The 576,716-nt window shown below is 42.4% G+C and overlaps 1 protein-coding gene, 2 non-coding genes and 1 pseudogene across 10 annotated transcripts; 1 reads left to right on the top strand and 3 right to left on the bottom strand.

Annotated features, from left to right (window-relative positions):
• Nucleotides 1-106,598: 106,598 nt before the first annotated feature.
• On the bottom strand, nt 106,599-468,251 carry SASH1 (SAM and SH3 domain containing 1). 8 transcript variants are annotated; one of them, XM_078370272.1, is made up of 20 exons: nt 468,095-468,251; nt 264,193-264,321; nt 216,531-216,581; nt 216,359-216,408; nt 186,030-186,070; nt 183,270-183,356; nt 180,580-180,692; nt 171,493-171,594; nt 144,381-144,513; nt 137,875-138,710; nt 132,864-132,938; nt 131,267-131,410; nt 127,007-127,142; nt 125,715-125,884; nt 124,700-124,909; nt 123,786-123,936; nt 118,697-118,810; nt 114,556-115,709; nt 112,700-112,831; nt 106,599-110,284 (listed from the first exon to the last, which is right to left on the bottom strand). In XM_078370272.1, the coding sequence occupies exons 1-20, from the start codon at nt 468,137-468,139 to the stop codon at nt 110,021-110,023; spliced, it is 4,137 nt and encodes a 1,378-aa protein (XP_078226398.1). In that variant the 5' UTR covers nt 468,140-468,251; the 3' UTR covers nt 106,599-110,020. The 8 variants fall into 8 exon arrangements, with proteins under 8 accessions (XP_078226398.1, XP_078226401.1, XP_078226403.1 ...); XM_078370275.1 differs by lacking the exon at nt 468,095-468,251 and adding an exon at nt 385,988-386,061; XM_078370277.1 differs by lacking the exon at nt 468,095-468,251 and adding an exon at nt 385,988-386,061 and having other exon boundaries at nt 138,364-138,710.
• On the top strand, nt 270,850-271,124 carry LOC128931686 (LYR motif-containing protein 2 pseudogene; annotated as a pseudogene).
• On the bottom strand, nt 377,655-377,796 carry LOC118153185 (U4 spliceosomal RNA). The gene has a single exon (XR_004742455.1). It is a non-coding gene; the product is annotated as a U4 spliceosomal RNA (small nuclear RNA).
• LOC118153314 (U6 spliceosomal RNA) lies at nt 378,339-378,442 on the bottom strand. The gene has a single exon (XR_004742565.1). It is a non-coding gene; the product is annotated as a U6 spliceosomal RNA (small nuclear RNA).
• Nucleotides 468,252-576,716: the final 108,465 nt, after the last annotated feature.

The following is a 576,716-nucleotide window of genomic DNA, read 5'->3' as shown; positions in this document are numbered from 1 at the left end:
GGTCTTGCTCACAAGATAATTCACTCAGCACAGCCTTTCCAAATTTCTGCTTTTTAGCAAATGAATCGAATTTCTTTAAGCCAGCACCAGCTTCCTGGTTGGCTGCCTCTTTTCTCACATAATGTAATCATTTCCTGTGAAGATGGATTGGAGTTGAGATTTCATAATGCTGCTGTAATATTTCTCTCTCACTCTCCTGCTTCAAACTCACAGTGACATTTGGGCCATTTTTTCCCTCTGCATAAATGCACAGTCCTGCCATCCATCACACCAAGGGCAACTATGAATGAAATGAGCATTAAGCACATTAGTTTTCAATGCTATTAAGTCCATTAAACATACTAGCAGGCCCATTACTTTATTTTCCTACAGTTGTTTTAGTATTGTGACCTCAGGTCATGAAGAAAATGCGAAGCCTTCCCAAGCAAAAACCGCTAATAATGTGGACAGGAGGTGAAGTTCACATGGGCCAAATCAGATCACTAATGGAAAATTATGCAGGCTCCAGCCTGCCACGTGACATGGGCAAGTGCGAGATACCACACAACCAGATAAGAACTGAAGCGCCTTCTTTCCCACACACCTAGTTGTACACAACTCATTAATTTAAAAACCAAAAAGAGGAAGTGAAATTAGGAATTCCGGTCTTCATCTACCTCTCTTCTGATCTACCTTTAAGTCGCACCTACAGAAGCAGAATAGCCTGAAACTCCAGAAAAATGTAAAAGTTCTTAATTTAAGTTTAAAAAATAGATTAGAAAATCTTAAGGGAGCTAAAAATAATCTCTAATTGAAGGAGTTACTTCAGAACCAGACTTGGAAACATTTAGCATATAGTCTTTTAATTAATTTATTCTGAGGATAGTGCTGAACATATATCTATCTACCTAAGAGCAGAGAGAAAAATCTCCAACTTTGTCTTCTGGCCAGCTTTATTTTACCCTTACTGATACGCCTAGTTTACAGTATCCCCACCCCCCACCCTGCCACCATTTGTAGTTTTCCTTTCAATTATCCATGGTCGACTGTGGTCTGGAGATAGATGATTACAGCGCAGTAGGATATTTTGAGAAAGAGAGAGACAATATTCACATAACTTTATTTTATTTTATTATTTGAGATGGAATCTTGCTTTGTCACCCAGGCTGGAATGCAACTGCCACCTCCCGAGTTCAAGTAATTCTCCTGCCTCAGCTTCCTGAGTGATGGATACAGTTGCCTACCACCACGCCTGGCTAATTTTTGTATTTTTAGTAGAGGTGGGGTTTCACCACGTTCTCCAGGCTGTTCTCAAACTCCTGACCTCAGGTGATCCACCTGCCTCGCCTCCCAAAGTGCTGGGATTACAGGCGTGAGCCACCTCACTTGGTCTACATTCATATAACTTTTATTACAGTATATTGCTCTAATTGTTCTATTTTATTATTATTGTTAATCTGTTGCTTGCTTAATTTATTAATTAAATTTTATATCAGGTATGTATAGGAAAAAAAAACAGTGTAAACAGGATTTGGTACTGTGATGGTTAATATTGAAGGTCAACTTGATTAGACTGAAGGATGCAAAGTATTGTTCCTGGGTGTGTCTGGGAGGATGCTTCCAAAGGAAATTAACATTTCAGTCAGTGGACTGGGAGAGGCAGACCCTCCCTCAATATGGATGGGCACCATCTAAATCAGCTGCCAGTATGGCCAGAATAAAAGCAGGCAGAGAAACATGGAAGACTAGACTGATTTAGTCTTCTGGCTGACATCTTTCTCCCATGCTGGATGCTTCCTGGTCTTCAACATCAGACTCCATGCTCTTCAGATTTGGGACTTGGACTGGCTTCTTTCTCCTCAGCTTGCAGATGGCCTATTGTGAGACCTCACCTTGTAACGGTGGGAGTCAATACTCCTTAATAAACTTCTCTTTATGTATACATCAATCCTATTAGTTCTGTCCCTCTAGAGGGCCCTAACTAACACAGGTACTATCCTTGGCTTCAAGCACCCACTTGGATGTTTCTCTGCAAATCAGTGGGAATACCAAACTTACCCTAGGAAAAGCACCACCCTCAGTATCTTTTCGGATATAATGTGCCCACATGAGAAACAGGCTTTCTGCAACAAAAATGGTGCCATGGAAGCTGGAGAAAATGATTTAAAGCTTTTGCAAATTACTATTGGGAAAAGTTAAACCTAATGTAAAATTTTAAACTATATCCTCAGATTTAAAAATCTCTAGCCTTCCAGTTTTGTGTGTAACACTGAGGAACACTTTGAGCTGTAAGAAAATGAAGACCTAGTCTTAATCGTAATGACATTTGTTGTTTTCATAAAGGGTCAGTGGCCTCAGTGTTGATGCAAGCAGCTGAACAGTGTCACCAGGGAGCCAGACTCTTTCTATATTTCTGCTCATTTATTCTTATGGGGCTTTTTGTTCTCATGACTGCACCTCCCCATCACAACATGGCTGCTGAAGTTCTTGGCATCACATGCAAAGTTGAAGCCAAAGGAACGAGCAGCCCAGCATGAGGTTCTCTGGAAGAAACAAAAAAACAGGTTTTTTCCACTAATGAAATCATTAGACTAGAAACTGTATCCATTTTCTCTTTGTGTCTTCCACCTTCCCTAGATCAGCTCCAGTAAGGGCACATAGCAGATGCTGAAAAATGGCAGAATTAACAGGAAATCATGTAGTATATTCTAATCATGTTTGTCAACAACTATTAGTCAGTGGATTTTTTTCATGTACATCTAGTGTCCACATTCTCATCATCCTCATGATTGGCCATTTAGAAGATGGATGGATTGGTAAAGTATAGATCACACGGTGTGATCTCAATGAACAGACTTGCTTAAAGTACCCCCAAAGCAAATTCTCCTCTGTTGAAAAATACAAATGAATTAACGCAAAACATAGTTGGCCTATTACCACAGCTCAGTGCTAAAGGTGATTTTCTTACTGTGGAGCGTAAGAAAAATATCTTCATTTGTGATTCTTTTTAATCCCTGAAGAGTTAAAAATAAATATGACCACCCCTAAACCAAATTTAAAGAATATAAAAACATGTTCCTCCTTTTTTCCATTTTTAGACAGTTAGGTCAAATGGTATGTACTTTTAAATGGCTTTTGACTTACACTGTTGGACTCCTTCCATAAAGCTCTCTGTAAGCACTTATGAAAATGTCTCTAAACAGAAAAGTTGTGTTATTGATCATTTGCTCCTGGGTTTGGTGTCCTTACTTTTCTTCTTTGACATGCTAAATTAGGGAAAGTGAGCTGGGGGTATGCCTGACTATAGATGATAAACTGCTGGGAGCTTGCTGTGGGGAATTGCTAGGGTTTGCTTTCTGTATTCCTACTCCCCACATCTGTGGAGTAGGAATAAAATTTTGCCTTCAGGAGAATCTCCCATCGTGTAGCCTTGCTCAGAAAGATGAACAGCTTTCTTGCCGAAGCCTTTCTTTTCCCTTCTACAAAGGCCACGCTCTGCCAAGCAGATACTCGCTCCTGAAGTCAGAATCCTTTGTGACTCTAGCAGGGCCAGTGAGTATTCTAGGCATTCATTTGCTATGTGAAAGTAGTGGCGTGTGGATTTACCTCTTCTTAGTATCTAATTCTTCCAATAAATTCCATTTTGTTATTAAGATGGCTACAATGGGTTTCTGCTGTTTGCACAAATGTTTACTAGGTTTTTGTTTTTTAAGTAATGACCGCAAATCCTAAAAGATCTGTCAATAATGCCCAGCAGTTATCTGTGGTTCTCTAGGAAGCCGCCCCTCTACTCCCTGAGATGAGCATTTCACGATACTTTTCTCCTCAGATTTCCTTCCTCAAATCTTGGCCAACTACCTTGACTCATGCTCCTCCAAAAAGAAAGACATGAGACTTGAATGTTCTCAGATTCCCATCATGAAATTACAACCTCACCTGCACCTACATTAGCTTCTCTCCCTTTCCTGCATGAGAATTGAGTAATCATCTCCACTCCTCTTAGAGGCCACCTTGGATCATGAAGCTGAAACTGTGTATTGAGGAAAGCAGAGAAATAAAATAGAAAGAGCTTGGGTTCTGGCAAGATGAATGTCGTAGATGCCACAGTATTCTGCACAAATATGTGCCTCCAGGACGGAAGCCCTCAATCTCCCAGCTTCTAGGAGTGGTGGCAATATACTGTTGCCATCTGATCCCTTCTCTGGCATGTTCCCTCAGCTGAAGTGAGCACCACTGTTTAAGGTCAAGCCCCTTCTTTGTAACAGCCCTCATCCAATGACAGGTCAATGTAAAGGTATAAAGGCCTATCTTCCTTGCCCCAATTCTGAACAACTCTGTAGAGCTATCATCGCTCCAGAATGGACCATAGGATAGGCTGAGATCATTATTGATTGCATCAGAGTTCAAATTTCCTTATTGCCCAAATCCTATTTTCTTCACTCCTGTGAGCACGCCCTAACACACTCATCAACAAATCTTTTACCAGAGTCTGCTGCTTGGGAAACCTGTCTAGTAACAGTTAGTGCCAGAAGTAGTCTGAGAGAGCAGACTCTAAAATGAGATTTTGGAGCTAGATCACTTGCAGGCAGCTGGCAATGATGATCGCTTAACAGCTGGTAGTTACTGGTAGACCTTGGCATGTAGTAGCATGCAATTGTCGAAAATTTTGCCATGATGAACTGAGATGTTATACTCATGTTAAGTAATTTACCAGCAGGTAAAATGTGTGAGGCATTTTAGAGATAGAGAAAAAGAGGATAAGAAATATAGAACATAGAGGCCATTGCTAGGGTCAATCAGTGCTTTGGAGAAAAATAATGGAAGACTGAGAGTAAATTAATCAGCAAGAAAAGGCCAAATGTGGGAGGATCCGAGATGTCAGAATAGGAAGAGCTCTGGAGTGCAGTTCCCAGAGAGAACGCAGAGGGCGAGTATCAAAGCATTTCCAAAAGAGTTTTTACAGACCCGGAGATTCCCAGGTGAGAAGTGCCACAAGTGTCCAGCCTGGCTGTTACAGCCAGTGCAGCAGGTCTCCACACAAAAACTCACTCAAATCTGGGCAGCTGTTTCAACTGGCACCTGGAACGCCTGGGAGACAGATTCACCTATTCAACTGAAAAAAAGGGGGCTGAAACAGGGATCTGGGTGATCTGGCTTGGTGAGTCCCACCCCCACAAAGACCAGCAATCTGAAACGCTGTGGATGAGGGTTTCACAGCAAGCACAGCTGGACCCGGGACACTCCGGCTCTGTGATAGGAAGGGCATCCACCACTACTGAGGCAGTCTACCATTACCAAGGTAGACCGCCATTACCAAGGCAGTCTGCAACTTAGAGACCTTAAAACACAAATCTGTGCAGCTCCAAAATACGAGAGGGAGCTTACCCACAATCCCCAACTGCTCTGAGAGATCAATGGATGCAAGTAGTTCCTGCCAGTACCTTGTGTGTTAACTTAGCATTTCTGGGGATCGCTAGAAACTCCACTTCAGATCCCGCTTCTGACATAATCTGATAAAAGAAAAACTTCAGCCAAATTAAATTTAAAGGAGTTTAAAATAGACAAACTCAACCAATTGTCAGCCATAAAATTTTTAAATTTCCCTATAGGCTGGAAGCCACGCTTCAAGTTATCCTGCCTTTCTGGACCAAACCAATGTATTTCATATATATATATATAATTGCATTTTAGGTTCTGGGGTAAAGAACATGCAGAATTGTTGCATAGTTACATACATGGCAATGTGGTTTGCTGCATCCAACCTCATCACCTATATCTGGCATTTCTCCCCATGTTATCCCTCCTCAACTTCCTACTCCCCCACTGTCCCTCCCCTAGTCCCCCCCAACAGACCTCAGTGTGTGATGGTCCCCTCTCTGTGTCCATGTGTTGTCATTGTTCAACACTCCCCTATGAGTGAGAACATGCAGTGCTTGATTTTCTATTCCTGTGTCAGTTTGCTGAGAATGATGGTTTCCAGGTTCATCCATGTCCCTGCAAAGGACACTAACTCATCATTTTTTATGGCTGCATAGTATTCCATGGTGTATATGTGCCACATTTTCCCTGTCCAGTCCATCATTGATGGTAATTTGAGGTGGCTCCAAGCTTTTGCTATTGTAAACAGTGTTGCAATGAACATATGTGTGAATGTGTCCTTATAACAGAATGATTTATAATTCTTTGGATATATATGCAGTAATGGGATTGCTGGGTCGAATGGAATTTCTATTTCTAGGTCCTTGAGGAATCACCACACTGTTTTCCACAATGGTTGAACTAATTTACACTCCTACCAACAGTGTAAAAGTGTTCTTATTTCTCCACATCTTCTCCAGATTTTTTAATGATTGCCATTCTAACTGGCATGAGATAGTATCTCAGTGTAGTTTTGATTTGCATTTCTCTAATGACCAGTGATGTGATCAGTTTTTCATATGTTTCTTGGCCTCATATATGTCTTCTTTTGTAAAGTGTCTGTTCATATCCTTTGCCCACTTTTGAATGGGTTTTTTTTTTTTTTTTTTGTAAATCTGTTTTACTTGTTTGTAGATTTTGGATATGAGTCCTTTGTCAGGTGGGTAGATTGCAAAAAATTTTTCCCATTCTGTTGGCTGCTGGTTCACTCTAATGATTGTTTCTTTTGCTGTGCAGAAACTCTGGAGTTTAATTACATCCCATTTGTCTATTTTGGCTTTTGTTACCAATGCTTTAGGTGTTGTAGTCATGAAGTCCTTGCCCATGCCTATGTCCTGAATGGTTTTGCCTACATTTTCTTCTAGGGATTTTATGGTGTTAGGTCTTATGTTTAAGTCTTTAGTCTGTCTGGAGTTCATTTTAGTGTAAGGTATCAGGAAGGGGTCCAGTTTCTGCTTTCTGCACATGGCTAGCCAGTTTTTCCAACACCATTTATTAAACAGAATCCTTTCCCCATTGCTTGTTTTTGTCAGATTTGTCAAAGGTCAGATGATTGTAGATGTGTGGCATTTCCTCCGAGGCCTCTGTTCTATTCCATTGGACTATATCTCTGTTTTGGTACCAGCACCATGCTGTTTTGATTACTGTAGCCTTGTAATATAGTTTAAAGTCAGGTAGCATGATGCCTCTAGCTTTGTTCTTTTTGCTTAGAATTGACTTGGCTATGTGGGCTCTCTTTTGGTTCCATATGAAGTTTGACATCGTTTTCCCAGTTCTGTGAAGAGGATCATAGATAGCTTGATGGGGATAGTGTTGAATCTGTTAATTACTTTGGGCAGTATGGCCATTTTCACAATACTGATTCTTCCTAACCACGAGCATGGAATGTTTCTCCATCTGTTTGTGTCCTCTCTTATTTCGTTGAGCAGTGGTTTGTAGTTCTCCTTGAAAAGGTCCTTTATATCCTTTGTTAGTTATATTCCTAGGTATTTTGCTCTCTTTGCAGCAATTGTGAATGGCAGTTTGTTCTTGATTTGGCTCTCTTTAAGTCTGTTATTGGTGTATAGGAATGCTTGTGATTTCTGCATACTGATTTTGTATCCTGAGACTTTGCTGAAGTTGCTTATCAGTTTCAGGAGAATTTGGGCTGAGACAATGGGGTCCTCTAGATATACTATCATGTCATCTGCAAATAGAGACAATTTGGCTTCCTTCTTTCCTATTTGAATACCCTTTATTTCTTTTTCTTGCCTGATTGCTCTGGCTAGAACTTTCAGTACTATATTGAATAGGAGTGGTGAGAGAGGGCATCCTTGTCTAGTGCCAGATTTCAAAGGGAATGCTTCCAGCTTTTTCCCATTCAGTATGATATTGGCTGTTGGTTTGTCATAAATAGCTTTTATTATTTTGAGATACATTCCATCAATACCGAGTTTACTGAGGGTTTTTAGCATAGAGAGCTGTTGAATTTTGTCAAAGGCCTTCTCTGCGTCAATTGAGATAATCATGTGGTTTTTGTTCTGTTTATGTGGTGAATTACATTTATAGACTTGAGTATGTTGAACCAGCCTTGCATCCCCAGGATGAATTCTACTTGATCATGGTGGATAAGCTTTTTGATGTGCTGTTGCAATCGGCTTGCCAGTATTTTATTGAAGATTTTTGCATATATGTTCATCACGGATATTGGCCTGAAGTTTTCTTTTCTTGTTGAGTCTCTGCTGGGTTTTGGTATCAGGATGATGTTGGTCTCTAAAATGATTTGGGAAGGATTCCCTCTTTTTGGATTATTTGAAATAGTTTCAGAAGGAATGATAACAGTTCCTCTTTGTGTGTCTGGTAGAATTCGGCTGTGAACCCATCTGGACCTGGACTTTTTTTGTATGGTAGGCTCTTAATTGGTGCCTCAACTTCAGATCTTGTTATTGGTCTATTCATAGTTTTGACTTCTTCCTGGTTTAGGCTTGGGAGGACATAAGTGTCCAGGAATTTATCCATTTCTTCCAGGTTTAGTAGTTTATGTGCATAGAGTTGTTTGTAATACTCTCTGCTGATGGTATGAATTTCTGTGGAATCTGTGGTGATTTCCCCTTTATCATTTTTTATTGCATCTATTTGGTTGTTCTCTCTTTCCTTTTTTATCAATTTGGCTAGTGGTCTGTCTATTTTGTTGATCTTTCCAAAAAACCAGCTCTTGGATTTCTTGATTTTTTGAAGGGGTTTTTATGTCTCTATCTCCTTCAGTTCTGATCTGATATTAGTTATTACTTGTCTTCTGCTAGGTTTTGAGGGTTTTTTTTTATCTTGCTCCTCTAGCTCTTTCAATTTGGACGATAGGGTGTCAATTTTGGATCTCTCCACTCTTCTCATGTGGGCACTTATTGCTATATATTTTCCTCTAGAGACTGCTTTAAATGTGTCCCAGAGATTCTGGTATGTTGTGTGTTCGTTCTCATTGGTTTCGAAGAACTTCTTAATTTCTGCCTTCATTTCATTGTTTATCCAGTCAACATTCAAGAGCCAGTTGTTCAGTTTCCATGAAGCTGTGCGGTTCTGAGTTAGTTTCTGAATTCTCAGTTCTAACTTGATTGCACTGTGGTCTGAGAGACTGTTTGTTATGATTTCAGTTGTTTTGCATTTGCTGAGGAGTGATTTACTTCCAATTATGTGGTCAGTTTTTGAGTAGCTGTGATGTGGTGCTGAGAAGAATGTATATTCTGTGGTTTTGGGATGGAGAGTTCTGTAAATGTCTTTTGGGTTTGCTTGTTCCAGGTCTGAGCTCAAGTCCTGGATATTCTTGCTGAATTTCTGTCTGGTTGATCTGTCTAATATTGACAGTGGAGTGTTAAAGTCTCCCACTGTTATTGTGTGGGAGTCTAAGTCTCTTTGTAAGTCATTAAGAACTTGCCTTATATATCTGGGTGCTCCTGTATTGGGTCCATATGTATTTAGAATCGTTAGCTCTTCTTGTTGTATCAATCCTTTTACCATTATGTAATGTCCTTCTTTGTCTCTTTTGATCTTTGTTGCTTTAAAGTCTATTTTATCAGAGACGAGAATTGCAACTCCTGCTTTTTTTTGCTCTCCATTTGCTTGGTAAATCTTCCTCCATCCCTTTATTTTGAGCCTTTGTGTATCCTTGCATGTGAGATGGGTTTCCTGGATACAGCACACCGAGGGGTTTTGGCTTTTTATCCAATTTGCCAGTCTGTGTCTTTTGATTGGTGCATTTAGCCCATTTACATTTAGGGTTAATATTGTTATGTGTGAATTTGATACTGCCGTTTTGATTCTAGCTGGCTGTTTTGCTCGTTAGTTGATGCAGATTCTTCATTTTGTTGATGCTCTTTAGCATTTGGTGTGTTTTTGGAGTGTCTGGTACTGGTTGTTCCTTTCTATGTGTAGTGCCTCTTTCAGGAGCTCTTGTAAAACAGGCCTGGTGGTGACAAAATCTCTGAGTACTTGCTTGTTCGTCAAGGATTTTATTTTTTCTTCACTTATGAAGCTTAGTTTGGCTGGATATAAAATTCTGGGTTGAAAGTTCTTCTCTTTAAGGATGTTGAATATTGGCCCCCACTTTCTTCTGGCTTGTAGGGTTTCTGCCGAGAGATCTGCTGTGAGTCTGATGAGCTTTCCTTTGTGGGTGATCCGACCTTTTTCTCTGGCTGCCCATAGCATTTTCTCCTTCATTTCAACCCTGGTGAATCTGACAATTATGTGGCTTGGGGTTGCTCTTCTTGAGGAATATCTTTGTGGTGTTCTCTGTATTTCCTGGATTTGAATATTGGCCTGCCTTGCTAGGTTGGGGAAGGTTAATATTGTTATGTGTGAATTTGATCCTACCATTTTTATGCCAGCTGGTTGTGTTGCCCATTAGTTGATGCAGTTTCTTCATTGTGTCAATGCTCTTTACCACTTGGCATGTTTTTAGAATGGCTGGTACTGGTTGTTCTTTTCTGTGTTTAGCACTTCTTTCAGTACCTCTTGTAAGGCAAGTGTGGTGGTGATGAAATCTCTGAGTACTTGCTTGTCTGTAAAGGATTTTATTTCTCCTTCACTTATGAAGCTTAGTTTGGCTGGATATGAAATTCTAGGTTGAAAGTTCTTTTCTTTAAGGATGTTGAACATTGGCCCCCACTCTCTTCTGGGTTGTAGGGTTTCTGCCAAGAGATCTGCTGTGAGTCTGATAGGCTTCCCTTTGTGGGTAACCCAGTCTTTCTCTCTGGCTGCCCTTAGCATTTTTTCCTTCATTTCAACCCTGGTGAATCTGATGATAATGTGTCTTGGGGTTGCTCTTCTTGAGGAATATTTTTGTGTTGTTCTCTGTATTTCCTGGACTTGAATGTTGGCCTGCCTTGCTCAGTTGGGGAAGTTCTTCTGGATAACATCCTGAAGAGTGTTTTCCCGCTTGGATTCATTCTCTCCGTCACATTCAGGTACACCTATCAAACATAGATTAGGTCTTTTCACATAATCCCATATTTCTTGGAGGCTTTGTTCATTTCTTTTCACTCTTTTTTCTCTAATCTTGCCTTCTCATTTCATTTCATTGAGTTGGTCTTCAATCTCTGATATCCTTTCTTCTGCTTGGTTGATTCATCTATTGAAACTTGTGTATGTTTCATGAAGTTCTCGTGTTGTGTTTTTCAGCTTCATCAATTCATTTATATTCCTCTCTATGCTGTTTATTCTCATTAGCATTTCGTCAAACCTTTATTCAAGGTTCTTAGTTTCTTTGCATAGGGTTAGAACATAATCTTTTAGCTCAGAGAAGTTTGTTATTACCCACTTCCTGAAGCCTGTTTCTGTCAATTCATCAGACTCATTCTCCATCCAGACTTGTTCCCTTGCTGGTGAGGAATTGTGATCTCTTGGAGGAGGAGAAGCATTCTGGTTTTGGGTATTTTCATCCTTTTTCTACTGTTTTCTTCCCATCTTTATGGATTTATCTACCTGTGGTCTTTGTGGTTGGTGATTTTCGGATGGGGTCTCTCAGTGGACATCCTTTTTGTTGCTGATGAAGTTATTTCTTTCTGTTTCTTAGTTTTCCTTCTAACAGTCAGGCCCCTCTGCTGCAGGACTGCTGGAGGTCCATTTGAGACCCTGCTTGCCTGGGGATCACCTGCAGTGGCTTCTGCATTTTTGCTGGGAACTGCAATCTGGAGTTGTTCCTATTTGGCCATCTTGGATCCTATGCCCTGATGTATTTCTTAAATGTATTTGATTGAAGTTTCATGCCTCCCTAAATTGTATAAAACCAAGCTGTGCCCCAACCATCTTGGGCACATGTTCTCAGAACCTCCTGAGGGTTGTGTCATGGACCATGGTCTCTCCTAGTTGGCTCAGCATAAATCCTTTAGAATATTTTAGAGTTTGACTCTTTTTTTTTTTTTTTAGACGAAGTTTCACTCTTGTTACCCAGGCTGGAGTGCAATGGCGCGATCTTGGCTCACCGCAACCTCCGCCTCCTGGGTTCAGGCAATTCTCCTGCCTCAGCCTCCCGAGTAGCTGGGATTACAGGCATACACCACCATGCCCAGCTAATTTTTTATATTTTTAGTAGAGATGGGGTTTCACCATGTTGACCAGGATGGTCTCAATCTCTTAACCTTGTGATCCACCCACCTCGGGAGTCTGACTCTTTTCGTCAACAAATTAACACTTTGATCTTTTTAACAAACATTTTCCCTTTTCCCCTCAACTCTTCCCCCACTGTATCTTCTGGAAACCACCATTCTATTCACTACTTTTTGAGTTAAACTTTTTTCAATTTCACCTATAAGTGAGATCATACGGCATTTGTCTTTCTGTGCATAGTTTATTTCTCTTGGCCTAATGTCCTCTAGATTCATCCATGTTGTCACAAATAACAGAACTTTATTTTTTTTGAAGGCTGAATCATATTTCATTGTATACATGTACCCTGTCTTTCTCCATTCATCCACTGATGGACACTTAGGTTGACTCCATACTTTGGCTATTGTGACTAATGCTGCAATGAACATGAGTGTGCAAATGTCTCTTTGATGTGCTGATTTAAATTCCTCTGGCTATATACTTAGAAGTGGGATTGCTGGGCTGGGCACAGTAGCTCACTTTGGGAGGCCAAGGTGGGTGGATCACGAGGTCAAGAGATCGAGACCATCCTGGTTAACATGGTGAAACCCTGTCTCTACTAAAAATACAAAAATTAGCTGGGCATGGTGGCGCACGCCTGTAATCCCAGCTACTCAGGAGGCTGAGGCAGGAGAATTTCTTGAACCCAGGAGGCGGGAGTTGCGGTGAGCTGAGATTGCACCATTGCACTCCAGCCTGGGTAACAGGAACAAAACTCTGTCTCAAAAAAAAAAAAAAAAAAAAAAAAAGAAGTGGGATTGCTGGATCTAAGTGCCTTCTTAATTGTTGTCCACCATAATTGAAGATCTCCACTGTTTTTACAACACCTTAGGCATGAAACTCTCTACACCATTTTCCTATGTGTCAGTTCCCTTGGGCAGAGCTACAAAGCTTTGTCCTGAATAAAGGCTACTGCTCTCCTAGCGCAGGAACTTTGCAGACTGCACAGGAGCGTAGGTGTAGATAATAGCCTCCTTATCCTGGTGACATCCCTGCTCTATTGGATGCTGGAGGGAGGGAGAATGATAACCTCCAGCCTTCTCAGCTTGCCTTTTCCTTGTGGAACCTCTGCCCTGGGAATGACAGGAGTAGGACCTGGAGCTCCAGTATTCTCAGTCTGCTGGTCCTGAAATAGTATTTCCACTTTATGATTAGGGTCTAGGATGGGAGCCTCAGCCCTTTTGGCTATGTATGATAGAAACTTCTGTATAAAAGAGTTTCTGCAGGAGGTCGTGTATGATAAGAACAAAGCTTCTCATCACAGAAGAGGCGAGAAACATCAGCAGCCTGCATTCCCGGAGTGAAACTGTAGCCCTATTCTGGGACACAGGAGGGAAAGGGATCCCCTATATCACATTCTTGGCTGCACTGCCTGAAACTGAGGCCCCAGAGCAGTGTTTTCATAAGACAGAGCTTAGAGGTGGGGAGGGGAGAAGCATTTGTGGCTCAGGGGATACTGTTAAAATGAGCTAAATATGGCCTGAGAAGGACTCTGTACTTCTATATTTGAGTCCTTGTGGACAAACTGCAACATGGTTTAATAGGTAGACAAGATTGAAAACCCACCTCAGGAGTATGCACCTGTAGCAATAACTGAATCTTGGCCAATTCCAGTGGCTGTTCTTCAACCATTTGTACACTGCTGAGTGTTCAAGCTGTGTTCAAATAAGGCAAATGCCAACTTGGAACCAATCCAGCCATTCTGTACCTCACTTCCAATTTCTGTACCTTATTTTCCTTTGTTGCCTACAAATCTTCTTCCACTACATGGCTGCACTGGAGTCTCTGTGAATCTGCTGTGATTCTGGGGGCTGCTCAATTTCAGAATCATTCATTGCTGAATTAAACTCCTTGAAATTTAATTCAGCTGAAGCTTTCCTTTTATCAACACATACTCTGCTGTTATCAAGATTTAGTCGATTTTCTGGAATAAGTGTTTCTTTGTTTGCTGTATGCCCTCAGAACAATTTGCACAAACTTTAGAGAACTATGTTTTTAAACGTTGTAGTAAAGCAATTGTTACGCTCAGTAGGCCGCTGTGCTTCTCACTTCTTCTTTCTGGAAATCTGGTAATAATCGCAGTCAATTGGTTCTTGACAAAAGTACAAAGGGAATTTAATGGGGGAAAGGATAATTGTTTCAACAATTGATGCTGGAACAATTGGATATTTATACACTAAAAAATTACCCTGTTTTTTTTTTTTTACCTCACTCCATATAGAAAAATTAATTTAAAACAGATAAAGACCTTAAGGTAAGAGTTAACAGTATAAAACTTCTAGAAGACATAAGAGAAAATCCAAGCAGTCACAAGTTAGAAAAAGTTTTCATAATCAGGCTTTCTGTGCTACCCAGAGGAGGGCCCATATGGCATTGCTCTGGATTCCATCGTAACTTAAAGGGAAACTTTCAGAATGTCTGGAGCCCTTGATATCCTGCAAATAAAGGAGGAGGATGTCCTCAAGTTTCTTGCAGCAGGGACCCAATTAGGCGGCACCAACCTTGACTTTCAAATGGAACAGTGCACATCTATAAAAGCAAAAGTGACAGCATCTGCTTCCTAAATCTGAAGAGGAGCTGAGAGTAGCTTCTGCTGGCAGTTTGCACTGTTGTTGCCATTGAAAACTCTGCTGATGACAGTGTTATCCCTTCCCGAATACTGGTCAGTGGGCTGCCCTGAAGTTTGCTGCTGCCACTGGAGTCACTGCTATTGCTGACTGTTTTACTCCTGAAACTTTCACTAATCAGATCCAGGCAGCCTTCTGGGAGCCATGGCTTTAGGTGGTTACTGATCCCAGGGCTGACCACAAGCCTCTCACAGAGGTGTCTTATGCTAATCTGCCTTCCATTGCTTTGGGTCATACAGATTCTCCTCAGTGCTGTGAACATTGCCATTCCCTGCAACAAGGGCGCTCACTCAGTGGGTCCGATGTGGTGTATGGCAGCCTGAAAAGTTCTGTACATGCATGGTACTATCTCTTGTGAACACGCATATGAGGTCATGCCTGATCCCTACATCAACAGAGATCCCAAAAAGATTGAAAAGAAAGAGCAGACCACTGCTAAAAAAGCTGAGACTAAGGAGGGACTGCCCTAGCTCCTGAGTGCACTGCTACTCAGCCTGAGGTTGCAGCCTACTCTGAAGGTGTGCAGGTCACAGGTGCCCCCGGTGTCTATTCAGCAGGTCCATATTATAGACTGAAGCACTCAGTCTGCCACAGAAGACTCGTCCACAGCTCCCACTGCTTGGGCCACTGAGTGGGTAGGAAAAAACCACTGAGTGGTCTTAAGCCATTTTCCATAGGCTCCTAAGCAAGATGGAAATAAAGTTGATGGAAAATAAACATCAGTTTTTGAAAAAAATAAAAAAACAGATTTTTTATAATTAAGACACAAAAGTACAAAGTATAAAGGAAAAACTTGGGTAAATTGGATTTCATCAAAATTAGAAATTCTTGGTCCTCAAAAGAAATTTAAGAAAATGCAAAGGTAAGCCACAGACTAAGAAAATATTTTCAAATATTTTCAGATACAGAATTTGTATCTGAAAATATGTAAATAACTCACACAACTCAATAATAAGACAATCCAAATAAAGATGAGCAAAAGATTTAAACAGACACTTAAAGAATATGTAGAGAAGGAAAATAAGCATGTAAGATAGGTGCTCAATATTGCTGTTTATAAAGGAAATGTAAATCAAAACCACAATGAGGTATCACTAAACATCCATAAAGATTGTTCAAATTGAAAAGGCCAATCATACCCAGTGTTGGTGAGGAAGCAGAGTGATTGGAATGACCATACTCTGTGGGATCATTAGTGTATGGTCATTAATGGAACACCTTGGGAAGACTGTCAGTTTTTTAAAAAACATAAACCTGTTCTACCATGCCGCCATTTCAATCTTAGGTTTTGCCTAAGAGAAATGAAATCATGTGCCCATACAAATGCTTGTACATAATCTTCATAGCAGCTTTACTCTTAATAGCCCATAACCGGACAGAACCCAAATGTCCATCAACAGGTAAAGGAATAAAGAACTGTGGAGGAATAGTACAAAGATGTACCACTCAGAAACAAAAAGAAATAAACTATTGATACAGATAGTCGGATGAATGTTTTAGGTATTATGCAAGGTAAAAGAAAGCAGAAACACATGCTTATAAACTGTATAATTCCCTTTATACAAAACTCTGAGAAAGGCAAAACTAGGTTGGTGCAAAAGTAACTGCAGTTTCAGACCATGAATTTTAAATCATTACAACTAGGCTCAAACACATCTTTATTAATCAAAATAGGAACTGTTACAATCAATACATTTTTGCCAATGATAAATAAGTTTATTCCTGAGGCATAAAAATCCTTGCTTCAGGATTCGACAAACTCTTGGAAAGCATTTTCTGCATCCTGCTGGTGTGGAAGTGTTTTCCCAGCCAAAGTTGTTGAGATGCTTGAAGAAGTGGTAGTTGGCTGGCGAGAAGTCAGATGAATATGGCAGATGAGGCAAAACTTCATAGCCCAATTTATTCAACTTTTTTTTTTTGAGACGGAGTTTTGCTCTTGTTACCCAGGCTGGAGTGCAATGGCGCGATCTCAGCTCACCGCAACCGTCGCCTCCTGGGTTCAGGCAATTCTCCTGCCTCAGCCTCCCGAGTAGCTGGGAATTTTTTTGTATTTTTAGTAGAGACGGGGTTTCACCATGTTGACCAGGATGGGTCTCGATCTCTTGACCTCGTGATCCACCTGCCTTGGCCTCCCAAAGTGCTGGGATTACAGGCTTGAGCCACCGCGCCCGGCCTCATACAACTTTTGAAGTCTTAGTTGTGCAACGTGCACTTGGGCGTTGTCATGGAGAAGAATTGGGTCCTTTCTGATGACCAATGCCAGCTTCAGACATTGCCGTTTTCGGTGCATCTCACTGATTTGCTGAGCATACTTTTCCAGTGTAATGATTTCACCAGGATTCAGAAAGCTGTAGTGGATCAGACCAGCAGCAGACCACCGAACAGCGACCATGATCTTTTTTTGGTGAAAGTTTGGCTTTGGGAAGTGCTTTGGAGCTTTTCAGTCCAATCACTGAGCTGGTCGTCACTGGTTGTCATATAAAATCCATCTTTCATTGCATGGCACGATCTGATTGAGAAATGGTTTGTTGTTGTGTAGCATAAGAGGACAACACTTCAAAATGATGATTTTTTAAATTTTCAGTCAGCACATGAGACACCTTTTTATCAAGCTTTTCCACCTTTTCAATTTGCTTCAAATGCTGAACGACCATAGGGTGGTCGACATAGAGGTATTTGGCACCTTCTCATGTAGTTGTAAGAGATCAGATTCAATGATTTCTCTCAGTTGGTCACTGTCAACTTCCGATGTCCAGTCACTATGCTCCTCATCTTCAAGGCTCTCGTCTCCTTTGAGAAACTTCTTGAATCACCACTGTACTATACATTCATTAGCAGTTCCAGGGCCAAATGTGTTGTTGGCATTGTCAGTTGTCTCTGCTGCATTATGACCCATTTTAAACTCAAATAAAAAAATCACTCAAATCTGCCATTTATCTAACATCATTTCCATAGTCTAATATAAACATCAAGTAATAAGTCATTAGCAAAAAAAAAAAACCCATAAAGTGAGAAATGCACATTAAGATAATGCAATACTCATTTCTCACTTTATGTTGTGAGATGTAACCACATATATTTAAGTATGTTCCAATATCAAATGCCAAATTCCAACAATGCAAAAAACCACAATTACTTTTGCACTCACCTAATATACTGATAGGAAGTATGTCAGTGATTGCCAAGAGCCAGATGATGGTGGAGTGAGGTGACTGTAAAGAGATTGAAGGGGACTTTTAGGGGTAATGAACATGTTCTATGTCATGATTGTTGTGATTGTCATACAACTGCATACATTTATCAAAACTCATCAAATTGCTCACCTAAAATTAATTTGTTTCATTTTGCATGTAAATTATCCTTTGTGTAGTTGAAAATAGTGAATATGTTCAGTATATCATATACGTAAAATTGTAAAACACCAAAATAATATGATATACTGTTTGTAAAGATGTGTGTGTTACAAGTTTAAAATGATACATGAAAAAATATTCCCATTTTAGGACCATGGTTACCTCTTGGGAGGGAGGAAAAAGAAGAGGTGGACTTTGGGAACTTTCTTTGTATCTATAATGCTTTGTTTCTCCCTCTATACCTTTCCTCCCTTCTTTTCTCCTTTCTTCCTTCCCTCCTTCCTTCTTTTTTCTTTCTTATTTTGATAGATTTTATATTTTAGAATAGTTTTAAATGTGTAGAAACATTTGAGCAGATAGCTCAGATAGTTCCCATATAACACTATCCCCCTCACAAGTTTCTGTATTAGTAACATCTTACATTACTGTGATACTTTTGTTATAATTAATGAACTGATAATGATACATTATTATTAAATGAAGTCCATAGTTTACACTAAGGCATGGTTTTTGTATTGTACAGCTCTATGAGTTTTGACAAATAATGTCATGGGTTCACCATTATAATATCATACAGAATAGTTTTGTTGCCCTAAAAACCCCAGTGTTTCACCTATTTATCCCTTTCACCCTTTCTCTGACCCCATGACAACCACTCAACTTTTTACTATGTTTATAATTTTGCCTTGTCTACACATCATATAGTTAGAATCATACTGTACAAAGCCTGCTTTCAGACTGGCTTCACTTAGCAATATGCATTTACATTTATTCCATGTCTTTTTGTGGCTTGATTGCTTGTTTGTTTTTATTACTAAATAATGTTCCTTTGTCCAGTTATGCCACAGTTTGTTTATCCATTTGTCTTTTGAAGAACATCTTCATTGTTTACAGTTTTTGGCAATTATTAGTAAAGCTGCTATAAATATACCTGTGCAGATTTTTGTATAACCATAAGTTTTCAGCTTAATTGTGTAAATATCTAGGAGCATGATTGCTGGATTGTATTGAAAGACTATGTTTGGCTTTGTAGAAACTGCCAAACTGTCATCCAAAGTGATCCTGTCTTTGTGTAGTCCCAGTGGCAATGAATGAGAATTCCTGCTGCTCCACATCCTTGCCAGCATTTGATGTTGTCAGTGTTTGGGATTTTAGCCCTTTTGATAAGCGTGTAGTAATATCTCTTTTTAATTTGTAATTTTCTGATTAAAAAGTGATGTGAACATCTTTTTATCTGTTTATTTTCTATCTGTATGCTTCTTTGGTGAGATGTCTGTTCAAATGTTTTGTCCATTTTTAAATTTGGTTGTTTTCTTATTGTTTTAAGATTTTTTTTTGTATATTTTGGGGACAAGCCCTTCATCAAATATGTGTTTTTCTAATATTTATTTCCAGTTCATGGCTTATTTTCTCATTCTCATTGATGGTGCTTTTTGCAATATAGAAATTTTTAATTTTAATAAGGTCCAACTTAACATTTTTTTCTTCTATGCATTGTACTTTTGTTGTTTTACCTAAAAATTCATCACCAAATCCAAGATCCTCTAGATTTTCTCCTGTTATCTTCTAGAAGTTTTACAGCTTTTGCATTTAAAATTTAGGCCTCTGGTGGATTCAGTTGCTAACATTTTGTTGAGGACTTCTATATCTCAGCTTTTTTTTCCTTTCTTGTAATTGTATCTCTGGCTTTGGAGTTTGCGTAACGTTGGCCTCGTAGAATGAGTTTCCTTCTTTCTGCTTACATTATCCATCTAGCTGTCCTTGCAGGTTGTCTACTTTTTTGCATTAGAGCCATTCATATATTAGTTAGATTTAAATTCTCTATTTGATATTTCAAAATCTATGTCATTTCTGAGTCTGATTCAGATGCTTGCCTTTTCTTTTCAGTTTATTTTATTTTTTTACCTTCTGTCATGACTGGTAATTTTTTATGAAAGGCAGCTATGGTGTATTGGGTAATAGGAACCGAGGTCACTAGGTTTTTAATGTGAGGTTCTACGTTAGTCTGGCTAGGAGCTGACCGTGTTTAATGTTTGATGTGGCTATGGGTGCCAGAGGATTCCCTTTCCGCCAGTTCCCTTGTTTATTTCTCTCCTCTGTTGTCTTTGGATTTCCTATGAACTCCTTGAACAGAGTCTGTGTCTTACAGTTCTCTTAGTTATAACCCATTGTCCATAATAGAGTCCTGTGGATGTGGTGTAAGATGCTGAGGTGGGAAGTGTTTTAAAATCTTATGATTAAATGTCAATATTTTAGTTCACCTGAACCCCTAGGCTTGACCTTCTGAAGTCTTTCTTAGCCATTTTTTCCCTCTCCTTTGTGATACAAGAAAGCTGGGAGGTGGAAGTGGAGGTGGAGCTGGAGGTGGAGGTGGAGGTGGAGCTGGAGGTGGAGGTGAAGGTGGAGGGTGGAGGGTGGAGGTGGAGGTGGAGGTGGAGGTGGAGGTGGAGCTGGAGGTGGAGGGTGGAGGTGGAGCTGGAGGCGGAGGCGGAGGTGGAGGTGGAGGCTAGCGTTATCTAATTGTCCTTTCCTCAGGTCAGATAAGGCTATGGTAAAATTGTTTCCAAGAACTACTTTGGTGAACACTGTGTGTATTTCAAAATGGTTACTTTTAGGGGCATATTTCAAAAGGGTTACTTTCCCCTCCTTCCTAAAACAGGAAGGGATTTTTCTCTATTTTCACTAGAGAACATAGTGCGATTCTTGGATGTAAAACCAACAAAAGTGGGGGACTTTAAAAACATGGGAAACCTAAAAGTTTTTAACTCTTAAGGTAGACCACACTCAGCCTTCTGGAATTTATGAAAATTATGATTAATATTTAATATTTCTATTAGTTACTGACTCCAGCAGCATCTGCTCCTGGTAAACCCATCTTCCTGTGATTTTCCTTACTTGTTTGTCTTTCTAGTTTTGTGGAGGTAGCTTGCCTTGTGACCTGAATTCTCTGATAGATCTAAGAAAAGTCATCGATTTTCAGTTTGTTCAGCTTTTCTCTTGTGAGAATCGGAGTGATGATTTCCAAGTACTTTACACATTAAAACTCAAACAAGAGGCTGCTTTTTCTTTCCTTTTCCTCTCTCTTTCTTTTTTCTTTCATTCTTTCTTTTCTTTTTTCTTTCTTCTTCTTCCTTCTCTTCCCTTCCTTCTCATTCTTCCTTCTTTCTTTCTGAAGCAAATACAGCAAACTATTAACATCTGTCCAATCTCAATCATTCATATTCTCCTAAATTCAGGCTAGAGGGAATGGTAGTGGCATTCTTTTGAAGACAATCTGTGTTCATTGAGAAATTCTTTGGAGACTTAGCAAAGTATTTAGGGCATTTTATTATTTAACACTGAAGTGTCTTTGATGGGAAGATAGTTCTTCGAAAGCCATTCCCTGTGTATCCTATTCACCTGCCTTCCTTCCAGGAAGCAGTCAGTAAGGTTAGTGAGAGTTTTCCATGAGTTGGACTTGGAGAAAAAGGCCCCCGTTAACTAATCATGTTTACATAGTGTTCAAGTTTAAGCACCCTATTAAAGCAACACACCCAGATTTTTAAGTTATTTAAGATTCTTCTTATCACTATTAGTCATTATTACAATAATAGTGACAATAACTAAGTAGCCTCTTCAGCATGTAATTCTGATAATGTTTGGTTTTATGTATAAATGGTTTAACCACACCTACTGCTAAAAATTTTATTTTATCTTATTCATAAGGAAAATCCATGCTTTATCAGAAATTTACACCTTGCTAGGATCTTGTAGACTAACTTTGCATTTATAATATTTGTTTTTTCTTCACAGTACACACCAAATAGTTTGTCATGAGCTAAGAGTTCCCTAAAAATAAGTTACCTCCCAGCTACAGGTGCTTCTGAATGTTAGATTTCTCTCCTTGTGATGGCTAGATTTTGTCATATGCTCTTCTGCTAGAGGTGGGATAGATTTCATACCTGTGTTAGTTTTCTAGAGCTGCCATAGCAAAGTGTCACAGACTGAGTGTCTTAAACAACGGACATTCGTTTTCTCAAAATTCTGAAAGCTGTGTGTCCAGGATGAAGGTGTCAGCAGGCCTGGTTTCTGCCGAGGCCTTTCTCCTTGGCTCGCAGATGACCATCTTCTTCCCGTGTCTTCACTTGGTCTCTGTGTGTGTGTTTGTGTCTTCATCTCCTCTCCTTCTTATACAGAATCCTGTCATATTAGAATTGGGCTCATTCTAATGATCTCATTTTAACTTAAAAACCCAATCTCCAAATATAGTCACATTCTAAAATACTGGGGATTAGGACTTCAACATACAAATTGTGAGCACGGAGACATAATTCAGCCCATAAGCGTGCTAGAGGCAGTGAAGGGAGGAAAATAACATTTTTTTTTTTTATTTTTTTTTTTTTTTGAGACGGAGTTTCACTCTTGTTAGCCAGGCTGGAGTGTAATGGTGTGATCTTGGCTCACCTCAACCTCCGCCTCCTGGGTTCAGGCAATTCTCCTGCCTCAGCCTCCTGAGTAGCTGGGATTATAGGCACGAGCCACCATGCCCAGCTAATTTTTTGTATTTTGTTAGTAGAGACGGGGCTTCACCATATTAACCAGGATGGTCTCGATCTCTTGACCTTGTGATCCACCCGCCTCGGCCTCCCAAAGTGCTGGGATTATAGGTGTGAGACACCGTGCCCGGCCTGGGCCTCATCTCTTACACCCTCTCCCCTGAATGACTTGTACTCTTGGCTACACTGCTCACTCCCAAAAACAAATCATCAACCAGTAGATTTGGGGAAATAAAGATGCCCCATTGCCATCAGAACTGGTAATGGTCCTTAATATGGTTTGTCTGTTTCTACCCAAATTTCATCTTGAATGATAATCCCCACAATCCCCATGTGTCTAGGGAGACACTGGGAGGGAGGTGATTGGATCGTGGGGGCGCTTTTTTCCATGCTATTTTCATGATAGTGAGTAAGTTCTCACAAGATCTGATGGTTTTATAAGGCAGGTTTCCCTGCTCTTGCTTGCTCTTCTCTCTCTTACCTGCTACCACTAAGATGTGCCTCTTCCTCTTCTGCTATGATTGTAACTTTCCTGAGGCCTCCCCAGCCTGGTGGAACTGTAAGACAATTAAGCCTCTTTTCTTTATAAGTTACCCAGTCTCAGGTATGTCTTTATAGCTGTTTGAGAATGGACTAATACAACCCTTGTCCTAGAGTAACCTAAAGACTCACCCCTTCCTTCCTGCCTCTGGGTCAGCACGAACTCAGTAACCTGAGTAGTACATCTGCTTGGGCAGTTTCCCATGATGGATCTTCTCAGCTTGGGGTGCTCCAGATATCACTTAAAGCAAACAAATCCTCAGGAATCTGGCACCATGTTCAGAAGCAGTTGCTGTGGGGATACCTGTTTTCTTTAGGCACTGTGTCCTAGAATCTGTCTTCTAAATTAGGAACATTTTCTCAACGAGGACTCATGGTAAAATAATCTCTTAGCACAGGCCTATCCAGGGCTAAAAACATTGATGAAACATTTGTGTTGCTTCTTTTGAAACCTACAAATAGGACCAGCCTTGCATGTAGGCAGAGGAGACAGCTGCCCGTGGGATGATTTCGGGACACCCAGGAAAATGTCCTGGGTTAAAGAACTTTGTCTCCCACTCGGTGCCATTCCTGTGTTTTGTGAGTTCAGTATGCTTTTTAATTGCCTAGATTTTTCACTCTATTATTGTGAGAAATTATTTTTGTATTATTGAGGAATTAACTCGTATTCCATTTACAGTTCTCAGACTAAATCCCAAACAATTGCTTCCTCAAAATTTCCACATTTGCAGATGAGTTAGGTTGATTTGCAAAGGGTTTAGAGCTAATCCATCCATTTGATTAATACGGATGCTGACACAAGGGCCAAAAGAGAGTCACTGACCTTCGGTCTTCAGCTCTGCCAGGCAAAAACACACGTATTATCCCATGTATCTATTTATGCAGGCAGTCCTCCAGGCTGCTCTGCTTCCGTTTAAGGACATTTTCTCAGTATTTATACTGCAGAGTAAATATAAATTTATAAAAGCTTGGGTATTTGCCATTGTATAAAATAAAAAATATAAATGTAGAGAAAAATTATTAGAACTAGAAGGGGTTTTAGAAATCATTTATTTCAACCTGATTTTGTGGCTGAGAAAACTCAAGTTTGGTAAAATAAAGCAATTCATTCATGGCTTTACAATTAGTTAATGGCAGAACTAGACATTCGCTCCAACTCCTGGCCTCTCATGACGTTACTATTTCCTACTATCCGCTGTGAATATTTACGCAAGTTCACACATATGCTGGTTATAAGTTGTCTCTACCTCCTTTCATAAATGGATTTAGAAAAAAACATTGTTCAGGCTAAAAGTAAGTTAGGAGAAAGCTATGTCTTATTCTTTAAAGATATTCAAATAAATTATGATTTATGCCAGCTTAAAAAAAAGAGGAAATGTGATATTTAAAATGGCATATGAAAATACCATCTATTTCCTAAGTTTTATTCCAATTTACAGTAAATATTTTTAAACCTCTGTGTGCAGTTCCTGTACTTCTATGATGTAGCTTTGAGTCTAAACTGACAGCTGAAAAAGAAGATACTAGGCAACAGATGTGCCAAAAGCAGGGTCATTTACAGAAAACACCCTGAAACATTCTGAGGATCACCGTCAAGGATCGTTAGATCTGTCTGGGTTCGTGGGGTCACGCTGACACAAATAGTGTTGCTCTCCTTCTGCCAGGTTGATGTAACCTTCAGATAGGCCGCGTCATTCTTGGGAGCAGGTGCTTACTATGATGCAAAGGACTTTTCTCAGATCCTGCCATCTGGGGTCTTGTTCAACACATTTGGAAATGATTCTTCCGTCTCTTGCACTTTATAGTAGCTGTTATCTGTGACTACCCTGCTCTATTGATGGCACGTGCTGTCTAGTACCATACTTACTTGTGTTCCTGTCCTTTCTCTCTCATTAGATAAAAGATGACCATTTTCAGGTGTTTGCGCCATTACAGGACCCAAGGCAGTACTTTTGTGTGTAATAAGAAATATTTGTTGAATAAATAAATGACTGTGTGCACCCTGCCTGAGACCAAAAAAAAAAAAAAATACATCTGTTACAAACTAATTCCACAAGAAAATACAATATATTTAATGTGTTTAAGAATTTAAAAGTTTAAAAAGAAAGGTGTATTTCTTTTTTTTTCTTTTGAGACAGAGTCTCACTCTGTTACCCAGGCTAGAGTGCAGTGGCACCATCTTGGCTCACTGCAACCTTTGCCTCCTGGGTTCAAGCAATTCTCTTCCTCAGCCTCCTGAGTAGCTGGGATTACAGGTGCCTGCCACCACGCCCAGCTAATTTTTGTATTTTTAATAGAAAGGTAGATTTCTTATAGATGTATATGGGGGATCATTATTCCTATAATCACATTTTTCTGTCCAGTGGATGGATTTATCTATTGTTCTTGGACATTAACTTGTATTAGGGAATATAATTGACATGGAAGATATCTGTGGGAATGCCTAAAATAGTCACGTTTCTACTGTAGTGAAAGAAAGTTAGACTGGCCCAAATTCCTTAATTTACCGGTAAGGCAATCAAGGCCTGGGAAATTATCTCTTTTCAAGGTTGAAAAGCAAGGTAATGGCGGACTTCTATATTTGCTACAGATGTCAAATGGAGATTTTTTAAAAAACATGTTTATGAACTGTAAGAATGCATGCACCTGCATGCACTTATGAGTTTTTTTTGGCCTCCAAGCTTGAAATTAACTTTTAGATAATAATTTCAATTATAACTGGAGTAGTTACAGTTCTTACGTGAGACTGCCATTACCTTAGCTTAACTTTGTGAAGACCATGCTAGTACTAATGGGGACTAAGTACCAACGTAGATTATTTGAGTTGGGAAAGAAAGATAGCACAGAGGGATAGCCCTGGTATTCTAACTTCTAATGATACAGTAGATTTTTTTTTTTTTTTTTTTTTGCTGGGTACAGCAGGAGTCTCACTATATTGCCCAAGTTGGTCTCAAACTCCTGAGCTCAGGAAATTCTCCTGCCTTAGCCTCCCAAGTAGCTGGGACTACAGGTGCATACAACTGTGCCCCGCTTATCTTCATTGCACTTTAACAGATTTTTTTCCCTTCTGGCTGACTTTTATCCAGAGCCCGAATTCCCCATATGGGACTGTCACCAGCTCACATTACTCTATGCTTGGTCATTGTCCTCAATGTAATACCTGACTCTGGGCTTCCTCTCTCATGACCATAGCTCTCAAATGCTCCCTACCTCCTTCTTTTCTTTCTTCCCAAGTCTTTGCTCCATATACTCTGAAAGTCACGTTGTGGAAGCTTTAAAGATGTTCTAAATGCAAACCAACAAAACAAATCCTTTCCTTTTTCACAACTCGTAAAACACATGGAATATACACAAGTTTAGTAAAATAATGTGCAATGCATTTTGGTGTCTTCTCTTTTTTAAAAAAATAACATTGGTTGTGGGACAATTGCATATCCACATGCAAAAACATGAAGTTATATCCTTATTCATATCATCTACAACATTTAACTCAGAATGAATTGTAGACCTAAATATAACAGTGAAAGCTTTAAAACTTCTTGAAGAAGGGCCAGGCATGGTGGCTCACGCCCATAATCCCAGCACTTTAGGAGGCCGCGGTGGGCAGATCACAATGTCAGGAGTTCGAGACCAGCCTGGCCAACATGATGAAACCCCATCTCTACTATAGATGCCAAAATTAGCTGGGCGTGATGGTTCATGCCTGTAATCCCAGCTACTCAGGAGGCTGAGACAGAAAAATCACTTGAACCCAGCAGGCAGAGGTTTCAGTGAGCCAAGATCACACCATTGCATTCCAGCCTGGGTGACAGGGTGAGACTCCATCTCAAAAAAAAAAAAAAAACTTCTTGAAGAAAATGTAAGAGTAAATTTTTATGACCTTGAGTTGGGCAGAAAGTTTTTTGGATAAATTTTCTTTAAAAAATTGATAAATTGAACTTCATCAAATTAAAAATTGTTGTGCTTCAAAAAAGTCATCAATAAAATGAAAATATATGCCTCAGACTGGAAGAAAATATTTACTAGTCATATATCAGTTAAATCAAGTTTAACCTAAAGCTGCCTCCTTCATATTTTAAGTTTGGCCTAAAGGTTTCCCTGTACCTCATGGGCTATGCATCATAATGTGTTATATAGCCTGAATGGAGTTGTATACAGACTGTGGCCACCTCTTGTGCCAATCACCAAGTTTTAGCCAATCAAAGGCATCCAACCATTCAAACTGTGTTCCAATAATGCAAAAGCCGAGCTGTAAGTGATCCAGCTGTTTCTGTACCTCACTTCCGTTTTCTGTACTTCACTTTCCTTTCTCTGTCCATAAATCTTCCACCATGTGGCTATGCTGGAGTGTCTGAGCCTACTCTGGCTCAGGAAATTGCCAATTCTCAAATCATTCTTTTCCCAACTAAACTGTTAAATTCAATTTTGCTACAGTTTTTTTTTAACCTATCTAATAAAGAAATATATCCAGGACTCTTATAATTCAATAATCAGATTAAGAACCCAATGACAAAATGCACAAAAGATTTGAACATATATGAATGGTCAATGAGCACATGAAAATATGCTCAACAACATCAGTCATGAGGGGAATTAGGACTACAATGAGATACCACTACATATACACCCACTAGAAAAACTATACCCAGAAAGACTAACAATACCAACTGGAGGGTGCGAAGCAACTAAAACAATCATACATTGCTTGTGGAAATGTAAAGTGGTACAGCCACTTTGAAAATAAGTTAGCAGTTCCTTAGAAAGTTAAATATAAGCTTTTCATATGACTCAGCAATTCCACTCCTACAGATATATTCAAAAGAAGTAGGAATATATTTCTACCCAAAGACTTATACACAAATGTTCATAGCAGCATTGTTTATATTAACCTCAAACTTGAAACAATCCAAATGTCTGCCAGTTGGTGGCTGGATAACATGATACAGTATATCCATATGATGGGATATTCAGCAATAAAAATAATGTATTGATACACAGTTAACATGGATGGACCTCAAAAACACCAGTGAAAGAAGCCAGGCACAAAAGACTGCATATTTATTGTGTGATTCTATTTATATAAAATATGCAGAAGCGCCAGGTGCTGTGGCTTACACCTGTAATCCAGCACTTTGGAAGGCCAAGGCAGGTTGATCACTTTAGGTCAGGAATTCAAGGCCAGCCTGGCCAACATGGTAAAACCCCTGTCTCTACTAAAAATACAAAAAATAGCCCCGAGTGGTGGCACATGCATGTAATCCAGAGCTACTCTGGAGGCTGAGGCAGGAGAATTGCTTGAACCCAGGAGGTGGAGTTTGCAGTGAGTCGAGATCACACCAGAAAATAAAAATAAAATCTAAAATATCCAGAAAAGATACACTTAAGGAGACAGAAAGCAAACCGGTGGTTGCCTATGGCTAAAAATGGAAGCAGAGATGGACTGCAAATGGGCAGGGGGAAACTTTCTGGGGTGCTGGAAATGTCCTAATACCAGATTGTGGTAATGGTTTTGTAATAAAATTTACCAAAAATCAAGGAATTGTACACTCACAATGGGTGATTGTTAGGGTGTGTACATTATACCTCAACAAAGCTGCTTTAAAAATTCAAAATGATGCAGGTCAAAGCCTACTAAACTGACGTCTTGATTCACGAACGGCTCATGAGCTATTGCAGTAACATTGCCTAATTGCATAGTAAGCAAACTCTCCTAAACTTCACACTGAAAGTTCATAATCTTAAGAAGTTAAAGTTCTTAAACTCAAGATCCTTAAACTTCTCACTGAAAGCTCTCTTCACTTCTTGCCTTAACTGGAAGTAGGATACCAGTTTTATCTCCTGATGCCATGTCCAGGTGTCCTGCAAACGTAGGTCCATATCCTTCTTCTGTGAAGTTCCCGCAGCAGGGATTTTCCCTCCTCTTCCCGCTTCTCCATCTAATTACTGGCAATGTTCTCCGATGGTACTTCCTTAATCTTGCTGGTTTCTCTCTACTTCTACTCCTCAGACGTTTTGCCTTGATTACTGAAACAACTTTTATTTGCTTGTTTTAATTCTAATCTTCCTTTACAAGAGACAGACCCTTCTTAAACACAAAATCTTTATCTGCTAGTCCCTGTTTAAACATTTTAATGGCTGCCAGTGCTCACAGGACGAAGTCTCAACTCCTTAGCAAGGCAAGCAGAGTGTCTGGCAGACAATGATTCATAAAATTTGTTGAACGATAGAATGAATGTGTCTCATGTCATTGATTTTTCTTCTACTTTCCTTCTACCTATTTGTAAGTCTGGGTGTCTGCCCTACAAACGATACTCCTCTAGAATAAGGATTTGTGTGTTTAAACTCATTTGTCTTCCCCAGCCCACAGCACAATGTACTTCACAGAGTGGGAATCTGATGTGCATTTGTAAGTGAATGGATGGAAGAGGACTTCGTGAAGGGCTGTGTTAGGACCCAAAGTTGCTGGCTCCCCAGGATGCTCTTGGCTTTGGTTTCACCCGCAAAGCAAACAAGAGGCTCCTAGTACAATATGCAAACTCACCGAATGTTCTACATTCCTGAAATCTGCCTGGGGACTCATCATTCAGGCATTGTTTTGACTTAGGAGAGTTGATGAGCTCTGTTCTGGACTCCATTCAGCAGCCTCCTCTTGCCAGGCACTCCTAGAATCTTCCAGAGAGGAAGAGGAACACATGTAGCATTTATATTGAATGTGGAGGTTTAACAGATACCATCCATATATGTGGTAATAGTTTATATCCCAAATGTCACTAGAAAGGCTTTGCCCATCTCATAGTATCAAGCCTGGAAAAATTACAAATTTGTTTTACAGGAAGTAGTAAAGGAAAACGTCTCATTGTCCTTTCCTTTCCATCATCTTGAAAATAAACACTGTCAACGTACATCTTCTTGGTTCACCGCTAAAACAGTGAAGCACCTTAACGAGTTACTCTGCTGCCTATGTCTAAAAGGATCATTTTCCTTTTATTCTAAAAGTTTGGCTGAGGCATTTTTCAAAAGAAGAGCTGGATAACTATTTCTTACACAAAGCTCTTACTTAAAAGAAAAAAATTACCATTGCATTCAGCCAAATTAAGGCTGCCTTCTGTTAGGAGAGAATAGAAGTCTTATAAAAGACTTTATATGTGATCATTTTGACTTTTATCTTGGCCTTCAAAGTAATAGATTTAATTAGATTATTTCTTCAGAAAGAAAAAGAGTAAAATAGCTGGGATTTGTGAAGAACAAAAATTCTCATTGAACTCACTTCTCAGAATCATTTTGAAGTGTTATCTTTTGGATTACATTTTCAAATGGTCTTAGAATATTTTTATAGCTATTCCCCTGTATACTCCATTCTTGCCATCTCCTTGGTTTTGCTTACGTCATTGACTTAGTCTGGAAAACCATTGTTTCTTTTCCAAAGTGCCCAGTTTAAGTGTCATTTGCTCTAGGAGGCCTGCCCCTAAAACTGCAGCTGTCTCTGAGTAAGCTTCTGAAGAACTGTTCACTGCATTTGAGTAGATAGTCAAAGGGGGTTGGAGTGGGGGAGGAGAACATCAGACTCAGGTGTAATTTGAAAAGGATATTATGATATATTTTGAAATTTCAAAATAACCTATTATTTGTTGTTAGGGCTAAGCGAACAAATCAGTCTTCTTGAGGCAGTGAAAGGCAGCCTCTCTTGCCCTTTACCCTTCTTCATATCAGAATCTCCAGATGCAATGTTTTAAAAGTGAGTGAAAATAACATGGAGTCTACACCACACAGTGCACTTAACATGGAATAGTCATCATGTGTAAAGCTCTTAACAGTTTACAAACGGCTCAAGCATGTTTCTCGATTGGTCCTTATTAAAATCTTGGAGGCGGGGTCAGAATTACCACTTTCCTCTTGGACAAAGTAGCTGAGTGTCAGAAGTTCACCTCTGTCATAACATAAGCAGTAAAGAGAAGACCCAGGCTGGGGTTTATATTTAGTTTCCTTTCTTTTATATTACGTTACAATCTCTAATTTTTTATGTCTGGTATCTCTGAATGTCTTGAGAATTTTTCCCGCAATTTCCTCATTGTGTTTAGTACAACGATGGGTGGGTGTATGGAGTTGCTACAAAGAGAAATTTAAGTATAATATATAAAGCTGTTACAGGATTAAAATTGGAGGGAAAAATATTTTTGATTGTCGTAACACCCTATTAGTATAAATTTTTAAATGTGTAATATACTGATAGGGTATTAGACAATGAAAACTATTTTTCCCTCCAATTTTATTCCTGTAACAGCTTTATATATTATACTTAAATCTCTCTCTTTTAGATGTTAACCATGATTATTCATTTGAAACAGCTGGAAAAACTCAGAACCAAAGATTTTGATCAGGATTATAAGTCAATCATAGAAGCAAAAAGAAAAAAAAGCTGCTGTGATATTCCTTTTCTGTTCAAAGAATTATTTCTCTTCTCAATACACATTTGAGCATGCTTATTTGTATTTTAAACAGATTTCTCAAATGAAAACAAACATGGCTTTTGCTAAAGACATTAAGACAATGAGTAAACTTGTCATCGTTTTTCATATGAATTTGGACTTCCTTTCTCAGGCTTCAAGGATGGAGCCAAGTAAATAACTAGACTAAGAGGGTCTACACAAGAGAAATATGTGACATTTTTGTATGGCAAAATGGAGCACCTGTGCAATCTAGCTGTGGCCTCTATGTGAATTTAGAAACAGAGGGAACTCATGTGGTGTCTTTGATTCCAGATAACTGTTGACTGAAATTGAAGTAAATATTCCAAGTTAATCAAAACGGACTCTTCCTGAGGCTAGGAAAACTGGGTCTCTTGTCAGCTCTCACTAAGGAAGACAAAATAAACAGTGCTTCCAGTTAATCACTGGCACATGAACTACTTGCAGTGGGAAAATTCCATGTCATTCAAAGTACTCTTCAAATGCGTAAGGACCACAATATATGTTTCTTCAAAGTTTGACACTAAATAAATTTTAAGATTTATAAAAGTCATATTTCCAAATAAATGATGTCCCCCCATACATTTCCAGTTCTGTGAAGAATTTACCTCTTGATTATTGAGGCGCTACTATGTGCCAGGGGCTTTCAAGTGCATTATTTAATTTTCACTCAATTATTACAGTAGTCTTAGGCTCTTGATACAATACTACACTGTTTTCAACTACCAGTGATTGGCAGAAAAAAATAAAAAACATTTAGAAAGTTTCAATAAGGTGTGGGTTTGTTTTTTTGTTTGTGTTTGTTTGTTTGTTTGAGACAGAGTCTCACTCTGTCTCCCAGGCTGCGTGCAGTGGCACAGTCTCAGCTCATTGCAGCCTCAACCTCCTAGGCTCAAGCCATCTTCCCACCTCAGCCTCCACGGGCGGGTACCATCACACGTGGCCAATTTTGTGTTTTTTTTTTTTTTTTGAAGAGATGAGGTGTCTGGCTGTTGCCCAGGCTGTCAGTAAGATTTTTATTATCATATTTGACAGATGTTTTCTACAAAGGAGAAAAATCAGAACCTCAAAATTTCAGGAAATATGAAAATGATCTTCATTAGAACAAGTGTTACAAATAAAAATGCTATCAAAATAAATTCTTTTGCCCCTAAATGAGATTTTATATTCATCAAATTCCCTGCAATTATGTCATATTAATTATTTTATTTCAGAGCTGGATGAATTATAGGAATTTCATGATAATTACTTTGAACTAGAACAGATCAAACCTCTGTAACTTCCCCAGTGTTACACCCCTATAATTTTTCTATCTAAATATTTTTTTAATTAACATTAATGTTTAAAAAGGTTCTTCAAATGTCATATTTAAATACTTTTTCTCCAAGGACTACATCATCCTTCCACTAATTAACCAATCTGATGGCTTCTGGCCAAAATAAACTCTTCAGCAAAAATTATATTCATGTGTTTACCACAATGTAGTTATTTAAACACTTGAATTCCAGAAAATGAAGTTTTAAAACATGTTTAGGTATTTTTAGCATTATCCAAATGGCTCAGTTAACTCCATTTACAAACTTATGAGCAATTTCTGTTGCAAAACAAACTTTAATTTCTGCAGAAGTTTATTCTATCAGTCTCTTAAGAATAACTCTTAGTATGGGTCATCCCAATTTTTTTTTTTTTTTTTTTTTTTTTTTTTGAGGCAGAGTTTCGCTCTTGTTAACCAGGCTGGAGTGCAATGGCGCGATCTCGGCTCACCGCAACCTCCGCCTCCTGGGTTCAAGCAATTCCCCTGCCTCAGCCTCCTGCATCCCAATTTTTTGAATCGACCTAAATTATTAATATACAGCTGTTTCCCAGAGACATAGCATAACCAAACTCCAAACACAATTCAGAGTCAGAATAAAAACGTCTAGTCACAACTGAGACTGTGATATATTTAGGAAATGATACTCATTTTACTGAACTGTTTGTGGCTTCAATTTCACAATCTATTTGAAAATGCTATGTAAATAGATGTTTAAAAATTATTTGCTTTACCTGGGGTGACAACACCCACATTTGTGACTGAGCCAATAAAAGTCAAATGCAGCAAGCAAATTAGTGTTCGAAACTCATTTTTTGCTGTACTCTTAGATTGGATTTCTGGGCCATACACCGTGGTTCCTACCTGTAATTCCAGCACTTTGGGAGGCTGAGCGGGGCATATCACCTGAAGGCAGTAGTTTGAGGCCAGCCTGGCCAACCCTGGTCTACTAAAATACAAAAAACTCTGTCTCTACTAAAATACAAAAAATTGGCTAGGTATGGTGGCTTGAGCCTATAGTCCCAGCTACTCAGGAGGCTGAGGCAGGAGAATCATTTGAGCCCAAAGGCAGAGGTCGTGCCACGGCACTCCAGCCTGAGCAACAGAGTGAGACTGTCTCGAAAAAAAAAAAAAATGAGTTGGGATTTCTGCTTTGCCTCAGAATAAATCAAAGCTTATTCACTCCTAAGCAGTTACTGACCCCTCTGTCTGCCCCGGTACCCTTCTGTATACAGTCATAGCCTGATACTCATCAAGCTCGCCCGTCCCCAAATATTCCCCACCCACACCACATTCTGGCTTCTCAAATTCCTTGTATTACACAATTTTTCTCATATGCATTTCCAAATTGGTTAATTTATGTAAAAGTACTTTTCTTCTATAGTTTTTACAACTAATTCATCTGAGATTATTTTGCGATGATTACCAAAAAAAAGTCACTATAAGATAATCATTTATCAAATAGTAAGCTTTATTACCAAGTCACATACATAAAAACAGGCTGATAAAATTATTTTTTGTACTCTAAACCCAATATGAATAACACAACCCCCTAATGGTGCCTAAAATAGCATTGTGAAGAATGCCTCACTGACTATCCACATCAGAGTCATATGAGTATTATAAAAAACGCTGGACTTCCACCCGACCTGCAGAATCAGAATTATCTGGAGCTACTTGGGAGTCTACATGTTATTTAAATTCCCTAGGGCAATGTTGTGACTGACCTTTGAGCCTGGCTACAAGCATTCAGTCAGCACTCGGATATGTTTGGATTTATTGAGCAACCAGCATGTGTAACTATATGTTGACTCTTCTCCCTTTTATTTCTCCTTTTCATCCGTGATTCATCCACAGTTACTCTGTAATCTACCACTGATCCTTCGAGCCACTTTGTCCGATTCCAGAGCATGTCCTGAGCACCACATGATAGGAGCAGGTCCTTCTTGTGAACGTTGTCTTGAGCTCCTTCTTTTTATTTCCTCCTGAAGCCTCATCCCCTTCTGCAGCTAACCTTCACCATAGATGAGGTGCGTGAGTTACGCTTGGACAGGCTTGACATGAAGGGAGTGAGAATTGTGTGTAACGGTAGAGCAATATCTCCACAGAAGAGGACACAGGCAAGAAAGAAGCTTCCTGAGAAATTTCAGGTTGATGTTCCTCAGACAGCTTCTATGGTTTTGAGTCGCGAATTAGCCGATTTCTTCCTCTTAAGCTATGTCACCAAAAATACCAACAACACATCTCTTGTAAGCAAAAAAGAATGCTTTAGGCCCTTTGAGTCAAATATTGAAAAAGCCCAGTGTCAAAGGATACTAACCAAAGAGTCAAGTTATTCAAAGTGAGATTGAGTAAATGACATATTGTTCATCTCTCAGCTAATTTGGCAAACTTCTCTGCAACATCACTGGGTCTATGAGGCTCTTCCTGTTGGTTACTAATTCTAGATAAATGACAGCCAGGCAGGTCTTTGAGCTGTCTTCCTTCATGATTCTGGAGAACACTTTGTCAGACACCAGAGACCATATAATGAGCATTTTGTTTTCTCTGAAGTCCTTGGCTGGACCTCAGAAGTAATGTAATGGATAATACCTCTGAGACCTGGACAGCCTCGTGAAAGCAGCAGCCAAGATGAATTAAGTTGATAACAACAACACACACAGTTCATTCAACTTTGTACAACAACAGTGAAGAGCTAAGATTAATCTGGGTCTCTACATTCTTGTGCATTTGTTTATGCCATCATCTTGAAATTTTGAACTGAGTTTTATTTTAAGAAATTTGTTTGCCAGAAGTGAGCCTGGGCACAAAGGATACCATCTGAGTAGAGGTGGTACAGGAGGACAGCTATTAAAAAGAGCTCATAAGTTTTCTTTTCTTCGTACCTTGATGAAAATTACAGTATGGAAACAAATGCAAATAAAAAATGCAGCTGATGTTATATGTTTTTGGCAAATCTATTAGGGATCCTATTGCTGAGCTCATTTCTAATTATTTCTGTTCTATTCTTACCCTCCTACCTTGTTTGCCTTCCCAGTCATGACTGTGGTCCCCTTCTTCACACTGACAGGGCCATTTCCTAGGCTGATGGGACTCAGGACCTTCTTTCCCTGGTACATTTCAGGGATGATCTTCCCACCCAGAACCCAGGTCATGGCCAGCATTTTAGAACTGTTTCCAGGATGGTCACTGCGAAAAGTCACTGGATTCAGCCCATAATGTGTATGAAGTATAGACTAAAACATGGAGTAAGAGACAATAAAGAGGCCAGGCACGGTGGCTCATGCCTGTAATCCTAGTACTTTGGGAGGCCTAGGCAGGTGGATAACTTGAGGTTAGGAGTTCTATACCAGTCTGACCAATATGGTGAAACCCCATCTCTACTAAAAAAAAATACAAAATTAGCTGGACATTTTGGTGCACGTCTGTAATCCCAGCTACTTGGGATTTTGAGGCAGGAGATTTGTTTGAACCTGGGAGATGGAGGTTACAGTGAGCTGAGATTGTACCACTGCACTCTAGCCTGGGCAACAAGAGTGAAACTCTGTCTCAAAAAAAAAAAAGAAAGAAAGAAAAAGAAAGAAGGAGGGAATGAAGGAAGGAAGGAAGGAAGGAAGGAAGGAAGGAAGGAAGGGGAGAGAGAGAGAGAGAGAGAAAGAAAGAGAAAGAAAGATTCTCAACACATACTTTAATCGAGATCCTGTATGTGTAAATATATTTCTCCTGATGTCATATACATTATTCATGAGAATTTACAGAGGTCATTTTGTTTCTTGATTCTTGATCTACAGAGCATGGCTCACCACCTCAGGGCCACCAAAAGCTTAATTATAAAGATTCAGAGGTCCCTGGGTAGCCAGATGCTTTGTTTTCTCCGGAAGAGGATGGAAAATGTAACAGATGTGCCATAACCTTAAGACACTCCAGCAAGATAAGTCACAGTTAATGGCCTTTCATTCCTTTCTCCAAATTCTTACCAATTGCTACATAAACGTATGCTCTAGGAAAATAGGACACGGCATCTGGACAGTGACCCTTGGCTCCTTCTAATGGTCCCTGGCAGTAAAACAGTGAAAAAAAACCACTCTTGGGAGAGTACCTCAAAACCCCAGAGATCAGGAGTCACAGAACTGTGGTATCCCCCAAGGAAGTTCAGTCTTGAAACAGAGCAGGTGAGAAAGTCTGAGGATTTCCTTGCGACTCTCTGGAACCTAGGAAGAGCTCCATGGGCACTTGATGCCACCAGCTATGCTCCAGACTAGCAGAGGAGAGTGTGGCAGAATCTTCCCCAAAGAAGAAAGAGTTCATACCAGAGGCCAGAGCCACTTTAGAAGGAGCATTTATTGTTCTAAATTTGGGGATATGGAAGGCAGTAAAACACAAGTTCTAGAGGCAAATTGACTCGAATTCTGATTCACTACTTGCCAGCTGGGTGACGGGACCTTGGGCAAGTAATTTATTGGTCTCCATTTTCATCATTTACATAATGCAACTGTTTATAACTCCTTCACAGGGTTGTTGTATAGTCTAATGAAGATAACACATACGAATACATTTGCGGCACATCCCAGTATTGCTACTTACAACTCTATGACCCTGGGCAAGTTATTAAACTCTGTGCCTCTATCTGCTCATCTCTAATATAGATGAGATGACAATAATCACAGTACCTGCCTCATAGGGATTAAATGAGATAATAGATGTAAAGTACTTAGAATTGTTTCTGGTACTTGCTGTCAGCTATTTTTTGTAATAGCAATAAATGTTAGCTATTGGTAGGAGTAAGCATGCAATAAATTGACGTTATAATCATTGTCATCATCATTATCATCATTCAGAGACTATAAAGTGGTTTAGAGAAACATTCATTACAAAATTTTGCAGGCTCGCCAGATCTGCTCATTGCAGAACATAAATCTGAGCTCCCTTCCTCTTAACCAACTTCACCCAGTCATAATGTGGTTGAAATTTGTAAATAGAAACCTCCCAGTCAGGCCACAGGGTGCATATCTGAGACTACTTTGTGCTTAAACTTAAGAAACACAAAACAATTGCACAGAAGCTACCTGGACCTTTCCAGCAACAAGAAGTTTGAAGTAGCCCAATTCCGATGAGGCTGTCTGGGTAGTGCATCAGATGCCTGGAATATCATGTAAAGATCAAAGAGTGAGAGGACCTTAAAGACAAAACAGGTATCTTGGTGGCTGTCTCATTCAGCTTCTCACCTAGGGAGAGGTTCTTCGTCGAGAATTCCTGTTCTAGCCTTCTCTCTGGGGAGAGCTTGCTCGGTGCCTGAGCTGTTGTTGGACAACCTGAGTTATTTTAAATTTTTGTTATATACTGAACTCAAATCAGCCTTCTGGAATCTTCCACCCAGTGTTTATTTCTGCCCTTTGAATATTAAAAAAAAACAAAAGTCAGTGCCCTCTTCCATACAAAGACTCTTTACTCTTCACAAGCTGTGAAGCTGCTTTCACGCTGCCTCTTCATTTTCTCATCTCCAGCTCTTCTAACTGTTTCTCACCCAGTCCTCTCAATTAGTAACGTAAAAATGGGAATATTCCCTCCATGGTGGACATCTGTTATATTTGTCTCTCTAGTATTCATTTTTCTCCCCATCTATTCATAGAATTCCTCATTCATGTGGAAACCTACCTCATGTGGCTTAGATAGATATAATCCCATCTGCTGACACTACACTCTTCAAACCCGGAGTGGGCACATGGCCTACGTCAGGCCACTTACTCCAATTGATTCAGGGATGTGAGCTAAGCTGCGTGAATGAGACCCCACCCTAGAACTCCGCTGGAACTAATGGGAAAGGGGTTTTTATTCTGATGGGGTTCTGGTTCTGCTACATTAGTAGAATGTATGTCATAGGTGAGGGCTATGCTTGCTACCACTTGGTAAGAACCTGTCTATGAAAGATTCACACAGGAAATGAAAGTCAAGAGTTTGAGAGAGGCAGATTTCTGCCTGCATTTAGCACTTGGCTCCAGCTATGACAGAAGTGGGTTTCTCTCTGGAATTTGAAAGTATGATATTTCACACATGTTCTTTTTGTTTTTGAATTTTATTTTGTCACTTTTTTACTTAAAACAAAATTAATTAGCACACTGCCTTTGCCTGTGTTGTGATGAGAACAGACCAGGACCTAGAATGCAAACCTGCTCCCCACAGCCCCTCCCTCTTAGCTCTGCAGTTCCCCAAGATTAGGCCCCTGAGCAGTTGATGTTATCAGTTGTCTTAAGTTTGGGATCCCGTGGTTGCAAGAAGAGAAATAAACATTAACTAGCACACATGCACAGACCTTGCACCAATAACAATATTCACTGGAAGGATACTGCAGGGCACTCATAATTGAGGCCCTCCTCCCTTTTAAATTGGATCTGATTTATTCTGATGCAATGTCTCAACATACTGAGATCACTTTAAATCCTGATTCCATCATCTTTTGAATTAGCTGTTTCTGACAGTTGTGTATCTTCTGAATACATTTATGAGTATGTCTTCTCTGGCTTTATTTGAACCACTAATACAAAAGATGCATAAGACAAGGCCTCAGAGTCCTGTGGTCCACCACTAGAAATCTATTCAGGTTAACCTGACTATTCCTTAATATCCTTTGGGTCTAGTTAGCCAGCCAGCTGCTAAACTATCTGCCATTTCTCTAATCCAGCTCACATTTCACATATGGTTTGTAATACACAAACCTATCTCAAAGGAGACTTTGAAAAACACTTTTCTTAAAAGAGAAAAGTAATAACCGACTGCACCTGGAATCCACTGGACCTTCGCTACTTGCCAGTACTAATTTCTACCAGAGAACCCCAGCACTTGCCATTCTGCATTGTCACTGTTTCCAGCAAGACTGAGTTTCTTGAGCTGGCTTGTGTCAGTGCCTGAAGGGAAATAAGGCTGTTCCCCCGACCCTGTAGTTCTCACCATGTTTTACTGAGTCAAAAGATGAAAGCTTCAAAATAAATAGATAAAACAGAGAATAAGCCCAATAGTGCTTTAATGAATGAGGTTTTAAAGGTTTTATTTTACCTTGCATATTGATGTTTGTAGAGAAAAAGTTATTAATTAGAAAAAAAGAGAGAGACATTAGGAGTAGGAGGACAAAAGATGGAGACTCTGGCAATAATCCAGAGAGATTAGCTTGGCCTTTTGAAGAGTTTATGATGATGGCACTGGGTTTTGTTACATCATACTTAGTTTTTTCCTCTAAAACAGGGGTGTCCTTAGTGCTATTCTTCTGCTTACAAGCCATAATTAGGAAATTGGAGGGTAATAAATGGATTAGACAGAAAGAGGAAAGACAGAGAAAAATAAACAAAATAAGCCAATATGAAAGGAAATGAACTGCCAAGTGGCAAAAGACAGAGAAAAACTGAAAACAAAAAGCTCAAAACTTGCCTCCTTTCCAGTAGGTGAATCAAATCATCCCCTTCCTGGGCCACAGGCCCAGGCCCAGGCCCAGGAAAGACTGTGATATGATTGCCAGGGGATGGCCCCCAGGCGAGATGAGAGGTGAGCTGTTCATATAAACAGGCTATCTCGCTGTTTGGATTACATAACAGAGGTTGCTGAATGTGGTTCAGATGAACTGAAATACATGGTTATATCTGTGTTAAAGAGTTTGCAATGTGTCTACCTACAAATTATTATTAGGCTTCCTGTGTCCCGGTCATTGCAGTAAACATTTTTTTTAAAACGGAGTTTTGTTCTTGTTTCCCAGGCTGGAGTGCAATGGCATGCTCTTAGCTTACTGCAACCTCCACCTTCCAGGTCCAAGCAATTCTCCTGTCTCAGCCTCCCGAGTAGCTGGGATTACAGGCATGCACTACCATGCCCAGCTACTTTTATATTTTTAGTAGAGATGGGATTTCACCATGTTGATCAGGCTGGTCTCGAACTCCCGGCCTCAGGTGATCCATACACCTTGGCCTTCCAAAGTGCTGTGATTACAGGCATGAGCCATTGCACCTGGCTCAGTAAACATTTTTTAAACAAAATATTTATTTTAACTTTCATGATAACCCTGAGAAATGATACGTTTCTCTCCCTTTTTTGGTAGATAAGGAATTGAGGCTTAGAGATATTAAACAATCACCTTAAGTCAATACTTGTGATATAGCTAGAATGTGATTTCAGACATCCTTCTCAGGCTACCAGCGTCCTGAGATTTCATGGCTTGATTCACAGCTCAGTAGGCACCCACGGGTTAAATGTGTTTATCATTACCTCTTTTTTAAGATGCCTATATTCTTTTTTTTTTTTTTAACTGTGACATTGAACAGTAGTGTGTTACTGTTTTTGCAATCAAGTTTTTAATAAACTTCAAAGTTTGGATTCTCACTTTAAAGCAGGGAACAAACCCCTTTGTAACTGGATGTGATATTCATCACTCTGAGGTTCGAAGGATATTCACTTGCTCACATGTTGAAGAGTAACGCAGCTGCCGGCAATGAAGACCTGATCACAGTCCGGGGAGGGGGATTGTGAAAGAGCCTGATGGGACCAAACGGAACATCTGGCCAAAGAATTCAGATTTCCTACTTCGGATTTTCCCTCTCTCAAGTGCCATTCATTGCATAACCTCTGATGATCAATTATGATCCTTGGAAGCAAAGCCAAGTTGTTGGTCATACTGTCAATATTTCTTCTGTACTATCATTTGTATTGTGAAAGCCATGATGAAGGAAAAACAAAAAGAAAGTTTAAAACGGCCTCTTCTCCCAGAAAGTTTTCAACTTGCAATATTTATAAAGGTTATTAGTGGGTTCTGTAATTACTTCATTTCTTTAATAATTAATCAAGCATGAAATGAATCTATTATTATGGATAATTATTTAATGAAATCCATTAGCATAAAATTCCTAAAAGCAGAAAGCCAGCACTTCAACTGGATTCAGATGTGTTTTTCCCTTAGAAACTACTTTGTAGACAAGATGGTTTCTAAAAAGTAACAGTTTTCACAGGAATAAAGCAGCACATCTGCTCCTAAGCCTGTTTTTCTCCTCCTCCCCCTTCAGGTTCCCCTCTCTGCTTATCACTTCCCAAAGCACTGCTACAGAAAGTTGATATTAAACTTGGAGTTGTAAGATGAGTTCTGATTCTGAGGCTCTCCCGGTACTAGAACTGTCCCCATAAATTTACCCAACTTAAGAACTAGGAAAAGGTTGCTTCCAAGCATTGGAGGAATTCGGGTTCTTCAACTGCCTTAAGAGATAGTTTAAGGTTCCCTTGTATCAGACCCCAAAAGCAAATCAATAGTGGAGTTCCAAATCAACCTTGTCTTTTTGATTCAGTGTGAGCTGGGCCTATCGGAATCACTGTCAACCAAGAGCCCTGGTAAGGACAGGCCCTAACTCAGATCTGGGAGGCAAAGTTAAGACCGGAGGTCCCCCAAGCTTAGGGCTCGCCTACATTAATTGCTTACGTCTTCATTCTTTACTTCTTCTCTTATTCTACTCTGTTCCCTGGACGCTTGTGAGGCATCAGAAATTCTACAGCAAGCAAGAACCTGTAGAGAAAAGGTACAAGGAGCCATGGGAATAAAGTGGCCAACCACAAAATGACCATGACACTTGATGGCAAAGGAAAAGGGACATATGTGCAGCAGATGAAAGAAGATTCCATCCAAGCTGTGAAAACCTCATGAACAAGAGGCAAGTCTATGAATACAAGAAATACAGCAAGCCCAAAGCCATCACTGACACATGGAAAGTGGTCATGGCAGGCCCACAGTGGCCGAGTGGCATCCAACTGGCCAGGCTTTACTCACTCAGTCTCAGCAGCCCTGCCAGGATCACAAATGTTAGCTAAGGATGGTTCTCCAATCAAAGCTCACTGGCTTGTCAAGAAATAGAAGCCCAATGAAGCCACCGCAACTGCAAAGAAGATTTAGGACACTAAGATACATCTCCGAGTCTATGGTTAGTAAACGAGATGCAAACCCTGCCTTTTGGGTCTGCAAGGCCCCCAGGAATAAAATTTCCATTTGTCTGTGCCAGTGTGTCCTCTCCTGCTGACTTCTCACACTATGCTTCCTCCACCATCTCCTCTCCGCAGACTGACTTCCTCATCAGGCTCCATGGACTTCAAAGTGTTCACTCTAAGTCCCAGGTTCCCACGACTTTCCTGCTTCTAAGTGCTCTTGACTGATCAAAGTCTCTGTACAAAATAGTTTGAATTTTGAGAAAACAGAGGAGAAGAATTAATTCTTCCTGGGAGAATTAGTAAAATCTTCAAAGGAGCTGATTTACTGCTATGCCTGGAAAAAACATACTGAGTTTTTATGATAGATAATCATGGAGCAGCCTCTTTTCAAAGCATTTTGATCTTTGAATCTCCCAACAGTGCCATGAAGTGTGTTGAGAAGATTATTTCTATTATATAAATGAGAGAACTAGGACCTGCAAAAGGTAAATTAATTGACCAAGGCCATGTAGCCAGTGGGGGGTAAATTCCAGACTAGATCCAAGTTTTCTGACTTCTAATTCACTGCTTTTTCTATTTGTTTATGTGTAGAGATGAAAGGATGGGTCTCTTCCATTGCCATTGATAAAATAAAAACTTCAGCCAAATTACATTTAAAAGAGTTTAATTGAGCAATGAACGATTTGTGAATTGAGCAGCCTCCCCAGCCAAAGTATACTCAGAGATTGCAGAGCAGCCACGTGGTGGAAGATGATTTGTGGGCAGAAAAAGGAAAATGATGTATGGAAAATGGAAGTGAGGTACAGTAACAGCCAGGTTGATTACAATTCAGCATCTGCCTTATTTGAGCATGGTTAGAACAGTTGGCTACATTTGGCCAAAACTCCATGATTGACACAAGTGTGGGCTATGGCCTGTTTAAACCTCCATTTGTTATAGTTCGTGGTGCACAGAGAAACCTTTAGGCCAAACTTAAAACGTGTAAGGAGGCAGCTTTAGGCTAAACTTGATTTAACAACATCAATAGCTCTAGAATTGGGACCAATATTACTATAATTTTAACATGCCTTTCACAAGTTCAGCCTCTGTCACCTGCTTTGCACAACATCCTGTATTTGTAGAATATATCCATCCAAGTCATAATGGGAAATCAATGCCATATTTAAACAATTTGATTTTGGAAGAGGTTTTTCTAAATTTATTTATTATACTTTAAGTTCTGGGGTACATGTGCAGATCGTGCAGGTTTGTTACATAGATATACCCGTGCCATGGTGATGGTTTGCTGCATCCATCCCCCCATCATCTACGTTAGGTATTTTTCCTAATATTTATCCCTCCCCAATGCACCCACCTCCAGCTATCCCTCCCCTATACCCCCACCCCCCGACAGGCCCCACTATGTGATGTTCTCCTCCCTGTGTCTATGTGCTCTCATTGTTCAACACCCACTTATGAGTGAGAACATGTAGTGTTTGGTTTTCTATTCTTGTGTCAGTTTGCTGAGAATGAGGATTTCCAGTTTCATCTATGTCGCTGCAAAGGACATGAACTCGTCCTCTTTTATGGCTGCATAGTATTCCATGGTGTATATGTGTCACATTTTCTTTATCCAGTCTATCATTGTTGGGCATTTGGGTTGGTTTCAAGTCTTTGCTGTTGTGAACAGTGCTGCAATGAACATGTGTCTTTATAATAGAATGGTTTATACTCCTTTGGGTATATACCCAGTAATGGGATTGCTGGGTCAAATGGTATTCCTCCACATTCTAGAAATGTGGAGGAATTGCCACACTGTCTCCCACAATGGTTGAACTAATAATTTACACTCCCACCAGCAGTATAAAAGTGTTCCTAATTCTCCACATCCTCTCCAGTATCTGTTGTCTCCTGATTTTTTAATGATCACCATTCTAACTGGTATGAGATGGTATCTCAATATGGTTTTGATTTGCATTTCTCCAATGACCAGTGATAATGAGCTTTTTTTCATACATTTGTTGGCAGCATAAATGTCTTCTTTTGAAAAGTGTCTGTTCATATCTTTGCCCACTTTTTAATGGGGTCGTTTTTTTTTTTCTTGTAAATTTGTTTTAGTTCTCTGTAGATTCTGGATATTAGCCCTTTGTCAGATGGGTAGATTGCAAAATTTTTTTCCCATTCTGTTGGTTGCTGATTTACTCTATTGATAGTTTCTTTTGCTGTGCAGAAGCTCTTAAGTTTAATTAGATCCCACTTGTCTATTTTGGGTTTTGTTACCAATGCTTTTGGTGTTTTAGTTGTGAAGTCCTTGCATGTGCTTATGTCCTGAATATATTGCCTAGGTTTTCTTCTAGAGTTTTTATGGTGTTAGACCTCATTTAAATCTTTAATCTATTTAGAGTTAATTCTAGTATAAGATGTAAGGAAGGGATCCAGTTTCAGCTTTCTACATATGGCTAGCCAGTTTTCCCAACACCATTTATTAAATAGGGAATCCTTTCCCCATTGCTTGTTTTTGTCAGGTTTGTCAAAGATCAGATGGTTGTAGTTGTGTAGCATTCTTTCTGAGGCCTCTGTTCTGTTCTGGATTTTGGAAGATTTTAATAGATTATTTAGAGGTGGAGGCAGGGTTTAGGGGAACCAACAAAGAATAGTGCAGGATCCCCAAACTGGCAACAGCAAGGATTCATTATCATCATCACTACTCCTTGGTCTGAAAGGCAAAATGAGAGCCAAGTCACCAGAATGTGGAGAGGGTGGCATGGAGAAGCCACCTGGTAAAAGCTATGGCTTTCATGGAAGCATGCAGCCAACTCCTGCCAACAACCACTCTCTCTTCCAGTTTTCAGAACTCCTGCCAGTGAGCCTGCTGATTCATTGGTTGATTCCATTGGAAGCCAGAGGGCATGGGGAATCCTTGTTGATATCAAGATTCCTAAGGCAATATAGAGAAACTGAGGATGGAGAGGCAAACAAGAAGCATACAGTACAGGGAATAAGGGGAGAGATTCAACATGGGAGGCCAGGCGTGGTGTCTGATCTGTTTTGTGTCACTCTCCTTTCCCATCCACACACCTCTAAAACTGCACTAACACATACTCACACACGCACATGTGCCTGCACACACACACATGCCTGCACACACACATGTGCACACCCACCCTGTTCTCTTTCTCCTTTCCCCTTGATGTTTCCTTTTATGTTTTGGAAATCTGACCATTCAAGTCAGTGCCTGGGTTTTTGGCCAGGAATCCACTCCAGGTTAATGGAACCAAATCAATTGGTCTCTTGGTCATTGCAAGATGACTCAAGGATGCAGGCCTGCCAAGGTAAAGGATGAGTTGCAAAGGAAGCACTTATATGATTCTATAGTATTCCAAACCCTGTCCTTTTCAAGACCTTCTGGGTAATGTCAGAGTGGGAGCTCTATGGGATTATTTTGGGGAAAAAATCTTGAAGATCCAGACTGAGGTTTTTCATAAGCTCTGGCTGGGTGAGCCAGTGATGCCACTGTGGACCAGCTGTAACCAATCTGCTGTCTTCCATGCTGAGCCGAGGAGCCAAGGTGGGCCAACCTGAATTTGTTATGACAGATCAGTGCATCACAGTCGCCAAAAGATTGCTTTTAGAGGGCACAACCTGGAAATACAATTTTTCTTCTTCTTCTTTCCTTTTTTGACTGTTGGTGTAACTGGGCATCCAAAAGTTTATTTTTGTAGAGAAATAATTCCTTGTTTTATTTTGCTAATGAATGAAGTTTGCTTTAATTTCCACTTTTGAAAATTTCATAGATATGTGAATTATATTTGTAATCTTATTCTGTGATATTTTTCCTCTCAGAGTCTTGATAGGAAAGCCAATTTTATTGTAAGACAGAAAAGTGACAGTTTCAAAGGGATGGGAAGGCAGTGGTATTTATTATACATCATGCTTAATTTTACAATATCTGGTAGTTTAACAACTATGTGCCAAATATTATACTCAAATGATTATATTCAAGTTATACCAAAATATATTCAAATAAATCAAATATTATATTCAAATGAGACTGAAACAATGTTTCTTAAATCAGAAGTCTCAACTCAATAATGGGCAAATGAGAGATTCTAGAGAGTTATTTGGTGTGGCTCAAAGTGTTTCCCCACCCCCTACATCACGGTTGACTCCCCAGAGCCCCTCATATCCCTTCTGGCCAGTTATTCCTCCCAGGGGAGGCTGTCCATCCATGTGAGACTCCATTGTGAGCTTTCCTCACTCCTGTCTCATTGCTTTTGCTTCTCCTGCCATAGGCAACAAGGAGTTCAGCTGCCTTGGGATTATTTTATCCTAGAGACATCTCAAAACAGTGCAAGGAGGACTCAAGGAGTTTTTAAGATAGAAGAACAAAATCTCCCACAATAGGGAAACATTTTGCAGAAAAGGAGATTTTCAAAGGGAAGAAGGATATTGATTTTGGGGAAAAAAGAATGTCTGGTTTTTATCTTCCCTGCCTTGCCTTCTAACTGCTTTTTTCTTGGCTGAAATTTCAGAGAGTTGGGAGGAAGTTTTGAGTAAGTTTCTAATGTGTCAACTGGCAAAGTTAAAGGGCATCACAGATTAATGCCTAGATCCAGTCTGATGATCTATGTGAAAGTTTGAATGTTAAGTCAGACATAGGCAAAACCATGAAGTAGGAAGTCTTCTCTTCTCCCAGCTCCTCTTCTGTCTCATCACACTGGCTGCTTTCTCAAAACACTTCCTTCTGTACCTCTTATTCTAAGCCCATGGTATCCCTTGGTCACAGCCTTTGCATTTTGAACCCATCAAAACAATCAATTCACTTGACTTCAGTTCTCTCATTATCCAACCTAAGGAAGTTAGCTAGTTCTCACAGATAGAAGCAGAGAACTAAGGAGTTAACAAGTAACTAGGCAGATAATATGTTTGTTTTTAAACTGAAGCATCCTGGAAATTTTGCTCAAATATAGAGAAATTACTGGCAATTTGGAGACCCTTAGTATGTGACAGGGCAGTTATGTTCTGGGGAGAAAAGCCTTTTGGGAGTCTTTCATTCTTGTCATTTTGACCTCAGTTCTGCTTCTTTCACACAGGGTTGATGCTTACAGGTTTATTGCAGGAATGGTTAGAAGGTGGTGTCAGAACCTCCAGACCTGAGACTCAAATGTGGGAGAATTTTGTAGTTGTTTGGTTTTGTTCGTTTGGTCTTTGAAATGCACAAGCCAGACACCACTCAGTAAGATCCAAGATTAGCGGCACTGCTTGCTGCCTGATGACTAAGGCAATTAAATAAGTCTTGGTGCTGGCATAGCACTGCAATAACAAATCCCATAGTGTCAAACGCCTCTGCCAGATGGATTGCTCAAACCTTTGGAAGCATTCTCAAGTACACATAGTTAATCACCACAGTCCCAGTTCATGGAAAAATGACATGGTACTTGTGTGGGCAGAAGGTTCCTGTCACTTTCCTTGGGCCATCAATCCCATTGTCAGCTTCCATAGCCAATATTGTCCTGATTCCCCTTCTTGGGGCTCATCATATTTAAGTATTCGAAATATGATGAATTTAGGAGATCTAATTGTATTTTTTCCAAATATTTTAGATTTTTCTAGAACAGGCCTGATTTCAAGTATCCTGTCTCATTGCCTTGAAAACTACATCATACTCATCATATTATGTCTCCATTTTTACTTTAAAAGCAGGTTATAGCATTTCTTCTATTCAACTTATTAAAGAACACAAGTTACTTTCCCAAGAGGGATGCATATGTTGAAAAGTAAGTTCAGTCTTGTCAAACCTAATGAAATGTGATAAAAAATCCACTTATGCCAATAAAGCAACAAGGCATTTATTTTTCCTTCCATCAGTGTTTACCACATTCAGGGAACTTGATGAGATAGAGACTTGGCATGCTGTGATCTCTCTCTTCAAGGAGTTCACAATTTAGTTGAAGACAAAGGACTTATGAATGATTGTGAACAAGAAGCATAGATAAGCAGGTGTAATAATTGCATGGCATGATTGTTACTGTTGTAGAAGTTCAGGAAGAGAGAAACAAATATAGGAAGAAATAGTCAAACAAGTCTTAGAATGGGGGTGGCAGATGATCTTGACCTCTAAGGTCTTGCTGGACTAGGATAGACACAGAGAAAGAATGTCCACATTGGAAAAATACTAAAGCAAAGAGACCATGGTGGGCATAAATACCAATATTAGGCTGCAGGAGTGAAGGGTTTGACTGGTGAGAAGGGAGACAATGTAGAAGATTGGTCAGGATGGTGGAAAAATTATAGAAAGATGCAAACCTTCTTGGAAGGTTTTACAAAAGCCTTGGAAAAAGATTTATGGCTGGAAACAGCCTGATCCTCTTACCTTGAGCTAATAGCATAGAGCAGATAACAAGAGAATGTAGAGGAGTTTATCTAAATAGCTTGTTTACTCATGTGGTCCTAAGACCAACATTTGATCATTTGCAGGCACATGACTGCTCTCTACTCCAGGGGGTCAGCAATGTTAATTACCCTCTAATGGTGTTTATTTGAGACCTCTGTCACTTAATCTGTACTAAATAAATGCAAACATCAACTGCTTAGCATGGCTGCTTCTGACTCTGGCAGAGGTCCCCTGGCCATGGTGACTGGCAAGCCTGTGTCAGTATATGTTTTTTATTTGTCACTCAGTCAAGTCTGCTTGTTGGACTCAACAAGACAGTAATGAAGACAGGTCAGTTTGGAATATGGAAAGCCTTAGAACAGGCAGAAGCACTTAGACTTAATGGAGTAGTCTGGGGAAACCACTAAAAAGTTCTGATGGAGAGTTAAATTTCAGGACCCTTAAGCTGGATAAGAAGCAGTATGAAATATAGGTCTTTCATCATGATTTAGATGATAGTAAGGAGGCCTTAGACTAACTTGGTGTAAGTGAAATGGAAAAGGAAAGAGAGATGTAAATGATACTGAAAAAGATCTATTAAGACTAGGTGCAAGAAATAAAGGAGAATGGGTCATGGTCTACTCCAAACCCAGCCACTGCATCTATGGTAATCATTGAATAAATCTATATTACATGGAGATTGAGAGAATGCTGATGCCACTGACAGAAAGGAGACTTTAGGAAGTACTCAATTCTGGTTTTGAATTTATGATTGTAAGTAAATTAAAGTATCTCTTAGATAATCAATGAGGTGCACAGTTCTCAGGTGAAAAGTCATAAAAAAGGAATCACTAGCAAGAATGTGATGCCGAAGGCATGATAAAGGCTGAACATACCCAGGAAGAGAGCCTTTTGACCCTTAAATTCGAAGACTGGTTATATCCCACATGGAAGGTCTGTCCAGTGATGAGTGTTATTACAATAGCAGAGCTGCATACACAATCTTACCAGCTTGATCGAATAACCTTTTAGTACTGAAACACTGTGTGAGAGATGGTTTGAAAATATACTGATTTCTGGTAAATTTTAAAATTAAATTTCAAAATTAATGTAATGTATTTCAACCCTCCAGCCTGATGTATTAAGTGAGTCAACATAGTATGTGAGTAGAAGGGGGTTGAGGGTTGAAAAATTACCTGTTGGGTACAATGTTCACTGTTTAGGTGATAGGTACCAGAAGCCAAACCTCACCACTATACAGTATATTCATGTAGCAAAACTGCACATGTATCCCCTGAATCTGTAATTTAATATATATTATATATATGTATGTATGTATTTATTTATTTATATAATATGTATATCTATTTTAAAAGGCAAATATAAGCATTAAAAAAACCCATGGTGTGTGTTGGGCAGGGGGTGCATAACTTCTATCTTCCACCATCTCTGCTTCTAGAATAATGTGTTATGACTAAGTAGGGTAGCTTTTCTATGGAGCTCTGGCATACATTATACCACAACTATCTTGTTATGTTGCAGTTTTTATTATCCTGGTTTTTACATGAGAAAACCAAGACCACAGAAATTTGGTAGCTTGCTTCAGATCAAATAGTCAGTAAATGGCAGAAATGAGGCTATTACCAGGGTTTTCTTGTTTTACATGCTATGCTTTTTCTGCTACGTGACTAAAAGTCATGTTCAGTCGCAGTGGAGAAAAGGTGGGACCTCATCCAAAAAGACAGATGAACAAATTCCTGCAATGCTAGGTCTCCAAGAAGAGTTTCAAGGGCACACAATACTAACTTCTTTTCACTTTCTGGATCCCACAGGACATATGCACACGCATGCGTGTACACACACACACACACATACACACACACCTGCAAACCTGTTGGGATCAGGAGGTGAAGTACAGTCCATTGTGGGTACATAGGTGTGGGATACATGAGGAGTGATTATGCTGCTATATAGTCATACTTAATAAATATTGGTGCTTTGCTATTACAGACTTTCAAACCATTGGTACAGATGAACAAAGGTTTTTGTTTTTGTTTTTTTCAGAACAAAATCCCACCATTTCTACTCTTGACAAACAGATGTCACCATGATAGTGCATAGACATTTTAGTCTGGGCTTAAGCTTGTTACTCTGTTTCCAAAATCATAAACTTAGGCAGGTAAATGAATGAATGAAGTAAGACGGAGGTAAGACAATAGGGAGTGAAACTGTGAAGGACTAAGGACTGTCTGCCCAATCAAATCTCAGTTCTAGAACATTCTTATCATGAGGGGTTAGACACCCACTATTGTAAGACATCTTGATTTTTCAAGATGGTATGAAAATTCATGTGAAAATTCTGACTTTCATGCGAATGCTCTTGGTTTTTCAATTTGGCAGCTAATTCACATAGCAGCACTGTGTAGATGAAACACATGCACATCTGCAGGCCAGATTGTGTTTGTGTGTTTTGTTTTGTTTTTCGAGATGGAGTCTTACTCTGTCACCTAGTCTGGAGTGCAGTGGCATGATCTCAGCTCACTGCAACCTCTGCCTCCCAGGTTCAAGCAATTCTTCTACCTCAGCCTCTTGAGTAGCTGGGACTGCAAGCATATGCCACTATGTCTGGCTAATTTTTGCATTTTTAGTAGAGACAGGGTTTCACCATGTTGGCCAGGCTGGTACCAAGCTCCTGACTTCAGGTGATCCACCCATCTTGGCCTCCCAAAGCACTGGGATTACTGGCATAAGCCACCGCACCTGGCCTGTGATTGTGTTTTTTGAGTTAGTTTATTAACATCATTTCCAAAAACTGCAAACTAGGAAGAGTGATGAAAGTCATAAGAAGAGAGCCAAGAAAGTTAAGAAAGTCTAAACTAATGCCATTAATATGCCGGTTCTCTGGAAAAGCCTCACTTAACACAGATATACATTTATTGTATTGATTGATTTGAAAGTGATACCAATGGACTTATAAACAGCTTTTTTTTTTTTTTTTTGAGATGGAGTTTTGCTCTTTTACCCAGGCTGGAGTGCAATGGCACAATCTTGGCTTACCACTACCTCCGTCCCTTGGGTTCAAGTAATTCTTTTACCTCAGCCTCCTGAGTAGCTGAGACTACAGGCATGTGCCATCACGTCCAGCTAATTTTGTATTTTTAGTGGAAGAAGGGTCTCTCTATGTTGATCGGGCTAGTCTCGAACTCCCAAACTGAGGTGATCTGCCCACCTCGGCCTCCCAAAGTACTGGGATTACAGGCATGAACCTCCATGCCCAGCCATAAACAGCTTTTAAGATCCTTATGTGCCATCAAGACAAAAGTGCCAACAGCAAACATTGATACTGTGAGCCTTCTTTAAAAAGGGATTCTCCTAACACATTTATATAAGGGATACTGCTCTGTGACTCCAGGAAGGTTGAAAGCTTCTGAAATATTTAAAAAGTTACATCCAACATGAATTTTGAAAGCAAGATTAGTTGAGAAAAAGATAATTTTATCACTAATTAAGAGAGGGACTGGAGAAAAGATATATTGTGATAAAATTACATGGGATTTGTAATCAGAAGGCCTGGACTTTAATCTTAGTTCTGTTATTTATATCTACCTTATCTTGGGCAAGTCTTTTAACATTTATGTATTTAATTTCATTTTCATAGGGTAGAAGTTAATAATTACTTTCCTTACAAAATTGTATTAATTATAAGTATATAATAATACAGTGTTTCTAAATAAAAAATTAAATAAACATTTAAAACAAAATTGCTGTTAAAATTATAATGACAATGAAGTAGAAGAGGATGATGACGGAGAAGAAGAGGATGATGACAGAGAAGAATACATATATCAGATGAAGTACATAAAGCAGAAATCATTTTCACTCTGTGAAAAACAAATCTTTTCCAGCTCTTTCTAGACTGAAAAGAATACAGACTTCTCAGGGACGTTGCTATAAAGGACACTAGTCCCAAAACAATGTGAGGGGACAACTGCATCCCAAAGCATTTCAAGCAAAACTACCCTCAGGGTTGGGACACAGTAAGTCCTGGACAGTGATTTTTCGCAGTTTACCCTTACTTTTATAATTAAAATCATTTTTGTTACATTGAAAAAGCTTGACCAGAGAGTGAGATATATAGGGGTATATATATCTGCACTGTGACTTTCAATACAGAAAGGTGCAAATGATAAGAGGAGGCCAATTCCCATTACACTAAGGGAGAATCCAGTGCTAGGATATGGGTAGTAAATGAGGGATCCTAGTGAAGTAGATACTATACAGCCACATTTATATTATTTTTTTGTTAAATTTATATATTAGATTGGTTTAAACGTAATCACGGTTTTTACTATTACTTTTAGTAATAGCAAAAAAAGTGATTACGTTTGGACCAATCATACACACACACACACACACACACATACATGTGTATGCATATACAAATTTATATATTTTTTAACTATTTACTTTTTGAGACAGAGTCTTGCTCTGTTGCCAGGCTGGAGTGCAGTGGTGTGATCTTGGCTCACTGCAATATCCACCTCCTGGGTTCAAGCAATTCCCCTGCTTCAGCATCCTGAGTAGCTGGGACTACAGGCACACACCTCCATGCTGGGTTAATTTGTGTGTGTGTGTGTGTATGTGTGTTTTAATAGAGATGGGATTTCACCATGTTGGTCAGGATGGTCCTGATCTCCTGACCTCATGATCCACTTGCCTCAGCCTTCCAAAATACTGTGATTACAGGCATGAGCCACTGTCCCCAGCCACAAATTTTTATCATTCTGTAGCTAGTCTTTGGCGGCATATATGTCATGATTTCTTTATCTAATTTATTAATTTAAAAGATTTTGAAGGAGACATCCATTTCAGCCATGATTGAATAATTAGAGCTGGATTTACTGTCCCATCATAAACTACTGGAAAATTGGCAAAGTAATAGGGAAATAGCTTTGGGATATTAGAGAACAGGCAATGCAGGAATGTGATTCCTGGGAGAATAGAGACAAATGAAGTGAACTCAGCTATCTGCTTGAGAGTGTTTTCTGGATTATGAATTTTGGAGAGAGATTCATTTTACTTGAGGAGACACAGACTGAACAATGAGGAGACTAAATTGACTACAACATGTAGAACAGAGTACTGGGGGCTGTGGGGAAGTACATGAAGAGAGAGAGATCATAAAAATTTCATAAGGATCAACACCATATTAAATGGAAATGGTCCAAACACTTTGATTAAAAGACAGAGATTGCCAAATTGGATAAAAAGACTCAACTATATGCTGCCTACAAGAAACTCATTTTACACATAAAAACACAAATAGGTTAAAAGTTTATTTTTTTAAATAAGATATATCATTCTAACACTAAAAAGTAAATTAATAAGAAAAATATTGTTTCTATGTTAATATCAAACAAAATTAATTTTACAGCAAAGAATCTTACCAGAAAAAAATTATTTCATAATAGAAGTTAATCAAGAGAATAAAAAATCCTAAATGTATGTGTACTTAATAATAGATCTTTATATGAAACAGAGATGAATAAACTGCAACCAAGAATAGACAATTTACAATTGTAATTTGAGAGTTCAGCACCCCTACACCTCTTTCTCAATAACTGATCAAACAAGTACACATAAAATTAGTAAGGATATAGAAGATTTGAACAGCTCTGTCAGCCAAATGAAGGACCTAATTGATATTTATGGGATGTTCCACTGAAAAACAACAGAATGCTCATTTTTCTCAAGTGCACACAGAACATTTATTAAGACAGACCATATTCTTGGGACATAAATCTCAAAATATACGAAAGGGCTCAAGTCTCACAAAATATATTTTTTTACCAAAAGGGAATTAAATGATAAACCATTACAGAAAGCGAGCTGGAAAAAAATCTTCAAATTTTTGAAAATAAAATAACACACTTTTAACCAATCAATGGGTCAAAAATAAATTCAAAGACTACAAAGTATTTTAAACCAAGTGAAGGTGAAAACACAAAGTCTCCATACTTTTATGGTGCAACTAAAGCAGTGATAGAAAGTATTAAAAAGGATCATTATTAACTGCTTTATACTAATAAATACTATACTAATAAATCTGATGATATAGATTAAACATACACATTCCTTGAAGTACAAAAGGACTAAAGTTCCTTCAGGAAGAAATAAATAACCTGAATAGAACTTTTATCTATTAAAGAAATTGTAGTTAAAACGTTTCCCACAAAGAAAAGTCCAGGCCCATATGAGTTAACTGTGGAATTCTAGCAAACATGTAAGAAAAAATGAATACCAATTTTATCCCAACCCTTCCAAGAAATTGAAGAGAAGAGATTATTTCCCAATTTCTTTTATGAGGTGAGCATTACAAATAAATTGCAAGGAAAAAAACCCTGAACATATATGATCAATTCAGTTTTGACAAAGTGCCAAGATAATTTGATGAAGGGAGACTTTTTAAAAAATGGTGCCAGAAAATCTGGACATTCAAGACAAAAATAAATTAAATAAATAACCTCAACTCTTACTTTATACCATATACAAAATGTAATTTGAATTGTGTCATAATCCTAAGTGTAAACTGCAAAACTATATAATTTCTAAAGGAAACATAGGAGAAAATCCTTGCAATACTGGTGTGGGCAAAAGTTTAAGGTAAGAAGAAAACCCCATTTTTTAAAAATTGATAAATTATACAATAGAAAAATTATAAATTTTATTCTCAAAGAAATATACCTCAAAGAAAATATATAAACTATCAAGAAACTAGGAGATCTTTTCAGAACACATCTCTGTAAAAGACTTGTGTCCAGAATCTGTAAAGAACCCTTGTAACTTAGTAAAAACAAAACAAAACAAAACAAATGGGCAAAAATTTTAACAGATGCTTCACTGAAGAAATACAGTTACAAAATAAGCACTTCAAAAGATGCTCAACACAATTAGTCATTGAGGAAATGCAGATTTAGAACACAATGAAAATTATTACACACTTATTGGATTGGCTAACATTTTTTAAGCAAAGAATACGAAGTGTAGATAAGAATGCAGAGCAAATGAAATTTCATATATTACCAGTGAGAATATGAAATTGGACAGTTCCCTTAGAAACAGTTTGGCAGTATTTTAGAAAGTTCTACTACTGGACCCAGCAATTTTATTCTTAGGTATTTAATTAAAAGAAATAAAAGATATATATTCACAGAAAGATATGCATGCAAATTTATAGCAGATTTAATTATAATTTTCAAAAATGGAAGTTATTTAAATGTTCATCAAGTAATAAATGGATAAACAAATTGTGGTTCATTCATATAATTAAATATCACTCAGCAATAAAAAGAAGCAAACTGCTAATACACCCAGCATGGATGAATCTCAAATGCATATAGCTAAATGAAAGAAACCAATCTGGAAAAGCTACAATATGGTATGCTTCCAATGATATGAAACTTCTGGAAAAGGCAAATTAGATCTATAGCTCCTAGGAACTGGAGGTGGAAGGGAGGGGATTGACTACAAAGGGCCATAAGGAGAATGTTCGGGGTGATAAAAATAGTTTATATTTTTATTGTGGTAGTGATTATAGGACTATATACATTTGTTAAACCTTACTGAATGTACACGTAAGAACAACAATGGTTCTGCATGCTTCCATTTACATGAAATTCCTTCATAGGAAAATCGAATCAATGGCAGAGAGCAGGTCAGTGGTTGCCTGAGGCTGAGTGTAGAGAGAGGCTCTAACTGCAGGGGGGCACAAGGAAAGTTTTGGGGTGCTGAAATGTTCTTCATTGTAGTGGTGGTTACAGGGGTGAATGTATTTGTCAAAATTTCTAAATTTGACACTTAAATAGCTACATTTTATTACATACAAATTAGATCACAATAGTGTAGATTTCTTTTTAAAGGACTTTTAAAGGGTTCTATCTCCTCCAGGGCAGTAGACTAGATGTGCTTTTTAACTCATTCAATAAAAACAAATAAAAATATAGGTTAATATTTAATGGGCTTACTTTGTTGCAGTTACGAACTTGATATTTGCAGCTAAGTCACACAGTAGGTTATTACCGTTTTTTCTTTGCTATGCAATTAAAAAAAATTTTTTTTTCATTTAGGTTTGTGGAAATCCAAACCCACCAATGAGAACAAACAAAGTCTATTATTCAGAACTTACAATAGCAAGGGAATCAGCCAGCATCACTTACATTTTGGCAGAAACTCAAGGCAGGCGGAAGAGTGGGGAAATCTTTAGAGTGGGAAAAAAGGGTTTCAGGTGTGCTCTGGTTAGAAGCTATTGGCATCAGGAAGCTGGAGGCAGGTTAACAGGAAGTGGAGCATCCTATGTGATTGGTTAAAGGAGAATATTTGGCTTTCTCTGATTGGTCCTAAATCGGAAGCAGGAAGAAAAATTAAGTTGTCAGTTATTAATCAAATCCTGGGTTTTTAAAATATATATACTTTAAGTTCTGGGATACATGTGCAGAACGTGCAGGTTTGTTACATAGGTATACACATGCTATAGTGGTTTTCTGCACCTGTCAACCCGTCATCTACATTAGGTATTTCTCCTAATGCTATCCCTCCCCCAAACCCACACCCCCTGACAGATCCCGGTGTGTGATGTTCCCCTCGCTGTGTCCACGTGTTCTCTTTGTTCAACTCTCACTTAGGAGTGAGAACATGCATGTTTGGTTTTCTGTTCCTGCATTAGTTTGCTGAGGATGGTGTTTTGACCGACTGTTACAGGGACTGTCTGCCTTCATGAACCACTTGCTAGAGATAACAGTCTAATTTCCTACCAATCTGACTTGTAGATAACTGACTGCTTTCCTGGGCTGGTTGCTGTAGATAATAAATTAGTTTCTCGGTCTGGTTGCTCCAAGTTGTGGGTCAGAGTTCTATTTTTATGTATGGTCTGGCCATTGTCAATATATTCAGTCTGTCAGGTTTCTATGACCTTATCCTGAATTTAAGCCCTAAGTCATCATCAGACATCTCAATCTCTTCTCAAGTTCTATGACTTTAATCTTCATAAGGAAAATTACTGGGGATCTTTTAGTCTGTCTCCATCTAAACACCTGTGTCCTGGGACTCACCCTGCCAGGTCTCCCATGAGATGTCTTTCTACCCTTTCCTGTACGGGATCTCTATTCCTACTTTCCATGCCTTCCTCTGTCCTGGCTTCTTCTATTTTGGTGGTACACATTAACTTCTTGAGAAAAATTGCATGAGTGGTATAATTGTGGGGAATTTGCACTCCCAAAACTCACCTTAGCCCAACTTCACTTATAGATGATAATATGGATAGGTAGAAATTCTTATTAGAAAAGTTTTTCTTCAGAAGATTTTCCTTCAAGATTTTAGGCATTGTTGCATTGCCTAAATGGAACAATTTAGGAGCAATTTAGCAATTTTGTTTGTTTACCATCCAAAGTTGCTGGCTTTCTTTATCTTTTTTTCTTTCTTTCTTTCTTTCTTTTTTGAGATGGAGTCTCACTCTGTCACCCAGGCTGGAGTGATGTGGTATGATCTCGGCTCACTATAACCTCCTCCTCCCAGGTTCAAGCAATTCTCCTGCCTTAGCCTCCTGAGTAGCTGGAATTGCAGGCATGCACCACCACGCCTGGCTAGTTTTTGTATTTTTGTTTTGTAAATTAGAGATGGGTTTTCACCACATTGGCCAGGCTCATCTTGAACTCCTTACCTCAAGTGATCCACCTGCCTTGGCCTCCCAAAGTGCTGGGATTAGAGGCATAAGTTGCTGCGCCGGCCAAATGTTGCTATCTTTCTGATTCCTCATTCTTTAAATGTAGTCTTGTTTATTCTATGCTGAAAGTTCATGGGATCGTCTTTTTTATTCTAACTTTCTATAATTTCACAATGATGTACCTTAGCATGGGAGCCTTTCCATCTATGGTGCTGGGCACTCAGTGGGTACTTTCCAATTTGGAAGCTGCTGACAAATTATCTTGAATTATTTGGTTGTTTACTTCCTCCTTCTTATATTCCTTGTCCTATTTCTAGAGATTAAAAAAAAAAATAATCAACTCAGGCCAGATGTGGTGGCTGACATCTGTAATCCCAGCACTTTGGGAGGCCGAGGTGGGTGGATCACCTGAGGCCACCAGTTTGAGACCACCCTGGCCAACATGGCAAAACACCATCTCTACTAAAAATACAAAAATTAGCCAGGCATGGTAGTGCTCCTATATAGTCCCAGTTACTCGTGAGGCTGAGGCAGGAGAATTGCTTGAACCCAGGAGGTGGCGGTTACGGTGAGCCAAGATCATACTACTGCACTCCAACCTGGGTGACAGAGCAAGACTCTGTCTCAAAAAACAAACCAAAAAAATCAACTTCAGAGATTAGTTCTTTAATTTTCTTATATACTTTTCTCCTCTTTTTTCATCTTTGTTCTGCTTTCCATTAAGTTTTCTCAAATTTATCTTCCAACCAGTTCAGTTTTTCTTTTCTGTTTTTAATCCTGTCTTCATACACACAGTAAGAGATTCCTAATGTCGCCAAGTCCTTAACATTGGGTGAGTTTTGCAATATAAATTGGGTTGCTCTGTGGCTTTCCATATAGCCAATCTGGGAATGAAGTGTCTTAGTCTTTACCAAGACTCAGTTTCTACCCTTTTATCTGCTTCCCAGTTTCCAAAATTTCATTACTATTGTCTCCACTCCTGTTCAATTTGTCCTTGTGATTTTAAGCCTTAACAAAAATATCTTTGCTAGTGTTTTATTGGGGTTTTAGGAGAGAGTGAAAGTAAACATATGTGTTTAATTGTCCATCTTTACCAACAAGTACTGACCAAGACAGCCTTAAGGCTCCCACAGGTGCACTAAACTTTATACATTTCTTCCTGACTCTGGGCTCCTGACTTTCCTTTTCTTAGAGCACCTAATTTAGAATACTTGCAATTGTAAAGTCTTTCTCTCCCTCTTTGAGATGTAAATCTCCTCCCAGCTTCTTGCCAGTTTTATAACCTAGGACTGTCTTTCTCGAGGACCTGGGAGCCATTCCTTTGAAATGTAATCACTGAGAAAGACGGTGCTCTCTGTGGATGGATAGGAGCCTGGCTTTGATAAGCATAGTCTAGCAAACAGAGATGCCCAATCACATTGACCCATGCCTCCCCACCCTCTAGTACATTTCCACTGGCTCATTCCAGAGTTAAAAACTCTCCCACCTATTGTTCTTGTGGAATGGAATCCAATCTCTTTCCCCTATTGCAACAGTCTTGAATAAAGTCTTCCTTGACTGTTTAACTCTGTCTGGTGCAATTTTTCTCTTATGGTATGTTTACATTTTTTGTTTTAAAAATTATTTGGATCAGTAATTAATAAAAGCAAATATTTTATTTGAAAAGAGATCACATTTTTGTGACATCATCTAACTTAGTAAATGTTTCTTGGGCAGTTATATTGTAATTGCATTATGCCAGGCATGGAAGACACAAAAATAAACAGTAAATTCAAAAACAGGAGAACTACATCCCAAAACTTCTACTTTTGTCAATGAATTTGATTTGTTTAGTTACCACTGAGACAAAGACCAGCTTTGTGACTTCAGAAAAATCCAGGCTCCTCACTGTACCTCTGTCCTGTTCTCAGAAAGCAGTATTAGACTACATGGTTTCCAAATTTCCTGTTTGACTCCTGCATTCTGAGAAACTTTTGGAACAATTCAGCAACTTGTTTGTGACAATAAAAGTACTAAAATAATTTAAAATTTTTACTTTAAATAATATAAAATATTAACAGCTTATTTTAAATGTTGGTAGAATTAGATAGGAATAATACAAAATTAAACATAGCTGAATATTCTCAGAGATATTTACAAATCAATACTGGAGCCTTATTTGAAATCCTACCAATTTTTTTTTCATTGCAGAATGTAGTTCCAAGGTCCAAAAATGTATCTCTGGAGAATATTACATTTTGGAGCCTGCTAAAAGTTTTTCTATAAATACTCCAGCAAATGAAAGAAAACAAGCCATCAGCAATCACTCTGACGGATTTATCGAGCGGCCCAGAGTGTTGGACTCTAGTCTCAACCGTGGACAGGTTATAAAGGGAGCAGAGTCATCCTTCAATGGATTTAAGTGCTCATTGTGTGTGAGACCTTCCTTACCTCTCAAGGCTAACAAGTTAAGATGGATAGCAGGAGTCTTTTAGCCCTAAAAGGTGCTTGGCACAGCAAAATACAAACATAGAAGAGATAGCTTCACTCCAACTTTTGGCTGAGATTATCCCAACAGTGTTGATGAGGCTGTGGAGAACTAAAAGTGATCTGCAGGCTTAAACTTGTTTTCAATCTCGTCCCACTTACTAGTCATGTGACCACGAGAAGGCTTACTTAACCCCTTTGCGTCTCAGGGAGTTGTTGAAAGAATGAAATGACATAGATGATGTGACATGCTTAGCACAGTGCCTGGGATATAAAATGTGTTCCAAAAGTATTAGCTGAAATTATTAATATTAAGTCAGAGCCAATATGAGAGATAGTAATAATATTAAAGATAGAAGTTTAGTTCACTGTGTATTTATTGTAGGGAATCGGAATTTGCCACCGCAAATATGCCACTGGCATAAGGATTATTTTGAGCTGAAGACACTTCAGAAATAGCAGATACATGAAGAGCTTTCTGACCTTATCCTTTCTACCTAAAAGTAGAAATTTCCCATGAGCAAAGTGCCCTTCCTGTATTAGGAAGAGCAAAATAACTCTTAATAATCAGATTCTTATCAGCCCAGAGATGAAATCTACATAACAAGCCTTACAAAAACAACTTGTCTTTCCCCATACATTTACCTTCCCACCCTTGAAAGCCTAAACCCCTTTTCCTTGTCACTTCTCTACAAGTTTATCATTCTTTGTTAACATGCTCTATAAGCCCCAAGTTCTAAAAGCCCCTTTGAGAGATCAATCTCCAGATGTCTCTTGAATGTATTCATGCTACATATGTGAATAACTGCGTTTTTCTCTTATTCATCTGTCTTGTTTCAGTTTAATTTTCAGGGTCCCAGCCATAGAAGCTAAGTGGGAAGAGGAAGAGTTTCTTTTAATCTCCTCTACATATGTGTGTATGTGGTAACTGTCAATTTAGAGGATATTGATCTTATCTGTTGATAAGGCTCTATGGAGGAGGTAAAGAAAAGTCACAGGATTGATGGCTCATTAGATGAGGGTTAGTGGGCATAGGGGTGCAATTGTGTAATTGAGTCCTCTATTTTTACTTATTTTCCCCCTTTTTTTCTGTGGCCCTTTGTATTAACTTTTTACTAATGAAATAGTAACCTTTACTTCTTTCCATTAGGCACTTCCTTGCATTGCTAGTTATCTAATTATGTTTGCTAAGTTCCAGAGACTGAATATTGAGACAGTCCAGGTGCCTATGGAATTCTCCTTGACCAGGAGATTATTTCAAGGCTACAGCTAATTCACAACCCTGTCAAGCCCAAGATGGTGCCAGCCCATTCACCAGATGGGGCAATACTCAGGATAAGTCGTTGGAACAAGTCACATAGTCCTGCACTGCATGCCCTCCCTACCAAATTTCTCCTTCTTAAACCTTAGCATTTAACCTGGGAATTTCTAAGTAGTTTTGTTAAGGCGCGTTAAAGCAAGCTAAACATGGCCTGAGAAGGACTTCATACTTGTATATTTGAATCCTTGTGGATGAACTGTTATCTAGCTTAATAGACAGACAAGATTGAAAACCTAATTTAGGAGTATGTGCCTGTAACAATAGCTGAGTCTTGGCAGACTTCAGTCGCTCGTAGACCGCTAAGTGTTCAAACTGTGTTCAAATAACACAAACATCAGGCTTTACCCAATCCAGCTGTTTATATACCTCACCTCTGATTTCTATATATCATTTCCCATTTTTTGCCTCTAAATTTGTTCTGACCATGAGGCATCCCTGGAGTTGCTCTAAATCTGCTGTGATTCTGGGGGCTGTGTGATTCATGAATCGTTCATTGCTCAATTAAACGCCTTTCAATATTTAATTCAGCTGAAGTTTTTCTTTTAGCAGGCAGGAGCCTGAACAATTTCCACACTGCTAGATTTGGAAAATGAAGTCACTCTCCTTCTACAGCACCCCATCCTGGTTATAATTTTGCAGGTGGCAAGCAGCCGAACCTGTGTTCAGTTACAACAGGAACTGTGAAATTTGGGGGACTTCTCTGGCCAAAGAGGGAGGAGCATCCAAAGCTGTGTTGTGTTGAGATCTCATCTTTCTCAAGTGAGGTTTCTCATCTGAGCCACAGAACACAGAAGGTGATCCCAGTGACTATTTCCTAATTTTTCCAAGGATGTTACATTCTAGTATCATTCTAGAGACCTAGGAAGGAAGTTAATTCATGACATACCATAAATGCCTTAGGGCATTGGGGCTCAATACAGGTCTTGGACTTGTAATCATATGGAGAGTTGTTCAATGGCCTTTGGGAGTCATTTTCAAACAGCGCATTGTAAAATTCTATACATGTGTTAAAAAAGATGAGGTAGGTTTGTACATAACATGGAAGAGTATCCATGATTCATTGCTGAATGCAAAAGGTACAGTCTTGAATAACAAGCATAGAATACCCCATTTCATTTTTTTAAAAATCATATGTGCAAATACTTAAATAAAAAACAAATCCTAGGAGATTCTGTATCAAATTTGAAAAGACTTTGTCCCTGGAAAATAAAGTTTAAGTAAAAGTAGTGGGGGAGCAAAGATAAACTAGCACATTTCATTTTTATTGTTCAAACTTCTTCAGTGAGTATCTACTTCTTTTTAAATTAAGAACAGTTTTTTAATCCCCAGTTCATATATGGCTTAAAAGAAATCAACAATGTGAAAAGAGATGGTAACTTTGACAGTGTGAGTTGTGAGTGGCAGGGGAGTAAGAGACAGAAGTGGTGGAAATAAGTGTGTAAGTGATTGCAGATGTTTGGGAAAGTGCTGGGTAATTGGAGCATTTGCAGACTGGAACATTAGGGGCTGGCAAGGCTCCAAGGAGAGGCTGGGACCAGACAGGTTATCTGGGAGGATGAGCCAAGTGCCCTCAGAGGTTGTGCAGCACTGTACACATAGAGCACCCATCGGCCTCTGTAGCTCTGTCCTCTGGAGGAGGTGCCACAACCAAGGTCTCCTGCCTCCCAAGTGAGAACTTATCTCACATTGGTGGCTGTATCCAAGTTCGCCAAATACCAGTCATTCTCATAATATCTTTATACTCTCTTCTAGTTTACTTATCTCTTTCAGCTTGATAAATTTGGCTTTGTTTTGACTTACAATATTCACAAAAGAATGACTTTCAATGTTAATTATATTTTCTACTTCACAGTACAGTCATGTATCACTTAGCAAGGGGGATACATTCTGAGAAATGCACCGTTGGTGATTTGATTTCAGGCAATTTCCTTGTCATGTGAACACCATAGAGAGTATTTAAGTGCATTTGTGGAAACCTAGAAGGTAGAGCCTAGTACATACCTAGGCTGTTGCTCCATCCATGGTCGTGTAGGCAGTCCATCATCCACCAAAACATCATATAGGGCACATGATTGTTTTTAATAATTTTTAAGAAGCTTTAGTCTGTATCTCTGAAGTTATGCTTAGCTGGACCTTTTTGTTGGGCCTGCATGGGTTTTCTAAAGATCACAAATCCAGGCACCATTAGGCCTGACCACAGTAGAAGCAGCTGAGAGGCAATACCTGCCACCACTTCTCTGTATGCTTCCGCAGGCTTGCAAGTTTGTAACTGTGCAGATGCACAAGTGACAGGTAAGGTCACCTAGTCATGCCTTCAGCATGGATTCATGGAGCATCAGTGTGCCAAGCACCGTTCCAGGAACCTGTGCCAAGAACCTGTGGATACCATCATGAATGCAGTAGACCCAGTTTCTGCTCCATGTCTGTGAAGAGGATAGGAGACAGGCAATAGTCAATATTTGGTTATACTCCGTGTGGGATGGAGGTAAGAGCCATAAACGCAAAGCAAGGCACAAGTTTATTTTTTGTTATTTGTGCAAATTTATGGGGAACATGTGAAATTTTGTTACATGTATGTAATGCAGTGATCAAATTAAGGTACTGAGGGTGTCCATCTCCTGGGTGCAGTACGCTTTTGTTTAACTCTAGTCACCCTATTCTGGTATCATGCATTGAATTTATTCCTTCTATGTAACTGGATGTTGGCATGGCACAATTTTAGAAAGGGATCAGTGATGGCGTTTTAGACATGGCAATCAAGGAAGGCCTTTTGGAGGAGGAAGTTAACAAAGAATAGAGATCCGTGGCTCTCTGGGAGGAAGATCATGGGAACAGATGTACAAAGGCTCAGGTAGTGAAAAATACTTCACAGGCTGGAGGAACCCCAGAACAGAGGAACTGGGGCAGCAAGGGCCAGGAGGAGATGAGAGGGGGGGCGGTGGGGAGAGGAGGTCAGAGGCCATGGTTAACACTTACAATTTCATCTCAGTGGGAGTGAAAGTCCCCTGAGGGTTTCAGCAGCTACGGGACCTCCTCTGAATACAAGGGAAATGGAGCCAATCCTGTCCAGTCAGAGTTAACTGGAATTTTATGTAGGGTTTACACTTGTACCGCTAAGTAGAGGTACAGAGGGGAAATTTGGGTGATCATTTAACTTTTGACTGGATGATGACACTGGGGTGTCAAAACAGCTTATTTTTTTTTTCCTAGATAATTTAGTTTCACAGCCATCCTCTGTAATTGGCTGAGGGCCTCCTCTGTCAGAAACTTAGCCTCTGGCTTTACAAATGCAATTTCATGTGGTCTCACTCCTCATCTAGAACCTGGACCCCTCAATATGGCCCAAGGCATCAGGGTGACAGCATCATGTCGGCATCCTGCCATCTCCCTCCATGCAGCAGAGGCAGGTAGGAGAGAGGGCACTGGCTCCTGTAGAGAGGGAGGTTAACCCGCATGTGTAAGAGACAGTGGTGGAAGTCATTTGCTAAGTCAGAAGGGGCCCAAACAGGGAAGAGCTCTTGTGAGTATAATTTCAACTTCCATTTCATGGCTACATGCCACTTCTCATAGTCATAAAAATATTAAAGCTGGAACAAAATCATATTTTAGGGAACTTCAAGTCCTATAAATGATCAAACTGTGCTGAGCAGTGCTAAGATTCCACAGAGGTGACTCAGGGACACTCTGGAGAATGTCACTGGATGTGAAGAGAAGCCCGTGGGCGGACAGAGGGTCTCCTCCCTCCCAAGCTCTGCCCTCTGCCTCCATCTATGCTGGATTCGATATTTATCTAAGATTCTGCTAAAAGGAAGAGTTTTGCTGCCAAAAAGGGAAAGCAAAACAAAACAGAAACAGGTTCAGAGATTGATTAGGACTATGTGCGAGGCAGTCCACTGAATTCTTTTTATGAACATTATCTCATTAAATCCTCCAATAACCCTATGAAGTAGAATTATGGTCCTATTAATTTGAAAACTGACACTTACTGGAGTTAAGTAAACTTTTCACAGCTACTGCAAAGCCAAGATTTGCACCCAGCCCAACTTGTCTGACACCTAAACCTCATCTCTTAATTTCTATGCCATCCTGAAAAATGAAAACCTATCAACTAAGGTTATTCTCATTACCGTTCAAAGAAATTTCTTAAAATGTTTAGAATAGCCATTGTGTTCATCCATTCTGGCTGCCAGAACAAAGTATCACAGATTATATGTCTTAAACAACAGAAATTTATTTTCTCACAGTTGTAGAGGCTAAGAAGTCCAAGATGAAGGTGCTGGCAGATTTTGTGTCTGGTGAGGACTCTCTTCCTGCATGGCAGATGGCACCTTCTTGCAATGTCCTTTCATGGCCTACCTTAGTGCACACATGTGCAGAGACTCACTGTTCTGGTATATTTTCCCCTTCTTAAAAGGGCACCAGACTTATCAGATTAAGGACCCACATGTATGACCTTATTTAACTGTATTACCTTCTCATAGTTGCTATCTCCAAGTATTGCCACATTGAGGATTACGATTTCAACATATGAATTTTGAGGATACACAAATATTCAATCCTTAACAGCCATGAAGACTAATATAATAGAAACATTTATAGAGCTTTCACTGTTTAGCATATCTTTATGTAGTTCTTACTCTAAGCAGAGCCCTATTCTAAGTGTTTTTAAGATATTGACTCATTTAATACTTCCAGTAGCCCGAAGAGGTAGTTACCGTCAATATTTCCAGATAAGGAAAAAGCTGAGGAATAGAAAAAATGATTTATTTGTTCCCTAGTGCTGAGCAGTGATGTAAACCTGTCAAATACTTCACAGAAAAGAAAAAAGTATAATTATCATTCAGCCTCCCTGGGGGATTGGTTCGAGAACTCTGCAGATACCAAAATCCTCGGATGCTCAAGTCCCTGATACAAAATGGCATAGTATTTGCATATAACCTATGCACATCCTCCTGTATACTTTAAATCATCTCTAGATTACTTATAATACTTAATTACAGGTGCAATGGCTCACACCTGTAATCCCAACACTTTGGGAGGCTGAGGGGGGAAGACTGCCTGAGCCTGGGAGTTTGAGATGGCAGTAAGCTATGATTGTGCCACTGCATTCCAGCCTGGGTAACATAGTGAGACCCCCAACTCTAAAAAACTAACATAAAATAAATACCTAATACAATGTAAATGCTGCGTAAATAGTTGTTACTGTATGTTGTTTCGTATTTGTATTTTTTTAGTGTTATATTGTTATTCTTTGTTGCTGTTGTTTCAAATATTTTCAAGTTGGCATTGGTTGGATCTGAGGATGTGGAGCCCACAGATTCGGAGGGCTAACTGTCACCCAGGGATCAGGCTCCTTTCCCACCCATGGCCCTTCCCTCTTCAATGTGTGCTTCCAACGTCGCCACGGAAGGAAAAATAACGTGAGAGGTTCTGTGCGTCATCTCTGGTATCCTCTCACATTCCATTGGCTAGAACTCAGTCATGCGACCACACCTACCTGGGAGAGAGGCTGGGAAATGCAATCCAGTTGTGTGTCCAAGAGGAAAAGGAAAACATCACAACATCTTCTACCATAAAGACACATTAAGTAATATAAAATATTCTCAACTGATTTGGAGAAAATAATCCAATTTCTATATTTTATTTTTTAAAATTTACATATCCAGGAGGGCTAAAAGGCAATAGGTGATGAATTTTTTTTCTTTGCAAATGGCATTTTCTCAGTAGCTGCATGACCCATGGCAGAATCCGCAGCATTCACTGCCTGTGCCAGTGCCATAGCTGGGCAATCTGTGAAAGTCCCCCCTTTGTTTTTCTTCCTTTCCCTGGGTGCACCCCTATCTTTCCCTCTGAACCTCATTTCGTCCTCTCCCACTTTCACTTTGTGTGGTTCCCTCTGACCTGTGGTGGGCGTGAATGGACAAGGGCACAACAGACATCACCAGCCGCCCTCACTTTGGTGGCCCTCGAGCTGCAGGAGGAAAAAAAGCTATTTAGTGGAGCTGAGAGAGGACTGGGCACAGACACTGGCTGCTTTGTTCCAGTCCCAACACTTTCCAACCCTAGTTGACCCAGGACAACTTTGCTGCTCATTTTTCCCACTGGGTAAGGAAGGTCCAGGTGTATACAGGCGTACCATGGAGATATCGTGGGTTCTGTTCAATAAAGTGAATGTCACAAAAACGCACATCACACAAAATGTTTGGTTTCCCTGTATATACAAAAGGTATGTTTATACCAAACTGCAGTTTACCGTGTGCAATATTGTTATGTCTAAGAAACAATGTACATACCTTAATTAAAACATACTTGATTTCTAAAACAAATGATAACAATCATCTGAGCCTTTGACACCTTGTGAGCTTTGCCAGTGGAGGGTCTTGCCACAATGTTGATGGTGGTAATTGTTGCTGAAGGTTGGGTGGCTGTGAGGCAATTTCTTAAAGTAAGACTACAAAGGAGTTTGAGGCATCGATGGACTCTCTCTTCCTTTTATGAAAGATTTCTTTGTAACATGAGATGCCACTTGATGGCATTTTACCAATAGTAGAACTTCTTCCAAAATTGGAGTCAATCCTCTCAAGCCCTCCCACTTCTTCATAAACTAAGTTTACATAGTGTTCTAAATTCTTCATTGTTATTTCAACAAGGTTCACAGCAACTTCACCAGAGTAGATTCCATCTCAAGAAACAACTTGCTTTGCTCCTCCATAAAAAACAAATCCTTATTCAATCAAGTTTGATCATGAGATTGCAGCAATTCAGTCCCATCTTCAGGTTCCACTTCTGATTCTGCCATAGAATAGAATCAGGAGTGGAACCTGGAGATTCTATTTCCACCAAATCTGTGGTGACTTCCTCCACTGAAGTCCTGAGCCCCTCATAGCCATCCATGTGTTGGAATTGACTACTTTCAAACTCCTGCTAATGTTGATATTTTGACTTCTCATGAACCATAAGTGTTCTTAATTGCACCTAGAATGGTGAATACTTTCAAGAAGTTTCAATTTTCTTTGCCCAAATCCATCAGAGGAATTACTGTTTATGGCAGCTATAAGCCTTATAAAATGCGTTTCTTAAATGATAAGACTTGAAAGTCGAAATCACTCTTGATCCATGGGCTGCAGAATGATTGTTGTATTCACAGGTATGAAAGCAACATTTTTAAAAAATTTTATTTTCTTGTACATTTTTATTTCCTTGCACTTCTGTATCAGAACTGTTGTGTGAGTAGCTGCATTGTCAATGAGTGGTAATATTTTGAAAGAAATCTGTTTTTCTGAGTAGTAGATCTTAACAGTGGACTTAAAATATTCAGTAAATCATGCTATAAACACATATGCTGTCATCTGGGCCCTGTTGTTTCTTTTATAGAGCACAGGCAGAGCAGATTTAGCATAATTCTTAAGGGCCCTAAGATTTCAGAATTGTCAATGTACATTGGTTTCAACTTCAAGTCACCAGCTGCATTAGCCCTAACAGGAGAGTTAGCCTGTCCTTTGATGCTTTGAAGCCTGGCATTAACTTCTCCTCCTATGAAACTCCTAGATGTCATTTTCTTCCAACAGAAGGCTGGAAGAAGGTTATCTGTATAGAAAATCTGTTGTTTGGTGTAGCCACCTTCGTCAATGATCTTAGCTGTCTCTCCTGGATAACTTGCTGCAGCTTCTACATCAGCACGTACAGCTTTACTTTCACTTTTATGTTATGGAAATGGCATCTTTCCTTAAACTTCATGAACCAACCTCTGGTAGCTTCAAACTTTTCTTCTTCAGCTTTATGAACTCTTTCAGGCTTCATAGAAGTAAAGAGAGTTAGGGCCTTGTTCTGGATTAGGCTTTGGCTTAAGAAAATCTTGGGGCTGGTTTGATCTTCTCTCCAGATCACACAAATTTTCCCCATGTCAGCAATAAGACTGCTTTACTTTCTTATCATTTGTGTGTTCACTGGAGTTGCACTTTTAATTTCCTTCAGGAACTTTTTCTTTGCATTCACAACTTGTCTAACTGATACAAAAAGCCTAGCTTTCAGTCTATCTCAGATTTTGACATGCCTTCCTCACTTAATCATTCCTAGCTTTTGATTTAAGGGTATGACTTGCAACTCTTTCTTTCACTTGTACACTTAAAAGACATTGTAGGGTTCTGAATTGGCCTAATTTCAATATTATTGTCTCAGGGAATAGGGAAACCCAGTGAGAGAGATAGAAGGGGGAACAGCAGATTCGTGGAGCAGTCAGAACACACACTGAAGTTTTACTGAAGTTTGCCCTCTTATCTGAGCATGGTTGGTGATACCTCAAAACATCTACAGTAGAAACATCAAAGATCATTGGCCACAGATTACCATAAAAGATATCTTAATAATTAAGAAGTTTGAAATATGAGATAATTCAGTTTTGTACAGCCAGAGCTCTGATCTCACCCTGGGATGGAGCCCCTGAGGGGAGGGACAGCCACCATCTTTATAGCTTAATCAACTCAGTGGTTCCACCCCACCAGCTTTGGAGAGTCTAAATGCCCAGAAGAAATGTTCCCCGGTGCAGCACAGCCACTTTGCCAGATTGTGGCCAGACTGCTTCCTTAAGCAGGACCCCAATCCCTTCCTCCTCACTGGGCAGGACCTCTCAGCCAGAGCTTCAGCCACTCCAGCCAGCTTTCTACAAACAGAGCTCTAATTTCCCCTGGAACAAGGTGCCCAGGGGGTGGGGCAGGCCACCATCTTGGCTGCTGGACTTCTTAGTCAGTCCAGCCTATGGGTTCTGGAGACCCCATATCAATTGGGGTCTGAAGGAATCCCCAGTACAACATACCTGCTCTACCAAAAAGCAGCTGGGCTGCTGCTTTAAGTGGGTCCCTGAGGCTGTTCCTCCTGAATCAGTGAGCCCTCCCAATAGAAGTCTCCAGCCACCTTTTACAGGCACATTCAGGCTGGCAACAGGTCAGTATCCCCCTGGGATGGAGCTTCCAGAGGAAAGAGCAGACTACCAACTTTACTGTTTCACAGTTTTCATTGATGATACCTCCAGGTACAGAAAAAGCCAAGGCAATAGGGTCTGGAATAGACCCCCAACAAACTGCAGCAGCCCTATGGAAGAGAAAAACAAGCAAACAAATAGAAAGCAACAACAGCATCCACAAAAAAGAACCCACAGAAGTTCCACTCAAAGGTTGGCAACCTCAAAGACTGAAGGTCGATAACCCACAAAGATAAGAAAAAATTAACACAAAAATGCTGAATACTCAGAAAGCCAGAGAGCCACTTCTCCTCCAAATGACCACATCAACTCTCCAGCAAGGGCTCAGAACAAAACTGAGGTTTCAAGGCAAAAATAGGCTTCAGAATGTGGGTAATAATGAACTTCACTGAGCTAAAGGAGCATGTTGTAACCCCATGCAAAGAAGCTAAGAGTCATGATAAAACAATACAGGGGCTGATAGTCAAAATAACCAGTTTAGACAGGAACATAACTGACCTGATGGAACTCAAAAGCACTACACAGAAACTTCACAATGCTGTCACAGGGATCCATGGCAGAATAGGTCAAGCAGAAGAAAGAATCTCAGAGCTTGAAGACTACCTTTCTGAAATAAGACAGAAACATAAGAATAGAGAAAAAAGAATGAAAAAGGAATGAATAGCACTTCTGAGAAATATGAGCTTAAATGAAAAGACCAAACCTACCACTGATTGGGGTATCAGAAAGAGACAAGGAGAATGAAACCAAGCTGGGAAACATACTTCAGAATAGTATCCAGGAGAACATCCCCAACCTAGCAAGACAGGAAAATATTCATATTCAGAAAATGAGAGAACCCCAGTAAGATGCTCCATAAGAAAATCATCCCCAAGACACATAATTATCAGTTTCTTTGAGGTAGAAATGAAAGAAAAAATGTTAAGGACAACCAGACAGAAAGGCTAGGTCATCTACAAAGGGAAGCCCCTCAGACCAACAGTGGACCTCTCAGCAGAAATCCTATAAGCCAGAAGAGATTGAGGCTAATATTCAACATTTTTGAGGAAAATAATATCCAACCCAGAATTTCATCTCCAGCCAACTTAAGCTCCATAAGTGATGGAGAAATAAGATCCTTTTCAAACAAGTAAATGCTGAGGAAGTTCATCACCACCAGACCTGCCTTGCAAGAGCTCCTGAAAGGAAGCACTAAATATGGAAAGGAAAAACTGTTACCAGCCATTACAAAAGCACACTGAAGTACACAGACCGGTGGCACTGTGAAGTAACTACATAAACAAGTCTGAAAAATAAACAGCTAGCATCATGATGACAGAATTAAATCCATACATAATAATACTAACTTTAAATAGGCTACATGCCCCAATTAAATGACACAGAATGGTAAGTTGAATAAAGAACCAAGACTCATGAGTATGTTGTCTTCAAGAAACCCATCTCACATGAAAAGACACACATAGGCTCAAAATAAAGGAAATTTTACCAAGCAAATGGAAAACAGAAAAAAGCAGGAGTTGCAATTCAAGTTTCTGAAAAAACAGACTTTAAACCAGCAAAGTTCAAAAAAGACAAAGAAGGGCATTACAAAATGGTAAAGCGTTCAATTCAACAGGAACAGCTAACTATCCTAAATATATATGCACCCAATACAGGAGCACCCAGATTTAAAAAGTAAGTTCTTAGATACCTTCAAGGAGACTTAGATGCCCACACAATAATAGTGGGATTCTTTAATACCCACTGACAATATTAGACAGATCATCAAGAGAGAACATTAACAAAGATATTCAGGACCCGAACTCAGCTCTGGATCAAGTAAACCTCATATATTTACAGAACTCTCCACCCAAAACCAACAGAGTAGACATTATTTTTATCACCACGTGGCATTTACCTTAAAACTGATCACATAATCAGAAGTAAAACACTCCTCAGCAAATGCAAAAGGACTGAAATAATAACAAACAGTCTCTCAGACCACATTACCATCAAATTAGAACTCAAGATTAAGAAATTCACTCAAAATCATACAGCTACATGGAAATGGAACAACCTTCTCCTGAATGACTCTTGGGTAAATAATGAAAGTCAGGCAGAAACCAAGAAGTTCTTTGAAACTAATGAGAACAAAGATAAAACATACCAGAATCTCTGGGACACAGCTAAAGCAGTGCTAAGAGGGCAATTTGTAGCACTAAATGCCAATATCAAAAAGCTGGAAAGATCTCAAATTAACAACCTAACATCTCAACTAAAGAAACTAGAGAACCAAGAGCCAACAAACCCCAAAGCTAGCAGAGGACAAGAAATACCAAGATCAGGGCTGAACTGAAGGAGATAGAGATACCAAAAACCCTTCAAAAAATCAAGGAATCCAGGAGGTGGTTTTGTTGAACAAATTAATAAAATAGATAAACCGCTAGGTAGACTAATAAAGAAGAACCAATATTCAAATAAACACAATCAGAAATGATAAGGGGGATACAACCACTGACCCCACAGAAACACAAACAACCATCAGAGAATAATATAAACACCTCTATGCACTTAAACTAAAAGAAATGAATACATTCCTGGACACATACACTCTCCCAAGACTGAACCAAGAAGAAACTGAATCTCTGAATAGAAACAATGAGTTCTGAAGTTGAGGCAAAAATAAATAGTCTGCCAACCAAAGAGAGCCCAGAAAGTATGAAGAAGAATTCTACCAGAGGTACAAAGAACAGCTAGTACCATTTCTACTAAACTATTCCAAAAAATGGAAAAGAAGGGACTCCTTCCTAACTCTATGAAACCAGCATCATCCTGCTACTAAAACCTGGCAGATTGAAGAAAGAAAGAAAAGAAAACTGCAGGTCAGTGTTCTGATGAACATCGATGCAAAAATCCTCAATAAAATACTGGCAAACTAAATCCAGTAGCAGCACATCAAAAAGCTAATCCACAACAATCAGATAGGCTTCATCCCCAGGATGCAAGGTTGGTTCAACCTACAGAAATCAATAAATGTGATTTATCACATAAACGTAACTAAAGACAAAAACCACATGATTATCTCAATAGATGCAGAAAGGGCCATTGATAAAATTTAACATCTGTTCATGTTAAAAACTTTTAATAAACTAGGCATTGAAGGAACATATCTCAAAATATTAAGAGTCATATATGACAAACCCACAGCCAATTATCATAATGAATGGGCAAAAGCTAGAAACCAGCTTTTGCTGTTTTGTAAACCAGCACAGGACAAGGATGCCCTCTCTCAGCATTCCTTTTCAACACAGTATTGGAAGTTCTGGCCAGGAAAATTAGGCAAGAGAAATAAATAAAGTGTGCTCAAATCAGAAGATAGAAAGTCAAACTCTCTTTTCTTGCAGATGACATAATCCTATATCTAGAAAACCCTATCATCTCATCTCAAAAGCTTCTTAAGCTGATAAGCAACTTCAGCAACATCTCAGGATACAAAATCAATGTGCAAAAATAGCTAGCATTCCTATATACCAACAGCAGACAAGTAGAGAGCCGAATCATGAATAAACCCCAATTCACAATTGCCACAAAAAGAGTAAAATACCTAAGAATACAGCTAACAAGGGAAGTGAAGGACCTCTTTAAGGAGAACTACAAACCACTTCTCAAAGTAATCAGAGATGACACCACAAACAAATGGAAAAACATTCCATGCTCATGGATAGAAAGAATCAATATTGTGAAAGTGGCCATACTACCCAAAGCAATTTATAGATTCAATGCTGTTTCCATTAAATTACCATTGACATTATTCACATAATTAAAGAAAACTATTTTAAAATGCATGTGGGACTCAAAAGAGCCCAAATAGCCAAGATCATTCTAAGTAAAAAGAACAAAGCTGGAAGCATCACACTAACCAACTTCAAACTATACTACAAGACTACAATAACCAAAACAGCATGTTACTGGTACAAGAAGACCAATGGAACAGAATAGACACATAGACCAATGGAACAGAATAGAGAATCCAGAAATAAGACTGCATACCTACAACCATCTGATCTTTGACAAACCAGACCAAAACAAGCAATGAGGAGAGGATTCCCTGTTTAATAAGTTGTACTGGGAGAACTGGCTAGACATATACAGAATATTGAAACTGGACCCCTTCTTTATACCATATACAAAAATGAACTCAAGATTAATTAAAGACTTTAAAAACCCAAACTATTAAAATCCTAGAATAAAATCTAGACAATACCATTCAGGACGTAGGTTTAGGCAAAGATTTCATGACAAAGACACCAAAAGCAATTGCAACAGAAGCAAAAATTGACAATGGGATCTAATTAAACTAAAGAGCTTCTGCACAGCCAAAGAAACTATCATCAGAGTGAACAGACAACCTACAGAATGGTGGAAAATTTCTGCAATCTATCCATCTGACAAAGGTCTAACATCCAGCATCTACAAGGTACTTAAACAAATTTCTAGGGGGGAAAAAAGCACTACCATTAAAAAGTGGGCAAGGAGGCAGGCATGGTGGTTCACACCTGTAATCCCAGCATTTTGGGAGGCCGAGGCGGGTTGATCACCTGAGGTCAAGAGTTCAAGACCAGTCTGGCCAACATGGTGAAACCCTGTTTCTTACTAAAAATACAAAAATTAGCTGGGTGTGGTGGTGGGCGCCTGTAATCCTAACTACCCGGAAGGCTGAGGCATGAGAATCCCTTGAACCAGGGAGGTGGATGGTGCAGTGAGCCGAGATAGTGCCACTGCACTCCAGCCTGGGTGACAGAGTAAGGCTCTGCCTAAAAAAAAGAAAAAAAAATTGAGCAAGGGACGTAAACAGACATTTCTCGAAAGAAGACATACATGCAGTTAACAAACATGAAAAAATGCTCAACATCACTGATCGTTAGAGAAACGCAAATCAAAACCCCAATGTGATACCATTGCAAGCCAGTCAGAACAGAGATTATTAAAAAGTCAAAAAACAGATGCTAACAAGATTGTGGAGAAAAAGGAATGCTTTTACACTTTTGGTGGGAGTGTAAATTAGTTCAACCATTGTGGAAGACAGTTTGGTGATTCCTTGAATACCTAGAGGCAGAAATACCATTTGACCTAGCAATTCCATTACTGGGCATATACCCAAAGGAGTATAAATTATTCTATTATAAAGATACATACACACATGTTCACTGCAGCATTATTCACGATAGCAGAGACACGGAATCAACCTAAATGCCGACCAATGATAGACCAGATAAAGAAAATGTAGTACATATGCACCATGAAATACCACGCAACCATAAAGTGGAATGAGACTCATGTTCTTTGCAGGGACGTAGATGGAGCTGCAGGCCATTATCCTCAGGAAACTAATGCAGGAACAGAAAACCAAATACTACATGTTCTCACTTATAAGTGGGAGCTGAATGATGAGAACGCATGGACACATGGTGAGGAACAAAACACACTGGGGCTTGTCAGGGGGTGTGAGGATTGGCTAGCCAGTTCTCCCAGTACAACTTATTAAATAGGGAATCCTCTCCTTGTCAGAGGGAGCAGGAAGAGCATCAGGAAGATTAGCTAGTGATGGTATTTCCACTAGTTAGACAGACATAAGTGGGACCAGAGAGGACTCTTTTCCACCCACTAGGAATGTTGGATGATGCTTCGGCAATTATCACATTGCCTCCCTAAAATCAATAAATTGGAAGCCAGTGCCGGGAAGGTGCCATTTCCTGATGGTCAACACCTGCCCAATTAAAGTGCTGACTGAATTCCTATGCCAGGAAGAAACAACTTCCTGGGCATGTGCATTAAGACAAATGGTGGAATATGGCCTTGTGGGGACATACCAACAGAAAAGGGAAGGAAGTCTTGGATGGTCATGCGTACAACTTCCTAACCACACTGTACGTGCTCTCCTTCCAAGGGTAAGGAGGGCACTGCACATGCTGGCACCCCATCCTAAGGGAAGAATCATGGGAAAGGGGACAGCCTAGAAAGTCCTAGAATTAAGGTTAAACAGAGCACTTGATCTAAGTGCCCACTTGGGTCTCTTCCAAGTATAGTTTCTTTCCTTCCTTCCTTCCTTCCTTCCTTCCTTCCTTCCTTCCTTCCTTCCTTCCTTCCTTCCTTCCTTCCCTCCCTCCCTCCCTCTTCCTTCCTTCCTTCCTTTCTTCCCTCCCTCCCTCCCTCTCCCTTCCTTCCTTCCTTCCTTCCCTCCCTCCCTCCCTCTTCCTCCGTTCCTTCCTTCCTTCCCTCCCTCCCTCTTCCTCCGTTCCTTCCTTCCTTCCCTCCCTCCCTCTCCCTCCGTTCCTTCCTTCCTTCCTTCCTTCCTTCCCTCCCTCCCTCCCTCCCTCCCTCCCTCCCTCTCCCTTCCTTCCTTCCTTCCTTCCTTCCTTCCTTCCTTCCTTCCTTCCTTCCCTCCCTCCCTCCCTCTCCCTTCCTTCCTTCCTTCCCTCCCTCCCTCTCCCTTCCTTCCTTCCTTCTTACTTTCTTTCTTTCTCTTTCTTTCTTCTTTCTTTCTCTTTTTCTCTTTCTCTTTTTTCTTTCTCTCTTTTTTCTTTCTTTCTCTTTCTTTCTTTTTTCTTTCTTTCTCTTTCTTTTTTCTTTCTTTCTTCTCTTTCCTTTCTTTCCCACTCTAAAGCCTTTTAAAATAAACTTGCACTCCTGCTCTGAAACTCTCTTTGGTGTCTTTTTCTGCCTTATGCCCTTCAGTCTAACTCTTTCATCTGAGGAAGCAAGAACATAGGTTGCTGCAGACCCATACAGATTCACTGCTGGTAACTTGGATACCTTCCACCAGTAACAATGGGATGATCTGTGCAGCAAACCACCATGGCACACATTTATCTGTGTAACAAACCTGCACATCCTGTGCATGTACCCCTGAACTTAAAGTTGGGGGAAAAAAGTTTAAGTATGATCCAAAAAAAAAAAAGTGAGAATTTTTAAAATGTGACACAAAGACATGAAGTGAGCAGATGCTGTTGGGAAAATGATGGCAATAGACTTGCTCAACACAGGGTTGCCCCAAGCCTTCAATTCATGAAAAATGCAGTATCTGTGAAGTGCAACAAAGCAGAGAGCAATAAATGAGGTGGCCTGTCCTTGATGATCTTATCAAGTTTGAGAAGTGAGGTCCCCGTCTTAGTCTGGGAACCATATGTGGAAGATTATGAGCTATTTCTAAGGACTAGATGATAGTCCTTTGACTATACTCCAGTACACATGGTTTTTAACAGCCTGCCTCATTCAGGAAGTTGGCAGAAGGAAGTGAGGACTTAAGGATAAGTGAATATTAATGGTACTGGCATTAAAAAGACACATAGACCAGTGGAAAAGAATAGAGAGGCCAGAAATCAATCCAACATACATGGCCTACTAATTTTCCACAAGGGCACCAAGAGGGTATATGTCTCTTCAATAAATGGTGCTAAGGAAACTTGATTTCTACATGCAAAGGAATAAAATTGGTCCTTTATCTTACACCATACATAGAAATTAACTCAAAATAGGTAAAATACTTGCATGTAAGACCTGAAACCATAAAACTTGTAGAAAAAACATAGGAGACAAGCTCCTGGACACTGGTTTTGGAAATGATGTTTTAAATATTACACCAAAAGCTCAGGCTACTAAAGCAAAAATAAATACATAAATAAATGGGACTCCGTCAAAAGAAAACAATGAACAAGGTGAGAAGCCCGCCTACAGACTGGGAGAAAGATCTGCAAGCCACATGTCTAATAAGGGGTTAATACCCAACATTTATAACAAACCCTTACAACTCAATAGCAGAAAAACAAATACTCCAATTAAAAATGAGCAAAGGACTTGAACAGACTTTTCGCCAAAGACGACATAAAAATGGCCAACAGGTGTATGAAAAAGTGCTCAGTATCATAAACAATCAGGGAAATGCAAATTAAAACCACTATGAGCTATCAGCTCCCACCTGTTAGGATGGCTATTATCAAGAAGATCAGTGAACAGATGTTGATGGGGGTGTGGAGGAAAGAGAACCCTTGTACATTGCTGGTGGGAATGTAGATTGGAACATGATAAAAAAAAACAGCATGGAAGTTCCTAAAAATATTGTAAATAAAACTAGGACATGATACAGCAATTCTTCTGGGGATATACCCAAAAGAGATGAAATCACCGCCTTGTCAAGATATCTGCACTCCCATGTTCATTGAGGCATTATTTACCATAATCAAGAGATGGAAACAGCTTAAGTAGCCATTGAAGGACAAATGGATAAAGAAAACGTGGCATATGTGTATCAGTGGAATATTATTCAGCCTTCAAAAGGCAGTGTTCTTCTCTTTCACCGTGTGAAGAGTATTCTGCTCTTTGCCACACCTGGATGAACCTGGAGGACACTATGGTAAATAGGCCAGATGCAGAAAGAAAATACTGCATGATCTCACTTACATGTGGAGTATTTTTTTTAAGTCAAATATACAGAGATAGAGACTGAAACAGTTGTTACCAGGGACAAAGGAGTGTGGAGGAAAATGGAAAATGTAGATCAAAGGATACAAAGTAGCAGCTATGTAGGCTGAATACATCCGGAGATCTAATGCAGAACATGAGGACTTGAGCTAATAAAATTGTATTGTATTGGGGGTTTCTGTTAAATAAGTAGATTTTAATGTGAGATGATGGATGTGATAATTTGCTTCACGGTAGAAGCCACTTTACTATCTATACATGTCTCATAACATCATGTTGTAAACCTCAAATATACCAAATGCAATTTATGTTTACTGCAGTGATAAGCAAATCATAGAGAAGTTGTTGAACTCCTCCCCAGAAAACACACATACAGATACTCCAAGGCAGACCAATGCACACAGCCTGGGCTGAGGAGGGGACGAGGTCCCTAAGGGAAGACATTAGGACAAGCACCACTCCTTGTAATCCTGTGCTGTCCAAGCAGGACCTGCCTATGCCAGGCTGGCCAGTGGGGTCCACAAAATCTGAGGAGCATATGTCCAGTCCAGCCCCACAGCTGTCCTGCAAGAATTTGGGGTGGCTGTTACCAGATTTCCCTATTTTTCAAAAGAAACAGAAACACGGGACTCTTTTCATCCTAAAATGTGGATGCTTATGTTTACAAAACTTACAAGTGAAAGAAAATATGTGCACGGGCCAAACTGACCCCAGGTGGACAATCTATGACTCGGGATTAGGTCCACATGGCACAGTCACCTACAGAGAATTGTCTGTTTCACATCGGAGTCCAGCAGCAGCCACTCAGAACACTTTTTCATGCATGCGCAGATACTCTTTACTTGAGAGCTGATGCCCTGAACTCAACAAACATTAACCACAACAGATGCAGATAACATGGTGATGGATTACTGCTGGGACGTCTTCATCATGAGGTGGCGTCCTCATTCTTCCCTAAAGCAGGCAGAGCTCAAGCAAAGTCGCTGCCTCATTTCCACAGAACTCCTTGCTGTGAAGGAGGGCCACTGCCTCCTTCACACTGTCTCCAGGAGCAGCGCTGCGGAGCTGCCCCGTGTCACCGAAGGGCGTCAGCACCACTGTGTGGTCAGGCTTTGTAGCTCCGCACAGGCTGCTGGAATAAACCAGACCCAGAAAATGTGATTTTCTTAAGTTGCATTGATGACAACTGAATTGAATTGAATTAAAAATACTATTAACTTGATATGTATACAGATTCTGTGGGAAACCCTTTCGTAAGTCAAACAATCTTTTGGGGAAGTAGATAACCCATGCCCCAGCCTGAATTCCTAAATTCTTGTATACATTCAGAATAATCAGTGCCAGGTTTTCTGAATCACAAAGCTGAACGTGTGAGCGAGAGGTCCGAGGGGACCCATTTAGACTTTGCTTCAGGAGTGGGAATCTCCCTCACCAAGAACTGCATGAATCTCAGGGCAGAGCTGGGGGAAAAAAAATTAAGAATCATATACAAAGTAAAAAGAATGAGTTTATTAAAGAAAAAAATAATTTTACTTTTAAATAATTATTTAAAATTACTTGATTAAAATTATTAAATGTTATATATTTTTAAAATATAAATTATGATATATCTTAATTTATGTTTATATTAAAATATTAAATGTGATATATGTAGCAATTTTCACAATTATTAAAATATCGTTTAATTGTTTAGAGTGAATGACAACAGAAAACAAACTTCACAAATATCAAAAACAACAGATTTCTGCTATAATAATATACATCATTGTATAGTTGTGTTCAAGAAGAGGGTGAGAAAAGAACTGAAGGTGAAATGGGAAAGAAAGACAAGGAGTTTTGGGGGACAAAGATAAAACCGTCTACAGTTAAAGACACACTCCTCCAAGCTGTAGAAGCTGCCAACCGGATGGAACTCTCAGAGAGCCAATAAGCCTCTCTTGGTCCCAGCTTCCTTACCTACAGAAACGGGAATTACACAGCTGACCCTATCTATCTACCAAATATGCTGTCAAAAGGCTTAAGGACTTCTGTGAAAGCATCGGAAAATTATAAAGTACCATAAGACAGTACAGTATTTACGATCATTTAACTATAACGTACATAGAAAAAAACATAGAAGAGGACAAAAGTAGGTTGAGGGGGACAAAGAGTGGGCTGGTGGCTCTTCTGGTCCCGCCTGCTGTGATGTGGCCATCAGAACAAATTTTCTCCAGTTCTTTCATGCCTTTAAAATTCACATTGGCTCAGTAGTCTTTTGAGTGGTCCTGATTAGCTTCATTTCCGACTTTATACTTTACATTTTATTTATTTTATTTTTTTTTGAGTCTCACTGTTGCCCAGGCAGGAGTACAGTGGTGCCACCACAGCTCACCACAGCCTCCACCTGCTGGGCTTAAATGATTCTCCCACCTCAGCTTCCCAAGTAGCTGGGATTACAGGTGCACACCATCACGCTTGGCTTATTTATTTATTTATTTATTTATTTATTTATTTATTGTAGAGATGAGGTCTCACTCTGTTTTCCAGGCTGATCTCAAAATCAAGCTCAGGTGATCCATCCGCCTCAGCCCTCCAAAGTGCTGGGATTACAGGTGTGCACCACCGTAACCTGGTCCAAAGTTTGACATTTTAAATAATGCCTGTTCTGACACGGAGTGTTGAAAAGTGTTAAATGTATGAAGAAATTTAGACATTTACATTGACCCTAACTCTGAATTTCTGTGACACTGAAGATTCCTTATCCATTACTTTTCATCAGAGATTGTTTTCCTCTTATTGTAAGTGTCTGAGAGTTAGATTCAGAATCAGCATTTGCTTATTCTACATCGTTGCTTGTATCGCCTAAATGAATGTATGGCGGTTCTAAGGAAGAACAGTGCACAGGTAAAAGCAGCCTGAAAACATGAACTTCAGGATAGACATGGCCTACTTGACCCAAAGTTACTCTGGCACAATGACAGTGTCAAACACTAATTTCATCTGATCACTTATTATGGTTCTCCAGTGACTTAAAGGAATCAGACTCCTTGTGGCAAACCAACCTCTGGACGGTCTTGCTCCAACTCACTTTTCCATCTAGTTCTACAATTATCCTGGAATAATATAGGATAACACTGCCTAGAAAGCAAACAGTTTAGATTGTATGTGGAGAATGGGCAAAACAGGGGGTCTTTAGAGAAATATAAATAATAAAATGATAGACTATCTGATAGTCTTCAGCATTAAAAAAATCCTCTGATAAATAATCCTAAGCAGAAAAAAATTAAGTCTCTGTATATAGAAAGGAACGCCATGATAATTTCAGGAAAACAAAACATTTTGCAAGAATGAAAACATGATCATAGTGGATCATGTAGGTCTTGCAATGAATGTTATTTACAGGAACATACGAGTGTCAATACCTGTACCTTCATTGATTTGGCTAAAAGTGGGATAAAACTACTGTGAGGATGGCAAGAACGGAAGAAGGGTGAAATAGTGCTTCTCTATTCCCTAGAAATTCCCTAGAATAGAGAAGCACTAAATCTCCATCTAGCGAAACAGAAAATCAATAATGTTCCAGATAACAAAATAGTTCTGTAAGTGTACTGTTTAGAAATCTAGAAATAAATATCATCTCCTTCATTACACCAATTATAAAGGTCTATTTTCATGTCCTAGATACTCAATTTGAAAATGTCTTGCTCTTCCAGGAAGCTTCACACAGCCAATAGCCAATTTCCCAAGGCACCCTATACACTTAGGTTAAGGTTCTTTGTTTCAGAAAATGGATCCAAGTGCCTAATTTGAGTCTTTTCTTGATGACTTTGAATTTTTAAGACCAACTTCTTCTAAAATATAAACGGTCTTTTTTCTACTGCATCATTACAGAGTTGACGAATCACTCTGGGACCACTTGTCCATGGTACCACTTTCTGGTTGCTTGTTCACTGGGCTTGCATTATTAGTGTTGACCTGTCTATTCCATGAGAATCCTTTCAGTGAAATTTGGTGATATAATCTTGGAAACCCCTCCCGTGGTTGCACAGGAAGAGCAACGCCTTGGAAACTCACCAGAGAACAAATGAATGAGGGACATTGCCACCCCCTGCCCTGCGATGTTGTGGAACTCTTTTCTTGGGGTTCACAGTGATAGGAGGCACCTGACCTAATGATAGTGTCAGTGATGACCCATATGTGTAACAGTAGTCGTGATTCATTTACTTTTAATATAAAGTTTAAATATGCACAGGAGTTCTGTGTTTTCGCCCTTCATTCTAGTGCCTTGTCTGTCACACCCCACTCTGGATTGCAAAGTGTGTCTTTAAAGGGCCAACCTCCATGCTCTGCTTCTCAGCATTTTCCAAAATGTCCCTGAGTCAGAAGGGAGGGAGCATAGGCCACAGAAGTCTCTAAAAAAAGGAGCTTTGTCCAAGGTGGGGCAATGGAGTCATTTCCTTGAGTTCTTTTGCCTTACCTTAAACATTTTAGGCAGTTTGTCTTCTATTTAAGAACGTTATACCTATGCATGCATTAATCAAACACATTTGCATCAAACTCAAAGTGATAATTCAGGCAGAAGCCTGCGTGTTGTTCTAGTATCTCATTTTTAAAGCACATATGTAGGATAAAGGAATAAAGTTGATCTGAAATTATCACTAAAGAAAGCCAGCTATTGACCAAATGTATTCAAATGTTCCCCGGGAAACATTTTTTATTTGACTCACAATGGCAGTTTATTCTCTAAATAAATATATATTTGCAGCCATAAATGCAGTGATTTTGAAGTATGATGCAGGCGCTCAGAAATGCTAACTGCTGGTTCATGGGTGTTCTACTTCATACATATTGTTTGCATTAGTCTTATTTTTTTATATGACAAAGAAAATTAAATAGTTCCAAATGGCTTATAACCAGAAACGGTTGTTCCCTGCCTCATCTTTTATCTTCCCCACCCCTGGTGCTGATCCTCAGAGGAGATGGTTTTCAATTATTTGACTGTTTCATTTCATGCTTATTTCTAGATTTCTAAGTAGTATGCTAATGTGAGGGGTTTTCTTTAGCTTGGACATTACCTATTGATTTTCTGTTGTGCTGGACGAAGATCTAGTGCTCCTGTATTCCCCACCCCTGTTTCCTTTCTGCCATCCTCCCAATCATCATATCCTATCTTTAGCTAGATCAATAAAGGTATTGACATTACTGTGTTTGTGTAAATAATATTCACCACAAAGCCTAAGCAATCCACTGAGATTATGTTTTCCGTCTTTCAAAATGTTAAGTTTTTCTTGGATTTAACAATTGCCTTGTTTTCTGTAGGTATACTTGTCTCTAAATGGAAGGCTTCACCCAACTGTCAAATGCTTAAGTGTATCCACCAGCCTATCTACTTTTTCTTATTCTTAATTTGTCGTGGAGACCTCCCTCTCAGCATCCTCCATCCTCCACCTATGGTTGGATCTGTTGCTTTCTAAGCCTGCCATGCAGGCTCCATTCTGGTCTTTTCTACGTTATTGTGTTGGAGTCTCTGCCTCCTGGCTCTTACATTTTCTTTGCCCCCAGCCTATTCCCATTTTTCTGGCACATTCTTCAGGAGCTTCCCTGTGGTAGTCAGCCTCCCATGATCGCCAAAGATCCTCAATCCCTGATGTCTGTGCCTGGCTCAGACCCCTCCCTTACTGAGCCAGGGATGCCCTGTGTGGTCCATTGAATACAGGGAAGGCAATGATGTGCAACTGCAGAGGTGAGGCCATGAGGGGCACGTGGCGCCTGCTTGCTTCCTCCAGTAACTCGCTTGCTCTGTGGAAGTGAAACAGAATATTTTATGGCTGAGGGAGTAAAAAGGTTCATTTATCCTCATAGGTCAATCTATTGGGGAGAAGCAAAGATACCGAAAATTTTAATTTCCATTTTGCACTGAGTTAATACTCGTAGCTTGGATGAACATTGGACACATGAGTGCCCCCTAATTTTATATGTGTTTATTCATTTCTGGGTGAGTCTAGGGACATAGGATGTCATTGTATTGCCTTCAGGCACCATTCAGCCCTGCTAAGCCCTTGTGATTATAATTTTGGAAGCCCAGCCAACGGTGCACGTCTATTTGCATCTTTGCAAGGGATCAACTTCTGCCACTAATGCCACCAAAACCAAGCACACAAATAAACCCCTGATCCCAGAATCACAAACTGTAAATCAAGATTTTCAGAAACAGGTCGTGTGCAGTGGCTCAAGCCTGTAATCCCAGCACTTTGGGAGGCCAAGGTGGTCGGATCACGAGATCAAGAGATCGAGACCATCCTGGCCAACATGGTGAAACCCCGTCTGTACTAAAAATACAGAAATTAGCTGGGCGTGGTGGTATGCACCTGTAGTCCCAGCTACTGGGGAGGCTGCGGCAGGAGAATTGCTTGAACCCAGGAGGCGGAGGTTGCTGTGAGCCAAGATTGTGCCACTGCACTCCAGCCTGGACAACAGAACCCAGCCTGGCGCCTGGCGACAGAGTGAAAAGTGAAACTCTGGCTCAAAAAAAAAAAAAAAAAAAAAAAGATTTTCAGAAAGAGTGCATCCACATATAATTAGAGCCCTGTCAAGAAAAATAGCATTTTTGGCCGGGCGCGGTGGCTCAAGCCTGTAATCCCAGCACTTTGCGAGACCGGATCTCGCAAGGCGGGTGGATCACGAGGTCAACAGATCGAGACCATCCTGGTCAACATGGTGAAACCCCGTCTCTACTAAAAATTACAAAAAATTAGCTGGGCACGGTGGCGCGTGCCTGTAATCCCAGCTACTCAGGAGGCTGAGGCAGGAGAATTGCCTGAACCCAGGGGGCGGAGGATGCGGTGAGCCAAGATCGTGCCATTGCACTCCAGCCTGGGTAACAAGAGCGAAACTCCGTCTCAAAAAAAAGAAAAATAGCATTTTTTTTGTTTGGTAATATGTCAAGGGCTTTGGGTACCATTAATAAAGTAAGACAATTTATTTTCATCATTGTTTGTCTCCATCTCATACTTTTAAATCATGTTGGTTTCATAGTAGACATTAGTATGGTAATATACTTAAACAAAATTTGTTAGTAAATAAATGCACCGATATCTGTGGTATGTATTCAAAGCTTTGCAATGCATATAAGGTCAAAAAAGTTTGGGGAGCACTGAGAGTACAAACCATCGTTTTTTTCAGGGCTTTGTTTGCTTTTCTTAGGGTATCGCTCTGTTTCTCAGGCTAAAATGCAGTTGTGCAATTATAGCTCACTGCAGCCTCAAACTTGGAAACTCAAGCGACTCTCCTGCCACAGCTTCTTGAGTAGCTGGGACTACAGGCTCACACCACCATACCCTGCTTATTAATTTGTTTTTTCTTTTTAGTAGAGATGAGGTCTCACCATGTTGCCCAGGCTGGTCTCAAACTCCTGAGCTCAAGTGATCCTCCTGCCTCAGCCTCCCAAAGTGCTGGCCTGACAGGTGTGAGCCACCACACCCAGCCACTTTTCAGTTTTTGCATGGGACATTCTTGGCACTAGGGATTGCTATGTCTCGGATGGCCTAGTGAGGAGCCACATAGTAGCTTTAATGCGCCTCCTTGTTCACAGCTATGGTCTTAGTATCAAATGTGAACTTCACATACTTTCTCTCCTTCCGTGTTTTAGAGATGAGGAAATTGAGACTCTCCAGGTTTAGTAACTTGTGTTGTTTAGCTCTAAGTGAACCCCCAGGTCATACTGACTCCAAAGCACATGTTCTTAATATTATCCTGCTTTGAGTTTCCATAAAAGTGGGCCTTCTTACAACTCGATTTTTCGCTCCACGCATATTCTGCTCTACTATCCCTAAGACGTATAGCTGTGTGACACCTGAAAATCTCAGATGCCGGGCTGCATCTTATAACAGAGGGAGGTCTCAGCCCTGCTTCTGCCCAGGTGGCAGTCCTAATGCAGGAGTCACTGCCTGTGCACGTGACCTGTGCACACCTTCTGACATTATGGGAGTTCTACCGTAACTCCGCATGGTTTCTGAACAAAAGCAGTTTAAGGACAAGAGAAATTTATGTGTTGAGAAACATGATCTCTTTTCTAGGTTTAACACTGTTACTTCCTTCAACTGTTCCTGATGGGGTTTTCCTAACAAACCACGCCCAGTTTATTTCATGTCTTTGTTCCATTTCTTTTTTCTCTCTAGAATGTTCTTCCCTCATTCTCTTCCTGGTTTGTTCTCCTCCAAGACTCAGAGTTCAACAGTTAGATTTAAGAGTTACCTTCATGCTGGGCACAGTGGCTCAGGAGCTTGAGCTCAGGAGTTTGAGACTGCCCTGGGCAATATAATGAGATCTCGGGGTTTTTTTGAGACAGGGTCTTGCTCTGTTGCCCAGGCTGGAGCGCAGTGGTATGATCATGGTTCACTGTGGCTTCAACCCTGCTGAGCTCAAGCAGTCCTCCTATCTCAGCCTCTGAAGTAGCTGGGATCACAGGTGCACGTCACCACACTCAACTATTTAAAAAAAATTTTTTTTTCTAGAGACAAGCTAGTTTCCCAGGCTGCTCTCAAACTCCTGGACTCAAGCGATCTACCCACCTCAGCCTCCCAAAATGCTGGGATTACAGATATGAGACACTGTGCCTGGCCCCCCCAAAAAATTAAAAATTAGCTGAGTGTGGTAGTGTGTGTCTGTAGTCCCAGTTACTGGGAAGGCTGATGTGGGAGGATTGCTTGAGCCATCAAGGCAGAAGCTGCAGTGAGTTGAGATTGTACCACTGCACTACAGCTCGGGTGACAGAGGGAGCCTGTCTCAAAAAACAAACAAACAAACAAAGGCTGAGCACGATGGCTCACGCCTGTAATCCCAGCACTTTGGGAGGTCAAGGTGGGCGGATCATGAGATCAGGAGTTCAAGACCAGCCTGGCCAACTGTTCACTTTTGGTAAAACCTGTCACTACTAAAAATACAAAAATTAGCTGGGCGTGATGGCATACGCCTATAATCACAGCTACTCGGGAGGAGAACTGAACAAACCTGGGAGGCAGGGAGGTTGAAATGGGCTGAGATCGTGCCACTGCACTCCAGCTTGGGCGACGGAATGAGACTCTGTCTCAAAAACAAAAAAAAAAGGCCGGGCGCGGTGGCTCACGCCTATAATCCCAGCACTTTAGGAGGCCAAGGCCGGTGGATCACAAGGTCAAGAAATCGAGAACATCCTGGTCAACATGGTGAAATCCCGTCTCTACTAAAAACACAAAAAAATCAGCTGGGCATGGTGGCGCACGCCTATAGTCCCAGCTACTCAGGAGGCTGAGGCAGGAGAATTGCTTGGACCCGGGAGCCGGAGGTTGCGGTGAGCTGAGATTGAGCCATTGCACTCCAGCTTGGATAACAAGAGCAAAACTCTGTCTCAAAAAAAAAAAAAAAAAAAAAGTCGTCGTCTCAGTAAAGCAGTCCTACCCCACTTAACACACACATTTCTCCCTTCTCAGTGTCCACTATCATACTTCAACTCTTAGAGAATGAGGCCTCGGCCACCGCTGTGCCCTTGAGCATACAGAACCTGAGTGGGTAACACCCTGGACCCTCATAAAGGCTTCGTCCCACACGTCCCATTCCCTCTCTCTCTCTCATCCCCCACCCACTGGTTGAGCTTGCATGTCATGGATGGCACCGTCTTCTTCCCATTGGTCCTGCCATGTGTGCCACTGCCCTGTCCCCATCTGGGGTCTGTATGTGATGAACTGCTTCTGTGGAGCTGCCTCTTCTGTGTCTCCCCCTACTCCTCTCCTGGTCAGGGCTCTCCTAGAGAGCAGCCATCTTAGGTGGGGCACAGTGGTGCAAGCCTGTAATCCCAGCACTTTGGGAGGCTGAGGCAGGCAGATCACGAGGTCAAGAGATTGAGACCATCCTGGCCAACATGGTGAAACCCTGTCTCTACTAAAAGTGCAAAAATTAGCCAGGCATAGTGGCGGGTACCTGTAGTCCCAGCTACTCAGGAGACTGAGGCAGGAGAATTGTTTCAACCCGAGAGGCGGAGGTTGCAGTGAACCAAGATCACGTCACCGCACTCCAGTCAGGGCGACAGAGCAAGACTGTCTCAGAAAAAGAAAAAAAGAGAGAGCTTGGCCATCTTGGCAGGAATAAACTGGACACAGGTCAGACAAGAGCCGTGAGGGGACCTGCCAGTATCAGCAGGTGTTCTGTGAGAGGGACACCTGGCCATGGGTCACACATTTAAACATTAGGCTGTCTGCCAGCATAAGGAGGTACCCTATGAAGGACTCACTGTAAACATCCATGACAAAGTTCCCTGGGACCCCCTCAAGGGCAGGACTAACGTTCATGGCCACTCTGCTGAGAGAGACCACAAGACCAAATTAGAGTAAAACACAACACCTGTGAACTGGGGTCGATGGCAAAGGGGTAAAACACGTTGCTGAAGGACAGCCTAAGGCTGAGAGTCCTGAAGGAAGACACACACTTCAATGGGGGACCGATTGTGTCCCCGAAAATACATACATTGAAGTCCTACCGAGAAGATGAGCTTATTTGGAAGTGAAGCCATCACAAGCAGAATTAATTGAGTTAGGGTAAGGTCATGTAGGAACAGGGTGTGCCCCTAATCCAATATGACTCGTGTCCCTTATGGAAGAAGGACAGTTGGACACAGACATGCACACAGGGAGAAGAACACCATGTGCAGATGAAGGCAGTGACCGGGCTGATGTTTCTGTGAGCCAAGGAATGCCAAGACTGCAGCAAAGCCCGGAAAGCAGAAGCAGAGTCTCTCTCCCAGCCTCTGAAGGAACTAACGCTGCCCATACCTCCTCCTTAGCCTTGTGGCCTCCAGAATGGTGAGACAATACATCTTGGTTGTTTAAGCCACCCAGTCGGTGGGACTTTGTTACACCAGGCCAAGAAAACGACTGCAGAAGCCTCCTCCCCCAGTCTGCTACTCAGGCCTCACTGGGGAAGGTGTGCCTGCTGCTTGATAGGTGATAGATCAGTTTCCTGAACTGGCCCAGGCCAAAAGTGGTCCAAGTCACGGGGCTGAGCTGGCAGGAAACAGCCAGCTCTCAGGCTGGCAGCAGAAGCCTCCAAAAGCCTCCTGCTGATGCCCATGGAACCTTGTATTACGTGAGGCAGAAGAGATTCATTCTAAAGAAAACAACTGGGTCGGATCAAGCTAAAAGTAAAAGAAGATACAATTATTCTGCTACAAAGTGTCCCAACTAGAAATGATCGGTGAAGGGAGAAATGGTTGAGGAGGATACACTTTGTTTTTGGATGTCCTTGGTCTGATATGAGCATTGATTCACATTGTTTTGATTACCCTATGTCATTACAAGATGACAGTAAATGCTGTAGGATTGTTTGAATTGAAAGAAAGAAAGGAAACAGAAGAGAGAGAAAGAAAGAGAAAGAAGAAAGGAAGAAAAGACAGAAGGAGAGAAAGAGAGAAAAAAGAAAGGAGAGGGGAAAGAAAGAAAAAGAAAGGGAGAAAGAAGGAAAGAAAAGAAATCTGTGGTTTGTATGGGTGATGTCACAGATAGTGCTAATACTGGCAACTGTTGCTTGGATCATAATTGAAGAAAATGCTAAAATGCAGTCCGAAGTTAGTGGGAAGGAAAAAGATGATACTATTATTCTGTTCACTTTGTGGACCCCTGAGTTAAGAATCCCTGTGCAAAAGGTATTGAGCATTGAGTTTGACCTAGATTTCACACCAGGGAAACTAATTACCTAAACACAAGTGTCAGCCATTTCTATGGCCTTCAGATGCATCAGATGCTGTTCTGGAAGCTTTAGGTGCCTCTCTGGATGACCCACTGAAAGGCCGCTGCTCTGCTTGTCTCTCCCCTGCCGTAATTGCTGCCTCCTGCACGAGGAAGCAAACAAAACACAAATGCATGTGGTCTGAAATGTGAGGAAGAGAAAAGTTCCTGGCGTCACAATGCTTGCTCACCTGAAAACACAATCATGCAATTCATCATCCTTGGTGGAAGGGTCGTGTGGTTCTGCCCACGCCTTAGCCAAAGTGAGTCAACGAGGAAACGCTTGTGCATTTGCATGGGTGGTGCTGGGCGAGGTAACTGACCCACTGACCACTGGGCTGGTGAGGATAAAGACTTGACTGACTTCCTAAGCATGGTGCACAGCTTGTAAAGCCACGTCCCAGAAGGCAGAGCTAGAAGTTAGGGCGGAGTGGCCAAGGTGGGCAGGCACAGGCTGGAGCGCAGACCTAAAGTCCAGAGGCTGCATATTCATTTCTTGCCCAATTCCACTCTCCCTTGGGATAGCCTCCTGAAAAGAAAAAAAAAAGGTACTGGCATTCTTTATTGCTGTGTATTCTCCATCCAACAAATACCTGTGGAGCGCTGTCATGGACCAGGCGCTGTGCTGGGTGGAGGGTAGATATGAGGCAGCATGCCAATCCTTGTTCCCTGGGAGCTCAGACCAGAGAGGAGACGATCCACCGAGACTAATGACATTGGATGTGATGACTCCACAGGCTGTGAAGTGTGTCCCGAGGTGGTGGAAGCAGGGAGGCAGGAGGGCCTGTTCCTCCTGTTAAATGAAGACTCCACTTTCTTTTTTTCTTTTTTTTTGAGATGGAGTCTTGCTGTTGTCCCTTGGGCTGGAGTGCAATGGTGCCATCTCGACTCACTGCAACCTCGCCTCCCGGGTTCCAGCGATTCTGCCTCAGCCTCCCAAGTAGCTGAGATTATAGACACCCACCAGCATGCCCAGCTAAATTTTGTATTTTTTTTTTTAAGTAGAGATGGGATTTCCCCGTGTTGGCCAGGCTGGTCTCAAACTCATGACCTCAGGTGATTCACCAGCCTTGGCCTCCCAAAGTGCTGTGATTACAGGCATGAGCCACTGCACACGGCCAGGACTCCACTTTTTGAAAAATGACATGCAAAATGCTTTAATATTAAAATGAAACCCTGTCTAAACTTTAAGCTACTTTCCTTTTTAGGAATTTTATCTTGTACAAAAACATAACCAACAAATATTAAGCTGAGGGCAAGAATGGAGTCTGAATTACTTGTCATCACCTGGAGAAAGCACTCAGTTTCTACCGCCTCTCACTTCCAAGGTCCAGACCCACTCCCTGCCAAAGTCAATAAAAACACCACAAAGTCAAAACTAAGGATAAAGCCACCCATAAAATCCCACAAAGCAACGAAATTTGAAGACAAATTCTGGTTGCCATCCCTTTGAGAGAAATGAGCAAGTCAGTATCTGGCAGTGAATGAAGGAAACGGGGATGGAAGCTCAGACTTCTGAGACACCACCCAGCACAGCCCCTGCATGCTCGGTTCTGCAAGTGCTAAAGGAAGGCCAGCACCAGTGTGGTTTAGCACTCTGCTCCCGGGGGAACTCGGGCCGAGAGAGAGAGAGAGAGAGAGAGAGAGAGAGAGAGAGAGAGAGAGAGAGAGAAAGAGAGAGAGAGAGGAGAGAGAGAATGAGAATGAGAGAGAACGAGAGAGAGAGGAAGAATGAGAGAGAGAGAGAGAGAGATTGCAGGGCTCAGCCTTTGGGTGAAACGCGGAGATCTTTCCACTAATGTTGGAGGGACAGCCTCTTGCATGTCTTCTCCATGACCATCGTTGTTTTTCTGGGTGGAAAAATAGGAGAGAGAAGCTTGAGTTGATAACGTGGGCACTAGCACAAGTGGCCACCTTCATGGCACCCAAGTAATGAACATGTTTCTGAGGCCAGCTTTGGGAAAGTAACGGGTGTCAGCAACTCCACCTCTCCTTTCTCTGCCGAATATGAGAGTAAGGTAATTGTCCAATTTGTACACTTTTAGAGAGTGTTATGATAGAAACCAGTCCATCCATTTTCCACCATTGGGCATATATTTGGCCTCATCTGGCTGTGCCCGAAGAAAAAATTTGGTTTCTTGGTTTGTGAAAATATTCCTTACATATGTTTTTGAAAAGATTCCCGAAAGGAGTGCTATGCATTTTCTCTAATTTTTGGAGAGGAAAATATCTGCAAGGAAAATTTGAGTATTTGTAACATCCTCTATGATCCGATCAGCATGAACCCCTCATCAAACGTTCTTTTGTGGGCAACTCCCTTAAACCTCAAAGCCAGCAGGGGAGGAACACTAGAGAAGGAGAATGGGAGGTCCCCAATGTCTCAGGCAACCACAGTCTCCATCTGCCTTGACAGCACGGAGAATTACTACCGCGGACCTCAGCAAAGCCCAATTCCATACATTTGGAGCTGGGGCTACCTAGGAAATGCCCAGGTGCCAAAGTAAATGAGCTTCCTCCCTGGGGCGGTGCCAAGGCCCTGAATTTAGACCGCAGCTGAAAGGGCCCTTGGAAAACTTGTGGAAAGCTCCCCTCAGAAGATGGGAACAATCCACACACTGTCTCTGTGTCCAGCGCCACGGCACCAAATCTGCTCTGCACATAGCTGCAGGGCGGCGCAGGAGCTGCAGCTGTCTGATGTGGAGCCTGCGCCTGGTCCCTTGGTAGACTCTGGCAGACACAGGGGCCCATGCAGAAGCAGTGAACGGTTCTGCAGGCGTGAACGCAAACCGAGAGAAAAGATAACTTTTTTTGATCCAAGCTTCAGGTCAAGGGTTTAACGTTTCCAAGGGGGCTTTGCACTCAGATCTGAGACAACTTAGAATGTCTTCTTCTCTTCCTCCAAACCCACCATTACCCACTGCTTCTTTTTTTCCCTCCAGCTTTTAAGTTCTGGGGGACACGTGCAGGACGTGCAGTCTTGCCACATAGATAAACACGTGTCATGGTGGTTTGCGGCACAGATCTCCATCACCTCGGCATTGAGCCCCGTGTCTGTTAGTTCTCTTCCTGGTGCTCTCCCTCCCCCCACTCCCCACTCTGACAGGCCTCAGTGTGTTCCTCCCCTCCATGTGTCCATGTGTTCTCATCATTCAGCTCCCACTTATAAGAGAGAACATGAGGTGTTTGGTTTTCTGTTCCTGCATTAGTTTGCTGAGGATAATAGTTTCCAACTCCATCCATGTCCCTGCAAGGGACATGATCTTATTCCTTTATATGGCTGCATAGTATTCCATGGTGTATATGTATCATATTTTCTTTTCTTTCTTTTTTTTTTTTTTTTCTGAGATGGAGTCAGGCTGGAGTGCAGCGGCACCATCTCCACTGACTGCAACCTCCGCCTCTCAGTTCAAGCAATTATCCTGCCTCAGCCTCCTGAGTAGCTGGGACTACAGACGCGTGCCACCACACCCAGTTAATTTTTTGTATTTTTAGTAGAGACAGGGTTTCACCGTGTTGGCCAAGATGGTCTTGATCTCCTGACCTTGTGATCTGCCCACCTTGGCCTCCCATGTTTCACATTTCCTTTACTCAGTCTAGCACTGATGGGCATTTGGGTTGATTCCACATCTTTGCTATTGTGAATAGTGCTGCAGTGAACATACACATGCATGTATCTTTATAACAGAATGATTTCTATTCCTCTGGGTATACACCCAGTAATGGGATTCCTGGGTTAAATGTTATTTCTGCCTCTAGGTCTTCGAAGAATTGCCACACCGTCTTCCACGATGGTTGAACTAATTTTTCACTCCCACCAATACCCACCACTTCTAAAACAATCCCTTGAAATAGATTTTCACCTTGGCACATAAAGCCAGAGGAGGCTTACTGGAGCTAGGAGAGGACTGGAATTAAACAATGGGGAAGTAAGTGAAATGAATCTCAGAAGAGCTATTCCAGAGGACAAAGGGACAGTGGGGTCTCATCTTCTGATGTGCCCTATGACCTTGGTGTGGAAAATCCAAACCTCATCTTTCACCTATGAAGAGGAGAGAGAGGTCAGCCTCCAGCCTGCCCTCAGCTGTCCTGGGCCTGCCCCGTGCCCCCATGGTCTTCTTGTCTTCCCAAGGGAGACATTCCCAGGTCTGCCCTCCCAGACACCTGCATGAGACAGATGCACCCAGGCTACAGTGGAAGGGAGGAGAGAGGCCAGGACCAGTGCAAAGTCCCTAACTTCCCCTGCAGGGCTTCGCTGAGTTCTGACCAGAGTTCCTAAGGTGCGGGGAGCTTGAGCCCTTTCCTAGCTTAGAGTCTGAATTCTGACCAGCCTGGCTAAGCAGGACTTGAAGAAGCCGCCAAATGCAAAAGACCCACCAGTCCTCTGCCTAGGTGAACACCCTGTCACCCCTGTGCAGTTTCAGTGGCCCCTCCTAGTGACTCCCTTTTAAGGCAAGTAGTCATTAATTACCCAGTGACATTTGTGGCCTGAGAAACTCAGTCTCCCTGTATTTCTTGTTATGGAAGGTGGTGGCTTGGAAGAATGTAAGTTTGACCAGGGACCAACCTGCCACCTGAAAAAGAAAGGATGAGAGTTCCCCAGCCTTTTCCCTTTTCTAAAAAGCAATATAATCCAAACTTCTCGGAGTGAGAGTTCAGACAGCGACCCAGGGTGACCACAGAGAAGTACATTCCAGGGAAGGAGGAGTCTGGGCGATGACCTGGGCCAAAATCCCCCTGTAGAAGCCTCTGTCTGGGGGCTGGTTTGGGGAGATTATTTAACCGAGGCTCCAAGTACCCCCGATAAACTACAAAGAGAGTGTCTTATGGGCTGACTGCAAACCCCCCTTTGAAACTTTAAACCCTCAACACACTTAACTGGAGAGACTGAGGTTGCCCTTTGTCCTCCTTCAAAGTCAAGTATTACTGTGGTTTTGAGTTCATCTGGAGTGATGAAAGCAAGGACACACTGAACATTGTGACAGTTTTCAACAGTGACACTGTGGCAAAACGAACTGTGATGGTGGAAAATAGAGGCCTGTCAGTAGTTGGCAGACTTCTCTGGCTTTAATCTCAGCAAGGCAGGCCTTTGGAGTTGAGTTAATCCTGGATTCTAGGGGAATTTTTTTGCAGGAATATCTTAGGGAGAGATATGGGATGCCTTGTGATTTGGGCAAGTGGAGACTGAGGCAATTCAATAGAAAAAGGCTACCTCTGCTGGCCCGCGCCTGCAATCCCAGCACTTTGGGAGGCCGAGGCAGGCAGACCATCTGAGGTCAGGAGTTCGAGATAAGCCTAACCAACACGGAGAAACCCTGTCTCTACTAAAAATAGAAAAACTTAGCCGGGCATGGTGGCACATGTCTATAATCCCAGCTATTTGGGAGGCTGAGGTAGGAAAATCACTTGAACTTGGAAGGTGGAGGTTTTGGTGAGCCAAGATCGTGCCACTGCACTCCAGCCTGGACAACGAGAGCCTAACTGGGTCTCAAAAAAGAAAAAGACTACCTCATGTTGGCCAAGCAGATCAAAGAGGTTAGTTCTTTTCAGAGATACAACAAACTGGAAGCTCTCAGCTCTATTACACAACCTTTAGTTAATAACGTATTTCATTAAACAGGAGCGTGTATGAGAGACAGCAGAATGTCCTCCAACGGAATTTCAGCCACATTGTGACACTTTCAAATGTGGTTTTAAATTGATTGGTTAGGAATTGATGATTTAGGAAAAAGCAAAGGAAGAAAGAGATGCTTTGCGGATGTGAACTGGTGTGTGGGTCCCCTCCTCGCATTGTGTGCTGTCAGGCAGGGTTGCTGTTAATTGGAGTTACTTGAGTCTTGCTGGAGGAGGCTTCACTTCAGATGGTAAAATTCAGACAGGTGGAGAAAGAAGAATGGGTGGAGGACTCTAGGGTGGGAGGGAAATTCAAGCACAGGGGAAAATAGGAGTCACTATGGGATATTCAGGAGATGTTGAGGGGACAGGGTGCATCTGGCCGGGATGGGGAATGGCTGAACCATGGAGGCTTTGAATGTTCCTTTCCAGATGAATTGTTACCTACCGAAGGAGCCTGTGGCACATAGAGGTTTTCCCTTATGCAGGTGTGCCAGAGCCAGGGAGAATCCATGTTCATCTAGATATGAGTTCTGAAACTTCCTTCTGCCAAATCCCTGCCAACTCCACTCATTGCAAAGCTCTGAAATGACACAGCTACAGAATCTGTCCCTCCCGTTCCCTGCCTTGACTACTGCCAATCAGGGCAGGTGTTCTTGCACCTATTTTATAATTGCAGGAGGGAAATGGTGCCCTGGTTCCAAAGTGGCATCGAGGACCCAAGCTCTGTGTAGTTTCTGATTTTCCTCCCTGGTGGGTGGGCTTGTGTCATTGAAGTGGCCCCACGTGGCTGCCGCTCCACCCTCATCTTTACGGCAGCCTGGGAGGCAGCAGGAGCATTTCCCTTCACCTATGCCTCACTGGTTAGAATTGTGTCCCATGAACACTGCTGGCTGCAAGGAAAGCTGGCAAAAGGGGCTCTGGAGGAGGGGCCAGTGCTGCTGGGACTGGTTTGAGCCAATTATGATTCATGCCCTGGGACTGGAAATAACGAGGCCAAACAAAGCAGAGATTCTGTGATCAGACAGCAGAGGGGTGGCTGTTGGAGAAAGGTCAGTGGGGCAGGCAGGTCCTTTCTCGGCACCCACTATTTGCACAAATAATGTCAATGAGGGTGAGCAGTGAAAGGACCTGCCTGGGGTCACAGGGTAAGCACAACTCCAGAGCACGCCACCTTCAGGCTGGGCGCTGTCTTTTCTCCTGTGATCGCAGCACAGTCTACCAAGCACTGGGGGCTCAATGTAAATTTCCAGGCTCCAAGAACTCCTTCGCTGAAGATACTCATAGTTTTTAGCCCTTGCTACGCATCAGAATAACCTGGAGAAATTGCAAAAACTCATGGATGTCCAGACTTCATTCCTTGACGTTCAGATTCAATTGGTCTGCAGTGGGCCCCAGGCAGCCTCGTCTTCAAAGCCTCCCGGGTAAAGTGGTGTTCTACTCTCCCCAATTATTCCATAGAACACAAACTTAGGTGTTTCTATGACGGTATTTTGTAGACGAGATTAAAGCCCCAAATCCGTTGACTTTAAGTAAGGGAGAGTATCCTAGACCAGCAGCACCCAACCTTTTTGGCACCTGGGACCAGTTCTGTGGAAGAAAATTTTTCCACAGATGGGGCGGGTGCAGGGAGATGGTTTCAGGATGATTCAATCACATTACATTTATTGTGCATCTTTCTATTTTATTACATACTCATCATAACAGAATAAGTGGGAGCCCTGAGCTTCTTTTCCTGCAACTAGATTGTCCCTTCTGGGGGTGACGGGAAGCAGTGACAGATCATCAGGCATTAGATGCTCATAAGGAGCATGAAGCCCAGATCCCTCACATGTTCAGTTCACATTAGGGCTCATGCTCCTGTGAGAATCCAATGCCACTGATCTGACAGGAGGCGGTGTTCAGGTGGTCATATGAGTGACGGGGAGACAAAGCCTTGCTCGCTAGCCCGCCACTGATGCACTGCTGTGCAGCCCCGTTCCTAACAGGCCACGCATGGCTACCAGTCTGAGGCCCAGGGTTTGGGGACCCCTTTCCTAGAAAATCTAGGAGGGCCTGATTCAGTGCATCAGAAGGCTTTAGAAGCAAAGCTGAGATGTCCTTGATGAAGAAGAAATTTCATGGTGGATAGCAGTGTCAGCCGGCATCCACGAGTTCCAGCCTGTCTGCCCTGTGGACTTCAGACTTGCCTCCTCACACCTCGCAATTAAACCAATTCCAGGCAATAAATCTCAGATTATACATCTCTCACCGGTTCTGCTGAGAACCAGGGAATTATTCAGTAGTGGTTAAGCCGAAGGATATCACAATAAAATAACCCAAGGTTATTTTCTCTCCCTCCTCTCCCTGCAACTTCTGTGGCTGCAGTTCCCTCAGCTATAAAGTGGGGATCTTGGAGTCCAGTGCACCAGCATCCTGGGAAGGGTAAGAGCTCTCAGGCCTGTGCATATTTATTACACCTGGGGACTGAGTGGTGGCCGCTGCTCTTATACTGCCGTGCTATTCCGGGCCATGAGCCAGTAAATATTCAGAACAAAAATGAGCCTGGTGTTACCTCCCCATTGCTCGACATCTAAAGTTTAAGGCCTTGGAGTGACCTTATCTGCCTTCCCCCAGCTTGTTCCTGCAGTGGGCAGAAGGGCACCTGAGCACACACAGACACGCGGGCAATGCACCCCGGCAGTTGTAGGACACCAGCGGCCACCCAGCTCTGGCCATTAAAGCAGCCAGGAGTTCCATCGGTCACCCATCATCACTCTCCTGGGCAAGTTTTAATAGATGTTTTGGTTACAGGATTCCAGGTATCGGTGGTCACTTGGTGAGTCGTGGCGGCCCTGCCGGCCCTGCCGCCGCCGCACCTGGTTTCGGGGCTGCTGCTCCGGGCTGCTCGGCGTGGACGCGCTCCTCCTGGGGGCTCCCGCGCCTCCCACTCGCGCCTCCCCGCGGGCCGGCTCGACCTCCAGCCTAGCGGAGCAGTGCCCTCTGGCGTCCACGCGCTGCAGCAGCGGCTCGCTCTACAAGACGGAGGCCAAAACTTGAAAACCGACTCTGGGCTTTGATTTCCTTCTAAGCCGCTGTTTTTTGACTTGGAAATTCACAGGAAATCCAAAATTGTGTGTGGTGTGTGTGTGTGTGTGTGTGTGTGTGTGTGTAAGAATTTTTGTATTTTCCACAGACAAGAAATTAGATGTTTCTGTTCCTGGTAGTGCACGGTATGAGGATGTAACATTTACCACCTGCACATGCGAAGGTGACCCTGCATTAAAAGTAGGGAAACTCCGGCCGGGCGCGGTGGCTCAAGCCTGTAATCCCAGCACTTTGGGAGGCCGAGGCAGGTGGATCACGAGGTCAAGAGATCGAGACCATCCTGGTCAACATGGTGAAACCCCGTCTCCACTCAAAATACAAAAAGAAATTAGCTGGGCATGGTGGCGCGTGCCTGTAATCCCAGCTACTCGGGAGGCTGAGGCAGGAGAATTGCCTGAACCCAGGAGGCGGAGGTTGCGGTGAGCCGAGATCACGCCATTGCACTCCAGCCTGGGTAACAAGAGCGAAACTCCATCTCAAAAAAAAAAATAAAATAAAAAATAAATTAAAAAAAAAAAGTAGGGAAACTCCGTGTTGATTACAGTGATGATTACAGTGATGAACTACACGTGCACAAAACCATCCTTGTTAGCCATTTCCACAATTTCCAGTCCTGAGGACTGGTCACTCCATACTCTGTAGATCAAAGTTAAGCCTTGGATGGGCAGAGAGGAGCCATCTCTTTGTCTGTTTACCCTGCCACTAGCCTTCCATGTATAGACCTCAACACCTCGTGTCACCCCTCTGGGCTCCATCTCCTAACCTAGGAAAGAAGAAGGTTAAAGTAGAACCTCTTGGCCGGGCGCGGTGGCTCACACCTGTAATCCCAGCACTTCTGGAGGCTGAGGCGGGTGGATCATGAGGTCAGGAGTTCGAGACCAGCCTGATCAACAAGGTGAAACCCCGTTTCTACTAAAAATACAAAAATTATCTGGATGTTGTGGCACATGCCTGTAATTCCAGCTACTCAGGAGGCTGAGGCAGGAAAATTGCTTGAACCTGGAAGGCAGAGGTTGTGCTGAGCCGAGATTGCACCACTGTATTCCAGCCTGGGCAGCAGAGCAGACTCCATCTCAAAAAAAAGTTTCAGCTTTCACATTCAGGATCCAAGAGCTAGTCATTCTGGGATAGTCACTCATTCAGCAAATACAGTGTGTCAATCAGAGAGGGTTCAGGTTCACCAGGGAGCAAACCTGGGCATTTCTGGATCTTAAACTGTAGCAAGGGAGAAAGGTAATAAGCAATAAACCTAAAGATGCCACAGGGTGTTAAAGGTGAGAATCACAACAGGTGGAAAATGGTGCAGGTGTGGGGCTTGAGAGCTGTGACCCAAAGGGTGGTTTCCGATGACGGAATCAAGCCAGGCCTCTGTAAAGCGGCCTTTCAGCAGAGACCTGTAGGAGAAAGGTAGAAGAAAAACCACCGGGTCTTTCTGAAGAAGAGCCTTCCAGGCGGGGGGAGCCTGCAGACGCCCAAGGTGAGAGCTGTCTGATAACCTTTCTCCTTAACCAAGGAGAAAGCCTATGTGGCTGAACCAGAGTGGCTGAAGGGTAACGATGGGTGGGAAGGCCAGCAGCTCACAAGAGATGGTTACACAGAACCCGCTGGGCCACTGCAAAGGATTTGCCCTTGAAAAGAAATGGGGCCATTAGGGGCTTTGAGCAGTGGAGCGACATGACCTGCCTGATGTTTTCACAGGGTCTGTCTTAGTCTGCTAGATAACAAAATACCATAGACTGGGTAACTTACACAGCAAACATTTCCTCACACTTCTGGAGACTGGAGAGTTCAGGAAAGCCCAGTGAGGGAACTCTTTCTGGTTTGCACATGGCTGGCTACCTGCCCGCTGTGTCTTCACATGGTGGAGAGAGAAAGCGAGGTCTGATGTCTCTCCCTCCTCCCATAAGGGCACTAATCCCATCATGCAGCCCCACCCGTGTGACCTCATCCAAATCTAATCATCTTCCAAAGACCCCCACCTCCAAATACCATCACACTGGAGGTTGGGGCTTCAACATACGAATTTTGAGGAGATTCAAGTGTTAACAGGATCACCCAGGCTACTGTATGAGCTAGATCACAAGGGTGGGGGAGACTGGGGCAGGAAGAGCAGGAAGCCACAGCAAGCATCAAGGCCAGGGTGGTGGCTGTGGATCGGGCTGGTCTGGTAGCAGTGGGGACAGTGAAGGATAGTCAGTTTCTGGAGAGACTTTGAAAATAGAGATCACAGGATTTCCTGACAGGTTGAATGCAGAGTGTGGAAGGAAAAAGAAGCCAAGGATGATTAAGTCTGAACTCAGTAACTGGAGGTTGTTGAGAGGGGAAATTGAGGCATATGTGGCCGAGATCTGCAGGCCCACCAGACATTTCATGTGGGACGTGTCGATAAAGTTTAAGACATTGATTTGTGATGAGAGAGAAGTGAATGTGCAAAGTTCAGGAAATTCAGGGAGAGCTGTTACTGGAGGTAATTCTCATCTCATAGAGAACACGGGTTCCAGAGTCATGTGGATTTGTGTTCAAATCTCAGTCTTGTTACTTGTCAGCCTGAAAAAGGGTCAGCTTCACGGAGCCTTGTTATTCAGTATTTACTTTTTCAGTTCCTCATATGTCAGGCACCGGTCCAGGTGCTGGGATTGGAAAAATAGCAAAACAAAGTCCCTGTGCTCAGGGACTCTACACTCTGGTCAGACGGGGATAAGAATAAATGTCTACTTAGTGTTCATTGAATGACTGAAGTGTATACATTGCCTCAGGCACTCGGTGTAGTGATTTGCCCAGTGAATAGCTGACCTCACCACCCTTTCCCTGCTTCCTACCCATTGGAGGACAATTTGTGTCACATACTTGTGTCACATTATTTTGTGTCACATACTGACCAATAAGAGTCTAGAGGACATTTTGGGTGACAGCCTTCCAGTGACACGGAAACTATAGAACTGACTCCCCAAGACTAGAAGGTGGTCCCAAAGATCAGAAATTATAGAATAATATGTTGCCTGCACAGCAGCATAACACCTCTGATTTTTCTTCTTTGGCTTCATTCTGGAGCCTAGATATTAAACCCAGCTCAAGGACACTACAATAATGACCAAAATTGAGCTGGTGCTTGAGGATGCATGTGGAGTCTAACGAGCAAATAGCTGGGGCAGCACCTTAACCTGTGGTGTGTTCTGACTGTAATCAGCATCCTCTTAGATAGAAGCACTACATTTCTTCTTAGGTGATGGATGTCTGGGATTGCTTTTTTAATTCTTGGAGATGAAAAGTCAACCACGGAGAGATCACCAAGGGTGAGAAGAGGCCCTGGGATGGAAGTCTGAGGCCCCTGAACATTCAAAGGGTGGACAGAGAAAAAGGTGCCAAGCATGCTGAGAGGCAGTGGCTGTTGAGAGGGGAGAGGGCAAGAGGGGAGCGGGGAAGCTGGAGAAGGGGAGGTGTGAGCAAAGGGAAGCTGCATGCAACACTGCAGAGAAGACAAGGAGGTGGAAGCTGGGGAGGCCGCACTGGATTTAGCAATGTTGCTTCTGTCCAGGGAACAGAGGGCTGAGGAATATATGGAGGATAAGGGAGAACAGACAATAGACAGAAACGTCATTCAAGATATTTGGCTGTGAAAAGCTAGAGAGTGGATTATTTAGACAAGGAAAACGTGGGTTGGGGAGATAATTTTTTTAAAGGAAAGAGTGGTGAACGCTGTTTTAGCCGGGCATGCATTGTGTTCTGCTTGGAGGAGGCTGGGGGACATGTGATGGGAAAGTGATGCCAGGGACGACTTGAGATGTGGGAGCACCATCTTCCCTAAGGGAGAGTGTCAATATCAAAACAGAGGACCATGGGCTGGTGGAAGAGCACAGCATCACCTGCTGCAAGCATGTTCAAGGGAAGGTACACAGAAGCGAGAGAGTAAATGAGGGGCTGGGGGTCCCAGGACAGCATCCTGAGTAAGTAGGGTTAGATGAATGAAGAAACTCCTCCTTGGGCATGGCAGGAGCCACGAGGAGAGACGAGATGAGGATGCCTGGGTGTTCGCAAGTGAGGCCCAATGGGGGGTTTCCATTATTCTGTGATGTGGGGAGAGACTTGGTCAGGCTGAGGGCCAGGTGGATCAGGAGTTTGGAGCCATAGAGGATGTTGCTTAATGATTTGCTTGTTATTTCTAAGACTTTTGTGTTTCTAACCAAGTCTGATGCTTGGGACACGGCACACTGTTATCCGTATAACCACCTTCTCTGGCCATCTCTCTCCTCAGGCTGAATCCATCCTCCCTCAGCCCTTTGTACACTTCTCTCTTATGGCTTCAATCGTATTCATCATTCAAGTTTTGGGGAAAGTCCATTGAGGATGAATGGGGATGGTGGTAAAATCCAAACGGATCAGTCTTAACTGCTGTGGCTCTCACCCCAGTACCCTGGGATCCTTCCAGATTGAACTCAAAATCAGTTTGGTTAGGATCTTCCAGGGCTTTTGTTACAGTGTGCAGGAGGTGACAGCTAATACCCTTTTCAGAGCATTCTTCTCTGAAGTTGTGTGGGCGGGGCGCTGTATAGGGAATTGGGATACTTCCAAATAATGGTGCCCAGGGTTCCCTGATGAGTGGTTCAGACCTACACCTGAATGAGCATTCATCTTCTCTTCCTCTCTCCCTCTTCCCTCTCCTCTTTCTTTCTCTCACAGACACAGAAGCATGCACACACACACACTCTAAGTCCTAGGAAGCAGTGTATAGTTTGCTCTGAGGGTCCTCATAGCTAAGAGTGAAGACCATTATAATTCTGAGGGTTCCAAAATGAATTGTGTGGTTGAACAGTGACAACCAACCCCCTTCTCTTTTCTTCTTTCCCTAATCAAATTAATGTTCTTTATAAGTGAATACAACCTAGGTATCTACAAGAAATACCAAGACTGTGGCCAGGTTTTCCTAGGAATCATAAGAAAAAGAGTATCTTCTTTGAACTATTGAATCGTAGGAGTTAGCGAGGGATTGGGAAGATCTGAGGTTTATGGTTAGTTCTTTAAAATGATGCAGCAGTCAGGTGAACACCCACTCCTAGAATACATAAAATATCCCCATTCACAAAATGGATGGGAGGAATTGGGAGTAAGATGACTTAAAAGTGAAACCTCCATTAAGCTCCTTTAATGAAACCCACCTTAGTCTATCAAACTATAAAACACATACATAACTTTAATACAGCAATTCCACATGCATGGTGATATAGGTATAGGAGTATCTATGATAGCTTTTTCTTCCATAACAGCAGAAGGGTGCACTTTAAGTACTGGTTAAATAAATGACCTGCATGATAGAATACTATGCAGCCTTTAAGGGAGTGGGAGAATGTTGACATGGAAGGACCTTCAAGATATATTAATGTTAAAGTAGGGTGAAGAGCATGAAAAATATGCTCTTATTTCTGTATGGAGAAATACATATGCAATTATATTTATAAATACAAAAGAGTTTCTCTGAAAAGATAGGCCAACACTGGTTACAGCAGGTTGCCTGTAAGAATGAATGAAATGGCTGGGGGGGAAGAAGAGAGTGATTTTTAATAGTTTCTCAAATGCATATATAACCTCTCAAAATTTTTTATTACAAACACCCTCTTCTCCCTATAAACAATGTGTCTTTGTATCAATTGTGGTACACTGCCATTAAAAACCGGTTATTGTCAAGTTGATTAATTTCTAGAATATCCAGACCTAGACTTGTTTTTTCTCTTTCTCAGTAGAAGATGTGGGTGGTGGTGTCATTTAACTGTATATCTTGAGCAAGTCAATCATCCATGTGGACTCAGATTCTTCATTTGAAAATGATGATCTCAGACTCAAGATGACTTCCAAAAATACCTTCTTGTTCTAAGGTACTATCATTATATGACTCAACTGTGCATATTTGAAAACAAAGCAATAAAGTGGTGAAGAGAATCTGGGTGGATGTCAGAGGGTGATTTGGGGTGATATGGCGGAATTACATACAGCTACAATTTTCCCAGTATATTTCATTATTTGAGTGCTGTATAAATTCCCTTTCATTTCTACTCCATTCATCTTTAAAATACCCAAGAAACAACACAAAAAGCATATTCAAGTGAAGAAATTTATTTACTTGTTTTCTAGGTACATAGATGACATAATTATAGACATGTTTTGATACATAGGAAAACCCTTCTGTCCACCTCTCTTTATGCTAAATGAATCATCACAATAATTTTTACAATTTTTAAAACAATACACAGCTTTCTTGGGCTGAAGCAATTGCAAGAACATATTGGTACTGGTATATTACAGCTACTTACAATGTTTTTAAGAACAGCAATGGAGAAAAATAAGTTATTTAAATATTGATTTCATATACAGAAAGTGCAATGTTGTTAGTTGTTATATAACTTGCTTGACAGTTTCTTTTCTTTATCAATTTTAAATCAAGATAACTTGGACTCAGACTATTATATTTTTTTCTGAAAATAATACAGTACACACGTGGCAGCAGTGACTTGGTGAGTTGATCTGTTTTGCTGCAGTTATGAAAGCAAGCTTTACTATGTCAGGAACTGATTTCCAATAGGTTAATAATTTCCAATTTCACCCATACCGGGTGGGGGGGAGGGCGGACAGGACAGAGAAAAGGGCCTCTGACTAAGGCAAGGCCGTGAAACAATATCTTGGTTATCTGGGTACGTAAATTATACTCGTTGGAGCTGACTGCATTTCATTCCAGACAGCTTTGAAGTGAAAATGATACACAATGTTATGTGTAGCTACCTGAGCCGAACTGCCTTTCCAGGTTTCTTTTGTGCTTTCCAAAGACAACAGTTTTCACCATTACTCAAAATTCTGTACCAAATGCAACTGATTAAAACTGGGTATCACTGAAGCCTACCACCTGTTCACTAATGTCCACAGGCAGCCCCAAACCACCTCAAACGTCACACCCAAACATTCAGCTTTTCTCAGACCAAATTAAATGTTTAGAGGAAAAAAAAAAGACCAAACACTAAAGATATTTTAAAAAATATTTAAAACAACACAATAAAGGAAAAACAACCTCAGACCCCTCAGACTACATATTCCCACTGAAAAATTTTTGTGGTCCCTGAATTTGATTTTCTATGCAAAGGCATTGATTTCCAAAGAAGAGTGATAAAAATATGGTTTGGCATTCTCCAAATCTCCAGAAAGTTCCCTCTTCTGCTGCGACTTTCACTTACATGAAAATCCTTCACTGAGAATGAATTAAAACTTGGAAATTCACGTGAGATTTCTCCCTCTCCTTTGTTACCTCTTACACGACTTGTGTGTGGTTTTTCTGCTCAGCTTAAACCATGACAGGATCTGTTCGAATGTCAAGCCAAGTTATTCTGAAAGCAGGAAGAGAAGCCTGTCTACAGCACCCACCTCCACCACAGCACATGAAACGCACTGAACGCTTTAGCGATACAGAACCCTGCAGCTTCCTTACATTGCAAATAGGCTAGGCCACAATCCGAGAAGACGAACATGAGCTGTTTTTAAGAGTTCAGTAGAAATCTGGCAGCTTTAGCTTTTCATTCTACGTTTCCACAACTTCGTCACGTGGCATCTTAGAGAGGACGAAAATTATTAAAGAAACATGCATTTCTTCTTAGAAAAATGCACACTAATTCATGAAAAAAATACATCACCTGAGAATGTCTTTTTCCTCAGAAACATGGATCCAGACATAAGCAATATCCTAAAGATGGCTTTGTAATTTATGAAATCACTTCCCCTCCAACTCAAGGGAAATAATTTGTTTTAATAAGCAGATGAAATATTATAAAACTTTTAATCAAGGGCTTGTGGTCAAGGTGTTTATATTATAAATGATTGCATTTGATGCTTAAAATAGTGTTCATAAGAATGTAAAAGAAAATCATTTTGTAAGCAATAGAAACCTAAATAGTTTACTTGTTTAAATTTGCTGTTTGCTAGAAAAGCAGACGCAAGACTAACAGATTATAGAGGCTAGCCTTGGGGCTCGCACCTATAATCCCAGCACTTTGGGAGGCTGAAGCGGGTGGACCACCTGAGGTCAGGAGTTTGGGATCAGCTTGGCCAACATGGTGAAACCCCGTCTCTACTAATAATACAAAAATTAGCTGGGCGTGGTGGTGGGTGCCTGTAATTCTAGCTGCTCGGGAGGCTGAGGGAGGAGAATCACTTGAACCCAGGAGGCGGAGGTTGCAGTGAGCCAAGATCGCACCACTGCACTGGGCCACAAGAGGAAAACTCCATCTCAAAAAAAAAAAAAAAAAAAAGATAGAATGTGCTGGAATCAGTTGTAAAACAATTTAAAGTATATAATTAACATATAGCTAATGTGGTTTGTCTGACTCCAATATTGAACCTTTGTTTAAATTAAAAGAATGATCTAAATTTAGAAAGAATAATAGTATTTGTTGCAATACTGAAAAGACTTTTAGAAAACATCTTCTAAATGATTCCCTTTTTAAGAACATCTTTCTGAAATATGCAACCTCACAGTGACCTTTTGCAAAGATGATCTGTTAACTGAGGGTTGAATTTTGGGATGGACATGGTCAGGATTCCAAGTCAGTTCTGCAGCACAATGACCCACACAGTAATGACACTAAACTGGTTAAAACAAAAAGCAGTTACTATGAATACAGACGCACACACGCGCACGCGCACACACACACAATATCTTTGTGAATTTCAGATAGCTTTTTAGTACATTTGTAGTTAGCTTAAAAACCAAAACCAACATGAAGCGTGTGGCTGATGAATACCTCTACCAAATAAGCCATGTCACAATGAGATGGTTAGAGAAGCCCAGTTTTGCTGAAAATATCCCAGAGAGGTTACATGGGAGCCTAGGCTGAAGATGTGGAACTATGGTTACAGGATTGTGGACACTAGTTAGATAACTGCTTCAAAGCTTATATTAAGGCAAATAAAAGCTGATTGCTAGAAAGCAATTATTAAACTGTTTCTTGTTTATCTAAAGAAGAATAGGACTTTTATTTTTCTGGTGCAGCCAGATGTTCTAACTTTTGAATAAATGAGCGTGGTCAACGAAGTACAGTAACTCTTGAGTCTATTCCTTTGGCCTAGCTGAGCCCGTCTGGCCCTTGGGCATCCTGCAGGGTGACAGACAGAAGGACAAGGGCACTATCAGAGATGGAACAGGCTGCCCCCATGCCTCCCAGCCTCTACCAGTACAGAGAGACAGACTGGAGCCAGAGCATTTGCAGCCAGTTGGCATCTTGGTTCTTCCGTCTTCTGAAAATAAAAGTAAGTGCTTGTCTTGTCTTTGGAGGTCAAAGAGAACTGCACTCATTTCCTGAAGGGGGCTTTTCTGGAGGAGAGGAGCCTCAGTCCTATGCCAAGTTTTCGTGCCATTGGGCCACATGCCAGGCCTTTCTTCTGGATCTGGTCTGCATGTCCAGAGATGGAGGAATTGCATCAGCATTATCTGCACAGTGAAAGGGTGGCTCTGGTCCAGAGAGGCCCATTTTGGGCCTGGCTACATGGCCTTGGGGCCTGGCGGCAGTTTGAAGAGTCTGGCTGCAGATAGGAGCTTTCTTATGTGTCTCTCCTCTGTGATGCCGGCCTCCTGAAGGCAAGTATGGGACAGAGAAGGCACTTGGCTCAGGGCGCTGCAGCCCGCGGTGGAGAGGGTGCTGGCGTACATGGGCAGGCCGATGGAAATGAGCCAATCCGACACAGACGAAATGCATCCGGGAGAGACGGGCTTTCGGCAGATTTCCGTGAGACCACCGCTCGGAATCTGGATAAATTAAGAAAGCAATATGACAGAAATGCTCCATGTGTCATCAGAGGGCTGCTTTGTGTGTGTCTAAAAGGGGCAGCACTGAAATACTGCATTGCTAGACTGTTATCAGAAAGCGACAATACAATGAGTGTCAGAGGTCAAGACTAGCAGGAAAAATTCTTCTCTAAGATGAAGCAAATCCTTAAAGAAGTGTTCCACAAGGTTCTCCAAGGTGTTTGGAATGAGATCAAATCCCACTTATGTGTCCAAGTCTCCAAACTGTAAGCATTTACATAGTCTAATATTTTGTTTCACTGTGGATATGCTCTTGACAAGAGCTCTAAAGTAGTTTGAAGAGACGAATCTGGGCGATCATGTGAAAAGTAACACACAGGCCGGGTGTGGTGGCTCACGCCTGTAATCGCAACACTTTGGGAGGCCCAGGTGGGCAGATCACGAGGTTAGGAGATCAAGACCATCCTGGCTAACACAGTGAAACCCCATCTCTACTAAAAATATGAAAAATCAGCCAGGCATGGTGGCACATGCCTGTAGTGTCAGCTGCCCAGGAGGCTGAAGCAGGAGAATCTCTTGACCTGGCAGGCAGAGGTTGCAGTGAGCCGAGATCGCACAACTGCACTCCAGCCTGTGCAAAAGAGTGAAATTCCAACTCGAAGGAAAAAAAAAAAAGCAACACTCAATGGGTAGGGTTTTTATAAAGTAGACTTTTCACTGTATTTTGAATCTATGTTAACAACCAGAAAATTAAATATTTAGTCAATATAGTTATAAAGAACTTAAAATACAGTAATATCAGGGTTGGCTGGAACAGAAAAATGGACATTTAACCCTAACTACTGAGTATATAAAGAGCCTACACCTTTCAGAAAGGTGGTTTGCTAAGGAGAAAGAAAATCTTTGGGATTTTACACAGTTTTCATGAAGCAAACCCTCTTCAAGGAATACAACCTCAGAAATTAACTGTGAAAGTCTACAAAGATTTATTCCTAAGGATGTAAGAGGTTGGGAGAGTCTAAATGTTTAGACTATGAGACTGACTGCTAGAGTACATTTACCTACTAGAATACTTTGAAATACAGTAGCCATCCCCCTTATCCACAGTTTTCTTTCTACAGCCTGAAAATAGTAAATGGGAAATTCAGAAATAAAACAATTCATAAGTATAACATTGTATGCCATTCTGAGTTGTGTGATGGAATCTCACACCATCCAGCTCTGTCCCATGTGGGGCCACCATCCCTTTGTCCAGTGGATCCACACCGTCTACACTACGTCCCTCAGTCACTTAGGGGCCCCGAGTCATCAGATCGGCTGTCGCAGTACTGTGGTGCTTACGTTCAAGTCACTCTTATTTGACCTCATAATGGCCCCAAAGTGCAGGAGTGGTGATGCTGGCCAACTGGAACGTGGCAAAGAGAAGCCATTAAGTGCTTCCTTTAAGTAAAAAGGTGAAAGTTCTTGACTTAATAAGAAAAGAAAAAAAATTATATGCTGACGTCCCTAAGATCTACGGTGAAAACAAATCTTCTATCCGTGAAATTGTGAAAAAGGAAAAAGAAGTGTGTGTGTAATGTATTTAGGGTTTGGCATTTCCAGGCTTTCAAGAGATCCACTTGGAGGTCTTGGACCATATCCCTCATGGATATGGGGAAACTACTGTATTGATAATATCAACCAATTTTTTTAGAAACAAAGAAACAGACTTATGATGTGATAATAGCAAACAATCAGGTTTCAAAACTGTACATTTACTATTATACCTGTATAGAGAAATGATTAGAGTTTTAATGGACAAGTAAAAATTATTGTATTTATAGTGTAAAACGTGATGTTTTGATAAAGATACACGTTGCGGAATGGCTAAATCAAGCTACTTAACCCATGGATTGCCTCACATACTATTTTTTGGGGCGAGAACACTTAAAATCTGCTGTCCTAGCAATTTTCAAGTATACATTGTTATTAATTGGAGTCACCATGTTGAATAATAGATCTCTTGAAGTTATGCTTCTAACTGACACTTTGTGTCATTCAGATGGATTTTATTTCTTAAGAGATGGGATCTCACTATGGTGCCCAGGCTGGCATCAAAGTTCTGGGCTCAAGCAATCTTCCTGCTCTGCCACCCGAGTAACTAGGATTACAGGTGTGCACCATCACGCCTAGCACTAGACTAATCTTTAAAAAGTGTTTCACAGTGTTGGGATTATGGATAATTTTCTTTTTCTTTCTGAAAGTGTATTTGTAAACGTTTCTAGGCTGGCCCACATGCTACGTTCTCCCCCACGGTCTCCTCTCCACAGCCACACAAGCTCCTTGCCTTGCCTACTCGGCAGCTATGAGTATGCTCATCACTAATCGTGGTAACTAAATGTGCCTCCCAGAGCTGGGGAACTGTGGGCTGCTCACCGCCATGCGGTGCTGCTTCCGCAACTGCTTCACCCGGATCTGGTCCATGTTGGTGGCGACGTCCCTCTCGGGCTGATCCAAGTCCTCCGCGTATCTCTGTACCAGGGCTTCAGGAATCCCACAGCGGCCATGCTGCCAGGGAGAACAGAAATGTGGCATCAATGGGTATAAGGATTTTTTTTTTCTTTCTCTGAGATACACCAAACATCACGTAGGGTCTCACTCTGTCACTTAGGCTGAGTGCAGCACTGTGATCATGGCTCACCGCAGCCTCAAATTCCTGGGCTCAAGTAATCTTCCCGCCTTGTCCTCCCAAACTGTTGGGCTTCCAGGACTAAGCCACTGCCCCCAAACCAAAAGTATTCATGTGAAATGAATATATTTTCTTTGTGAGTCAGGGTGGATGCTTTAGAGGGAATACTTTTACATCTTTGTCTTGTGCTAATGAGCTCTAGGAAATGTTTGGAAGCATAGTTAAGGCAGAACACGATTACCCTGCGCTTTTCAGGCCAATGCTGTCACCTCACTCAATCGGATCATTTTGCAAAATACAATTCCTCTAATGTTATTGAAGCTAGTCTTCTAAACTGCAGGAGAGAAGGACTAACTTCTACTTTACAGATATTCGACTGTTTGCACGTCATCTGCTGCAAGTTATACCGCCTGCTCACTAAGGCAGCATTTACTGTAAGGTCATTCTCTTTACTTTTTATTTAAAGAGATTTATTCATGAAATCTTGGCTGGGCACGGTGGCCCATGCCTGTAATCCCAGCACTTGAGGGGGCAGAGGCTGGTGGATCATGAGGTCAAGAGATTCAGACTATCCTGGCCAACATGGTGAAACTTTGTCTCAACTAAAAATACAAAAACTAGCTGGGCATAATGGCAGGTGCCTGTAGTCCCAGCTACTGGGGAGGCTGAGGAAGAAGAATCCCTTGAACCCAGGAGGCAGAGATTGCAGTGAGCCGATATCACACCACTATACTCCAGCCTGGCAACAGAGTGAGACTCCGTCTCAAACAAACAAACAAAAAAGAGATTTACTCATGAACTATCAAGGAGGCTCAGGGAGGTAGAAGAGGATCTTATTCTAAGGTATTCATTGTCATGAGAATTTTATAATAAAGGACTCAGGAATGCAGCGTAACAGGGCCTGTATTTCCTGGAGTAAAGTACTGCTGTATCTGCTAGCACTGCTTTGTCTTCGGAGTCACTTGCTATTGGTAGACCTCATTTTTTTAAATGAGAAATAATTGTTCATTATAGAGCTAAATGTTTTTGGTACAACGGGGGATTTACATTATCTTTTTCCCATTATCCATTCAGATAACTGTATAATCCAATGATCACATCTGAATAGGGTTGTATAATTTTCCAAGTATGTTCACATTTATTTTATTTCCTCCCAGTAATTGCTCTAAGAGGTCTTCACGCAGGTTACTTTTAACCTCAGTTTACCTACGGAGAGATGAAATGGGAGGCGTCAGTATCTGAACACAGGCATGTCCGGTAAGGCGTGGACACATGGATTCAGGTGTCCCCTGTCCGCTATACCGTCCTTTTCAGGAGCCAGTTTTGGTATTAATCATTCTCCCTGCGAAGTATAGCTGCCAAAAACTAAAAGGAAACAAGAAGAGCAAAAGAAAGAAAACTCCAGAGAGGCTATATTTGCATTTAATCTGGAGCCTGCGCTCCCTCATCAGAAGCTGCTGGCTGTGGATCATTCATTCCACCCTCTCAGAGCTGCCCATGTTACTGGGCTGGCTTCAGGGGCAGCTGTGGGCTCATCTCACCTGGCTACCTGACTTCTACAAACAAAGGCCTGTGAACGTGGTGGGCCCAGGGCCTTTGATACCTTATCAGAATATGGCTCCTCTGTGAGATCGATGCCTTCGGCGTGCAGCTTGTTTTCAGTGAGCATTTCCAGATCCACTCCCCGGGCACAGGAGAACTTCCTGGTCAAAGCCGGGCCCAGCTTCACACCATGCTCCTGGAGGCTTGTGTTCTCAGGGAGCTCTGAGAGCCAGGGGGGTGGCCTTGTGCTTGGTGGGCTGCCAGGCGCCTGCCCTGAGAGAGGCCTGGGAGCCAGTGATGGGGGACAGTCGCTGGGGCTGGTGGGGCTGGCAGGGCTGCCCCTTTTCACAGGCAGGCATGGAGCATCAGGACTGGGGTGGGTCCCAGTAGGGCCCATGGGGACAGGGTGGAGTCCGTTAGCAAGGCGTTCTCTGCTCTTTTTGGCAGGAACAGGTGGAGGCTGTGATGGAATTTTTGGCTGCGTTCTTGTCTCAGGGACCCTCTGCTCAGCATCGACCCCTTCTTTGGTGCCCAGGGGATTGTGTGTTCCTTCAAACTCATGTCCTTTTCTGTGGCCCTCCAGAGGTGTCCTTGCTAAACCATGTTTAACTCCAGAAGGCTGAGCGTCATAGTTTCTGGGCAAACACTGAGGGGGTGACGGGCCACGAGCAGAGGCTGCGATTGAGCCCTCCAGTTTCTTAGTTGTCAATTTCTGAGGTTCAGAAAATCTCTTGCTTTGGGTCAGTAGCAATGCATTGTCGGCAGCAGAGTCTCGCTCTGGGGGCTGGGCCTTTTTGACAGAGGTGCTCGTCTTCTGTGGCACTTCGGGTACGATCTGAGGGGGCGGTTCTGTCACCTCGGTAGGCATGTCTTGCTCAGTGCCAGGCTCTGCTTGAAGATCATCCAGGGAATGGGATCGGGGCCAGGTGTCCACGGTCTGGGGGCCCTCCAGGGTCTCACAGCTCCGGCAGATGGAAACTGGGAGGCTTCTTCGGTTTTTATTCAAACCAGTCACACCAGGTGGGTCACAGCTCTTGGATGTATCTGAGGTGAGGCCACTGCCCAGCCTGCCCTCCTCCTGTCCCTGCTTCAGTGCATCCCCTGATTTCATTAAAGGCAACGTTGGATAGTTGCCCAACTGGTTTCTGCTGAAAGCCTTTAAGTTGGGCTCGGTGGATGACTTGGCAGATAGGAGGCTCGCTTTCCGAGTCTTGCCTGTGAGACAAGGGAATATTTTACAATCACATCTTAAAAGCAAATCAATCAAATGGATGCATAAAGGGGTGCTAACATAATTGAAATCTCAAACTTCCATATCCTATTGTTCAATTACACCAAAGACATACAATCACCATTTATGACACTGGGTGATAGAGGGTTATTTTGGTTCCATTTTTATTTTTAGAAAGAATCCTTAGTCTTATTAAAGAAATCATGAAGACTGAAATTAATTGGGTGACATGGGAGAGAAATATGCTGTGTCAAGCAGGGAAATAAATCTTGGCTTAAGTCTGTGCCCAGCTGCAATCGATATGAAAAGTGGTTGCCCATCCATAGCCCATATTGATGAGGTTTGTTGGGTGAGTACAGTTTTTCAAGGGCATGATTGAAAAGGAGAGCTGCACTGAATTCCAGAACAGGTTCTATAAATGGTACCCCTTCAGAGTGACAGTGAATACTCCAATCCCACCTTCCTTGAAGCCCCTCCTTCTAACAAATGTATCCTAGAAACAACCAATGAACCTGGACACAGACAAGTAAACATATGTAAGTACTTTGCCAAAGAAAATCTACAAAATGCTGAGAAAGTTTTGGATTCCAGCAAAGCAACACCCTTGGTTAAAACTGTCAGACTGATAACTGAACTATCAACCAGACATAATCTACTTCTACTTATCTGCTGACTGGTAATTGATATTAAACTGCTGCTGCTGGATAAGTTTGCCAAAAACTTCCAATGCATGGACCAGGCAATGTACTGAACGCTTTGCTCGCATCAGTACTTCACACACACACACACACAGAGATTAACTGTCCCTTGTTACATTTTTGGTTAATAACATGTTTGTTGTGTGCTTTGACCCTGTCCACCTGTATTTTCCACACTGACAAACACCAGCATGCTAGGCATGTTGAAAAAAAATTCTTCAGAACCCGCACGAGCTACACAAGGATTCTGATGTTTACTGAAACTGAGGATGCACCGGGATACTATGTGAGTTTTACATACTATCTTGACTGAGGCGACCTGAATATTATAGTTTGAGGAGAGCTACCATCTTCCCAAGTTGACAGAACACCTTGAATGGCAGGGCGTCATGGCTCAACTTTGTAGGATATTATTGTTGTCACATAAAGATCATCAGCCTAGTGTTACTACTGAAGAAACTGACCACGGTACCACTCTTCATTATTGGAAAAATCACTACAAATAAATGAAGAAATGCCTCTTCAGAAAAAAAAAAAAAATCTCATCAAAACTTAAAAGTAATTGAAGTGGCAAATTATTAAAACCTCTTTAGCATAAATTTTAGAAATGTGACTTTCTTTTCCCTTAACTCCCAATATAAAACTATACGTCTAAGTTCCATTTCAGCATTCTGCGTTATATTAGAAAGATCCCTGCATTTATTTTGAGTTCAAAGTATGGTTCCTAGCAATCAAGTTCTTCAGCGGCTACCCCTGAATTCATTTAGGCATGAAAAACTCTGCCAGTAACATCTGTGAGATCCTTACCAATCACCAACAGTTGGGGGAATTAGTTTCCTGAAAACTTTTGTTTATGAAAAGGTTATTAACAGAAAAAAAAATGCTTCAGACCCTACATAAGCTACCTAAGGATTGTGATGTTTAGTAAAACTGAGGATATACCGGGATACTAGCTGGGTTTTGCACACTGTCTTGACTGAGGCTACCCGAATATTACAGTTTGGGGAGAACTACCATCTTCTCGAGTTGATAGAACACCTTGAATGGCAGGGCATCACGGATCCCCAAGATGCTGATTAGAATTGGAATTAGAGTGAGGCAAACAAGGTGCCCAGAGGATGAACTCTAAGGAGGTGAATGCCTGGAGTCATGCGAGCACGGGGCTGGTACCCGAGAGTGAGCACCTGCTTAGGGTTTGCACCCTGGACACCCTCTTTCCTTTCCTTAGCCCTGGTTTTGGTGCCTACAATAGTTCTCAAACTATTTTTTCCCATGATCCCCAGTAAGAAACAAATTTTACATTCAACATGTCCTCCACGGAGACACACATGCATGCACACAAGCGCAAACACACAAACAGACATAACTCCAATAAGGATTATAAGTAGCAGTACCAGCAATACTAACCGTTATCCTGGGGGATGTTCTCTACTCTATTTTGTCTTACAAAACTGCTGTCCATGACCTACTCAATTGCTTTCACAACCCACTAATAAAGTACAACCTGTTGTTTAAAAAAGTTTGCTTAGTAGGTGCTCAGTAAATCTCTTACCAAATGGGCGATTAGATAGGGCTCCAATGGCTGCTAAAAACTATCAAGCCTGGGCATTTTATACGACGGCCTTCAGGAGTTTGACAGAGATTTAGGTCACTGCGGCAGCGTGAACCTCTTTCTACTGTTTCTCGTCTTGCTACAATCTGAATTCTGGGGTCACAACAGGAAGCCACAGAGGCATCCATGATAATGTTTAGCCCACCTGAGCCCATGCCACTTAAGACTCCTCTTCTGTTTGAGACAAGTACGTTTTCTGAAATTTCATATTGACTACTTCCCGACTGGCTGTACAGAGAGGCCACAAACGGGACAATCCTTCTCTCCTGAAGCAACTGCCTCGACATTCAGGCCATGCAGCTGAGGCATTTAAGACACTGCTGCTGGTGTGACCTTGATGGATGGTCTACCCGGTAAATTGTTTTCCTATGGACCTAATAGTTCCCAGTGCTCAAATGTTGGTTTTTACTGCATAAAGAAAAGGGCATAGGAGACACACAATTTAGGTTTTACAGCTGCAGGTATTTTACACCGAATTTATTAACCTCACCCAGCAGCCAGGAGAATAAAAAGGGAGGCTAACTATGGACTAGAATTCTGTAGAGGTCAGAAAGAAAAAGATGGTTACTGAGTTCATGATGGGAATACAATCGTCCTTTTGCAGAAACTGTGCTTTGAAATCAAGTCAAAGCAGGTTCCCAGCGACCCATGCTGACATTACCGTTTTCCAGATTCTCACTGCTTTCGTAGCATCCTGAGTCTCGCGGGGAGCATCCACTCAGGCCCTGGCTGTCAACCAGCAGCTTCTCCTGGGATCCTGACTGGTCGCTGTTACCTAGAGGAGAGAACCCAGCACGAAATCAACAAGGGGCGTGAAAAGCAGAGGGTTCAGAGTCAGCAGATCTCGACTTTATCCTCGGTTACTGCACTGAGCTTTTAGAAGAGAACAATTTATCTTAAAACAGATGAGATCAAAATGAACTAGTGTGATGATCACAGCTTTTCTTCCAATAAAGTATTAATCACACGAAGGTAAGTTTGGAGAGAGCACACAGTTGGAATACGGTGATGCCTTTTAAGTTACCGGAACAGAGGCTGACCCTGGCCTCAGGGCCATGAGGAAAAGAGAAAGGCAGAGGGTAGTTTTCACAGTGGGGCTCGCAGTCCCTTCTGAGTGATGGCGCCATCAAGGAGAAGCAAAGAGAGAATAAATGTCCTATTTACAAGGTGAGATTGGGTCATACGTTTTTCGGAGATCTGTTAAGACTTGTGCTTCAAGATATTTATGTCGCCAACTTTCCAAATTTGGAAGCTAGTATTAAAGTGTCAGATGAAATAAAAAATTTTATTAGCATTTAGGAGCCTTCCTAGCCCTCAGGGACACACGCTGAGGGTGCCTGTATTAGCTCAGCAAGCGTTAAGACTGGCAAACCCCAAAACTAAAGAGAGGCCAGGGGCAAATCTTCTTTTGCTTTTGTTGTTTGGGATGAGTTAAGGGTGGTTCTTTCTTTTCTGCTTCTCCCTTCGTCTTGTGCCAGCACATTTCTATCTCCTGCCTATAAGTAAAAGAGGGGGAAAGCTTAGGAAACTTTCAAATTTTGAAGCTGAGTAACAGACGCATGGTTGCTGGTACAGATAAATGGATGACTGAAAGCTGGACATCCTTATTCTGAGTGGATAAAGAAAATGCAGTACCTATACACCATGGAATACTACTTGGCTATGAAAAGGAATGAAATAATGTCTTTGCAGCAATTCGGATGGAGCTGGAGGCCATCATTCTAAGTGAAGTGACACAGGAGTGGAAAGTCAAAATCCTCTGGTCCGACTTGTAAGTAGGAGCTAAGCTGTGAGCAGGCAAAGGCATACAAAGTGATACAATGGACGTTAAAGACTCAGACGGGCGAGGTAGGGGGAGTCTGGGGATTAAAAAAATGACACATTAGGTACAACGTACACTACTCGGGTGATGGGTGCATTAGAATCTCAGAATTCACCGCCACATAATTCATCCATGTAACCCAAATCACTTATACCCCAAAAGCTATTGAAATAAACAAATAAAGAAAAAGAGAGGAAGACCTCATTCTGAGGAGGAAGGCTTTTAAAGAGAAGGAAGCATCATTATTTGTCAGTTGTACCTCAACAAAACTGGAGAGGAAAAAAAAATCAAGAGCAGCATCAGACACCTCTGTTGAGTGAATCTGCCCAAAGGCAATCATGTGGAAAGCCACGAGGGCCTTCAACACCCCAACAGCTTCACCCGGCATGTTGCAGAAAGGGCACGTGTGGTCTTACATGGGACACAGAGGTTACACGCAGAACATCTTTGCATTATTATGCAGGATAAGGGCTTGGTCACATAAAACAGAAACCAAGAAAACATTTTCTACATAAAATAGCTAGTTGCAATGATGAATGGCTTTATTTTCCTTTTTTTTCATCCCCCATTCCAACCACACACACAAAGGAAAAAGAAATCAATACACCAGAAATGTGATGCCTTTTCTCAGGTCATCAAAATAAAAATGCAAGGAGGCAGAAGGCTCTGCTGTCCACTCACCACTTCCTGTTTGCATTTCTCACGAGGAAAGCATTTCACAGCCCCAGCTACAGCAGAGATCACGGCAGAGTAAGTCCCTCAATTCGAATCCCGTTATGAGTGCTACTTTTAAAATGTCTAATGAAAAATTAACTACTTGGAAGCACAAGAGCAAATACTGTCCCTCCGACCACCTAAAAGTGGAACATTCTAGAGCAGTGTCCTCATTGTGTGGAAGAGCCTGTGGCTTTGCAGTAGCCTTTGTTCTAGCCTAGCATGTTATTTAGGAAAATGATACTTATAAAATGAGGGCTTTGCACTATCCATTACAACCCAGGGAGAGGAGTTGGTGTACTCTGTCCCTGGTGACACAGTTGAGTGCACCACAGTGGCCAAAACAGACTCCAGAGTGCTGGCCGGTGGGAGTAACACAGAAGACCTGCTCCTGCTGCAGCAGGAAAATGCATGCTGTGCCTGTATCTTTGGGGATCCCAGCCTCATCAGACACAGCAGGATACCCGAAATTATTTTGGAGAGGGAGGGGATCCATTCTGTCACCTAAAAACCACAGTTCTATTTATACGCTCATAAGGCAGGGAGCTAGAATCACTGTCCTCACTGGGGAAAAGCAAAAAAGAGGTGTGGTGCTTCTTCTCTGTAGTGCAGAATCAAGACCATCACCTTTTCCCACACTTGTTAGCATCGGTGCCAAGGTGCAAAAGATAAGAAAGAAGATGAGCTAGAACCCCGAAAATTCTCACAGTCAAACCACAGCAAAGTGCTGGGTTGTGAGGCTGAAATCCCATTTGAGCATGACCTGAAGGGAAACTCTGCTTGGACTAAGCTCTCTCTGCCTCCAGCTTCACTAAACACACACACACACACACACACACACACACACACACACACACACACAGATATGCTAAGATACCTATGAGCTATTCCAACATCAAAAGTTAGTGGTACCCAAGGGCACATATCATTGCCCAGGGAGCAGTTCCCTTGGGAAAGAAGGGAAGGGAATGGGATTCTTTGAAAGCAGGACTTCCCATGGGCTTACACCATATTTCTTAAAATGTAAGAACTAAAGGAAATACGGCAAAATATTAACTTTAGCATGTACATACATGTTTGTTTTCTTTTCCTTTGTACTTTTACTTTTCTGCATGTTTGAAATAATGCCTAATTAAAATTCTTATAAAAGTTATTGTTTATACTTGGAAATAGTTAAGACAGCAAATTCTAGATCATCTGTATTTTACCACAAGTAAAAACTGTTTTAGCAATTTGTAAGATGCGTTCATTTGCCAGACCTAAGATAGTAGGTCTGAGGTTGGTGTAAGGAGACAATTAGCCTTTTCCCAATGGAACCCTATGTGAAGGCTGGCATTTTCTCATGCTTTGAGGGAGGCTGGATGAGATTGACTTCCAAGCAGTGCTGGAGATGTACTTTTTGCTCTCAGCGATGGCTAATCTAGAAAACTTTCAAGATCCCTGCATATCTTCAAAGATCTCAACATACCTCTGTATCTCTCCAGCGTATAGACATTCAGTTTGACGGAAACCTATCATGTTTCTCTAAGTTATCAGCAGAGGCACTACTTCTTAGCCATGATGACTTTAACTGTATCGGATGTAAAATCCTATAGCTCTAGGAAAAGTCTGGACCCTGACTCTTCGCACTAATTGGTACCTCTGGAACCTTGAAGCCTTTGTTTTAGAACCAATAAAAGTACAACTTTATATATCCGGGAAATTCTCAACAACAGAGCAGCATAGATGCAAAATGGAATGTTTGGAGAGGCAAAGGGGTCTTCTTCATTTTCCAGGTTAGTCACCTGATGGATAAGATACCCTCCTCCAAAATGCCCCTTGGTACAAAACACTCAGGATGTGATTCCAGGAGGGATGATGGTTCTGAACCAATGTGGCATGGAACAGTCTAAGCACAGGTCTCTGCCTTACACTCAGGACTTAGCTATTCTCCTCCTATTCTGTGGATGATAAAGGACATGTAACAGAGAGTCTATATACACCAGCTGCTCTTAGTGAATGAGGAAGAGCAAGTGAGCTATACCGACAACAGATTATTTCATATTAATTCATACTAATCGAGCTGGTAGGGTATGCCAGTCACTGTGCAGGCTCTTTACTGGCCACAGACCACAACGTGTCTCCCAGGGGACTCAAATACTAAAAAAGACCTGGTTATAAAGTGATATTAACTGTGAATCACAATTCCCTCCAAATCTATCCCTGAAGGCAGCCTATTTATCTTAGGCTCAGACCTCTGTTTGATGGTGTGTGTTTCTCTATCTTATCAGTCAATTTAGAGGGACTGTCTATTTAGCAGAAGTGAATTTAACCTAAGGACACTTGCTTCCATTGTCTCTCAGGCCTGATACATTTCAGTAATGTATAATTCTTTTTTCCACCATTAACCATGGTTTTGGTGTGTCTTTTAGCAAGAGAAATGCTATTAGCTACTGATATCTCTGAAGCAGAGTCCTTGAAGGAAAACGCATTTAAATTCAGTAAATGGAAAGGATACTCCTTTAAGATGAATGATTTCAGGGATATTTTTGATGTCAGATTGAAAAATACAGAGCAAGATAAGACTGAGTTAATGGAGCAAAGGATATGGTATATTCGAATAGACTTCATAAAAGCTGTGAGCTCACTGATAATTCTGTTCACAGGCTGTAAAAATAAGCTATCATTTAGGTTGGGAATTTGCAGGCCAATCAATATGGAATTCTGTGCTCTACATATTCACTGCAGAGAGACGTTTAATGAAAGCTGACGAATTTCATGTATTCACCAACCAGTCTATGCAATCAGAACACAATTCCTCGTGTGCTCTGAGAAGTAATCACCCCTTAGCTGGGCCAAAAACTTCCAGCTGGTCAGTCACTTTTGTGTTCAACTGTCCTAATGGCCTGCAGGGGGCTCCACATCTCAATAGTACCTACAGGGGAGTCTACCCATTTCTTGGGAAAACTGTCATTCCATTGTTGCAGACACTTGGTGCAGGATCATCTTGAACTATCATCTAGAAATATGCCCAGAAAGGTAGCGGCGGCACAGGAGGCTTTCTTTTGTTCCCACATCTGCACTGGGAATTCATGGCTTTGTGCTGTTTGACCTTGGCTTTGGAAAGAACAGGACAGAGTAAGTGACTCTAGGGACCTAGCACACGCTGGCAGCGTACGCAGAGCCTGCTGTGGCGGACCTCACAGGGAACATCTCTATGTGTACAGGGACTTACTGTCATATTCCTGTAACAGCTCCACCGCTGTCAAGAGAACAGCTCTGTGTTCTGGGTCCCTGATATTTAACTCATCCAAGTCTTCCTCCTCCAGCAGCTTAAAAGTGTCCAAATCTTCATATCCATTGAACAGGAAAGTGGGCATATGCTCCTGTGAGAGGGAGAAGGAAGACAGAAGGGAGTCAGCCAGCCCAGCCACACGATAACACCGCCAACAACTAGCCTGCCACCCCCGCGAGCTTTTCCCATAGTCATTGCTATACTAATCAAAAGATTAGTAAGTATCATTTGCAATGGATCCTGTACGTCCCAGTCCTCCAGCTCAGCAGGCAAGTAGGGTGTTTTGTTAATCATGGGTTAGGAAGATGTACATCGTAGGCTGTGATGAATTCCGCGGCTTGTGTTATAATTGTACCCTTGACAAGAGCTAATTCCTGTACCTCCACAGAGCCCACAACAAAGGAGACTCCTCCTTCATTTACAGAGCTATTAAAATCCAGCTTTTAATTCCTCAGGATCAAGAGTTTTGCAAAGGGGAAACACAGTCTCTCATTGCAGACTGGCGCTACTAGATGCTGGCAGTGATGGTGGGAGAGAGGTGGGAGCAGAGTTTCTCTGCAGACCCTGTGGAGCTACCTGTGGGCAAGGTGCCAGGGGTTTCTTCCTAGAGCCCTTCTAGCAGGAAGGTTTGACCCAGGGCTTATGCTATCACCCACAGCCGAGGTCAAAGGCAGTGTTAGAAAACCGGTCACTTTTTCTGTAGAATAACAGATGCTCATCATAGTAACGGGCCACCCTTATTGGACCACACAGATCAGCACCAACCCTACCCTAAAAATGCCCTCATTTGCTTAGTGTAGGAGAGAAAAAGGCAATGAGGGAGTAGCATGTGGCAAGAATCAGAAGCGACTGACTTTCAGGTTAATCCGATCCAGGAGATCCTCCACAGACTTGGGCTGGGGTGGTCTTCCTTTCCGCCGCCTCCTGGTGGGGCGCTTGGGTTTCTCCTCATCCTCACTGAGCACGTCCACGTAGATGAACTTGAACGTGCCGACTTTGTTGTTCAGCAGGCCCATCCAGGTCCCCATGGGTGGCTTGCTGATTATATCAATGATATCTCCTTTCTGTGGCCCAGGGAGCAAAGATCTTTCCATTAGGTACATTCCATGAACGTACAAACCATGAATCTGGCAGATACACAAGTTACACAGAAGCGAAGATGCCACAAAGGCCAGAATCGGGGTCCTACAAGTCACCCTTCTGAGTGACCCACATAGGATGTGACTGTGAGCTCGGCAGAGGCCAGACAGGTATCTCTGACTGTACAGAATCCCATGCAGGCCCCGGTCACAGCCCCTCCACCCTCCTGTCCTGCAGGACCAGAGGTGCCTGGGGTACCCCTAGTGCTCTCAGCCAGGATGCCCACCCAGCACTCTAAACACCTTCCCTCCTCAGAGTTCTCCCACTTCTTGGAGAAGGCACTCCCCACCAGTCCTAACCAGGTGATCCCTGCTCTGCTATCGCTGCACACACTTTGTGGAACCTCATCTGTCCCATAAATGTATCTCTGCGCACACAGAAGGCAGAGATCTCTCTTCAGATGGAGAAAACACAGAAACCAGGTGTGTGGGGCAGGAGCCGGGGCAGGGAGAGGGAGGGTGTGCAACGGAAATGCTAAAGGGAAGCTGAGGCAGAGGACAGGGTCGAAGGGGTGAACTGATGGCCCAGGGACTAACAGAAGACCCTCTGCCTCGCGGGCTGGCAGGTTCCTGTTGTGTTTTTCACTGCAGAGGAGACCAGTGAGCACGGGAGCCAAGATACTGTGCAGTCTGTACCCAGCAGCCCAGCATCCAACAGGAAGAAGAAAAGAAAGCCTCCTAGAGAAACAGAAGAACCCATCAGCTGCTCTGAGGCCAGCAAGAGAGATACCTTGAGCTTGAGCGAGTCTGTGTCATAGGGACTTGGGGTGAAGTCGGTATGCACCCTGGCACGCCCACAGAATGGGCCTCGGTAAGGCAGCTCTTCGTCATCCCCATCTTCCGACTTGACGCTTTCCCGGTTGCTGGTTGAGGAATCGGTGGTGCTCACTGTTTGACCACCTGTATAGGAAGAACAAGGGTAGAGACAGATTTCCCACTCAATGAAGCAGAAAGGTACTGAAGGCATAGCAGATTAGGAAACGAAGGCTCAGAGAGAGGAAGCTTTGAGCCACAACCTATGTCAGGACCAGAGCAGGGCCCAGTAAGAAATTCTCTGGTTGTTACCCCTAAGCTCCTCACTGGACAGGAGAGTCACAGCAAATTACCCTCATGAGATGGAATCTACATGGCACGGAGGCTCCTGCATGGAGGACACCGCGGGACCAGGAACTAGACCCTGCTCTTAACATTCGTGACCTCTCAGTGGTAATGCACACTCTTCCTAACTGTTTTACATATGAGGAAACAAGTTCAGAGCAGTCACATCACTTGCCCAAGGGTAAAAAGTTCAAGTGGTAGGTATAAACCTGATCTTGGGGTGCGGTGGCTCACCCCTGTAAGCCCAGCACTTTAGGAGGCCCAGGTGGGCAGATGACTTGAGTCCAAGAGTTCTATCAGCCTGGGCCACATGGTAAAACCCCATCTCTACAAAAAAACACCAAAACATTAGCCAGGCATGGTGATGTGCCCCTGCCGTGTAGCTACTCGGGAGGCTGAGGCAGGAGGACTTCTTGAGCCAGGGAGGCAAAGGTTGCAGTGAGCTCAGATCACAACACTGCACTCCAGCCTGGGAGACAGTGAGACCCCATCACAAAAAATAAAAATAAAATAAAATAAAACCTTGTTCTTTTTCTTCACACCATTCAGCCAACTCCAACTACCCCTGGCCCTGAACTATTTGAACAAAATTTATCAGTCACGTATAAAATTCCCTCCCTCCCCACTCCCTTTATTTTGCTGGTCATCTTCACGTGCTTGTCTCCCTGGCTTCTTCCCCTTGCTCTCTAGATCCTTTTTCTGAGATGCTTTCCCTATTGTCTCCAATCAAAATTCATCACCCCCTCTTTTGGGCTGTTGCTGCATATCTACTAATAAACAAATATGACTCTGAGTCCAGAGAGTCTGCAGGTCTGATTGGCAGGACTTGGTCTTATTTACCTTGAAATTGCCTGAACCTCGTGCTCAGTATACGTCAGACATTGACTCCAAAGAAAATAATCTACAATGACAAAGTAGACTTACTCATGGAGCTCTGACCGCTCAGAGAACTCCGAAGACTTTCTACAGAACCTCCGGCCTTGAGCTTGGGCTTGTCCATGTGTTCCGGGTCAGGCTGCGAAGGCGGAGGGGAACCAGGCATTCCCTCAAGGCCTGAGTCCTGCCGTGGGTTTCAACAAAATGAAAAAGGTCATCAGAGTGGACAAACATTGTCTTGTAATTCTCAGCGACTCGGCCTTCAATGAAATCAATCAAATCAATCTATACCCGTATTTGATTCTATACCCAGTATTATCCTCCTTTTAATCCTACCTCCCTGCTTAAAGTCCTGGCCAATGTTACTATTTATTAAGAACTCAAATATTATGTCTTCTTCTCAAATAGATATTCTCGAAATCTCCAAGAAAAAAATAAAAGGCTTAGAGACTCAGCCTACACAAAAGCCCAGTAACAAGGCTGGATTTCAAATGTAGATCAAGTGCAATCCATGACTAATGGAATACCTGGAAGTGTAGTCAGAGGAAATTGAATCTACTTGGATGGGAAACATTTGCACTTTTTAAAAAACATTCCTTAAAAAAAAAAAATTGGCCAGATTCTTCTTTCTATTTATACACATTATTGGCATTGGCTAAAGAAATACAAAATAAAAACCCAAATATACAGCAAACATACTATTTTCCAGTCTACAATAAAATTTCCATATGTCACTCTGAAGTTTTAGCTTTTTTCACTTTTCTAAAGTGTTGTCAGTAAAAAGCTGGGAAGTCTCTTTCAGACCAGAATCCTGATGGGAGTGACTCAGAAGTACTTTCTGCATTTTGGGTAGCTAAGTATTACCCTCTCAGCGGCTGCTCATTTGCATATTCGAGTATAGCACGCTTATTTGATTTGTGGTGCTGTATCAATAGACAATGTCACACTTCGGAAAGTTTGCAGTGAGATCTGTTTACTTGCCAAAATAGAAAAGTCTCTGGCATACTTCATATGGCCATAGCCACGTGAGCATAAAACCAACTAAACGAAACCTGCTATTTTCATGCTGCCAAATCATCAGAAGGGCCTGAACCCAGCTCCGCAGGCCCTGCAAACATCTGAGGACATCAGCAATAGCAGCTTCAGATCCAACATACATTAGTGCTTTAAATGTAAGGAAAGTGAGCAAGCGACCTCAACAGTAACAAAGAAAAACAGATATTAGGAAGTTACTGAAGCTACGAAGTATGAATTCCTTAAAAAAAAAAAAAAGAATTCATTCCTCCTTTCTGCATCATTAAATAAATAATCTTTCCCATCAAAATCTTCTGTAATGCTTTTGAAAAAAGCACACATTTGAAAAATAGCAATAGTAAATGTGGATCTCTGATATATTTTCAAATGCTTTTTAAAATTATTAATTTATTTGTCGCATGTTTATGGATTACCTCCAATAGCAGGAACTATTCCAGGTGCTGGGCATATAGCAGTATCAGAGAAAACAAACATCCCTACCATAAGGGTTGGTATATTTACCAAAAAGTTTTTTTTAAAAATAACCACACAAGGCCTGGCACAGTGGCTCATGCCTGTGATCCTGGCACTTTGGGAGGCTGAGTGGGGTGGACCATGAGGTCAGAAGTTTGAGACCTGCCTGGCCACACAGTAAAAACCCGTCTCTGCTAAAAATATAAAAATTAGCCCAGTGTGGTGGTGCACGCCTCTATTCCCAGATTCTCGGGAGGCTGAGGTGAATCACTTGAACCTGGGAGGCAGAGGTTGCAGTGAGCCGAGTCCACACCATTGCACTGCAGCCTGGGTGACAGAGTGAGACTCTGTCTTAAAAACAATAACAACAAGAACAACAGCAACAAACCATATACAAAATTTTCCATTATTTTGTGCTTTACAAAAAATTTATAGTGATCAGTTATTTCTTTTATTCCCAACTTACATGAAATGACTGCTTTAAAAAGATAGAACTAAGCACATAAGATTGCTATTAGAGTAAAATTATAGAAAAATGTCAACATGACATTAAAATTCTGATCTTATGATGCATAAAGCAGAAAACCTCTTGGAACATAAGTTCAACAGCTTTAGTAGCGGTTTCAATTTTGGGGAAAAGCAAACTTAATAAAGTGCTTTAAATTAGTAGCGTGCTTTCACTAGCAAGCTGAATGCTTCAATATAGAATATAATATTCAATATAGAAATATAGAATCACTACCACTCCCTTACCCATAGGGACAAGAGAATGAAAAGAATAAAGAGGCCGGGCACGGTGGCTCACGCCTGTAATCCTAGCACTTTGGGAGGCCGAGGCGGGTGGATCACGAGGTCAAGAGATTGAGACCATCCTGGTCAACATGGTGAAACCCCGTCTCTACTAAAAATTAAAAAACTAGCTGGGCATGGTGGCGCGTGCCTGTAATCCCAGCTATGCAGGAGGCTGAGGCAGGAGAATTGCCTGAACCCAGGAGGCGGAGGTTGCGGTGAGCCGAGATCCCGCCATTGCACTCCAGCCTGGGCAACAAGAGCGAAACTCTGACTCAAAAAAAAATCATGGATAAGACACTGAAGGTAGCCCAGACATCCCCTGAAGGGCTAATAAGCCACAGTTTCTCAGCCTGAGCACTGATGATTTTGAATGCACAGTTCTTTGCTGTGGGGACTGTCCTGTGCATGCTAGGATGTTTTGGCAGTGTCCCTGGCATCTGTCCTCTAGATCAGCATTCTCCAACTCCTGGGGCGTGGACCAGTACTCCTCTGTGGCCTGTTAGGAACTGCACCACATAGCAGGAGGTGAGCAGGCGAAGCTTCATCTCTTTTTACAGCCACTCTCCATTATTCGCATTACTGTCTGAGCTCCACCTCCTGTCAGATCAGCAGTGGCATTAGATTTTCATAGGTTGTGAATCGCACACACGAGGGATCTAGATTGCATGCTCCTTGTGAGCATCTAATGCCTGATGATCTGTTACTACCTCCCATTACCCCCACATGGGACCATCCAGTTGCAGGAAAACAAATTCAGGGTTCCCACTGATTGTACATTATGGTGAGTTGTCTAATTACTTCATTATATATTACAGTGTAATAATAATAAAAACAAAGTGCACAATAAATGTAATGTGTGTGAATCATCCCAAAACCGCCACCCACCCCAGCTCCGTGAAAAAATCACCTTCACAAAACCAGTCCCTAGTGCCAAAAAGATTGGGCACTGCTGCTCTGGATGCCGGCAACATCCACTCCACTTCACCCCAACCCAGTGTGACCATGGAAAGTCACTGCCCTGGGGTTCAAGGGGGAGCAAAATGGTACGCTCTCCCCACTTCCCCATGAGAATCACTGTAATCAACTGAAGCAGGCTTTGTTTGAATCAAAGTGAGGCGGGTGGTGGCTGGCTGGTGGTGTTCAGTCATTTCCATGGAGCGATGCTTGGTTTTAGCTCACTGTGCCCACCAGAGAGCAGCAGCTGAGCAAAAATGACTGCTTTCCCTGCTGTTTGTATTTGGACGATAAAGTGCATTACCTACATATTTCAAGCAGACAACCAGCTCATACACAGGCACTTCAACAGGCTACAAAATGAGTGCTATACAGGTGCCAGACAGAGGAGAATGTTTTGAAAATTGAATGGTCAAAATTACCTTGAGGCCCAGCTCTCCAATTCTCTTTACTCCCTCCACCCATGCAATTAAGATAGAAAACAGTCATGTTTCTAGCAATGAAATTATAGATCTAGAGGGGAAAAATCAATTATGTGATACCTTCCTTCATGGTCACAGATAGGGCCAATGAGGGCAAACACCCCTCTAAGAAACATTATTATCAAAGTCTGGTACCCAGGAAGAACTTTGAGGCTCTGTGCTTCTAGAACAACTTATGCTATGATTGACAAGCCTGCTGTTCCAAAAAAAACATTGTTTTAGGTTTGATTCAGCTCACATCCATTTTGTAGCAAGGCATAGTTTAGAAAATAAAATCTTTCCTTTGTATTCAAATTTACAAGGCTTATTGCACTAAAGAAGAACCATTTCTTTAAATGTCTATCTCCGTCTGTACACAGAAGGCAAGTCCTGTATTTTGTATTCCTAGCACCAAGCGCAGTGCTGAATAGCCCAAGTGCTTAATAAACATGTGTTGAATTCGGTGTTTCTCTACATAAATAAAGCAGGGACTTGGAGCAGATTAATGCCAAGGAATATGTGTATTTAGCTCCATTAAAAATCTCAGAAGGGCCGTCTTCAGCTTTTCCTGTCAGGAAGAACCAGGGGAACATTCTAGCAGGGCGCTGCATACCTGCTCAGAGACAGAGCTGCTGTACTTTTTAGACATCCTCTTTCGCATTGTCTCTTTCACTGATTTCACTTTCTTCCCAAGAGAGATGCGAGAGGCAGTAGGTGATTTGATGACTTCTTTGTACACAAAGTCTCCTTCTTTACCCTGCAAAACAAAATGTTGCAAGTACTGTTAGTCGCAGAAAATGAAGGCCAGAGCAGGTTTTATTGTTTCAGCCATCGACGTCCTACCTCTCAGAAATATTGGCATTCGTTAGGATCTTGCAGGTTTTCTTGTGTTAACTCAGTGCTGTTATTTATCTCTTTGAGGAATTGACTATTGGGCTTTCTGTTTGTTTGCTTCAAGTGGGGTGTGAGTCACTTTTTATTTTATTTACTTTTAATACATTCTTATCTGGTTATATTTTTTCCACTGTTTTTGACACCCAAGGGGACCGCATTTCATCAGTGAAGAGTGATCGGCATGAATCAGTGTTCGTGAATCCCATCAGTGGGGGAGAAGAGAGGGATAACACTACTGAATTGTCCTGGGAAAGTGGTTAGAACAAATGGTGAAAGCTCAGAGCAACATCTGATTGGATTTCCGTCACTATAGCGCTCAGTGTGTAAATTTCCTTCTCTTTACAAACTAGATGGTGGTCTTCTCTCATTCTAGTTTGCATTTTTTTTTAAAATAAACTTTTCCCTGAGAAAGAAAAAAAATATCATACTTTCTCTCATTTCTAAAAGAGATCAACAGCATAAAACTATTGGTTTTAGAATCAATATAATCTGATAGTCAAATAAAATAGTTTAATTCTCTTCCAGGAAATTTTCAAAACACTTCATATATATCCCAGGTGGGTATTTTAGCTGACCTACGAGCATAACAAATACAAAACATGAAACCTTCATTTTACAGTTTTATGACACGATACAAGGGACAAGCTATAAGACCTTCACCCTTGGGGTCTGAGAAAGCAAACTTCAGGGAACAAAATGTGTGTGCCACCACAGTGGCCTGTCCCTAGGCCATGACCCAGAAGCAGGTCTGAGAGGGCAGATACCTGGGCCGTGAGGGGTCTGGTCTGCTTTGGTCCCACAGAGACTGGGTTCATTCTAGGACACCCCAGACCACAAAACTCTAGGCTTAGTATAGGCCATGCAGGGCCAGGTACTGGGCTCACAATAAGACTGGCGTTCCAAAATGCCAGCACATACTCTTAGGGCCCAAATCACAGGGCTCCACTTTATGGGCTATGTGTGTGTAATAGTTACATGCTTGCAACTAGCAAGAAGAAAAGGCCGTGTGCAAAATGACTCAGACCGCAGAAGCCAGACTTAATCTGGATTTGTTATTTGAAGAAAACCAGAAGCAAAGTCATTAAAGGAACTGTGCTACTCTCAAGGAAGGGGATGGCGGTGAGAGGGGTCACCATTCATGGCACGTGGAACAGTGGAGTCTGTAATATGAGTGAAATAGAGCTTTTTTCTAAATGTGATTCAGGATTACTAAGGAAAACATTACCCAGTATCAATTCTCAAAGATGCTCAAGGGTCAACTATTGTCAGCCTCATCGTCTGAATCCAAATCTTTTGTTTCCTCTGAGGTTACTCACCATTGGGTCAGAATTATTACTGCCAATGTGCAGAGAGCGATTCGTCAAGTCAAATCCTCCAAAACTGCAGGTTCTCTGTGGAAAGAGGGTAGGGCAGGGAAACTCCAGTTACGCTTAAGCCAGCCCACAGTGCTCCAACCCAAAAGCCTCCGAATCACAAATACACATACAGGATGAAAGCAGAAAACGAGAAATGATGAGAAACAAACACACGATTCACATCATGAGGAAACTTCACTCATTTATCCCTTCAGGGGCCACTGGAACTTTGCCCGCCCCAGAAGTCTAGAATCCCCTTAACATGCAGAAACCAACCACTTTAAAAAGGCCCGAACAACAACAAAACCCTCCGTGAGTCCAGTGCTGTAAGATTCCCTGTCCCTAGCACAGAACTTCCCCTAACATCTGCTGCATTCAGTAGAGATAATGAAAGGATGTATGTTAGAGGAGCCACATGTTCAGGCATCTTGAAAACCCAGGTCTGAAATCCCACAGCTCTGACACCAACAGCAAGCTTTTCAAACAGACTTTTGTTTTGTTTAGTTTTAAACCGCTGAGAAGGGGGAAGGGGAGAAGGTTATGTTTACAATTGTCCAATCAGGCCAAGAGAATTACTCACTCGTTGCTTCCCCATCCTAGCCAAAAATGCTGGTAACTTTCCTATCTAACTGCCCAAGTTAATGAACGATGACTGTTTTCTCTCAGTGAATGAAGATGCCACATTTGCCCAGAAAGAAAACGGTTGATTCAGTGACTGCCTTTGACCACACTCTTTTAATTTCAATAGGACAAATGCTGACGTTATAAAGAATGAAAACTTTCTCATCCTTTTAGGTGGTTGCAAACTTCATGGAACTGCTTGAATCTCAGTGATTTGGTATTTGCAGAACTTGGTTCAAATTCACTGCTGCTTTTCTAGTAAAAGCCACTGAATGACCACCCCGCTCCCCGCAACACACATTGATGTTGTTACAATTACTTATCTTAAAAAAAATCAGTTATAAAAGTTTAATTGCAGATTCAGGCTTCAATATTTTGTATTACCAGCTTCTCAGAGAACTCTAATGAACAGCTATTAAATGGAAGAAATGAACAGAAAAGTACAATGTATTAGGCTGGTGCAAAAGTAACCACGGTTTTGCCATTATTTTCAATGGCAAAAACCGTGATTACTTCTGCACCAACCTAATACACTGTAAGTGTTGCTTATTTAATATGTTTATATATGTATAAACATAAACTATAAACATTAAATTCATATAAGCATATTAAACATCATACATATATATAAATTTACTGAATTGAGAAAGTAAAAACATCCTAGAAGCAGAATGTTTAGGTTTTTGAAGTCACAGAAATATAGATGCAAATCCTGGTTCTCCCACTTACTTGCTGTGTGATCTCAGGTAAAGTACTCACACTCTCTGAGCTTTAGATTCTTCATTATTCAAATAACACTTATATAATATTTGAAACCTTCTAGCACACTGCCTGGCACAAGGTAGACACTAGACAATCTATGAATGTTGGTTTCTTCCATTACTTTTCATTAAGGCTGTCCTGAGAATGTGATAGTCACCCTGGCAGCTGTTATACTGAAGTTGAGGCTTAGTTAACATTATAAATATGCAAAGGCAGGGCTGGAGCTTCTTTCTGGGCCTTACCGTCTACTCTGGGAGTTCAACTATAAAACTGGAGCATTCCAGGAATGGGCCACAAAGTGAGAGATGGCCAGCGGGGCAGAGGGGTGGGCCAGGAGATAAGAAGCTTTTCAAGATAACCAACATCAGGATGTCTCAAAGCTGCTGTTCTTCACCAATGCTCCCGCTGCTGTTGTTGCTGTTTTAAATAATCTACTACCGACTTGTTTTCTAATAGACATTATCCTAATTCTATATTAAATATCAATGGGCAATCTGATTTCTTTTATAGTCCACTCCACTGGACCTCTATTCTGTAGAAAGAGAAAAACCTTTCTACACAAATATATACACCAATGTTATGACCACCTCTCAAGGCTAATTTTTAACATTTTCTTTCCAGCGTATAATGCCATGTACGTTTCCTCTTTCTTGCAAAAGCAGTGACTTTATTCTAGTTCCTTTCCTGTGAGTCAGGGCTTCACAGACACAGTATGGCGCCCAGATGCCTCATCACTGTATGGCTTTTGCATGTCCCTGCTTTAAAATACAGCATCTACTGCAATGCTGGAGCCCAAGTTATTTCTGATATGTATGAAATAACTAACAAAGAATTTATGTGGAAACTATGACTGCAATAAATTAGAATCTCATTTAGGTTTTCATATGCCCGTTGTATGCATTTATTTCTAAAATGAAAAACTTAAAGAATGGACCAGTTTTCTTAACTACCAACTAACTAAAACCTCTTCCAGTGATAGGCTAAGATACCTGGAATGGACTCTTTTTTATACAGTGGAGGAGTGACAAAGAATATAACAATAATCACTGCTTGAATTATTTTCTAACTTTTTCTATAAGATCAAGTAGTTCTTTAAATCGCATTCCTTCAAAAGAGAAAACGGACTGTAAACAGAGTCGTAGAAAATAAATCAATAGTTGAACCACCCTTTGGCATAGATGACCTAAATAAATGAAGCCTAAATAAATTTTTTTTTGTTCATACATCTCCTGTACAGATAATTAATAAAACGCTTTGGATCGATGCTTGGGATGAGGAGGGCTAGTCAATGGAATGCTCATGCAGTTGCAAACACATGTTTTGAGGTTGAATTTAAAAATGGACAAAATTGCAAAATGTCATGCATGTCTGTTCTCCCAAACAAAAATTGAATGACCAAATAAAATGCAAGACAAGTGACCACTTCCAATGGATACAAAGCATTATCATTTCCCTGAGGCTTCATCAAGCAAATATGGCATTTTTGAAAGACATAAAGATTGAGGTTGAAGAATAAAGGAAACTTTTAGACAAAATAAAAGAAATACATGACAAGGAAAATGGAAAATAACTTTTAAAATAAATCTAGCAAAGAAATATGATTAATCCTTTTTTAGAAAGTTCTTTCTATTGTAAGATAGAACACTTATTTCCTCTTACATTCCCTGGATAATTAGAAAATAAAATTTTGTTTAATTGTACTACAAGAAAAGACATATACAAATATTTAAGTTCTTATTAAACACATATTTTTACAAGTGTTGAAACTGTCCATTAGTGTCTCAAGCTCACAGTATCTTAAAAATACTCAGCCTCTGACTGATAGTTGGGATAGGGATTACGTAGCACCACGTTAGGTGGGGGCAGTGCCGGAAATAAGCTTGGCCTGATGTCCATAGTCAATGTCAGTGAAGAATTAACCACTGGCCCACAATGCTGATTAGCACAACTCCCAGCGATAGAACTTCTAGAAACAAAGCCCTCATGGAGTTATGATATTAATCTGACAGTAAATGACATGAGAAGCACATCAACAATTCGAGGTGCTCAAATTGGGAAAATTCTCAGTCTTACATGATGTAAACTCACAAAGGTGAGTCATCAATTAACAGAGAAGAAGTGGGTCTGTTCTATCAAGGTCATATCAAAAGGTACAAGAGCAGAGGAACTGGGCGGAACACTTCTGAAAGTAAAAAATAAATACATAGAACTAAGACTGGTTATTTCTCAAAATAGCTGTGAGTCAGAGCAAACAGAGGCTGAATGGGTGAGAAAGAGATTGTTATTTTAAAACAAAACCTCGACCAATGAAAAACTGTTGCCAGGATGCAGAAAGAGCCAGAAGAAAAGCTCCTGCTCATACTAGTAGTATTAAAAGTACTGTAGGAATTATATGAACATGAAAGACAGAAAATAAGATCTAGGGAAAAAGTTCAATGTGTGGAAATATCTGGAAAACCCAGGGGCTAGGAAGGACCTAATGATTCTTTTACAAGGGAGAAGGTCATTTTAAGGAGGGTATTGACCAACCAGTCTACACTTTCACAAAAGCAGAACCTGACTGAATGAATTTAAATTACACCAATCGTCTGGGGAAGCACATCCTGTTCATGAATGTGAAGGCTGCCTGGGAAAAGCCACTATTGAAGGATACTCTATTTTTTCAGATCTTTAAAAGGGCCCACAGCCAACCATCCCGAGCAGATTAAGCAAGATGCCAGGTGACAGAGGGCCAAGAACTCTACTTCCTCATTTTGTACCATTTTATGTGGGCCACTCTGCAAACTAAAAGTTAGGTGGGAATTTCAGGAGGAAAAATGTCTATATTCTGAAGTTCAAAGTAAATCATGCCTTGAAAATAAATCTTACTAGGTCTCTGATCATCTGGTATTAAAAGTGAAAAACATCCTATTCCTTGAGAGTGAGTCCTTTCTTGCTTGCTGCATATAGAAGAAACTATAGGCTAGGGGAATGCATTTCCAAATGCTGATTTGTTTAAAAAGATAAGAACATTGAATAGACTTAAGTTAAACAAAAAAGCTCCCCTTTTTTTTGTTAGATTTATGAACTTTCTGCTTGCCTCTTCTAATAAAATAAATGTGCTTTATAATGTTTTCAAATCACCGAATTGGTGACTGTGATGATGGCAGTTTTTCCATGAGCCTGATCCTATTGTTTTAATTTTAAAACCAAGAGCAAGCATCTCTTTGCAGGGCAAAATGCTCTTCTGTTTTGAATCAGCCTCTTTGAGGTCAAGTGACACGATGGCCGAGAATCAAGACAGCCACTCTTAGAGGCAGCCAAACCCCACCCCTGTATCCTGGAAGCCCCTCTCTGGATCAGCTTCAATGCTTATTTTAATGGGAACTCAAACAGCTTCATCTGGCAAAAGGAGACATGGAAGAGAAGGAGAAAGGTGCCTGGAAGTGAAAGCAGGGTTTGAAATTGAAGGTGATGGTGGGATGGTCCCTGACGTCATGAGTAGCAGAGAGAGGGGAGGAAGCCGGTCCCCGCAGAAGAAAGGCCATAATGCTTGACTGCACATCACAGAAATGACAAGGCCGTCCTCGGGACCATCTTTGTGACTCACAGACTTCTGGTGGATTCTCAAGAGAACCCTTTTAGTACAGCGGTCGACCGTGGCGGCCCACTTCCTCTTTGCCTCCTCATCCTCCTCCAGCAGGCACCGCCTCAGGTCCTGTCTCTCAGCCTTGCTCAGGGTCCTGTCTGAAGCAGGCCGCACTAGCTGGGTCAGGTTCAGGTGGCTGTACAGGCTCCGCTCCACCACATAGGTGATATTGAACTCGCTGACCGAGGTGCGCCCGCGCACCCTCCTGCCGGGGAAGCCGCAGCTCCCGCCCCCTTTGCCTTTCTGCCGGAGCAGCTGCAGGTCACAGGTGGTGCTGGAGACGCCTTTTCTGGAGGGACGCTGGCAGAGAAAAGCTCTGGAACAGGAATAATTAGTATCCGTTTTCTTCAAGCGGATTTGCTTCCGCACACTCTGAAACTCCTCCAGGGACACCAGCAGGTGGTGCCTGCGCCGGTGGTTGTCATAGAAGCAAACACCATCCGTACTTACCCCGTGGCTCAGGGACCCGAGACCCTTCTTCATCTCCCCCTCGGTGAGGGAGCGGGACACTTTCTGGGCCTTTTCTTCTTCTGGGTAGGAGAAGAACGTCCCCATCTTCTTGGGGGGCTTAATCAGGCCCCGACTCTCTCCTTTGCTGAAGGTTTTGACCAACTTCCGGCCAGCGCCCCAGGTGTCCAGGCTGCTGGATGATGGAGACGTGGTGAGAGAGTCCGAGTCATCTTCGGGAGGTTTCTCAGGAGAGCCGTCAAAGAAAAAGGGCTTCTTGTGCACGCCAGAGTAGAGGACGGACCGTTCATCCAGGACCGGCGAATTCTCGAACACGTGCTCCTCCCCACCTGCAGGGAAACCAACAGAGTCTCTTGTGAACACACCTTTCCATTCTTGCATTACATTTTTTTAAGAGACGGAGTCTGAGTCTGTCACCAGGCTGGGGTGCAGTGGCAATATCTTTGGCTCGCTGCAACCTCCGCCTCCCAGGTTCAAGCCATTCTCCTGCCTCAGCCTCCTGAGTAGCTGGGACTACAGGCCCATGCCAACATATCCAGCTAATTTTTGTAATTTTAGTAGAGACGAGGTTTCACTATGTTGGTCAGGATGGTTTCGATCTCTTGACCTCATGATCTGCCTGTCTCGGCCTCCCAAAGTGCTGGGATTACAGGCGTGAATCACCACGCTCGGCTGCGTTACATCTTTCTTTACACCCAACACCCTGCAAAATATAAGCTCACCCATATAGCTAGCTAGCCTACAGCGGTGTCTTTCTCTGTATCATGACCCTCTTTACAAACCCAGCTCTCCCTTAAATATGCAGAGAAAAATGAAAATATACTGTGCAAATATATGGTTTCATACAAGCGTAATGTTAAAAGGTTTCAGATGTGTTTTCTTCTTCCTTATATATCTCTGTAGACCAAACACCCTCACAGGCATATTTAAAACACCATTTGGCAAAATCTAAGCTAGGCATAATCAAGATATGCCTTAGCATTTCGAGATAATGTCCTCCTCCCCAGCTTGTAAATGCAACCTTCTGAAACTAGGAATCACGATCTTGCCCCCTTTTGAAAGGCGCTCCTCTAAGTTGGCTCTGGTGGCTTTTTATAGATGGAGTGTGATAAATGCCATGCGGCTGACAGTGATTGTTTTACTGATACATATGCCATTTGAGTGATTAAATCTCCAAGGAAGTTTTGCTGGGAAGAAACACTATAAAGGGCTGTATCTTGCAAATGTGACTGATGAATCGTCTCCAGCTGACAGGCCAAACGCAAAAAGTTAGGGAACTCAGTGATTGCGGCCAGATATTCCCATCAACTCAGGCCTCACGAGGAAGCAGCAAGGGCGTTTAAGGGCCCTGACACGCAGGCAGCTCCAGGGTCCCGCTGGTCTCAGGGATTCCAACTCTTGAAGCCCTCATTGGAGCCAGGTGGCAAGCCAAGCCCTCTGGAGCTCAGTGGAAAGGTTTGGACTTGCTGGCAGGAAAACTGAGTTCTTTTCCGCATGTGTTATATGAACAGATGTGAGAAAAGAAGTAGGTCAAACTGTGGGTGTAGTGATCCCAACGGGCTATGTCCCTTTAATTACAGGGAAACTTTGAGCTCTGCAGCTTTCCACCCGCTGAATTGTGAAGAGGAAAAAAGGAAAAGTTCCTTGGAACAGAAGGATGGCACTAAATATACCAGCTGGGATGAGGGCGCCAGTGTACAGTTAAATGTCAGAGAAAAAGGGAGAGCTACGCTCAGTTCAGAGCAAAACTAGAGGGGAAAAGAACCTCAGCCATCCTTTAAAATTCTAAGAATGGCTTACTTTCCCAATTGATGGGATTTATAGGTACAAATATAACAACAACAACAAAGAATGGCTGCTATCAAACACAACCCAAGGTCAACTTTACATTCATGCCCAGGAGGCAGCAGTGGGGAGGGAAGGAAGTAAGAAAGAAGATGTACAACTCCGCCTGGCCCAGGTCCCCTGGAGAATTGTTCAGAGATCATTCAGGGGAAGTTTAAAGGCAGGGTTCGGGGTTCTAACAGAAATTCATCAGTCCAGAGGCAGGATACAAATGTCCTGGAAGTCTCCTGCTCCTTCCTCGGGGCACCTGTCTGACTGATAAAATATGGAGACTATGGGTTCTTATGCTATTGGAAATAAAAACAGCAACCTCTTCTAGCTACAGTCTACCCTCCACTTCCAAGAAGAAGCGACTGAACCAAGACGAGAGGCACAACCTGTGGCAGGGGCAGCCCAACTGTGGACTTCTCTGTTAAAGAAGTCGGGAGGCTGAGGCGGGCGGATCACAAAGTCAGGAGATCAAGACCATTCTGGCTAACATGGTGAAACCTTGTCTCTACTAAAAATACAAAAATTAGCCAGATGTGGTGGCACACGCCTATAATCCCAGCTACTTGGGAGGCCAAGGCAGGAGAATCGTTTGAATACAGGAGGCGGAGGTTGCAGTGAGTCGAGATTGCGCTACTAGACTCCAGCCTGGGTGACAGAGCAAGACTCCAACTCATTTAAAAAAAAAAAAAAAAAAAAAGGAAGTCGACATGCTTGTGGTTTCACCATCTACCCAGGTGTCCACACAGATGTGCAAAGGCACCCACAGTCTTAAGGGGGTTCAGAGAAGTCAGGTGGGTCTATCCTGTGTATCTTAAGGATTTGTCACTCAGCAGCTGTTTTGGACATTTTCTGGACTCTGTGCTTAGGACTGTCGTCAGAGATTCCAATTCTTCAGTGTCACATCTGAGTCTGGAACCAGCTGGTACACGCATGCCCATGATGAATGTAGCTCTATTCTTGGGTTCAGGAAAGTCAGCATCTGGTAAGAGGTTGGGAGGGAAATGTGGCGGATGCTTCCCAAGTGGCTGCATCCACTGGCACCCAGGGCAGGGCTTCTGTAGTGCAGGCTTTTCTGTCTGGGCCTGACCAGCAGCCTGGAATCCTAACCTTGACCTGGACTACTTGAACTTGGAGCATCACTTCTCCCATCCTCCTCTGACTTGAGTGTACAACTCTCCTATTGGAAGAGTGGCCCTCAAGATGAGCTCACTCCATCACAGTTGGTGTGATTTGCTTCACGTGAAGGCCTCCATCTATCTCACTTAGCTGAGACCGGCTTATCAAAGGCAAGGCGATTTTGACAGGAGGAAGGAGGTAGGCTATGGGCTGACTTAATGCCAGGAACTCAGAGGTATGCTCTGCATCCAGCCTGGCTCTGCCACTCATAGCTCCCTGATCTTGGGCAATTAATTCCTGGCCCTGAGCCTCTGTTTCCTCATCTGCAATAATGCCTACCTATCTGTGCCTAATATCCCTGGCAAGGCTGTTGTGACAGTAACACTAAATGTTATTCCCATAGAAGAATTATGTGAAGGTGCTGTATAAGCTGAAAAGCTTTCTACAAAAACTGGCGATTCATTACTGTAGAGAACTGAGTCGGAGCAATGAGGGGAGGAAGGGGGTCCATTGTGGGGCAAAGACACAGAAATGGGCATATAAAGGGCACTGATGTAACCTAAAGATTGGCCAGTCATCCATGCCGGGATAAGGACTTAAAACCCAAGATGCAAGGGTGAGAAAAGGTGAAGAATTGATCTCTCTCCTGGCATTCTGAGGACTCCAGAGCTGACGGGGGACAGAGGTGGCAGCAGAGTGAGAACAGGCTGCTGCCAGGAAGCAGGATGCCTGGACATCGTGCTGGGCCTTCTGCTGGCTGGCTGAGTGGCCAGGAGTCAATTACTTAGCCTCTTTGAGACTCAGTTTCCTCATTTACAAAACGAGGATGGCATAAGTGCTTGCCTCTGGTGGCTATTCTGAGGGTGACATTAAAGAGAACGTAAAATCTGAAGTGTTTAGGGAAGTGCCTGGCACATGGAGTGCCCTCAATAAATGATAAGTACCCTGCAGACAACGTGGTATTAGCACAGCCACGCAGGAAGTCAAAGGATCAGCCCTTTGTAAGTCCAAGGGCAGGGAGAGGAGGGGCTCCTGGAGTATGAATCCTTCCTGCTTTGCAAGACGAGAGAACCAAGGTAGCCTCTCTCAAGTACCATTGCCAGGTGAGGACCCTCAGAGAGTTCTCCATTGTGCAGGGCTTGGAGGAAGTTCCAGTTTAGCAGGGAAGTGGGGGGCGACCCAAAGCAGACGCCTTGCTACGCACACACCTGGGGCCTCTCCTGAGAACACGGTGAGCTTGGCCAATGACACCTTGGCTCCCTGACTCATCAGATGCCACAGTGTACCTTAGGACTTGGGCTCACTAAATCCATCTTCCATCTGTGAAGCCTGATTTGTGCCCAGATGAACTGAAGTTCAGAGCCAGAGTTCCATATGGTTATTACTTTTTACTCTAGAGTTACCCCTTTTGGTATATTTTTCCTTTTCAATTGATGCTTCTCAAAGATAGTTGGATTGATTTATTCTGACATAAATATGCAAATTACAACGTCTGTATTTTTCATCACATTATTCTAGCAGAAAGGCTGCCTTCACACACCACTACCATGTGTGAAGGGCCCACGGGGGAACAGGCCCAGGACTAGTTACTCTACCCACATTATCTCAGTTATGAATGAGCCCCCTCCATCTATTTGTTATATCTGGGACTTGATTTTGGCCTAGTGTTCATGAAATTTGTTATAAAATGTGTCCTTCAAGTTGAATGTTGGCAATTCCATATGGTTCTCCCTAACAGTACCAAGTGACACTGTCTGTGATTTCAGTCAGAGCCGCCACAGGGTACATTCCATACTGTGAAATTCATGACTGCCAGGCAGGTATTAAGACACCCAAATGTAAAATCAGCATTGCATCCAAGTGTAAACAGAATTAGCATGAAGAAAGATACCCTAATGAAACCCCAGAATTGAAAACAACCCTAATTTATAAAATTGGCCATAAAGCTGAATTCTCTCCCCATGTTTTTCTTTTCCCTTCTAATCCTCATTCTCTCACAGATATCCACTTAGCTCCAGCATTATTCTCAGGGATTTAAACCCACAAATAATGACAAACAAACATTAATTAATTAATTTAAACAAAAATTAAAAGCAGCAATAAAAATGAAAAACCTTTATCTTTGCAATAAGGGGAAATTCATTTCTTTACACAGCTTGATTTTATCTCTATGTAACAAAAAGGCCTCTACAAAAAAATGTTAAGACCTACATGTTAAAAATTTGAAATTCCTCACAACATAGATATGACATTTTCACAACTAATTTTTTTAAAGCATATTCTTTCCAGTATTTTTATCCAATTCAATTATTATCATTTTTCAAACAGAAAAAATCTTCTTCTTTTATTTTGCCTTTTTGGGGAGAATTTTTAAGATGCCGCAGATGCACTTTAGTAACAAGAGAGATGAATAAGGTTCAGGTTTGAACTGCCGTAATTACACTTCGTAGGCTAACTATCCACTTCAATACATCCAAGCTGATGTGTCCTTTGACACTGTTGTTTCCCCCGGCTAACCCAGCAACACAGCTCCTGAAGATTCCCTTAGAATCCCAGATCCTTCAAGCCTCCATTTGAATGGAAGAACAAATCACCCCTGAGAAATTTAAAGGGATGTCAAGTGCCTTGTTAGACATTTCTTCAAGATGTGTGTATATGAAATTTGAACTATATTTCACTGAGCAAGAACCGCAGTCCTCTTTGGGATCGGAGGCTCATGCGAAAAAGTTAGAAAGTGTATATAAAATGGTAGAAGCTCATACATGAAGCTATACCACACCTTGAGAATATTTCCATTTCCCGTCGTTTCAGTTTAAATTACTAAGCATCCCAAACTCCTGACACAAGGATCCTTCATTCCACCACATCATCGCATCTGAGCATCACTCTTCCAGCAGGCACAGTCCTGCCAGACTCAGCCAGAGCTCCACGCATTTTCTACTTGAAATCGTATCCCTTTTCTACTGAGAAACTGACCCCCAAATGATTTCTTTTGGAATAACCAGGGTGGAGTTTGGCTTTTTTTTTTTTTTTTTTTTTTTTTTTACCTTCAGTGCTGGGCTTTTTCATTTCTTCCACCCTAATTAGTTTCTTTCTGACTCTGCGAGTGGAGTTTACCAGCTTGTGTAACCTCTTAAACTTCACGGACTCCTCGGTCTCATCATCCGATTGTTCTCTTGACTGGCAAAGAAACAAAGGAAAAGTTAATTAGATCATTGCTTCAAGCTCTGCTCTAGCGGCTGGATGTAGCCAGCCTTGCTGCCAGTCTGAATCTCGGCAGCTCTGTTGCTGAACTTGGGGAATCAACAAATTTGTCCAAGAGGTTGACAAAGCTCCATATATCATCTTAAAGTCTAATTCAGTGCAGAACTAGGTCCTAGGCACCAAAATGCACATTTTTGCCCTCAACAGGCCTGTGGGGGCATCTGTCTCAACTACTTCCTTGTCCCCTTTGAGGAGGATTCCGGCAGGACTCTCCCTCCAGTACTGGCCCTGTCATTCCAGTTTCACTGCTGTGGTTTGGGCCAGGCTCTCATCTGTCTGGCCCATCGGGACTTGCTGTTTAACGTGGTCATCAACTACTTCTCCAAACCAAAATTCTGTTGACTTTTTCCAGTCCTCCCCCCGAAAATCAAAAACAGCAGGGCAGGAAAGGGAAGGAGTTGCAAAAACCCTCTTCCGTCCCATTGGCTAAGACTGTCTGCCACATTGCAGCCAGCCCTTCCACCTCTCCCGGCTTCTTCTGAGGGCTCACAAGGCGAATGTGAGGACAGACCCTGCATTCCTCCAAGAGAGACAAGGGAAAAAGCTGACCTTTCAGCCATACAGTACAATCCATATTCCCCAGCAGCCCATTGCACTTTGCAGGGAGCCAGCATGCTCGGGCCCAGCTGTTTTCCCTCAAGTATCAAACATTACAGAGAGAGGGGAAAAAAACTCTCTCTGCAGCAGTGACCCAGGCTAAAAACAATCCTTTCCTTGTGAACAAAATGAGGGTTTCATTTCCAAGTCAGCTCCAACATTCAATATGCAGCTTCCTCTGTTGTATCTGTTCAAAATATGAAACAGCAAAAGAGGTCTCCGGCTAAATGAGCCTGCAGCGCGAGAGCGTAAGCATGCCTGGGAGCAGCCGCCTGAACACACCCTATGTAGCAGGTGAGCAATTCCAGCTCACGTCGCCCGCCCCAGCAGAACCTTCTCCATTTCCTCCAACCCAGTTCATGGACTAGTAGGAAGACCAATGCCTCGAATGAACACAAAACAAGAACAAGTGCCATCTCTGAATGCGATCCTAATGTAGAGACTTTTCTCCAAGAAAAGCTCTCGCTAATCCCAATGTTATAGACAATAAAACAGATAAGTAAGCGTTTGCAGAGAATCACTCCAAAGAAGAAGAGGTAGAGTTTCTATGCATTACTTAGGCATATAAATGGCGTGCATTGTGAGTCCTCTTTGCACTATGGCACAAAGCTTAGTACAAGGATAGTAAGGGATAAAAACAACTGATTTCCTGGCTTCTGTCTTCACCCTGGAACTCAAGGCATGGAGTCATGGTACTTTATGACTATCAGCAAGCAGTTAACCCACTTACGGTTAACTATAAACCTAACATCAGCAAGTCATCAGGACAGAAGTGTTTCTCAGACTTCTGTGAAGTGTATAAATTATCTACGTCCAATTTCTCTACGATTCCTAGATGAAATGTTGGCTGCAAATGTCAGAGTTAAAGTACTGGTTACCTGGCAATAAAGAATAGAAACTGGGCTCCCAGATAACAGCGGAGAGAGGCTATACTGGATGCTGGCAATTAGCTTAAAACTTAAAATGTAAAAAATTAAAATAAAATAGTAAGTATAGCTCCTAATACAGAATAGTATTGTCTGGTTTGAGTTTCATTTCTACTTGGTTGGATTGTTGACATGTGATGAAACGGGTGGAGTGGTCAACCAGAGGAAGGAGAACTTGGTTAACCCTCATTCTGGGTAAGCAGCACCTGAAAAACCCACAGTGCATGGAATTACACATAAACATTTAAAAACATTCTGTGCTCTTGGTTTAGCTCAGAAGACAAGCAATTCTAATAGAAGAAGAATCAACATATGTTATAGAAAGTCTCTATACCTATCAATGGGACAAGCCTAGGCTATGTCTCTAACTTCCTATTTTTCTAGAGATCAAATGCAAATGAAATAGGTACAGATTGTCTGTAATCAAAACACAAGAAACTGTGTTACAGGATGGAAATTACTGATGGATGTACCTCATACCTAGTCTGCTGGTTGCTGGTGGTAGTGTGGGGGTGTGTGTATATATGGGATAGTGGGCAGTAAGAAGAAAAATGAGGTATAGAAGAAAGTAATAGAAAAATTGCAATCTACAAAGACACAAATCATTATGTGCATTAGAGTGAACTTGCCAAGGAGAAATCAAAATGGTTAAACCAGGACAGCAGCCTTGAAGGCAATGCCTTCCTCATAAAGTTCCACTCTCCTCTGCCCAGATTCACTGTGGCAAAAGTAACGTATTCCAGGTACTTATTTGATTGTTTTCACATGTTCCATTTATTTTTGAGAAACATGAGCTCTTCGTACCTTTCAATGTTATTTTTATTTTTCTAGAAAAATCAAGATTTGGAGGTGTTTGTCAGTGACAAATCACAAACCATGGCAACCAAGACCTTCTTTTCCATGATCATGTTTTGGACACTAGACAAGACAGATGTGGCACAATTTATATGAAGAAAATTGCAACAGAAAACTCAGGTCATTCAAGGGGTGTGTGTGTGTGTGTGTGTGTGTGTGTGTGTGTGTGTGTTAAACAGAAAACTTCCTAGAAGTCAGGTTAGAAGTTACTTGAGTTCAACAATCTACCCCAAGGATGCACTGCTGCATTCATGATATTGATGGAGAGGTGTTGACTTCTCACTTCCTCTGGAGTCCAGAGGAAAAAAGGGTTGTAAAATATTTGCCTTTAAAAATCCTCTCCAGCTGTTTTAATACAAAAACACTGTAAAAGGCTTGCATTTTTTTCTAAACTGGAGAGTAAATCTTGAATTCCTCATGTCATGTTTTTCTTTTTAAGTATCTTCCACTTCCCAAATGCTGAAAATAACATAGCGTGTCTTTTTTTTTTTTTTTTTTTTTTTTTTGAGATGGAGTCTCACTCTGTCACCCAGGATGGAATGTAATGGTGCGATCTCAGCTCACTACAGCTTCTGCCTCCCGGATTCAAGCGATTTTCCTGCCTCAGGCTCCTGAGTAGCTGGGATTACAGGCACACAACACCATGCCTGGCTAATTTTTGTATTTTTAGAGATGGGGTTTAACCATATTGGCCAGTCTGGTCTTGAACTCCTGACCTTAGGTGATCTGCCCACCTCAGCCTCCCAAAGTGCTGAAATTACAGGTGTGAGCCACCACACCCGCCCAGCATGTCTTTTTATTCAGAAAATACCCCACCAGGGATAGGGGCTTGGGAATTTTTATATTTATAAACATAAAAAAAACATATAATGTTTAAAGTCAAATACTATGTATATTTTAAAAGAAATCTTCGTATGTGAAGAAGTTCATAGAAGATAGAGGAAATCTGATTGTATATAAAATAGATGATTTTTTTTTTTTTTTTTGAGACAGAGTTTCGCTCTGGTTACCCAGGCTGGCATGCAATGGTGTGGTCTTGGCTCATCGCAACCTCCGACTCCTGGGTTCAGGCAATTCTCCTGCCTCAGCCTCCCGAGTAGCTGTGATTACAGGCATGCGCCACCATGCCCAGCTAATTTTTGTATTTTTAGTAGAGATGGGGTTTCACCATGTTGACCAGGACGGTCTCGATCTCTTGACCTCGTGATCCACCTGCCTCAGCCTCCCAAAGTGCTGGGATTACAGGTGTGAGACACCGCGCCCGGCCCTAAAATAGATGATTCTAAGAAATAGGCTCAGCACTATGATAGAAAAGGGCTTTAAATGAATTAAAGTGAAAAAAAAAAAAAGTGTATGTTCACACACATTCAAACATGAGATAGTGTGGCCTCCCCTCCCTGTCCCACCCTGGGTCAGAGTTAAATAGATCATCTTCTAAACAAGAAGGTGAACTCAGTCATCTGAAAGACAGCTCCTCACCAGAAAACCTTCAAGAGAAAAAGGCAACTTATCCCACCAAAAATTGTGGGAAAGTGGATTTCCAATACTGTAAACAGAAACATTTGATTTCCAGCCTCTCCTCTGCAGATTTTTCCAGCAGAAAGCCCATATGGCTCAACTTTTAATTACTTTGGCTAATGCTATATGTAGTAATTCTGTGGTGAATGCTTAAGTGTTTCATTTCTGGTTTCCATAGCAACATTACATCAGATTGCAGACAGCTGGCTCCACAGTTTTAAACCATAACAAATTGACCAAGCCAAGACACAAAACTATAGCTGCTTTAAAGAGATAGCACACCATTCGCCAGCCAGGCAGCTGAATGAGGAACCTATGGGGCCCGTTTGGCACTCGGAGGAGGGTGGAGCCTCCTTCCTTCCCAGCTTCTTTTGGAACAAGTGCATCCTTGACACATCTGCAATGTTCTAATAGGAAAGACATGGAGCCAGCGTGGAGAACGTTTTATAACACAGCTACACACCGGATGATCAGAAAAAAGGAACAAAATGAATAGCATCTGTAAGTACAAACATTTGTGTGCCGGAGCTCACTGAAAGCATCCCCTCACTGCTCCAAGAAAGCCTGTGGCTCCAAGAAAGCCTGTGCTGCTAACAGATACTTCACCGGACCCTGTAACAGTTCTTGGGACTACAGTGTGCAGAGCAGATTCTTTCCAAAAGCCACTGTGGCACAGTTGTGCAGGCACAGTGGCAACGTGCTATAATAAAGATTACAACAAACTTGCGAGGAGCAACTAGACTCTTTGGAGGACCGCTTGAGACCACGCTGATCACAGGATTACAACTGTGCCCTTTGCAGAAGCACTCTCACTCAGCTTGCTTCCCTTAGACACGCTGTCACCATTAACACCCAGACTGAGCCCACTTATCTCCCCCAGTGCCACGTAACACCCAGAGATATTTAAACATTTCTGAAAAGCACATTAAAACTGAAAATGAACTTGCTTGTGAAATTCACACACTGGTCTCTCTAACCTAGTGCATGATCAGACATACATGCTTCAGCTTTCTAGGTCTGCTTTGTCACAGCATGAATCTTAAAGTTAAGACAAGGAAGCCAATCAAGTATAAGCTTAAGAAAAGCAATGTGCTAGGTGTCATGAGTTGAGGGGGAGGGGGGGTGAAGAAATGAAAAGAAAAGCAATGTGCAACACTGTCTGAATTCAAGTCCTCCCAGGAAAACCCACCACAATTCACAGCTGAGCCATATATGCTCATTTTCTCAAATTCTCAAAATAAAATCTGCTATTCTCCAAAAGTTATGCATTTTCACTGGTGAACATGCAGGGCAAAAATGCTCAGGATTACCAGGTAGGGGAGAAAACAGGGGAAGAAGGACAAATCTAGAGGAATTTAAGAAGAAAAGAGAGAGAAACGTCATAGGCAGGAGCAGCAAAAACTTTTACTTGAAGCAACAGAAAACACATTCTTTCTTTCCCGTCAAAAGCATTCAGCGACTTACCGGCTTCGGCATTTAGCAAGCCTAAGGGGCAATTCTGAAGACGTCCGGTACCTCCCACCCCCCTCCCCACTCGGAGAGCGTCTTCACTCTTGTGGCATCAACTCCGCAATCTGGAAATTAGGATTAGGCACTCCTGGAACATGTCTCTCTGGAGTTACATGATCAGGCAGGCTCCACCGTCACAGCTTAGTATCCAAAAGAGAAAGGGGAAGACACTGGCTTCAATTAGCTTCTTTCTGCTCGCTGACTGATTCCCCAGTCGCTTGCTAACTGCATAACTTGCAAGAAAGGCATAAGTCATCAGCTCTAAGCAAATCTCCTATTCACCACAAGGAAAAAAGGGAGTGTTGTGCATGGCCAACAATCCCTGTTTTCACTGAGGAAGGCTCTCTGACCTCCTGCTGGCCTCCAGTTCCTTAATTACTGTCTATGGAATTCCAGAGACAGAAAAAAGAACGCGAGAATCTGAGCAAATCCGGGACAAGGAGGACAAGGACTAACCCTTAAAAGTGACTGAACTTAAAAAAAAAAGATCTCTTTTGCAGACATTCTTCTGGACACCCCCGTAAGGGAGTAGTCTCAACGACAAATAGACACCTTCCAATGGCTATTTTTGAAATTACTGAATTAAAACTTAGAATTGCGGTTTTCTCCTAGAGTTGTCACTTTCTCTCTCTCTGCCCACTCCTTTTTAAAATTTTAACCAGAGTAAATATAGGTTATTTCACCTTCATTGGAGCTTCTAAAACTCTCTTAACAAATTGTTTTAATGACCATTTCAGGGCATCTGAGTTCTCCTGCCTTCTAGAAATGTCAGCATGAGGACTGTGTCACAAGATGATCATTTAATTTTCTCAAGGATCTCAGGGGAGCCACTAGGCACATGCTGTTACTTAAACAGAACATCATCTAAACAACACAGGGCTAAAAACCCATAGAAAGTCTCCATGACGTGGGCTGCAAGTCACGTCTGTCTTTCCAGGGGCTAAGTTCGTTCACTTGGGTAAGTCATTTATTCCCACTGCACAGTTCAAGCTGCTTGTTTCTAGACATCCCTTTTATTGTGTGAGTCTTTATGTATGATGCTTGAGCCCGTCGCCTTATAGGACATCACACAACATAAAATACCTAGCTACACAGGACTCACGGGTATGTATGAACCACTCTCCTGCCTTAAAATGACAGAACTTTAAAGTTAAGCAGGATCCGGAGGTTACCTAAACTAAACAAAATGACCAGGCTCAGTGGCTCAAGCCTGTAATCTCAGCACTTTGGGAGGCCGAGGTAGGCAGATCACTTGAGGCCAGGAGTTTGAGACCAGCCTGGGCAACATGGTGGAAACTTGTCTCTACTAAAACTATAAAACTTAGTCAGGTGTGGTGGCATGCACCAGAAATCCCAGCTACTCAGGAGGCTGGGGTAGGAGGATGGCTTGAGCCTGGGAGGTAGAGGCTGCAGAGAGCCAAGATCTCTGCACTCGTTTGGGCGACAGAGTGAGACTTTGTCTCAAATAGTAACAACAACAACAACAAAAGGGGATTGGAATACGAAGCTCCCAAATGGAGGGTCATGTTTCACCCTGCACACGTTGCAGGTTCTGCACCAGATCACCAGAGCTCCACCCCCTTTTCCTTGGCTATTGCCCTGCTCTTCTTCCCTGGGCTGTCTGGCATCTCTCAGTCCTTGGCAAGAATTACACTCCCTTCTCCCCCTGTCTTCTGCTCAGAAATACCTCCCCTCAACCTTTATGGAATTTCCTCTTCTTTCTGCTGCAAGGGCTCACCACACCTTCCCTAAACTGCCCAGTTCCCCATTTTGCAAATGGATTCTCCCACAAACTCCCCCTCCCCTGCCACCACCTGACAGCCCAGCTGCTTTTCCCATGCTGTACTTCCGACACTTGTATTTGTCAAAAGCCCACCATTCCCAGGCACTGTGCTAAACATTTGCATGCATGGCCCCATTTCACAGACAACAACGACTGGGGCAGAATCTGAGACTTTGTGGTTTGCTCCTGCCACTACCCTACCTCAGCAAGGCCTTTCTTCATGCAAGGTTGACAACTGTGTGCAAAGTTATTCTCAGAGTTCCATAAACCTGGGTGTAGGTATTTTCCACTGAACGCCTTCGCTACAGGATAAAAACCAAGAAAATGAGAGAGCCCCAATGAGACTGGGGTAAAGGGAAGAGCATTAGCCCAAGGTCTCAGGAGTTAGAACAACCTGGGTTTAATTTCCAAGTTCTCTAGCAAATCACTTTACTTCTATGGGTCTTAATATTCCCACACATAAATTTGGTGTAGTAACGTTTTTCTTACATGAAATCAACAATTGGAGTTCAATAAGCACTTATTATTATTATTATTTGAGATGGAGTTTTGCTCTTGTTGCCCAGGCTGGGGTGCAATGGCACAGTCCGTGGTTGCAGTCAGCTCACTGCAACCTCCACATCCCAGGTTCAAGTGATCCTCCTGTCTCAGCCTCCCAAGTAGCTGGGATTACAGGCACGTGCCACCACCCCCAGCTAATTTTTGTATTTTTAGTAGAAACGGGGTTTCACCGTGTTGGTCACGCTGGTCTTAAACTCCTGACCTCAGGTGATCTGCCTGTCTTGGCTTCCCAAAGTGCTGGGATTACAGGCGTGATCCACCACGCCCAGCCTTATTCTTAACTCTGCAGTCTTCTCTTCACAACTCATTGGAGTTCAAGCAACATCTAATTTTCACAAACTGCTTTTTAAAGATGCTGTGTAAATAGCAAAGACCATTCAAAAACCCAACAACCAGTGGCTCTTGCCTGTAATTCCAGCACTTTGGGAGACCAAGGTGGGCACATCACTTGAGGACAGGAGTTTAAGACCAGCCTGGCCAACATGGTGAAACCCTGTCTCTACTAAAAATACAAAAATTAGCCGGGCATAGTGCACATCTGTAATCCCAGCTACTCGGGAGGCTGAGGTACAAGAATCACTTGAACCTGGGAGGTAGAGGCTGCAGTGAGCCGCGATCCTGCCACTGAACTCTAGCCTGGCGGCAGAGCAAGACTCCATCTTAAAAAACAAAAACAAAAACCCAACAACCTTTTTACATGTGAAAGCTAGTGATATGGTCAGCATCCGAGGCTGGCTCTGGACAGGCTGTTCAGATACAGAGAATACTCTGAGCAGCATTAGGGGCCAGAACACTGGCACTGAGCCAACGCAGGTTCAGCTCCCCTCTACGCCATGTGGGAAGAGTGTGTGGCTGTGGGCATGTTTCTTAACTTCTCTCATTTCTAAGATAGACAGTGAGAAGCCTTCTAAGGCTCTCTAGAGGATAAAACGAGACCTTGAATGTGAAGCCTAGAGCTTGACAGGTAGGTAAGTCTTCCATCCATGTGAAATACACATGAAACTCATGCACTGATTTATCCCGATACTTTGCGGAGGGTGGCAGGAAGGACACATCCCCAGTTCTTCCCCTGAGCGGCCTCTCCTCATAGCACAGGACTTGGAGAATGTCCTGAGAGGATGGGAAAGAGATCCGACCTTGCCCACTCCTTTTAAACCTCACTGCCACACCTCTCAGAGGGTGGCTCAGGTATTTATCAAGATAGTCGATGTTGGGCTCTTTGTGAGGACACACCACTGCTTGACTTTCAGAAGATAGGAAGCTCCAGGCCAGGAGCCTTGTCTGTTCTCCTTCTCCTTGCATTCCTAGTGCCCACCCATAGTAGATCCCCCATAAATATCGGTGCAATCACTGTGGAATGAAGAAGTTGAGATTCCCAGCCCTGTGGCTCCCAGCCCTGGCCATGTGTCAGAGTAAACTGTGGGATACTGGAAAGACTAGACTGAGCCAGGCCACCCTGGGAAGCTTCCTGGTGAGGGACGGATCAGGGGATAGACTTTGTGAGGGATGGCCACTGCTGGTCCTGTTCTCTGGGTAGCGGGCTTGAACTTATCCATGCACACAGTAGGTGTGCAAATTTGCTGAGAAGGGATTTCAGTATTTGACTCGTATGGTGAGGAATTGTTCCTCATTAGCTCCTTGGAACAAGGTCCAGAGGCCTTATCATGGAATATGTGACTGTGTGTGGTCAGATTCAGCTTCTGGTACATTGTGCTCCACTCTTCAGATACCATGCGGTGGAAAGGGCCTCAGAGCACCTGGTCCTCTCCCCCTCCTGCTTCCTCACAACATCTCAAACACCCCATGCACATCTCTGCCCTGGTGGCTCTTTTCTGCAAACAGCTTTGCTGATGGCATCCACATCCCTAACTCCTATGTATCCTCAAGTTTTAGTCCATATACTGTCTCCTCGGGAAAGCCCCGCCCCCCCCGGCTTTGTTCCTCATCTCCCTTAGACTAAATATGCTTTACCCAAGGACTTAGCACATATATTGCCATTGCTAAATTCCCTAGCCCATCACTAACTGCCCAGCAGACAGTGAGCACAACCATATTCATTTCCACATCTGTATGTTAGCAACATTTATTGTTTCTGACTACACATGATATATATTACTAAAAATTTGGAGAATAAAAATTCACAAAGTAGTAAGAGAAATGAAGTATCATCCTATACTCAGATAGAAAACTTGGTGATATTTTGGTTTATGCCTTCCTACTTTTCCCCATACACACATGCACACACAAACACATGCACACACACACAATATTGTTAAAAAAATTACAATATTCTTTTCCACACAAACAACACAGCCTGATGTTTCTATATGTTTCCTTATTTTTTTTTTCACAAGAAAGGATGATCTTTGATCTTTAGCTTTTCCACCTCCTATAGTCGCTATCAGTGTCCCCAAATCCTCCCTCAAATGCACACACACACACAGTCCAAGTAGAAATGACACATCTGCCTGTAAGTGGGGACCCTTTCTGAGCCATGGTTGCCTCAAAAGATTTTCCTTTAGAGAAACCCTGGGCCCTAGTGTATGCCGCACCCACACTGTTTTATAGCTAATTTTTTAAAACTCTATGTTTTGAACATTTTTGCATGTCAACAAATATTCAATACGATATTATACAATGTATTAATGATTCAATAGTATGAAGTACAGCATAATTTGCTGATATCGTGGCCCCCATAATTAGACATTTGTCTGTTTCCAATTTTTCAAATACTCCTTGGATGCACACATTGTGGTAAAATTGCTAACACGTCTAACACATTCTTTTTTTAAAAAAAAAAATGATTGGATTGTAGAATTGATAAGTAAAGTGGTGTGTCTTTAAGACTTTTGATACATATTAACAACTTGCTCTGCAGAAACACTGTATTGTTTTAAAATCTCACAAGTAGTTACCAAGGCTGAGAATTACAATATTCTTTTCCGCTTAGATAAACATCTATGTTTGTGCTAAACAGATATTTCCTGATTGAAATGGATGAATGAATGAATGCATGGATTCAAGGCATTAGGAAAGGCAAGGAATACCAATAGGAGGAAGCTGGCATTTCCTGAATCTATGACGGTTATCATCTAGAAGTCTAAGGGTAGGGAAAGCCTGAGAGAAGTTCAGAAATATAATTAATGTTAAAGTCAATCATGACAAATGCATGAGAAAAACACAAGATAAAGGAATTCCAATGTGGGAGGACTCATCTCTGGGTAGGAAAACTGAGGCACACTTCCATGAGGGGAAGAGTACCTGCCATGGGTTGAGGGGCATTTCCATGTGCCTACAGGAGTCTAGTCTAGTGTTTAGGTGGTCCTGGGGCCCTGCTTCTCCCACCCACCCCAGCCCAACCTTAGATGCCCTCCTATCTAGGCAGAGAAGAGCTCAGCTGATGTTGCTGCCTTTATAAACAGCATGTGACACCAATCAACAAGAGCTTCCCAGCCCTCCTCTTCCCCAAGCTTGATTTCATAATCTCTCCAACATGCCTGATCTCCCTCCATGATCCAAAAAGTGAGGCACTGAAAGTCCCTCCCTACCTTGGGGGCAGTGCACTGACTCTGGCTGAGTATGTTCATGATTTTCCTAACAGTGAGGTCTGAGCGGGGTCTGGCCACAGCAGAGGCCTTTGGTAATAGTGATCAGGTTAATGTGTTATTCTTCGTGTTTACAAAAAAATTAGTCTCACGGTTCAAATAAGTTAGAGTTACTTAAAAGTGTGTTGATGGGTTGCTAGAAGTAACAGTAGAAAATATGAAACACACTGTGGGTAATTATGTGTTTCTTTTATCACAAAGGAGTCAGGGGAGGACTCAGCTGTTTGGTAAGAAATATTTTGCTCACTAGCTGGTGGTGTCATTGCCCTCTGAAATTAGGAGATTTCTGTTAGCATATGGGAAAAAAAAGATGAGATTCCGTTCTTCTCCCAGAGGTGCAGTGGAACACTGAAATAATCTCTCTGGCAGTTTCAAAATTAACTAGTTGCTGCCAGATTTGAAGAAAGAGACAGAGGAGGAGGGGGCGGCGGAAGAGGGGACGATATTTACATGATAGTTTTATTTGGAAAAAGTATGTGAGAATTTGAGGTAATATTACCATTCCCTAGAGGCAAAGGCTTGTCAGCACTTAATTCACTTAAGAAACTGCTTTAAAATTTAACCATAAAACCAAAGGAGCAGCAAATGATTGTTACGTTCCACAATCAACTGTAATCTACACCTTAAACTCATGAACTTGGAATTGTTTTTAATCGCCCCCATGAGGAGAAGGGAGAAAATCCAACATCTCAGGAGTCCTACAGCCAGATCTAGGAAGACTTAAACAAAAGTGAATACCCACCTCCCCCACCCCCAATTCTGCAGGTTGCCACAGAGCAGAGAATGTCTTTCCTTCTCCTGAAGGGTCAGGGGAGAGAGTGGTAAGTGGAGGAAAGAGGACTGGCTTCTCCTTCACTCTGTAAATATTTGGAAGACATTTCTGCCTGGGGCTTTGTCACCCTGATCATAGGCCAGAGAAACATGTTGTTTCATATAAAATAACTGAGTTAGGAAACAAAGTGTTGGGAAGGTAATCTACAGCTCTACAGGTCCCTCTGTTCAGAGTGGGGTCATGTTATCCAAAGTAAATCTATGGTATCAGCCACACTGAAGACTAAAGCAAAACATCAAACCCACTCACTCCCAAGGGCATCTGATTCTCACATGCCATGGAAAAAGGATGATTCAGAACAGGACTGCCAAGTAGGGCAATTACATATGCGTTTAAGGCGCTGGTTTCTGGAGCTGATGAAAGTGTTCATCCCAGAAGTAGTAAGTCTCCTAAGGGATTGGGTGGTGTTTGCAAAGTCACATTACTTTTATGGCATCTTAGACTGAATGACTCATGGATCAGGCATGATGACTTCTCAGGGCTGCCAAACAACCTTGTCTAGGCAAATGGCAATGTAGAAATACAGAGAACCGATGGGGCCAAATGGCAATGGAGGGAAGGTGGGACCACCAAGACCATTCCTCCAAGCCAAACTCATGCCACCAGGTCAGTGGTCATCTGTCTAAGCTGGAGGTGAGAGGGTCCAATGTTACCTTCTAGACTGACGATCTATAACCTTAACATTATTCTCCTTATGTTTGCAGAATAAATAAGTAAATTTACTTCAAGTTCCAAATTGAAGAAATCTAGACTGAATACCTATCTTCAGAGAGGAATTATTTAGAGCTAAAAAGGTTGTTTGAGGTCATCCAACTGGCAAAACTATCAGGTCATGAACTCTGCCGAACACTGAACCACAGAATATTCTTCTTACAACAACTAACAAAATGAGCAAAAGCCCCCCCAAAAGAAAAAAAAACACAAAAAACTAGCAAAAATATTGCACCAAGAGCAACCAAACCAAGAAAGCTACGTAATCTAATGTACTAAATTCCATGACCAAGTTAAGAAACAAATTTCTGAAGCCCACTGGAAAAGGCTCACAACTTCTACAAAAGCAAGGCTGGCAAAAATGAAGAGTCCTTTCCTGTAACCCCAAATCTGGAAGGAAGCTGTGTGACCTCTTTATCTTTTTCTGATCTAAGATCAGTGGAAATGGCTACAGAAGATAAATGAGTGAAAAGATGAAAAGTCAAGTGAGGCTATTCTTGATTGAAAGACAGCCTCTAAAACTCAAAAAATGAATTAAAGGCAGACTGGCTATATTCCATCAATTACCCCAGCTATGAACCAGCTGGCATAAATTATGATATAGCACATTTAACACAGTTTGAGTAGAGAAAAGGTAGAGTCCAGGTATCTCAATGAAGATCACATTTCATCACATACCATGGCCAGGTTGTAGCAACAACAAACATAAATGGACCACAAAATAAAGCCCTCAACTGTATCTTGAAAGAAGAAAAAAAAAACCAAACAACTATTGTCAGATAGCACGGTAAACAAGTCCAAACATAATCTTCAATATCAGTACAAACAGAGAATGTGATCAGAGCCACTGAAACAGGAACAAGGTGGGAAAAAAATGCATGACAACTATACAAATGAACTATGACAAGAAGGGGGAAAAAGAAGAAGCATAGATAAAAACAAAAAGCCAGCCTTTTGAGCTCATCACTTCATCAGGAGAAAATATAACTCAAGGAACAGGAAGAAATTCCTAATCGTTGCTTTCCTGTATAAAATAATTTAACAAGAACACTAATTCTGTTAAATGAGACTTCAAAGACAAGATGAAAAACATAAATGATATAAATTTAAACTTTGCAGAAATAAGGAAACGGCCTATTACGGAACCAATTTATAAATAAAAATAAACAAAGAATAGAATCTAGAAGTCAAAATACTGATAAAGAGAAATGCTTCAGATTACTTGACCCAATTTTCTCATATTACTCAAGTTCTCAGATTTACCCAGCTCTTCCTCTAGACCTTTGACTTTGCTGCTCCCTCTCCTGCCACACACTTCTCCTTCTGTGTCAACCACCTTATCTGGGAAATCTTCCCAGATTCTCCTTGCTGAGGCTTGCTGGACGTTCTGTGTGCCCCTATCACAATAGGCAGGAAAAGCCTAATGAATTTCACAGCCATGCTTTTCATTAGTCTGGCTCCTTTTCTCAAACCCAAGCTCCTTGTGTACAGGGACTGGCACATAATGGGCACCCAGTAAATGTTTTCACATAAATAAATGAAAGAATGCTCAAGGTGGCATTCTTTCAACCTATACTCTGGGTCAAATGCACAATGTAAGAAGTGATTTGCATCCTTTTAGAAACTAATTGTGCAATACTATTAGCATAATACTAATAATAAATAGTAGCGTGAACACTGAAAAGCCAGGAGTTGTGCTGTGGTACAAAGAGGGAGACGAATGGGATAGAGAGGAGAACAAAAGGATATTTTTACAGAAATTGTACTGTAGAAAAATTTGGTTATGTTAAAATATTGCTTTCCAAATGATTTTTCTGATGACTGATTATTTTCTAAGAATTTTGATACCGTGGGTAATTATGAGAACAGTCAAATAGACTCAAAACAAGTGATGGGCAACCTATGATTTTAGTAAGCCAGCTAAGGTTAGAGATGGCCCACGGTCTAGCTTCTACTTACGAACAACAATAGGGCCTGGGCATCTCCCCAGCCCATCTATTAAATAAGAACTGACAAAGGGCAAATGATTTAACAAGGAATTGACATGTAATGAATCAATAATATTGAACAAGTAATGGAAATCCTCTTATGTCCACCTTATCCAGGTTGTTCCCAGGGTTGTTCCCAAAATAAGAAATTGGTATTAAAAATTGAAATGCCAGTCTCTAAACCAAATTAGATTACAAATATCTGTACTGAAATATAATCAGCTAGCAGGGGAAATGTGGTATTGCCTTTTTGGCATTTACGTATTAGGTTGGACAAAAGAAATTACCACTTTTATAGATCAAAAGCTGTCTAGTATCTTCAGTTCCACAAGATTCAACCAAATGAAAGAAACAACTGACCAAATTGTATCCACAAGCTACTTTTTAAAAATAGGTACCCTCAGATTATGTAGTACCTGGCTGGATATTTTGTCATTATTTGTTTTATTAATTGTGGCCCTTGCTCTTTTTCTTTTTCTTTCTTTCTTTTTTTCTCTAAAGACAAGGACTTGCTCTGTCACCCAGGCTAGAGTGCAATAGCATGAACACAGCTCACTACAGCCTCGTTCAGGCAATCTTCCTGCCTCAGCCCCCCAAGTAGCTAGGACTACAGGTGCATACTACCATGCCCAACTAAATTTATTTCGTTTTTGTTTTTTCTGGGGGTGGAGATGTGGTTTCACCATGTTGCCCAGGCTGCTCAAGAACTCCTGAGCTCAGACAATCTGCCCACCTTGGTCTCCCAAAATGCTGGGATTATAGGTATGAGCCACCATGCCTGGCCAGCCCTTGATATGTCAAGGAAGGCCTCCAGGCAGCGAACACCCTCAACTTCCTGCAGCTGTAGAAATCAGTAACTATAAAGATGTACCTGGTTAGTGCCCAAAGTCAAAAAGCCAAATGGGCCTACCATGAGCATGCCCTCCCAGATAACAGGTATGGAACACACACCCACACACTCCATGAGGCCATGTCACCAGTGCTCTCAGGCTCTAGATTATTTCAGTGCAATTAACCACTTACTCTTCACAGACAGTACTTCTAAGTTCAAACATGCTTACTAAAACCATACCAGACCCACCCTTCAACCCACTTACGCAATAATACCTTCTAAAATAGAAAACAAATTGGTTATGTGTTTGGTAAAAGCGTAACCAAGTAAACATGCACTTTTACATTAAGCTTGTTCTGACAATTCTAGCCTATCTGCTGATACATGAACATAAACCATTACTACCATGTTAATGCATGTACAAAAATAGCACTTTTATGGGAAGTCAAGTATTTTAAGAATGGCAGTTGACGGGAAGGGCAGAAGATCTTCACATTAAGTAACAAAGAGCTGAAGAGCCTGACCACAGAGGCAGAGCAAATAGGTGGCAGATTTGGATCTGAGCCCAAGGTCTGACTCAAGTCTGAGCTTAACCAGTCTCCTCTCCTGCCCACGCTGGGGGAAAGCCTGGTTTCCAGGGACTAGTAAAGGCAACAGCTTCCCTCTTGTGTAACTTTGTGGAAACATGAGGATATGAAGGGACTCAACAAATACATGCCTGAAACTTTGGCCCCTGTCCCGGGTAGAAGACTGGGAACGGGAGGGCAGAAGAGAAGAAGTGACAAGAAGCCACCTAAGCAATGGTGCCTGGGCAGCTTATAGCCAGTTGGAACAAAATGGGTATTTCTCAAAACATCTTACTGTGTCTATTTTTCCAGTGGTTTGATTCTTTGCCTTTAGTCTCACCCTAAGCTGCAGATTAAAGGAATTGTTACTTTGATTCTTTCAATAAGAATTTTAATATGTTCCTATTTTACTATCATCAGTTTCAGAATCATGGTTTTTTATTAAAATACAGAGTAGTATTTCCTCCTATAATCTCCTACCCAGCCAAATAAAATGAAAATTTATAAGAATTATCCATAAAAATCAGAATAATCATATGAAGGTCTCAAACACATTAAAAGACTAAGATCAGTATGCACTATTTTACATTTTTTTTTTTTTACTTTTTTACTTTTTTTTTTTTGAGACAGGGTCTCGCTCTGTCACCTAGGCTGGAGTGCAGTGGTCTCATCATAGCTCGCTGCAGACTCAGCCTCTTGGGGTCAAGGGATCTTCCTAACTCAGCCTCTTGAGTAGCTGGGACTACAGACATGTGCCACCATGCCCAGCTAACTTTGTTATTTTTCATAGAGCCCATGCTGGTCTTGAACTCCTGGCCTCCAAGTGATCCTCCTGCCTCAGCATCTCAAAGTGCTGGGATTACAGGCATGGGCCATTGCACCCAGCCATTAAAAGTTAACTTTAACATAGTTACATGTAGAAAGATTTTTGAAAAGGGTTCATCTACACAGGTAATACTGCATGCATGGTATACAGAATTGCTGATGCCTGTCCCAAGGATACGGGGCATAAACACCTTCTGATAAATTATTGCTATGCCTTGTTTCTCCTTTCTCCTGGTCATATTAGAAGTCAAACGAGTAAACTCTTCTTCTGTGAGAAATAAAGAACTGAAGAACATAACCAAGCACTTTATGTATAAGCCCAGCTAAGAAACCACTGGAGCTTCAACAAGCAGACTCATTTTCTAGCTGTAAACCAAAAAGCATCTTGCCAATTAGGACCCTTTTAAATTTAAACCCACACACTTAGAGTTATGAAAAGATCCCTTAGGAAAAGAGAAGCAGTAGGAAAAAAAAGTCAACACCATTAAAAAGCAAAATGCTTATTCAGATAGAAAGTTATTTTTATACTTGAAATTTATCCTCTCTTAAACTTCCTTAACAACAACAACAAAAAAAAACTTCACGCCTGTAATCCCAACACTTTGGGATGCTGAGGCAGGCAGATCACCTGAGGTCAGGAGTTTGAAACCAGCCTGGCCAAAATAGTGAAACCCTATCTCTACTAAAAAATAAAAAAATTTTTAAAAAATTAGCCAGGCATGGTGGCGGGTGCCTGTAATCCCAGCTACTCCAGAGGCTGAGGCAGGAGAATCACTTGAACCCAGGAGGTGGAGGTTGCAGTAAGCTGAGATCATACCACTGCACTCCAGCTTGGGTGAGAGAGCGAGATTAGTTCTCAAAAATATACCAATAAATAAGTAATTACAAGAAGAGAACGCCAGTAAAAATAAAATCCACCATTTTCTTGGGGATAGTTTCACTGTACCTATAATTCCAACTCAAGTACTATGGCATGTGTCACTCTTCACACAATTTATGCATCCAATAAATATTCACTGCCATTCAAGTCAGCGAAACTATAAAAATCAAGCACATTTTTGAGATTGCTGGGAATATTTATTTATTTATTTTTATTTTTTGAGATGGAATCTTGTTCTGCCACCAGGCTGGAGTGCAGTGGTGTAATCTTGGCTCACTGTAACCTCCACCTCCCAGGTTCAAGCAATTCTTTTGCCTCAGCCTCCCGAGTAGCTGGGACTAGAGGTGCACGCCACCATGCCTGGATAATTTTTGTATTTTAGTAGAGACAGGGTTTCAACATGTTGGCCAGGATGGTCCGGCCGGATCTCTTGACCTCATGATCCACCTACCTCAGCCTCCCAAAGTGCTGGGACTACAGGCGTGATCCACTGCACCCAGTGGATTGCTGGGAATATTTATAGGTGGGAAAAGATTTTGTAAATTCATCATATGCTGCCATTAAAGAAATCTTCCTTGCAGTCAGACTTTTCCATATGATGAAGCTAATGATATTGGTTTATCTGTTAACACCTTTGAAATATAAAAATAAAACTTCTGGTAAACCTTAATCTATTGATAGTGTCTAAAAGTTACTCTAGTTTAAAAACAACATTCAAAATAAACACAGCAAGAATAGTCAATCTTTAAAATTTTCAAGTTGAGCTCAGAATACCAGATTCTAAGAAAGAGGACAGTGGTTATACAAGTAGAAGGACGCTGTCACTCTGCTCCAGAAAGCAGTGAAATCACGACTGCTCAGGGCGCCTTAGGAGTGTGTGCCTGTTCTTCCACCATATTCTGTATAAAGGGATTACATTGTTAGCCTTTTCTTTTGTCATAATGGAAATTAAGCCATTTACCATAAGAACCACTTAAAAGGGATTTCTGCAGGTGAAATCCCTTTCAGAATTTCAGCACATCAGAATTGTTCTTAATAAACTATCTTTCAGAATGTTCTATTTCAACAAGGGCTGTGAAAACCTTTCCTTCCAAAACCTCAAACCTGAATCCTCTGGCTTGAAAACAATGTCTGTTATTGAGACGGGTGAAAGGACATTGTAAATTCTAAGTAAAACCTGGCCATTGGAGAGGGACATATTTATGGTTTACAATTTTAGAAAGTCTCAAAAAGATTTAAAAGGTACCAACTGAAAGATCTTATAATCTGTGGATATTTTAGTTGAGAACCTGGAAGTCCTCAATCAAGGAAACACTGAAAATAGCTCCATGGTGCTCTGTCTCTGCGGCCCAAAGTTTTGGACACAGTTCAATCACATGGCTCTCTGTACCTCAGACCAAGTTAGTGACAAAAACGGCCCTATGATCTAATGAAGGGCTATTAAGAGGTGCACACATAGAGGTAAGCTGGTGTTACAAGGCCACAGTTACAACATTCTTTACACAAATATTTCCCAACTCTAAAACTCCCTAAATGCAAAAGTGATCAATGATGAAACGATGACTGGCTTTACTCACTTCACAATAGCATGTCCCTAGAGATGCTTCGTCCTGGTGACGAGCTCCAGCTACAGAAACGCAATTCCAACTTTTCCTGGAACACATTTTTGTATGACATGAAGCAACTGAGCGGTGAAGATGACTCTGGCCAACCTTGTGCTTTGTCATAATGGTTGTTGCTTTCATTTTTCTTCTTTTTTTTACACATTTTTAAAACATTTTAAGTAAGATTACGATCAAATGATCTTTCATTTCATTTGGAAAGATCTTTCACTGCAAACATATTTATTAATATTCAAGTACCAGGTACAGATCACTAACTCTTACCCACCAGCTTTCTAAAAATAGACTTTGCTAAAATTTATGTTAGTAAAAAACTAGAAAATCCAGTAAGACAGATCGTAATTTCTTCAAATATTTCCTTAACTAGAAAGTAAACAGAAACATCATGCACAAAGCTGATAGCATAAAATGAGAATTCTGAGAATCGTCCCCCTTCGCAGGAGGCAAAGGAAAAAATCAACTTACCAAGCTAAATTAAAATGAAAAATAATGAAATAAATGTGCAGACATTTCCTAAGAAATTGAGCTAAGCTCTTAACCAAAAATCTCTCTTAAAACTTTTAGCACTCCCCACAGAAGTTTATTATTAATGGAAAATAGCACAAAACAGATTCTTCTCTGACAAAGAGAAAGCTATTTTTCACTTCCCCTGGTAACTATCTTTAGTACTTTACACTAGGAATGTGCATATGGATTTATTATGAGGCAACACGCAATTATCTAATTTCAGCGACGGGGGTAGGGAAGCCTGTGAAATCAATGCAAATGAAATCCTTAGGCATGGCAGGCATCAATATAGGCATTGAGGTCTGGTGACAAAGGCCTTATGATCCCTAAAACTTTCATGGCCTGGGCATTCCTGACTGGAGTCAGTGGGTTATTCACATTTCTGTACTGTAGAAAGGAATCGATAGAAAACAGAAATGCCCCAGCCCTTGCACAAAAAGCATCCAAAGCGCCTATTCCCCATGGTGGCTGAATTCTGAAATTAACTGCTCTGCAATAGAGGCAAATCTAAAATGATGAGAATGAATATACTGGATGGGGTTTCTGGCCAACTCTTCATAAAAATGCAAAACAGGCTAAAGCCAGAGTAAGAAGGGCAAGGGTCATATATATTAGGACTATGATCAAGTTCAAGCAAATTTCAGTGGTGATGGTGGTGGGCTGTAGTTCTGAACAGCATGACCGGAGGTGGGCATGGGTGTTGGCAGAGATTCAGCTAGCAAAATACAAAGGGTAAATGAACTGCTTCGGAAAACTGCACTGCTGAGTAGCCTATCAACACCTATGCCTCTCAGCCAAAAGAGAAGTCACTCTTCAGAACTTCTGGAAAATTATGCTCTGAGAGGAAGAAGCATATGGTATTTCTGGCCCTAGGTCTAAGTAAGACAGGCTGAATTTATTTGCGAGACATCTATGAAGAAACAACTTGGTAAGAAGTGAGTAATGTAAATGTGTACATGGCCTCTGAAAGCTGTGTGCACACACATGAATGAGGTTTTATTTATTTATTTATATTTTATGAGACGGAGTCTTGCTCTATTGCCCAGGCTGGAGTGCAGTCCTGTGATCTCGCTCTCTGCAACTTCTGCCTCCTGGGTTCAAATGATTCTCCTGCCTTGCCTCCCAAGTAGCTGTGACTACAGGCGCATGCCACCATGTCCAGCTAATTTTTTTTATATATATATTTTTATAGCGATGGGGTTTCACCATATTGGCCAGGCTGGTCTCAAACTCCTGACCTCAGGTGATCCGCCAGCCTCGGCCTCCCAAAGTGCTGCAATTACAGGCGTGAGCCACTGTGCCCGGCCACATGGCTGTGATTTTAACCTCTGCTCTAAAGCATTAACTGCCAGAACAGGGCCTGTCTCTTTCTCCTTTACTTTTATAACCCAAACATCTAGCACAATGCTTGCTATATACCAAGGGCTCCATAAATGCCTCCCAAATGAACAGAGAAATGCTGAAGAGAATGAAATGTTCCAACTATTAAGAAGAAGCCATTTCATTCTCACAATTTCTATCTAGGTAATGGTTCTGACCAGCCCTCTGAAAGGGGTCTCATAACCAACACTTAATAATGCTTTCTTAGCAGCTTGTTCTAAATGCTTGATAATACCCAACTTACATTAACTTTTTCCTAAACAAAATGAGCTTCTCTCTTTGAAGTCTAAGTGTGTGGGGTTTTACTACAGTCCTGTTTCTCTGAATGGTCAAAGTCTTCTAACCTTTCCCTCGACTCAGATGCTATTAATCAGGGCAGTATACAGTGGGTCTTATACTAAGGGACCCAGTAAGGACAACTGGCTCTTTGTTTTCTCCCCCAAGTTGGGTTTGAATCAGTCCTGAGTTACTGTATTTATTCCTCATGATCCTTTAGGTTCATGATTTACATTCATATTATGTTAGACTTGGACTTAAGGATTAGAGCACATTGAAAACAGAGGACACGGCTCTATTGATTACCTCATCATCCCAAGACACACTGCTGGCTGGCCTACGACACATTTATTATTATAAATGGTAATGTCTCAGCCCCTTTCACACAAAAGTAAAACAGGCAGGGCTTTCAAATTCAAAATCCTTTGATTTTTAGCTGCAATGGAAATCTGGTGCTTGATTCAGGAAATCAGGGAGATGATAGGAGGATTATATTTATTTCTGATAAACCATCATTTGTTGTTCAGATGCAAAGAAAGGTAAAAACTGAATCTGTAGTTGCAAGACATAAATCATGCTCTTAAAGCAACCAGGAAGAATGAATGTTCAGGCTGGGCACGGTGGTTCATGCCTGTAATCCCAGCACTTTGGGAGGTTGAGGCGGGTGAATCACCTGAGGTCAGGGGTTTAAAACCAGCCTGGCCAACATGGCAAAACCCCACCTCTACTAAAAATAGAAAAAACAGCTAGGCATGGTAGCACATGCCTGTAATTCCATCTACTTCACTGAGGCAGGAGAATTGCTTGAACCCAGGAGGCAGATGTTGCAGTGAGCTGAGATCGTGCCACTGCACTCCAGCCCGGGTGACAGATGAGACTCCACCTCAACAACAATGACAAAAAAATGAATGTTCAAATACAATGTTCTTGAAATATTTCTATAGGAGCTAGACATTGGAGAGACAAAGAATACAGTCTTTCTTGCCCAAGGAGGTAACTACTTCCAAGGATGCTGAAATTTGTACAATCAATTTCGAAATTCCACGATAACTGCTTAGGTTTAATCTAAAAGCCAGTTTACCAAAAGCACATAATAGGAAACAATAAATACGCTTGAGGATGGGAAAGAAAGTTTCACAGATGAAAAGACAGTTGGACTCCACCTTGAAAAACTCATAGATTTTTCACCAGGAAAAATTTGAAAATTTTACCTAAAAAACTCATAGATTTTTCACCAGGAAAATTTTGAAAATTTTACCTAAAAATTTTACATTTTAGGTAAATAAAATTATGTGAGTTAAAGTGCAGAAGAATGAAAAGTACAAGGTTTGTTCCATGATGCATATGGGGTTCAATATGTCTGGTATAGAGGGTATTGGGTATGGAGATAGAATATGAGATTTAAGAAACTGATTAAAGCCAGATCACACAGAATCTTAAGTGTGCCAAGAAGTTTCGAATTTATCTTATAGAAATGGAAAACCTCAGGCTGTTCAAAACATAATTGCAAGAAAAGAGGGATGTTTTAGAAGGATGACTGGTTGTAATGGAATATAGATAGAAAAAGACAAGAGGCTGAAGATAGGGAAATGGAGTTGTTTCCAAATTTTATGGATGAGATAACCTTAAAACAAAACACGACAACTACATAATACATGAAAAGAGGCAATTCCTTCTGTTTCTGCTCCACACAATGTGAGGATGACACCTTAAAATGTCTACATGAGGCGGGGCGCTGTGCTCATGCCTATAATCCCAGCACTTTGGGAGGCCAAGGCAGGCAGACCATGAGGTCAGGAGTTTGAGAACAGCCTGGCCAAGATGGTGAAACCCATCTCCACTAAAAAATACAAAAATTAACCAGGCATGGGGACGCGCCTTTAGTTCTAGCTACTCGAGCGGCTAAGGCAGGAGAATCACTAGAACCCAGGAGGCAGAGGATGCAGTGAGCCGAGATCACGCCACTGCACTCCAGTCTGGGTGACAGAGCAAGACCCCATCTCAAAAGAAAAAACAAAAATAAATCTATATGAAATTCTGAAGCCTTTATTCCTATCATCCCAGTGGAACTTGTAGAATAAGAAGCACTGTTTTGGTCACACCGAAACAGTGTGAATAATACAAGGTATGCAAATTGCAAATGAAAAAGTTAAATTATCTCTTTTTTTTGACAGATGACATGATCTTGGTTTTTGGGTTTTTTTTTTTTTTTTTGAGACAGAATGGAGTGCAGTGATACGATCACAGCTCACTGCAGCCTTGGCCTTCTGGGCTCATGCAATCTTCCCACCTCAGCCTCCTGAGGACATGATCTTATATACAGAAAACCCTAAGACTACACACACACACACACACACACACACACACACACACACACACGGCCTATCTAGCTAATAAATTCAGCAAAGTGACAGGATAGAAAATTAACGCATGAAAATCCACTGCATTTTTAGACACTAGCAATGAACAATTTGAAAAAAATTAAGAAAACATTGTCATTTACAGTAACATCAGAAAGAATATTTAGAAATAAGCTTAATTAAAAAAGCAAGACTTGTATCCTGAAAACTGCAAAACACTGCTGAAATTAAAGAAGACATAAACAAATGGAAAGATACCCCATGTTCATTGACTGAAAGATTTCATATAGTTAAAATAATATTACCCAAATCAATCTAAAGATTCAATGTAATCCCTATCAAAATTCCAAAGATATATTTTTTTAATAGAAAAACTCAAACTAAGATTAATGTGGAATCGCAAGGAAACTTTAAATAGCCAAAACAATCTTAAAAAACAGGAACAAAATTCAAGGTGTCATATTTCCTAATTTCAAAACTTACTATAAAGCTATGGTAATCAAAACAGCATGATATTAGCAAAATGACAGAGATAGTCCAATGGAATAAAATAGAGAGCCTGGAAATATATCATCACATATATGATCAATTTATTTTCAATAAATATGCCATGACCATAAAATGAGGAAAGGATATTCTTTTCAACAAATGGTTCTGGGAAAACTGGATATTCACATGCAAATAAATGAAGTTGGACCCATACATTTCATCATATACATACATTAACTCAAAAGAGATCAAAAACCTAAACTTAAAGGCTAAAACTATGAAACCCTCAGAAAAAAAAGCAAAGGGAAACATCTTTATGGTATTAGATTTGGCGATGATTTTTTGGATATGAAACCGAAAGCAAAGGCAACAAGAAAACAAATAGACACACCGGATTTTAAAATTTAAAAGTGAGTGCATTAAGGACACTATCAAGAGAATTAAAAGGCAACCCACAGAGTAGAAGAAAATATTTATAAACTATATATCTGATACGGAATTAATATCCAGAAAATAGAAAAAACTCCTGCAACCTAACAACGGCAGCGAAACAACAGAACTGAAAACCAGGCAAAAGACTTAGATGTTTCTACAAAGCTGTTACATGAATGGCCAGTGAATATACAAAAGATGCTTGACGGAAATGCAAAGCTAGGTCATGATGAGATACCATTTCAAACCATTAGGATAATTATTATCAAAAAAGAGGATAATGGCCAGGCGCGGTGGCTCATGCCTGTAATCCCAGCACTTTGGGAGGCCAAGGTGGGTGGATTGCGAGGTCAAGAGATCGAGACCATCCTGGTCAACATGGTAAAACCCCGACTCTACTAAAAATACAAAAAATTAGCTGGGCATGGTGGTGCGTGCCTGTAATCCCAGCTACTCAGAAGGCTGAGGCAGGAGAATTGCCTGAACCCAGGAAGCGGAGGTTGCGGTGAGCCGAGATCACGCCATTGCACTCCAGCCTGGGTAACAAGAGCGAAACTCCGTCTCAAAAAAAAGAAAAGAGGATAATAACAAGTGTTGACGAAGAAGTAAAGAATTTGGAATCTTTGTGCATTATTGGCAGGAAGATAAAATGATACAGCTACTGTGAAAAAAAACATGACATTTCCTCAAAAAGGTAAATATGGAATTATTACATGATCCAGAAATTCTACCCCTAGGTATGTGCTAGGTATATGCAAAACATTTGAAAGCAGAGACTCAGAGAAACTTGTACACTAGTGTTAACAGCGGCATTGTTCATAATGGCTAAAAGCTGGAAGCAACCTAAGTGTCCATTAACAGATGAGTGGATAAACAAAATATGATATATACATATAGTGGAATATTATTCATCCATAAAAAGGAATGAAGTTCTGATACACGCTGCAGCATGGATGAACCTTGAAAGAATTATGCTAGGTGAAATAAACCAGGCTCACAAATATTGTATAATTCCACTTATATGAGCTACTGAGAGTAGACAAATTCACAGGGACAGAAAATAGGATGGTGGTTGCCGGGGCCGGTGCGTGTGGAGGCGGGTGAGGCAGGGGCGTAGGGCGAGTTATTGTTTAATCGGAACAGAGTTTCTGTTAGAAATGGTGAAAACTTGTGGAAGTGGATTATGATGCTGGTTGCACAGCAATGTGAACTTAATGATCGATATCATTAACAGTATCAGTATCACCAAACACTTTAAAATAGTTGATATGGTAAATGTTATGCTATGATACTTTACTGCAATAAAATAAATAAAAAACAAAACGCCAGCACAATAACACTACTTTGACTGTAATTGAGTCTCTGTCAGGTAGAGAAAATAAGCAACCTATATAGACACCACTTTGCAGACCCAGTTGTGAGCTGGAAACTGTGAAAAGAAATCCAGGCTGGGCGCGGTGTCTCAAGGCTGTAATCCCAGCACTTTGGGAGGCTGAGGCGGGCGGATCACGAGGTCAAGAGATCGAGACCATCCTGGCCAACATGGTGAAACCCCGTCTCTACTGAAAATACAAAAATTAGCTGGGAGTGGTGGTGTGTGCCTGCAGTCCCAGCTACTCGGGAGGCTGAGGCAGGAGAATTGCTTGAATCAGGGAGGCAGAGGTTGCAGTGAGCCGAGATGGTGCTACTGCACTCCAGCCTGGCGCCTGGTGCCTGGCAACAGAGTGAGACTCTGTCTTGAAAAAAAGAAAAAAAGAAGAAATCCAAAGGCTGAAATGGCGAAGACTGTCCCTTGTCGGCGCAGGTGATCAAGATGTCAAAGAAAGTCGTGGTCAACTTACATTGCAGTTTGATGAGCCACCAAATGTTGGGTAAGAACCATCTGGCCAGTCGGCAGGGTCCAGAGCAGCCGACTGCCTGTGCTGGGCCTCATATTCCTTCAGCTGCAACAAGAAAAATGGAATACTGAAGTGGAGGTAATGGCCAGACGCTGGCCAGACCTTTTACAAGGAAACAACTCAAATAATATATCTAGGTTCCTGGTTGAAAATCTTGTGCTCAAGGAGCAGAGATCACTTTGGGCACCTTCTTCATGCCAGTATTGGTAACTAAGCGCCAGCCAAAGACACCTTTCCCAAAACCAAGAGGAAGGTAAGGACCCTGTCCATTGGGTTTTCATCTAAGCCAAATCAACAGGCACAACAGACTCTTGGTATCCTCTGTTCCAGAAAGAATCTTCACTTTCCCCCTCCAACATCAAAACTTAATGTTTCTTCAGCTTGATTATACAGAAATTGTCTGTAGTTTGGCCTCTGAATTACCTTCCCAAGTCTGTAAGTCAAAAACATGCATGTCCTTTTTAGGAAGAGAAAATGGTAAGACTATAGACATTTTAGTGAAACAGGGTCAAACCCTGAAACAAATATATATGTATATATATATTTGTTGTTGTTTTTGTTGAGACAGGACCTCACTCTGTCACCCAGGCTGCAGTGCAGTGGTACAAACATGGCTCACGCAGACTTGACCTCCCAGGCTCAAGCGATCCTCCTACCTCAGCATCCTGGGTAGCTGGGGCTACAGGCATGCACCGCCACGCCCACCTAGTTTTTGTATCTTTTTGTAGAGATGGAGTTTTACCATGTTGGCCAGGCTGGTCTCGAACTCCTGAGCTCAAGTGATCTACCCTCTCAGCCTCCCAAAATGCCGAGGTTACAGGTGTGAGCCATCACACCTGGCCCTGAAACAGTTTTAAAAATCACATGCTTGTCTTGCTCAAAATGGCTTTAAGTTGCTAATCCAATGTTATCACCTAATAAACGTTACGGGGTTTCCCAGAGACCTTTGGGGGAGGTATCTCTATTGAGACCTTTGAAATATTGAAAGTTTAGGTTCAGAAACAAGGTTTCTGGTTTTTGAAAGACACAGAAAGACAATTGAAATGCTATAGCAGGCAGGGCGAGAGGCTGAGGGCGGGTGGATAGCGTGAGGTCAGGAGATTGAGACCAGCCTGGCCAACATGGTGAAACCACAAAAATTAGCTGGGCATGGTGGCACATGCCTGTAATCCCAGCTACTCAGGAGGTTGAGAAAGGAGAATCACTTGAACCTGGGAGGTGGGGGTTGCAGTGAGCCAAGATCGTGCCACTGCACTCCAGCCTGGGCGACGAGAGTGAAATTCTGCCTTAAAATGTATACGTATGCTATAGCAAAGTGAGCAGAGTTACTTTAAAAAAGTTTTTATAACCTCTTTTACTATACTTCTCAAATAAGTGAGCAAATTTAACTTAGCAAGATGAGATCTTTCAGAATGGCATATGTGAGACAGTCCAGGTGTCACACAGAACTTGGGCTCTGGAGTTCAGAACAATTGTCACTGCATTAAAATCCTGTTATAAAGAAGTGTGCATATATGAATTGAAGACAGGGATCAAATCATGTTTCATGAGCCAAGCAACTTAAAAACAGAAATAACTGAACCTGACAGTGAAGCCCCGGAGCTTGAGGAGGTGGCAGCGCCACTACAATGACAAATATTCCTCTAGGAAAAAGCCCCTTTCACAACTGTAATTTCAACTAGGAAATTCTTTTCTGCATGTATGTGGGAGGAGGTGGGTAGTATTGGTTAGAGTGAGAGCCTGAATTCAGAACCACACACCAGCTGGGAGCCCTGAGGCCCAATCATTTAAGCCCTCTATGTTTCTGTTCCTCCACCTGGAAAACAGGCGTGACAATAAATCTATCTTACAGAGCTGTTACCAGAATTAACTAAGATAATGCAGCTAAACTCTTAGCACACCGCACCTAAGCCACAGAGTCATTATAGTACCATTACCATCGCCATTGCGCTTTCAGAGAAAACGAAGCTCAAAGTTCACATTAACTTGGCATGTTGGAACGTTTTTGTATTAGGGGTGTTAATCCTTTTAATCTTTGTATTACATTAGGGATACTTAGAACGTTCCAGTCTTTACAGTATATTTATGTGATACACTAGGATGTTCTTTGCATTTTGAGATATCGGCTTGTGAAATGCTACGTTCTCCCGGTATGATTGAAAGTATCTGCCTGTTGGAAAATTAGATTATCTTGAGATTATCAGGTCTTCAGGTCTTTAGTCCATGTTTATACCCAACCTTAGCCCCAACTACTAAGAGCTACTAAATAACTTTCATTGTTAATGAAAACAGGTACCAAGTTCTAACTAGTCAATCATACATAGACAATGTTTTCCCTGCTGTATGCTCATCTCTGTTAGCTACTTTGGGGCTGAAACATGTGTGCTCTTCTGATAGAGATTTTAATTCTGTGCCCTATCCAAACTTTGCCACAGAACTGGTTTTCTGGTTTGCTCTCTGTAACAGGGTCTCACTCTGTTGTCCAGGTTGGAGTACAGTAGTGCAATCATGGCTCACTGTATCCTCGAACTCGCTGATTCAAGCAATCCTCCCATCTCAGCGTCCCGAGTAGCTGGGACCACAGGGGCATGGCACCACATCTAGCTAATTTTTTTGTATTTTTTGTAGAGATGGAGTTTCACCATGTTGCCCCGGCTGGTGTTAAACTCCTTAGCTCAAGTGATCCGCTGCCTCAGCCTCTCAAAGTGCTGGGATTAGAGGCATGAGCCACTGCACCAGCAACTGTTTCTTAATTATCCTAGTTACACAACTCAGAGTATTTTAAAGTTACAAAAGAAGATCTCTTTTTTTTTTTTTTTTTTTTTGAGACGGAGTTTCGCTCTTGTTACCCAGGCTGGAGTGCAATGGCGCAATCTCGGCTCACCGCAACCTCCGCCTCCTGGGTTCAGGCAATTCTCTTGCCTCAGCCTCCCGAGTAGCTGGGATTACAGGCACGCACCACCGTGCCCAGCTAATTTTTTGTATTTTTAGTAGAGACGGGGTTTCACCATGTTGACCAGGATGGTCCCGATCTGCTGACCTCGTGATCCACCCGCCTCGGCCTCCCAAAGTGCTGGGATTTTTAAGTGTACTGCGTAGGAAAAAAAATCTATATAATTACACAGGTTATTATATAGATAATTACCTGTGTAATAACATTTTTATATTCCACTTTGCTTCAGGAAGTTTTGGCTTAATTATAATTTAATGAAGGCATGACTCTGTGATTTTCATTAAAGAATGTGTACCTTTTAAAGCAAATCTGTAATGTTTTACACATTAATTCCAGAAGTTAAAAAATAATGACATTTTAAAGTGTGTGTGTGTTTATGTGAGTGTGTGTGTGTCTTAAGCAGAAACATTTCCTCACACCCTTGTTCCCCATTCTAATTGTTTTCTCACAGCTCAAGTCTGTGACATGATTTTTTTAGAATGATGGCCATCTCTAAAAGAGTAATGCTTATTCCATCTTGGAGACCTTTAGGGACAGATATATCATAATGTTCCATTTTCTACCAGTACTTAAACTATAAAGAGCATTTATATTATATTAAACCAAAATCCACTCCAGCTGCTTTTTAAATTCATTTGTTTCTAATCTGTCCTCAGTAGAGATTTTAAAAACAAACAAACAATCAAAACCTTCTCCAGGACATCCGAAAGATGGACTCTTTAACAACCCTTCAGACACCTGAAGATGTGATTAAGTTCTTTTCTGCTTCTTTTGAGATACATCCTTTCCAACTTCTCACCATGGGATCAACTTTTTAAAAACCTCCTATGGATTCTATGAGCCTCTCTATGTGTCCAGATCTCTGTGATTTGATACACAATAGCTTTTACAAGGAAATGACTCAGTAATACATCATAATACATCTAGGACCCTGGTTCATAAGCTTGTGCTCTGGTATACCAGATGTCCAGATTACCTTTATAACTTTATAAGAATGTCAAGTGGGTATAAATTCACACACGGTGCTCTAGAGAACATGACTAAAAGAAGCTGTCTCCTCAAAGATATCTAGATGGCTGCTCTCTGTCCCCAATCAACTTTCAGACACCTTATCCCTGGCATGACAAATTCTATAATGCCATTCAACCTCCAGGGCTCCCCACTCCCTTTGGAATCAGGCTGAGGCTAGACTCCTTCTGAAATCACATCTCTGTCCAACTTCATCCTTCTCTCATCCTTGTCCCTCACTCAGAGGATTCTCTTAAAAGCCTTCTTTCAATAAGTCACTTGCACAATGCTGTAGTTTGGATGTCTCTTTCCCCAAACCTCACACTGAAATTGAATTCCAACACTGGGGTTGGGGGCATAAAGAGAGGTGCTTGGGGCCATGAGGGAGGATCCCTTAAGAATTTCTTAATACCTTGGGGAGGGGTGGGGAAGGTGATTTTTTCACTCTATTTGTTCCCCAAAGAGCAGTTGTTAAAAAAGAGCCAGGCACCTCCCCTCTCCCTCTTGTTTCTTTTCCCCAAGTGATCTCTGTACACACCACCTTCCAGCATAAGCAGCCTAAGGTTTTCCTTAGATGGCCAGTATCCTGGCAGGCAGAATCATGAGCCAAATAAAACTCTTTTAAGTTATCCAGTCTCTGGTATTCCTTTATAGCAACACTAAATAGACTAAGATACACAAGAATCCCTGTCTCAGGCTCTGCTTCCAGTAATCAGATATATGACACCTGGAATTAAGAAAAGTTTGGGCCAGGCACAGTGGCTCATGCCACTGTAATCCCAACACATTGGGAGGCTGAGGTGATAAGATCACTTGAAACCAGGAGTTCAAGACCAACCTGGGGCAACATTGTGAAACCTCGTCTCTACAAAAATAAAATAATAATAATAAAATCAGCCAGATGAGGCCAGGTGTGGTGGCTCACACCTATAATCCCAGCACTCTGGAGGCCAAGGCAGGTGGATTACTTGAGGTCAGAAGTTCGAGGCCAGCCTGGCCAACATGGTGAAACCCCATCTCTACTAAAATACAAAAAATTAGCCACTGGTGGGTGCACACCTGTAGTCCCAGCTACTTGGGAGGCTGAGGCAAAAGAATTGCTTGAACCTGAGAGGTAGAGGTTGCAGTGAGCCAAGAGCACACCACTGCATTCCAGCCTAGGCAACAGAGCGAGACTCTCTCTCAAAAAGAAAAATTTAGACAGGTGTGGTGGCATGTGCCTAAAGTTCCAGCTACTCAGGAAACTGAAGCATGAGACCCACTTGAGCCTGGGAGGTCGAGGGTGCAGTGAACCACTGATCATACCACTGCACTCTAGCCTGGGCTACAGAGTGAGACCCTGTCTCAAAAAAAAAAAAAAAGTTCATGATGCCAAAACATCAGTGACAGTCAATGACAAACATTAAGTGCTCTTTTCTCAATCTCCAAAGGACTTTACTTCTGACTTGCACACGGATATCGTGTTTGAATCAGACACATACATTATCAGATAAATCAATGTGTAATATTTAATGATCAGATCACATTGACTTGAGCAGTCTTTAGTGTAAATAATCACTTTTAAGGAAATGTGATTATTAAATCATGGTCATAGATCTCTCTCAATTACCTATAGACAGTGCTTCCAGTTAAAATTACAAAGGACATATTTTTCTACCACATAGCTCCATCAATGCTGACTATAATCATGCCAAAAAATGTACTACTATTCTCTTTTATCCAAGGCTTTAAAATGTGAGTGTATTCCCTTATCTTCACCCACCCCAACACACACACAAATTACTCACATAAATGAATAACTGATAACTTCCAAGTATGGGCTTTCTACAGCTCATGGAATTAGTAAAAGATCTGAATATCCTGAACTTACTTGCCAAGAGCTATCTAAGCCCTTAAAACTGGTACAGGCACACCTCATCTACTGAGTGAGCTTCACTCTGCTGCACATTGCAGAAGCTGCGTTTTTATGAATTGAAGGGTTGTGGCAGCCCAGCACGAAACAAGTTTATCAGCGCCGTTCTCCTAACAGCATGGGTGCACTTTGAGTCCCAGAGTCACATTTTGGTAATTCCTACAGTATTTCAAACTTTTACGTTCTTATTTCATCTGTTATGGTGACCTGTGATCCATGACCTTGGATGTTAATATTTTAACTATTTTGGGGAACCACAAACCTAAACATAAGACAGTGAACTTAGGCCAGGCATGGTGGCTCATGCCTGCAATCCCAGCACTTTGGGAGACTGAGGCAAGCGAATCACTAGGTCAAGAGATTGAGACCATCCTGGCCAACATGGTGAAACCCAGTCTCTACAAAAAATGCAAACAATTAGCCACAAGTGCCTGTACTCCCAGCTACTCAGGAGGCTGAGGCAAGAGAATTGCTTGAACCCGGGAGGCGGAGATTGCAGTGAGCTGAGTATAGATGTGAGTGGAGGCTTCAGACCTTTGGCCTCGGTGTGGCCTCCTTGGCCACGTTTGTGTGGTTACAGAAGCAGCTACAAAGCTCATTGAGAGCAGGACTGTTGTCTATAAGGCAACCCAGAAACAAAGAAACCAGAAGAAAAAATTCGAGGCATTCTCCAAAGTTTAGTAGATTCTACAGACAAGGAAGAGCTCCCGTTGGCAGATGAAGAAGTCACAGAGCTGCTTTTTAGACTGTTCTCAGGGCAGCATACATCCTCAACTACTGGTGCCTAAATGAGCTGCTTCACAGCCAGAGATGAAACACTTCATGAAAAATGTTGTCTGAAGCAGAAAACTGTCCGTGGAGAGGATCTATATCCTTTAACTTATGACCTGCTCAAGATTGAAACTCCCCAGCACTTTGGGAGGCCAAAGCAGACGTATCACCTAAGGTCAGGAGTTCAAGACCAGCCTGGCCAACTGATGAATCCCCATCTCTACTAAAAATACAAAATTAGCTGAGCGTGGTGACACGTGCCTGGAATCTCAGCTACTCCCGGAGGCTGAGCCAGGATAATCGCTTGAACCCAGGAAGTAGAGGTTACGGTGAGCTGAGATCGTGCCATTGCACTCCAGTCTGGACAAAAAGAGCAAAACTGTGTCTCAAAAAAAAGAAAGATGGAAACTTATTTGATCACCATACAGAAGTTAAGACTCAGACTTCCTGTATTGACTACACTGAGAATGGCTAAACTGCCTCAGAGGGTGTGATAGGACATACCGTTCCTCCAGGCTCCCAAACGGGTTTATCTTCCATTGTCAATCAAGGATTTCAAGACACCTGGGTGGAGCTTGTGGCTTTGAATCCTGATCCGTGATTATAGGACAACTCAACAGAAGAGAAGATGGTCTATGCACCATTTGGAGGCAGGCATCATCATGTCGAGAAAAACTTTGCCCATGTTCAAATCAAGACAATTAGGTCCACTCTGTTTTATTTGTATGAATTTGATTTCATTGATGGATATTTTTTCCCACTGCAAACTGTAAAACCGTGGTACATCACACCCCTAAAACCCAGTTCTCACATACAAATGAAGATCAAAATGAAAAAGGCTACAAAGAATTAATATGTGAAGCACCACTGTAAGCTGAAAAAGCATTTGAAAAGAATGAAATTTACAAAACAAACCTCAGTGTACTGTCTTTTTTAGTGTAATTTTAAAAGATAGCTTAATTTAGGATTTCAATATTTTGTTTACTACATCCTTTCATCCCATCTAATGGCTTTAACAGACATTTTCTAATAGCTTTATGATGGATAATTAATACACAGGCTTTAAGGAAGTCAAGCTCATTAGTTAAAAAGCTGCTTAGGGAGATCTAGGTCATAGGCAGACTTTAAATAACAATTTCTGTGCACAGGCATTCCTCAGAGGTATGGCAGGTTTGATTTCAGACCACTACAATAAAGGGAATATAGCAGTAGAGTGAATCTCATAAATTTGCTGGTGTTCTCAAAAAACCAGTTTCTTGATTTATCGTAAGACGCGCCTCCTTACCTCCTCACAGAACTGAAGAGTTAGGGACTTGCTCTGGATTAGGCTTTGGCTGACGAGAGTGTCATGGCTGCCAGGATCTCCCCAGAGCACTCACGCCTTTTCCACGTCAGCAGTAAGGCTGTTCCACTTTCTTATCATATGTGTGGTCACTGGAGTAGCCCTTCGAGAACTTTTCCTTTGCTTTCCCAGCTTAACTGTTTGATGCCAAAGGCCTAGCTTTTGGCTTACCCTGGCTTTCAACACGCCTTCCTCCATGAGCTTAATCATTCCTAGCTTTTGCTTTAAAGTGAGAGGCATGCTACTATTCCTTTCAATTGAATGCAAAGGGATGAGTGCAGGGTTATTAATTGGCCTAATTTAAATACGTTGTGCTTCAGGAAATAGGGAAACTTGAGCCAAGCAAGATGAGAGAATGGCCTTCAGAGCACACCCATTTATTCATTATGTTCACTATCTTTTTTTTTTTTTTTTGAGAGGGAGTCTCACTGTCGCCAGGCTGGGAAACATGAGGAGACTCTGTCTCTATAAAACATTTAAAAATTAACTAGGTGTAGTGGCACATGCCTGTGGTCCCAGCTACTCAGGAGGCTGACATGGGAGGATCCCTTAGGCCCAGGAGGTCAGGCCGCAGTGAGTCGTGACTACACTGCACTATAGACTGGGCAACACTGTGAGACCTCAACTCAAAAAAACAAAAACCTGATGTTTATAATGTTTTACATTTGATTCTTATTTAATAATTAATTTTTTACTACTGATTACATTCTTTTCAAAAGGCTTGTAGATTTTGCAGTTGCATTCAGAAGGATTCTTATTTATTAATTAATTTTTTTAACACTGATTATATTCTTTTCAAAAGGCCGTTTTCCTTGTTAATGTGGTCCACAGATCAAAAGTATCTGCCATTCATTCATTCATTCATGTTTTCATTGACTGGAAGTTTTATCTCACAAGATAGAATGCTTGTACCAAGTAAACAGAATAAATATTTTATCTGATATCAGGGGTACCTGAGTACTATACCCCTTGATGGCCCCAAACGTTGTTACGCTTCAGGAAGCCAAGTCCTCACAAATATAAACCAGGCATCTGCATGCTTACCCTAGCAAGTGCTTCCTCAATAGTGATCATCTTTTCTTTGACCATCATCATTAGCTGAATCCGCTCCTCATCGCTCATCGTTATTTCACTGGCAACGTAACCAACATCTTCTCCTAGAGATTGAGGAAAAGAATAACAGGAATGAAAACACGAATGAGGAAACAGAATGTCAGTGCTGACACCTGCTGTCTCGGGCTAGGGAAGAATGTTGCTCAGGACACTACCTATGTTGAATGTTACTGAGGAAGTAACAGGGTAGCAAAAGTGCGCTGCTTTTTAAGAGACCAATAAGCACCTCTGATGGAGAAGCAGGCTTGCAGAACGTGTGGATATTACCGTAAAACAAATCCTTCAAGATGATCAGAGCCTTTGAGATGGAGCACCCAGTGTATGGCTTTTGGAAGAAAGTGAGAGAGACCTCCGCAATGTAAGTGGAGAAAAGATCTAATTCATACACCCAACTCAATCACACAAGCATTCCAAGGCTCCTTCAGCTGTGGATTCTCTGTGTCCTTTCATTTGAAATATAAGTGAGAAGAAAATATTTTTGCAAAGAAGTGGGAAAGAACCCTAGGTCATGACAGAGGGAAGAAGGTCACAGAGTCTAGACCCACAGCCTGGCAAAACCTTCCCACTAAGCTATTTCACGGTTAACATTCCTCAAAACTAAGTGCAGCCCAGTGCAGTGGCTCACGCCTGTAATCCCAGCACTTTGGGAGGCCAAGGCAGGTGGATCACCTGAGGTCAGGAGTTTGAGACCAGCCTGGCCAAAAAGGGAAAAGCCCATCTCCACTAAAAATACAGAAATTAGCTATGCACGTTGTCAGGCACCTGTAATCCCAGCTACTCAAGAAACTGAAGCAGGAGAATTGCTTTGAACCCAGGAGGCGAAGGTTGCAGTGAGCCAAGATCTTACCACTGCACTCCAGCCTGGGTGACAGGGCAAGACTCCATCTGAAGACAAAAAAAAAAAAAAAAAAAAACCCAAGTGCAAATCACAGCCATGAAGCATGTTGAGTCAATCAAAAGAAGGATGCCATACAGGTCTGTATCGGAAAGCATTATTGTCATAAATCAGTTTCCAAACTGAGGGAAAATCAGCTTCCAACTCACACCTGTAGACAGCTAGAACTGCAGAGAAGAGAATGACCCAGGAGATGCCTAAGGTTTTCCTACAGAGCGAACAGACTGCTATTGTCTGCAGTATATCTGAGCCACCTTGGGCAATGGAGCCTCTGGTCAGCATGTGGGGAAGGACATTACAGTTCATGCTAGTGAACACGAGCTGTAACGTCCCCATTCCAGTCCTGCATCCTACTCTTCTCCCCAGCTGTCTTATTTCTACTTTTTACCAGTTTCCAGTATCGTTAGGATAACTGGCTGTGGCTTAATTTGCCTTTGGTGTTAGGGACAGAGAGAAAGAGTCTGCCTGTAGACTTGTAGGAAACCATTTCAGACACGGCTGACTTTAAAATTTATGTTGCCTTGTATTTCCCTATCTCATTTCCATTTTGTAATCAATCAGTCCAAAAATACTCCTCAAGTTCCCTTTGCTACTTACACAGGGGGAATAATAGCGTGTGCTGGGTGAAGAGAAAGGCCTCATGGCAGAGAGGATGATGGGGAGTTGGTTGAATTCTTTAAAAATCCACATTATCTGGTAAACTGTGGCCTTCCTCCTTCCCTCCCTCTCCTTCTTTACCTCTCCCTTTCTCCTTAGCTTTCTTTCTAAATTAGACTCTTTTTTTAGAATCCAAGGTTTGTTTTGAATCACAAGTGATGCTGGGTGTATACAAAAAAAAAAAAACAACTGGGAATGCTTAAAAGTAGTACAACTTAAAGAAAGCCACGTGGGATGTTGGCACGGAACCCAGGTGTGCAGACTGTGTGCTGTTCACATCCATCTTCTCATTTCCACGTGTATGGATAATTAGACAGACGTTCCACACAGTGCAGGACCCTAAGATTTCGTAAAGGAAAACAAGTAGTGTCACTGGTGATCAAGGAAAACTTTGTATCTATCGATAACCTCATTCAGCTGGTCTGGAATCTGGAAGTGGATTTGTTCTGGTTTCTTCTCTGAATACTGGGAAAACATAAATTATGTAACTGAGTCTCAAAGGGATGACATATTTACTTACTATATAAACAACAACAAAAGACACAGCCGAGAGTAGGGCAGAACTCCCCTCACAAAGCCGCCCGGGCAAATTCCCATGATGTCAGACCACTAGAGTTTCCAGGGGCAACACCCAGAACGGTCCCGCCGCAGAAGAGCGTCAAACGTTCAGAAGAATGCAAAGGCTCTAAGTGGGAATGCAGACACGGGAGCCCCAAACCAACACATGCAAGGGCTCGCTAGACCCTTTCGGGTTAGATTTCGGCAAGAGGAGACTAAAGATCTTTCTGAGGTTGGTGTGACTGAAAAAACTACAGATTTGGCCTCTGCTGTCAGATCTATGAAGGGAAAAAACGGTGAACTTGCCCCCTTTTGTTTTCTTTGACTTAAAAAAAGAAAATCACTGGGACAAAGTCTTAAAGGAACAACAGGAATGTCAGAAAATTTGAACACTTTGTGGGCACATGCAGGGAGTTATGCTAACTTAGAGCATGCACTGAGGTCGGCAGCACAGGCGTCTTCACATGTGAGAGCTAAAAGGACCTACTGTCCACCAGCTGCATTGCAGTACCTTTTGAAGTCTGCCTCATTATTCCTTTCTGGTTCTTTCGGAAGTTCTGCCAGAAATACTTGTTTTTCTTCTTCCAGTCTCCTTTTCCTTAAAAAAAAAAAAAAAGGAAGAAAAAGCACAAGCAATAAATTCATTAATAACAAAAGCAGCCTCTTCCTTATAATTTGAAGCTGGTAAGAATACTTTGATTTCACAAAAGGAGAGTGTTTTTTTCTTTCAGTTAGTGGAAGAATGGGAGATGCCTACAAAGTTGTTTAAAAGAAATGCAAATTTCCCAGTAGCAAGAAACGGTGCAGTAGGGTTAAGACGAGAAACACAGAAACATCAAAAAGGAAGGCAAACCATGCGTTCTTGTGTTTACTTTGATGTTTGTTTAACTACGAGGCCTCATTTGGCCTTGTCTTGCAGTCTATCTCCCCCACTTTGGTCTTAGCCACAATTATTTCAACTATACCACAAATAGGCTATTTTAAGAAGTTCAGTTAGTTTTGTTGTTGTTTCTGTTGTTGATCTACCCTTGGTTTATTTCTGTTATTCCAGATTTAATGACACAGACAGAATGGCTGGTATGTCCTGGGCCCACAGGTCAGGGGAGCGGGTGCCCTGGGTCTGTGGGTCTGGCCCCCACTGTTACTCTCTGAAGTGTGGTCTGCACGGTTCTCGGTATGGCATGACTCCCACGTCCCTGGCATTCAGGCTACCTGGTGACCCACCTACAGCTTACCCAGGGCACAAAGAAAGACAAGAAAGACTGCAATCAGGCTGTGGCATCTCCCAAATGGGTTTCCCTCTACCCGCCCCACCCCCATCCTTTCCAAACTACTGCAGTGACTTTCAAGGGAAAACAAATTCGCTGCTCTAGCGAGACATTTTTAATATGTAGTAGGGTTCCGATCATCAATAATATGTGATACCTTTTTAAAAGCGAAGCAAAAGGGAGAGTAAGTAAAATAAATGGATAGAGCAGTCCTTTATTCTTTACAGATGAGAAGCAGCAGCAGTGGTGTCTGCCATCATGCTGATGCAGCACACTCAAAATAGCTGCTTTGTCACCACTTGGTGTCTGTCTGGTGGCTCCATCGTCATTGGAAACAGGGCCCAGCAAAGTGATGGGTTTCCTCAGTCTAGACTGGTGGTGCCAAGCAATGAAGCAGACACGTGGGAACCATGTCTATGGTGCTCCCAGGCTAGAAAGGGCATCGTCTGTCAAAACAGGATGCCTGCATTTAAGTTCTGACAGCCCTCGGAGTTATGGGAAAGAAACCTTCAGCCAAAGACAGAGCTCTCTGCAAGTTTTGTATTGCCCACTGCTTTGGGCTTAACACTGAAGCAAATGTCAGCCATGCAGGGTTAAAGGAGGCTAGTTATTATTAACTCAACCTTTTTCTTAGACAGTTCGGAAACATTCCTTTTCTTTTCTTTTTTTTTGAGGCGGAGTCTTGCTCTGTTGCCCAGGCTGGAGTGCAGTGGTGCAATATCAGCTCACTGCAACCTCCACCTCTCAGGTTCAAGTGATTCTCCTGCCTTAGCCTCCTGAGCAGCTGGGATTACAGTCATCATACTAGCCAGGCTGGTTTTGAACTCCTGACCTTCTGATGTACTCGCCTTGGCTTCCCAAAGTGCTGGGGTTACAGGAGTGAGCCACCGTGCCCGGCCTATTTATTTTCTTTTTAAGAGACAGTCTTTAGCATTCAAACTGGAGCAGTGTCACAATCACATCTCACTGTAGCCTCAAACTCCTGGGCTCAAGGGATCCGCCTACCTCAGCCTCCCAAGTAGCTGGGACTACAGGTGCAAGTTGCCACGCCCAGCTAATTTTCAAATTTTTGGTAGAGACAGCATCTTGCTATGCTGCCCAGGTCGGTCTCAAATTCCTGGGCTCAAGTAATTATCCTGCCTTGGCCTCCCAGATTGCTGGGAGAATTGAACCACTGTACAGGCTGAGAACGTATTGAAGCTATATTCCCTTCTCCCTTCTCCCATTTTCATGCTTCTGAAACAGAGATGCAGCCTAATAAATGGTAATATTTATTCAGCTATTATAGCCAGGTACTTTGCTAGCTAATGGCATATTTCATTTAACACTCAATTATATGATACATTATTGCTCCAACCTAGGAGATGAGAAAACTAAGGCTTGGCGCAGGTGAGCTATACAAGATGATAGCTATTCAGTTAGCAGATTCAAAGCCAGGCAGCCAGACTCAATTGAGCACTTACGTTCCTAGTCACTATCACCCACCCACCCTCTGACCCAGACGAGACAGCAGTTACTAAACCAAGAATGAATTTTCTAATCAAGAATATGTAAATATACAATGCTTAATTGTGCATAATCTTGGATCTAACAATTCCAAATTGAAGGATTTATCCTAAGGACATTTCTAGAGATACAGACCCCAGGAGTTTTAGGGCAGCAGTACATTTTTAAGTGTGCACGCTATTCCACCATATTGGATGTGCCATAAGTCAACTAACCAATTAGTTCTTTGCTGAATATTTAGGTTGCTTCCAGTGTTTTCTCTACTAATGTAGAGAATATTCAGTCATAACATATTCAACTTAAAAACTATAAAACAGTAAGCAGAATATAATCACAATTACTATTTTTTTAATCCTAGAAAAAGGTTGTAAATCAAAATCTTAACAGCGTTTATTTCTGAGCAGAAGGATTATTTGTGGTTTTTATATTTTCACTTTTGTGTTTTCTATAAAGTCTTAAAATAATTAAATAGGTAAACCAAGAAAAGTGGTACTGACCTACAGAGCTGTCCTCTGAGTTTGATTTATGAAGAGGGTGCCTAGAAAAGAAAAACAAATCAGATTACCAGGGAGACTTGCTTTCATGGGAGAACTGAAAACTCTCCTAACTAGTCTGACCCAGCATCAATACTACTTAATACAGCCAGGGCAGTTGTTACAGCCTATTTACCACTGGCTTTTTCTACCCATCTGCTGACTTCCTAGAAATAGACTTGTGTGCCATTTGTCAACATTTATTAAAGACTCACTCGAAGGTGAGACCCGTAATATGAAATAAAGAACAGACTTCACTAGATGATCGCTGAAGTTCCTTTCATTCTGTAAACTATTAATACAAGTGAAATTGCTGCCATTGGGAAGTCTCTTGTGTAAGAGGAAAATAAAGCAAATAATAATAAAAACATAAACTCAGCACCACAAATGCCACTTGGGCCCGAAGATGAGTACAGGGGTCAGCTCTTGGGAAACAAAGAGGGCAGGGTGGCGGGGGAGAGACCCACAACAGGAGACTGAGTGCCCCTAACAGGGGCGGCCAGTACGGAGTTCCTCCAGTTGGTTGCTGGCAGTTGGCAAGTGCAATGTCCATCCCACTGAATCTTCCAATGTTCAGAGAGAAGCCAGAAATCTGCATATTTTTTAGATGGAGTCTTGCTCTGTTGCCCAGGCTGGAGTGCAGTGGCATGATCTCAGCTCACTGCAACCTCCGCATCCTGGGTTCAAGCAATTCTCCTGCCTCAGCCTCCCAAGTAGTTGGGATTATAGGCATGCACCACCATGCCCAGCTAATTTTTGTATTTTTAATTGAAACAGGGTTTCATCATGTTGGCCAGGCTAGTCTCGAACTCCTGACCTCAGGTTATCCACCTGCCTCAGTCTCCCAAAGTGCTGGGATTAAGCACTTAATCAGATTACCAGGGAGTATGCTCATGTACACTCAGGCATGAGCCACTGCGCCTGGCCAGAAATCTGAATCGTTACATGAGACCTCAAATATTTTTAAGTGATGGCAAATAAACCAGTTTTTAAAAATGTGTCCAAATTAATCAATACACGTCTGGGCATCGAATTTACCCCCTACCCCAACACCTTTGGCTGCCAGTTCGTGAAGGCAGATACAGATGAACTCAAATAATCTGAAAATTGTACACACACCCCCCCCAAAAAACCAGTTCATTAAGCATTTCTCCAGAAAAAAACTCAGACAAACAAAATTTAAAGAAAGAAAGCATGAAAATGGGAGAAGGTGGACGGGAATATAGCTTCAATACATTCTCAGCCTGTACCGAATTCAAAGCCTTTCTTTGTGGGTACTTTTTTTTTCTTTCTTTTTTTTTTTTTTTTTTTTTTTTGGGAAAACCAAAAAAGGTTAAAAGTTGGTTGTATCAAAAAGGGAACAAGGTGGGCGATCACTTGAGTTTGAGGCCAGACTGGACAACATGGCAAAACCCCGCCTCTACCAAAAATACAAAAATTAGCCAGGTGTGATGGTGCATGCCTGTAATTCCCACTACTCGGAAGGCTGAGGCAGGAGAATTGCTTGAACCAGGGAGGCAGAGTTGCAGTGAGCCGAGATCGCACCACTGCACTCCAGACTGGGCGACAGAGTGAAATGTGCCAGAAAGAGAGAAAGAAAGAAACAGAAAGAAGGAAAGAAGGAAAGAAAGAAAGAAAGAAAGAAAGAAAGAAAGAAAGAAAGAAAGAAAGAAGGAAGGAAGGAAGGAAGGAAGGAAGGAAGGAAGGAAGGAAGGAAGGAGGAAGGAAAGGGCAAGAGAGAAAGAGAAAGAGGAAGAGAGGAAGGGAGGAAGGGAGGGAAGGAGGGAGGGAGGGAGGGATGGAGGGACGGAGGGACGGAGGGACGGAGGGAGCATGGAGCAAAATCTTTCATTAGGTGGGTCCAAAGCCCAGAAGCAAAGTACAGTATCCTTGGGCTTGTAGCCAAGGAAAACCAGAAAGAAGGCACCTGCATCAGGACAGACACAGACACTTTGGGTATTTAAACCCGAATCTTCACTACAAGTTCACTGCCAGGAACGAAGATGGAAGACATGATTTTCACATCTGAATGCATGAAAAGACAAGAGAGTTGGAGGCCAGAGATGAGTTATACTAAAACAATTTTAGAGGAAAGGCTGAGCAGGAGGAGATCAGCCTGGACAACATAGTAAGACACCATATCTACAAAAAACAAACTTTAAAAACGTTTAGCTGGGCACGGTGACATGAACCTATAGTCGTAGCTACTCGGAAGGCTGCAGCAGGAGGACTACTTGAGCCCAGGAGTTGGAGGTTGCTGTGAGCTATGGTCACACCACTGACCTCCAAACTGGGTGACTGAATGAGACTCTGTCTCTTAAAAAACAAAATACAGTACAGGAAGATAAACGGAACATCCTAATCACCTAAGTGATTTTCTGCCTACCTTTTGGATAAAAGGACCCTGAGAATCTAAGGTGACCAGAGAGAGGGGAAAGAGGCTTTTTCAGGCAGAGCTGCCTTTAATAAGCCGCCACCCTTTGGTAGCTGCATGGGGGCGGGCTGATACTGGGTGCCATTTCTGAGTGGCAGGCCCAGCCCTGCAAGCACCACCATTCTCCACGACTGAGTGCAGTGAACTGTGGATGACCAGCAGAAAAATCTGAAAGCCTTCTATTGTAAACTAGGAGAGAGTCCAAGCTAAGAACAGAATCAGGGAAGAATCCGCTGCAGAGGACAAAGCTAGATTTGAATTCTAGTTATTCCCCCTTACTCCTATGCTGTGAATACAGAACATGTAAGGAAAATCCCACTTATCACCAAATTGTGCCACAACATGGCTGGGACCTACTTTCCTGCCTCCTATTCCCACAACAATGAAAATCCCTATTTACCCGCAAGACTTTTAGGAGGTGGTCATTTGAAAACGTAAATCATTCAGCCAAAAGATAGTGAACAACAGCATGAGTAAGGGAAATGGGTGAATAGGAAGAAAGGGGACCTACAGGTTGGGGAGGAGGGGAGACTGGGACAGAAAAGTGTAAGAAAGGATGGGGGTGGGGGATGAGAGGAATGAGGAAAAGAAGCACCAAATGTGACTCCCTCCGGGCCACAGGAGAAACTGGAGCAAAATAAGAGCAAGCTAGCAGGCTGGAAAAGGAGGCAGGAAATCCTTCTGAAAGAAAGAAGTGTTTCTGCAAGTTTCGATTCTTAATTTTTTTAAAAATCTTACTGTGCTGCACTTTGCACTTCAAGTCATGGGGCTCTGCATCTGCTCACCTTACTTCAGTGGGCCGGGGTCTGCAGCTGGTAAACCACGTTTCTGTATGGGAAAGTCAGAGGCACAGGGAGCCCCATACGGATTTTTATCCTTATGCTAAGGACTAGGGATGTCTTTTTTTTCCCCCCCCGAGATGGAGTCTCGCTCTGTTGCCCAAGCTGGAGTGCAGTGGCGTGATCTTGGTTCATTGCCACCTCTGCCTCCTGGGTTCAAGCGATTCTTCTCCCTCAGCCTCCCAAGTAGCTGGGATTACAGGCACATGCCAGCATGCCCAGCTAATTTTTTTTTTTTTTTTTTTTTTTAATTGAGACAGAGTCTCGCTCTGTTGACCAGGTTGCAGGACAGCGGCACAATCTCGGCTCATTGCAACCTTTGCCTCCTAGGTTTGGGCAATTTTTCTGCCTCAGCTTCCTGGGACTACAGGTGGGCACCATTACACCTGGCTAATTTTTGTATTTTTAGTAAAAATGGGGTTTCACCATGTTGGCCAGGCTGGAGTTGAACTCCTGACCTCAGGTGATCCACCTACCTCAGCCTCTCAAAGTCCTGGGATTATAGGTGTGAACAACCATGCCTGGCTGGGACTATAGAAGTCTTGACCTAATTGCTAAGGACCAATAGCCCTACCTCGGGATAAAACTGATTATGTAATAAGTCAAAACATACACTGTGAACTTCTACTTTCCCTAAGGGTTATCAAAATACTTCAAAAGGTACACTGCAGAAAAACATGCACTCTCACTGCTCCACCATTATCACAAAACGTAATCATATTTTCCTCTCTAAAATGATGACTGACAATATTTTCATTATTTTTAATCTACAGTCTTCAAATTGTCACACACTTTGAATAACTGCATCCTCTACTTTAAGCTTGTCCCAGGCATTGCTTGAATTTCCCCAGGATGCCAGCAGATGGCACTGTAGTTTCTTTATTCATCTTGCTGTGGTGAGTGGGATTTTGTTTTTAAAATTTCAGGAGTTCACCCCCTAGATGCTGGCCAAAGAATAACAATCCCATGTTTCATAAGCATGAGGCTCCCCAGCTCATCAAATTTGCAAAGGAGGAAAATGACACCGTATGAATTTGGATGCAGTGACTTCTCCCTGCAAACAGAAGCTGGCATAGAAGCAAAGCAAAATGCCATCTCCTTTCTCCTTGAGACTGATTATTAAAATTCATCCAGCAAGAGAAAAATGCAATGATATAACCCCAGTCCAAATGTGGATGGCAGCAGGTGGAAGGGGTCATTTACTGATCTCCTGGTGGAAGAAATTAATGCTGAGACATCAGTTCCAAAGGGGCCTTCTGGTAGAATTTCCTTTCTCCAGCCAGATGCCCCAGGCCCGAGGATGGTGGGTGCTGGAGGTGGATCTGCTCTTTGGACTCATTTTTTTCAATGTCAATGGCTGAAAAGGATGGGAACTTCAGCATGGATTTGGATGACCAGGAAGCAATAATTAATATTCTGCTGTGCTTTAAAACTCCATTTAAACATTTAATTATCATGAAGCATTGGATTTAAAGTCTCAGAAATAAACCTTAGCAAATACTTGTCATCAGTAACTCCTACTATTTTAAGACCCCAAACCTACTTAAGTGTCAACATTTTTCCTCAAGATCCCTAAACTGCTTTAGCTGTTCCCGAAGGCAAAATTCACTTAAGAAAATTCCTACATTAAGGAATTTATCAATTGCATTTTTAAAAAAAAGAGACGGCATCCCGGAAACTGAACTGGTTTCGTTCCTCCTAAATCCATCTTTAATAAATTCTTTGTTAAATTGCTTTGTGTATTCATTTTCACTCATTCTTTCATTGAGTGTTTATTTATTCACCTCCCAGTAGGAGTCAGCATCCTCTGAGGTCCTGAGAACACAGCAATAAACAAGACAGATTCAAGAAGGGAGACTGCAGAGTCAAGGAGTGGGGAGAAGTCGAGATGATGGGACAGAGAAGGCATCTCGGAGCAGAAACCTCAACAATGAGCTGAAATAACATTCACTTCCCCAAATGGGGAAAGCTGGGCAGGGTAACAGCAGGGGAGGGAACACAAGGTCCATTTTGCACATGCTATGTTTGCAGTGCTTATTAAACATCCTGTGGAGACAGTAAAGAAATTTGGATATGCAAGTCGAGAGCTGCAGATAAGAATTTGTAAGTCACTTGCATACTTTAAGCTCTAAGATTGGCTGAATACAACAAAGAGAGAAACATTATGAAGACTGGGCTCTGGGGCAACCAGATTTTTAGGGGTCAGAAAGAGAAGGTGAGGTCCCTTAAGATGAGTGGCCAGTGAAGGAAGGAAAAGCAGGCAGAGTGCTCTTTTACCTTTCTGGCTTGAATAACATTAAACTCAATTTTACAAAAATTATATTGCAGCTGGGCACCGTGGTTCCCACCTGTAATCCCAGCACTTTGAGAGGCCGAGGCAGGCGGATCACCTCAGGTCAGGAGTTCCAGGCCAGCCTGGCCAACACGGTGAAACCCTATCTTTACTAAAAATACAAAAATTAGCCAGATGTGGTGCAGAGCACCTGTAATTGCAGCTACTCGGGAGGCTGAAGCAGGAGAATCGCTTGAACCCAGGAGGCAGAGGTTTCAGTGAGCCGAGATCATGCCACTGCACGTCAGTCTAGGCAACAGTGAGACTCTGCCACACACACACACACACACACACACACACACACTCACTCTCTCTCTCTCTCTCTCTCTCTCTCTCTCTCGCTCGCTCGCTCTCTTAAAAAATATATATTGCAGCCTTATACTCCACACAGCGGAAACTCTATGTTACCATATTTTCTTTTCCAGTGAGTCTCCTGCTTTATAGTGGAGACCCTTGTAAGATCAAATAGTAGTAGAAGGAACACACACAGGTCAACATGAAATTCTTTTCACCTGTATAGAATCCCACCTATGAATGCAATACTCTCATTACTCCCCATCACAGAACAGGACTATCACAGGGACGGGAGTGATGACATGCCCGAGGTCCAGTCACGCTGGTCAAGGGCCTAACTGGGCTTGGTGGCCATGTTTCTGACTCCTGAGTCCAACCCCTCGCCCTCTTCCCCAGACTCCTTCTCTCTTACATAGGAGAATTCCAAATTGTATACATTCTTTAACATGATGCCCCTCTTCTACTAATTAAGGGATAGACAGAAAGGGGATACCATTAGATACTGGCCCTGCTCTTGAGTAAATTGCTCAGAAGAACTTGCAGAAATGATACTCAGAAGATACTCAGAAGAACTTTCAAAAATAGAACGTTTTCAACACCAAATCTGACCATGGCCTGTGGAAGTATCAGAATTAAATATTCCAAGAACACTTTTCCGGAATTGACATTATGACTATTGCATGACCCCCCATCTGCTTCTAGAAGGAAAGGAGACCATACTATGGCTCGAACTTATTTTTCCTCTTCTATTTATGCACAAATAGTCTAAGCTACATCCAGGCAAAGACAACTGTCTCGTTTCTACATGTTGTGTCCAGCACACCAGAAAAGCCCAATGAATGGCCAAGCATAGAGAAATTCCTGAAATACACTTCATGTTTTGGCTTTAGTGAGCTGTCCAGAAACTTCATTATAACAAAAAAAGAAAACAAAAGGAAAAACAAAAAAGAAAGAAAAGAAAAAAAAAAAAATGAAAGCGATTATAACCTAATTTCCAAGAAAGGAACATGTGCTATATGTTACTGGAAATCCTGTACTTAGGGGATTTTCAAAGTTCCTTAATCTTGAGTCTCAGGAAATAAACTTCTCCATTAGTTGATTTCCTGCTGAATTTGGAATCTGGGCTTTTGCTGTGTCTGGGTCTTTTCCTGCAACATCCCAGGCCTGCCAAGGCAGTCCCCAAAGCCAGTAGCAGCCTTTTCTCCACGATTTCAAAAAATGCCTGACACATCTGTGCTACCGAATTGTGCATGTACAGGGGGAGGTTAGGGAAGGTTAAGAGGTTGAAGGACTTAACATTAATAAGTAGTTAAGATTTTCTTTTCTTTATGTCCTACTTAAGTATGGATAACTCTGTACCTTCATATTCTGCTCCTTTCCAGACAAAGCATTTCATGTTAAGGAAATAATGCCTCAATTTAATATTTCTTACTATCCTTTGGTTATCAAAGATATTTTTATCACACAAATCTATCTCCCATGTTTAAGAGAAATAGATATGAAACAAAATTCAATTCATACTATTCACTAGTTGCCATAAAAACTCAAGGATCACCCTTTCTCCAGCCACAGGGCCAGGACACGGATGACACCAGAGAGACCATGATAGCCTAAGCTATAAGAGATGCTCCCTCTCAGAAACTGGCAGGTGCAGGAAGTGAGTGCCTCCTTAAATTCCACACCCTGTGCACCTCTCTTGCTTGGGCCCATGATTTAGCTTGTGAATTCACTGGCTGAGACTGAAAAGTAATTCTATTGCTGAAATCTGGCATACTGGTAGAACTCCAAGAATATTCAGTATCAATGACAACATGGGTGACATTTTGTCAAGCTGGTCAAAACAATCCCATACAGGTTTTTTCTTCCATTTCACAGTCTATTCTGAGTTTGGACTCGCTGGCTTTTTGCTACAAGGTCACCTTTACATATGATCAAGGCAGGTATCTGCAGTGCCATATACAAGACAATGGCCTGACCCAGCACACACGCTCAGGAGTCAGGCAGAACTAGGGGTAAATGCCTGCGCTGCCACCAATCTAAGCCTTGACTGTCTTTTTCAGTGCAAGTGTGATGATAAAAACAGTACCCCTTAATGGATCGTTAGGAGGAGTACCTCAGAGTGAATGTTAAGAGCTTTGCACAGCATCTGGTGCTAGGGAAGCTCCAAGTAAATGTTATTTCTTGTAACTATTCAGAGAGCAGTCCCAAACTGACAAACTGTCTTAGTCTTCTTCATCGGGCTCGCTCTTCTTATCCCCCAAGTATTGCCATTATGTACCTCCTATTCTAAATTCTAAGTTTCCAAATCACTAAGGTTCCTCCTTGTAAATTATTTTCTCATTAACTTCTCTCAAATAATTGAGATGCACACACGAATTTCTCCTCGACTTCTCAATCACTTTATAAAAGCAATTTGTATGTTTCTCAGAATTACAAAACACAACACGCATAATGTTTGAGCATAAGGTCAAAATCTCTTTATCCAACAGATTTTCAGCCTATTATTTCCATTATTCACGTGTTATTATATCCTGCTGTCTTCCTTAAGCAGTATTTAGCTTATTGTATACAACACATTGTATACCTAATAATTTTTTATTGACGCATAGCTTTTCAATATAGGCACATGTTTATATCATGGGAAATGGCTTGGGTCCATCAATTACCTCAATTATCATTAACTCTCCAAAAAAGAAATGGCAGGGTTTTCAGGTATGAAGTGTGAATGTTGTCTCTAAACAGTGATATTATCTAATACAATACAATCTAATCTGATTTCCAGCCATGAGTTGTAGAATTTTTTACTTTTCTACCCCATCCTCTTTGTATGTATTTGGTTTACAACTGATATCAGAACCACTTTAAGTCAGCCTGTTCCTTCTACATAAGCTGTCTCCAAAGGGCGTCTTGCTAGGAAAAATAAGGAGAAAGATACAGCTAATTTAGACACGCAGCGTTAGTTCTGATGACAACCACCTTTGTTATCCTTCAATCCCCTGCTAATTGTATTAGACAGATGGAAGTTGTAGGTAAGTAAACATTATCTTTCCTGGGCAAATCCAGCCTGCCTCCTTTTGTTCTGTCTGTGGTAGAGATCATGAGCAGCTGGCGGGCACCTCGATGTGAAGGATGTCTCAAATGTTGTCATAAGGCCACTACCCGGGAAATGGCATCGCACAACAAATGGCTCAGAACGTGGATTCGGGAGTCCAAATGCCAGTGTTCAAAGCCAAGCTCTACCTGCTACTGAGAGTAACTCTGGGCAAGTTATGTACTCCCACCAAATCCCAGTTACCTGCTATGCAAAATAGAGACAATAATGCTACTGATCACATAGAATTTTTAGAGTTTTCCATGAGTTGTGGCTTTTATTGTACTTACTACATGCCTGTACATGCTAAGCACTAAAAAAATTAAATTAAATAAGCTAGCTATTATTACTGGCCTTTTCTTTCAACCACTCTACCTATAAGTCAAGACATCCTTAGTCCTTCTCCAAATGTACTTCCATTTCTGAACTTGCAAGGGGCTGGTTCTCTGGCACCGCAGGAATGGCCAACAGGCTCTCCAGGCCAAGGACAGGGCCCACCCCTGTTGACTCTGAAAATCCACCACAAAGGTGCAGTGAAAGAGATTTGTTTCCTTTCATTCATCAACTGGTAACTTGTACCGAAAGTTAATGATGCAGGTCACTGGCAGAAACTTAGAGTTTCACACCTGAAAAGCAGCCAAATCCCATCTCTTCACAGGGGAGGCCCATGGGCTGGATGTATCTGGGCCACGGCCTCAGTAACGCCAGGACTGCCCAAGTGCAAGAGTGATGTGGGCCCAGGGTAGGGCTAATCAGATCTGGGATGCGATTCAGTCATCCTCTGAGGTTTCCAAAAGCCCCTCAGTGGGTCTTCTCTTTTCCATCTGGGCCATATTTTTCTTCCTTTGTGGCCTCATGGGTCTGAACTGTCTAAGAAGTTGAGATAAAATTGCTCTGTGAATGCCAGCTTTGATGCTAGTAACACTGTCGACAGTAACAGCATCTACTCCGGTACTGTAAAGTTATAAATGCCTTCCCAGTTCCTTCAGAGTTAACAACTGATGTTCACAGTAGCCCATGGTATATACTAGACAGTGTGTGTGTGTGTGTGTGTGTGTGTGCCCATGATATATACTAGACGGTGTGTGTGTGTGTGTGCCCATGATATATACTAGATGGTATGTGTGTGTGTGCCCATGATATATACTAGACGGTGTGTGTGTGTGTGTGTGTGCCCATGATATATACTAGATGGTGTGTGTGTGTGTGCCCATGATATATACTAGACGGTGTGTGTGTGTGTGTGTCCATGATATATACTAGAGGGTGTGTGTGTGTGTGTGCCCATGGTATATACTAGACGGTGTGTGTGTGTGTGTCCATGATATATACTAGAGGGTGTGTGTGTGTGTGCGTGTGTCTGTGTGTGTGTGTGTATATATATATATATATATACATACATAAAATTCTTTTTTTCAGATAGGTTCTTGCTCTATCACCAGGCTAGAGTGCAGTGGTACAATCACGGCTTATTGTAGCCTCTACCTCCTGGAGTCAAGCAATCTTCCTGCGTTGGCCTTAAGTAGCTGGGACTCTAGTCATATGCCATCATGCCCAACTAATTTTTTGATTTTTTTTGTTTTTTGTTTTTTTATAGAGACAAGGTCTCATTATTAGTCCAGGCTGGTCTTGAACTTCTGGCCTCAAGGAATTCTTCCACCTCAGCCTCCTTAAATGCTGGGATTACAGGTGTGAGGCCCTATGCCAGGCCCAAATAATTTTTTTTTTGAGACGGAGTTTTGCTCTTGTTACCCAGGCTGGAGTGCAATGGCGTGATCTCGGCTCATCGCAACCTCCGCCTCCTGGGTTCAGGCAATTCTCCTGCCTCAGCCTCCTGAGTAGCTGGGATTACAGGCACGTGCCACCGTGCCCAGCTAATTTTTTGTATTTTTAGTAGAGACAGGGTTTCACCATGTTGACCAGGATGGTCTCGATCTCTTGACCTTGTGATCCACCCACCTCGGCCTCCCAAAGTGCTGGGATTACAGGCGTGAGCCACCGCACCTGGCCAAATAATTTTTTTTACAATGCAACGTCATATAAAAAGGAATCAGCAACTGACCAGTTTCATGTACAATCAATGGTTTATTGTTTGCTTGGCATAGATGAAGCTCTATGCCACTAGATGAAGAAATTGCACACAACATGGCCCATACCTTCCACGAGTTTATGATACTCAAGAAGATCTCGCTGTAACATAAAAATAGTCAAGCTAGTTGCCTCCCATGTCAATATCCATTTCGTTTTCTTTCTTACTTTCAGAGTCCTGATTTTGCTTGGGGTAGCAGTATACCCTGTTAAAATATTCACCTCCCCAGACTCCTTCGCCGTTAGTTGACACCAAGAGTCAGTGTCTGGCAGAGAAGAAAGACTAGAACTTTGTGTTAAGATGTTTCTAAGAAAGCTAGTGTTTCTATAACAAAAAGGATTTACTCCATCTACACGTCTTTTGCCCAGCTCTTCCCATTATCCCTCCTGGAACGTCGCCCAAGCAGACATCATTTTATCACAAGGAAGAAAGTCCCAATAATAAGAATGGTAGAGTAGGAGAAGGAATAATTCCTTAAGCAGCTGCTCAAGCCTTGGAAAGCCCAATTGCAGACTCCCTGCTATATGAGAAGATACCCCCATTGTCTAAACGCTGAAGTCCCATGTCAGTTACGTACAGGTGAATATCATCCTAACAGTTTGATATGGTTTGGCTCTGTGTTCCTAACAGGTGTGGAATCTGGTGGGCAGTAATTTAATCATGGGGTCAGTTACCCTTGTGCTGGTCTAGTGATAGTGAGTGAGTTCTCATGAGATCTGATAGTTTTATAAGGGGACTTCCCCCTCCACTGGGCACTCATTCTCTTCCTCCACTCATCATGTGAAGAAGGACGTGTTTGTCTCCCCTTCTGCCATGATTGCAAGTTTCCTGAGGTCTTCCCAGCCATGTGGAACTGTGAGTCATTTAAACCTCTTTCCTTTATAAATTACCCAGTTCTGGTATGTCTTTATTAGTAGCATGAGAACGGATATTCAACACAGTTAGTGGTTAAGAAACGAAAACCACTAACTTCCACAAAGCATTGGTCTGGCTTACCAAGCACATTCGTATATCTCATCATATTTCAGGCTCACAGGAAAAAAACTAGCCTGCTGTATGTATAAAGAGATTCTGGCTTAGAGTCTTTATGTAAGTGACTTGTTCAAGGTCATGCAATTCGTCACTGTAAGTCACAGAACTGGAGGTTAAACTCAGCTCTTCGGACACCCAAACCAATGGTTTTCCCAGTAAAACTTGAGCTTCGCAGACTCAAGAGGTTCACTAGTCTTACTGATCACAGTATTCACAGTACCCGGTGCAATACTGTGGAGCCTAAAGCCAAAACTGCATTGTCTCTAATTACTGGCAATTTAAGTTTGTAATGTGGCCCCTGGAGTCTGCAGCTTCAGGACAAATTCTGACATTAGATGATTCTTCAGTAGGCGTACAAATTAAAGTGTAAAAACAAGGGGGGGTGCATAATATTCCATGGTGTATATGTGCCACATTTTCCCTGTTCAGTCTATCATTGATGGGCATTTGGGTTGGTTCCAGGTCTTTGCTATTATGCAGCCATAAAAAACGATGAGTCCGTGTCCTTTGTAGGGACATGGATGAACCTAGAGACCATCATTCTCAGCAAATTGACACAAGAACAGAAAATGAAACACTGCATGTTCTCACTCATAGGTGGATGTTGAACAATGAGAACACATGGACACAGGGAGGGGAACACTATACACTGGGGTCTGTTGGGAGGAATAGGGGAGGGACAGCGGGGGGTGGAGAGTTGGGGAGAGATAGCATGGGAAGAAATGCCAGATATAGGTGAAGGGGAGGAAGGCAGCAAATCACACTGCCACATGTGTACCTATGCAACAATCTTGCATGTTCTTCACATGTACCCCAAAACCTAAAATGCAATAAAAAAGGGGGGGAGACTTGAAATTCTGCTTTTTATTCTGGTTTTGATCTAACCAGTAAAAACAAATGCCTTCATTTTATGGCCTCACTGTGACTTTTAAATTTGATTCATATCTGTTTTAAATCTTAAGAATTACTGAATCATTATCAAAAGCAAAATAAAACAGAACAGGGTTGTAGCATATTATTTTCACCACAAAAACTAGCTATTATAAAAATGAGAAAAAAAGGTAATTTCTTATGAGCTTAAGCAGCCTACTAAAAAGAAAGTACCTTTGTTTACATTATTATATTATTTTGAGACACTCTGGGTCTCACTCTCTTGCCCAGGCTGGAATGAAGTGATACAATTACAGCTCACTGCAGCCTCAACCTCCCCAGGCTCAGGTGATCCTCCTACCTCCCCAGCTCCCTAAATAGCTGGGACTACAAGTGCGCACCACCACGTCCACCTAATTTTTGCATTTGTTTTTGTAGAGTTGAGATTTCATCACGTTGCCCAGGCTGGTCTCAAACTCCTGGGCTCAAGCAATCCACTTGCTTCTGCCTCCCAAAGTGCTCAGATTACAGGTGTGAGCCACCATGCCTGGCCTGTTTACATGATTAAATGGTCCCCAATTATTTTGTAAATGGAGAAAAATTGTGTGCTCTATTTCCTTTATTAAAATTCCCTGCATATGTGTAATAAATATGGGGTCCAAGAGAGGCTTTTCTTCGGGCTGAGGGTGGGGAGGGCCCCTCGAGAAAGCCCTCTAGCTTTCTGTTTGCCTGAGGCAGGCCCAGGTTAAGAGTCTCTGTGAGAAGGGGCTGCCACACACTGCGGTGGCACAGATATGGGTTCACCAATCCCCGCAGAGACAGGCAGGGAGGGCCCCCAGCTTTGAGTATTTTTACCAAATGTTCAGGAACCTAGGGGGAAAGCAGGCCGGCCCTGACCAGCCTCAGCCTGGGGTGGGGAAGAGAGTAGGGCAGATGGGGAGGAAAGAGGCTCATTCAAGGACCTCCTCCTTACGTTTCCAAGGTGACAGCTCCGGAAGCAGGTCAGGACTTTCTCAGTACAAACAAACAGTGGCTCCCATTCACCATCCCTGCTGGCCATGCAGGCCGTTGTGGGCACAGAGGACCCTGGAGGGATGTGGGGACCAGAGCTGCCGCTTTCCTTTTGCCAGCTGCCCTGGGGGCAGCAGGGGAGCCTGGGGGAAGCAGCACCAAAGGCCAAGGCTGTAGGCACTGCGGGCACGGAGGGCTCTTCCTCCTGCTGCCAGATCACAGTGACCAGCAACCCCTCCAGGCCACTGCTGGGGGAGCCGCCCACCTGCCCTACTTCTCCCAGTGGGCAGCCCGGACACACGGCAGCCCGGAATCTGCGTCTAGTCAGTGGCAACCACTTGAGCCTTCCCCTACCCCACTTCTAATTCATTCAGACATGGTTACTATACAAACGAAAACTCAAGCTTCCCTGTCTTCTCAGAGCTCATTTTTAAACTCCCAAGAATCTGTGTCACTTCCCTGCACCCTCCACACCTGCGCCAACTCAGAGTGGACACTGCCCTCTCATGCGTGGTCACTCTGCTCGCTGATCTCACCCGCCCTCAGATTACTTCACGTCCTTCCCCTTTCCGATTCTGTGAGCGCACCAGCACCTGCTGGAAATGATTCAGACATCGGAAAGCTTTCCAAGGTCACCGTGAAGATGAAATGACCTCTACCAGCATCAGCTGAACAGCCCCCAATTCCATCTGTGCCTAAGATGCGGCACAAAGGCCAAGAGCTTGAAGCTGACAAGACACTGATTTGGGGAGCGATTCGTAAAGCCAAGCTGGCTGCTTAAGAGTCTCCTGGGAAACTTCTGAGAAGCCTCCAGGGTGGAGGTCAAATGCATTGGATCTGGGCAAGGCCTGAGGATCTGTCTCTCCAACAAGTTCTCCAGGTATCCGTGATGTGCAGATGTGCTTGGAAGCACCGGCTTAGCCCAGGAGAGGCCAGGATCACAGTGCCCATACCTCCCCCTCTATTCCCAACTTGTATCCAACACCTCCAAAATAAAATAAGCAGTACTGCAAGTGAGATTTTCAGAAAAGAACAGAGTAATCCAATTAAACAAGTGGCCAATCCTGTTCAAGCACTATCCTGACTCGTAAGGTTTTATTTGGGCAAGCTTTTAGATGAGAAGTTGGGGGCTGCGTTGTCTTGACTACCAAGCATGCCTGAGGTGAAGGAGACACTCCCTAAAGATTCAAAGTAACTAATCAGCCGTGGGTAAAAGAATTTAGAAAGTGGGGCGGGGCCCGGTGGCTCAAGCTTGTAATCCCAGCACTTTGGGAGGCCGAGGCGGGTGGATCACGAAGTCAAGAGATAGAGACCATCCAGGTCAACATGGTGAAACCCTGTCTCTACTAAAGACACAAAAAATTAGCTGGGGACGGTGGCGCGTGCCTGTAATCCCAGCTACTCAGGAGGCTGAGGCAGGAGAATTGCCTGAACCCAGGAGGTGGAGGTTGTGGTGAGCCGAGATCGCGCCATTGCAATCCAGCCTGGGTAACAAGCGAAACTCCATCTCAAAAAAAAAAGAAGAAAGAAAGTGGAAGTAGAATAAAGGAGTAAATAAATAACCTAAGCCGGTGATTCCAAGCATATCTGCACATCACAGGCTTAACAAGGCCTTTACACCTTCCAGATTGCTCCCTTCCTTCACAGTTCTTCCTGCCTCCTGGGAGCACACAGCCCGCCTCCTCACACTGACAGTGACCCATCTAAAATACAAAGCCCCAAATCAGGAAACGCCTGAGCTGGCTCTGAAGGCCTCCCACAAGCCAGGCCTGGGGCTCCACAACCCATTTCTCCAAATGTTGTGTTCCCAAGGCTTCGCACACCCTTTCTTCCGCCTGGAACTTCCTTCCTCTCTGCTTTTGCCTAAGAGAACCCTCAGTCAGTCCTCAGGTGCTCTCTCCTATGGGAACCCTGTGGCAATTTGGAGTTTGACAATTTATAACAGCCGGATTCCATTTCTCAGAATCCTCTTCCCCGTACAGTTCCAGGTTAACCTGGGCCGCAAGACAGACTTGACATGAAATGCACAAAGTAGCTCTCTTCTTTCCATGCATCATGGTCAGTGTGGGCATGAGGCCCTGCTATAGCCAGCACGTGTTATTGATGGGCCTCTGGGTCGGGGGCGGCCTGGGGCAGCAGCTGAACCCACAGAGCTCACGTTCCTGCTGGGTCTCCTCCTCAGGTCCTCCAGCTCCTGGGCCTGTGATGGGTAGAGCTCCTGAGGAAGGATGCCAGAAACCCCTGCAGGTCCTCTACACCCACAAAGCTGAAGCCTTGCTTGCAGATGATGAGTGATGGCATGGATGTCAGCCCACCCTGGCAGGCTGGACTTTGTCCTTCCCCACTTCTCTTTGCAAGCATTGATTTTGCCGAACTGCCTGCCTTGCTGACTTCAGGCTGTACCACCTTTCATAGAAGAAACAGCGTTGGCCAGGCACAGTGGCTGACACTTGTAATCCCAACACCTTGGAAGGCCAAGGTGGGCGGATCACCTGAAGTCAGGAGTTCAAAACCAGCCTGGTCAACATGATGAAACCCTATCTCTACTAAAAATACAAAAATTAGCTGGGCATGATGGCATGTGCCTGTAATCACAGCTACTGGGGAGGCTGAGGCAGGAGAATCATTTGAACCCAGGAAGTGGAGGTTGCAGTGAGCCGAGATCACACCATTGCACTCCAGCCTGGGCCACAGGGAGAGACTCCATCTCAGAAAAAAGGAAGAAAGAAGAAAGAAGAAGAAGAAAGAAGAAAGAAGAAGAAGGAAGAAGGAAGAAGCAGTAGAGGGAGGGGGAGGAGGACGAGGAGGAGGAGGAGGAGGAACAGCCTCACCTGGGCTGTGCAGTCGGCACAGGCTGTGATCCACGAGGTCAAAAGCCCATAACAAAGTCCTTCTTCTATCTTAACATTCTATTTCCCTAATAGAACGCTGACTGATGTCAAAATACAAGGTCCTCAGCACCGCCAAGCGGGGTTCACCATCCCTCCTTCTCCAGTTCCCGTCCTGATGGTTTTCACATAGCATAAGCATCTTTTCATGTCTTCAGATTGTAAGAGGACAGCTACCCTTCCTATCCTACTCATCCTTCCAGGGCTTATTGCTGGATAAATGCTTATGAAATTAAACTTCCTGAGCTGCCTGGCCCATCACAGGTCTCTGTGAGCACACCAGTCTTTGATTGTACCAGTAGCTGGGTAGATGAGAAGCAGTCTGGCCCTTGGAGATAAACAGACCTCGATTCGGAATCCAGTTCTGCCTTGCCCAAGGTCTGTGATCTTGTTAAGTCACTGACCTTCCCAAACCTTGGTTTCCTTAACTGTAGAATTCCATCTGCATCATAGAGTTGTTAGGAGAATTAATAAGATCTGCAGGGAGCACTCACTGAGCTGTAGGTGTGAGTCTCCGTCTTCCTGCCAGCAGAGGAATGTTCTTCATTTACTGACACCCTCCCACCATCACCCCATCCTTGCCCTAATATTCTGTTTCTTCTTACACATGAGAGAGAATAAACAGCAGCCACCTCCGTATATTAAACAATTCCTGGCTCTAGCAAGAGCACACACTTTGCCACTGGCAAAGGACACAGGGCAGACGTGCGGACTCAAGCTGTGTCCCGTCGACTGGAGGCTCACTCGCCAGACAGAGGGAAGGGCAACAAAGTTTCCAGTTGGGAACAGCTGAGGAAGAGGATTCTGGCCCAGCTGTTCCTACCCCAAGCCCCTGCACTCTGGAATGCTGAGCCCCTCAAATATGCTGTGCAGTGGTGCGAGCACACATACACACGTGTGGACACAGTAATTCCTGCACAAACACATACTTCAGCACATTGCTACTGCACAGGCTCTAGAAAAATAGCTGCTGTTTCTCAGCTGCCTGCATTTGAGGCATCACAAAAGAAACTAAAGGTCATGTGGGAAGGGCATATTTTAAGGGACCATAGCCACCGATAAGCTCGGTGCAAGGCACCGTCTAATGAGCCTGAGAACCCCAGACTCACTGCCCTCATCGTGGGCAGCACTGCACATTACAGAGCGGGTGAGGAAGGGAACAGTAGAATGTGAACACCTACTGTGTGCCAGGTAGTGTGCCGGGCATTCCACAGCACCACCCTGGAAAAGAGCTGCTTTTGTGCACATTTTATTGACTAGAAACCTGAGGCATAAAGAATTCAAATAACTTGTTCCCAATCCCACAACTAGCAGAGCTTAAACTCATGCTCAGATTCTGATCAGCTCCAGAGCCTGTGCCAGCTACCACATAGTGGATGTGCAGAGTCCAGGCTAAATTGGTAGGTTCAGGGCATGCTTTAGACTGGAGCAGAAAACCAAAGATGGCCTGAGCTAGAAGGACCCTGAAGACCACCTGACTCACACTCCTCCCTGTGCCCATGAGGGAGCTGAAGCCTGGAGGATGGTGACCTGGTCAGTGACCTGCCCCTCATGCCCTCAGCCTCTACTAAGACAGAAGAGCACCTAATATCATAATAACACCTGGTTCTTGGGCCCATCCACTTATTTTCTGAAACCTAAGGTTGCTGTTTTGCCCATGCTTTCCACCCTGGTGAGCCTAAAGAACCGAATAATGGTGGCTCCAAGTTGCCTTTGGTTATCTTCGGGGTGACTCTCTAACCGCCCATGAGGACCAGGAGGACGCCGGGCACAGAGCAAGGGCACATCTACCTCAGTGGGGCAGAAGCATCCTATGACCCGCTCTGAAAGGCATCCCTCCGTGTTACGTCCTCACTCCCATACACAGATGCAGGCCCCAGGTGCAGAACGCACGCGCACGCTCCCCAGGGGAAAACATGGGTGTTCCCATCTACATCACAGCCCTGCTACAAACAGGATGTGGAGACAGGATGCATTCATGTCAGCACCAGGGGACATGGCTTGACCTGGATTTCATAGCAAACTCACAGACCCCATCAGCCCTTTTCACTGAAATCTGGTAACTTCCAAAGGAGGACTGACAATTCCACAGCATGATTTTCTAAATCATGATACTATGTATGAGCTTCTTGGTACTGTAGCTTCATCTGAAGGTATTAATGTAGTCTGTTGTTTAGGGGAAAATAGACTTCCTTTCTTTCTTTTTTTCTTTTAAGAGACAGGGTCTTGCTCTGTTGCCCAGGCTAGTCTTAAACTCCTGAGCTCATGCAATCTTCCTGCATCAGCCTCCCAAGTAACTAGGACTATAGGCGCATGTCACCATGCCCAGCAGTTGTTTCTATTTTCCAAGAAGAAAATCTAGGCAGACATGAATCAGACTGTGAAATAATATCTGGTAAGAAAAGGGGGGCAACCCTTAGAAAGAAATTTGGCAATTTATGGAGGCTACTATTCTGTTCAGTGTTATTTACAGGGGTCTCTACAATGTTAATATTTACAAGCAGAAAGCACATTTTATTCACACTATCAGTCTGGGGAGACGCTAACACATGGTGGATAACAAGCAAGCCCAAGGTAGTTTATCTGAAATTCCAGTCCTGGGAGCAATCCATTTTTAGTTCCATTTCAAACAACTAGGGGCATTCAATGAATTCAATGCAAGTACTAAATGAGAGCTTGCTCTGTGCAAACCACTATTCCGGTCACTGAAGACAATTGGAAGAGTGAGCTCTCAGCTCAGAGTTCATGACTCTGTTGGTTCTTCTGGGATTAGAGAAGTACACAGGGGGCTCTAGCCACAGGCAAAGGCATGAACATGGGCCAGACAGGACAGATAACAGGCAAGATTATCAAGCGTTTACTATGCTCTTGACAGCTTACCAAGTGAGGTAAGCATCATCATTATCATCTTTGTTTTGTAATTGTGGAAACTACAGATAGAAAGGTCAAGTGACTTGCCCAAGACGTGCAGAGCTGGTAAGAAAGACAACCTGGATTTGAACCCAGAGAGTCTGGTACCAGTCAGTGCATCTGCATTACAAGGCTGTACTGTCACTCAGAATGAATTGAGATGTTTGTCTCTAGCTCTGGGAATTTAAGCAAGCTAATGAGTCTCAAATATAATAGATACCTCAATGAGTTTATATAAAAAATATATAAATATATACTAAGAGATTCGCATAGTTACCCAATACATAGACATCACGCAAGAAGCCAGGTTACGATGATGCTGACAACATTGATGATGTGTGATAAGTTACAGTACATTAAGAGACATCAGATCCTTGGAAAATGCTATGGGAGTCCTAGGATAGGAGAGGATACAGCTAGTGAAGGGACTGAGAAAGCATTAACGGAGAAGCAGTCCTTCAAATAGGACTTGAATGAAGGAAATGCTTCCAAGACATGAAATTCAGCCAGCCAAGGGGGCATTTGGGCAATCAGAATATCCACTTGGGCTGAAGTTGGGGTTATATGAAGAAGACACAGCAGTAAAGAAGGGCCAGGGATGAATGTAGGGGGCATTGACTTCTAAGGTGAAAAGCTAGAAAGGTCTTAATCTCTAGATGTCACCGGGGAGAGCTAGGCATCCCCTGAATGAGTTGTGGCCTGAGTGTATACTAGGGAGACAAATCCAAAAGCCATTTCTTGAATGCTCTTTAGTTCATAAAAAGAGCACTAAAGGTCTCACTTGGAACAATAAAGATTAAAAATTAACAGAGGGTGCTAGAGTCTGGGGATGGTCTTTCTCACGATGAAATTTGATTTCCAGTGTGGTGATGCGGGGAGGTGGTGGGTCATAGGAGCAGAACCCTCCTGAATGGTTTACTGCCATGCTTGTGGGAGTGAGTGAGTTCTCACTCGCAGGGGCCTGGATTAACTCCCGTGGAAATGGATCAGTCCCGAGACAGCAGTCTGTTACAAGGCGAGGTTACCCTTCTTGTTTGTTCCCAGCTCTTCGCATGTGTTCACTTCCTCTTTGGCCCTTTTCACCATGTTATGACCCCACAGGAAGGCCCTCCCCAGAAGCCTGGGCCATGCCCTTGAACTTCCCAGTCTGCCGAACCCTGAGCTAAATAAACACCTTTTCTTTAGGAATTAGCCAGTCTCAGGCTGGGCAAGTGGCTCATGCTATAATCTCAGCACTTTGGGAGGCCAAGGCAGGAGGATCACTTGAGGTCGGGAGTTCATAAGCAGCCTGGCCAACATGGTGATACCCGTCTCTACTAAAAATACAAAAATTAGTCGCGTGCGTTGGCACATGCTTGTAACCCCAGCTACTCAGGTGGCCGAGATTGTACCACGGCACTCCAGCCTAGGCGACAGAGGGGAAGCAAATAAAAAATTATGGAAGTTGAAAAACAGGAATTGGGAATTAACATCTGGGGTCAAGGATAAAAAGCAGGATATCATGATGAAAAGGCTTGGATAAAGGGCAGAAAAGTTTCTCAGGGACAGAGAGAGGGAAGTGCAGACAAAGGGCAGGTGGCTAGAGAGGAGTCAAGAGGGCGTGATGAATTACAGTATATGAATGGGCAGTTTGGGTGAGATATTAGTGAGCAGGCATTTTTCAGCAAGAGGCTGTAATAGGCAGGCCATCAGATTGCAGAGGTGAGAGCTAGGGAGGTATATCTACAATGGGTACCTTAAGAGCTCAAAGCCATGGGCACAGGTAGTACCTAGGGAGAGCTCACAGGCTGGGTAAAAAGCCTGGGGTGCACTCACAGTAAGGGCTAGGCAGAGCCGCACAGAGTGCACATAAAGGAGGAGAAACTCGAAGCTGCAAAGTCGCAGCCACCAAGGGAGATGCGAGAAGCGCGGCCCGAGGAAAAGTCAGCAGGACCCAATGCAACAGGGACTGCACGCGGGGAGAGGCCTCTGGTTAGGTCACTATAAAGCCATTGACCTCTGAAGTAACATTTCATCAGGGAATGAAGACAGGAGCCAGGCTTCATGGGAAAAGTTTAGCAACTAGGGAAAGAGAAATAGAAATACAGTGTGCAAGAATGGCAAGAAGATTGTTCTAAAGTAAAGACTAACCATATTTGTGCATGCTCACTCATTCAATCGATGTATTCAACATTACGGAGTGTCTTCTGTGTGCCAGAAGAGAAACAAAAGATCCAGAGCTCAAGGAGTTCAGGGTGAAGGTGACAACACACACACACACACACACACACACAGGCGCACACACAGGCGCACACACACATGCGCGCACACACACGCACACAGTCCACTGCAACTGGAACAGGAGAGTCCAGGGGGTAGAGGGGCCAAGTAGCAGGCCACTTCACCTCAAGTCTGTGGATTAGGGAACAATCCTGAAAGGCGCCAATCCCAGAGCTGAGGTTTTAAGATTGAATGGAGGTTGCTCAGGGGAAAGGGGTAGGAGGGATGGTAAGAGAGTGGGAGACAGAGCATCCTGCTGGAGGAGCAGCATTTCTGAGGCTCAGAGCACTTTTGCAGACCTTTTGCTCTGCCTAGGGAGCAGGTAGCAAGGGTTGAGGCAGCCAGGTAAGTGGATGGTAGATGGAGGAGGAGGAGCAGGAGGATGAGGAGGAGGAGGAGGAGGAGGAGGAGGAGGAGGAGGAGAAAGAGGAGGAGAAGGAGAAAGAAGAGGAACAAGAGCAAGAGGAGGAGGAGGAGAAGATCAGATCAGAGGTGCAAGCAATCCAGAGAGCAGCAGATGACCCGAACAAAGCAGGGAGTTGGAGGGACCAGAACAGGCATGTGTGCTGGAGCTGCTTCCCTGCAGTCAGAGGAAAGAGGGTGAAGACAACGATCTCTGAGAGGGAGAAAAGGAAAGCTGACATAACCAAAAGAGTAATCAGCTCACCAGATAAAACGTATCTGAGAGCGAAGCATTGTCCAAGGAGAGTAACTGTCCGCACAGAACATTTATAAACTACACTTGATCCTCTTTATTTAACCACAGACACTGCTCGATTGGCCTTCTTGCCTTTTATTTACCTTCCTTTTCCATCATGTTATATATTTTTGGACTTTTTCATCATCAAATAGTTCAAGTGTAGCAACAGATAATGAAAACAAGCAAAACTAAATCAGTGAATTTTCAACTCCAGTGAAAGACTTAGTAGAAAAGAAGTTATAAATATTGGTTAAGGTGAAGTTTTGAAATTTATCTGGACCTTCCTGCCTGTACAGATAAATAACTGGGGCCAGCTTACATCTGGATGAGGGTAGAATTTGCTCCTATTTTCAAGGGAACCCTGAAATGTAGGTTTTAACTGCTGCTATTTATTTAACACCAACAAACACAATTCGTCCCTAGCCTCTGTATTTGCATAAGCAATACATTCTAAGGACTTTGGAATTATAGCTCTGTGGTTAGGGTTATGGGTTCTTAACTGGGATCAAATCTGTGTATTGCTCCGTAGCAAGTGTGTGGTCCTGGGTAACTTACCTCTGTTCCTTAGGTTTGCATTTGTAAATGGGAAGCATACCATTTGCCGTCTCATAGGGTTGTATTAAATGAGTCAATGTTAAGTGCTTAGATCAGTTTCTGGCACATAATAAGAACTCAGTAAACATCACCTATTATTACCTGTTTGTGCCTTTTCAATTTTTAGTCCACATGAACCACCCCACGAAGATTTCCTCCATAAACATATGAAGAAATAGCCAGGTGGCCTTCCCTACAGTTGGCTTCCTTGAATGTAATGACAGTAAAGAATCTTGACACATAGGCCGGGTGCTGTGGCTCACACCTGTAATCCGAGCACTTTGGGAGGCCAAGGCAGGCGGACCACCTGAGGTCGGGAGTTCAAGAACCAGCCTGACCAACATGGAGAAATCCTGTCTCTACTAAATATACGAAATTAGCTGGGTGTGATGGCACATGCCTGTAATTCCAGCTACTGGGGAGGCTGAGGCAGGAGAATCGCTTGAACCCGGGCAGCGGAGGTTGCAGTGAGCCTAGATAACGCCATTGCACTCCAGCCCAGACAATAAGGGCCAAACTCCATCTCAAAAAAAAAAAAAAAGATTCTTGACACACAGCTTATTTGTCAGACATCTAGTTAATTTTCAGATTCCTTTGTTTACATGCATGCAAATAAAAGAACAACTTTTCACAGAAAATACTGCTAGTCTCCTATGCAATGTCTATTCGCCCTCTTTCCTTAAGAAAAGAACCCTGTGTCATTCAGGACACCAATGTGCTCCATTAAAAATGCTCACTTCTCTAAACTCCCTTACGGCTATAGTGGTCAAGTGACCCAATTCTGGGTCCCCTTTCTTGGCTTTATTTTTCTCCATACCATGATTTTAAATGTGTATCTTTTGTTCTACTACATCCCCCTGTCTTCAAACATAAGCTGCACATAGCTCATGACAGCTCTGTCCATCACGATATCCTGGGTGCCCTGAAAAGTGCCTTCCACACCTGGTAGCTGCTCAGCAAACAGCAGCTGCATGAGGAAGTGAGCGGCGCACACCGGATGCAGTGAACGGGACTTCTAGGGAAGCTCTGCAAAGCACATGGTTTCGTCTTGTGAACTGTGGCCCTCTTCCCTTTCTTCGCCCTGCTTTTTGTTCCCACCTGGAAGATACAGCAGCCACTCTGAGGCTATGTCAGCAAAGAAAAAGAAAAAAAGCAGTCCAGCCATCTGGGTTTCTGAAGGCTGACCTGAGTCACAGAGCCAGCCCTGGACCCATTCATGGAACATCTCAGATGTGTCTACTTGTCAGGTTTTCTGCTACTCACAGCTAAACTCATTTGTCATAGTTATAAAGCTATTTCCTAGCATCCTCAAAAAAAAGCCTTATTTTCTAAATATTCTTGAAAGTGTCTAGTAACAGAAAATTAATTAAGGTCACCTGTTCAGCCAGGTCACACAAATCCAAGATTGAGTAATAAAGCAGGTATGTCAGAGGCATCTGAACCAGAGCGACTCCATCTTGAACTGGGGCTGGGTAAAATAAGACTGAGACCTGCTAGGCTGCATTACCAGAAGGCTAGGCATTCTAACTCAGAGTGAGATAGGAGTGGCAGGACTGGTACTACAAGATACAAGTCAAAGATCCTGCCGATAAAACAGGATGCAGTAAAGAAGACAGCCAAAACCCACCAAATCCAAGACGATGATGAAAGTGACCTCTGGTCATCCTCACTGCTCATTATATGTAAATTATAATGCACTAGCATGCCAAAAGACACTCCCACCAGCACCATGACAGTTTACAGGTGCCATGGCAACATCTGGGATTTACCCTATATAATCTAAAAAGGAAAGGAACCCTCAGTTCTGGTAATTGCCTGCCCCTTCCACGGAAAACTCATTCACCCCTTGTTTAGCATATAATCAAAAAATAACTAAGTCTATTCGGTCGGGCAGCCCATCCCACTGCTCTGCCTGTGGGGCAGCCATTCTCTAGTTTCTTTACTTTTCTAATAAACTTGCTTTCACTTTACTCTATGAACCTGCCCCAAATTCTTTCTTGCACGAGGTCCAAGAACCCTCTCTTGGGGTCTGGATCAGGACCTTCTTCCAGTAACAGATAGTCTCATTAATAAGCAATGTAGATAGATATAAACAGAAGAGGCTCAAATGAAAGCTCCCTTGGCCTCCTTTATTAAACTTCCAGTGAAGCATATGGAGTGACCAGATAGTGTAAGGAAATAAGGATGAATGAGGACCCTCCAAACTCATGACTGGGTGGGGAGGGTCTGCTCTTTCTTTCCACCCACCTACTTAACTATCACCTACCTATCAACCTACCTCTTGTATATGGAGGTCAAGCACATCTAGGGGCCAGCAGCCCCACTTGGCAAGGGCATCTCTAATTGGTGCTGAGATGCCAGGCATGTTGGAATTCTCACTGCTTGTCTGCTTGTCTCTGGCCCTCCCCCTCTTCTGGTCAGAGCTAACTTCCTGTAACTTGAGACTTTAAACCCTGTTAAATGCTAAATACGACTGAGAGAAGTGATGTTATTTTTTAGAAACAGACACTGGAAGCATAATTAAGTCCAGATACCTCCCTTGGAATAGGTTTTAGCTGGGCAAGGAGAATGGAGGCATGTGCACGAAGGTCCTTGAGACAAATTGGGAAACTGTGGATACGCGAGGCAGGAGTCGCAGGAGCAGGGCTCAGCTTTGGCGCTGCCTCCTTCTCCACATTTCTGCTTCTAAGGGTGGGCCCCTGAAGGTCTTGCCCACATGTGTTTACTAAGTTCTCTTGCCTTTGGAATAAAAACCAGAGAAAACTGCTGCCCATAGAACACCACTCTGACGCAGAATGATATTTTGGTTGGCAAAGACTTTTGCAGACTCCAACCAGACACAGCCAACTGGTTCGCCAGGTCACCCTTTGAGACTCCCATACTCAGCTGCAGGGCTCCCAGCAAGCGTTTTGATATAAGGAATAGTGAGATTGTCTATTTCCAACTTCAAATACAATTAATAAATTATTCAATAGTAACAATGCATCGAACCTATTCAAATTATAATCTGACCTAGGATTTTCAGAGTGATACGTATTTAAAAGCAAATGAAATAAAAACACAAAATTTCTTGGGAGTTTTATACAAAATAATCATCAAGGCAAGAATAAGTATCACCCTTTTACAACCATTACAGCAATACAGCAATATGGATTCAGGCAACAATCATGGAAAGATTCTAAAACTATTAGGAAAGTTTGATGAGAAGCATGAGAGTTTCACAGTCTCAGATTATCACTTCACTATATATATATATATTCACGACAAAGAAGAAATTGTAACATCTCAGAAAAAACCTTGGCAGATACCACCTTAACTGAATGACAAAAATTAATATCACTAATAATGAAACAGACATCAGACATCACGTGCCCCCTGATGTAATGCACAGGGAGCAAAAAAGAACCAAAGAAACCCCAAACAACGAATACTTCATCAAACAACTAGCCTACACTCCGAAAAATGTCAACATTGTCAAAGACAAAGGAAGGCTAAGAAACCCTTTCAGATTAAATATGACGAGAGACATGACATCAAAATGCCACAAGTGATTTTTTTTTTCCTAAGAAGTGCTGGATTGGAAAAATAGTGCTATAAAAGACATTACTGGGACAATTAGAAAAACCTGAATACGGCCAGGCACGGTGGCTTATGCCTGTAATCCCAAGCACTTTGGGAGGCCAAGGCAGGAGGATCATTTGAGGTCAGGAGTTTGAGACCAGCCTGACCAACATGGCGAAACCCCATCTCTCCTAAAATACAAAAAAAGTTAGCCAGGCATGGTGGCAGGTGCCTGTAATATCAGGTCCTCAGGAAGCTGAGCCAGGAGAATCGCCTGAACCCCAAGACGGGGAGACTGCAGTGAACTGACATGGTCCCACTGTACTCCAGCCTGGGAAACCAAATAAGACTCCCTCTTAAAAAAAAAAAGAAAGAAAAACTTGAATAGGAACTATGTATTAGAAAAAGTTATTAAGTTTCCTGCATTTGGTCATTACATATTATTATTCCTTAACAGAATGTCATTTGGGCATTACACATTATTATTCTGTACCAGAATGTCGTTGCCCTTAGGAAATATTTGCTTAAGCATTCAGGGGTGACAGTGGTGATATCTACCATTTATTCTCAAACAGGCCAGCAGTAATAATAATTGGTGGTGGGGGGTGTGTATGTGCATGTGACAGAGAGAAAGCTCAGGGCTGTGCAAATGTCAAAAACTGGTGGTCTGCGTGAAGATTACATAAACACTCACTACACAATTCTCAATCCTTGAAACTTTTCTTTAAGTTTAAATTTATTTCACTATTTTTTCTTTTGAGATGGGGTTCTGTTCTGTCACCCAAGCATGATCACAGCTCACTGCAGCCTTAACTTCCTAGGCTCAGGGGACCCACTTGCCTCAGCCTCCCGAGTAACTGGGACTACAGGTGGGCACCACCACACTGGCTAATTTTTTTTTTTGGCATTGACGGGGTCAGGGGTGGGGTGCAGTTGAGACAGGGTCTTACCATGTGGCCCAGGCTGACCTCAAACTCCTGTCCTCAAGTGATCCTCCCACCTCAGCCTCCCAAAGTACTGGAATTACAGGCCTGAGCCACTACACTCAGACATAAAAGTTTTTAAAAGAAAGTAGTGTTTTTTTTTTTTAAAGACGAAGTTTTACTCTTATTGCCCAGACTGGAGTGCAATGGCATAATCTCGGCTGACTGTAATTTCCGCCTCCCAAATTCAGGCAATTCTCCTGCCTCAGCCTCCCAAGTAGCTGGTATTACAGGTGTCTGCCACCATGCCCGGCTAATTTTTGTATTTTTAGTAGAGACAGGGTTTCACTACGTTGGCCAGGCTGGTCTCTAACTCTTGACCTCAGATGATCCGCCCACCTCAACTTCCCAAAGTGCTAGGATTACAGGCATGAGTCACTGAGCCCAGCCAAGAAAGTGTTTTTAAGTTAAAAGTGACGGCTAGCATAGTTTTCAAAAGCTATTAACAGAGAAATAAAGCATAAAATGTTTTTAAACTTTCAAATTGTTTAGAAACACATTAAGTTTCAAGCACTTAAAATTACAGATGCAAAATGACAATATTACAAATGGAGACAGTGAGTGCGTGTTTAAAATTTTTCGTTAACCTCAGAGGAGGCCATCAGTCTCTCTTTTGGCCACAAGAGCCATGCCACATTTTACTAAATAAGGGATATAAACACGGAAAGAATGACTCTCCACAATTGAGGGGAAGAAGTACTACCCAGCCTACCTAAGGTTAGTACAAATTTGGTGAGTCACTTCCTCTTAGGAGGAAGAGTAAACATTTCTTGTTTCCTGAAGGATTCAGAGGGAACACCTGAGCTCTCAGCCTTAATCATGCTACATAAGTAATAAACTAGGTCAGGAAAAGCTACAGCCCATTCACTCAATGCTTCTACCCCACCATGGTACCTCCAAGTTCAAAATCAATGTCAACTTGAGTCTTTTGTCTATTTCAGCCTCTACATTGCTAGGTTCCTGGGAGAAGGCAAGGCACGCAAAACAAAAAAAGTTGATGGATGTAAACAGTGATCCTCTCACCCTGAGTGGGCAGTGGCCTTGGTTGGCTGTGGTACATCACCCCCAATGCTCCTCAGTCCGGAACCAAACCCTCAAAGCCTCTTAAGTTTAGAATTAATTGTAGCTTTCTGGCAAAGCAGCCCTCCTCCCTGAACCGCCTGTGCCAGCAGCACACACACGTGGATGGATTAGGCAAAGCTGTGCTCTAAAGCACACACACGCTCTCCCAACGTGTGCTTTGCATTCCAGAAATACTTGATGCCTAAACCACATCTACACCTCCCTTGGCATGAACGTACAACTGGCTCCACGCCAAAGGAAGTGTCTGTTTAGAGACATGGACTTTCTTTACATTTTTTTACCACAGAAGATCACAAATAGAACATTCGAGCATCACCATGATGCAAGAAAGTAGAAAAATAAAAGGTTTTAGAAAAAAGATTCACTTTTTTTGTCTTATTTATGTTGCCTAAGAGAAATACTGGAAATACAACATGAAACATAAAATTAGCTTCCATGAGAGCAGAGATTATAGGGTCCAACTTAGGTCAAGGAAGCAAAAATATTACCTTTACCAAGAAAAGCTGGGGATCATATGCCATTTTTTTTTATACACACATTCATTGTTGTTTTAAGGTCACCTACCAAAATGAGGTGGAAGAGGGGTTTTTAATCACTGATTATTCTGGAACACAGTATATTTTATATTTGTATCTTGCTTCTTGATAACTTTCATTGTATATTAAAAATTAACGTAAAAGATGAAAATCCGGCCAGGCACAGTAGCTCATGTCTGTAATCCCAGCACTTTGGGAGGCCAAGGTGGGAGGATCACGTGAGGTTGGGAGTTCGATACCAGCCTGACCAACATGGTGAAACCCTATCTCTATTAAAAATTCAAAATTAGCCAGGTGTGGTGGCGCATGCCTGCAAGCCCAAGCCCGGCTACCAGGGAGGCTGAGGCGGGAGAATCCCTTGATCCCAGGAGGCAGAGGTTGCAGTGATCCAAGATTGTGCCATTGCACTCCAGCCTGGGCAACAAGAGCAAAACCCCGTCACACACACACACACACACACACACACACACACACACAAAGGAAAAATCCACTTGGTTAATGCATCTATCCTTTCCCTTTCTTTTATTTCCAGAGATTTGTTTAGAGTGTATTCGCAACAAGCAATGTAAAATCAGTAACTCTTCACAAAATCCTTAGACATCAACAATCACATTCCAAAACACGCTCTTAACCACCTAGATACATACAGACACATGTAATATGTTAAGGAAAATGACATCAAACTCCATAGTACATACGCACACGACTGCCTCTTTGACTTCCATCAGCAGGGACCTAAAAGGCACCTTCTTGGAAAGTGATCCTGGACAGAGGGAGGAAGACTTACTTTCTTTCCACTTCTGGTGTTGACACGGCGCTACAGAAGCCGAGCGACTCCTACGAGAGAAGGTTCGTATAGTCAGTGTGGTCAGAGCAGCAGGCTTCATCTGATTTGTACAGAGTATCACTCAAAAAAAAAAAAGGCAGAAGCAAAAGTAGATTAAAGTCATTGTGCTTACTTCGATCTGGGACCGCAGCTGAAGTGACGTGGGGCTGGCATCGGGTTTCTCCTAAAACAGAACAGATGCTGGTTTAATGGGACTTCCAAACATGTCACACACCAGAAAGACAAATAGACGCGTAAGGAGAGAGGAGAAGATTCGGGAAAGGTTGGGGTATAGAGTGGAAGGAGATGGCAGAGATGAACAGATTTTCTGGGAAAACTAAAATGCTTTTAAAACAAGAGCTACGGCCCCCTAAGATTGAACTATTTTCCAAATTTTGCTGCCAGATACTGCTGATAATTTTATTGGAGAAGAAAAAAAAGCACAATTTCAGTCAAAGGAATGGACAGCTCATGGTGAAATAATTCTGTGGATATACTTAGTTGATCACTAGGACACTGAATTTACTGCAACCCATTTGAGTTTAGCTATTTTCCAATGGCACTGGAGTTATTGTACAATTCTTAAGTTCTAAATGTATTCAGAGTACTTAGTAACTTAGGAGAAATTGTTAATGTCTTTAGGAAGTTGGGAAGCTAACTAAATGTTACCGTGCAGCCTTAAAAATCACTATACTTCCATAACACAGATGAACTGACCTATCCAGAAATTTAAAAACAAATACTCTTGGTATCCAGATGATAAATGAAATATAAATACTTGATATTAAGAAGGCACTGAAATATCATTAAATTGTGAGATGCAGAAGAATCAAAGAATTTTAGGGACAAGACCATATAGTATAACACCCATATAGTTCGAGGAGGCTGTATCGCCTTCGAAAGTAAAAGAAGGCCAGGCACAGTGGCTCATGCCTGTAATCCCAGCACTTTGGGAGGCTGAGATGGGTGGATCATGAGGTCAGAAGTTTGAGACCAGCCTGGCCGATATGATGAAACCCCATCTCTACTAAAAATATAAAAATTAGCCAGGTATGGTGACAGGTGCCTGTAGTCCAGCTACTCAGGAGACTGCGGAGAAGAACTGCTTGAACCCAGAAGGCAGAGGTTGCAGTAAGCCAAGATCACGCCACTGCACACCAGCCTGGGTGACAAAGCAAGACTCCATCTCAAAAAGAAAAAAGAGAGAGAGAGAGAGAGAAAGTAAAAGAGAGTGATAAACGAATTACTCGTGATAAAAATAAATTAGGCAAATTATGCATTTTCACATGCATCTGATTGTTTAATTGCCCATTTCATCATTAACATAATTATAAAACTACAGCAATACTTGACTTTTGTTGAAGTATAAAAGTAGCAATAAAGTATTAAAATAAGCATAACTCAGAGCAAAGTTACACTTTTCAATAAGGAATAGGAATCCGGCATGCATACAGAGTATCAAAATGAATGCACTTTCATGCAGGGCTTGGGGGAGTGTTCCAGGAATCTCCTGCTCAATCAACAACGTGCATGTGGCTGACGGTATTGCACCTTACACCTGGGGAAACTGCTGGGAGGGTGAATTTTATGTTATACAGTTTTTTTGGTCTTTTGTTTTCTGTTTTTGTTTCTTTTTCTTTTCTTTTCTTTCTTTCTTTCTTTTTTTTTTTTTTTTCCACAATGATTAAGAAAGAATATGCTGGGATGAGTACCTCTTAGAATGGGATGGTTGTAGACAAGCAGCCAGAAAGAGAAATGTGTTTTCATAAACAGGGGTATGATGAACTGGCAACTCATTCATCCCCTAATCTCAGGCCCTTGTTCGTCATAAAAAGATACCACAGTGGCACTTAGAACTCTCATTAACATCCTCCTGGTTTTTATCGCTGTCGTTGTTCATAATGGACATATTTGTATTTCTGTACCAAACTTGATACACCATTTCTACCAAACAGTATATGGACAATGTTTTCAGTTATATATTCCAAGTGTGATTGGTAGGATGCCAGGCTCAGCTGCAGTTAACAAAGGGGATATAGACTTTGGACATTTCTGGTGCTCAGAGACCAATCACAATTTCCCAGGACCTAACCTTTCCACCTCACATAGAGAAATGTATAAACTTAAACAGCAGGAGGTAAGCAAAAGTATCCTTCGCAATTTTTTAATCCTAAATCGTCCTATCTAGGAGTTGGTACAGAGAACTCAGAGCAATGTTGAAACTAAACTGTTAATTCCTCTGATATTTTCTCCGAAACTGCCCCTTTAACACCCAATTGCAGCCTATGACCTTCTGTAACCATCAGCAAAAATCACTCGTTCAATTCACCTCCCCTCCTCCACTTTTACATTTTCTTCAAGCTCTAAGTTTCTACCTCACTAGTAATAGTAAGTGATAGTTATGCTAGGAAACGATCTTCTTTTGTTATATCTGTTTATCTGCATTTTTTGAATAGCTTTTATTTGCTAAGGGCATCATTTGCTGTGTCACGTCACAAATGTAACATGCATGGTATATTATCCAAAATGCACCTGTCCCTGCATACAAAGTAGTTGCTTGTTAACAACCATATCAAATGATGATCAGAAAGCAACATTTTAATCATTTCATCTTAACATTTCATTTGTTACCATTTGTTTTATCCACCAGGCTTGGTGGCCCGTGCCTCTAATCCCAGCTACTCAGGAGGCTGAGGCAGGAGAATTGCCTGAACCCAGGAGGCGGAGGTTGCGGTGAGCCGAGATCATGCCATTGCACTCCAGCCTGGGCAACAAGAGCGAAACTCCGTCTCAAAAAAAAAAAAAAGAAAAGAAAAAAAAAGTTTGTTTTATCAAGGGCAGCTTACTGATGTTGAGCAGGGATCTTGTATAGTGATATTTCAAGTAACTGATTTTTGTTAAGACCAACCAAGAGAATAATCTTTTTCAGGATGTCTTATTAATTTTATCCACCAAGAATAAGAGATTATAGTTATCATTTAGATACATGTCTTATAGCAAACACATTCTAAAGTAAAAATTTTCACAACTGAGGAGAAGGTTGTAAAGTTATCCACTAAGTTAAGGACCTATAAATACTTGGAGAGAAAAAAAAACAGAATAATTATTGGCAAAATTTCATTATTATGACACTGATGGGTGTCACATGATGTCAATGACAAAAACGCAGAAGAGCAATTACTATAATGTGCCATGTGCCATGCACCTGACTGCCCAGCCACTACTCCTTTATTCCAAGAACAGCTGATAGTTTACAATATAGCTCCTGATCTGGATGTCATAAGGTAGACAGAAATAGAAAACACTGTGAATCCCATCAAAACAATCATTGAGTATATGTATAAATATGTGTAACTTTGGGGCATGGTGTAGAAAGAAAGGATCACTGAGAAATAAGACCTTTCTCTCCACCCTTAACATACGCCAACTGTTGCAGTTACTACTGCCATGTAACAAATCACCCCATATGCAGTGGCATAAACCAACAAGCATTTTATAATGTTCACAGGTTCTGTGAAGATGAATTCCGAAAGGCAATAGCAAAAAAGGCTTGTCTCTGCTCCACAGTGTTTGGAACCTCAGCTGGGAACATTGAAAAGCAAGGGATGACTTGATGGGTAGGGCTGTAATCACGGGAATGCTTGCTCACTCCCAGGTCTGGAAGCTGATGTTGGCTGACAGTGGGGAGCTGACTGGGGAGCTGATCAGCTGGAACACCTACACGTGGGTCTCCATGTAGGGTGCAGGGGTTGCTGGGGCTTCCTTACAGCAGGATGCTGGGCTGCACGAGTAAGCACATGGAGAAAGGCAGGTAGCAGCTGTATTGCCTGTTTTGTTTTGGATTTTTTTTTGTTGTTGTTCTTTTTTTTGTTTGTTTTAGACAGGGTCTCACTCTGTTGCCCAGGCTGGAATTCATAGGCAAGATCATGGCTCACTGCAGGCTTGATCCAGGCTCAAGGTGATGAGGTGATCCTCCCACCTAAGCCTCCCAGGTACCTGGGACTACAGGCACATGCCACCATGCCTGGGTAATTTTTTTGTACCTTTTGTAGAGATGGGGTTTTGCCATGTTGCCCAGGCTGGTCTCAGACTCCTGGGCTCAAGTAACCCACCCACCTTGGCCTCCCAAAGTGCTGATATTTGTATTGCCTCCAATGACAGCCTCCTATGTTAAGACGTCTGCCAGAGTCACAAGCCCTCCCAGGTGTCAGGGGGTTCACGGCCCCCTCTCTCAGCTTGGGGAGTGACAAAGCCACACCAGGAGAGCAGCATTGGATGCAGACAGCACTGTGGTCAGCTTTGGAAATTATAGTCTGCCATGGTGACTGCCAAGGAAATGGGCCTGCTCATTAGTTTTCAAAATGAGAGATGGGGTGTAATCATTTATTCATGACAATATTTGTAAGGATTATCTTCTGGCTTTTACAAAATTTGCTCAAGTATGTCTTGGCAACAGTCAGCCTCAATTATCACTTAAAGATCAAAATATTGCACTGTATTAGGCTGCAATAGTCATGTCTCTCATTTTAAACCCATAATTATAGAAAATTTTAAATATGGCCAATCACACTCACTGTAATCCCAGCACTTTGGGAGGACGAGGTGGGTGGATCATGAGGTCAGGAGCTTGAGACCATCCTGGCTAACATAGTTAGTAGAAATCCTGTCTCTACTAAAAATATAAAAATTAGCTGGGTGTGGTAGCACACACCTGTAGTCCCAGCTATTCAGGAAGCTGAGGCAGGAGAATTGCTTGAACCCGGGAGGTGGAGGTTGCAGTGAGCCAAGATGGCACCATTGCACTCCAGCCTGGGTGACAGAGCAACACTCTGTCTCAAAAAGGAAAAAAAAAAAAAGTAAACATTAAAACCTTATTTCTCTAATTAGGTCATGGCTAGTATTAAAATATTTTCTTGATGTGTTAAAATTTACATATTTTATTATTAACAGAGAAGGGCCATGCTAAAATGATTTCATATTCATAGTTTGACTAAAAGAGGCTCCACTATAGTATGGTATAGTTAAAAAGAAATATGATTCAGGTGATCAAAAATTTTACTGGGGAGAAAAACTTCAAATCCATTTATTGTCAGACTGGAGAATCTGTAGAAACAATAGTTCTGCAGACATTAATTTTGTCTAACACAGAAGCTAAATTAATAAATCCAAGAACAAAATCAAAACCCTAGTATTGCAAGATGAAATCAGTAGTGTGCCAAAACCAAAACAAATGTGTACATGTGTGTGCTTTCCCCTGCCTGTGTACGCACACACACATGCACAGTCACACTGAAAGGGACTAGGCTCTGACCCTAAATGATGACATTCTGGCTTAAAAGTCACTACATCCCATTTTACAAAATACCAGACTCAAAAAGCCACCAGGGGCAGAATAAGCTCCTGGAAAACAAATATCGTGCCCTCATCCCCACTCCACTTTGTTTCCACCTTCTTGTGGAAATCCACACATTCCTCCTCCTTTAATGCTGCCAAGGTTCCAAGCCAAATGAACTTCACAGGTGGAAAAGCAGGAGGGACAAATCCCCCTTCTGTTCCAAAAATGGAGAGGAAGAATACCGGGCGCCCACCAGCTCAGCTCAGTGCCAAGTTCTCCTCCTCCACACTAGGTACAGGAAGGAGGAGGTGGAAAAAGCCAGAGGCGATCGGATGTTAGCCACGTGCAGCTAGAAGTAAAATGCCACATGCTACCCCTGATGCCTGGGATTAATGGGGGGACCCAAGCTCTGAACTGCTGGGAAAGTTGCGGCTGGTGGTAGATGCACGTGGTTTCTAGCACTTTACAAGAAGACCGTAGAGTTGTGGTATCTCCCAGAGGGCAAACTATACTATATATGTTTTTCACAGGAGAGATCCTTACCGAGTAACAGATAAACCAGATGAACAGAAACTTACAGGTAAACTCTGCTTAAAAACGTATATATCACCTTGTACACTACACTATCTAGTCTTGGCTTTTATTTGGTTTCCCCGCTTTATTACAAATGGGTCTGCATGATCAGATTCTAGTAGGTTATTTCACACCTTTTAAAGGAGGTCCCTTTCTCCATGTTCTAAACCTAAAAATACAATCACATTTTTATTTTTATTTAAAAATCGAAGAATCGAAGAAACTAACTATTTACAAAGTTCTGGAAGTTCAAGCTTTGACTCCATGACCTGCTGACTGCTGTTGAACCTCTCAGTCCTGGCTGACCTGTCTCAGAGGAACCAGCCATCCCACCAGATGAGCTCCAGCAGTCAACACGTGGACTAGCACAGGACAATCAGGCACGAAGATCCCTGGGCAACCTGAAAGTCAAAATATCTGAAATTCCAATTCTCACCTTTGCCAGGAAATCAATCCCTTCTTGTCTGACTTCTCTCTTCCAGTCAATGCATGAAACATGTGTCGATTTTTCCAGAACTTAAAATTCAACATTGTCAGCTGGGCATGATAGCTGACACCTATAATCCCAGCACTTTGGGAAGCTGAGATGGGCGGATCATCTGAAGTCAGGAGTTTGGGACCAGACTGATCAACATGGTGAAACCCCATCTCTACTAAAAACACTAAAATTAGCCAGACATGGTGGTGGGTGCCTGGAGTCCCAGCCACTAGGGAGGCTGAGGCAGGAGAATGGCTTGAACCCAGGAGGCAGAGGTTGCAGTGAGCCAAGATCGCACCATTGTACTCCAGCCTGAGCAACAGAGTGACTCTGTCTCCAAACCAAAAAAAAAAAAAATTAATATTGTCTCAGGAGTCTTCTCACTCCCACTAAATCAGCTGCCTAAAGCTACTGCTTTTCTCTTCCCAAGGCTTCTTGCATCTATCCAGTGAATCTATTCCACTTGCAGTCCTCCACCTCATGGCTACCTAGGCTACTGTGGAAAGTACTGTGTGGGAGCTGGGGGACTGAGGTCCAGTTCTGCTCTCTACTGTAGTGCAACCTTTAGAACCTGGTTTGGTTTTTCCAATGGCAACAAAAGGCAAATGGATGACTTGATAATCTGTAGGGTCCTTTTTTACTCTGAAAGGGCTATGATCAGTGGAGTCATGACTCTAATCGCTTCTGTCAAATCCATCTTTTGGAAATAGTACTCCGTGTCTCTGCTATTCAAAATGTGATCTGTGGACCATCTGCATCAGCAACACCTGAGAACCTGCTATACATCCAGCCGTGGTCCCATCCAAGACCTCCTGAATCAAAATCTGCAATTTGCCAAAATTCCCCAGTGATGTGTACTGTTTGAGAAACTCACTGCTTCTGTGTCACTTCTCTCTTCCAAAATCTTTCATGGAGGCCCGTTGCAGTGGCTCACACCTGTAATCCTAGCACTCTGGGAGGCCCAGGCAGGTGGATCACTTGAGGTCAGGATTTCGAGACCAGCCTGGCCATCATGGTAAAACCTCATGTCCACTAAAAACACAAAGATTAGCCGGGCATGGTGGCATGCACCTGTAATCCCAGCTACTTGGGAGGCTGAGGCAAGAGAATTGCTTGAACCCAGGAGGCAGAGGTTGCAGTGAGCTGAGGTGGCACCATTGCACTCTAGCCTGGGCAACACAATGAGACTCTGACTAAAACACAACAAAACAACATCTACATAACGTTTCATGGAAACACAATACTGACAGAATGAAGTCCACATTTCTGAAGAAGCCGCTTCACTAAATGGGCTGATGATGAACCCTCTTGGTGAACAGTTACCATGTCCTCTGCTCCCTGAGTGCGGACCGAGCCTAGCGTCTTACTTCCGCTTATGCTGCCTAGAATGTTTCTCCTTTCTGTCCATCCAAATCCTACTCATCATTTAGCTCCAATTCTAATACACGTTCCTATTAACATTCTCAGCCTACTTGTGCCTCAAATGATATGCCTGAGTATGGGCACACCAATAACTAGCCACATTATGTATCTATTAAATGTACCTATGGGTAGCAATTCTCCTACTCACTTACTGGTTTACCTCAACTAGACTGCAAATGGCCTTCTAATGAATTCCTGTTGCAATTCGCTGTGTGCTGCCACAATCCATCAAAACCTATTTACTTAGCATTTATTATCTGCCAGGTCCCCATTTTAAGTGTTAAAGTTGCAGCAGTGATCAAGACATCCCCTGAGAATGCTACTTTCTGCAGCCTTGTACATGCTGTCTGCAAGAGGGAATGCTGATGGGTATCTATTAATTTGGTTTTTTGTTTTGTTTTGTTTTTTGTTTTTTAAAGATATGGCATATTGCTCTGTCGCCCAGGCTGGAGTACAATGGTGTCACCATAGCTCACTACAGCCTTGACTTCCTAAGCTCAAGTGATCCTCCTGCCTCAGGTTCCCAGGTAACTGGGGCTATGGGAGCATACCACCAGGCCTAATTTTTTTTTTTTAAGAGATGGGGTCTTGCTATCTTGGCCAGGCTGGTCTCAAACTCCTGGCCTCAAGTAAGCCTCCCACCTCAGCCTCCCAATGTGGTGGGATTAGAAGTGTCAACCACTGTGCTGGGCCTGCTTTGTTTAACTTGGATCACTTTGCCAATAAGCCCGAGTCTTTTTTCTTCTGATTCCTTTTTTTAATTCTTTTTTTTTTTTTTAAAGAGACAGGGTCTTGCTCTGTCACCCAGGCCCAGTCTGGAGTGCAGTCATAGTTCACTGCAGCCTTGACCTCCCAGGCTCAAGAGATCCTCTTGCCTCAGCCTCTTGGATAGACTGGACTGCAAGAATGTGCTACCATGTCCAGCTTCCTTCTTTTAATCTGTGTCTGCAATTTTACTGTATAGGACATGTATTTTCATGTTTTTATTTAAGATTTACTTTTGGATTGCAGAGTTACATTAGTAAGTAAAAGTAATTCAATAAATATTTAAGATCTACAACTTAGATACATAAGAACTTAAAACAAACTGTTGTTATGTTTAATCATTTTTAGGTAAAAATCAGTAGTGACCTGTCAGTTTCTTCATCCATACCTAACTCTTCACCTTTTCATGTGTCATTTCATCCATATTGCTCGAGGTAACAGAAGACGTTTGTCATTTTTCTGGCCCCCGTAAACTCTTGGCCTGGCATAAGAAATTTTCTTCTGAGTGAAACTGAAGGAAAAGTACTCTCATCCCATCATATTAAAGAAGAGAAGGTCTAAGGGGGAATTTTTTTTCATAGCTGAAGAATTCTATTCCACTAACAGCAAACTTATAGTCTCTCCATAATTAGATCGGTGAATTTCTGAAAGCTTTCATAAGAAACAAACTTGAAGTGGCAATTTCCACCCAGCTATTAATGGTCTGTGTTAAAATAATGGAGTCTTTTGCTGCATTCGTTTATATATACATATATATATATATATATTTTTTTTTTTTTGGATGGAGTCTCACTCTTGTCGCACAGGCTAGAGTACAGTGGCGTCATCTTAGCTCACTGCAACCTCCACCTCTTGGGTTCAAGTGATTGTCCTGCCTTAGCATCTCAAGTACCTGGGATTACAGATGTACACCACCACACCTGGCAAATTTTTGTATTTTCAGTAGAGACAGGGTTTCGCCATGTTGGCCAGCTGGTCTCGAACTCCTGACCTCAGATGATCCGCCTGCCTCAGCCTCTCAAAGTGCTGGGATTACAGGTGTGAGCCACTGCACCCAGCCTGATAGTTTATATTCTGCTGTTACTAGTTACTAATTTATTTAGGCCTCACCATATTCCAAAAAATGACAAGTAACAGTTCAGTGTTACATGATAAAAGTAGAAAAGCCAAAGAGCAAATTAATTTATATGATAGAAATAGCAGGGGAACGAGATTGTAAAGTAGAGTAGGCGCAGGGATCAGGTTAGTTCATAAACGGTGAGCCCCTTAAGAGATAGATGTTATTATACTTTTATGTCTTAAGGTAGCCATAGGAAAATGGTTCTTTCTGCAAGTAATAATTTCTCCTCTGGCTTCTGGCACAGATAACACACTATTATTCTGGAAGACGTCACATGGAAAATTCCTACAGAACTCACCTTGCTCTAGAAATGCTTTAACACTGGGCAAAGTTGAAATTAGGTCTAAGATCCCCTAGTGACAATGGAAGAACATACCAAGGGGGCCTCTCTGAGGTCCACACTCCCCTACCCATTTGAAGGAGTCAAGAAGTACCCAGGGCAGGAGCAGAAATCAGTCAGGAGGGTAAGTTCCACCATCTTGAAGCATGGCTGTTTTAAATACGTCAGAGTTGAATTGGTTAAATTCAGTGGTAATTTGAATCGAAGAGTATCAAGCTTGGTGCTCTCACACCTAACGTCAAACAAGGCATATAATCCTTTAATTTCTAAGCTTCTTTGTTTAAAACTATGTACTAGATCATTTAAGCTACAACTTTACTAATGTTGAGTACATACCACATACCAAGCATTTTGCTTGGAGATAAGAGGAAGACATACACAGTAGGGTGCGGTGGCTCACACCTATAATCCCAGAACTTTGGGAGGATTAACTGAGGAGGGTGGATCAACTGAGATTGGGAGTTCAAGACCAGCCTGGACCAACATGGAGAAACCCAGTCTCTACTAAAAATACAAAAGTAGCCAGGCGTGATGGCACATGCTGGTAATTCCAGCTACTCAGAAGGCAGAGGCAAGATAATCACTTGAACCAGGGAAGTGGAGGTTGCAGTGAACCAAGATTGCCCCATTGCACTCTAGCCTGGGCAACAAGAGTGAAACTGCGTCTTAAAAAAAAATAAATAAGACCTATAAACCACAATATGGCAATGGAACATTTCGGTAAGATTGAGTATTGCATTGGAATAATTACCTCTTACAGTGTATAAAATACCAGTGTCATGTTATGTAAATGTAAACATTAAAAGGCACAGTGTCTATGAAGACATTTTAGTTATCTTAAAAAAAGAATTCAACAAGTTCTAAAATTCAACTTTTCACTCTACCTGCAGGATGTGGCATATTTACACTCTCATCCACTCCCTGGATACATTTCCCAGGAGTAGAGACTATGATACCTGGCCATTCTAGATGGTAGTGGCCATCCCTGGAATCCTCTCACCTTCCCTGTTCTCATCCCATCCAAACTAAGTGATCTTCGTTGTTTTTCTGAGACAGAGTCTTGCTCTATCGCCCAGGCTGGAATGCAGTGTGCAGTGGCATAATCTCAGCTCACTGTCACCTCCGCCTCCTAGGTTCAAGCAATTCTCCTGCCTCAGCCATGCCAGTAGCTGGGATTACAGGCCAACCATACCAGGCTAATGTATATATATTTTGCATTTTTAGTAGAGATGGGGTTTTGCCACGTTGGTCAGGCTGGTCTCGAACTCCTGTTCTCAAGTGACCAGCCCACCTCAGCCTCCCAAAGTACTGGGATTACAGGTATGACCCACCATACCGGACCACCAAGTGATCTTCAGAGTACATCCGGTTGCTCACTGGGATTGACTAACATGAGACAAAGTGACAGGAAGGACTACATAAGCTCATTTCCTTTTGCTTTCCATTTTTATCCATCTCCTCTTTCATCTGATCATTCCATAATTTTTAAAATATTCACTGAGCCCATAAGTCAATGAGGATAAAACAGTGAAAGAGACACACACTGGCTCAGTGGGGCTTCCATCTGGTGAATTCTAAAGTCGCTCATTTTGCATTTCAAGTCTAAGTCACAGGTGTAACATTCCTTCTGTACTGGCACCAGGTACAAGACATCTGGGTAACTCTGCTCAGCTCTGAATGCCACATTTCCCAGGGGCAACGGAAACCAGAGCACCTTCACTAGAATGGCATCAAATACACAGGATCAATTGGAGGAAACAGGGCTGTTTACTCAGTGAAAGGAAGAAAAATATAAACATGGGAAATACTTCCAGGGAGCAGGGAATGGTCAAGGGCAGGGCTGCCCAACCTCTTTCCCCACAGCCGCCCCCTCACAATGACAGCACACTGCACACTAGGAGAAACAGAGAACATTTAAAATTGGGGGGGAAAAAGTGTTATTATTATTTATTTATTATTATTATTATTTTATTTATTTATTTTGAGATGGATATATATCAAAGGTAATATATATTACCCTTGTTGTCCAGGCTAGAGTACAATGACACAATCTCAGCTCACCGTAGCCTCCGCTTCCCGGGTTCAAACGATTCTCCTGCCTCAGCCTCCCAAGTAGCTGGGATTACAGGAGCCCACCACCACATCTAGCTAATCTTTGTATTTTTAGTAGAGACAGCATTTTGCCAAGTTGGCCAGGCCGGTCTCGAGCTCCTGACCTCAGGTAATTCACCTTCCTCGGCCTCCCAAAGTGCTGGGATTACAGGTGTGAGCCACTGCACCAGGCCAAGTATTCTTTTAAAATAATATCTAATGACCATCAAGAAAATAAAATCAGGCTGGGTACTGTGGCTCACACTCGAAATCCCAGCACTTTGCAGGAGCTGAGGTGGATGGATCACTTGAGGTCAGCAGTTCAAGACCAAACTGGTCAACATGGCAAAACCCCGTCTCTACTTAATACAAAAATTAGCCAGGTGCCATGGCTTACGCCTGTAATTCCAACACTTTGGGAGGCCAAGGCAGGCGGATCATGAGGTCAAGAGATCAAGACCACCCTGGCCAACATAGTGAAACCCTGTCTCTACTAAAATATATAAAAATTAGCTGGGCATGGTGGCACATGTCTGTAGTTCCAGCTATTAGGGAGGCTGAGGCAGGAGAATTGCTTGAACCCGGGAGGCGGAGGTTGTAGTGAGCCGAGATGGCACCACTGCACTCCAGCCTGGCCCTGGTGACAGAGGGAGACTCTGTCTCAATTAAAAAAAAAAAAAAAATTAGCCAGGCATGGTGGTGAGCTCCCGTAATCTACTCAGGAGGCTGTGGCAGGAGAATCGCTTGAACCTGGGAGGTGGAGGTTACAGCAAGCCAAGATCATGCCCCTGCATTCCAGTCTGGGGGACAAAGTAAGACTCTGTCTCAAAAAAAAAAAAAAGAAAGAAAGGGGTGGTAGAGTGGAGCCGGGAGGGGAGAGGAGAGAAAAGAGAAAAGAAAATCAGAGTATTAGTGAAGATATTAAATACTGAATTGGCATATACTTCCAAATAAAACACTTTCCAATTTGTTTAAGAACCTTGAGCTTACTTCTTTGAAAATAACTGTGTTTGAAATAACTGTCTATACACTCGAAAGAACTAGACGGCATTCCAGATGAAGCACTTAATGATGACCTCTCGATGTTCTTGTTGGCCATTAGTAACGAGAAGTTTTACTCAAACTAAGAGGTAAAAATTGTTTTAATCTTTTTTACAACCATTTTAAATTTATTTACCATTTTACAGCCAACAGAAATACGGCAATTTCTATTTCAAGGATGTAACAGTACCTTATTCATTAACAGGCATAGTAAAATCTCTTATAAAACGTAACAGATTTTAAATTTAGTTTAATTTTTCAATTAGGTACTATAATAAAGTGACAAAGCTCCTTTGTGCAGCCTTGCACACACAGTGTTCATTCTGAAGCTAGCTTGGCCGCTGCGGTCCAGAGCTGCCCCCTACCACATCTGAGCACTGCACCTCGGACTCCATGCCTGAAGCTTCAATTCAGCCCTTCCATGAGCTTCAGGGACCCTTCACCATGATGGCCAAGTTTGCCGTTGAAGTGCGTTATCACCTGCCTTGTGCACTGGCCCTGGGAATCATATACACCACTCTGCCCAGGAGCCATGCTCCAGTAAGCCCTGTCGGCGGTTCTCAAACTTAGTGCATTGCAATCCCAGAGGACTTCTTAAAGACAGACTGCTGGGTCCTACCCAAGACTTTAATCTGCATTTTTACCAAGTCCCCAGGTGACGTTGACTGCAGTCTGGGGAACCATACTTTGAGAACTACTGGTCCAAAGAAGGCTGCTCAGAGCGACTTCTAGTCAGATTCAGTGGCCTGACGCTGAAGGGGTATGTGGCCTGGTCTTCAGTGCTCTAAAAGGCATGATCCAGACTAAGGATTTTAAAGTTAAAATGGGGCTGGACTCAGTGGCTCACACCAGTAAGCCCAGCGCTTTGGGAGGCCCAGGCAGGAAGATCCTTTGAGGCCAGGAGATAGAGATTACAGTGAGCTATGATTGCACCACAGCGCTCCCGCCTGGGCAAACAGAATAAGACCCCATCTGGCTGAACATGATGGCTCATGCCTGTTAACTCCAGAACTTGGGGAGGCCGAGGCAAGTGGACCACTTGAGGTCAGGAGTTCGAGACAAGCATGGCCAACATGGTGAAACCCCATCTCTACTAAAAGTATAAAACAATCAGGTGTGGTAGCACATGCCTCAAATACCAGCTACTCAGGAGGCTGAGGCAGGAGAATCACTTGAACCTGGGAGACGGAGGCTGTAGTGAGCTGAGACTGTGCCACTGCACTCCAGCCTGGGCGACAGAGTGAGAGCCTATCCCAAAAAGACTGGCTGTGGTGGCTCACGCCTATAATTCCAGCACTTCAGGAGGCCAAGGCGGGCAGATCATGAGGTCAGGAGTTCAAGACCAGCCTGACCAATATGGTGAAACCTTGTCTATACTAAAAATACAAAAATTATTTGGGCATGGTGGCACAAACCTATAGTCCCAGCTACTCAAGAAGCTGAGGCCGGAGAATCACTTGAACCTGAGAGGTGGAGGTTTCAGTGAGCCCAGATCAAACCACTGCATTCCAGCCTGGGCAACGGAGTGAGACTATATCTCACAAAGAAGAAAAAGAAGAAGACACCATCTCTAAAAGAAAAAAAATTAAAAAGACAAAGATGGACTCACTGTCATTTTATTTAAAAGGATGGGGGAGGAGGGCAAATAGCGCCAGGTGTCCAACAATAGAATAAATTACTTACAACACGTGGAAACCACATCAATGGAGCATTCAAGCTTGACTGCAGGACTGTCTGCTGTCTGGGATGGGGACTGTTTTTTCAGAAACTGGTCAGAGCTCTGACCGACTACTATAATTCCACTACTTGACTGGAGGGTAATCATTGGAAATGAAATGAAGTTTTTGTGGCGTAACTTATTTTTTACATGGTATTTTTTAAATGGGAGAAGGAACTACAAGTTCTAACCCAATGACTCAAATTTTGAAACAGACGACCTTTGGAAGTTGGCAACAGCCTATAACTGGACAAACATTTATGTATCCATCTATTCAACCAGTGTTTCCTGACCAGTTTGTACTCAGTTGACGTGCTGGGTACTGGGAGTATAAAGCATAGTCACTGACCTTCAGGAGCTCAGAGTCGAGTAAGAGAACAGTAACAGAATATAAAAAACGAAAGGCTTTCATGTTATCATGTAACCTCTGAACTGATGAGTATGCAGATTGGGTGACTGAATGGGGGATTTACAAAATTATGTAGATTGATCAAAAAGGAGGTGCTAAATTTGAATGGTTGCTCTAACAGATCAGCTCACATTTTGTCCTAATGAAGTGTCACTATTATTGTTGTCTTTGCTATTGTAAAACATAACATTTAACCACTTTTCTTTCTCATTCTGTGAACCATATTTTGGAACCATCTTAAGCTCCAGAATTCATTGCAAGCCAGTACATTCTGAAATCATCAGCCACAAATTTGCTTTTAAAATAAATCAACTTTTAAATTAGTCATGTTGTGTAATGATGTAGTGAAGGAATGTGTTCTCTTTCCGGGTCCACAAGGGGGTGGAGTTTTAAGGGCAAGAACTTCCCAGCACCATGCCCGGCTCCCAACTCTCTCCATCCGGGAGATTTAACAGTTTATGTTTGAATTTTGCGGCGTGGGAAGAAACTAAGAGTCAATCACTCCAGCGAAAGTTCTAAGGAACTCCTTTCATTGGCCTGGGGTCTTAGAAAATGTGGGGGTTCCTCCCTGGTTAAAAGTCCCCTTCTCCCACACCCCTTTGGACTTCATGTTTGGGTCCCCTTCCACCAACATGCCCTTCATGGAAGCCATCTTTGTTTCTCCTGGATTTCCCTCTGGAGTCCCCTTCCACACTCTCTTGTGGAAGCCTGTCTTCCCCTCCTAAACTCCACCTCTCTCTATTCCCTTCCACTTAGTGTGGAAGCTGCTTTCCTCTCCTGGATTCCATCTTTCTGGATGCTCTCACTCAGTGTGAGAGTTAGCTGTTTCTTTCTCTCTCCTTCTTCTGTTTCTCTCTCTCTTTAAGTAAAATCACTTTCTACAAACACTTTTGAGTCCGATGTTTATTGGGCACTGCGCCGTGGTCCCCTCTCTCATTCTTGAGGACAGAAGACCAAGAACCTGAAGAAACATCTTCTCAGGGGAGCTAAGGGCACCCTGAACCCCAATATTACAGTAGCAAATTAAAAAACATACGGATAGGCTGGGCACAGTGGTTCATGCCTGTAATCCCAGCACTTTTGGGAGGCTGAGGCGGGCGGATCACCTGAGGTCATGAGTTCGAAATCAGCCTGATCAACATGGAGAAACCCTGTCTCTATTAAAAATATAAAATTAGTTGGGCGTGGTGGCGCGCACCTGTAATCCCAGCTACTCAGGAGTCTGAGGCAGGAGAATCACTTGAATCCAGGAGGCGGAGGCTGTGGTGAACCAAGGTCGCACCATTGCACTCCAGCCTGGGCAACAAGAGCAAAAACTCAAAACAAACAAACAAAAAATAACCATAGATAGATATCATATTATTTAAGAAAGAAAATAATTATATAAAAATTGGAATCTCGGGGACAAATGGCAAACTTTAGCCCAGGGCAAACTTTTTGTGGGTCCATTATAAATGCCTGCAAAATCAGGTTTGTAGTAGAAACACAGGCAGACAAAGTCCCAATGTAATATACATAAATGATATGTTTCTGTTCTTGTAGTGATTTTCCTCCCTTCTGAGCATTAATCTTGGTATGACTTACTCTATAAATATGAAACTTAGTTGAAAAGCAAATGAAATTTAAAATACCCATTTATTGAATGGCAAAAGTGCCATGTTGAAATTACTGTGATTTATCTGTGTCTGTAATGGTTACTATAGCAAACATACTTCATTGCTCAAAATTATTGCCTGGTTGCATAGTTTACTCTGGTTTAAACATAAATTTATCCCGCTGTTCAGAGCAGCAGCTGTTTGTCAGGGTCATGTTCATTCATCTACAGCCACAAGGCCCAGCGTTTCTTTCTACAGCTCTACAGTGGCACAGTGACGTATACACATAACACTGGAAACCAATTAAATTCCCACGGATCACTGACTACCAATACGGGAGAAGGGGACACGGTGGAGTACTATTTATCCAGAACAGAGTTCATCCCCACGTTCACAGGCCTACTTGGACTCCACGTGATTCTGGTAGCTCAGGCAGAAAGCATAGATTGGCACTATAAAAGCAACCCTGTCTGCAAAACAAATGGGATTCTTGGGCATTGCTACTTGTGGGCACTGCTATCACAGTGACTGAATCATTGCTGCTGTCTCTCCTATTTGGGGAGGCTGAGGCGGGTGGATCACCTGAAGTCAGTAGTTCAAGACCAGCCTGGCCAACATGGTGAAACCCTATCTCTAGTAAAAATAAAAAAATTAGCTGGGTGAGGTGACACATGCCTGTAGTCCCAGCTACTTGGGAGGCTGAGGCAGGAGATTCTGGAAGAGAGATTCTGGTTTAAAAGCCAACCTTTCCTCCATACCAAGAGAAAGGCTCTCTCCTTTCCCTCCTCATCCTTTACCTGAAGTGGGACAGAAATGCATATTCTTAACCTGGGAATAAATCTTCCACATTCATGATAATAGACTAAATGGCTCACTATAAAAAAGAGTGCTGATAAATAAACAAGAAAGACATTACTTTAAATAGAAAAATGAGCAAATGACTTAAAGAGAGAGTCAGACAAATAAGTATAGAAAAATATGTGTGTTCTTATAAATAATGAGGAATATAGTTTAACAGTACAGTAAGATTACCTTTAAAACTGGTAACTTTTTCTCCCTGAATACTGGGAAGTATAAAAGAACAGGGTAGGAGCACTGTTGGTGAGAATGCAGACTAGAGAATATTTCCAGGTCAAACAGTGTTTCAAGAGTCTTTAAAATGCTACACTAATATCTAATAATTGCCCCTGGCTGGGCGCAGTGGGTCACTCCTGAAATCCCAGCATTTTGGGAGGCTGAGGCAGGTGGATCACCTAAGGTCGGGAGTTCAAGACCAGCCTGGCCAACATGGTGAAACACCGTCTCTAGTAAAAATACAAAAATAGCTGGGCGTGGTGGCATATGCCTGTAGTCCCAGCTACTTGGGAGGCTGAGGCAGGGGGATCACTTGAACTGGGGAGGCAGAGGTTGCAGTGAGCCAAGATCACACCACTGCACTCCAGCCTGGGCAACAGAGCAAGACTCCATCTCAGAAAATAGATAGATAGATAGATAGATAGATAGATAGATAGATAGATAGATAGATATAACTGACCCTAAGGAGACAGTGAACTCTTAAGGTAAAGATATACATTTAAAGATGATCACAGTCACTTATTTATTTATTTATTTATTTATTTATTTATTTGAGACAGGTTTTCACTCTGTTACCCAGACTGGAGTGCAATGGCGCAATCTTGACTCACCAGAACCTCTGCCTCCCAGGTTCAAGCGATTCTCCTGCCTCAGTCACCTTGAGTAGGCACATGCCAACACACCCAACTAATATTTTTGTATTTTTAGTAGAGACAGGGTTTTGCCATGTTGGCCAGGCTGGTCTCGAACTCCTGATCTCAAATGATCCACCTGCCTCGGCCTCCCAAAGTGCTGGATTTCAGCTGTGAGCCACCATGTCTGGCCACTTATTTCTATAATAACAAAATATTGAAAATGCCTAAATAGTTCAAACCGGGGGACACAAATTATAGTATACTCAAGGACCAAAGGTTACATAACGACTAAAAAATACTGAACAATAATTCATAAGGGAAAGGTTAAGGAATATGAACTAGCATACCATATATACAGCTTGAAGTCATTGTGCATTTTGGTACATGGTGAACATAGACAAACAGTGGCGTGTAAACTCCCTGGGGAAGGAAATTTTGTATGTTTTCTTCACTGGTGTATCTTCAGAACCCAGTAGAGTATCTGGCACTTAACAGATACTCAATATGTACAGAACACATACATAGGTCGGACAAAAGCTTGCGGTTACATCTGAGTTGTAAGTATGAGTAGGGCGCTTACGTGTCATCTTTATATTTTTTAGGCCTTCTGAATTTTCTGATTTTTCTACCATGTATATGTACAAATTTTACAGTCGAAAGCAAAACAAAAATCTTTCTGCTTAAAATCTGTTTTCCTTAATGGTATTCCTTCTATAATCCCAGAGTCAGATTTGGTCCAAAATGTACATACACACAGATGCACACTGTCAAGATTCTATACCACAGCTGGGATATAGATCCATGACAGAGAGGATCTATGTTAACTTTTTAAAATCATACACAATAAACTTCTTTTCTACACATAGATCTTTGTGGGGTACTTGTCATTTAAAGATACATTATTCAATATGCGCATATGTCACAGTGACTTATTTTTCTACTGTGTTATATTAGTAAGGATTTTTGAAACATCAATAATGCAGAATTTTTCTCACAGAAATTTTGCTTTGCTTTCCCTTTCTCTTAAAATGCCTTGTTGAACTGTCTTGGAGCACGGAAAGGAAGAACTGAGGTATTTGCTTGTTGTCTCTTAACTGGCCTCAATCAGCTAAATACCAAATACCACCAGGGTGTTAAGTACCAAACAGTGACTTCATATAAGGATGTGCCTATTACTGAATAGAAAATCTGCATGTACACAAACAGAAAGCCAATTCCCAGCACATAGCATTTCTTTCTCTAGGAAGCAAAAACCCAGCAGAATACAAACAGGAAACCTATTAGGACCTGCTCTCCAAGGGCAGAAAACAGATGGATGGTTCTTTCCTAGCATCTGTAGCAGAGCAGATAAAAGCAGTGAGTCTCAACATAATGACTGATGTGGCTGAGAAACATGACAGGAGAGTGGACTGCATCCCCAATATTACGTGGTCATCTAAAAAAGATCAGGCAAACCTAGAGATATGATTGTTATTTAAAGAATAGAGACAATAAAGAGTCTTAAATGAGTACCCTCAGATGTGTATTTTTAAAGAGCCATAATCCCTGTAGTGATATGGCATCAACCTCAAAGTCATCCATATTTTCTCTGTCAAGCCCTAAAACAACATATGCAATCTCGAAGCACTAACACTTCAATTTTTCATTCATTCTATAAAACATAAAGAGACTCCAAAGAGGGTGCTCACCTTTGCCACAAATCTCCAGGCTAGAATGAGACATTAACATCTCGGGACAGATTTTAAATATTCTACCTATACATTTCGAAAGTTGCTATGAAGACGCTCTTTGAGTCGTCCAAATTTTAATCACCAGACAACTGGCCTTCATGAAAGTGCTTATTATATGAGAGAGAAAATGATCTTTGGATCATTTGGATCAATGGAGAGGATTTGTCTGTTTTTTTCCTTAAATTATTTACCGAGCTACAAGTAAACCTTTCAGATTTCACCAAAAATACTACAAAGCTGGGATGAGCAATATACCATGTGACAATGTCAGAATGGACAGGAGATGGGAAGAGAATAAGCTTCAGGGAAGATTCAGTGTTGGGGAAAGGACTGGCTGCACAGAAACTGCAGAGGGCTTTCAAAGTTATGATTCGAGGGTGAAAGAAGGGTTATCATTTGGGGTCCAGAGATTAAGGTGTATTCTTCACAGAACTTCAGGAAAATTAAAGATGCCACTTCCTCCTGGACCTTCCCAGTTCCCCTAAGACTGGATCAGGTGCTCCTACTGGAATATTTGACCACGCTATCTGTGTCTTCAGGCTTCAGTGTACCCTGGGCACAGGCTATGGGTTGCTCACCATTAACATCTCAAGACTTAGAGAAGTGCCTGGTTCAAACTAAGCATCTAATAAATATTTGTATCATGAATTTAAAAAGGAATAGAGTAGAGAAGATTGGAAGTGGAGACACCATCACACATAAAGCCCAGTGCCTTACTATGGAAGTCAGTTAAAGTCCGACTGTGTTTTTAGTTCCTGGGTATTAGAAGCATCAAAAAGACAGTATGTTCAACAGTAAAGCAAAACAATGACAGAAACATGTTCACAGAAAGACAGAAACAGTGTTAAGTGCTATATATATCTTCCACCACATGTGTCAAGGGGTTTGTCAGGGATCGCACAGACTGCCATTTGTCCTTGTTTATCCCAAGTATGCAGCCGGGGAAAAGCTGAATGGAGTGGTAAGGGAATATGTAAAAGTAAATTAACTATTTTCTTGAAAATTCCCTCTTAAATAACTATATTCAAGTGGTACACAAAAATTTGAAAAGATGGCTGATTCGGTTACATACACCTAGACGTTGTCAAAACAGCTACAGAAAGAACAGTGACAAACAGCTTTGGGAACACGAGGTCTATGTACCTCATAAGCCCCAAGTATTCACCAAGTGCCTGCTAAGATCCCCAGGTTTGTTTTCAGATTGCATCCCGCTTCCCCACCTTCTGTTCATCACTACACCTCCACCTGTAAATTGAGTACATGTGCCAGGGCGAAGCCTGGAGTTTGAGGTGTTTCTGTAGCACTTTCTTATTCAACATAACCATAGTCATCAACATCAAAGTTATCCCCATCAACGTGACTATCACCATCTTCACCTTCTTCTTCACTTCATTCCCACCACTGCCAACATTTCCCTCATGCTAACTGGGTGCCATATATCATTCTAAGCACTTTATTTATTTTTTCCATTAAATTTGAAAAACCTTATAAGGTGGAAACTTTGCCTGAATTTTTTTTTAACCAATGAGGAAACTGAGGCATGGAGAGATTAAACGATCTCACCCAAGACCACATCTGAAGGTAGCAGGCTCTATAGAGTCTATCTGATCTGATTCCAGGATATACACAGTTTTTTATTTAAAAGAGTCTTACTCTGTCACCAGGATGGAGTGCAGTGGCACGATCTCAGCTCACTGCAAACTCTGCCTCCCGGGTTCAAGCAATTCTCCTGTCTCAGTGTCCTGAGTAGCTGGGACTATAGGTACGCGCCACTTTGCCCAGCTAATTTTTGTATTTTTAGTAGAGATGGGGCTTCACCATGTTGGCCAGGCTTGTCTCAATCTCCTGGCCTTGTGATCCGCCTGCCTCAGACTCCCAAAGTGCTGGGATTACAGATGTGAGCCACCGCAGCTGGCCTAGGATACATACTCTTAACTGCCACCCTAACATCTACTGACCCTACTGGTCAGTGCTCCAGTGCTGACAACAGGCTTCCTTTAGCTTCCGGAGTCCCTGCTATCCTCCTCTACTCTCCAGCCTGTACCCAAGTGTGTTTTGTTTTCTTCTTTGCAAGGCCTTGTTCTGCTAAGTACACAATAACCCTTACCTTCTCCCAGGGCAGGGGTTCTGCCCCATCCATGCTCGGCCTAGTGACTGAGTCTCTTCCACCCACTCACAGCCACAGCTATGAGCAGACAAACAAATATGGGCTGTTCTCCGTTTCCCAGGGCCACTCTGACCCATTATTTTGTCCTGAGGGTCCCCTCTGCCTGCTGCTTGCCCAGACTTCGACTACCTACTGGAGGACTGAGCCTCTCCAGTAAATCCCCATGATGAGGTCTCCCCAGTGGCTAGGTCTAAATCAGGCTGGTCTCTCCTACAAATTTCTCCCTGACTATCAATAACTGGCCTTTTGTCACAAAAACCCAAAGTTGCTAAGAATGTTGCCGGGCGCCATGGTGGGGGGGGGGTGGGTCATGCCTATAATCCCAGCACTTAGGGAGGCAGAGGTGGGTGGATCACAAGGTCAGAAGTTTGAGACCATCCTGGCCAACATGATGTTGAAACCCCATCTCTACTGAAAATACAAAAATTAGCTGGAAGTGGTGGCAGGCACCTGTAGCCCCAGCTACCCAGGAGGCTGACACAGGAGCACCACTTGAACCAGGGAAGTGGAGGTTGTAGTGAGCCGAGATCATGCCACTGTACTCCAGCCTGGGCGACAGAGTGAGGCTCCGTCTCAAAATAAATAAATAGATAAAAATAATGGTAATGAGTTTCACTTAATGAGTCCCTGTGTCCCAGGGTGGATCTTGGGTTATTTATCTGTTTCTGTTGCAATCCAATGAGGGCACATTCTCTCTAGAGGCAGCGCAACCCAAGACACAAAGCCACTGTTCTGAGCTGGTGGCGTGTGTGCAGGAGCCCCCTCTTCCTGCAGGCCTCTGAGGGGCCTGCCACCTGTCAGATATTGTGCAGTTAATTAGGTAACACTTGTGAAGGGTTTTGCGACACATAGCACACATGTCATCCGGGATCTCACACATGGTGCTCCACGTTGCAAAACTCAAGAGCTATTTTTAAACTCTATCTACCAGCTGAGCAAAACTGAAGAGGGTCTCCTACGGCAGACCACCTTAAACCCACTACTCTTCCACTGAAAATTCCTCAAAAAGAGCATACAACTGCTGGGGATTATTAAATAGGATTCAAAGGACACTTTAAAAAAGAAAAGAAAACCTTGTTACAATCCATGCCAAATCTTCTGGGAAACCTCAAAGAGTTTGCTTTTGTTTCATCTATTCTTTTGAAAACAAGCAATTCAAGAGGAACAGGAGGGAACAAATTGCATCTTGTCTGCCCAGATGTCATGTCCATATAGGTGAGTGAGTCACAGCACTGGTGGGCCATCTGAGGACACACTCAAGAGGCATCTGAGATGCCCGTAACCTGCTAATACAAAGGACAGCTTTTCTAAAGCCCCAGCCAGACTTGCTTGGGCAGTTAAGCCAAATGCCTTGATGGGTGTAGGCTTGAAGTGTGGGAGCTCCTTTACCTCCCCACACTATAATTACACAAAACTCTTCTGGCTTAGGGAAAAATAAAAGGTTTATTTTTAATTAATGAGGGCAGGTCCCTAATTCTCTCTTGAAAAGAGCTTCCTTTTGCCAAAGGGAATCCTCTGAATGAGTGGGTATGTGTAATGGATTGCCTTTGGCTAAGAGGTTTTCGGGTAGTTTCCCAAAGAGTGACACTCCAATGACAGAGCCACTAATGTGGGCTTCCCCTCCTGTGGCACTCCATATCGTGATGGCTCTGCTGCGACCTTTGTCCCGCTGGCTCTCCGGTGATTGCTATCAATCTTTAAATTCTTGAAGCTTGCAAGGGCAGGTACTAGCATGTGCTCAAACCCATCTGTATTTATCTTTCTGATATCTGCACTCCCAGACAACATTACTGATCATACCAAGTTACTTAGTCAAACCTGGAGGGCGATCTTCCTTTGACTTAAGTGGTTCTCATTTTTTTTTTTAAAGAAAACAATCCTACAAAATTAATTTATATATATTTCCTAGACAATTCATTCTTAAGTACTGCTTTAGCAATCTTGTCTTCATCCCAGCTGTGGGACATAACCCAGGGACCCTTTAAAGAAAAGGTCATATCCAGCAAATGTCAGAAAAACGAAATTCTTTCCTTGTGCTTACCATTTAATAGGGAAAAAAGGAAGCGGCATAAATACATGAAAATCAGTGCCCAGGCCCCTTTAGAGTAATCAGGACTTCCTAGGCAAACAAATAATTATCACTAATATCAGTATGGAAATTGTTCGGCTGGCATGCATACACCAACAGCACTAATTAATTTCTTCTCTCAAATTAAAAATACTCAATGCAAAGTTCTGAACTCGTTTGTCAATGGAAGCCCTACCCATTTGTCATCATAAAAATCAGAAAAGACTGTGCTCTCTGTGAAGTCGATGGTGGTGACTCACGTTGATTAAATGCACAGCCAAGCATCATACTTGGCACTTTAAACATATTCCCTCTTGAGAAATGTATTAACTCTTCCTGGGCTCGGTAGAGCATAAGCTCCACAAGGTTGGAGTGCAGTGGCTCCTGTAATCCCAGCACTTTGGGAGGCTGAGGCGGGTGGATCGCTTAAGGTCAGAAGTTCAAGACCAGCCTGGCCAACATGGTGAAATTCTATCTCTACTAAAAATAGAAAAAAAATTAGCTGGGCATGGTGGCAGGCACCTGTAATCCCAGTTACTCAGGAGGCTAAAGCAAGAGAACAACCTGAATCCAGGAGGCAGAGGTTGCAATAAGCCAAAATTGCATCACTGCACTGGGCACTACAGCCTGGGTGACAGAGTGAGACCCTGTCTCAAGAATAAAATTTAAAAAAGAACATAAGCTCCATAAGAGCAGCCACTTCACCCACTTCCCTCACACTGCTGCAGCCCCAGGACCTAGACCAGTGCCGGGCACATTGTAGGTGTTCAATAAATATGTGTTGGACAAATTTTTAAAAATTCATTCCCATAGTTCTCACTCCAGCCTCCAAAAGTAGGTATGGTGTTTATCCCCTTCTTATAGAAAGAGAAACTGAGGCTGAGAGAGAGACTAAATCACTTGCTCACAATCACACAGCTAATAAGTAACAATTTCTACCCCAGGCTACCTTCTTCCTGCTCTCACCCTCGCTGAACCATTCTGCTGACTCCCTAAGAGTCTCATTCAATGCTCTGCTAAAGACATTTGCATCCACAAAAATGTCCGCATGAATACACACATAGGAAGACTCTAGAAATTCTTCCCATTATATTCTTTCTGGCTGTGCCTTAAGACCTAATACTCGGCATGCCTTGGTTCTCTAACCTAATTATTTTAGAGCCTTTTTTATTTCCTTACTTCATTATTTCTGTTTTTAGTAAATATTATACTGACAAAAGTACAGACACAAATCTTGTAGGACAACTTGCCCCCGCTGTAAATATTACTGATATGCTCCTGGCTAAGGAGAGTCCCGGAAGTGACCCAAGTTTCCAGTGCTTTCCATTCTCCGAAGAGAGATGGTCATCATTCTTTAATAGTTTTTATACAGACTTTATAAAAGGGAGGAGTGATCCCCCATATATTTATTCTTTCTCTTTATTTTTTCTAATCCTTCATCATCATTCTTTTATGTTCCCCTTGGCATGTTCATACAACCAGGTTCAACTCTCCCCATAGAAAGAAGAGGGGAGCAGAGGAGAGGCCAGGGGAGGGAATGGGAGAGGGGAAGGAGGAGAGGAGGGAGGAAGGAAGGTAGGGTGGTTAATTCTCTACTCATCATTGCATCCATTCCTTCAGAGCCAAGGTGCAGACTTCTTGAATACATGCTCTACATCTACTGCCTCTATTTACCTGGCATTGATAGTTTCAGGCCATGCATCAAGCTAGGTGCTAACAGCCCAATGACGAATGGGCCTTGGATGCATTTCTCTCACTCCCACTGCTTCTCTTGAGCCCCCATTCCACAAGAATGTCCCAGCATAGCTCAACTACGGTATCATAAAGCAAGCTCCTAATCTTTGACGCACATCCTGCTTCCTCCTCCTCTCTCTCCCCTGTTAGCAGCCACACTCCCCTCCCAGCATCTTCACTTAGCCCTAGCCATTCCAATTTAGGTCAGTCAAGACCCAAATTCCACCAACAAAATGTTTCTTCTATTCATTTCCTCATTTCCATTTCTACACTTAGTGTCTTTGCTCAGGCTTTAATCTGAGCAGCACAGTAGCCTTTGGACCTGCTCTTCCTCCTCCCAAGAGCATAATACTCGGGTCATTCTCCCAATCAAAAGCTTTCCTGTGTCCCCTCTTAACAACAGAACAATGTCAAACCATTAAACTGGCTTTCAAAGTGTCCACATTACTAATGGAACCTATTCTCCAAGTCACTTAGTCTCACTGATGTAACAGAAACCAAACTTCTTTACGTTCCCTTGAGCATCCTAAACAAGACTCAAACTAATCAGATACTAAAGTAACTCAAATTACTAAACTAAAAGTAAAGAACTGTGCCTTCAACAAGCAATCAACACAGACACCGGGTTTACAGTTTACAAAATGGTGAGTATTTCCCTACGGAGTCTCATCATGAAAACTTCAGCACTATTCTGATACAGTGAGTTGCTTTAGAGAACACCCCTTTTGTTTTTTTCAACAGTAATAACATTCCTATGCTCCTTTCTCTGTATTCTTTATGATTTAGTATCCCAGTGATAGAGTTCCCATGTGTGTCCCCTCCAATCTCAGGTTGAAATGTAGTCCCCAATGGTGGATGTGGGGCCTGGTGGGAGGTGTCTGGGTCATGGGGTACATCCCTCATGAATAACCTGGTGCCCTCCTCATGGTAATGATTGGGTTCTTGCTCTATTAGTTCACCAGAAGCCAAGCAGATGCTGGTGTTGTGCTTGTATAGCCTGAAGAACCCTGAGCCAAATAAACTTTTCTTTAGAAATTATCCAGCCTCAGGTATTCCTTTATAGCAATGCAAGACAGACTGACAAAGCTTTTGCGAACACATTGCAAACTGAAGTACCTATGGTACAAAGTCTCACTTGAGAAACCAAACACTAAATGCTTCATCAAATCACTTTGCATCATTTTTAAAGCAACTATTCCTTTCATTCATGGATGCTGTAGGTGTTAACTCTAATTTATTAAAGAATTCTCTCGGATGGGTGCGGTGGCTCACACTTGTAATCTTAGCCCCCACTTTGAGTTGTCCTGCCTTTCTGGACCAAATCAATGTATTTCTTAACTGTATTTAATATCTCATGGCTCCCTAAAATGTATAAAACCAAGCTACACCCTGACCACCTTGGGCACATAGTCTCAGGACCTCCTGAGGGCTGTGTCACAGCTATGGTCACTCTTATTTGGTTCCGAATGAATCTCTTCAATTATTTAAAAAAAAAAAAAAAGGTGGGTGGATCTCCTGCCGAGGTGGGTGGATCACGAGGTCAGGAGTTCAATACCAGACTGTCCAATATGGTGAAACGCTGTTTCTACAAAACAATACAAAAATTAGCCGGGAACTGTGGCACACGCCTGTAGTCCCAGCTACTCAGGAAACTGAGATAGGAGTAACTGCTTGAACCCAGGAGGCGGAGGTTGCAGTGACTGGAGATCGTGTCACTGCACTTCAGCCTGGGTGACAGAGTAAGACTACATCTCAAAAAAAAAAGAAAAGAATTCTTCTCTCAAACTGCCAATGCCCATTTAGATACCTACTACCATTACCAGGAATAGAATGAGATACAAATTGAAATTTATGTGACAAGCAAACACTAGGTGCTAAATGATTTCTTAAGTGAACTGTAAATTTCTCAATCTTTATATCGAAACCTAGCCAAAGTAATGCTTCCGATCTGCCAAAAAATGGAACCATCTTAAACATCTTGAAATACACATACACACACACACATACATACACACACATACACACATACATACACACACATACACACACACACACATATTCCTTTAACATCTCACCTACAAGTTACAAGTCATGAGTGGCAACATTCAGTGTGGCTTCAGGCTATGAAAGGGCTATTCAACAACATGAACTATATCAAAATGGACACTAAGTATTTGAAAAACCAGTGGAAAATCTATCAAGAGTGAAACCTCCATGGACACTTGGGAGAATATTCCCATTACAGTCTTTGGGAATAAATTTTAAAACAACTGAGAATTTTAAGGGAGATTTCATGATTCATATTAAGCTCATCAAGTTGGCCAAGCACAGTGGTTCATGCCTGTAATCCCAGCACTTTGGGAGGCCGAGGCAGGCAGATCACTTAAGGTGAGGAGTTCAAGAGCAGCCTGGACAACATGCTGAAACCCATCTCTACCAAAAGTACAAAAATTAGCCTGGCGCAGTGGTGGCATAGTCACAGCTACTTGGTAGGCTGAGGCAGAAGAATCGCTTGAACCTGGGAGGTGGAGGTTGCAGTGATCCAAGATCGGGCAACTGTACTCTAGCCTCAGCAACGGAGTAAGACTCCGTCTCAAATAAACCAACATAAAATAAAATAAAAGCTCATCAAGTTTTACAAACACAATTACTAAAAGGCCAAATGGCATTTTTGTTTTCTTTTATAAAGTTTAGACACAGCCTTGTACATACTGAGGGCTCAGCACATGCTGACTGGATATAATGGCATAATACTGAATGCCATTAATCTTGTATCCTATGTTGTGTGTGTTTGTTTAGTGGTGACATTTTTTTTTATATTGTATTTCTCTTGGTCCCCACAGTACCTAATAAGGCTCAATCAATATTTAGTGACTGATTGAATCACAGAATTATATATGTAACTATATATACATATATATATGTATATATAGAACTGATGAAGTAGATTAAACAAAAATACAGAAGTGGAAGACCTTTTTATGTCTGTCACAAATGTGTGGGCAAAGCTTTTATACTATACTACTGGGTAGCTTACGGCACTACAACGTGTTGGCTCACCACGAGGTCCTCCTTACAGCGAATCCACCTTACACTGAACACTCAGATCTAATGCAATATAGTTGTTTATTTCCTTATGAAGTTTCTGTTTACTATGGAATGTCACTTTAAGTACAACTTATACTTAGGCTTGTCATATAGAGAAAATGTAATCCTAAAAATTAGGATTCATCAGTTTACAGGAAGGTACAGCTCTTGTCTCAAGAGAACCGACTTTGAGAACTTTAAGAACTTTCTGGGATAAGAAACATCTGCTGTAGATTACTAGTAATCTCTTTTGAGATTTGGATATGCAACCATTAAGTGTATCACTGTGAAGTACTGCCTTCCACAAATATTACCTTTTCCTTATAACGAAAACATACAGCTGCCCTACCATTTCAGCAGTTTCTTACAGGGAGGGCTCATCAGGACTGCTCTGGGAAGCACTCTGGTTCAGTGTCCCTCTCGCACAGGTGCACTCACACCTTCGATTTTGAGAGGTACTCAAATTTGCATCAAGCTAAGAGAAGTTTCCGTTATTGTCAGTGGTGAAAGTAATTCTCTCTCTCTCGCTCTCACTTTTTTGAGAGGGAGTCTTGCTCTGTTGCCCAGGCTGGAGTGCAGTGGTGCAATCTTGGCTCACTGTACCCTTGTCTCTGCCTCCTGGGGTTCAAGTGATTCTCCTGCCTCAGGCTCCCGAGTAGCTGGGATTACAGGCATATGTCACCATGCCTGGCTAATTTTTGTATTTTTTTTTTTTATTTTTTTAGACAGAGTCTTGCTCTGTCGCCCAGGCTACAGTGCAATAGCACAATCTCGGCTCACTGCAACCTCTGCCTCCCAGGTTCAAGAGATTCTCCTGCCTCAGACTCCCGAGTAGCTGAGATTATAGGTGCCTGCCACCACGCCAAGCTAATTTTTTGTATTTTTAGTAGAGACGGGATTTCACCATGTTGGCCAGGCTGGTCTTAAACTCCTAACCTCCTGATCCACCCGCCTCAGACTCCCAAAGTGCTGGGATTACAGGGGTGAGCCACCACGCCCAGTGATTCTCAAAGTGACTGGTCACTTGATACATGCTTCATGACTGCCTCCAGCCATTCACATTTATTAAAAACAAAAGGAAATCTTCTGTTGTCTGGCTTCAAATGTGGATTGTGGTTTTTAATGACAATCTTGAAGTCACTCAGGTAGGAAAGTTCTTACATAGCCCTGAGGTGATATTGGTATAAAACAGCCTCCTTTCTCTTGCCTTAGTAATAAGGATGGCAGCTTTCAGAGTAGTTTCAGACAATTTCAAAAAAACAAAACTGAATTGAAAGGAACTAAATCAACTTCTACATTTAATATTGTTAGTCATATAATGCCATCTATTTACAAATCTTTATAATTGGATATCCAGTTAATATTTGTTGAGCTTCTGCAAAACACGAGTCACTGTGAGGTACAAGGCATTATGGCATATGGTCTGAAGGACACAGAGAGGCAACTTAAAGCCAAGCATCCAGATGCTTAGAATTCAGCAGAAGAGATGAGAGAGGCACATGAATAATAATGCATGGTAGGAAAGCACAGACACCGTTTGAGAAGTATCATAAAAGTGCGATGCAAATACAGAAGGACAAGAGCCACTCAGCTTGGGGAACCAACAAGCACCTGCAGAGGAAGTGGCATTACAGCAGGGTGAAGTGACAAACATAGCAGGTGAATGTAGTCGAGTGACAAGTGTAGCGGGGAAAAAAGCTGGTGGGAGGGGGCAGGGGCTGTTTTTCTCCATAGCAAATCTCTTCAGTTTATGTGACAATGTAAAAACTGCAAGAGCCGGGCGCGGTGGCTCACGCCTATAATCCCAGCACTTTGGGAGGCTGAGGCGGGTGGATCACGAGGTCAAGAGATCGAGACCATCTTGGTCAACATGGTGAAACCCCGTCTCTACTAAAATACAAAAAAATTAGCTGGGCATGGTGGCGCGTGCCTGTAATCCCAGCTACCCAGGAGGCTGAGGCAGGAGAATTGCCTGAACCCAGGAGGTGGAGGTTGCCGTGAGCCAAGATCACGCCATTGCACTCCAGCCTGGGTAACAAGAGCGAAACTCCGTCTCAAAAAAACAAAAACAAAAACTGCAAGACAATGAAAGTAAGAGGGCACCTTATACCATATACAAATATTAACTCAAAATGGATCAAAGGTCTAAACGTAAGATATAAAAGTATAAAACTCCTAGAAGACAAAACAGTGAGAAAAGACTCGCAACATTGGATTTGGCATTGATTTCAGCGGATGTGACACCAAAAGCATAGGGGACAAAAGGAAAAATAAACTGGACTTCATCAGAATTATAAAAACCTTTGTGCATCAAACGACATGTTCAAGAGTGAAAAGGCACCCCAGAGAAGGGAAGAAAATATTTGCAAATCATGTATCTGATAAGGGATTAATATCCGGAATGTGTAAAGAACTTCTACAATTCAACAACAAAGAAATAAACAATCCAGCTCATAAATAGGGAAAGACTTGTAGAAACATTTCTCCAAAGAAAATATACAGGCTGTGCGTGATGGCTCAAGCCTGTCGTCTCAGCACTTTGGGAGGCTGAGGCGGGCAGATCACGAGGTCAGGAGTTCAAGGCCAGCTTAGCCAATATCGTGAAACCCAGTCTCTACTAAAAATACAAAAATTAGCTAGCCAGGCATGGTGGCAGGTGCCTATAGTCCTAGCTACTTGGGAGGCTGAGGCAGGAGAATGGCTTGAACCCCAGGAGTCGGAGGTTGCAGTGAGCTGAGATTGTGCCACTGCACTTCAGCCTAGGTGACACAGTCTCCAAAAAAAAAAGAAAGGAAAAGATGCCCCACATCACTAATATTAGGAAAATGCAAATCAAAACCATAATGAGATACCATTTTATGTCCACTAGGACAGTTATTATCAAAAAGGAAAAACAAGTGTTAGCAAGGATGAGGAGAAATCAGAACCCCTGCACTTCAGGTGGGAATGTAAAATGGTGTAGCCAGCATGGAGGTTCCTCAAAATACTAAAGGTAGAACTGCCGGATCATCCAGCAGTTCCACCTCTAAGGCATATTCCCAAAAGAAATGAAAGCAGACATATCTGTTCACTCCTGTTGATAGCAGCATTACTCACAACAGAAAAACGATGGAAGCGACCCAACTAACTGCTGATGGATAAACAAAGAAAGTGTGGTATATGGAACAGCAAAATATTATTCAGCCTCAAAAGGGAAGTCAATGCTGACACATGCTGCAAGACAGATGAACGCTGAGGACATGAATGCTAAGTGAAATAAGCCAGTCATGAAAGGACAAATACTGTAGAATTCCACCTACAGGAGGTATTGAGAATGGTCAAGTTGATAGAGGCAGAGAGCAGAATGGTGGCTGCCGGCGGATGTGCGGGGGAATAGGGAGTTGTGGAGTAGGTTCAGGGCTTCCCTTTTGCAGGATGGAAGGAGTTCTGTGGACGGTTGGTGGTGTTGGTGGAACAAAATGTAATCATACCTACTGTCCCTGAACCGCACACTCAAAATCAGTTAGGATGGTACATTTTATGTTATATATATTTTACTATAATTTTTTTAAATAACTTTTTTAAAAACCTAAAAGAATAGGGCCTGGTGGCTGACGCCTGTAATCCCAGCACTTTGGGAGGCTGAGGCGGGCAGATCACGAGGTCAGGAGATTAAGACCACTCTGGCCAACACGATGAAAACCCACCTCTACTAAAAAAAAAAAAAAATACCAAAAAAAAAAAATCATCCAGGCATGGTGGCATGTGCCTGTAGTCCCAGCTACTTGGGAGGCTGAGGCAGAAGAATTGCTTGAACCGGGGATGGGGAGGAGGTTACAGTGAGCCGAGATTGCACCACTGCACTCCAGCCTGGGCGACAGATCAAGACTCCGTCTCAAAAACAACAACAACAAAAAACTAAAAGAGTAACTCAACTTAAAAAGTTCCACCCTACTCTACACCAGTACTGTCATGGACAAGGCCTTCCTAGACCCTCGGAGTGCCTGATTCTCTCTGCTACTCCCTGCCTTCACTATGATTCCTACACGTGGCACCTAGCTCTACCTGTCCCTTGGGGCCAGACCCTTCCTTGCTTACCTGGATCCCCAAGCCCAGCACCTTGCATCTGTGCTTCACGATCCCCACAAGCTGTTGTAGAAGGTGACAGGCATATACTGGCTGCCTTTTCCACTGGGTGCTGACAGAGAGGACGCTGTTCTAAGTTTGAACACTGGCAATTAGGAATCTGTATGCAAACTATAACACTATTCCAGATGCAACAGATGAAAATAACATTAAACATATGCCAACTGCTTTTATCTATGACTTCTTTTTTTTTAATCTCTTGTAGCTCAGAAAGAGTTCGCTCATATCAGCAGTGTTCACACTGGGGCCCCAAATGCAGTCCTTCAGAGGTATCCTTTGAGCTTCCTGAGACCAGCCAAAACAAACAAGCAAAACAAAAACAAGCGGATTGCTGAACAAATTCAAATCTGACTAAAATGCTGGCTGGTGTTCAAAATTGTTATCTCCTGGGGCCGGGGCACGTGACTGGCACCCAGAAACGAGAAGAATGCCCATCTGGCCTGTTCTACAGCCCTGCCCTGCCCTATCCCATTCTGAAATTGGCATGGCAAGGGCCCAGGGCATATCTCTGCCTGCAGAAAATGTCTCTAGGTTTTCCATGACCGTGGAAGCCACTTCCAGCACAAGTTTGGAGTCCAAAGATTACGTTGTCGATTTCTGATTTTTTTTTTCCTAAGTGGCAAACTGCACTTTAAAGCTAAAGAAGACTAATTCCTAGATCAAACCACTAAGTGCAGCTTTTCTCACGATGTGCCAGGGTGCAGAAGCACAGAACTTACCCACCAGGCATAACAAGTTTCTATGGGAAAATGGAATCAGGGGTCTGACTGGGGTTTCTAAGATGAATCCACTCCACAGAGGGAAAGAGTGAGTGCATAAGCCTCAGCCTAGAGTCATTACTGGTGGCCATTTTCATCTGGGTCGTAGAGGCAGTGAGGACCCAGGAGTGAGGATGGGCTCTAGGTGGATGGAGACCAAGCCAGCCAGTGTGAGGAGGGAAGGAAAGCCAGAGGTGGCAAGGAGGAAGGCCCGCAGGAGTGAGGTGGGGCTGTGCAGAGGGATGGATGGAAAGGGAGAAGGAGCAGGCTGCCAGGGTAGTTCCTTGGTGTCTTCATTCTCAGCCCTGCTAACCGGAGCCTAGAGTAGAACGCAGTGGGGACAGGGCAGAACTTTCTGTTCTCCTCTGTGCCTTTCAACCCAAACCCCCTAGTCAAGGTGGGAAGGAGGAAGGGTCAAGGGTGGAAGGGAAGCTTTCTATTCTCCTTTCCTCCTGTGCCTCCTTCTCTCTGTTTTCCACTTCTCCTGGCAACCATGAGAAGTGGTTGCAATATTCTCACTTGCACACACATACATGCACACAGAGGTGATCATAGGCAGGAGGGGACAACTAGGTGGGCAGAACTGGGAGACAGTCAGGCCTAAGAAAGGCACAGAAAGTCACACCTAAGAAAGTCAGGCCTAAGAAAGACACTGGTTGGGCACAGTGGCTCACACCTGTAATCGCGGCACTTTGGGAGGCGAGGCGGGCATATCACAAGGTCAGGAGTTTGAAACCAGCCTGACCAATGTGGTGAAACTCTGTCTCTACTAAATATACAAAAATTAGCTGGGCATGGTGGCATGCACCTGTAGTCGCAGATACTTGGGAGACTGAGGCAGAAGAATCGCTTGAACCTGGAGGCAGAGGTTGCAGTGAGCTGAGATCGCACCATTGCACTCCAGCCTGGGCGACAGAGCAAGACTCAGTCTCAAAAAAAAGAAAAAATAGGAAAGGCACAGAAACACCCCATGTCCAGGGTGTGGTGTAGGAAGAGGAAAAGGAAGAGGCAAGCAGAGGCAAGAGCAGAAGGCAGGAGCACCCCTAGTTTGAGCAGCAAGTTCGGCAAGCTGCCCTGTGGGCAGAATCAACAATCTCTTCCTAGACTGTGACGAGCTAGCTTGGTTCCACTCCGCTTCCAACACTTGTATTAGTATTTTTTCCTTTCTGCTACTCTGCAGCTCCAGGCGACCGACCGCACAATACACTCAGTTGTGTTAAACAAAAACACTAAAGTTGCTGATGTCTTGGACAGTTCCCTATCAGATGAACAGAAAGGTCAACAGGCAGAAGGCACCAGCAACCACAGCCAGCCTGCGCTGGGGCTGCAGGTGGGGTGTTGGGAGGGAGGCTGGGGACTGGGCTGGGGGCAGGGCTGGGGTGGGGCATAGGCTGGGAGTGGGGAATGGTGGGGCTAGAGCAGCGGCTGGGCTTTGAGATGCAGGCAGTGGTGGGGGCTGGGATGGAGCTGGGAGAGGGGTTGAGGGTGTGGGAGGTGGGTGGTGCTGGGCAGGGCTGGGGGCAAGGCAGGTGGTGGGGGTTGGGGCAGAGCAGGACTGGGCTGGACTGGACTGGGCTGGGCTGGGCTGGGCTGGACTGGGCTGGGGGTGGGTGGTAAGTCAGTTTGGAAAGGACCTGAAGTACCAAGCCCATTTTTTTCTATTGTCTTGGTTTTTTGTAGTTTATCCTCAGTGGATCCTGGATGTTTATACTTGTAAACCCATTTTTAGAACAGTCTATCCCTTAGAACCATATTTAAAAAATAGGTTTACATAAGCAAATTTTACAGCATGAAAGACTTTTGTCTTATCAAATATACTTTAGCTGGGAGCCTTTCCTCCTCTAATTAGAAGTCTGAACTTCTTTTACAAAAGTCTGAAAATATGTTATGCTTTTATTAGCCAGCAGGTTCATTCTGTAATAAAGGCATTTCTTTTCCAGAATTATACTTTCAAAACTTTCTTGCTTGAAAGACTTTTCTTATTAAATATTTATGCTTATTTTTAAAACCCAAGAGTATAATAAGAAAGTCTAACTTTGTGAGTCTAAGAATGCAAATATCTCCAAATGCTGGATGAAGGCATCGTCTTCCCCACCAGTCAGTCTTGAACGCTGGCACCTCAGTGAGGTCCACACTGGTGTATGGTGTGACCTTGGTCTTCCCCACCAGGTGGTACTTTCAGGGCACTGGTTTCTGCCTCTGCCCAACCTAATCATCAGATTACTAATAACTACCTCACAGGGTTATTACAACAACTAAACAGGGTAATAGATGTACAGGTCTTGTCAACTCTAATGTGCTTTTAAAAATGTCATTTTTGGCCAGGCGCAGTGGCTTACTTCTGTAATCCCAGCACTTTGGGAGGCCAAGGCAAGCAGATCATTTGAGGTCAGAAGTTTGAGACCAGCCTTGCCAAAATGATGAAACCCTGTCCCTACTAAAAATACAAAAATAGCCTGATGTGGTGGCACACACCTATAATCCCAGCCACTTGAGAGGCTGAGGCAGGAGGATCACTTAAACCCAGGAGGTGGAGGTTGCAGTGATCTGAGATCATGCCACTGCACTCCAGCCTAGGTGACAGAGAGAGACTGTCTAAAAAAAACAAAAAAAAGTCATTTTTGTGATATTACTGCCTTCCCATACTTTGCTCCTTCCTCTTTAGTTCTTGGCAGTATTTACAGAGCAAAGCAGATAAAGTACCCTGAGGCTTAGACGTGAGAAGTTAAACTGATGATCAATGAGGCTGAATAGCTTAATTGATAATTATCATATCACTGGCATTGAAAAGATTCATCACAAATATTAAATAGTAAAACTTTCCTTAAGTTAAAATTCTCCTTTAGAAGGAAATGTTTAATCTTCAAGAATCAAGTGACTGACTCCAACGAAGAATTCAAATAAAACACCCAAACAGATCCCAAAAGATGAAAGAGATCAAAGAAATATCTTGGAGAAAAGAAACCCACACCCTGAGGAGAAGGGACATACACATACAAACAAAAATACCCTTTGAAATCACAGATGAAAATCTGTCTTCCTTTCGGCATCTTTGTTAAAAAATCATGTCTCTGCTATCACACACATTAAAAAGAAACATAACCCCCCCCCCACAGACACAACCAGATGTTCACGAATATTCATGATATGCGTCCAATTTGGTTTGGACTTGCTCTTGATTTATTTTTGATTAAGTTTCATCAGCTTCTGTTGGGGCCCATGAGATGAATGGATGGTATGTGCTGTAACACAAATTTAGAACATCTTCATATTCTAAATAATTGTTCCAGTCTCTCAAACTATCCCTTATACAGAAATTACCTATGCACAGGTCTCAGAATACAGGAGCAGCGGCTTACTCCTGAACCTAGATTCATACACCATTCTAGAGTTGGTAAAGTAAGCCTCCAATTCTTATACACAGATTGATATATCAAGGGAGAAAAAAAGCGACAACCTAATTTTCTTTGTTGAGAAGTGCAGTGAGACACTAAAGGAAAGGCAGGTGCTGTGCTCTGGGGTGTATTGAGATTTATTTTCCAAAGTTATCACATGAGCTAGTTTGTGTCCTTCCTAATACTGAAGAGCTGAAAAGTCAGGATAACTGAAGCAACTGCCATCGATTTTTTCTTTTTCTTTCTTTCTTTTTTTTCTGAGATAGGATCTTGCTCTGCTGCCCAGGCTGGAGTGCACTGGTGCGATCTCGGCTCACCGCAACCTCTGCCTCCTAAACTTCAAGCCATGGGATTTCACCATGTTGCCCAGGCCAGTCTCAAACTCCTAAGCTCAAGCGATCTATCAGCCTTGGCCTCCCAAAGTGCAGGGATGACAGTCATGAACCACCGTACCTGGCCAGCACCAAACAAATTTGCTCAACATTTCACTCTCTTGTTTTCCTCAACTTAAAATTCTTAAAACTTCCAAACTGAAAGAAAAGACAATCCCAAATGCAAACATACTGCTGGAATGGGAGCAATGGTCTTCCAATGAGAGGGAGCGAGAGAAACCTCCCACTGCTGTATGTGGTGATCCAGAGCTCAGAGCTCGACTTTTTTTTTTTTTTTTTTTTCTTCCCCCAGACTTGGTCTCACTCTGTGTCACCCAGGCTGCAGTGCAGTGGTGCTATCACGGCTCACTGCAGCCTCAACTTCTTGGGTTTAAGTGATCCTCCCACTTCAGCGGCCCCCTCCCGACCCCCAATGGCTGGGACAATGGGCATGTGCCACCATGCCCTGTCAATTTTTGCATATTTTTATAGAGTCAGGGTTTGCTATATTGCCCAGGCTGGTCTCAAAGTCCTAGGCTCAAACAATCCACCTGCCTCGGCCTCCCAAAATGCTGGGATTACAGGCATGAGCTACCACACCCAGCCCAGAGCTCAATTCTTTCTACTGTTAGTCATTTCAGTGCACAGGAGCTATCATGAGATTATCAGTCTAAAATATGGACTGCATGCATCAGGAGGACAATGTCAGGTGTGGTGCGTGACAACACCAGCACAGGCTCAGGGCTCTGCCCCAACTCTGCTGACTTCTAGGCCAGGCCCCGCAGGTGTCTGCCTAATTCCATTCCAGATGCCAACCTGCCTCCAGCCCCACACAGGGCTCTGCAGAATGGGTGGGCCCCTTGGCTTGTGCCACTCAGTCATCTCCAATAGGCCCAAATTTAGACTGTTGACATCATTGCTAAATGACATAGATACAGCTGTAGAAACCCACTCTGAGGGCCTGGAAATAAGCGAACAATCATTGCACTCCTTTAAATTGTGTCTCACTTCAAGACCATACTGCCTCTAGTGTGCTACAAATTAACATTTTTAAATAGCCTATAATTAGCTTCTGATTAGCCTAAATAAATTACACTGTAATCTTCCCTGTTAAAAGTGTATAATTGTTAAATGTAAACACTGAGATCACACTACAATTTTGGCAAACTGGTTTTAATATTCCAGGCTTCAAAAAGGCACCTGGCTGGGGCCTCATTCACCCTCTGAATGATCTTGACTCCAAAAACAGGGATGCTCCTTTCCTTCCCAAGCCATGGCCAAGCACTGGCTACCTGCTAGGTTCTGCCATCAAAGTGGCCAGCCACTTTTACATGAGTTCCTCCTAACTCTTCTCCCCAGTTAGTGTCAATTTCCTTAACATTCAGGAATGCTTTCTGTTGTATGCAAATGAAAACAACAAAGCTCAGTCTTTTTCCTTTTTTGGCAAGTACTTGTATTTAAGCAGTAGACTAGTTTGGGTTTTAATCTCCCAAACATACTACGTTTTATTAACACAAGCAAACAAAAATCATTTCTAAATGTTCAGGGGCGAGAGAAAAAGGAAGCTGAAACTGGTCGGGCACAGTGACTCAGCCTGTAATCCCAGCATTTTGGGAAGCTGAGACAAGTGGATCACCTGAGGTCAGGAGTTAGAGATCAGCCTGGCCAACATGGTCAAAGTTCATCTCCACTAAAAATACAAAAATTAGCCAGGTATGGTGACAGGCAGCTGTAATCCCAGCTACTTGGGAGACTGAGGCAGGAGAATCAATCACTTGAACCCAAGAGGCAGAGGTTCTAGTGAGCCAAGATCACGCCATTGTACCCCAGCCTAGGAAACAAGAGTGAAACTTTGTCTCATAAAAAAAAAAAAAAAAAAAGAAGCTGAAATTGTTGATGCACATTTGAAAAATCGGAAGCCCTGGCAGTTTCCGTAACTGCACAGTCTGCAAAGGTGTCTAGTGCCTAACTGTAAGGATGGAAACCCCTGAACTGACTGTAGGGTTAATAAAAAACCTTCTTAATTACCAAAGGTATGAAATGCCAAGATCAATTCTGGCACCAAGTGATCTGTTGATATCCACGTTCACACAGTGCCATGTACAAAAAATACTGACTAAATTGGAACTGGGCATTTGATTACAAATGTGACTCTGTCTGAGAGGGGCCAGAGCACAGAACTGTATCACCATCTGGCTTAAGATATAATGCCTCAGTGTATTTGACATCAAGTGTGTGAATCCCGCAGCAGAATGGTGTTCAGACTCACCATCTAATGCCCACAGATACTGATCACAACCTTCAAGTCAACTGTAGCCCGAAGCTCACTAATAATGTAAGTGAAGACAAAAGGAAACAGAACAAAAACAAATGCCATTCAGAGAAACATCTGGGCTTCAGCAGGATAACCCGGGGTAGCGGGCGGCACAGTTCTCATTCTTATCCTATGGGGATGAGAATAAGAATTCAGGGGCGCATAAGTCTTCTGTGTTTCTATGCTCTAGGGGCAGACCTGTGTTCCCTAAAAACAATGGTGACCTTGTAGACTGAGCTGGGCAGAATCTCACTTTCCTGATCATTTTCTTGAATATTCAGGAAGCTCAAATGTACAATAGAAACCTGTTTCCCACATCTTTGCTGTCTGTAGCAAATAACAAAAGAAGAGCAGTCAATGGGTTCTGTTTGGACAAAAACCCACAGAGACCGGACTATATGCACATGTCTGCATGGAGCCACGTGCAAAGCAAGAACAAGTCCACCTTGGCCCAGCAGTCAGTGATTGCGAAATGGCATTTATTCTGCTTCGCCTTGTGAATAGTAATGAATCAGAATATTCTACTTTATCTCTTTATATCATTAATAATGACCTCCCGCATATCATTTATACCATAGTTTCTAGCCACATTTACCCTCGATTTTTGGCTTTGGCCTAAACTGTGACCTCTGCCTGCGGTTACTCCCCACTGTCCACACCTCCCTCAACCAGGTCAGTCTTCGCTGTGCCTTCTGACTGGGAAGCCTGGGTATCACTTCCTCTAAGGAGTGTCATAGACCCTCTTTTGTACTCCTGCACAGCTCGGTAATAGTCTGTTGCTTATCTCATCCCCCTACCAAACTGTGACCTCTGTGTGGGCTGAGGCAGGCAGATCATGAGGTCAGGCATTCAAGACCAGTCAGACTAGCATGTTGAAACCCCGTCTCTACTAAAAATACAAAAAAAAGAAATTGGCCGGACGTAGCGGTATGCGCTTGTAATCCAGCTACTCAGGAGGCTAAGGCAGAGGAATCGCTTGAACCTGGGAGGCAGAGGTTGCAGTGAGCCAAGATCGCACCATTGCACTTCAGCCTGGGCAACAGAGCGAGATTCTGTCTCAAAACAAACAAAAAAATATATTTAAATGCTCAGTTGAATATTCACATACATGAATGAATTCACCAAATACTTATTGGGCACCTATTATGTGCCAGGCACTGTTCTCTATGCAAGGGTATCGTAGCGACCAAAATAGACCGACAAAAATCCCTGCCCTGCAACCAGGCAGGACCCACTGGAAGGGACAAGAAGCAACTTTACAGGTGTTTGGAGGTGTTCTCTATCATGTTGGACTGTGGGTGACATGGGTATATCTATTTGATGAAGTTATACAACTAACATTTGTGCATTTCAATGTATGTAAGTTATGCTTCACAACAAAATTTTTTAAAAACATAGTAATCATTAAGTGTGAGTGGGGAGTAAAGGTGAAACGATGGCAGAATGCTGCCAGCTGTAGATGCGGGTAACAGGCACAGGACGTTCGGGATATTATAATCCTTACAGTTGTTCACATTTCCAAAGTAAAAAAGCTATAAAAAATTCCTTGCACTCACATGAATAGATATTAATGAAGTAGAAGTAATGGATACTCTTCAGCATCACTGCAGGAATTTTTCAATTCAGAAAAGAAAGGAAGGGAAAGAAATGAACAGTTACAGTCACTTATGAGGGCAGCAGTTTTTTTTTAAATTTAACCCTCTAATGACTTTGAGATATTTACCCTCATTTTATAAATTGGGAAACTGAGGCCAGGTGAGGTTACTCCACTTGCCAGGTGAGTAAAGGAGCCAGAATTTGAATCAAGTCTGTGACTCCCTCAGCCTCTTTCCATCACTGTTTCTTACACCCTCTTGCCTACTGCACCAAGCCCAGGGTAGCTCTTGCTCCTGCTTGGAGAGGGGGTGCGACAGTCAGAGGAGGCTCCGGCATTAGGGGCAGTCACAATGACACTATTCTTACTGCCTCTGTCTTCATCCAGAATTACATTTGGAAGGTTTAGGTTATTAAAATTGCCAGGAATAATAAGTCATTCCTGTACCATAAACAATGGTTCGTTCTTTCTTTCTTTCGTCTGTCTCTCTCTCTCTCTTTCTTTCTTTCTCTCTCTCTTTCTTTCTTTCTCTCTCTTTCTCTCTCTCTTTCTTTCTTTCTCTCTCTCTTTCTTTCTTTCTCTTTCTTTCTCTCTTTCTCTCTCTTTCTCTCTCTCTCTCTTTCTTTCTTTCTTTCTCTCTCTCTCTCTTTCTTTCTTTCCTTTCTTTCTTTCATCTGTCTGTCTGTCTGTCTCTCTCTCTCTCTCTCTCTCTCTCTCTCTCTCTCTCTCTCTTTGAGATGGAGTCTTACTTTAGCACCCAGACTGGAGTGCATTGGCATGATCTCGGCTCACTGCAATCTCCGCCTCCCAGGTTCAAGTGATTCTCCTGTCTCAGCCTCCCAAGAAGCTGGGATTACGGGTGCACACCAACACACCTGGCTGATTTTGTACTTTTGGTAGAGATGGGGTTTCACCATGTTAGCCAGGCTCGTCTCAAACTCCTGACTTCAGGTGATCTGCCTGCCTTGCCCTCCCAAAGTGCTGGGATTACAAGTGTGAGCCACTGCACCTGGCCAGCAACGGTTCTGCTATGAGCTTTCACAGTTACAATATGAAATATTTTTATTGATATTCCTGCTCCTTGAAGACCTCAGTGCATCTCCACCTGAGCTCCCTTTTCCTTGTATTCACACAGTCATGACAACAACTTGGCACAGAAGCTGGGTTAGCCTTCAGCTGCTGATGAGTATGTCATCATCAACAGAGCACTGCTGGAGGCAGGGACTTCTCTGTCAGCTCGCCACATCAACAACTGCACAAACTAGTTTTCTGCCAAAACCCACACAGATTCCACCTAAAAGATGCTGAGGAAGCTGATACTGCCAGTAATACGAGGCCACCTTGAGTGTGGTCCTTTCCTGACCACCATGTCATTCTGACAGATGTCAGACTTAGCATCACTCGAGTTGGGCCATTATGGACTTGGAAAGCTACTGCCATTTCTGATTGCAGCTTCTCCCAGCCAAAAAAACACACGGTGCCCAGGGACTGTGCCAAATGTGGAGAGATATGGGCAACTTCCCTGCTGTTCACAAACACCAATGTCCCAATCCCCAGCAGAAGGAGCGGCTGTGGGCCAAACGCACGGTTCCTGTAAGGGCCTATTTGGTGCTAAATCAAAACTCTCACCATAGTTGTAAATGTGAATCATAATCTCTGTTTATACTGTTGAATTTTTACCCATCTGTACTCTCTGTTGTCTTTATGAAAATTAACTGGCCCCAAAGACACTTTATCAAATGTATTACTCCAGTCAGGATCCGGGTGAATAAGTCCTAGAGAAAGAGCTGACATCCAGTCCAGAAAGTTAATTACTAATATAATTATCCAAACCTTTTATTTTTCAGGGGTAAATCAAGCCACTCTGTGGGTTGAGTGTCCTTTTGCTTGTTCTCCAGTTGACACATAATTAGCTCTTAAGGACAATGCATTTGTTGACTTTTTAAAGCCAAACACAAATATCTAAGTATCTATTCTATCTGCAGACTATTTCCTCAATCTCCAAAATTCACCCAGAAGACTTAGAATGAAACAAAGCTATAAACCAATTCAACCCATTACCCAAAATTCTGTCCTCAAGGCTGTCTTCTAATTGACTTTTTCTAGAGTGAACGCTACAAATCTAATGCTACTTTTCCCCTGTAAAATGTTTGAGGCTTCTAATATGTTACTGCATATTTCCTCTTCTGCTTTTAACAGATTATTTCTTCTCAAAGCCATCTCACATTCAGCTTTGACAGGGCTGCTAACAAACACAGAAAGAAATTGGCCGGCCACGGCGGCTCACACCTGTAATCCCAACACTTTGGGAGGCCGAGGCGGGTAGATCACCCGAGGTCAGGAGTTCGAGGCCAGCCTGACCAACATGATGAAACTCTGTCTCTACTAAATACAAAAAATTAACTGGGAGTGGTAGCGCACACCTGCAATCCCAGCTACTCGGGAGGCTAAGGCAGGAAAATGGCTTGAACCCGGGAGGCGGAGGTTGCAGTGGGCCAAGATGGCGCCATTGTACTCCAACCTGGGCAACAAGAGCAAAAAAGAAGAAAGGAAAGGAATGGGAGGGGAGGGGAGGGGAGGAAAGGAGGAAAGAAAGAAATTATTAAACCGCAGGTCCTCAGACCTGAAGTTGCTCCAACCAAGCAGCCGAAGGGAAGGCAGATTATTTACTTGTCTGAAGGCAGAATTGAAAGATTAGAAATATATGTCAAATTCCGATGCAATAAAAGGGAACATTACAGATGGGATGTCAAGGTTTTCAAGGAAATTAGTTCCCATCAGGAGTCAAGCGTGTGATGAGCTAAGCACTGTGAGAGGGAACTTTCAGTAGGCTGACGGTGCTGTGTGTGTAGCCTAAATGATGACTAACTTCGAAACACACCTAACACAGACATCTAGACTCCTGAATCATGTGACTGACACATGAAACATCTGACACCTAACCTGATCCTCGCCAGCTTTAGAATTTCCCTCTTCCACTGCAACTTGTCTGGAACTTCATAGAAAGAGAATGTGAATATGCCAACTTGGGGTCTTACTTGCTAAATACAATTTAAAGAATGAACAGTCATGCTTCCAGCCCGGCTTGAATCAGCTCCCATCAGTTTTACCCACCACCAAATTCTTGCACCTTTGATGGGAACTAATTAAGCTCATGTGGTGTTTTTCTCCCCCAGACTGTCTTTTGTGGTTCTGAGACAGAGCGCACCAAATTAGCCCCATCTGTCTGAATGAGAAGGAGGTTGTTTATCCCACCTACAGGCAGCTTTCTCTCCTACCTGGAAGCTGCCTTCCAAGGTTCCCAAACACCAGGGGATGACGATGGTAACCTCAACTCCTAACCAGCTAGAATCCTGAGAAGAGCAGTTTAGTGTGCGAACCGTCTTCTGCCAGTTCAAAGCAATCATTTCCTCACACAGCAAAACATCTGAAGATGCCACAAAGAATCCTACCAGACTTTCATTCTAGGCAAGAATTGCAACGTTCAAGAATTCAGGGCATTATGCAATATTTAAGTTGTCCTGTGGTAATCTTGACAAAATGAAAGGATTTTTCCTTAACTATGCTCCATCAGGAGAACCTAATGAATTTTAAGAATGTGGGTCGGGCATGGCGGCTCACGCCTGTAATCCCAGCACTTTGTAAAGCCGAGGCAGGTGGATCACGAGATCAAGAGATCAAGACTATCCTGGCCAACATGGTGAAACCCCATCTCTACTAAAAATACAAAAATTAACTGGGTTGTGGTGGCATGCGCCTGTAATCCCAGCTACTTGGGAGGCTGATGAGGCACCAGAACCTGCGAGACTGAGAGAAAAGAAAAGAAAGAAAACAAAAGAAAAAAGAAAAGAAGAGAGTGTGTGGGAGTCTTTAGACACATGAAACTACTTTCCTCTAAAGGAGGAAAGAACCCCAGCATTCACACATGTGAAGGGACAAAGTTAAAGGAAAGAAGCTGGGCTGGGCGCGGTGGCTCAAGCCTGTAATCCCAGCACTTTGGGAGGCCAAGGCGGGTGGATCACGAGGTCAACAGATCGAGACCATCTTGGTCAACATGGTGAAACCCCGTCTCTACTAAAATTACAAAAAATTAGCTGGGCACGGTGGTGCGTGCCTGTAATCCCAGCTGCTCGGGAGGCTGAGGCAGGAGAATTGCCTGAACCCAGGAGGCGGAGATTGCGGTGAGCCCAGATTGCGCCATTGCACTCCAGCCTGGGTAGCAAAAGTGAAACTCCGTCTCAAAAAAAAAAAAAAAAAAGGAAAGAAGCCGTTGACAACACTGCCGCCCACCTGGGCCGAGGCGTCAAGCTCCCCAGGTGATGGCTCTTGGCCCCTGGATGACACTTCTCAGCCTCAGTCAACCTTACCTCCCATCCCTGCAATTACTAAATGGGTGAACATAAAACAAAGAGAATCAATTACTATTTGGCAGTCATGATATCACGTTACTCCTGATCCACGAAATCTTTACTTGGTTAAGAAAAGAAATAATAGTATCTAAGAACGTCATAGTCTTCCAGTGGAAACAGATTGTGTTCACTTACAGAATATATAGCAGTGTTTCCCAACCACTTGCTGGGTCCTTTATATGAGAGGAACCACAGAACCCTTGTATATAACATAAAAGTAATTATTAACAAAAGAATTCTCTGTTCTTAATTAGTTCTAAATTAGTTACTTAATTATTATTTTTTGTGTGTGCTCACCCTAAGGAGATAAATAGGAGGTGGGAGGAGGATAAATTAGGATTCAATTGAATCAGCAGTTTTTAAAACACTTTTTAAAGGCAAAGGAACTCTGTTATTTAAAACATATCCATGCAACCCCCCACTATATGAGATGCTCCAAAGGAACGGGTCTGGATAGGGAGATACAGAGGGTTGAACGCTTTCTTCTGCCTCAACCCCACTTCTTAAGGAGGTCCTGAGGTTGGCATAATGAAACAAATCTATTTGAAAGGCATGAAACTAAAATGAATCCAACAGTAAGATATTTAAGTTGATAAATGCAGAAGCTTCAGTATGATATTTTATAACAAATATACAATTTTCAACTAGTAGTGCACATGTAAATTATATATATAGCACTGCGCTATTCAGTTACTGTTTATCACGTACAAGTCCAAATGTGCCACTGATTGTACACATAAAGGTTTTCACAAACAGCCACATTTATTTCCGTGCACCTGAGCCAGAGGAGAATATAGCCATGAAAGACGGTAATGGCACAGAAGTCTCAAGGACAGGGAATGTGAGCTACAATAAAAAGTTAAATAATAAAGGAAGAAGCGATTTTTAAAAATATATAGATGCAGCATTGTTTTGCCGAATGTCTTTAGTAGTGGACTGGCTTTGCGGATTTTTAAATGCCCACAAAAACACTGAAAGGATACTGCCTAAAATGCCATCGTGGTGATTGCTAGGTGAGAGACTACAGGTGATTTATTGTTCCTTTAAATTTTATCTTGCTTTCCAAAGAAAGAAAAGAAAAAAGGAACAGAAGTCCAGGGGGAGCTAGCCTGGACACGCTTTGGGCTTAGAGTCACTAAAAAATGTAGTATACACCGGTGAATAGTAAAAACATACTTTTCCCTTGAGTTAAAAAAAATAAAATAAAAATCTATTCTTTTAATGAATGCATAGGTTCCATCCTATTGCCCCAGCCAACACTCACTCAGTTTGATATCTGCAGCAGAACCGGGTCAGTCCTTTAGGGATCTGAACTCTTTACCCCACACAAGTGCAGCAGCCTACCGATTGATACCCCAGGAACTTCAAGCACTGGGAGAAGGACCAGGGAGAAGCCCAAATCGGAGCAGCCCGGCTCAGAGAAGCACCTCCCCAGGGCCCCCACTCACCACTTCCAGGTCTTGGGAAACCCGCCGTTTCCGTAGCTCCTCCATCCTCTCGCACACGTCGGAGAAACAGGTGTTGTAATAGTCTGCATACTGCTGTGCCAGGTCATCGATGTTTCCCAGTGAACCGTCCTGAAAGGGTAGAAACACAAAAGCGGTCAGTTCACCCTGGAAAAGCCCACAGCCATCGGACCTCCCCCTATGCAGAGTTTACAGTCATAATGGCTGGCATTTAAGTAGGCAACATCAAGTGCCAGGTTGTTTTACATGCAAGATCTCCTACTCCTCAGGACAGCCCTCTGAGACGGACCTGTTTTTTCCCTGACTTGTATTGATGGGTAAACAGTAGCTCAAAGAAGTAAAGCCATGAATCCCAGGACTAAGAAGCACAGAGGCCAGCTCTCCAACCCCGGACGGCTGGTGCCAACGCCAGGGTCTTCAACCCCCATCTCTCTACCTGCCTGGCAGGGCTAAAAGAGGAAACCCCAAGGAAACACCTTCAGCGAAGGTGCTGTGTGAGGAAAAGGCCCCTAATGGCCAGTGTGGCCCCTGGCCTACACCACCACCTCCTGGGAAGCTCATAAAAGAGACAGATGTTAGGACCCCTCCCAGGGATTCCGATGGGAGCCTGAGAATTCAGGAACCAAAGGAGAATTGCATCTGAGACGAATCTCACTGTACCTCTCAGGAGACCCTCAGAACAGTGCAAAGTCTTTTTATTCATTAGTCATTAGTGTTCATTAATATTCATTATTATTATGGTCATCAATATTCATATTCTTCATTAGACTTATTATTTATTAGGCATTCCAAGTCCAAGTGCAAGAGTACATGTCACAAATTCACCTGCATAAATGAGTAAACATGTCACTTGTTTTTTTCCCCAAGGCAAGTGCCATGTAGTTGCTCTAGAGCTCATTCTGAGTTTCTACCCAGCTTCACTGTGCCTGGTACTGGTGAAGTGGCCTTAGGCACATCTCTTAGCCCCCGAGGAACACTGGAATAATCACAGCACCTACTGCAGTGAGGACTACTGGAATACCATGTGTGACGCACTTAGACCTTACCGGCTCGTGTAGCCCCCCCAGCATGTAATAAGTGCTAAAAATTGATTTCAGTGTAATCCTCACTGCAAGACTACGTTCCGTACTATAGTCTTCCTTTAGAGCAATGGATTTTTAGGTGCACATCTGAACATACAGGGAGGATGACAGAAATGCTTTGAACATTAGTAAGTTATGCCATTTCTTCTATCAATTCATTCATTCAGAAAGACCTCTTCCTCTCCTTGGCTCTTTTTTTTAAGCTCTCAACATGCCTGCTCTTTGGTATAAATAAATGACTTTACCAAGGCAACCAAGGAAACTACGACTTTTAGACCACCTAAAACCACACACACATTTTCCATTTTACAGACTGCTTGTCAACCCCTTCGGTTATTTAATGTTGGTGCACTGCCCATAGCAACACATGGCTAACACTGCAACACACGCTTTACACGCCTAAAACAGGCTTAGATGCAAGTGAGTCTTGGGAGCTGGATTTCTCCCAAAGCCTTTCTGCTAAAGACCTCCACCCTGGTCAGGAGGTCTCGGGCAGAGCAAGGATCATCTCTATCCCACTTCTGCATTCACTGATTTTACAGAACCAAGGGAGAGGAGAAACAGAAATGGGAAAAAATGATGCTTTAGAAAAAAAGCTCCTTGCTGGCCAGGCGCAATGGCTCACACCTGTAATCCCAGCACTGTGGGAGGCCAAAGTGGTCAGACTATGAGGTGAGTAGTTCGAGACCAGACTGACCAACATGGTGAATGCTGCCCCTACTAAAAATAGAGAAATTCCCTGGGCACAGTGGCACATGCCTGTAGTCTCAGCTACTCGGGAGGCTGGAGAATCACTTGAACCCGGGAGGTGGAGGTTGCAGTGAGCCAAGATCGTGCCACTGTATTCCAGCCTCGGCGACACAGCAAGACTCCATCTCAAAAAAAAAAAGAAAAAAAAGCTCCTTGCTTCACCACCAATAACATGTTCTGCATTTGAGCTGATTGCCTTAGAGTTCCTAGCACAGTGTGGAGACCGGAAGGACTCTTCTAAGACCAATAAGAAACGTGTCTGGACAAAAGTCACTCCTTCACTACAGTCACTCTTGTCTGTCTGAGTTGACAGCCTGGACTGACACAGCAGGCAAGGTGGGAGACCCCTCCTCTTCAAAATGTCTATTGTCAAGTGTGCAGTAGAAAAATAACAAAGGTCAAGACGGAATCTGCTGCTGCCCCCCTGAGGACAGGCACCGTGGCACTCAGCCTCCTCACCTCTGCAGTACTGCCTCCAGGAGAGGAAACTTCCTGAAAACAGAATCAGGGCCCGGGGCAGCTCACGCCTGTAATCCCAGTGCTTTGGGAGGCCGAGGGGGGTGGATCACCTGAGACCTGGAGTCTGAGACCATCCTGGCCAACATGGTGAAACCCCATCTCTACTAAAAATACAAAAATTAGCCGGTCATGGTGGTGCACGCCTGCAATCCCAACTACTCAAGAGGCCGGGGCACGAGAATTGCTTGAACTCAGGAAGCAGAGATTGCAGTGGGCTAAGATCACACCACTGTTCAGGCTGGGTGACAGAGTGAGACTGTCTCAAAAACAAAACAAAAACCCAGACTCTGTCTTGGGAGAAGAGGGAGCCAGGACAGAATATCTTAGGTGGGGTTCCTGAAATATGCATGATAAACTGATATTAGGATCCTGAGGATCCCCGACTCATCGCTACTCAACCACACATGTCCCAGAGCCACAACTCGACCAGCTCCATCTATGGTCTCCCAGTGGCCCAACCTTCAACCTGCCACCCCAATGACCTTGCTAACAGATCTCACCGAGTCTTCCCCACTGAGAGCCTTCCATGCCCATCACCCATCCTACAGTATAAACCTCAAATGGAGAGATCCAAGATGGCTGATCACTAATAGCTCGGGATTGTAGCTCCCAGTGAAAGCTCAGAGAACGAGAGGACACCACACTTTCAGACAAATTTTCATCGCTCACGGACCAGCAGATTTCTAGTGGAGGAGCCCCACGTGCCGCCAGCGCGACTCTTGTAGCCGGCGCAGCGGTTTTGCCAGCGCCTTGGCGCGGCAGCTCTTCATGCAGAGTAAACAGGACTGGTTCCCTTAGTGACCGGTGTTTGGAGCTCCGGGAAGGCAGAGCCACTTGTTGCGGACTCAAGAAGGAAGCCAGACCAGAGATTCCCGGGCAGAAGAGCACCATCAGTCTTATCACTGCTATTTTGGCTGGCGCAGTGGGTTGCTTGAATCCCAGCACTGGGAATCAATAAATTGGATGTCGACTCAGAAACCTAATTAGAAAGATGGTAATTGTAAAGACGACAGATGGACAAATTTATAATAAAGGGAAAAAACCAGCCTAAGAAGGCCGAGCATACCCAAAATCAGAACCCCTCTCCCTCTACAGGGGATTGCAGTTCCTCATCAGCAACGGAACAAGCCCTGATGGAAAAGGACTGTGTTCCATTATCTGAAGTAGGCTTCAGAAGGCGGATGATAAGAAACTTCTGGGAATTAAAAGAACTTGTTCTAACCCAGTGTAAAGAAACTAAGAACTTTGAAAAAAGGTTTGATGAAATGCTGAAAAGAATAGACAATATAGAGAGGAATATAAATGAACTAACGGAGTTGAAAAATACAACACGAGAACTTAGTGAAATATGCACAAGTTTAAATAGCAGAATGGATCAAGCAGAAGAAAGGATATCAGAGGTCGAAGACCAACTTAAGGAAATAAAATTACAAGACAAGAATAGAGAAAAAAGGATGAAAAGGAATGAGCAAAGTCTCCAAGAAATATGGGACTAAACGTAGGTTTAACTGGTGTACCTGAATGTGATGGAGAGAATGAATCCAAGCTGGAAAATACTTTTCAGGATATTATCCAGGAAAATTTTCCCAATCTAGCAAAGCAGGACACAATTCAACCCCAGGTAATACAGGAACACCACAAAGATATTCCTCAAGAAGAGCAACCCCAAGGCACATAATCGTTAGATTCACCAGGATCGAAACGAAGGAGAAAATACTAAGGGCAGCCAGAGAGAAAGGCCAGGTTACCCATAAAGGGAAGCCTATTAGACTTAACAGCATATCTCTCAGCAGAAACCCTACAAGCCAGAAGAGAGTGGGGGCCAATATTCAACATACTTAAAGAACAGAACTTTCAGCCTAGAATCTCATATCCTGCCAAACTAAGCTTCACAATTGAAGGAAAAATAAAATCTTTTATGAACAAGCAAGTACTCAGAGATTTTATTACCACCAGGCCTGCTTTACAAGAACTTCTGAAAGAAGCATTATACATAGAAAGGAACAACCAGTATGAGCCTTTCTAAAAATACACCAAAAAGTAAAGAGCATCAACATGAAGAATTTACATCAACAAATGGATAAAATAGCCAGTTAACATCAAATGGCAGTAACCCTAAATGTAAATCGACTAAATCCCCCAATCACAAGATACAGCCAAAACCTAACGGTATATCCAAAGATACACAAAGACTCAAAACAAAGGGTTGGAGAAAAATTTACCAACCAGATGGAGGGCAAAAATAAATAAATAAACAAAAAGCAGGAGTTAAAATTCTCACATTTGATAAAATAGATTTCAAAGCAACAAAGATACAGTGGTAAAAGGATCAATGTAACAATAAGAGATCTTAATACCCAGATACATAAGACCCATAATGAGATTTAGGCTCAACGAGACAGAAAATTAATAAGGATCTCCAGGACTTCAACTCAGATCCAGAACAAGTAAACTCAATAAATATTTATAGAGTTCTCCATTTTAAATACACAAAATATTGATGGGCCATTGTTAATACCCATTTTTAGAATGAAGCAATAGTCCTGTTCTCTCTCCCTCTTTTTCTTCCTCTTTCTTCCTCTCCTTCTCTCCTTTTTTTACTTTTCAACATCCTAGTTCCTCACCTCTACTCAATACATTCCTCTGAACACCTGATTCCCTGTGATTCTCCCGTCCCACTGAAACCTCCAATCCATTAAAAAAAAAAAAAAAAAGGAGTTCGAGACTAGCCTGGCCAGCATGGTGAAATCCTGTCTCTACTAAAAATAAAAAATTTAGCTGGGTGTGGTGGTCCATGCTTGTAATCCCAGCTACTTGGAAGGCTGAGGTAGGAGAATTGCTTGAACCCAGGAGGCAGAGATTGCAGTGAGCTGAGATTTCGCCACTGCACTTCAGCCTGGGTGACAAGAGTGAAACCCCATCTCAGAAAAGAAAAGAAATAATAGACATTCAGCTAGCGAGTGGATATCCTAATTTGGAGCTCAAGAAATAAACCACTGCTGGAATTACACATTAGAGTTTTAATCCATAGGCGGTAGCTGGCCAGGAGTGGTGATTCATGCCTGTAATTCCAGCACTTTGGGAGGTTTCGGCATGAGGCAGGAGGATCACTTGAAGCCAGGAATTCGAGCCAGCCTGGGCAACATAGCCAGACCCTGTCTCTACTGGAAAAAAAAAACAAAAAACAAAAAAAACAAATGTCCCAGCCCTATAGTTCCCTTCACCTGCATGCAGTAGAGGCCTCCGAGGACCCAGAAAGCAACAAGCAGCTTCTCCAGGAGGCACAAAGCAGGCCTTCTCCCATGATCCCCCATAACCCCATCAACACACACCCCCAAGAGAACTGAGGGAACTCCTGGAGGAAACTTTAGGAGAGAAGGAGGGCACAAGGGCATGGGTTCTGACCACCAGCTCCTGACAGCTGCAACTAGGAGAGCAAAGTGCCAGGCCCTGGGAGACAAGGGCTGGACGCCACAGCTGCCTCAGCTATTCAAGAAAGCACCTGGACCAGGTGCGGTGACTCACGCCTATAATCCCAGCACTCTGGGAGGCTGAGGCAGGCAGATCATTTGGGGTCAGGGGTTTGAAACCAGCCTGGTCAACATGGTAAAACCCCGTCTCTACTAAAAATACAAAAATTAGCCGGGTGTGTTGGTGGGTGCCTGTAATCCCTGCTACTCAGGAGGCTGAGGCAGAAGACTCTCTTGAGCCCGGGAGGCGAAGGTTGCAGTGAGCAGAGATTGCGCTACTGCACTCCAGCTGCACTCCAGCCTGGGCTGGGACAACAGAGCAAAACTCCGTCTCAAAAAAAAAAAAAAAAAAAAAAGGCAAGCACCCAGGCAGTTCCCAAGACAGAGGGAGCTGGGCTACCTTCAGCACCAGAGGATCCACCCTGATTTACCTAGAGAAGTTTGTGGACGCTTCAAAGAAACAAAGTGCTCACCATCCCTGTCCACCATGGAGCCCATGCTAGTTTCTTAGCTCCCTTTCCCAGCAGAGACTGAGAAAGACAAAGGAGATCCCTTCCATGTGTGAGTGCAAGGAGCAACTTTACCTGAAGACACATTTTTATGAGTTAGAGACCTGATCCCTATCACAGCCGGGGTGCCCTGGAAGGTCCTGGGGTCTTCAGAGTTGTCTTGGTCTCTCAGGAATTTGATGAGATTCCTGAGATTTCTTCATCCAGAAACTTCTGACTTCCTCCAGCCAGGAAACAAAACACACCTGCCACTTTGCCCAAACAGAAAGTCCACGTGGGCGCTGAGGCTCCGACAGATCGCTGGTGGTCATGGCCGCCTCCCACTTACCTTCAGCCATGCTAACATTAAAGCAGTTCATAAGAAGGCAACAAGTTCTTCTCTACAGAAGGATTTTGCAAACAATTTGGCAAATTCCAAATGATTCTGATCGCAATTAACAGAAGGATTGGGCAAGGGAAGAATTCAGAAGAAACAAAGTGCCACCGAAGAGGGCACAGTCCGGATGCTGATTACTCAAGGCAATATTGCAGCTCAAGGAGTTAGAAAAACACTTGCTTTAGCAAAATCTATAGCATTATTCTGAAGGATTTTCAAAGTCTCCATGTGTTTTGTCACATTTAGGATTAATGATGGACAGCACAAAGCCCAGTCTTACTATTTGTATGTACAGTATTTGGTGATAGAGAGCAAAGGAAAACACATCAAAACAGTTGCCGAAAAACATACTCTGCATTTTCAAAATGTTTATGGATGTCTCAGCAGTTTTTAAAAGAAGCAAAAACCACTAACAAATGGCCAGTTAGCACATGAAAACACACTGGATATAATCATTAAGGAAATGTGGATCAGGCAGGCTGCAGTGGCTCAGGCTTGTAATCCCAGTACTTTAGGAGGCCGAGGTTAAGTGGATCACTGGAGGTCAGGAGTTCGAGACCAGCCTGGCCAACATGCTACTAAAAACACAAAAATTAGTGTGGCATGGTGGTGCATGCTTGGAGAACCAGCTACTCCAGAGGCTGAGGCAGGAGAATCATTTGAACCCAGGAAGCAGAGGTTTCAGTGAGCTGACATCATGCCACTGCATTCCAGCCAGGGTGACAGAGTGAGACTCCATCTCAAAAAAAAAAAAAAAAAAAACACACACACAGCTATTAGATATCACTTCACATTCACTAGAATGGCTGTAATTAAAAAGAGAAATAATAACAAGTGTTGGTGAAGATGTGCAGAAATTGGAACCCTCATACATTGCTGGTGGGAGTGTAAAATGGTGCAGCCACTTCAGGAAACAGACTGTCAGTTCATCAAAAGATGAAACAGAGCTGCTGTATGACTTAGCAATTCTACCCCTAGGCCCATAACCATTATTTGGCAGTAAAAAGAAACAAAGGACTGACATATGCTAACACTGGACAAACCTTGAAAATGTTAAGTGAAAGAAGCCAGTCACAAAAGATCACATGATTCCATGTATATGAAACGTCCAGAATAGGCAGAAAGATCAGTGGTTGCCTAGGCTGACCGTAGGTGGAATGGCATAACTGCTAATGGGTGTAGGGTTTCTTTTCAGGGCGATGAAAATATCCTAGTTAGCTTGTGGTGTAGGTTGCACAACTCTGAAAATACGCAAATCCACTGAATTGTACATTTTAAATGTAAGATACGAATTGTATCTCAATAAAGCTGTTATGAAAAAAAAAAGGAAAGAAAGTCCATGTCCCTGGTGCCCAAGTGACCTTGTTAAGGGTGTTATAGCTTACACACTACCCTGGGGCTTGCTGTTCTGGAATAGAAACCCATCACTCTCTCTGTCTGTCACACATAGGTCTAAACTGAGGTATTCCAACATGGAATACTAGTTTTTCTCTAAAACAACCGATTTCACGTTTGTGAACCATCTGACTTACCACAACCAATCGTCTCTTAGACTAACCAAGACCACTGGAAAAAAAATTATTTATATATTGTTCATACAATTATTTATAAAGCTTTGTCCAAGCTACTTCCTTCCCCTTTTTCTCTTCTCTCTTACATATCCTAAGAACATTCTGAGGATGTGGAAAAACCAAACTCAATGTGTTCTACGCCTTACACAGAGATCACTTTTGACAGCAGACATGGTTGGGCAGGAGAGATGGGTCCCCTCCCTCCACACTCCAAAGAAGCAGGAAGTTCTGCAGCGAACACCAGCTGGGTGTTTTCCAGTGCAAATCCGACACTACCGGACTGGAGACTGCCTCATATCCCACAGATTGAAGGCTGAGTCCCACAAGACTGCTCTTCACTTCTGATGCCAGAAGTAAGCTCCAGGTTGTTTTACTAGCTACACATAAGGGTTTCCACGACCCCCTTTTTGGGCTTAACACCATACTTACATTAACCAACTTATTTTAAAGGAATTCACAAAGGATACCTATGAACAGCAGATGAACAGATGCACAGGGTGGAATATAAGGGAAGGGAGTTGGAGCTTCCCTGCCCTCTATAGACGCTCCACCCTACACAAACCTCCACGTGTTCAGCTATCCAGAAGCTCCCAGAACTCAGTCTTTTTGGGGTTCTCATAAAAGCTTCCATAGGGGTTCCATAGAAGCTTCATTATGTAGGTGTGATTGATTAAATCAAAGGCCATGGACTATCAGCTTAACTTTCAGCTTCTCCCTCGTTCCCTTAGGTTGACAAGTGGGACTGAAAGCCCCAAACCTCTAATCCAGCCCCATCTTTCCTGTGACCAGCCCCATTCTTAAGCTACCCAGAGTGGCTAGCCATCAGTCAACTCATTAGCATACCAAAAAGACACTTATCACTTCGGCAATTAAAGGGCTTTAGTTGTTTGCCAGAAAACAAGATTAAGACCAACTCTTTATTTCACGGTATCATAAAACCAACAAGCCAACTCTATACTTCAGTTCTAAACTTTGCAAGCTGCTGATCAAACTTTGTCTTCCCTTCTCTGTCCCATTCTCAATCACTCGAAACTCCCCCAATTATTTGGAGACCTGAAAAATGTATTTGTTGCTCCCCAGGAAAAGAGCAGCTGTTCAACTCAACTCAGGCCAAAGAAAGCCAGCATTTCACACCCTACAACATGCCATAACAGCCACTTCTCACTCTGGATAGTAATTTAGAACAGGGTGGCACAGCTGCTTCTACGTCTTCCCAAATTACTTTCCAGATGTGCAGTCAGTCCCCATCATTACCACTTTCATCAGTCCTGATGATTTAAATGTCAAGAAAGGCAACAGAATAAAAGAACGTACATGTGTGTTTTTAAGAGTGGGTCTTGTCTGCCATCCCACAAAAAGAATCCTTTACATTCCAATCAATGAAACCAACTAACTACCCGATTATTTTCTTTACCCACTCAAAATTCAGGTTTTAAAAAATCAAATAAGAATAATCATTATTCCTATGTGATATGGGGGCACGAGGAAACGTTGGGAGTGATAAATATGTTATGACGTTGATGGTAACTGATGGCAGTGGCGTATACTCATTCCCAAACTCAAGTATGCAAAGCTTTTTACATATCAATCATACCTCAATAAAGCAATTTTTAAAAAGCCATGATCTTGGCTGGGGGGGTGGCTTATGCCTGTAATCCCAGCACTTTGGGAGGCTGAGTCAAGTAGATCACAGGTCAGGAGTTCAAGATCATCCTGGCCAAGATGGTGAAACCCCATTTCTACTGAAAGTACAAAAATTAGTTCGGCACAGTGGCAGGAGCCTGTAATCCCAGCTACTGGGGGCAGGAGGTGGCGGAGGCAGAGGACTGCTTGAATCCTGGAAGGCAGAGGTTGCAGTGAGTCGAGATTGCGCCACTGCACTCCAGCCTGAGTGACAGAGCAAGACTCAATCTCAAGAAAAAGAAAAAGAAAGCCATGCTCTTTCAGGACTGTCTGTCAATGTCTGCATTATTTTTATTCAGCTTGTTCCTTGAGATAGCTACAGACCTACTCCATAAAAATATTTAATTTTACTAAAAATACTGGCAACATGAGTGTGTAGGAAATTTCGGTAGTGCAGCTGAGGTTTCAATAGGCCCACGTACTGTATCTTTACAGAAACACAAAGTCTACATCTGACTCAACATCCCACCACACTAATGTCAAGCACTGACTTTAAACAAGACTTTAAATCATCTCTGCATTTATTAGAACAAATATGATTAAAACACTGAAATGGATTCTTTTTTAAACCTTTTCTGTAAGGGGTCTGAAAGTTTCTGGACTGGAGTTGATCACTTGCCTCATCTGTTTCACTTCTTTCTTATTTTCCCCCTTTGGTTCTCTGGCATTACGCTTAAGCAATATTCGTTCAAGATTAGGAACAGGGGAAAATTTTATTTCCTCAAAGTAATTTTTAAAGAAAATTGTGAAATTTTGAGTCACACGATCTTTTTATAAGAATTTTTCCACCCCGTCTTTAAAAATAAGAAAAGAGATACATGCAGATTCAAGTTCTGTTTCCTTTTCTTATTACAGAATCTGGCCACAGCATCTGTCCATATATATGACAATCCATTTCACTTGCTGCAGACTTAAATCTGTCGAGCGATGACCAGTGTCAGCTCAGCAGACAACAAACTTGCGCAACCTTCCCCCAAAGCCACAGAGCTCATTCGTCCCAAACACCCGTCTTTCATACAGCCAAGATTAAAATACAGAGATAACGGGCATTGTACCGAACAGTTCAGATCGGGTGCACTGCTGTTGCAATTAAGGAGAAAAGACACAGAGCACTGTTCCCTCAACAATCGGTTTCACAGTATTTCTGAGATTCATCCCAATTCACTTCTGTCTCTGGAAAATGGAAAACCTAAAACTACCAGGAAAACAAAAGTCATTTGTATTATTACTTTTGTTATTTCTGCTCTTCTTTCCCCAGATGTTACTTTCAATTTAGAATAAGTTGACAGGCTTGGGAGGGGAAAAAAAATAAAAGAAAAGATCATTTGAAAATATCAGGAGATAGTGTGATCTGTTGCATGCAGATCGTATGCAAATGAATGTGTGGACCTCCTAGTTCATGGATCTATAAAATTTTCCCCAAGGGAAAACTCAGACGTGTTACTCTGACTCCCCAAAACTGTAATGAAGACAGACTCCTAGAACTCATTTATTGTTTCTCTACCTTTTCTGTCCTTAGTAAGTGTGTATGTGTGTGTGTATATATATATATATATATAATATAAATTCTGTTATATTTACATTGCTCCTTGTTTGAAGCAGGATAAATGGAGATATATATAGCCCCTCTAAGCTAAATCCACTAAAAAAAGAAATCGAAACCTAACTGATTGTTTGAATGGCATCACAGGTGTTTGTACTCTTCATTAGCTTGTTTAAAGATTTTTGAGCCAGTACACACTCTTAGCAACCTTTCAGGTGAAATTGCTCCAGCCATAACGACGACTCTAATTCTGCTTTTCTTGTTCGGCCTCACTTAATCCGTGTAATGTTACTGTTCTCACCAGCTCCGTCATCACTTCATGCCACCTCATTGTTGTTCTGGAGAAATTCAGACTGTAACAACTGATCTCAAATACTTTTCTCTGAGGTATCCTTCCCAGTGTTTCTTCAGATGGCTTGAGCTGGAAGGATAGTTTGTCTCAGGAAAATGTTTTAACAAGTAACAACAAAAAACACGTCAGAGTGACATATTAGGTCATGCAAATGGCAAGTGAGGACCCCAGGGGCACACCCATAGGGCAGGCGGCTGGAATGGGGCTTAGTTCATACCTTCCATCCCCTCTCCCAAAAATGCCCAGAGTAGGCTGCCAGCACCCATGTCTAATCCTTGCTTTGGCATATATGGTCATGGCGATGCTATTGCCCATAGGTAGGTCCTGGTTACCACAGATCCCCTCCTGAAGAATGAATGGCCTCCCAGAAGACAGGACTGATAACACCCTCCTTTCTCAGCGCTCTCTTAGCTCCTGCTTCTAGGTCTCCAAATATCTAAGGAAAAGTATCAGGAAAAAAAATTGGGGCACAGAATCCTCCTCAATATATCTATATTTATTTATGCATATACATTACAGCTATGTACAGCTTTAGAAGCACTTCTTAGTATTACATCCATTTATAGCTACAATCATATTTATGTTAAAAATACACACAGGGCCGGATGCAGTGGCTCATGCCTGTAATCCCTGCATTTTGGGAGGCCGAGGCAGGCAGATCACCTGAGGTCAGGAGTTTGAGACCAGCCTGGTCAACATGGTGAAACCCTGTCTCTACTAAAAAACAGAAAAATTAGCCAGGCATGGTGATGGGCACTTCTAATCCCAGTTACTTAGGAGGCTGAGGCTGGAGAGTCACTTGAACCTGAACCCAGAAGGCAGAGGTTGCAGTGAGCTGAGATCGTGCCACTGCACTCCAGCCTGGGTGACAGAGTGAGACCCTGCCCCTAAAGGCCATTTTAAATGATTTTTAAAAGTTTACACTAAAAGTGCCAAGTTCTCTCCTGTGCCCAAATGGATAAGCAACTGCAGTGTCACTCACCCTGCGGATCATGACCCATTAGGGGCTACATGGGTCAAGGCTGGATGAGAGAAGCACAATGGCTATGGGTGATGTGGGAGCTGCTGAAGCAGCGGGCACTGCCTGCTGCCTCTGTGCCTAGTACTGACTTAGGGTCACTCTAGGTCAGCCAGCCTGGCAGTTATGAAGGAAGCTGGATGTGAATGAGAGCAAGGACAAAAGAGAGCCCATGACAACACTGGAACCATGAAGACCACTGGAGTCCACATGTGTTTCTCATCAACTCCAACCTCGATGCCATGGGTAACCCACAGAGAAGCTAGCACTCTTCACAACGGACCTGCACACATGGCTCAGGACACAGAAGGCAGAAATCTGGCAGGGTCTCGAGCTGCTGTGGATTCAGATGCCGTCTCATGCCGGCAAGGTAAGCTAGCATATCAGTGACAACATAAGCAAGCAGCCACATGCCTGGTATCCCACCAACCCTCAGAGTCTGAAATACATGCTGTTGATTCGCTTCCAGCTCCCAAATCTCACACAAGTTGTCTTTTGCGAAGGTCACTAACCCAGAGCCACACTGGAAAGGGTGAACGCAGTACAAGTGCCCCCAGAGTCTTAGGATAAATGTAAACATTTGAGACCTACATTTGTTTAAACGATATCGCATAGCACATCAGAAGAGCACAGATAGGCCAAGTGTGGGGGCTCACAACTGTAATCCCAGCACTTTAAGGTGGCCAAGGTGGGTGGACCACTTGAGGTCAGGAGTTCGAGACCAGCCTGGCCAATCAAAATGGTGAAACTCCATTTTAAACTCTCTACTTAAAAAAAATACAAAAATTAGCAAGACATGGTGGTGCATGCCTATAATCCCAGCTATTCAGGAGGCTGAGGCCAGAGAATCACTTGAACCCATGAGGCAGAGGCTACCGTGAGCCAAGATCGCATCATTGCACTCCAGCCTGGGTGACAGAGCAAGACTCCATCTCAAAAAGCAAACCAACCCTGTCTCTACTAAAAATACAAAAATTAGCCAAGCCTGGCGCAGGTGCCTATAATTCCAGCTACTCGAGAACATGAGGCAGGAGAATCGCTTGAACCCAGGAGGCAGAAGTTGCAGTGACCTGAGATCATGTCACTGCATTCCAGCTTAAGTGACAGAGTGAGACTGTGCCCCAAAAAGAAAGAAGAGCACAGAACAGAATGGAAAATGTTGGAGCATGCCTCATGACGTTTTGTGTATATTTGATCACAATGTAAAATATATTCCTTCCAGTAAATCTGTGACAGAAGTTTGAAAGTCACTAATGAAAGCCTGGCCACGGTAGCTCACACCTGTAATCCCAGGACTTTGGGAGGCTGAGGCAGGTGGATAACTTGAGGCCTGGAGTTCAAGACCAACCTGGGCAACACAGTGAAACTCTGTCTCTACTAAAAGTACAAAAATTAGCTGGGTGTGGTGATGCATGCCTGTAATCCCAGCTACTCACGAGGCTGAGAACCACTTGAGCACAGGAGGCAGAGGCTGCAGTAAGTTGAGATCACATCTCTGCACTCCAGCCTGTGCAACAGAGCAAGACTGTGAGAGAGACAGAGAGAGAGAGAGGGAGGGAGGGAGGGAGGGAGGGAGGGAGGGAAGAAGGAAGGAAAGAAGGAAGAAAGGAAGGAAGGAGGGAGGAAGGAAAGAAGGAAGAAAGGAAGGAAGGAGAAAGAAAGGAAGGAAGGAAGGAGGGAGGGAGGGAGGGAGGAAAGGAGAGAAGGAGGGAGGGAGGGAAGGAAGGAGAGAAGGAGGGAGGGAGGAGGGAGGGAGGGAGGAAAGAAGGAAGGGAGGGAGGGGGGAGGGAGGGAGGGAGGGAGGGAGGGGAGGGAGGGGGGAGGGAGGGGAGGGAAGAATAATGGAATGAAGAAGGCCTACTGCACATCCCTCAGACAGAGTATATGCTAGCACCTCTGCACAGCACACTGATTGTCAGGTATGATGAAGAAACTGGTGAAAGCTGTAACATGCACTCGTGTTTATGCCCTTCAATCATCAACAATTTATAGGGTATTTCGTTAATTCAAATAATATTTACTAAACATCTATATTCTGGGTGCTGTGCTGGGTGTTAAGTATGGAATATGAAATCAAAAAACATGAATGTTTATTGCTATTGCACAGAAGAGCAAAGTATAGCCATTCATTTATTTTAATGCAGTCATATGGTTAAGTCCTGAGAACTTGTTGAAGGCATTTACTAAGCTGTGTGCTTAATATTAGATTTCTTTGGAATGAAAGGCTCTGCAAAACCCAATCTGCTGGCTATCAGTGGCTCGAAAGAGTATTACACAAAAACCCTAAGAACTTGAAAATGCAGAGAAAAGAATGGAAACATTGATCATCAGTTTTTAAAAAGTACAAGCACAGATTCAGACTCAAAGTGGACATTTGGATTTAGCAGATGGCAGTTTTAGAATGAACTCATTTTCCATTTTTCATCTGCCCTGAGCTTAATAGAATCACAGATTTGAAAAGAGCAGCAGATTTAATTGGGTGGGAATGAAGTCACAATTGTAGACCGCATTCACAGATTTTGATGAGTATCAATTACACCGAGTTTTCTCTGGCTGCCTTTGGCACACGCACCTGAGGATGTGGACTTTTTGTTTGTTTGTTTGAGATGGAGTTTCGCTCTTTTTGCCCAGGCTGGAGTGCAATGGCACGATCTTGGCTCACCGCAACCTCCGCCTCCCCGGTTTAAATAATTCTCCTACCTCAGGCTCCCAAGTAGCTGGGATTACAGGCATGTGCTAATTTTTTGTATTTTTAGTAGAGACAGGGTTTCACCATGTTAGCCAGGATAGTCTTGTTCTCCTGACCTCGTGCTCTGCCCGTCTCGGCCTTCCAAAGTGCTTGGATTACAGGCATGAGCCCCTGTGCTGGGCCTGTGCAGTGCCTGGATGTAGATGTTTTCAAGCATTTGACCAACAAGGTCTGAATGTGATATGACCAGAATTTTGGAAATGAAAATACTGATCTCAGAACAATCTGAAATTTCCAGCAGTGTGGTTAAATGATATACGATATTTGAGTTTTTGTGTTTTAGAGAAAGTTAATCTGCCACAGCTTGACGAGAGAGCCTCGAGGTGTGACCACTCATGGCATGAGACTGAGCTTGACTCTGGCTGACTTCCTTACACAGCTCATCGGCACAACTGGTAAGTAAGATGCAGGAGAAAGTAAGAAGTTTTTGTGTAGCATGCAAAGTTAATAAAATCAGGCCCAGAGCTTTCAAAATCTCTGTGGTTTGGTTGTCACTGAAGTGTATGACAGGGAATTTCGTACTTTATTTAAAGCAAACTGCATGCCCTCTATATCCCTGCTTAAATATCTCTCTATGGCTATTGAATTCATGAGGAATCACCAAACCTGGGTTTCTTCCTGTCTCTCTAGTCCCCTGTCCTGCCACACCTCTGCATTCTGACCTTTTAGTCACTTAGGGTCACTTTACCTCTTGGAACAAGTTATGCTCTCTCTGGACTCAGAGGAATTACGTTCGTTATTCCCTCTGCTTGAATCTTCTTCCTACCCCTTTCCCTCAGATCTCCATTCGATGGTACATCCCTGTACCCCAGCTACTCAGGAAGCTGACATAGGAGGTTCAATTAAGCTAGGGAGGCAGAGGTTGCAGTGAGCAGAGATCATGCCACTACACTCCAGCCTGGGTGACAGAGTGAGAAGACCTGGCCGGGCATAGTGGCTCATGCCTGTAATCCAAGCACTTTGGAGGCAAAGGCGGGCAGATCACCTGAGATTGGGAGTTCAAGACCAGTCTGACCAACATAGTGAAACCCCATCTTGAAAAAAAAAAGAGAAGACCCTGTCTCAAAAAAAAATTGGAAGTGGCCGGGCATGGTGGCTCACGCCTGTAATCTCAACACTTTGGGAGGCCGAGGTGGGCGGATCACCTGAGATCGGGAGTTCAAGACCAGCCTGGTCAGCATGGAGAAACTCCATCTCTACTAAAAATACAAAATTAGCCCAGCAAGGTGGCACATGTCTGTAATCCCAGCTACTTGGGAGGCTGAGCAGGAGAATAGCTTGAACCTGGGAGGTGGAGGTTGCAGTAAGCTGAAATCGCACCATTGCACTCCAGCCTGGGCAACAAAAGTGAAACTGTCTCCAAAAAAAAAAAAAAAGGTTGGAGGTGACTGAGAACTCCAGTCCATGGATGAGGAAGGTCGGCATCTGAGCCCTCCTTGCTTTCTCTGCCACTGCCACTTACTGACTCAGGTTAAGGTACTTAAATGTGTACAGCCTCATTTTCCTCATCTGTAAAATGGTAATTACAAAGCTACCCCATAGGCTGTCAGAGGATTAAATAAAAATACTTGTAAACCCTTGACAGATCATCTGGCATTCAATAAGCATTTATTAAATGGAGTCCTCACTCCTCCAACAGGAAGGTTAAAATTTCCCCTATTATTTCATGGGACCAAGTTATATCACATGAGGGGCACAGAATTCCAACCTACTATAAACAGAGATACCTAGAATTTCAATACAGGGAAGGGCCTTAAAAATGATGATAACTTTCATTCAAAGATGAATTAAGAGTAACCGAAGGCCACAGGGTTTTCAGTGACTTGTCCCAGAAGACAAGAAGCCAAGCTTCTTAAATCAAAGTATAAGAATTATTGATTTTTAATTATTTATATTTATTGCTGATAACTCTTAACATTTTGAGGGTCAAAGATCTTCCCGAATCCAAAGATGTTTCCCACACCAAAAGGAATAAAGGGAAAGTTCCTTGGTGCAATGGGCTTAAGGAAAGTCTCACAGTCTTCTAATATCCGGACCGAAAAAAGGCAACTAAGATTTTGAAACAAAGATACCCCATATAGAAGGGCACTCAATACACCAGGAAGTCCTCAGCATTTTCCCACCATCAGGGAGACCAGGAGGAATGCCACGGGTTCCCTTCACAGGTTTGAGTTTCACCTTTCTTTTTAAAAACAGGGTCTCACCCTGTCACCCAGGCTGGAATGCAGTGGTGCAACCATCGTACACTGTAACCTCGAATTCCTGCGCTCAAGCAATCATCCCTCCTAATGCAGCCTCCTGAGTATCTAGGACCACAGGTACTCGCCACCATGCCCAGATAATTTTTTGTAATTTTTGTAAAGATAGGGGTTTCACCATGTTGCCCAGGCTGGTCTTGAACTCCTGGGTTCATGTGATCATCTCACCCCAGCCTCCCGAAGTGCTGGGATTACAGGCATGAGCCACCGTATATGGCTTGGATCAGGTGTGAGAAAACAAATATAAGATCAGTGCTGTCGCCAGGGAAAACAAGCATATATTCCTTTCGTGGTGATGAGCACTTACAATAAACCCCGCCCAGAAGCTAAAGGGAAACCTGTTTGTTTCTATTTACTAGAAATGATTTTGGGGCCCGTCGTGCATATGACACCAATTGCATAGTGTGTTTCCAAAGTCAGAAAGATGCAGGAGGCACTGTGGCTCACTCCTGTAATCCCAGCACTTTGGGAATCTTATTGGGGTGGATCACTTGAGGTCAGGAGTTCAAGACCAGCCTGGTCAACACGGTGAAACCCTGTCTGTACTCAAATTACAAAACCATGAGCTGGGCATGGTGACACACACCTGTAATCCTAGCCACTTGGGAGGCGGAGGTGGGAGGATTGCTTGAACCCAGGAGGTGGAGGTTGCACTGAGGTTGGAGAGCGTGCCACTGCACTCCAGCCTGGGTGACAGAGCAAGACTCTGTCTCAAAAAAAAAAAAAAGAAAAGAAAAGAAAAGAAAGAAAGAAAGAGAGAGAGAGAGAGAGAAAGAAAGAAAGAAAGAAAGAAAGAAAGAAAGAAAGAAAGAAAGAAAGAGAAAGAAAGAAACCCATTTACTCCCACTGTCTGAAAAAATGTCATGTAATCCCCAAGCAACTCTTTCACAACACACCTAACCCTCTCCAACACGGCAGTGCATGAGTCCGCTTCTGGCATTTGCCCTTCTGATCTCTAGATCAATCACACCACAGGGGTCAGTGCACTAAGGATACCTGCCATTCAGGGACTCAGAGGCCAGCTTGCGAATGAATGTCAGGTGTAGGGGAACTCTGTTGGGTTCATCCTGTACCGCACTCTTGATTTATAACATACAGGAAAAAATCCAACTGAGGAAATGTCAGCCCTACAAAATAACTCTTCGTGTTCCGGCACATGTGTATTATCTGTACCCATATCGATGCAGCTGTCCGTCTATCCATGTAATGATATAAAATATTATATATGACATGACGGCCATACGTTCATTCCCATTTCTGGGGAGAAAAGTTCTTTCCTAACTACATCATTTCCCCTCAAGATGATCTCAATTTTCATCATAAAAGGGTTTTACTTTTGCCAAAAAAAGATGCAAAAGTACTCTGAAAAAGCATCTGAGGCACATGAATCTGTTCTTTTTTGTAGATTTAAAACATCTTGGAAGTTAATGAAATTGTCTTTTGTTAGGGATTTCTGTTAAGTAAGTAGATTTTAGCTGTTCTTGTCACAAAAACAGAAAACACACCAAAAAACAAAGTTAACTATGTGAGATAATAGGTGTGTTAACCTCTTCCCTACACTGCACCATCTAAATGTACCTCTATGTATCTAAATGTATCATATTGCTGCCAGGTGTGGTGGCAGCATTACAGGTGTCATGCCTGTAATTCCAGCACTTTGGGAGGCTGAAGGGAGTGGATGGTTTGAGCCCAGGAGTTCGAGACCAGCATGAGCAACATGATGAAACCACATCTCTACAAAAAGTAAATAATTAGATGTGTGTGACGGTGCATGCCTGTAGTTTCAGCTGTTTGGGAGGCTGAGGTGGAAGGATGACTGGAGCCCAGAAGGTTGAGGCTGCAGTGAGCTATGACTGAGTCACTGCACTCCACCCTGAGAGACAGAGTGAGACCCTGTCTCAAAAAACAAAATAAGGCCGGGCATGGTGGCTCACATCTGAAATCCCAGCACTTTGGGAGGCCGAGGTGGACAGATCACCTGAGATCCGTCCAGCTTGGCCAACATGGTGAAACCCCATGTCTATTAAAAATAAAAAAATTAGCCAGGTGTGGTGGAGTTTGAGACTCCATCTCAAAAACGAAACAAAACAAAACCAAAAATCGACAAACAAACAAAAATACATAATGTTGCAAACCTCAAATACACACAGTAAAATTTATTTTTGAAAATAAAAATATCTTAGAAATTGACAGTAGAGATTATTTGCTTTGTGTCACAGTCTATAGAGGGTTACAGTGTAAACTTGACAGTCATTTCCTACCTAAGAGAACTAAAAAAAAACTGCAACAAATTCTCACATCATTCTCCTAAACCAATTACTGCAAGAATGAAAATACCCATTTTCTCCGTTTGCTCACGAGGTGAGAATTTACTGACATAACCACTGGCTTTCTCGCTGACATCTAATGCATACCTTTTTGAAAGAGCAATTCATTTCATTGAAGAAGTAACATTTTTATCAGTTCATCTTGGCTAACAGTTTTACTACTGGTCAATGTCTGTTTGGACATACATACTCCCCTCCTTCCCATTCATATTCTTGGATTTACAATGAAACAACCTCTTGAAAGGAAATGAACTAGTTAAGGCACGCCTACTACCCACCCAAACTTGTTTATGTTTCTCAATTGCCCTATAAAAAGGGGTAATTTCACTTTCTTCTCTGGGATATGGATACAAGTACTTTTATTTTAATTGTTTGACACATTATGGGAAGAAAGCCTGCAAAAACTTTAATGTACTATCAAGACACCTAGCTTTAAAGGAAAAAGTGCTGATTCTTTCTGGATGGACTGTATATTCCCATTTGCGGAGCACAGGAGTTCAACTGTTTTTTGTTTGTTTGTTTGTTTGTTTGTTTTGGGACAGTCTCACTCTGTAGCCCAGGCTGGAGTGCAGAGTATAACAGCGATCTCAGCTTAGCGCAACCTCCACCTCCCAGGTTCATGCGATCGTCCTGCCTCAGCTTCCCACCGAGTAGCTGGGATTACAGGCGCATACCACCATGCCTGGCTGATTTTTTTTTTTTGTATTTTTAGTGAAGACGGGGTTTCACCATGTTAACCAGGCTAGTCTTGAACTCCTGACCTCAAGTGATCTGCCCACCTCAGCCTCACAAAGTGCTGGGATTACAGGTGTGAGCCACTGCACCCGGCCCAGTTCAACTGTATTTTATACTGGGAAATCAAATTCTGGGCTCCCCACTGCACCCTCTAAACACAACAGTTGGAGAGATCCTGCTATCCTGTTGGAACCTAAGTCAGATCATGTCCCTCTGCTCAAAAACCTTACTCAGGCTCCTGTTTCATTCAAAAGAGAAAGGCCACAGCCCCCAGAATGACATAGAAGCCTCCTCACATCTGCACGCTCCTACATCTTTCCTGCCTCAACGTGTGCTTCTCCCAGGCTCACTGCCCCGGCCACACTGGCCACCTTGCTACTCCTCCAGCACACTAGTACCACTCCACCTTGGCCAGGCCTTTGACAGTGCTCCCCTCTCTGCCTGCTCGGCTCTTCCCACAGTTACTTACCCTCATCCTCCGAAGATATTACTCAAATACCCTCTTCTCAAGAACATCATGTCTAAAAGTGCAGCTTCCTGCCCTGTCCACACGGCCTCTGCCTTATATTTCTTCTTGCTGTTTTTTCACCATCTGAAATGCATTGCCTATTATTTGTGTATGCTTTTTATTGTCTCCCTCCCCCAACTAAGGTATCAAGTACAGGAGGGCAAAGATTTTACTAAGCGTGTTTGTGTGTGTGTGCTTAGGACAGACAGTGCCTAGCAGGTTCCCAATATAAATGCACCGAATGAATGAATGAACAAAAAATGAAGCGATCAATCAGCAAGCACCCTGCAGGCACTTTGCGCGGGCCCTTGGGAAGATGAATATAAACAATGTATATATTGCTTTATGCTGTAATTTTTTTTCCTTCTAAGTAGCATATCTACTTTTCAGTCCTCAGACTTAAAAGTAACTAGCAAGTTTTAACTTGTAAAACATCCATGACTTCATCATAATTTTTAAAGCCAATATTAACTATGCTGGTGCCTTACGTACATATATTATCCTGTTCTCTTTGTATGGTTTCAAAAGAAACAAATGGAATATAGATCAAGGTGTTAATTACATAAGCTTATTAAAAACGAACTCCTAAGAGGTATCAGTTCTAACAATTAGCACATCTATGTTTATGCAGTTTATTAGTTTTATATCTGTGAGAAAGTAAACTATAGAAGCATAATATTGCAAAACAGCCACTACCAAAGGAAAATTATTTCCTAACATAAACAAGCTTTATTAAGAACTAGCTCCAGTGTAAGTCTAAAAGGGAAAGAGTGTGGCAGCGGAAACAGGTTTTTACATGCTAGTGTTTCTGGATTCATGGGAGGGTGGTACCCAGCTTCCTTATGTAACTGCAATCTAAACAATTTTACATAATCAGAAAAGAAGTGTTTGCATTATCGTATTTTACAAAAATCAGTGAGGACTATTTCCAGGCATTTTGTGTATCCAGGTCATAAATGATCTCGATTGAGAACTCTGGATAACTTTTTGCATTTTGTATGTGAATAACTACTGGAGGGAAACGGTTCTGTTAGTAAATATCCCAGAATAAGGCCTACGACCTCCAAGAGCAAACTTGGGCCACAAATACAGGAAATAAAGATTCTCAATAGACCATTAGAATTAACTGTCCTCCAAGAACTGGCAGGTACTTCACCTCTTCCTGGGTCACAGGGAGGCAGGTGCACGGGAGGCCTGGGCTGCAGAAGGTTCCCTGCCCCCATTCTGCCTTTCCTTATTTAGGATCACCACGAACCCAGAAGATATCCTGGCTCACACCTAAACTGAAGTCAGATCTGTACCCACCTCCCTACAGACAAGAGTGGCAGTGGGGACCTAACATGACTCTCATGCTAAACTGTAGAAGAGCCAAATAGGCAGCCAAGCACAGTGGCTCACGCCTGTAATCCCAGTACTTTGGGAGCCCAAGGCAGGCCAATCACCTGAGGTCAGGAGTTCAAGATCAGCCTGGCCAACATGGTGAAACCCCATCTCTAGTAAAAATTTAAAAAGAAAATTAGCTGGGCTTAGTGGCGGGCGCCTGTAATCTCAGCTACTCCAGAGGCTGAGGCAGGAGAATCACTTGAACCAGGAAGCAGAGGTTGTGCCACTGCACTCTGGCCTGGGTAAGAAGAGTGAAACACCATCTTGAAAAAAAAGAATAGCCAAGTAGGTGCTCCAGAGATATAATTCAGAAAATGCTCAAAAAGAGATCAGTCAGTTAATTTCAACTTAACTTCATTTTCCCTTAAATACTAGCCCAGTGACATTGGTCTCTTCTCTCCCCATCCTCCTCTGCGGCAACAAAGGCCTTAGAAGGTAAAACATGGAGGAAGGAGGGGAGATGAGCCACTCCAGAAACACAGTTCTGTGAGGCTGGCATTCTGACAGCCATAGTCCAGGAGATCGCCGAGAGAAAGGCAGTAAGCACAAAGCACTGGGTAAGATCTTTCACCAAATCTGTTTTCATGACAGCATTTCACTTCTTCTATAAAAAACATGTTTTAGTCCTCATTTGAGAATACCTTATAAGGTCAGAACATATTTTTGAAAAAACGTAAGATGCTTTTAGGTCAGAATATATTTTTGAAAAAGCAGGAGACTCCAAAGCAAAGAGAGAATTCAATAGGATAACCAAGATGGCACTGTTAAGAGACAAGAAAAGGAAAAACCTGAGATGGAGACATTTCCACCTGGGCAATCTTCTTGCTTTGGTCTCCTGAAGTGCTGGGATTACAAGCATGAGCCTCCACGTCCTACCATGGGTTTTCCATCAAGGAAAGGGAACAGCCAGTATGGGGAGTGGTTAAGATGCCAGGCTCTGCCCTTAAGAAAGTTATAAAAATTTTTTGTGCCCTAAAGAAAGGTATCTGCCTCAGGTACTATTCACAATGCGGCCAAATAAATAACATAACCCATACAGAGCACTCAGAACAGGGTCTGATACCCAGAACTCCATAATGATTACTCTTATCATTAACAATGGCCACTGTTGCTTAGAATTTTAATAGACTATCATGACCAACTCTTAAACTGTCTATCTGCAAAAAACTTGCCGACATCATAATGAAATCACCTTTGCCTGGGTAGAAACAGTTTCAATGTGTGAAGCGGATGTGACTACAGATTAAAAACAGTCTGCAGAAGTCCCAGAGATTCCTGACAAACCCAGCTTCCAAAACAGCTTTTTCCCATCCATAGCAGGGGATGCTACTAAAGGCAGATGCCCCCTCTGTGCTGCATTCCCGGAACACGCAGCCAGTGTCTCCGCCTTGCACACGGTGATTTCTAATTGTTGCACATAAGCTCATCCAGGTACTCTCCCCAACACGTATAGGTCTGCCAGGCCAATGCACGTATCTCTTTCTTTCATAACTCTTTGCAGTTCCACCACCAAGTTGCACAAGGCAGGCACTTACTAAAAGCTTCACAACTGAATGGATCCGTATCTTTCAGAGTAAGAGAGAGCATGCAACTTCCTACATCATATGGATGCCTTGAAAATTATTTTTGTTCCATTTGATCAAGTTTGTAGAACGAGCTAAATGCCTTCTATTGACTTCCTGATACTTTTGGATTCAGAGCCCAGGAAGATTCCTGTATCTATGTCAGACAACAAACAGAACCGTGTGTGTGTGTGTGTGTGTGTGTGCGCGCGTGTGCGCGTGTGCATGCGTGCGCACGTGCATGTGCGCATATTTACATGTATACTATATTGCAGGTATTCTTGTACGTCATTTCAATTATGCATAACACCAATGAGGACATCAACACAGGGAGGTTTCATGTCCCCTGCCATAGGGCTAATAAAGAGCTGGTCCTAGCTGGGCATGGTGACTCATACCTGTAATCCCTGCACTTTGAGAGGCTGAAGTGGCTGGAACACTTGAAGTCAGGAGTTCGAGACCAGCCTGGCCAAAATGGTGAAACCTCATCTCTACTAAAAATACAAAAATTAGCTGAGTGTGGTGGCATGCACCTGTAATCCCAGCTACTCAGGAGGCTGAAGCAGGAGAATTGCTTGAACCAGGAAGGTGGAGGTTGCAGTGAGCTGAGATCATGCCACTGTACTCCAGCCTGAATGAGAGACTCCATCTAAAAAAAAAAAACAAAAACAAAAACAAAAACGAAAACAAAAGAGCAGATCCTGGCTTCAAATCCATGCCTATTCTAAAATCTGTCTTCACCACCCCAGACATACGGGCTCACCACAGTTAGACACACAACAAGCTTAACTAAGCTTACTGCTTCTTTAAACTATAAAACCATCGACCAAGGCCCTCCAAAGAAAGCAAAGCCTTCCACAGAAGGTAATCCCCACCCCATAAAATTTTAAATAAAATTTAGTGTTAGTTAACCATACTCCTGAGATGCCTATGGCATACACTCGAATAATTCACTTAACCTAAGTTGAGGAAACATATGGCTGGGTGCTTGGCCAGGCCAGACAAATTGTCACATCCTCCACTCCATCATTTCTTCCTGAAGCTGGACTTGCAGCGGACCCTGAAGCCCCGAGTGACCGCACCCACAGGCCCCGTGGGAAAAGCTGTGACTCTGAAATGCTTACATAGCCACTGCCACCCAGGCGCTCGAGGCCTCCGAGGGGTGCCCCATTCCCGGGCTCTTTACCCCAGCACTGCTGATGAGAGGATGAAATGGGAGCGAGGAGCCCAGGGGAAAGGGGCAGCAGCCCGGTCCATCCCCACCAAGGCCTCCACCCCAATCTGGGGCGGGAGACCTGGACTTGTAACTTACAGACTGGGAAGCATGGGCCAGATACAGATAGGAGCTTGACCTCAGCTGGCTGCAGAGGGCCGAGGGCTGCGTGTCATCACATCCTGCTTCACCCTGGCCCACCCTCCCCAATGAAAGTTTCCTGAGGAAATCCTGACTGCTACAGAGAAATGGGTGGTTCAGCCCAAGGATGTAAACAGGAGCCGTGTGTTTTGTTCTGCTTCCCTGCAGACCTGTGCAGGACCTCTGGCTAAACAATTCTTTGGCAGCCATGCAACTAAAAAGCCAAGCTGAGCGGTGACTCAGACAACTACAACTTATAAGTAAGAATGTGCATGGTCAGATTCAACTGAGGATTGCTAAAAGAACTGAGGTGTGTTGTCACCCAAGTTTTTAGCATAAGGAAGCATAATTATAAACCGTGATTACTTTAGCATCAACCTAATACAAAAAATAACAAAAGGCACACTGCACTCTTAAAGCAAGTTTTTTAACCAGAGGTCAGAATGATTTCCAGCCTATCATGAGTCCTGCTCTGGTTCATTCCCACCCAACCAGAGAGTAACTTCCCCACAGTCAGGGCCAAGTTTCCTGGTGTCTCCTCCAGATTTATCAGGGTGCTTGGTGTGTGGCAAATGAACCATATTTGTTGAATGAGAGCTTGTCTCTCCAAAGTGAGAAAATCTTTCCCAATTTGTTATATGCTCACACATAAGAATATGTACATACACTAAGAACATTGTCCTAAAAATTGGAAAAGAAAAATAAAGAGAATGGGCCAGGTATGGAGGCTCACGCCTGCAATCCCAGTCCTTTGGGAGGCTGAAGCAAGTGGATCCCCTGAGGTCAGGAGTTCGAGACCAGCCTGGCCAACATGGCGAAACCTCGTCTCTACCAAAAATGCAAAAATTAGCCAGGTGTGGTGGTGGACACCTGTAATCCCAGCTACTCAGGAGGCTGAGGCAGTAGGATGGCTTGAACCCAGGAAGCGAAGGTTGCAGTGAGCCAAGATCCTGCCATCACACTCCAGCCTGGGTGAAAGAGCAAGGTTCCGCCTCTTTTTTTTTAAATGAGATGTTGTCTCACTCTGTCGCCCAGACTGGAGTACAGTGGCACGATCTCAGCTCACTGCAACCTCCACTTCTCAGATTCAAGTGATTCTCCCAGCTCAACCTCCTAAGTAGCTGGGATTACAGGCACACGCCACCACACCCAGCTAAGAGATTCCATTTCAAATGAAAAAATAAAATAAAAAACTGTTAGCGGAAGAGTGTACCCACATGAAGGTCACTCATCATGTTTGTTCTCCACAACAGAGCTGTATCACCTATTTCTCCAGCATGCGCCAGGCTCACTGAGACGCAAACAGCATGCCGATCTCCTCCCTCTCCCTCTCATTTACCTTGAAGCAGATCCCAAGACCCATCAGTTTTCTCTTTTATTTTCTTTTCCTCATTTTATTGTTTTAAGGTGGGGTCTCACTCTGTCACCCAGGCTGGGGTGCAGTGCTGTGATCACAGATTGCTGCAGCATTGACCTCCCAGGCTCAAGTGATCCTCCCACTTTAGCCTACCTAGTATCTAGGACCACAGATGTACGTTACCACACTTGGCTAATTTTTTTCTGTTTTTTATTTTTATTTTTTAAGAGAGTAGGTCTCACTATGTTGCCCAGGCTGGTCTTGAACTCCTGGACTCGAGCGATCCACCCACCTCAGCCTCCCAAAGTGCTGGACTTACAGGCATGAGCCACCATGCCTGGCCCATTCATTCACCCCATTACCTTAGCTACCTACTTATCACTCTCGCATGGAAACCAGCTCATTGTCACTGAGATGGGTCTTAGCCCAGCACTGTGCATGAAGCCTCACTGTCCTTGCTGGCACAGCCAACACAAGTGGCTAAGCCTCTCGTGCCAACCCAGGAGAGGTGAGTCTTCTGTCCCACTCATGAGCTCTCTCTAAGAGGAACATGGGCAGCATGATTGAGACTGGTTCTAATGAAACTTTCCAAGTTGACTTCATTACGGGAAAGAGAATGACATGGTAGTCTAGTCTGCTTGGCAGTTTTAAACTCTCGCTGAAAATTGGTTTAATGGCATTGGCTTTGGGTTGCCTGATTGACCTAGACAACCAGGCAAAGCACCTCATGACTGGCCTCAAGGGTCCTCTTTCCTTACCTCCCTGTGCTGCCAACATCCAGCCCAAGCCTAGAGGCTCCACTTCCCAAATGTAGTCCACACCTTCCCTCTTCTCCCCAGCTCTAGGACCACAACCTGGACCAAGCCACCACCATCTCTCACTTGCAGGAGCCTCCCAGCCCACTTACACTCCACTTCCCACAACACTGTCCGTGATTTTTCAAGAATGTCAATTAAGGCTGTGTGCAGTGGCTCACGACTATAATCCCAGCACTTTGAAAGTCCATGGTGGGTGGATCACTTGAGGTCAGGAGTTCCAGACAAGCCTGACCAACACGGTGGAGCACCAGCTCTACTAAAAATATAAAAGTAGATGAGTTTGGTGTTGCATGCTTGTAATCCCAGCTACCTGGGAGACCGAGGCAAGAGAATTGCTTGAACCTGGGAGGCAGAGGTTGCAGTGAATCGAGATCGTACCATTGCACTCCAGCCTGGGCAACAAGACCAAAACTCCATCTCAAAAAAAAAATATCAATTACTCTAAACTCTCCCCTGGATTCCAGTCATGCTTTCACTAGCAGGTTAACTATGGCCCGCATCATCTGGCCCCAGGCTGACTCTGACCCAGTCTCAAAATCTCTCACACCCACTAAGCAATAATCTTGTTGGCCATGCTTCTACTCCTAGAATTCACCCAGTACATTCCCAGCTTGAGGCCACGTAGGCTGATGTTCTCGATGCCTTGAAAGTACCCTCCCCCATGACATTCATTTGCTCTGTTCACTTCAGCCTCTTCCTTGACCACCCTGTCTAACTAAATCAGGCCCAAAGGAATCTAGACTATATTCCTCAAATAGTTTATAGTAGCCAGAGGAAGTGGCTCATGCTTGTAAGCCCAGAACTTTGGGAGGCCAAGACAGGAAGATCGCTCAGGCCCAGGAGTTTGAGACCAGCCTGGGCAACATAGTCAAACAGCCCCCCTTCCCTCATCTCTAAAAAAAAAATCAAGAAAATTAGCCAGGCATGGTGGCATATGCCTGTAGTACCAGCTACTCAGGAGACTGAGGTGCGATGATCACTTAAGCCGAAGAGGTCGAGGCTGCAATGAGCTATCATTGTGCCACTGCACTCCAGTTTGGGTGACAGAATGAGGCACTATCTCAAACAATAATAATTAATTTAAAAACTGTTGAAAGGAGTTTATGGTTTCACACCTAAAAGACTGTAGAATTATACATTATGTAATATATTTATACCTGTTTTGTTGCACAATGAATTTGAAGGGGCAATTCAAAGTAATACATGATGAATCACAAGAAAGAGCCATCCTTTATCCATCTGCCATGGTCTAGTTCAAAGGAATGCCACTACCATGATCATCTCCCCAAAGGGTATACAGTTCTGCATGTTGTGGGAGATGTTCTCTCTCAGGAAAACCACAATCTAAAAGTGAAGCCACACACATACACACGCGCCAAAAAAAAAAAAAAAAATAGCCCAATATGGCTGGACATAGTGGCTCATGCCTGTAATTCTAGCACTTTAGGAGGCCAAGGTGGGCAGATCACTTGAGGTCAGGAGTTTGAGACCATCCTGGCCAACATGGTGAAACCTTGTCTCTACTAAAAAGTACAAAAATTTGGCTGGGCACAATGGCTCACATCTGTAATCCCAGCACTTTGGGAGCTGAGGCGGGCAGATCACGAGGTCAGAAGATCAAGACAATCCTGGTCAGCATGGTGAAACCTCATCTCTATTAAAAATACAAAAGAATTAGTCAGGCATGGTGGTACACACCTGTAGTCCCAGCTACTTGGGAGGCTGAGGCAGGAGAATTGCTTGAACTGAGGAGGTGGAGGCTGCAGTAAGCCATGATGGGGCCACTGCACTCCAGCCTGGCAACAGAGCAAGACTCTGTCTCAAAAAAAAAATTAGGCGGGCGTGGTAGTGGGCACCTATAAACCCAGCTACTCAGGAGGCTGTGGCAGGAGAATCGCTTGAACCTGGGAGGCGGAGGTTGAAGTGAGCTAAGATCTCACCATTGCACTCCAGCCTTGGTAACTGAGAGGGACTCCATTTCAAAATATAAAATAAAAATAAAAATAATTTAAAAACCCAAAAGGGCAATATAAAATGTCCGAAATACCCAAAAGAATTAGTATTAAGAGCTACCCACTAGTTCCAGAATCCATGAGAACCCACAGATGATGAGAAGGAAGGGAAGTTACTTGCAGAAGCGTATCCAAATGGAATCCCTATATTCTTTTAGTTTTACAAAAGACAAAATTCAGGCCCAAACCTAAACACTTGCTGAGCCCATACTCAGGGTCCGGACATTGCAAGTCAGACACCAGAAATGTACCATTGCCCCAGCAAGCCCAGACAAGACTGTCAATGAGCTTCCTCTAGTTCTGTCTTCTGCTTGTTTCCTTCCAAGGATCTAGTATTTTCTTGTGTCTATACCTTAGCAACTAAGTTCCTCAGCACAGTGTCTTCCTTTATTAAACTTCTTCCTCAAAAATGAACTCTATGGTTTTTATGTGTGTGTGTGTGTGTGTGTGTGTGTGTGTGTGTGTGTGTGAGTGTGTGTTTCTGTATTGGGACAGGCTTTCCTTCTTCTGCCCAGGCTAGAGTGCAGTGGCCTGAACACAGCTCACTGTAGCCACAAGCTCTCAGACTCAAGCAATCCTCCCAACTCACCCCCTGACCCCCAGCCCCAAGTAGCTGGAAATACAGGCAGCACTACCACACCAGGCTAATTTTTGTTTCGGTTTGTTTTTTCTGAGACAGAATCTCACTCTGTCTCCCAGGCTGGAGTGCAGTGGCGTGATCTCAGCTCACTACAACCTCCGCCTCCCAGGTTCAAGCAATTTTCATGCCTCAGCCTCCCAAGTAGCTGGGATCACAGGTATGTGCCACCATACTCAGCTAATTTTTGCATTTTTAGTAGAGATGAGGTTTCACCATTTTGGCCAGGCTGGTCTCGAACTCCTGACCTCAGGTGATCTGCCTGCCTTGGCCTCCCAAAGTGCTGGATTACAGGTGTGAGCCACCTCACCTGACTAATTTTTGTATCTTTTTTTTTGTAGACACAGGGTTTCACCATGCTGCCCAAGCTGGTCTCAAACTCCTGAGCTCAAGTGATCCACCCGTCTCAGCCTCCCAAAGAGCTGGGATTACAAGCATGAGCTACCACACCCAGCCAAAAATGGTCTTTATATACATAGCCCCATTCCTCCCTCAGTTAAAGCTCCCATTACGTGAGCCATTTCAGCAAGGGAGAGCAAGACATCAAAGATGCTTAAGGATCCATCATGGAGAATGCATCACTTGTATTCCTAAAGAGAATTATGGTCCTGAGGTAGGACAGAATGAGAAGTACTTCAGTATGACCCCTCCTCATCACCTCTACCAGGAGAACCCACAATATCTTTGTAGGGAGCTCTATGTCTTAGTTTAAAAAAAAAAAAAAAAAAGGTAGTAAGAGTTTGATCCAACAAAACATAAAATGGCCATCAGGCTTCCTAAAGACAATAAATCTCAAATGAATGATATAAATAGTAGGTATAAAGAATATGCAAAGAAGAGAAATACTGATTTTTCAATGTCAACAGTCCATACTATTTTTTAAAAAATCATGGGTTGTAAATCATATGACAGTGAAGCATGACAGCTGGGAGCCTGTTTGATCACAGTAGCTGACATTATAAAATACTTGAAAGGAAAATTTTATGTCTATTTTTTGAGATGGAGTCTCACTTTGTCACCCAGGCCAGAGTGCAGTGGCGAGATCTTAACTCACTGCAACCTCTGCCTCCCAGGTTCAAGTTATTCTCCTGCCTCAGCCTCTCAAATAGCTGGGATTACAGGCACCCGCTACCATGCTTGGCTAATTTCTGTACTTTTGGTAGAGACGGGGTTTTGCTATGTTGGCCAGGCTGGTCTTGAACTCCTGGCCTCAGGTGATCCGCCCACCTAGGCCTCCCAAAGTGCTGAGATTACAGGTGTGAGATACCATGCCCGGCTGGAAGTAAAATTTTTGCTAATCATGGACTGTTCTTTATTCTCTAATATTGGTATCTTTGACTCCATGCTATTTTGCAATGTTTCTTGTTGTCAGAACTCTTGGAGATGGTGAAGACTCTATCCTTGTGTTCTTCCCATTTCCCATGGAAGAACTTATTCTCCTCTTGACCTTGTGTCTACAGAAACCTTCCTTTTGGCCTTGAGTTATTCTCTCTCCCAACTAAAGCAACTGCTAGTCTTATGTTCTTCTTGGATATTGAATTGTAAACTATAAACGTGCTCAGGACAGGCAACTTTCACATTTCAACTTCCACTCTACATCAGTTAAGCATCCACACTCTTGCTTTTTTAATCCATCATGGAGCTTGATTGAAAATTACTGCTTCCACTGTCATTCTTTTAAGTGAATGTGGTCCTATCCACATACCCCATCAACTTCCTGCAGCTAATTGTGAGCGTGTGTGTCCCCAAAGGAAAGGAGAGCAGAGGTGAGCTATCTCTCAAGACTTCAGGGGACATTTCCCTTCGTGACCATGAATCACCTTCCTTGTCGATCTCAACGTGAGAACTTTCCTTTTCCTCTGTTAATGAGAAGTTTCTTAATAGGATGTCTGCTGAGCTGTGTAATAATCTCCAAAGGGAAGTGAGGGAGGTTTTGGCATGAGCCATTGAAGTGGAGCTGGAGGAAGTAATCAGCAGTAATGGGCTAGAGGGAGCAGTCCTTCACCAACAGGATGGGCTGTAGATGAACTGGGAAATTTTATTTTTCTAACTCTGCATTTTTATATTACATTTATCTCAAAGCATTTACTCTGAATGAATGGTGGGCATTATAATTAATTTATTCAGGGATCAGATCAGAATGTTTTAGAATGAATGTCCCATTAGATTTTAATTAAAATGCCCAGTATAGACTCCGCAGGGAATAAAATATACTATAAGTGATTTCCATTTTCTCCATATTCTCTTTTACTTTCATTGCTAACCTTCAGCAATCCAGTAAGGAGTGATTTCTGACTCTCCAAATCTTGTAAGATGACTGCACATTCTACACAGTCTCAAGGACCAGGGAGTGAAGTGGTACCAGGAGGGGTCTCAAGCAGAGGTTAAGAGGAGCCTCGATCACTCCTTCCCTAGCACCGTTCACCGCCACATCCTCCAGAATTCCGTGATTCTGATGTTGCATTCAAAGGACTGAGGACAGGGAATTCAAAGGGCGAGGCCAGAAGGGGAGGCAGGGCAGCCCTGCATTTATGAATATTGCTACCAATGTTCCTTTGCAGCCATGCAGGCCACGCCCAAAGCCCTTGGCCGGGGTCCCTGACTCACATCAGCGTTATCTGCCCAGACCTAAAAAGTCACTTGGGGAAACTTTGCACCAATAAGACTTCTGTGTTGCACTGCAACTTTGTCTCCACACCTTCTCTCCCAGCTCCGTATTGGGTAGCAGTTGAGACGGGAAGAGGAAAACAAAGAGGTATTATCTTCTTTCGGAAACTTTAATTCAATTCCACTACTTGTATGAATGTGTATTTTTGAGACAAGGTCTTGCTCTGTTTCCTGGGCTGGGGTGCAGTAGCACAATCATGGCTGACTGCAGCCTTGACCTCCTGGGCTCAGGTGATCTTCTTGCTTCATCCTTCCAGGTAGCTGGGACAACAGGCACAGGCCACCGCACCTGACTAATTTTTTATTTTTTGTAGAGAAGTGGTCTCACTATGTTACCCAGGCAAAATTCCACTACTTTAAAACAAAGATGGAAGCCAGGTGTGGTGGTGCACCCCTGTAACCCCAGCACTTTGGGAGGCTGAGGTAGGTGGATCACTTGAGGTCAGGAGTTCGAGACCAGCCAGGTTAACATGGCAAAACTCTGTCTCTACTAAAAATACAAAAATTAGCTGGGCGTGATGATGGGCACCTGTAATCCCAGCTACTCGGGAGGTTGAGGCAGGAGAATAGCTTGAACCTGGGAGGCGGAGGTTGCAGTGAGCCAAGATCATGCCACTGCACTCCAGCCTGGGCGACAGAGTGAGACTGCATCTCAAAAAACTACAGAGATGTATTGTCTCCCAGTTCTAGAAGCTGGAAGTCCTCCCCACTTCCTGGCTGCTGGGGGCTGCCAGCCATCTTCCGCATTCTTGGCCTGCAGATGCATCACTGAAATTCTCTAGCATCATGTGATGTTCTCTTTGGGTGTCCTGACTTCATCTTCCCTCTGCGCACATCTGTGTCTGTGTCCCAATAAGGACACCAATCACATGGGATTCGGGCCCACCCTAATGACCTCATCTTAACTTGGCTAAATCTGAAAAGAAGCCATTTCCAAACAAAGTCACGCTCAGATACCAGGGGTTGGGACTACCAGGTATGCTTTTGTGAGGGGAATAAAAAAATCAGCTCACAACCACACCTCATGAGTTAAGGTGTGGAGGAGCTTAGTACAGTGTTTAACACATAGACCAAGCTTCGAAAATATCAGCAGCTAATATCAGGATTATTCTTATTCTTATTACTAGGTCATCCATTCTTTCTGCCCCACAGCATCTTTGTTGAAAAGGCTTTAAATGCCTGGGGCAGTGGCTCATGCCTGTAATCCCAACACTTTGGGAGGTCAACATGGGCAGATCACTTGAGGCCAGGAGTTTGAGACCAGCCTGGCCAACCAAAATGGTGAAACCCCGATTCTACTAAAAATACAAAAATTAACTGGACTTGGTGGCACATGCCTGAAATCTCAACTCTTTAGGAGACTGAAGCTAGAGAATCGCTTGAACCCAGGTGATGGAGGTTGCAGTGAGCCAAGATCTCATGACTGCACTCCAGCCAGGGAAGCAGAGCAAGACTCCATCTCTAAGAAAAAAAAAAAAGAAAGGCTTTAAAAGCAAGTCCTAGGCTGGACGCGGTGGCTCATACCTGTAATCCCAGCACTTTGGGAAGCTGTGGTGGGCAATCACGAGGTCAGGAGTTCAAGACCAGCTTGGCCAACATGGTGAAACCCCGTCTCTACTAAAAATACAAAAATTAGCCGGGTATAGTGGCAGGCACCTGTAATCACAGCCACTGGGGAGTCTGAGGCAGAGAATTGCTTGAACCTGGGAGGCAGAGCTTGCAGTGAGCCAAGATCACACTGCTCAACTCTAGCCTGGATGACAAAGTGAGACCCTGTCTCAAAAAATAAAAAATATATGTATTTAAAAAAGCAAGTCCTTGTGGCAGCCAAGTTTCAGGGAATATTCCAGCTATCACACAAAAATACAACCTCCAATCCAATTCCTTGGGGAAAAAAACAATTACAATGATTGTCTAGATAAAAAAAAAAAAATGAAGGATGTTCTTCATTCTGTCTACCGAGCTCTGAAGCATTAAGGAAGCGCAGAATGCAGAGCTATGTAGGAATCAGGAAAGGGAGTCCTCCAAAGAAGCAGCTGACAACCAAATTTCTAGATTCTTCAGTTTGTGTAAAAAAAAAAATCCATTCTACCTTGCACACTCTCCCCACAGCACCAAAAGGAATACAGACAAACCTTGGCGATATTGTGGGGTTAGTTCCAGACCACTAAAAGGCAAATATCACAATAAAGCCAGCCACATAAATTGTTTTGTTTCCCAGTGTATATAAAAGTTATGTTTACACTATTGCTGTAGTCTATTGTCTAATAACACTATGTCTAAAATGCACCTATATACACACATACGTACACACAGACCTTAATTTTAAAATATTGCTAAAAATGCTAACAATTGGCCAAGTACAGTGGTTCCTGCCTGTAATCCCAGCACTTGGGCGGCCAAGGTGGGCAGCTTACTTGAGCTCAGGAGGTCGAAATCAGCCTGGCCAACATGGCAAAAACCCCTCTATTAAAAAGAAAAAAAGTATCCAGCTGTGGTGGCACATGCCTGTAATCCCAGCTACTCAGGAGGCTGAGGCAGGAGAATCTCTTAAACCCAAGAGGTAGAGGTTGCAGTGAGCTGAGATCGCACAGCTGCACTCCAGCCTGGAGCAAGACACCGTCGAGACAAACAAGAACAAAAACAGAAAACAAGCCATCACTGCAAAGCACAGAAAATGAGGTATGCCTATATATACATACCTGTATGTATTTTTTACTTTTAATTAAAAAGTCCAAGGACCATAGGTGTCTAAACATGGCATTAGAAAACAGGAAACCAAAGAACCACCCAGTCGTCTAAGGAGGGGTGACTTTAATTTAAAGGCAAACAATAAAGTAATCACCTCTAGTTTTAAAAGATATTTAACAGTCTGGCTATCTCCCTGGTTACACAACAGTGACTATCTGTCACAACCAAGGCACTGGTACAACATCAGTGTGCTTCTCTCTGCCTTCATAAAACTTGTTTTGAAACAGACCCTCCTGGGACCCCAGAAGGTCACTATCCCCTCCCCTCACTCATTTTGCTAAGTCAGTTTTCTACCAAAACAACATTCCGAGCCTCTTCAATCCTCCCTGCCAACTACATTGCATAATTCAATGCTTATTTCTCTTGACCCAGCTAGCAAATTCAGGATTCAAATCAATCTACTTTCACTTGCTCACTGGTCTCTGGCCCATCCTCGATCCTCGGGAGCCATCAGTGACCACAGCCCTTGAGCAATTCTCGCCCTGGATTATCTTCTTTGTATGTCAAGACTTGAAACAGAACATACTCCAACTTGTCTGCAACTCTGTCTGCAGTAGTACAAACAACAGGTTTATGTGTCTTCAAATCTTGATTTTTTTTTTTTTTTTTAAAGCCAAACCTAATATAAAACCTAACTGCTCTGCAGCTTGAAAATCTTTTAAGTGACAACAGAAGGCTGTCTTTCCCAATGTTGTGGAAGTGGGCCTTTCTATTTTCTACAATGGAAGAATAAAGTGGATAGTCATGAGTGCTGTTCTGGAGCCTGTCTCAAGCAGTTCACACTGAGGAGTAGGTGTTTATGTTCTCTACCCCTCCTTGAATTGATGGGCCTGCAAAGCCTTGGGTGTTTGCCACACTGACCCACACTGGCATCCAAGACACCAGGATCCAGAGATCCTGGGTAGATACTGGAAAACCCAGATGTGGATCACTTTCTGGTCAAACTCTGCTCAAAGAGCAGAGGTCAAATCCATCTGGGTCAGGTCCACCCTGGGGGGCTTTTTGCAAAGATACATAAGCTCAGTATTTTACCTCTTTTACAGATAAAATAGACGAACTTGGAAGGCTAAAATCTGCAGAAGCCAAAGGCAGCCAGCAATTGTTGAATTATGAGTAAATAAAATGTGGGTGTGTATAAAAGGAAACCAGGAAGCCTAGATTATTTACATGGCCAAAGGAGAGTGGATGCCAACAAGAGGAAGTTTCTGGTAGCTCTGAGGGCATAAGCCAATCAGCACATGTGCACACAAAAGAAATAATCAGCAGAGTAAACGCACATAGAGTGGGAGAAAACTTTTGCAAACTATGAAATAATATCCAGAATCTACAAGGAATTCAAACAAATCAGCAAGCAAAACAAACAAACAATCCCATCAAAAAGTGGGCTAAGGACATGAATGGACGATTCTCAAAAGAAGAGATACAAAAGGCCAACAAACAAATGAAACATCACTAATTATCAGGGAAGTGCAAATCAAAACCACAATGTGATACCACCTTACTCCTGTAAGAATGGCCATAATCATCAAAAAATAATAGATGTGGATGTGTGCATATGGTGAAAAGGGAACACTTTTACACTGTTAGTGGGAATGTAAACTCGCACAACCACCATGGAAAACTGTGTGGAGATTCCTTAAAGAGCTAAAAGTAAATCTACCATTTGATCCAGCAATCCCACTACTGGGTAGCTACCCAAAGGAAAGGAAGTCACTACATGAAAAAGACACTTGCACATGCAGGTTTGTAGCAGCGCCATTCACAACTGCAAAAATATAAAACCAGCCCAAATGCCCATCGGTCAACAAGTGGATAAAGAAAACGTGGTGGCTGGGCGCGGTGGCTCACACCTAGAATCCCAGCACTTTGAGAGGCCGAGGCTGGTGGATCACGAAGTCAAGAGATCGAGACCATCCTGGTCAACATGGTGAAACCCTGTCTCTACTAAAAATACAAAAATTAGCTGGGCATGGTGGTGCGCGCCTGTAGTCCCAGCTACTCGGGAGGCTGAGGCAGAATTGCTTGAACCCAGGAGGTGGAGGTTGCAGTGAGCCAAGATCGCATCATCACACTCCAGTCTGGGTAACAACAGCAAAACTCTCTCTCTCAAAAAAAAAAAAAAAAAAAAAAAGGTATATTTAGATCCTGGGATACTATTCAATCATAAAAAGGAGTGAATTCGTGGCATTCACAGCAACCTGACTGGAGTCAGACCATTATTCTAAGTGAAGTTAACTCAGGAATGGCAGACCAAACATCATAAATTCTCACTTATAAGTGGGAGCTAAGCTACGAGGATGCAAAGGCACAAGAATGACACAATGGGACAGGCATGGTGACTCATGCCTGTAATTCCAGCACTTTGGGAGGCTGAGGCAGGTGGATCACCTGAGGTCAGGAGTTCCAGACCAGTCTGGCCAACATGGCAAAACCCCATCTCTACTAAAAATACAAAAATTAGTGGAGCGTGGTGGCACGCACCTGTAATCCCAGCTACCCAGGAGGCTAAGGCAGGAGAATCACTGGGACCTGGGAAGCAGAGGCTGCAGTGAATCAAGATTTGCCACTGCACTCCAGCCTGAGTGATAGAACAAGGCTCCTTCTCAAAAAAAAAAAAAAAGAAGAAGAAGAAGAAGAATGATACAATGGACTTTGGGGACTTATAGGGAAGGGTAGAAGAGGGTGAGGTATAAGAGACTACACATTGAGTACAATGTATACTGCTCAAGTGAATTTCTGAATCTCAGAAATTACCACTAAAAAACTTATCTATGTAACCAAATACCACCTGACGTGTTCCCCAAAACCTACTGAAAATTGTTTTAAATCTGTATGAAATATAATAAAACCAATTAACATATGTAAAAGTACATATGAAGTGCAAGAAATCATACACAGGTAAATATGGCCATTCTAATCTCTAGAGCAGCACTTCCTAGATTAAGGGATGTGACCTGGTAACCTTCTCTTGACTTTTAAAGAATGTGTTCAATCGATTTGTCTTCCCTCCTGGTCTCTATGGAAGCTCTTCCACTATAGAAGGCATCCTGCTTTCTAAAGATGCAAACTCAGAATATGCAGCCACTCAGGGGCATGGCAAGCCAATGAGTTCTTGATACAAGATGTTAATGTGGGGTTATAGTAGCTGACATTTTGTTCTGTTGAAAAAGGAGTCAGGTCTTTGCTAATGCTAAAGTTACATCAAGAAAATTTTACAACATCCCCTACATATCATTTATGAATCATCTGACACCTATTTAATGCTCATCATGAAGTCTCAGTTTCATAATGTTCTAATCGAGGCAAATTGCTACTACACATCAGTGTTATGAGGTTCTGCCAGTAAATCACCACCTGGGCACCACATGTTAGGGGAGTTACATCAACACGTTGCAGAAGGCAGTAATGACCATATCCCAGTAGACTATGTCTTAATGCCATATATTCTTAGAAAGTTTTTTTTTTTACTGTAATTTACAATAAAATGAGCCTTAAAACAAAATGCTGGGGCCAGGCAATGTGGCTCACGCCTGCAATCCCAGCACTGTGGGAGGGGATGGATCACCTGAGGTCAGGAGTTCGAGACCAGCCTGGCCAACCTGGTCTCTAAAAAAAATAAACAAAAATAAAAGAAAACCTCGTCTCTAAAAAAAATAAATAAAAATAAAAGAAAAAATGTTTTACCTTTTCAGAACATAAATGTTTATGGTCTTTACAGACTTTCCCAAAGATTTCAAATTCCTGTAGCTCTCTTTAGATTCATAAAAAATTATCCCAAAATAAAAATTTATATAAGTGGCAAATTTGGCTAGGCACAGTGGCTCACGCCTGTAATCTCAGCACTTTGTGAGGCTAAGGTGGGTGAATCATGAGGTCGGGAATTCAAGACCAGCCTGGCCAAGATGGTGAAACCCCCTATCTACTAAAAATACAAAAATCAGTTGGCTGTGGTGGCACATACCCCTAATTCCAAGTACTCAGGAGGCTGAGGCAATAGAATTGCTTGAACCCATGAGGTGGAGACTGCAGTAAGCTGAAATCGCACCACTGCACTCAAGCCTGGACGGCGCAGCAAGACTCCATCTTGGAGCAATAATAATAATAATAATAATGTGACAACTTTATTTATTTCAGGCTTATAGTTCTTCCTCAAACCATAATGAGTCCTACTTCTGCCATATTCACACTGAAATGCGTGGTCAAGTTTTTCATAAGTCTGGTGGGGCTGTCATCATATGATGGCTTTATAAATTCTTGACTGGAAACCTAAGACTCCTAATTAAAGCTCAAAGATCCAGAATAAATGATACACAGCCCTCACAAAACTAGCTGCTCACTGAATAAAACCCTGGGAAAATAGTTTACACAACAAACAAAAATGAAACAAAAAATCAGGATTATAAAAACCGATTTAGTACATTCACGAATCCATCACACAAAAAATGAAATCATTAGTTAAGTGGATGCTTTTAATATTTTACATGTTTCTAAATAAGTAAACTATTCAAAAGCTCTCTTATATTATTATGTCACTTAGACACATTTTAAAAAACTAAAAATAGCAATGCAGATACCATTTAAATTGAAAATATGTTTTTATTACAAGCATTTTCTTGCTTTCAGAAAATCTTGGGTATTCAAAAGTACTCATATTTTCTCTCTTTCTGTCTTTCTTTTTTGTTTTGTTTTGTTTAGTTTTGATACGGTGTCTTGCTCCATCACCAAGGCTGGAGTGCAATGGTGCCCCCACAGCTCACTGCAGCCTCAACCTCATGGGCTCAAGGGATCCTCCTGCTTCAGCCTCCCAAGTAGCTGGGTCTACAGATACATGCCTGGTTAACTTTTTAGATTTTTTTTTTTTAAATAGAGGTGTGGTCTTTCTTTCTTTCTTTTTCTTTTTCTTTTCTTTTCTTTTCTTTTTTTTTTTGTTTTTTTGTTTTTTTGTTTTTTTTTGAGACAGTCTTGTTCTATCACCAGGTGCCAGGCTGGAGTGCAGTGGCAGTCTCAGCTCGCTGCAACCTCCACCTCCCAGGTTCAAGCAATTCTCCTGCCTCAGCCTCCCGAGTAGCTGGGACTATAGGTGCGCTCCACAATGCCCAGCTAATTTTTGTATTTTTAGTAGAGACGGGGTTTCAACATGTTGGCCAGGATGGTCTCCATCTCTTGACCTTGTGATCCGCCTACCTCGGCCTCCCAAAGTGCTGGGATTACAGGTGTGAGCCACCAGACCCGGCTGGTGTGGTCTTTCTGTCTTGCTCAGGCCAGTCTTTAACCCCTGACCTCAAGCAATTCTCCTGCCTTGGTCTCCCAAAGTGTTGGGATTACAGGCTTGAGCCACTCCACCCAGCCAATAACTCACATATATGAACTGCTCATCATATATCATTCGCAGTTATCATTATTTATTTGTTTATTTATTGAGACAAAGTCTTGCTCTGTCTCCCAGGCTGGAGTACAGTGGCGCAGTCTCGGCTCACTGCAACCTCCACCTCCTGGGTTCAAGCGATTCTCCTGCGTTAGCCTCCCAAGTAGCTGGGATTACAGGTGCCCGCCACTATGCCTGGTTAATTTTTGTATTTTTGGTAGAGATGGGGTTTCACTATGTTGGCCAGGATGTTCAAACTCCTGACCTCAGGTGATCTACCGCCTCAGCCTCCCAAAATGCTGGGATTACAGGCATAAACCACTGCACCCAAGCTTTGTTCTCGTTATTTAAATCATCTTCACGAGGACCCAATGATGTGGGTGGCTGTCAACTTCATTTTACAGGTAAGAAAACTGAGGCACATAATAATTAAACAACTCACCCAGGTCACACGTCCAGTAAGGGTAGAAGCCACAATTTGAACTCAAACAATCTAAAAATAGTTTATTTGCTCTTAACTACTTTACTATTCTACCTTTCAGTTTTCTTAGAGATGTTCAGTTAACTTTGGTTTGATTGTTTCTAAATGTTTCAACTCACAGATTAAGGTTGTTACTCTTCACTTTCAAAACTTTTCTTTTAAAGACCGAGCATTTCCAAACAGGGAATGCCACAAAGTTGTTAGTTTACTTTAAAAGGGAGGTCTTTAAAATTCTATGAAAACAGCCAGGCGCTGCCGGGTGCTGTGGCTCACACCTATAATCCCAGTACTTTGGGAGGCGGGTGGATCACAAGGTCAGGAGTTAGAGACCAGCCTGGCCAAGATGTTGAGACCCCGTCTCTACTAAAAATACAAAATTTGCTGGGCACGGTGGCACGCGCCTATAATCCCAGCTACTCAGGAAGCTGAGGCAGGAGAATCATTTGAATCTGGGAGGCGGAGTTTGCAGTGAGCTGAGATTGCACCATTGCACTTCAGCCTGGGTGACAGAGTGAGACTCCGTCTCAAAACAACAACAACAACAACAACAACAACAGCCAGGCACAGTAGATGCCTGAGATCGAGAGTTCAAGATCAACCTGACCAACATGGAGAAACCCCGTCTCTACTAAAAATATAAAAATTGGCCAGGCATGGTGGTATGTGCCTGTAATCCCAGCTACTGGGGAGTCTGAGACAGGAGACTTGCTTAAACTTGGGAGGTGGAGGTTGTGGTAATCTGAGATCTCACCATTGCACTCCAGCCTGGGCAACAAGAGACTCTGTCTCAAAAAAAAAAAAAAAAAAAAAAAGAAAGAAAACAAAGACAAACTCATATAACAAAGATACATATTCTTGAACTAGAATATTCCTTTCCTCCACAAATAATTTAATATTAAACACCATATTTGTAAAGCACACACAAAAAAAACACATAAACATGTTTTAGCTCTAGATTAAAAAAATTGTTGGCTAACAGCAAGACCAATGCAAAATTATGATTAAAGTCAACAAAGTCAAGGGTGCTTAGGATACATTTAAAAGAAAACTAGGTCCTACTAGATTAAGGGCAGTTCAAAAAATAAAAAGGTAACTAGGACTCAGGGTATATACCAAGATTTTTTTATTCTGCTCCTCAGTGGCCCTTAAAATTCATGTGATTCTCATAATGCATTTATTTTCTCTCTTACTACCTCATGCAAGAGAAAGAATGAAGCCACAATCAGGCAGTGATGGGTGGACACATGGAAACTTCCTCGCTCACTACTTGCTGTAAAACGAAACTAGCAAATAGTGAATGAAACATCAAAATCAACCATGAATAGAATTTGTATCAGACAGCCAAGGAGAACTGCAATGTATCTCTGTCAACACAGAAAACCTTAGTCTGAAGAGCAAACATAAATACAAACATATTTCTGTTTTCACCAATCATCCTGGAAAGCTGAAAGCCATGGAAGAGCCTTTCAGAAAAGATAAAACTAATACAGAAAGGAAAAACCAGCCCTTTCTCAAGCGTTTGTCTTCTGAGTCATGCAGTTACTCTAATGCCTGGGTACCCAGTCTCCAAGATGGAGATTTCTGTATCACATGACTTGACATGCCAGGAAAGATACAGGATAGGTTATCTCTGTGAGGTGCCTCTCCTCATAAAGAATTAATGCTGCCCAATGAAACACTTCAGAGAACAAAAGAAGGAACACTGGACATCTGGCTAGGAGCAAAGCTAATGATGAGCAGAACGTACCATCTTCAGGTCTTGTTACAAAAGTGAATTAATAAATAGATGAGCATATCACTTGAAAAAATGACAATTTATGTAGTCACAAAAATACATTTTATCTCAAAATTAGTCTGAAGGTTTGGTTAATTCTTATAGTCTTAGTCTGTACTCATAGGTATTAAATGGTATCACTGATTGTGAGAGCCAGTCTCTATCCATTTATATTCACTTTTTTGAGACCAATTTCATTTTTACTAATGACAAGTATGTGTATCAACCATGAGTAAGCACATCATTTATTACAGCAGGATTATGACAGTCAAGTCTTAAGCAGGAAGCAATCAGGTAGCACCACAGCACTCTTAAAAAGGATACAGGCTGGGCGTGGAGGCTCACACCTGTAATCCCATCAATTCGGGAGGCCGAGGTGGGTGGATCACTTGAGGTCAGGAGTTCGAGACCAGCCTGGCAAACATGGTGAAATCCCTACTCTACTAAAAATACAAAAATTAGCTGGATGTGCTGACACAAGCCTGTAATCCCTGCTTCTCATGAGGTTGAGGTGGGAGAACCGCTTGAACCTGGGAGGCAGAGTTTGCAGTGAGCTGAGATCGTCCCACTGCACTTCAGCCTAGGCAACAGAGTGAAAATCCACCACACACACAAAAAAAGATACTTTAGATAAACGACAGGTTTTCCTCTTAAATCATTTATAAAATTGAGCTATGGATTTGTAAATGAATCAATCTGCATTGACTACATATTTCCCACTTTTTTTTTTTTTATTTTTGAGACGGAGTTTCGCTCTTGTTACGCAGGCTGGAGTGCAATGGCACTATCTCGGCTCACCGCAACCTCCGCCTTCTGGGTTCAAGCAATTCTCCTGCCTCAGCCTCCCGAGTAGCTGGAACTACAGGTGCACACCACCATGCCCAGCTAATTTTTGTATTTTTAGTAGAGACGGGGTTTCACCTTGTTGACAAGGATGGTCTCGATCTCTTGACCTCATGATCCACCTGCCTTGGTCTCCCCAAGTGCTGGGATTATAGCATATTTCCCACTATTTACTGTACTCTGCAATTAGCTTTTAAAAGAACGATTTAAAGATCTTTTAGTGGTGTGCATGTTGTTACAAATAATAATTCCCCCTTTTAAGGAACCACATTCTATCATTATAGAGAGACAGGACATAGATATTTGTACATATATACATGGATAGATACTTTTTTCTTATTTAAGAAGAATTACAGATGAAGTCTCGCTATGTTACCCAGGCTAGTCTGGAACTCCTGGCCTCAAGGGATCCTCCAGCCTTGGGCTCCCGAAGTGGTGGGATTACAGGCATGAGACGCTATGCCTGGTCATTTTTTCCTTTAGAAAGAAAGAAAATCACAAGACATACCACATCTCTAAAATGTCTTGCATTAACTCAGCCCACTCTTGAGTATAAAAGAATTATCAAAAGAAAGTTACCACGGAGCAGTCCTGATGACTTTAGACAGTGCATGAAGTGTGGGGCCTCAGGAAGCCAGAGAGCAGGTAATGACGTGATGCATAAACATCGGATTGGGGCTCTCACCATCCCTACCTGGATCACTAAAGTAATCTCCTTCCTTCAACCTCACCACCAAGCCATCGCCTACCAAAGTTACTTTTCGGGCCCGGCGAGGTGGCTCACGCCTGTAATCCCAGCACTTTGGGAGGCTGAGGTGGGTGGATCACTTGTGGCCAGGGATTGGAGACCAGCCTAAACCCTGTCTCCACTAAAAATACAAAAAGCAGCCCGGCATGGTGGCGGGTGCCTGTAATCCCAGCTACCTGGGAGGCTGAGGCAGAGAATTCCTTGAACCAGAGAGCCAGAGGTTGCTGTGAGCAAGATCACACCACCGCACTCCAGCCTCCAGACTGAGAGACAGAGCGAGACTTCTTCTTAAAAATAAATAAAATAAATAAAAGTATTAAAGCCATTGACTTAGTTTGTGGCAAAGAAGTGAACATCCAGATGCCTGAGTTCTGCCCTCTCTGTTTCCTGGAGCAAGTCTTCACACCCAGAAGCCCTCCAAACCCTCCTCTCCAAGTGAGAGTTGAGGGTGCATTTCCAAGGGCGCTTCAGTCCCTTCCACTATAGAACCCTGCAACTTCTCCACTAGAAAGTCCACAAGGCTTTCTTCGCTGGCTAAAAGGAACATCATAAAATTAAGATGAAGTCAGAATATTTGAAATGGGCTTGACTCTGAAATTCTAGGCTGTAAAATTAAGTCATTAGCTCAAGATACCTCCCAAGAGAACATGTAAATTAACTGCTTTCAAAGGAGTTAGCATTTTAAAAGATGTTAGATCTCACTAACATCTCCCCCTCCCCTACACGCGGCCTAAAACAACAAAGGAAAGGAAGGACATGTTTTGCTTGTTTTAGGGGTTTTCTTGTTAATTTTTTTAGGAGTGGAGTAAACAGTAAGATAAAATGAAGATAACAGTTCTGTGGACTGATGCCTGGCTTTCTGTAGCTTTCACAGGAATCAGAGTAGGGGAAGGTTCTCAGTATCTCTACACAATGGATACTTTCTAGGCATGCTAGGAAATGGGTGTAAATTCTAGAAACAGAGCAAAACAGAAGACATTTCAAGTTTGGGGGAGGTGCATCTTCTAGGATCCTGCAAACAACAGACACTTGTTAGCCCCCTTCCCAGTCAGCAAGTAGATTTAAAGACTGGGCTTCACCTTAGAAGGCCTCAAATCCTGGAAGCAGAAGCTGAAGAACCATCACAATTTACCAAATGGATAAATCAGTCCTGAAAAAAGGATCTACCATACCTAACCGCATCTACCAACCTTAGCAATTCCTGCTCTTAAAAACAACTACCCTCCCCTACTAAAAAAAAGGAATGCTGTGTCTGCCAACTATGGAGAAAAGAAAAACCAGTAAAATTCCACAGGATTCTAACTCCGTTTTGCACATCTGTCTACGCAGGTCACAGGGAAAGGTGAAATGCTCTGAACACCTGGGGTGACTACATGTTGTAGTGTTAGTGGACAGAATGGCACATTTCACAAGAACGCCAAGGTTTAAGAGCTCAGGGCTTACAAACATGTTGCAGTTTACCATGACAGTTTCCAGTGGAAGCACCAGGATTTTAATTGGCCTGATGAAACTGCCCGAAATGTAGTTTCGGCCACAGCAGAATTTATTCACCTCTTTATAAATGCACCCCATCATATTATAGCAGGCACATGGGTCTTGACAGAACAATGTTTTGATGTGACTCTCGCATTTAAGAAATACACACTTCCCGCCCTCCCCTTTTTCATTCAACAAAGCCTTGTTCTCAGCACCCAGTTAAGTCAGGCATACTGGAGATAGAAAAATGAGTAAGCCACTGACCCTGCCCTCTAGGCACTCACAATCTAGTAATCTTTTTTCTTTTTTGCAAGCTTATTTTCTCTTAATTCTATATCCATTTATATATTCACTTATTAGCATTTATTTATTCTAGCACTGCTCACACATTTTCATGCCGTAAATTATACTATTATTTCTTTTCTAAATGAGCACTTTGTTAACAATTATCTGAAAGCAACTATTTGGTGCTTAACTGTGCATGGACTGAATTAATCTAAATGCAAAATGTGTCCTAATGAACTCAAACAACCATCCTGTATTTACAGAGATCCATGACTCTGGGGCAGTACTTTCACTGGGTTGTAACCAACAAAATCCTTGGAGGACAACTGCTCAGTAAAGTAGCACTCATTCACCTAAAAATGGTTTTACCTACTAAGCTGTGAGTTTCATCAAGTTTCCACACACAGCATTGATAGGCTGTGTGGTCTGATTTCCACAATTAGAAGAATCTGAAAAAGTAAAGTAGAATTGTGCCTGAAATCTGTTAAGGAAAATGTTCAGATGTACACTTTCCCCACTACCTCGCCTCTCCTCTTCAAGTTCAGTATGGAAAAAAAAATCTTGTAAATCACATTTCACCTAAAACACACAGGATTTCTAAATGTACTGAATTACATTTCTACTGAGTTCATCTGAGATAGTTAACCATAGAGCCTCATGACATCAGGATCCCTACTGGTGGGGCCAGTGACTGGACACAGGTCTAACATTGTCACTAACAAGGTTTAGGCCATTGGCCAAGTCACTTCACCTGTCAAGACTGATAAGATGTCTGCAAAATTTCATATTTTAAATAAAAAGGGAAGGAAATTATATCTTTTATTTCACTGAGAATAAACTTTCAATTTTGTGTCTTGATGTATTTCCCCAAAGATGCAGCTTTTATAAACACTTGGATGACAGCTTTCCCTCCCTTTTAGCCTGAAGTCTCCCTACAGGACCTCTACAAAGGAGCAGTAAGCCATGCCTTCCTTGAATTTTACTAAGAAACAATCTCCATGCCCGTTTACCCCAGATAAACAAGAGAAAAGCATGAGCAGACACAAGCCGTCTGGGATAAGGTTTACATTCTTCCCAGCCTGACACTGAATGATTAGCAGAAGTACATATTTTCTTTGCTCCTGCATCTGCCCTTTCAATAGCAGGTTTGAGCTTCTGAAGCCCCACCCATCTTTTAACTCAGCCAAAGAACACTCTGACCCAACAGTGCTGGAATCTGCCAGGGAAGGGAAAGCAAATCTGCAGAAAATGCCACCTGCCAACCCTCTTCCCCAAAAGTACCCTCAGCCCAACTTTCATTTCGGCAGGCCCCTGACTCTCTCCACCCTCAGCCCAACGCCCTAGAGTAAGGGATACAATGGGATATTATCAAACCAATTTCCTCAGTGACTGAAAACTTAGAGCTGGATTTAGGCAAGAAATAAGATAATTTAAAAAACAGTCTATGGCCAGGCGCAGTAGCTCACCCTGTAATCTCAGCACTTTGGGAGGCTGAGGCGGGAGGATCACCTGAGGTCAGGAGTTCGAGACCAGACTGACCAACATGGAGAAACCCCATCTCTACTAAAAATATCAAATTAGCCAGGCATGGTGGTGCATGCCTGTAATCCCAGCTACTCAGGAGGCTAAGGCAGGAGAATTGCTTGAATCCAGGAGGTGGAGGTTGCTGTGAGCTGAGATCAAACCACTGCACTCCAGCCTGAGAAATTCTGTCTCAAAACAACAACAATAACAACAAAACAGTCTATCACCACAACTTTAAAATATCTATTGGGTTTTCTGGAACTTTGGTGAGATCATATTCATCTGTAAAGTTCAGAAAAATGCAAAAATAAAACATTTAAATCTAAAATATATATTAAATTTAGATATATACATATATTACACGTAGTATGTAATTGTACATTGTATGCATATATATACAATTTTAAATACTGGAGAGCGAGAAGAGAAATAAACTTTTTTTTTTTTTTTTAAACAGAGTTTCATTCTTATCACCCAGGCTAGAATGGTGCAATCTTGGCTTGCTGCTGTAACCTCTGCCTCCCGGGTTCAAGAGATTCTCATGCCTCAGACTCCCAAGTAGCTGGAATTACAGGCACAAGCCACCACGCCTGGCTAATTTTTGTATTTTTTAAGTAGAGACAAGGGTGTCACCATGTTGGTCAGACTGGTATCAAACTCCTGACCTCAAGTGATCCACCTGCCTCAGCCTCCCAAAGTGCTGGGATTATAGGAGTGTGCCCAGTGAGAAGGTAGAAATCTTTAACCAACCTTCCCTGGTTCTCTGTATAGTAAGAATCAAAAATACCAATGGTCACCTGAAAATGAAGTAACTGGGCCTTTAGAATGTCTAGAAGGAAGAGACACAAGACTGTTTGCAGAAAACAAACAACCTGAAAGGGAGCTACATTTACTGAGTCTCTACTATATGCCAGACAGTCTGCTGAGTACGTGATGCACAGGTCAACCCAGCTAAATCTCAGAAACGCCAAGAAGCAAGTCTTCTTTTCTTCAACTTTCAGGTGATGAAATTGAGGGTCAGAGAGGTTGAATAACTTGGCCAAGATCATGTAAACAGTCAGTTGGAGAGCTGATATTTGACGTCGTATAACTTACTTCAAAGCCCAAGAGTTTAATCACTGGGCTAAAACTGTACATGGTTTATCATTCCCAAATAACTTCTTTCACTCCATCTCTTCCCATTGAAAAAATACAAGATCTCGGCCAGACACGGTGGCTTACACCTGTAATCCCAGCATTTTGGGAGGCCAAGCTGGGCGGTTCATGAGGTCAGGAGATCAAGACCATCCTGGACAACATGGTGAAACCCCGTCTCTACTAAAAATACAAAACTTGGGCCAGGTGCGGTGGCTCAAGCCTGTAATCCCAGCACTTTGGGAGGCCGAGGTGGGTGGATCACGAGGTCAAGAGATCGAGACCATCCTGGTCAACATAGTGAAACCCCGTCTCTACTAAAAATACAAAAAATTAGCTGGGCATGGTGGCGCGTGCCTGTAATCCCAGCTACTCGGGAGGCTGAGGCAGAAGAATTGCCTGAACCCAGGAGGCGGAGGTCGCGGTGAGCCGAGATCGCGCCATTGCACTCCAGCCTGAGTAACAAGAGCGAAACTCCGTCTCGAAAAAAAAAATACAAAAATTAGCCAGGCGTGGTGGCATGCGCCTGTAGTCCCAGCTACTGGGGAGGCTGAGGCAGGAGAACTGCTTGAACCTGGGAGGTGGAGGTTGCAGTGAGCTGAGATCGCACCAGGGCACTTCAGTCTGGGAGACAGAGTAAGATTCTGTCTAAAAAGAAAGGCAAATCCAGAGCCTTTTCCGATAATCTGCACATCTGGCGACTTCCAAGTCTTTAAACTGAAGTTGTCTTCTATGTGCGGATTCAGATGTCTGACGGTAACAACCCTTACCCATCCGATTCCGTCTACCTGCATAACCAGAGCTCCGACAAAGCAAATCTATTAATTCCCCAAGGTATTCAACTCTGAACAGGTTAAAACTTCATCCTCCATACAGATGAACTGCTTCCCTGAAACTATGCCAAATGCATGGGCGGTTTTAGTCACTGGACATTTCAAAATACATGACAGCACAGACTTAGCAAAATAAGTCCTATTGTTTTAGCCCGAAACATATAAAAAAAAATATATCCTGTAACTGCACAAACCGAAAAACTGCAAACAGTAGGCGAACATTTTGGCAGTTCTGAGTAAGGAAATGTTTGTTTTCCCTCTCATGGTCACACAACAAATGGTGAAGAGATAAACATCAGTAACATCAGCCTTTTCCCTCATCCAGCATCAACCCAATATTTATTTACATCTATCTTTGAAGGCCTCTTTCTCTCCTTTTCCACACCAACATCTCAGCAGGTGTCCCAGAGTAAACTGAAATATTACTCCCGATTGTTTAAAATATACCTTTTGAGGGGACCTGTGACTGGTTATTTTTTAATTAGGGTTTGAAACCCTATACCTGTGTATTTAACCACTGCCCCCCAAAGAACCAGAGCCAGAGAAGGACGCCTCTGCGGAGTGGGCTGCCCTGTGGGTGGGCGAGAAGGGAGACCCTGGCTTCCGAGGGGCAGCCGCGAAGCGCGCTTCCTGCGCCGCCCCCTCCCCAGGTAACTCACCAGGATGCCCATCACGTCGGTCCAGAGTCTGGAGAACGCCTCGGACGTGCCAGCGCCGGGCTCGGGCTCCGGTTCCGGCTCCGGCGCCGGCTCGGGCTCGGCCTCCGGCTCGGGCCCCGGGCCAGCTGCTCCCGCGTCCTCCATGGCCGTGTCCCGCGCGCGGGCCGTGCGTCCGTGTCCCCGCGGCGCCTTCGCCCCGCACCAGCGCGCTGCCGGCCCGATGCCGGGTCCCCGCCCGTCCGCGGCGTCACGGAGCCGCGCCCCCGTGCCTCATGCCCCGGCGGCCCCGGCCACCCCGCGGGGGCCCCTCGCAGGCGCCCGCACCCCTGCTCTAGGTGGCCGCGGGCTGCGCGACTGACAACTCCAGAAACTTTCCCACCCCGCTCGGCGCAGCAACAGGGTAGCAGGAGGCAAAGTCCGCACCACTGAGTTTTATGGCGGGGAATTCGCTCGGCCCCGAAGCAATTAAACCCAGGGCAGAGGCGTTTCTTCCTGGGACCGGGACGAGCTAACGAAGGCACGCGACTCGTTCCTTGCAGCAAGTCGGGGCAGGACCCTGCAGGAGTGACCGCGGCGCTCTGGATCTCGGAGGGAGCTCCCCGGGACCCCTCTCTTCAAAATGAGCTCTTCCAGTTCCACATGACTCTCTCCCCTCGAGGCTAAAGAAAGCGTTTAGCAACAAAAGGTGCTCTGATGTCAGGCTCTTTGCATGGAAATGAGCCTCGGACAGGAGAACAAATCGCCTGTTGAAAGAGCAGCCGCGCCGCGGTCTCCGGCCCGCACAAGTTTCCAATCACGCTATTCACGGGGAAACGCTTTTTGGTCACAGAAACCCGACAAAGTTAATCTTTAAGCGACTCCCGCCCAAAGGCTTCACAAGTAGTCCATGTCGTTACAATCCCCGCCTCGCCCCTCGTGAAGTCAAGCGACCCAGGCAAGGAATTACAACCCTGCCTCTGCCAGCCAAGACTTCTCTGCAAAAGGAGTGCGAAAGCTTGGGCACGAGCCATTGTTTGGATCATTTTTTTATGAGTGGGGGCATTTTGGCTCTTAAGTGCCTGCAATGCCATGCATTGCTAGGGCTTTCGGCTAATTAGGGAAATGCGCTTTGGGTCTTAATTATTCCTTTACAGTAAGGACACAGGGAAAGGCTATTTTCAAAACTAAATTCAAATGATCGTGTAGCCACTCAGCCTACACACACGTGGGGCCCTGTGTGTGTTTTTCCAAGGGGAAGCTCCAGGATTTGTTTTACAAGGGAACTAGCGCTGGAGAGGTGATTTTCCCTTTTGTGATTCTATCTTTCAAAACCACTCAGAATTTTCCTTGGAAAGTGACAATGCACGTCACATTCGATTTGGTGATTGATCACTTTTGAAACAGTTAAGAAACCACATGGAGTTTGCCCCTCTGTTAGGGCCTTGTGGTTTAAAAAAAAAAAAAAAAAAAAAGTGAGATGCCCCAGGGAGGGCGCCCTTGCATGTTTTCCCTGTTTCTTGTTGCTTGTGGTTTTTGTTTTGTTTTGTTTTTCCTTCTGAGCCCACTTAAAAGAAAGGAGATAAGAGCATGTCCTTGAATTCCCCTTGCTAAAGCATTAAGTGCTAGGAGCACCAATCAATGCAGTGGGTGAATAGTCCTTACAGGAAAGTTCAAAATGTAAAAATATTTTCAAACATAACTAAATTTATAAGCCCAATCCCTGATAATTTTTGTGTGTTTTTGGCTAGTGCAGTGGCTTGCGCCTGTAATCCCAGCACTTTGAGAGGCCGAGGCCGGTGAATCACATGAGGCCAGGATTTGAGACCAGCCTGGTCAACACAACCACCCCGTTCCCTCTCTGCGGAAAAAAAAAAAAAGCAAGAGTGTTGGGGCATTCGTGTAATCCCAGCTACTCAGGAGGCTGAGGCACAAGAATTGCTTGAACCCAGGAGGCAAGGGTTGTAGTGAAAACCTGCCACTGCGCTCCAGCCTGGGTGACAGAGGAAGACTCTGTCTCCAAAAAATAAAAAAAGAAGAAAGAAAAGAAAGAAATCTGTGTTTAAAAAACTGTTTTAGAGACAGGGTCCTGCTCTGTCGCCCAGGCTGCAGTGCAGTGGTGCAATCATAGCTCACTGCAGCCTTGCACTCCTGGGCTCAAGCAACCCTCCTGCCTCAGCCTCCTGAGTAGCTGGGACTATGGGCACACCACTGAACCAGACTAATTTTTTTTTTTTTTTTGGAGAGACAGGATCTCTTGCTGTTGCCCAACTGGCCTCAAACTCCTGTACTCTAGAGATCTTCCCTCCTTGGTCTCCTCAGGAGCTGGGGATGAGCCACGGTTTACAGTCCCTGATGATAATGTTTTCTAAAGGAAACCAAGAGAATTATGAAATTTCTTTTTGATAGCATTGAGACATTGTGTTGAAGTAGAAAGAGCACTAAACTATCAGTCAATACAGCCAGGTCTGTGCTCTCCTAGGATTAGGCCACATGGGTTTTCAAGGCTCCCTCGTGCTCTGTGATACCGTGAATCCAAATAAATTCACTTAAAGCTGATGAGTTTTTTTTTTTAGTTGTTATTTTCTAAATTGTCATTTCTATAAAGAGATAAATATAAGTAAATGATAGGAAAAGATAAATAGCTTCTACAGTCGACTGTATTGGTATATTTAAGTATTTCCGGCCGGGTGCGATGGCTCACGCCTTTAATCCCAGCACTCTGGGAGGCCAAGGTGGACAGACCATCTTAGCCAACATGGTGAAACTCCCTACCTACTAAAAAATACAAAAACTAGTTGGGTGTGGTAGCTTGTGCCTGTAATAGCAGCTACTCGGGAGGCTGAGGCAGGAGAATCACGTGAACCAGGGAGTCAGTGGTTGCAGTGAGCAGAGATCTTGCCACAGCACTCCAGCCTGGCAACAGAGTGAGACTCCATCTCAAAAAAAAAAAAAAAAAAAGAATTTCAATTTATTCACTACATGGTACTTTCTTAAATTTAAGAAAATGCAGTGGCTCATGCCTATAATTCCAGCACTTTGGGAGGCCGAGGTAGGTGGATCATGAGGTCAAGAGATCGAAACCATCCTGGTCAACAAGGTGAAACCCCGTCTATACTAAAAATACAAAAATTAGCTGGGCATGGTGGTGCATGCCTGTAGTTCCAGCTACTCAGGAAGCTGAGGCAGAAGAATTGCTTGAACCCAGGAGGCGGAGGTTGCGGTGAGCCAAGATCGTGCCATTGCACTCCAGTCTGGGTAACAACAGCGAAACTCCATCTCAAAAAAGAAAGAAAATGCAGAGGACTGCGCTGCTCCAAGGGGCAGCCTGTTCTCTGCATACTTTCCAGCAAATGACCCAGCAAAGAGTCAGGCAAGCCAGGCAGTGGGGGCTAGAGTTAGGATGAAGGCTGACTCTCCAGCACCAATTCAGAATTATTTTCTTCTTGACTCTTCAGATGACCTGGGGCAAAACATTTGACCTGGTACTACAGTTTCCCCATCCAAGATGAGGCAACGCCGCACTAATTGCCACCTGCTTCTTCAAGGTTATAGTACGTTTCAGGGTCATCAAAAGACATGTACAGTTTAGTGACAACACATACACGCATCAACTGGCCAGGTGTGGTGGCTCATGGCTGTAATCTCAGCACTTTGGGAGACCAAGGCAGGCAGATCACTTGAGGCCAGGAGTTCGAGACCAGTCTGGCCAAGATGATGCAACCCCATCTCTACTAAAAATACAAAAAATTAGCCAGGCATGCTGGCACACACCTGTAGTCTCACTACTTGGGAAGCTGAGGCAGGAGAATAGCTTCAACATGGGAGGTTGAGATTGCAGTAAGCCGAGATTGAGCCCCTGCACTCTAGTTTAAATGACCAGCAAGACTCCGTCACAAAAAAAAAAAAAAAAAAAAACCTTAGCCAGGTGTGGTGGCACGCACCTGTAGTCCCAGGTACTTGGGAGGCTGAGGTAGGAGAATCACTTGAACCTGGAAAATGGAGGTTGCAGTGAGCTGAGATCAGCCCACTGCACTCTAGCCTGGGCAACAGAGCAACACTCTATTAAAAAACAGAGAAACAGACAAAACATATATGTATACACACACACACACACACATACACACATACATATACACACACATACATGTATATATATATATATATAACCTTAGCCAGCATTTTGGCTCTTATAGAAATCAACCTATTCTAGATATTTAAGCTCTTTTCCAGGTGCTTCTTAATCAATGGATAGGGAAACGAGATAATGTTTTCAGTGATATTGATGCCTGTGAATAGAATGTGAAATTTTAGGTTGGGCATGGTTGCTCATGCCTGTATTCCCAGCACTTTGGGAGGCCAAGGCAGAAGGATCATCTGAGGTCAGAAGTTTGAGGGCAGCCTGGCCGACATGGTAAAACCCTGTCTTTACTAAAAATAAAAACATTAGCTGGGCATGGCAGCATGCACCTGTAGTCCCAGCTACTCTTTACTTACCAATTTCCATGTGTTAACTCAACATAATCTGATTACTGCTCCCAAGATTAACTCTTTTCTGTTTTAGTTAATGTCACTCCTTTCTTCTAAAAGTTCCTTCAGGGACCTTTTTATCTCTCTCTCTCTTTTTTTTTTTTTTTTTGAGACAGAGTCTCACTCTGTTGCCCAGGCTGGAGTGGCGTGATCTCGGCTCACTGCAACCTCTGCCTCCTGGGTTCAAGCGATTCTCCTGCCTCAGCCTCCTTAATAGCTGAGACTACTCAAGCATGTCCCACCACACCTGGCTAATTTTTGTTTATTTATAGTAGAGTTGGGGTTTCACTATGTTGACTGGTCTTGAACTCCCAACCTCGTGATCTGCCTGCCTCAACCTCCCAAAGTGCTGGGATTACAGGCATGAACCACTGTGCCCAGCCAGAAGATTTTTCTAGCTTTCCTGTAGAGACCCAAAAGTTAATTATACAATCAATTCTGTGGCTCATAATAAACATTTATTGTCACAAATGATTGAAAACTATTGCAATGCATTCATTGAGAATACTGACAATGTAGCAATCTCAGTGTTATTTATTGAAAATTCGTCTCTATCATATTGTTGCACACATAAGTGTACAGCATATGTATACATATTCACACACACACAGACAAACATTTACACTGGCTTGCTTTGTAAAAACTTGTGGTTCATGCCTTTTTTTTTTTTTAATATATATATATATATATATATATTTTTTTTTTCTCTCTCTCTCTTTTTTTTTTCACCCCTGTCCACAGTTCATGCCTGTAATCCCAGCACTTTGGGAGGCCGAGGTAGGCAGATCACCTGAGGTCAGGAGTTTGAGACCAGCCTGGCCAATATGGTGAAACCTTGTCCCTACTAAAAATACAAAAATTAGCTGGGTGTAGTGGTGGGCTCCTGTAATCCCAGCTACTGCGGAGGCTGGGGCAGTAGAATTGCTTGAACCCAGGAGGCAGAGGTTTCAGTGAGCCGAGACCACACCATTGCACTCGAACCTGGGGGACAAAAGCAAGACTTTATCTCAAAAAAAAAAAAAAAATTAGCTGAGTGTAGTGGCAGGCACCTGTGGTCCCAGCTACTTGGGAGGCTGAGGTAGGAGGATCACTTGAGTCCAGGAGGCAGAGGTTGCAGGAAGCTGAGATCTCACCATTTCACTCCAGCCTGACAGCAGAGCCAGACTCTGTCTCAAACAAAACAAAACAAAACAAAACAAAACAAAAACCTTGTTCTTACTGTGGGCCAGAATTACAAAAGTTCAAAAGTCTAGAAGTTGTAGGGTATTTAGAGTCTAGGTGCAGCTTATTTAAGTCATTATAACAATATAAGAAATGTAACTAGTTTCCTGCTAGACAGGGTTAAAATACCCTAAAATAGAGAGGAGGCCTGAAGAATCCCTGAGAGACAAAACCAGTCAGGCCTCATAAGTGAACTCAACCTGTCTTGATTTGCAAACATGAGGAAAACTCAACTTGAGCTAATTCTTATAAATGCCTGTATTACAGAAAAACAGAACTTAAACAGAACTTAAGCTCAGCCAACCAGAAGTAGCCAAAAAACTTTCATAACTAGGGACTTTCTTTTTCTTTTCATTTTTTTTTTTTTTTTTTAGAGAGACAGGGTCTCTCTGTGTTGCTCAGGCTGCAATGCAGTGGCTGTTCACAGGTGAGATCCCACTACTGATCAGCACGGGAGTTTTGACCTGCTGGGTTTCCGACCTGGGCCGGTTCATCCCTCCTTAGGCAACCTGGTGGTCCCCCGCTCCCGGGAGGTCACCATATTGATGCCGAACTTAGTGCAGACACCCGACCGGCATAGCACACTACAGCGCAGAACTGCTGGGCTCAAGCGATCCTCCAGTAGCTGGGACTACAGGCACGCCGCACCGCGCCCGGCAGCTAGGGACTTTCATAGGAGATTCATCAAATAAGGCAACTGTGTAATTGTATCCAATCAAATGTTTTCTTTGCTTTCTTCTGTGTCCATCCTATAAAAGCCTCCCCCTAGATTCCCTTGGTGGTGTTCCTGAACCACTTCTGGTTTAGAGCTGTCAAGTCCATGAAATGTTGTTTGTTCAAATAAACTCTTTAAACATGTTTATTGTGCCTCCATTTACCTCTTTGGCAACAGTAAAGATACAGTTTCAGGGCTCAGTGGCTCATGCCTGTAATCTTAGCACTTTGGGAGGCCAAGGTGGGTGGATCACCTGAGGTCAGGAGTTCGAGACCAGCCTGGTCAACATGGTGCTACCACGTTTCTTTTTTTTTTTTTAAAGACGGAGTTTCACCATGTTGGTCAGGCTGGTCTGGAACTCCCGACCTCAGGTGATCCGCCCACCTTGGCCTCCAAAGCGCTTGGATTACAGGCGTGAGCCACCACACCCGGCCCAGTCATACCCCGTTTCTATTAAAAATACAAAAACAATTTGCTGGGCATCACGGCGGACGCCTGTAATCGCAGCTACTGGGGAGGCTGAGGCAGGAGAATCCCGTGAACCGGGGAGGCAGAGGTTGTAATGAGCCGAGATTGCACCACTGCACTCCAGCCTGGGCGACAACAGCAAGACTCCGTCTCAAAAAAAAAAAAAAAAAAAATACAGTTTCATAATAGAAATCAAAAGCACACATGTAATGAGGTCAAGACAAAGGTAGGTTTCAATTTTTACTCGTTTCTTTTTTTTTTTTTTTTTTTTGAGACGGAGTTTCGCTCCTATTACCCAGTCTGGAGTGCAATGGCGCGATCTCGGCTCACCGCAACCGCTGCCTCCTGGGTTCAGGCAATTCTCCTGCCTCAGCTTCCTGAGTAGCTGGGATTACAGGCACGCGCCACCATGCCCAGCTAATTTTTTATATTTTTTTTAGTAGAGACGGGGTTTCACCATGTTGACCAGGATGGTCTCTATCTCTTGACGTCGTGATCCACCCACCTCGGCCTCCCAAAGTGCTGGGATTACAGGCTTGAGCCACCGCGCCCAGCCTTTACTCAAGTTTCTATAAGACATTGGGAGAGTTATTTATCTTATCTGTGAAATGGGAAAAATTTCACCTATTTAATACAGCTGTGTGGTTATCTGTGATGACAGAGGCACCTTGATGAATTAGAATTCATCATTATAACCTTTCTCTTTTTACTCTTTTTTTGCTTTTCCTTGGTCTACCACTCATCCAGTGAGGCTACATTTATAAATAGAAAATTTCCTTGTTCATACCTAAGTCTCTGTGATCATACAGAGGAGTCAACTGTAGCTCTGAAATGCAGTTGCTGAGTAATGGAGCTGGGAGTTTACCTCTGGTGGGGCGCGGTGATTAGGACGCTGCAGTTTTCATAGTAAAGGTAGTAATAGCAGCAATAACAATCGTTGTCATCATTTATAGAAAACCTACTCTCTGCCCATCATTGAGCTTGAGTTTCACAAGTATTTCAGTGAAACTTTAACATTCTCCAAATGGAACTTATGATTTCCCACCATGATCCAATCCTCCCTCCCTGCTCCTTTCCTGCTTCAGTCTTTGATTATAACCATTCATTTATTCAAACTACCAGCTTCATCCCTTCCTTCCGTCACCATCACTGCAATCTAAACTACAGATAAGCCCTGCTGATTCTAATTTTTTTTTTTTTGAGACAGAGTGTTGCTCTGTCACCAAGGATGGAGTGCAGTGGTGCAATCTCGGCTCACTGCAACCTCCCCCTCCTGGATTCAAGTGATTCTCATGGGTCAACCTCCCGAGTAGTTGAGACTACAGGCATGCACTACCATGCTTGACTAATTTTTGTATTTTTAGTAGAGACAGGCTTTCTCACCCTGCTGGTCTCAAACTCCTGACCTCAGTGAAAGTACTGGGATCACCAGAGTGAGCCACCATGCCTGGCCTAGAATTCTTAAACTAGGTCAACGTCATTCACTTCTCTTTACCTCCATTACCACCAGAGACCACACTGTCATCAATTCTAGATATTATCTAGAGCAGTGCTTCTCAAAATACACATCCCACAACTCAGTCATTAGCATCACCAAGAAACGTTTTAGAAATGCAAATTTCCAGGCTCCACTTCAAGCTTTGTACTGAGTCACTCCGGGAGTGGGACCAACAATTTGTTTTTTGGTATTTTGTTTGTTTCTTTGAGACAAGGTCTCCCTCTGTCACCCAGTCTGGAATGCAGTGGCATGAACACCTGGGCCCAAGGGATCCTCCCACTTCAGCCTCCCAAGTAGCTGGAACTACAGGAATGCACCACCATGCCTGGCTAATTTTTTTTTTTTAATTATTATTTGTAGACACAGGGTTTCCCTATGTTGCCCAGGCTGGTCTTGAACTCCTTAAGCTGAAGCAAGCAATCTGTTTTTTAACAAGTTCCACAGAGGATAGTGCCTAGTGTTCAAATTTGAAAGCCGCTGCAGACTATAGGTATGTCAGAATAAGAAGAGGAGCTGAGAAAATGAAGAGTTTTAAAATAGAATACAGTATATTAAAAATCTACACCAGTAGATTGTTTTTATTTGCTTTTATTTATTTATTTAGAGATGGAGTATGGCTCTGTTGCCCAGCCTGGAGTGCAGTGGCACAATCTTGGCTCACTGCAACCTTTGCCTTCTGGGTTAAAGGGATTCTCCTGCCTCAGCCTCTTGAGTAGCTGGGATTACAGGTGCCTGCCACTAAGCCCAGATAATTTTTTGTTTTTGTTTTTGAGACTAAGTTTCACTGTTGTTACCCAGGCTGGAGTGCAATGGCGCTATCTCTGCTCACCACAACCTCTGCCTTGTGGGTCAAGCAATTCTCCTGCCTCAGTCTCCCAATTAGCTGGGATTACAGGCGACTACGCCTGGCAAATTTTGTATTTTTAGTAGAGACGGGTGTTACTATGGTGGTCAGGTTGATCTCAAACTCCCAACTTCGGGTGATCCGCCCACCTCGACCTCCCAAAGTGCTGGGATTGCAGGCATGAGCCACTGCACCAGGCAATCTTTGGTATTTTTAGTAGAGACAGAATTTTATCATGCTGGTCTGGCTGGTCTCAAACTCCTGACCTCAGTGATCCACCTGCCTTGGCCTCCCAAAGTACTGGGATTACATGCATGAGCCACTGCACCCGGCCAGTAGATTGTTTTCAAAAACTCACTGGCAAAATAACCCACTGGTCATGAGACAAGTGAATGAAGAAATCAGGTATTTAAAGATTTTTGGTTGTATCTTTTTTTTTTTTTAAGCTCTGTTGGATTTGAGATACTTGGTTTTAAAGGGCAGATAATTAAATATTGAAATTAAAATGCATTCTCTATAAGAATAGCATATGTATAGGCCGGGCGTGGTGGCTCATGCCTGTAATCCCAGCACTTTGGGAGGCCGAGACAGGTGGATCACAAGGTCAAGAGATCGAGACCATCCTGGTCAACATGGTGAAACCCCTTCTCTACTAAAAATACAAAAAATTAGCTGGGCATGGTGGCGCGTGCCTGTAATCCCAGCTACTCAGGAGGCTGAGGCAGGAGAATTGCCTGAACCCAGGAGGCGGAGGTTGCAGTGAGCCGAGATCGCGCCATTGCACTCCAGCCTGGGTAACAAGAGCGAAACTCTATCTCAAAAAAAGAATAGCATATGTTTTAGGAACACAGATTCATTTAAATACTTGTTATTTGTTACAGAGAACAACAACACATTTTCTGCTTATAGCAGAGATTAAAACTGAGAGATTATAAATAGTACAATTTATTTTTTACCACACTGCCTGCTGCTGAAACTGAGCAATGAAAGCAGATAAGCTCATTTAATTTTTGCCTACAGTCAGCAGCCCTCTTTGGCACTCCTACATGGGGCATTCCACAATACCTTGGGGGAACTGACTTCAAGGAAAGACTGATAGGCTAAAACATTTTCCCCATCACAAACTCACACCATTTTTTTTCCCTACAAATGCCTTACAGGTGAACCAAGCCTATGCTAAAACATTACCTGTTAAAAAGCCCTTCATCAGGGAGTGTTTGGTGAAAGAAGTAGGGAGAAGAGCTAAGAGCAAACTAAAAAGAAATTAAAACAATGTACAGACAGCAGAACAGGCTAGGGGGAGAAGAGAAAGAAACACAGAGAAACTGCAGGGACGTAAATCCTTCTCTCTGGGCTGGGTAGGGCAGTGGGGTGCATACCTGTAATCCCAGCACTTTGGGAGGCTCAGGCAGGAGGATCACTTGAGTCTGGGAGTTCTAGATCATCCTGGGCAACAAGATGAGATCCCACCTTTATAAAAAATTAACCAGGTGCCGCAGCATGTCCCTGTAGTCCTAGCTAGGGGAGGCCAAGGTGGGAGGATCACCTGAGCCTGAGAGATCAAGGCTGCAATAAGCCATGATTGTGCCACTTGCAATTCAACTTGGGCCACAAAGGAGAAAAAATTTCTCTGAAATCTTTTCTTCGACCCTGACAAGCAATAGCCGGTTAGGTTTTCATCTGTGTTGATGTTATGTAAAGACCAAGTTCTGCCTGGGAATTATTCCATCAATAATACCACAGCAGGTATTTTATTATACACAGTGGGATCAGCCTGGATGATTTCTGAAGGCACTTGTAATTCTGAACTTTGAAGATCTGAAATGATTTGGTAACACATTATAGACAAGAAGCAAAGTTCTGGCAAGATGTCTACGGATGCCCATGAGTATCAAAAACAGTAGGTTATATGAATTGCATCCCATACTGTTTAAGGCAAGAACCAAGAGACTTCAACTCACCATAAAGTTATTCTGAATTAAGATGAGAACAGCCTCTCCTACAGAGAACCGTAAGATTATATGAAAGCGTTAAAATTTATTGGAAATTCTCCTAAGTGTCATGTTTCTACCTGACACTTAGGAGAAGAAAAAAGGAAACACAGAGGGAAGAAATCTTTAGAATCACACTTCTTGCTATTTCTCTTTTTAGCTTAGGAGATAGAAAAATTAAAATGGGCCTGGGCACGGTGGCTCATGCCTGTAATCCCAGCACTCTGAGAGGCCAAGATGGGCAGATCACTTGAGGTTAGGAGTTTGAGGCCAGCCTGGCCAACATGGCAAAACTCCATCTCTACTGAAAGTACAAAAATTAGCTGGGTATGGTGGTATGTGCCTGTAATCCCAGCTACTCTGGAGGCTGAGGCAGGAGAATCACTTGAACAGGGGAAGTGGAGGTTGCAGTGAGCCAAGATTACCATTGTACTCCAGCCTGGGCCACAAGAGCGAAACTCCATCTCAGAAAAAATAAAAAAGTACAAATAAAAAAATAGGCTGGGCGTGGTGGCTCACGCCTGTAATCCCAGCACTTTGGGAGGCCGAGGCGGGTGGATCACGAGGTCAAGAGATCGAGACCATCCTGGTCAACATGGTGAAACCCCATCTCTACTAAAAATACAAAAAATTAGCTGGGCATAGTGGTGCGTGCCTGTAATCCCAGTTACTCAGGAGGCTGAGGCAGGAGAAATGCCTGAACTCAGGAGGCGGAGGTTAAGGTGAGCCGAGATCGCGCCATTGCACTCCAGCCTGGGTAAACAAGAGCAAAACTCCGTCTCAAATAATAATAATAATAAATAAAAAGGAATGTGTTAATAAGAGATCGGAGATTGTTAACTGTTTTCAAGTTTTGCAAGAAAAGACTTAAAAGTGCAGCTGGGAAGTATCCACCAACCAAATTGATTTATCAATCTTGTCTTCTAATAAACCTTATCCTAGGAGAATGCCTACTTGGCTTCTCTCTTGCTCTTAAACATGGTTATGGAAAATCTTCTTTTTCAATAAATGTTAAAGCTCCAGTGAAAACCCTTGCTCTGCTTCTTTGAGGTGCCATCATGTCATATACATAGAACAAAAGATTTCTTGCTCACATAGTTAATCCCAGAAAACAGAAGATCATTACAGTCTCGTCCAGATTTGAAGTATACTTGCACAATACTTTGAGTGAACAACAACACCACATGTACGATTAATGACATTTACATGAGTTTTTTAAAAAGGCAGTGAGCTGAATATAACATTCTGGGAAAAATATGTGTTGAGTCATTACAAAGGAAAGTTTGATATCCTTTCTTACTACTCATTTTTTAAGTAACAGATCTACTAGATAATTACTTGAGGAAGACCCATGAGTGTCAGAGGCTCTGTGGAGCCCTGAGGTTAATTCTCTTTATGTCTATTCTCTGTCTTTCATGGAAATACCAACATTTTTGTATCAGAAGGAGCATGATTTTCATACTAGTGAAATTCATCTGTCAACTCTTACAAAGAGACACTTGAATTCCTGTTCCTGAAAAAAAAGAAAACTCAACTTTTCCTTCAGCTGTAAAATTCTATTGTTTTAGAATCTCAGAAACATGTATCTTTCTCCTTATTCCATCTAACTCTTCTTACTAAGTATAGTAAGTCTTATGGACTCGCCCCTGTTGAAGACCATGTTCCTCTCCAGAGTACTTTCCTTCAAATTGTATTTCCTGCGACACACACAGATGCACAGACACACACACACACACACACAAAGGCTCAATTATCTCAGTTTTTCTGAGCTGCCTTATACAATTGAAGATATAAATAAATGAACTCCACCAAGAACTCATCAAAAGAGATGGCACCATGACAATGTCTCAATGAATTTCTCACATATAGAGAGAGAAGCTTCAAGTGACAGGACACTGGGGTCATGGTTACTTTTTAAACAGTGCCTTGGTCAAGCTGAGTGAAACAATCCCTGTTAAGGGAAGCACATAACATTCTCTGCTCCTATGGTTAGTGCTGGCCTGAATGAGGTTTGAAATCTAAAAGACATATTAATATGGGTGAGCAGGCACCAGATTTTCTGCACCATTTCCCTCTCAGTGAACGCGATTTTTTTTAATGGATTGTCTAGGCATAATTTTTTTCCTATGCCTTATAAATGAAACAACTAGGTGCTAGCTATCTAATGAATGTTCTCAAAAATCAGATGATGTTGATTCCAATAGTAAAGAGACACTTAACAAAGAACCCTTGTTCTAGAAATGAGGTCATTTGGACAGTCTATCCATTAAGAAAAAGCCTATTTTGCTTTCAGAGGTCACCTATTGGGGCAGGAAATCCATCTTTCAGCCAGTGAACTAACATCTGGCCTAAGTCTTCTAAGCTAAAATGTCAATTTCCTGATCTAAATAGAACGTACATGAAAGAAAAAAAGATGAAAAATACAGATCCTCATTTGCTGAAGAATTCTTCAACAGAAGATAAAGATTCTCCAAAAAAGAGCTACTATTTAGTGATCAAAACCAACAAATATTTTCTTCTGTAATAATATAAAGATAAATGACAGCAAGGGGGCAAATCAATCATTCGCTGGTAAATCAATAAATAAATCTACTTTAATTTATACTAACTAATCGCAATTCATAGTGATTCATTCCAGGTTGGGCAAGTTTTACTTTTGTGCTGAGAAATGGGGCCAGGAAAAAGCTTACTAGGTGCAAAAGTAATTGCAGGTTTTCTGCTACTTTTATACTTCTAATAACTAAATTAACAGGATAAAACGTGAAGAGAATTAGGAGGGTGTTTAATCCACATAAGAAAGGAATTTTTTTTAAAGCTGTTTAAAAGTGCCATAAAATAGCCAGGTGCAGCATGCCTGTAGCCCCATCTACTTGGGAGGTTAAGGCTGGAGAATCACTTGAGGTGAGTTCAAGGCTGCAGTGTGCACTAATCGCATGTGTATTCACCGAACTTCAGCCTGGACAACAAAGTGAGACCCTATCCTTTAAACAAAATGTGCCATAAAATACTGTATGACTTTCTAATTTGACACTCAGTTTACTTTGTGTGTGTGTGTGTGTGTGTGTGTGTGTGTGTGTGTGTGTGTTTTTTTGAGACAGAGCCTTGCTCTGCAGTGCAGTGGCGCGATTTCGGCTCACTGCAATTTCCACCTCCTGGCTTCAAATGATTCTCCTGCCTTAGCTTCCCAAGTAGCTGGGACTACAGGCACATGCCAGCATGCCCAGCTAATGTTTTGTATTTTTAGTAGAGATGAAGTTTCACCATGTTGGCCAGGATGGTCTTGATCTCCTGACCTCATGATCCGCCTGCCTCAGCCTCCCAAAGTGAGCCACTGCACCTGGCAACATTTTTTGTGCTTTAAAAATATTCCATAATTTTGACTAATCTTTCTTCTACCAGTATACATTATGGAGATTTGTATTGTATGAGTCATTCATTCATTCACCCATTCATTCATTCATACATGTAACAAATACTGATTGAGTACCATTATGTCTGACATGTGTCAGGTCTGGTGTTCAGGATCATCTAGTCTAGTAAGGGAGACAGAAGCAAATAATGGGCATATATATCCCATAAAGAGGGTCTCAGAGGAGAGAATGGCCAACATGGTGGGGAGCATGAAGAGTTCATGAAGGAGTTGAGCCCTACAAAGGGATTGAGGAGCACAGGACTCACCAGCCAATAATGGAAGTGAAAGAAAAGATAGATTTTCTAGGCAAAAGGAAAAGTCTGGAGATATCAGTAAGGTCCTAGTGTGGAGGGCAGGATGGGACAGTGGAAGTAGAAAGCAGTAATGAGGGTGGCTCTGTATGCCAAGCTCAGAGGGCGGATTTTATTATGTATGCTCTGTCTAGTGGCATGCATTGCTATAACTCCACTCCCATTTATCTTTCAAGCAAGAAAGCTGAGTAGTAATCCAAGTGCATGATAAAATCTCGTTGTCTTAACAGCTACTGTGATAAGAACAATGTGGCGGCCAGTGGTGGTGGCTGACACCTGTAATCCCAGCACGTTGGGAGGCCAAGGCAGAGTTCAAGACCAGCCTTGGCTACGTGATGAAACTCCAGCTCTACTAAGAATACAACAATTAGCCGGGCATGGTGGTGCATGGTTGTAATTCCAGCTACTCAGAAGACCAAGGCCGAAGAATTGCTTGAACCTGGGAGGCGAAGGTTGCAGTGAGCCGAGATCATGCCATTGCACTCCAGCCTGGGCAATGGAGCGAGACTCTGTCTCAAAAATAAAAAAAAAGCTGGGTATGGTGGCTCATGCCTGTAATCCCAATACTTTGGGAGGCTGAGGCAGGTGAATCACCTGAGGTCAAGAGTTTTAGACCAGCCTGGCCAACATGGTAAAACCCTGTCTCTACTAAAAATACAAAAATTAGCCAGGCATGTTGGTAGGTGCCTGTAATCCCAACTACTGAGGAGGCTGAGGCAGGAGAATCTCTTGAATCCAGGAGGTGGAGGTTGCAGTGAGTGAAGATTGTGCCACTGCACTCCAGCCTGGGTGACAGAGAGAGACTCTGTCTCAAAACAAAAAAAATTCAAGAACAATATGGGGTCACTGAGGATTGTACATGGGGAAGTGCTAACCTGTCTGATGTAGGTTCATTTTAAAACTAATGGCAATTGTTCTCTAGTAATAAAATAAAATAAATTAATGGCAATAAGAAGCATAACCTGGAAGAAGATGGAATTCGAGACAAGACAACTTCTAAGAGTCATGCTACTAATCCAGGCAAGAGGGTACCATGGCATTGGGGCAAATACAGTGGATTTGCTCACATAACACCCATTCTGACTCCTGTAGAGCATGCAGGGGCTGGGAGGCTAAAAAGTACATTTTTCAGGGTTTCCTTGCAACTGAGGTTGATATGGTTTGGCTGTGTCCCCACCCAAATCTCATCTTGAATTGTAGTTCCCATAATCCACACATGTTGTGGGAGGGACCCATTGGGAGGTAATTGATCATGGGGGTGGCTACCTCCATGCTGTTCTCATGATGGTGAATTCTTGTAAGATCTGACAGCTTTTTGTTTTTGTTTTTGAGATGGAGTCTAGCTCTGATGCCCAGGCTGGAGTGCAACGGCACAATCCTGGCTCACTGTGACCTCCGCCTCCAGGGTTCAAGCGATTCTCCTGCCTCAGCCTCCTGAGTAGCTGGGATTTTAGGCACCCATCACCATGCCCAGCTAATTTTTGTATTTTTAGTAGAGATGGGGTTTCACTGTGTTGGCCCCACTGGTCTCTAACTCCTGACCTCATGATCTGCCTGCCTCAGCCTCCCAAAGTGCTGGGATTACAAACGTAAGCCACCATGCCTTGCAGATCTGATGATTTTATAAGAGGCTTTTCCTGCCAGGCAAAGTGTCTCATGCCTGGAATCCTAGCACTTTGGGAGGATGAGGCAGGTGGATCACCTGAGGTCAGGAGTTCAACGGCAGTCTGGCCAACTTGGTGAAACCCTGTCTCTACTAAAAATATTTCAAAGATTAACTGGGCATGGTGGTGGGTGCCTGTAATCCCAGTTACTCAGGAGGCTGAGGCTGGAGAATTGCTTGAACCCAGGAGGTAGAGGTTGCAGTGAGCCAGGATCACGCTACTTGCACTCCACGGTGACTCTGTCTCAAAAAGAAAAACAGAAAAGAAAGAAAAAGAAAAAAAGAGGCTTTTCCCCCACTTCTTCACTCTGCACTTCTCATTCCTGCTATCTTGTGAACAAGGAAGTGTTTCCTTCCCCTTCTGCCATGAGTGTAAGTTTCCTGAGGCCTCCCCAGCCATGCAGAGCTGTGAGTCAATTAAACCTCTTTCCTTTATAAATTATCCAGTCTAGGGCACTTCTTTATAGTAGAATGAAAAACAGACTAATACAGAGGTCAAGGATGTAATTGAGGTTCTACCAAATTAACACACTTGCCTAAGGCTATTGTTGGTAACCAAGGTGTGGCTCAGTGCCTGTGTGGCTGGCACAGAAGGAAACAGAAGCGGGCTTGGCGCAGTGGCTCACGCCTGTAATCCCAGCACTTTGGGAGGCCAAGGCAGGTGGATCACGAGGTCAAGAGATCGAGACCATCCTGGTCAACATGGTGAAACCCCGTCTCTACTAAAAATACAAAAAATTAGCTGGGCACGGTGGTGCGTGCCTGTAATCCCAGCTACTCAGGAGGCTGAGGCAGGAGGATTGCCTGAACCCAGGAGGCGGAGGTTGCGGTGAGCCGAGATCGCGCCATTGAACTCCAGCCTGGGTAACAAGAGTGAAACTCCGTCTCAAAAAAAGAAGAAGAAGAAGAAGACGGAAACAGAAGCATCGCAATTCCACAGCACTGGCTTCCGGATCTCGGTTCCGCGGTACTGGCTTCCTGCTCTCTGGGCTGCCGATGGCGACAGAGCCATGGGTTAGTTCTTGGTGTCCCAGTTCCGGGTGAGGTTAGCAGACTTAGAGTGCCCAACTATCCTAGTCTGACCAAAACTACCACTGTTTTAGCACTGGAAATCGTGCATTCTGAAAAGCCCTCGCGCTCAGGCTAGACTATTAGTCACACTATAAAGCTGCATTATTCCTGAAAGCTCAGCCCAGAGTCTGTTTCTTTGTCTTCCTAACAATTCGAGCCATCTATGTATCTTAATAAATACCTTAAAAAAATCAAACAAATAATCTACTTTTTTCTGCAGCTAAGAACTTGGAGGAAGACAGCCATGAGCAATGGCTTTAAGGCCAGAGTGGAGAAGAATAATTTGAGAACATTCCTAAGCTGAATTGGAAGGACTGGGTGATTTATTGGATGGCGGAGTTGAAGAAAGGCAAGAATCAAGGCCAGTTTCAGGTTTCCGGCTTGTGCAACCAGGCAGGGGACAGTGGTACTCAACGAGGCAGGGAACACAGTTGTGGGAGCAGGTTTGAGAAGGAAAAGGAGTCCAGTTTGACCTGTGTGGAATTTTAACTGTTTTTGGAATAAGCACGTCCATAGCTCATGGATAATCCGGAAGTCAGGAGGGCAGTTTGGGCAAGAGATGTGTCCTGATACAAAGGAATCCTTAAATGATTTTCTATTTTTTTTTTTTTTTTTGAGACGGAGTCTTGCTCTGTTGCCAGGCTGGAGTGCAGTGGCACAATCTCGGCTCACTGCAACCTCCGTCTCCCAGGTTAAAGCCATTCTCCAGCCTCAGCCTCCAGAGTAGTTGGGACTACAGGCATGCACCACCACACCCAGCTAATTTTTGTATTTTTGATAGAGACGGGGTTTCCCCGTGTTGGCCAAGTTGGTTTTGATCTCTGGACCTCGTGATCTGCCCAGCTCAGCCTCCCAAAGTGCTGGGATTACAGGTGTGAGCCACCACGTACCTGGTCCCTTAAATGATTTTCTACCACTTTTTCTTCAGTTCTTCATGAGCTCGTCCCTCCAGCCTGCTCCCCTCCCATTTTCCATTCTTGAGTCATACCGCACTGATGCTGGTTTAATGGAGAACCTCACTCCTCTATTCATGTGGGTCACACATGTAGCCTCCATACTTCTGGCTGACATATGCCTGAGCAGTGCCCCTCTTTAACTGGTGTCAGCCTGCAGGCATGCCATCCAGGAAGCTTTCCCTGGCCTTTCTCAGAGCTGGGAGAATTGATCCTGCTCTGCATCTCAGTAACACCCAGCTATTTTTCTATCACAACAGTTATCCTGCTTCTTTGTAAATGTTTACTGAGTTGAATCTCTAAATGTTTAATTGCAAGCTCTGTGAAGGGAGGGACCATGGAGTCTTACTCACTGCTAATACTCCAGTGATTAGCGTCAGCCTGGCTCATAGCAGAGATTCATGTATTAGGTATTTGATAAAGGAAGTCACAAATGGAGACAAAGCCAAGCAGTGACTATCAAATGAGGGTACACATTAGAATCACTGTGACACTTTTAAAAAGTACAGGTGTCCTGGCCCTAGCTGGAACTGTGTCAAAATCATTGGAGAAGAGGCTCAGCTATGTTTTTTTTTTTTTATTTTTTGAAAGAGCCGCCGTTGGCCAGGCATGGTAGCTCATGCCTGTAACCTCAGCACCTTGGGAGGCTGAGGCTGGCAGATCATTTGAGGTCAGGAGTTTGAGATCAGCCTGGCCAATGTGGTGAAACTCCACCTCTACTAAAAATACAAAAATTAGCTGGGCATGGTGGCACACCCCTGAAATCCAGCTACTTGAGAGGCTAAGACAAGAGAATCACTTGAACCTGGGAGGCAGACGTTGCAGTGAGCTGAGATGCTGGGTGACAGAGCTAGTCCCCTGTCTCAAATAAAAAAGGAAAAAAGAAAAGAAAGAGAAAGAAAGAAGGAAGGAAGGAAGGAGGAAGGAAGGAAAGAGAGGAAGGGAGGGAGGAAGGAAGGGAGGGAAGGAAAAGAAAAGAAAGGAAGAAAGAGAAAAAAGAAAGAAGAAAAAGAAAGGAAGGATGGAAAGAAAGAAAGAGAGAGAGAAAGAAAGAAGAGAGAAAGAGAGAAGGAGAGGCCAGGCGTGGTGGCTCACGCCTGTAATCCAAGCACTTTGGAGGCCAAGGCAGGTGGATCACCTGAGGTCGGGAGTGCAAGACCAGACTGACCAACATGGTGAAACCCTGTCTTAAAAAAAAAAAAAAAAAAGAAAAAGAAAGAGAGAATGAGAGAAAGAGAGAAAGAAAAAAAGAAACAAAGAAGAAAGAGAAAGAAAGAAAGAGGGAGCCACAGTTGATTGGGATGGGTGGTCAGGAATGAAGTCCATCTGTGTAAGTGAGAATAGAAAACTGTGAAAGACAAAAGATAGGGAACATGAGATTCAAGAGAATAAAGAAAAATGGCACAATGTCTGAGAGAGAGAGTGGTCCTAGAAGTAAGAGGAGAATTACGGCTTGATGTCAAGGGAGGTGAGAATGATAGCAACGAGTAAGGGATCTGCAGTGTCCAAAGCAACAGGAGTCACGGCAGCAAGAAGTGAGCCGATGGTAACCTACTCAGCCTCTGCAGTTTCAGGGTCAAGGGAAGGAGGAGAAACTGGATTGCAGCAGACTGAAGGATGACTGGAAGAAAAATAAACAAATGTGAAGAAGTTTGAAGAAGATAGTTAAGAATGTGAAAGACTTGACCAGGCGTGGTGACTCACATGTGTAATCCCAGCACTTTGGGAGGCTAAGCTGGGGGGATTACTAGGTCAGAAACAGACCAGCCTGGCCAATATGGTGAAACCCCATCTCTCCTAAAAACACAAAAATTAGCCAGGCATGGTGGCACGTGCCTGTAGTCCCAGCTTCTCAGGAGGCCGAGGCAGAAGAATCGCTCGAACCTGGGAGGCGGAAGTTGCAGTGAGCTGAGATCACACCACTGCACTCCAACCTGGGTGACAGAGTGAGACTCCATCTCAAAAAAAAAAAAGAAAGAAAGAAAAGAAAAAGGTGAAAGACTTGAGCAAAGTTATAAATTAAGCAGAAAACAACTAAGTAAAGAAGGAGAGCTGGTAGAATTCTTTTCTTTCTTTCTTTTTTTTCTTTTTGAGACTGGGTCTTGCTCTATTGTCCAGGCTGGAGTGCAGCGATACGATCTTGGCTCACTGCAATCTTCACCTCCTGGGTTCAAGTGATTCTCACGTCTCAGTCTCCTGAGTAGCTGGGGTTACAGGCACACACCACCACACTCGGCTAATTTTTGTATTTTTAGTAGAGACAGGGTTTCACCATGTTGGCCAAGCTGGTCTTGAACTCCTGACCTCAAATGATCCTCCCGCCTCGGCCTTCCAAAGTGCTGGGATTATGGGCATGGGCCACTGTGCCCAGCTGAGAGATGGAAGATTTAAGAGATGCTACTGTTAGACCAAGATCCCAGAGGAGATGAAGGTGTTGATATTATTGTCACTATTGTTTATACATGTATTTTAATAAGTGTACATATGTTTACCATTTACATATGAAAGCTAAAAATTTACATGTATAAGAAATTATCACTGTAGGACTTTTCTCTTTTAGAGGTCAAATAGACTCCACCTTTCCTATTATCACATTTTTCTTACCCAATCGTAACAATAGAATTGGTAGGATTTAAGTATTCTCAGAAAGGAGGTATAAGTACTGCATTCTAATCACATTTCCCTGACTCTATGCCCAGATCATCTTCAATGGATTTCAGTTCAATAAATATTTACTAAGTGTCTATTTTGTACTAAGCATTGGGAATGTGAAAATAAGTTGCAAATTCTGAATTTGGTGAGCTTGGTCTGGTGAGGAAGACAGACCCATAAGGAGGTTGGTGTAAACCTAATCATAGTTTTTGCCATTACTTTCAAAGAGTGCCATCTGCCAGGTGCCATGTCTGATTACCATTACATTCCTCAAGGCAGAAACGGCAGTATTTTCAAGCACGGCAACCTCAGGGGTTCTTCTATTTCAGTAGCTCATAAGACAAAGAGCTTCATTTTGATCTTTCATGCACATACATACCCATCCATTACTTTTTTCCTTTCTTTTAAGACAATGTTTCATTCTTATTACCCAGGTTGGAGTGCAATGGCGCAATCTCAGCTCACTGCAACCTCCACCTCCCGGTTCAAGGGAGTCTCATGTCTCAGCCTCCCAAATAGCTGGAATTACAGGCATGCACTACCATGCCCAACTAATTTTTTGTATTTAGTAGAGACAGTGTTTCACCATATTGGCCAGGCTGGTCTTGAACTCCTGACCTCAAGCGGTCTGCCTGCCTTGGCCTCCTAAAATGCTGGGATTACAGGTGTGAGTCATGGCACCCATCCTGCCATTACTTTCAATGGCAAAATCTGTGATTACATTTGCACCAACCTAATACCGTCAATCCTGTGTGATAAAGGAATGCACAAGGTGCTTTATGAACAAAGAGATGGACAGTTAGTGCAGTCTTGAGGCATCATAGAAGACTTCTTGTAAGACACTTCATCTGAATTAATAAGAAGTACTGAAGGAAGAATCAAAATTATCCAGCCACGTGGTAGCTAAACTGGACTCAGACTATGAGAACAACAGGATCAAAGGCACAAAGACATAAAATGACATTATGTGTGAGAGGGAGTTGAACATCTCTGTTTTTAAAAATGCAAGGGAGGGCTGGGAGTGGTGGCTCATGCCTGTAATACCAAGACTTTGGGAGGCTGAGGGAAGAGGATCCCTTTAGCCCAGGAGTTCAGACCAATACACGTAAGAGAATGGCTGAACCCAAAGTTCAAGGCAAGTTGGTCACTTTCCACCTTGTAGGCTGTAAGCGAAGGAGTTTGGTCTAAAAGACCTGAAAGAGTCCATCTTTTTTCTTTTGGTGATTCCTAATTTTTTTCTGGGGTGGTAATCTTCACTTTATTTTGAAGAGTACCATGTGCCTGGGACAGTCCCTTGGCTGAGTAGACGATTCCAAAACCTGCTATAACAGAACACACACATTAGGGGAGAGGGAGTGAAATCTGGAACACTTCACTAATGTGCAAATTACAGCTGCCCAAAGGCCAGGCAGAAGCAGTACCGCTATCAAGGGGGGTGGCCCATATACCGAAATGTGATTTTTTTTTCATTATTTGGTATGTGGGCCACTACCCCCCCTTGATATTTTCTAGCAGCAGCACCAATCATCTTTTTTCAGAGGGTCTTGTCCAGGTATTCACACTAGCTGTGGGCTCTGAAGTAAAGTATTCTCCCCTTATCCTTGCAGGATAGATTCCGAGACCCCCAGAAAATTCCTGAAACCGTGGATAGTACTGAACCCTACAGACACTATGCTTTTTCTCATATGTAGAAACTTACAGTAAAGTTTATAACTTAGGTATAGCAATAAATTAACAACAACTAATGATAGAATAGAACAATTATAACCATATGCCAGCATCACTGCTCTTGTACTTCGGGGCCATTATGAAGCAAAATAAGGGTGACTTGAACAGCAATACAGCGACAGTGAATCATAACTGTCTCAGCTGCTAAGTGACTACTGTGTAGACCGCATGGGTACACTGGACAGAGGGAAGAGTCACATCCTGGGAGGGATGGTGCTGGACAACACGAGATTTCATTACGTTCCTCAGAATGGCGTGTAATTTCAACCTTATACGTTATTTATTTATTGAATTTTCCATTTAATATTTTAGGACTGACGTTGATTGTGGGTAACTAAAATGAAGAGGAAAAAAACATGAATAAGGGGGGACTACGATAATTCACAATCTCCCAGGTTCCTTAACTCCAAATTGAAAGGGGTAAAAAGAGATACCTGGCTGGGCACAGTGGCTCATGCCTGTAATCCCAGCACTTTGGGAGGCTGAGGTGGATCACCTGATGTTGGGAGTTCAAGACAAGCCTGACTAACATGGAGAAACCCTGTCTCTACTAAAAATACAAAAAAAATAGCCAGACACGGTAGTGAGCACCTGTAATCCCAGCTACTTGGGAGGCTGAGGCAGGAGAATCACTTGACCCCAGGAGGTGGAGGTTGTAGTGAGCAGAGATTGCGCCATTGTGCTCCAGCCTGGTCAACAAGAGCAAAACTCTGTCTCAAAAAAAAAAAAAAAAAAAAAATCTGCGGCTTCTTCCATATTTCACAATAGAAGAACGATTAAATGAATGATGACATGATGTCTTGAAGGAATAATATCTATGGATTTCATTGTTAATATTGTGTAAAATATGTAACAGCATGGGAAAAAATTCTCTATGTGAAAAATTTAACTTTAAGAAATTGGTAGTGTACATGCACAAAGGTGAGAAAAGAAACTACAAATATTCTATGCCCATATTTGCAGTACAGAAAGGAGCTCAATAAATATTTTTTGAACAAACAAATAAATGAATGTCAAATGAAAGCTGCCAATGCATTCAGATGGTAAGATTTTGAATTAAACGATCTGAAAAGTTTCCTATACTGTTACTATGCTGTTTAATGATACACACAATGTTAATAATAAACTGATTATTTACTGTGTACAGGCACTATCCTATATATTAGATATTTTGCAAGGCTCCCTATTCACTGCCTTGGAAAATATGCCTGCTATTTCCAGACTCAAGCATTCATGGAAACAAATTCAATGCCAGCCAGACATAGAAATGCCCTAAAAATTAGTCTGGTGAATGAATGAATAAATGCCTCAATGAGGGACAGTGGCAGAAACCGAGGCCCATGATGCCAGGGCCTTAGACCACAAGGTCTCTGGTATGATGCATGGGTGTGAATCTTCAGTCTGAGTCCTAGGCTTCTAGACTCTCTATGTAAGTAATGGCTAGTATATGAATGACTGAGTTTCTGAAGCCGAGAAACAAAGAGTTCTTTTCTAAACAGGTTCAGAAAGCACAACCTTTTACCTAACTTAGGACAGTTCCTGAGTGCCTCCCTGTTAACTAATGGAATGCATTGCTAAAGGTTGACACATTATAGCATTTCCAAAAAGGCAGGAATGCACTATGGCAACTATTTCATGAATGGAACCTGAACGGATCCAGTATCCAACAAAAGTAAGCAGAGGTTGGGAGTCCCTTTACATTTTTTTTTCCTCAATATTTTCTCAAACCTCCTAAATAATAACAAATATTCAGGAACCACTTCTTTTGATCCACCCATCATGTTTAACTTTCCTGGTTTTTCAGGTTTCACGATAAACATTGTGTCACAGAGGAACAAGAGCTCCTTATTGAACCAGATTTTATCCCTGGTGTATGCAAGCAAGGGTTCTGTAGAGACCACTGGAATTTCTTGACTTCATCCAAGAGAAGTATTTAGCCTTTGGTCAATAATACAAGAAATTTCACCCTTGATTTTTCTTGGATACAGAGTCTACCTTCTTTGCTATTCATCTCTAGATTTTCCAGTGAAAGCCACTATTTTTGAAGTTGCTCTGTGCTGTTGGCTATTTCTTTTGATTCCTTCACTTTCCAGCTAACTCAGAACGGAGTGCAAAGTCAGCCAGGTGCCATGTCTGATCACCATCCTATTCCTCAAGGCAGAAATGGCAGTATTTTTAAGCACAGCAATCTCAGAGGTTCTTCTATGTCAGTAGCTCATATGACAAAGAGCTTCATTTTAATCTTTCATGCACATTTATACCCAAGATACACACCTCTTCTCGTAATTCTATAATCTCCGACATACCAGAGCTCAGGCACCTCTGTAAAGCAATCATAAACACTACCTGCATTATCTCAACATATGGTGACTGATTTCTCTCAATAACATTTATAATCTATGAAGAAAAAACAGCAAAACATTTCATAAGCCAATGGTGTCCAACGCCACTACTCTCTTGGTGTATAAAACAAAATGTCTCACTTTCAGTGCCTAGGAGGAGAAAAATGGAGACTCCAAATAATGCGCACTACCTAGCACTTCCTGAGAGCTTTCTGCTAATCATAGATGCATTCTGGGCAAACCAATTAATCTGGGCGTGATGCCCTGAAGTGGGCCGTGTGCTGTTCGAAGTCAATAACAGTGTAACATATATCTCTGCTCTGTACCCGCTTAATTTGTCCCTGGCTGGAATACATGAACTTTTATTTGTGCTATTATCATCATATCCTGTCTAGACTTGACAGCTTCAGAGTGGCTCCCTTCATACTCAGTGCGTTAAAAATAAAGAGGCCAGTCTGCCCCACGCTGCCTATGCTTGGGACTCTGGTGGGTTCCCTCTCAATCTCTCTCATCTAAAATAGCAGAAACAGAGGGACGACCGTGGAAGCCACTGCCAACTGGAAAAACCTAGATAAGGGTAAAACTTGACAAGGAATTGTAAACATTGCAATCTGACTCCAGTAATGATATATTCTCAGTAAATCATTTGGGAAAATAATAAACATTTGACATCAAGCTAGGCAGAAGTAATGTTTGGACCATGTTTTGATTCTCTTTTGAAAACACTGGTGCTCCAGGAAATCCATGAACAGAAAGATGACTGTATTCTCAAGGCTGTGAGGAGAAGAATCTATTGGTCACAGCACAGGGATTTAGGAAGGTTGAAAAGCCCATGGGTGTGGCAAGCTATTCTTAGCTTTGAGATTTTTATTTTTTCCTTGAGACAGGGTCTTGATCTCTTGCCCAGGCTGGAGTGTAGTGGCACAATCATGGCTCACTGAAGCCTGGACCTCCCAGGCTCAAATGATCCTTCTTCCACCTCAGCCTCCTGAATAGCTGGGACTATAGACATGTACCAACACACCCAGCTAATTGTTAATTTTTCTGTTGAGATGGGGCCTCACTATGTTGCCCAGGCAGGTCAAGAATTCCCGGGCTTAAGCAATCCTCCTGCCTCAGCCTCCCAAAGTACTGAGATTACAGGTGTGAGCCATGGTGCTGGCCTAGTTTTGAGATTTTGACAGGGCAAGAAAGCCCCCACAACTAGAGCAAGAAAACCTCTTAAATTTAAAAAAGTTTGAATTGATATAAAACGGATCAATTAATGGGGTTACTTGCATCATAAAAAAAGTACTGTCCTTTTATTTTTATTTTATTATTTATTTTTTTGAGACTGAGTCTCACTCTGCAGCCCAGGATGGAATGTAGTGGCATGATCTTGGCTCACTGCAATCTCCGCCTCCTGGGTTCAAGCAATTCTCCTGCCTCAGCCTCCTGAGTAGCTGGAATTACAGGCATGCACCACCACACCCAGCTAATTTTTGTATTTTTTTTTAGTAGAGACAGGGTTTCACCATGTTGGTCTGGTTGAACTCCTGACCTCTTGATCCGCCTGTCTAGGCCTCCCAAAGTGCTGGTATTACAGGTGTGAACCACCGTGCCCAGCAGTACTGTCCTTTTAAACATTCTTCAAAGAATCTAAGGTAGTGGTTGAACAGATAGGCTTTGGTGTTACATAAAGTTCAACTCCCAGAAAGTTACTCTCTAAGGTTCACTTTCTCAGTTATTAAATGGGGTCAATAGTAGTGCTTATGACATATTGTTGATAGGACAAATAAAAGAGTTAGTTTGTAAAGAACTGAATACCATGAGTGCCACGTAGTAAATGATCAACAAAAACATATTAGCTACTTTAAAAATTATTATGTGGAAAAGTACTTACTATAATCTCTACCTGGCATAAAGGGAGCAGTCATAGTTAATATATGATCATAGAGGTTATTAAATTTTTCATTTAAATTCCATTTAATAACAGTAATAAATAGTAGCTCATTTAATCCTTTAAATGCTTGCAGATCATTGACTACTTTAAAAATCATTTATACCTGGCTGGGTGTAGTGGCTCACACCTGTAATCCCAGCACTTTGGGAGGCCGAGGCAGGCAGATCACCTGAGGTCAGGAGTTTGAGACCAGCCTGAGCAACATGGTGAAACCCTGTCACTACTGAAAATATAAAATATTAGCCGGGCATGGTGGCAGGTTTTTGTAATCCCAGCTGCTTTGGAGGCTGAGGCAGAGGAATCGTTTGAACCCAGGAGGCAGAGGTTGCAGTAAGCCAAGATCATGACACTGCACTCCAGCCTGGGCGCAACAGAGCAAGACACCATCTCAAAAATAATAATAATAATTTATACCATTTTTCATTAATAGACTTGAAACTTAGGAGAGCTAAAGGAATTCTAAACCCTCTCTTTCTTGTCCCTCCTCTTGAGCTGCAGACAGTAATGATGTAGGTTGGAGAAGCAAGAAAGCAAATAAAAAGAATGCCTATTTCCAAACTTTTGTTTGAGACCTAAAATGAAAACTTATGCTGTAGATTAAAGGAAAATGACCGTGAATGTCTTAGAAATTACTCCTAAATTCAGGCACAACATAATACACTCAGCAGGCTCAGTAAATTCCTCATTACCATATAAATTGTTTTCAAGTCTGATCTAATGGGATATGATTAATAATTGGGATTTGTTTTCTTCCAGAAAGCTGAATGATTGAAGAGAACCTGATACAGTTTAAAGGACCATTTCTAAATTGATCAAGTACTTCTTGTTTTGTATAAATAAAAGTATTCTGATTAGAATTAGAATTAGCTCCTCATGGAGACTGAGTGAGGGAGTGTGTAGCTGTGGCCTTGGAGGGGCATGAGTTCCCCTCAGGAAGTGGGGCTGCTGCCACTCACCATATGGCTTCTAAAATGAGAATTACAACAATTACGGCTGCTCCGGGACAGGACTTCTGACTCCGTGCTGTTTATACTCTGATTAGAATACCTGGTTAGGCTCCCAGTGTCGCTTGGGCTATATCCCACTCCTGTTTTCTCTCTGGACCACTTCTGAGACCAAAAGCTTGTTTCTGATGTAAATTTAATGCAACCTGAGTTGCTTATGAAAATCTGGACAGGAGGCCAGGCGTGGTGGCTCACACCTGTAATCCCAGCACTTTGGGAGACCGAGACAGGCGGATCACGAGTTCAGGAGTTCGAGACCAGCCTGGCCAACATGATGAAACCCCGTCTCTACAAAAAATACAAAAAATTAGTTGGGTGTGGTGGTGGGTGCCTTTAATCCCAGCTACTCAGGAGGCTGTAGTAGGAGAATTGCTTGAACCCGGGAGGCAGAGACTGTGACATTGTACTCCAGCCTGGGTGACAGAGCCAGACTTCATCTCAAAAAGAAAAAAGAAAGAAAATCTGAACAGGAAAACACTGAGCTTATACTAAAGGTGATTTTCAGAGGAACAAGGTTTCCTTGTTGAAGTTGTTCAAAATTCAGAGCTATGCAAGGGGGAGGGAAGGATTAGCAACTTAAGGGAAATAAAACCAGCAAAATAAGTCCTTTGATGAGGAATTTACGCAATGTGTTCAAGCCAGTTGACACAATTACAGCTCCCACTTCTCTGCCAGAAGGAGCAGGTAGCAGTGTCTAATTCCATTGCCCACCCTACACCCGGTATGCAGCCGCGCGTGCCACAGTCACCGAGGCCCCTGTCAATTAGAAACAGCATTCAAATGACATGCCATCTGCTCTACAAATGTCATCAAGCTCATGCCACCTGTTGAGGGCTTATGGGGGCAGTGGAAGGGTAAAACGTCTCGACACAGGTTTGCGTATTTATACAAACAAAGAACCATTTGATTCAATGTCCTCCCTCTCCCACTACCCTCTCCTCCCTTTCTTTGCCAGAAATCTTTTTGAATAGTTTTGCAGCAGTATTTTCTACCCAGAAGAGCATTTAAATACTATGCCCTGGGAATCACAGGACATTAAAAAAATATGCAGTATACCCCAATTAGTAGGGAAAGTCATAGCTGGAAGCTACTTTTGAGCCATTCCCCACTTGCATTCACAAATAAACATGAAGGAAAAGTGCAGCCAAGAGGATTTGCACTTAATGAATTTTCTCTGGATGAATATTAAGACATTGGAATGGGTATACAGGAGATCATGAAAGCTCTTTTCCAAAGATCTGGACATTAGAATTAGTATGTCCAAATCAGGACATCATGTCAGCTTCCACAAGCTTCCCTCCTAGCCTCTGCTAATGTAGTTCCCTCTTCTACAACATCTGTGCCCAAATGGGAGGTTTGGCTCAATCGATCTCTCTTCTCTCTGCCACTAACTTTTAAGACTCCTTTTTTGTTGGGGAGGGGTGTTGTTTTGTTTTGTTTTTATCCTGGTGTCATTTGGTGAAACTCCCTCCTCAATCCCTCTACATCCCACTGAATCTGTTGACACTTCTACCTGTCTTCCAGACACAATCCAGGGCAGGGCACGGTGGCTTACACCTGTCATCCAAGCACTTTGGGAGGCTGAGACAGGTGGATCATTTGAGGTCAGGAGTTCGAGACCAGCCTGACCAACATGGTAAAACCCCATCTCTACTATAAATAGAAAAATTAGCCAGGTGTGGTGGCAGGCACGTGTAATTCCAGCTACTTGAGGCTGAGGCAGGATAATTGCTTGAACCCAGGAGGTGGAGGTTGCAGTGAGCTGATATTCTGCCACTGAACTCTAGCTTGGGCAACAGAGTGAGACTCCATCTCAAAAAAAAAAAAAAAAAAGACACAATCCAATGCTACCTTCCAAGGAAGCTTTTCTTGACTGTCTCTTCTCATCCAGCAAGAGCCACAGCTTCCTTCTTTTCCTCCTTCTCCTCCTCTTCTTCTTATCCCTATAGAATAATAGAACCTGTCTCCTAGGGTTAGAATTAACTTATATAATGAATATAAAGACACAACTAAAGCCTAGCATAGAGTAAATGGTCAATAAACTTTAGTTAATTTTACTTTATGCATTAGGTAGTTAAATTCTCAGAGAATATTTTTATTCAATGCTACTATTATTTTTTTTGTTTCACTTTAGAGATGGGGAAATGAGTATTTCTAAAGGTTAAGAAACTTGCCTATGGTCATTCACTCAGCTTTAAGTGCCAGAGCACAATTTTTAAAATATTGCCTTCCTGGGTGTTGGTGGTGGTGGTGGTTGTTTTTATTAATAGACAGGATCTCACTCTGTTGCCCAGGCTGGAGTACAGTGACATAATTTATAGCTCACTGTAGCCTCGAACTCCTACAGTCTTCCCACCTCTGCCTTCCAAAGTGCTGGGATTATAGGCATGAGCCACCACGCCTCACCACCTTCATGGTTTTTAATGACTAAGTACCATCTAGAGTATTGCTTCTTTTTCTTCCTGATCAGGCTTATGGAGGTATAATTTACACACCAAAAATCATGCTTTTTATTGTACAACACTATGAGTATTAGTCATGTACCCAGCATGACAATCAAGATATAGAAAGTCCCACCACCCCACAGACCCCTCTCATGCTATTTTTAATTTTTATTTATTTATTTATTTTTTGAGACGTTGAGACAGAGTCTTGCTCTGTCACCCAGGCTGGAGTACAATGGTATGATCTCGGCTCACTGCAACCTCCACCTCCTGGGTTCAAGCGATTCTCCTGCCTCAGCCTCCTGAGTAGCTGGGTTTACAGGCACGTGCCACCATGCCCAGCTAATTTGTGTATTTTTAGTAGTGACAGGGTTTCACCATGTTGGCCAGGCTGGTCTCAAACTTCTGACCTCAACATCTGCCTGCCTCGGCCTCCCAAAGTGTTGGGATTACCGGCGTGAGCCACCGCACTCGGCCCCTCATGCTACTTAACAGTCAGCTCCTCCTCCCACCACCAAACTCAAGAAAACACTGATCTGATTTCTGTCCTTACTGACTGACTTTTGCCAAAATGTCATATACACGGAGTCATACAGTATGCAGGCTTTTGAGTCTGGATCCCTTCACTTAGCAAGAAGCATTTGAGATGCATCCAGGCGACTCAGTGTGTCAGAAGTTTCTTGCTTTTTATTGCTGAGTGGGATTCCACTGTGTGGATGTACCAGAATTTATCCATTTACCAGTTGAAGCAGGTTTGGAAATTTTCTAGTTTTTCTTGATTATGAACAAAGCCATGATAAACATTCAAGGAAAGGTTTTATTTGTTTTTTGTTTATTTTTTTGAGACAGGTTCTCGTCCTGTTGCCCAGGCTGGAGTGCAGTAGCACAGTGCCACCTTGGCTCACTGCAACCTCCCTGTCGCAGGCTACCTCAGCCTCCCAAGTAGCTGCAAGTACAGGTGCAAGCCACCATATTAAGTTTATTTTTCTATTGTCAGCAGAGATGGGTTTTCACCATGTTGGCCAGGCTAGCCTCAAACTCCTGGGCTCTAGCAATTTTCTTTCCTTGACCTCTCAAAGTGCTGGGATTACAGGTGTGAGCCACTGCATCTGGCTGATAGATTTTATTTGAAAAGAGGTTTGCATTTCACCTTTTAATACCTAGAAGTGGGATTGGTGGGTCATAGTGAAAGTTTGCAGGTATATTTAATTTTATTAGAAACTAAGGTGTTTTAGTGTCTGGATACAGTGGTCACGCCTGTAAACCCAGCACTTTGGGAGGCTGAGGTGGGTGAATTATGAGGTCAGGAGTTCAAGACCAGCCTGGCCAACATGGTGAAACCCTGTCTCTACTAAAAATACAAAAAGTTAGCTGGGCATGGTGTCAGGAGCCTGCAATCCCGGCTACTCGGGAGGCTGAGGCAGGAGAATCACTTGAACCTGGGAAGCGGAGGTTGCAGGAGGCTGAGGCCAGAGGATAACTTGAGCCCAGGACTTTGAGACCAGCCTGGGCAACATAATGGGACCCTAGCTCAAAAAAGAAACCAAACCAAAAGAATAAACAAACAAAAAAACCTGTCAGACTAATTTTCTACACCTTTTTATATTCCAAAACAGTGTATATTCCAAAAGGTATATTCCAAAGGCAATGCTTGAGAGTTTCCTCTGCCCTGCATCCTTGCCATCCTTCACTTTTTAAAATGTCATTCTAACAGTTATTTTGTTGATTTTAATTTGCATTTTCCTTATGACTAATGATGATGAGTATCTATTCATGTGTTCTGTTAAACCTTTTGAAAGCATAATTTAAAAAATTATGCTGTTTTATTACTATTGAGTTTTGAGATAACTAAATATATATTCTGGATACAAGTGCTTTATCAAAACATGCTTTGCAAATATTTTCTCTCAGTTTTGTGGTTGCCTTTTCATTTTCTAGCATCTTTCAAGGAGAATTTTAAATTTTGACTAAGTCCAATTTATCACTTTTTTTTCTTTTATGAATCTTATCTTGTTTTAGCCAAAAAATCTTATTTACCAAAGGAACAGCAATTTTACATTGAGGCCTATCATCTATTTTTTTTTTTTTCACATATGGATGTCCCACTGCTCAGCACCAGTTGTTAAATAGATAGAGCAGAGATTTGAACTCAGACTTTTCTGATTCTAGAGGCTAAGTTTACTTTGTTTGGTTTTGAGACAAAGTTTCACTCTTGTTGCCTGGGTGGAGTGTAGTGGTGCCATCTCAGCTCACTGCAACCTCCGCCTCCCAGGTTCAAGAGAGTCTTCTGTCTCAGCCTCCCAAGTAGCTGGGATTATAGGCACGTACCACCACGCCCAACTAATTTTTGTATTTTAGTAGAAACAGGGTTTCATCATGTTGCCCAGGCTGGTCTCAAACTCCTGACATCAGGTGATCCACCTGCCTCAGCTTCCCAAAGTGCTGGGATTACAGGCATCAGCCACCGCACTCAGCCTAGAGGCTAAGTTTTACCATATACTTCCTGTACTATGCTTGTTTATATTTTTATTTTCTACTGGATTCTAAAGTCTGCCAGACTTCCCTACATTCCCCACAGCATGGTTTCTTGAATATCCTATGTCCTCACTGAATACTCCTAGGTTGACTTTTAAATGGAAGATGGAGTATTCATTACTCAAAGCTGGCCAGTCCTTGCTCTCTTTTGCCCAAGAAATGAATGATATCCTCTTACATGGTGCCTATGTGTTTAGAGCTCTGACCCCCTCAACATGCTGGCAAAGGTTACCCATCTAGTATTTACAATTGACCTTCATACCCTAAGTCTTTTTATATAAGGAGAGAGGAACTAGCCTTCTTCTTCTTCATTTTTTTTTTGAGAGAGTCTCACTCTGTCGCCAGGCGCTAGGCTTGAGTGCAGTGGCACAATCTCGGCTCACTGCAACCTCTGCCTCCCGGTTCAAGCAATTCTCCTGCCTCAGCCTCCCGTAGCTGGGACTACAGGCGCATGCCACCATGCCCAGCTAATTTTTGTATTTTTAGTAGAGATGGGGTTTCACCATGTTGGCCAGGATGGTCTCAATCTCTTGACCTCATGATCCACCCTCCTCGGCCTCCCGAGGGATTACAGGCTTGAGCCACCGCGCCTGACCCTTCCTTTTTTTAAAAAAAGCAATATGAGAAAGTAACATGAGCCTCTGTCTACCAATGGTATGAGGACAATTGCCTTTCTTCTGACCACATTCCTGTCTGTCATACAAGCCCTGCCTGTCCTAAGGAATGATCATTTGCCAATCTGTTCTGACCAGTGGGCAGGGTCAGCTCAGAGAAAATTTGGGGCCAAAACTAGTGGGTGGAGGTGGAAAATATGCAACACTAGTGTAGCTGAGATTAGCTGAGGTCTTGATTCTGATCCTAGAGTAAATAAGCTAGTGTAGCCAAGCCCTCCATGTGACCTTCAGCTCCATGGATTTATAAGCAAAGGCCTTTCTGTAAGTCACAGAGGGCAAGGCCAGCAAATCATTGCTTAGCCTTTACCACTGAAAAGGCAGAAAGGCTTGCAAAGCCTGTTTCAAAGGATGTTGTCTTTATACTCCATCACTCTTTTTGGATGATAATCACCTTCAGTTCTCACTCAATATTCCATATTCTTCCCTCCCCATCCCCCCAGACAACATAACTACAAGCACCAAGCCATTTCTGATGGGACCACTTAGAGAAAGATAATCTTTTTTTTTTTTTTTGGAGATGGAGTCCTGCTCTGTCACCCAGGTTGGAGTGCAATGGTGTGATCTTGGCTCACTGCAACCTCCACCTCCTGAGTTTAAGCGATTCTCCTGCCTCAGCCTCCTGAGTAGTAGCTGGGACTACAGGAGTGTGCCATCATGCCTGGCTAGTTTTTGTATTTTTGGTAGAGACGGGGTTTCTCCATGTTGGTCAAGCTGGTCTCGAACTCCTGACTTCAGGTAATTCACCTGCATTGGCCTTCCAAAAAGCTGAGATTACAGGCGTTTGAGCCACCACACCCAGCTGAGAAAGAGGATATTATGGACTGACAAGAAACAATTCTGTTTTCTAGATATGAGAAACTCCATTGCAAAAGAGCAAAGCAGAAAATACTTTAAAAATCTCCTAAGTTTTTGATGAACAACTGATTTGATACTTGAAAGGTTCTTTGCCCAGGATCCATTACAGAGCAAGTTCTTTAAAATGCCATATTGTTAGCCATTATTACACATTTGGGGGGGGCGGGTTACTATCATTTTAACTGTGGCAAAATGCCATTATTAAATTTTGCCCAAGGTGCAATACATATACACACATACATGTGTGCATGCATACACACACGTACACAAACGTATATGAGATACCAGAGAAGAAGTGAAACACAGGTTAGGAATCCAGAGAAAAAGATGAATCCAGAGACATCCAAGAAAGAGATCAAAGATAGTGAGGACACGGTGGCTGGTCGTACTTCTTACTTATCTCCATGGTAAATCTGTGAGTGTTCAGGCTGTGTCTCCTCCACGTTTTCTGCCCTCAAATTACCGTAGAACCCCTGTTAGGATCATGGTGCCTCTTCGGGGCTTTGTACATCTCGAACATTCAGAGTCAGCTGAGTTATTTCAGAAAAATTTAAATAAAATACATTTGTTGTGCTAATTGTTACCGGAAAAAGTCATCAAGCCCTGAGCCAAGTGACCAATTAAGCAAAATTCTAAGTGATTTGCTTTCCACCAAAATAAAGCCAAGTTAAGTTGACTAAAAGGCTGAGTAGAAATTTTAATAACCTAATTCAACAAGCAGCTGCCTAATTCAACAAGCAGCAGGAGGGAGATGACGGGTCATTCTGGTAGGGCTGGATTCTCAGGATCAGTCATACATCAGCCTGTGAAGCCTGGGATCAGCAAGGGGTGGAATAACAGTAAATACAATAAGATGCATGGAGCCTTGGGGCAGCCATGGAACCTGGGTCATAAATATCTTGTTCCAGGAGGATGCTATTATTTAATGGGCTTGGCAGCTCATTATACTGTAAGCTCTTTTAGGGTAGGGCTCCAAGCTTCCTCTCCAGTTGCCTATAAAGGTTGTGCTGAGAATGTGGCAAGTGTCCAGTTCTCTGGGTTACTCAAGGATGACTAAGAGGAGCTGTCACCACGCATGTTTACAAATACCACAGCCTGGTCATCTGACCCGCCCCTACTTGAGCACATTGCACAGAGTGAGTTCCTAGAGGTCCGAACCTATTCCTGTGACCAGGATGGAGCTCTCCCAGCTCTTGGGTGCTGTGGTTGCAATGGTTCTGCATGGAATGTTAGGTGACGTGTGCTACAACCTCTCTCTCAAGGGGAAAGGAGGGATGAGGAAGGAAACGTGACCCTGTATCAGCTCGGGGGGAATCTGTCTGTGTTCTGGGAGAGGAGACTGTAAGAATAGGAGGAAAAGAGTGCTTCAATAAAGCAAAAGAAAGGCTGTCAGTAGGGGCGTGGACGGATGCCTCCCCTACAGCAGCAACACTGAAGACTCCCAGGAGCAATTTAGTGTAGATTGAAGTAGAAGCTGCTTTTGAGAACATAAAATATTGTAAGCAGAAAGCAACATCGGCAACAGAGGAAGTGGCAGTGGGTGAAGTGTCTTGCCAATCAAGGAGAGTTTTCCTGGGACCCAGCTGAGGACTGGAACCTCAGGGCTCTGAGGCCTGTGGCGCTGGTTGGGGGACTTGTCCTTGATTCATTTCCATCTTCCCCTTAGCAATATCTCTGCTTTCTCTGCCATCTGTCCCCTTAAAGACAGACATCTATAGATGGCGTCCTGACTTCCGGGTTCTCTAGCTTCTTTCGAGTTGGGTCAAGGGAACAAGGGAGTAGAAAGAGAAGGAAGTAGGTAGGGTACTTACATCTATTCTTACCCGTGCCCCTCACCTGCCAAAGTTTTAGAGTTGCTACATTCCTCTAAGGCCAGGGATCAGTAGAGGTAACCCCTTTTTCCAGCGTGCTCTTTCTTTTTTTAAAAAAAAATTGTTTTAATTTTGAATTTTTATGGATACATAGTAAGTGTACATATTTATGGGGCACATGAGATATTTTGATACAAGCATACAATGAGTAATAATCACACCAAGGTAAATGGGGGCTCATCACCTCAAGTACTCATCATTTCTTTGTGCCATGGACATCCCCATTGTTCTCCCTGAGTTATTCTAAGACATAAAGGTTCCGGCACCTGATTTAACAAGTGTTTCCTCCTATTTCCCCTTCAGACTTGAGCGTAGTAAAGGCTCTCTGATGTTGCTAGTTTCTGGCGCGTCACTACCCGCGGTTGTTTGTTCATCCTGCCTACACCTCTGTTAAATGGTGCCCTGACTCGACTCTTGTCAAGCTCGTTGGGTCTGCCAGCTGTTTAATGCTGAACTGACTGAAAGAGAGATCGTTTTCAAGGTTTCCACAGAGCAAGAGCTTTGGTGAGCTTCTGATTGTAAACTCAGGAACAATTAGAACCTTTAACTTTCCTCAGGAATCCACCGCAGCACTAGAGAAAGGAGGCAAAAAACTTGAGGAAATAAGCCTCAGTTCAGGAATGTTAATGAGAAAGTAATTTGCAAGATTCTTTGCCTGGGATCCATTATAGAGCAAGTTATTTTAAATGCCATATTGTCAACCATTATTATACTTTTTTGGCGGGGGTTACTATCTTTTTAATTGTGGCAAAATACCACAATTAAAACATGCATCACCCTCTGAGCATTGTTTTAGCTCCTCTTCTGTAATCCCAGCTACTCGGGAGACTGAGGCAGGAGAATTGCTTGAACTCAGGAGGTGGAGGTTTCAGTGAGCTGAGATGGTGCCATTACACTCCAGCCTGGGGGATAGAGCAAGACTCAGTCTCAATGACAACAACAACAACAACAAAAAACCCAACAAACAAACAAAAAACAAAGAGATAGAACTGCAGAGACTACTAATAAAGAAGGGTTTTACCCGTCCTCTTCCTCTCTGTAGTAAAATAAATGGGGAATTCTTTGTCACAGTGTTGCAGGGTTTTTGAAACAATGGCTTCATCTCGCTTCCCTGGTCTAAATGAAAGGAACAGAATATCTTATTTCTGGCTGGGCATGGTGGCTCACACTTGTAATCCCAGCACTTTGGGAGGCCGAGGTGAGCGGATCATCTGAGGTCAGGAGTTTGAAACCAGCCTGGCCAACATGGTGAAACTCCGTCTGTACTAAAAATACAAAAAATTAGCCAGGCATGGTGGCTCATGCCTGTAATCCTAGCCACTTGGGAGGCTGAGGTGAGATAATTGCTTGAACCTGGGAGGTGGGGCTGCAGTGAGCTGAGATCACATCACCACACTCCAGCCTGGGTGATTAAGCAAGACCCTGCCTCAAAAAAAAAAAAAGTCTTATTTCTGAGAGGCAAAGTTGTTGTTTGTTTGACCAGTCCCCTAAAGCTCATTCGAGTTCACCTAAAAAGACTGGACCACTTGATAAGGATACTATGGAGGGAAAGAGCATCTGATGGGCACAGGAAGGAGTGGATAACCTTTAACATCCTTCCAACCTCCACTTTACCAAGGTGGACAGCAGAGGCCATGAAAATGAGTATTAGCATAAAATCATCTTGTGACTCAGATCATCCTAAGGAAAGAAGGGCACGTCAATCAATTTATTTCGTGGTACTAGACTCAGGTTTTTAGCCTTCCATATCCAGCTTACTAAATCACTTCTGACAGCATGTTATGGTAGTGTAGTCATAGAAAAGAATGAATTCATTTCTACCCAAAAGCTATTGACTACCTTTCAAGTGTAGAATAAGAGTTACAGTGTATTGCTAAACTGATATCCATGTCAGTGGAAACCGGCCCTAGGCACTGAGAGTTTCTTTTCTTCCCCAACGTCTTGACAACATTATCTGCTCCTAACAATCTCCCCCAAATTGTTGATTGGTGGGGTGGTGTGGGCGTCGTTGGGGGGGGAGGTGTGGCTAGTGGACACAGGCACCCTGTAAATTTATTATGATTTAAAAGTTGAGACCTTTTGACCAAAGATAGCATCCTGAATGAATGTTTTTCTTCTCAGGCCCACTTAATGCAGGTTGACCTGATACTCAAAGACTTCTTATGTTTATATCATTTTCAAGCATAAAACCCCAGAGAACCTTGAAAGGCCTTTAATGATATCAGGATATCTAATTCTTGTAGCACCAATAAAGGCTAAAAAAAAAAAACAACCAAAAAATTCTTCTCTAAAATTATTACCAAAAAAATCTTTGTAATGTTAGACTGTCCCCTCCCCTATTTTATTACATCTCTGGCAACTGGCTATAGTTTGAACTTCACCATTCTCTAGAACACAAGGCCTCCGAGGACAGAGAAGGTCATTTTGTTCCTGCTGTTTCCCAAACATCTTCAAAAGTGTTGGGCGCAGAGTGAGCATGTATTTGTTGAACGAATTCCCTCCTTTAACTCAAAAACATTTATATACAGTTTAAATTACTTTTAAATGCTTGCAAAATTGTTGGTATGCTTTTATTTATGAATTAATGATATTTTGACTCAAGAGAAAATGTAACCTAATGGCTCTCTGCTAACACTCATTTAAAGTGGGAATTTCTTTATTTTTCATTCTTTCTTTCTATTTTTCTTTCTTTTTTTTTTTTTTTTGAGACGGAGTTTCGCTCTGGTTACCCAGGCTGGAGTGCAATGGCACAATCTCGGCTCACCACAACCTCCGCCTCCTGGGTTCAGGCAATTCTCCTGCCTCAGCCTCCTGAGTAGCTGGGATTACAGGCACGCGCCACCATGCCCAGCTAATTTTTTGTATTTTTAGTAGAGATGGGGTTTCACCATGTTGACCAGGATGGTCTTGATCTCTTGACCTCGTGAACCACTCGCCTCAGCCTCCCAAAGTGCTGGGATTACAGGCTTGAGCCACCGTCTTTCTTTTTTCTTTTCTTTCCTACCTTCCTCTCTCTCTTTTTCTTCTTTCTTTCTCTTTCTTTCCTTTCTTTCCCTCCCTCCCTCCCTCCCTCCTTCCCTCCCTTCCCTCCCTCCCTCCCTCCCTCCCTCCCTCCCTTCCTTCCTTCCTTCCTTCCTTCCTTCCTTCCTTCCTTCCAACAGAGTCCCTCATGCTGTGTTCAGGCTGGAGTGCAGTGGCATGAGCATAGCGCACTGTTGCCTCTACCTCCCAGGCTCAAGTGATTCTCCCACTTTAGACTCTTTGAGTAGCTGTGACCACAGGTGAATGCTACCATGCCAGGTCACACTAATTTTCTAAAAAAACATTTTTTGTAGAGACAGGGTCTGGCCATGTCACCCAGGCTGGTCTCCAACTCCTGGGCTCAAGCAATCCTTCTGCGTCAGCCTCCCAAAGTGCTGAGACTGCAGGTATGAACTACTGTGCCTGATTAAAGTGAGAAATTGCCATGTAAGAAATTATAATAAGGCCAGGTATGGTGTCTCATGCCTGCAATCCCCGAACTTTGAGAAATCAAGGTGGGCAAATCACCCTAGGTTAGGAGTTCAAGACCAGTCTGGCCAACACGGTGAACTCCCGTCTCTACTTAAAAAAAAAAAAAAAAAAGCCGGGCACAGTGGCTCATGTCTGTAATCCCAGCACTTTGGGAGGCTGAGGTGGGTGGATCACCTGAGGTCAGGAGTTCGAGACCAGCCTGATCAATATGGTGAAATCCCATCTTTAAAAAAGAAAAAAAAAAATTAGCTGGGTGTGGTGGGGGGTGCCTGTAATCCTAGTTACTAGGGAGGCTGAGGCAGGAGAATTGCTTGAACCCAGAAGGCAGAAATTTCAGTGAGCCAAGATGGCACCACGTCACTCCAGCTGAGCAACAGAGTGAGACTCTATCTCAAATAATAATAATGATAAAATTAGGTGCAAATCAATATTTCATTATATTTTATTTTAATGAATGCTATTTCCCTTAAAACTTGCAAATTATAGCCATGCACTAATTTTTACCAAGAGTGGTGGTATTTTGTTAACATCAATGCTTCGACAGTGTCCACCAGATAAAATTATTATTATTTTTTTTAGAGATGGAGTCTCACTTTGTTGTCCAGGCTGGAGTTCAGTGGTGCAATCTTGGCTCACTGCAACCTCCATCTCCCAGGTTCAAGCAATTCTCCTGCCTCAACCTCCCAGGTAGTTGGGACTATAGGCGCATGCTGCCACACCTGGCTAATTTCTTTTGTATTTTAGTAGAGACAGCATTTCACCATGTTGCTCAGGCTAGTCTTCAACTCTTGAGCTCAGGCAATCCACCTGCCTCGGCCTCCCAAAGTGCTAGGATTACAGTCGTGAGCCACCGCGCCCAGCCAATAATTTTTAGTATGCCTATATATCCCCAATATTGCATAGGATGTATGTATGCTTAAAAATATTTGTTATTTACATAAAATCCAAATTTAACTAGCTGTCCTATGTTTTTTTACAATCCTAGCTTCAAAGTTAGCATCATTGTTCTCATCTTAAACTGTTGTCCCAATCAAATAAAGGTTGCTCACTTAATACATAAACCTGTCACTGTCTTTATACACAGTATCTTTAGTCTAAGCTGTTTTACCATCCTGTTTCTTCAGGAAAATCAACAAACAAAAAAGGAAAATGACTTCCTGAGTGAGGCCCTGGTGCGACCCTCTCCACAGGGCCTCTCCTTTGTAGTTCTGGAAGGTCAGCCGCTCCCCACGACAGCACGCACCATGCCCAGAATGAGCCATAGTTCACATTACAGACTCTCTTCAGGGTGCTCTTCCACAAGTTTTCTTCCCACTCCTGGAAGAGCAGCAGCCCTGTCCATATGGAAATACTAGAAAGTTTAAGAATGCAACAGTAAAGAGATTCTCTTCTCCGAAGACCTTTCTTTTCTTAGGCTCACCCCATGCCGAGGGAAAGATCCACAGCTGCAGACCTGTGGCTCTTGGCCTTTGCCTTTGCAAGCATGGATACGTGTGCTTTCAATATTTTGCTAAATTCCCCAAATCCTTTCAACAAGGAGAGACAAGGCAGAGTAGTAAACTACTTCGGGCTTTGGTATCCTCCATGCCAGCTCCTTCTCATTAAATGCTCTGTGGAGAGAAAACCTTGTCCTTGACCCCTTTCTCCAAACTGCCACACCAAAGGGATATTGGACATGTGCCCACATATGTGTAGCACTCTAGATAAGCAAGTTGAAGGAGACTGCAGGTCCCAGCATGCTGTCTTTTGAAGCAACTGAAGAGGAGTGTTTAGAACCAATTGTTCTTGGGTGAGTCACTCAATCCTACTGAGTCTCAGTTTTCTCATCTATAAAATGGGGTTATGAATACAATGTATCCCATGGAGTTACATGAGATATTATTGTGAAGTCTTTAAGAACATAGTAACTGCTAAGTAAATGCTACTACTTTAAATATAAAAAATAAAATATATACTTAAGAATACACAAGGGCCCAGTATGGTGGCTCATGCCTATAATCAAAGCACTTTGGGAGGTCGAGGTAGGCAGATCACGAGGTCCAAGAGATTGAGACCATCCTGGCCAACATGGTGAAACCCCATCCCTACTAAAAATACAAAAATTAGCAGGATGTGGTGGCGTGCACCTATAGTCCTAGCTATTCAGGAGGCTGAGGCAAGAGAATCGCTTGAACCTATGAGGTGGAGGTTTCAGTGAGCCAAGATTGTGCCAGTGCACTCAGCCTGGTGACAGAGCAAGATTCTGTCTCAAAAAAAAAAAAATAAAATATATACTTAAGCATACACAAGGTCTCAGTGTGGTGGCTCCAGCCTGTAATCCCAGCACTTTGGGAGGTGTAGGTGGGCGGATCACCTGTAGTCAGGAGTTCGAGATCAGCCTGGCCAACATGGTGAAACCCCGTCTCTACTGAAAATACAAAAATTCCCGGTGTGTGGTGGCAGGCAACTGTAATGTCAGCTACACAGGAGGCTGATGCAAGAGAATTGCTTGAATCTGGGAGGCAGAGGTTGCAGTGAGCCTAGATCACACCACTGCACTCCAGTCTGGGCAAGAGTGAGACTCTCTCAAAAAACAAAAACCACAAATATTCCATAGAAATTTGCTTTTTAACAGGTATTCCCTCCTTTAAAGTGACGATGATTTCCAACAGGTTTGATGGTAACTGACAAAAGGCTTATAAAAGCCAATACATACAATAAGTGGTATTATTTCATTATTTAGAAAAATGCAAACTCTCTCTTGGACTAGTGCAAAGGATTGAATACAGACTGTCGGAATATTGAAAATTAACAATTTCACCAAGGGGTAAAGTGTGGGCAATCCAGCAATTGTCCCCACCTACCAGGTGACGTTCTGGCTCCCGTCAACACACAGCCCGCCTTTGTGCTGGGGTCTGAAGGAGAGAGGCAGGGCAGGAACAATCCTACCCTGTTCTTCTGGCCACCGCACTTCCTCAGACAGGGGTTAGTGCTTTTCTGCTGGAGCTGTGCTGCCTGCCGTACGCTGCCGTCAGCTTAAACTGAATGTATCACAGGCTGCCAAGAAAATAACTCTCTGCCCCTTGGGATTGTGACCCAGTTGATCAGTACTTAAAACAGAGATGGAAGGGTTCTTACTAGTCATATCACTTGTTTCCGTTTCTCTCCATTACTCCCTTTCTCCAAGGGAGAAGAAGCTGAGTTAAGAACAGAAATCAGAATCTGGGTTCTGCTTACCCAAAGAATAATGCATCCATTCTGCTCAGAAAATGCCTTGATTGTTGATTTGTTTACTTCAGCTCTTTCTCTGAAGGAGAGTATCAGAATTTTGGGGACAAAGCAAAAATTGGAAGAGAGAGAGAGATAAACTATGCACGTGTGTGTGCAAACAGAGAACTCCTTTTTCTAAGTGTTTAAAATGCCTCTGTAATGAGCCTGCCCACCCAACCGTGGAATCAAGACTAGGGCTATTTCCCCCCCAGAGCTACATTTAAGCCACCTAGAAGTGGGTAGCCAGGAATGCCAGTACTCATTTACTTCATTATCAGGGCCTCAGTTTGCTCATCTGTAAAACGAGGACATTGTATTAGACTGGTGTGTGTATGGTGTGTGTGTGTGAGAGGGAGAAGAAAGAAAAGAAAAAGAAGAAAGAGAAAGAAAGAAAGAAGAAAGAAAAAGAAAGAAAGAAGAAAGAAATAAAAAGAAAGAAAGAAAGAAAAGACTAAAAGTCTTACTAGTAGAAAAGACTTACTAGTCATCCATTAATTTTTCTTTGTCTATTTCAAAAGTGGGAACCAGATTCTATGCATTTTCACAAAATGACTGTCCTTGAGGTTTTTAACTCCCATTCTTTGGAAAAGGCAGGTGTCAGTACGGAGCATGGGGAGTGAAGCCTAGAATACCCCACTGAGCTGTTGAACCCCTTCAAAAAGAAACTCAACACTTTCCCCTGGTTCTTTTTTCCATTCAATAAGATATAAGGGCAACTCAAATGTTTAAGACATTTTTGCTCCCCTCTCATTTCTCCTTATGATTAGGACCTTGGGCTTTGATCACAAGGGCTGAGGGTCCTAGTTCCACACAGCCATTTATCAGGTGTTATTTAAAATGTGGGGCATCAGCAATTCCATGCCTCATGCAGGCTTTTCTGAGCAGGAAAAAATAATAAATAGAACAATAGCAACTATGTATCACGTACTTAGTTATGTTCTTGGCAGGGTGCTAAGAAAGCCTTTCAACAGTACATCCTGGTGAGAAAGGACCTATTGCTATCATTCCTATTTGGACCTCATTCTGGTTAGAAAGAGCTGTATCATCCATCCCTACTGAGAGGTTCAGCTATTTGTCCAGACTCTCCATGTTGGTAAGGAAAGGGTCCAGGATTTGCACGACTCTGACCCTGAAGTCTGTGTTCTCAACGGTTCCTGGATTCTGCCACTGGTTCCATTCCGACCGCTGATGCTGTGACCGTTTCTTGGCTGTGGAGCCTTATTTGAATTCTTGTCTGCCTTCTCTTGTGGCTAGTAACACATCTGCAAAGCCACTGTGGCCATGGAACCACATTTTTTTGTGTGCAAAATCCAAGCATACTATACTTTAGAAATGTGGAAATGACCGGTGCCACTTGAACATCTTTGAGTGGTGGGGCCGGCCCAGGTGTGGCAGACATAGTTGTATGGTGCTTTTTAGAGAACAGATTCCCTTTGCCTCCCGAGATTCATGCTAAGGTCTCAACTGCAATTCACAGGCTTTTTCATGAATCAATTCAGCCATCCAAATTAGGCCAATGACGATTTCTCTTGCTCCCTTGACAAATGTTAATGCTCAAAGAGTATACTCGAATAATAAATATTTCCTAAGTTCCAGTGAGAGACTAGAACCTCTGCTTTTCCTCCTATAGCTGGCATAGTTGTTCTAAGGTAAGGACTGTAACAGCATCCTTGACAGATAGTCTGGAGCACCACTGTCCCTTGGGGAAAGCTCTAGCCTATGGGTTCTCCTAGAATTCTAACTCACAGCACCTCTTGAGCAGGCTTAAAGGGCACTGGCATGCGGGTTGTAGAAAATTTAGATCCTGGCATCAGTGGCATAAACAAGATTTTTCCAATTCCCCTCCCCCTCCAGGACTAGCGGAGTCTCTGGCTCCAGCTCTGTCCATGTTGCCTGGGAAAGTACAGCTGTCAAGAAGGCAGGTGGAAAGCTTCCACACATAGTGCTGCCCAGTGTCCGGGGCCAAGCAAGTGGCACCAATCCAATGCCATCTCCAAAAACTGCGAGATGCAATCACTCCACTTCCGTTCAGAACAGAAGGAAAGCAAACAGTTTAAGGACACCCCCTCACACCAGGCATGCATCCGACAGAGCTGCAGACCAATAGGAGATGTTTCACTGGCTGCTGACTTCTGGCTGCATGCAAGGAGCCACGCCTGAAGAGAAAGAGGGCAACATCTTTGCTCAGCGCTAGTCTGTAGTGCTCTGGTCCTGAGAACATCTAGAGGGGCGTTCCCAGCACCACTGAGCACCTGCAGGGTTTGGATCATTTACGGTGTGCAGGTTGCTCTGTGGCCACCATACCCAGGTTAAAAGAGCTCTTTGGGATTATTAGAGATCATGGTAGATCTTATCCATCTTTCTGGGCTGCTGTTGATTCACATAGACCTTTTAGGGGTTTTGTTGTTGTTTTGAGATGGAGTCTCACTCTGTTGCCCAGGCTGGAGTGCAGTGGTACAATCTCAGCTCATTATAACCCCCAACTCTCAGGTTCAAGTGATTCTCCTGCTGCAGCCTCCTGAGCAGCTGGGATTACAGGCACATGCCACCAAGCCTGACTAATTTATTGTATTTTTAGTAGAGACAGGGTTTCGCCATGTTGGCCAGGCTGGTCTTGAACTCCTGACCTCAGGCAATCTGCCCACCTTGGCCTCTCAAAGTACAGGGATTACAGGTGTTAGCCACCATGCCCAGCCCTGATTCACATAGACCTTTCAAAGCTTGGCATTGAAACTATGATCAATGGAATTGACATTCCACTTCCATTGCTCTGCCCTGATGGTAGTTTGCTGGAGAGGGGAACTGAGGGGCCAGGGTATAACTCTGGTTCCAGCCACATGTGGAGCAGCTGAGTCCCCATGAGAGTCAGTGTTTGAGTAACATGCCCTTCACACTCCTCTTCCCGGGGCAGAGTCTCCTCAAGGCTATTTTTTGAGGTGTAGAGTCTCACAGGCCAGTGCATTTCCATAAGCACGTGGAAGAGACTGAAGGCAGTGTCACTAATATCTGTAATAAGAGCCATATCTCAAGGAAGATCCCATTTCTGTGGAAGGCTTCGTTAGCCCATATCCCAGGATAAAGCGGGCAGGGTCTGGAGAGTCGGGAGCCACTAGGCAAATGTATCACCTTCTGCCCTTGTGGATGGCAGGCAAGCTCAGAGCTCAGGGCAGACGACGGTTTAAAAGCTTAAAAAAAAATGAATGGAATAACCATCCAAATGAGATGGTTTAGTTATATAGCTCCCCGAGGCAGGAAATAACACTAAACTATTTCTCTCAGCTGCATGATTCTATGAAAAGATCATCACAGAAGACAGCTCTGTCTACCTTCTAATCTCAAGTAACCTTGAAAAACACTTCATTAAGTACATTTGACAAAGTTAGTTCCTTCCTGTTCCATATTCAGTGTTTTTTTCCTAGATTGCTTTGCCTGATTTTGCTACCAGTGTTATAAAGATGCTAGCCGCTCTTTCTCAGGAGGACCTTAAAATAACTGAATTCTTTTAAATACAAGTATCTATTTTTCTTGGCTCTAAGCTCTTCCTTCTTCTTTTCCAAGACTGGATTTCTGAGTTTTCTCTTTAACCTTATCCCCAGCACCCCCTGGGAAACCAGCAACAACAAGAATAACAATTACAATAAATACTTTATACCCCAAGCTGTGACTTTCTTATTCTTATTTTTTATTTTTGGTTTTCATTTGACTTAAAAGAGAATTTCTCCTTTTTTCTTTTTTTAAAAAGTCCTGATTCATAAATATAATTTTTTTCTTTTTTTGAGGCAAGGTCTTGTCTGAGCAACTGATCAACTACCTGATTTTTGCCGTGTCCTAATTGCTCAAGATATGGTGATGCCTCCCTGTGGATACAAAAACTGTAGGAACAATGCCACTAAGTTATCAGTCTGTGGTCCCTCATTTCCTTAAGTACAAATGCTTAGATATTATAAACTTTTAAAAAAGTTGGAGGCATGCCAGGCGCGGTGTCTTATGCCTGTAATCCTAGCACTTTGGGAGGCTGAGGTGGGTGGATCGCCCGAGGTTGGGAGTTTGAGACCAGCGTCGGCAACACAGTGAAACCCCATCTCTGCAAAAAATTAGCTGGACATGGTGGCATGTGCCTGTAATCCCAGCTACTAGGGAGGCTGAGGCAAGAGAATCGCTTGAGACTGAGAGGCAGAGATCGCAGTGAGCCAAGATTGCGCCATTGTACTCCAGCCTGGGCAACAACAGCAAAACTCCATCTCAAAAAAAAAAAAAAAAAAAAAGTTGTAGGCAAATGACCAATTCATATGTATTAAGAACAAAGTGGGAAACCAGAGCACACATGTGTTGTGTTGACAGATGCCATCAAATAAAATCTAAGAAATTAAATTCATCTGACACATACTTAATGAAGTACATAATCATTATGATGTTGCACGGTAATTAGGCATAAATGGGAAGCAGTCATTGGAAACATAATTGCTAGGATTTCACACAGTCAAATTGTTAGGTTTCCTCTGATCGTGTTTACTTTCCTAAGTGTGGTGGGTACCAATGTGGACGGTTTCCTCTCACTGCACATATCATCGTCATCACACACGCTGACTGGCACAAGGGTCCTGCACCCATTCGCTCAACAGCTAGACTTTCCTTGTCGCCCCCTTCTCCCAGTCCCTACCCTAGCATAACTGCATCTTGGATTCTGTCCATTGTAGTTGCACCTTCCAAACCCAAACTCACATCCTGAAGTGGTCCTTGAGCAGCTGCTGAAGCTGTGCTTTTCCCTTACTTTAGATGTCGGATGCTGCAGGCCTGAAGTAATTGATTCCTGGGCTCTGATGTTATGGATGGGAACTGTGCTGGGGTTGCATTAAAAAGGATGAAACACAACTGTGGGATGGAGATGGAAAGGTTTGGGTTTAGGTTGCTGGTGAGTGTGGGATCTCTTTTTAGCAAGGGACCTTGGTCATATTGGGAACTCTCCCTTCCTTCCTTCCTTCCTTCCTTCCTTCCTTCCTTCCTTCCTTCCTTCCTTCCTTCCTTCCTTCCTTCCTTCCTTCCTGTCTCTCTCTCTGTCTTTCTTTCTTTTTATTTTTTTGTGACAGAGTTTTGCTCTTGTTGCCCAGGATAGGGTGCAATGGAGTGATCTCAGCTCACTACAACCTTTGCCTTCTGGGTTCAAGCGATTCTCCTGCCTCAGCCTTCTGAGTAGCTGGGATTACTGGTGCCCACCACCAGGCCTGGCTAATTTTTTGTATATTTAGTAGAGATGGGGTTTTAATATGTTGGCCAGGCTGGCCTCAAACTCCTGACCTCAGATGATTCACCTGCCTCAGCCTCCCAAATTGCTGGGATTACAGGTGTGAGCCACTGCACCAGCCCCTATTGGGAACTGATTGGTTCCCATCACTGAAATATCAGGAGTGGGGCCAAGTGCTTGGGTTGTCATTGGGGATCTGCATCTCTCTTTACCTAAGCCCTGCTTTCTCTGTGCTGATTTTATCTTAGGCAGCCTTTTTTTTTTTTTTCAGATAGAGTTTCACTCTTGTTGCCCAGGCTGGAGTGCAATGGCGCTATCTCAGCTCACTGCGAACTTTGCCTTTTGGGTTCCAGCTATTCTCCTGCCTCTGCCTCCCGAGTAACTAGTATTACAGGCATGCACCACCATGACTGGCTAATTTTCTATTTTTTAAATTTGAGATGGGGTTTCTCCATGTTGGTGAAGCTGGTCTCAAACTCCTGACCTCAGGTGATCCACCCACTTTGGCTTCCCAAAGTGCTGGGATTACAGGCATGAGCCACTGAGACTGGCCTAGGCAGGCTTTTTGGTATGGTGGGAAGATGGTCATCAGCAGCTCTGGGCTTAAACCAGTCATCTTAGAAATTATACAACGAAGAGCCTCTTTTCCAACAGTCTCAGCAAAATTCTTCTTTTTTTTTTCCTAATTGAAGCTAGCAAGAAGAATTCAAGATAAAATACACCACAGAAGAAATACATTGGCTCCCAGCCATATCAAAAGCCTTGGCATTTTGTAATAAAGTTAAATATTTTTCTCTTTCATGATGTAATTTGTGTTTCGCTAAATAGGAATTAAACTATCTTGAACTTTATTACAAACAAGTGAGGGAAACAGTCCAAGCAATGATATTACTTCAGGGTTCTCAAATTGCAGAAGTTCGGGTTTATCTAATATCGAGGACACACTGAGACATGTCATACTGTGCCCCCTCAGTGTGACAGCACCTGAGCTGCCTGTCAGGAAATGCAAGTGTGTGGGAGGCTGATCCTCACGGCCTCCTGGCTCCCAGTCCTGACCACATGGGTTGGACCACCAATTTCAAGATATTCTGAAGATTTTCCAATGGTGGCCGGTAACGCAAGGATCAAAAAGAAACAGTGCAGTCACAATGGACTTTTTATGATAGCCACTCTTCAATATGAAAAATATTTAAAAGAACATGGGCATGGATCAAATAATATTCTAAAAACACCAAGAAAGAGAATGAGCACCACAAAAAGTCCTAATCACCTTGCACCTTATTAAAAAGAGTGCTATCGCGGTTATTTCCGGTTCGTCTGGCTTGGATATCACAGGTGGAAAGGAAATGCTGGAAACAGTGTGGGATGAAATAATGTGAAGAATAAAGTGAGTTGGGTGAGGTGGCTCACACCTGTAATCCTAGCACTTTGAGAGGCTCAGGAGCGAGGACTGGTGGAGCTCAGGAATTCAGGAGCAGCCTAGGCAAATGGCGAGACCCTGTCTCTACAAAACCAAACCAAACCAAGAAATTAGCCAGGCATGGTGGCGTGTGTCTATAGTCCCAGCTACTCTGGAGGCTGATGCAGGAGGATCGCTTGAGCAGGGGCGATTGAGGCTGCAGTGAACTATGATTTGCACTGTTGCCCTCTAGGCTGGGCAACAGAGCAATATCGTCTCAGAGAGAGAGAGAGAGAGCGAGAGAGAGAGGGAGAGAGAAAGCGGAAGAAGGCAAGCATGAAGAAAAGCCTTTTATCTCTTTCATAAAACATACAGAAATTTATAAGAAACTTTTCATTAAATCCCAGTTCTCAACTGGGAGAGAGAAGAGAAATTTTCCCTATATATTTAGGAATCAAAGACATAAAGGCTAAAGGATGTTGGCTGTGATCACAGATAAAAACTAAATATTTCATTAACACTTAGATTTTCCTCATGGAAGGCCAGGCACGGTGGCTCATGCATGTTATCCTAGCACTTTGGGGGGCCGGGAGATCACCTGAGGTCAGAAGTCCGAGGCCAGTCTGGCCAACATAGTGAATCCCCCCATCTCTACTAGAAATACAAAAATTAGCTTGGTGTGGTGGCGCATGCCTGTAATCCCAGCTACTCGGGGGGCTGAGGCAGGAGAACCGCTTGAACCAGGGAGGCGGAGGTTGCGGTGAGCCAAGATCGTACCACTGCACTCCAGCCTGAGCAACAGAGCGAGACTGCCTCAAACTACAACAAAATATTTTTCTCATAGAACTCACGGCTGTCATTTGTGTTCACAGAGGCTAACAACATGTTTATGCTGTCAGGATAGAAATGCAACCACACCCTTTAATCTGTCAAAGGGTACCGAATCCCCTGGACCCTATTCCTCAACACACAAAATTCCCTGCCCTTCTCTTTAGGTTCCTGTGTTTCAGATGTTCTCCAGGTCTGACAGCCTTTTCAGTCACCATTGTCTATGCCTCTAAGGCTAATTGGGCTTAAAAAGCAACCTTTGCCTAAAAGCCTGCTCTGACTTATTTTCCCATGGCAAAGGCATTGGTTTCTACGAAGTCTCTGTTGTTCCGGGACCAGACAAATCCACCAGAGATGCCCGAGGGGCAGACCCTTCCTCTGACCACTTTACTGCCTTTACCCCAAAGTCAACAGGAAAGGAAAATAGCAACAAAAGTGAGGTTAGAGGCTGTAGGCTTGAGATTGTGAAGCATGTGAAGTTAGGTAGGCTCACGCCTTTCCACAGGAAGGGACCAGTGGGGTGTTGGCATCAAGCGTGCCATTGTCCCCGCCTGAGTCAACACCGGCCAGCCCTCCCTTCTCTTTTCTTGCCTTCCATCAGCTTGAAGTATAAAATGCTTCTCAGTCATGGATTGTGAGGTGACCTGGACTGGGAATGAATGCAAACAATTCCTTGAAACTCATGTCGTATTCTAGTGCTTTGTTTTGTGTTTTTGGCACAGTGAAAAAGAATAAGGGCACAGGTATGCCCTAAGTTGTGCACCGTGTGGGATTCAGCTGTCTCCACCTGACTGCCTCTCTAGTACCTAAAGGGTAGGAGGTGAGATCTCTCTGGTCAGTTTTGTTTGGTACCCAGGCTTTGATGCCAATAATTCAGGCAACATGTGGTGTTCACATTTAGAAACAGACTCTGGGGCTAGCTGCCAAGAACCAGGTTGGAAGTGTCAATCTAATTACTACCAGGACATTTTTCTGATCTTAGAGTAGTCTCAGCCTGGAGAGTGTCTGTGTGTCTGTGTGTGTGTGTGTACATGTATGTGCACATGTATGTGTGTGTGTACACACATGTGTGTATTCTGTGTGTGTCTGTGATGGCTCTAGTGTTTGCGTGGGATTTGCTGAGGTGTAGGAAATGACAGAAGTCAAATATTCTCGAAGTCAGGAATGGCAAGCAAGGAGCATGGCATGTGGTAGATAAGAAATAAAACAGTGGCAGGATTTTTAATTTTTTTTTTTTTTTTTTTTTGACGGCGTCCCGCTTTGTCTCCCAGGCTGGAGTGCAATGGCGTGATCTCGGCTCACTGCAACCTCCGCCTCCCGGGTTCAAGCAATTCTCCTGCCTCAGCCTCCCGAGTAGCTGGAACTACAGGCGCGCGCCACCAAGCCCAGCTAATTTTTGTATTTTTTTTTCTTTTTTATTTAGTAGAGATGGGGTTTCACCATGGTCTCGATCTCTTGACCTCGTGATCTGCCTGCCTCGGCTTCCCAAAGTGCTGGACTACAGGAGTGAGCCACCGCACCTGGCCATGTTTTGTGTTTTTAGTAGAGACAGGGTTTCACCATATTAGCCAGGATGGTCTCGATTTCCTGACTTCGTGATCCGCCTACCTCAGCCTCTCAAAGTGCTGGGATTACAGGTGTGAGCCACTGTGTCCCGCCAGGATTTTTTATGTTGAAAGATGGCTATTTCATGTACAGATGCATATATGGTTCAACCCCTTCCTTTGGTTTAGTTCTATATTTTTAATTATATTGAATTTTAGATAATTGATTTTTAGAGTAATCCAGGAGCTGTATCTTTTCTAATCTGCATCTTTGGAGACAGCCTGTGTTCCTGCCACTGTCGCAGGGTTGGGCTGATTCCCGAGATGCCTCTACCATAGGAAATGGTAATGAGGGCTCATCTCACAGGCAAATCCCAGGGCCGCTCTGTCATTTACTCTGATTTCTCGAAGTGATTGAACAGCACACTTGACATACACTCCCTCTTCAGAGATCAAGTTATAATTAAACCCAGGGAAACTCCCTGACAGCCAGAGCCCACGGGTTTTGAGCTTGGTGCTTGTTCTTGCAAAAGCCGACAGCTATAGCTGATGTCCCTCCTCCACATGCACGATCAGGTAGGGCGATTATAAAATACCCTTCTGTTTCCAGTTTATTTTGTTTGGTGAGAAAAGAACCCACCAGAAAAGCGGATTTGCTTTGAATACAGATGTAAGTTTTTCTTAACAAAACTCAAGCCCTACTTTTTCCAGAGAGGACTAAAGGTTAGTTCCATACTGTGCCCACAAACAAGAAACCATAACTAAGCAGTTGAAAAGAGGGAAACACAAATGGCTTGAGAGACGGAAGGGGCCTGGGAGGATGCCATTGTGCACTAGGATTTAACAGCTTCATCAAAGGGAATGTGTTAAATGCTCATTAACTAAATTTACAAATGATCCATCCCCAACTGGGAGGTGTCAAAAACAACAGAGGAATACCATACACACACACACACACACACACACACACACACACACACACAGATTACAGGCATGTACAGACACACACACACATAGAGAGAGCAGAAAGTGAAGTGTGAAGTAACAATCTGCTCCAAAAACAGTTCCAAAATAAAATGATCTTAAATAGAGATATTCAAAGAGAGCATTAGAATAGATTTAATACAGAATGGAGGCAACAGCTCAAGAGCAGCAAATTGTCATCTCTGATGAATGTCACTAGGGAGACAGACTGTGGCCATGGTGGCAGGAGATGTGGCCATCCTCAAAGGATCCTGGAAAAGATGTGACACACACCTGGAAGTAGAGAGAGCATGGGCCGCTGGACACCAAGACTGAAGAACGCTTGATGCTGACATGCCGACAGATTCTAAATATTTGTTAGTAAAATCCTTAATTTCCCAAGTCATAGGGACTATTGGCCCAGAGGACCCTGAATCCTGCTGATAGAGGAAAGATCACACTGGATCACATCAGCACCCCATAATTGCCCCACTGATCCTCAAGAAGCCATCATTAGGAGCTGACTTCTTCGGTATTGTCCTGGGAATTGCCCAAGCATCTGGAGGAAGGAGAGCATCCTGGAGCTGAAGTCTCCTCCTGATGAGACAGAGACCCAGAGCGAGAACAGCACCTCCACCCACATCTCAGCCCTCAGGTCAGACCCTCGACTCCACCCCATAGGCTCGAGGGACAGCGCTGCATGGTCTGACAAAGCACGTGGAGAAGGCACAAGGTGATATGGAAGCCTGGGTGATGGGACCCCTGGGCTGTGGTTCTGCCTCTGCTGCTAAATACTCATGTGCCTGTGGCTGAGTCTCTGGACTGCTCTGGGTTGCAGTTCCCTAACTAGCTTAGAGATTTGTTATGGGTTTATTTGTGTTCCATCCCCCAAATTTATATGCTGAAACCCTAATCCCCAGGACCTCAGAATATGACTGTATTGGAGACAGGGTTTTTAAAGAGGTAATTAAGTTAAAATGAATCACTAGGGTGGGCTCTAATTCAGTATGACTGTTGTCATTCTAGAAGAGAGGGTTAGGACACACACACACACAGAGACAGCCATGGGAAGACACTGGAAGAAGACAGTGAGCCTCAAGCCAAGGAGAGAGGTCTCTGGAGGCACCAATCCTGCCGATGCCTTCATCTCTGACACTTGGATATCTGACTTCAAGCCTCTCAGACAGTGAGAAAATTAATTTCTGCTGTTTACGCTCCCTCTCCACCACCCCAGTTTGTGATTCTCTGTTATGGCCGCCTTAGGCAAACTAATACAGAATTCTTTATTTTTTTTTAAGCTCTGTCGCCCAGGCTGGAGTGCAGTGGCACCATCTTGGCTCACTGCAACCTCCGCCTCCCGGGTTCAAGTGATTCTTCTGCCTCAGCCTCCTGAGTAACTGGGATTACAGGTGCCCATCACCATGCCTGGATAGACTGGATAATAAAATTCTTTTAAAAATTATTTAACTTTTTTAGAGACAAGGTCTATGCTGCCCAGGCTGGAGTGCAGTGGCATGATCTAATACAGGACTTTTAATGGAGGGTCCATGGATCTGCTTCAGGGAGGTCTCAAATCCCTTGATGTTTATAAAGATTTTATGTGGACGTGCATGTGGGCACTTTTTTAGAGAAAGATACATTCTTTAGAATAGAATCATAATTTTGGGGATGTTCCTAAAAAAGAAAGTTAACATCCATTGATTATCACTAGATTATTGCTAAAGTTCCTTATAGAAGTAAACTTCAATTTTTAATGCTTATAATCCCGCAATTTCCAACCCATGCAAGCAACCTGAGACTTCAGTGATACAAACAGACTCCGAGATACCTGCTCGTAGATCACCAAGTCCGTCATCCAGACATCTGACTCCCTTAATTACGTGTTTGCATTGAAAACTGTTGGTGCTGCTTTGCTCATTTGGTAAGAACATAAGGAGGTAAGTCCGGGGTTGCAGGATTGATATATGCTCAGAGAATTTCACTTTCACTTGAAAAGTAAAAAAAGGGGGAAAACATCTACTACTCGAATTATCTGTAAGAAAATTCAGACATCTGATGAATGTCTGTTTTAGAACTCAAGGAAAATTGTGGAAAAGAGAGAGAGGAAAACAAACAACAACAAGAACCAACCAACCAATCAGCCAAACAGAAACAGCCTCTCACTGTTCTGGGAAAAGCAGCAAGGGCAGCATCAATCCTGGGCCCCCAACAAAACCTACAAAGTGTTCTCTGGCTACTATCCTAGAAAGTGGCATTGCCTGGGCCCCCCATCGCCAGAGGCCACTCTGTTAAGTAATATGCTATCCTTGGAGGATGCTAGATGCTTATCTTGGCTAAACCATGCTACAACCACAGCGGGGAGATAGAACCTCTTTTCCAGATAAACAAACAGGACTTTGGAAATGGTAAGGCAACTTTTCTAAAGCCAGAGATGGCAAGTATCGGAGGCTGGACTCCAGTGCAGGCAGCCCTACGTCAAACCTATGTCTTCCTATGGAGCTCAACACTTCTGTTGAAACTTCCCTCCCTTTCTCTTGTTCTCTTTTATTCTCTAACAGGAAGACCATATATCCTCAGAGTTCTGCACCTTTAGATAATCCAAAGAACACAAATGCAGAAAAATTGCTACCTTTGGAGTTGAGAGGGGGGCGTGGATATGGGAGAGATATGGAGTGGCATTAGCTGTGGAGGTAAGATGTTTTCTGAGGCTGGATAATGGGCAATGGGCACGCACTTGTTGGTTTGTTCATTTTGTTTGAAGAAGTATTGAATAGTAAACAAACTTCTTAAAGTCTGTCTTTAAAAAGATTTACTTGGCCTTAAAAATGTTCACACCCTTTGGCTGAGGAGCGCCATTTCTATTGGGACTCTACTGGGAGAAAATTATCCGAAATGAGGGCAAAGATTTATACACTAAAAGTTCATTATAGCATTTGTTTGAATTTGAAAATCTTGAAATAACATTAAAGGTCCAACGAAGAAGAATGGTTGGGTAAATTACACTACTTCTATTGGTTGGAATATTATACAGACTTCAAAACCAGAGTTTGTAATGGTTCAAGGAAACTCATTTGATAAAACTTTAAGTGGAAAATCAGGATATGAAATTATGTATAAGATTTCGCCGGGCGCGGTGGCTCAAGCCTGTAATCCCAGCACTTTGGGAGGCCGAGGCGGGTGGATCACAAGGTCAAGAGATCGAGACCATCCTGGTCAACATGGTGAAACCCCGTCTCTACTAAAAATACAGAAAATCAGCTGAGCATGGTGGCGCGTGCCTGTAATCCCAGCTACTCAGGAGGCTGAGGCAGGAGAATTGCCTGAACCCAGGAGGCGGAGGTTGCGGTGAGCCGAGATCGTGCCATTGCATTCCAGCCTGGGTAACAAGCGTGAAACTCCGTCTTGGGAAAAAAAAAAAAGAAAAAGAAAAAAAAGATTTCAAAGCTCTGGAAAATACTTTGAAACAAGACTAAAAGGAAACAAAGTAATGGGTGCCTCTGGGTTAGGTTATGCAATTACGGTTATTTTATCCTTGCTTATAAATTTTAATTTTTATACAGTAGAGAATGTATTACTTACTTTTTTTTTTTGTTTTTGAGATGGAGTCTCACACTGGCACCCAGGCCGGAGTGCAATGTCGCAATCTCAACTCACTGCAACCTCCACCTTCCAAGTTCAAGAGATTCTCATGCCTCAGCCTCCTGAGTAACTGGGACTAAAGGCGTGCGCCACCACACCTGACTAATTTTTGTATTTTTAGTAGAGACGGGGTTTCACAATGTTGACCAGGCTAGTTTCCTGAGCCCAGATGATCTGCCCACCTTGGCTTTCTAAGTTACTGGGATTACAGGCATGAGCCACCTTGTCTGGCCATGTATTACTTTCATATAATAAAAAAGTTATAAAATTTAGCCTGCCTATTGGTTCTTGTCATCAAAATTTTTCTGGTAGTTCCTATATTGGTCATTGGAATGACTTTATTTTTGGCCTGAAGTGGATGATATGCTATTCCTGCTAACAGACTATAGCTACCTCACAGGTTTAAGGGCAGGCATTTTGGAATTTCTGGCTCCTCCTGGTTACTGTACTTTAAAGAAATTACATAGATGTGATATATCCCCCCAAGCAATTCGGTGTGTTCCTGTATTACTCCATCTATTGCAAGACCAGAAGTAGATGAGGAAGGCTCTTCACTGGCTTAATATGAAAGCCAGGTAGACAGACACACCAAGTGGGGAATAGTTTTTTTTTTTTCATTTTGAGATGGAGTCTCGGTCTGTCACCCAGGATGCAGTGCAGTGTCTCAATCTTGGCTCACTGCACCTCTGCCTCTCCAGTTCAAGGAATTCTCCTGCCTCAGCTTCCTGAGTAGCTGGGATTACAGGCATGCGCCACCATACCCGGCTAATATTTTGTATTTAGTAGAGATGGGGTTTCGCTGTGTTAGCCAGATGGTCTCAATCTCCTGATCTCATGATCCACCTGCCTTGGCCTCCCAAAGTGCTGGGATTACAGGCGGGAGCCACTGAGTCCAGCCTGAATGCTCTTGTTCTTCCTATGACTATGTGCTGTGATGCTGTGTGGTTTCTGTCATGTGCACACACACACAGGCATACTCATGCACACACCTGCTACCTCCCTGCCTACATTCCACCCAGCCTGACTGCTCTGGAAGGAAGGTATGTAGCAGGAGTCTGGGGGCCTCTGAGGCAGAGCAGTGGTCAAAGCTGCGGGGGAGGTGGGGGGGAGGAGGAGGAGGGAGCTGACTTGCAAGCATCTCTTTCTGCTCTTTTTCCCCATCCTCTTCATTCAGTGCACTTAGTGATGTGGGAGGACAGTGTTTGACTAGTTTGACCAGCTGCTGTCCTCTCTGAAGAAAAAAGAAGTAAATCCTCACTTCACTATAAACACATCATAAGCTTTCTGGCAAGGAGTCCCCAGATAAAGTTGGGAAGCAGTTGGCTTGGGATCACTTTGTCTCCTCCTTGGGATACATGAGTGTATTCTTCAGGTGCTCTCTGGATACACCTTTACGGTGTCTTCTCTGGCAGTGAAATGAGCTACACTTAGAACCAGTGGCTCCAGCCAAGTTCGGACAACAGGGAGGAGTGAGTTTGGGGAGAGGGGCTAGGTTTGAGCTGTAGACTGGTGAAGGGATACTACATCTAAACTGAAAGAACCTAACACTGCTTTCTGCCTCTAACCCGCAATTTTCCTTCTTCTCTTCTAATACAGTGATTGTGTTAGTTCGATCCTCTGACAGTTTGATTTCCCAAGACAGAATTAGAAATACAGAATATCTCCTGGACAGGATGCCTGTGAAGGATGGAGCCTGAGAAGGAGAGCAGCAAGGGAGAAGGTTGAGCCGGAGAGCTTCAGGCTTCAGTGTAGTCCTGAGAAATTCACCATCAGGTCCATGGGGTGACCCAGAGTACAGAGTGCCCACTGGAGAAGTCCTGCAGTGAATAGCAATGGCCACGCCAGTCTTCCTGCCCTGCTCAGCCATTGGCTGACAGCAGCCCAGGGGAGGGGACCTTTCCACTAAGACAGCCAGTGACACTGAAGTGGGAATACGTCCCTCAAGATTGTTCTTTGAAAGGTGGTCTTTTTGGTTCACCCCAGTGGCCACAACAGTTACATTCTAATTTATGGCTTCATTTATATCACTGCTGACATGATTGTGTACTATAATCACATTTCTTTTTTCTTCCTTCCTTCCCTCCCACCCTCCCTTCTTCCCTTCCTTTCTTTTCTGTCCCTTTCCTGCCTTCCTGCCTCTCCTCTCCTCTCCTCTCCTCTCCCCTCCTCTCCCCTCCCCTCCCCTCCTCTCACCTCCCCTCCCCTCCCCTCCCCTCCTCTCACCTCCCCTCCCCTCCCCTCCCCTTGTCTCTTCTCCCCTCCCCTCTCCTCCCCTCCCTTCCTCTCCTCTTTTTTTCTTTGATGGAGTTTCATTCTTGTCAGCAGGCTGGTGTGCAGTGGTACGATCTCAGCTCACTGCAACCTCTGCCCTCTGGGTTCAAGTGATTCTCCTGCCTCAGCCTTCCAAGTAACTGGGATTATAGGCACCCACCAAACCTGGCTAATTTTGTATTTTTAGTAGAGACAGGGTTTCTTCATGTTGGTCAGGCAGGTCTTGACTTCCCGACCTCAGGTGATCCACCCACCTCGGCCTCCCAAATTGTTGGGATTACAGGCATGAGCCACCATCCCCGGTGACTTCCTGTTTTCTTTTTAAAATTTGCTCACTTCTCTATGTCCGCATCCATTATTCTGGTCCAAACTCTGACGGAACCATGACACACCCCACGGGAGGGTGAGGTCCTCAGGCTCATGAGTTGGTCCCGTTTCTTCCTTCTTTGAAACATGCCCCCGGGAGCCCTGTCTGACTTGGTTGCACTTTGATCATTCCTTTGCTCATTCCCTGTTTTGGTGGAGCATGTCCCCAGGAGTTTGTAACACAGGAGTGTCAGCGATATAAATGCTTTGACTCCTTCTATGTTTCTAGCCCATCTGACCCTTAACTGAGGGTTCTAGGTCAGAAATCATTTGCCCTCAGACTCTCCAGGCTGTTGTTTCCTGGATGCTAGTGTTCCTATTGAAAAGTCAATGCCGGCCAGGTGCAGTGGCTCATGTCTATAATCCCAGCATTTTGGGAGGCCAAGGTGGATGGCTCACAAGGTTAGAAGTTCGAGACCAGCCTGGCTAATATGGTGAAACCCTGTCTCTACTGAAAATACAAAAATTAGCCAGGCGTGGTGGCAGGCGCCTGTAGTCTCAGATACTCGGGAGGCTGAGGCAGGAGAATCTCTTGAACTCAGGAGGCAGAGGTTACAGTGAGCCAAGATAGTGCCACTGTACTCCAGCCTGGGTGACAGATTGAGACTTTGTCTCAAAAAAAGAAAAAAGAAAGGCCAATGCATGCCAGCCAGGCATGGTGGCTCACGCCTGTAATCCCAGAACTTTGGGAGGCCGAGGCAGGTGGATCACGTGAGGCGAGGAGATCTAGAAAAGCCTGGCCAAAATGGCAAAACCTGGTCTCTGCTAAAAATACAAATAATTAGCCAGGCATGGTAGTGCATGCCTGTAACTCCAGCTACTTGGGATGCTGAAGCACGAGAATTGCTTGAACCCAGGAGGCAGAGGTGCAGTGAGCTGAGATCACGACACTGTACTGCAGCCTGGGTGACAGAGCGAGACTGTCTCAAACAAAACAAAACAAAAGACTCTCCTATTTAACCCTACTGCTCTGACATTTCACAATGATGTGCCTTATTCTCTGTGCTGGTGCTAGGTCTTTTTCTCTTTCTCTCTCTGTCCCTTTTGTTGTCATTGTTGTGAAACAAGGTCTCACTCTGTCACGCAGGCTGGAGTGCAGTGGTGCCATCATGGCTCACCCCGGCCTCGACCACCCAGGCTCAAGCGAGTCTCCTGCTGCAGCCTCCTGCGTAGCTGGGACTATAGGCATGTGCAACCACACTCAGCCAACTTTCTCTTTCTTCTTTTTGTAGGGATGGGGGTCTCTTTGTTTCCCAGGCTGATCTCGAACTTGGGCTCAAGTGATCCTAGGGATGGGTGCAGTGGCTCACCCCTGTGGGGGTCTTTACATCCCCTTTATTGATCCTCTTTTGATCTATTTGTTCATCAAGGTAATAAAGGACTACCAAGGATCTAGGACCTGGTATATGCCACATATTGTACTTTCTACTCAGTATGTCTCATTTCACCTTCACAGACTCCCTGCAGCTGAGCGTTATTATATCCATTTGCGGGCCAGGACTGCTGCTCAGAAGCTTTACACAGGACACTGAACTCTGACAGGTGAATAGCTGCCAAGTGGCGAAGGTTGGCCTGCAGTGGGCAACAGTCTGACTTCCAAGCTGGCTGCTCTTTCCAGGGCAACCACCCAGAGGCGGGTTCCAGTGCTAGGTGATGGCAGGATTGCATGTCAAGTGCTTCATAGGGGGATGTACGTTCCATGGGGGCTGAGACCTTGGCTGGTCTGATCACCACCAACAACCAAGCACAAGAACAATCCTTGCAGTGCTGAAAATACACAATCTTTTCTTTCTTTCTTTCTTTCTTTTTTTTTTTTAATGTTGATGGGAAAATGAGTGTGTTGGGGGAATGTCAGGGGGAATGTTGGAGGGGGGAATGTTGCAGGGGTGGGAATTTTTTTTTTCAATACAGTCTCACTGTCACCCAGGCTGACGTGCAGTGGCACAATCTTGGCTCACTGCAGCCTCTGCCTCCCAGGATCAATCAATTCTTCTGTCTCAGCCTCCTAAGTAGCTGGGACTACAGGCGTGCACCACCAGGCCCAGATAATTTTTGTATTTTTGGTAGAGACAGGGTTTCACCATGTTGGCCAAGCTGGTGTCAAACTCCAGGTGTCAAGTGATCTGCCTGCCTCAGCCTTCTAAGTGCTGAAATTACAGGCATGAGCCTCTGCTCCCAACAATCAATATTTTTTAAAAGGATGAATGAATGAATGCATAGATGAACATAATTTCATTTAATTCTCAGAGCAACTCAGTTGTAACTCTAATTAACCCTTTTGTAAAAGGTTAGAAAGCAAATCCCAGCATTCTGGGATTTTTGTTTGCCAGGGGATTGGTCTTTCTAGGAATCGTTTTTGTGTAATCTTAGAATTACCCATGATGATAACCCATCTACCCCTTGGCAACCAGAACCCAGCAGGATAGCTGAGTTGGCTTGGTTGAGTGACTGAACATTTATTCAACAAAATATTATTGAGTGAGTGTCCACTGTGTGCTAGGCACTAGGCTGGGAGATTTACATTCATTAAATCTCATGCTATCCCCACAATGGCCCTGCCGAGTAGCCAGTTGGCCTAAAACCAGTTTCTTTCTTTCTTTTTTATTTTTTAATTCAGTCTCCATAGAGACTGTCAAAAATTGCCCAATGCCGACTGTATTTCAAGTCGTCATGGCGGGATATTGGGAAAAGTTTTCAATTAGCAATAATTGCGCCTCGGATAAACCTCACTGGCTACGATACTACCACTGCACAAAGTTAAAACTAGTTTCTTAAAGATTCATTTGCTTGGCCAGGATGCAGTGGCTCACGCCTGTAATCCTAGCACTATGGGAGGCTGAGGCGGGCGGATTGCCTGAGCCCAGGAATTTGAGACCAGCCTGGGCAACACATTAAAACCCTGTCTCTACTAAAATATAAAAAATTAGCTGGGCATGGCAGTATGCACCTGTAGTCCCAGCTACTCGGGAGGCTGAGGTAGGAGAACTGCTTGAACTCAGGAGGCGGAGGTTGCTGTGAGCTGAGATTGCACCACTGCACTCCAGCCTGGGCAACTGCATGAGACTTCGTCTCCATTAAAAAAAGCAAAAAATATTCATTTGCTCAATGAAGAGTTTGCTTAAAATTCAGCTTCTAGACCTTTGAGAGTCCAGGTTTCATTTTAGTGTTCTATATTTTCTTGGCATTTGAGAGCAGTTCAATGATGAAAAAAATTAATTCCTCCAAGGGCGTTACCTTACTTTATTTAGTATTTATATTACATATTTATTGAACTTGCAGATTTTTTTATTGGCCGCTTTTTAAAAATATGGACCGTTTCACAAATTTGCACACCATCCTTGCACAGGGGCCATGTTAGAATTCTCTGTATTGTTCCAGAATTTTGAGACCAGATTTTTTTTTCTCTAATGATAGGATTGTTTTGTATACTTGAAAGTGCCTTTCCCTGTTCTGTTTAACCTACTTTTGCATGGTTAAGCTCTTTTTAGTTGTTTATTATGTAAGACCTTTTATTCAGAATTTAAATTAAATTTAAAAGTAAATTAAATTAAAATTAAAATTAAATTTAATTCAGTATTTTTTTCTAGGACACATGAAAAGACATAAAAATGCTCCAAAGGAGACAGAATTTTGAATGAATGGGTTTTTAGGTAAGATGTTCCCCAGCTAGGCTGTAATGAGACAACAATGGAGACCAAGATGTAGGCAGACATTTAATAAGCCTCTCCCTTCTTTCATTCCTTTCCTTTCCCTTCCCCTCCACACTATCAGCCATGGAGGAGGAGGCTGGAGCTCCTGATTTCTGATTTTCACCATCCTAGATGTCAAATGCTATTTTTCATGTCCCCCTGAGTCAGAAGGCAGGTAGTCTGGTAGGTCGCTGAGTAGATGCACTAGAGGCAGAGAAAACTTGGCAACCTTTCAAACATTCTTACCTCCTATTCATCCATAAACCATGCCCCCCAACATCAGTGGGACCTGTGAATGACTGAAAATGAGCATGACTAAAATAGGCAGCAAATTGGATAACCCTGAAGCATTTGCGTAGTGATTTTACTTGTTGCAGAAATGCTCATAATCATCCAAACAGATAGAAAAAGGGGGAACTTACATTACTCCTGCCTGCCCAACACACCCTTGGACCAGAATTTTAAAATTTGTTAATTATGTTAACTATTTGAACAAGTCTCTATTTTTGACATGAGAAAATAAAACCAAATTGCTGAAAGCAATCTGAGGGAGAGGTAGGAACTCAGGGTTCAGTATAAGAGTAATGGAGTTGTTTAAGAACATGAATCTGTTAAATTCAATCTAGGAAGCATAAACAGAGTACACACAAACTGGATATTTTGGTCGAGCACAGTGGCTCATGCCTGTAATCCCAGCACTTTTGGAGGCCAAGGTCGGTGGATAACCTGAGGTCAGGAGTTCAAGACCAGCCTGGCCAACATGATGAAATCTTGTCTCTATTAAAAATACAAAAAATTAGCCGGGCGTGGTGGTACATGCCTGTAATCCCAGCTACTTGGAAGGCTGAGGCAGGAGAATCACTTGAACCTGGGAGGTGGAGGTTGCAGTGAGCTGAGATTGCACCATTGCACTCCAGCCTGGTCGACAAGAGCAAAACTCTGCCTCAAAAATGAAACAAAACAAACCTGCATATTTTATCGCTTTTAAAAGAAGGTCAAAATAGAGGGTTCTTAAAAATAAAGCACAAGTGTCTTTATTTTCATATTTGGAAAACTACTGGAGTGTCAACATTATAATGCCTGCAAACTTTCAGAAAGAATTTTTGTAGAATTTCCTGTACGTTATCTGGAATGAGGATGATGTCCTTCTGACGCTACAGTGTTTTATGGGAGCTGAGATCATCTCACCTCTGCCCCGTGTCTGTCCCCAGGGAATTTGACCAGTGACCCTGGGTCCAGCTTTTCCTGACACTCTCAGCAGAAGCAGCTGGCTGGTCTGAGCACAGTGAACCCAATGTCCCTCCGTGCCATACAATTCTACCAATCTAGCTTCTAAGGTGTTAGTGTGGTGTTTTGGAAAGTATATTGGTGGGGATGTCAACCAGGCTGGACTTTACTGTGCTGTTGACTGTATCGGCCACATTGGCCACCTGAGCCATGCCAGGAGCCACTTCAGCTGCAGGTGCATTTCTGTGTGATGGTTGTCATTTTGATTAAGAGTGCAAGGCTCCAGGGCCAGACTCTCTGGGTTCAAATACTGGCTCCTATATATCCTATTTATGAGACTATTTGTGTGTATCCTTTCCTTATCAGTAAAATAGGAATTTTTATGCATCTAGCACACAGTGTTTTTGTGAGGATTAAATGAGTTAATATGTCTAAAGAGTTAGAACAGTGCCTGGCATATGGTAAATGGTATGTACATTTTAGCAATGTATAACTATCATCATTATTATTTTTTAGAGATGGGGTCTTGCTATGTTGCCCAGGTTTGTTTCTAACTTTTGGCTTCAAGTGATCCTCCTGCCTTGGCCTCTCAAGTAGCTTGTATAACAGGTACAAACCACTGTGTCAGACTACCATGATTATTTATGTGAAGTACTAGGAACCACACAAGGCATTTCTTAAGTAAAAAATGCACAGGAGTGCACTCACAGGAGTATATATTTAAAGGAACAGTTGCTTCTTCTATGATCCTGGAAGTACAGTTTCCCAACCATACAGTTTGCAGTTTCCCTTCTCTCCCTTTCCCTTTGCTACTGCCTGCTCTCAGCTTTCTCATTATCCTCTCCCTTTTTCCTTCGGCTCCCTCTCCTCCATCCCAGCTTACTTTTTCTTTCTCACACTTACAAATCGCCTGGATACTGTTCCTCCTTTCTTTTACTTTTCTAAGTTTTATTTTATTGTATTTTGTTTTTTTTTTTGAGATGGAGTCTCACTCTGTCACCCAGGCTGGAGTGTAACGGCGCAATCCTGGCTCACTGCAACCTTTGTTTCCTGGGTTCCTGCCTTAACCTCCAAAGTAGCTGGGCCTACAGGCGCGTGAAACCACACCCAGCTAATTTTTGCATTTTTAGTAGAGACAGGGTTTCACCCATGTTGGCCAGGCTGGTCTTGAACTCCTGACCTTGTGATCTACCCACCTTGGACTCCCAAAGTTCTGGGATTACAAGCATGAGCCACCTCGCCCAGCTAGGTTTTATTTTATTTTAGTCACATAAGTGATCTGAGAAGTGGTTATTAAAAGGTTGCGCCGGGCTATTGACATGCTGTCTCAAACTGAAGGGGGTGAGTCACAAAAGGCGAAAGTCCAAAGCTGGACAGAAGAGACGCACGTTCTTTTTTTTTTTTTGAGAAGGAGTTTCGCTCTTGTTACCCAGGCTGGAGTGCAATGGTATGATCTGGGCTCACCGCAACCTCCGCCTCCTGGGTTCAGGCAATTCTCCTGCCTCAGCCTCCTGAGTAGCTGGGACTACAGGCGGGCGCCACCATGCCCAGCTACTTTTTGTATTTTTCGTAGAGACGGGGTTTCACCATGTTGACCAGGATGGTCTTGATCTCTTGACCTCGTGATCCACCTACCTCGGCCTCCCAAAGTGCTGGGATTATAGGCGTGAGCCACCGCGCCCAGCCTAGAGATGCAAGTTCTTTCTGGCTTTAGAGTTCTATGTCCACCGTTTCAGATTTAGATTTATATTTTCTTAACATTTATCTTTCACTTTGTATGGCTTAAGCCCTAGGCTAGGGCTTTTTGGTGGATTATTGTGTAATCCAACAACAATTCCTTAAAGGCAGGTATCACTCTCATCGTACAAATGAAGAAAAGCCAAAATGGAAAGAGAATTAACTTATCCAAGGCCACCCAACTGGAAAGCAGAGAGCCAGAGTTGGAACCTATACATTCTAACTCTAAACTTCAGTCTCTTCCCACTACCCATAATGCTTCCCCAACATAAAAGTAGAATTAGGCTGGGCACAGTGGTTCACCTGAAATCCCAACACTTTGGGAGGCTGAGGCGGGAGGATTGCTTAAGTTCAGGAGTTTGAGACCAGCCTGGGCAACATGTGAAACCGTGTCTCTACAAACAATAAAAAATTAGCTGGGCGTGATGATGCATGCCTGTAGTCCCTGCTACATGGGAGGCTATGGCGGGAGGATTGCTTGAGCTCAGGAGTTCAAGGCTGCAATAAGCCATGATCATGCCACTGCTCTCCAGCTTGGGTGGCAGAGTGAGACCCCGCCCCCTAAAAGAATTGCAATATAATGTAATTAATGCAAATACAAAGTGGTACTTATAAGATCTTATGGAAATGTAAGAGAGGTAGGGAGGGGGAATTTCTGTTACTTCCTAGGGCAGCTTTTTAAACTGGGGTCCTTGGAATTTTGGAAGGTCAGTGGAGGAACCACCTGAAGTTGTCTGCAAAATTTTCTCAGAGGGGTTTGTGGCCAAGGGAGTAGAGAGGTGGAAGTCTGACCAGGGCATCACAGAGGAGTATTAACGCTGTGAATGTTTGAGCTGATCAAGAGTTTGCCAGGAATTAGAAGACGACTAGGCAAAAGAAACCACAAGTGGAAAAGTACATGCAAAGAATTTGATTGGGCTTCAGCCTAGGGTACCATTCAAGGAAGCAGTAGGAGACAAAGCACCTAGGATAGGTGGTTAAAGTCCAGACTAAGAAACAAATGACATCCAGGGCCAAGAATGAACTCTCAAGGATATTAAAAATGCTCTCGAGAGCATTATTACATTTCATTGTAAAACGTATTCTCCATTGCCATTAAACAATATGCTGGAAGTTGTTTTTTTTCCCTTTTCCAGATGCTTGTAGCAAATTCTCTGTATTTTAGGATAAATTTGCATTCAGGAGTAGAGCTCGGAGCCTAACCTTGTTTCTGGGGAATAATGTATCCTGAATTCTAAATAACGGCTTACAAAAGTTCTGAAGAGCCAGTTCTGTGAATTGGCATGGTGGCACCACCCATTGGTGCCTTGGTGGGAGGTCATTGAATCCCTGGCACCCAAATATGGGGCTGTAAATTAGAGGAGGGGCAGAGCAAGAGGATATTGCACTAAATGAAGATGTGGTGGGTTTGTTACTGGAAAAGAGGCAGAGAGATTTTGGATCTAGATTTCCCTTGAGGTAACAGTAGTTAAATTTATAATTCAGGTATCACTGTGGAAGTCTCTGCCACACTGATTTTGTTTTCTCCCCAAACTTCTGAGGTTGATCACTTAATCAGGTAGATTAACTAGGTTAGTTAAATTAAGATATATATACAATCATCTCCCAAAAAGCAAGCTTGTCTGAACTGGAACTGTTTCCACAGATTTCAAGGCTCATTCGCTTTTCTACTTAGGACAGATATGATGTTCTAAGCCTGATAATTCCCCTTTCTGTCTGAGTTGATCAATACGTCTTTTTGCATCCTCAGCACAAAACCCAAAGTGCTTGCTTCCTTTTCTAAAAGAAAGCCTTTGTCTCGCTGGGATTAAGAGGGCATGGTCCCATGGCACAGTTTGCCGTTGAATTTTGGCACCTGAAAACCCTTCCCTCTTTAAAGAACTGTGGGCAACCAGTTAAAAGGGACCCGAGTTCTGGCATTTGGACTGAAAACGTTACCTGCCGACTGGGCTGCTCTGAACGTATTGTTTCTCAAACCAGGGGAAGTGCAAGTAACAAGAGCAGGCTTTGTTCTGTTGGAACATTCTTGATGAGCCCATCTGCCCCGAGTTGAAGGGAGAACCGGCCAGCCGTGTCTGTTCACTTTCTCTCATCGACCAGCCTCCCTTGGATTCCTGAACGCCCTCTAGGGCACAACTGTTACCTCTCACAACTCATATTTCAGATGTTTTTTACTTTGTTCATCCCATAACCATGGAGTTGTACGTGTCATCCCTAGTTGCTTTGACTGGCAGTCCACCACTGTTCTCTCAATGACCTAGTCTCTCCTCTGGTGGCAATCCTACCAAGAAGGCGAAGAGAAACGTGCCCAAGCAAAGCCTCACTAGCTTAAAAGCTCAAACTGACATTTCTTCTAGGGCTCCCTTCCCTAATTCAACTGTCTTTCTTTCTTTCTTTTTTTTTTTTAAGATGAAGTTTCACTCTTGTTGCCCAGTCTGGAGTGCAAAGATCACTGCAACCTCTGCCTCCTGGATTCAAGCGATTCTCCTGCCTCAGCCTTCCGAGTAGCTGGGATTGATTATAGACATGTGCCACCATGCCCTGCTAATTTTGTACTTTTAGTAGAGAATGGGTTTCTCCATGTTGGTCAGGCTAGTCTTGAACTCCTGACCTCAGATGATCCACCCACCTAGGCCTCCCAAAGTGCTGGGATTACAGGTGAGTCACCGTGCCCAACCGCTAATGCTATTTTCATTCAACAAGTATTGATTGGGCACTGACAATGCTGGGCACTGGTCTCAGCTCCTCAGAGACAGCAGTGAGCAAAACAGCTTTCCAGATGCCCACCTGAGAGGACTCAACTCACCAAAGCCCAGGCCAGAAGCTGAGAAGGGAAAGCAAGGGCCCTCAGGCCAGGCCGGGGCTCAGCACCCCGGTGTCTAGCTGTTGGCTCTCAGACCCTAATTTGTGATCTCTGTACTCTTCTCTTGAATTATTTTTCATGAACAATTCTTTTTTTTTTTTAAGAGACAGGGTCAGGCTGGGCATGGAGGCTCATACTTGTAATCCCAGCACTTTGGGAGGCCGAGGCAGGTGGATCACCTGGGGTCAGGAGTTCAAAACCAGCCTGGTCAACATGGTAAAACCCTGTCTCTATGAAAAACACAAAAATTAGCTGGGCATGTGGGTGGGTGACTGTAATCCCAGCTATTCAGGAGGCCAAGGCAAGAGAATTGCTTGAACCCAAGAGGTGGAGGTTGCAGTGAGCTGAGATTGCGCCACTGCACTCACAGAGGTAGACTCCATCTCAAAAAAAAAAAAAGACAAGGTCAGCTGGGTGGCTCATGCCTGAAATTCCAGCACATTGGAAGGCCTAGGCAGGAAGTTTGCTTGATCCCAGGAGTTCAAGACATCCTGGGCAACAAAGCAAGACCCTGACTCTTAAAAAAAAATTTAAAAAAGAAGAACTAAAAAAGAGACAAGATCTCACTGTCACCCAGGCTAGAGTGCAGTGGTGCGATCATAGTTTACTGCAGCCCTGAACTCCTGGGCTCAAGAGATCCTCCTGCCTCAGCCTCCCAAGTAGCTGAGACTACAGTCATATGCCACCATGCCTAGCTAATTTTTGTAATTTTTGTAGAGACAGTGTTTCGCCATGTTGCCCAGGCTGGTCTCCAATTATTGGACTCAAGGAACCTGCCTGCCTTGGCCTCCCAAAATTCTGGGATTGTAGGCATTAGCCCCCACGTTTGGCCCAAATGGAAATCCCTTTTTAATCGAAAAGAAAAAGAACCTCACAATCTATAGAAAACCATTTCCCCAGAGAAGACAAGGACAGAAACACAGTTGCTCAGCAAGCTGAGAAGAAAACCCCTTCAGTAAAATAATAGATGTGAAATGGTTAATCGTCTGGTCCCCACCCCCTGGGGATTGCAATATGAAGTACATGGTTACATCCTTCATTCTTAGCGTGTGTGCAAATCTTTAGAAAAAATTTCAGAGATAAGCAGAGGCTGGAAAAGCTCTGGTCTTTAACAGGAGAAACATTTCTTGGCTTACAAAACCTTTTTTAAAGTCTTGAGGGAAAATAAATAACTACATAATTATATAAATATATCTTATATAATGAATTAGTAAGTCAGAAAAATGGCAAATCCTGGTGAAGGAATGCCAATGCCGACACTGCCTAGCCCTCTCGGAATTTCGATGAATCCATCGGTAGCACTGAAAACCCCTGGATACTGACAGTTACTTTATACCTGTTTCCCACAATAGATCTTTTCTGAATATACCAGTCTAAATGTCAGAAGGACACGTAAAAGCAGTCTTAAAATTTGAAAACAGACAGCCTACGTACCCTGTAATCTTGTTCCTCCATGAAGGGAGCTGCTGGCCATACGTTCAAATGGTCTCTGACTTCCTCTCTGACTCAGATCGCATGAATCCACAGCACTGATGTAAGGCTCTAAATGGGAATCTGTTTTCAATTCAGGGCAGATGTGGGACACTCTCACAGCCCTAGGGATTATCAGCTTTAAAACAAATCGCCTTCAGGACGATAAGAGAGGCTTCCTGAGGCCTCACTGGGGTCCCTTCCAAATGCTTAACATATAACACAATACTGTGACACGAAAGCAAGTTTCATTCTTTGGGTTCTCAGACTTTAAAATGAAGCTTGCAAATACCCCTCAGAAACAAAGTTTGAAAATCCATCTCAGAACATTTAACTAGAAATCCAGATAATTTAGTAACTAACACACAACAGTGATGAAAATGCCCCTTTCTCCAGCCTCTACAAAACTCTCCACACGGTGTTTGGCTCATTAAGTATATAGTTTTTCCACAAATTGAAACTGAATTGTTCTGGTTCAGAGTTTCCTTGGCTCAAGAAAAGGAAGGGAGGACTATTCCAAGACTTTCACAGAGAAACATCCAGAAATCCATTTAATACGGTAAGTTTAATGCTCTGGAATTAGCGTTCATGCACGGCCTCTACATCTCTGAACGGCCTCTGTTCTGAGACCACTTGGTAGGGTTGGCTGATCTGCCAGACTTCAAACTCTGAAACACCTTCGCTGGGGCTTAATCTAGTTTAACACGATTTAATAACCCTGAAAAGAAGTTACATAAGTACGAATTTTGAAGACATCTGAAGAAAACATAAAAACATTTTCCTTTTAATGAAAGAAAAGTTTGATAGAGCCTTAAAAATATTAAAAGTTAATGTGCATGGCATTTCCCTACACAAGTAAGTTTAGGTGTTGGTAACATCAGTTAATAGAAGACAGTCACATTAAATACATGTATTTGGAAAACACAGTCTGGTTTGTTTTTTGGGGGAGCGGGGAGGACAGATTTTCGTTCTTACTGCCCAGGCTGGAGTGCAATGGCATGATCTTGGCTCACTGCAACCTCCGCCCCCCAGGTTCAAGCCATTCTCCTGCTTCACCCTCCCAAGTAGCTGAGATTACAGGTGCCCGCAACGAGGCTCAGCTAATTTTTTGTATTTTTAGTAGAGACAGGGTTTCACCATGTTGACCAGGCTGGTCTTGAACTCTTGACCTCAGGTGATGCACCCACCTTGGCCTCCCAAAGTGCTGGGATTACAGGCATGAGTCACCGCATCCAGCCACAGTCTTTTCTTTAAAATTAATATCGTCGGTGTGACATAACAGGGCTACACGGCAAAGCATAAAGTCACTAAGAAACATTACAGCTAGCATTTCTCCTGTCTTCATAGAGAAAAATAAACTCCCCGTAGCTTGGGAATGTGCTAACATAACCTTTAGGCAGCAGCAGAATGGTACTTAGGGTTGTGGGTGAAATGTTCAGAGACAGAGACCTGTCCCTAGATTTCTCTGACTGAGTGGCCCTGGACACGCCATTGCCCAGGCTACCATTTCCTTATTTGTAAAGTGGCTGAATTGCATAGATGATATCTAAAATCCAAACCTCTAATACCAGTGAAGATGTATGAACCAAGAACTGGTAAAACAGAAGGTAAGAGCCTTTTTTTTTTTTTTTCAAAAGTAATCACTAACTGCCACTAGGGTGACATCTCAGACAATTGTTTTCTACCTTGAAGCATATATCTACAATTCTGGCTGATAAAGTAAGTTTTGGCCAAAAAATTGGATCTGAAGGGTCAAGGAACCTACTACCTTATGCCAATTAGATGCCCAGATTTTCTTTGGGTTGACAGGTTTTTAGGGAAACAACCACCAAAGACATAACTCCCCAATTTTAATTCTGCTCCTGGGTGTCAATAATGCACTTACTTAGCAATTAGGGCCGGGCGCGGTGGCTCATGCCTGTAATCCCAGCACTTTGGAAGGCTGAGGTGGGTGGATTGCCTGAGTTGGGAGTTCAAGACCAACCTGACCAACTTGGAGAAACCCCGTCTCTACTAAAAATACAAAATTAGCTGGGTGTGGTGGTGTGTGTTTGCAATCCCAGCTATTCAGGAGGCTGTGGCAGGATAACTGCTGGAACCCAGGAGGTGGAGGTTGTGGTGAGCTGAAATCGTGACGTTGCATTCCAGCCTGGGCAACAAGTGAAACTCTGTCTCAAAAAGAAAAATCCCAGAAAACAAAAAACAAAAACAAAGCAATTGGGTTCAGTTCTATAAAAAGAAAAAAACCTTTAAAAATACCAAAGTGAGTAAGGAAAAGCAGATGCTGTCAGTGAGTAGTGGGTAGTTTTGATAGCTGGCGGGCAGGGTGAGGGATACACAGGGTGGAGGATGTGTGATTTGGCAGAAGAGCAATGGCTTAGGAGTTGGGAGACCCAAGATCTAGTTCCAGGATTTCCACTACTAGCCCTGTGACCTTGGCCACCCTCTTCCCTGTTTCTGGCCTGTTTCCTCGTCTATACCAGGAAAATGTTAGTCTATCCATCCTCTTTCTGTCCCAGCAAGCAAAAGAGAAATGGTGCCCCATTGGATGCAGCTTTTGCTATAGAGTTTGGCTCCTAGGAGCACAGAAGCCAAGTCTATACACCACTGTATAGCGATCTATGGTGTACAACAGAAAATAGCTGTACACTGGGAGCCAGCTAACTGGGAGATGATCATTTTCACAGTTGTGGGAGGTACCCACTTGCCTGCCAAATACCAGTAACGTCCTGTTCCAAAAGAATATCAGCACAATTATAGTTTTCTTTCCACAAACCTGTTTTCATTCATCAGCTATTATTTGAGGATATAGGAACAATCTTTAAAATAATCATGTATAGTACTACTGTTGAGGGTAGAATTGTGCTCCACCAATGCCCCTCAGATTCATGTACTGAATACCTCAGAATGTGACCTTATTTGAAGATAGGATCTTTACAGAGGTAATTAAATTAAAATGAGGCAATCAGGGTGGGCCCTCATCCAAACATGCAATCTAACACTGAAATGACTCAACAAAGCACAGGAAAGTACAAAAAGATACAAACCTAAAGAAACTAGGTGGCTGGGGGAGGTGGCTCATACCTCTAATCTCAGCACTTTGGAAAGCTGAGGTGGGCAGATCACGAGGTCAGAAGTTCAAGACCAGCTGGGCCAACATAGTGAAATTCCGTCTCTACTGAAAATACAAAAATTAGCCAGGCGTGGTGGTGCACTCCTGTAGTCCCAGCTACTTAAGAGGCTGAGGCAGGAGAATCACTTGAACCCGGAAGGAGGAGGGTGTGGTGAGCCGAGTTTTTGCCATTGCACTCCAGCCTGGGCAACAGAGGGAGACTCTGTCTCAAAAAAAGAAAAAAGAAAAGAAACTAGGCTGGGGGCTGGTGGCTTACACGTATAATTCCAGCACTTTGGGGAGCTGAGGTGGGAGGATCGGTTAAGCCTGGGCAACACGATGAGACCTTGTTTCTATAAAAAATTTGAAAAATTTGCTGGGCATAGTGGTGTGTGCCTGTGGTCTTAGCTACTTGAGAAGCTGAGGTGGGAGAATTTCTGGAGCCTAGGAGGTCTGTGCCACTGTACACCAGCCTGGGAAACAGAGCAATATCCTAGCCCAGAAAAAAAAAAAAAAAAAAAAAGACAATAACAAATTTCTAGGGAGAGTACACAACTGAGCGTGGCCATTGCTCTGTTCTTGCTGAAGGTATCACGTACACGAGCTCCTCACAAGTCAGCTCTCAGTTGTTAGCTGCCACACCTCCAGGGGCCTGGAACTCCAAGCATTTATAATACACCCTCTTATACATGATCAGGACTTTTTCCAAATGTAAACAAATCCGGCAATACTGTATCGTTATTTCATACTATTAAAAGGTGGGCTACATTGATATCCTCTATGAAAACACTTTATCAAAAATAAAAAGAGATGCTAAGAAATGGGCATGGTAAATGCACATTAACACAAGCGCTTATTACAGAAAGCAAGTGGCTATAATTTCCAAATATATAATTCAAACTGGATCAAGCATCATTATTCCCCAGTGCCTTATCTGACAAAGTTTAGAACTGAGTAACTTATATGAAGCCATTATAAAGGAAATGTAAATAACTCAAACTAATCTATTTATTAAAATCAATCTCCATTATCTTTCTTTTTAAAAAGCTTAAAAATAAACAATAGTCTCTGAATATTGACTATTTATGGCCCAAACAAAGCTGAGATGAAGGCTGGACTCAGTGCAGGAAAAATGAAGGAGAAAATATTTTAAGGTTAACTACTTAGGCCATGCAGGTAGATGGGCCCCCAGAGGGAATGGAATTCCGCAAGGTTTAAATTCTCAATAACAGTATTAGATGTTCAGCAGGAGCTGATAGACCAGCTGATAGATGTTCGGCAGGAGCTGATAGACTCCCAGCTCCCTTCCCTTTGAAGGCTGATTCTGTAGGTGGCTCACACATGTAATCCCAGCACTTTGGAGGCTGAGGTGGGAGGATTGCTTGAGCCTGGGAAGTTGAGGCAGTTTGATGCTTTTAAAATGCTGGATGAGGGAAATTGCACAGAGTTGAGCAAAGTTTTGCAACTTGCAAATAAGCAGTTGATTATGTTTTTTCCTTCATATTTTCAATTTTTCTGCAGCACAGTACCTTGTTTGCATGTTATTTACATTAAATGTGATCTGCCTATCTTTCCCACATGAGCTTCAAGTAGTGGGGTACGCTTTGTAGAACTGTGCAATATTTCCTTTTGAAAGAAAAACAATAAAAATGTAGTTGCGTCTGTACCATCTGCAGGTCAGTCTCTTTATACCCATCCAAAAGCTCAGCTTATGATTTTATTTCACAATATTCAAACATTTCCTTTTAAATGAAAGATTTTTTTCTATGCATTGCTTGGCATCGCAAATTGTTTGATTCAGAAGAGTTTCATATTGTTGCAAATCTCTTCTGTCAGTCAAAATTTCCTGAATTAAAAATTTCACGAGCTGAAAGGAACCAAAAGGCTGTTGGTGACCCCAGCACAGAGAAATAGCTAACAGTTGTATTATGGATCGTTCACGTAGCGGGTTAACACACACTGGCCTTGCGTTCATGAGATTCATAAAGTTTCACATGGTTTTGAGATGATTCAAGGGGGAAGACTTTAAACAATATCCCTTCCAACTCACAGACTATGATTCAACACATAGTTTCTCATAACTGCCTGCTAAGCATGCCTGTTGAAAATAGACTCCCAGCTCCCTTCCCTTCGAAGGCTGATTCTGTAGGTGGCTCACACCTGTAATCCCAGCACTTTGGAGGCTGAGGTGGGAGGATCGCCTGAGCCCGGGAAGTTGAGGCTGCAGTGAGCCATGATCATGCCACTGCAATCCAGCTTGGGCAATAGATCAAGACCATGTCGGAAAAGAAAAGAAGAAAAGAAAAGCTCTCTTGTTTCTAGAGCTTCTCTTATATCGGAATGTTATTAATAAGAATATTAACAACAGCAGCAGGAGCTAACGTTGTTCCCTTTCTATAGATTGTGCTAAGGGCTTTACACGCATTTTCTTAGTTGTCTTAAGGACTCTATGAGGTAGGACATATAGGTCATACCTCCATTTTATAGCTTAGGAAACTGAAGCTTAGAGAGGAAGCAACTGGCTAAAGGTCATATTCCTATGCAAACATTCTTATTTTACCTAACCCTTTCTTATTTTTCTCCCAGTGAACCAAATTTTAGCAAGTGGCAGAAAGGAAAAGAATCAGGTAAAGTATTTCTCAGCCGGGTGTGGTGGCTCACGCCTGTAATCCCAGCACTCTGGGAGGCCGAAGCGGGTGGATCACCTGAAGTCAGGAGTTTGAGACCAGGCTGGCCAATCTGGTGAAACCCCATCTCTACTAGAAATAATAATAATAATAATAAAAACTAGCTGGGCGTGCTGGTGGGTGTCTGTAATCCCAGCTACTCGGGAGGCTGAGGCAGGAGAATCACTTGAATGTGGGAGGCAGAGGCCGCAGTGAGCTGAGATTGCACCATTGCACTCCATCCTGGGCAATAAGAGTGAAACTTGGTCTCAAAAAAAAAAAAAAAAAAAAGTATTTCTGAGTAAGTGATAATTGACAATGACAGCTTCCTTGAATTGTATTGCCACTTCTAATATGGGGACTGGAGTTTTAAAGAAACTTGTGGAGCCAGTCATACAAAAGCATGAGGCTCTAGTGCCCGAAGAGTTCAACTGGGGAATCCTGGGATATAAATTCCTAACCCTCCCTTTCCACAGACAGCAGTGGCTCCCTGAATTAAGGCCTAGATCTGGCATTAGAAGGCTTGGGCACGGGTCTCAATGGCTTGTTTTAGCTGTGGGATCTTGAGGCAGTCATATCCAGGACAAGGCTTTCTGTTCTGAGTGAATCAGGCCAAGCTGGAACATTAATCAATGCTCTTACATCTACTTTTCTAAGGTTTCCAAAATACTGAGCATATTTTTGTTATCTCAGTATTCAGAGCTTGAAGTAAATCAAAGCAGAACCTGAGATTTAGAAGTTCAAGAGGTATGGAGAGCACCTTGGTTAGGTATATAAACTCTTTACAGAAGTTCGACACAATTTTAGGATGCTATAAAGAGAGCGAAAGATGTGAAAGAACAGAATTTCTTTATCCATCCAATGTATTTATTTCCCTCCCTCCCTCCCTTCCTCTTCCTCCCTCCCTTCCTTCTTCCTGGGCAGGGTGTTGTTTTGTTGCCTAGGCTGGAGTGCAGTAGAGCTCACTGTAGCCTTGAACTCCTGGGCTCATGCAGTCCTCCTGTTTTGGCCTCTGAAGCAACTGGGACTACAAGTATGTGACATCATGTCTGGCTTATCCATCCAGTTTCTAAGACTGTCATTTAGTGTGGGAATTCTAGTTTGTCTTTGCAAAGTGGAGGTTATATAAAAATCAAGGAGAAAGTATTCTATTATATGTGCTACAAAGAGAATATTGATGACTGAAGCTTAAACTTATAATGAATTATGCTATACATAAATCTCAATTTATTCAGCAAATAGTGAGCACGGAGTCTGTACTGGACACTGGGAATACAGTAATGGCCAAGGTCCCTACTTTCATGAAGCATACTTTTTAGATGGCCGTAGATAAAGGACAAGCACAAAAACAGATTCGTAAAAAAATAGCTGTGCTCAATTTTTAAAAAGAAACCAACAGGGGGCTGAAATGGAGACTGTTAGGGGAGGTGATGGAGCAGGCAGGCAGAGGTGACATTTAAGGATATGAAGAGGCCAGCTGTCTTGAGTGTGGGAAGAGAAACATAACTGGCAAAGAGACTCATAAATGCAAAGTCCCTGAGGTAGGAGGAAAAGGGTTGATGTAGCTGAGAAACTGGAAAAAGTCAAGTATGACTGGGGTGGAAGCGTGACAAGAGGCCACGAGGCTCTGGAGAGGCAGGTCGCACAGCCCTCACGGGTGATGGGGAAGAGTGTGAATGCTATTCGAAACCTAATAGGAAGCCATTGAAGAATTTTAAGCAGAGCAACAGCATGATCTGATTCCAGTCTTCATGTAATTCTTGTGGTGTGTAGAGAAAGATTCGGAAGTTATTGCAGACAATAATGACCTGTTTCCTCCCAAGCAATACTTGACAGAAAAAGCAGAAGTTATAATCTGCTTATATTTTTAAAGTGGTCTTCTATGAACCTAATCTTTTTTTTATTTGAGACTGAGTCTTGTTCTGTTGCCAGGCTGGAGTGCAGTAGCGTGATCTGCAACCTCCACTTTCTGGGTTCAAGCCAGCCTCCTGAGTAGCTGGGACTACAGGCGCACACGACCATGCCCAGGTAATTTTTTTTGTATTTTTAGTAGAGACGGGGTTTCACCATATTGGCCAGGATGGTCTCGATCTCTTGACCTCATGATCCACCTTCCTCAGCCTCCCACAGTGCTGGGATTACAGGCGAATTACAGCCTGTAATGGCTTACATTGGATTACGCAGTGGATGACAGCCACTGTGCCTGCCCATCCGTCATATTTTTATAGGGATAAGAGTTGTTCTGCATTCCCAGCTGGGACATAGATATAGGTCTATAGACCATCAAGCTTTAACCTGCCCAGTCATGACAGGAATGCATTTCACAAGACTTTTTTTTTTTTTTTTTTTTTTGGTTAAAATAAAAGATAACAGAGTCCTTTCAAATCACGTCAGTGAAACGCATGCCTTCAGGTCTCCGTTTCATCAGAGGAAGGTGTTGAAAGCCCCATCCAGCCCTCTGTAACCTCCTTAAGCCTCAGGTTGAGGCCTAGGCTTTATTTGCTTGCTGGTTTTGTGCAGGTAACAGTAAACAAATACGTCCAGGATAAATGATTGCCAGACAAGTGTTATTTCCACGGATAGAGCTTTCTCATCCCCAATATACATAAAAGTTAAGACATTCAGATGTTCCCTGGACTGGCTCGGAAATGAATCCTCCACCCTTATGTGGAGGTCTTCCATTTCCACAGACGGGCGCAGGAAAACAGCAACATTCCTTATAACATGGAGTTGGATGTGTACAGATGAGAATGGGCAACCGACACATTTTATGGCTCTAAAAGTGCAACTGTCTTTACCCTGGAACAGTTTTCTTTCCAGGTTTCACTTCAATGCAAAGCATATTTTCATGGTTGAGTTTTGAACTCCAAAAACTGGGGCTTGTAATGGAAATGTGGACAGACGCTTCACTGTAGCTGCGCTACTGGGCACCGCTAGAGTCATCAGTTTTAATGAGAGCTGTTAATATCACCTCCATCAGAATGGTTGCCCTGGGCTGACTTTCTGGGCTGTGCACAGGTGCTCTCCGCCAAGAATGTAATGTAGGTTATTACATTATCAATGAGGCACAGATGTGCTTTCTGTCTGAACTCAAGGTGGTGTTCCTGCCAAGTGCATAACTCTTTCAGTGGGCCCAGATCTGTTTGTATCAAAACGCTGTTCTAGCTCAGTGAACCTCAGAACTGCCTTCTGCTTCCCCAGGACATGAGTGTTCAGAAAACCCGCTTAAGAATGCAAGAAGGATGGGCTCTCCACAGGTAGGCACAGGCTTTCTCAAGAATGTGGAACTCGTCCTGCCACCTTCTGCTCCTTCCGGGAAGGCTTCAATCGCTGCACACTCATTCATTGACTCATCAGGTTTTTCTTGGGCACCTATCCTGTGCCAGGTACCCTGGAGAAACCAATGGTGATCCTGCCAAGGAGTCTGCCTGCAGGCTTCCTGCAGTGCTATCTGCTGTTCTGTCCTCTTCCAACTTCTTCAGAATCAACTCTCAAAACACACGTCTGCATTGCCTCTCCCAGAGCCTCTAGTTCAACATTATGCCGTTTTTCTAGTGTTGAATTTACAACTCCAGCAGCTCCGTTCCTCTAAACTTGCACCCCCCATTAATTTGGCCTCTTCCTTCCTCCCTCCCTCTCTCTTTCTCTTTCTCCTTCCCTCCCTCCCTCCCTCTCTCTTTCTCTCTTTCTTTCTTTCTTCTCACTCCTATCACCCAGTGCAGTGACACAATCTTGGCTCACTGCAACCTCTGCCTCCCGGGTTCAAGCAATTCTCCTGCCTCAGCCTCCCGAGTAGCTGGGATTACAGGTGCCTGCCACCACGCCTGGCTAATTTTTGTATTTTTACTAGAGACAGGGTTTCCCGAGTTAGCCAGGCTGGTCTCAGACTTGGACCTCAGGTGATCGTCCCTCCTTGGCTTCCCAAAGTGCTGGGATTACAGGTGTGAGCCACCTTGCCTGGCCTTCATTGAGCTTCTTCTTATTCAACTTGGTCCCTGGGATCTGTCTGAGTCTGACTTGAAGCCAGATTTTCCATAAAGCTAGCAGCCTCAGGTCCTGCAGTTAGCCTAGTGGCCTGGCTTGACATTGTCAAGCCAATGGGAGCTCGGGTGCTGAGAACTGGCTTGGGAATGCCACTGTGGATGCAACACTACACCTGTGTGCATCCTCAATGAGAGGTCCAGAAAGTTTGTTAGGGAGAGCTTGATGACTCGGGAGGAAAAATGGGTTCTCCTCAGCATGAGGGAGACATTTAGAATTGATCTTGACTTTGAGAGTGACATTGCCTTGCCATTCAGAAAAACTGATCTTTTATTATTATTATTATTTTGAGACAGAGTCTCACTCTTGTTGCCCAGGCTGGAGTGCAATGATGCGATCTCGGCTCATGGAAACCCACTTCCCAGGTTCAAGCGATTCTCCTGCCTCAGCCTCCACAGTAGCTGGGATTATAGGTATGTGCCACCATACTCAGCTAATTTTGTATTTTTTAGTAGAGATGTGGTTTCACCATGTTGGCCAGGATGATCTTGGTCTCTTGACTTCATGATCCACCCACCTCGACCTCCCAAAGTGCTGGGATTACAGGTGTAAGCCACCGTGCCTGGCCAGGGAAACTGATCTCTTATACAGGATCTAAATAGTGGGAAAAGAGATCACCACACTGTCCACCACACAGCCCCCCTACTGTCATTTCAGTTTTAAGCACAGAGGTGAACAGACACGAGCAAGACACTGGCAAACACGTGCGAGCATGTGCGTGTGTGCATGTGTGTGCTTGTGTGTGTGTGCAGTTTCCGTGTGGGCCTGGAGAAGAGTGCTGTGTTTTCATGGGCATCTGAGTGTACCAAGCTGGGGGAAGACATGAGAAAGGCATAGTCAAGATAGAGTGTGATTCAGTTCTTCCATCCTTTTGCTTGTGGCATGCCCCTCGACTGTTAACCAAAGATGACAGAAAGATCCTGAAGACAGATAGATGTCCTTTTCCATGGCCTTTCTGCCTACCCATGCCCATCCCCCACCATGCCTGATTTCAGAGCCCTTCCTCCTTTCTCTTATTCCCATGCTTTTTCTACTCCTTGTTTGATTGACAGTTTGGCAGGGGCAGCATGAAGGGGCTGATGGCACTAACCCTGTTGTCTGTCCTCAGGACCCCGCAGGGATGTGGCCGTTGTGGCGGAACGTAGGACTGTCATTCCTGCAGCCTGCCTCGGAGCCTCAAAGATCTGGGCCCAGAGGTGGCGCTGGCGCTGTTCTACATGGCTGGCCTCATTATGAAGTGAATCTCTTGACAGGCAATTTGTGTCCACCACCTGAATCTAGAAATCCTTTGCTAAGGCTGAGAGATGCTTCCAATCTCCTCTCCTCCCAGGTTTAGCTTGCACCATGTGTTCCACTTCCACTTATCACATGCATTGCCCTGTTTGCATTTCCACTCGGCTCTCCCTTCTTATAGGCAGAGAGGCACATGTTTTATAAGCAGGAGGAAGGCAAGCACATGGAGACCCAGCAGACAATAGAAAGGAGATGTCAAAGCGCGGAGCTCCTGACTCGGGAAGCTTGCTTGGGTGGTGCAGCCACTCCAATCAGGAGAGGCTGTGCGGATACGATGCAGAGGTGTGAGGGTTGACTGGGATTTGCCACAGACTTTCTTTTGTCAAGTACCAGGTGGAAATCTTCCTAGTGATTAACTCAATGGTAGAAAATTTGGACAATATATTAGTATTTAAAAAGCCCTTATGCCAGGTGCAGTGGCTCATGCCTGTAATCCCAGCACTTTGGGAGGCCAAGACGGGCAGATCCCCTGAGGTCAGGAGTTTGAGACCAGCCTGACCAACACAATGAAACCCTGTCTCTACTAAAAACACAAAAATTAGCTGGGTATGGTGGGACATGCTGGTAGTCCAGCTACGCAGGAGGCTGAGGCAGGAGAATTGCTGAGCCCAGGAGGCAGAAGAGGTTGCAGTGGGCTGAGATTGCACCACTGCACTCCAGCCTGAGCCACAGAGCAAGACCTTCTCTCTCAAAAAAAAAAAAAAAGTTCTTATGGGACCTTTACCAAACATTATGCAGGTTCTAAACAAGACGCATGAGAAACTGATTAATGTTATATATTTATATATCACATGCCTAAAATTATATTTATCTATCGCATGCATAAACTGTATCATAAGATTTTTGGGGGGGAGCAACTATAAGACGAGTAACGTGATACTTTAAGCAATATTTTAAAATGATCTCTCGCTCTGTTGTCCACGTTGGGGTGTAGTGGCATGATCATAGCTTACTGTGGTCTCAAATTCTCAGGCTTAAGTGATCCTCCTGCCTTGGCCTCCTAAGAGCTGGGACTACAGGCTGTTCTATCATGCCTGGTGAATTTTTTGATTTCTTTGTAGAGACACTTTCTTGCTATGTTGCCCAGGCTGATCTCAAACTTCCGGGCTCAAATGATCCTCCCGCCTTGGCCTCTAAAGCACTGAGATTATAGGTGTGAGCCGCTGCACTCAACCTTAAAAACAATCTTGATTTAAAATAGGAATCCTTTCTAACAAATATTTCATAATGGAAAAATAAAGCTTCTTCAAATTTCATGAAAATTGAAAAAAACATTATGAAAATGGTAGCCTCTGATCTCTGTTCTTTTATTATTTTCAAAAGATTATATATTTCAAGTATATATGCATATTATATTCAAACTTGTATGAAATAAAAATGTTGGTTTTTAAATATGCCATTTTGTTCTGAAATAAAAACAGGGAAAGAATCATTTAAAAGGCCAAACTTGGCCAGGTGCGCTGGTACATGCCCTATAGTCCCAGCTACTCAGGAGGCTGAGGCAGGAGAATCACTTGAGCCTAGGAGTTTGAGGCTGCAGTGAGCTGTGTTTCCACCACTGCACTCCAAACTGGGAGACAGAATGAGATCCTGTCTCTAAATTAATAAATAAGTAAAAAGCCAAGCTTTACAGTGCTTTAAAATGGTGTTAAAATGATTTTAAAAATCACCTTAGTTTAGGCCAGTATTTTGGGAGGACAAGGCAAGCAGATCACTTGGTCAGGAGTTCAAGACCTGCCTGTCCAACATGGTGAAACCCTGTCTCTACTAAAAATACAAAAATGAGGGCCGGGTGCGGTGGCTCACGCCTGTAGTCCCAGCACTTTGGGAGGCCGAGGCGGGTGGCTCATGAGGTCAAGAGATTGAGACCATCCTGGTCAACATGGTGAAACCCCATCTCTACTAAAAATACAAATAATTAGCTGGGCACAGTGGCGCGTGCCTGTAATCCCAGCTACTCAGGAGGCTGAGGCAGGAGAATTGCCTGAACCCAGGAGGCGGAGGTTGCGCTGAGCCGAGATTGCGCCATTGCACTCCAGCCTGGGTGACAAGAGCGAAACTCCATCTCAAAAAAAAAAAAAAAAATACAAAAATGAGCCGGGTGTGGTGGTGCACACCTGCAATCCCAGCTACTTGGGAGGCTGAGGCAGTAGCATCACTTGAACTGGGGAGGCAGAGGTTGCAGTGAGCTGAGATCATGCCATTGCACCCCTCCCTGGGCATTAGAGAGAGACTCCGTCTCAAAAAAAAAAATCACTTTAGTTTTTAAAAGAGCTTATGATACCAACAGAAGTCTCCCCGCAGCAGATGATGTGGGGCCTTCTTAGTATAAGGAGTACCCTCTGTGGGATCCAAAAGTCTTTTCTATGAAAGCAGAGTCAGTTCCCAGCCATGTATTTCCCAGGCATTTCTCTCCATTGACCTTATCTTTCATCTATGCAATGAATGAAAGCATATTAAGTTAGGCGTGTGCTGGGTTCTGGAGGTACAATGATGAGCAGGACAGACCTAGCCCTGCCTTCACAGAGCACCCAGCAACAGGCAGCAAAACAGGTCATAAACCAAGGCCAGGATGGGTGAAGGACCAAATGCTCTTCATGGGGCCTTCGACAGTAGTGGCTCACCTACTTTTGTATATTGGGGAGAACAGTAGGGGAGTGGGGGCATTTTGCCCTTGATTTGAAAAAATTCAAGAGTGGCGAGGCATAGTGGCTCACGCCTGTAATCTCATCACTTTGGGAGGCCAAGGTGGGCAGATCACCTGAGGTTGGGAGTTCAAGACTAGCCTGACCAACATGGAGAAACCCTATCTCTACTAAAAATACAAACTAAGCTGGGCATGGTGGTGCATGCCTGTAATCCCAGCTATTCCAGAGGCTGAGGCAGGAGAATCACTTGCACTTGGGAGGCGGAGGTTGCAGTGAGCTGAGATCCCACCACTGCACTCTAGCCTGGGCAATAAGGGTGAAACTCCTTCTCAGAAAAAAAGAAAAAATTCAAGAATGATATCTCTACAGCCGTGCAGTTCAATAGAAGTTGGTAACAGTTTACACCATGAGCATTGGCAACCCTGTCCCTTCACAGAATTTTGGCTTAGTTCTAGACACACTGGATGCCTTGAGTGTGAGGATTAACTTTGGTGGCTCTGCTTTAACCTTCCAAATCTGTAGGCATTGGCCTTGAATGAGTCCAAGCTTTCCTGGAACAGAAGGTGCCCCCACTAAGGGAGTAAACATCTCTCCCTCCCCTCCGCAAACTACGATCTTTGAGTCCCATCCAGTCATACATAACATAGACATGGCCAAGGTAATGGAGATAAATAGAAAAGAGGAAAAATACCAGGCTCTTTGCACTGGAACATGGTAACCATTTGAGCAACATTTAATGAGCAAACATTTAATGTTGTCTATTGAGGTCAACGTGAAAGCTGCTGAATCTCTTATAACAACTTTAAGGATATTTGGTGCATGCCGTTTTGAAATACCTCAAGCTGAGCCTGTTGTTCTGAAATGTCAGAATGTTCCATTCTGTAAGCATTCAACTCGTATTGCATTTTCCCTTTGTGCAGAACTCTGTGAAGTGCAGCTAACATGTATAAGGGGAATGAAAGACGGTAAAATGAAAACTGTGGAAGCTGTGAGTCAGTAGGCAGTGAAAATCATCTCAGAAGGCTTTCTGGTTTTGGTTGATTACAGACTGAATCTATAACCAAGGGAAAGAAACCCACCCATTCTCTCTATGTGCGCCTTATTTCTGTGCTTCCCTTTTCCATATAAGGGGCTGTTTAGACAGTAATTTTTATGAATGGAGTAAGGTAATATGAGAATATTTCTGTGTGAGTTTGAGGAAGCTTTGAATCATGGTTCCACTGCTATTACTTCTGCAGCTTTGGGCAGGTCACTTAATCTCCGTGATCCTCAGTTTCACATCTGTAAAATGGGGGTAATAAAAATATCTGTTCAGGGGTTTATTGTGAGGATTACAAAGGAATTATGACTTTAAATTGCTTAGTGCAGCCTGGTCCAGAAATGTTCAATGAATGTTAAGCTGTTATTATTGAAAATTATGTCAACTCTGGAAAAATCAGTGATTTAGGATTCTTTAGTTTGCTAGTTTTGAAAACAGCTCAATCTAGCACAAGCAAGATGGGATGAGTATTCTAACACGAAATAAATGGAAGGCTGAGTGTGGTGGTGTACCTGCAGTTCCAGCTACTCAGGAGCCTGAGGTAGGAGGATCTCTTGAGCTCAGAAGTTCAAGGTCAGCTTGGGCAACATAGTGAGATCTCATCTCTTAGAAAAAAGGGCAAGCCAAGTACTCATCTATTCATTTACTCATCAAACAACATGGAACATTTCTATGTGCTTGGCAGTGGGCGAGGCACTGGGAGAGCAGGTATAAAAGTAACAGTTCCCATCTTTCAGCATCTTAAAGACTAGTGGAGCAGATCAATAAGTAAGCTGACAACGACAATATAGCATGTGTGCTTAATAAATGCAGTTTGGCAGACTTATGCTTTGAAAACCCAGAGCTTGTGGGAGAAGCATACTGAAAGGATTACATGCTCACTAAAGTCCAATATTCGAATTCCAAAGGAATTGGTGATGGAAGTCAGGAACACATGGGAGATTACTTCAGGCCTGGCCTTGGGAACTCTCTTCTTCCCAGGCAGATGTCAACTTTGGGCTCTAAGATGAATGCCAGCCTTGGATAGGAATGCAAAAAGCCCTAGGCCAACCCTATGTGACTCAGGTTCAAGCCACATTTGCCACCAAGGAAGCCCTAACCATGTGCCAGAGATCTGATGCCTGCCCTTCTACTTGGGATTCCTTAATCCATAAGGTTTAAGATCAGAACTGAGCTCTTCCTTATATGTGGGTAAAGACTCTAGTCCTGGCTCTGAACTCTGTGCTTATGGGTAGACTCCTGCTACCTCTTAGAGACTTCACCAATGACTTCTTTTGCCTTTAAGCTTCTATTTTTGTTAACGGCCTTATTGATATTTTAATTCACATAGTATACAATGCACTCACTTAAGTGTAAAATTTAATGGCTTTAGTATATTCCAGAGATGTGCACTTATTATCACAGTTAACCTCTGAATATTATCCAAAAAGAAGACTTCACACCCTTTACCTGTCACCCCCAAACCTCTCATCACCCCAGATCTAAGCTACTTTTCATTTCTATAGATTTGCCTATTTATTTATTCATTTTGTAAGTTTTTAAAGTCATGTTTATTGAAGTCTGAATTTATGTTCAGTAAAATTCACCCAAGCATAAGATTTGACAAATGCATAGTCATACCATAATCAAGATGCAGAACAATTATAGAATCACTCTACCAATTCCCTCCTGCCCCTTAAAAGCCAGCTCCTTTTGGATCCCAATGAACTCACTGACCTGTTTGTCTATCAAAAGGGTCAACTTTTTTTTTTTTTTTTTTTTTGAGATAGAGTCTTGCTCTGTTGCCCAGGCTAGAGTGTAGTGGCATGATCTTGGCTCACTGCAACCTCCGCCTCCCGGGTTCAAGCAATTCTCTGTCTCAGCCTCCAGAGTAGCTGGGATTACAGGTGCCTGCCACCACGTCCAGCTAATTTTTGCATTTTTAGTAGAGACGGGGTTTCACCATCTTGGCCAGACTTGTCTTGAACTCCTGACCTCGTGATCCACCTGCCTCAACCTTCCAAAGTGCTGGGATTACAGGTGTGAGCCACTGCGCCCAGCAAAGGGGTCAAAATTTATCACTAAAATGATCTATGGTACTATGGAAAAACTTGTAAGCATACAAAACACAAACTAACTTTTAAAAGTGAGATACTTTAAAAAGTTTCTTTAGCATATCAACAAAATGAAGGTCGCTTAACATTGTACTACAGATTTACATTCATAGAAGTCCATTTAAGAATATTTAAGAATATACTACATTTAAGAATATACATATTTAAGAACATACTGTAAAATAATCTTTAGAAGAATCAAAAGACTGTGATTTTAAAACAAACTTTATAAGCAGTTTACAAAGTTGTCTTAAATAGTTCTAAAATAGTCTAGTTAGAATTAATGTGTTCTAAAACCGATCTACTTGAAAAGCTAGGATGAGTCATATATCTGTTGAGTATGTGAACCATGATTAAGGTCTTGCTATTTGGTGTTAATACTGTCAAGTTACAGACCAAGGCTCGTTCATAGAAAAACTGCTTTAAATCGTGAAATTCAGTTCCATAGAAATTTTCTACGGGACCAACTCAGCTATAGGGCAGAGGCACAAAATCGTCAAATAAATATTGGTGTAAGATAATTGAGGCCATCTCAAAATTCACCCTTACTACCACCATGAAAGAGACAAAAGAAGCCAAAACCTCTATTCGATAGATACTAATGATTACATGTTTAAATACATCTTATCTACTTGAAAAGCTTTGGCTAAGCATGGTGGCTCATGCCTGTAATCCTAGCACTTGGAAAGGCCGAGGTGGGTGGATTGCTTGAGTCCAGGAAAGATTAGCCTGGGCAACAGGGTGAAACCGTGTCTCTGCAAAAATTAGCTGGGCATAGGGGCACATGCCTGTAGTCCCAGCTACTTGGGAGGCTGAGGTGGGAGAATAACCTGAGCCTGGAACGTGAAGACTGAAGTGAGCTGTGATGGCACCATGCCACTGCACTCCCGTCTCAAACAAACAAACAAAACCTTCACTGATTCTTTCAAGCCGCAGACCTTAAGCTCATCAGCATCTCAGAACCACCAAGTCCAGTTGTGCACCACAGCTGAAAAGGAGATTTGCCTGTTTATAAGTGGATGTTATAGACTGACTTCTATTTCCCCCAATACATAGTTTGAAGCCTGAAACCTCAATATGAATATATTTAGAGATAGGGCCTTTAAGGAAGTAATTAAAGCTAAATGAGGTTCCTAGGGGTGGAGCCTTAGGATAGAACTGGTGTCCATTACAAAGAGGAAGAGACACAAGGAATGTGTGCATACCGAGAAAACGCCCCATGAGAACACAGGGAGAAGAAGCTGTTTGCAAGCCAAGGAGAGAGGCCTTGGGAGAAACCAAAGCTACCAACACCTTTGTCTTGGATTTCCAGCTTTCAGAACAGTGAGAAAATAAACCTCTGTTGCTAAAGCCACACAGCCTGTGATATTTCGTTAGTCAGCCCTAGCATGCTAACACAGTGGAGTCATGCCATATGTGACCCTTTGCATCTGGTGTCTTTACTTAGCATATATTTTTCCCTTTTTATTTTTCCGAAATGGAGTCTTGCTCTGTGGCATGGCTGGAGTGCAGTGGTGCGATCTCGGCTCACTGCAACCTCTGCCTCTCAGATTCAAGCAATTCCTCTGCCTCCGCCTCCCAAGCAGTTGGGACTACAGGCGGGTGCTACTATGCCTGGCTAATTTTTTTTTGTTTGTTTGTATTATAGTAGAGATGACGTTTCACTATGTTGGCCAGGGTGGTCTCAAGCTCCTGACCTCGTGATCTGCCTGCCTCAGTTTCCCAAAGTGCTGGGATTACAGTTGTGAGCCACCTCACCCAGCCCCAGAACATTTTTTTTCAAAGTTTAATCCATGTTGTAAAATGGATTAGTACTTCATTCCTTTTTATTGATAAAATTTCATTGTATAAATACATCTCATTTTGTTTATCCATTCATTTGATCGACATTTGAGTCATTTCCACATTTTGGCTATTATAAATAATGTTACTATGAACATTCATGTACAAGTTTTTGTATGAGATATGTTTTCATTTGTCTTGGGTATGTATCTAGAAGTAGAATTTCTAGAACACATGAAAACTCTGGGTATAACTTTGAGGAACTGCCATACTCTTTTTTGAAACAGATGCACCATTTTACATTCTCACCAGCAATGAATGAGGTTGCAATTTCTCCACGCTCTTGCTGACACTGTCTTTTTAAAATTACTATAGCCATCCTAGTGAGTGTAGCATGGCAAATCACTGTGGTTTTGACTTTCACTTCCCCAACAACTGGTGATGTTAAGCATCTTTTCATGTGCTTATTGTCCATTCACATGTCTTCTTTGGAGAAATATCTATTCAGATCCGTTGCTTATTTTTAAATCAGCAATTAATTTTGTTTTGTTTTGTTTTTAATGATGGGGTTTTGCTACCTTGCCCAAGCTGGAGTATGTGGCTACTCACAGGTGTGATCACAATGCACGACAGCCCAATCCTTCTGCCTCAGCCTCCCAAGCAGCTGGGGCTACAGGTGCATGCCATTGTGCTTGGTGGTAATTAATTTTTAATTTGTCTTATTATTGAGTCATTATTTTTTATATATTCTAGCTCCAGTTTCTTTACCAGATAAATGACTTGCAAAAACTTTGTTGCATTTAATGAGTTATATCTTATTTCTTTTCTTTTTTTTTCCTTTTTTTTTAAGACAGTTTCACTCTTGTAGCCCAGGCTGGAGTGCAGTGGCATGATCTCAGCCCACTACAACCTCCACCTCCCAGGTTCAAGTGATTCTTGTTACTCAGCTTCCTGAGTAGTTGGGATTACAGATGCACACCACCACGCCCTGCTAATTTTTGTATTTTTAGTAGAGATGGGGTTTCACCCTATTGGCCAGGATGGTCTTGAATTCCTGACCTCAGGTGATCCGCCCACCTCGACCTCCCAAAGTGCTAGAATTACAGACATGAGCCACCGCACCCAGCCTGTATCTTATTTTTTGATGACGTCTTTTCAAGTACAAAGGCTTTAGTTTTAATGAAGTCAAATCACATTCTTTTGTTTCTTCTGCTTTTTCGCTCTAAGAAATCATTGTCAAATTCAAGGTAAGATCTATTCGTATATCTTCTTTTAATAGTTGTACAGTTTTCTTATATTTAGGTCTTTGATTAATTTTGAGTTAACTTTTTGTATATAGAGTAAGGTAGCTTTATTCTTTTGCATTCCGTTACCTAGTATAATTTGTTGAAAAGTATTCATTTCCCAGTTGGACTCTTGGCTCTTTTGGTGAAAATCAAATGATCATAAATGTGAGGATTTATTATGGACTCCCCATTCGATTTTCCTGATCTATATGTCTGTTATTATGCCAGCACTACACTGTAGCTTTGTAGTAAGCATTGAAATAAGAAAATGTAAGTTCTCTAGCTTTGCTCTTCTTTTTTAGTACTGTTTTGGCTATTCTGGGTCCCATGAAGCTTGCACGGCTTTTGAAGGAGCTCTCTTTGGCGGTGGGTCCCAGAATCTCTCTGCAGGCTGAGCATCTGAGGGTGGCTTGCACATGGGCTAGTCCCTGTATGCCTCTGAATTATTCAGTCTACCTGAATAGACTTTTTCTAGCCCCTAGAGCTGGATCTTGTGAATCCTAATTCCTGATGGGTACCTTGGGAGGGAGGAGGAGATGAAATTCTAAGTCCAGCTCTCATGGCACTCTAAATAGGATTGATGTGTTAGATCTGATGGCTTACTCCGGAGTCCTGACAGCTATTAATAATTAGCTTTGATGCTATCAATATAGCCATGCTGTAGCAGCTGTTTTTGAATTATAAAAGTAATATAATCACATCCTTAAAACATGGCAAACAGGGAAGAAAGTTCACCACAATCAGAATTCACTTAATGCATTACTGTACATATACTCTTTTTCCTCTGTAGAAAGAAGTTTTTGCATTATTTTTGGAATTTAATTTGAATTGAGAATTCCACTAGGGATTTTTGGGTATCTATCATTTCCCTTGTGGTCTGAGAGGCCAGACCCATTTTTGGAAACATAATCAAGCAAAATCATACTTCAAGCCTAGAAACAGTTTACTTCATATGGGTGCATTCATCGGAATGCATTTCCCGGATTTGAGTTAGGCTAAGATTTAACATGTAGCTTTTCTCTCTATTGCACTTTTTCCTCTCTAAGGAAATATGTGCATTTCAAAAGACCTCATCTCATTCTTGTAATGATTCTTAATACCAGCTGCAGATGATTTGGCCAAATCAGTTTGCTTCCTACCCGTCTGAATGGAATGTGACACTCCATTTATTGAAACCTGGGTTCTTGGAGTCATTATGCTCAGGTTTTCTTCAGGTTGACCAGCAAGGGGCACTAAAGTATAGCATCTATTTTCTTCAAGCCACAGCAGAGGTTTCGGTAAGCAAGTAATTGAGCAAGAATTTAGAAACCGTGCACTCTTATGGTCAGATCAAAAAACTGTTGGTGGTATAATTTGATATTTTTCAGGGGTATTGATATTTTTTAAATGAGAAAAATTCTGATTGGACAAAAAGGGAGCAAAACAATTCCAAATACAGGATCACTCTTTGTTTGTAAGCCCTAATTCTCCTGTCTAGTCAATACTATTAGGTAAACTGGCAGAATCCTGTCATTGCTTTTCTGTGAATTACTGCATTTTTTTTTTCTATCTGGAGAACATAATGGCTTAGCCGTATAACGAGTTCCTAAAAGGATGAACTCCTTGATGTTACAATGACAAGCAATTATTATAGGGGCCTACTGGTTGGTCTTTTTTTTCTTCTCTTTAAATTTTGCCTGCCTATTTATTTCCATCAGCTACTAAGGATGACTCTTTCATTGTTTCAAATGAAGGATGCAATCTATATGCTAGGCACACATTATGAATAATTCCTTGTCATAACAAGACACAAATGTCCTTCAGAGACTGGCACAAAGTTACTGAAGCTGTTTAGGATTTGGTAATGAGCTTTTCTTTTTAAAATTTTAGCTTTTATCCATGTTAATCACATCAACTTACTGAAACACCAGGGATGATAGAATTTAACAATTAGTCCACCAAGCTAGAAGCAAATTCCCATGATGGCTTCTAATTCTAAATCAAAGAAATAGTTTTTGGAAGCTCTGTCCACCTACCAATAACTACAGAAATAATGAATGTCAAGGTAATTAATTCAATAGGAACGTTCAGTTGCAGCCACTGTATAATATTTTCAGTAATGTTTCATTATTTTTTTTAAGACTTAGGCTTTTTAGGCCTCGTTATTTGCAGCCTGTGAGAATTGTGTATTCAGATAGATCACAAACTTCTTCACTCTCATCACAGCACTCTTCTCTCAAACACAATCCTAAACCTCAAATGGCTGATTACTTAAGAACTCTTAAGAAGTCTTAGCTGAATGATGGATAGCTGAGAGTACGATTTCTAATATTTTTCTCTCTGTTAGCCAGAATGAGAAACTGGAGGTTGCAGAGCAAAGATTTTTAGGAGCTGAGGCAGATATTCAGGGTGAGATGAAAAAGACACAACAAGAGAAAGGAAAAGATGAAGGCTTCCGTGTTTTCTAAACAACCCTGAAGGCGATCTGTCTGGGTTTCTTGAGATGATTCTGATATGCCCAGGTGTTTTGCCCCTCCCCCTGTCTGCACCTTTCGTCTCTCTGTTGCCAGGGGCCGAGGGCAGAGACTGTAAATGACTGGCAATGCTAAGAACACAGGCCCTGGAGTTCATCTGCAGGGTTCACGTTCAGGCCGTGTGGCTTTGGGCAATTATTTAACCCTCAGTTAATTCTGCTGTACAGTGAAGATTCATTCACTTACTTAACAAATATTTATCAAACGCCTGCCTTATGCCAGGCACCATTCTAAGCACATATGTTTGCTTCGAGGATCAGATGAGAGAATGAATATAAAGCACTTAGGACTGTGACCATAAATAATGACCATTACTGTCTATCGAGAATCCGCTGTGCACTGGCCCTAGGCTATATATTTTAGGCAATTACTTAACCCCTGTTTGCCTCAGTTTTCCTCATTTGCAAAGAGAGAGTCTTGTCTCACATGGCTCTTGAGAGGTTTCAACCGGGTAATGTACATAAAGCTCTCAGAATAGTGCTTGGCATGTAATAGCATTTGCCATCATTACCTCTGTTTCTCAGACATGACCTGGAGAGGTAAATGATATTATCACTACTTTAAGATGAGTTAACTGAGGCCTAGGGAGGTAAGGTAAATTGGTCAAGGTCAAATGATTGGTAAGTTGCTGATTGGCACTCCTATCTGTCAAAGCCTATTTTTTTCCCCCAGTGTAGCTTGGTGCCTGCCTCCTAGAAGCAATGAACACCTGGCTTGATCACACCGAGTGTTTACACATGAGCTTTTTTATAGCTCTGAAATGCCACTTTTCAATTCCTCCAAGTCTTCCCTATCAGCCCACGTGCGAGCGCACACACACACACACACACACACACACGTGGGCATGCACTCGTATCTACAGTCTCTGCAGGAGTATTCATTCTGTTAAGCAGCTTCTCTCCTCAGGGAAATTATGCTGCCATTCATTCATTTAGCAGACTTGTCATCCACTGCTCTAGGACCTGTATATTCTTTGCTAGACAATAAGTAAAAAATGTAAATTTATTTGTTAAATCTGTGAGCCTTCTCAGGGAGAAAGCCATTTTGCTGGCCTGCTTCTTTAGCCATTCAATCATTCATTCATTCATTCATTCATTCATTCATCAGTTATTCATCAAACATTCACTGTGAGCCAGGTTCTATACTATGTAAACTGTTAAATTTCTAGGAACCACAAACTATGTTTTCTCAGTATGTAAAATACTTAATTCTAATTATAGATTTTGTACAAATTAGTTTAAAAAGGACAGAATGAAAAAAAAAATAATGTTTGCTTGTTTGCATTTAACATCCCTAGTGGTTGTCACTGACTGTCAGAAACAGATAGTTCTATCAACACTTCACAGCTTAAATAAGGAGCAGATTTTCTCACTGTGTCCTTTGTATATCTCCCCTTGGGAAACACAGCTACAAATCATATGGAGATGCTTTATTGCCAAATGAAGCTCTTTCTGAGGTGGGGGTGGGGTGGGGGGGTGGGGAGTGACTGCTTTCATAAACTGTTCTCTTTGACTTGATGAAGTTGAAAAGGTTGTAAATGTTCAAAAAGCAACATTACTCCAAGCTGATGGGAAATTTGTGGAAAATTAACTATGATAGTTAAATATGGTAATTGCTTCTTTAAAAAATACAAGTGTTCCACCCAGCCTCTGACAAATGCACCTACATCAGGGAGAGGGTAGATTTTGAGAATTTATACGCTTATGGCATGAATTCTGCGTTTTATGCCACAAAGAGTTAGCATTACTGAGGATGTGTTTGCTGTTTGTTGTTCACAGAACACCCATTCTTTCATCTTTTAATAATATATCGAATTTCCCCTGGGAAAAGCTTTGTACCAGCTCTTGGATTAAAATAAACCAACAGGAAAATGCCCTTATTGCCTTCTCTCCTAGTCTTTTGGGAACCTCTGCTGCACTATCACTGATCAGCACCCTCACCAAGCTTCCCTCTTAGGAGATCTTGCTGAGAATGCCCTAGAAACTAGTACTGCTTAAGAGATTAAAGCCTCAACTCAGCCCCATTATTTGGCAGTTTGGAGGATTGTAAAAGAAATGTTAAATAATTCACACTAGTATTAATTGTTAGCATTCAGGGGTGACAGTGAGGTTTCCATCAAGAACTTGAAATAAGGACTTAGCATTGAGAGTTAAATGACAAAATCAATACATAATGCATTACATCAGAAATATATACCAATGTCTTAAAAAGAGATGCCCATTAAACATATTTACCAATTACCATGCTCAGAACAGATGGTAAACTCTCAGCCTTTCATCCTTTAACTGCTGGAATTTGGGGGAGGTCTAGGGTTTCCCAGGGAAGGGGCCGGAGTGGTCAGGGTGGCAGCACTTTATAAACCGCAGTAGCATGAAAGTAGTTCCATCATTTAACAATAGGTTTGCAGAGGTGGGTTTTCTATGAAATAAATAGGTCCCCACTTGCATGGGAACTTTCCAAGTACATATTTACTTTCATAATTACTTTTTACTCATAAAGATTTATTGTTTCTTTAAGAGGTCCCACAAACATGAATAAGGTTTAGGCCCCCACAAAACCACATTTCAGACCCCTGATATGACTACAACTGTGCATTCCGGCTGAGTATCAGCCCAGCCAATAACAGTGGATGGCAACTATTAAAAGTATCTCCATAAAGAAATTGAGATGGGCCAATTCTGGCTGTGCCCTAAAGGTGCTCACTGTCCACTAGACAAGGTGCCCAGCTTTGACTTCTGCCATCAGTGCCAGGTCTCACCATTGTAGAATATGGATGTACCAGGCTATCTTAGCTTGGTACCATTATAATTTCTTATTATCTTTCATCAAACATTAATTTCTTCTATTTCATGCTTACCATGAAGACTTCTTATTGTAATTTAGCTGCATTGTGGCTGCCGATGTTGTGCTGGACCTTGAACTTGAGGGTCTTGTTTCTTGGGCAGTTCTATTTCTCAGGATGAATGAATGAGCACTCTAGTTTATTATGAATTATTCTAATTACTTGGTCAATGGGAATTCACTTCTGAGAGACAATCTTCATCTCTGCCAAAGTGTCTGAGTCTGTGAAGCTAGTCCATGGACCATGGCAAATGGACTAAAATAAACATTGTGTCCTCAGAGATAGATACTCCACTGTACTGGCCTAGGCCTTCTTCCCTTATTTCCAGCAGCACTTTATTGAAACTGTTTATTTGTCTCCCCACTAGATTGTAAACTCCTTGAAAGCAGGGCCATCTGCGTTCCAACCACTTAGTACAAGTACATAGCATAGATTAAGGACTCAGTAAATATTTGGTTAATGAGTAAATGGAAACAAAAAGTGTGTGATATTCTTTGGATACCAGTAAGCTCATCGCGATGCAAACTTTCAGTGAAATTTACAAATCCTTTCACTTTTGAATGCATTTAATTTTTCAGTGCAAAAGTATTCCTCATACTTTGGAGGCTGAAGATCTTCCAGCAGTTTGTTTACAAGCATGTCAGATGAACTATGAACCTGACCATGGTTGATACAAAGTAATCCCTTCCTTAAAATATTTTCTATTTCACTATGGAATAGTCTCCCTATTATTTTATGTCTATCTGAGCTACACATATTTCGGAGGACTGGAACTCTTTTTTGTACTTGGCACCAAAAGCTACTGATGAGAAGTGAGTTGAATCAATAATAAGCAAGTCCTGGGATGAATCCCTTTATTGAAGAATGTGTGAAATGGCACAAATGAATGGTATGGATGCTGTCACAAATCATTTTCAACACCCATAAAATTCTACTGTTTGTTTTAAAGCACACACACATAAACATTATCCCGCTACCTTAAAATTTTCTGGCTGAAGTTGAAAGAAAGAAATAATTGTAATGGAAATATTCTGTTTAAAAGGAATAGCCTGGTGGGGTGCGGTGGCTCACGCCTATGATCCCAGCACTTTGGGAGGCCAAGGCGGGTGGATCACGAGGTCAAGATATCGAGACCATCCTGGTCAACATGGTGAAACCCTGTCTCTACTAAAAATACAGAAAATTAGCTGGGCATGGTGGCGTGTGCCTGTAATCCCAGCTACTCAGGAAGCTGAGGCAGGAGAGTTGCCTGAACCCGGGAGGCGGAGGTTGCAGCGAGCTGAGATCGCACCATTGCACTCCAGCCTGAGTAACAAGAGCGAAACTCCATCTCAAAGATAAAATAAAATGAACTAAAAAAATAAAAAAGAAGAAGAATAGCCAGGGGAAAATGCATGAACTCAATGATGATAAGAGAAATGATAACGAAGAGACTTCTACTTATTCCTATCAGCTCTCATTTCTTAATCTACTGCTCTGTCCACTCTCAAGGATATGGGTAATCTATGAGAGAGAGAGAGGAAAAAAAAAAAAAAAGAGAGAAGATAAAGTCTGAGCATGCATGTATATGTACATGTGTGTGTTTGTGTATGTGTTAGGGACAAGCAGATGTTTCCCAGCTCAATTCTTGTTCTCTCACACTTGAAAACCAAACCCAAATCAAACCAAATCAAACCAAAACACTCTATCCGCTTCTCACTAACATGTCTTCTGAAAGAAAAAAAGTCCCTTTAGTTATTAAGAGCTAGCTACATTGTCAGTTCTATAACTTGCCTTACTAAAGAACCCTAGCAGAGACAACCAGCAACGCATTTACTATGGGATAATTAATTGTTCTAAGTTAATGTTCTCAAATCAGTAATCACTTGCCTTAGGTTGACCCTTTGCATCTAAAAGGTGAGACAGGAAACTGTCTAGCCTCAAGCAGAAGTCCTCTGGTCTCTATCTTTGTATCACTTTTCAATTGCAACATAATGACAAACATTATAAAAATGCTATAATAGCAAGAACTGATTTTATTATTAGTATCTGCAACTTAATTTCAGGCTACCTGGTGTCATCTACTCTTCCTTGATGGAACTGTATTTGAGAGAGGAAAACAATCATTTGGGAACTGTGTTTGTGTTGAGAAAGAGGAGTCAGTGCTGTTTGTTTTCATCAGTGGAGAGGAAGTTACCAACCCTGCAGATTCCAAAATCCTAAATCTCAAGAGCTTTTCACGTTTCCTGATGCAGCTGTTTCTCTTGGGAGGGCTCCTGGAAGCCAACTGAATTGAACATGGGGTAATGGAATGTGGACTTGAAAAAGGAATACCAAGATAAAGCTTGTAATCACACACACACACACACACACACACACACACACACACACACGCCTCAGGCTCCAGGCCCCAGAACCTGTGAACAGCTTAGGGCAACTGAAGTTCCTTCTTCCTTACACCCAGGCAAAGCAAGAATCCACTTCAGGAGGCTTTTCTCAGGTCGCCCTTGCGGTCTGCACTTAGAGAAGCCCTGTGGCCGGCAGCACAGCTGTGACCCAGTTGCCTCTAAATCGCAGCAATCAGACACGTGGCCCTAGCACATGTGGCCCCAGCAGAAACAACAGCAGCAGCTTCTTTTCCAGACTGCTTCACCCTCTTTAATAGGGTCTTCCCTTTAATAGGGTCTTAACTGGAGGCCTACGATGTGTACCTTCCTCTGCCTTCCATTAGAGTTGCAAACAACGCCTTAGCACCCAGGAACACTGGCCCACTCTCTCAATGTCTGTGCCATCTGTATTACTGAAATAACCCTTTATAATAAAACAACGTCCTGCCACTGGGTGGGTGCACCCATCAATATGTGAATGTAGTATTCTGTTGTGGTTGTCTTGTTAAGGCCATGGGAAAGGCCATAGGCTGTGAATAAAGCCGGTCTCCTCTGCATGACAGGGATACATTTTCCAGTGTAAACATGAAGGGAAAGATGTATTTGAGGACAGGATAGCAGAACTGAGGAGGTGGTAAGGTCTAGGCTTCCAGGAGTCTAAGAATGTTTCTGGGTCCTGCGGCGTAGCGGGGAATAATGGCCTTGCCATGTGGACACAGGCTTAGAGCTGGGAAAGGGGAAGATGCTCAAATGCCGTGTTGAGGGCATATAGAACAAAATTGTGGGTTATTTGATTCTTTTTGCTATTCCTAGTCATTTAGCAGGGTTTTCTTTTCTTTTTCTTTCTTTCTTTTTTTTTTTTTTTTTTTTTGAGACAGTCTTGCTCTGTCACCTGGAGTGCTGTGGCGTGATCTGAACTCACTGCAACCTCTGCCTCTTGTGTTCAAGCTATTCTTCTGCCTCAGCCTCCCGAGTAGCTGGGACTATAGGCACGTGCTACCAGGCTGGGCTAATTATTTTGTATTTTAGTAGAGACAGGGTTTCACCGTGTTAGCCAGGATGGTCTCGATCTCCTGACCTCATAATTCTCCCACCTTGGCCTCCCAAAGTGCTGGGATTACAGGTGTGAGCCACTGTGCCCAGCCTAGTAGAGTTTTCTTCACATGTTCCAGCCTCATCTCAGAGTGCTCTGGGGAATTAGGAGACCCATCTCAGGTCAGCAGTTGCCAGCAGAGTTAGGGGCAGGCAGTGTCCTGCCTGGCGTAGGTGTCACAGGAGAGACTCCAGATCCTGGCCAGGTGAGCAAGGGGCTTCCCACATGGCAAGTCTCCCTGCATAGCCTGATGTGGAGGATCAGGTTTGATTTAATGAAAGAGCGGGCTTCCTGGCATCATTTCTGTAAAACATAAAACTGGCCATTTCTTATTTCCATATAGTCTCCCAATTACTAACATGTTTATAAACATGTTATCAGCCCAATAATGGCCATCACGATTGTTTGGGGAGTTAAGAATGAAAGTCCAGCTTTAAAGGAGGATTTCGTTTCCTGATCACATTGAATATATATATTTTTTTGAGACACAGTTTTACTTTGTTACCCAGACTGGACTGCAGTGGCGTGACCTCGTCCTGGGTTTAAGTGATTCTCCTGCCTCAACCTTTTGAGTAGCTGAGATTATAAGCACATCCCACCACACCTGGCTAATCTTTCTATTATTAGTAGAGATGGGTTTTGCTATGTTGGCCAGGCTGGTCTCAAACACCTGACCTCAAGTGATCCTGCCCGCCTCGGCCTCTCAAAGTGCTGGGATTACAGGTGTGAGTCACTGCACCTGTCAAATATGGAATTCTAATTTTCCCATACAAATCAGAGTCCCATACCTCTAAAATACCCTGTTTTTAGAGGTAGCCAACCTATGGGATTTATGCCATTAATAAGAGTAAAAAAAAAAATCACATAGTGAGTGCCAACAAACTGGAGAACAGAGATTTACACAGTATAGAGCCGTAGCCTATGGTCCTTCAGGAATAAACAACTTTCTCTCTTTTGGCTTGGTCTAGTTCATAGAGAAAAAGAATCCTAAAAGAATTGTGTCCATCTGTAGATGAACCAATGGCATAAGGGACCCTGAGGCTCCCATAGTATATTCCACCAGAGAAGAGATCAGAATAAATTGCAATATGTATTTGTTATAGTGGCAGCAACCCTTTTTGAAAGAAACACTAATGGAATACTGAGGTCATCTCTTAACTTATAAATAACCTTGTGATGATAAACACTCTTTCTTTGAAAGTTATAATAAACATTGGGGTGTGAAAAAGAAGTGAAAGGGGACTTGAAATAGATGCAAATGCTTCACTTGGCCTTGAGAAATTGAACACTAGAAATTGGAATCTTTGTTAGTAAGGGAGAGATTCTCAAATCACTTGGGCATGAAAGTGTTCCCAGGCTAATTCCAAGCTACCAAAATACAGAGTCCAAAGACACTCAGAATCTCGTAAAGTGCCTTGCCAAGAAAAAAATGGAACTTTGCCTTCTTGGCTTCCAAAAAGAGGGTTTCCATCCAGGTTCCCACTGGAATGGAGAAGTTGTTCACATACTTTCCCACCCTTTCTGTTTCTCTGAATCACAATGACTTTATTTTAGCTTGTTACTTACACAAGGAAAATAGTCCTTAGCACTACCAGTCAAGTCCTCACCGTTTGCTTGCTAACTGCTTATAAATAGCAAGAGACCGGCTGACTACAGTTAATCCAGCATAGTCCCACATCTTACAGTGTCTATGTGTGGAAATACCCAAGGCACCAAGGAACAAAGGCCATTCACGATGGTTTCATTTAACTCTTTCTATTAGATATGAAATAATAAGAAGATGAAAGTAATAATTTCATGGATGAGGGTCTCATGCTTTTCATTTTTGACCCAATTCGCAGGTTATAAAAATAACGTTTAACATTTAGTGAATGTTTGCTGTTGTTTCAGTAATAGAGGTAATTGATACAAATGTATGTTCTACTTGAATCTTTACAATGGTCATACAAGGTAGGTCCTGGAATTAGCCCCATGTCCAGATAAGGAGGTTGAGCAATGAAGGAGTTAAGTCAACTTCTCAAGGTCACAGAGCTAATAAATATCAGAACAGAGATTTGAACCCCAGTTGCGTGACTCCAGAACTTACCCTCTTAGCCACAAAGTTTTATTGCTTTATGCAGCTATAAGATATTGCAGCTCGCTTCATTTCTGATGACTATCTGTGTTCAAATTCTCTGTTTAAATATTTATACAGAATATAAATGTGTACCCTGAGACTTTACAATGCGCATATTGCTATGAATTTCTCAGACACAATTCAAGGGGTGTATAAATCTCAAGTTTTAAAAGCAAGAGGAGATGCCACTTGCCTAGTAGTTCCCATCTCAAAGCATGTATTTTAGGAAAATTCTAGACGTGCAACTGCAAAATATCTGACTTCAGCACTTGTGTGCGTCCACTTGCTTGGAGGCGTTTGGGTTGTTAGAGTTCTTCATTTGTTTGTAATCCAGCTGTTCAGCTAGGTTGAGGGGCTTGTTCAGGGCCTGACAACTAGTTAATCACATAGCTTGAAGGAGAAGGCCGGACTCAGTTCTCTCCAGACTCTTCCCACTATTTCCTCATCTCAGACTCACGAACAAATCAAAGCAATCTTTAATGGGGCAGCAGAATTTGAAATTGTACTTATTTCAACAAGTACCTAGAATCTGAAGGTTCTAATTCCAGTGGATATTTTTTTCCCCTTGATGGCCTTTAAATATTTTACAGATTTTTCAGAGCTTGCCAAAAATAGGTCTGTGAAGAATTTGACATATTTTATTTGTAAGAGAGGAAAAGAGATAAAAACCTAACTTAAAAAAAATGGTGACTATGCAGGCAAAAATTATGATGTGGGAAATTAATTCCTGCCCAGAGGTCTGAAGCTGAAAACTTTCCTGACCCCAGCAGGAAGATATTTTTCTTTCATGGGGAGCACAAAATCATTGGCTATCCCTTTTCTCTTTCTTTAAAGAATATCGCTTCCCTTTATTAGCTCAGAACAGAGCAAGTGACAATAATGCCAAATATTTCAATTTCAATTTAATATTTATATTTCAATTTAATTGAAATATCTTTGTCTTTATCATGGTTGAAAAGCCCACAGCTCCAAGTTGGTGAATACTGTGAACCGCCTTGGCCCCCAGAGCCTTGACGCATAGATAAATGCATGTGGTATGAGGGGCAGCCACCCACCAGCAGCCTCGGGTGTGGGAAAATATTCCTTCGACTAAGGGAAGGCAGCCCAAACTCTGAATATTTGATCTCCTTCTTTTCCCAAAGAGCCAGCAACAAGATTCTGGGTTCCGTCACTGTTATTATAACTGTAGGGGAAAAAGATGACTTAATTGTAAACCAATGACCTCACCCTAATAACCATGTTCTAATCATTTCTAAAGAAAGCTGCCTTCTTCATTCCTGCCAACTTTCAAATGAAACAGATGACATTGGAAGATGATTATATTCATTAGCAATTATTCCGTGAAAACAGTGAGAATTTGAATTTACCCTACACTTAACCCAGACAACTAAAACTGCAGTGCAACCTCGGGCCAAGGGTTGATCCACACTGTTGGGAGAATGTTTAGACCTAGGCTTTGAGCATTCGAGTGTTTCCTTTCCCCAATGAGACACTAGCTCAGGGTAAAAAAAAAAAAAAAAAAAGCAAACAAAACAACAGAAACATTCTTCCTATTAGGCATAGGAATTACTTCATTTAGAACCTTTGAATGATAGATCTCTGATATAACTCTGATTTTTAAGGAAAAGAATGACACATGATACAAGCTTTCTGTCTCACTGCCACTTGTCAGTGTCCTGGGAGATGGACCAGATGCAGGTGGTGCCGAAGGGGCGAGAGGGCCAGGGCTGGGGCATGAGCACCGGTCAACGCTGACACTCATCAGCTTCCGTCTCACTTGTGTGTGAGCACTCGCCTGTAGCGCAAGGCAGGGACAATGTTTGCTGGATGTCTAGGCATTCCCTAGGCATCCTAGCTAGGCAGTGGAGAGATTCAAGATACGTTTTGCAAGTAGAAATAAAAAGGAAGCACGATTATAGAATGAAAACATTTCCTAACGTCATTTTTATGACCCATTTTTGAGCCGATCTATGTGTCATGGCTGAGAGACTGATTAGCAAGGGGCTGCTTTTACAGATGAAAGAATTAAGAACAAGAAAGACAATGATTCGGGCACAGTGATTTGCTGGAGATTGATTGGCAAGTCTGAGCAGGACCTGGAGTAGAATTCAAAACGTCTGGCACCTACTCCAGAGCTCTGACAATAAAAAGGAGTCAAGATTTTGAGAATGAAGATTCAAGAAGCTAAGCCAGCTTCCCTTTCACAGGGGTTCAGCTGGTCAGGCTTCTTTCAAATCCACACCCTGTTATGGGAGAGCAAGGGGCTGGTAGCATGTGGGAGGGGCAGCCCTGAGCCAACCCTCCCTCTAGAAAAACATCCTAAGGCCATATCATGGTGACAATGGGTCAGAGTTATTATATTCCTATAGGAGGGATCACCCTGTTATGTTAATTTCCTTTAGGAAATGCCCACATCCCCAAACTACTTCACCATGATGAGTCCCTACAGAACAAACAACCCTCTCACCTTAGACCAAAGAAGTAAGTCTCTCAGTCAAACAAATATGCTTAGAATCAGTGAGTGCGAAGCCCTACATCAAATAAGTTCAGAAGCCCCTCAAAATGAGGTCCCGTGACAGAGTTTCGGTAATTCTAATGTTCCTAGCTGAGCCAACCATCTGGCAAACTCCTGGGCCAGTGAGTACTCGGCACTTTGCAGATTCAGTTTTGTCTCTGCTTCTGTCATACCTTACCCATGCCCAGCTCCCTGCAATCTGCCTGCTCATTTGATCACAGAATGACAACATATTCCAGAGTGACCTTTGGGAGCTATTTTTGAGTTTACCCATATTTGTCCTTGCCCAGCTCACCTGGAATGGAGATTGGGTGAGTAGCAGAGGAATGTAAATGCAACAAAGAGTGGGGTAGATGTATTAAACAGATATTCAATGAGAACCCACTGTACGCCAAGAACTTTTCTAGTCCAGGAAACTCTGCAGTGAGCAAAGTTGTAAAAATCCCTTCTCTGATCGAATTTACAATTTGGTGTGTGTGAGTGTGTGTGTGTGTGTGTGTGTGTGTGTACATACACACATTACGGACAGGGTGGGTAAGACATAATGACCAAAATATGTGGAAAACTTCATATGGTATATTAAAAGAAAATAAAAGCACAGGCACAGTGGTTCATGCTTATAATCCCAGCACTTTGGGAGGCTGAGGGAGGTGGATGACCTGAGGTCAGGAGATCAAGACCAGCCTGGCCAACATGGTGAAACCCTGTCCTCTACTAAAAATACAAAATTAGTCGGGTGTAATACGCCTGTAATCCCAGCTACTTGGGAAGCTGAGGCAGGAGAATCACTTGAACCCGGGAGGCAGAGGTTGTGTTGAGCCAAGATTGCACCACTGCATTCCAGCCTGGACAATAAGTGAGACTCCAACTCAAAAAAAAAAAACAAAAAACACACACACACACACACACATAGACACACACAGACACACACACACATAAATAATAAAATAAAATAAGTACTATGGGGTAAAACTAGGAAAAGGAGATAGCAGGGTTTGAGGTGGAAGGTGATAGACGCAATTTAAATAAAGTGCTAAAACTCAGTGAGAAGATTACATTTGAGCAAAAACTTAGAAGAAGTAACAAGCCATAGGACATATGGGGAAGAGCATTCCAGCCCCCAAAACAGCAAGTGCAGAGGCTCTGAGCTGGGGCCACCCTGATGCCCATTTTTTAAGATGTGCCATTCTCACGGTACCCTGTGTAAGTGGTGTCCACTGGAATTGTGTTGTGAACAGTGCATTGGAAAACCTGACAAACCTGTCATAAAACAGGATCATTCATTCTGGGAGCAGCAAGGAAGCCTGGAAGAGTAGGGGAAGGTCAGAGAGAAAATGGAGGGCCAGGTATTTTCAGGCTCTTTCAACTAACTCTGTGGGAAAGCTAGCTGACTGTCCGAGGAATTTTTAGACAGTCCCATTGTCCGTGTCTGCTGATACCACATGATTGTGTCTAGGCTACTTGGGTTTGATAGTTAATAAGTGAGTTTCATGAGGACAAGCGACGTGTCTTTGCATGATGGTTTTTTCAATTCTCCAGCTACCTGATGAATGTGGGAATAAAAATTTCTATCAGAATCGACACTGGTTATAATGTGAATTTACTACATTAGTTGAGAATATTCAATTCTGTTGTAGAGGACAAAAAAAATGGAATAATGAAATCCATCATAAACCTAGCGCATAGGTGGTAAGCAAGCAGGTACCTTACGTGACATAGGCAAAGCTCATCGGACGTGTTAAGTACAGACAGAGAGTAATGTAGTATATACTGAGACATGTTAAAGATAAACAGAATACATGGACTATATGCTGGAATAAACAAGAATATGACTTATGGATAGAAATGTCAAGTCATTTGTCTTGATCATTCTATTCTACCTCTAGGCTGACAGTTCAGTCATCTCTAGATTAGCCATTCATTGGTAAACTCAATATGGTCTCACTCTGAGCCTCACGTGAACTATGCTTTAAAAAAACGCAGATAAAACCTTTCACAGTTCAGTAAGTGAATTGGCCAAGGGGTCCTTCTTTCTTATCTTAGTCCATTTTCTGCTGCTATAACAGAATTATCTCAGACTGGATAATGGATAAAGAACAGAAGTGTATTTCTCACAGTTCCAGAGGTTGGGAAGTCCAAGGTCAAGGGGCCCACATATGGTGAGGATCTTGTTGCCGTCATCGCATGATGGAAGGGCCAGAGAAGAGAGAGAGGATAGAACTCACAGCCTCCAGCCCTTTTATAATCCACATTGATCTATTCATGAGGATGGAATCCTCGTGACCTAAACGCCTCCCTAGAGGTGTTGAAACCATAGCATCCCTGCATCTCTCTGACACAGCACATGTGTGTCATTGGCCCAGCAGGCCGTGCGTCTGTGGGCCCCCTTGCTCAAATCTCAGTTCTGGTCCCCTAACCACACTGTTAGTGCAGAGAAAGACAGGACATTTGGAGCTTGCATAGTCCAGAATTCAAGTAGGGAGTGCTGTCACCTGCCTGCAACCCAACCCATCCTTATGAACTGACCCTACTATCTTCTTCCCCTTGCTTTTCCCTGTGTGTTTTAAATTAATAAACTGTGTGAGGCTCGGTGTGGTGCTTCATACCTGTAATCCCAGCAGTTTGGAAGGCTGAGGCTGGTGGATCACCTGAGGCCAGGAGTTCAAGACCAGCCTGGCCAACATGGTGAAACCCTGTCTCTACAAAAAAACAAAAATTAGCCGGGCATGATGGTGGGTGCCTGTATTCCTAGCTACTCAGGAGGCTGAGGAAGGAGAATTGCTGGAACCCAGGAGGTGGAGGTTGCAATGAGCCGAGATCATGCCATTGCACTCCAGCAGAGGCAACAGAGCAAGTCTCAAAAAGAAAAAAAAAAATTTAATTTAATAAACTGTGATTTCAGCAGCCCAATTTAGTCCATGTTCCTTCCTGTTCCCTGACATCTGGAATAGCTTGGGATGGTTTCCTGTGTGCCACCATGTTCTACCCCCACCCCACCCTTGCCATGCAGGTGCAAAGCCCACGATGCTATGATGTCTCCAAGAGCTCCTGATTAGACCCTTATTTTCTCAATCCTAGTATTCTTAATGAATGAACAGGGACCTTCAGAGTCCTTGAACAGAAAGAAGGAATTTTAAAATATATGAAAACTAGCCTACAGTGTCTCTGGGTGTATCTTTTACATTTTCATTAATAGTGAGAGACATGATAAGGTTTGATTGACTTTGCCCACCAGTACACTTAAAATAGAGGTTCTAGAAATAATACTTAACTAGCGAAGGGGAAAATCCAAGGCCATTTTGGAATAGCAGAGGTTCTTAAGAGAGTCAAGGTCTTAACTCACAAATGTTCTCCGACTCTTTACATCTACTATTATTTACTGAATAGCAGTGCCACAGACATGTTTGTACTGGCCCCTGTGAATACGTGGGCTGAAATATAAGGAGGTGTGGGTTTGACTCACCATAATATATGCGTAACAGTCAACTATAGGGTTCCTGGACATGTGATTATAGCCTGGAAACTGCTGAGTTCATGTATAATTTAGACATGTAAAACCAAGCACAAATACATATTTTAAAAATTATACAGTTTCTAATCAGCTTAACATATTCTGTGGAAAATATTCATGCTGAAAAAATAATAGTGTTAGTTATCCCTCCATGATTGAGTAGGTCAAAAGGACGATAAGAAGTTACAGTAACAGAAAATACCTTTTTGATTAGAGATACTTTTCTGATTTTGTCTTTTCTTTCAGTGAGTTAAATACATTCGAGTAGATTAAGGTCAAATGATTATGGTCACATGATAATATAAAGTCAGCAATCAGGGGCTGTTAATTTACCTACAACCCCCACCCACCTCCACTGTAACAGACACCAATTGTCTTTCAAAACTTAGGTTCTTGGCTGGGCAAGGTGGCTCACGCCTGTAATCCCAGCACTTTGGGAGGCCGAGGCGGGCAGATCAAGAGGTCTGGAATTCAAGACCAGCCTTGCCAACGTAATAAAACTACCCGTCTCTACTAAAAATACAAAAATTAGCCGAGTGTGGTGGCACAGGCCTGTAGTCCCAGCTACTCAGGAGGCTGAGGCAAAAGAATTGCTTGAAATGGGGTTGGGGGTGGTGGGAGGTTGGGGGGTGGGGGTGGGGGTGAGGGTGGGGGTGGAGGTTGCAGTGATCTGAGACCACACCATTGCACTCCAGCCTGGGTGACAGAGTGAGACTCCGCCTCAAAACGAAACAAAACAATAACAACAACAAAACTGAGGTTCTTTGCAGAACTGGGTTTGGTCCTGTGATTACCATTGACACATTATGACGCAAGCACCCCTGGGGTGTAGACCATTGTTTTTATTGAACTTCTGAGCCAAAATCATAGAATGGAGCAGGATGGAGAATCCATGTATTGTTAGGTGCTTGCTATCAGATTCTCCCAAAATGGATACTATTCTACTTCCCCTGGGACCAAAGATAGCCCACGGACCCATTACAAGTACATTTTAGGTAATGTTTCTGATGTTAGAGAATAAGCATTTTCAGACCCTACCTGGTTCTCCAGCTTCTAGGCTTGAGCTTCAGTTCCTCCTTTTTTTTTTTTTAGACAGAGTCTTGCTCTGTCTCAGGATGCCAGGCTGGAGTGCAGTGGCACGAGCTTGGCTCACTGCAACCTCCGCCTCCCGGGTTCAAGTGATTCTCCTGCCTCAGCGTCCTGAGTAGCTGGGACTACATGCGGGTGCCACCGCACCCAGCTAACTTTTTGTATTTTTAGTAGAGACGGGGTTTCACCATGTTGGCCAGGATGGTCTCGATCTCTTGACCTTGTAACCCGCCAGCCTCGGCCTCCCAAAGTGTTGAGATTACAGGTGTGAGCCACCGCTCCTGGCCAGGTCCTCCTTCTTATCCTCACTACTCCACCTCAAGTTAACTCAGGCTAGCCCAGATATGCCCTGAGTGAGGGAAGGGATCCTGCCAAGCCCTAGATGCTTTTTAGAAACCTCAGTGGTAGAAGCCAAATACAGAAATTCAGCATAAATACACACATGCAGCCAAATACAGAAATTCAGCATAAATACACACATGCACACACGACAGTGAAATTCAAACTTACTACTTGAATCAATTGAACAAAAAAAAAAAAAAAGCTTTGCTAAGTTTGCTAGCTTTTTAAAAAGATGGTTTAAAGAGACTGTAATTCAGAATGCACATTTCAATAGAAACAGTAATTCTAAGGCAAACTTAGGATACTGCAATTTGCAATTAACCTAAGTGGTAGGCCGGGGGTGGTGGGGCAAGTACCTGTGGGCCCAGCTACCCTGGAGGTTGATGTGAGAGGATTCCTTGAGCCCAGGAGTTCAAAGCTGCAGCGAGGTATGCCGGCACCACTGCACCCCAGCCTGGGCAACAGAGTGCGACCCTGTCTCAAATTGCACCCCTACCTGCACTCAGTACCACTTAAGTTTTTTTCTCTTTCTCTAGACTTTTTTTTTTTTTTTTTTTTTTCTTTTTCTCTTTCTCTGCAGATCAAATAAAGGGAGGAACATTTAGAGGTTTTTTTTTTTTGAAACAAAGTCTCACTCTGTCACCCAATCTAGAGTGGTGACATCATAGCTCACGGCAGCCTCAAACTCCTGGGGTCAAGAGATCCTCCCATCTCAGCCTCACATGTAGCTAAGAACACAGATGTGTGCCACCATGCCCAGCTCATTATTTTGTATTTCTTTGGTAGAGAGGAAGCTGCCATCATAGCTCCCTATGTTGCCTGAGCTGGTCTCAAATTCATGACCTCAAGCAATCCTCCCTCTTTGGCCTCCCAAAGTGCTGAGATGACAGGTGTGAGCCCTATGCCTGGCTGATTTAGATATTTTTAATTAATGTGTAATTTGTTGCTTAATGCCTTTAATTCTCTCTTGTCTGTAAGCACCAGGAGTTGATTCTTGTTCCTCCCTGTATCACCAATGATTGGCACATGGCACATTCACAATACACATTTTTCAACGATATGAATGTATGAAAGAATAAAAAGAAGGAAAGAAGAAAGGAAAAAAGGTGGCATTGGGTAAATGAAGATTCCAGCCTGCTTGAAAGCTTTCCCCTCTTTCTCTGGCAGTTGAGAGGGCAAAAAAGCCAAGCCCTCCAGCATGGTGCACTGCGGTACTGAAAGGATCATAGACTTTGGTGTCAGACAGACTGGGTCTCAATCTTGGCTCTACCCTTGGCTATGCGTCACTGCTGAACCTCCCTGAGTTTGGGTTTCCTCATTCGTAAACTGGAGAGAATACCAAGTGCATCCAAACTTCGTTATAAATACTAGATAATATACTATACACAAAAGCTCTTGCTCGGTTCCAGGCTGAGCTCTGAATAAAGAAACACTAAAAGCTGTTTTTTCATGGGCACTGAGTTTAGGAAATCTTTGACATACAAGTTGCAAGTTTTAGGTGATGCACAGCGGGGCTGGAGGATGAAAAGCTAAGTGCCAAATCTTCTGATTTTCCTTCCTTACAGTCTTTGGCTTAGAGATTTAATACTTTGTCTTCCGCCATCTCTCGAGGGCCAATCCCATCTACCGATGTAAGGTTCTATCCCACGTCTTACTTACCTTCTGCTTAGTTTCATGTTTTACTCTCAGATGAAATTTAACAGACCCTTACAACACCGAGTACCATGTTTCTTCCCCAAAGAGTGTCTCCTTTCAGTTTATCTTTCTATTAATCTTACTTCTGTCCCCTAGAACTCCAGGTTCAGAGCCTCAGAATCAGTTACCCTTGACTCACCTAGAAGAAGGATCACACCATGGCTTCTTGAGCCAGTAGGTATGAGCCCAAGTCTGAATATCAGCAGTTACTTGTTGAATGGATGAGCTTATTTTTCACATTCACCAGAATCTGCTTTTCCTATTGCCTTCCATATTTCTCTCTCTCTCTTTTTTTTTTTTTTAATTTTGAGACAGAGTCTTGCTCTGCTGTCAGGCTGGAGTGCAGTGACGCAGTCTCGGCTCACCGCAACCTCCGCCTCCTGGGTTCCAGCGATTCTTCCGCCGCAGCCTCCCGAGTAGCCGGCACCACAGGCGCCCAGCTAATTTTCGTATTTTTTTAGTAGAGACGGGGTTTCACCATGTTGGCCAGGATGGTCTTGATCTCTTGACCTCGTGATCCGCCCACCTTGACCTCCCAAAGTGCTGGGATTACAGGCGTGAGCCCCTGTGCACGGCCTGCCTTCCATATTTCTATTAATAAATCCTCCCTTCTCTCCTAGTTATAAAGCTGGAAATCTCAAACTCATCTTTGGCAACATACTCTTAGTCAATGACTGCATTCAGCAAATTCAATGGTTTCTGTTCCTTTTCCGTGAAGTGATCTTTCATATTAATTTCTTTTCCTATATCTGCTACTACAACTCATGTCCAGATCATACAGGATAAGAGCATGGACTTTGGTGTCAAACAGAACTGGGCTGAAGGACAAGCTTTGTCACTTTTTAACTGTGTGCTGCTAGACAAGTTGCTAAATCTCCCTTTGCCTTTTTCCTTATCTAGCAAAATGGATAATGATAGTATCCATCTCATACATTTGGACGATTAATTAGATAATGGCCACCGACAGCAGCCATTTCTCACTGCCATCCATGTTCACATATCAAAGAGTACATCTTCTTCCTTCCAACGATGACATTTCTTCTACAACATTCCTGATGAACAGGTCATCTTGCCTTGACTTGAATCTTTCTAAGGATGGGTGGGCCAGTGTGTGAGAAAATATGAGATGAATGAATTTGCTTGTATTAAAGGTCATCCTTATACTGAACTGATGTTCACCTATCATTGTAACTATCTGGGGCAATAAAGAATTCACTGACATCATTTTCTATATTACAGCAACATTTTAAACCTGTGAAATCATCTCTTGCACTCCACTTTTATATTTCATCTTGAAGATTAAATATCACAAGTTGTTATCATCTTTCTTCCAATGTCCTGGATCCACTCCACTTTATCAGTATTCTTTTTTTTTTTTTCTGAGATGGAGTTTCTCTTGCTGCCCAGGGGTTGGAGTGCAATGATGCAATCTCGGCTCACTGCACCCTTCAGCCTCCCAGGTTCAAGCGATTCTCCTGTCTCAGCCTTGCTGAGTAGCTGGGATTACAGGAATGTACCACCATGCCTGGCTAATTTTACATTTTTAGTAGAGATGGGGTTTCTCCATATTGGTCAGGCTGATCTCGAACTCCCGACCTCAGGTGATCCACCCACCTCAGCCTCCCAAAGTGCTGGGATTACAGACGTGAGCCACTGTGCCCTGCTATCAATATTCTTTTAAACATATGTTGTCCTAAGCTGATTATGAAAATGCAATGAACTAAGGTTAGGAAAAAATCATCTTGAAAATGAGGAACAAAGTTGAAGGAGTCACACTTCCCCACTGCAAAACTTAGTACAAAGCTTCAATAGTCAAGACAGCATGGAACTGGCATAAGAATAGACATAGATCAATGGAATAGAATTGAGGGTCCAGAAATAAACCTTAACTTGTGTGATCAATTCATTGCTAACAAGGGTGTCAGAACAATTAAGTGAGAAAGAATAGACATTTCAACAAATAACGCTGGGATTAACTGAATATCCACATGCAAAAGAATAAAGTTGGGCCCTTTTCTCACACCACACTCAAAGTTAACTCTGTATGGATAATAGACACAAATATGTGAGCTAAAGCCATAAAACTCCTAGAAGAAAACATAGAAGTAAATCTTCATAATCTTGGGTTAGGTAGTGGTTCTTTAGATATGGCAACAAAATCACAAGCAACAAAAGAAGAAATAGATAAGTTAGATCTTATAAAATTAACAACTTCTGTGCAGCAGACAGTACAAAACAGAATTTGAAAAGACAACCTCAAGAATGGGAGAAAATGTTTGCAAATAATATATTTGATAGGGAATTCATATTCCGAATATATAAAGAACTCTCAAAATCAACAATGATAAGATAAATAACTCAATTTAAAATGGGCAAAAGATCAAGACAGACATTTTTTCAAAGAAGACAAATTGGGAAATTTAAATGAGATACCACTTGACACCCATTGGAGTGGCTATAATAAGAAAGACGACATTGACAGGCATTCACAAGAATGTGGAGAAATTCAAAACCTGTTTGCCTAGCGATGGTGAGAGTGTAAAAGAGTGCTACAACTTTGGAAAACTGTTAGTATCCAACAATATCTAACAATGTTAAACATACAGTTAATCTATGACCTACGCGTATACCTAAGAAAAATCAAGCATATATTGGCATAAAAACTTATATCTAGGAGCAGCGGCACTCACTTGTAGTACCAGACACTTGGCAGGAGTATCACCTGAGCCCAGGAGTTGGAGACTAGCCTGAGCTATATAGTGAAACTCCATTTCCAAAAAAACAAAAACAAAAAACCCAAAAAACCTCTTATGTTGATCAATATTTAAATGTTTGTATTAAGTGTGGTATATCCATACAATGGGGTATTATTCAGCAATAAAAACGAATGAAACACTGACATGTGATACAAAATGGATGAGTCCCAAAGCATTGTGCTATGTGAAAGAATCCAGTCACAAAAGACCACATATTGTGTGATTTCATTTATACAAAATATTCAGAATAGGCAAATCTATAGAGATGGAAAGTAGATTAGTGGTTGCTTAGGGGCTGGGTTAGGGGTGAACAGGAAATGACTACTAATGACTACTAATGGTTACTGTTTCTTTTTTAGAGATGATAAAAGTGCTGGCCAAGCACCGTGGCTCACGCCTGTAATCCCAGCACTTTGGGATGCCAAGGCAGGTAGATCACCTGAGGTCAGGAGTTCAAGACCAGCCTGACCAACATGATGAAACTGTCTCTACTAAAAATACAAAAATTAGCTGGGCATGGCAGGATGTGCCTGTAATCCCAGCTACTTAGAAGTCTGAGATAGGAGAATCGCTTGAACCTGGAGACAGAGGTTCCAGTGAGCTGAGATCGCGCCACTGCACTCTAGCCTGGGCAACAGAGCAAGACTCTGTCTCAAAAAAAAAAAAAGTGTTCTAAAGTTATATTAAGGTGATGGTTGCACAACTTCGTAAATATATGAGAAATCATGGAATTGTATACTTACAGTGAATGAATTACAAGAGATTCAAGTTATATCTCAATAAAGCTGTTTGCTAATTGGGACATCATTTTTTCTTTTAAACAGCTTTATTGAGGTATATCGCTCTGTTATGTGACCAATATTTGTACTGGGAAGTTGTTTGTTATTTTGGGGGCCTATGCTGTGTTTATACATTTAGTGTTTGTTCACTTCTATCATAGGCTATATAAGCTGTATGTCTCTAAGGACTGGGGTCATTTTTATCCATTGTTAAACCTCCATTTCCTCATATAGTACTTTTTGCAGAGTGTTAATTTAAAAGTGTTTGTTGAATGAATACATTTCAGGCTAAATGAATACAGTTTGTATCAGCTTTAGTGTAGATGTGTCATATGCAATCAACCAACCCTCCCCAAGTCTCTTTTATGTGAGTTGTTGCTAAGCCATGACAATTCTATCCTGTACTTGTGCAGTAATTTCTTGAAAAAAGAAATTAAAGTTAAGAGTTTACATTTATTTTAAAGTTTTTTTTTTTTTTTTTTTTTTAGACAATGTCTTGCTCTGTCACCAGGCTGGAGTGCAGTGGTGCAATCTCAGCCCACTGCAACCTCCAACTCCCTGATTCAAGCTATCCTCCTGCCTCAGCCTCCTGAGTAGCTGGGAATACGCGCATGCTCAACCACGTCCAGCTAATTTTTGTATTTTTAGTAGAGACAGGGTTTCACCATGTTGGCCAGGATGGTCTCAATCTCCTGACCTTGTGATCTGCCCACCTCGGCCCCCTCAAAGTGCTGAGATTACAGGCGTGAGCCACCGCGCCTGGCCTATTTTAAAATTTTTATCATGTTAGAACCTGTCAGTCATTTTAGCCAGTTTTTATTTTTTTTGAGATGGAGTCTTGCTGTGTTGCCCAGATTGTAGTGCAGTAGTGCAATCTTGGCTCACTGCAAACTCCGCCTCCCAGTTCAAGCAATTCTGCTTTAGCCTCCCCAGTAGCTGGGCTGACAGGTATGCACCACGATGCCCAACACATTTTTGCATTATTTAGTAGAGATGGGTTTCACCACATTGCCCAGGCTGGTCTTGAACCCCTGATCTCAAGATATCCACCCGCCTCAGCCTTCCAAGGTGCTGGGATTACAGGCGTGAGCCACTGAAACTGGCCAAGATTGTCTTGAAATTTTTCTCTGTCATTTGATGTAGTCTCTATTTCTACCTGCTTTGTATTACAAACAAATTTAAATAAGCATGCCTTCTTTCTCCATAAAAACATTAAACTGTAGGGCAATGTTTTTATGGAGAAAACAGCTAAAGTCAAATGCTGGTGGAGCATAAAACACTCACTTGAAGAATGCTTTGGTAACGGCTCCAGCTAACTGTACCATGTTTAATCCTGTGGCTAGAACATCGTGGGAGTCTTTCTATCTACCTCCCCAAATCCATCTGACAAGCTCAAGTCCAATACCACCTTTTTCACAGGCCGTTCTCTATCTTCTCAGAATATCTATCTTCTATTGAATTTGCCACAATATTTTGTTTGTACTGCTCTTGAGACAATCCCATACAACCTTGAATTGTAGTTGCTCACATGGGTGCCTCAGCACTTATTGTAGACCGTAAGATACTTAAAAGGAGGAATTGTGATTTCTTTGACAGTTTTGCCTCTTAGAATTTAAGGGTGAGGGTGCTTAGTAAGTATTGGAAATAACAGATAAGTAAAATATTCAGTGCTATTAAAATACTATTAAATCACAAGAACTCCAGGGGTGACATATCTGAAACAATATATCATCCATGTATATAAATTCTAAAATAAATTAAAATAGTCCATGTCAAAAGCGCTGCTATAGTAGGTAACTCTCTCCAATCGACTTCAATTATTCATGATATAATTTTTACAGGCACATCAAAAATTGTATGATTAGAGGTTAGAGGATGAATTCTCTTATGGTTTTCAAACCAGTCCATACTAACTTGAAATATAATGTTTCTTTTGGTTGAATTTTCCCTGCTTTCTCTCTGCCAGTCTTGGTCCAATGTTTGGGTAATTTTTTACACATTATTGTGGTGCTTACAGGTGTTTTTCCAGCTGTGTTTTTCTATCCTGAGGTTGTACTGGAGTGTGACACAATCAAACCTCTTCTCTGCACCATGTCACAGAACCACCTTAATGGAAGAGTGGACAATAACTATTGTGCTTTTCTCCCATTTCAGGTGATGGAAACAGAACCACATGTGTACAAAAAGATACAGGAATGTACAAGTTCAGTTTGCAATATAAAAACATATACTGTGATTTGAGAGAGATTCCAACATTCTAATTGTAATTTTTGCCATTTATTCAGTAAATATTTCCTGAATGCCTACCATGTGCTGATTTAACTGTTCTAGATGTTGGAAATGCAGCTAGGGACAAGACAAATACAGTCTTTTCTCTCCAGGAATTTACCTTCTAATGGAGGAGAGAGACAAAAACATCTTTGTACATAGATCTTTTCTGATCGTTATTAAGAAAATAAAGCAACGTGGCGTCTGAATTCTAGGCTGCTCATTTTACAGGCTAGGATGCCTAAAACCACAAGGAACATTTCAGAGTCAGTAACATTCATACTTCATAGAGCTATACTTATGCTAATATATGTTTGGTATTGTTGCCTCTCCAACAGCCACCTCTGACCACCCCCTGACTCCAAGTTTCCCTGCTCATCAATCCAAAATTTTGTTGAATATACCACTTCCCTATCCCCAATGGAGCTTCAGGGTTAACCTGAACTCTAAACCGTCAGGGCATTCCTATTTTCTCTGATTGTGAGTGTTGTAGGCAGAGACATATAACCCAATCCTTGTTAATGAGACTTGAGGTAGGACACGAGCTTCTGGAGAGGTGGCCTGGCTCCTAAAAAAAGAAAGACTACTGGGTGCGGTGACTCATGCCTGTAGTCCTAGCACTTTGGGAGACTGAGGCGGGTGGATTATCTGAGGTCGGGAGTTCAAGACCAGCCTGATCAACATGGAGACACCCTCTACTAAAAATACAAAATTAGCCAGGCGTGGTGGGCATGCCTGAAATCCCAGCAACTGGGGAAGCTGAGGCAGGAGAATTGCTTGAACCCGGGAGGCAGAGGTTGTGGTGAGCCGAGATCACGCCATTGCACTCCAGCCTAGGCAACAAGAGCAAGGCTCCGTCTCAATGAAAAAAACAAAACAAACCAGCAAACAAAAAACAGAGAGAGAGAAAAAAACACACTGGAAAAGAGATAAACTCTTCTACCACTGGAAATCAGATGGTGTCCTGAGTGACATAAGTGTACTTACAACAGTCATTTTGCAACCAGAAAGAAGCCAGTGGGAGTACACAGCCTACATGTCCTGGAAGGCACAGAAGAAAGAAAAGAGAAAACGATATTCTTGATGACACAGTTGAGCCACAGAATTGTCCAAGCCCGGTGGTGCCCCACTTCAAGTCGTGAGAGATAATGCATTTTCCTTGCTGTTTAAGCCACTTTGAGCTGAGTTTTCTATTACTAGCAACCTAAAGCATTTTGACAGATAAAAGTAGATACAAATGCACATATATAATGAGTATCCTGACTGACTGCTTAAATGTGTATGTGGGCATGAATTACCGCCCCACTCCCTTTATGACTGTCACATTCATTTTCACTTCAGGGAAAAGCAACTATAGAATTTAAAACAATCAGGATTTGAAAATAAATACTGGCATTTCCTACAATTAAAAAATCAATTCATTAAGTAGTAGTATTGCTCTAGAATAAAATGAATGATTACAAATTTGTTAAGTGCTTAAGATGTAATAAGACATCAAATAAACCATTTTTCTTAAAGTTCTTTAATAAAAAAAATCTGATGTTGAGTCCAGTGTTTCATGTTTATCACTGGAATAAATAGAGAATAGTCATTGCAATCAATTGCCCGATTGTTTCCCCAGAAAGCTCTCCCACAAGCATACATTATGTATGGAGATGAGAGGGAGAAGTGGCTTCCTTTTCATACTGTCTTTTCTTCTAAACTACAGTTTCTCCACTGGGTCTACTTTTAAATAAAATGAGAGCAAAAATGCTAAACTATTGTTGTCAGAAAACAGCTTTCTCTAAGAATGAAATGCCAATTGTCTTGCAAATATTTTCTGTTTCTCATTTGCAAAGTTCTGTTCGTCACTTCCGTGTAGTCAAAGCTTCTGAATATTTATAGATTTCTTATTTTTTGGAGAAAGACCAGAAAGGCGGTAACAACCTCACTGGGTTGTCAGCTAGCAATTCAACTTTAGTTTTTATTTCAAAATTTTAAAAATAAAATTGGTGGTTTTTGGTTACATGGATGAGTTCTTCAGTGGTGATTTCTGGTGTTCTGGAGCACCTGTCACCTGAGCAGGGTACCCTGTACCCAATGTGTAGTTTTTTTTATCCCTCACTCCCCTCCCACCCTTTCCCCTTGAGTCTCCAAAGTCCATTCTATTATTCTCATGCCTTTGCATCCTCATAGCTTAGTTCCCACTTACAAGTGAGAACATGGTATTTGGATTTCCAGTCCTGAGTTACTTCACTTAGAATAATGGCCTCCAGCTCCATCCAAGTTTCTGGAAAAAACATTATTTCATTCCTATTTATGGCTGAGTAGTATTCCATGGTGTATATATACCACATTTTCTTTATCCACTCTCAATCTTTATTTGTAAAGTACGGATGGTAAAGAATTGGATTTATAAAAAACCTAAATACATGTTCTTCATAAATTCCTTCTGTAAGTGTGACTCTAGCCACAGCCTTTGGTAGATTGCAATTAGGAACACAGTTACAACTGCTGTCTGAAGTGTGCAGGGTGAAGAAAGTGATAGGGTCGTGTTAAAAATAGCCACTTCAGTGCTCAAGATGATCACAGGCCTTCTTTCTCCTCATAACCAGGGGCTCCTCCTGCTCTGTTTGCTTTTCAGTTTGTTCTATCTTTGCATGTAACAGGAAACCATAATATTTCTTCCTACTCACTTCCACTAACCACCCCAGCGGTCCTTGGGAACCCCATCTTCCCCATCTGTCTGCAAGAGAGAAGCTGTGGAGCCACGATGGGTCACCTATACAAAGGCCCAGTTTTTTAGGAAGGAATCAGTTTTGATATTCTCAACTTCCATAATATTTTTTTCTACGATGATCTATTTTCAGGAAGAGTTGGTTCATAATTGCTTAGAAAACATTTAGGCAAAATTGTTTCTATCAATTTATAAAAAATACAATTATGCTCATCTCCAATCTCAACTATTACTATGGTGCATTGCTCAAGGGTGTGAAAACTGCTAGAGTTAGAGAGTTAAACAAAGGTATAAATAAAAATATTGAAGACTGGGTGCGGGGGTTCACTCCTGTAATCTCAGCACTTGGAGAGGGCTAGGAGGGTGGATCACTTGAGCCTAGGAGTTTAAGACCAGCCTGGCCAACTTGGTGAAACCCCGTCTCTACTAAAAATACAAAAATTAGCTGAATATGGTGGCAGTCACCTGTCATCCCAGCTATCTGGGAGGCTGAGGCAGGAGAATTGCTTGAACCCCACAGGCAGACATTGCAATAAGCCAAGATTGCGCCACTGTACTCCAGACTGGGCAACAGAGCAAGACTGTATAAAGAAAAAAGGGGGGGTTGGGGAAAGCCTCTTTAATGCCTCTTTCTTTAATGATTTATGAAAGTATTATGGCAACTTAAACACATAAGGCTTTCTTCTACTGTTTTTGCTGGGAGGGGCAGGCTGGAGAGCAGTGGCATAATCACAGCTCACTGCAGCCTTGACCTCCCAGGCTCTAGTGACCCACCTCAGTCTCCCAAAGTGTTGGGATTATCATTGTGAGCCACCACACCTGGCTAATTTAAAAAAATTTTTGGTAGAGACAAGCTATCACCATGTTGCCCAGGCTGGGCTCAAACTCCTGGCCTCAAGCAATCCTCCTGCCTTGGCCTCCCCAAATGTTGGGATTACAGGCACAAGCCACTGTGCCTGGTTCATGTAAAACTTTTTATCTTTCTTTGCCGTATACAAAATTCTATAGAATCTTGGTGCTGGTAAAGTGATAATTTAGATTATACATATATAGAGAGATGAACGTTCTCAATTCTGAAGAACCAAAGCAGTATAGATTATTGCAGCTGATCTTTTAAAATGCCACAAGAATATTTTGTGGGTTGACCAAAATTTTTGGTGATATAACTGAGAAATCCGCATCTCAACATTTTATGTCATTTCTTTGATCTTGGTCATGCTTTACTGAGTAAAGTAGGTAAAGTCTATCTTTCTTCAAATTGTGTCGTGAGATATGTTCTGCAATTTGTCACTGCTTGTTTTATCTCTTTGCATATATTCTACCTCCTGGTTAAAAAAGATAATAAACTTATGTGAAGTTATTATCGAATCTGAGACATCACATTGAAAATGAGAGGGTTACCTGAGCGAACACTGTCAGGAGGCAGAGAAGCAACGTAATTTACAGACCAACTGTCAATGGGTCGCTGTGTCCTCCGTCATGAGGTCACTTCTTGCCCACATCAGTGGAAGCCTCTTGGCTGAACTCAGTCTTGCTTCTGAGTGACAACAATCATGCCTGCATGTTTCAGACCAAGCGGGGACTTAATTCCAGCATGATCTGAAACGTGAAATTTTTATTTACACAGCACTTTGATAGTCTAAGAACCTTATAAATATTAACTTGTGTAATCCTAATTACAGGCCCCTGAGGGGCTCACAGCTATACCTGTATTTCACATTTGGGGACACTGAGAGTGGGGGCCCACCTAGTTAGTCAGTAGTAGAACTGGCTTTCAAATCCAGACAGCTCAGCTCTTTCTGTCTCGGCTCTTATCCATCAGGCTCTGCTGCCTCTCCAGGAACTTTCCTCAATTCTTGGGTCTTTTTTAAGGGAGTTCTCAGCATCATCCCTTGTTCGCCTTGGCCATGCCCAGAATGTTTCAGGATGATGATCATATTTAATAACATTAGTTACTGTTCATCTGAGACTCAGTTTGCATGTGAAGTCCTATTATCCTCATTAGGTAGATAAGGAGAGGAGGAAGCAAGGGGTCCGGTAAAGTCAGAAACAGAAGCCCCCAGCCATGTGATATAATGATAAGAGAAGCTTCCACTAGGAGTTGCTTAGTAAACAGATTTCCAGGGATTGAGAGAGAAAGAGAGAGAGCTATTGAAGGGGAAGTATGGAGAAAAAACCTAAAACACAAAACACTTTGCCTGCAATACCAAATTTATAAGACAATGGTAACAAAATGATTTGATGTAATGATTCAACATTTCTTTATACAGGAAATTATTACATAATTATTCAACATTTCCTTATGCATTATGTATGTAGTCATAACTGTGATGTTTTGGTATTAACTTGACAAACAAGTTGCAAATCTTTCCGGAAGTCAGAGGCTTATGTACTTCACTTGTTGGTGCAAAATCTCAGCAGCTCTATGGGACAGAGGTGATTTGAAGTGCACACGGCATTGAGTGACCTTGGTGTCTCTTCCTGAGGGTGCAGCCCCAATCTCCCCTCCAGTTTAGAAGGCTGCAGAGAGAGGAGTACCTCCAGCCTCTGTGCTGGTGCCGTCCTCACCTAAGGAATCGCTTCATTCACTTGCCTAAGTAGTTTTAATTAAGACAAGAAAGAAAATGTGTGAAATATTTTTATGTGACTATGGTATTAAAGGTACGGATATGGACTATGTCTGGGAAAAATCCTAATGTTGATTTATCTGCCCAAACACATTCACTATTCCTCAGCTACCTAAGGGGCTCCACTGCATGGGAATACATTTGATATTGTGGTGCCTTAATGTGAAGGACGAACAGCAAACTCAAGGTGCTCCACACATAGACCAGGGAGCCCCTAAGTTAGAAGGGGAGAAAATGTTCACCTTGCTTTGGATTTTTTTTTTTTTTGTTTTGAGACACAGTCTCACTTTATCACCCAGGCTGAAGTGCAGTGGCGCAATCTCGGCTCACTGCAACCTCTGCCATCCAGATTCAAGCAATTCTCCTGCCTCAGCCCCCTGAGTAGCTGAGATTATAGGCGCCTGCCACCATGCCTGGCTAATTTTTGTATTTTTAGTAAGAGACGGGGTTTCACCATATTGGCCAGGCTGGTCTTGAACTCCTGACCTCATGATCCACCCGCCTCGGCCTCCCAAAGTGCTGGAATTACAGGCTTGAGCCACTGTGCCCATCCTGCTTTTGAATTTAAGAAGAGGAAAAATAAAACTGTATAAAGGAAGAGAGGAATGTTTTTAAATTTTATTTTATGCGTAGTGAAAAAAGATGCAGAGGAAGAAGTTGAAGAAAGGAGATAAAGAGAAACACAAAGAAGGCTAGTAAGAGGAAGAATGAGAAGGAATAGGCTAAGAGACCCGCAGGGAAAGGAATCTTGCAGAAACGGGGAAAGACTCAGTCACTGCGAAGTGTTTTAATGGACTTGAACTTCTCCTGTCACTTCCTTCTGTTCACCACTGTTATCACTGCCCTTTGAAATTCTAATTAGCCAATTAATCACTGTTCACAACCACCGCAGCTCACGAAAGGGAAAATTATGCTCTGGGCTGTAGCCAAAGCAATATCGCCCCATGTCTAGATTACAGGCGCCTTCCTCCTGCCTTAAAGTAGCCACCGTCAATTCTATGGGATCCAGGTCATTTTCAAAATGAAACGTTCCTGGAGAAATATTGTGTAAAAACCAGAATTCTCATGTTTCCTCAAACCCTTTAAATACAGAGGACTTCTGCCGATTGTGTTTTAGTGTTACTCTGTTCTGTTTCAGATCTATTCACTTCCTTGCGTGCAGCTATGCAAAAGATATTTGTGCAAATGGTGGACATAAATTCAGCACTAAGCAAGCTCTGTCGAGGCTTTGTCATGTTAATACCAGTCACAAATGAAAGTAAAATTTTATTTTGAGGTTTAACCTTGTAAATTGCCCAAAAGCAGTTTTTTTTTTATTTCCAGCCGATTTATTTGAAGAAAATAGGCTCAGATTTATTGGGCCTGTTAATAAAAAAATAATAAATGACCTCCTGTAGTTTCTGCTGCTATTTATTGATCTCTTTCAAATTTAGCAAGCAATTCAATCTGCAGCAGGACGTGTTGAATGGAATAGAGTTCGAATGTAAAAATGGAATGAACATTTAGAAAGCATTTTCAAGTCCCAGAAAGTAGCTTTAATAAATGAGAATACATTAAATTTACATCACTGGGGGAAAAAAAGAGGGATTTTGTTTTAATGATGAACTATGCAGAAATCGTTTATTAGAGGTGGAGTCTATTGGCTATTTTATTTTATTTTATTTTTTGAGACACAATTACCTTCTGTTGCCCAGATTGGAGTGCAGTGGCACGATCTTGGCTCACTGCAATCTCTGCCTCCTGGGTTCAAGTGATTCTCATGCCTCAGTCTCCTGAGTAGCCGGGACTACAGGCATGTATCACTATACCTGGTAATTTTTGTATTTTTAGCAGAGACAGGGTTTCACCATATTGGCCAGGCTGATCTCAAACTCCTGGCCTGAAGCAACCCTCCCACCTCAGGCTCTGAAAGTGCTGGGGTTACAGGCGTGAGCTACCATGTCCAGCCTGAGCATTTTTTCATGTATCTGTTATAGAGTGGATTGCTGTAGCTCTGATGAATGAAGGGCCCATCACAGTCTTTCGTGCTAACTCTACCTTCAGAGACTTTCCTTAGAAGAGTCCATTCTGATATCATTAGGGTAATTCACTCCTGTTTTCCCCATCCAACCATTGCTATTATCACAACTGCTAATACAACTAGCAGTGTCGTAGTTGTAATAATATAAGAGCACTGCTATGGTTTGAATATGTCTCTCTGGATTTAATGTTGCCACTTAATTGTCATTGTGGTGGTTTAAGAGACAGGGTCTTTTGGGCAGTGATGGTCACGGGTGATTAAGTCCACCATCATGAATGGATCAGTGCCTTACAAGAGAGCCCGAGAGTTCAAGTTCAGACCATTTGCTCTTCTGCATTTTCGGCATGTAAGCACATAGCATTCATCCCCTTTTTGCTCTTCTCTCCCTTCTGCCATATGAGGATACAGAGTTCAAGGTGTCATTCTGGAAGCAGAGATGGGGCCCTCACCAGACACTGAACCTGCCTATGTCCTGATCTTGGACTTTCCATCCTCCAGAACTGTGAGAAGAAAATGTCTACCCTCGATAAATTACCTAGTCTGTGGTATTTTGCTATAGTGGCAAAAACAGACTAAGAAAAAGAGATTTGACTTCAAAATGAGAATTATTGAAGGTGCTTTTCCAGGCTTAGATGACGAGATCTCCAAACAGCCAAACCCACATGTATGTTTCAGTGCCTTTCCTATTTCACCTTTGCTACAGTTGCCACTATCTACTGTTCCATTCTTCTTGAAACTCTTTTGGCTTCCTCAGTACCGTGCACCATTTTGTACGTCACACCCGCATCCTTAACCCTCCCCTCAGGCTCCACATGTGCTGTAGAGAGCCTCCTATGCACACGGGGAAACACCCAGGCCTGCATGTCTAAATTCAGTCCTTTTCCCCACCACCCCCAACCCTGCACAGCCATGAAAATTGCCATTGATCCATTGGAGCAGGGTCTCAGGGGTCCCAAGCATGGACTAGACAGCAGGATCTGGGCTCAGAGTGGTCACATTCCCTTAGCTCTGTTAATTTTTCACCCTAGAAGGAGGGGTTAGGCCAGAGGAGGGTACCCTTAAGTGTGGAGCCAGATTGAAGGCCAATCTCATCTGTATTCGTGCTGGTTGGGAGGATAAAGGTGACAGGTAACAGGTGAGAATCATGAGGCATGTTAAGGGCATAGGGAAAAATGAGTTTGGAGGAGATAATGCATGAAGATGAGTGGGAATCATTACAGTGTCAGAAGAATTTGAGGATAAACACTTTGAAATTGGATCATAGCGGGAATGGGGAGGTCTGAATTCTTCTGCATAGGGGAAGAGATAATCCGACATTTCTGTGCAGCATGGATGAGAAAACAAGGAGATTGGCAAGGTTGCTGCAAAGTTGAAGATATGAAGTGATAAGAAGGGGGCTCATGGAATTTCTACAATGAGGAGAGAATCAATCAGATGTGGGAGGTGAGGGAGATGGAGAATCTAGGCCAAATAGTTTTGCAAGATAAAATGTGACCAGGCTGTTTGATTCCTGGGAAGGCTCTTCTGAGAATCGAGGATGCTGTGTGGGTGTGTTTTGAACACTGTTCCTATAACCAAGGCCAATTCTGGCTCCCATGAGCCCATGGTCCTCCTTCAGGTCTTTCCAAGGAAGCCCCGTCCTTACTTCAGCACCCCCATCCACTTTCAGGCTGAGCATGAGCATGCAATTTTAGCTCTGAGTTCTAAGTTATGTTCATTTTCAATTGGAAGAGGGATATTTCAGAGTTTATAAAAATGCAAAATCCTTTTAGTTACAGATAAACAAATCCTATCTGAGGCAGGCACACTAGCCATGGCCAGATAAGGTTACGTTATCATCACAAGAGAAGCGGAAGGGTTCACAAGGTGGTGTGGACTGCCTGCATTTAAATCCCTCTGACTGTGTGACCTAGAAAGTCCAGAGCAGAACTTCTTCCAAAGTACTGCTAGCAGGAGTCTGTTTTCTGTCCTGAGGTGGGAGCGGGGAGGGAGGAAGAAGCTATCCCTCTAAGGTCCCAGCACCAGCCCTCCTTCTGTCACCAGTCCAGTGAGGAAAAAGGCCAGGGAGCTTTCTTTGCTGCAAAAGTCAGATACCCACCAGCTCACCAGCTCAGTTGCACTGGGGCAGCCGTGTTACGTTAGAACCAACAAATTAGAGGAACGTCGCACTAAAGAAAACAAGGCCTAGAGATCTGTGCCATTAAATAGAAAAAGAACAGTTTTCTATTCCCCTTACTGAGTGTAAAATAACATTTGGCAAAAACCTCAGCCATCTTGACATGCTAGCTTACGTTTTCGGGTTGGGCTCTTATTGTGTGACCATCTGTGGCGATGTGTTAACTAGTTGTTTGTCACTAGTTCTTTTCTCCTCTTCCACTTTCCACCGTTGCTTGGCAGCTAAGTTTGTTGTTGTTGGTTTTTTGTTTTTTTTTTTCATTTCAATCAGTGGCTCACAATTTCAAGCAGATGTTTTCAAAAGTGCTTGACTTTTAAGCAGAGTGTGTACAGTGCCCTCTTGGCAGCCATGAATCTGGTTTGCAAATGAGGGTACTGGGGTGCTGGGAACAGGAGCTTCTTGAACTACAAGTGCTCAAAATTCATTTTCCTTTTTTTTTTGTTTTTTTGAGACAAGGTCTCATTCTGTTACCCAGTCTGTAGTGCAGTGGTACCATCATAGAGCACTGTAGCCTCAAACTCCAGAGCTCAAGTGATCCTCCTGCCTCAGCCTCTCTAGTAGCTGGGACTACACACTCCACCACACCTGGCTATTTTTCTCTTTCTTTTTTTTTTTTTAAGCAATGGGATCTCACTATGTTGCCCAGGCTGGTCTTAAGCTCCTGGTCTCAAGCGATCCTCCCACCTTCCACTTTAGCTTCCTCAAGTGCTGGGATTACAGGCAAGAGCCACTGCATCTGGCCTGAGTATTCTAAATTCTTGATATCATTCTTCAGGATATTGGTACCTGGGCCTGCGCTGGAAGCATCTTAGCAGGTTAGACTGCCCAAGCTGTTTCCTGAGGGATACAGGCCCGGCACAGACTGTAAGGCTGGCAGGCTTTAGATTAGGAGGACCTGTGTTTGAAACCTGCTTCTGCCACATGCTGGCTGTGTGATCTGGACGATGCTCTCAGTTTTCCTGCCTCTAAAATAGGGATAAGAACGGAACGATACCTCAAGGCTACTGTGAGGATGGAAAGTGATAACGTGGTAAAGCACTTTGCTTCAATAACTGCCACTGAGTTATGGACTGTCATTGAGCAAGCATACATTACGTGCCAAACAGTAAGCAATATTCCTATCTAGATTTTTAAAGTCCTTACAACAGGCTGAGCATGGTGGCTCTAACCTGTAATCCCAGCACTTTGGGAGGCCAAGGCAGGTGGATCATGAGGTCAGGAGTTCAAGACCAGGCTGACCAACATAGTGAAATCCCACCTCTACTAAAAATACAAAAATTAGCTGAGTGTGGTGGCATGCACCTATAATCCCACCTATTCAGAAGGCTGAGGCAGGAGAATCGTTGGCTTGTACCCCAGAGGCAGAGGTTGCAGTGAGTTGAGACTGTGCCACTGCACTCCAGCCTGGGTGACAGAGCCAGACTCCATCTCAAAAATAAATAAATAAATAAATAAATAATAAAGTCTTTACAACAATTCTATGCTATGAATATTATTATCACTGTGTTAAGGACAAGGCTCAGAAAGGTCAAGTAACTTGCCCCAGGTGGCACAGTCAGGCTCCAGAGTCTGTCTAGGTTGCAATTCAGGATTAAGTGGGGCTTTGTGGTCTATATAATAAGCAGTATACTCAGGGACTCAGTGTCAGGGACTAGAGGTAGGCGCTTTATAGCCCAGGATTTCATGTAACTCCCTAACCTAAGTCTCTAGCGGTGCTTGGAGGGTTGCCATTACCATCTTCCTGATAGAGATGAGAGACATCAGGCTGGGTGTGGTGGCTCATGCCTATAATCCCAGCACGTTGAGAGGCCGAGGCAGGATGATCACTTGAGGTCAGGAGTTCAAGACCAGCCTGGCCAACATGGTGAAACTTGTCTCTACTAAAAATACAAAAATTAGCCAGGCATGGCGGTCACCTATAATTCTACCAACTTGGGAGGCCGAGGCATGAGAATTGCTTGAACCCGGGAGGTGGAGGTTGCAGTGAGTCAAGATCACACCATCGCACTTCAGCCTAGGAGTCAGAGCATGACTGCCTCAAAAAAAAAAAAAAAAAAAAAAAAAAAAAAGAGAGAGAGAGAGAGAGACAGAGATGGGAGACATCAGAGAGGCCAAATGAAGTCAGGGAGGAAACGTGCAGCCGAGAGAGGCTGGTCTCCAGCACTGGCAACTCCACCTCTTTCCGGAACTGTAGGACATTGTCCCCACCATTCAGGGCTGATGGACCTGAGTGGTCATCTCACACAAATGTCCCTCACATGCCAGTGGTCTTCCTGGAGGCACAGGAGTTAGAACCCACATGTCCTGACTCTAGCCCATTGTTTTTTGTTTTTGTTCATGGTATTAGAATAACAGTATCATTTGCCACTGTAAGTAATTCAATATGCTTCATGTTTTTCTTCCCCCTCCAGTCAGTCTTATCATAATAAAAAGTTACCACAATAGATAAATAGTAAAAATCCCATCTGCACAAGCACAAGGAAGTGCAGAAGGCCAAGTAAGCAAGACATCTGAGCATTTGTCTTTAGACAATGAAAGTAGCAGGAAAAAGAAAACAAGCAACAAAGTAATACAAGTAGATGTGGAAAAGTAATTCTGTAAGCACTTTGGGAGGCCGAGGCGGGTGGATCATGAGGTCAAGAGATCGAGACCATCCTGGTCAACATGGTGAAACCCTGTCTCTACTAAAAATACAAAAAATTAGCTGGGTGTGGTGGCGCGTGCCTGTAATCCCAGCTACTCGGGAGGCTGAGGCAGGAGAATTGCCTGAACCCAGGAGGTGGAAGTTGCGGTGAGCCGAGATTGCACCATTGCACTCCAGCCTGGGAAACAAGAGCGAAACTCCATCTCAAAAAAAAAAAAAAAATTTCTTCATGTTATACGTATTCTAGAAACTTACCATCTACTGTTATGTATTAGAAGGTATTGCTGGTATAGTCCTGCCAGAGAAAAAGTTTTCTTTTTTAAAAAGAAAGTGGGACACTTTGAGAGGCCGAGGTGGGCAGGTCACTTGAGGTCAGGAATTTGAGACCAGCCTGGCCAACATGGTGAAACCTCGTCCCTACTAAAAATACAAAAATTAACCAGGTGTGGTGGGCTCCTGTAATCCCAGCTACTTGGGAGGCTGAGGCAGGAGAATCACTTGAATGCAGGAGGTGGAGGTTGCAGTGACCTGAGATCACACCACTGTACTCCAGCCTGGGTGACAGAGCAAGACTCTGCCTTGAAAGTAAGTAAATAAATACATAAATAAAATTTAAAAACGAGGTATTTTCTGCCATCTCTGCCCACTATCCACCATAACACAATTTTAGTGCTGTGGGAAAGTTCCAGCAAGCATAGCAAGTTGCCTCTGATTTTACAGTTGAACCTGACATCTGGAGATGCGATGAAATGACACCACAATTTATCATCAGAAATAAGATAGTCATTACAATATTGCTTTCTATGATACCTAATACAAGGCAGTTTATTACTGAGAATCTCATTTTTAAAGGTTTTAAAATATTACAAGTGCCCTCATTAGCAGTCTGGCAAAATGCCTGTGTCTGTCCTCATGAGGACAACCTTCTTCCCCTCCAGAGCACCCATCCCAAACAGAAGAAGCCCAGAGTGTCAGCTTTGGCTGAGCCAAGTTGTGGAAGACTTATTTACCATGATTTAAACATACCAGGTCTTATTAACCTTTCCTATTCTAGAATGACTGCCTCAGTGGGATATAGATTTTGAAATGTGGTAAGTTTCCCAAGAAACTAAGATTTCCACACTTTGGCCAAGCTAAGATAGCTATTGACTGGGTTTCCTACTGGTTTCCAAATTGGGTTTTTGTTTGTTTGTTTGTTTGTTTTTCAGATGCCTATTGAATTTCAGTTGGAATAAGACACGTGGTTTTAGGCTGAAAGCAATTTAAAGCTGACACAAGTATAAAGCAAGGCGAGTGGCCCTTCTCACAGGGAGCCTGTCCAGATGCTGGCAGACCCCTCACAGTCTTCTGCCTAACTCTCTGCGGGGCCAGGTGACAGCACGGCAGAATTCCCGTGATGATCCCACATGAACCAGGCGTCTCTGGGCTCCTGGGCACTGGGGTGATAGGGATGAGCCTGCCAGACCCCTCAGAATGCTTTGTTCAGGAATGACTCTTCTACGTGCATCCACCAGTGATGACCACAGGGCCAGGGCAGGGATGGCCCCAGAGTGCAAGCAGGTACAATAAGCACAGTCATTTTCTTTGTCTCCTGGTTCAGCTCACTTCAGCAGAAACACATTGAGCACCTACAGACTGCTAGACAGTACACAAAAAAAGCTATGTGTAATGGAGGCATGAAATCTCACGTCATGGAAATCACTATGGTAACATGAGAATTACCTCCCCCCTCCCTCATCCATGCACTAATTCTCTGATGTATCAGAGCTGGGAGAAATACCAAATCTATAGCTTGGCACATTTTGGGGCTCCGTTGTATTTGGGCCCAAACAATGCTGGAGAGGGATCTGGTGGGAGAACAGAGCTGGGAAAACATTATTATTCTGAGAGGTAATATTGATGATAGCAAACACATACTCAACTAGTCACTGTCCTAAGTGCTTTACATGTATTATCGCAATTAATCCTTAAAGCTCCTCTATGGAGTAATACTAGTTTTAATGCCGGAGAATGAGGTAAAGATATAGAGCAGCTTACTTATAGTTATATAGCAGAAAAGTGGTCAATATCCAGATTCAGGTTAAATTAACTACAGAGCTCAAGAACTTAACCATTTTCACTCAACTGCATTTATCTTTTAATCTTCTAGTATTAACACGTGGGAAATAAGGGGCACACAAGCATGTTGTATGAACATGCCTGGTTTTTTTTGCTTCACGTCAACATGCACGCCCCATCAGTTTCTATCAATTACCAAATGTGCAAATCAGAATTAGACATCAGTCCAGTGTCACAAGCGATGGATACCCCTGTCAGAGAAAAGCCAGCCTGAATATATTGCATTTGGTGTGGAGTGACAGAACTGTCATAAAGGTAATCATGTAAAAACCCCAATCTGCCATTATCAACTTTTTGAATTTCTGAGAAGAAGCTGTTTTCTGTGCTGGCTAATGGTGAACACACTTCTTCTATTCATCATTTCTAGTTTTATACTCTTGGGAGCAGGTTATCATAACTATCAAGCAGAGATATAAAAGACTAGGAAACATTTAGTTTTAGAAAATAATGACTTAGAACCCTAGTAAATCAAGAGCAATGGGGAAATAAACCAGACAGTTAAGATGCCAGCTGGAGATTTTTTATAGTGGGGCCTGACAGTGGTGTGAGAGTTTAGTATTGCAGATGATGAAAAGGAACCTGCCTAGGAGATCTGAGGTCTCTAAGCACGTACAGACCAGAGATCACGACGAGATCCTGAACTGAAAGCAACCTCTAATCTAGTGCCTGTTTTCAGGACTGACCAGTTGGTTGTTTATAAGAGCAGAGAGGTCAAAAGAATGTAAAGGATTTAATAATACCCGTATGGGCAATTTTCTTGAGAAATGAAAATGATCCCCTGAGCCTTCCTTTGCCCTGCTTTTCTCAGCACTGCAGCACACACACACACACACACACACACACACACACGCATGCACACACACACACACACACACACCCTTAGGGTAGGGAATTCCAGGCTTCTTCAGCAATTACATCACCACAGAGTCACTGACATATTCATTGATATAATTTTGACTCTTTCCAGTTGAATTTGTTTTGCTATTAATTTTGTCATGGAAAATTTACTTATCCCATCAAAGCTGAGAACAGAGATTCTGAATCTGGGGTTCGTGGGTAGGAGCCTCTGAAATAGAGTGAAAAATTTAGTCTGTGGAGGTGTCTGTGCAGTATCCCATGGAGACGGTTCTTTGCCCTCATCAAGTTTGCAAAGGAATTGGAGACTGCTTAAAGTTTCAAAACTGTGGTCTTAGGGGTCTTCTGATGTATCTGAAAGACACTAGAGTTTTGTTTTCTTTAAAATTTGATTTCACTCTAACTTAGCATTGCTAGAACTTCATGCTGATAGGAGGCTCTCGTCCAGCAGTTGTTTCTTTTGAAATAAAACCCAAAACTATGGAAGATGTCACAGGCAGAGGAAGGAGAATATAAAAGGAGGATCAAGAGCTATCCTGTACTTATCAGGAGAAGCTTGGCCATGTCCCCGAGTCCCCTTCCCTGAAGCCATTGCTTGTTGCTCTGCAGTCCCTGTCTGCAGAATGCCTGGCTCAGGCACAGAAACTCGGTTCAAGCCTCACTCTGTTACTTTCCACTGGTTGCGGGACCTGGGTCAAATAAATGCCTCCCTATCTTACTCTTGTCATCTACAAAATGATAAAAATAATACCTTCCTCTTAAGATTCTTGTGGGGATTAAATGAGATAATGAGGAATTGAGCCCATGACCCCAGTCCCCTGTTGGAAACCTTTGAGAACAGATGTGTTTAGAAATTCAGGCTTTGGAGTTTCATACATGTAATTCTATTTTTATCTTCAGTATGCTATAATACCACCCACATCATCCATAATCAGATATGTACATATTTCTGTAGCAAAACACCATGAATAGTCACATTAAGGGAGAGGAATGAAGGTTACAGACAGCCTTACGTCAGTGCGGGACAGGGTTTGCCACTAAAAATGCTCAGCTTTCAGAGAATCTCGAACTTCGAGTTTGAGAAGAAGCAATTATAGACATCTTTTTTCAACAATTGTTGGTTGAAGCCTACTTTCTTCAGTCCCTAAGGTCCTAATTCTTAATCACTGTTGAGCCATCCACATTGGCCTGTCCCCATATTTCCCGTCTCTTGACATCAGCGCTGCCCCCTGGCTGCACCTGCTTCCTGCGTGTATTTCTCCTACCTTCATGCTCATTTTGCTTAGTGTCTGGCTTAATCTCGTGGCTCCTCTTTCCTGCCGATGCTCTGGGTGAAGACAGTTTCCCTTTTCTCCAGGCTCTCCTAAACTCCCAATTCCCTGGGCAAACCTTCTGGCCACAGCTCTGCTATTCCAGTGCCGTCTGCTGCCCAATATATTCTCGGGGAGCTATCAAAGTGACTCCCAGTGACGCTGGTTGGTTCACTGGCTAGAATAACACTCTTTTCCTGAAGCGGAGAGGGGACATTCCTCAATCCTACCCAGGTATGACCAAGAGCTGCTTCCAGGTGGCTTGACAATGACGCAGCAGATCCTCTTGAGGCCGGCATTCCTGGCTTCTCTTCCCCATTGCAGAGTGTCCTGAGAGAAGGAACGTGGGGGTTCCAGCATCCGTATAACAGCTGGGGAGATGATTCCAGTGCATGGTGGCAGTCATGACAGGCAGCAGCCATCACAGGTCACCCACATCATACCATATGGCTGTGGGGATCATGCAGTTTATCACTGGTGTCGTGGAAAGAGCATGATGAGACACAGGGGTTGGGTTTCTAGTTCTCTCACATACTGTGTGAACTTGGGCACGCTACTTTAAATGTTCTGGGCCTCAGCTATGAAATAGACACTAACCTATATAAATGCTCCAATAAATATCTGGTACCTTCCTTTAGTGCTTTTTTTTTTTTTTCCTTTGAGATGGCATCTTCCTCTGTCGCCCAGGATAGAGTGCAGTGGCATGATCTTGGTTCACTGAAACCTCTGCTTTCAGGTTAATCCTGGCTGATTTTTGTATTATTAGTAGAGATGAGGTTTCACCATGTTGGCCAGGCTGATCTTGAACTCCTGACCTCAGGTGATCCGCCCACCTTGGCTTCCCAAAGTGCTGGGATTACAGGCATGAGCCACTGTGCCCAGCCTCCTTTAGTGCCCTTCAAAAGGGTTTTCTTTGTCAGTCTGGGAGACCCACAAAGGGTAGGAACCTGTCTTCTCTTTGTATTTATTCCTAGCACAGGGTCTGGTCCACAGCAGATAGGTAGTAAACTGTTGATTGAATGAATGGATGAATGTAATTCTTTCTGAGGTAGGTAGCACGTCTTTAGTTGCTCCTAAATCTGATATCCACCATTTGATAAGAAGCCACTAGGGTGAGGATGGCTGGGCTCTAGCTTCATAATCCAAATAATCATATTTCCCTTGGACGTGGATAACAGAGTTAGACTGTTATAAGCTCTTCCACTCAACAATGTGTTCTTTTTTAACAGAACATTAAATTTTATACACTGAGCAACACATCCCAATAACCAGGATGGAATGTGTTCCATTTAAGAAAATATGTCAATTTAGAGCAATATTTGAATTCTATACCTTTGTCATGAATCCTCAACTACTAGTAATTAGGGCTTCATTAATCCCAACATTCCCTTGGGTTCAAGCAGATTATAGTGACCAAACTAACTTTGAAAGGTTTTGTAGACCTCAAGATTCATTCGAGGTGTCATGTAAGTTTTGGGAATTAAGACACCTTGAATTTGAAAGCCTATTCAAGCAGTTCAATAGTTAATTACTCCCCAACTTTCTTGGAATAGAGAAAAAAACAAATGACTTTTAATGCATTAGTTTAGACAGCAATGATGTTGTTTTTGTAGCATTTATGTATTTATTTATTTGAGACAGAGTCTTGCTCTGTTGCCCAGGCTGTAGTGCAATGGGGCAATCTAGGCTCATTGCAACCTCTGCCTTCCAGGTTCAAGCGATTCTGCTCCTTCCACCTCCCAAGTAGCTGGGATTACAGGCATGTACCACCATGTCTGACTAGTTTTTGTATTTTTTTTATTTTTTGTTAGCAGAGACAGCATTCCCTCATGTTGTTAGCCTGGCTGGTCTTGAACTCCTGACCTCAGGTGATTGATCTGCCTTGGCCTCCCAAAGTGCTGGAACTACAGGCATGAGCCACCATGCCCAGCCTGTTTTTGCAGCATATTCAATTAGCCTTAGTTCCTTTATCTGCAAAAGGGGCATCAGCAGTCTTTGCCAGGCTTGTGTGAAATACCCTGGCAACATAGTTGGCTTGGCCACTGTGAAAAGTCACAGCTCTTGGGTAAAACGTTACTGTAATATACTGCCAAAGGCCCTTTCAGTGCTATTTTTTCATAATTTCAATATGTGGTCAAGCCATAAACAAAGATTATGTAGGGTTTTTGCTTATAATCTACATTTTCCTTTCTGTCTGATGCTTGCTTTTGCTATCTCTGAAAGACACATTGGGGAAAATACACTGGGGGTATGTGTTTCATTTCTCTTAGGTCACACTCTTTCTTTTTCACCTATAGCAGAGTAAAACCAAAGACCCTCTCCAAGAGCAATCATTATGACTGGAATCCTAGTAAGAGAGGGGAAAGATCAGAGAGGAAACCAAGCTGAAGTTAGATGCACCCAGAACAGCTGAGCTTGAAAGAGGGAGGCATACAGGCTGAGGAGCCCTTCACCATTCTGAGAGGTGTTAAAATGCGTTTCTCCCAGAGTCCATGGATGCTGGATGCAAAATCTGCTATTCTGGAGGCTTGAGATACAGAGAGGTACGACGCTTGGTACAGCTGACAATGGGTAAGGACACAGAGGGGAATAAAAATGTGTGGTGCCTCACACTTGGCTGTGTGGCCCAGAACTCCTTCCAGGACTCAAGAACATGTGTACACTCGATTTAACCAAGCCCTGCATACTTCTTCCCATGAAAAGAAAAACACTTATGAATTGAATTTCTCTTCTTTGTTCATTCCCTCTTTATTTTATTCAATAGAATGTTCGATTTTGCCTGAGTAGAGGTACCAGTCACATAGATGAGTCGACTTCATCTCTTCTGATGGTAAGAGGCAGTGTGTGGGAGATGAGAGCAAGAAGAAACAGCTTTTGATTAATATTTCAGTCACAGGACAGGAATTCGGCTATGAGATGAAGGTGTATTATGGAATAGCTTCCAGACAAATACACTTTGTCAGTTCATCTTGAATCATCTGGCATCAGATTCACACTGAATCAAAATTCAGGTGATTTATAGAGGCGCATTAAGTTCTATTAGTATTAATGGGAAATATGCATGTGTATCAATACATGCATTAGTGGAGACAGATTACCTGAAGGGTTTTTGCTTTGAAAGCTACTATTTGTGTCTTTTGTGCAATGGAAATAGAATTCTGCCTATTAAACAAAAGTTCAATATCTATGCTTAGCAGAAAAAGACCTTATTTTTAAGGATGCTAATAAAACCGTATTTTATATTTGTAATTAAGGCATTATAGCAAATGGCCACATCTTATTACTGCTATTTAGAATGTGTCATTTGGGATTTATTGTTATTAGTAACTGTATCAGTTTCTCTACAGTTGAAAGTGCAGTTGTTGAGTCCTTTATTCCCATGTCAAAGATGAAGAAACAGGCAAAGTTCGGTAGTGATTTATATAGAAAGGCATTCCAGAAGTGAAATAACAAATGGTACCAGAAAAGAGAATTGCTCCAGTTTACAAAGCAGGAAAAAGCCAAACTCATTCCCTCCTCATTTTCTGGAGTGGGTGAGGAAGCAAAAGTTTAAGTCAAATTAGAGGCAATAGAAATGCCATCATTGATTACTCTTTTATCAATAATAATGATGTTGGCCGCTAAGAAAAGAAGAATTCAGAATGCCTTAACCTCCTAGGAGGTTTATCAGTTCTACTCTGCTGTCCGGGACCCTGACCCCTCTTCCCGTCCACCATCCAGATGTCATCCCTGCACTTCAAAGGTGGCAAATGGCTGCTGTAGCTTCTGACTTCAGTTGTGAACCCAGTGACGCCAGTGGAGGGAGAAGGATCATGTCCTATGCATCTCTTTTTGTCAGTAGGAAAGTTTTCCTAATAGTCCTTTAGCAGATTTCCTTCAGCATTTCACTGGCCAGCATTAGGTCATTTTCCTGTTCCAAAATCATTAAGTGGCTAGGGAAGAGGAATTCTCTGATTGGCTTAATCAGGTTTACCATCTCATCCTGTGACCTCCATATAGTGTTGACATCCTGAGCTTATGGTCTCCCAGAAGAGGCTGAGCACCACACGGAAAGGGGCCTCAGCTGGTGAGGAAGCAGGAGGAGGTGGGGCAGGAATGGGTGGGTGGTCATCCACGTGTATGCTACACAGATGTGTGCCATTGCCATGATCCTTAAAGGTCTACTTAAGTGCAGTCATGGGTCTCTGGGCCTCATTGGATTGATGAGAGAGTGCCAGGTTTTGTCATGAATCTAATTCAATACCATCGCTTCACACTGGCTTGAGTCCCACTTGAACTAAAGTCTGGGGACTCAAGCCAGCTCAAGCAGTTTCTGAGCTCAGAAGGTGAATGACAAACGATTGAGCAGATGGCTTACACTGAACCTGAATCTTGACTCTGACTCACAAATGTCTTACAAGGGACAAAGAGAAGAAATTCAGGAAATAAAATGTTAATATGGTTTGGTGTTGGGCATTCTTGCATAACTGAAAAGCAGGGACAAATTGATGGACCTCCTCATTCTGTGTGTATCTCCACCCACCAACATCCCTAGGTCCTGAGGCAGCACACAGGGCTCCCATATTCTCTTTGTGTGTCCTTCTGCCTTACTTCCTCCCAGAGCCTTCTTTCACACTAAGGTGTAAATGACTCATAACAGCTTAAGTATCATCATTTCACTAATAAGCTTGGCTACGTGGCAAAATAGACCTGAGGGAAAGGGAAAGAATTTTAGAACTGATCAGGATGGAGATCTAGAACCCAAGGAGGACAGTCATCAGTCTAACTCACAGCATCCAGAGCTGCCCTGTTCAGTACGGTAGCCACTAGCCACATGAGGCTGTAGAGTTTATATTTAAATGATTTAAAATGAAATAAAAGGAAGAATTTAGTTCCTAAGTCACACTAGCACATTACAAATGCTTGGTAGTTACTGCGCCTAGCAGTTACTGTGTTGGCAAGTGCAGAGACAGCACATTTCCATCAGCATGGGAAGTCGGCATGGACAGCGCTGCTCTGGGGAACGTGGAAAATCAGGGTGGGACAGACAGTGCTGTTCCCAGGAAAACCCAATGTGAGGGGATGCTCTGCCAATGCTTAATTTGGTTGGGAAGGTCTGGTTGGCTCATCTGTTTTGGAGCAGGAGCCTGGAGGGGGGTGGGGTGTCAGTGGGTAGACAGTGAGCAAATAAAAAACTCTGAACACAGGGGGCCCATTTGTGCTAGGGATTGACCCAATTATTAGGTCCACAGGGATCACTAGAGGACAAGAGGTGCTGAGGACAGCAAAATGCCTGGAGTTGGGTGGAACATGAACAATTTTTTTTAAAACATGCATAATGTACTTACGTTAATTTGTATATATATATATATATATATATATTTTTTTTTTTTTTTTAAGATGCAGTCTCACTCTGTTATTCAGGCTGGAGTGCAGTGGTATGATCTCGGCTCACTGCATCCTTCACCTCCCGGGTTCAGGCGATTCTCCTCTCTCAGCCTCCCAAGTAGCTGGTATTACAGGCGTCCACTGCCACGCCTGGCTAATTTTTGTATTTTTAGTAGAGATAGGGTTTCCCCATGTTGCCCAGGCTGGTCTCAAATTCCTGACCTCAGGTGATCTGCCTGCCTTGGCCTCCCAAAGTGCAGGGATTATAGGCATGAGCCACTGTACCTGGCCTGTTAATTTGTATTAATGTAAATTTTCTATTTATGGCAAGTTATATTGCCTTTATACCAGTGACATTAAATTTCTTAAATATACAGCTATCAAAATTTCAGAGGAAGTAGATTTGAAGAAAAATGTTAGATGAAGACTTGGACAGGTGAAATGCAATATGGGATAAAGTTTCATATGGGTTGCAAAAGACTGAGCTTTGAGAAACCCTGATTTAAAGTAACAGGATCCACTATGAAGGTTTGATTCTAGGTAGGGCTGATTTCTCCATCACATGCGCCAGGCGCAGCACTGACAGCTGTCATGTTTCCAGGCTTAGCAGGTTAATGACAATATAGCAAGAGCCCATAAAAATGTATTAAAATAAATTTTCTCTTAAAGAGATTAAGTCAGAAAAAAAAATGTCAAAGAAAACGTTTTAATATAGAATGTTATTTGTCTTTACACTGACAGTTGTAAAATGCAACTTTCTGTATATATTTTTTTTTTTACAGAGGAAGGGGTTCCTGAAGGCAAAAGCGCCTAAAGCCCATGAAAATCATAATGCAGCCCATTCCTAGGCAAACTGGGAAGGAACCTCGGAGGCAATGGAAAGCAAAGGGTAGACCTTGCTCAGCTGCACACACAGTGAGCAGTGGTGGAGCTGCTGAATTTGAGCAAGAGGGCATCAGTATAATCAGAGAGCAATGCTCCATGTGTGCTCACCTGCTAAGTATGGCACAGGCTCAGGGCAGGTCAGCAATGTGCCCAGGAATTGGCCAGGCCCAGCAGATACCAGGCTTAGGTTAGTAGGATGAGTCACTGCTTTTGTAACGACTACTGGCTGGTCAGGATTGGTTGGGGGAGTGGTGGTCAGAGCTGAGCATTTAGGTTGACATTCTTCTAGGGACTAAGGAAAGGCTAGGATGGGAGTTAAGATATAGGACATCCTCTATTAGGAAGACCTATTAGGACTCTTTAGCCCTGACATCACATGATAGGGGTATAGAGACAATCACCTACTTTGCCTGAGTCAGGCCAATTATGATGATAAGAAACACAGAAATGAGAACGAGAGATACACATAATGCAACCCCTAAACACAAAACGGGACTTGGAAATGCTGGCAGATACTGCTTTTGGAAAAAAGAAGTTTATGAAACAATTATCTAATGCACCCTGAAGGCAAAGGCTGATGGGCAACTAAGTGCAAGACCCAGTTAAGGCTGACCCAAGACCTCTTGACAAGTTCTGGGATGACAGAGGTATAAGAGTGATTTTGAGTCAAAGGGGTGTGCTTAAAGGCCAGGTATGCGGACCACTTCTATAATATCTCATAGCTGCTCTGTTGTTGCCGAGCAAGGAGAATGACATTGATAAATCACCCTATTAAAACTTGTGATAAAAGCAGCAGGTTCTTAAAGGACTGACCAATAGACATCTGAAAAAACAAATGGCTGCTTGAAGACGCCTGATACAAGTTGGAAATCAGTGATACCCATTGTGAAGAGAACAGGACAAAGCACGCTGGACAGAGATAATAGCCCGATCTCCTGAATGCCCACTGATGCGGGTCACCTGACAGCCTTCTCGGAAAAAAAGTCTTAATTACTAACAACGTATGTGCAAATGCAAGGTATTGTTATGACTCAACCAACTGAAGTGTTGAAAACGGACGCAATTTTATATACTTTCGTTTTGGGCACAAATTTTGGGGCATTGGGGTTAGGACTTTTTTTTTTAACCAAATGGTCTGGATACTTACTATAGTGATGTGTAGAATCAGCATAAACCGTTTTCTTTCTTTCTTTCTTTTTTTTTTTGAAACGGAGTTTTACTCCTGTTGCCCAGGCTAGAGTGCAATGGCATGATCTCAGCTCACTGCAACCTCCACCTCCTGGATTCAAGCGGTTCTCCTGCCTCAGCCTCCTGAGTAGCTGGGAGTGAAGTTCCCGCCACCATGCCCAGCTAATTTTTGTATTTTCAGTAGAGATGGGGTTTCTCCATTTTTGCCAGGCTGGTCTTAAACTCCTGACCTCAGGTGATCCGCCTGCTTCAGTCTCCTAAAGTGCTGGGATTACAGACCTGAGCCACCATGCCCGGCCAAGAGTTTTATTTTTTGAAAACCTCCAAAAACTTTTAGGAGAGACTCAGAATGACCATGTAATGAAAAAGCAAAACCAAACAAAGACCAAGTCTTGCAGACACTTCTCCCCTGTAAAATTGGTCTCTTTTGTTCTGTCAATCGTGGTGGTTTCAACAGTAGCATCCAGCACCTATTCCACAAACCACTTCCTTCTTAAACCTCAAGGGTTTCTGCAAACCGTATTTGAATGATCTGCAGAAAGTGTTACCCTACACTTTCATGCCATCAAAGCCTTGCCAAGTGGCCCAAGAGGGAATCATTAACTGCTGCCGTGTCCCCATGTGTCTGATTAGCCACAAATACATAATGAATGTGGTTCAGCAGTGTAAGAAGCCACAGTGGAGAACTGCGGCAAAAATTCCCTGCAATTTTTCTGACAGCTGTCATCAGTCAACAAAACCCAAACTGACACCTTCAGTTGCCAACGGTTTTGGGTAAAACACATGCACATTCCCAAAGTACAAGGGCCACAGGTTGAGGGTAAGGTTACACGATACAGTTTCTCTACTGGATGGAATGGAAGAAGATAGCAAAGTGAGCTTTTGCGACATTAATAAAGAACCTAATGGATTAACAGAAGAGACTGATAGTGGACTGACATGGAGGTTTCTGGTGAGTAACTGGTGACGCTGTGAAAGCTACGTGTGGCATCCAATAGTTCGCCCATTGTTACTTCAAGAAAACTCATTCTCATGCTCTGCAGCAGCTGCTACTGTTTGGATTATGAATAGTTATAAGCCAGATGGTGTGGCAGAAAGGACTCACACATATTTTCACATGGACAAATATTATTATTCCAAAACATAAACATGTCAGTATAAGTGTTTTTCCTCCTGAGAGGAATCCAGCTTCTGATCTCAGTTATAAGAAAATGACTCACTCTATGTGCAAAAATTACCTGCCAAGGTTATTATTGGAAGAAACCCACACCACAGTGTTCCCCAAGTTTTCCTTTCCTTATTTGCAGTCAGCTGCATTTAACGTGATAAAGGAGAAGCAGAAAGAAAGGGAGGGAGAGAAGATGGGAGGAAGGAGAAAAAGGAAAAGAGAGAGAGTGAATGAAGAGATGAGGTAAGGAGGGGAAACTCACTGCTCCTCCACCCCAGATTTCTCACAATGGCGACAGCAGTGTGTTGGCCTGAGAATTATAATGCCAAATACTTGGTGACCAAAACTAGAAGGCAAAGATGGAAAAGATGGAATCAGGCCATTTAGACAGGTCAGTGAAGGATTCTTCTGAAGCATATCTCCAGTTTTCTCTTATGTGGAATGTTTCAAGGACAAAGAGTCCATTACAGTCAATATAGTTCTCATAACAATATATCTAGATTTCCCATTTCTTAATTTGCTCTTGTTACTTCTTGCTCTAATTTCCATTTTTCTATATTCTTTCTTTCTTTCTTTCTTTTTTGGAGACAGAGTCTCACTCTGTCACCCAGGCTGGAGTGCAATGGCACCATCTCTGCTTGCTGCAATCTCTCTCTACCTTTCGGGTTCAAGTGATTCTCATGCCTCAGCCTCCAGAGTAGCTGGATTACAGCCATGTCCCACCACACCTGGCTAGTTTTTTGTATTTTTAATAGAGATGGGGTTTTGCCATGTTGTCTAGGCTGGTCTCAGGTGATCTGCCCGCCTCGGCCTCCCAAGTTGCTAGGATTATAGGCATGAGCCACCATGCCCGGTCTTATATTCTTTCTTTCCCCAGAAATTCCTATATAAGGTATTCTTCACAAGAATCTCCCACTCTTGGTGCCAGGTATTTTGTACTCAGTCCTAAACCTTCCTCCTTTATCTCTCTTCCTGCTATGGCTTGGGAATTGCCTTCCAAGACTTCTTGCCTGTTTTCCAGCCTCCTGGGAGCCCACCTGTCTTCCAGCAGGATGGAACAGCCCACCAGGGCTCAGGGAGGGCAGACCTGGGTGGTGTGCAGGAGGAGATGGAAAGGGTGGGCTCAGCTGCAGCCCTTGGATGTCTTTTTGCTACGTAGGCCCTGTGGGTCGGCTCTACTAATGTGGAACCAGCTTTGTGCCCTACTGAGAAGGGCACACTGGGAAATTCTGTCCTGGCTGGCAATGTTAGAGTCGGCTTCTGTTGTGGAGTAGTTTTTAGTGGGTCCTCTCTTTTGGTGTACCACTGCAGGTTTACCACCCACAAGTGAACAATTCACCTAGCAACCTGACTCTCATTCTTTGAAGTTCAAATCACAGATAATTAAAAAAAAAAAATTGGCCAGGTGCAGTGCCTCATGCCTGTAATCCCAGCACTTTGGGAGGCCAAGGCAGGTGGATCACCTGAGGTTAGAAGTTCGAGACCAGCCTGGCCAACATGGTGAAATCTTGTCTCTACTAAAAATACCAAAATTAGCCAGGTGTGGTGGTGGGCACCTGTAATCCCAGCTACTCAGGAGGCTGAGGCGGGAGAATCACTTGAGCCTGGGAGGTGGAGGCCGAAGGCTGTAGTGAGCCAAGATCATGCCACTCCACTCCAGCCTGGGCAACAGAGCAAGACTGTCTCAAAAAAAAGAAAAAATTGAATCCAGCATTTGCCTGTTGCTTGACCACCCTGTTGCATGTACACCCTTCAGCTCCAGGACCACATGTGGTCAGGCTGGTAAGTATAAGTGGGTGACTACATAAGGGCTAAGAGATAATATAGACGGGATGAACTGGAGGATATACATCTTTAATAGCATTCAAGGTAAAACACCTCACAGCCTGTGCATTCCCACCGGGGGACATCTGCAGGCTGTGTCCAGCCTCAGGGTCACCGGTGCACAATCCCTGCTCAGCAACCTGCCGTGCTTTTATGTTCAAGCACAGCCCCACTTCTTTTATTTTTGTGGCCTCTCCCGGCAACCCCCACTCCATCTGTTCTCCTTTACTCTCAGCCTATGTTTGTCTCAGTGTCACTTCCCCTGGTCCTGCTTCAGACCCTTGCTATCACCAACACCCTCCAGGCCTTTGACAGGCCCCAGGAGGCTTCTGGGCACCCCAGAGCAGTCTCTTCTCTATGGAAAGCATTCTGGATCACTGCACCTGTTCCATGGGTGATACGCTTTTGAGTTCTAGGACAGCAATTCTCAAAGTGTGCCCCGGAGATCAGCAGTATAGGCATTGCCCAGCAACTTAGAAAAATGCAAATTTGGGGACCCCACCCTAGGCCACTGAATCAGACACTCTGGGGGGAGGTGCACAGTGGTGGGCCAGTAATCTGGGTTTAATCAGCCTTCCAGGAGATTCCACTGCAGGGACAAGTGTGAGAATCACTGCTCTGTTCAAGTGGTCCCACCTGCATAGCAATGTGCTTGGGTTTGCCTGTATCTCTCTTAAATTTCAGTCCCTAAAAATAAACCTTAATACCCTCATTCATTTTAGAGGAACATAGGGGCCCTATGCAGACAAAATTAGATAATATCCAGCACAGTTTCCAGCACAAGCTAAATTTGCTATACATGTTAGTTATTGTGTAATCATTAATATTAATCAGTGTGGTCCAAAGTCAAATGACCTTTTTACATACGGTAACCTTCTACAGTATTTATTTATTTATTTATTTTTGAGACAGAGTCTTGCTCTGTTACTCAGGCTGGAATGCAATGGAGCGTTCTCGGCTCACTGCAACCTCTGCCTCCTAGGTACAAGTGAGTCTCCTGCCTCAGCCTCCCGAGTAGCTGGGACTACAGGCCTGTGCCACCATGCCCGGCTGATGTTTGTATATTTAGTAGAGATGGGGTTTCACCGTGTCAGCCAGAATGGTCTCGACCTCCTGACCTCATGATCCGTGCACCTCAGACTCCCAAAGTGCTGGGATTACAGGCGTGAGCCACCGTGCCGGGCCTACGGTGATTTTTTAATCTCTCATTTATAGCTCACATATTTACATGGTAGATGGAAGTGAAGAATCTATACTGAATACAACAGCTTCAGTGGTGGGGCTGAAACTGCCTCACCAGTGGAGAGGAAGTGATCTTGTTACATCAGCCAAAAGTTCTAAGAGCTTGAGAAGGAGGAAGAAAAATCTCCCCAGAAGAAAAGAAAGCAGTCACAGAGGTCTGATTCTTTGAGGAGGACATGGGTGGAGTAGTGAAAGGAAAGATCAAAAATTAATTTTAAAGCTTCTCTATATTTCAAAGAACACAGAGAATCTCTTCTGTGTCTGTCCTCCAATTGTAAATGCCCTGTCAAATCTCCATCTTTCTTCCATTTTAGACAAAAGGCTATTTTGACTGTTACTAACCAAAAAATAGAAACGCCAGCCCGTGCGAAGTCTGTGTTGAAATTCACTCAGTAAAGAATTTTGACTTTCATTAAAATAACTACTAACGGAGAGCCAAGAGGTTGACCTTCACATTGTTCAAGAGCCACACCAATCACCTCTCCTTCGCACATGCTTGGATCTCTTGCCAGGATTTCAGCAGGTGTTTCTGAATTGCATCCAGAATCGCACTGGACAGAAACACAGCAGAGGTCGCCGAAGCCACATGAATAATGATAAGCAGATGATCCCGGCCCCCTCCCGCTCGCCCTGTGAGCTGCAGAGATCACAGCACTGCTCAGTCTGTGGGAGGCAGCGCAGCCTCGAGCTTCTAGCCAACAGCCAATGTCATTTTAACATATTCAAGACGAACTAGCTGAACCAACCTTTCAGGCCAGAGTTCTAAAAACACAAAATAGGTTAGGAGGAGAAATTGAACAGGAAAATATCCACAAATATTTTTTATTAGTAACTTTCATTTAGAAATTTGAGACATCTTCAATACAAATGTTTAAAATGCTGCAATCACAACTGCCATATTTGCAAGTCCACTTTTTTTGTTTTAACCGAAAGAAGTAAAATCAAAGGAAAAAGCCAATTCTGAAGAATGTTCCTTCTTGGCATTGTAAGTAGCAAGTGCAATCACTTAAAATACAACTCCATCAAGAGTCGCAGATGAGAAATACTACTGTTCTGGGGTTTCTTAGATTCTGGCTTTCAGGGTGACCTATTCAATATTCCTCAACTGATATTCAGAATATCAATTTTGACTGATGAGTTTCTTCCCACATGCTGGTTTTTGCGTTTCTCCAGGTTCCTAGTCTTTCTTTCTTTCCTTCCTTCCTTCTTTCTTTCTTTCTTTCTTTCTTTCTTTCTTTCTTTCTTTCTTTCTTTCTTCTTTCTTTCTCTCTCTCTTTCTTTCTCTCTTTGTCTTTTCCTTTCTTTCATTTGTCTTTCTTCCTCCTCTTTCTTCCTCTTTCTTTCCCTCCCTCCCTCCCTTCCTTTCCTTTCTTCTCTCTTCTTTCCTTCCTTCTCTTTTTCTCTCTCTTCCCCACTCTCTCTATCCCCTCTTCTTTCTTTCCCTTCCCTCCCTCCATTCTCTCTCTGTCTTTCTTTCTTGCTTGCTTTTCCCCAAGACGAAGTCTTGCTCTGTCACCCAAGCTGGAGTGCAGTGGTGTGGCTCAGAGCTCATAACAGCTCAAACTCCTGGGCTCCAGTGGTCTTCCTTCCTCCACCTGCCAAATAGCTGGAACTACAGGTGTGCACCATTACACCTAGTTAATTTTTAAACTTTTTGTAGAGATGATGTCTCACTATGTTGCTCAGGCTGGTTTCAAACTTCTGTCCCCAGTTACCAACCTTTTGGATTCTGTATTCAAGAAACAACTACAGTCCTCAAAAGAGAGAAAAGGGGGCAAGGCCTTATAGCAAAGCTCATTTTTTTTTTTTTTTTTTTGAGACAGAATCATGCACTCTCACCCAGGCTGGAGTGCAGTGGCACAATCTTGACTCACTGCAACCTCTGCCTCTGAGTTCAAATGATTCTCCTGCCCAGCCTCCTGAGTATCCGGAATTACAAGCACCCACCATCATGCCCGGCTAATTTTTGTATTTTTAGTAGAGACTGGGTTTTACCATGTTGACTAGGCTGGTCTCCAACTCCTGATCTCAGGAGGATAAGATCCACCTGCCTTATCCTCCCAAAGTGCTGGGATTATAGGTGTGAGACACTACGCCTGGCCAGCAAAGCTCAGTTCTCATCCCTGTACCGATACCAAGCCCCTTGGGCAATACTGAAAAAGTTACTTCAGTTCTTTGTGCCTCAGTTTCCCTTTTTTATAAAATGAGAGATTGGCTAAATTAGGGGTCATAGCTGAAATGTTCACAGGCCCCAATAAGTACTCAAAAATGTAGATAAGGAGGAGAAAGCTTACCCTGTCTACAGGGGACAGCTATACTCAGTGCCTACTGATAATTGTCATATTTTTATTCTGTTTCAAAAACAAAAAGTCCCTGGTTTTTATGTGAAAAAATGTCTTAATTTTAAATATTTTCTAAAAATGTAAATAAAACAACAATTATCAAAACAATATGTAGGTCAAACAGAGCATGTCAATGGTCCTTTGGAGGTCTTGCCTTCCGTGATTCAAAATTTCTTTTGAAACCTGTCTAAGACCTGTCGGTCTAAACATACAACACCTTAATTTTCATCACCTGTGTACCTGCTGTGCTGGCTCGCTTCCACTTTCAAAATATCAGGTGGATTGTGTACCTCTTTTTCCTGTATGTAGCAGATACTTTATGTCAAATGCAGCTATGTATATGCCTAGAAAAGTTAATCATGTTACCTGAAGTATGCTGCCAAGCAGCCGAATGTCAGTCGGTGGATACATTGATGTGAATAAAGACAGAGGGAGTAATGGGAGAGGCCCACGCACTAGAAATAAAACTAAGTCAGGGTATTAGTCTGTTTTCATACTGCTATAAAGAAACATCTGAGACTGGGTAATTTATAACGGAAAGAGGTTTAAGTGACTCACAGTTCCACATGGCTGGGAGGCCTCAGGAAACTTAACAATCATGGTGGAAGGCAAAGAGGAGACAAGGACCTTCTTCACATGGCAACAGGAGAGAGAAGAGTGAGTAAAGGGGGAAGAACCCCTTATAAAATCATCTGGGCATGGTGGCTTATGCCTGTAATTGCAGCACTTTGGGAGGCTGAGGCATGTGGATCACTTGAGGTTAGAGTTTGAGACCAGCTTGGCTAACACATGAAATCCTGTCTCTACTAAAAACACAAAACTTAGCCAGGTGTGTTGGTGGGTGCCTGTAATTCCAGCCACTCTGGAGGCTGAGGCAAGAGATTCGCTAGAACATACAGGGTAGAGGTTGCAGTGAGCCGAGATCGTACCACTGCATTCCAGCCTGGGAGACAGAGTGAGACTCCATCTCAAAACAAAACAAAACAAAATAAAAACAAAACCCATCAGATATTGTGAGAACTCACTCATTATCAGGGGAACAGCATGGGGGAACCACCCTATGATCCAATTGCCTGCCTCCCTTGACACACGGGAATTATAATTAGAGATGAGATTCGGGTGGGGACACAGAACCAAACCACTGGCTGTGAGTGAGAAAGAAAGAGGAAAGTCAGTGAGAAAGAAAGAGGAAAAATGTTTCCTGTTCATCAAACAGCAGCTTGGGAGCAGGTCATAAGAAAATGACCCTCAGGAGCATGAATCCAGCTGTGATGAAGGAGGAGCCTTGAGGGAGCAGAATGCTCCAGGTGGCAGGAGGGTTACCTGCAAGAGAATGGCCTGAACTCTGAGGATGGGGACTGATGCCCGGAGAATTATCCAGAAAGGGATTGGTTAACCCAAGGGACAGGGGGGGAAGTATGAGACAGGTCTGCTGGTCTTAGGAGTAAATCTATGGAAAATAATTATACTTCTCTCTTATCCTGAGCAAACATAGACTGCTGTCTACAGATCTCCATAAGGGGCTGACTTTATGTAGTTTGTATCCTATACAATCCCACCAGTCGACTGGTATTCCATGTTTTACCTTAAAGATATGTTTTTCCTCCTTCTTCCACTTGTACCACACTGCTCTGGGACCACTGTCATCTCATGTGTAGGTCCTGTAACAATAGTTTTCTGACTGGCCCCTATATTCTTCAGAATCCAATCTACCTTGCCAGACTCATTTTCCTTAAATGCGGCCTTTATCAAGCCATTCTACTGTTCTGAGTCCTTCCGTGGCTCCCATGTCCTCCCCAGTCTAAGATCCTCTGCTTGACCTCAAGACTCTCCAGGATCTGCTTGATTCTCTATCTTTCCCCAGTCCCTCATACCCATTTCCTGTTCAGTCAGTCAGTAGTATCTCATCACCAGAGGCCTTTCAGCCTCCCAGCATTTACTCAATGTTGGAAATAGATGCTCAGTGCCGCAAAGACAAATCAGCACTGGGAAAAAGGATCTTTCAGCAATGCAAATTTTTTACTTCCTGGGCTGCAGGAAGGGTCCCCTCACTAGCCATCATGCCACGAGAGTATAATGAACAAAGGAAAACACACAAATTGATCTTTTAATCATTTGAGGTCGTCCTTACTGCTGTGTCTGATCTCTGTTGGCTGGAGCCAGACCTCACAATCTAAACTAAAATCTGATTGGGTAATAACTTAAAACTTTTCTAAACAGGTAAAAGCCATGGAGAACTGGAAGATGCCTGCGAGCAAGTCCAGCACAGATATTTTGGTTAAAGTACAGGGACATAGAATGTAACACATGCCTGTAAGCATGGCATGTTTAATAGCTACATAGGATAGGGCTTAACAAAGTTATTGCACACTTATTCTTTAACAAGAAAGGAAACTTTAAAAAGGAACTTTTCTACTTCCCACACTCAACACCATCCCCTTCACCTGGGTGCCTTTCCCTCTCCTTTTCAAATTCTGTCCATCAGTTTCCATCATGAAGGCTTCTTTGACTCTTCTGAGCCTCACAGACTACCCTGACTTCAGACTTGCTATTCCACTTAATTTCTGAACCATGCCCTCTGCCACTCAATTATATATTATTCTGTTCTCTAATTGTTTCATGCATGTTTGTCTTGTCTAACAATTACAGTTTGACCTTCCTGAGTAAAGATCATATCTTCTTCCTCTTATTCTCCATAGAAACAGTGGATTTAGTCAGAGAGCCTGGGCTCAATGAGCACTTGCCTGATGCTTCATTGAGGCAGATATTCAGATGAGCTCACTGGGAGAAAGAGGATGGGGACCAAGAAAGAAGGCTGGGGTCTCTTGGGAGGAGATGATCAGACAGGACTGTGTACAGAGGTACCACTGTCCACTTTCCCCAAATAAGCATGCATGGCCATCATGCCCTCTGCTGCCTGCACTTTCTTTTCTTTTCTTTTCTTTTTTTTTTTTGAGACAGAGTCTCACTTTGTCACCAGGTTCCAGGCTGGAGTCCAGTGGCACGACCTTGGCTCACTGCTACATCTGCCTCCTGGGTTAAAGCAAGTCTCCTGCCTCAGCCTCCCAAGTAGCTGGGACTACAGGTGTGCGCCACCACGCCCAGCTATTTTTTTTTTTTTGTATTTTTAGTAGAGATGGGGTTTCACCATGTTGGCCAGGATGGTCTCGATCCCTTGACCTCATGATCCACCTGCCTCGGCCTCCCAAATTGCTGGGATTACAGGCGAGAGCCATCATGCCCTCTGCTGCCTGCACTTTCATATGTGGTTCATGCTGTTGAAGTTGTGCTAGGTTGAATTCATGCACTGAGTTGTACGCAAGGGGAGACCTGATCCACCAACTGTCCTGGACCAGCTCACAGCCTTGGAGATTTAAGGCTGCACTTGGAGGCAAGGTTCTGAATTAGAGCTCCCAGGGGTCACTACTATCCTCTTTGAGAGAAGCATGATCCAGTTATGTCCAACATGGAAGTGAATGTCTAGGTGACTCAAGTATTCTGCAAGAGTGAAGACATACAAGTACTCAGATGCACTAAGCAAAAAATGATGGGAGAACTCTTGATGGAAGAACCATTCTGATTCTCCTGGTGGAGAAGGCTGAGAGACAATGTCCAAAATCCTGTAGGAAGTCACCAGAGCCTTAGATTTCTCACTCCCAGCCCACTCACTAACCAGAGCGCCAAGCCTGTTATTAAATCTCTATGTCTTACGATCTACACAATTCCGATAACAACCTGCTGACCACAGAGAGGTTGGGTGCATTCATTATGATAGAAAGACTGTGAAAATATACCAGGCCCTCCAAAATCCATTTCTGTTAGTTCACACAGGCTGAGTAGCCATCGGCTCATAGTAAATTGCAGTCCCTCCTGCCCTGGGCTGTGCCTCTTACTGGGTGTCTGTGCTGGCAGGTGTTCTGTCCATGACACAGCCTGGAAGGAGCTTAGGAGAGGCTAATGAGTTGCCACCAGCTCCCTGAGGCAGTCTCTGGGGCTGCTGATCTGGCTGTCTCACAGGAAGCCACCACCCACCTGCCAGGGGAACTGGCAACAACATGCAGTGGCCATGGTGGAGCCAGGGGTGAAAGAGAGGTTCAAAATGAGGGCAGAATTTTCAAAATGGAAGTTTGGACAATCATGATTTAACAAAGCAACAGGCTAGCTTGAATTTGCATGGGAGCTGCTTAGCTGCTTACACGTCCGAGAGTTCTTTCATGTGACTATCTTATTCGGAAAACTCCCTGGGCAGGAATGGGGTTGGGGACTGTTCTGGGTGGATAGGACCAATGCCCACATCTCATTCCTTTGTGAATTTCCTGAGCCTTTGCTCAGTCCCCGCAGGTTTAAGACTCGCATCAGTCAGAACCTACTGCTACATTGGCTCCCAGCTCCTTGGTGCACAGATGCTCCTCTCTGCCTGTAGGACACGCAGAAAAAAAACCTTTTCCATTTTTCTATAGTTCATCAAAATGAACTCTTAATAAAAATACAGACATTTTAAAAAACCTAAGTATTGTAAGAGCACAGAAATGATTGAGTTTCCAGAATATAATGTATTGATATGCCTGCTATGTAAATGAGTGAAAGAATTGGATACACAAAAGTAAATGTATTAAATGTTTGGATATTGATCAGAAAATTGTGCTTTTTAGTTATGTTTAGAAATAACAGTACTTTTTTTTACCCTCCTTTCTCCAGAAATCACACAGAATGGCTTACCAGCTTAGAAATAGCATTATAATTGAAGACATCAGAGATACTGAACATTCTTTAAGGAACAGAAGTGACTACTCTAGAAACCAATGTTTCAGGATGTTCACAGAATCAACTTAGTGTCATCGAAGAAGGCAGATAGGTCATATTGCCTGGGAAAAGTCCGACTGTTGCCACCGAAAGATACTTTGTTATATCATCCAGCCTAAAAATGACCTGCTTGCAACTGAACTTTTTTATTTCCAGTGAAGCTGAAATTTACATTAGAAAGGAGAAAACAAAATGAAATTTTATGATATGAGAGTGAAATATAACAACAACAACAGAAACCACTGGAATGGGGGTGGGGGTGGGGTCTGGATCTCATAGCCCGACTATGGGTTGTTTGAATAGAGGGACTTCAGTTTATTCAACTATAAAATGACATGATCAGCTTGAATCACCAAAGTCAGGGAATCTCTGCATTCGGTAATGCATTCGACACTGTACCATGTCAACTAAGGTATACTCAGCAGTTCTTGGTCACATAAAAGGAACATGGCAGATATGAATATGTTCAGTTCAGAAATCATACAGGTTAGTGTTAGACATTAGAATCCTCCTTTTCTAAGCCCTTCTGATCATATGTATCTATACACAACTTAGAGAAAATCCTAAAGGAGGTACAGTTAAAGAAAACCAAAAGTAAAAATCCAATACAGAGTTCTAAGAAATCCTTCCTTTATATTAAAAATCTTAGAATTCTTTTCCACCAGCAAACTCTATTGCTTCCATAGTCATAAAGCCTTGCATGCCCATAAGCTGTTAGTATTCTTCATCAATAGAATTTTTCAAAGTTCCTCCCAAACGATTCATTCAAAGCCACTTATCACTAACAAAATTTAATATGTAGAAGGCATGTTTCACTTAAAGTAATGAGCAAGACCACAATCCTTTGATTATAAATTTCCCTTTCATCTTATTTTATAGAAAGCCACAAGGAAAATGGCCAGCGTGATGTCCTTGATATTTAAACACTTTATTCAACTTACCATTAGTTTGCTCCAAAACTCAGCTTCCCTCGTAAATTGCTCCATATTGAAGGGATAAATTTCTCCTTCTGCCTTGTCAGATGTGTCACTCGTGCTGCTCAAGTGACTGAGCACAGGGAAGCAAACATTTCAGCTGAGCCACTTTCACAATATTGACGGTTGCATTCCCTCAGAGCTGGGAATCTTGGGAGAAATGGAATTTACATATGTTGAGGTGAGATGGGTGTGGGCATTTCTCACAGTTATGATTCAAAACCAAGATATGTCTCATTCAAGAAGATAATAATATAAGTCAAAGAAGAAAAGTATCCCCTAGCGTTGCTGCCACTTAGACAGGGCAACTCACACTGCCATGTCCACAGGTGCCACGCCTCAGTCATCATGCCAACAACAATCCTTCAGTGGGCGGTGAAGTTTCCTTCTGGCATTTTCTTTTTGACTCTAGTAATTATAAATCTCCCAGCTCACTTTAAGGTGTGTTTGGTACACAAGAATGGACTCCCGACATGCAAGCAGAAGAGCAAGTTCTGGAAGGAAACTTTCGGCAATCTGTGGGTAAAATTAACCAAGGTTGGAGACCAAATGATTCATCCTCCATGCCACTTTGTTAGAACAGGTAAAATAGGATTTTAAACAGCCATGTGAAGATATATGTGCTTATAATAGTCTTCCTTTTTTCTGAGAAGAGGCAGGAGAAGACAGAACTTCCTCACAATATCCTTGAGAACTGGATCTATGGTTATTATCTTAAGCACAACTCATCTTCACTTGTACCGATTACTCTAATGATACTCAGGAGAAACATTCTTATAAGCAGAGAAATTGAACAGTCCTACCCACCATTCCTGCAAGTGGAACAAAAAAGGAAGGGCAGAACCCAGATGCAGCCTGATGGTAGAGACCTAGAGGAATTCTGGTCCGTCCTTTCTGTGGACTTTACATGTTCAATGAGCATTTCTTGGATATTTGGATCCAATGAAGCTGTAAAAGGTTATGATGAAAAGCAAAACTCAAATGCAAAAACTGCGTTTACCCTTTAATCAGCCTTCTCCTGAGTGTTCTGACCACATCTCCCTTCCTTTGCCAGTTCCTAATTCCACAGGACCTACTGTGTAGTGGCCCTTTAAACACAGCATAACTGTGGTCGCACGCTGAACTTTACCTCCAAAGCCTGGAGTGGAAAATCAGAAGCCAGCCTCATATCGTTCCAATGTGGAATTCACCCCTTGGACAGTTTTTCTCCTTCAGGAGAGTCCACCCTCCCTCTCACATCTAAACATGAGTAGGGCTTTCTAAAATGCTTAGTTTTACGAAATTTTACCCAGGAAAACGGTTATGTCTGGTACATTTTCTCTGTTCCCTGGCTATATCAAATTAGTATTAGCTTTGCCAGATTAACCGCTTAACTACACAAAAACAATTATTAACAAACCAAGATACTTGGGAGAAGGGAAAGCTCATCAACATATAGTAACTTTTCGAGAGGAAAAATAGGATTTTGCTGGGGTGATATCTAAAAGTCCTTGTTTACTTTCCTTCCCCAGGAGCCTGGGGCAGGCTACCCTTAGCTTAACTACTTCATTACCCACTGCGCCTTCAGAACCTGTTGTACGAGTCCTGCCTCATGACCGAGTCCACCTCTGTGCTGTGTGTGTGACTTGGTGAGTCACCTGCATACTGTGCAACTCTTCCAAATACGTGAAACAACTATTTAGGTCTGGCAGGGAGTTTTCTTCTTTCCTATTGGCGAAATCTAATGTTCTATCTGGCTTAATATTTATTTCACTGAGTACAGGTATATGTACCTTTACAAAGATATACTTTTGCAAAGCTACAATAAACCCATGATTCGAAATTGAGTCATATTTTTTGAAAACTCAAGGACATCTTGACACTTAAAGGAATCCCTGGTATATCCACTTGTAAGGTTTTACAACTTTTGCAAAACCACTTGTCAAATGAATGTTTTACAAGTGTGGCATTTTAAAGACTGTGATTTACTAAATTGAGGGACACTAGCTCAGCCCATTTGGCCTATGAAGAACTCAACTAAGGTCACCGGAGCACAAAAATGGCTCTACAGGTAAATACTAACCCTTTCCCAGAGAGAGTTATCAAAGTTTTTTTTAGGCCAGGTGCAGAGGCTCACACCTGTTATCCCAGCACTTTGGGAGGCCGAGGTGGGTGGATCACTTGAGGTCAGGAGTTTGAGACCAGCCTGGCCAACATGGTGAAACCTTGTTGCTACGAAAATACAAAAAAATTAGCTGGGCATATGGCACACACCAGTAATCCTGGCTATTCGGGAGGCTGAGGCAGGAGAATTGCTTGAACCCAAGAGGAGAAGTTTCAGCAAGCAGAGATCATGCCATTGCACTCCAGCCTGGGTGACAGAGCAAGACTTCATCTCAAAAAAACAAACAAACAAAAAAAACCAAAAAAACAAAAATTAAAAAAAAACAAGTCTTTTTGAGTATTAGTGACTTGTACTTGTGTGCAGACAATTTACAGAAAAAAGAGGATGCAAAATCAATTTACATTTCGTAACAAATTAAAATGATTTAAAGAGCAGTCTGTAAAGGGTGAGTCAGTGGTACCTTGAAAATAAACCTTTAACCTTCCTGCCCCTTTTTTACAAAACCAGGGCATTGAAAACCCAAAGTTCAGCCAGGCGTGGTGGCTCACACCGGTAACCCCAACACTTTGGGAGGCCAAGGCAGATGGATCAGATGTCAGGAGATCAAGACCATCCTGACCAACATGGTGAACCCTGTCTCTACTGAAATACAAAAGAAATTAACTGGGCATAGTGGTGCGTGCCTGTCATCCCAGCTGCTTGGGTGGCTGGGATATCACTTGAACCCAGGAGGCAGAGGTTGTAGTCAGCAGATTGCGCCACTGCACTCCAGCCTGGTGACAGAGCGAGACTCCATCTTAACAACACAAAAAAGAAACCCAAAGTTCCTTCTCTTTGCAAAATGTTCATTCAGTTTTTGAAGAGCAGGCTAGATGCTCATCAGGAATGTAAAGTGCTATGTTTATCACCACCATAGCAACAAGGTTTGGAGGTTTTTGTTTTTGTTTTTGTTTATGAAAAGGAGTTTCACCCTTGTTACCCAAGCTGGAGTGCAATGGCGTGATTTCAGCTCACCATCACCTCCGCCTCCTGGGTTCAGTAAATTCTCCTGTCTCAGCCTCCCGAGTAGCTGGGACTACAGGTGCGCGCCACCATGCCCAGCTAATTTTTGTATTTTTAGTGGAGATGGGGTTTCACCGTGTTGACCAGGATGGTCTCGATCTCTTGACCCCATGATCCAACCGCCTCGGCCTCCCAAAGTGCTGGGGGAGGTTTTAATTTAGAGTTTTTCCCCTCTTTCTCCTTCTGTGTATTTTTCTCCTTTTACTATGTCTCTCCATGCCTCCATGCCTCAGTATGGTAGAAAACAGACCTAGCATGCGAGGCTTCCTAGATTGTGTTTTCTAAAAGCCTGATTTCCAAAGGGGAGATGGAATTTGAGGAAAGACTGTCTTTGTGAAACAAGTCATGGTGGGGTGCGGTGGTGCTTTCGTGTAGGGAAAAGCAGCTTCCCCTGATCTAGGAGAGCAAGGTCCAAAGCTCGTAGAGAAGCGTGGTTCCCTGGCTTTCCTCTGGGAGACAGAAGACCCTAGGAAGGAAGACTTGTGGGATATCACAGGAGGAGAAGTGACGGGAATGGGATTCACAGCTTCCACAAGGATTTTCCTACTTCCAGAGGGCATGGAGGAAGCAGAGAACCGCTGGGCGTCCAAGGAGCCACTGTGGTCTGGGACAGTGGGGTGTGCTGGTGAGACCGCAGCCAAGGCTGTTTGCCTTACGGGATATTGTATAAGCTTCCTCGAATCTGGTGCAACTCTGGGAAAGAAAGGGAGCTCAACAATGACAAAAATGAAAAACAGGGGTTCCCATTGGCTTTAAAACAAATATAAATGTTTAAGGACAAAGATTCATACTGGGCACTCATTCTGCTGCCAAAGACTGGGGCAAGGCCAATTTTTTTCTCAGATTTTTGAAGAGTAAGCAGGAGGACTCATGTCCCTAGCATTATAACTAGAGAGCCAGAGTGTCTTACCAGATAGCCCTCTGTGTAACTTTATCCCCAGACTCAAGGTCATCCAGAAGTACTGGGGAGTACCTTGACTCTACCACAGGGATCCAAGGTGGACAGTTTACTGCTGTTGTTTCCTGACCCTGAAGAGTTAAAAGGCAGAGGATGAAACAACAGATTGAGATTGTGAAATTTCTGAATTAGAGGTGATTATCACGTTCCTTTTGATTTTGGCTTTTGGACCATAAATGATAGCACATCATTACCAAATAAAATTCTATAGCAGAAAAAATGATCCATTTAGTTCAGACGTGATGGCTCACTCCTATGATCCCAGGACTTTGGGAGGCCGAGGTGGGTGGATCATCTGTGGTCAAGAGTTTGAGACCAGCCTGGCCAACATGGCGAAACCTCATCTCTACTAAAAAGACAAAAATTAGCCAGGCATGGTGGTGGGTACCTGAGAGGCTGAGGCAGGGCAGTCACTTGAACCTGGGAAGTGGAGATTGCAGTGAGCTGAGATGGCACCACTTCTCTCCAGCCTGTGTGACAGAGTGAGACTCCGTCTCAAAAAAAAAAAAAAAAAAGATCGTTTAGGATCTCAATTATCAAGTACCCTACAGGACTATAAGCACTGAGCTGTCACCCCAGAAGTGAACCTGGCCTTGTTCTTCCAGTGTTAAGCACAGTAGTTTCTGAAAATGTCTTGCGCATATTGCCTATGTTCATTGCCAAGCAGTTTTCAGGACCACTGACAGATGCAAGTAGAAAATAAAACTAAACAAGAGCCCTGCCATGATGGCTTGGGGCCTACCAAACAGAAAATCGGATCTTCTTCAGACTTCTATAAACGATCCATAGAAGTGTAAGATGAAACTTACAAAACCTTACATGAATACCAAGAGCTATAAGAAAACCTTAACTCCTTCCTATAGGAAGCCACATAAGCACAGACAAGGGGAGCCAGCCTTCTCCTTTCATGGGTGGAAGGTATTCATACACAGAGCACAACAGCAAAAGAGAAGGGAAATGGATGGCCTATGTGTGGGTGCAAGATAAGGTATATGCCAAGGCTGTGTCTTCATATTCATTGACTGTTTCTATAAAAAGGGTAAGAATCGCCAGCCTCGGTGGCTCACATCTGTAATCCCAGCACTTTGGGAGGCCAAGGTAGGCTGATCATGTGATGTCGGGAGTTTGAGAGCAGCCTGACCAACATGGAGAAACCCTGTCTCTACTAAAAATTCTAAATTAGCTGGGCGTGGTGGCGCATGCCTGTAATCTCAGCTACTGGGGAGACTGAGGCAGGAGAATTGCTTGAACCTGGGAAGCGGAGGTTGCGGTGAGCCGAGATCGTGCCATTGCACTCCAGCCTGGGTAACAGGAGCAAAACTCCATCTCAAAACAAACAAACAAAAAAGTGTAAGAACTGACAATTGCCAAGTTGCGTTGTCAGCCACGTTTTGTCCTGCTTTAGGTGGCTGTTGGTGGACACTACAAGATCCCGGTGTGCTTGGAAAGGTGGCCTATTTTCTTGCCTCTGTCATTAGAACACCGTGAGTGAGGCCAGGAAACATCCAGAGGAGGATGGACCCTCTAACCAATGAGTACAGGCAGGGCCTGGGGAAAGGTGGAGATATATTGGACATTGGTCATGCAGAGGCCCTGAAGGAAAAGGAGAAATATCTGCTCAGAGGAATATTCATGTGCTACACACATTTCTTGCTTTCTCTATAGCCTAAAGATTGATTCAGACCTAGCAAGGTAGGCAGTAGTATGTGGACCAATCTGGGAGCCGTGTGTGAATCTTTTCTGGACCTGAATCAGTTTTATTTTAGAGTGCATTTAAGATGCCCCTCCAGGCTGTAATCTATTCTCAAGATCAGAGTGAACTACGAGCCTGGGAATATCAACAGTGTCTGAAGAGTTCTTGCTACTTTTAAGAAGAGGGGAACGGAGGAAAAGATTTTGATCTAAAATGTATTGAGTACATGCCATGTTCCTAGTACTTTTTAGGTGTTAGCATTTCATTGTCTTTATAGCTCTGAGGTTCAGAGAGTTACCTGGATTTCTTGCAGTCGGTCAGCTGACGGTAGTTGTAATAGTGAACTTATTGGAGGTGGCTGAGCTGCTGGTAATAAGGAAGTCCACAACTTCTCTATGTGCTGGGAGCTTTACATACTTACTTAATCATCCAATAACCAAGTAAGGTCTTCGCCAATCGTGCAAATTGAGAATCTCAGACTGTTTCAATAACATGACTGTGGTCATTTAGATATTAAACCAGGATTCACACCCAGGCTGGTTTGCCTCAAAGTTCATGCCTTTTCATTATCTCATGATGCCCCTTTCCCTCTAAGTTGTAAATAACAATATTGTTCTTTTAAAGAAAAGGTACAAGGCTAAACAGAGGATGTCTAAGAAGGCCTTGGATAAAAGTTGGTAAAAGTCACTGTGTCCTGGAGTTGCTGAAAAGATGCAGGACAGACCTAACTCTAGGTTAAGAAAGTCTAATTGATCTCTTTCCTATCAGCACAGAAACTGTGCCAAGGTTAAATTACATAGTGATTGACAGTGATTGAAGACCACAGGAGAATAGATATCCAATACTATCTGGCTGATATTGCTTTACTTATTAATATTTCTTTGTATTTTACTCTGAATTATATTTCACAGCTTAAAATATACATATTAGAGATAGGTTTATCAAAAGTTGGAAAAGGATAATTGAGTAGAAAATGTCTCAGTTATTCATGCCTCTCTGAGAATCACAGTGTCTGGGTCTTGGAACCTAGACTACAGATGCAGTGCCAGGTATAGAATAAGCCTCTGGAACATCACAACCAGCTCTAGACACCGAGGGTGCCCTCTGTCAGAAACAGGAGCCCTGAGCTGCCTCCTGGGCCCCTCCCGCCAGGTGTGGACACGTCAGGCACAGGTATTTGGCAACATCTCTCTGCTGTTTTGTTCACTCTGCTCATTCCCTCCCTTGAAGAAAGAGAAATTAATCATTAAAACAAATCACCTATTACTTAAAAAGCTTCTTTGTTTCCAATAATTTCTTTTTTTTTTTTGAGACGTGGTCTCACTCTGTCACCTAGCCTGGAGTGCAGTGGTGGCATCTTGGCTCACTGAGTACATAGAAATGGCTTACTTTTTGGGTCTTTTCTAGGGTACAAGAAAACAATGTAATTCAACTACTTTATATTGGAAACCACTCTTTTTTTTTTTTTTTTTTTTTGAGACAGAGTGTCTCTCTCTGTCGCCAGGCTGGAGTGCAGTGGCACAATTTTGGCTCATGACAGCCTCCATCTCTGGGATTCAAGCAGTTCTCCTGCCTCAGCCTCCCAAGTGCCTGGGATTACCAGTGTGTGCCATCATGCCTAGCTAATTCTTTTGTATTTTTAGTAGAGATGGGGTCTCACCATATTGGCCAGGCTGGTCTCGAACTCCTGACCTTGCGATCTGCCTGCCTCAGCCTCCCAAAGTGCTGGAATTACAGGCATGAGCCACCGTGCCTGGCCTCCAATGATCTTAAAATATATTTTTGGAATCAAATCTACCCATACAAAAAGTCAAGCAAAATGTAGCCTAAAATGTGCTGTAGGGACAGGGTCTACATTTCTTGGCAATAGCTTGCTAAGTTGATTAAAACCAAATTTGTGGCCCACTGTTAGCAATCATAGAGAATCCTGAAAGGTACAGTTTGGTCCCATTTCGTATTGATGCAATCTTCTTGCTTTGGCATTATATTCTAACCCTGTTTCTGATGGACAGAGATGGGGGTGCTAGAATATGGAATCCCCAATTCTTATTGTAACTCTTTGTAATGTACATATCGTCTTTCATGGAAACTTCTCACAGGATTTAAGGGTAGAAGAACGTTCCATCAGTTTCATCCCAATTCCCAGTCTATTTTCTTAGGCTATTACATAAAGTTTCAACGTCTTTGAGCCACAAAGACATTTATCCCTCTGGTTAGGTCTACGATAAAATCAGAATTCTGCGTTCTTTTTTTTTTCTCTGTCACCCAGGCTGGAGTGCAATTGCAGGATCACAGCTCACTGCAACCTCCACCTCCCGGGTTCAAGTGATTCTCCTGCCTCAGTCTCCCGAGTAGCTGGAATTACAGGCATGCGCTACCATGTCTGGCTAATTTTTGTATTTTTAGTAGAGACAGGATTTTGCTGTGTTGGTCAGACTGGTCTCAAACTCCTGACCTTCAGTGATCCTTCTGCCTCAGCCTCCCAAAGTGTTGGGATTACAGGCATGAGCCACCATGCCCAGTCAGTTTTCTGCATTCTGACAAATGCCTCCTTTCCTTTGAGCTCCAGTCTGATTCCCGTTCGGCAGTCTACAGATTCGTTTGTGCTGAAGGACAGTGTGCACCGGAAGAACTCATTGCAGAGGCAATTAGAACAGAGAGTGCAGTTCAGCCTTAAAAAACTGAACCCCTTAACTTGGTTATCTTGCCATCATCAAAGGGCATTCTCTAAGGGGAATACACTGCTTTTATAAGACAGTGTTCATTATTGGGAAATTCTGTTTGGTATACATTTCTTAAACATGTTGATTCAAAAACCTAAACCAGCAGTTACTAATATCCAAGGGGAAAAATGGCTTTTTGGTAGTTGAAATAAAAGTCCAGCAAGCCAGTCAGAGGACCAGCAGTCTTCAACCTTGTTAAGCGCAGTTTAGTAAACTCAGCTGCTCTCCATGGAAGCATCAGTGTGTGGGTATTACAATGATGATCTGTCTTAAAAAATGATCCACATCTCTTTCCCATAAAAGGTGCAAGAAGGTGTGCTCGGCTGGGCGCGGTGGCTCATGCCTGTAATCCCAGCACTTTGAGAGGCTGAGGCGGGCGGATCATGCGGTCAGGATATCAAGACCATCCTGGCCATGGTGAAACCCTATCTCTACTAAAATACAAACAATTAGTCAGGTATGGTGGCACACACCTGTAGCCCCAGCTACTCCGGAGGCTGAAGCAGGGGAATCGCTTGAATCAGGGAGACGGAGGTTGCAGTGAGCCGAGATTGTACAACTGCACTCCAGCCTGGTGAAAGAGCAAGACTCTGTCTAAATAAATAAATAAAAAGAAAAACAAAAAGGTGTGCTGAGTTCAGTCCTATTTGGAGAAAGAGAAGAATGGGCTTGGTTAACTAAAAGTAGGCACGTAGAGTCATGATAAGGCCAGGAAGCTCCCTGAATCTGGGGTTAATTCTGAATTTAGTTGCTCTCTCTGCTTCTAGTGTCAGGCTGGGAGTTAATTTGGAAATGTCACAGCAGCCCCTGCAGCCATCGACAGGGAGATGACTGGCATTCCTCAGCTTGGCACATCAATAGCAGAATACCAGGTCTGGCCTCAATCATCTAAACTCCCATGAAGAGAAACCACAATCTTCTTTCAAACCCATACTAATCAACATCCGCCAAGGCTTATCCTCTGTCACCTTAAGAGTGGCCTCCAGTTGGCCAGGCACAGTGCCTAATGCCTGTAATCCCAGCACTTTGGGAGGCTGAGGTGGGCGGACCACGAGATCAGGAGATTGAGACCACCCTGGCCAACATGGTGAAACCCCAGCTCTACTAAAAATACAAAAATTAACTGTACAAAAATTAGCCGGGTATGGTGGTGCATGCCTGTAGTCCCAGCTACTCAGGAGGCTGAGGCAGGAGAATCGCTTGAACCCAGGAGGCAGAGGTTGCAGTGAGCTGAGATCATGCCACTGCACTCCAGCCTGGTGACAGAGTGAGACTGTCTCAAAATAAATGAATAAATAAAAAAAAATAAAATAAAATAAGAGTGGTCTCCAAATTTAGAGAACATTAAGAAGCTCAATTACTTTGTTTTCTTGTACCCTAGAAAAGGTCTAAAAAGTAAGCCATTCCTATGTACTCTGCTAAACTAGCTTTACCTTGATTTTCCAGAAAACCAGAGCTTTGAGCTGAGTTGTGGACTAATTCATGTTCTTTTAAGCAGAACCTGATCAAATAGTTGATAATCTTTTAAATTCTTGGTAACTTCAAAGGGCACATTCTGGCTGAAGAAGCACAGACATTCACTGAATGTTATAAGTCAAATGTTGACTGTGCCCTTACTTTTGAGAACCATGGAAACACAAGGAAACCAAACTGAATTAACCAGAAGGGAAAGTGCTTATCAAGCCATTTCTACTATGCACACAATATACATGCAGGGAAGCAAATCAATTAGGTTTTTCTGATAGGAGCACCCATGTGGAGCCATGCATAAGGAGTTTTAAAAGACCAGGCCCCGCCTTTTATAGGGTCATGCCCATAATCCCAGCACTTTGGGAGGCCGAGGTGAGCAGATAGCCTGAGTTCTGGAGTTTGAGACCAGCCTGGGCAACATAGTGAAACCCCATTTCTACCAAAAATACAAAAATTAGCTGGGCTTGGTGGTCTGTGCCTATAGTCTCGGCTACTCAGGAGGCTGAGGTGGGAGGATCACTTGAGCTCTGGAGGTGGAGGCTGGAGTGAGTGGAGACTGTGCCACTGCACTCCAGCCTGGGTGACAGAGCCAGACAAAAGAATCAAAAGAAAAAATATAGATAATCTTCCTATACTATGTTTTCTTCTGTCTCTTGTAACTATGCAGGTATAAATTCTAAAAATTAGTATAAATCATTATATTTAAGTCCATTTGTTGTAAGCGAACTGTGAACATTCTTAGACAGTTTGTTAGATTTCAAAATAAATATTTCTCCTACACATATCAACCCTTTGTGTCACCCAGCAAATGACTGACAGCAACACACAGAGCTGATCCTTTCAGGTGTTTAAACTCTGTGCAATGATGGTTTTCCTAGCTGATGGACCGAGCTGATGACACTCCCTAGCAGGGGACTGGCCTCCAGTGGACATCCACCAATGGTGTCTGCCTTCTTGTGGTATCCACAAGCAGCTCTCCTGCCATCTGTGCTGCAGAAGGTCCCTGACCCTTGCCACCAAACAGCCGCAGAAAGAGCCTGCTCTAGGGCTCTGGCAGAGGGTACTGGCTTGATTTGTGTCTGTGACCATCAGCTTGTCACAAGCCAAGCAGCCTCTGCAGATCCATCACGTGGGATGTGGACACACAGCTTTGTGACCTAGCACATGGCTTCCCTCCTCCTCTCGCTGTGTCGGACTACCGTGGGGCCAGCCTGGCTATAGCAGCTCCAGGAGGGTGGCTGTCACTTCCTGGCTTAGGGGGACACAGATGCCTCTGAAATTTGGATGTTGACATCACAAAGCCCCAGCGTGGAGCAATTTATAAGAGATGCAATCTCACAGAGAGGAGGAAAAAAAGGACATATTTGTAATTGATGACGGGGAGGTAAAACTCCATGCGCCTGTTCCTTGCAGTCAGCGTGAGGAGATGAATATGGGGTAAGTGGCACCAAAGGGGCATTAGTTGCAGATTGGTTTTCCTGACTTACAAAACCTCCCCAAATAATTTAGTAATGAAGACCTCTTCTGTGAACTGTCAACTTTATTTATCTGCTCAACCTCCGTTCTGAATCAGAGTCATTTATATACTCTTTGTGGAAGGTGTCACATTCAGCCAACAGACTATAGCACACTGTACGGATTTACGGAGAGATGTGTCCTTTAAAGTCAACTAAAATGACGGTTTTTATCACAAGGAATGTGACCCACAAAAATAGCTTTTTGAATTATTTCAGTGATAGACATACTCTATTTTGGTCCCGCAATCAGAATCATTATTTCTAACAGAGAGTAATATGCCATTTCTCAAAGGAGCTTTAAAGAGCAGCCTGGTCACATTATTTTGTGCTGTAAACAAGGTCATTGGAGACATTGGTGAGCCCCGAACAAAATAAAATCTGGAGAGGGTGGAGCGGTTTGGTGTGAGCTTGACCCATAGGGCAGGAGGCCTGGCCACACCCCACATTCAGTTTCCTATAGTTCCTGTTTCACAGGGTTCAGAGAGATGGCAGCAAAGAGAAAGATCCTCTGAAAATGCCCATGACATCATGTGCCTGTAGTGATGCAACACCCTCATACTATGAATCCCCTCCCAGCATGAATAAGTGCCCCTCCCTTCCAATTCCCTCAGAGTTTTTATGCCAGGGGAATGTATGGGTCACCCCACACACCTGCAACCCCTAGGGACTGAAGCTTCTCAGCTTGCTCTCTCCCCTTCTTCCTGTCTCTAGACCGTACTGAATTCCCCACAGAGGGGAATTTAGGTCTGCTATGGCCCTGACGGGGCTCTGATCATACTGGACTTTGTTCCTCTTTCAATCCTGCGTTCATTCCAGGTGCTGGGCACCTACTCATGTGAGTACTAATCCCCACCATAAAATCTTTCTTATTGGTTCCTAAACATCTCACCCAGAATACCCTCTTTTCCCTACTTCATTCCCCTCCTTCTCCCTCCCTCCTTCTCTCTCTTTCTTTTAATAGAGATGGGATCTTGCTATGTTGCCCAGAGTCTTGAATTTCTTGTGTCAAGTGATCCTCTGCCTCACCCTTCCAAAGTGTTGGAATTGCAGACGTGAGCCACCACATCCAGCCTCCAGAGCACTCCTTCTGTCATCTCACCTAGTCTCCTGGGTGCAGGGTGATCCATATTTCAGAAAAGGTCCTTCCTACCTCTGGCAATCTGAGTGCATTTCTTCATCCCCAATCCATTTTCTGTCTGTAATTACTACCAAACAAATATGTATATTATCATTCTATCTGTCTATCTATCTATCTATCTATATCTATCTATCTATCTACATCTATCTATCTATCTATCTATCTATCTATCTATCTATCTACATCTATCTGTCTATCTATCTATCTATGTATCTATATCTATCTATCTATCTACATCTATCTATCTATCTATCTATCATCTATCTATCTATCTATCTATCTATCTATCTATCTATCTATCATCTATCTATCTATCTATTTGGAGACAGAGTGTCACACTGTTGCCTAGGCTAAAGTGCAGTGGCGTGATCATGGCTCACTGCAGCTCAAGTGATCCTCCCTGCTCAGTCTCCCAAGTAGCGGGGACTATAGGCATGCACCACCACACCCAGCTAATTTTTGTATATTTTGTGGTGACAGAGTTTGCCCATGTTGCCCAGGCTGCTCTTGAACTCCTGGGCTCAAGCAATTCACCCCCTTAGCCTCCCAAAGTGCTGGGATTACAGGTGTGAGCCACCAAACCCGGTCACATTATTATTTCGAATGTCTTTTTAATTGATATTTTTAAGACTTAAACTTCTTTGGGATAGGGTTATATTCCAAAATAGCCAATAAATAACAAATTCTTAAGGAAATTTTTGACTGATTGTTGGTCATTAGATACTGTCTACTAAAGGACTAATGTCATAGCAAACATTCATCCATTGGCTCATTTTCTCAGTCATCCGAACAACATTTGTTCAGTTCCCACTATGTCCCTTCAAAATCTAATTGAACTGATCTGGAAGTTTTGAAACAATGACTAGAGAGCCAAAAGGATGAAATACACATAAATGCTTGTAGTAAGACCTCCCCGTCAGCTGTTTCTCTGAGCTTTTTCTATTTGCTCTTTAAAATAGAAAATTGCCCTGTAGCATACTCCAGTTATCTGTCATTGCCTGTGTAACAGATACCCCGAAATTCAGTGGCTTAACATAACAGTTTATGCTTGTCTCTTGTAGCCCAGAAGATTGACTGGCCTCAGTGGGTAGTTTGTGTCCTGGATCTGTCATATGGCTGGATTTTGAAGGGCCTAAAGGCCCAAGTGGGATAGATGCCTGAGATGGCTCACTCACGTGGCCTGTGTTGACACTAGTGGCTGACTGGGAGCTCAGCTGGGTGCCAACTGGAATATCCACAGGTGCCCTCTCCATGTGCTTTGGGCTTTTCGCAGCCTGGTGGCTGGGTTGTGAAATACAGCGTTGTAAGAGCAGGCATTCAAGAGACCCAGGTGGAAGCTGTAAGACTTAGAAGTTTTATAAGTCCGGCCTTAGAAGTCCCAGAATGTCACTATCAGTTAAACGAGTCACTCGGGCCAGCCCAGTTTCAGAAGAGAAGAATTAGCCTGTGTCTCTTAATACACACATATGGAGAAGAGGAATCGGTGACAGCCATCTTGCAGACTTCCTATCTTAAGAGAAGTACCCCAGTTACCATCACCCAGTGGTTGCTATGAGCTCTTTGCTTTCTCAGTCATTTTTCACAAAAATCTGGGGAGATAGGTCTTATTATTTCTCCTATATTGGAGAAGAGAAAAATAAGCTCAAAATACGAATGTGGCCAGTTCAAGGTCAAACAAACTGTAAAGGGCAGAGTAGGGTGTTAAACCCTTGTATTCTTAGCTCACAGCACAGGTTTTATTTATTTTTTTCCCATTATGCAACCCTGCCTGGAATTACAACAGCATGTGAATGATGCCCAAAGAAAAGGGAGATGAAAGGAAAAGAAAGAAGCGGAGAAAGGTGCTTTCATTTAAGTAGCTGTAATTATCTGATGATGGCAATTTCTATACCACAGCCCCTCTTACTCTTTAGGTAACATTTTTTGGATGTTCAAGCCCTCAAGCCCTCTTGTTTTATAGGAAAATGGTCTCTAATTTTAGACAAACCATTTTAAGAGTACAACACACTTCAGCCAAACGAAAGCCCAACATATAATCTGAATTGCAATTTACCGTAGGGGAATATGTTCTTATTAAATGGAACAAATGTCCTTTGGTAATTTTTAAATTGTCTTGAAAATAAGGCTAAGATTAATCCTGCTATCGAATCTGAGCTTTAAAAATTAATTAGAAGATGGAATTTAGTATTCTGCTATAATGCAAGTTGGATTTTTAAATAAACGTGTAATTGTGCAAAGAAAACGCCATTCACAGAACAAGGCAGCTCAATTGTTTCAGCCTCTTTCCTCACTTCCTTTCAGCTGCAGGGGGCAGCACTGCTCAGCTAATGGCTTTTTTCCTTTTTCTCTTTTCCTTTCCTAACAAAAGGAGGAGTCATTTCCTTCCACACAACGTTTTCATCCCTGCTCTCCATTGCAAGGTGTATGGCTTTCCTGAGACACTGCCTCTCGAGTCCCTGCCTCAAACTCCACTTCAAATAGGAGACTTTATGTTGGGGAAATAAGATTGGTAAAGAATTCTTACTTAAAAAAAACTAGGAACTAAGGAGAAGACAAAGATAAAAGGGAAAGTCAACGCTTAAGTCACACCATCATTGAAGGTATCTGCGGGAAGTGTGGTTGACTGTGCACCTATCAGGTGTTTGTGCCTTGAAAAATCAAACCCTTTGGGGGCAAGGGCAGTCCTTGGCTTTGGTCCATTACATGCTACAGGACTACTGAAGGCTGAGGGTTAAGTTTCTATTTTCCATAGGTTTTTTCCTAAATGACGGAGGGCAAGAAATAGTAATTATCTGAGCCGTGCTGCCCCCTGCTGGTAGCAGTTATGCAACCCTGCAAACAGATGTTCCCTAAATCCATTTCCAATATTTGTTCAGAACTCGAAAGAGATCATCCAGGTCATACTCTCCCTGCCCCGCTTCACCCCTTCTGCAGAGGGGAAGCTGCAGCCAGCCCTTGGAGGAGAAATGACTTATCAGTCATCACAGGTTTTAGTTCAGGTCTCTTTCTACACACCCAACACATGAAATCCACAAAATAGGTAGTGTTTCACATGATACTGCTGTTTGGACATTCTGTTTAAAGATACATATGAGAGTTCAGACCTCTATGGTGAATCTTATCCTTCGGATCTGACCTATTTAATTAGAACTGTCAGAATTTTCTTTAAACACTGAAACATGATTCCTAGGATGTGTGGTATTTACGATTTCCTACATCTCTTTCATGGAATAAAACGACAGGAAACTTTGCTTACTATTCTGTAGTCTAGTTTCTGGAGAAAGTAATCTTTCATAACCAGAGCTAGTGATTTGAGGCTGCAATTCAGATAAAGGAATTTGATATTTACAGAGCGAGGATGTTCCAATAGTCTTTCTGATGTTCATGTATTTAACCAAGTTTTATTTAGGCTTTATTCATACTTGAGCTTTCACTAGACATCAGATAATCACAGAAAAATTTGTCTAAAATTTTAATCGTCAATGCTTATTGGAAAGTTCAGAATTTCACAGTGGCCCAGCAAGGTAATTAATGTGATCATCTGGCTTGTCTATTCTTATGGTACCTATCCACACACTTTGGTTAACTATTTTAATTACTAGTTCCAAGATAGCATCTGTCTTAGCCAGTTTGAGCTACTATAATAAGTACCATAGACTGGGTGGTTTATGAACAACAGAAACTTATTTCTCCCAGTTTGAGAGGCTGGAAGTCTAAGATCTGGGGGCTAGCATGGGTGGGTTCTGGTGAGGACTCTCTCTCGGGTTGCAGATTTCCCTCTTAGTGTTGCCTCTCATGGTAGAAAGAGAATGGAGAGGTCTCTGCAGTTTCTTTTATAAGGGCACTAATCCTATTTGTAAGAGTTTCACCCTCAAGACCTAATCAGCTCCCAAAGGCCTCATCTCCCAATATCATTGCATTGAGAGTTAGGATTTCAACATATGGACTTTGCTGGGACACAAACTTTCAGCTCAGGATCACCTCAAGTGATCCTCCCACCTCAGCATCCCCAAGTTGTTGGGATTATAGGCATGAGTCACCATGCCTGGACAATTCGCAGTTCTTGACTTTTTTTTTTTAGAATAAACATGTCTTTCAATGTGTGTGTGTGCGCGTGCGCACGCACGCATGCGTGCATGTGCTTGGGCATGCTCTAGAATGAACTAAGCTGTAAGCTTCCAGAAAGCAGGTGCTGAGTCTTTCTTTTGTTCTGCAGTGCCTGGTACAATCTTCTACTGAGGGAAGAACTCAACTATGTTAGCTGATGCATGTAGTGTTTCTTAGAAAACTGATTATAGGAAAAGTCTCACGAAGGGTACCAGACCTTGCCCTTCTTAACAAATGTGTCTGTTTCTCCTGAGACACTGTCTGCTTATCCTCCAGCCTGCGTGTTTTCTAGTCACTACCAATTAGCATAATTACTATCTCAAGGCCTTGCCCTTTATCGATCCTGGTAGTTAAAGCAGTTTACAGTCAGGAGACATGCTGACAGAAGGTACAAATGTATTCACCAGGACCTCCAGTAGAGTTCCGTCCCTTTTCTTGCTTTTCAGAATTGCTTTTGTCTGCTTTTGTTTCCGAGTGTGCCTTCCTTTTTCTCATCTCCCCCAAGTTTGCTGTGGCAGAAGTTCAGGAGATCACCTAACACAGCCACAGAGAGCCGTGCGAAGACATTTACAACAAGAGCTTGCTTTCAATACAGACTAATGCGCTCAACCTGTCAAAATAAATGTAAAGTCAGATAAATAATCAGCAAGGTATTTATCAAATGCCATGGCAGCACCATATGGAGGGTTGTTCAGGGATTTTTAGTTAATAAAAGGGGTGGAGGCTGAAGTCCCTGAGTTCTGAAAAGACTCTTACCAAGATGCTATTACAGAAATGAACTAGCAGTGAGAAGGCTGGCAGAATACCAGCCTAGATCCTGAGCCATTGTCAAGAAAAGGCATTCTTGAGCCTGTGGAAACTAGTAGTTGACAGAAGTGGTGACATTCACTGACATAAAAAATACCGTTTCTAATCTACACAAGAGGGTACCAAGAGGAGGATTTATGACATACTATTAAGCTACTATTTGTGATTCTGAATATATGTCTTGTGTGTATTTGGTTGCATATAAAATAAGCATCCAGAGACAAGAGGGCCTAAGAGAGATCAGGAGAGGAAGCACTCTTAGGGCAGAAACATCAGAAGAAACCCTCCCACCACACACTCCTGAGTACAGGTACATGCCACCACACCTGGCTAATTAAAAAAATTTTTTTTGTAGAGACAGGATCTCACTATGTTGCCCAGGTTGGTCTTGAACTTCTGGGCTCAAGTGATCCTCTGGCCTTGGCGTCCTCAAGTGCTGAAATGACAGGCAGGAGCCACTGTGTCTGGCTGTGATCATGTCTCTGCACTCCAGCCTGAGCAACAAAGTAAAACGCTGTTTCCAAAAGAAAAACAAAGAAATCTTAGAAGGCCCAGTGGAGGATTTAAGGCCCAGAAGGCAAGTGGCTTGCATTTCTAGAGCCACTTCTGATTGGGTAATAAAGATTACCTGGAACCTGGCCTGAAGAAACTGGCACTTGGCTGCCAGGTGTGGGCATGAAGAGGTGGGCTGCATGACTCCTGGGTGCACCAGACGCCGAGACCACACACCTGCCTGGTTCTGAGCTCTACCAAGGCTTGTTGGAAGCAAATGCCTTGGTTGATGTGTAATGCTGACTGTGATATGAGGCGGGATGGGAAAACCCCCTGCTGTAAATTCAAGGTCTCTGCCTGACAGCTAGCTGCTCCTTCCTGCTTTCGTCCATGGCCAGACAGACACCAGGCAAAGGTGATGCCATGTCCATCTCTTAGCTCCTCAACCATCAATGCTTTGGTCTTTGTTGTTGTTGTTGTTGTTTGAGACAGAGTCTCACTCTGTCAACCAGGCTGGAGTGCAGTGGTGCGATCTTGGCTCACTGAAATCTCTGCCTCCTGGGTTCAAGCGATTCTCCAGTAGCTGCGATTACAGGCGTGCACCACCACACCCAGCTAATTTTTGTATTTTTAGTAGAGACAGGGTTTCACCATGTTGGCCAGGATGGTTTCGATCTCCTGACCTTGTGATCTGCCTGCCTCAGCTTCCCAAAGGGCTGGGATTACAGGCGTGAGCCACCACTTCCAGCCTGAGACTTTGTTTTTTGGTAACCGATGAAAGTAGGCGATCAATATTGTCTTCTTGTTCTTGTTAGAGCTACTCTCCTCATTGTTGGCATCTAAGCAGCCCAGTGCAATTTCACCTTATTAAAATGATGCTCAAATGCAATACTTCTCTTAACCAGTGGAGTACTAGAGAGAAATGTGAATGCTGTGATTCTATTTAAATAGTACAGTATATGCACTCAGTAATTGATTTGGCTATTCACATATAGGTCAGATATAGGTATGTACATAAGACATAGGCCTTTATTTTGATGTAAATAAACTGTAATTAATATTACTTTTGCCTGCTCAGCACCTGGTCCCCCTTCTTTGGATACATTAGTCTGATTGTTCCTGGGAGAACCAATCCTTTTTCACTCTTACCCCTTATGTTTAAGGAGGTAACACCACTGTCAGCTCTGGGGTTGAACTGGCCAAAAAGTGATTTTTGTTGGCTTGTTATGGGGAACTGTGTCTCCCTTAAAAAGGATGGGTTGTAGTCTTAACCCTTAGTACTTCACACTGTGGCCTTATTTGAATATAAATTTTCTTCTCTTTCTCCTCCTCCTCCTTCCCCCTCCTCCTTCCTTCTCCTCCTCCCTCCTCCTCCTCCTCCCTGCTCCTCTTCCTCCTCCCTCCTCCTCCTCCTCCTCCTGCTCCTGCTCCTCCTCCTCCTCCTCCTCCTCCTTCTTTCTTCTTTTTGAGTTGGAGCCTCACTCTGTGACCCAGGCTGGAGGGCAGTTGAACGATCTCAGCTCATTGCAACCTCCACCTCCCAGCCTCAAGCAGTTCTTCTGCCTCAGCCTCCCAAGTAGCTAGGATTACAGGTGTGTGCCACCACGCCTGGCTAATGTTTGTATCTTTAGTAGAGATAGGGGTTTTGCCATGTTGGCCAGGCTGGTCTCGAACTCCTGACCTCAAGTGATCCACCCTCCTTGGCCTCCCAAAGTGCTGGGATTACAGGCATGAGCCACTGTGCCCAGATGAATACAGAATTTTTATACAGGTAACCAACTTTAAATGAAATAAGTGAGACCTAATCCAGTATAACTGGTGTCCTAATAAAAAAGAAAACTTGGACACATATAGAAGAGGGTAATGTGAAGACACAGGGAGAAAGCCAGCCACAGGCCAGAGTACCAGAAGCTGGAAGAGAGGAAGGGAACAGATGCACATAGCCTCTGAAGGAACCAACTCTGCTGACATCTTGATCAATTTCAGGCCTCTAGAACCATGAGACAATAAATCTCATGGTTTAAGCCGCCCACTGTGGGGTACTTGGTTACGCAGCCCTAGCAAACTCATATGGGATGATCACGCTCAGCAAGTCAGAATGAATCCCAGGACTTGTACTGAAGCAGCTGGGAAAGAAACGATGCCTTTTCCCTCATAGTTGTAAGGAAGTAAGAATAGAGCTTCGTGGGCTGCCAAGTGGCCAAGATGTGTCTGAGGCTGAGGCCAGCACAGGCAGGCAGAGCTGCAGGTTCTGAGAGAGCAAGATGGGATCCTGGTGACACTGTTTGAGCCACAAGATTGGAATATTTTGAAGTAGCTTCCAAGCCCTGAGTTTTTTATTACACTGGACAATAAATTCCCTGTTTTTGCTTAATCTAGGTTGAGTTGGATATCCTATCACTGTTGTTCAAGAGATCCCATCCAAGGTATTTGGGGATGACTGAGCTGCCTTTGAGGTGACAGCTGCCTCAGCTGGTTCCTATCATTGCATGAATAAGGCTCTGCACAGTTAAGGGAGGCATGGCGGGAAATCCTCATCTCTATGTCCTCCGTGTTACATATTATAATGAGACAATGTTGCGCCCACAGGTATCATGGACTCCTGCAGGGCAGCCCTCCTGTAGCACACACAAAGTGGCTTGGAAAGAGTATGTGTTCAATAGCAAACTGTGATTAAACTGAATCATTCAAATATCACGGACACAGGTCAAGTCTATTTTTGCAATTACCTACCACATTTTTTTGGTGCTATTTCCAAATGATACTCTTTGAGACAGATGCGTTTTACAAAGGATAGGTTTTGAAGCATCACTTACACTAAGTGTAATAACACTAAGGAATAAAAATAGGGGATACTTCAAGTTCACTGAGGGTGACACATTTCTACAATCTTTACTTTGGGATTCTTGTGCAGGCACATACAGGAAAGTCTTTTTTTCCTTGAAGGCGAGTATTCATAGACTGTCACAGTGGGATGGGGCTGGGTGGCTATGCAGACCATGGGGGGGATACTGCTAGGCCAGACTGGGACTATAAGTCTCAATATAATTGAAAGTCACTAGTGGAAATGTGGCCCAGAATAGTCATGACCCCGAGTGATTGCCATCTGTTGATTATTGGTCTCAGTCCAATTTTTCAGTCTGGTATCCACATTAAAAAAGATATACACATATATTAGCATCAAAATAATTACCCACAACAGCATCTGTGCCAAGGACAGAATGAATGGGCCATTTGAAATGCATTGTCCATTCACGCCTAAAGGTGACCTCTGCAGTAATTCTGGGGGATTCTCTTAGAAGATTTTGCTGGCTTGGAGCAAGAGTCTGACTTGCTGAGTTCTGAGATAAATAATGGATTATTCCAAACCAGAACCCAAAGGGAAAAAATATGGTTATCCATTATTTATTTTTGATCAAGGATATCCTTTATCCCAAAAGTGATTTAGAGCAGCTTACATGGTTGTACATAATACAGCTATCTCTTATAGATTTAAAATAAAAACAAAAATTAAGGCAAAGAAAAATTGTGCATGAAAATCAGATAGTGCTGAAGGGAGATTAGTATCAAAAAAGAGTTTTGCTTGTGGTTGGCTTTCTAGCATAAAATATGAAGAGGAAACATGATCAATTGCAGAGTCACTGTATTTACATAGTAAAAGCAAAGAAAGAAAGAAAATCTCCCATAGTTCAAGTAAAAAACTCTGCCTGACACAAGACTTTTTACACACAGGATTGTTTTCCTCCTTACAGTAGCCTGCAAGGGATATAGTAGAACAAAGACCTAGGCTCTTTCCTTTTGCAGAATCTTTATCCTACTTTCGCCTCCCTTTTGTCTTCTCTCAATAAAAGTCCTCAAGGACCTAGAACCAGAAATACCATTGGACCCAGCAATCCCATTATTGGGTATATACCCAAAGGATTGTAAACCATTCTACCATAAAGACACATACATACATATGTTTATTTCAGCACCGTTTACAATAGCAAAGACTTGGAACCTACCCAAATGCCCATCGATGATAGACTTGATAAAGAAAATGTGGTACATATACACCATGGAACACCATGCAGCCATAAAAAGAATAAGATCATGTCCTTTGCAGGGACGTGGATGAAGCTGGAAGCCATCATTCTTAGCAAACTAACACAGGAACAGAAAACCAAACACCACATGTTCTCACTCATAAGCGGGAGTTGAACGATGAGAACACATGGACAGAGAGAGGGAAACAACACACACCAGGGCCTGTTGAGGGACAGGGGGCAAGGGAAGGAGAGCATTAGGACAAATACCTAGTGCACCTGGAGCTTAAAATCTAGATAACAGGTTGATAGGTGCAGCAAACCACCAAGGCACATGTACACCTATGTAACAAACCTGCACATTCTGCACATGTATCCCGGAACTTAGAGTAAAAAAAAAAAGAAAAGAAAAGAAAGTCCTCCCCTAAGTTAATGTATACCAAGCCCTCACTGTGAGGAAGGCACTGTGTTAGTTACTGTCCCTACAGGGTTTCAGCACATGATGATAACACAGTTGTGACAGGGTGGCAAATACTATTGGCTTCTGATAGATGAAGATAGGCTTGGAGCAGGAGGGACACATCTTGTGGGTCAGTAGGTCTGTCTGATTCCAAAGTTTCTGTGCTTATCTGTAGAAATATGCAGCTTTTAAAGAAGGGGCTGAAAGATAACTCAGAAAACACCTCTAGACAGCTCCAATTAGGGTTATATGTTTTTAAGGCACCCCCCAAAGGAGCAGATTGCGTTTGATGATTCTAGCAGGAAAATGAGACGATGATCTTGTTAACGGATCAATGTGTGAGGTCATCAGAGTTTATTGTGGATCATGCTTTTTTCATGAAATGGAAGCCTAATATAGACTTTGTCGAGAGTAAGTTTCAACACCTTTAAGTGTAAAAAGCTTCACTTTGCTGTCATTTGAATGTCTCAATTTCAGATTCAACAGGACAGAAACAATCAGGGTGGTTCTGAGTGTGGAAATCTGGTCAATAAAGTCAGTTTCTGAGGAGGCCAGGATGGCTATTTCTCCAAAGGTTCTAGAGCGGTCACGCCTATTAAATTGACTTTATGTGTCATAGCTTGGCTGTACTGCTCAGAAAGGTGACAGTGACTGAGACAGCATCATAGCTGTCCCCTACATTTGTAGCAGAGAGAGCCAGAAAGATCTTCGCAGCAGGGGGTGTTACCAGAACAATATGAAGGCAGCCTGAAGAATGACCACAGAGCTACTGGTTTCCAGGCAATAATAGGAGCCAACACATCAGAGTTCAACGCTTTAAATGGAGCTGCAATTGGTGTGTGTGAGCAAAACTGTCCCAGGATGAAAAGGTAGAGCCAATACAGCACTGAGCTTTGCAAATGCAGGCAACGATTACCCCATCCCTCCCCAAATATACGTACAGACACAATATGCATGTGTATGAGCACGTGCACGCATACACACGCACACACGCATACACAGAATTGAGATAATATAATCATCAACAGTATTTTCACGTGTTTAATATTTAGCTCCTCCATCCAGATCACTGTTGTCTGTCAAATCACAAATGGGCAGAAGGCAGGATGAGGCCTCCGTGGCTTATCCTGAAACCTAACACAGCAGCATGCTCATGAAAATTGGACTGATGAAGGCAGTGAGGAAGAGAAAACAGTAATGGATGTAGAAAGAGAATATTACTGACCTGGGCAAGATCCACTCTGAGTTGAGAATGGGTTAGCACTGGGGGCGGGGTGGGAATTTAAGGAGTAAAGACAAAGCAAAAACTGGGAGGAATCTGAGCATCTATCTACCCATCCTTCCTGCAAGGAGGCTCCTGAGATGTTTTCGTAACAAGTTTGTTTATTCACAGTAGGAGGCATTTCAAACGGATCTGTTTGAGGATGCATTTAATTACTGTCATGTTGATAATGAAGCGTCTTCTCGCCCTCCCACCTACAAACTTAATTGTATGTACACCCATCTTTTCTGATAACCTCACTTCCACATCTTTCCTTCCATTCAAAGCTAATTTCAAATCCTCCCCTGTCCCTCCCACTTCCTCTTACAGCTTTCACCATTAAGGATTCCCTTTCCTATCTGTACATGGGGGAAAGGCTGTCACACAGATGTCAAGAAGAATCTGAACAAACATGCCTTGCTCTGCTTCCCCAGTTGATTATCATTAGATTATACCAGTTCGTCCTCCAAGCAGACTTCTTCAGGACTGTTCATAACATACACACTTATCCTCATTTCTTTGAATCTTCATTTTCAAAGGCCCCCATGTCAGGTAAAAGGTTAAATAAATCTGGATGCTTTTCTCTTGTTAATTTGTGTTTTGTGATAGGGGTCTCAGCCATGAACTGCGATGGGTGAGAAAAAGATATTACTTTTTCTCCCTCCTAGCACCACACTTCACATAGTCGCCCACGCCAGAAACCAGAGTGTCATTGTCAACACTTTGCAGTCAGATTCCATATTCAACCTGTCACTAAACCTTGCTGTTTCTACCTCTTTAAGAGCTGAGTATCTGTCTCCTCCATTTCCACTGCCTGCCTCAGGGTATGACCACGGTAGCCAGGATTAATGAAAGACTTTCATAACAACTCTTTTTTCTTTCTTTCTTTCTTTCTTTTTTTTTTTTTGAGACAGAGTCTCACTCTGTCGCCCGGCTGGAGTGCAGTGGTGCATGCAATCTTGGTCACTGCAACCTCCGTCTCCCGGGTTCAAGTGATTCTCCCATCTCAGCCTCCTGAGTCGATGGGACTACAGGTGCCTGGCACCACACCCAGCTAATTTTTGTATTTTCAGCAGAGACGGGCTTTCACCATATTGGCCAGGCTGGTCTCAAACTCCTGACCTCAGGTGATCCTCCTGCCTTGGCCTCCCAAAGTGTTGGGATTACAGGCGTGAGCCCCTGCACCGGGTCAACTCTTCTTGATTCCAGTCTCTGTCCCTTTGCATGTATCCTTTCCCTTCTTACATTTAAATTGCTCCCAAAGATGTTAACTGAAACTCTGGCCATGTCGCTTACCATCAACCACCACTCCCCGGGAGCATAACAGTCAAGCTCCCTGACATGGATCAAAATTCCTTTAGCATGAGGTTTTCCCCTACCCTTTCAGGACAGCCGCCCCTGATTTCCTCTTCGTGCACCATGCTTCTAGTACCGCAAGCTGCTGCTACCTCTGTGCACAGACCTCTGGCATTGCACCTACCAGGCAGTTCTGGTCCTGTCTACTATTTGACTCCCCTCAGCCTGAGCAGATGCAGCTGAGTGATTCTGCACCTTTGGATCCCTAGGCCTACGGAGAATCTGGTACCCAGTAAGTGCTCAATCATTTTGGCTCCATGAATAAATAAGTGAATATTCGATTCTCTTCTGACTGCTGGGCATGGCCTTATCTGACAGCTAATTTCCGAACAACTTTCCTAGGGTGATTAACACAGGCAGGCAAAGATGAAAGAAAGAAACAAAACACAGTGATCCCGAGGCCCAGAGAGCCAGGCCGGGAAGGGCAGAGGGGCGGGGACGCCACGGGGAAAGGGCTGCTCCGTGGGTCAGGTTAGCTCTGCACACCTTGGTTTGTTCTCCTTCAGGACTAGTTTTATGCATATGAGAAATCATTTTTTTAAAGACAAATCAAATGCCACATATGAGTTTCATTATAGGCCAACAGAAGGCAATAACGTGCCCCGGAGACAAAGTAATAGCATGAAAATGTTTGGAGCCATGGTCCAACTTTATACAGTCATATAGTCCTTATTCAAAGGACAGTCCTTATTCAGAGGACTGTATTTAACAGAAAGAAAACCTTCCAGGACGGGTGCGGTGGCTCACGCCTGTAATCCCAGCACTTTGGGAGGCCGAGGCAGGAGGATCACTTGAGGTCAGGAGGCCGAGATCAACCTGACCAACATGGTAAAAGCTGGTCTCTATTAAAAATACAAAAATTAGCCAGGCTCAGTGGTATGTGCCTGTAACCTCAGTTACTTGAGAGGCTGAGGCAAGAGAATTGCTTGAACCCAGAAACCCAGGAGGCAGAGGTTGCAGTGAGCTGAGATCGTGCCACTGCACTCCAGCCTGGGCAAAAGAGTGAGACTCTGTCTCAGAAAGAAAGAAAGAGAAGAAGAGAGGAAGAGAAAAATAGAGAAAGAAAGGGAGAAAGAAAGAAAGAAAAAGAAAACCTTCTAAACAACTATGCCATTTGAAAGAGACCATTGATATACCAATGAAAACCCAAAGAACAAAAAGTTTGTAGGGATGGGGTCTCCTGGCATGGAGGGGAAATGGCACTTGTTTAATGTTTTCTTTTGTTATCCCTATTTCAAGCCCATTTCTTATAGATTAATTTAAATTCCTATATGCAAGTGGTAATGATATGGCCTTTGGTAGACCCTTCGTGAAATATGGATTTTATACGAATGTGGAGAAACAGGCATTTCTTCATCTTCAATGTCTCTTTCTTTGGGAGCAATTCAGCAAGGAGACTGTTGAACCATCAACAGTAAATTGTTTACCTTGGGGTGCAAACTGCTAATTGCTAATGCATTAATTAAAACATTTCTTGTGCTTGTTTGCTTCAGGAAGCAAAGCCTATACAAATCTATCCAGTCATCTTTTCCTGCCCCGCCCCTGCCCCGCCCCTGCCCCCGCCCCTTCTTGGATATTCGGAATGAGACCATGAAGATAATTTGTGTGCACATTTCTGATAACCATTTTAGGGTAATGTAATGATAAAGAACAATTGACAAAGGCTTCCTGGCGTTGACTAACCACTTTCTGGGCAAATGGTTTAATTAACGAAGAGGCTGCTTCCTTTGGTTTAATCATACAACGTTTAAGCCGAGGTTGCTGCTTAGGCAAATAAGACTGTTCTTCCATTTAGGTATTTTGCTAACGTGTCTGCCCACAAGATGGCAGTAAACGTTTGATGAGTTTCTATGATAACTAGTCTTTTGTGTGTAAATGTTTGTGTGTGTGGCGGGGGGGGAGGTAAGACTTCCTTTAGAATAAAAATTTTATTTATCTGATGTTTTACATTGTTTTACATTTTATGTCAAATAAGTCTACTAGCATATAATTAATTTAAAATGCTGTTAGATGGGTGACAGTTAACACTGTTTATCCTAACAGTTCAGCTGTGTATCCTAACAAAATAGAGTCGCCATCTCAACTGCAAATAACAAAAAGGAGGAACAAAAAGTTAACATTTGATTACGAGGAATTAGAGAATTCTAACTTTACTGTCTAATACTTGGAAATACATGAACAAACTGGTTCGTTTCTGAATCCTGGGGAAGTGGGTGCTGAATGAAACAGTTGCCTGCGATACAAAAGCCAAACACACTAGGATCGTCTCTGTAAGAAGCTTTAGACCCACAGAGAATATCAAAGTGAGTGTTCACATCATTGTTATACAAGCTAATGGGTGGCATAAGGGAGCTATGAATGAGAAACTGTGTCACTCTAGTGGAGGAGAGATTATTTTTAATTGGCGGGAACCGGGAAGGCGGATTGGAAAGGGGGGGCGCTCAACATCTGCTCTGATCTAGGAGTGGGATACAGACTTGTGAATTGCCTGCTCATAGGTACGAGAGTAACCCGCCTATGGGCAGGTGAAAAGTACTTGGGGATGAATAGGTCAGTTTACTTGGTTACAAAGTGTATCTAAAAGGTAGCATTGGGAAGAGAGTCAGCTTGATGGTTGAATGGGAGGTTTAGAAGTTTGGGTTTTTCTTCTGGAGGCAATGGAGGACCACTAAAGGTTTTGAGCTGAGAAGTAGCCTAGTGGCAGTAGCTCAGAAAGAACAGCCTGGAATCTGTGCAGGATGTATTGAAGTGGCGAGAGACTGGCTGTGTGACAGTGTATATAGGTCTAGAGGGAGGGGATGGTATGGTCATAGTCAAGCTATAGTCCTAAGGTGAGGACCATTAACTCCATTTCTTTAGGTTATTTTCCTCATTCAAAAGCAAAGGCTTGGACCAGGTGGTCCTTTTCAGCTCCAAAAATTACAGGCCTGGCTAGGATAATAGCAGGGGTATAGAGACAGGTGAATAGATGCAGGAGAGATTAGCAAGGCAGGCAGAGGAGCACCAGGTATCTGACTGGAACTGGAATGGAGGGACATTGGAATCGAAGCTTGGCAGGAAGCAGAGAAGAGAGATAAAGGCAGAATAACATTTTATGCAGAAGAACATTGTATGCCTAGAATGACAGTGGGATTGTAAGTAGAGAATGGCAATACCAGCTATGTGAGGAATACATTTTCAGCTTTGAACACTGGCATTATTTGCAACATTTAAATCATGGGCAAAAGAATTGTTTACATGTATCTGAAAGATTTGGATAAATTATCTGAAGAGGTAGCTGAATACCATCATGGAGGGTTTCCATTCTTTAACTCTTGATAAATGCAGCATCCAGCACACATAACATTGCCAGAGAAGGCAGAAATGCTCTTAAATGCAGTATTGGAATGGATGCAAAACAGGCAGCTCTTTGTATACAAAGATGGCGCCATGGATGTGCTTCATAGGAGCTGGGCTCCCACCTGCTTTCTTGCTGGTGGTGACCCATGAGGCCTGGGGCCACCACATGTGCTCCCAGAGTCACAGCCTCTGAGAGGAGAGTGTGGAGGCAGCATAGGCTTCATGAGTCATCATGGAAGATCCCATTCTCAGTCTGAAAGTTATCTCAGCAATGAAAGCAACCCAGTTGTGGGGGGATTCTCTCCGCCCACTTCTGACTAGATTGTTGTGCATCAAGGACAATTGTGAAGTTAACAAATAGTTTCAGGGAATGGATTCAAAAGTGCAATTTCCAGAGCAGTCACAGGGGAAGATCAGACAGTTTCAGGCTAATCTCAGGACCGCAACACTGGACAATGACAGCTGATGCTCAGAGGGGTTACTAGGGTTGGAGGGTGGACACTGATGTGCCTTCAGATCGCCAGAGATTAAAGTCTTTGTGATACTGCTCAGTGTTCTGCATTGAACGTGAAGTGGACATTTTCATTTCATGTGCTGAATGTTGCGAGTTTATTTCTAGAATGTTCAATGTATCAGCATATTACATCCTCAACCTTTCTGCATCAACAGGCATTTGCCACATAAAGAACATATACATGTTGGTTTTTCTTTTGTTTTTTGTTTTTTTTTTTTTTGAGACGGAGTTTCACTTTTGTTACCCAGGCTGGAGTGCAATGGCGCGATCTCGGCTCACCGCAACCTCCGCCTCCTGGGTTCAGGCAATTCTCCTGCCTCAGCCTCCTGAGTAGCTGGGATTACAGGTGTGCACCACCATGCCCAGCTAATTTTTTGTATTTTTAGTAGAGACGGGGTTTCACCATGTTGACCAGGATGGTCTCGATCTCTTGACCTCGTGATCCACCTGCCTTGGCCTCCCAAAGTGCTGGGATTACAGGCTTGAGCCATCGCGTCTGGCCTACATGTATTTTTTAAGACAGGAAATCATACCCTTTAATACAGGAAGCTAAAATATTCCTAAGAAGATTAATTTTACAGTGAAATCTCTGGTCATCTTCCCTTCCGTGTTTGTATTTGGAACTGTATATGGATTTGCATTTGGTTTCCAGACTTTCTGACATCTGAAATCCTTTTCCTGAGAGCACAGAGTGACTCAGATATCAGGGATTGGGGAAAAGCAGGGAGTCTGAAGACAAATATGAAAAGTAATATCACATCTGGGAAACCACCAGTAAATTCAATTTTCTAGTAATAAAAATATTAATTATTCTTTTACTACAAACATTATAGAAGTACTATACAACTTTTTCTTCTTCTAGATTTTTTTTTGCCAAATCTAGTTTTCTTTCTTATTTTAAAAACATTAACATAATGATTAAAAGCACTGTTTTCTGTAATATGCTGGGAAGTTAGGAGAGGATACGGCTATGAGGTTCCTGAAGGTACAGGACACAAGAAAAAGAAATTCCCAAAGGAAGCAGAAACTAAAAGTGATATGATTTGGCTGTGTCCCCACCCAAATCTCATCTTGAATTATAATTCCCTTAGTTCCCATGTGTCATGGGAGGGACCTGGTGGGAGGTAATTGAATCATGGGGGCAGTTACCTCCGTGCTGTCCTCATGATAGTGAGTGAGTTCTCATGACCTCTGATGGTTTTATAAGGGACTTGACCCCCTTTTGCTCATTATTCTCCTTGCTGCCACCATGTGAAGAAGGACATGTTTGCTTCCCCTTCTGCCACAGTTGTAAGTTTTCTGAGGCTTTCCCAGTCATGCTGAACTGTGAGTCAATTAAACCTCTTTCCTTTATAAATCACCTAATCTTGGGTATGTCTTTATTAGCAGCGTGAGAATGAACTAATACAAAAAGTAATTTTGGAAAAGTCAGAAGAGGAAAATGAATAGAGAATTAGTGAAAATTATTTTCTGCTTTTAGATTAGCCATCACGCCTTTCTGAACTCAGCTCTTTTCTTAATTCTCATCATCTTGGGGCCTCCTTCATTAGGGAACTGTCTACATGGACGTGTCTGAGACAGGCCTGAGCCTCAGTGTCTTGCTGGTTTTTGCATCCCCATCACCTACTTTGCCAATGCCTGGCTCCAGAGGCGTCTCTGCATATGTTGCATAAATCAATAAATCACCCCTTTGCTTCTCCCAATCACAGTTTACATATGTTCACAGATGCATGTTTATTATAAAAAGTAACCCTGTATAAACTCAACACATAGTAGGAAGGTGAGCTTGATGTTACATAATCAATACCAGTGAAAACCAAATAATCACGATACCAATACTTTTTGGATGATTCACACTGTCCCTTTTTCCTTCCTTCTGTCCCTTCCTTTCTTTTCTTTCTTCCTTCCTATGTATGTTGAGTAACTATTAAATGTAAGGTACTAAAATTACAGAATATCAGAAGAAACCTTAAGGTAATCTAAGGTAACCCTCGTCTTATGGTGAAGTTCCTCTATCTTATCCTTGACAAGAATCCTATGCCCTTGCCTGAACAAGAGCAGTGAGGGAGCCCATGATCCCTACAGGCCATGCATTCTATGTGTGGACCTGTGATTGTCAGGATGATTTTCCTTATTATTTGGCATAAATTTGAACTCCTGTAACTTCTATCTATTGGGCCTGCTTCTAACATATGAATACAGAAAAATTCTAAGTCTTCTACATAATGGTCCTTAAAATATCTGAAGTCATGTATCACATTCTTAATCTTCTCCTTTTTTAGACTGAACTTTGGTTTTTCTCATACTCTTGACATATTCGGATCTCTCTCCCAAACAACTGGGAGCTTACGGCTCTGACACTGGGAGTGATGGGGGTTGCCATATTCCAGAAACCTGAGCCAGGCAGGGGGTGGGAGGTACCAGCTGTTCTCAGGCTGCACTTTGGAGTCTGCTTGATGGGGTGAGAGGCAGTGACTCCAGAAGATTCACAGTCAGAAAACTGGACAAGTTGCTTTTTATTTTCCTTCCTTTTTTTTTTTTAGAGACAGGATTTTGCTCTGTCACCCAGGTTGAATTGCAGTGGCTCTGTCCTAGCTCACTGTAACTTCAGACTCCTGGCCTCAAGTCATTCTTGGTCCTCAGTCTCCCAAAGCACTGGGATGACAGGGATGAGCCACCATACCAGGCCCCAAACTGTTTCAACAATCAATACCCACCTCCCCCACCTCTAGACCCGGAGATTTGAACCTTAAGCTTGCATCGAAATCACCCAGAGGGAAATACAGACAGTGGGCTCCACCCTCAGAATTTCTGATTCAGCACGTCTGAGCTGAGATGTGAGAATCTGCATTTATTTACTTTATTTTATTTTTTGGAGGTGATGAATGTACTTATTACCTTGATTGTGATGATGGTTTCATGAGTGTATGGATCTGTCTAAATTCATCAATTTATATACATTAAATATGCATGGTCTTTTGTATATCAGTTATACCTTAATAAAAACTTCTTTTTAAAGCTAAAAGAAAAAAGGAATATAAATGAACCACTCACCTCGCTTAGGTCATGAGTTAGATATTAGTATATGTGAATATTGTACGTGCAGATAGCCAATATTCCTTAGAAATAATGGCTGATCTATGAAATCTATGTAATCAAACTTTACTTCCCCTTAGGTAAAACTACATAAATTGCTGTTTGAGTAGCAATTTCATATGGCTAACCTAATACTATGGCTTATTTAAGACGGTTCTCTATGCATGATGAGTTTATGGCTTTGTATTACATAGTGACCTTGTATTCTAAAACTCACTTACCAATACTAATATATTTTATTGCGGCGGTGGTGGTGATGGCTGTTGTGGCTCCTTCCTTAGAATTTTCTAAGCAAATGATCCCATTGTGAATAAAGGCAGTTTTACTTCTTTCTTGCCAGTTTTTATGTTTTCCCTTTTTTCTTGCCTTATTCATTGGCTAGGATCTCTACTACTAGACTGAATAAAAATGGTGACAGTAGACACCCTTGTTTTCTCCAGGCGATGTTGACCACTGCGCTAGATGATGCAATGAGGGTGAGAATCCATAAGATGAGGATAGAGGGCTCAAAGTTAACATAGGATCAGGGCTGAGACTAGCGTGAGACAAGTGAGGGGCCTGCCTAGGGTGCAAATTCTACGGAGACTCACCCACTGGGCCATGCACGTGAGAGCCAGTGGCAACTACTCCTGTGCGCAGCAAGCCAAAAGCTGGAAGAGCTTTCCATGCTGCAAGCGGCACTGTGGCCTGGACGGCAGACAGAATGTTGATCCTCAAAGATTCAGCCCACATATGGACATATAAGAACATCCCTAGTTCCTTCACCATCTGGTGACTGCTAGGAGTTGTTGCTACTGGTATGAAGGAGTTAAGTGTCACAATAAGGCTCTTCCAGTGAGTAAGTGTCACAAACCACCTGCCAAAAAAAATTCTGTGAAATTTGGGCAGTGTTAAACAGCAGGGTTATATTCTAACAAATATTTAAAATCTAAGAGTAGATTTTAAAATTCCGTTGAAATCCTTTATGTAGTAGAACTGAATTTCTTTTTTAAGAGGAAGTAAAATTGCACAAAGCGGGGCAGGCTATAATAAGTAATGGGTGCGATCGGTGAATTATTATCATATCATTTCTATCCTCAAAGGCTTTCCTGTCTCCTAGGAAACAAGCATGTAAATAAGTGATTTTACATCACAGAGTGGAATAAGCAGAGGTCCAGAAACAGGGCTACTAACTGACCATGTGTGACAGAGGAGAGAGGGTCCTAAGGACAGATTGGATGTTGATTTTCTGCTCCAAGTAAGTGTATTTAGGAAGTATTACCCCAATTGCTGAGAAATCTGAATGTGGCAGCTGGAAGTGCCAGGTAAAGAGGGGTGGCAGGGAGACACAGAGCTGGCATTGAGGTCCGCTAGCCCCAGTGGCCTGACCTCGCGCCTTCCTTTCCAACTGCGGAGGCCCTCAGGACGCCACTGTACCCCTAACAATCTCTCTCTTTAACATAAAAGAAATTCATCTCACGTTCCTCAGGGACTTAATAGTGTCAGTTATCCATTCCTCTCTCCAACTCCAGATACAGCTTTAATAATAAAGACAAACGAGTGTTCGCAATACTGGTGTTTTGTTTTGTTTTGCTCTGTTTTGTGTTGTTTTAGTGAGACGGAGTCTCGCTCTGTTGCCCAGGCTGGATGACAGTGGTGCAATCTCAGCTCATTGCAGCCTCTGCCTCCCAGGTTTGAGTGATGATTCTCCTGCCTCAACCTCCTGAACAGCTGGGATTACAGGTGTGCACCACTACGCCTGACTAATTTTTGTATTTTTAGTAAAGACTGGGTTTCGCCATGTTGACCAGGTTGGTCATGAACTCCTGGTCTCAAGTGATCCACCCCCTCGGCCTCTCAATGTGCTGGAATTACAGGTGTGAGCCACCATGCCTGGCTAATTTTTGTATTTCTAGTAGAGATGAGATTTCACCATGTTGGCCAGGCCAGTCTCAAACTCCTGACGCCGGGTGATCTGCCTGCCTCTGTCTCCCACAGTGCTGGGATTATGGGCATGAGGCACTGTGCCTGGCTGTGATGGTGGCCTTTTAGAAGACTCTCGGGGAAGAAGGATCACAGTGTCGCCTGTAAGCTGCTCATCAGCAGAGCGCGTCCACTGCCTCACCTGACTCTTGGTCATTTGGGTCACCTTTCTTTCTGGCCATTTCGGGCCACCACTAATTATTACATGAGAGAAATGACAACCAGCTGGTTTTCTGGGAGTCTAAAATGTTCCCCTTCACAATATGCTCTGTGCTGGGGATGTGGTATAGCCCAGATTCTAGCAGATGAGGACAGAACCCGAAGCCCCTCTGCAGAGGAGAAAAGAACTTCCCGGCTCTTCAGTACTCTAAGCGCCCTACTGCAGAAGAGGAAAGGGAGAAACTAAGGCAGGGCCCTGACCTGCTGTGTGGCAAGGAGGGCCTCTGTCACCGGGCAAGTAGACGGATAACTTCCTTACAAGGCTACATTGGAATCTAGACATGCTGTGCTTGAATGAACTCTTTCCTATACTGATAACTTGATCAGTTTCCTTAGTTAGGAAGAAGGAGAGTGGGGCTTTAGTCCTGTGTGACCTTATACATGGTAACTTTCCCAGGATGGGCATCAGTTTATTCATCTATAAAATAAATAACTTAGATAAGCTATGCGTAAGGTCCCATCTAGCTCTTCAATCGTCTAAGTTCCTTTGGTTTTGGAGTGCTAAATGTAAAAGCTATCCTAGTGGTATTTTATTTAATTTGTTAAGCAGCTCAGATTTCATTTTGTCTCTGTACAAGACAAATGGATGCTTCACATCCACAGCTCTGCTGCAGCCCCTTCGGCTCAAGGGTGTTCTGTCCACCCAATTGTGCATTCTAGCCTTGTCCCTCAACCTGAACCAGTCCCTGCACATCACAGGCTAATTTGTTCTAATTCCACTGAGTTCACAGCCCCATGGATTCATTTTCCTATTGGCAAGCTCAGGACTGATTAATGGGCAGTTACAGTGGGGACATGGGGGTAGAGGGGGTCGGCAGAAGGGGATGGATGGATATTACCTGGAGTATTTCACTAGATTCAAATGAGAAAATATTAACCTTTTTTCAGGAAGACACATGGCAATGCTGAATTGACAGAGTTCAAACGCTGAAGGGGCATTTGAGACCTGGAGCTGCCCAACGGCAAGAGGGCTCTTGTATCAGAAGCTTCACTGCACAGCCCTCCAATAAGTGGTGCCTTGACATCAAATGAGTTGGTTGGCTAGTTCCTTCCCTATGAAATCGTTATTTTAAACCCCACACAACCTGGCATAATTTCCGGTCTGCTAACTGGCAATCACAATGGAGTATAACTATTTTCCTTGCAGGAAAAGGCTGCCCAGGGGTGTGTTGGAGATGATCAGGAGAGATGCACTTTTCTCCTTCAAACCTTTTGCCGGCTTTGTATTTCCAGTTCTCACAGCCCACCTTTTTCAGAGACTGCTCACAGAGATGACACTGATGGGAATCAAGTTTAAAGGCTTGGCTTATTGGGTGAGTGAAAGAAAGGCTGCCTGGAGGTTAAGGACACCAAGCTGTGCCGTCTCGATTTCCTAAAACTTTATCTCGGAATCACCTTTTCTTGAACAGGTCTATTTTATTTTAATTTGTCTGTTAGAATAAGAAGTATTTTTGACTGAGGATTCACTTGGATTAACTTTAACAGAGGCTGATTCAAACCCAAGTATATGCTGTGCCATTATACTCTAGGGCTTCAGCTCACAATCTAGGTTTATACTATAGTTAAGAAAAGAAGGAAGAAAAGAAAAAGGGACATGTTAGAAGCAGCAACTGCAGTGATTCTTCTAGGCTTCACCATGGTCATTCCCATTTAGACACCAGTAAATGGATCTCCTGGTTCAGAGCTGCCAAAGTGATTTGTGTCCGAATACAGAACAATTGCATCCAATGCTAACTGAGACGAACATGAAATCTGCAGCAACCGTTTATGGAACATCACGATTGAGTTTACTACTAGGCCTTGTGTTGGTCACTTTACTAACATTATCTCATTTAACCTTCAGACCAGTTCTCTGAGGGAGCGATCGTCCTCCCCATTTTTCAGGTAATCAAACAGAATATCAGAGGATTAAACGACTTGATTAAGGTTAAATAAGTAGGAGGTAGTACAAGTGGAATAGAACCCAGCTCTATCTGACTCCAAAACTTGTGATCTTTCAGTTCCCTCCTAGGAACCTCAAGAACAGAGAATATTTATTTCATTGCCAATTTCGCCTTCCGATATTGTTGGTATTTCACATTCAATTCTGACCGTAGCTATGCAGGAGCTAAATATACAGGTTCCTCCTCCTTATGAATAGAAAAACCGGTCTATGATTATTTTTGAACATTTGCCTTTAGTACCTTTTAAACACATACCTCAGTTTAATGTCAAAGCAGAAGCTTTACGTATTGGGCCCTTGGCGCCAATATGTTGAGATTATATGCAGGTCTGAGTCTGTTTTACTAGAACAGGCCCTCATTTTCTCAAATATATCCGTTAACCATCCATCAGTGTAATGTACATCACTCATGGAAAGAACAGGTTTCCATCAGACCTTTTTTCACTCCATTTCTAGTACTACATATTGCAATTACAGTTTTAGGAATCAGAAGGCCATAAAGTGGATAATCGAAGAATGATTAATTTTGCTCTGTTAGAAAGTTGTCATTTCTGCTCCTATGAACGGATACTAATAACCTGGTCATTGCCCTCCTTCTTCTTTAGGATATAGGCTAACTGTTGGTTTGCTAGGGCTCTCCTAACAAAATACCATAAATTGGGTGGCTGAAATCTAAGAAGGCTGTTGTCTCAAGTCTGACATGGAGGTGTTGGCACGGCAGATTCCTGCTGAGGGATGTGAGGGAGAATCTGTTCCGTCCTCTCCTAAGCTCCCTGTGTTTGGCTGGCAACCTTTGGCCCCTCTTGGCTGGTATGTGCATTACCCCATCTCAGCCTGTGCTCACAGGCATTTTCCCTGACTGCCTGGCTGTGTTCAAATTTCCCCTTTTTATAATGACACCAGCTCTATTGGATTAGATGCCCGCCTACTCCCATATGACCTCACCTTAAGTAACTGCATCTGCAACAATCTATTTCCTAGTAAGATTACATCCTAAGTAAGAGGGGTTACTTCAACAAGGGCATTTGGGGAGGGGGATGCAGTCCAACTCCTATCAGGCTAGGCCCTTGTAAAATTCAATGCATAATGGCAATCATCAGAAAATTACCACAGATATATTATGAAATAGAGAAAACATATATTTAAGTGTTCTATAAGTAGTTAGAAATCAATCTCTTTTCATTATACTATTTTTACTCTAGAAACATAATCATCACATTCTAATCACAAGGTAAGACAAATAGAAACCTTTATTAATAGCCCGGGGTTTAACTAAACAAACCGCTTTTTGCCTTCATGCATTCCAAGTGATTTTTCTTGTCCCAATATCATTCTTTCCATGATGAGCTGAGGGCCCCCAAAGGTCCTCTAAAGCATGCTGGTAAAGTGTCTGTAGGAGATGAAGGGTTAGGTACACATTTCAATGCCACCTCTCTTCTTATCTCTGTGGAGGAGACTCCGTAAGTGTTGAGGAATTGATACTCAACTCTTCCCATGGGATCACCTCTTTTTTACTAGGTCCTAGAGCATCACTGAGCTGGTCCCTACTCCCCTTTAACCTCCCCATGAAAAGCAGAGTAAGGTATTGTCCTATATATGTCTCAAAGCTAAAACTGCACAAAGCATGAATACGCTAAAACCCTGGGTATATTCACCTGGAAAATCTGTCCTTAACAGTTGTGGGATGTGAACAAAGAGTTGAGCATATTTGAGGAGCCAGGTTATTCCAAATGGCCTAACAAGAGGGCACTGAGATTTAGGTTTGGATGGTGGATAACTCTTCAGCTCCAAACCTATGCCTCCAACTGCCTACCTGTGTCTCCACTCACACGCCTCGATCAAACTGGAAATCATGGATTGTCCCTTGTCTCTGCCAAACACCTTGTAGTATTCCTTCTGCTGCTTCCAAAGGTCAGTGAGTCATGTCCCATCCACATAGTCACACAAGCTAGTAATTATTATCATTTACTCAACTCATTCCCTTACATCTAACCACAGCTGTCACCATGCCCTATTCTAGTTCCCTTTCAATGTCATCTGACCTGTTGTTATGTTTCTACATTCTCTCTCTCTCTTTTTATTTCTGAGACGCACTTTCACTGTTTGTTCCCCAGGCTGGAGTGCAGTGGCACGATCTCGGCTCACTGTAAGCTCTACCTCCTGGGTTCAAGTAATTCTCCTGTCTTAGCCTCCTGAGTAGCTGGGATTACCCACCAACACACCAGGCTAATTTTTGTATTTTTAGTAGAAACAGGGTTTTACCATGTTAGCCCACCCTGCTGGTCTCGAACTCCTGACCTCAGGTGATCCGCCCACCTTGGCCTCCCAAAGTGCTGGGATTACAGGCATGAGCCACTGCACCTGGCCCATTCTCTTGATTCCTACAGAGGCTCAGACCTCAGCATCTCTCCCATGGAGAATGCAGCAGCTTCCAAACTGGGCTTCCCATATACAGTGCCCTCCCCAGGCCCTACTTACCTCTGCTTTTACATCATCAAATATAGGACAAAAGCATCATTGCCTTTCAACTGCAAATCCTCTGGGTCTACCTCTGTCTTCAGTATAAAGTTCAGACATTTCAGCTGGGCAGACAAGGCCTGTCCCTATCTGGCCATAACTTCCTCTCTAACCTGATCTCTTTTGCACGATCCTTCCTTAGGAAACAGATCATGCACTTTCATACCGCCATGGCGCGATCCCTGCCTGGGATTTCTTTCCCTTTCTCTCCTATAAAATGCCAGTTTCTTGTCTTCAGACCAAGTTGAAACTACTACACATTGGAAAGTAGGTCAAGACTTTCCTAACTGTCCCAAGGCATAATTATTTCATTCTCGCTATGCACAGTTTCTTATGCATCCTTTATTCTTCCTCATAATAGAATTAAAGTGTAATTCTTTATCAGATTTCCCTCGTAGGTTGTTTATTCCTTTGGGGCAGGAATTTTTTCTTATTAATTTTTTGATTCTTAGACCTTGTCTGAAACATGGTAGGTACTTAATACATTCTTAATGAATGAATGAAGTTAAGCTCATCATTTCTTTCACATTAGGAGATTTTTCTCCCCTTTATTTTCAGAATGCTATTCTAGGTGAGGAATAAGAAAATAAAGTTGAAAGAGTCTCCAAGAATATAGAAAAAAAATGACAAACAATTGAAAAATAGATAAGAAAAAACTAAGAAAATGCAGGAATTATACCAGGACGCCCAACATAAGCAGATCAGAGAAAGCTAACAGAAGAAAAGTATTTATGAAACAGTTGAAGAAAAATTCTTCAGAACTGAACAACATGATTTTCCAGGTTGAAAAGCTCACCAAATACCCCGCGGAATGGATGAAAATAGCCCCTTTTTGGCACATTGTTATAAATTTCAGATCATTTGCAGCAAAGATCTATGAACTTACAGAGAAAAAAATACAGCTTTCATACAGAGAATTAAAACAGAAATATTTGACTTTTCAATAGCATGACTGGAAGTAGATGTTTTCTAAATTCCCAAGGGAAAGAATTTTCAACCTACAATTCTACAACCAGCCAATAAAGTCGCCCTTAGACAGTCACATACCAAACATTAAATCATCCATCATCCTTTCCTACAAAGCTACTGGCACATGTGTTTTACAAAGACAGGGTTGTGAAACAAGAGAAAGAAAAACCTAGAACCCAGGAAACAGGAGATCCAATGCAGCAAAAAACACAAAGGCAGTCCCTGGAGTGACCATGAAGGGAGATGCCTAATGACAGCTGCTGACCGGTGATATGGTTTGGCTGTGTCTCCACGCAAATCTCATCTTGAATTGTAGCTCCCATGATTCCCATGTGTTTTGGGAGGGACCCTGTAGGAGATAATTGAATCATGGGGGCAATTTCCCCCATACTGTTCTGGTGGTAGTAAATGAGCCTCATGAGATCTGATGGTTTTATTAAGGAGAAACCCCTTTCACTTTTTATTAAGGGGAAACCCCATTCTCTCTTGTCTGCCGCCATGTAAGACATGACTTTTGCCTTCTGTCATGCTTGTGAGGCCTCCACAGCCACATGGAACTGTGAGTCCACTAAACCTCTTTTACTTTATGAATTACCCAGTCTTGGGTGTGTCTTTATTAGCAGCATGAAAATGGACTAATGTAACCATCCAGATTGGAACAGGTCAGAAGATTTCTTCAAGATGGTAAAGATAATAGACTACTTAATATGCTTGAACATTGTGAAAGGAGATTTACACAATTGGGGGACATTTGGGAATTAAATTCATGATAGTCATATAGAAAAATAAATGAAGCAAATAAAAGTTAATGGTTAATTTTAGGGAAAGCCCAACATTGCACAGAAAAAAAGTAATTGTACTATCATAGTGTACCCATGGCTAGGCAGTGAATAGGGTTCATGTAGTCATAATTATGTAAACTCCAGCTAATGATCTACCAAAATCATCTAACCTGCTGAGAGAAGCACAGAAACAGGAAAAGTATGAAAGAGTGAAATTCTCATCTTCCAAAGTGAGAAGAAAACAGGTGTTTTCTAAATCTGAAAAAAATCATTTCGTAACAAATAAGCATATTATCTAAAGATATTTAGGTAAGTATTTAAATAATTCCATTGAGAAAGTTGGATGCCATTGCCTCCAGGGAGCAGGAAATTGGGGTGAGTGTTAGGTAGAAACTGAAGTTTTTTATATCAAGACGTGGGATGCTATTAGCCACTTTATGTGTTTGTGAAACTTGGATAAAATAACAATTAAGTTGAAACGTAAGTAACAAAAGAATATACACAGTATTATTATTATTATTTTTAAGACAGAGTCTCAGTCTGGGGCCCAGGCTGGAGTGCAATGGAACCATCTTGGTTCACTGCAACCTCTGCTTCCTGAGTTCAAGTGATTCTCTTGCCTCAGCCTCTCAAGTAACTGAGACAACAGGCATGCACCACCGTGCCCGGCTAATTTTTTATATTTTTAGTAGAGACGAGATTTCACCACATTGGCCAGGCTGATCTCAAACTCCTGACTTCGTGATCCTCCTGCCTCAGCCTCCCAAAGTGCTGGAATTACAGGCATGAGCTACCATGCCCAGCCAGTATTACATATTTTATAAAGTATAAAACCAAACAGTATATTGTTTAGGGACACATACACTTGTACAGGAATGACAAAGTGGATGGAAAATTTTTAAAAAACTCACAAACCAAAAACATCAGGATAGCAATTAGCTGGGCTGGAGGGATAAGAATGGAGAGGAAACTCTCAGAAAATCGCAACAGTATTGGTAATGTTCTACTTCTTAAGTGGAGTAATGGGTTCATGTTTTGTTTTTTGTTTTTTGATAATACTAATTTGTAACCAGAGCATATATAAATTTATATATACTATATAAAACATATATGCATCAAACATTTTATGAGAATGAAAGATGTTTCCTTTATAAAATGCATTAAGGAAAACCTATAGAATATTGATAGCCTTTAAATCTATGGCTTGATTTCAGCTTTTGGCAGTAAATTTAGAAAGTTCACGGAGATGATCATTACGTGTCATGAGCATCATGAGGTAGACTTGTTATAAGTAAATTGACGTGAGGCACTTAACTATGTGGGGATTTCCCGTATTGCAGTTAAAAATATTTAACAAGCCTGCATAGCCAAGTCAATTCTAAGCAAAAAGAACACAGCGGGGGGCATCACACTACCGGATTTCAAACTATACTACAAGGCTACAGTAATCAAAACAGCATGGTACTGGTACCAAAACAGAGATATAGACCAATGGAACAAAACAGAGGCACCGGAGGCAACACAACATACATACAACTATACAATCTTTGATAAACCCGACAAAAACAAGCAATGGGGAAAGGATTCCATGTTTAACAAATGGTGTTGGGAAAACTGGCTAGCCATGTGCAGAAAGCAGAAACTGGACCCCTTCCTGACACCTTACACTAAAATTAACTCCAGATGGATTAAAGACTTAAACATAAGACCTGGCACCATAAAAACCCTAGAAGGAAATCTAGGCAAAACCATCCAGGATATAGGAGTAGGCAAGGACTTCATGAACAAAACACCAAAAGCATTGGCAACAAAAGCCAAAATAGACAAATGGGACCTAATGAAACTCCATAGCTTCTGCATGGCAAAAGAAACAGTCACTAGAGTGGATCGGCAACCAACAGAATGGGAAAAAATTTTTGCAGTCTACCCATCTGACAAAGGGCTGATATCCAGAATTTACAAAGAACTCAAACAGATTTACAGGAAAAAAACAAACAAGCCCATTCAAAAGTGGGCAAAGGATATGAACAGATACTTTACGAAAGAAGACATATATGAAGCCAACAATCATATGAAAAAATGCTCATCGTCACTGGTCATCAGAGAGATGCAAATCAAAACCACATTGAGATACCATCTCACGCCAGTTAGAATGGCGATCATTAAAAAATCTGGAGACAACAGATGCTGGAGAGGATGTGGAGAAAAAGGAACACTTTTACACTGTTGGTGGGAGTGTAAATTAGTTCAACCATTGTGGAAGACAGTGTGGCGATTCCTCAAGGCCTTAGAAATAGAAATTCCATTTGACCCAGCAATCCCATTACTGGGTATATATCCAAAAGACTATAAATCGTTCTACTATAAGGACACATGTACACGAATGTTCATTGCAGCACTGTTTACAATAGCAAAGACCTGGAATCCTAAATGCCCATTGATAATAGACTGGATTGGAAAAATGTGGCACATGTACACCATGGAATATTATGCAGCAATCAGAAATGATGAGTTTGCGTCGTTTGTAGGGACATGGATGAATCTGGAAAACATCATCCTCAGCAAACTGACACAAGAACAGAAAATGAAACACCGCATATTCTCACTCATAGGTGGGTGATGAAAAATGAGAACACATGGACACAGAAAGGGGAGTACCAAACAGTGGGGTCTATTGGGGGGAAAAGAGGAGGGCCAGTGGGAGGGGGAGGTGGGGAGGGATAGCCTGGGGAGAAATGCCAAATGTGGGTGAAGGGGAGAAGAAAAGCAAAGCACACTGCCATGTGTGTACCTACACAACTGTCTTGCATGCTCTGCTCATGTACCCCAAAACCTATAATCCAATAAAAAATTAAAAAAAAAATATTTAACAAAAAAGAATTCTCAAGTTTTCTTCCTTTGAACTACAAGAGAATGCCATTGTTGATGTTTATGGACTTTGCCTTTATTTGGGTTCTACATGAGATTAATTGTGGCCTGCCCCACACTTTACCTAACTGCTTTTTATGTGAACCTAAGCTACCCCAATACCCATTAGCACTGAGTGCCATTAGCAGTGATATTACCTCCTTGACTACTCATGCTGAACTCATGTGTAATAACAATGAGGTAAGCTATTAGGAAGAATTCATCTTACACAGCACGACTGAAAAACACTTCTAGGTCTTCCCCAAGTGATATAAAATGCACCAAAAGTTATAACAAAAGAACATCCAATCTCTACAAATGGCTCTATTCGTCAGTAGCTTTATTTTCAATACCAATTGTTGGAAAGTAATGTACTTCCATCCAAGTTTCAAACTGTACTTACTGGTAACTCATTTGCACACCCCGAGAGATGTTTATTTGAGATGACAGTGAATTGAGCTTTCGATATTCCTGGTCTCCATCTTCTCTTTGGATAGGCCCTCTCTGACACAGCAAGAGTCAAAAGCTGTGTATTTGAAATGTGCTGACTGTCGTTTCAGCGCTTTATTTGGAAAAACTGCTGTCAGGGACTGTGTTGGGATGCCAAAGCTAACTAGACTGCATCTTTGCCTTTACCATTAGGGATTTAGAAAAAAATAAAAACAAAAAACAAATCTCATTTTTTTCAAGCGATATCCAGTATACTTATAGCCCAACTGATATTTATTGACTATCTGTGACATGAATAGCTCTAATAAGTTATTTTTCTATTCGATGACACAAAGAGAGGGAACAGGCAAAACAGCTGTCGGATTCAGAATGCTGTTGTCACCATCACTATCAATTACATCCCTTTGCTCTACAGCTCTGGCCACGCACCTGTTTCCTTTCCTTTTCCTTTTCCGTTTTTTTTTTTTTAATGTAGAGCTACTCTCCTCCCTTCTCCTTGTATTGAAAGAAAGGCACGAGGGGAAAGGGACGATAATTTAGCTGGAGGTCAACTAGGGCTGCTGCTAATGGCTCCCTCTCCTCCCATCACTGATTGCCTGAAAATAGGAAATCAGCCCAAATCTATTGTTGTGATCAGGGTTCAAAAGCTGTAATGCTGGTGAGTGAGCATGTACTTCTTACTGCCTCTTTTTCCTTCAAAGAAAAGTGATTACTACATTTAACTGACACATTGTAGAGCAAATCTCTTCTTTAGAGCTCATCAGTCTGAAGGGTGGTCAGGATGCAGCCCAGCAGAACTGGTCTTCCCTGATGAAAACACCTGCTGCCAGAGCTGCCTACCGCCTTTTTTCTCTCACTTCCCTCTGGTTTCCATGGTTCAAGGGGATCCTTAAAATTACGGATGAAGTGTGAGGCTTGAAATGTGTCAGCACATAAAAATGGGCACGCTAGGGTATCCTGGATTTCCCTGTTTGGAAGAATAATCAGCGGTGACTCAGTTCTAAGAACAGGCCAGACCCACGATGGGGAGAGAAAACGCAACCGTGAGAGGCTGATGGTGTCCCAGCCTGCGTCCAGTCTGACCTATGTCTGTCCTTCCAAACAGGATGTGAGCAAAGTTACCCAGCAGCACCAGCAGGAACTGAGCCAATGAAAACCCCCTGCTCTGCTGCTCTCTAATTTCAGAGGTGCCTCCGCCTTCCGGGCACAACAGGAAATGAGTCCAGGCAATGATGATAATGAGAGGAAGAAAAAAAGTGCTTCCTCTGTACAAAATGCTTACACACACACAGGTAATCTCATCTTTTAATTGACCCCTTCCTCTATGGCAAAGTAGATTATTGTCCTCACCTTTAAGAATGAAGAAATAGTTTTTCCGAGAGAGGTGAAGGTGATGTATGATGTCACATGAAGGTCAGAGCTAGGAGCTACTCAGGTGATGACACCTCTCGGAAGAGCGGAATTCCCAACTGAACTTTTTGTAGTTAATATTTAAAAACTTTTGCCTTTCATGAGACTAGGTTTTAAAAAAATATTGTTTAAAAATGTTTTATTTCCTGACAGTATACAATCATTATGGTAGGTAATAGATTCTTAGGGATGCCGAGAAAAAAAGTATCACCATCCACAAACCTCTGTGGGTTTTTGTGCTTCCATCGGATATTAAGAGTCAAAAACTTTTTATATTTTCAAATCTATCATTTACCTTTTAGCAAGTATCTGGTTAGTGACTTAGCATCATGTTTTACTCTCTTCATTTTTTTTTTCACAGTGTCGCTCTCTCACTATGATTGGAGTTCAGTGGCACTATCATAGCTCACTGTAAATTCCTGGGCTCAAGCAACCCTCCCACTTCAGCCTCCTGAGTAGTTGGGACAACAGTAGTGTGCCACCACACCAGACTAATTTTTTTTTTATTTTTTGGAGGGACAGGGTCTCTCTATGTTGCCCAGGCTGGTCTCAAACTTCTGGCCTCAAACAGTCCTCCTGCCTCAGCCTCCCAAAGTGTTAGGATGACAGGTGTGAACCACCGTACCCAATCTCTTCTCCATTTATTAAATGAAATTAATCAAATTTACCTGACTTGAAAATTTGAAAACTGTAAACTCCTAAGCATACCTGTACTTTGCCTCTAGTTTAAAATGTGAAGGATGCTAAAATGTTTCTTCAATTGAAAATATTTCTTCAATTAGGATATAAGCATAAAAGAACTGTAATACTAGGACTATGCAGGAAATAACATATTCAATAAAACAAATAGTGACAAATATAGAGATACTTAATTTGTAAGGTCATTCAGCTTTTTGTACTCCAGCAGCAACAGATTATGAAATGGTTTTATTAAACCCTGTAGCCCCAGTAATTAATTTAAAGCTTGCAGCTAGCACAGCGTCTGGCTCAAATAAAGAATTCAATCAATATATGTTCCCTGATTAGCTTGCTTCAACTCCTTCACAATGTGTACCTGTATTAAAAAATCATGTTGTACATCAGAAATACATAGAATTTGTATTTGTCAATCTATACCTTTAAAAAATGCTATACATGTATATAGCCGAGTGTGGTGGCAGGCACCTGTAATCCCAGCTACTTGGGAGGCTGAGGCAGGAGAATCACTTGAACCTGGGAGGCAGAGATTGTAGTGAACCAAGACCACACCATTGCACTCCAGCCTGGGTGACAGAGTGAGACATCGTCTCCAACAAACAAACAAACAAACAAACAAACAAATAAAAAAAACCCCAAAAAACATATATAGTCTCTGAATGATAACTGAATGAGCTTGGCTTATAATGAATCTGTTTCATGCTTATAAATTATTTTATAACAACTGTAACAGAATTCTTAAAGACTTTAGCAAAATAAACAATGTTCATTCTGTAGATATTTTTGGATCTATAGATTACCAAGTAAAAAGTATTCAGGCGCTTAAATGACATACAATTGAACATAAAGCCTGTGGTAGCATGATTTTAATTTTAGGAGAAGTTAGTCTCTCTGCAGACTTTATTCTTATGAAACACTCTCCTATTTTGCCTTTCCTCTTCTGTTCCCAACAGTCACTGCTCGGAGATATCATCAATGTGCTTGTGTGTATAAAAAGCAGTGGCTCCATTGCGCCCCCTGGTGTGCAGTGTTTGTTTCACCAGAATTCGGAATGTCCAGAATTCTGTCTCCATTTCGCTTGAAATATTGAGTTGACTATTAATATAACCATATTAATGTGATCAAAATAAAAAAGCAACAAAACAAAATTGAGAGTGGACCTTAACCTCTGAGCTTCTTCTTCCACCACTAAGTCAATCTCAGTCCATTCACAAGGCTTCAAAAGGTTTTTAAAAATACACTGTGTAACGATTCAGGCCTCTACATAGTTGGTGAGTGGCACACTGCCCATCAACATTTTATTCTGGACTCATAACTAAGTTATACTATCTCAGGCTTTAGCACAGGATGAAACATAATCTCATTAGATCCACTCAGTACAATTTTATGAGACATTCTTTCTTGCAGACACCAAGCCAGCCCACCAATATCACAAACTGTGTAAAATACATTCATTTTTATTCTGATGTGATATTCCGTATTATGGACTATTTTGTTACTTTAGATTTGTTGCTCCCAGTGGTAATATTATCCAGTTGATGATTTGATTTTCTTTTTGTTCTCATAGCCCCAGATGGACTACAAATACAATATAATCAGTCCCTAACACACGAATGAGCAGTGTTCCTAAGGTGTATACGTAACTTAGTCATTTGGAACACAGAAAAAAATTTAAGATATGATCATTAGTTTCATATGTGTGCATATATATATATATATATATATATATTTTTTTTTTTTTTGAGATGGAGCCTTGCTCTGTCACTCAGGCTGGAGTGCAATGGCACGATCTTGGCTCACTGCAACTTCTGACTCCCAGCTTCAAGCAATTCCCTGCCTCAGCCTCCTGAGTAGCTGGAATTATAGGCACCCGCCACCACACCTGGCTAATTTTTGTATTTTTAGTGGACACAGGGCTCACCATCTTGGCCAGGCTGATCTTGAACTCCTGACCTCATGGTTTATCCGCCTTGGCCTTCCAAAGTGCTGGGATTATAGGCATGAACCACTGCGCCTGGCCTGAACTGGAAATATTTTACCAACAGTACCATTTCTACTAAACTTGGCCAACCATTTATAAAATTATTTGCCTGGGAAAATGAATTCTGAGGTTTACCTTAGGACTACCTGAAACACTCCTCTCTTTCAGAGAAGTTCAGAGACCATCTAGCTTCTGATTAGGGGGCGGCAAGGGGTCTGGCTGGAGTGATCAGGAAGGTACTTGAAGGGCAGGCATATGCATGGAGTGAGGAGAAAGGCAGAATTCATATGGTTTCCCCAAAATCACTACCCCATCCCTGTCCTACTGTACAGGAAGAAAGCTCAGTATTATATGGTTTTGCATTTAGGAGCAGGTAAATACTTCAGCTGAAAGATATGATGGCATCTACTGTGCTTTCAGGGACTCTCCCTAGATATGCGGCGAGAAAGGGATTATGGATGTCTATGAGAAAGCATGGCCTGCACGCACTCACTCATCAGCAGACACTCAGTGATCCCTGTGATATGACAGCTACTCTGCCAGGTGCTGGGGATACAGAGGATGGAGATGGATAAGGAACTGTCCCTGTCCAACAGGCTTGCATTCTAAGCAGGAGTGATAGGTATCTAAAAGGTTGTACGTCTATAATACAGCAAGCATAATAGGAAACACAAGCATCCCTAGCATTATAATTTCAGGGGGCTAACATATAGCTGGGGATACATACATTGGAATAAAAAACATAATATTTCAGACGTCACAAAGGAAGCAAGAGGTGAAGGAATAGTGTACTCTGCTCCTTGACCATAGAACCCGCCTTTTCCATGGAATATGTCACTCAGAACACCACTGTGACATGGAAGAAAAGTGGAGGATAGTTGAGTGTGGGAAATAGTAGTATAAATCCAAGAGAGGGAGAAACTTTTAATGAAGCCGTGCCAGGTTAACCCCAGTGCTTATCTTTGCTTCTGTCCAAATTTCTCTAAAAAGGTAAAAAAGATAACAAAAATGTGACAAGCACCCAAAGGATAAGAGCAGACAAGATGATTAAATTCTGAAACATGGACAGCTGAAACCAGGGAGTAACAGACACAGCAGAGAGAGAAACCCCAAACTCAAGGCTGTAGTGGAGTGCCAACTAGAAACTACGTGTTTTGCACCACAGATCTCCAGGATGTCCTCGGAGCTGGAAGGCACAGGTACCTGGAGCTGCAATGGAACTAGCTGAATTGGCACAGTTGGACCCTCCATCCTCCTCCCCCACCCAGTCTCTTCAGCTACCAGAGGGAGGAAGCAGGTTTACTTGCTGGAGAGGAGGAATCACAGAGGCCATGGACATGGGAAGGAGGCAGGTGATGCAAACACAGGGGTTGGGATAAGGTGCATCCTCCCCATCTCTGTGCCCCATCTGCATCTCAGAACATTGTCTGATAACTGATAATCTGAGTTTATGACCTCTATTCAGGAGAAATTATAGTGTTTTACTCAGGGGCAATGGATCAGCAAGGGGTTGGTTGTAGGGGTGACCCTTATTAATACTTGGGGTCTTCCAAAGCAATGTTTAGGTTTGATAAGACACGAAGTTTAGTTGTGCACAAAGAGCATCTGATCAGAATTTCAACACTTCTCTCTTAGACACTAATGGGCTATTAAGGATCGTGGGACTTATGAGAAAACCCCCAAACATTTCACGGAATTCAGAGGAAACAGATTAATTCAGAGAGCAGAAAAAAAACTCCTAAAGGATTATCATTAGTGTCCTTATGAAGTTATAAGAGGGAAGCATTCATTAACAAAAAGGAGAAAGAAACACAAAAGCACCCCAACAACAAGAAAGAGCTCTTAGAAATTTAAAAAGAAGAAACTAGAAGAATCGTGATGTTTCCAATACACAAAAAGAGACAAATGTTTAAGGTAATGGATAACCTGGCTATCCTGATTAGATCATCATACATTGTACCCAGGTATCAAAATATCACAAATACCCCCAAAATATGTACAATTGTAACATATTATGAAGTTTTTAAAAAAAGAAATGAAAACACTAATAATAAAAATTTTAAAACTTTAATAGAAAAGCTGGGTAACAAAGTTTAGTATATGTTCCAGAAAGTAAAACAAGAAAGCCAGGCCGGGCGCTTTGGCTCACACCTGTAATCCCAGCACTTAGGGAGGCTGAGGCAGGCAGATCACCTGAGGTCAGGAGTTCAAGACCAGCCTGGCCAACATGGTGAAACCCCGTCTTTACTAAAAATACAAACATTAGCCAGGCATAGTGGGAAGTGGCTGTAATCCCAACTACTTAGGAGGCTGAGGCAGAAGAATAGGTTGCACCTGGAAAGCGGAGGTTGCACTGAGCTGAGATTGCACCATTGCACTCCAGCCTGGGCAACAGATCAAGACTCCAGCTCAAAAAAAAAAAAGAAAGAAAAAGAAAAGACAAAGAGATGAAAAATAGGGGAGATGAGATGAGAAAACTAGAATGCCATAGATCAGATATGATCGTATATGTAACAAACAGGAGTTTCAAAAAGCCAGGTTAAAAAGAAAGAAGAAACTTATGAGAAACAGCAATTCACAGATTGAAAGAGCCCACACATGTGTAGCACAATAAATAAGAAAGATTTGTACCAAGGCATATCATTGTGGAATTTTAAGGTTTATAGAGAACTTCTCTAAATGTTTTTTCTTGGGGCAAGGAACACTAAATCACATACAAGGAATTGGGTATCAAAATGGCTTTGAACAATAGTATCGCTAGGAAACTTGAAAACAGTGTGAATATTTCAAAGATTCTTAGAGAAAATGATTTGCCATCTAGATATAGTGTTGATCCAATTAGCAAGTGTAGGACTCAAAACAAATCATGTTCAGGCACGCTGGTAATAATAACACAAAAATTTGCTCCTGTTGCATTTATTCTCAGGAAGTTGCTGGTGAGTGTGCACCACCAAAATCAAAGAGCAGCTCTCATGAGAGAAAGATGGAATCAGCAAACAGGAAATCCCATATGGGAGCAAAGGGAAGGGAGTTCCCTTAATAATGGTGATGGTAGCTTCCAGAACATATGTTGTTTGTAGGGTGGAGCAAAACAGCAAGGGGTTTAGAAAGAATGCTTCCAAAAACAAAAAGGGAAGTTATTTTATTATCTGATGGCTTGACAACATTAGGAAAAATTTTATAGTTCTTTTGGAAACGTTAGGGCTGAATTCATGATGAATGAAAAGAAAAGGAAGCAAACCGATATGCAAAGAGACCAAGGAAATTATTAACTCCAGAGAAAACAAAACCTTGAGCAAGAAAAAAATGATAGTAAACTACATGACTCAGCTGTGAACGGTACTTACAGAATTATAAGCAATGTATCATTGATATAAATAAAATCTGTAATTAAATTTCCTTTGAACTATGGGGAACAGTAGAGTGTGGGGGGGGGATGGGGCAAAAAGGCTGAGGCTGGGTAAGAAGTAAGTCAATAATGCCTATGACTTAAAAATAAATATACATCAGCTGGGCACAGTGTCTCCTGCCTGCAATCCTAGCACTTTGGGAGGAGAGATCAGCAAATTGCTTGAGGTCAGGAATTCAAGACCAGCCTGGGCAACATGGTGAAATCTTGTCTCTACTAAAATTACAAAAACAATTAGGCGGGTGTGGTGTTGGGTGTCTGTAATCCCAGCTACTCGGGAGTCTGGGGCAGGAGAATTGCTGGAACCTGGAAGGCAGAGGTTGCTGTGAAAGGTTGTGCCATTGCACTCCAACCTGGGCAACAGGAGTGAGACTCCGTCTCAAAATAAACAAACAAATAAACATACAGTTAAGCATGTAACGTACTGATATGGGGGCAAATAAATACTAGAGGACTTGAAAGTGATTGTCTCTGTAGAGTGGGAAATTAGGAGCAAGGAGATGGGAAAGAATACTTGTTTTTCTTTATCAAGTCTACCTGTTAAAACAATCTATATGCATTGCTTTGTTAAATACAAAAACTAAATTAAAAACAATATTACCAATGGTATACAGTATAAAATGCTGATAACAAAATTGTATCCATTCTATGAATATTAACTAAAAGAACATTTAAATATAAAAATAGTTGTTTTTAGGCCGGGCGCGGTGGCTCACGCCTATAATCCCAGCATTTTGGGAGGCCGAGGCGGGTGGATCACGAGGTCAAGAGATCGAGACCATCCTGGTCAGCAAGGTGAAACCCCATCTCTACTAAAAATACAAAAATTAGCTGGGCATGGTGGCGCGTGCCTGTAGTCCCAGCTACTCGGGAGGCTGAGGCAGGAGAATTGCTTGAACCCAGAAGGCGGAGGTTGTGGTGAGGGTAACAACAGTGAAACTGCATCTCAAAAAAAAAAAAAAAAGTTGTTTTTAAACTATAGTGGCATTTAAAATGGACATTTTGGTGCCATCAGTAAGAATCTGCCACTTTGAACTACTGTAAATTAATAAGCCATTTAATTGTTTGATTTTTTTTTTTTTGATACTCAGTCTCACTCTGTTGCCCAGCCTAGAGTGCAGTGGCATGATCTCGGCTCACTGCAAACTCTGACTCCTGGGTTTAAGTGATTCTCTTGCCTACGCCTCCTGAGTAACTGGGATTGCAGGTGTGCAATACCACATCCGGCTAATTTCTGTATTTTTAGTAGAGACAGGGTTTCATCATATTGGCCAGGCTGGTCTCGAACTCCTGACCTCAAATGATCTGCCTGCCTCAGCCTCCCAAAGTGCTGGGATTACAGACATAAGCCACTCCACCTAGCCAACAAGCCACTTTGAAGAAAGGTTTACCACATCACACTTCGATTATCAAATGTCAGCAAGAGAATCACATCAGGTTTATATTTTATTTAATCATTCACAAAATAAAAGTTCAATGTTATGAATTTTAAAAAACAGAATAATTTGTCTTTTTCTCAATTTTGAGTAAAGTAAGTAAAATCTTAAAAATTCTCTACTATCCATGAATTAATTTAATAATAGAAGTAAATAAAATAATTAAAGCAGACATTTTTACTGCTTTTATTTCAAATGTTTTGATGTCACTGCTTTTCTAACTGTATTTTCAAAAAAGCAAGTAGCTTAATTTAGCACTTAGCTGATCCATACTCTATATTTTATTTCAAGGTCTAGAAAAAGGAGGCCTAGAAAAGTTGATGGTCAAAGGTCTCCCAGTGGTATGGATGAGATATAGAACAATGTGGCTTACGGGACACGAACAGAACAACATTTCTAAACCTTAGACTCAAGGAGAAAAAAACAGTTGTCTCTGTTCAAAAATGGATTAACTGCACTTTCAGGCAAAAATTCAGTTGAGCCACTTCAATTACACTGGACAAAAGGCTCAGTTTTCTAAAAATGAAATAGCAATATGTTTTTTTTTTCCATTATGAAACTACAATTTTCATGACAGCAGAGAAGTTTATTTTGGATCAGAAAGAAAAAAGGAAAAAAACAGCCATGAAATTTCTAGGAAGGTGAGGAAACTTCAGAGGCCACAGTTTCAAATCATGACAGTGGAAATGACTTTAGTAGTTACAGAAAATATTTATATAGGAGAACAAAGCATTACATAATGGAGAACTCTCCTAACTCCTTCTATATGGACGTTTTGTCTCACATCCATGTGCTAAACCTAAAAGACACTTTCTGGAATGTTCTCCATCCCCAGCCAGGCCTGTCTAGTCTGCTTGCCCTTTAGAACCCAGCTTCAGACCACCCTTCTCATCAAATACTCTCTACTTTCTGCCTTTATCTGTTTCTCATCTTTCTAGTTCCTTTTTGCTGGTGATACATACAAAGGGTAGCACTTAATTTTTCAAGACTAGTTTCCTTTGTGCTAGTTTGGGCGCCACTGCCAGAAAATAAGACCTTTAAAGGCAGGAATTATTTCTTACATCTCTTTGTGTCCTCAGAGGACTGGGCCCACAGGAAGCTCTGAGACCCCTGACTGTCTAGCTATCTTTATCACCAGCTCTTCTTGGAGACTTCAGAAGGCTTCCATGTCTTTCTTTACTTATTTAAACAAAGCACTCTGATGAGCTTTCCTTCTTAGGTGCTTAGTACAGAAAGAAGTCTATTTTTCCCTCTCTTTCTCCCATAGTGGCATAATGATTCAATGTGGATTAAAGTGACTTGGGTTCAAATACCAAACTCACCACTTCTTAGCTGAGTGATCATTGACAAATTATTTATTCTCTCCCAGCCTCAGTTTAACCATTTGTAAATGGGAAATAATGGTATCTATTTCATAGTTTCATTGTGAGGAATAAGTGAGAAAACATCTTTAAATATTTCTTATGATGGCTGGCATGTAGTAAGAATGCATTACATGCTACTGGTTGCAATTTTGTGGAAAAAGTCTGGGCCTCTTATATCTAAGACGCTTCCTTATGGGGCATGGTGTGTAGTGCACTGTACCAGGCTGAGCAGCTGGGCAGCAGTTCTGCTCAGTGATGGAGCCCCTGCTTGGTCACCTGACTCAACACCAGCAGAGAGGCCTTCTGTGTTATTGCACCCTGTAGATCTGCCCATAGCTGCTGGAAAGCGTGGAAATACAAATGATTCCTGGATGAAAGTGACGTTCAGAAGGGGAGATGAGCACATGGAGCTGTTTGATGGTAAGAGACTGTATACGCAAATGGACAATGGCTGACCATAGGTAAAAATAGAGCTCTGACTCACAATCTGCAGCAACCAGCCCAGGAAACTGATCTATTATCTACAGCAGCCAGGCCAGAAAGCCAGCCTGCTATCTGCAGGTCAGACTCATAGGAAATCAGACCACTATCTCTAGTAACAATTCAGAAACCCAAACAATAACTCCTCTAACAATCTGCCCCAGATGGCCAGGATTTGATTAATAACTGATAACTTCCCTGATTTTTGTCTATGCTTACAACTTAGGACTAACTCGAGAAAGCCCTGACCAGTCACTGAGGATATCCTGCTTCTAGGCATAGAATCTGCCTCCAGCTTCCCCATGTCAAAATTCTCCAATCAGAGTATACTTGAAACTTTCCCTTTTTTCCACTGTAAAGCTCTCCCACTCCTCCACCTGCCTGTGAGTCTTGCCAGATGCAAGTAACACTGCGTGACTCCCTTGCTGTATAGTAAGCTCTGAACAAGTAGTCTTTGCTTGTTCTCATTTGGTTGGTCTTCTTTTATTTCCACCATGGGCTTATTTAAAACAAAGGCCTAAATGTTGTCCTATCACCAGGTCTCAATCTGAACTGATTTCCAGATTAGAGACAAACATAGTCTTCACTGTGCTACCTACCCTGAATATATCCATGCAGATTCATTCAATTTTTCTAGAGGAGACCGATCAGCAATTTTCATAAGATGACACTATATGTCTCAGTTGTAAGACCTCAAAAGTGCTGTGTCTGGTGGATCATTCACCAACTGTTTTACATTTCTGAATCAGAAAGTATGATACTGATAGTTCATTTTTCCATGTAATTCTAACGCAGGCTTAAATAACAATTTCTTGACAAAAGCAGTCTGATTTTAGAATTGATGAAAAATTACTTCTTCTTAACATTTGCAAATAGTCATATTTCCATAATAAAAAGCCGTCTAGTTGGCTCGTGCCCCTTTCCTTGTATTTCTAACCTATTAGCGAAGTGACTCCAGCCTTCTGCAGCATGGTTCTTTGTTATAAAGCCAGAAAGCCTCGCAAGTAAACAAAACAAATAATCCCTCAGATTGATAATTGGACAGGAAAATCACAGGGACAGAGTGACTAATCACCAAACTAAGCAAGACCTGAGGGATGAGACTCTCAATAATCATTTGCCAAGGGAATGGGAAAATGAGCCAGCTGTGAACTGAGGGATGCGCAGCTTGTGTGTGTGCTCATGGGACGCAGCCGATGGACTCAAAGGTACGCTTTACACCACTCACTTCCCCCAGCCATTAAGATCAGGGGAAAAGTTTTTTTTTGTTGTTTTTTTTTTTGGTGAGGACATGGTTTGGGGACCCCCAAGGAGGAAAGGGGCCTCAGTGGTGAAGAGGACCTCAGAAGGAGCCCCTAGGGCAGTCAGAACTTGTCAGCAGCTCCCTTAAGCCAGCTGGAAATGTCCTCCTCTGAAACCATTTTGTTAAAAAATTAAAATGTCTAATTTTCTAAAAATCTGATTTTGTAAGTTTAAATCAATTCTTTATTTTACTTTTTTTGTGTCATTTATGATGCAGGAGATATTTGCTAGTGTGATCAAAATGTTTTGGAGCTACATAGAGGTGGTGGTTACCCAATGTGGTGAATGCCACTGAATGGTTCATTTTAAAAGGTCATAATATGAGTTATATGAATTTACCTCAGTTTTAGAAAGTGAGAGGAATGAGGAGAGAAAACCCCACATGAACAGGACAAAGAGCAACTCTTTCTCAATAGCTGCCATCAAATAGAGATCTCTAATCTCTTTAGTTATGCATTCATTCATTTAATAAATGTTTATTGAGCTTAAAAATTGTTTTTGGTATATTTTCTCTGAGCTCAGCGAATCGTCATTGCTGTATCTCTAACTGTTGTCTCAGTAAACATGTAATTCATCTCATAGTTGTCACTGTCCTTCCTCCCCTCCTCCTTCCTTCCCCTTTGGCTCTTGAGACAGGATCTCACTCTGTCACCTGGGCTGGAGTGCAGTGGCTAGATCTCACTGCAGCCTCACCTCCAAGGCTCAAGCGATCCTCCCACCTCAGCCTCCCAAGTAGCTGGGACCATAGGTGTGTGCCACTTTGCCCAGTTCATTTTTTTATTTTTTATTTTGTAGAGATGGTGGTTTACCATATTGCCTAGGCTGATTTTAAACTCCAGAGCTCAAGCAAACTGCCTGCCTCTCAAAGTGCTGAGATTACAGATGTAAGCCACTGTGCCCTGCCTGTCCTTCCCCTTTGATAACCCAGTTCTCTCTGATCACTCACCCAAATGTATACACACAAATTTCTGTGACACAGAAACATTCTCTCCATTCCCATTCTTTTATAAAAGTATGAAGTGTTGAGACTTCCGGTTACAACTCTTGCATGAAGCTTCTCAACACCTGTCTGTAACCCTGCAACACCTTGAGGGCCCAGCCTGCTGGGATCTGGAGCTCTGTTCTTCACCCCCAGGATCCTGGAATCTGGGAATATGTCCCTCCCTAGAACATGTGTCTCACTGGCTTTAGGTAAATAAGAACCGCCTGGTATTTATTTCCTCAAACCTCCTTAAAAGCAAACTTCCAAAATGCCACATTCGATTATCCTGAAACTCACCTGTAAAGGTAATGGGACATGAATAGATACCAACTGTACAAAAAAAGAGACAGAAGTGTATATGTGAAGAGAGGACTAGATAAGTGTAAGCCATTCATTGCTACGCCAAGTAAAATTTACGTTTCAGTGAAAAGGTGTATCTTTATATCACTGGATTTGGTAATGAAGTGACAGGCACGTAAAAATCTTGCCTCTCCTTTATTTCTATTGTACTTACATGGAGATAAATGTCTGTGTGCTCTGTTTTATTTGTAGTTCCCATTCTAAGATCTCATAAATTATTTATTTTTATTTGGGTCGGTTTGTCTCCTAGGATTTTACTTCAATGTGTTTGCCAGCGATCTGCTAATTTTTATTTTAAAGGGGAAACATGAACAGAATCTCATTTACATCCAAAGCATGAGCTAACTTCAAATGCTATCGCTTCTCCCCTGAACTGGCTTTTTAAACAGCAGGCCGGTCCCTTATTTCAAGCCCGACTCAGTTTTTCCCATCTCAACTTTATGTCTGTGCGATTTGTGAATTGTAAACAACAATCATTTTTTAATGTTCTTAGGGAAATAGTTTGGCTGCATTTCAAGCCTTTTATGTATTCTCCTCATGATGTTATCTGTAATTAAGCTTTAGATAATTAACATTTCCCTCGAAGTTGGTATCTCTACATCTTTTCCCCTTGTTTGTTACAGAACATTAAATTAAAGTCAGTACTGTTGCCACTCTGTCCTCATCCCTGATCCCAAAGGTCAACCAAGTTTTAATTTTGATTTTTTTTTTTTTGCATGTAAATGACAAAAGGAATATGGGCTAAAAAGTATTTTTTGACGTAGTAGTAAAAACTGGGGTTGGAGACTAGGAATGAAATTGCCTTTATGCAGCTAAACTATTCGTTTTTCACTCAAACCACTCTCAAAAGCCCTCTCAGCCAATTAATGAACTAAGGCAGCAGGTGATAGAATGGCTGGAGGCGAGGAGCTGATTCAGCCGAACCTCTTAATGCATCCCAGCTACTTTCAGGAGCAACTTGGCTTGTGGGCGGTTCTCTAGGCTGGAAAGGAGGCATTTTACTGTTCAGGGGTAGTGATAATACACTGGGAAATAGCTCACACAAACCGTTTCGCCATTATTTTGTTATTAGGGCTATTAGGAAAATAGATGCTACATTTTACATCTAGATGGCACCTATCTCTGTGGGAATTCCAACTCACACAGAATTCATTTTCCTTTATATTCTTGTAGATGGGGGAGAGTAGTAGTGTGAATGAAGATTGTCTAAAGCACGTGGAAGATGAGGAGAAACCCAAAGCCCTTGACATTGAAGTTATAGGACAAGCTTGCTGTATACTTTCCTTGAAGAATTATGAATCATGACAGGAATAACCTGTAATGCCCCAGAAATGGGGCTCTTGTTTAACCTCTGCTTAAACATTGACTAAAGCCACAATGACCACCTCTAGCAATGTGATTCTAGAGACAGTGCTGTGGTCTGCAACTGGACACGAATGGCCAAGCCAAGCATGCAAAGATGGGATGCTGTGCATGGATACAGAGCTACGGAGTCTCGCTCTGTTGTCCAGACTGGAGTGCAGTGGCACAATCTCGGCTCACTGCAACCTCTACCTCCCCAGGTCAAGCAATTCTCCTGCCTCAGCCTCTTGAGTAGCTGGGATTACAGGCGCCTGCCACCACACGCAGCTAAGTTTTGTAATTTTAGTAGAGACAGGGTTTCACTATGTTGGCCAGGCTGGTCTCGAACTCCTGACCTCAGGTGATCCTCTCGCTTTGTCCTCCCAAGCGCTGGGATTACAGGTGTGAGCTACTGTGCCTAGCCCAGATTATTTTTTAATGAAAGGGGAGTCTATCATAAAAATTCAACACATATGTTCAAAGGGAAAAGGTTATCTTTCACAGAGGATTTGAATGTAGTTAGTAAAAGGTAACAAGCTTAGTACAATAGGAAATGCATTAGGGATGTTTTAGGCACACAAAGTAAATAATGATTCATGCTTACTAAGGAAGAAGCTGAAATCTTTAGTATTTAAGATTGCAGGTGGGGTACTAAGTGCCTCATTACAATTATAAGTGGTTGATGCTGAGAAACCATCCTTCTAAAGAGGGTCAAGACCACCTGCTGCCTCTCTGGACACGGATAACCAGGAACGTTGTAAAGATTGCTGTTTGCAGAGAAATAGCAAAGCCAGCAATCTGTTCTTACCGACACTCTTTAAGAGCTCAGGTCTCCCATACTCAATCACCTAGTACATATCCCACTGCATACGGTGACAGAATAATGTGTATAATATATGTAGCAGGGAGCCATGGATTGAATGTGTGTGTAACCCAAAAACTCATGTTGAAACTTAATCCCCAATGTGATGGTATTTGGAGGTGAGGCCGTGGAGAGGTGATTGGGTCCATAAAAGCTCATGCATGGGATTAGTGTCCTTATAAAACAGACTGCAAGGAACTGCTCTCTCCCTTCTACTATGTGAGGATACATCAAGAAGGTGCCATCCATGAACCAGGAAACCGCACTAGACACTGATTCAGTTGGTGCCTGATCTTGAACTTCCCAGCCTCCAGAACTGTAAGAAATAAATTTCTGTTGTTCATATGCAGCCCAGTCTACAGTATTTCTGTTGTAGTAATCATTTGAACGAGATTTGTGTTCAAGCTAGTATTCCGATGTGCCTGTGCAATGCTGGGAAAGGGTCCCCTTTTAAGAGTGACCAAGAGGCCTTCTGGACAAAAATATTGAAGGAAGGAGATGCCCAAGAAGAAGACCTTGGTGAGGGACACTGGTTCTGTGTAGAGCAAGGTGCCTGTCACACCTGATAAGATTCACCTATAGTCAGAACTTTGTCTATGGTACTTACATATTGTACAGGGAATTTGTCCATGGCGATCTACACAATGCTGTCACCTTCATATATGATAGTAGGGCTATGCAAAAACCCATATTTTGTTTTTCAAAATTCTCTTGCCTTAAAACTAGTGAAATATACACTAGAATAAATTCATGAAATTTATTTCTTAGAGCTACATATTAGCCACACACCCAGAGGTTATTAATGAAACAAAAATGTTTTCTACCCAGGCATTTCATACTGAAGCTGAAACAGTATGAAAATAAATATAGGGCACAATGGCTCACATCTGTAATCCTTTCACGTTGGGAGGCTGAGGCAGGTGGATCACCTGAGATCGGGAGTTTGAGACTAGCCTGACCAATATGGAGAAACCCCATCTCTACTAAAAATACAAAATCAGCTGGGCATGGTGGTATAGGCCTCTAATCCCAGTTACTTGGGAGGCTGAGGCAGGAGATTCACTTGAACCCGGGATGCAGAGGTTGTGATGAGCTGAGATTGTGCCATTGCACTCTGGCCTGGGCAACAAGAGCAAAACTTGGTCTCAAAAAAAAAAAAAAAAAAAGAAAAGAAAAAGAAAAAAGAAAAGAAATGAAACATATTTAGAGCAGCAGATTTTTTTTTTCTTTAAATGTTGTCCTCTTAGGTACGTGAACAGGTCCCGGCCAGTTATTCTCCCACAAACCGGATTTAGAGGGAGCTGTGTTTTCCATGGTGAAAATATGAAGATTTATCAAAAGAAAAAGAAAAATCTCACAACTAGCTAAACTCAAACCTTCAAGGGCATGTTGAATTCCTCAAATGATTACATTCAGTGTTCCAAAGACAGAAATACTGTCTGTATAATTTGGTAAATATTTCTTTTGTAAAGTAAATATAATTTTAATTCTGAAGAACTTAATGACAGAGTTTTCCTCAAGGAAATTTTGGATTTAAAAATCTTGATTTAAGATAGCCAATTTTTAATTTAATTTTATTTTATAAGGTTGCAAGGCCGGGCATGGTGGCTCATGCCTGTAATTCCAGCACTTTGGAAAGCTGAGGTGGGTGGATCACCTGAGGTCAGGAGTTCAAGACCAGTCTGGCTAACATGGTGAAATCTTGTCTTTACGAAAAATACGAAAATTAGCTGGGCATTGGGCTGGGCTCAGGGGCTCATGCCTGTAATCCCAGCACTTTGAGAGGCTGAGGTGGTTGGACCACGACGTCAAGAGTTCAAGACCAGCCTGGCCAAGAGAAACCCTGTCTCTACTAAAAATACAAAAAAGTAGCCAGTCATGGTGGTGGGCAACTGTAATCTCAGCTACTCGGGAGGCTGAAGCAGAGGAATTACTTGTACCTGGGAGGTGGAGGTTGCAGTGAGCCAAGATCACGCCACTGCACTCCAGCTTGGGTGACAGAAAGAGACTCCATCTCAAAAAAAAAAAAAAAAAAAAAAAAAGGATTACAAAGTAGTCCTTAATTCAGATTACTGCTGGGAGATTTGATAAATAGGTGAACATAACACTGTGGTTAATTCCATTTGAATTGCACATGTGTGAAATAAAAATATTGCTCATTCCTCACAGTTACTGGTTGACTGGTTGGTATATAAAACCAGTGTGGATGCAGGGCTGGGCTGATCAGCTTCTTAGCTGGGCAGTGGTGGAATGCCCAGAACTGTGTCTTTCCTGACTTACTGTGAGCCCTGCATTCTTGTGTCTGGGTGGCAAGCACCCTAGAGGGGCCCAGAGGGTAAGTAAGGACACTCATGCATAGTGCATGAACTTCTGTGATAATAAGACAATGAAGGTAAAGGATATGCTTCTAAGGCTGATGATACAGTTCTGAGACTAATATGTTCTCAATTTAAGTCTCAAACAAAGGAACTACTGTACTGTCCAGTTCAAATCGGATACCAAGAAACTACATATTCAACTCCCCCAGGACTCATGCATGAATCTTAAGGTAATGGAGCTAAAATAAAACAGTGAGTAAACATTAAATGGTTTTACAAAAACGTTGGCAAGACCAATGTTTGGGGGTTTTGTAGCTGCTCCATTATAGAAGGTAGTCTTGTTTTTTATGGGGAGGAGAGTATGTGGGAGATCAAATGTTTTAAGGTGATTGTTGCAACTGGTTTGCACATGGGGTACACACAGCCTGTAGCTGAGCAGGCAGGAAGGATGAACGTCTTGACGAAGGTGTGGGCAGACCCTTCGGCTGACAGAAATACGGTCCCCACGTCATAGCCGAGGAGGTGGCAGCCAGAGTTCCAGCAGTGGCTGAAATGGTTTCCCAGACCTGAGAGCATCTCATACACACCTTCAGGGCTGTGAATGCTCAGCAGTGGATGGAGAGGAAGAAAGCAAAAGGAACTGAACGAAGGTAGCGGAGAAGTCTTTGTGTACAAGCATGTGTGTGTCCACAGGGGTACTCCAGATGTTGAACACACACATACACATACACGTGTACAAAGTAAGAAGACCTGTAGACCTGGGTCGCTTCCATTTCTGGTGGTGACAAAGACAGAGGCACAGCCCCGTCACTAAAATTGTAACTCAGATTTTACTCCTTTGCTGGAAAGCAGAGAATGGCTGTGTGTGGCTGGTACCAGCTCTTCCTGAAATATTACTGGTCAGAAATTCTTTTAATTAAACAGTTGAAATAACATATGCAAAAATACTCTCTAGATCACTATACATTTATGTCATAGAAATATTTCCAAACTAAATATTTATATAATAGCCGGGTATTTGTTAAACATGTCTTTCTCAAATAGAGTGGACATATATGAGATATGTGTATATATTTATATATATGTATGCGTATAATGAGTTTTGTGACAAGTAAACCTTTAAATAAAGAGCAAAGAGAATGTTTCTTGTTACAGATTTATTTTATTTTTGAGACAGAGTCTCGCTCAATTGCCCAGGCTGGAGTGCAATAGCGTGATCTCAGCTCACTGCAACCTCTGCCTCCTGGATTCAAGCAATTCTCCTGCCTCAGCCTCCCAAGTAGCTGGGATTACAAGTGCCTGATACCATGCCTGGCTAATTTTTGTATGTTTTAGTAGAGATGGTCACCATGTTGGTCAGGCTGGTCTCAAACTCCTGACCTCAAGTGATCTTCCTGCCTGGCTAATACTGGGATTACAGGCATGAGCCACCATGCCCGGCCTACAGATTTCTATTATTAATGTTTGTATGGAAAAAATGTAACAATGGTCTTTCCTGACATAGTAGGGATTCTTTGGGAAGTAGCAGTGTTAGACCTATCCTCAAAATAGAACGTCTTTCGCACTATTTTCCTCTGGAATAATAGTTTGAAATCTGCTTGTAAAGTAAATTACAGGAACAAAGAATATTAAATAAGTGAAAGGAAAGCCAAAAATATTTTACCTTTGCTAATAGTCTAAATATTCACAGGACATTTATCACAATGAAATGCATGGCTGTAAGTCTCTAATTAAATTGCTATTTCCAGGCCTTGAGCTACAATGAAAATTCTATAAAGAAGGCTATAAACCAGTTATCAACCTATTTTAATCACAGTTTAAATTAATACAAGAAAATAGTGTTCAAGGAGAGGGTGTAATTTTAACTCATGCTAGACAGACTGAAAATTCCAAACTAGGTGGTAAGTGCTTCATAGACAAGGATCGCTTCTCTGATTTCTTTGCATGCACTCAGGGCATTGAATAGGGCTCCACAGAGTGAGTATTACATAAATCCTGCAGACTAACTTGTAAGAGTCTCTTTAAAAATAATAAAAATGCCATTTAACTCAAGTTTCAGGTTAGAACATCCTATGAGGCTTTCCCTGGCCAGTAATAATAAACTCATCAAACAATGATGCCAACAATTCGACATGCTCACCAGCCTAGTATAAAGGGATCAATGCTGCTAAATATGCACAGAGGAAATCTTGCTTGCTGTTGAATCAAACACGAGGCCATTGTAATTCAGCATCCATCCAAGAACCAGAAAGGAAAAAGGTAGGATGAAAAACAGATTAATTTGTGGTTAGATTCAAGGCACACTTTAGTCCAAAGAGAACAGCTATCACGGCACATTCCCTAGGAGTACCTATGTACCTGCCCCACCCACCTGGTTTCCAGAATTCCACATAAAGATGTTAGTAAGGTCACTGGCTCAGGCTCCTCTCAAGGAAAAATGACAAGAACTTTTAATAGGGATATTCAAAACTTTTATTCAACAACTATTTTAAAATAGAGCAGTCCCTGCTTATTTGCAGTTTTGATTTCTGAGGTTTCAGTTATTCACCAGTCAACCAAGGTCCAAAAATATCAAATGGAAAATTCCAGAAATAAACAATACATAAGTTTAAAATTGCACACAATTTTGAGTAATGTGATGAAATCTTGGGCCATCCCACTGCATCCTGCCCAGGACGTGAATCATCCGTTTGTTTAGCAGATCCACGCTATTTACACGGATCACCTGTCTGTTGCTTACTTGGTGACTGGATTGACCATCACTGTATTGCAATGTTCAAATAACCCATATTACAGTAATGGCCCCAGAGCTCAAGGGTAGTGATGCTGGCATATTGTTATAGCTCTATTTTGTTATTAGTTTTTGTTGTTAATCTCTCACTGTGCTTAAGTTATAAATTAAGCTTTGTCATAGGTATGTATGTACAGGAATAAACATAGTGTGTGTATATATATATATACACACACACCATATATAAATATAAAAACATAAAAAACATGGTATATATGTGATATAAACATAAAAACATATAAAAAGCATAGTATATATGTGATATAATCATAAAAACATAAAAGTTGGCCTGGCGTGGTGGCTCACGCCTGTAATCCCTGCAATTTGGGAGGCCGAGGCAGGTGGATCACAAAGTCAAGAGATCGAGACCACCCTGGTCAACATGGTGAAACCCTGTCTCTACTAAAAATACAAAAAAAATCAGCTGGGCATGGTGGCACATGCCTGTAATCCCAGCTACTCAGGAGGCTGAGGCAGGCAAATTGCCTGAACCCAGGAGGCAGAGGTTGCGGTGAGCCGAGATCGCGCCATTGCACTCCAGCATGGGTAACAAGAGTGAAACTCCGTCTTAAAAAAAAAAAAACCAAACATATAAAAGTTATGTAGGAAAATGATCCAAGATGGCTGATCGCTAACATCTCAGGATTGCAGCTCCCAGTGAAAGCGCAGAGAACGAGAGGATGCCACACTTTCAGACAAATTTTTGTCGCTCACGGAGCAGAAGATTCCCAGTGGAGGAGCCCCACGGGTCGCCAGCGCAACTCTTGTGGCTGGTGCAGTGGTTTTGCTGGCACCTCGGCGCGGCAGCTCTTGGTGCAGAGTAAACAGGACTGGTTCCCCTTCTGACCAACGTTTGGAGCTCGAGGAAGGCAGAGTCGCCTATTACGGACTCAAGAAGGAAGCCAGACTAGAGATTCCTGGGCAGAAAAGCACCAACAGTCTTAATGCCGTTTTGGCTGGCACAGTGGGTTGCTCATATTTTGGCCCTGGGAATTAACAACTTGAACGTCCACTCAGAGACCTAATTTAAAAGTTGGTAATTACAAAGACGACAGGTGGATAAATTTACAATGATGGGAAGAAACCAGCATAAAAAGGCTGAGAATACTCAAAATCAGAATGCCTCTCCCTCTAAAGAGGATCACAGTTCCTCATCAACAAGGGAACAAGGCTTGATGGAGAACGAGTGCATCCCATTAACAGAATCAGGCTTCAGAAGATGGATAATCAGAAACTTCTGTGAGTTAAAAGAACATGTTGTAGCCCAATGTAAAGAAACTAAGAACTTTGAAAAAAGGTTTGACAAAATCCTAATGAGAATAGACAATTTAGAGAGGACTATAAGTGAATTAATGGAACTGAAGAATACAATATGAGAACTCTGAGAAGTATGCACATTAAACATTCGAATTGTTCAAGCAGAAGAAAGGATATCAGAGGTCGAAGACCAACTTAATTAAATAAAACAAGAAGACAAGATTAGAGAAAAAAGGATAAAAAGGAATGAACAAAGTCTCCAAGAAATGTGGGACTATGTGAAAAGACCTAATTTACGTTTGATAGGTGTACCTGAATGCAACAGAGAGAATGAATCCAAGCTGGAAAATATTCTTCAGGATATTATTCAGGAAAATTTTTCTAACCTAGCAAAGCAGGACAATATTCAACCCCAGGTAATACAGAGAACACCACAAAGATATTTCTCAAGAAGAGCAACCTCAAGGCACATAATCGTTAGATTCACCAGGGTTGAAATGAAGGAGAAAATACTAAGGGCAGCCAGATAGAAAGGTCAGGTTACCCACAAAGGGAAGCCTATCAGACTTTACAGCAGATCTCTCAGCAGAAACTCTACAAGCCAGAAGAGAGTGGGGACCAATAGTCAACATCCTTAAAGAACAGAACTTTCAACCCAGAATTTCTTATCCAGACAAACTAAGCTTCACAACTGAAGGAAAAATAAAATCTTTTATGAACAAGCAAGAACTCAGAGATTTTATTACCACCAGGCCTGCTTTACAAGAGCTTCTGAAAGAAGCATTACACACAGAAAGAAACAACCAGTATTAGCCTTTCTAAAAATATACCAAAAAGTAAAGAGCATCAACATAAAGAAGAATTGACATCAACGAATGGATAAAATAGCCAGTTAACATCAAATGGCAGTAATCCTAAATTTAAATCGACTAAATCCCCCAATCAAAAGATACAGCCAAAACGCAACGGCATGCTACCTCCAGACCCATTTCACATGTAAGGATACACAAAGACTCAAAACAAAGGGATGGAGAAAGATTTACCAACCAAATGGAGAGCAAAAATAAATAAATAAATAAAAAGCAGGAGTTGCAATTCTCACATCTGATAAAATAGATTTTAAAACAACAAAGATACAGTGGTAAAAGGATCAATGCAACAATAAGAGCTAACGATCCTAACACCCAGATACATAGAGACTTAGACTCCATGAGACAGAAAATTAATAAGGATATCCAGGACTCGAACTCAGATCCGGAACAAGTAAATTTAATAAATATTTATAAAGCTCTCCACTTTAAATACATAAAATATACATTCTTGTCAATACCACATTACACCTACTCATAGGTTTAAATGAAATATTGATTGGCCATTATTAATACCCATTTTTTAGAATAAAGCAACATTTCCATTCTCTTTCCCTCTTTTTCTTCCTCTTTCTTCCTCTCCTTCACTCTTTCTTTTCTTTCCAAAAAAAGAAAGAAAAAGTTATGTATGTTTTATATATACACAAATAGATATACTTTTCAAATATGTTTTTATGTTTATATATATATTCTCTCTATATATATAGCTCAGTACTTTCTGTGGTTTTCAGGCACTCACTGGGGGTCTTAGAATGTTCCCCCTCCAATAAGCGGGGACTACTATATCTAGTATGTGCCATTACTGATCTAATTATTGAGGCTCAACTCATAAGCAAAACACAGCCTCTGACCTTCAGGAGATTAAAAAAGACCTAAGGAAAAGAAGTATTATATACTTTGAAGAGAACTACATATCAGTTGCAGAGCGGTTATCCTACTTACAAATATGCACTGAGCACTAGAAATGATATTCAGCCACAGCTTTAGCCTGGTTCTGCTTCAAGCTAACAGCTTTACCCCAGCACGATCCTACAAAACCCTGGTGAGAATCCTCTCATTTCTGTGTGGGCTCTGAATCTTTTTTCCTCCTTTTTTCTTTGATCTGACTCTTTCCTCTTAAGCCTCCTTGCTTTGTTTTTCTGGTCTTGACACCGGAGTTTTTACCTTTGGTAGAGAGCTCTTACTTACCCAGATTTCACCAAGCATATATATTTTAAAATTCTTTATTTAGGAAGTTTTAAAATGTGCATAAAGGGAAATAATCATTACCTGGTGAATGATTCATTACACAATACATTTCCACAAACCCGTCACTGAGCTTCAACAATCATCAATTTCTCCAACCTTGTTTGATCTACTCATAACCCCTTTTTATAAAGTTAATATGATTTTCACTGATTGCTTGAGTTACTTTGATTTCTAATTGTTGCTGAGAAATAAAATAATTTCCAGGTATAGGGCTAATGCCTAGCAAAGAGTAGATCTTAAAAATTTTTGTTCAACAACAATTGCCTTCAATAAAACTGTCTTTGCTTTTATCATGGGAGGAGTTTTCAAACTGTCTAAAGGAAAAAAAAGATAGCTATTCTGAATTCAGTGTTCAAAGGTGAGGCTTAGGAGCTTTCCTCTTTAAAACAAACAAATCTTTTCCAGGTTTTCCTGTTCTGTTTCCCACCCACTGTCCAGTAAAAGAAGTACCCAAACAGGAAGGGAGTGAAGGAAGCATGACAGTAGCAGAACACAAGGTAAGGCTCATTTCTCTCTGCTCTCTGGAAACATTTAACTAGAACAAACATTATTCTAGAATATGTAGTTACTTTGCAAGGTCATGGGGTGCCTTTTTTCTAGAAATACATTTACTCAAGCATATTTGGTTCACTGTATAGATTTACATACATTAACCTGCATGCAATATCAAACATACCTATCCTGGAACCAGAGACAAAGCAATACACATCTCAGAGAAGGCTGAACAAAAAGAAACAGACACAGGCTCTGCTGGACATCAGCAAGAACTGCCATCAGAGCAATTTCCTGGATGCAAGTTCAGCCCAAATCTACCTAAAAAGTTGCCAATGGAGAGGAAAAAACCTTTAATTATGGGTAATACAGAACTGGTAAATCATATTAATTTAATCATTAATATGATTAAAATCATATTAATTAAAATCATATTAATTGAAAAAAAAAGATAGTGCCATCCAAGGATGACAAATGAGGAGACCTCGTCTACTCTGGCTTTCCATTCATATCCCAAATGATCACAGTAAAGTTAAAATTTCAACCTTTACTTTTACCTGTCAAGCAAAACCATAGTAAAATCTAATTTGTATGGAATAATTAATCAAACAGGCTGGGTGCAGTGGCTCATGCCTGTAACTGCAGCACTTTCAGAAGCCTAGGCAGGTGGATCACCTGGGGTCAGGAGTTCGAGACCACCCTGGCCAACATGGCGAAACCCCGTTCCTATAGAAATGCAAAAATTAGCCAGGCATGGTGGCAGTTGCCTGGTACTCTGGAGGCTGAGGTGGGAGAATCACTTGAACACGGGAAGTGGAGGTTGCAGTGAGCCAGATCGCACCACTGCACTCCAGCCTGCGTGACAGAGCAAGACTCTGTCTCAAAAAAAAAAAAAAAAAGAATTAATCAAACATTATTTAAGTAATACGATATAGTCAGAGGAAGATAGATTGATCTGAGAATCAGAGAACCTAACTGTGTAACCCTGGGCAGGTCATTTGACTTGTCTGAGCCTCAGTTTCCCGGCTGTGCCTTGGGAATACACTAGGTTATAGGTTTTCTTTAATGTTTTAAAGCACCAGAAAGTGATTTTACAAGAAATTTGGCATGACTTTTCAATATGTACTATACATAAGAGGGGAGCCACTCTGGCTGAAATGAAGGCAGGAGCCACAAGTGCTCAGTGTCCCTCCCTCCCGCAGGCCTCTCAGGCGTTTTATGGAGCAACAGGGTTTTAGGGTCCCTTCTCTGGAATTCCTGAAGATTTGTCAATCCTAAAATCCCAAGATTACATCATGGCTAAATAAATCTAAGTTAAACTGATTTATAAAACTACTGAGAAATGTAATTGTTTTAGCATATGAAACATTATTAATACTTCCACATGATATTCTAGTTTTTTAAAAAGGGTACACCTGCCCGGCCAGGCACGATGGTTCATGCCTGTAATCCCAGCACTTTGGGAGGCCAAGGCAGGTGGATCACCTGAAGAAAGGAGATGGAGACCATCCTGGCTAACACAGTGAAACCCCATCTCTACTGAAAATACAAAAAATCAGCCAGGCATGGTGGCACGCACCTATAATCCCAGCTACTCGGGAGGCTGAGGCAGCAGAATTGTCTGAACCCAGGAGGCAAAGGTTACAGTGAGCCCTGCCACTGTACTCCAGCCTGGGCCAAGGAGCAAGACTCTGTCTCGAAAAAAGAAAAAAAAGGGAGTGTACTTGAAAACGAAAAGCTATATAGTAGTTTCCTCTTATCTGCAGAAAATAAGTTGCAGACCTCTAGTGGATACCTGAAACATTGACTAGTACCAGACTCCAAAGAAACTCTGTTTTCTCCTGTACGTACATACCTGTGATGAAATCTGAGATACGATAGCAAAACTAGCATGAAATTCTTTTTCCTTTATCATAAACTCAAGGACAGAAGATTGGTTCTTATGGTAGACCTTGGCATCCTCAGCATATGATTTTTTCTTTCCCTTTAACATTGAGAACTTTTACATTTTCACTTAAAGGAAGTGCTCTGCGGTGTCTCTTTGGCGTATCTGAATTGCTGGTATCACTACTTTTGCACTTTGGGACCATCATAAAGTAAAATAAGAGCGATTTGAGCACAGCACTGAGACACCCCTCCAGTCAATCTGACAACCAGGATGGCTACTTAATGACCCACAGGTGGGCAGCGTAGCCAGTGTGGGTTCACTGGACAAGGGGGTGATTCACGTCCCAGGAGGGATACAGTGGGATGGCAAGAGGTCTCATCATGCTACTCAAAGAGTGCGCAATTGAAAACTTTTAAATAGTTTATTTCTGGAACTTTCCATTTAATTTTTTCGAACCAAAGTTGACCTTGAATAACTGAAACTGTGAAAAGTGAAACCATGGATAATGGGGGAACTACTGAAATACGATTCCAAAGCTAAATCAATAGATGTATTAGAATTTCTTCTCATCTGCTCCATCCAAAGTCAACATTTTCTTTAAAATCATATTTCTCCATTTTCCCTCATTTCCTAACTAACCATGTATGGATGCAAATTATTTTGTAATTGTTTTAATAAGAAAGAATACAAAAGGCTTTCTGGAGTCACAGTTTTAAGTAAAGTACTGTTTAAAGTTTTCCTTACGAACTATTGATCATCACTTAATTTTAGGAAGAAAATTGATTTCCCACTTTTTACGCTGGCATCTCACTTGAACAGTCTAAATGATGGCACACACATGGAGGAAAAATGTTAACAGTGGTGACAATACTTATAATTTTCCTTCCAATCATGCATTTCTATATATACTATGTGCTATGGGGTAAGTGGTATCCCCCAGATTCCTAGGTTGAAGCCCTAACGTCCAGCACCTCAGTGACTGTATTTGAGACAAGGTCTTTGAAGAGGTGGTTAGCATAAAACAAGACTCTTAAGGTGGGTCAGTCCAGTTGTACTGGTTATCCTTATAAGAAAAGAAACCTTGGATGTAAAATCGGGGCACCAGGGATTGATGCAGAGGAAAGGCCATGTGAGGACACAGGAAGAAGAGAACTCAGAAGGGATCAAACAGGCTGACACCTTGATCTTGGACTTCCAACCTCTGGAATAAGTAGAAAATAAATTCCTGTTGTTTAAACTACCCAGTCTGTGGTATTTGGTTAACGTAGCCCGAGCAAACGTTATGTACACATACATATACACATACACAAACACTCTAGAAAAGGGTGCTTTCATCTACCCATCCACACATACTCCTCACAGACGGTTACCTTCTTTGGTTGAAAGTGTTTTGATATATTTAATGGCATTGCCAAACACTGAAAATAGCCCTTCACGAAACTATTTTGGAATTTGGTGCATTGTTATTATGTATGATAGATGTTTTCATCTCATAGTAAAATGTGTAGGTTGAGCCTGGAAAATATTATATTAAAAAAAAAATCAGGCTGCAAGTGGTGGCTCATACCTGTAATCCCAGCACTTTGGGAGGCTGAGGCAGGAGGATCGCTTGAACTCAGGAGTTCAAGACCAGCCTAGGCAACATAGTGAGACATTGTTTCTACTAAAAACATAATTAATCAGGTCTGGTGGTCTGCCCCTGTAGCCCCAGCTACTCAGGAAGCTGAGACAGGAGGATCCCTTGAACTCAGGAGTTCAAGACCAGCCTAGGCAACATAGTGAGACATTGTTTCTACTAAAAACATAATTAATCAGGTCTGGTGGCATGCCCCTGCAGCCCCAGCTACTCAGGAAGCTGAGACAGGAGGATCGCTTGAGGCTGAGAGATTGAGGCTGCAGTGAACTGTGATCATGCCACTGCCCTCCAGCTTAGGTGATAGAGGCGACCCTGTCTCAAAAAAAAAAAAAAAAAAAAAAAAAAAAAGCATTGAACGATACAAACTCCTTCATGTCTGTTCAGTTTGCTAAAGAAAGTTCAGATAATATTTTATACTATGCAGGGTTATATAGAGATGATGAGATTGGCTAACAAAGAATTTGGGAAGCAAAAATGAATTCTGTAATTAGTCAACTTTTTCTTTTGGGTGAGTATTGCCAGATGCGTTCCTCTGTTAAAGACAATCACTAAAATAAGATTGAATTTTTGTCTTTTTGCCAAGAATTTGGTAGCTCTGCTTTGTAATATGTGATGATAGTAATAAATAAATAATTTCTCTGGCATTAATGATATTAACATTTTATGTAACTCATTCATTAAGGTCTCAAGTGGATGCTCAAAGCTATTACAATTTAGTGCAAGTCACTTAGTATGAAACACACGCCTCCTACAGCACTATCTTGGTTTTAAAATTGATAGCACCATCATGTCTACAAGGTCTTGAGAAGAATTTCATTTTCTCACTAGCTTAAAGTGATTGTGCTATGTTCCCTGACCTTCAAAAGCTTTTTGCCATTTTTCTGCCATGTAGTGCAGAGGTTCTTTCCGCCATCCATTTCATTTAAATATGTGTTATATGGGTAAATCCAATAAACTAAGTAGCCATTTAGTTAAAACCCTTGTGAGGGTCAGAGCTCTAGGGAACATTTCAAGGCACTGATGTTCCTTCTTCAAAGCTGATATCCCAGATCATTCATCATCTTCTACCAGCTCTTTGAAATGGATCCTCTTACCACATGCCCCTTAATCTGCTGTGTTGAAAGGAATGCTGGGTCTGGGACCCAGTGGTATCCATCCCCTGGGGGATGAATGAAAGGAGGGGGAACTCCTCTTCATGATTAATAGTCTAATATTCTCCCAAGGAGAGGCAAGCCCTGGACCTCGCCAGACCAGAGTCCTTGAAGGTGAGTGGGGAGGATTCTCTTTACTGGCTTCTTTCCCTAGAGCACCACCTTTGCTGTAAAACAAATCTCTCCTCACTTTTCCAAAGATAAGTCACACGGTCAAAGGTGCCTGTAAGGTCGTTACAACATTTTTCTTCCTGGGAATGCTCTTTTAACTGGAGGTTGAGATTGTGAAAGAAGGTCAAGTGCAACCCGGGTCCTTGTAAACAAGAAGTGCTTAATACTGTGGAATACAAATGAAGGAATGAGGAGGACTGTGCCGTTTAAAAAATGCATCACTCAAAATACAGCTTTGCACTACATGTATGCTTTTCACGGTTGGTTTTAGGTACGCTATACATTAAAAAATAGGTTTTAGGCCGGGCATGGTGGCTCATGCCTATAATCCCAGCAGCACTTTGGAAGGCCAAGGTGGGTAAATCACCTGAGGTTGGGAGTTCGAGATCAGCCTGGTCAACATGGTGAAACCCCATCTCTACTAAAAATACAAAACTTAGCCAGATGTGGTGGCAGGTGTCTGTAAATTCCAGCTACTTGGGAGACTGAGGCAGGAGAATCACTTGAACCGGGAGGTGGAGGTTGCAGTGAGCAGAGACCCGGCCATTGCACTCCGCTCTGCACAAGAGTGAAACTCCATCTCAAAAAAAAAAAAAAAAAAGGTTTTAACTTGAAAACACGATTCCATGGTGAAATCAATCTGCTAAGTACTAGGTTAAACCAAGCAAGAGGGATTTTTTAAACTGCGGGACCCCTCACAACTCGAATTTTTGAAAGATGGCTGCAGCACTGAGGATTCTGAAACTTGTTTAGCCACAGGGCTTGTTTCTCCTGCAAGATACTTGGAAAAGATTACGCTAAATAGACTTTACCTATTTATTGCCTTAACTGACCAGAGCAAAAGTTTTAGAACTTCCATGTGTTTATGGGACTGACCTGGCAACAGCGTCCCAGGAAGGAAAGCATAACTACCGTGTTGAAATAGGTGCACCACTTCTAATTTTCTATAAGACAAATTCATATGGGTGGTGGATGTATCACTGACAAGTTTACCTTCAATTTTTTCCCCATTAAAAGAACATTTTTTGTATAACAGGCATTTGTTATACTGCTTTATAGTAGAGTAAGGTAATAGGGCACTATATTGAAGTTTTAAAAAGGAAAGAGAGGCAAAAATAAAATTTGAAGATGTATAGCAATAAAAGAAGCTTCCCTCTTTACTCCGAAGCTGATAATGGAGCTTGACGGAGTTTGTGCAGAGTGGAGTGCAATGGCGGAGTCTCTGCTCACTGCAACCTCCACCTCCTGGTTCAAGTGATTCTCCTGCCTCAGCCTCCCAAGTAGCTGGAATTACAGACACCTGCCACCACATCTGGCTAAGTTTTGTATTTTTAGTAGAGTTGGGGTTTCACCATGTTGACCAGGCTGATATCAAACTCCCAACCTCAGGTGATTTACCCACCTTGGCCTTCCAAAGTGCTGCTGGGATTATAGGCATGAGCCACCATGCCCGGCCTAAAAGAAAGTGCAATTCAAATCAAACCAACAAGAATAACAGGTGCCCTGGGGAAGCAGAGCAAGATGCTTGCTTGTGCTAACCTGCCTGACCAAAGACCAGCCCTTGTCTTGGTATCTCAGCTGCTGTATATTCATTTTATTACTTAGTAAATACAATACATTTTCCCAATGCGATCGATTTTTATTTAAATATGTATATTAACAGGTTTGGTCATGTTTTCCTACAAGTTCAACAACAAAGAAATGATTATTTTAATGTATTAACCCAGGGTAGCCAGTAAATGAATGATTATGAATATTATATTAGAACACAGAAAAACTTAAGTTTTAGTGTTAAGTTAAAAATATGTAGCTAAGCATATATATTTTAATTGTATCTATAAAAACTATAAAAATAAATATAATAAAAATTCAACTGTGAATAGCAATTATCTTTGAGAGATGTAATTTCTTCCTTTTCAAGATTTTCTTAATGTGGGATCTACAACTTAGAGTGTTTATAAATGTATAAGTTTTTAATAATCTAGTTTCTTTCATTCTCAAGTGTGATTTTGTTATCAAGGGGCCATCTTTTTGACTTTAGTTACTCATTTCAAGTTTTGTTATGAATATAAATTGGAAAAAAATAGTGATTGATATATATACCTTTTAAAAATTCCAGTTAAATTTCCAGGAAATCTTGGCTCTGTTGATTAGTAGACTGAAAAGACAATAAAAAGTCTGCTTCACTCTGAATTAGAGCAGAGAGCTTTCATTATAACCAAGGTATTCCTTTTCGATTAACTTCCAATCACGGTTTTCCTCACTTTTCAAAAGGGATGTGATACTTTCACTTTCTGAAATCGGTGCAGTTTTGCACAAGATGTGTTGTTGTTTGTTTCCAATGAAGTTGGCAATCAAAGTTTTAACAACCACACAAGAAATCTTAAAGAATAATTTTCTAACATCCATATTCAATTGTAGATATAACAAAACAAACCTGCCACCAGACAATAAGGGACATGTTCCCTTTTGTTGTCAATGACAGAAATCACATGCAATATTGAACTCAGAATTAATGTACTAGAAAAGTTTACCTCCTAAAATGTAAACCCAGCACTAAACTTCCTATCATCCCACTCAAGTCTCTCAGTCAGTTGAAGAAGAGAGATGACAAACAGCCAGTAACCCCCCACCCCACCACGAAAATAGAAGTTATCCAGGTTTAACCCCTAGAACTACCCCCAAGAAATCAATGAACTATTTTTTCCAAAGAGCCCAGATTTAACACTTGGGTCATCTATATTGTGCCTTCCACATAAAATCTACTCTGCCAAACAATTAAAAGGTAAAACATGTGCTATAATAGATACTGTGAGGAAATAATGATACAAAATAACCAGGTAGAAAATCTTCCAGCTTCATAAGATGACCAGGTATTTCTGACTCAGTGTTATCCTTAGTCCTACTAGCTCACCTGTGGCCCCATCACACAGAGGTATAACCCTTTATGAGTTACGTATGTGATACCGTACCTCAACCCGTAACCCAGACCATATCTCGTTTCCTTAGAAAAAAATGAAGGAGGAGATGTGGCTAAAAATCTACAACTGAAACTACTGATTTTCTATTAATGCCGTGTGGAAGGAGAAATCTGTTAGCAAATCTGAGAAGAATTAGAAGAATTAAAATTCCATTACCCACTTTCCTCAGTTACACTGTTACTGGAATATGAATTTTACCTCTTGGCATTCATTTCTCCTTCCAAAGCCTATGGACAATCCTACTGTTGAAGTATTGAAAGATCCTTTGCTGAAATTATTGTAAACATGTCATATTCTCTTAATGCATATCAGATCACAAATTTCCTGTAATTTCTTGAATATTTTCCCATTAATAGTATACTCCAGTGATCTTCACCCAGAAAAGCAAATATATTAGTGCCAGGTGCTCTGTGCTCACAAGCAAAGCGGAATGCATTTACATTTGTAAATATCCACTCCAGGAATATCATTGCTCTATTTTTTTTTTTAACATCAATGTTTGCAGAGCCATCAACCATTCCAGAGCAATCTGTCTTGCTTGTCTGTGCTCAACTGTGAAAATGCATCTTGATCTCCTACTTATTCCCCAAAGCCAGGACTCAAGCATAAAAGCAGATCTTTATTACTAATTGATCTGGTCTTTTCCTGTCCCCAAAGCACGTGCTGCTCTGACCAAAATTCTGAAGAAAAAAAATAGTAACTGAATATTTCAGTTAAATGCAAATTGCATTTTCCATTTTTCTCTCAACAAAGGTGGGCCTAGGATTTCTGAAAGGCCAGCATTTCTAGAAGTCTAATAACCTAAAGCAGATAAGACATGCTGTTCTATTTTCTTTGCTCCAACTAAAGGAGGCATTCAAATACATATTTTCCATTTCCGTTTTTATATTTTCCAGGTTTTATTCTCCACGGGATAGTGCTACTGCCTTGGACTTAGAATATTTTTTCTTGGAGTTCACAATTTGTAACTGATCAAATACCCTCTGGCCAGCTTATGTTATGAGCTAGATGTTTTAATTTTTGCTCTAAACTTTGTTAACTGTGTATAATTGCTCAGTAGTTAAGATCACTTTTTCTTGTCTCATTAAAATGTTGGAAAATAAATAAATCTAACTGAATGGCTTTCCCTAAAATGTTTAAACTAAGTTAATAATCTATTAATAATGTGTAATGGGATTTAACACTAAAATGGAAAAACACACATTATTTGACAAATTACCCTTAGGGTCTGATAGGACTTAACTAATTATTTATGTACAGGGAAGAGCAATCTGGTAAACAAGCACACCAAGCCCTGCTGAACCATGCGGAAATTTGGTTCCAATTCATCTCACAGCTTCCAGGAATGACCAGCAAAACTACACTGTGGCCCATAAGAAAATCCAGCATGTGCTGATTTACCTGAGGCGTGGAAAACATGCTTACATTTAATTAAACAATCAGTAGGACAAAAAAAAAAAAACCACCACCACCACAAAAGTAAAACTAAAAAATTGAAATGTCATAGGTTTGTTGCATGATTTCTTTTAGTTCAGGGTCATTGATTTTGAGACAGAAGCCAGTTTGTTTGAGACAGTTCAACTCTTAAAAAAGATGAAGGCACTGATTTAGGTAATTTAGAATAATCCCACCTAAATCTTTTGATTATACCCATGAGAAAGTGGAGGCCCTGCCAGTTTGGTTGCCTTGTACGAGGCGACAGAGGTAATAACACTGACTTTTGGCTAACAAGCCAGGGCTCTTTCCACCAGAGTGTGTTGCTGGTGGCGTCTCATTCAGAGGCCAGCTCTAATGGAGGGACAGGGGTGCAACTATTTTCCAGATTTCTTTGGATGGCTCAAAAAAAATTTTTTTAATACTTTTTTTCTGATTTTTTTTTTTTTTTTTTTTTTTTTGAGGCAGAGTCTTGCTTTGTTGCCCAGGCTGGAGTGCAGTGGTGTGATCTTGGCTTATGGCAACCTCCGCCTCCCAGGTTCAAGTGATTCTCCTGCCTCAGCCTCCTGAGTATGTGGGACTACAGGTGCACATCACCACACCCAGCTCATTTTTGTATTTTTAGTAGAGATAGGGTTTCACCATGTTGGCCAGGATGGTCTCCATAACTTGACCTCGCGATCTGCCCATCTCAGCCTCCCAAAGTGCTGGGATTATAGGCATGTGCCACTGCACCTGGCTGTTTTTCCGATTTTTAAAGATCTAGTGCTATAGTTTGGTTAATGCATCCTCTCCAAATCTCATGTTGAAATTTTCTCTGAAGTGTTGGATGTGGGGTCTAATGGGAGGTATTTGGGTAGTGGAGGTGGATCCCTAATGGATTCATCTTCTTCCTCAGTGAGTACACTCAGGGGAAGTGTACTCACTCTATTAGGGAGAGCATGTTGTTAACAGGAGCCTGGCCCCTCCCCACCTCCTTCCTTTCTCTCACCAAGTGATCTCTGCTCATACTGGCTCTCCTTTCCCTGCTGCTGTGAGTGGAAGCAGCTTGAGGCCTTCACCAGATACAGACGCTGGCACCATCCTTCTTGTATAGCATGCAGTGCTGTGAGCCAAATAAGCCTTTTTTTTTTTTTAATTATAAATTACCCAGCCTCAGCTATTCCTTTATAACAACACAAACAGACTGAGATACCTAGTCTACTTCAAGTTGGATTTGGGGATCTGTAGATACTTGATTGATAATATATATTGCTATCCTTGGTTTTTCCTGTATTTCTGTAAACATCAGCATTTTTGACTATTTCTCCAAAAAACAAAGTAAAAGAACCATGTTGGCCATGTTTAGCCAGAAAACTTGGGGAATCATTTTATGCTATATACCTGTTTAAGAAATAAAAATTTTTCTTTAAAGAAAAGTTTTAGAAAAATACATTTGGCCACAGAAACTTTGTGTGTGTGAAGCAGATGTTTTAATAACAAATATTCACATGCTCTAGAACACCCAGCAGGCTGTCTTGCATTCGCACAGTGATAGTTAATTTTAATCTGCCACCTTGACTGGGCCAGGGATGCCCGAGTAGCATGGTTTCCAGGTGTGTCTGTGAAGGCAGTTCTGGAAGATTAGCATTTGAATTGATAGTCTCAGTAAGGAATAGTGCCTTCTTCAGTGTGGATGGGCTTCCTCCAATCCATTAAGGTCCCAATGGAACCCAATGTTGAAAGAAGGAAGTTGTTCTTTTTGTTTGAGCTGGGACATCCATCTTCTCCTGCAACCGCCCCCCGCCGCCCCCCGCCTCCCCCCGATGTCAGTGCTCCTGGTTCTCAGGCCTTCAAATTTGGACTTAATCACACATCACTGATTTTCCTGGTTCTCCAGCTTGCAGACAGCAGATTGTGGGACTTCTTGGCCCACATAGCTGTGTGAGCCAATTCTTATAACACATCTCCTCTTCAATGTATGTACCTCCTGTTGGTTCTATTTCTCTGGAGAACCCTAATGCAGGGCTCAATAGTTGCCTAGGAATTGAATTGGTACACATTAACTGTGTATATTTCTTTAAAATACTTTTATATGTGTGCTTTACCCCGATTTTTCCATGGTATCTTGGTGATTTGCTTCCAAAGACTATTTCTTTTTTTTCTTTTTTTTTTTTTGAGATGGAGTTTTGCTCTTGTTACCCAGGCTGGAGTGCAATGGTGCGATCTCGGCTCACCGCAACCTCCGCCTCCTGGGTTCAGGCAATTCTCCTGCCTCAGCCTCCTGAGTAGCTGGGATTACAGGCACGCGCCACCATGCCCAGCTAATTTTTTTTTTGTATGTATTTTTAGTAGAGACGGGGTTTCACCATGTTGACCAGGATGGTCTCGATCTCTTAACCTCGTGATCCACCCGCCTCGGTCTCCCAAAGTGCTGGGATTACAGGCGTGAGCCACCACGTCCGGCCTCCAAAGACTATTTCTAAAGGGATTAATTTTCAATAAGTCTTTGAATGTTTGCCATTCAGGGAAGAATACGTTGTTTTTATTTGTAGTCAATGATGACCCTTTTATACAAGATCTCTAGCTCAGCAAAAACTTTTAGTGGGAGTATGATTTGAAAGACAAGAGAAAGGCAATATTCCACTTGAGCTTCTATAAAATATTTCTGGTTTAGACTCCTCAGAGACCTAAACTGGACGGAGGCGACGCAGGCAGATGGGCATGCTTCTGTTTCTTGAATAGGTGGCAGGCACACAAATTTTAGCTTTAAAATTATTCTTAACATTTGGCAAATATATTTTATACATTCTTTTTGAGATGGAGTGTAGCTCTGTTACATAGGCTGGAGTGCAATGGTGCGATCTTGGCTCACTGCAACCTCCTACTCCCAGGTTCAAGCGATTCTCCTGCCACAGACTCCTGAATAGCTGGGATTACAGGTGCATGCCGCCATGCCCAGCTAATTTTTGTATTTTTAGTAGAGATGGGGTTTCACTGTATTGGCCAGGATGGTCTCGATCTCCTGACCTCGTGATCTGCCCGCCTCGGCCTCCCAAAGTGCTGGGACTACAGGCGTGAGCTACTGTGCCCTACCTATATCAGTTTTATGAAATAAAAGACATTATAGCTTTCAGTTTTTGTATTTTAGCCTTCCTGAAAAGAATTCTCCTTGTTCGTATTCACAGGTAGTTAAAACAATAACCTTCTTAAACATTTTAACAAGCTGATGGTAAAAAACGACTGAATATTTCCAAGTTCTTTTCTCAGCCCACAGGCTCAGGAATATGAATTAGGTGCACTGATAAAAATGTTGAATCTTTAATATTTCACACCAAAAGAAATGCCTCCAGGTAGCTTTTAGCATACTGCTGTAATCTTGGGTAATGAATTAATCATACCCATCCTTAACATAGGATGTTAAAGTGGAATCCACATGGAAGAGTATGGATCAGATAAGCAAGCACTTTTGCTCCTGAAAACTATTTCTACCACTTTATTAGAGTTCATAGAACTGACTAATCTCCACAGACTAGGATCTAAAATTAATATAGACCCCAAAGCCCCAGTCTCAGAACAGTGCCAGATAAAAATCCCAAATCAGACCGCCAAAAGAGCTTCCAAGTAGAAGGAAAGCACCCAGGGAACCAGTCATATTAATTCAGTAAATAGGAATTTATGCCACTTTCCTTTGTCCTGAGGCCTTTCTGATTAGCAACCCATTTACAGCTAAATCAGGAGGGATTACTTTGTGGAAGCCCGGCCCCCTTAACCAGGGAGGGGCTGTTTGTATGGCTACTAACATTTCTGGCTATATAGGTTGCACATAATGAATATGGAGGTTCATCAGACATTTAAATGCCAGTACTGGTCATAACAAAGGAACACAGTCAGCCAGGCATGGTGGCTCATGCCTGTAATCTCAGCACTCTGGGATGCTGACGTGGGAGGATTGCTTGAGCCCAGTACTTTGAGACAAGCCTGGGCAGTATAGTGAGATCTAGTCTCTACAAAACATTTAAAAAACTTTAGCTGGGTGTCATGGTGTGTGCCTGTTGTCTTAGCTACTCAGGATGATCCCTTGAGCCCAGGAAGCTGAGGCTGCAGTGAACTATGATTGTGCCACTACACTCCAGCCTGGGTAACAGAGCAAGACCCTGTCTTTTAAAAAAAAGTCAGAAGCACAGGCTGATTCACTAGTCACTCTGTCACACTTTGGGGGAGGCTTCGGCTTACGTGTAATTTTGATTATATGGAATTATTTTATTCATTGCATATGAAAGCCTGTTTTATGTTTCTTTATCCACACCTCCAGTGAATTCCTCCACCCTCTGTTATTTATGGTTCCAGTCATTTCTTACAAGTAATACTTTGGAACCTAGGGTGAGTAGCATAAAACTTATGAATAAAGGTTGGTTACGTATGTGTGGTTGGACCTGGGAAGAAGGGGCCCCAGGCTGGCAGGCTCCTGCTTGTAACCCTGGGCTGCTAAGGGGCAGGGCAGAGGTGCCCATACCAACTCACTAAGAGGAATCTTCAGAGACGGGAGAACACTTAGAAACATGTATTAATATGGTACTGTATCAATACATCACATATTATTTGTAGATGACCATTGCTTTCATTCATTCATTCATTCCTTTAACAAATATGTGTTGAGGTTCTATTGCATCTAAAGTACCATTCTAGTAATGCAGATTAGACAAAAGTGTATGATGTAGATAGAGTCTGTCCTTTAGTTTGAGCATGGAAAGCGGAGTCAGAGAGAAGAGGGAGTGATGGACAGAATCCATGCCATGGTCAAAAGCCAATCATGAACTTCACCTACGTTATTAATAGTTTTATTAATTGCCAGATTGGTTTATCTCATACTCATTCTATAGGTTTCCTATTTCTAAATATCAGCTTTGTTTAGAAAGTATCATTCTTTTTGTATTATTACTGGGTAGTAGAGAAATCTTACAAACGAGATATAGAATATAAATATAGGATAAGAAATTGGCATATATAAATAGCTGTCATACAAGGTCAAGTGAGATAGGTCCTTTCAGAAAAGTACAAAGTGCTATGAGAATTTGGATAAATAGAGATTGCTTTGATTTTGGAGGAGCAAAAAGTAAAAGTGCTAGAAAGAAGCTATCTTTTAAGTTGGCCCCAAAGAACATGCAGGATTTCAAGGGACAAAAGAATCCAAGAGTTCAAATACCATCAGCAAGAATGGGGCAGGGGAGACAGAAACAGGTTGAGGTTTGGCACAAAAAGGCCGTATTGAAGATGAACACTTTGGTGTATACATGCTAAGTTACAGAGCTGGGGCAAGATCCTAGTGGAGAAGTCCGACAGGTAGATGACCACACAGCCTGCAGCCTTCGGCACCTTTTCCAGTCCCTACATACTGAAGACAGCTAACATAGAGTATGCATAATTTTGAAGGAAAAGAGGGTTGAGAAGAAATGGGAAATTGACAGCAATATATGGAATGTTCACATGTAAGAGCAGAAAGAAAGGAGAAAAAACAAAATCCTAGAAAATGGCAGCATGTGGAAGCCAAGAAAACGAGCATACGAAAGGTTTGAGGACACTGACTCACGTCTAAAAATCACAACTGCTTTGACTTCTAATTTACAACATTTGCTCAAATACATCCCATATGGACCAAAGACTTTTAAAGAGAAACAGAAAGTTTAAAAACAAAAAGAAGCCACAGATAAATATTTTTTTGATGGTTGAGTGGGAAAAAACTTGCTAAGAGTAAAAGCAAAGTGTATTTGTCAGGGTTCGCCAGAGAAACAGCAAATAAGAGATATATGTGCACACAGATATACATCTATCCAGAGACCTTCATACCTGCATAATCTCACATCAATGTCTTATGATAAATCTCTCTCTATTTACATATATACACACATATAAATATATATATGTACACACATTATGTATACATACATACACACATATATAAACATATTTATATATGTATACACATATAATGAAGTTTATTATAAATAATTGACTTCTGAGATTATGGAAGCATGCAAGTCTCCAGATCTGTAGGGTGATCTGGCAAGCTGGAGACCCAGGAGAGCTCATGGTACAGTTCCAGTTTGAGTCCAAAGGGAGAATGGATGACGCAGTCCCCATCTCAAGACCCATGAAGAGCTGATGTTTCAGTATGAGTCAGAATGCACTCATGCAGGAAGAATCCTCTTTTACTTGGGGAAGGGTGGGTCTTTTTGTACTATTTAGGTCTTCAGCTGATTGGGTGAGGCCCACCCACATTAGAGTAGGTGTTCTGCTTTACTAAGTCTCCTGATTTAAATGTTACTCTCACCTGAAAAAAAATCCTCAAATGAAACACCCTGAATAATGTCTGACCAAATATCTGGGTACCCTGTAGTTCAGTCAAGTTGACACATGAAATTAATCATCATACAATGTGAGATATGGCTATAAAAAAGTTAAAAATCTATATCACCAGGAAAATATTTTGCAAAGATTACATAGACACCTCCTGATGTCCCCCTTTATTTGTGTCCTATTTGTAGCCTCACCCCTCCAAGGCCAAGCTGCAAGAAGGACTTCCAGATTGGGGCAGGGGGAGGGGGGATGTTCATTTGCTCTCTTGAGCAATGCTAGAAAGGCAGGATCAAGAGGATTGCTAAATGTTGAAATCTGTTTAGTCACAGTTGAACATCTCAGAGGATGGGCATGGCCCATCAGATCCTGCGCTTCTCCTGGGGTGTGAAGAAGATGTACTTCTGCCCATGAGTCCAGGAGGCCTATTGTTTCTGTGCTAGCAAGACGACCCAACACAGGGGAAGTTAAAAATAAACAGCCAGAGGGATCATATGAGGAAAAGGGAAGCAAGGAGTTGGAGAAGAGAAGTGGTTAGAAGTGGGTGTCCTGCTTTGGCCGTGATACGAGGAATTCAGAGGGAGGTGGGATCTCTGTCTCAACTTCCAGCTAGTGCTTTAGAAACAGATGACTCCTTGGCTGCTCTTTTACCTACTCAGGTGCAGCCGCTTCAAGGTATGGCTTCATGGTACAGCTTCATGATATGCTTTGTTGTAGGGCTGCTTAGGCACAGGGAGGCCTGGATGTGTAGCTTTTCTTGGCACCTTTTGGTTCCCATATGATGTGGTGGGGACCCCACGACAAGAGGGCCTTGGACCTGAATTAAGAGCCTGTGGGCCCAGCATAGGCTCACCATGGTAAGGTGAGGGGACCTCTCCACAAGGGCTGGAGGTGGACAGCTTCGTCCCCAGAAGAATAAGGCAGAGAGGCAGAGGGTGCTATAGCAGACATTCAAGAAGAACCCAGCCAGCTGGGAAAGTAGCAGGAGGGAGAGGGAGGGAGGGAGATGGAGAGAGAGAGAGGAGAAAGTAGGTGAGAGAGAGAGAGGAAGGGAGGGAGGCAGAAAGGCTGGCAGCTCGCCCAATGATCATGTGAATCCAAGTTGCTCTTCACTGCCCTCAGAGGTTACCTGAGTCCCTTCCACTTGAGACACTGAACTCCATCTTGGAAAGGAGCCAGGGAAGAAGTTGAGAACAAGAGAGACTAAGCAATTACCTCAAAAAACTAAACGTTACTATAAAGTGCTATTTAAAGGATAAGTTCAGACTCAATTAAAAAATGAAAAAGGCCTAACATTCATTTCTACCTCTCTACCAAGTGAATAGGAGCTTATAAGGAAGACCAGGATAATTACAGATAAAATAAACACCACATATCTCCACATTGAAAGGTAGTATTACCTGAATTTGTAAACCTGGTATGTTGCTATATAGCAAAAACAACATTAATAAAAAAGTCCAATAACAAATAAAGGAATAATGCCAGAGAAACTCTTTCAAATAAATAAGAAAAATGCTAAGATCTCAGAAGAGTAATGGGCAAAAATTAAAACAAAATAACCTGTTAATTTATAAATTGACATAAGAGTAGCTAATAAACATATAAATACTTAACAAGTTAATCAAGAAATAAAAAATATAATAATAATTAGTGCCATTTTCATTATCAGAAGAGAAAATATTGACAACTTATCTATATATATCAAGAACATTCAACATCTTTATATGTTTTGATATATTAATTCTACTTCTAGGAAATTTTCCTACAGAAATCATAAAAAATGTGAACTCATTTAACAATGAAATTCAACATTGTTCAAGATATATGGAAAGATCTGATAATGTAAAATATAATACCTTTCCCAGGGTCACAGATAAACATCTCCCTATTCTCATTTTAAAGAGAGACTAGAAGAAAATCTTACACCATCACTTTTCTTACTATTTTATTTTAGTCTTTTGTCAACTTTGCAGTAAAGCCATCTTTCATGTGTCTAACTGAAATACACCCTGCTTTAATTTAAGACCATGTTTGGCCTCAAGTGGACACAGTGAATAACTCCGTGGCATTGTTTCATTAAATTAAAAGACACAATCCTCTCTGGGACCAAATTTTTCTTCCTTCTTTAATGAACACTCACTTCTGGGACTAGAGCTGCTTCTGACTGCCTAGGATCAATACCTTTCTTCTTCTCTGGGCCCTGGCACCAACCTGGCCAGGTCCCAGATGCCTGGTCCCTTAGCCTATGCATGAGAAATGGGCCACGGGGAGACAAGCACACAGCTGCAACATGGTGTGGAAAGAGCTGATGCTGACGTCTGCACATCTACACAAGGTCTATAGGTGCACAGAGGACGCACCCAACTCATTCTGGTGGAGTCACATATCAAAGAGGAGGAGAACATCTTAGTTCATTTTGGGCTGCTATAATGGAATACCAAAGGCTGGGTAGTTTATAAAGAACAGAGTTTTATTTCTTACAGTTCTGGAGTCTGGAAATCTAAAATCAAGGCACTGGTACTTGGTATCTGGTATCCCCTCTGGAGGGGATCCCATTCACCAGGGAGGAGCCCTTGTCGGGTAATCGCATCTTAAAGGCCCACCTTGTAATACCATCACATTACAATGCCTGAATTCTGGGGGGGGAATCCATTCAAACCACAGCAGAAACTGTAGAGCCAAATGGAATTTCCCCAAGTGGATGAGAGCAGTGGAGAGGTGGGAGGTTGAGGGTGGTTATTTCCGGCGTGTGAAGGTATCCAGGTGAGAAAGAGTGTGTCTTCAGAAACTGAAAGACTATGCAGTGTGGTTATGCAGAGAGGGTGCCAAGCAGGATCATGTGAGCATGAGTGGGAGCTTGGGGGCAGGTGACAAAGCCTTACAAGCTAACATGAAGGAGTTTGGGTTTCAACCTGTGAACACCTGGAGTCAGTGACTATTTTAAGCAGGTGAAACATGATCAGATTTCAGTGTTAACCAAAACCACACATATTGTGGATGTAGGAGGGAGGGGTAAACGGAGGCACAGATGGAATGAATGATGGATCCAAAAAGAGGAAAATGGGATGGAACAGAGAGGAGGGGTACAGGGGGAGGATTCAGAATCAACAAGGCTTCAAGACTTACTGGATGCAGGGTTGGGGTTGAGAAAAAATGAGGAGATGGTGATGACTCCTTAAAAATGTTATCTTATAAAAACGTTTGGCCTATCAGGAGATCTCACACTTGAGTAATCATGAGAATCACTGGACTTCTTGTGAAAAATCTTGATTCCTGGGACATGCCCCAGATTGACACGGGGAGAAGGACCAGAAACACACTGGTGAGCACTCAAGGTGATTCTGATGTAAGTCCACTTTGAAGTGGACAGTTTTTTCTTTTAATTTTTCCTTTTAAATACTACTCCCAGTGAGTAAGTAGTAGGTAACTATGCACAATGAAGTGAAAAATATTTGACGGTAGACATGGTAGAGTATCATATCCTCCTACGGTACAGCAGACATTGTGGACTATCTCTGTGGTCTCTGTCTACCATCATAGAATGTGAATGGTGGAGGAGGGGACCATGAGATGATTTCTATGAAAGAGCAGCAGAATTGAAGGGATCAACATGGGAAGATAAATGAGGGAAGACGGGAAGGAGAGAGCTGCAAGAGAGGAAAGGCGAGGAAGGAGAGGTAGTAACCGTGGGGACTAACTCGAGAAGCTCTGCCCCAGAGAATACAGGGCAGCCACCAAGCACTGGTTATAAGGTCTCGGGTCTGCCTTTTCAGAGTGCAACATTCTCTCCAGGTATTTAACTTTGAAAAAAATTAAAAATAAATAATTCCTGAATGATATAAAGAAACAAAATTTCAAATTCCCTAATACCGTGAGATTCTTCACATGTTCAGCAATGAAATCTAATTCATACAAAGACATAAACATGTGAATTCTGGTGATGCTACTGATAAACATATTTAAAGATTATTATTTCTATTAGTTTAAACCTATTATTTCTATTAGTTAAAATGCAGTGATGAATGCATTTAAAAGGCCTCTAGAAATACTTTTATGAAAAGTATATGCACCTCTATTTATAAATAAGCTTTTTTTAAGATTAAAAAATTGCTCGCAGCTGCATCAATAAACCTGTCAGAGTTACATAAGTCTAAGGCAGTAGGCAATTTGGAAACGGCTCACAAATTTCCCTCTTGAGCAATTTCTGATTAGCAGAAGTCTAAAGAGAGCTCGTGCATCAGCCTGCGCGAAGCATTTGGAAGCATGTATTCACATTCACTGATATCAAATGCATTATCCTGGGGGCAAGCTAGTGGAAACATCAGTGGGATTGAAGTAGACTAAAAAAAAACTTTGAGAGATAAAAGCATCTTTAAAGTTTTCTGGAAAATTTAGTTACTGTCTATCTTACTTGAAACAAAATGAGAATTTAAAATAATTCCACCCCAACCCCTATAGGACACCCATTAAATTTTACTGCAAAGTTCTGTTGAATAAACTCCCAAGTGAATGTGAGTGGACCCAGATAATAGTATCTCTTCACAGGACACAAGGAGGTGAGGAGCAATTCTTGAATCTCAGAACTTCAGCAAAGTGTAGTCTAAATTGGAGTGGCCCCAGACAGCAGGTTTGAGAGTGAGTCTAAACAGGTCAACTCCAATACCAGTCTGTAGTTAAAAACCCCACTAGGGGCAGATGAGTCAATTGCTTGAAACCTCTCATGTGGCTAGTGGTGTTTTGGGTCTTGCTAGAAGGTCTCTGAGTTTTACCTGCCCGATCTCTTTGGGCAGTCCTATAGTCTTGCTTTCCTCCCATCTTCCTTCTTCTCCTCCATGTATTCCATCCTGGTGTTGTGACTTGAGCCTACTCTGTTCTCCAGCCAAGGCCCAAACTCTAGGACCTTGACTCTGGGTTCTATTCCTGAGACTGATGTACTTACTACTACCAAGAGATTGAATAGGAGTTTGGATAGAGTTTCATATGTATTTGCAATTAGACATCATACTGACCTGTATTAATAATACATGCTCTATATAGAAATAAAATGGAGAAGACATATACATTTTATTATTAGATATTATATAAGATAGTTAAAAATCACAAGATCCCACAAAAAACTTGCTGGCCAAGGTGGAGCACTCTTGTAATCCCAGGCCTTTGGGAGGCAAAGATGGGAGGATTGCTTGAGCCCAGGAGTTTGAGACCAACCTGGGTAACGTAGTGAAATTTCATCTCTACAAAAAATAAAAAATTAGCCAGGTGTGGTGGTGCATGCCTGTAGTCCCAATTACTTGGGAGGCTGAGGTTGGAGGATCACTTTAGTCCAGGGGATTGAGGCTATAGTGAGCTGTGATTGTATCACTGCATTCCAGCCTGGGTGACGGAGCGAGACCCTATCATAAATAAATAAATAAATTTGGCCTATCAGTGCCTCTCATATAGTTAAAAAAGTAGATTCCTGTGCCCAGAATCCCAGCATTTTGGGAGGCTGAGGTGAGAGGATTGCTTGAGGCCAGGAGTTCAAGCCTGTAGTAAGTCATGATCGCAGCATTGCACTCCAGCCTGGTCTAAAAATAAAACAAAAAAACAAAAAATAGATTTCTAGGTTCTACCCCCAGATTTGTGACATCAGGGAGGAGAAACAAGAATGCATTTTTAATAAGCATGATGGTGCTTCTTAGGTAAATCCACTTTGAAAAACGTAGCAAAAGTGTCCCTTTAATTTTTCCATTTCAATGTTATGTAAATTGCTATTCCCAGATAGTCATTAATAGATACCATGCACAAGTAAAGAGAACAAAAAAGTGATGCAGAATAGATGGGCTATGTATGTTTCCTTTGTGCCTTGTAAATAACCTCCTATGGCTACTACATGACCATAAGCAATGGATAAAGTTTTTCAGGTTGTCTGAGGAAAATCAGGAGTTTTCAAAAGATATATATTATTATAGCAAGGAAAGAGAAACTAACTTTTTTTCCCCTACTCTGGCATTTATACTTGGCTAAAATAAGCAGATTTTTTTTTTTTGGTTGGGGATAGAATATAGCTTTTTGATTACATAGAGCTTGTTCTTTTACAGATAGACTGCTGGGGAGGTAAGATCTTATCTGTGGTGAAGAATGTATCTGACTACAAACAGCAAAATGAAATTCTAAGTTGTCTCCTAGCTACTGATCTTAGCTGGCATCTGAGAAATTCTGTAAATGACACTGGCCCCATGCACTGACCCTGATACGCTAGCATGCGGAAGATCAAAGGGGTGTGTGCTGGAGACGAAAGGGGAAAATACTCCTAAACCCTAAGGGGTGGAGTTCTATTTTTGAAAAATAACTTTGATAAAAAGCCCATTAAATTATGTAAAACTGGGGTCATCTAAAAATTGAGAAAAACTATCCCAGGTTGTTCTAATTTCAAATGATGACCTTTTTTTTTTTCATGCTAAACATACAGCCTATGAGATTCCGGGTTCTGTCACCCTCCAAATAAAGCAGAAAACAGATTCTCCTACTTTTTTTTTTTCTCGTGCTTGTCTTCTAAAGCTCTGCTTGTTAAGTGGACTTCTGATCATATGAGAAAGATAAAAAAGCCTTTTTCATGTGGGTTTCAGGGGTAAGTGGCAGGGAAGGACCGGGAAAATGTTACTAATAACTAATATTACTAATAACCTGCCCAAATTAGGTGTGCACAGGGGGTGAACAAAAAGACCTGATAATTATTTTTTTTCTAAGTAAAAATTTAATGGCTGAAAAGAAAAAAAAACAATGAATTGAATGGGCAGCGAGTCTGGCTCCTAACTCGCATTTAAGAAACATTTTATAATGATGGCGGTTGCCCACTTGAACACCCGCCCACTGCAAGAATGAAAGTGAATGAAATCCCTTAGAAGACCTTTGATGGAGCACTAACCTCTGACAGAAGTCAGCTTGCACCGAGAAAGAAGCAATCCATCCTGTTGAGGGTGGGTGATGGCTACCACTACTCAATTAGACAAAAGGGGACACCAGGGATTTATAATTCGTGAGGCACCCCAATGGATTTATGTAGCTGCTAGTGTGTGTCAAGCTGACTTAGGAGTTAAAAAAAAAATTTTTTTTTGTATATTTCTGCTCAGTAGTCTTCATATTTATTAATGTTCATTTGGTAATGTTATTCCCCTGCAGAGAAAAGGAAACGTGTTCGTCTTAGCATTTTTGCCTACTTCCTCTTCCTTTTCTCCTTGTTTTAATTAACAATTGCTCAGTGCCCTGAGGGCTGTCATTAATTAAAAGATTTTTGAAAAAAATCCTTCAGGAATAAGATGAAATGATATTTTCTTCTTTTTTAAACCTGAAAGTGGTTTTTAGATTTATTTTGCAGTGGGTTTATCTGTTTTATAGTTCCTCTCCTTGTGATTAAATGTGTTTCTAAAAGATTCAGTTGTTGATTTTATGCAAATAAAGGGAATTTTCAATATAGGAAGTAAAATCTCTTGATGTTTTATTAATTCATGCTTTCCTTAGAGTTTGGTAAAAAGAGCTTTTACACCATGGGAATGACTTTAATAGAAAAGAATATAAACATTAGTAACTCTTATAATTGGGAAAATGCACGGTTTGGTAATTTCCTTTTTCCATTGTTTAAGAAAAAGGTAAAGATGTGCTTGGGAGTAAAAGAATTCACCAATGAAGGCAGATGGAGGAGATAAGTAGTAAGTATGTATGCCTCGAAGCCATCAGGCTGTGACTTACACTATCCAATTACTATTTTGACCACTGATAGAATTTTTTTCTTCCTTTAGTCTATGAAAAAACAGATTAAATAAGAGACTATAAAGGGACCAAAATCATTCCAAAGGTGGCTTAATGAAAAAAGAATAAAATGTTCTGCAGTTTTATGGAAGGTTATAAACTGTATGAAGTGAGCAGTTTTCTGATGATAAAATGCTGCTGGAAAGGCAGTCCAGAACCTTCTCTGACACAGAACACTCGCTTTCAGTGGCAAGGTCATCAGGAGAGGCTTCCAAATATTTTAGCACTGTTCAAATCCCTTTTGTTGCAGTTTCTGAACTCCATTCCTCATGTTAAAATATCAATGCAAACCACAGGAATTAATTTAAAAAATAATTTGTGTTTGAGTTGAATTATAAAAGCCAATTTGTCTTTATTGAAGGCCTCTTGGTGGGAAATCCTTATAGTGAATCAGTAGGTCCTTTCTTCAGTTCCTCTTCTCCTTAGCCTTTTTTGGGATGTGAAAAACTCACACTCCAACCTTTTCAGCAACACCAGCAGACACACACTTTTCAGGGTGGTCGTTGCTAGTTAATCATCCATCAGTTCTGCTCAGCACATTCCTCTCCTTTTCCAAATGTGGGTCACTGCAGTGCTCCTGTTGGCCCACTCTGATCTCCTCTCTCTCTAGTCTATTCTTCAAATACTTTGGCCACTGTAGTTGCAACTCTGTGGCAAATAATCCGAAATACAAATCATTAATCCTGAGTTTGTGTACATCTTGACCTTTGATTTACAATACCTTTAAAATCATGAAAGCAAGGCTGGGTGCAGTGGCTCACGCCTGTAATCCCAGCACTTTGGGAGGCTGAGGTGGGCAGATCACTTGAGGTCAGGAGTTTGAGACCAGCCTTGCCAACATGGTGAAACCCTGTCTCTACTAAAAATACAAAAATACAAAAATAAATAAATAATTAGCTGGGTGTGGTGGTGTGGATCTGTGATCCCTGCTACTCAGGAGGCTGAGACAGGAGAATTGCTTGAATTTGGGAGGTGGAAGCTGCAGTGAGCTGAGATCGCACCACTGCACTTCAGCTTGGATGATAGAGTGAGACTCCATCTAAAAAAAAAAAAAGTACTTTTATACTATACTACAGTCTAAATGTGTGCAATAGCATTATATCTAAAAAAAATGTACAGACCTTAATAAAAATGCATTATTGCTGAAAATGTTAATGATCATCTGTGCCTTCAGTGAGTAATACATAATCTCTTAGCTGGCAGAAGTCCTGCCTTGATGTTGATGGCTACCGACTGATTGGGGTGATGCCTGCTGATTGGGGTGACTGCCGCTGATTGGGGTGACTATGGCAATTTCTTAAAGTAAGACAGCAATGAAGTTTACTGCATTGATAGACTCTTCCTTTCACAGCATCTGATGCTGCTTGATAGCATTTTACCCGTGATAGAACTTCCCTTAAAATTGGAGTCCATTCTCTGAAACCTTGCTCTTGCTTTTAAACTAAGTTTATGGAATGTTCTAAATCCTTTGTTGTCATCTCAACAATGTTCACAGCATCTTCACCAGGAGTAGATTCCATCTCAAGAAACCACCTTCTGGCCAGGCATGGTAGCTCACGCCTGTTACCCCAGCACTTTGGGAGGCCAAGATGGGAGGATCACTCGAGTCCAGGAGTTTAAGCCCAGCCTAGGCAATGTGGTGAAACTCCTGGTCTCTACAAAAAATACAAAAATTAGCCGGGTGTGGTCGCAAGTGCCTGTATTCCCAGCGACTCAGGAGGCTGAGGTGGAAGGATCACCTGAGCCTGGGGAGGTAGAGACTGCAGTGAGCTGTGATCACATCTCTGCACTCCAGCCTGGGTGACAGTGAGACACTGTCTCAAAAAACCAAAACAAAACCAAAAAACACTTTCTTTGCTCTTCCATAAGAAACAACTTAGCCATTCAAGTTCGATCATGAGATTGCAACAATTCAGTCTCGTCTTTAGACTCCACTTCTAATTCTAGTTCTCTTGCTGTTTCCACCACATCTGCAGTTACTTCCTCCACTGAAGTCTTGAACCCTCAAAGTCATCCAGGAAGGCTGGTGTCGACTTCTTCCAAATTACTGTCAATGTTGATATTTTGACCTTCTTTCATAAATCACAAATGTTCTTAATGTCATCTAGAATGATAAATCATTTCCAGAAGGTTTTCAATGTACTATGCCCAGATCCGTCAGAGGAATCACTACCTATGGCAGGTTTAGCCTTACAAATGTATTTCTTAAATACTAGGACTTGATATTGTGATAGCAGGCATGAGAACATTATTCATCTCCTTGTACATCTCCATCAGAGCTCTTGGGTGGCCAGGTATATTGTTGATGAGGAGTAACCTTCGAAGGGAATCATTTTTTTTTTCTCTGAGCAATGATCTCAATAATGGGCTTATAATATTTAGTATACCATGCTGTAAACAGATGTGCTGCCATCCAGGCTTCGTTGCTCCTTTTGTAGAGCACAAGCACAGTAGATTCGGCATAATCCTGAAAGGTTCTAGGAGTTTTGGAATGGTCAATGAGCATTGGCTTCAACTTTGAGTCACCAGCTGCATTAGCTTTTAACAAGAGAGGCAGATTGTCCTTTGAAGCTCTGAAGCCAGACATTGACTTCTCCTCTCTAGCTATGCAAGTCTTAGATGGTATCTTTTCCCAAGAGAAGCCCGTTTCATAATAGGGAAAATCTGATGTTTTGTGTAGTCACCTTCTTCAATGATCTCAGCTAGATTTTCTGGATAACTTGGTGCACCTTCAACATCGGCACTTGCTGCTCCACCTTGCACTTCTTTCTATGTTATGAAGATGGCTTCGTTCCTTAAATCCCATGAACCAACGTCCTCTGGCCTCAAACCGTTCTTCTATAGCTTCCTTACCTCTCTCAGCTTTATAGAGTTAAAGAGTTAAGTTCTTGCTCTGAATTAGGCTTTGGCTTAAGAGGATGTTGTGGCTGGTTTGATCTTCTACTCAGACAACTAAAACTTCTAGCTCAGCAAGAAGGCTGTTCCTCTTTTTAATCATTTGTGTGTTCACTGTAGTAGTACTTTTAACTTCCTTCAAAAACTCTTCCTTTTACATTCACAATTTGTTTGTTTGGTACAAGAGGCCTAGCTTTGAGCCTATCTTGGCTTTTGAGATGCCTTCCTCACTAACCTTAATCATCTCTAGCTTTTAGACTTGAAGTGATAGACATGCTTAGAGGCGCTTAGACATGCTTAGAGGTGCTTAGACATGCTTAGAGGTGCTTAGACATGCTTAGAAGCGTTCTTTCACTTGAACACTTAGAGGCTGTTGTCGGGTTACTAATTGGCCTAATTTCAATGTTGTTGTGTCTCAGGGAATAAGAAGGCTTGAAGAAAGGGAGAGAGACAGGAGAATGACTAGTCACTGATCAAGTCAGAAAACCTGGCTCTCACTTCTCAATTTCAGGTCTCTCCAGTCTCCTTCAATCTAGATCAGTTCCTCAATCTCGACTTCATTTTCATCCTGAAGATTACATTATCAACGTAAGTTTTAATGTCTCATCATCTTTGGAAGTGCAACGAATCTAAAACTGATTTCAGCATCTTTCTCTGAAAATCAACTTTCCTACTGAATTCCTACTTTTTTCTTTATCGTCTTTCTTCCAACATCTTAGGCTTAAAACTTTCCCTCTCCCTTACTCCACACATAGGTATCAAATTGTTAAACATCAGTATTCAGTTGTCCTTCAATATATTTACTTGCACTTTTTCATTGGCACCTAAACTCAATAGGTCCATCACTCAGCTCACCAGCTTCTTTCTAAAACCTCCTCCTCAGCCTCCTCTCTGCATGAACAAGGTCTGCATGCACCAAATTGGGGAAGTGGGCCAAGGTAGCATGAGGAAAGACAGGCAGCTGGAAAGGACCTGGCCCCGTGTGCTAGAAGAATAGGTAGGAATGGAAGAGGAAGGACGTAAAGTGTGAATAAACCTTTAAATACTGTGCTACACAATCCAATTGTATTCATGTCTTCTTTCTGGACTGTACTGTGGGCATTTTAAGGCCCTAGCTATTTAAAAAACTGCTTGATAATGTGATCTCTAGTAAGCTTTTTGTATACAGAGAGGATTAAATAAAAGTTTGCTGATAAGTAAAATTGATAAATTACATTGAGACTTAAAGCCTTTGAGACTATGAATTGATTTCTTCTCTAAATGTGACATGAACATATTGAACCATCTGATTTTAAAAACACAGGAAATCATCTCACCTTCCCTCTGAACAGCAGTAGAAGGACTGTGTATACTAATTTAGCAAACACTAATTTTGCAGAAAAGAAACATATTCAGCAAATACTTATTGAGGGCCCACTACACACACACACACACACATTTATGAACAAATATAATTGATTCATTACCTAAGGCAGTGATAACCATTTGGGAATAGAAGTATGAAGACACATATCCTCAATTAAATGGTGTACCTTTTAAAATGTTGAACATATTAGCTTGATTTTCATAGTCTTTTAAAAACTGGGTTTCCAGTTTTCAGAAGCCAGTAAGGAAAGCTAGTGGTTGTGCTCTTGAAGAGGAAAAGCCTGTTTTTGGCTGACAGCGTGTGTGGAAGCAAATGCATAGATTCTGGATCTAATACCTGCTTCCCATTCCTGTTCTGCCACATGCTAACTGTATGATGGGGCAAGGTGGGTCCTCCAGACCCCAGTTTCTTCACTTGTAAAATGGGAGAATGATAATAGTTCCCACCTCACAGTGTTATTGCATTAAGTGAATTAATACACATGAAGAGTTCATAACAAATGGTGAAGATGGATGATGCTCTTCTAAGGATTCTTTGGGTTGCAGTAATCTTATTTAAATCCAATCAATCCTAATTATTAATACATTTATTGATTCAATTATCATTCACTGTAGCCCAGTAAGCTAGGAGCAGCGAGGGGTAAGACATAATTCCCATCATCAAAGGACATGATATCATAAAAATTGAAGTAGCAAAATAATACTGTTGGGTAAGACACTTCCCTTCTCTTCCCGGCTTTCTATCTCAGCAAATGAGAGAAAGCATCCATCCTTGCTTGGCTCATCAGTGGTTTCTTGGATGAATCCCTCACAGCCAGCATTTTATTTTTGTTCTGATGGGAGAGGAGCTGCTTATCTGATTAAATCTGTTACGTACAGAGCCATGTTTTCCCTAGCAATCAGTAATGCTGCACAGAAATATCATGGGTATCTCTGGGCTCAGTTTAGCCTAATATTAAGACAGGTGAGCATGCTCACATACTTGGGTTCTTTATCTTTCTCTCTGCCGTCCTTGGCCTCTCCTTTTCCCTCTCCCTCCACCCACCAGCCCTCTGAACGTGAGAGAGCATGTGTATACACACTGTCTCCCACACATGAGCATAGGATCCCAAGGACTACATTTTGGATGGGACATAAGAGACTCCACTTCTCCTTTGTCCCAAACTACGCCTGCCATCCTGCTTTCTCTTGGATTTTCAGGGAGTTGTCCAGATATTGATAAAATTGATATTGGATTTTGTATTTGTTTATTGATTCTTTTATAGGTGTTATTTGGCAGAGAACCCTATAGGTAAGAAGAACAAGTGCAGGATTTGGATATCCTGAACACCTAAAAATGTGTTATGTAAATTTTTTCTACAAGACATTTTATCTCCTAAAATCAAAACTCTCTTAAATTATCATCTTCTAGCTGCTCTGTTTCTTTAATCATCTTTATCTTGGATGATATCTACATAAGTTGTCTCAATTTCTCTCCTCCTCCTCCTTCTTTTTTGTTTGTATTTCAGTTCTCAAAGTGGCTCTCTGAGATCATCTACTCAGTCTCTCTCTCTAGCTGAGGAAACAGGAATAGAGGGTTAGATATTTAATTAGCCTGTAATCCCAGCACTTTGGGAGGCAGAGGTGAGCGGATCACCTGAGGCCAGGAGTTCAAAACCAGCTTGGCCAACATGGTGAAACACTATCTCTACTAAAAATACAAAAAAATTAGCTAGGCATGGTGGTGTTCGTTTGTAGTTCCAGCTACTTAGGAGGCTGAGGCAGGAGAATCACTTAAACCTGGGAGGCAAAGGTTGCAGTGAGCTGAGATTGTGCCACTGAACTCCAGCCTGAGTGACAGAGTAAGACTCCATCTCAAAAAATAAAAAAAATTACAATAAATATTTAATTAAGGACATGTGTCTAGTTAACAGCTAAGCTGGAACTTGAATCCAGATTTGCAGACTTCATTTGCTGTTCTGCCCATCAAACTATGTTATCTTCTAATTTCTGACTCCGTCTTTGGCACACTTGAGTTTTCATCCCAGCGACATCAACAATATTGCCTCAGTTTTACCCTCTCCTCTTTGAGCCCTGCTGCCATTGTCTTAACTCAGGCCGTCACCATCTTCTGTTTCTATCTTTTTCCTCCAATCTTTCCCACATGGGGCTGCTAGAGTCATTTCCCTACAACAAAATATGAGCTTACTAGTGTCCTGGTTTATAGCTGCAATGCTCTTCATTGCCCCCGGGATTGGCTACAAATTCCTTGGGATGGCATTCCAACTGCAAGCTATCTTTTTAGACTCATTTCTTACCACTCTTTCTCCACCTCACTTACCCGCTCTGATGCCTGTGCCTTGGCAACAGACTGGTCCCCAGTTACAGTATGCCCATGCCTATTTCTCATGTTCTTAAAAATTAAACTAAACTCTTATGATCAATGCAAATGTTATCTCTTCAAACTATCTGAGTTAGACCAACCACTCTTTTACCAGTAATTTCATGATACCCAGTCATGCCATTGATTCTTGCAGGATGTGGTTTTCATTTGTATCCATGCTTTTCCCACTAGGCCATGAGCACCGTGAGAGCAGGGACAAGTGTTCTCTACCTCTTTACGTTTCCAGGGCCTAGCCCTGGTTTGTTAGTTCTGATAGTTTTTTTTTTTTTTTTTTTTTTGGGGCATCTTTAGGTTTTTCTATATATAAGATCATGTCATCTGCAAACAGAAAATTTTACTTCTTCATCTCCAATCTTAATACCTTTTATTTCTTTCTTATCTAATTGCTCTGGCTAGGACTTTCAGTGCTCTATTGAATAGTCGTGATGAGAATGGCCATTTTTGTCTTGTTGCCAATGTTATAAGAAAAGGTTTCAACTTTTCCCCATTGAGGATGATGGTAGCCGTGGGCTACCTTTTATACCAAACTTGTTAAGAGTTTTTATTATGAAAGAATGTTAAATTTTGTCAAACGATTTTTCCGTGGCTATTGAGATGGACACATGATTTATATTCTTCATGCTGTTAATGTTGTGTATCACATTTATTGACATGTCTGTGTTGAATCATGCTTTCATCGCAGGGACAAATCTCATTTGATTATGGTGCACGATTCTTTAATATACTTTTGAATTTGGCTTGCTATTAGTTTGTTGGGGATTTTTGCATTCATATTCATCAGGGATATCGGCCTGCAATTTCCTTTTTTTGTAGTGTTCTTGTGTGTCTTTGGTATCAGACTAACGCTGACCTTGTAAAATGCGTTTGGAAGTGTTCCCACTCTCTTCAGTTTTTTTTGAAGAGTTTGAGAAGACTTGGTATAAATTATCCTTTAAATGTTTGATAGAATTCAGTAGCGAAGCCATCTGGTCCTCACTTTTTCTCTTTTGAGAGATTTTTGATTACTGATTTAATCTCCTTACTTATTAGCAGTACCTTCAGATTTTCTATTTCTTCATGATTCAGTCTTGATAGGATGTATGTGTCTAGGAATTCATTCATTTCTTCTAGGTTATCCAATTTGCTTACATGTAATTGTTCACAGTAGTCTCTTATCCTTTGTATTTCTGTGGTATCAGTTGTAATCTCTCCTCTTTCATTGGTTACTTTATGTATTTGAGCCTTTTCTTATTTTTTTTCTTGGTCTAGCTAACAGCTTGTCAATTCTGTTTTTCAAAACACCGACTGTTTCTTTTGTTGACATTTTCTATTGTTTTTCTAGTCTTTATTAATTTCTGCTCCAGTCTTTGCTATTTTTTTCTTTCTGCTAACTTTGGGCTTAGTTTGTTTTTCTTTTTCTGGTTTCTTAAAGTTTAAAGTTAGGTTGTTCATCTGAGATTTTTCTTTTTGCTTAATGTAGGTGTTTATTGCAATAATCTTCCCTCTTAAAACTGCCTTTGATTCTTCTCATAAGTTTTGGTATGTTAAGTGTCTATTTTCATTTGGCTCAATATTTTAAAAATTTTCTTTCAATTTTTTCTTTGACTCATTGGTTGTTCATATGTATGTTGTTTACTTTTCATACATTTGTGAATTTTCCAGTTTTCCTCTGGTTATTGATTTCCAGCTTCTTACTTTTGTGATTGGAAGAGATAATTGATATGATTTCAATCTTTTTGAATTTGTTAAGGCTTCGTTTGCCCACTAATATATAGCTATGTTCTGAAAGTTTATGCCTCCCTGCATTTCACCTGTTAAAACGTAGTAATCAATGTGATGATATGATATTAAGAGCTGAGGCCTCTGGGAGGTGAGTAGATCATGAGGGTAGAGCCCTCATGGGTGGGATTGGTGCCCTTATATAAGAAGCTCTTGCCTCTTCCATCAATGAGGACAGCTGTCCATGAGTTAGTAAGTGAACCCTCACTAGACACCTTTATCTTGAACTTCCCAGCCTCCAGAACTGTGAGAAATAAATTTCTGTTGTTTAAAAGCCATTTAGTTATGGCATTTTGTTATAGCAGCCCAAATGGGTTAAGACACATATGCTGTATCCTGGAGAAGTCAAGTTTAGTGGTGATAAACTCCTTCAGCTTTTGTTTGTCTGGAAATAATGTTTATTTCCCCTTCATTTCTGAGGGACAGCTTTGCTAGATAAAGCATTTATGGTTGGCATTTTTTTTCTTGGAGTACTTTGACTATATGATCCCACTCTTTCCTGCTCTGCTGAGGGTTCTGCTGAGAAATCTTCTGACAGTCTAAAGAAGGTCTCCTTGGATATGACAGGTCTTTTTTATACTACTTTCAAAATTCATCATCTCTGCTTTTTGACATTGGATTATAATGTTTCTTTGGCTTGAACCTGTTTGGGAACCTTTGAGTCTTGTGTATCTGGATGTCGATATTTGACCCAAAACTTGGAAAAATTTAAGCTATGATTTCTTTAAATAAATTTATTTTCCTTCCTCTCTTTATTCTCATTTGGAGACTCCTATAATGAATATATTATTTTGTTTGGTGGTGACCTATAAATCCCATAAGCTTTATTTGTTCAATTCTGTTTTCTTCTTTTCTCCTTTAACTGGATAATTTTAAATGACCTGTCTTTGAGTTCACACATTCTTTCTTCTGCTTGATTAACTCTGTTGTTAAAATTCTCTATTGCATTTTTTTATTTCATTTATTGTATCCCAGAGTTTGTTTATTTAATTATTTCTGTTTCTTTGTTAAACTTCTTAGCTAGGCATGGTGGCTCATGCCTATAATCCCAGCACTTTAGGAGGCTGAGGCAGGTGGATCACTTGAGGTCAGGAGTTCAAGACCAGCCTGACCAACATGGTAAAACCCTGTCGCTACTAAAAATACAAAAATTAGCCAGGTGTGGTGGTGAACACGTGTAATCCCAGCTACCCAGTAGGTTGAGGCTGGAGAATCATTTGAATGTGGAAGGAGGAGGTTGCAGTGAGCAGAGATCATGCTACTGCACTCCAGCCTGGGTTACAGAGTGAGACTCTGTCTCAAAAAACAAAAAACCAAAACAAAACTTCTCCCGTTGCTTATGTACTTTTTTCTGATTTTTGTTTAGTTGTCTGTGCTTCTCCTATAGCTTACTAAGCTTTCTTTAAACAATTACTTTGAATACTACTATCAGGCAATTCATAAATCTCCATTTCTTTGGGGTTAGGTACTGCAAATTTATTGTGTTCCATTGGTGATGCCATGTTTCCTTAGTTTTTTCCTGTTCCTTGAAGTCTTTGCATTTAAATAAGCAGTCATCTCCTCTAATTTTTACTGACTGGCTTAGGGAGATAAATAACTTGGCCACTCAGACCAGCTAGGTATTCTCCGGATTTTCCCTCCTTCCCTCCTTCCCTCTTTCCCTCCCTCCTTTTTTCCTTCTTTCCTTCCTTCCTCTCTCTCTCTTCCTTCCTGGCTCTCTCTCTTTCTTCCTCTCTCTCTCTCTTTTTCTTGTGAAAAGCCCTTGCTCTATTGCCCAGGCTGGAGTGTAGTGGTGTAATAATGGCTCACCAGGGTTAAAATGAAGGAGAAAATGCTAAGGGCAGCCAGAGAGAAAGGTCAGGTTACCAACAAAGGGAAGCCCATCAGACTCACAGCAGATATCTCAGCAGAAACCCTACAAGCCAGAAGAGAGTGGGGGCCGATATACAACACCCTTAAAGAAAAGAACTTTCAACCCAGAATTTCATATCTAGCCAAACTGAGCTTCATAAGTGAAGGAAAAATAAAATCCTTTGAGAACAAGCAAGTACTCAGAGATTTTGTCACCACCAGGCCTGCTTTACAAGAGCTCCTGAAAGAGGCACTACACATAGAAAGGAACAACCAGTACCAGCCACTCCAAAAACATACCAAATGGTAAAGAGCATCAACACAATGAAGAATCTGCATCAACTAATGGGCAAAACAGCCAGTAGCATCAAAGTGGCAGTATCAAATTCACACATAATAATATTAACCCTAAATGTAAATGGACTAAATGCTCCAATCAAAAGACACAGACTGGCAAATTGGATAAAAAGCCAAAACCCATCGGTGTGCTCTATCCAGGAAATCCATCTCACATGCAAGGATACACAAAGGCTCAAAATAAAGGGATGGAGGAAGATTTACCAAGCAAATGGAGAGAGAGAGAAAAAAAAAGCAGGAGTTGCAATTCTCGTCTCTGATAAAATAGACTTTAAAGCAACAAAGATCAAAGAGACAAAGAAGGACATTACATAATGGTAAAAGGATCAATGCAACAAGAAGAGCTAATGATCCTAAATATATACAACCCAATACAGGAGCACCCAGATACATAAGGCAAGTTCTTAATGACTTACAAAGAGACTTAGACTCCCACACAATAATAGTGGGAGACTTTAACATCCCTTTGTCAATATTAGACAGATCAACCAGACAAAAAATTAACAAGGATATCCAGGACTTGAACTCAGACTTAGAACAAGCAAACCTGATAGACATTTACAGAACTCTCCATCCCAAATCCACAGAATATACATTCTTCTCAGCACCACATCACACTTATTCTAAAGTTGACCACATAATTGGAAGTGAATCACTCCTCAGCAAATGAAAAAGAATGGAAATCATAACAAACAGTCTCTCAGACCACAGTTAGAGCAATCAAGTTAGAACTCAGAATTCAGAAACTAACTCAGAACTGTACAGCTTCATGGAAACTGAAAAACTGGCTCTTGAATGTTGACTAGATAAACAATGAAATGAAGGCAGAAATAAAGAAGTTCTTTGAAACCAACGAGAATGAAGACACAACATACCAGAATCTCTGGGACACATTTAAAGCAGTCTCTAGAGGAAAATATATAGCAATAAGTGCCCACATGAGAAGCAAGAAGAGATCCAAAATTGACACCAAATCATCAAAATTGAAAGAGCTAGAGGAGCAAGATCAGAAAAACTCAAAACCTAGCAGAAGACAAGGAATAACTAGGATCAGAGCAGAACTGAAGGAGACAGAGACACAAAAAACCTTCAAAAAAATCAACAAATCCAGGAGCTAGTTTTTCAAAAAGATCAACAAAAAGGACAGACCACTAGCCAGATTAATAAAAAAAGAAAAGAGAGAATAACTAAGTAGATGCAATAAAAAAACGATAAAGGGAATATCACCACAGATCCACAGAAATTCAAATTATCATCAAAGATTATTATAAACAACTCAATGCACATATACTAGTAAACCTGGAAAAAATGGATAAATTCATGGACACTTGCCTCCTCCCAAGCTTAAACCAGGAAGAAGCTGAAACCCTGAACAGACCAATAACAAGATCTGAAATAGAGGCAGCAATTAAGAACCTACCACACAAAGAAAGCCCAGGTCCAGATGGGTTTACAGCTGAATTCTAACAGACACACAAAGAGGAGCTGGTACCATTCCTTCTGAAACTATTCCAAATAATCCAAAAAGAGGGAATCCTTCCCAAATCATTTTATGAGACCAACATCATCCTGATACCAAAACCCGGCAGAAATTCAACAAGAAAAGAAAACTTCAGGCCAATATCCATGATGAACATAGATGCAAAAATCTTCAATAAAATACTAGCAAGCCGATTGCAACAGCACATCAAAAAGCTTATCCACCATGATCAAGTAGGATTCATCCTGGGGATGCAAGGCTGGTTCAACATACGCAAGTCTATAAATGTAATTCACCACATAAACAGAACCAAGAAAAAAACCACATGATTATCTCAATTGATGCAGAGAAGGCCTTTGACAAAATTCAAACAGCCCTTTATGCTAAAATCCCTCAATAAACTAGGTATTGAAGGAACGTATCTCAAAATAATAAAAGCTATTTATGACAAACCAACAGCCAATATCATGCTGAATGGGCAAAAACAGGAAGCATTCCCTTTGAAATCTGGCATTAGACAAGGATGCCCTCTCTCACCACTCCTATTCAATATAGTACTGGACGTTCTAGCCAGAGCAATCAGGCAAGAAAAAGAAATAAAGGCACATAGGAAAGGAGGAAGCCAAATTGTCTCTATTTGCAGACGACATGATTGTAGATCTAGAAGATCCCGTTGTCTCAGCCCCAAATCTCCTGAAACTGATAAGCAACTTCAGCAAAGTCTCAGGATACAAAATCAATGTGCAAAAATCACAATCATTCCTATACACCAATAACAGACTTAAAGAGAGCAAAATCAAGAATGAACTACCATTCACAATTGCTACCAAGAGAATAAAATATGTAGGAATACAACTAACAAGGAATGCAAAGGACCTCTTCAAGGAGAACTACAAACCACTGCTCAACGAAATAAGAGAGGACACAAACAGATGGAGAAACATTCCACGTTCATGGTTAGGAAGAATCAATGTCATGAAAATGGCCATACTGCCCAAAGTAATTTATAGATTCAATGCTATCCCCATCAAGCTACCAATGAACTTCTTCACAGAACTGGGAAAAACCACCTTAAACTTTATATGGAAACAAAGACAGCCCGCATACCCAAGTCAATTCTAAGCAAAAAGAACACAGCAGGAGACATCACACTACTGGACTTCAAACTATACTACAAGGCTACAGTAATCAAAACAGCATGGTACTGGTACCAAAACAGAGATATAGACCAATGGAACAGAACAGAGGCCTTGGAGGCAACACAATCTATCTACAACCATCTGATCTTTGACAAACCTGACAAAAACAAGCAATGGGGAAATGATTCCCTGTTTAATAAATAGTGTTGGGAAAACTGGCTAGTTATGTGCAGAAAGCAGAAACTGGACCCCTTCCTGACACCTTACACTAAAATTAACTCCAGATGGATTAAAGACTTAAACATAAGACCTGACACCATAAAAACCCTAGAAGAAAATCTAGGCAAAACCATTCAGGACATAGGAGTAGGCAAGGACTTCATGATCAAAACACCAAAAACTTTGGCGACAAAAGCCAAAATAGACAAATGGGACCTAATCAAACTCCACAGCTTCTGCATGACACAAGAAACAGTCATTAGAGTGAATTGGCAACAACAGAATGGGAAAAAATTTTTGCAATTTACCCATCTGACAAAGGGTTGATATCCAGAATTTACAAAGAACTAAAACAGATTTCCAAGAATAAAACAAACAAGCCCATTCAAAAGTGGGCAAGGGATATGAACAGACACTTTACAAAAGAAGACATATATGAGGCCAACAAACATATGAAAAAAAGTTTATCATCACTGGTCATTAGAGAAATGCAAATGAAAACTACATTGAGATACCATCTCACGCCAGTTAGAATGGCGATCATTAAAAAATCTGGAGACAACAGATGCTGGAGAGGATGTGGAGAAATAGGAACATTTTTACACTGGTGGTGGGAGTGTAAATTAGTTCAACCATTGTGGAAGACAGTGTGGAGATTCCTTAAGGACCTAGAAATAGAAATTCCATTTGACCCAGCAATCCCATTACTGGGTATATATCCAGAAGATTATAAATTTTTCTACTATAAGGACACATGCACATGAATGTTCATTGCAGCACTGTTTACAATAGCAAAGACCTGGAACCAACCCAAACGCCCATCAATGATAGATTGGACAGGGAAAATGTGGCACATATACACCATGGAATATTATGCAGCCACAAAAAACGATGAGTCCGTGTCCTTTGTAGGGACATGGATGAACCTGGAAACCATCATTCTCAGCAAACTGACACAAGAACAGAAAATGAAATACTGCATGTTCTCACTCATAGGTGGGTGTTGAACAATGAGAACACATGGACACAGGGAGGGGAACACTACACACTGGGATCTGTTGGGGGGAATAGGGGAAGGGCAGTGGGGGTTGGGGGGTTGGGGAGAGATAGCATGGGGAGAAATGCCAGATATAGGTGAAGGGGAGGAAGGCAGCAAATCACACTACCACGTGTGTACCTATGCAACTATCTTGCGTGTTCTTCACATGTACCCCAAAACCTAAAATGCAATACATAAATAAATAAAAATTTAAAAAAACTTATTGTAAAACTATAGTAATTAAGACTCTGATGCTGACATAAAGATAGGCATATAAATCAATAGAATTAAACTGAGAGTTCTGAAATAAACCCATACATTTGTGGCTTATTGATTTTAACAAAGTGGTTATAATAGCCAAAAATTGAAAAAAATCCAAGTGTATATCAACTGATTAAACACAATGTGACATACCCACACAATGGAACTTTTTGACAACAAGAAAAATTGCAGTACTGACACATGCTACAACACAGATGAAACTCAAAGACATTATGCCAAGGGAAAGAAGCCAGTCACAAAAGATCACGTATTCTAAGACCCCACTTATATGACACATCTGGAATAGGCAAATGTACAGAGAAAAGTAGACTAGTGGTTACCTAGGATTTGGGAGTGAGGGGAGAATGGAGAGTGCTTATTTTGGCGGGATGATAATGAAATTATTCTAAAATTAGTTTACAGTGACAGTTGTGCAACTTTGAAAATATTCTAGAAACCTTTGAATTGTACACTTTAAACAGGTGAACTTTGTGGTATGTAGATTATAGCTCAAGACATCTGTTAAAAAGTTGAAAGAAATAAGCATTGCCTTATTACTCATGTGCCGTAGGTATGCATGGTTACTTTACTGCCATATTTTAGGTTAATATGGGCAACTCAGATAGTTAACTATTCCCCGTTCATACCACATGCTCCGTAACTATAAGGAAGGCATGACTACCCAGTGACAGAAACTCTACGCTACACAGGATTCTTTACTTAGTCCACTAAAAAAATAATTAAGTAGCTCTTTATAGTGTCTTCATTTTCTGGAATAGAACACTTGTTTTATTCCAACCAAACGCCTCCTCGGCACTCATAAACTCCATTCATTTTCTTCTTTTCTCATTCTTGCGCTCACTCTTTTCTCCCCTTTGAGGTAATATCCATTTCCCAAGTATTAAAATCAGGTCTTTAAGAAAAGTTACTCTTATTTATTACTATGATGATGTCATCTCTACCCTCCTTAGAAATACACTGAACATTAACTATATGCCAGACTCTGTGAGCACCCCTGTGAGGATCCAAAGACGAATGACCCAATTTCTGTCTGGAAGAAGCTTTCAATCTAAGTGAAGTGACAGATATGTGTACATGCACTGAACGAGTATATGACAACATAAAACAATGCCACAGGTGCAGGAGGGGAGTATAATTACTTTCAATCAGAAGAGATGGGAAGGCCTCCAAATTCAAACAGATCTTTATAAATCTGTCACATTGTCAGTTGACTTCAAAGCTTTACAAGATATCATGAATCAAATTCCAAAGTTAAAAAACAAAGTACAGGACTTAATAGTTGGTCCCTTTTCATAAATGGAGCCTACTAGCTAATTTCATATTCATGCGACTCCTATACATATTCATAGATTAGGTTATAAGATGGAATTCTAATAAAAGGAACCAAAAGAATGTGAGGATGCTAAAAATGAAACCAACATTTTAAAGAGTGAATATTTCTGAATCACAAAATGAAACTCTTTTATAGCCAAAACCTCTAAACCAAATAAAAACCAAATCAAACCCAAATAAACAATACTTCTACCTCCAAATAGATAAATATGATATTTCTTAAGCCTTGACCTTCTGTCTACAGGATTCCTGTACAATTCATGGTCACTCTGACAGAGCTACTCTCAAAGACACTGAGAACCAAGAAGGAAGCTTGGCCCTATGGCGCCATGCTTGAAGGAACTCTGACTAGTTCTTTAGTTGATGGTGTCACTACCCACTTTCTGTTGCACATTTTGATGTGTACTTTGGCATTACATAAATGGCTGTCTTCCAAAACCTGGAATCTTGAGTCCATTTTTGAGTTTTTTCATGTATAAGGATCTTCCTAACCCAATAGGCAAAACAAAGTGAGATGGAAAGCAAAGAGCTAGTTGTTTGGTTGTGAATCCCCTCTTCCTCATATGGCAACTGATGATACATCTCCCAGATTCTGTACCCCGCCGCTTGACCTAAATTAGTCTCCTGGCCCCTGAGGAT

This window comes from Callithrix jacchus, chromosome 4, assembly GCF_049354715.1.
Source record: "Callithrix jacchus isolate 240 chromosome 4, calJac240_pri, whole genome shotgun sequence".
Lineage (NCBI taxonomy): Eukaryota > Metazoa > Chordata > Mammalia > Primates > Cebidae > Callithrix > Callithrix jacchus.
The sequence above is the reverse complement of the archived record's forward strand: the minus strand, read 5'-3'. Positions and strand labels throughout refer to the sequence as shown.

What these genes read in the sequence shown, in the direction of transcription:
- SASH1 (XM_078370271.1), bottom strand. Translation starts at nt 315,467, where the DNA reads ATGGAGGACGCGGGAGCAGCTGGCCCGGGGCCCGAGCCGGAGGCCGAG. An exon ending in TTTCCCAAGACCTGGAAGTG is followed by an intron (nt 216,582 to 264,192) that starts GTGAGTGGGGGC and finishes GTTCTGTTTTAG; the next exon opens with GAGAAACCCGATGCCAGCCC. An exon ending in AATGAGGCAGACTTCAAAAG is followed by an intron (nt 180,693 to 183,269) that starts GTACTGCAATGC and finishes CTCAATCTCTAG; the next exon opens with GAGAAGATGTTGGTTACGTT.